General features: G+C 39.8%; 2 protein-coding genes and 1 pseudogene across 7 annotated transcripts in view; 1 reads left to right on the top strand and 2 right to left on the bottom strand.

Moving 5' to 3' along the window:
• Positions 1–187,794, bottom strand: part of ODAD2 (outer dynein arm docking complex subunit 2) — a 201,685-nt gene extending 13,891 nt beyond the window's left edge. The window contains exons 1-20 of one of the 4 annotated variants that reach the window (XM_037837368.1): positions 186,754–186,849; positions 185,265–185,336; positions 183,959–184,215; positions 178,637–178,794; positions 175,235–175,430; positions 174,534–174,640; positions 174,216–174,352; positions 172,209–172,325; positions 168,364–168,569; positions 166,424–166,609; positions 161,671–161,818; positions 134,476–134,622; positions 133,860–134,069; positions 128,267–128,509; positions 127,835–127,945; positions 126,182–126,336; positions 124,261–124,503; positions 86,873–86,987; positions 59,787–59,975; positions 58,321–58,542 (exon numbers count right to left, since the gene is read on the bottom strand). In XM_037837368.1, coding sequence (XP_037693296.1) covers positions 58,321–58,542; positions 59,787–59,975; positions 86,873–86,987; positions 124,261–124,503; positions 126,182–126,336; positions 127,835–127,945; positions 128,267–128,509; positions 133,860–134,069; positions 134,476–134,622; positions 161,671–161,818; positions 166,424–166,609; positions 168,364–168,569; positions 172,209–172,325; positions 174,216–174,352; positions 174,534–174,640; positions 175,235–175,430; positions 178,637–178,794; positions 183,959–184,182 — 3,114 coding nt within the window. In that variant the 5' untranslated portion in view covers positions 184,183–184,215; positions 185,265–185,336; positions 186,754–186,849. Of the gene's footprint in view, positions 1–58,320; positions 58,543–59,786; positions 59,976–86,872; positions 86,988–124,260; positions 124,504–126,181; positions 126,337–127,834; positions 127,946–128,266; positions 128,510–133,859; positions 134,070–134,475; positions 134,623–161,670; positions 161,819–166,423; positions 166,610–168,363; positions 168,570–172,208; positions 172,326–174,215; positions 174,353–174,533; positions 174,641–175,234; positions 175,431–178,636; positions 178,795–183,958; positions 184,216–185,264; positions 185,337–186,753; positions 186,858–187,761 lie in introns of those variants that run through there. The other 3 variants (XM_037837367.1, XM_037837369.1, XM_037837370.1) reach the window with 3 other exon arrangements.
• A 49,539-nt stretch (positions 187,795–237,333) lies between these two features.
• Positions 237,334–498,174, bottom strand: MPP7 (membrane palmitoylated protein 7). 3 transcript variants are annotated; one of them, XM_037837977.1, is made up of 17 exons: positions 498,043–498,174; positions 427,187–427,341; positions 405,413–405,531; positions 339,654–339,731; positions 337,232–337,312; positions 329,156–329,287; positions 314,301–314,382; positions 313,679–313,764; positions 310,824–310,898; positions 310,422–310,618; positions 309,887–309,951; positions 283,670–283,840; positions 263,200–263,280; positions 242,322–242,415; positions 241,184–241,292; positions 239,503–239,646; positions 237,334–237,647 (listed from the first exon to the last, which is right to left on the bottom strand). In XM_037837977.1, the coding sequence occupies exons 2-17, from the start codon at positions 427,221–427,223 to the stop codon at positions 237,468–237,470; spliced, it is 1,731 nt and encodes a 576-aa protein (XP_037693905.1). In that variant the 5' UTR covers positions 427,224–427,341; positions 498,043–498,174; the 3' UTR covers positions 237,334–237,467. The 3 variants fall into 3 exon arrangements, with proteins under 3 accessions (XP_037693905.1, XP_037693906.1, XP_037693907.1); XM_037837978.1 differs by lacking the exon at positions 498,043–498,174 and adding an exon at positions 453,530–453,585; XM_037837979.1 differs by lacking the exon at positions 498,043–498,174 and adding an exon at positions 441,589–441,609.
• Positions 498,175–506,405: 8,231 nt separating this feature from the next.
• LOC119535178 lies at positions 506,406–506,635 on the top strand (annotated as a pseudogene).
• Positions 506,636–576,716: the final 70,081 nt, after the last annotated feature.

Below are 576,716 nucleotides of genomic sequence, written 5' to 3'. Positions count from 1 at the left end.
GAACTGGCAATTTAGAAAACAAGTAAAACTGCCTATAAACATGAAAAAAAAAGATCACTCTCACTAGTTGGCAAAGAAATGCAAATTAAGTAGTATAATTCTTATAGTTCATGTAAATAAAATACTTATTGTAGCATCTGGCATATAATACATGCTAAATTGATGTCTACTAAAACAATATTAATATTAATTTTAACTTGGCTCATTTAAAAAAGAATAAATTGCAATACCCAATGCTGTTGAGGGTTTAAGGAAATGACAATTCCTATGTAGCCGAAAAAAGTACAATTTGGTACAGTCTTATAGAGGACAATTTGACAATATGTATTAGAAGTCTTTATAGAAGCATAAGTGAATATAGGAATTACACATCCATGAACTCATTCTAAAATCATTACAAAGTTCATTACAGACTGTTTACAATGGTAAAATAAATTATAGTACCTTCCTTCAGTAGATTCCTGTGTACCCTTTATAAATAAAATCTCGTAAGTATATTTATTAACACAAATGAATAGTCACAATCACTTTATAAAGTAATAGTACGAACTTTTGTTTACAAAAAAGCATTTAGATATACAAGAGAAAACACCTTCTGAACTGTTACAGAAGTTTTAATAGTGGTATCCTGGTATACTTAACAGTTGATTTTTTCCCCTTCTGCTTATCTTTAACTTCTAATTTTTTTTTTTTTTCGGTGAACATTCATTACTTGTGTAATTTTAAAAGTTATAACAAGTGGAGCAGGATGAGCAGTTGTCAAAGAGGTGGAGAAGAACCAGGGGACCCCGGACCCATTGATGCCAAGGAAGGGTGGCATTTTAGGGAAATGGTGCGATTGATATTATAACACGCTTTGGAAGGGGTAAGTAACGTGAAGACTGAAAAGAGTCCCTTGGAAATCATTGACAGAGCAGTCTCGAGGTTTTGAAGGTAAAGCCAGATGGCTGAGGGCTGCCGAGCCAGGGAGGGGCAGTGGGGACCTGTAGAAAATGCTGCCCCTCTCATTTGGTGGATTCCAGCAGCGGGTGAGGATCAAGGGATAAGGCTTGAGGAAGTGAGCAAGTGGAGGAGGAGAGGTTATGATCCACTGTGCAGAAGTTAGAGGGAACAGCCAATGCCTGAATTTCAAGCTTCCAGAGGACACAAAATGGGACCACGAGTACAGAGGATGGGATCAGCCGGGAGCAGTTCTCAAAGGCCAAAGGAAGACGCTGAGGCCGGAGGAGGATACAGGTAAGTTTGCAGGTGTGCGACAGGAAGTTGAGGTATTTTATGCCTTTAACCTCAATTTTCTTTTTTGATAGACGTTCATGTAAGTAATATCCCAATTTAAAATTGATTTAGGTTTGAAGTTGGTAATTTAACATAGAAATATTTTAAAATAAAAACTGGATGAACTATTTATTGGAAACTAATTATCTTAATTATATAAAGAAGGTTTCCATGGAAGGATGTTGTTTGGTTTATAGCTTTGCTGTCAGAAATGCTAAGAATTCATAAAATCCGATATAATACTATAGAATGAAAACTTAACAAACTAAGAAAAATTAAAAAAAAAATTTAACATAAGAATAAAACAAGGCCAAGAAATACCTGAAAATGGGCATGTTAAAATGGATAATTTCTTAATATTAGAATTATTTTAAATTTTTAATAAAATGTTAGAATCAGTTTAAATACTTAAAAAAAATTACAATCAGTTTAAATTCTTAAGGTTATATTGTTTGCATTTATATTTCTCTCCAAGAAATGGGCTACAGTCTTAGAAGGAATTCAAAACCAAACACATGTCAATACTTAAAATATCTTACTGGATATAGAATTCATCTGCATGGTAGTGGGGGGGCAGGGGGGGAATAGAAAGATGTTATCCAGAAGAGATGAAGCCAAAGAATTGAAAAGGTGAAAAAAACAACTTTTTGTTAAACTACTATCCTAATTTTATTTTTATTTCATTTCAGCTTTCCAAAGCAGATGAATATGGAAAAATTAAACAAGGCTGGAGAGAAGAGCCATGTTTTTCTCCTTTAATGTCAAAGGAATAGCTTTTCCTGCCCTACTAAGTTGGAACGAAGCTCCTAAGGATGAAAATAAAATGACTAATTTCTTGGGAAATAACCTTAAGTGAAAGATTCTTTTGGCCCACTAGTTGCTTTTCTTAAAACCCCGGTTGACTTAACCTCATTCTCAAGGCCTCCCTGCCCTCCTCTTCATCATCGCCCATTAGTGTCAAGTGTACCCTAAGAGTCTGTCTTGTCACTTGCTGCCCATTTGGGGAATGTTTTTCTTCTTCTCTCAAACAACTTGTTGGGAGGAAAATGTCAGCTGTGATTATGCTTTACTTCTCTTTTTCAAACTCATTTCTAATAGAACTTTCTCTAAGATCTTTAAAAATGGAACCTAAAATATATTACATTAAAATTTCACAAAGCAATATGTTTTTACCAACCAGAGGAAAAAAAAAATTAACCTGATAACCTCCTGAAATATTTTCAATATTTGGCATCTAAAAAGTAATTTTAGTCTTTTTTTTTGCTAAAATTATATAGAATGATACTTCTAATTTTCATCAATTTAAGAACTTCAAATGTCAGTCAGAGAATTACATTTCTGTCAAAGGCCACATTTATTTCAGAGCACATCTTGCATGAGTTTTGCCAAGACAGCTTTGCAGATCTGCAGGGCTGGCCCTAAGCAAGGTATCTAGTGATCTAAAAAATATTTTTCCAGCAGTGGAAACCTCTCCCCAAACAAAATCCGATTCTTTTATGGAATTCACATATATGTGAACCTACATATGTAGCAAAAATGGAACAAGGGAAGAGCAAGTGGGCCATGGGGTACTGGAACTCTTCCTGCCCCTTCTTGTCCCCTTGGAGACCTTCTAGGTGCCTTCTCCAACTAGACTTGCACACTGCTCATCTTCTTGTAGGAGGGGCACCCACGCTTGGTCTCCTCATTTCCTGGCATTTCTTTCTCACTACATAACACCTCCCTTCCCACTCTCTTCTCAGCTGGTGACCTCAGCCTGCCTGTGGCCTATGCATTCCACCCAGACCTGCTCAGTCCTCAGTTGCCCCAGATCAGTCTTTACCTGCACCACGATCCTGAAAACTCTCATTCCCTCGGTTCTGGGCATCCGAGCCAGACATTTGGAAGAAAGCAGTTTAAACACATTCATACTAAGTTGTAAATGACTGCTAGCCTTGCTTAGTCCTCCCGGATTTAAAAATTTGTGTTTATAAATTTTAGAGAAGATCATTGTAAAGCCAAATCATTAGTTTATGGAATTTCAAGTTGTGTGTGTGTGTATATATATATATGTGTGTGTGTGTACATGTGTGTATATATATATGTATATATATATATATATACATACTTATACAAAATGAAAGTAAAGCACATCAGGCAGCACAAATGAAACTTTGATTTAGGAAGGCCTTTGGGGCCGGCCTAAAATGACACAAGGAAGATTGCTCATATGTTATGTGACCTGTCTCAGTACCTTCCTGATGGAAATAAAATCGCTCCTATCACTGAGCCTGTTCCAGGACCAGCCCAGAGTTGCTGGGAGAACATTCCATAAAGTTGTCCCATGAATACTGCAATTACTTTAAAATTCATTTGGATCTGTGGTACTAAAGAAGCTTACTTGTGTCAATACTTAATTTGTGTGAATCTAGCTGTCTTCACTGCGTGGCAAGATTTTTCGTCTAAACCATTTTTTTTTCTCTGTTACATCTTTTGGGTCTGAGGGGCAGGTGGGATGGTCCTCGTTTCCTTTGTTCAATCAGGTAATGCCAGACGTTGCTGACCACCCATGATGCTAAGTGAAAGGCGCTGGGAGAAAGACACAGCCCAGCTAGGAGGAGGTAGAAACAGAGGGCAAGGAACAAAGAAGATCCTGGGCAGGGGGCAGTGCCCCCATCCACGCCGCCACAAGGTGGGGGGCCCTGGGGACAGAGGCTGGGGGCTGCCAGCTTTCTAGCTGTTACCTGCCCAAAGTCTCCAGACTCCGGGAACAGGTGGTAGGGAAGGGCTTTCTTTGTAAGAGGGCGGCTGTTCTCATTTCCGCACACTCAGCAGCGATCCTTCTGTGACTCTGGCTCTGGTTTCTGATTCTACCCTGGGCTTCTTTATTGTCGGGGAATTTCGTAGTTTTTCCAGCAACTCGATAAGATGCGTTAGAGGCAGCGTGGGAGAAGCTGTCCCAGGGGTTGTGAGCCAGGCCTGTGGTGAACTGGAGTCTGCCTGCGTTTCACTTTGATGCACCCATTCCTTTGCAGATACTGCAACCTCAGCCTGCAATGTGGACGGACCCTGATCAATCCCAAAAGTCCCAAGTCCTCATCTGACACAAGTTCAGATGGCACATGCTTTGGAAGTACCATTTAGAAAATCTTAAACTGAAATGTTTTTTCATCATCGCCAACTGCCACCAAGAATGCCCTGCCCCTGCCCATCCCACCATACAGCTCCAGTAAAGTGGGAGGGGGAGCCCCTCAGGAAGTAAGGGGTAATAATAATAAAAACAGCTGACCCACACCCAATTAGTGCTTACCATGCATAGGCACTGTTCAAGGTGCTTTATATACACAAATCCACTTAATCCTCTCAGTTACCTCCTAGTTAAGTATCATTTTTAATATTCCAGTGTTCTAGGTGAGGACATGGAGGCATAGGAGGTTAAGTAACAGAACTTGGGGAAGTCAGGTCTGGAACCCAGGCTCCAGAGCCGACGCGCCCACCCACCATAGTGGTGTGCCGCCCAGCCGCCCGGCCGTCATGCCCACACGTGGTGCTGAGATCCGGACTCACAGCCGGCTGCCTGCACTTGCAATGGTTCTGCTGAACGGGAGCTTCTGTGTCAATTCTGGATCCGTGCTCTTTTCGTCATTTCTGCGACTCTCCCTGTGGGTCCCTTGTGTACTGTGCACAGTCTGGAGCTTACTGGACCTGCAGCCGAGCACATCTGGGCTTCTTCAGAAGGCTCGAGCCCTGATTTTCACCCCTGTATCCCCAGAACCTACCCTAGGGCCAACCCAGTAAGCAACATCGTGCGGTCAGGATGCTGAGCGTAGTTCAGTTACAGCCACAAAAAAGGCCAAGAAGTTTTAGAAATGACACCTCTGATCCTTTCATTTATTCAAGCTTATGATCCTGTTTGAATGACCCTGAACTTCTTTTCTCCATCCCCAGAAACCTATCAATGACTGTTGCTGGGGCTCAGAGACTCATCTTCCTGGTCTGATATTCCTAACGGACATGCAGACTGTATGTCCTCCTGCAAAGATTTTTAAAGTGTTCAAGAAGTTCTTCCTGGTATTGATCAATGAAGACTGCCACCGAGGAATGCCTACCTGTACGTGCAGAGAGCTGCCCACTTCCCTCCTGTCCCTGCCTCATAGCCACTGCCTCTGGCCACAACAAAGCAGAGCTACTTCCTGTTCCTAAACACACACACGTGCACACACACACACACACACACACACACACACACTCACTCTCTCTCACACATGCACATTTTTAAAAAATTATTTGGGTATAGAACTTTGTCAAAAATGCCCTGGAAATCTATCTAATCAGCTGGCTAGCTCCTTTTGGAGCTGTAGCAGTAAAAGACCACAAGATATCTGCTAGCACACTTTATGAATTACCAGAACATGTAATCAGCAATGCTATTTTTCCCCCTCACACCTTACTGCTTAACACAGGGCAAAAGGCCTCAGAGTTGAACTCGGATGGGGTCCATTCATGATATAAACCTTATTCCCCGTGACCTCACAATATGTTAAAACTCTCATGCATGACAGCCAAACATCTCCTTTCTGGTATATCAGTTTACTTGGATATTAGCAGTTGCTGAGAAAATTATCATAGTGAGCATTAAAGGAAAAGGCTATAGGAGTCATTTTTGTGATGATTTCCACAAAGTAGAAGGGTATAAAAAGAACGGAATGGTGCAGTGCTGCTTTTCCAACTTGGCAGTGGCAGGTGGAATCTGTGATGAAATTTTTACCATCACTCAACAGACTGGCTTTCTCCCTCACCAGGCCGTGCTTTTGTGCAGTTTTTCCTGTACCACAAAATACATACTAAAACATTCCTCGATTTACTCTAAACCCCAGCTATACAACCATGACATATTTGGAGGTGACTGTGAGGTGCATTCCTGAATATGGTGAAACACTTTCTAAATTTACAGGCTGATTTTCTGCTGCCAGCTAGGGCTGCCAAAAGCTTCTGACAGTGTGGGCAATTTGTGGTGTCCCTGAAAATCATCAGCAATTTGAAAAAATCAGAGCACAGCAACTGTCATACTTTGCCATGACGGCTCTTATTTATCACTTTACTTTTCCAGGGTATGACATGACCAAAATCAAAGGGAAAAAAACAAAAAACAAAAACTAAAGTTCTCTAGCAGGGGGAAACTATGTGAATTGAAAATAAAATACACGATAGGAACTCAGCCCCTTTCTGTATTGATTAAAAATTAAAATCAACAGTTTAAGTCGTGTGGCTTATGTGGCTGCATATAAGAAAAACATTGTAAATATGTATCCTCCTCAATGCTATTTTTTTGTCTTAATATTTGCAATTAGGATTTTATGGCTATGTGGTGGGGTAAAAAAAAAAAAAAAAAAATGGAGAGAACAGTTCATTGCTTCATTCAACAAACATTTGGTCCATGGCAGGCACTGAACTAGTTCCTAGGAAAGTGAGGGTGGACGGGCGGGGATGGCTTCTGCTGTCACAACCGTACCATCTTCTGAGAGGGTCAAACATTACCCAAACCGTTACACTACAGGGAAGAAGAGATGCGCAGGAGCCCGTGAGAACGCAGAGGAGGTAAAAGAAGCAGATGTCTCCAGGACCAAGAGTGGATCTGAGACAGGTGGAATATCAGTTTACTTGGATATTAGCAGTTGCTGAGAAAATTATCATAGTGAGCATTAAAGGAAAAGGCTATAGAAGTCATTTTTGTGATGATTTCCACAAAGTAGAAGGGTATAAAAAGAACGGAATGGTGCAGTGCGGCAAGGTGAGAACCTGGAGCATTTGTGCAGGCCCCGAGTGGGGCCACCTTGCAGGGCTTTGCGCCAAGCGTTGCCACAGAGGTGCACGGAATCCAGCTCCTGCTCAGCTCTCCGGGTGGCACATCCGAGTGAGCCATCACGCCTGCCCACGAGAGGAGCAGATGCTTGCCGAGCCGTGTGTCGTGAGCATACAGGCTAAACTGCTTCGACGTAAAGACACCAAAATGTAGCGTTTTAAACGACCACGCCCCGCCGTCACCCAGCCGCCACCGGCAGACTGCTTTCCCCCGGTGCCGCGCTGCACCGTCCGTGGGCCGATCCTGGGTCCAAAGCTGCGTCCCTCCAGGCGGGGCGAGGAGCAGGAGGAGCTCGCATCCCTTCGCACACCCCAACTGCCAGAACTGAGCTGCGCGGCCACATCAAGATCCCGGGAGGCTGGGGAAGCAAGACGGAGGCGGGTCCACGCCACAAAGGAGGCTGAGGGCGGGGGTGAGAGCCGAGGGGCTGCAGGACTCTGCCCACTCACTGCCGCGTGCAAAGCAAAGGGAAACCAGGACAGCGGTTCAAAAGGGCAGCACAGGTTTCCCAGCGATTCTCCCCTTTACTTATCATGTCCTTGTTTATCAGCAACGGGAATTCTGCCTACAGAGGCTGCGCATCAGAGTCCTTTGGTCTCTGAAGACCTGAGCGCTTAGATTTAACAAAATGTTTTTGGCTTTAGGTGTGGACGGAAATCTGAAATGTCCTGTATTGTTCTGCGTTATCCCACCATTGACCCTGTGCGGGTGACTGAGCTTGTACCTCGACTTACCAGGCCTGGGCCAGGGGACCTGATATCACCCCCTGGGGAGGGTAGTAGGTACGGGCGTGAGTGCCCTCTGCAGCCCCCCCGAGCCTGGGGAGCGAGGTCAGGGCAGCTCCCTTTTCCTCACCCAAAATGCCACTGGCAGGGGAGGCTTGCCGGAGGAAACCGCCTTTCTCCCAACTGCCCTTTCCCCACTTCCTTATCTTACCCACTCACTCCCTGGTGCCAAGGCCACTCCTGCCACCGCCAGCGCGCATGCACCGTGGCCAGAACAACCCCCGCCCCGCTGCAACGGCTCCTGCGTTCTCTCAGAACCAATCCTAGCCCCTCTCCCTTCAGTATTGCCATTTAAGGCTGCTTCACCTCCCTTCCAGCCCTGCCCTTCTTACCAGCCTATATAACCTGTATTCACCCCTGAATAAATCTCTTTGGCGCATACTCCTACTGGATGAAGAGTGTCTTATCCTTATCGCTGCCCTCCACACCTTGCACGCCTCTCGCCGAGAACCCGGCCAAGTCCTCCGCCTCGCCCTCGCCTCCGGGAAAGAGCCCCCGCCGCCGGTACCCTTTAAGCAGCCCCGAGAGCTGAGGGCTCAGCTACCGGCCGCCACTCCCCCTAGAAGCAGTAACCGCGACCGCAACTGGTGCCCCGTGTGAGGAACGTCTCCACACAACAGTTTGGCAGGTCGCCCGCTCGCCCGGACGCCTCTCCAGCTTCCCGTTTCCTCGCCTGCAAGGTAAGGGCCGCCTCTCCTTCGCCGCTTCCGGAGCCGTGGGAGGTTCACTGCTCCGAAGCCGCTCCTCCCTTCCCCCACGCTCTCTTCGTCCTTTTGTATGCGCACTTCTATGACCCCCGTTCCTCCTAACACTCTCCCTCTTCCCCTCCATTACTTTGCTGTAGTTCTTTGTATCTTTATTTCCTCATTTGGTGCCGTGTGCCTCTTTGCAACCGCCCCCCCCCCGACTACTCCCGTTGCCAAAGGGCACTGCTTTCCGCTCTCGCCGTCTCCTTCGGCCTTGCGGCCACAGTTTATCTCATTCTCTCTGCTCGGTAAACAACTCCTCCTCCTCCTCCCCGCCAGCCGGGCCGACCCGGCTCGGGAGCAACCCCCCCTCCTCCCCCCTCAGCTATGGGTAATCGTATATCTACGTGTCAGGCACCTCAAGTTCGTGCTCTAGCGGGTCTCCTAGACACGCATCGCTGTAAAGTGTCTGTCCGGCAGCTGCAGGTATACTGGGACCTCCTGCTGCCCTTTAACCCATGGCTCACCACTTGCCATCTTTGGGACCCTGTTACTTATAATCGTCTTATTGATCAAGTCACTAACGCCATGGAACATGAGAGCAAGCGCTTCCCTTCCGGCTTGCTCCCCACTTTGATAACCATCCGCTCCTGCCTTCAAGGCTCCCTCCCCCCTGATCGAGGCCCCGTTAAATCCAAGCGATGACATCAGCCCTAAGCTGGGCCGGAAACCGCATATGCTCTACCCCACCCTTTCACAGGGCGGAGCTAGTCCGACATCTTGTGCCTTGAACCCCGCCCTTTCACAGGGCGGGGCTGATCCACCATCTTGTATCTTAGCCACGCCCACCGCGCCGCCATCTTGCGACGCTTGGGGCCTCCCACTCCCACCTCCCCCTTCGGCGAGCTCCCCCTCGGAGCCGCTACCGGCAGCTGCCGCCGCTCCTCCCACCCTGCCGACTAACCACCCCTGGCTGCCTTCTACACCTCAAGACAACCCTTGGGGCAACGCTCCCCCTACCCCCACTCCCGCGCCAAGTCCTCTGCAAGCGCGTCCTCCTTTCTCTCGTGCTTTTCGCTGCTTTCCTCTTAACCTTGCCCCCACCCCACAGAGACCGTATGACTGGTATCCCATTGACTCAGATACTATCAAGCAGCTTCGCAGGGCCGTCAAGGAGGACGGGTTAGGTAGCCCATACGCTTCCCAAATACTGCAGGATCTCGGCATGGACTATTGCATCCCCCAAGACTGGGCCTCGCTTGCCCGTTCCATTCTTAACCCCGGTCAGTTTGTTGACTGGCGTGCTCACTTCCAGGCAGAAGCAGCTCAGCAAAGTGAGCAAGACGCAGCCCTTGGAGTCTATCATCCCCCTGAAGCCTATTTGGGCACTGGAGCATTTCTAAATGCGTCTGCTTATCTTAATGTCCCTGCCACCTTCTGGACTATCCTCAGAGGCATCGCCTTACGCGCGTTTGCCAATTGCTCTGCCTGTCGGCCTAATAAATTCACCAAGCTCTTCCAGGAGCCGAGTAAGCCTTTCGCCACCTTTGTCTCCAGAGTCGAAGAAACCTGTGCTCAAAAGGTAAGTGATCCCCAGGCCCAATATTACATGTGCCCATCCTCAAATCCTAAAAAATCGTACTGTAATTCCCCCAACGAGTACTACTGTGCATACTGGGGGTGTGAAACACTAACCACTAATTGGAAGCCTCCTGTTCCTGATCATTACCTTACCCTAAAGTGGGCCCCTACAGGGTGCAAACTCCCTACTGTTAACTGGCTCGACCAAGAAAGTAAGGGATCCTGCACACATCTTAATCTTACAGTGCAGCTCCCCACTGATCCCTCCTGGTTACTCAGTCAAACTTGGGGCTTCAGAATCTATAAGAAAGGAGCCGACCGAGAATCACTTATTCTAATAAAAAAGAAGGCTGTAAACCAACCAGGCCAAAATACTGCATTAAGAACACCCTCTAGCATAGGTTCCAACCAAGTCATTAACCCCCTTTTTCCACAGCCCTCCAGCCGCACTTCAAGTACAAGCAGCGCATCCAGAGGCCGCACCTCAGCTACAAACAGCGCATCGCCAACCCCACCACCCCAACCTTTTCTACCCCACTCTCGCTACTCCTCTCACTACTCTTCTCCCCTCCTCAGCCTCATCCAAGCCGCCTTTGCCTCAGTAAACTCCTCCAACCCCAATTTTACCTCATCCTGCTGGCTCTGCCTCTCCACCTCTTCCTCACTGTACGAGCCCGTTGCCTCCAACCTCTCCTTTTCAGAAAGCACAGAAAACAGCCCCTCGGAATGCAATTGGAATACCTCTGCCGTCCCCCTAACCTTTCATTCAGTTTCCTATACGGGAAAGTGCGTCCGCCCTCGCTCCAGTAACTCTCCCGACCTCACTGCCTGTGCCAGCTACTCATCTCCCAGCAGCTCAGCAAAATTTCTCATTCCTCATAACTCCTCCCAATGGCTCTGTTCCTCTACAGGACTTACCCCCTGTCTCAGCACGAATGTCATCAATGAATATAAAGAAACTTGCCTCCTAATTGTCCTTATCCCTAGGGTCTTATACCACAGCGAAGAAGACTTCTTCCTCCGTCTGGAAAAAACTGCAGCTCCTGCCCTACTGCAAAAGCGAGAGCCCATCACCGTCCTTACAATTGCCTCCCTCCTAGGTCTTGCCAGCACTAGCACCGGAATCGCTGCACTAGCCAGTCAAGGCTCCGCCCTAACTCACCTCAAGGCGGCTGTTGACGAAGACATTCATCACTTACAAAACGCTATTTACCATCTAAAAAATTCTGTCAATTCCCTCTCTGAGGTAGTGCTCCAAAACCGCCGAGGTCTTGACCTTCTCCTCCTCAAAGAAGGAGGCCTCTGCGCCGCCCTAGGAGAAGAGTGCTGTGTATATGCCAATTCCACAGGTCTCGTCGAGGATAGCCTGAAAAGGGTCCGAGAGGGACTGGAAAAGCGTAAAAGAGATCGTGAAGCCACCAGTTATTGGTCCAGTTTTTTCACTCCCATCCTCCCATACATCCTTCCTTTTCTTGGCCCCTTATTAATAATTATTCTAGCTCTCATCTTAGGACCCTGCCTCATCCGCAAAATTGTCCAGCTTGTAAGAAAACAAACGGATGCCATTTTTTCCTCGTTCGTGCAAACCCAGTATCAACGACTCGCCACCTCTGACGCCCCCCACTCCAAGATGACAACCAACCCTCCGCGACCTCAACGCCACCGGTCGACTCGCCAACCGCGAGGCCTTTCTCAATCACCTGAACATCGCTCTCACCTCGAGTTCCAGCTTCTCTGAACCCCTGAACTTTAAACCCCTCACCTTCGCCCAGCCCGCTGCAGCGAAGCCATTGTCAAGCGCCCGGGCACCACACCAACACTGAGCTCCAGCCTCGCTGAGCCACCGTCAACCCCTTTTTCCCTTCCCTAACCTCCCCCTTCCCTCACCCGTAGTGGGCCTCTCCGGTAAAGCCTCTTCCTCTAATTAGAAAAGAAAGGGGAATTGCGGGTGACTGAGCTTGTACCTCGACTTACCAGGCCTGGGCCAGGGGACCTGATATCACCCCCTGGGGAGGGTAGTAGGTACGGGCGTGAGTGCCCTCTGCAGCCCCCCCGAGCCTGGGGAGCGAGGTCAGGGCAGCTCCCTTTTCCTCACCCAAAATGCCACTGGCAGGGGAGGCTTGCCGGAGGAAACCGCCTTTCTCCCAACTGCCCTTTCCCCACTTCCTTATCTTACCCACTCACTCCCTGGTGCCAAGGCCACTCCTGCCACCGCCAGCGCGCATGCACCGTGGCCAGAACAACCCCCGCCCCGCTGCAACGGCTCCTGCGTTCTCTCAGAACCAATCCTAGCCCCTCTCCCTTCAGTATTGCCATTTAAGGCTGCTTCACCTCCCTTCCAGCCCTGCCCTTCTAACCAGCCTATATAATCTGTATTCACCCCTGAATAAATCTCTTTGGCGCATACTCCTACTGGATGAAGAGTGTCTTATCCTTATCGCTGCCCTCCACACCTTGCACGCCTCTCGCCGAGAACCCGGCCAAGTCCTCCGCCTCGCCCTCGCCTCCGGGAAAGAGCCCCCGCCGCCGGTACCCTTTAAGCAGCCCCGAGAGCTGAGGGCTCAGCTACCGGCCGCCACTCCCCCTAGAAGCAGTAACCGCGACCGCAACCCTGGATGTGCTGTGCTCACAGCCGATCACTCTAAGGAGCGGAGGGGGCTGAAAACCGGCAGGTGCATGTCTGTAAATCCATGCATCCCGGCCACCCACGGGGGAGGCAAGCCCCTCCGAAGGGTGACGAGTTCCTTCCAGCAGACTCTCTAAGGAGCGGGGGACCCCACCACTGATAAAGGGACATAACATCCGCGTTGCTTCTCAAGCCCCTGGAGAACTGCTGCTGAAAGCCAGCCCCTCACATTGTCTATACTTAAAACCACTTAAAACCACTTAAAAATATCGAGGCCCAGGACTCCAGTAGCTGTGACCCGTTAGTTTAACATAGAGGAATGGGGCTGGACTCCTGAAGGTCAAGTGTGGGGAGGACATCTTAGAAAGTCCCCTGGTCTGTCATCCATAGCCTGAGTTTGACAGAAACTCCCTCCCAATAACGACGATGACAGTGACGACGACGACAGCAGCTCATGTTCTGATGCCCCCACAACAAGGCTGGCTCTTTTCATAGAGGGTTGATGTCATTCGATCCTAGCTGTAACTCTGAGGAAAAAAATTATTATCTGTACAGAACTAATGAGGGCCCCGAGGCCAGAGAAGCTGAGTGACCTGGCAGTGACACCCACAGCCAGGATTCAAGCTCAAGTCCAACGTAAAAACGTGCAATTCCCTGTGCCACGGTTATTTATTTCCTAATGAGTGGGTTCCTCCTTCAATTTTATGAGTTTTCTGAACTTGATCAGTGAGACAGTTTTGGGCCTTTCGTCTAATTTACACTGTTTGTAAACATATATGCCATCTAAACCAATTCTTTGGAAACCTTTCTACATTTGCATACAAGTCATTGCCATATCTTATAAAAAGTACATCAGAATACAGCATTCTGATGTTCTTATTGTTTTAAAAAGGCTCGAGGCAGCTTCAGTGCGTACCAGTTGTTAGGATTTTTGTTTCTTTATTTCACTATCAAATCCTTCTTTTTCTGATAGGAAATCACTTCCTTCAAATTTTCAGTGATTATGAAAAATACTAAGCTAATAGTGTTCATGGCTTTGATTTAAGGATAATAATGTTGAATAAGTATCAGAGTGAAAACTTCAAATGATGTTGTGACATGGGGGACTGATTTAATAAGAATCAAACCTAACGAGTACAGTTGAGGGAATCAACATGGGGTAAGCACATCAAAAATATAAACGTGGACAAGCCCTGGCTTTGCAGAGAAGAGCTGGCCTGGACGTTGCTAAAGTCAGGCTCTGGGGCTTCATTTTCAGATCTCAAACTGCTCCACTGCAGGGATTTCCCAGACTTGTACATGCATAACTGAGGGCAGATTTTGGCACAGGGAAGGTATATTCAATGAGAAGGATCATTTATTTTCAACACAGTTTCAATAAATTAACCAGCCTCTTTGCTACCTCTCCTGGTCAGAGTGAAAACATCCACATTTTAATCTGCAGTGCAACCCGGCCACGCGGGGTCACGGTGCATCTGACCAACTCGCCACATGTCTCAGACAAGTGTTCCTACCCTTTGGCAACGATGGTGATTTTCCAGGAGGTTTCCATTTTTACTTCTCCTCATGCGAAATGGAATGAAAAATAACGGTCGATATTCTGACAAGGAGTTTCACTGGCAAGTGACCGTCTCAGAAATTTATTTTCATAGACATTTGATCAGATTTCTCCCAGCCAGGGAATCAAGGTTGAGTGAAAGTATCAAAATTTGCAATAGTTCATGTGTGTATTTTAAGGAATTTCTTACAATAAGCAGAGGCACAAATACTGACTAAGCCCCAGTGTGGTAGATTGAATTATGTACTCTGATTTAGACGTGTTCTCAGTCTTAATCTGCATTCCTGCGGGTGTGAACCCACTGTAGACAGAACCTACTGGAGACATTGTTTTTAGTAAAAGCGTGGTCCGACTGAATTAGGGTGGGTCTTCATCTAGATTACTGGAAGCTTTATAAAGAACCAGAAACAGAAAGTCAGTGGGAACCAGAAGCAAATGGAGAGGACATTGCCAATGGACAGGAAAGCCAAGGAACCCCAAGGATTTCCAGCAGCCAGCACCCAGCACCAACATGCTACTGACCCTGGAAGAAAGTAAGCCCTGCTTTCTAGTATCCAGAGTTTGGACTTCTAGCTTCAAAGCTATGAACCAATACGTTCCCATCGTCTAAGCCAACCAGTCTGCATCATTTGTGATGGCAGCCCCAGCAGACTGACCCCCACACTGTAAAAGAACCTGTCCCACCCCCAACACTATTGAATGTCAGCATGCACTCCTATGAACCACACGTAAGGGGTGCTTTTCTAATTTATTCCTTTGAGGATTCAATATTTGAATTTGGTTATAAAGAATGATAGCTTAAACTCTAGAAATATTTTTCTTACTTTTACTCATAGGTAGATAAAGACCTAACTGCTAACTAGGACAACAGAAACAAGCCATTATGTGCTGTCATTCCCCAAACACTGATAGAGTTGCTCTGACTGAAATTTGCATGGTTATAATTAATTGGGTAAAAAGAAGGTAACTTTTGTGGAGTAACAGTACTTTCAAATTTGTGCCCAGAGACATCTGAAAGAGAGGCAGCTCACACCACAGTAACGGTGTGTATGTAGTACAGAGAAGGCAGATCCTGAGAATCGCCGAGTTTTGTTCTGTTTTTCAACAAAAACGGATTGATCCTACAGAAAATGTGGGGGTGGGGGTGGGGGGCAGTCCTAGAAGGGAATGCAAATGCCTGCATATTTTCAGTCCATTAAAGACTCCAAAGTGCTAATTCAAGAACTGTTTACTTTTTGTATAAAATAGTATTCCTGTTTTTTGAGAAAAATGGTAGAAATTTTCTGAGTGCCAAAAACTCATGGAATCTGAAAATATTCATGAAGACTGAAATACCATTATTATTATTATTAATACTTATGTTTAGCATCTGTGAGTAGCTTCTTATACAGAAAACTATTTTGGGTCAGCCAAAGGCCAAAAATAATGAGCTGGCATCCTGCCTTTATGCATTCAGTCAAATAGCTGCCAATTAATAAAATCGATTTTTTTGTTGTTGTTTCTGGGATAAATTTCAGAAAATGAAAATAAACTTTTCTTCAGTGCTTTTCATAAATTTCCAATGGAAAGAGTATATTTCTCACAGTTTAAAGACGGCCTGCACTCTAAGTAACCAAACAATTGCGAGAAGCTGTCCTGTGTGTTTCTGTGGTTTAGTACAAGTGCCAAGTCGGAAGGAAAAGACATTCCCAGCATTTTCTAAAGCTAGATAAATACAGAAAAGAAATATAGACGAAAGATGGAACTACTCTTTATAACCCCTGCCAGATTCCGCGGCTATTTGGCATACTGAATGAATTTGGCCAATGGAAGCAGCAGCCATATTTTCCATTAAAAAGAGCAGCATATACTTTATTTCACCATACTGTTCGTGCATTTTTGACCCTCCAAAACTGTCTCAAACTTTTTATTTTTTTAAATAGAAAGTGATTCTTTCTGCAGAGTTGGCTGCAATTTCATTTATTTGAAATGGATCATTTATCACCGAAAAGGCTGTGGGGCATAGCTACTGTTGAACAGGTCCAACAAACCTACAGCTCAGCAGGAAAGCATCCTTTTTTGAGCCCAGAAGATGCTTCAACGTGTGCCAACAGCATCTTAGGCCAACCTAAAGCCTTGGTATCCAAATCTATTAAAATGTGAAGAATCATGGGCTGTATGGTTCAGACAAGATAAGCTACCCAGACTGGTCATTTTCTTCTATCTGTGATCAGAAAAACTGCAACAAAGCCTGACACCTCTAATTTTGGTAACACGATGATTTTAAGAAAAAGAATAACTCTCCAGTCCAAAATCTAATTTTCATGGAATCCAATACAGCTTAACCCTGAGATTTTTCTTCTTATCTGGCAGTGATTCTATCGTAAATTTATTAGGCTATGTAAGCAACCATCTCCAGAAACGTGACACTCAGAAGCAAGAATCAAAGCAGTGGTTTCCAACTTCACTTAATTCAGGAGAGGAAGGCTCACCCCTGATAGGCCTTTTGCACAACTCAGATGGAAATGACTTTTCGTTTCTACCTTTCATTGGTTTCCTCTAAACTAAAAACATAAAAGCTGAGGGTGTTCACCTGCTGCTATGAAGTTTTTGAGCACAACACGACAGACAGATTTTTGGTTTGTGAACAGCCAAAAACTCAGGCAGACTTTATATAGTTGACAGTGATTTGGACATGTTACCGTTAGTAAAATTATTTGTCATCTAGTGCCCTCATTCTTAATCATTAAGTAGCAGCTAATTTAAAGCAAAATAAAAAGCATTAACTTGGTGTGGGTGCCAGATAAACCCTGTGGTTTCAACTTAAAATTTGGAGCCAACATTGACATTTACAAAAATGAGAATCTGTAATTGGCCAAGTTTAAAATCCCAAAAGCAACATTTGAATGCTTCACAAGTGTACGTGTGCATACGATGAAGACTGTTTTGCATAGATTTAGAATGGTGAAGGAATGTCTTAAACTCAGGTTGACAGTATAATAGTATACCTCATAGATTCACAAAGTATTTGACCAAAAAAAGGGCCAAATGTTATTCTGTTTAAATTTCAGAATGCTAAATCCATACCAGCAGTTGGCAATCAAGGTCTGGAATACTTTCAATAAAAATTATAAATAATTACCCTTCACATTTTATAATTTACATCAACTTACCTCACAAAGCTTGCCTTATAAAAGAGTTATTTAATAAAAGTAAAACAATAATAATAAATAAAGCCAGCCAAAGCTGTTGGCGAGAATTTGTAATTTTAACAAACAAGGCAACAACATTCTGGAAGTTAAGTATTGGGTAAAATACCCTCTGTACATCTTTAAAGGGCTTGTTGCAATAATAACTTCACAACAAAAGTATTTTTAGCTCTAAAACACCTTAAATAACAGCATGGCCATAAAAGACAGAGAATGTCAAGAGACCTAAGATTTTTTACGCCAGTTAGTTCAGAGATTTAAATCCTGGCTTGTCACACTAGTGCACACCTTTTCGGGCATCTTTCTGTTTGGTAGGAAAGTTCTTTCCTGCCCAGCCCTCACCCCAGCTGCAAGCCTTGGAAGCCATCCTGCAAAATGCTTTCTTGTCCTCAGCTGATTGGACTAGGGGTACGTACTTTCCCCAAACTGGGCCAACGAGATTCCCTTCCCTGAGATTTTCTGATTTAAGAGTAAAAAGGTGTCTGACCTCATTAGAGGACTGAACATGTACACCATGGAGAAACAGTGGAGAAACAAAGAAAGCCAATTGATATAGAAAGAATAAAATGAAACCGGTACAGGGAGGCGGAAAGAAGCCCTATGAAGAAAGTTGCTAAATGCTTTTCAGGTCCCTGTCCCAGCACCTTCTTATGCTCGGTTGCTTTCCTGCCCAGGATCTGTCAGACACGCACGCTCCTTCTACAATGTTCTCTGCGGTGCCTAAGCTTCCTTGAGTTGCTTACATTGCCTGCAATTTAATGGATCCTAGTTAAGGGCACTGCCTGCTATCCAAGGGGCTTTGCATTCATCAGACTGTTCCTAAGCTTTAAAATGGGCACAATAATACCTGCTTCAAAGGGATATTGTAAAGATGAAATAAGGAATGAAGCATTTAGCACTACAGTAAGCACTCAATAACTGACTGCTATTTGAAAACAAGAGTATCCTGTAATACACATTTTATAAAATATATACAGCAATTGATGGCAACTATTTGCTAGCCCAAGAAAAGCACTGCAGTCTCTTATTATTAAGCTAATATTCTAATATTAGTCAATCATTCATCTACTGGGTGACTCTAAATTATTTAGTAAAATTTAAAATAAAAATAGGCTTGTTAGCAACTTTTTCCTATGGTTATTTCCCTTCTTTTAGTAATAACCCTTCTTTAAAAAAAAAAAAAGTTTTGGGACTAGATGCCCACTTCTTCCCGTTTTCTTAACCTCTCATCCAATCTGTAAAGAGCCTGTGTGGGCCCCATGTTCTCACACAGCTCCCCTCATCAGCCCCCACGTGGCGCTGCATCCTGGCTTGCCATTCAGAACCCTGTTCTAGTACCTCCGAGAATGACCTTTCAGAAACGCAAATCAGATCATGTGGCTGTTCTGATTAAAATGTTTCAATGGCTTCTCAGAATACACTAGGATACAAAGGCTTACCATGGCCCCATGTCATCCAGCCCCCGCAGCTCTCCAGACACCTCTGGGTCACTCTCCCAGCACTCGCTCGGCCTCGTCTGCCCTGATCTTCTTGCAGGTCCTCCAAAACTCTAAGCAACCTTCCACCCCATGTCTCTGCCTGCCAGCCCTTCTCTTCTCATCCTTCTCATCTCAGTTTGGATGCATCTGCTCTAAGTAGGCTTGCCCTGTTAGCTTTCATTCAACCCCGTGTTTCCTTCGTAGCATCCAGCACACCTGGTAATTATTTGTCCATTTGCTTGTTTTGTCCAAGCTCTTCCAACAGCACTTGAAATGGTATGTGAACCTCGGGCCCCACTTCCTCCTCCCGAATCCTGGGGGTGCTGAATAGAAGGGCAGACTCTGGCCAGTGTGGGAGATCTGTATACATCATCTTTATTTCATTCCTTGGCAAACGGGTACCCTTGCAAAAAACGTCATTTCCTAGATCGGCACTAAGCATTTTTGGTGACTGGTGTTTTTTTTTTTTTAAGTTAAACATTAATAAACTTTCACTTTTATTCATGATTTACATTCCTTCAGCAAATTAAGTACCAATTATATGGCTGACACATAACTGAATGACTAAGTTATTTTCCAAAACAAAATAGATTATAGTTCTTTGGAATAGAGAAATACATATTGACACTGAGATTTTTCATGTTTGTAAAAATGTTGTTACATAATTTTAATTTATGGGAATTGTTATATGACACCAAGTAATTAAACAATAAATGTCTATATTTTAGCAGCAAGTGGTAAAGGAGTAACACAAGAAGAACCATGTAAAGTGCCTTGGAAACCAAAAGAGCAATAGATCTTAACTTTAGAAACATATTCCCTTGTGAACAAGAGATTTATTTTTGCAGACACCCTTCCATAATTCCTTTGAGTTTCATATGTTGATAGTTTGCATATATACGTCTGTAGATTAGTGTACCTTACAGTAATACTACTCTTTATTTTAGAAAAAGATAACACTCTACACTTGATGTATAGTTCTATAAATGATACTTTTTCCGGACCAGTTGAAATTACAGAGAATATTTCTTTAGAAACATACGCAGAACCTGGAACTATATTTTCATACAGTGAATGGTATGATTTGGCATTTTTAAAATTAAATTTCTAGGATATTATTTGAAATTGCATGAATGAAAAGTAAAGAAAACATCAGTCATATTTCGGAGACAGCAGAGTGTGAATCTGTGAACAACAGTGTCAAGGCTAATTTCATTTGCTCTTTGTATAATAAATGTAAAATAGTATTACAGCTATTGTGAAATATGTAAATACCTTAAATGAACAAAATAACTGAAGTGTTTGTTATAATGAATTATTTTCAAGGTGATTCTTTTCTCTAATAAGTTCATTGTTGGGAATCCCTCATCTACGAATCAACTGAGATCATTACACTAACAGAATGTTACAGAATATATAAGGCATAAATAAATGAAACTTAAAAGGTTAAAAATCCCTGTAAGGGACAATTAAATTCATTTTTTTTTTTAACAGAAGAAGTCATTACATAGCAGTGTCAGGATTTATTAAGACAGACCCTGATAGGACCTGATCTGGTAGTGAACATTCCAAATAAGCCTGCATCCCTAAATTTCCCATTATTTTGTAAACATTAAAACACAAAACTAAGAGACCATAAAACTTCTAAATGGTCCCTGATTTTTACATGTAGATATATTTTAAACTCATCTGACTGGATCCAATTTTGAAAGGTTAACTTGAATTCAGCAAAGCAATGATCTTCTAACACATGAATCTGTCTGGATATAACCACGAGGACAAACTTGACATTAATGTATGACAATTAGTTTGAGTATCAATATTTAAGATACCTATGTAAAAATTAAACAAATATTTGATTTTATCTATAAACATAAATGCACAGAAGTAAGAAATTTCTTTAGGATTTATTAAGCAATTACTGAAATGATAGGGCAGGGTGTAACTTTTGAAGCATCCTTAATTCTACTTTCCAATTGCAGTTGATTACTTGACCTTTTCTTCTTAATCTTTACATTTTAGGGGTACTATGATCAAATTCAAATTTTGTTTTGATCTCCTAGGAATGGTATTCTAGAATAAGACTGTCATCAAGTAATTTCATTAGGTCACTGAAATTGTGGAGCCAGAGAAATGGTTACCCAGTCTTTCAGTAATCACATCACTGTGGTCATTTTTGACTTCTCGTACTTTCTTGGTGGAGTGGTAGGAAAGATAACTCTCACCATAAGGGACAATTAAGAAAGCTATAAATGTTCCATACATACTACATGGGCCCCAGGAGAAATTAAATGCCCTGACTGAAGTTTCACATCATTTATTCTTTTAAAACTCTTTATATACCTTTAGCCTTTGGAAGAATATTGGTTTTTTAAGTTTTCTTAGATTTCAGATCACTATGAATGCAGAAGTTTAGTAAAGTAATACAATTACCCAACTGTGCTATGCAGGGGGATAACTTGGGAAGTACCATGCATAAGTTTGAAGAGAGCGGAGCAGGAATCAAATGAGGAAACTATCATACTCCACTAACAAGGATTAATAGGCAAGCATGCAGAATACAGCACATTCTGGCTACAATGATCTCTAAATTCTTTCTCAAATTAGACATTATTATATGTTGAAGCAATGTACTCATTTTCATCATTTTACTTCCTAACACCAAAGATAAATATGCTCATGTAACATCATAGATCATTTGAAATGGGAAATAAAATCAGTGACTTCTTTTTTAAATTTAATTTTATTGAGACTGTTCACATACCATACAATTATCCAAAGATCCAAAGTGTACTATCAATTGCCCACAGTACCATCATACAGCTGTGCATCCATCACCACAATTATTTTTTTTCAATTTTTAGAACATTTCCATTACTCCAGAAAAGAAATAGACAACAAAGAAAACTAAAATCCTCCCATACACCTAACCACCACCCCCCTCCATTATTGACTCATGGTATTAATATAGCACATCTGTTATTGCTGATGAAAGAATGTTAAAATACTACTAACTGTAGCACATAGTTTGCAATAAGTATATTTTCTCCCATATACCCCTATTATTAACTTCTAGTTATAGTGTCATACATTTTTTCTAGTTCATGAAAGAGATTTCTAATATTTGTACAGTTAATCACGAACATTGTCACCACAAGATTCATTGTTTTATACATTCCCATCTTTTAACCTCCAACTTTCCTTCTGTTGACATATGTGACTCTGAGCTTCCCCTTTCCACCACATTCACACACCATTCAGCACTGTTAGTTATTCTCACAACAATGAGTTACTGTCACCTCTGTCCATTTCCAAACAACTAAGTTCAACCTAGTTGAACATTCTGATCATTACAAGCAACCACTCCCCATTCTTTAGCCTTATTCCATATCCTGGTAACTTATATTTCATGTCTATGAGTTTACATATTATAATCAATTCATATCAGCGAGACTGTGCAACATTTGTTCCTATGTGTCTTATTTCACTCAACATAGTGCCCTCAAGGTTTCTTCCTCAACCATTTTTTTTAAGATGGTTTCGTTCACCCACCATACTTTCCATCCTAAGTAAACAATCAATGGTTCCCTCTATAGTCACATACTTATGTATTCACCACCATCACCACTATCTATATAAGGAATCTCCATTTCTTCCACAAAGAATGAGGAAGAGTCTAAGAAGGTAGAGAGACAAAAGGAAAGACAGAATTAAACTAAAGTAGAATATAAGAGTCAGACAGTATCACCAATGCCACGAATCCCATATCCCTCCCTATTGCCTTTGTTACATTAAAGGAAGCATAATACAATGTCTCTGTTAACTATAGTCTCTAGTTTGCAATGTTGTATTTTTTCTCCAATACCATCCTATTTTTAATACCTTGCAAGGTTGACATTCATTTGTTCTCCCTCATGTAAAAACATTTTATCACAATTGTTGAGCACTCTAGGTTTCACTGAGTTATACAGTCCCAGTCTTTATTTTTCCTTTTCCTTCTGGTGACCTACATGCTCCTAACCTTCCTCGTTCAACCATATTTATAGTCATCTTTGTTCAGTGTACTTACATTGCTGTGCTACCATCACCCAAAATTGTTTTCCAAACCTCTCACTCCTGTCTTTTCCTTTCTGTCTGCAGTGCTTCCTTTAGTGTTTCCTGTAGAGCAGGTATCTTGTTCACAAACTCTCTCATTGTCTGTTTGTCAGAGAAGATTTTAAACTCTCCCTCATATTTGAAGGACAGATCGCTGAAAACAGGATTCTTGGTTGGTGGGTTTTCTCCTTCAGCATCTTAAATATATCACACTACTTCCTTCTTGCCTCCATGGTTTCCACTGAGAAATCCGCACATAGTCTTATCAAGCTTCCTTTGTATGTGATGGATCACTTCTCTTGCTGCTTTCAGGATTCTCTCTTTGTCTTTGACATTTGATAATCTGATTATTAAGTTTCTTGGCATAGGCCTATTCAGATCTATTCTGTCCGGAGTACGCTGCGCTTCTTGGATCTGTAATTTTATGCTTTTCACAAGAGATGGGAAATTTTCATTAATTATTTCCTCTATTATTGCTTCTACCCCCTTTCTCTTCTCTTCTGGGATACCCATGATACGTACATTCAAGCATTTCATGTTGTCATTCAATCCCCTGAGCTGTTGCTTGTATTTTTCCATTCTTTTCCCTATCTGTTCTTTTGTGTGTAGGATTTCAGGTGTCTTTTTCTCCAGTTCTTCAATGTTTTCTTCTGCCTCTTGAGATATGCTGTTGTATATCTCCAAAGTGTTTTTCATCTCTTATGTTGTGCCTTTCATTTCCATAGATTCTGCCAGTTGTTTTTTCAAACTTTCGATTTCTACCTTATGTTCGCCCAGTGTTTCCTTTATAGCCTTCATCTCTTTTGCCATATCTTCCCTGAACTAGGTGATTTGGTTTTTTATTTGATTTAGCTTATTTCTTTGAAAATCTTTAATAGATTCTTTCATTAAAATGAAACAATATCTAGTTCATGAAAGAGATTTCTAATATTTGTACAGTTAATCATGAACATTGTCACCACAAGATTCATTGTTTTGTACATTCCCATCTCAACTATATCTTGATTGAGGTGTAAATTTGTTCCTCTGACTGGGCCAAATCTTTGTTTTCCTAGTGTAGACTGTAGTTTTCTGTTGTCTAGGCATCTGGTTTCCTTGGTTACCCCAGTCAGATTTTCCCAGACGAGAATGAGTTCAGATCTCAGAATGGGGTTATATTCAGTTTCAAGTCTCCCTGCAGGTGTGTCTTAGAGATTGACAGACTTTCCTGTGAGGTCTGTAGCTGCTGTGCTTTTCCTAACCTGCCCAGCAGGTGGCGCCTGTCAGCCTGTCACTAGGGACTGGTGCAAGGAGGTGTGGTCCCTTTAGTTTCTGCTTTGGCTGTTTTCCCCCAGGCTCTGGGGTCTGGTCCTGAAGGGAAGATCACTATTAGGGCTGGGCCCCACCTCCTTCCTCTTAGGAAAGATACACCCCCTAGGGAGTTATCATCTGCATCTGAATAGCTCCTTTGTCTCTCTGACTCTGTTTTCTCCAACCCTGTCTGGGTCAGAGTGCTGTGAACTGAAAATGGCTGGGGCATTCTCCACTGAGCCACCCAGGTTGAGAGACAGAAAAAGGGACAGAAAGCCCCCTTTCAGAGCCAGTCCACAGTCCCTCAGTTTCACTCATCAGCCAGAGGTAACACCTGGTCTTCTGGGCACCCCCTCCCAGGAAAGAAGAGTCTTCTGGTTCTTTAAGGTTGGTTGTCACTAAAAGCCTTTGTCTGCTTGCTAGGGGTTTGTACCTTGTATCCAGCAGTCCACATTTGTTAATTAACACCCGAGTTGGAGTTGGGCTGAGCTATATTTGCTTGCTCAGAGAGTGCTGCTTTCTACCACAATGAGGTTTTGTAACTCAGCCTGCCTTGGGGGGAGGGGGCTCCCGGAGTGGTTCTGCAGTTTTTACTTGCAGATTTTATGCTGCAATCTCAGGCATTCCTGCCAATCCAGGTTGGTGTAGTACGATTTGTGGATAGTCACGGTTGTTCTCCAGCAGTTATTGCAAATTATTTACTAGTTGCTGGTTGTTTATGAGTTGCTCCAGGGGACTAACTAAATTCCACTTGTCTCTATGCTGCCATCTTGCCCCTCCCAATGCATTTACTTTTAATGCTTCTTAATTTGTCAGTAAAAAAGCAGGTGGACAACAGATTTAAGATTTATCTCAATTATATTTTTGTACTCCCCAGTTTATTTTGAAAACAATCTTTTCTGATATATATCCAAATGAATTTGAAATTACAGTTATCTCAAAGTACACAGAAATTACCTATATTCGCCTATAAATGAGACAGTGATAAAAGAACACAACATATCATTTAAGGATTTCAACATAACAAAATTGTCTTTTTCCAGCTTTTTAAACTATTTTTTTCCCATCTAAGCCTGTATGTAATATTTGACATTTGGGTTATATGTGCTTATAAAACAGACACATTTGTCAAAGTGAGCATCAGATGCTCATACAGAGTTCTTTCTGGATATAAATTTTCAAAAGCAAAGTGATCCAAATGGGAACAAAAAACTGACTTCCTCATGAAGTAAACTAGATAAACAAAAATTGAGAATAATGTTAAAGATTTATTCCATAAATCATTCTTTCCTGTCCTTCTAATATACAAGTGTGCACTCTGGGTATGTGTAAAACAAAATACTTCCAATCTAGATTGTGAACTCCTATGACTAGGGATATCTAATTTACTAAAAGGCCCTGGTGTAAAAAGAGAGGTAGTATAGATGAATGGAGGACATTTGTCCATCAAGTTATACATATCGACTTAATAAAGAGGTAGATTGTTTAAAAGTCTTAATGGGCTCAGATATTAACTTGGGCCTGAAAGTGATGTTGTAGTTACTTATTAAGGACATAATTAAGCATATTAGAATAACTGGACATCAATGGATTAGTACCTTAAGGTTAAACATTGGAAAGAAATGATTGTTACAAAACACACACAAGACATTATATTTTGTGGTTCTACTATTTTGTTTATTCCACTATTTTTTAATTGCGGCAAGATAAGTGGTCCAATTTGTTTAAGAACATTTAATGTACCCCATAAACTATCTCAATCAAAGATTTTTATTAACTCTTCTGCCAAACACAACATTTATTTCCATCTACAATTATTTTTTAAGATAAAAAACAGTAAGTCAATTGAAAAAAAAAGTTGTAGCCTTGATTGAAAAACCTAGAATATCACTGTTAAGATGTTAATCATTGCTGCCATCAGCAATGAATGGATGCAGCTTTACTAAGGCTTCTCCAAAAATGCTTTTTCAGCACTGAACACACTGCTAGTATAAGCTCTCAAAGTTGGAGCATTCCCATAATAGGGATCTTCAATAATAAGTTGTTTTTGTGGATCATAGCTCCCAAGTAGTTCAATTCTTGCTTTGCAGTTTTTAACTTCACTAGCTTTTCTATTCAAATCTCTCAGATTGCTGTCATCCATACACAGCATATAATCAAAGTCTTCTTTGGTAACCTGCTGGGCCACGTGATTCATAGGAATATCATGCTTCTTCATGCAAGTTTGTCCTCGATAATCAGGAGGATTTCCTATCTCATAAGTGAAATATTTTGATTAGTTACAAGTTTTCTGAAAACTGCTTCTGCAAGGGGTGATCGACAAATGTTACCCAAACATACAAACAGAACCAAGCTGGGCAGCTGCGCTGTCATCTTCTCTGAAGCAAAGAGAGGCAGGGGGTGGGGTGTGGTGGTTCTTGACTATACTTTTCAAAAGGTCTTGCCCCAATGAGCAATGAATATTTTCCTTTCATTTCAATAAATTAATAACAGATACCTGGAAATGGAGAGGGATGGAATCACCTCTCTTCAGAAATAGTTTTCAATCTTCTACCATTTGAAGGATTAATTTGTTAAAAGAAATTCAAAAGTATATTATCTTTAAAAAGATTTTCTAAAGTTATGGGCCATCTACACCAAGAAATAATACCTCACAATAAAATCTTAAAATAAATTTAAATGATAAACTGAAAGGGGAAGTAAAATCAAGCCAATCGATAGATTAAAATTCTGAACAAAAGAACACCAAGTTCTATATTTGAACTCTCATCTGGCATGAAATCAATGGAATAAAAATAATCATTTAACAATGATTATTTAAACTATATATACATATGCCCTATGGCCCAACAATTCTGCTTCTGGGCATATACCCAACATAAATCAATCTTATAGCCACACACAAAAATGCCAAGAACACTCATCCCGGCACTATTTGTAATAGACAAAAGATGGAAACAACTCAACTTATTTCCATTTTTTTTTAATATGTAGAGGACTGTAAAAAAAGCAAAAAGCAAAAAGTTTCATGTTCAAATTATCCATTCACAAATTTCTGAGAATGTTAAATAAATACTGTATAATTTATAAACAATGCCTGCAATTATATATAACATATTTCCTAGAGCAAATTAGAAACCTATCTAAAATAAATAAAAAATGCCTATCTGGATTAAATTAGAAACTGGTTCACAACTTTAAAAAATAGGTTAACACCACTTACTGTGGAGTATAAAGTTTTAATAATAAAGGAGAAACAGTTGATCTGCACAAAAGCAGTGCACCAAAAGTGTTAGGAAAAGATACAGCTGAGTAAATAATAACATGCAAACCCTTTCAGCAGTCTATAGACAATGGAAAGTTTGAATACAGTTGTAGTGGACGCTTTGGGGTGCCACCCAGCAATCTGAGAAGAAAAGCAACTGGCTGATGGCGAATGGCTCTCATAAATGTGACTACCTGAGTGCTAACTAGAAAATTTGGCATCTAAAATTAATAAATAAATCAAAAATATTAGTAGGCTGAATGTGGACTAGTTCTCAAAATTCCAGGATATTAGAACAAAGGAGTGCCCCTTAAAACATGAGGGCAGCAGGGTTAGGGCAAATAAAAGGCTGCTTTATGTTGAGAGTGGAAGACTTAAGGCTTTCCTTACCTAAAATGTGGTTTGGGATAATAATATGAACAGATTCAAGAAGAGCTTAGAAAAGTTAGTGTCCACATGTTCTGATGCCAAATCAGAACTTTTAGCAATTTATCCAAAAAAGTCTTAGAAGGCTATGAAAATGAAATTACATAATCTATATATTTCACATACATTTAGTATACATTTAAATCAACTTTGTAGAAAAGATTAAGATTATGTCAAAATTGAATGACTAATTAAAGGCCATTATGGAAGGAATATTGCAGCATAGTTTTGATTATGTTTTCTAGGTTCATGTTACAGAGAAGAGTCTATTGCTCAGGCTAGTATTTCTCAAACTTTTGACCTTGTGGGTCCCTGGGAACCATCTGGGGTCCTGTTAAAATGCAGAGTCTGACTTAGTGGGTCTGGAGAGGGACCTGAGCACGTGCATGTCTACCAGCACATGGTGCTGCTGTTGCTCTTTCGGACACACTCTGAAGAGGAAATCCTCAGCCCCCAGGTCAGTGGGAGGGGCCTAGACTGAGGGAGGCCCCAGACCGGTTGCCTCCAGACCACAGGAAGACTGGTCCATTGACTTTAGTGTGTCGTAGAAGCATTACCTATGTTCCCACTGAAAGGAAGAAATGTTTGGAAGCATTGTTCTAGAGGACAATCAGATCATATCACATCATACCCAGGAAGCACGTTCTAGAAGACAATCAGGTCAGATCAGATCACACCCAGAAAGCACTGTTCTACAGGACAATCAGATCTCATCACACACACCCAGGAAGCATATTCTAGAGGACAATCAGGTCAGATCAGATCACGCCCAGAAAGCACTGTTCTAGAGGACAATCAGATCTCATCACATCATACCCAGGAAGCATATTCTAGAGGACAATCAGGTCAGATCAGATCATGCCCAGAAAGCACTGTTCTAGAGGACAATCAGATCTCATCACATCACACCCAGGAAGCATATTCTAGAGGACAATCAGGTCAGATCAGATCACGCCCAGAAAGCACTGTTCTATAGGACAATCAGGTCTCATCACATCACACCCAGGAAGCATATTCTAGAGGACAATCAGGTCAGATCAGATCACACCCAGGAAGCATGTTCTAGAGGACAATCAGATCTCATCACATCACACCCAGGAAGCATATTTTAGAGGACAATCAGGTCAGATCAGATCACACCCAGGAAGCATGTTCTAGAGGACAATCAGTTCAGATCAGATCACACCCAGGAAGCATGTTCTAGAGGACAATCAGTTCAGATCAGATCACACCAAGAAAGCACTGTTCTACAGGACAATCAGATCTCATCACACACACCCAGGTAGCATATTCCAGAGGACAATCAGGTCAGATCAGATCACGCCCAGAAAGCACTGTTCTAGAGGACAATCAGATCTCATCACACATACCCAGGAAGCATATTCTACAGGACAATCAGGTCAGATCAGATCAAGCCCAGAAAGCACTGTTCTAGAGGACAATTAGATCTCATCACATCACACCCAGGAAGCATGGTCTAGAGGATAATCATTATCGTATCACAATATCTTTTGACACCTTTCAAAGGCAATGAAATAAATTGGATTGCCCAGGGGTCTGGCTCACTGTGTCAGATCTTAAACACCTACTCAAAGCATATAGCTTTGAAGATAGTACTTTAAATTAGGTCACATGTAAATTCAGTTTTCTCCCATTATTATAATTTACATTTTTAAATAGTATTAGCAGAAAGTCCCCATTCTTGTCTCTTCTAGAATTAAGAATAGATGAAGCATCCTAGACTGCAAAGCAAGAATCCAGCCCTACCTTCCTCTCTGATTTCTTATAGGCCAGGCCAGGGCTGCATCCATCCTGCTGGGGGTGACGGGGCCTGCCCACTTTGGAGCATTCTAAGTGTGCAATAAGTATTTGTTGGGTGAATTAGCAAGGTTCCCATTCACTGGATTAATCGTCATAAGGGGTGCTCTTTTGGCTTGTCCTTTGAAGAGGTTGACTTTTACTTCCTTCGTGATCAGCATTATGGGGTGAAACACCCGTAGCCCAGTGGTTCTCAAGCTTTTCTGTGCTTCCCAGTTACCTTAGGCGTTGGTAAAAATGCAGATTCCTGTCTTATTCAGGAAGATTCTGTATCAGCTGATCTAGTGTATGACCCAGCAATCTTTCTAGAATAGTGGCCTGTAGGCCACAGAGAGAAATGCTGCTATAATGGACCACAGCACATCGACATGGCCCAAAGTCACTGCTGGAGTGTTCCACGATGCTCAGAGTATCGTGTAAGCAGGTAGGAGTGTTCTGCCTCATAAGCAGTTATATGATCTTAATGGACTGCTATTATCGTTCATGAAATGCTAAGAGGCATGGAAGCTTTTCGTTCCAGGTTTCCAACATGAACTTAGGTTTCTGGATTATTTCTTTGATTAAGGATTTTCCTTTTTATAATATAATAATCAATGCTCTATTGATGGTATCTAGAAGTGTGCCCACTGGTGGCAGGAGATATTTTAAAAAGTGAAAAGGACGTATCTAAAGGACTCATGTAAGTGGTAGGTTTAGAACTTGATATCGGTTAGTGGAAAAGTTTAAACTGAGCCCAAATCTCATGCATTCAGGTATTTTTTTTGTTTTAATTTTCTTTATTCTAAAAATGTCAAATATATATATGTATACACACACACAGAAGAATCTAAAATACCGTTACCTATGAACATTGTATTAACCCCTTATTAACGTCTATGCAATAGATATACATATGAAGACTTCCTAAAATCACAAAATCACCTTAATTTAACTTCACATGCTGTAACTCTTAAGAGTAATAATGTTTAATTGGCATAAATTAAGACTATGTAGATGTTACAAGAGCAGCAAGAGAGGTTAGAAAATCATTAAAATTAGGAAATAAACAGCATTTTAGATACATATTTTTTCAAAAACTATATATTCCCCCCCCCCATCCCCACCCCTGAGACCCACGAGTGTACACCACCATGGGTCTTGTTGATCGGCGAAAAGCAGGACAACCCTGGGCTGGCTGCTAGCTGGGAAAGTTGAGACTCTCAGTCCCACAGTGTGTGGGGGTGATGGTTGTAATGGAAAGTGGCAGTCACCTTTCTACCAAAAAATAAGCACCTTCTCTTCCAAGCTCCCTTCCTAATTCCCAAACAAATGTTCTACACCATAAAGCAGAAATTCTCAACCGGAAATAATTCCTTCAAAAACAACTGTAAACATCTGTGCATCAGGAATACTTCTGTTTTACCTTCTAATGGTGGTTAAGAGAACAGGCTCTAGAACCAGATTTCTTGGGTTTGAATCCATGCTCCTCTCCCTACAACCTGTATTGTTTGGGGCTCCTGATACTTAACTTTGAAGAAACTCAGTGTTCTAGTTTGCTAATGCTGCCAGAATGCAAAACACCAGACATGGATTGGCTTTTATAAAGGGAGTTTATTTGGTCACACAGTTGCAGTCTTAAGGCCATAAAGTGTCCAAGGTAACACATCAGCAATCGGGTACCTTCACTAGAGGATGGCCAGTGGTGTCCGGAAAACCTCTGTTAGCTGGGAAGGCACATGGCTGGTGTCTGCTCCAAAGTTCCGGGTTCAAAATGGCTTTCTCCCAGGACATTCCTGTCTAGGCTGCAGTTCCTCAAAAATGTCACTCTTAGTTGCACTTGAGGTATTTGTCCTCTCTTAGCTTCTCCAGAGCAAGAGTATGCTTCCAACTGCTGTCTTCAAAATGTCTCTCATCTGCAGCTCCTGTGCTTTCTTCAAAGTGTCCCTCTTGGCTGTAGCTCCTCTTCAAAATGTCACTCACAGCTGCACTGAGTTCCCTCTGCCTGTCAGCTCATTTATATGGCTCCAGTGATTTAATTTAGACTCAATCTGAATGGGTGGGGTAACACCTCCATGGAAATTATCCGATCAGAGTCATCACCCACAGCTGGGTGGGGCGCACCTCCATAGAAACACTCAAAGAATTACAATCTAATCAACACTGATAACGTCTGCCCACACAAGATTACATCAAAGATAATGGTGTTTGGGGGACACAATATATTCAAACTGGCACACTCAGTTTCTTCATCTGTGAAATGGAGATAATAACAACTCCCATCTCTTTGGGTAGTTGAGAAGATTGAAAAAAAGAATACGTGTAAATGTGTTTTCAGAAGAGTCCCTGGCACATAGAAAGCATAATAACTGTAGATGATGCTACTTCCATTATTATCCAGCTCTTTTGCTACACTTACATGCAGTTAGCTTCTTTTTCATCTCTTTTTCACCTCTAACTTTCAAGAAGGGGAGGGAAACTTATTGGCAGGGGTTGGAGGAGGTGGTGGTGGTGGTAAAGGCGTTGGATTAGATTTAGCTGAAGCAAGAGGGCTTGTGACAGCAAAGCAGGACTGCATGGGTGAAGGAGACAAGTAATAGATCAGTCCCTCCTAGGTACATACAATCGTCCTTTGTGTTCCCTGGATATTTTAGAAGACCACTGAAAAGCAAAGGCATTGCCTAGAGCTCTGCGAGGAAAACTAAAAACAGAGAACCAACAAAGAAAGTGGCTTTAAAGAGTCATTCTCTTGTATCAGAATCTTTATATGCACTAAACTCGAAAGTACACAAAGAATTAAGATGAGAGTTCTTAATCTTTACTGAAGAGAATCTTATTTTGTAAATCATTCTATCAAAGAGAAGCAAAGTGCTAAGTGAATATGAAAAAGATGGCTCCTGAAGGGTTTCATAAACAGAGCTATTAAAGGGCGGTGTGACCTGGTACAGTAATTTTCAATTCTTTTTAAGGTAGCAAACAGCTATTTTGAAGCAAAACCCACGTGCAATTTTAATACACAATATGGAAAAAAATAGCTGCTCTAAATGGAAGTAGGTGACCATGTCCCCAGCATTGTGCTCCCCTTGCCCTGAAACTAGCCCCCGATTTAGGTCTGGGGAACCCTAAGGGTCCATGAGACACGGTTCAGAATCCACTAATCTAGTGGAAATAGCTCTAAACCAGACATCATAATAATTTATTATTTTATGCTATATATGGAACGTGTGGCTTTAGGTATGTCACTTACTTGGGCCCTAGCTTCCTCATCTGCAAAATGTGTTTAAAATGGATAATCCAGGGCATAAAAAACATGGTTGAGCAGGAAGATGTTGAAATAGGAGAGGCAGAGCTCACTCCGCCACCATGGAGCAACTAGACAAAAGGCAGAAAACAACCAGGACAGTGTTGCGGGGTATGGGAGACCAGAGAGGGACTTCTACACTGCGTAGGGAGGACCTGGAAGAAAAAGCAGGGAGACAACGACTGTGAGGTTGGGGTGAGTGTGCTTGTTCTGGTTTGTTAATGCTGCCATTATACAAAATACCAGAGATGGATTGGCTTTTATAAACGGCATTTATTTGGTTACAAATTTACAGTTCTGAGGCCACTAAAGTGTTCAAACTAAGGCATCAACAAGATGAGACCTTCTCTGAGGAAAGGTTGATGATGTCTGGGACACCTCAGTCAGCTGGGAAGGCACGTGGCTGGCGTCTGCTGCTCCTGGGTTGTGTTTCAAAGTGGCTTTCTCCAGAATGCCTCTCTCAGCTGCTCTTGAGGCATTTTGTCCTCTCTTAGCTTCTACACAGCAAACTCTGGGCTAGCATCTCAAAGCGTCAGCAACCATCTGGGCCTGTGCTGGTTCCTCTTAAAGGACTCCAGTGAACCAATCAAGACCCATGCTGAATGGGTGGGGCCACACCTCCATGGAAATAATCTGAAGTCTCACCTACAGTTGTGTGAGTCACATCTCCACGGAAACAACCTAATCCAAATATCCCACAAGACTGGATTAAAACATGGCTTTGGGGAGACATAATATATCCAAACCAGCACAGTGCTCAATCAGGACCACAACTGGGACTGGCTGCTATGTGCTGGCTGGATCAGGCAGCAGAAGAGCAGTGTGCTCCCACTTCCACTGCCAGCTGGGGAGATCCTCCCACAGTCCCACAGCCTGGAGTTCCTGCCTGGGAGCTGGAAGCCAGCAGACTTGTTTTATCCACACAAAGAGAGACCCTGCAGCAGTGCCCAGTGCCTGACCCCCATCCCTGAAGCATGCTGCTATGGGCGCTGGTTTTGGAGGCCATTAGGGGTCCTCCTCTCAGGAGGAGAGGGGGACACAGAGCAGAACGGACCTGACAACTGGCTGAGAGAGAGAGACACTCTGGGTCCTGCTGCCTCTCCCAGAATGCTCACTGCATGCACAGGTGGAGAGGCAGGGACAGGCACCCTTCACCCACCTCCGAGGCCCATGGGTGCACAGCAGCCTGGATCCCGTGGGCCAGTAATGCAGGGCACTCCTGGGCCAGCTGTGGGCTGGGGAAGGTGAACCTCTCAGACCTGCAGCCTGAGGTCATTCCAAGTGGGACCCTGGGAATCAGCAGATCCATTGTGCCCACAAACAGTCTTGGCCAAGGCACTTAGTGCCCATCCCCAACTCCTGGAAGCTGACAGCTTCCAGCACCTACAGAGACCTATGGCTTTGACTGAATTGATGCCTGCTTGGGTCCCTGCCCAGCAGGCTGCTGCAGTCGGGGAGAGGCAGGGTTGGGGGAAGAGGTAGCCCAAGAGTGCCATCTGCTGGGAAGACAGGAAAAGTGCACTCTGGCAAACTACTTTTCTGCCCAGCCTCTAACAGACTTTCAAAAAGGGTTACACTTCCTGCATGAGACCCTGGCCTTGGTTTGGCTGGGAATTACTGACAAACCAAGTGCAAAGGAGACCTTCAATGCAAACCCAAGCAACTACAAAATCTTAGACAAGCAAGGGAAATCAACTTTCAAAATAGCCTTATCAAGATAATCAAATGTCGAGAAACCACAAAGAATCACAAAGCACATGATGCCACAAGAAGATATGGCCAAGCCAAATGACAAGTTAAAAAGCCAGAAGAGATACAGAATTTGGAACAACTAATCAAAGATGGTCAAACAAATCTCCTAAATAACTCCAAGGGGCTGACTAAAGATGTAAAGAATATCAAGAAGAAATCAGAAGAGCATAAAGAATTTGAAAGAATAAATAGGAAAATAACAGATCTTATGGAAATAAAAGATACTGTAGATCAAATTAGAAATATACTAGAGACATTCAACAACACCAGATTTGAAGACACATAAAAAAGAATAAGCAAACTAGAGGACAGACAACTGAATTCAAATACACAAAACAAAAAATGGTGAAAAAGAGGGAAAAACTGAATTGGATCTCAGGGAAATGATGGACAACACGAAGCACAAAATATAAGAATCACTGGTGACCCAGAAAGAGAAGAGAAGGGTAAAGGGCTAGGAAGATTATTTGAGGAGATAATTGGGGAAAACTCCCAAACCTTTATAAAAGGCATCAATAAGCAAATCAAAGAATCCCAATGGACTTCAAATAGAATAAATTCAAATAGATCCATCTAAGACACATACTAATCAGACTGTCAAGTGCTGATGAGAAGGAGAGAGTCCTGAAAGCAGCAAGAGAAAAGCGATGCACCACATACAAGGGAAGCCAAATGGGACTAAGTGCTGACTACTCAATGGGCACCATGGATGTGAGAAGGCAGTGGTATGATATATTTAAGATTTTGAAAGAGAAAAATTGACAGCCAAGAATTCTTTATCCAGCAAAGCTGTCCTTCAAAAGTCAGGGAGAGTTTAAAATTTTCACAGATAAACAAATGCTGAGAGAATTTGTTAACAAGAGACCTATCCTGCAAGAAATACTAAAAGGAGCTCTGTTGGCTGAAAAAAAAAAAAAAAAGACAGGAGAGAGAGGTCTGGAGGAGGGCACAGAATTGAAGAATATTAATAAGGGTAACTATTAAAGGATAACAAGAGAGAGAGGTAAAAAAAAAAAAAAAAAAAAACAGCTCTGACAAACAAAATCCAAAAGATAAGATGGTTGAATCAAGAACTGCCTTTACAGTAATAACTTTGAATGTTTACAGATTAAACTCGCTAATTAAAAGGCAGATTGGCAGAATGGATTAAAAAATATGATCCATCTATATATTGTTGTGCTGGTTTGAATCTATTATATACCCCAGAAAAGTCATGTTCTTTTAATCCAATCTTTTGGGGGTACCCTTATTGTGGGTGGGACCTTTTGATTAGATTGTTTCCATGGACATGTGACCCCACCCATTCAAGGTGGGTCTTAATCCTTTACTGGAGTCCTTTAAGAGAGCTCAGGGAGAGAGTAAGAGCTCAGAGAAGCTAAGATACATAATCCAGAGTTTGCCCCCGGGAGAAGCAAGGAGGACCCACAAGAGCTGAGAAAAGCAAGGAGATGTAATCAGAGTTTGCACCCAGAAAAACCTAAGAGAGAAGCTAAGACAGAAGCCTAGAGACATTTTGTAGAAAGCCATTGAACCAGAAGCTAAACCTGGGAGAGAAGATTCAGCAGAGCCAGCCGTGCGCCTTCCCATGTGACAGAGGAACCCCAAATGCCATCAGCCTTTCATCAGAGAGGGTGTCTACCTCTTGATTCCTTAATTAGGACATTTCCATGGCCCTAGAACTGTAAATTTGTGAACTAATAACCCCCCATTTTAAAAGCCAATTCATTTCTGATAAATTGCTTTTCAGCAGTTTTAGCAAACTGAAACAGATTTTGGTACAAGAGAAGTGGGGTGCTGTTGAGTTTGCAAATATAAAACATGTTTTTTTTTAACTGGATAGGGGAAGATTCTGGAAGAATTGTGAAGAGCTTGATAGAAAAGGCCTAGATTGCCTTGAAGAGACTGTTGGTAGAAGTATGGGCTCTAAAGATACTTCTGATGACGACTTAGACAGAAATGATGAATGTGTCATTGCAAACTGGAAGAAAGATGATCCTTGTTTTAAAGTGGCAGCAGATTTGGCAAAATTGAGTACTGGTGTTGGATGGAAGGGAGAATTGGAAAGCAATGAGCTGGGACATATAGCTGAGGAAATTTCCAAGCTAAACGTGAAAAATTCAGCATGGCTTCTCCTTGCAGCTTATAGTAAAATGTGAGAAGAAAGAGATAAGCTGAGAACTGAACTCTTGGGTACAAAGAAACCAGAAACTGATGGTCTAGAACATTCTGGGCCTCCAGAAAGTGAGACCCCAGAAGATATTGCCCTACCTGAGGATTTAACGAAACCTGGAAGCAACCAGCCATTTCAATACAAGTCAGGATTGGAAATGGAGTTATCTAGGAAGGATTTGTAGAAAGTTCTACTGCCTGATGGTTTTGACCCCTGTATGCTGCATGCCAAGCCAACAAATTTTTTGCGTGAGCTGTACAAATGGAACCACTGTTAGCCTGGACCAAAAGGGGCAGAAAAGGGACACACTGAAGGAAGAACGACTACAAAGGCAGAACCATGGAAGCCAAGGTCTGGAGACAAAAAGTCTCAGGCCAGGAGAGCAGACCCACACATTCATGTGTGTTTGCCTCAGAGTTCAAAGTGGGCAAGCACATTCCCCAGGAATTGGGAAAAGCCTGGCCATCACTCCACTGTTCTAAAGGGGTTTAGTGTACACCCCAGAAATGGCAGAGTCCAGGTGCCACCTAGATGCTTGAGGAGGATGGCGCTAAGAACAAGGTGGTCTCCCCAATACTTGGAAATATTAATTCTCATCACAGTGTTTGGAGACACAGGGGCCACTGCATAAGCCCTTGGAAAGGGTGGTACCGTCACTCTCTCAAGCCCCAAGGATAAAACATCTTTCTATAAATGACTCTTAGACTTTGAAATCTAATGGAGTTTGCCCTGCAGGTTTTAGAAATTGTTTGGCTCCTGTTCTAGTTTGCTAATGCTGCAGAATGCAAAACACCAGAGATGAATAGGCTTTTATAAAACGGGGGTTTATTTCACTACACAGTTACAGTCTCAAGGCCATAAAGTGTCCAAGGTAACACATCAGCAACCGGGCACCTTCACCTGAGGATGGCCAATGGCGTCCGGAAAACCTCTGTTAGCTGGGAAGGCAGCCGGCATCTGCTCCAAAGCTCCGGCCTCAAAACGGCTTTCTCCCAGGATGTTCCTCTCTAGCAAGCTTGCTCCTCTTCAAAACATCACTCCCAGCTGCACTCCGTTCCCTCTCTTTGAGTCAGCTCATTTATATAGTTCCACTGATCTAGGCCCACCCCGAATGGGTGGGGCCACGCCTCCATGGGAACATCCCATCGGAATCATCACCCACAGCTGGGTGGGGCACATTCCAAGCAAATCTAACCAGCATCAAACTTCTGCCCCACAAAACTACAAAGATAATGGCATTTGGGGGACACAATACATTCAAACCGGCACATTCCACCCCCTGGACCCCAAAATGACATTATCTTTCCAAATGCAAAATACATTCATTCCATCACAATATCACAAAAAACTTACTTCATTTCAGTAACAACAGTTAAGGACAAAATCCCATCAAAATCAATTTAGGCATGGTCAGTCCCAAGGCACAATCTTTCCTTAGCTGTGGATCTGTGAACTTAGAACAAGTCATGTGCTCCCAATATACAAAGGAGAGACATTCATAGGATAAACATTTCCATTGCCATAAGGAGAAAGAGTAAGGAAAACAGGGTTAACAGGAGCAAAACAGTTCCTAAAACCCGCAGGACAAACTCCATTAGATTTCAAAGTCTGAGAGTCATTAACAGAACAATGTTGCATCCTTGGGGCTTGAGAGAGAGGGAGCCTAACCCTTCCCAAGGGCCTTTTTGGCAGCTGTTTCCTCTCCAAATGCTTGGGTGAGTGCTCCAACATATCCACACATTGGGGAGACCACCTTCTCGGCCCCACCCTCCTCAAACATCGGGGCAGCTCCCGGATTCCCTTCCATCTCCGGGACACACACTCAACCCCTTCAGACAGTGTGGTGGCAGCCAGGCTCTCCCCAATTCCCTGGGAATGTGCTCCACCCTCTTTGGGGCTTGGGGTGGCAGGACACTCCCTGAGCAAAGAGGCAGAAAGCCCGCCCTCGACCTCCAGGGCAAACTCACCCTTTCCATGCATGTGGGCTGCTCCGCTCTCCCAGCCCGAGACCTCCTGACTCCAGACCTCAACCTCCATGCCTCTGTCTTTTAAGAGATTTTTCCTTTAATTTTTTCCTTGTCTGTCTCCTCCAGTCCAGACCGGCAATGGCTCTGTCTATAAAGATCTCACAAAAATTCTGTTGGCTTTGAATGAAGCACACAGGTGTCAAAGCCATTAGACAATAGGACTTTACACAAATCCTTTCTGCTTAACTCCATCTCCAATCTTGGCTTGTACTGAAATGGTGGCTGGGTTCCACGTTTGATTATATCCTCATGTTGGGCTGTAGCCTCTGGGATTCCACCCCCTGGAAGCTCGTAATTTTCCAAGCCATCAGCTTCTGGTTTCTTTGAACCCAAGAGTTCAGTTCTAAGTTTATCTCTCTCCACTCGCATTTTACTATAAGCTGCAAGGAGAAGCCAGGATACATCTTCCACACGTAGTCTGGAGATCTCCTCAGCTAAGTATTCCAGGTTGTTGCTTTCAAATTCCTCCTTCCATCTGACACCAGGACTCAATTTTCCCAAATTCTGTGCCACTTTAAAACAAGGATCACCTTTCTTCCAGTTTACAATAACACATTCATCATTTCTGCTCAAGTCCTCATCAGAAGTATCTTTAGAGTCCATATTTCCATAAACAGTCTCTTTAAAGCAGTTTTGGCATTTTCTATCAAGCTCCTCACAATTCTTCCAGAATCTTCCCCTTATCCATTTGAAAAGCTGTTCCAACATGTTTGGTATTTGCAAACTCAGCAGCAAAAGCACCCCACTTCTCTGGTACCAAAATCTGTCCTAGTTTGCTAATGCTGCAGAGTGCGAAACACCAGAGATGGATAGGCTTTTATAAAACGGGGGTTTATTTCGCTACACAGTTACAGTCTCAAGGCCATAAAGTGTCCAAGGTAACACATTAGCAACCGGGCACCTTCACCGGAGGATGGCCAATGGCGTCCGGAAAACCTCTGTTAGCTGGGAAGGCAGCCGGCGTCTGCTCCAAAGCTCCAGCCTCAAAACGGCTTTCTCCCAGGACGTTCCTCTCTAACAAGCTTGCTCCTCTTCAAAACATCACTCCCAGCTGCACTCTGTTCCCTCTCTTTGAGTCAGCTCATTTGTATAGCTCCACTGATCTAGGCCCACCCCGAATGGGTGGGGCCACGCCTCCATGGGAACATCCCATCGGAATCATCACCCACAGCTGGGTGGGGCACATTCCAAGCAAATCTAACCAGCATCAAACTTCTGCCCCACAAAACTACAAAGATAATGGCATTTGGGGGACACAATACATTCAAACTGGCACAGCTCCCATGAACCCTGTTTTCCTTTCTATTTCTCCCTATTGCAATGGGAATGTTTATCCTATTACTGTCCCTCCTTTGTATATCAGAAGCGGATAACCTGTTCTAAGTTTCACAGGTCTACAGCCAGAGGGAAATTTTGCCTTAGGACAAACCATGCTGTAACTGAGCTTGATGAAACTTTGTACTTAATACTGTACTGAAATGGTTTAAGGCATTTGTGATATTGTGATGGAATGAATGTATTTTGCATATGAAAAGAACATGTCTTTTTGGGGTTCAGAGGGTGGAGTGTCCTGGTTTGAATCTATTATGTACCCCAGAAAAGTCATGTTCTTTTATTTCAATCTTTTGTACCCCTATTGTCGGTGGGACTTTTTGATTAGATTGTTTCCATGGACATGTGACCCCACCCATCCAAGGTGGGTCTTAATCCTTTACTGGAGTCCTTTAAGAGAGCTCCTGGGGAGAAAGAGAGCTCAGAGAAGCTAAGAGATGTAATCCAGAGTTTGCCCCAGGGAGAAGCTAAGACAAAAGGCCAGAGAGATTTTGGAGAAATCCACTGAAACCAGAAGCTAAACCTGGGAGAAAAGGTTCAGCAGAGCCAGCCATGTGCCTTCTCATGTGACAGAGGAGCCCCAGATGCCATCAGCCTTTTGTCAGAGAAGATATCTATCCCTTGATTCCTTAATTAGGATATTTTCATGGCCTTTGAACTGTAAATATGTGAACTAATAAACCCCCAATGTAAAAGCCAATCCATTGCTGCTGTATTGCATTTCGGCAGCTTCAGCAAACCAGAGAAGCTGTTTACAAGAGACTCATTTTAGACCCAAAGATACAAATAGTTTGAAAGTGAAAGGATGGAAAAAGATATTCCACATAAGCAGTAACCAAAAGAAAGCAGGGGTAGCTATACTAATATCATACAAAATAGATTTTAAGTGCAAAGATGTCATAAGAGACAAGGAAGGACACTATATGTTAATAAAAGGGACAATTCACCAAGAAGAAATATCATAAATCTTTATGCACTCAATCAGTGTGCTCCAAAGTACATGAGGCAAGTACTGGCAAAAACTGAAGGGAGTAATAGACATTTCTACCATACTAGTGAGAGACTTCAATACACCACTCTCTTCTATAGATAGAAGAAACAGAAGATCAAAAAGGAAATAGAGACATTTAGATTGTTGCACCCCAAAACACCAGGATATACATTCTTCTTAAATGTTCATGGAACATTTCTCCAGGATAGATTATATGCTGGAGCACAAAATAGGTCTTAATAGTTTTAAAAAGATTGAAATTATTCAAAGCACTTTCTCTGACCATAATGGAATGAAGATGGAAATCAACCATCAAAACACCAGAACTTTCACAAATATATAGAGGTTTAACAACACACTCTTAAACAATCAGTGGGTTAAAGAAGAAATTGCGAGAAAAATCAGTAAGTTTCTGGAGATGAATGAAAATGAGAATACAACATATCAAAACCTATGAAATGCAGCAAAGGCAGCACTGAGAGGGAAATTTATAGCTCTAAGCGCCTATATTAAAAAGGAAGAAAGAGCTAAAACCATAGATCTAACTGAACAACTGAAGAAACTAGAGAAAGAGCAGCAAACAAACCCTAAAGCAAGTAGAAGAAAAGAAATAACAAAGATAAAAGCAGAAATTAAAGAACTGGAAAACAACAACAACAACAACAAAACAACACAATAGAATCAACAGAGCCAAAAGTTGGTTATTTGAGAAGATCAACAAGATTGACAAACCTGTAGCTAGACTGCCAAAGTTAAAAAGAAAGAAGATGCAAATAAACAAAATCAGAAATGACAGTGGGTCAATCTATAATGGGTCAGAAATTAAAAAAAAAAAAAAATCATGAGAAGATACTATGAACAACTGCATTTAGACAACTTAAATGAAATGAACAATTTCCTGGAAACACACCAAACAACCATACTGGTTCAAGAAGAAATAGAAGATCTCAACAAACCAATCACAAGTAAAGAGATTCAATTGGTGTTTCAGTTTGCTAAAGCTGCTGGAATGCAAAATACCAGAAATGGATTTGCTTTTATAAAGGAGTTTATTAGGTTACAAATTTACAGTTCCAAGGCCACAAAAGTGTCCAAACTAGGCAATTCTGCTACTCAGTATATACCCATAAAACCTGAAAGCAGGGTCATGAACAGATATTTGCACACTGATGTTCATAGAGGTATTATTTACAATTGCTAAAAGATGGAAACAATCCAAGTGTCCATCAACAGAGGAGCAGATAAACAAAATGCAGTATATACATAAGATGGAATATTATACAGCAATATGGAGGAATGAGTTCCTGAAGCATGCAACAACATGGATGAGCCTTGAGGACATAAGGCTGAGTGAAATAAGCCAGGCATAAAGGGACAGATATTGCATAATTTCACTAATATAAACTACCTAGAAAATGTAAGCTCAGAGTCTTAAAATGTAGAATATAGGGGACCTAGAGATAGACAGAAGCTAGAGAATGGGGAATGGTTACCTAATATGTACATAATTTTTAACAAGGTTGAACTTAAATGTTTGGGAATGGATAGAAGTGATGGCAGTTTTTTATTGGGATTATAAGTAATAGTACTGTATTGTAGGTGAATTTGATTGAAAGGCATTGTTTAGTCACAAATGTCACCAATTAACACCAATATAAATAAGTTCTTGCGTGAACTACAACAGATGTATGACACTTGTACAAAGAGTTAAAAAAAGGTATAAGAGACCACATCTATAGCATTATAATATTTAAACATATTCTATATTTAAAAAGGTTAATTGGTACAGAATTTCTATTTGGGGTGAAAGAAAAGTTTTGGTAACGAATGATGGTAATGGTAGCACAACATTGCATTTATATATATGGAAGTGTTAAATGTTAGAGAAGTATGATGTATGCAACCTACTATCAGATGTTTAAATAACAGGCAGATAGATGATAGATAGATATAGACAGATATAATAAATGTTATAAAATGCTAAAAGTTGCTAAATCTGGGTATCTGGATGAGGGGTTCATTGTTGGAATTATATGTATTGTTTTAAATTATTTTTGCAAATTTCCTGTAAGTCTGGAGTTATTTCAATATAAAAAACTAAAACAAAATGGATAATCCACCTCTACTGTCTTAAAGTTCCATGAATTTATTACATGAACTAGAATGAAGAAAAAGGAAAGAACAGATGGAAAAATAGGAAACTAATAACAAGATGGTATATTTAAAGCCAACCAAATTCAATAATCATATTACATGTAAAAAATCTAAGCACTCAGAAAAAGGCAAAGGTTGTGATTTGGATAAAAAAGCAAGCCGTGAGAACCTAAGACGGTGGCTAGGAGAGACAGGGCAAAAAACACCTGTGTGAAAAATACTAGATAAAAGCCAGAAAGTGACCCAGAACACCAGGTCCAGTGAGGCACCAGCTGGACAAGGTCTGCTAAATCCACAGGGACCGTGCACTTGGTGAAACTGGCAGTCTATGTTCTGAAATGAGTAAGGCTGCTGAATATCCAGCAGCCATGCTGCGATGTGGGGAAACCGTGGGTTGGCATTTGGAGGCAGACTAGTTCTTTTTCAAGAAACCCAAAATTGGCTGCAGATACGGCAGCAAGAACCACACAGAGAAGCGCAGCAGGAATGGGCTGTACAAACGCCTCAATATCTGGTGTGGAAGATAGCCTTATGCACATCCGATGCTAATCGTCTTGGAGTGAAGAAGGCAGAGGTGAGCCAAAAGGGGAAAATAACCAAGCCCCTTGCAGCCATCTTCCCGGCGGGCTGGGAACACTCCTGCCCAGCACGGGAGCCACAGCTCAGAGCTACTCCAAAAAACCCAGTGTGACAGGAAGTGTTTCCAGCAACACATGCACATGCCACAACATCAGGCATGCACAATAGCCTTTCGTGCAACCACAGCTAATTCTCCTGGAGCTGGGAAGGCAGAGCTGTGCGAAAAGAGGGAAATTAACATGCCCCATACAGCTATCCTTACAGCAGGCTGGGAACGCTCCTACACAGCCCGGCGGCCCAGAGCTTCCCTTGAGGGATGGCGCGCACTTGTGACGTAGCACAACATTCCCTCAGCAGAGGCCCTAGAAGAGCACGGCTTGGAAGAGGGACCCACTGGGAAATCCCAGGGACCATATGCCAACACCAAGGACTTGTGGGTCAGCAGCAGAGACAATCTGTGGCGAGACTGAAATGAAGGTTTAGACTCTTGCAACAACCTTAAATCTCCAGCAATACCTGGGAGGTTTGATTATTAAAGCTGCCCTCCCTCCCTAACTGCTCAGACACACACCGCACATTCACGGCGGACAGCACCAACAACACACCCAAACTTGGTGCACCAACTGGACCCCACAAGAATAAGACCCCCACACACCACAAAGACAAAGTTGGGGAGAGCTGACTTGAGGGGAATAGGTGACTCGCAGATGCCATCTGCTGGTTAGTTAGAGAAAGTGTATGCCACCAAGCTGTAGATCTGACAAATCAGAGATTAATCTCTGGATAATCCTACATATCCTAAAAGAACTCTATCAAGTAAAGCAAATGCCAAGAGCCCAAAAACAACAGAAAATTTTAAAGCATATGAAAAAACCAGACGACATGGATAACCCAAACCCAAAGACCCAAATTAAAAGATCAGAGGAGACACAGTATTTGGATAAATTAATCAAAAAACTAAAGACAAACAATGAGAGCATGGCACAGGATATAAAGGACATGAAGAAGACCCTAGAAGAGCATTAAGAAGAAATTCCAAGAGTAAATAAAAAAATAGATGATCTTATGGAAATAAAAGAAACTGTTTGACCAAATTAAAAAGATTCTGGATACTCATAGTACAAGACTAGAGGAAGCTGAACAATGACTCAGTGACCTTGAGAACCACAGAAAAGAAAATGAAAGAACAAAAGAAAGAATGGGGAAAAAAATAAAAAAAAACAAAATGGACCTCAGGGATATGATAGATAAAATAAAACGTCCAAATTTAAGACTCATTGGTGTCCCAGAAGGGGAAGAGAAGGGTAAAGCTCTAGAAAGAGTATTCAAAGAAATTGTTGGGGAAAACTTCCCAAACCTTCTACACAATATAAATACACAAAGCATAAATGCCCAGCGAACTCCAAATAGAATAAATCCAAATAAACTCACTCCAAGACATATTCTGATAAGACTTTCAAATACTGAAGAGAAGGAGCAAGCTCTGAAAGCAGCAAGAGAAAAGCAATTCACCACATACAAAGGAAACAACATAAGACTAAGCATTGACTACTTACCAGCCACCATGGAGGCGAGAAGGCAGTGGCATGACATATTTAAAATTCTGAGAGAGAAAAATTTCCAACCAAGAATACTTCATCCAGCAAAGCTCTCCTTCAAATTTGAGGGAGAGCTTAAATTTTTCACAGACAAACAAATGCTAAGAGATTTTGCTAATAAAAGACCTGCCCTACTTCAGACACTAAAGGGAGCCCTACAGACAGAAACAAAGAAAGGAGAGAGAGATACAGAGAAAGGTTCAGTACTAAAGAGATTCAATATTGGTTCATTAAAGGACAATAAGAGAGAGAGGGAAGAAATATATCTGACAAACATAAACCAAAGAATAGGATGGCTGATTCAAGAAATGCCTTCACAGTAATAACGCTGAATGTAAATGGATTAAACTCCCCAATTAAAAGATATAGATTGGCAGAATGGATCAAAAAATATGAACCATCAATATGTTGCATGCAAGAGACTCATTTAGACATAGGGACACAAAGAAATTGAAAGTGAAAGGATGGAAAAAATACTTCATGCACGCTACAGCCAAAAGAAAGCAGGAATAGCAATATTAATCTCAGATAAAATAGACTTTAAATGCAAGGATGTTATGAGAGACAAAGAAGGCCACTACATACTAAGAAAAGGGGCAATTCAACAAGAACAAATAACAATCGCAACTGCTTATGCACCCAATCAAGGTGCCACAAAATACATGAGACAAACACTGGCAAAACTAAAGGAAGCAATGGATGTTTCCATAATAATTGTGGGAGACTTCAACACATCACTCTCTCCTACAGATAGATCAACCAGAAGACCAATAAGGAAACTGAAAACCTCAACAATCTGATAAATGAATTTAACAGACATATATAGAACATTACATCCCAAATCACCAGGATACACATTCTTCTGTAGTGATCATGGAACTTTCTCCAGAGCAGACCATATGCTGGGACATAAAACAGCCCTCAATAAATTTAAAAAAAAACTGAAATTATGCAAAGCACATTCTCTGTCCACAATGAAATACAATTAGAAGTCAATAACCATCAGAGACTTAGAAAATTCACAAACACCTGGAGGTTAAACAACACACTCCTAAAATAAATGGCTTATAATGTAGAATGCAAGGGGAACTAGCGATAGAGAGCAATTAATGAAGGGGGAACGATAACCCAATAAGAACAGATAAGCTATTGTGGGTAAATTTAATGTTCTGGGAATGCCCAGGAGTGACTATGGTTTGTTAATTTCTGATGGGTGTGGTAGGAACAAGTTCACAAAAATGTTGCTATATTAGGTTATTTTCTGGGGGTAGAGAAGGAACATATTGGAAGTAAAGTAGTTATTTTAGTTTAGTTGTCTTTTTCTTACCCCCTTGTTATGGTGTGTTTGAAACGTTTTTTTATTGTATATCTTTTTTTTAAATTTTTTTATATAGTTAATTAAAAAAAAAGTTAATTAAAAAAAAAAACAATGAAAAAATATGCAGACCCCCCCCTTGAGGAACTGGTGGAGACTGCAGGGGTGTTGGACTTCCCTACCTCAATGGCTGTTGATGTGCAGACATAGGGGACTGGTGGTTTGATGGGCTGAGCGCTCTACCACAGGACTTGCCCCTGGCAAGACTGGCTAGGCCTGCCTATAATTGTGCCTAAGTGCCTCCTCCTGAACACCTCTTTGTTGCTCAGATGTGGTCCTCTCTCTCTAACTAAGCCAACTTGGCAGGTGAAATCACTGCCCTCCCCCCTATGTGGGATCTGATACTCAGGGGAGTGAATCTCCCTGGCAATGTGGAATATGACTTCCAGGGAGGAATGTAGACCTGGCATCGTGGGATGGAGAACATCTTATTGACCAAAAGGGGAATGTGAAAGGAAATGAAATAAGCTTCAGTGGCTGAGACATTCCAAAAGGAGCAGGGAAGTCACTCTGGTGGGCACTCTTACACACAATGTAGACAACAGATTTTAGGTTCTAATGAATTAGAATAGCTAGCAGTAAATACCTGAAACTATCAAAGTACAACCCAGAACCCACGAATCTTGTAGACAATTCTATAAAAATGTAGTATATGAGGGATGACAATGTGATTGGGAAAGCCATATGGACCATACTCCCCTTTGTCCAGTTTATGGATGGAGGAGTAGAAAAATGGGGCGGGGGGGGGGGGGAGGAAGGCACCCAGTGTTCTTTTTTACTTTGGTTGTTCTTTTTCACTTTGGTTTTTATTCTTATTGTTTTTGTGTGTGTGGTAATGAAAATGTCAAAAATTAATTTTGGTGATGAATGCACAACTATGTAATGGTACTGTAAACAATTGAACGCATGCTTTGTTTTGCATGACTGCATGGTATGTGAATATATCTCAATAAAAATGAAGAAAAAAACAATTTTAAAGAAAGAAAAAAAAGCAAGCCACAATTATATACTGCTTACAAATTCCAAATTTAAATAAAATGACACAAATAAGGTAAAAGTAAAAGGGTAAAAAAATTTATGCTATGCTAACACTATCAAAATATAGGAGACACCATATTAACAGCAGAAAAAGTAGATTTCAAAGCAAAGAGACAGTCATTTCATTTATGATGAAAGGGCCAATTATTGCAAGAACATAGCATTCTTAAATGTTTATGAACCTAATAAGAGAACTCAAAATACATGAAGCTGATAGAATTGCAAGAAGAAATTGACAAATCCACAATAATTGATAGAAAAAATTGTCAGAAAATCAATAAGGATATAGAAGAAATAAACAATACTATCAACCAACTTCACCTAATTAAATTTTATGTAACACTCTACTAATCCACATTAGAATATTCATACTTCTTAAGTGCATGCAGATCATTAACAAGATAAACCATACTTAGGGCAAAGGACAAGTCTCAACAAATTCAAAAAGATTCAAGTAATACAATGTATGTTACCTGAGTAATAAAGTTAAATTAGAAATCAATAATAGAAAGATCACTGGAAAATTCCCAAATATTTTGGAAATGAAGTAACACATTTCTAAATAATCCATTGATCAAAGAAGTAACTAAAAGGTAAACTAGAAAGTATGTTTACTTGAATGAAAATACAATATCAAAATTTGTGGGATGCAGCCAAAGCAGTTTTAGAGGGACACTGATAGCACTAAGTTCCTGTTGATGGTTAAGTTTATGTGTCAACTTGGCCAGGTGATGGTGCCCAGGTGTTTGTCAAGGAAGCACTGGACTGAATGTTGCTGCAAGGACATTTTGTGAACTTAAATCATCAGTCAATTGATCGCATCTACGGCTGATTACATCTACAATCAACTGAGGAGATTGCCTTCAACAATGAGAGAAGCCTTGTCCCGTCAGTTGAAGGCTTTAAAAGGAGAAGTGATGTTAGCAGTCAGAAGGGAGAATTTCCATCTCTACTTCAGTCATCCAGCTTCTCCTGGGGGATTCCACTGAAAACCTTCATCAGAGTTCCCAGCTTGGGGCCTGCCCTGTGGAATTTGGATTTGCCCATTCTCACAGTCACATGAGACAATTCTAATAAAAATCTCATAATATTTACAGATGTCTCCTATTGGTTCTATTTCCCTAAAGAATCTTGACTAATACAATATCTATATTAGAAAAGAATAAAAATGTCAAATAGATTTTATTAGCTTCCACCTATAGAAACCAGACAAGGAAGAGCAAATGAAATCCCAAAATAAACAGAAGAATGGAAATAATAAAGATCACTTTGGAAATCAATGAAATAGACAACAGAAAAACATTAGAGGAAATCAACAAAACCAAAAGCTGGTTGTTTTGGTTTGCTAAAGCTGCTGGAATGCAATATACCAGAAATAGGTTGGCTTTTGCAATGGGAATTTATTAGCTTACAAATTTACAGTTCTAAGGCCTTGAAAATGTCCCAATTAAGGCAACAACAGGATGATCGCTTCTCTGAAGACAGGCTGCTGGCATCCAGGGTCCCTCTGTCACATGGGAAGGCACACTGCCAGCTTCTGCTGGTCTTTTGCTCCTGGGTTTCACTGCTTTCAGCTTCTGGTTCCAGCGGCTTTCTCTCTGAGTTTCTGTCGGTCCTCTCCTAGCTAGCTTCTCTGGGGCTTTTCTCTATGAACTTCTCTTAGAGAAGCTTCTCTTATAAAGGACTCCAGGAAAAGGATTAAGACCCACCTTGGCACAGCTCCTCAATTGAAATAACCTAATCAAAAAGTCTCACCCACAACAGGTGTGCACCCACAGGAAAGGGTTAAAAGAACATGGCCTTTTCTGGGATACATAACAATTTCAAACCACTACATTGGTTCTTTGGGATCACTACATGGATAGACCTCTAGCCAGATTTATCAGGAGAAAAGAGAAGACAAAAATTACCAATGTCAGAAATGAAAGATGTCATAATTAAAGATTCTACAGATATTAAAAGGTTAAGGGAATAGTAGAAACAACTTCACACCAAGGTGTTTGACAACTTACATGAAATGAACTAATTCCTTCAAAGTTTTGACACAAACTACCAAGGCTCACTCAAGAAAAAAGATATAATATGGAAAATGTAGCAAAATGTTAAAAATTGGCAGACAGTAGGAGAGATGTTGGAGTTCTTTGTATGGATTTTGTATTATTTTTGCAACTATCCTGTAAATTTGAAATTATTTCAAAAAATTTTTTTAGAAAAGGAAGAAATAGGTAACTTAAACATCCCTATATTGATTAAAGAATTGAAATCGTAGTTAAAGACCTTACAAAAAAGAAAACTTCAGGTCCAGGTGGCTTTACTTGTGAGTTCTACCAAACATTTAAAAAAAAAAATAACACCAGTATTATAAAACTCTGACAGAAAACTGAAGAGGAGGGAATACTTCCCAACTCATTCATTGAAACCAGCATTCCCTGACACCAAAGCAAAGATAGCATGAAAAAAGAAAATTACAAACCAATATCTCTCATGAACATAGATGTAAAATTCTAATCAACACTTTATGAAACTGAACCCCAAAATGTATAAAAAGGATAACACATCATAACCTAGTCAGTTTGACCCAAGAATACAAGGTTGGTTTAACACTTGAAAACCAAGCAGTGAAATTCACCATAATAACAAACCAGAAAAGAAAAAAAACAAACCTAAGATCATCTCAAAGATGCAGAAAAAGCATCTGGCAAAGTCCAACAGATATTCTTGATAAAAAAAAAAAAAATTCAGCAAAGTAGAAACAGAAGGACACTTCCTCAGTGTGAAAAAGGCCATCTACAAAAAATCTCCAGCTAACATCATATTTAATGGTGAAAGACCGAATGTTTTCCCCCAAGATTAGGAATAAGACTAGGATATCTGCTCTCAGTACTTCTTTTCAACAGTGTACAGGAGGTTCTGGCCAGTGCAGTCAGCAAGAAAAATAAATAAAAGGCATGCAGGTTGGAAATAAAGAACAAAAACTCTTTATTTGCAGATGACATGACTGTCTATGTCAGGGGTTGGCAAACAACCACCTATTTTGTTTGGTCCACAGAATGAAGAGCTGTAAATAACAAAAATAATAATAACAAACAATAATAATAAACAAAGATGAATCTGACAGAGATTATATGTGGCCCATAAGTCTATCTGGCCCTTAACAGAAAAAGTTTGCCAATTTCTAGCCTATGTAACAAGCCCAGTGCAATCTGCAAAACCTACTAAAACTAATATGTGAGTTTAGCAAGGCTGCAGAATACAAGATTACTATGCAAAATCAATTGCATTTCTATGTAATTGCAATAAACAAATCAGAAATTGAAATTTTAAAAACAATGCCAAGCACAGTAGCATCCAAAAATATCAAATACATAGGGATAAATCTGAGAAAAGTTGTGAAAGACCTATACTTCTAAATGACAAAATGTTGCTGAGAGATATTAAAGAAGTCCTATATAAACGGAGAGATATTCCTTGTTCAAAACACACATTGTTAAGATGCCAGTTTTCTACCTGAAATTGTACAGATTCAATGCCATTCCAGTTAAAATCTCAGTAGAAATTGACAGGCTGATTTAAAAATTCATATGGAAATGTAAAAGAACTAGAATAGCCAAACAACCGAAAACAGAATAAGGTAGGAGTGCTTATACTACAGTAATCAAGACAGTATGGTACTGACATAAATACAGACAAATAGAAAAATGGAGCAAAAGAGAATATATTTAATTGATGTTTTTTTCAAAATTTCAAGACATTCAGTGGGGGAAAGGACAATCGTTTCAACAAATGATACTGGAACATATGCTCCTAAAAGTGAATTTCAATTCCTATCTAGTGTGCTGGTTTGCTAAAGCTGCTGGAATGCAAAAGAAGAGGACAGGCTTTTACAATGGGGGTTTATTGGTTCACAAATTTACAGTTCTAAGGCCATGAAAATTTCCCAATTAAGGCATCAATAGGATGATACCTTCTCCGAAGAAAGGCTGATAGCATCTGGGGTTCCTCTGCCACATGGGAAGCACATGGCCGGAGTTTGCTGGGCCTCTGTCAGGGTTAGCTTCTTGTTTCCATCGCTTTCTCCAAAATGTCTCTGGGTTTCTGTCTAAGTTTCTCTCTCTCGGCTTCTGTGTGTCTTTGCTTGTTTCTCCTGGGGCATTTCTCTCTAAGTATCTGGGTGTTCTCTCTTAGCTTCTCCAGGGAAAACTCTGGGCTTCATCTCTTAGCTTAACATCTCCAAACGTATTTCTGTCTGCATCTCCAAGCGTCTTGGTCTGCATTGGCTCTGAGCTCTCTCTTTCTTCCTGAGCTCTCTTAAGGACTCCAGCCCTTGAATGGGCTGGGTCACATCTCCGTAGAAACAACCCAATCAAAAGATCCCACCCATATTTGGTCTGGCACAAGAGAACATAGTCTTTGATGGGGTACATAACAGATTCAAACCAGCACACCTAGCATCATAAACAGAAATTTACTAAAAATGGATCATAGATCTAAATGTAAAACCTAAAATTATAAAACCTCAGGAAGAAAACAGAATCTTCATGACTGTGTATTAGGCAAATATACTTTAAAGATGACACCAAAGCATGATCCATTTAAAAAAGATTAATTGAACCTCATCAAAATTAAGAACTTCTTTCATCAAACACAATTAATTAGAGAATGAAAAGCTTAGCCATGGACTGGGAGAAAATATTTTCAAATTACATATCTGGCAAACAACTTGTATCCCAGAACATATAAAGATCTCTCAAAGCTTAATAACAATAAAACAAACAACTTAATTTAAAAATGGTCAAAAAATCTGAACACTTTACCAAAGAAGTTATACAGCTGGCAAATTAGCATATGGAAAGAAGTTCAACATTATTAATCATTAGGAAAATTGAAATTGAAACCACAATGAGATACCACTACGCACTTATTGAATGTTTAAAATAAAAAAGACGGATCATATCAAGTGTTGGTGAGGATGCTGTCATACACTGCTGGTGGAAATGCAAAATGGTACGACCACTTTGGAGAACAGTTTGGCAATTTCTTCAATAGTTAAACACACATATACTACATGATGCCATCATTCTTCTCCGAGGTACTTTCCTAAGAGGAGAGAAAGCCATGTCCCTACAAAGACCTGAACACAAATGTTCACAGCAGCTTTATTTGTAATGGCTAACAATTGTAAATAACCCAAATGTCTATCAACAAGGGAATGGATAAACACATTATGATACACTCATACAACAATGGAATACTACTCAGCAATAAAAAGGAGTGAACTACTGAAATACATAAGAACATGAATGAATATTAAAATACTTGTGCTGAGTAAAATAAGCCCAACAAAAAAAGGACACAGTGTATGATCCCATTTATATTAAATTCCAGAAAACGCAAACTACTCTATACCGGCAGAAAGTAGATTAGTGGTAGTCTGGGGACAGGGAGGAGTGGGAGAGAGGGAGAACAAAGGGAACAAGGAAACCTTGGGGGATTGTGGAAATGTTCAATGTTCATTATCTTGATTTTGGTAATGGTTTCATGAGTGTGTGTATATATATATGTGTGTCTATATATGTATGTATCTCTATATATGTCAAAACTTATCAAATTGTACACTTTAAATATATGTGAATATATATGTCAATCACACCTAAACAAAGCTATCAAAATTTTTTAAGTTAAAAAAAAATGAAATAAGAAAGCATTTGCTATATTAAATTAATATTAATTAATATTAAAATTAAACATGTTGAACTAAGCCTAACTTACTGGCCCCCTTATGTGATCATAAATTTCTTTCTCACTTTAAAGGAAACATGCCAATAGCAAGAAAAAAATCAGAAATCTATACATATATTTACTTATACCTAAGAGTCCTGCTAAATTGTTTAATAGAATATCTCCAAGTGGACAATCCCCAGTGCCACAGGCAATATCTGAAATGTGGAAAAAGGACCCAGAAGCACAAAATTACTTTAAGAGGTTTCATAGAAAATATGAGATGACAGATCAAACATGAAGCATATAGACTGCATTTATACACTGAGAGCTCCTGGGTGCCTCAGTCTCCAAAGCCCATCTATTTGACTTGCAAACTTGGAGACATTTTCCTTGTCCTGCTCTGGCACTCAAACACTGCAGGGTGTGTTTGCTTCTGGGTCCATCTTCCCCTTTCTCTGGAACCCCTCCTCCCCCCATGTGCTGAGTCTGGGAGGCAGCCAAGAAAACCCTTTCAGCAACTCCCAAACCGAACCCCTCTCATCCCGCCCTGCCCGTGCTGGGCTCCACTTCTGGCTGCATTTTATGCAATTTATTCAATTTCCTGCCTTCCAGAAAGTTATGGGCCATAATGCAGCTTCCACCTGCTTGGTGTAGACAGTTGTAAAATAAACCCAACATCACCAGGGGGGAATGAACTTAATGCCTTTCATAGGAGCTCCTCATTTTTCAATTCCATCACTTTTTCTTTCTTAGGAAAGGGCCTGTCTGCCCAGTTTTTCCTGCAACTTCTTCCCCTCCTTATAATATTATCCTATGTGACAGTTTTGTTATAATTAGCAAATAACTGTGGTATATCTCTTAGACTCCGTATGTTTTCAACATAATTTCCTACAATTCTGCATCCATGTTCGCCATTATTTTGCAATGATATAAGTCCCTGGGCTGATATTTTTGTGAGAAGATCTGTGTAAAACTGTGTTGAGGACAAAGATTGAATTGTTCCTATCACATTGTATCTATCAGAGCAAGGGACTTACTAGTGCATTTAGAAGAGAGTCTCATTTGTCTTGCTTTTAAAGGCTTTAACAGGTGGGACTATTTTTCAACATCATGGATCAGCAAATCTTTGTTGACCTCTTAACAGCATTTAAACACATGCTTTTCAGAAACTCACTCTTCCTTTGGCTTCTAGAATTCCTGGTTAACCTGATAACATCTCAAATTTACTGACAACTTTTCTTCTGAGTTTACATGCTCCTTAAGTGAAAATGTAGACACTTCCCAGGCTTCTCTATACTCTGCCAAAAATTTTATCCACCTTATTCAAGACCTAATACCTCACTGCTGAGTGTCCCCCTCTCCAACCCCCTTTGACTCCAGACTTGTGCTTCCCAATACGGTAACCACTGCTGAGCGCCCGAAATGGGGCTGGTCCAAACTGAGATGTACTAGAAGTGAAAAATGCACACTGGATTTTGACAACGGTCCAAAAAAAGAGAAAACGTAAAATATCTCATTAGTCATTTTAAAAATATCAATTACATGTTGAAATAATATTTTGGACATACTGCAACAAAATATTATTAACATTAATTTTATCTGTTTTTAATCTTTGCTTTAAATCGTGGCTAACAGAAAACATTATATATGTTTCTCACATTGTATTTCTATTGGACAGCACTGTTCTAGACCTAAAACTGAAACTGACTATTCCAATTGAACAAGTCTGAAACTGAACTCAATATATTCCAGACCGTCAAACCTGGTCCTTCACTGTTACTGTAGAATAAATATCAGTAGGCACGAGACAGATATGTCACCTAGTGTCAGCTGCTGCTGTTGAGGACCTTGCATGACGAGGAGCTAACCCTGGAATAAATTACTTATGAACAGGCAGAGTGGTCTGGCGACTGTTGAAGAGCCCATCAGCATCGGGTCACTGGCAGCCACAGCTGGAATCTTTGCCGGGCTGGGAAGTAACACCACAAGACTTTGGCTACAAGGGTTGGTAGCAATTGGGGAAAAAAAACAGCCAGCGATTTGCCAAAACCATGGCTACAGTTCACATGTATTCAAAGTCAGAAATGTTAGCAGCTACATCCTGTGCCTGCACAATCACGATGCCACCAGCCTAAGGGGACAGTGACCTGATTGATGGAGATGGGCAAGGGGTAACGATGATGCCAGAGCCTGGGCAGTTCAGGTGAGCAGCACCTGGATGCAGCCTGGCCCTGCTGTGTCAAGTATTTTTCGCATTATCACGGTTGATGCATCTTCCCCTTCATCTAACCTGCCACCTGGAGTCATTTTTGATTTGTCTGTTTCCCTTATTCCCCATTCCCAAACAACTACCAACTGCCATTTATTCTACCAGCTCCTGGGTTACCAGGCCGTTTTCCAACTTAATGACAATCAGAGAAGGAAGACACAGGTTCTTATGCTTCTCCTGCTGCCCACAACTCAGGCTCAGAGCAGGAGTGAGGTGGGGGGTCGGGAAGGGGTCTGAGGGTGGGGAGGGCAGACAAAGGGAGACTCACCTCCACGTCTCCACATTGTACATTTGTACAGATACCGCCCCCCCCCCAACACACACACACCAGTAAGGCCCGTCTCTATATCACAACAGAGTAGCTTACCCCGCTCCCCAATTATCCTGTGCTTCACCATTAGCGTCAAGTAGAAATAACAGGTGGTTAGGAGTGCAGACACACAAGGCGCAGAGGCCCCCGAGATTCCTCAAGATGATCCAGGAGAGTTGGCAGCACAACAAACCCTACTTTCTTTCCCTTTCTCTTTCCTGCCTCTTCACCCCAACTTTATTGCCTCTTTTTTCTAATATACACAAGCCATGGGGGTGGGTGAGCCAGATGGGACACTCGGCCCTGCAGAATCCAATTCACAGGCGGCTGTGGAATATCCACAGACATTCATGAGGAGACAACGCTGAGAGCTCTGCCTGCACCTGGCATACAGATCAGCCGAAGCACAGCATTCAACCTTATTATATTTTAGATAAATAAAATCCTGGAATAGTGGAGAAATCCTCTTCCTAAACCGAATGGCAATTTTCTAGGCATATGTTGTATGTCAGACACTTTTGTAGACTACTTAAATTTTATAGCCTTATTTTTTTCAGGACTGTATCCTGTAGAGCATGTTAGTCAGTACAAGTTCTTTTTCAGTTATAGAATGTACAATTTCAAGTTTGAAATGTCTTCTTTTTGGAAGTGTGGACATGAGCTTATAGAAGTGACAGCATTTTAAATCATTTGTTAGCAATATAAAGTTAACATTCCTATATATATTTTATATTGGTACTTAGTTTAAAAGCTGCTTTTCATGCCAAGTTTTTGCTTGAAGAAACTAATTTGGTCTAACTTATGTGCCACAAAAACAGATTTATAATGGAAAGGTTGACACATTTAAATGTAAATTAGATTTAATATCAGAAAAATCAACATCCTATTCCTCAACTACAATAGGTTTGAAAGATAAATTAAAACAATCAACCCAAAATAATATTGGTTTTTCAAGTTTCTTCTTCCTCCTAAGATGTCTCATATTTGGCACATGTAGATTTGACTACATATGGCTAGCTGGAGTCTTAATTAACTCTCGTCTAAAAGATAAAGCCCACTTTGGGCAGGCATCTCAAAAGGTCAAACACTTCTGGTTGCCATAGACTCCTAATTGAGGCAATAAACAGCAAAATTACATTGCACAAGGAAACAAGCCAGAGAAAAGGAAACAACTAATTATTTAAATCCATTCTTCTTACACACGTAAGCTGTTCACATACTGTAAGCAATTTTCATAATTACTGTCATCCAAATATTCAATCCAGAAGCTCTAGGTGGTTTCCAATGAGCAGATACATTAAAGACTTTATGCAGAAACTCTCCTACCTACATATAGGTTAAAGGCAAAGAAAACCTATTTCATGGACTTTTAAAAAAATCACGGCTCTGAATTGGTCCTTGGTTATCATTGTTAAGACTCTTATCTTATTTAAAGCCAGATCTTTTGCTATTCAGTTGATGCCTATGGATATGCCTCTTATTTATTATTTAAATGCTAAGTAAATAATACATTAAATATAATTACGAATACTATTGATTGTTCATGTGCTGTATCTTTCCTTTAATCAGATTCAAATTATGGAACAATTACTTATTTTACTAAGTAATTTTATGTCCCTTGATTTGTAAGATTCTATTGCCCTGCAACTTTTCTACAGCATAATGGTGACGACACAGCTCACCTGCAGCCAAGACCCAACAGGGAGGCAGTGTGTTGGTCCAAATACCACTTGTAGTCAAACCTTAGAATTACCCAAGTTCTTTCAACCCACATTTACCAAACTGGGACTAAAACACAAGTTGCTCCACCCTACCTTCACGGCTCCGTTCTCGTGCATGGTGATGCAGTTGTCCGCTTCTTCTGACAGCTGGTACAAGGCCTGGGCTGTCGCACGGTGCACGTTGGTGTCGTTTGATTTCAGGTAACGCACTAATGGAGCCACTGCCTTGTGCTCGCCGAAGGCCACTTTATTTCTGCCCCACATACAGCAATGCGAAATCGCTTCTGCCAAATGGCGCCTCAATTTATCGTTATTCTGCACAGGGAAGATGGATTGTGGGATAGGCATTTTAATAATCCTATGATATTAGGTTTATGCACTGGATTCTTATGACCCACTAAGAAGTCAGTGAGTCCAGAGGGCTAGCTGGCTGCTTAGGCAGGGTCTCAGGAGGGAACTGGGGCCTTGGGGGGCCACCGATGGACCCTGGTTCAGTCCAAGCACCCTCAGTTTATGAACTCAGTGTAACCCAAAGGCACCAGGTGTCTCACATCAGTCATTTGCTTAAAGTTCAATTTCTCGGTGAGTCAGTCTGCTAAGAACACAAAATTATAGATTGGCCAGTAACAAAAATATTTAAAGAATGTTGGATATTCTTAAGGGAATATTTCACTAACTGGGATAATTGGACTAACTCTCCCTCTTCACCCTAGGGAAACTTCTATATCAATGATACAGCTCGATTCTCAAGTGGAAGTGCAGCAGACATAATTTCATGTTGTATGTTTTCTAATTTTCAAATCCTTCTGTGTGAATGTAATTACCTTGCAGAGGTATAATATCACTGAATTGGATATGGTTTTCTGTTTACTAATTATACCATTCTCTCGATTCAGGCAACAACTTCAGTCCTTAACTGAACCCAGCAGATACTCTTGGGAACTCAGTGTTAGACTGACCCTACAAAGTCTTCTAGTCCAAGCATCTTTCCAATGTTTGAATTTCTTCCCTATAGCAGGTGGCCTAGTGGTAGTCCAAGCTATGAGCAAACACTTCTGGTCACGGTGAAGTCATTTTCTCTCTAGGCTGCTTATTCTATCTGGCACAGCTCTAGGTAAAAATTCAATGATTGCCAAGGCTTCTCACTCAAGAATGTCATCCATCCAAGCTTGCTAAGCTGGGGGAGGCACATTTAACTTATAATGTTTGGCTTAACAGTGAGCCAAAGGATAACAATGATGATGGCAGTGATGGAGAAGATAGTTACATAATGGGCCTTCTATTTGCATCACTTTATTTACCAGTGGCAAACGAAATAACAGCCTCTATTTTACAAGGACCTTGCATAGTAACATTTTACAGTTCAAAATACATTTTCACATATATTAGTCTCAGAGAAATTTCAATGAGTTGACCAAAATTGCCTGCCTCCTAAGTGATGGGTATTTAACTCGTGTCCAGGTATCCTGATTTCAAAGTTGTTGATTTTGCCACTACACCATGATATCTTATTGCATGATGCATTAAAAAGAAAAAGGGTGTATGTGTGTGGTACTTACTGTATTTGCTAGTTTGGACAATAAAGGGACAACTCCATGATCTGTAATAACAGCTAAATTTTCTTGATCTTTTGCGATATTGGTAATAGCAGCACATATACTCGCCAGAACTTCTTTGTTATCTGATTTCAGTAAATTGACAACAAGTTCCAAACCACCAACAAAGGAACGAACCATCTCTCCAGCATCCTAGATTAAAAATAAAAATGAAAAATGGTATCAAAAAACTCCCTATACTTATGCTTTTATTTGGGAAAAAAAAAAAAAAAAAAAAAAGCTGAGAGCAGAGATAAGGCTGTGAGGTATACCTTTGGTGTGAAAGACAAATTCAGTTTATATATGATACATAATTTCTATATATGTATGTCTGAAGTAGGTGTATATATGTACATATTACACATACATACATACGTAGACACCCAAAATTACATTCCAACAAATATTAACTGAACATCTATCATATGTGAGTCACCGTGCTGGTACTGGGGGAACGGCAGCAAACACGCAATAAGCTGTTCTGCCATCTGGCCGCTTACAGTCTAGTGGGAAGACGGGTATGGAGAAAGATGACACGTACAATGAATAGCACTAAGCAGGGGGAGATGAAGATGCCACAAGTACACACAACAAAGGGCTCTCAGCTAGTGTAGATGCAATGACTGCCTCCCCAAGAGGATGTTTGTAAGCTAAGGCCTCAGGGATGAGTAGTTTTCCAGTGGGAAGGGGTTTGGGGGTGGAGGAATCACCAGGTGGAATAGGTCTGAGAGTGAGAGAAAGGTGACTTCTTTTTAGATCTGGACAGTTAGATCATAGAGCAGAGAAGGGATCATGAGGGAAATGAGACTGAAGAGGTCAGATCTTGAAGGGTCTACTAAGCCATCATAAGGGGTTTGGAGTTCATTTGAAGGGCATTTGTCAGCCACGGGAGAGGCTAAGTGGGTATGTGCGAACGGGTGTAGGAATCAGATGTTCTCAATCTTGTATCTCAGGATCACAGGGTGCAGGGTTGGGGCAGGGTAAAGAATGGGACTGGGAACTCAGAGGCTATTTCCCTAGCTCAGATAAGAGGTGGGGATAGTTTGTGAGGACTTAGCGATTTGACAGGGGAGGTTGAGGACGATTGATTAAATAATCGATTAAAGGATAAGTCCCAATCTGCTGGCCTAGCCTAGTGAAGAATGCATATCAGGCTCCAAAACACTAGAGAGACACTGACTAAAGGACTGGACGATTTCTCAAAATCCCCTATTGGCTTCATTTCCTTCATAGTAGAGCAAAGACCCTAAATCCTTAGCCTGGCATGCAAGTCTTTTCCCAATCTGGTCCAACATCATGCTCCTCGTATTTGCCATATAGTCTTTTGCATAAACTGTCATCCAGCCTCATAGAGTCACTGATGCTCCCTGAAGGTCCAGGTTCTTTCACATCTTTACCTGGACATCCTTCCGAATTCCTGCAAACTCTTACTCAGCCTGCTGACCCAATTCATCTTTTAACAACAGTTTAAATAACTTCTCCCAGGTGAAGTTTCCCCCACTCCACTTGTCAGTATGGGCCACGTCCTCCCCTCCACCCTACTGTAGAGGATGGGTTTCTCCAAAATCCATGGCCCCATTCTCTCCTGCTGGCCACGTCTTGGTTTTGTTTGGGTGTCTACCTCTCACACCCCAGAATCAGGAGAGTGTCTCTATGCTAATTCCTGATTGGCAGAAGCCCATAATGGAAGTCTCACTGCCCTTGCCAATTATTTGGTTAGGGGTGAGCCAGATATGACAATGAGGTCTGAGAGGAAGTCTCCTGGGAATTTTCTAGGAATGATTTACTATTCAGAAGACGGAATCATTACAGTAACACAGAGAATGGCAAAACAGAAAGAGGAGAATAGCCTGGGCCTTTGATGACATTGCTGACTGCTAAATCAGCTAACCCTAAAATCTGGCTTGGCCATTTGCAGCCAATGGCACAGGTCGACTTCTGTTCATTGTATTTTAATTATTATAATTCTTTGCTTCTCTCATTAATTCCTGAGCTCTTCAAGAATAAAGCTACCTGGTCTTTTTCTTCTTTGATTCTCTCTTATGACATAGACTCCTGCCTGTCACACTGTGGACAATCAATAAATGTTTGTGGAATTATAAAAATAAAATGACAAGAATGAAGCGGACTGTATTTTTAAGACAGTCATCACCATAACACTAAAAAGCAAAGAGTATCAGCTATGGATGATGAAACATAAATGGATGAGATCATTTTAACCAGCCAAATATCAATTTGGTCTTGCTACACCAGAGTCAACTTCTCAAATGCCGACGGCTTCCTGATTCTCTCCTGGCTTTATCAGTTAAGAACAGTAAGTCCAGCCGTGGGGCCGTACTGGAAAAAATAACAAAAGTGATCACATCTGCCTCTGATCCAAGAACTCCCTAAGGTGCCTGGTATGAGGGACAGGGAGCCGAAGTCTCAGTGAGTTCACGGGCACAGCTCACCAAGGGCTTGTAATGTTTACAGTCTGTGAGATGGTGAAATGTTAACACGAAAGCTTCAATGCCCCTCCGAAGTTTGCTTATTTGTTTTGAAGGTGAGATTTTTTAAAATTTATTTTTTCTTTTTAGGTTTAAAGATTTCAAACACATGACGTCTTGCCTCACATAGTTTCTACGGAAAGGAAGACAGTACATTTGAGGCTGGAAAAAGTAATTGCCCTGCCAGAACCGTCTTTTGCTAATACTAAACGACTGGGCAAATTCACCACATTTTCCACCTTCTCACATGTCTTAAAAACTAGTCTCTGCCAATTTCATCGTGGGTGCAATACTGGATATGCACAATTCAAATTTTCATTTGTAGTAGGAAGACCTTTAATAAACATAAAAGTAGTAATTAGCCTAATTACTAAATTATTTATTTATTTTGCAGTTTACAAAGAACTTGGACATATATCATCTCATCTGATTCTCACGACACTGCCCCAAGAAAGGCACAATATCCCCCATTTAATTTCCACAGGGGCTGCAAAGGTTAGGGGATTTGCTCAAGATTCACAGATAGTTAGTGACAAAACTAAAAATTAACCTTAGATTTCCTGATTGCCCATTCAGTGCATTTTCACTCTATCCTCTAGGCTTAGACTTGGAAGCACCCAAGAATTGTATTTATCATATGAGACCTAGCTTCTAAACAATCAGAAGGATCGTTACAGTTTAGGAGGCTTAACAGTTACAAAGAAGTCAAGTTATTTTGCCCGTGACGTTTGCTAAGACAAACAGCAACAGTCACTGAGAGAGAATATGAAACACCTTCCTACTGCTGTTAGAGTTTGAATGGTAGGATAAATTGGAAAAGCTGTTAAGTTCAAATTAAGCAAAACTGAGTCAAGCACATAAATAAGATGAAAAACATAAAACAGCAAAATAGCGATGTTTGGTTAAAATTCAACTAATAGGAAAATATTCAGACATTATTTACAGATTAATGAATAAAACAGAAAACTGGATGTTTTGGCATAGTGCAATTAAACTAATGGGTATGAAATTCCTTCTCCTGCCTCCAGCAGAAGGAATTGGCAGTGGTCTGATGAGGTGAGATATACATAATGCAACGCTAAAGCACACACAAGGCAAGCATAACATGACTCAGGACAAAACTTTTTTAACCAGAAGAGCTATAAAAACACCACTTTGTGCCATATAGAGACCACTGATACATAATGCAATATTTGAAAAAGATTTAAAAGTAGCACATTACATGTAAAAAATTTCAAAAATGCTACATTCCCAGTAATAGCGTGTCAGAGAAGCCAAAACTGAACAGGCAAATCTTGTCCTCAAAGTACATTCAATAAATTAAACCTTTTAAAATTATAAATACAACCTATATGTACCCAAGGAGAACAGAGAGCTTGTTTGTGTGGTTCTATCATAAGACTTTTGCTCTGTTCCTAGTAGTTAACAAATTCCACAGTTTGAAAAAAATTATTGCTCATTTAGAATTGCCTTACACTCTCACATGCAGTTTTTCAAAATCTAAACTAGAATATCAATTATTACCCTTTATCTTCTGAACTGAAAAGAAATACAGATTACTTTCAGGCAAAATAAATGATACAATCCTCATAGTCTGGATTTACATAGCATAAAATTCATTACACTTTGAGGGTGGCTTTATGCAATTAAATCACAAGAAAAATAAAGAAAATAAATTTAGCGCTTCTGATTTTTTTTTCTGCTTCCCTGGTCTAATTGAAACAATTTTCTTAGCTATCATGGACAACAGTGATTTTTCCATTTTATTATGACCTGTGTGGATTCTGCTTTAGATGCAATGTTCCATTAATGCGGAGGTTTATATTTTGAGGCACCATTGTGTATCCAGGGGCTTATAGATTTAATTAAGTGACATGCCTAGCCAATGACGTATTTGCAAGAATTTTATAACAAGTACAAGGTGCTAAACAAATCTAAGCATATTATCAGAAAATTGCTATCACTTATAAATCTATGTGTGAGTTTATATACTAATATATATTACTTTCCCCCCCTTGAACCCAGTAACCAACAGATTCATTAAGATGAGTAAAGCAATTTCCTGTTAAGATTCAGCCAGAGGATTCTGAATAGTTGAGTGACATGGTCAAGCTAAGAACAAAACTTGAAACCATAATCTTGGGGAAAGATAAAAAGTTAACCACATGAAATATTATACTCCAAAGACAAGGACTCTCCAACTTATGAAGAGCTTGTTTCCCAATCTTTTCTGTTGTTGTGTCTGTTACATCACATTTTTCCATCAAAATGTTCATTACTCATAATGAACCTGAAATCTAACATTACATGCCCGTCACCATCCTTTTCATGAATATCTTCTAGTGTTCGGAGCCAGTTGTCTGGTCTTCCTGGCTTCTCTGCTATGATGAAATATCCCCAGTACCTTTAACCAATTTTCATATAAAATGGTTTTCATGGGTCTCTTCTCTCTTTATCAAAGTTTCCCTTAAAACACACCAAGAGTTTAACACGGAATTCCAGATGTGATCTGAGAGCTCAGAGAAACAGGCCTCTTACTTCCATGACCTATCAGCTGTATTCCACTAGTGTGTTACATACACTGCTTGTTCACATTAAGCTTTGAACTCAGCCCAAGCCCCCTATATCTTTTTTGAGTGAATTACTGTAGAGCCAGTACTCATCTATCCTGCACTAATGAAATTTCTAGCTAATCTTTAGTGCATTAATTGGGTTGAATTTTTTTCACATAAAAGCAATAAGCTTTTAGACCAGGTGAAATTTATCCATTTCTATGTAATGCTTTGAGAAACCAAATGAGCTACCTGGATATTTTGAAATAAATAATTTATCCAAGCATTCTTACGTTAAAATAAAAGTTGATTCCTTAGGAAGGCAGAAAATATATGTTAAATAAATAGAATTGACTAACTAAAAATAAAATCTATGTTAAATGTTAAGACAGTGGTTCTCCAAATTTGTTGCAAATTAGAATCTCCTGGGGAGCTTTTAGAACTCCCTAAACCCAAGTTGCACCCCATTAATTAAATCAGAATGTTTGGGGTGGGAGCTAGCATCTGTAGCTTTAAAAGCTCTCTAGGTGATTCCGAAGAACATCAAAGTTTGGAAACTGATGGGTTAAGAGTTTAAGTCCTAATGTAAGAACAGCTGGGGGCACATCCAAATTCCACAGTTAGTTATGTGGTTTTAGGTAAGCTATTTTACTTCTTAAAGCTTAAATTTCCTCATCTTTAAAATGGGGCTATTAGTAGTATTCAACTCTTAAGGGTTGTTAAAAAGATACTTATGAAGCACAAAGCAAGGTGTCTGGCTCCTGCTAAGAAGCCAGAACTGTCAGCTGCTTTTGTTATTATTTTAGAAAACTTTTGAAAATGAATAATGTTTTTCTCACCTGACAAAATAAAGCCTTACTTACAAAGCTTTTTAGTTTTTCATTGAAAAATACTGTCACCATTATTTTTCCAGACAAAAAGCAAGAGTATTTTATAGTTCAAAATATTTTAAAAGCTAAAGTTGTCAAAATTCAATTTGTTCAAACAGCCTATAATTTAAAATGCATGGAATCTCCCTCTATATATAAGCTAATTATCAACAAAAATCATCTTTATATTGTTTCTTTAATGGCATTATGCATTTTCCGTATTTACTGACAAATCCATGGATGATTACCAACTACTAAAAACTTTTCAATAAAATGTTAACTTTGAGAAATAACTCATGGATTTTATAAACTTAAATAATTTTTTAAATAAAAAGAAAATTACTTATTTTGAAAGCTAAAGCTTTCCTTCAGTTACCAGAATATGAACTCCTAAGTGTAGAGAATGTAGTCAATGTGTTTGTATTTCCCCCAGAGAGAGTAAACGAGTTGTTGAATCAATAGATGAATGAAGGTTTGCATAGCTTTGAATCCTCATCTTTGTCTAATATGCTTTAGTATTTAAAGCATTGAAACCTTCCCCCCCAAAATATAAGCTATCATCAAAATAATGCATTTGTTATTAATAGTTTGTAAGTAAAAATATCAACCTAATGAATAACCACTTAAAATTTATTTGATTTCCTAAATAATTCACCCTTGTTTTTTGTTCAATATATAGAACTCAGGCAGCAACAAGCATTTTCTTACTTATTTTCCCACTTAATTCCTACTTATTTAATCTAAAGAAGGGTTTGAAAAAAAATATATCCTTGACTGGCATTAGATAATAAATCTGTTATGTTTATTCTTTATCATTAAAACTACTTTATTCATTCATTCATTTGACAAATTAGGTGCCTCAGAAATGTATGTTTTGTGTTGTGGGGATGCAAAAATAAATATCTAGATAAATGGTCCCCAGCCCTGGTTTTCACATTATAGTCACCTGGGGGGATTTTCTTTTAAGAAATATTAATGTCCTGATCTCAATCTCAATAATACAGATTGAACTGGTTAGGGGTGGGGTTCTGGCACCAGAAAAATTTTTAAAAACTCTGAAGATTATTGTAATGTTTAGCGAAAGTGGAGAATCATTTTTCTAGATAATCATGAAATTGTGGTGCTGCTACTTCCAAAATCATGGCATCAGTGTCAAAATGATTAACCAAAGTATCCACATTTACTTAATGAATAAATACAGGAAAAGCACTTCTGGAATGGTGGAGTAAGTACCTCCAAAAGCCTGCTCCTCCATAAAAGCAGTGAGAAACAGGCAAAAATTGGGAAAATCAACTTTTTAGAAATCTGGAAATTAACTAAAGGCTTGCAAAAATTCCAGGAGTATTTTTTTTAAGAGGTTAATGCTCAGAAAGAACAGTTGACTCTCAGAAAGTTACCATGTTTTAACTTTCCCTATTCTCAAGGTTCTCTCCCAAGCTCTCCAGTAGCCTGAAACCAGGAGGCTCCCAACCACAATAGCTGTGAGTGCCAGCATCCTAGCAGCCACAGGAAGGGCATGATGGGATTGGAGACCACTCAAAAGGCCCATACCAAGAGAACTGCCACTATTTGTGCTGTATGGCAGCACCCAGAAAAACCCCCATTCACAAGGCTTGTCTCTACTTGACCTTATTCAGCTCATTCAGTGAGGAAAGACCTATCCCCAAGCATTTGTCAAATGCAATAAGCAGCTACGCTGGCCGGTTTCCATTCAACCAAGATGGCAGTGTTAGACACTCCAGGGTGCCATTTCCCTTTGGAATCCTTAACAATCAGCAAAAACTGGCAGAGCCATCTCCTCTGAGCTCTGGAAAACAGTTAAAGGATTGCAGTAACTGGATGAGTGCCAAATCAAGAAAATGCAGCTTTTAAAATGGTAGGAGAAGCTCACGGTGCCCCTGCTGACTCCTCTCCTCCCCTTCTCCAGCATGATGTGGAGCCAGCCTACACTCCCATTATGGGTTCCTGGCTCTGTTTCAGAGGGAGCAGACTAACCCCTATGACCATATAGGATGCCAGAGGTCAGAGCAAATCTATTGCATGGCAGCATGAAAGACTAAACAAGGAAATTCATCTCTGGTTCACCCTCCCAGAACTCTCCCTGCAGGTAGAAGCAGTTTGCAGTAAAAGAAACAATGAAATCCAAGCATCCTGGGGCAAAGGAGTACCTGCTTTAAGTCAGACAATAGGCCACTCAAGAGGGGGAGAAAGTTGATTTCATAGGGAGGAGATGGGGCATTTGAATTAATGAATCCAGCTCAGGGATGAAATCCCAGAGTTAACATTTTAAAATAGTAAAATGTGAAGTGTGAAATGAAAGATTACAAGACAAAGAAACAGGATTTGATGGTCTATCTGAAGGAATAAGATAAAAATCCAGAATCCATCAACAAGGAAGACCATACTTTGAACATACCAGACAAAGACTTTTAAACGTCAATGTGCTCAAGGAGACAAAGGAACATACAGAAAAAGAATTAGAGGACGTCAGGAAAACAAAGAATGAACAATATGAGAAACTCAAAAAAGATATAGAAAAATTCAAAGGAACCAAACAAATACTGGAGTTGAAGACCTCAATAAATGAAAATGAAAAATTCCCTAGAGGGTTTCACAGCAGATTGAAGCTGGCAGAAGAATCAGTGAATTCAAAGTAAAGACAATTTAAATGATTCATGCTGATTAGCAGAATGAGAAAAGAGTGAAACAAGTGAACAGAGCCTAAGAGACCTATGGGACACCATCAAGTGTACCAATGTATGCATTATAGCAGTCCCAGAAGGAGAAGAGAGAAAGAGGCAGAAGGAATATTTTTAAAAAAATAGCAGAAAACTCCCCAAATTTAACAAAAGTCATGAATTTGCACATTCAAGAGTCCCACTGAACCCCAAACAGAATAAACTCAAAGAGAAACACACACCAGATACATATTAGTCAAACTGTTGAATGCCAAGGACAAGGAGAGAGTTCTGAAAGCTGCAATTGAAAAGCCACTTGTTATGTACAAAAGAGTCCCAATTACATTAAGTGCTGATTTCTCATTGGAAACTATAGATAAAAGAGAGTCGTGGGATAAAATATTTAAAGTGCTGAAAGAAAACAATTGCCAACTTAAATTTTATATCCAGTGAGACTGTCTTTCAAATATGAGGGAGAGATAATAACATTCCCAGATAAACAAAAGCTGAGGGATTCATTACTACTAGACCTGCCCTACAGGTAATGCTAAAGGGAGTTTTTCAGACTGAAAAGAAAGGACACCAGACAGTAGATTCAAGTGACATAAAGAAATAACAACCTCCAGGTAACTATATGGGTAATTATAAGTTATAGTACTTCTGCATAACATCTTTGGGTATGTTTTACTTCTTACAGATTCTAAAATGCAAATGTACAAAAAGTAATGATAGAGCTATGGTTTCGGACAGACAGCATATAAAGATATAATCTGTAACAAGTACAAAAACAGATGGGGGGCAGAGGGATATAGGAACAGTGCATGTATATGCTATTGAAGTTAAGCTGGTATCTAATCAAACATGACTGTTACAGATGTAGGATGTTAAAGTTAAGCCCCATGGTAACCACAAAGAACATATATATAGAAAGAAATAAGAAGGGACTCAATATGGTAGAAAAAGCAAATAAATATATAACTAGGCATTAATGGAGGAACTGAGAGACAAAAAAAGGTGTAAGACATAAGACTTACAAAGGAAAATTAGAAAAATGGCAGAAGAAAGACTTGCCTTAAGAGTAATTATTTCATCTGTAAATAGACAAACCAATCAAAAGGCAGAGATTGGAAGAATGGATAAAAAAGCATGACCCAATCATAGGCTGTTTACAAGAGACAAACTGAAGACAAAAGTAGGTTGAAATGAAAGGATGTAAAAAATATACCAGGCAAATAATAACCAAAAGAGAGCTGGAGTAGCTATACTAACATCAGCTAAAAGACTTTAAGAAAAAAACTGTTTTGAGGCCAGAGAAGGTTACTATATACTGATAAAGGGGACACTTCAACAGGAAGACATAAAAGTTATATATATATATATATATATATATATATATATATATATATATATATATATATATATATAGCCGTAATGGTAAAGCTTCAAAATATATGAAACCATATTAACAGATTTGAAGGGAGAAATAGTTCTCCATTAATAGTAGGAGCCTTCAATACACTACTTTCAATAATGGATAGAACATCGAGCCAGAATCAATAAGGATATAGAAGACCTGAGTGACACTATACACCAGATAGACCTAACAGACACATTGAATACTTCACACAACAGAATACACATTCTTCTTGAGTATATATGGATCATTCTCCAGGATAGATCAAATTTTACCTCACAAAACAAGTCTCAATAAGTAAAAAATAATGAAATCATACAATGCATATTCTCCAACCATGATGAAATGAAACAGGAAATCAATAACAGACAAAATTAAACAAAATACTCTTAAACAACCAATGGGTCAATGGTGAAATCATGAAGGAAAATAGGACATATCTAGAGTCAAATGAAAATTAAAACACAACATACCAAAACTTCTGAGATGCAGCAAAGGAAATGCTGTGAGGGAAATTTATAGCTCTAACTGCTTACGTTATAAAAGAAGAAAGATCTCAAATCAGAGACCTAACCTCACAACTGGAGGCTCTGGGAATAAAGCAAACTAAACCCAAAGTGAGCAGAAGGAAGGAAATAACAAGGATTAAAGATTAATGAAAAAGAGATTAAAAATATAATAGATATTAATGAAACCTAAAATTGGTCCTTTGAAAAGATCAATAAAATCAAAAAGCCTTTAGGCAGACTGACAAAGAAAAAAAAGAGAGGACACAACTATAATGAAATGAAAGGGGGGACATTACTACCAACCCCAGTGAAATAAAAAGCATTATAAAAGGATAATATAAACAACTGTATTCCAACAAATTAGATAACTTAGATGAAAGGAACAAATTTCTAGAAACACAGAAATTGCAGTGACCAAAAAGAAATAGAAGTTCTCAGCAGATCAATTATGAATAAAGAGATTGAATCAGTCATGGCAAACCTCCAAAGAAAAACCCAAGACTAGATTGGCTTCACGGTGATTTTATCAAACATTCCAAGAAGAATTAATAACAATCCTGCTCAAACCCTTCCAAAAAATTGAAGAGGAGGGGCACTTCATAATTCATACCACAAAATCAACTTCACCCTAATACCAAAGCCAGATAAAGATAGCACATAAAAGAAAATTACAGGCCAATATCCATATGACTAAAGATGCAAAAATTCTTAACAAAAAGCTAGCAAAATGAATCAAACAGCACATTAAATAGTATACGTTATAACTAAGTGGGATTTATCCCAAGAATGCAGGGTGGTTCAACATAAGAAAATCAATTAACATAAGATACCATATTAATAGAATGAAGGAAAAAAAAAAAATCAACTCAATGCAGAAAAGGCATTTGAAAAAATCTGGCACCACTTCTTGATAAAAACACTTAGGACAGGGACTCGGGCAAGATGGCAGCATAGAGAGGAGTGGAAGCTAAGTAGTCCCCCTGGAACAACTACAAAAAACCAGAAACAACTAGTAAATAATCCAGAATAACTGCGGGGGGACAAACAAGACCATCCATTCATCATACACCAACCTGAATTGGGAGGAATGCCCGAGAACACAGCATAAAATCTGTAAGTAAAACCTGCGGAACCAGGTCGGGAGACCCCCTCCCCCATAGCCCGAGCTGCAAAGCCTCGTGGTGCCACAGAGAAGCTCTCTCCCAGCAAGCGAATACAGCTCAGCTGAGCTCCAGCTGGAGTTTTAAGTAGCGAGTGTGAACTGCTCACTACAAGTACGCAGCCCCAAAAAACAGACAGAGGCTTTGGGTGACGACTGACCTGGGAGAGCCGGAGGGTTGCCTTGGACTGGGTCTGAAGGGGACTATCTGTTTCTTTTTTGGCTCAGTGGAGAAAGCCCCAGTCATTTTCAGTATCCAGGGCTGTGACTCTGAGAAGGGTGGAGACACCACAAGCAGAGAGCGAGACCAGTGAAATGCTAATAACCTCCACCTGAGGGGTCTGTCTTCTCTAGGAGGAAAGGGGTGGGGCCCTTTCCATTCAGAACCAGACCCCAGAGCCTGGGGGAACACGGCCATACCTCCTCACACCAGTCAAGAATTATAGGCTAACAGGCATCACCTGCTGGGCAGAAAAGCACAGTGACCTGAGGCATCAAAGGGTGGAGCAATTTTCTAAGACACACCCTCAGAGAAACCAGATACTGAATATTTCTTCCCTCTGGGACCTGAGCCTGTTCTGGTCTGGGAAAACCTGATTTGGATAACCAAGGAAACCATGCCTAGACAACAGAAAATTACAACATACACTAAGAAAAACAAAGTTATGGCCAAGTCAAAGGAACAAACATACACTTCAACTGAGATACAGGAATTTAAACAACTAATGCTAAATCAATTCAAAAAGTTTGGAGAAGATATTGCAAAAGAGATAGAGGCTGTAAAGGAAGCACTGGACATGTATACAGCAGAAATCAAAAGTTCAAAAAACCTACTAGTAGAATCTATGGAAATGAAAGGCACAACACAAGAGATGAAAGACACAATGGAAACATACAACAGCAGATCTCAAGAGGCAGAAGAAAACACTCAGGAACTGGAGAACAAAACACCTGAAAGCCTACACGCAAAGGAGCAGATGGAGAAAAGAATGAAAAAATATGAGCAACGTCTCCGGGAACTCAAGGATGAAACAAAGTACAATAATGTACGTATCATTGGTGTCCCAGAAGGAGAAGAGAAGGGAAAAGGGGGCAGAAGCAATAATAGAGGAAATAATTAATGAAAATTTCCCATCTCTTATGAAAGGCATAAAATTACAGATCCAAGAAGCACAGCGTACTCCAAACAGAAGAGATATGAATAGGCCTATGCCAAGACACTTAATAATCAGATTATCAAATGTCAAAGACAAAGAGAGAATCCTGAAAGCAGCAAGAGGAAAGCAATCCATTACATACAAAGGAAGCTTAATAAGACTATGTGCGGATCTCTCAGCAGAAACCATGGAGGCAAGAAGGAAGTGGTGTGATATATTTAAGATACTGAAAGAGAAAAACCGCCAACCAAGAATCCTGTATCCAGCAAAGCTGTCCTTCAAATATGAGGGAGAGCTCAAAATATTTTCTGACAAACAGACAATGAGAGACTTTGTGAACAAGACACCTGTCCTACAGGAAATACTAAAGGGAGCACTACAGGGTGATAGAAGACAGGAGTGCGTGGTTTGGAACACAATTTTGGGAGATGGTAGCACAACAATGTAAGTACACTGAACAAAGGTAACTATGAATACGGTTGAGAGAGGAAGGTGGGGAGCATGTGAGACACCACAAGAAAGGAGGAAAGATAAAGACTGGGACTGTGTAACTTGGTGAAATCTAGAGTATTCAACAATTGTGATAAAATGTACAAATATGTTCTTTTACGAGGGAGAACAAGCAAATGTCAACCTTGCAAGGTGTTAAAAATGGGGAGGCACTGGGGGAGGGATGCAATCAGCATAAACTAGAGACTGTAACTAATAGAATCATTGTATTATGCTTCCTTTAATGTAACAAAGGTGATATACCAAGGTGAATGCAGGTAAGAGGGGGGATAGGGGAGGCATGTTAGACACTTGACATTGGTGGTATTGTCTGATTCTTTATTCTACTTTGATTTAAGGTTATTTTTCCTTTTGCTGCTTCCTAGCTGTCATTTTTTTGTTTGTTTGTTTCCTCTTTCTTTTGCCTCTCTGCCTTCTTTGACTCTCCCTCCTGCCTTGTGGAAGAAATGTAGATGCTCTTGCTTAGTATGGGCAGAATGTTCAATTAGGATGAACTTAAATGTTTGGAAATGAACAGGGGTGTTGGTAGCAAGATGTGAGAATAACTAACAGCACCGAATGGTGTGTGAATGAGGTGGAAAGGGGAAGCTCAGAGTCATATATGTCAGAAGGAAAGTTGGAGGTCAAAAGATGGAAATGTATAAAACTGAATCCTATGGTGGGCAATGTCCATGATCAGCTGTACAAATACTAGAAATCACTTCATGAACCAGAACAAATGTATGACAATACAATTAGAAGTTAATAATAGAGGGGCATATAGGGAAGAACTATATACCTATTACAAACTATATACTACAGTTAGTAGTATTTCAACATTTTTTCATAAACAGTAACAAACGTACTATATCAATACTAGGAGTCAGCAATTGAGGGGGGTTGGTTAGGAATAGGGGAGGTTTAGAGTTTCCTTTTCTTTTTTCATCTTTCACTTTATTTCTTGTCTGGAGTAATGAAAAGTTTCTAAAAACTGAACAAAAATTAAGTGTGATGGATGCACAGCTGTATGAGGGTACCCAGGGGCAAGTGATTGTACACTTTGGATCTTTGGATAATTGTATGGAATCTGAACAATCTCAATAAAAATGGAAAAAAAAAAGCTGTCATTCCACACACTCAGGGCACAGAATTGATGTACAATGTTGCCTCAAATAAAAAAATTGGGGGAAAAAAAAAACAAAAAACAAACACTTAGGACACCAGGAATAGAAGGAAACTTTAACATGATAAAGGGCAAAAATGAAAAACCGCAGCTAACATCATTCTCAATATTGAAAGGCTGAAAGCTTTCCCTCTAACATCAGGAACAAGACAAAGATGTCACCACTGCCATTCAACATTGAACTAGAAGTTTTGTCACAGTAATTAGGCAAGAAAAATAAATAAAAGGCATCCAAATTGGAAAGGAAGAAGCAAAACATTCCCTACTTGTAGAATACATGATCCTTTATACAGAAAATATGAAAAATCCATTGCAAAGCTACTAGAGCTAATAGATGAATTCAGCAAGGCGGGCGGGTGCATGATCAACATGCAAAAATCTGTAATGTTTCTATACACTAGTAATGAACAATCTGAGGAGGAAATCAAGAAAAAAATTCCATTTACAATAGCAAGCAAGAGAACCAAATACCTAGAAATAAATTTAACCAAGGATGTAATAGATTTGCACATGGAAAACTCCAAAACATTGCTTAAAGAAATCAAAGGAGACCTAAATAAATGGAAGGATATTCCATGTTCATTGATTAGAAAACTAAATATTGTTAAGATATCAATTCTACCAAATGCAATTTACAGATTCAATGAAATCCCAATCAAAATTCCAATTGCCTTCTTGGCTGAAATGAAAAAGCCAACTATCAAATTTATTTGGAAGGGTGAAGTGCCCCAAACAACCAAACCGTCTTGAGAATAAAGCATGAATTTGGAGGACACCCACATCTTGATTTTAAAACTTATTACAAACTTAGTGGTCAAACAGCACAGTTCTGGCTCAGGGACAGACATATAGATCAGTGGAATCAATTTGAAAGCTCAGGAAAAAAACCTAACATCTATGGCAAATTGATTTTTGACAGGGTGCCAAGTCTACTCAATGGGGTAAAGAACAGTATGTGGAAAACTGGATATCCATATACAAAAGAATGAAGGGGGACCCCTACCTCACATCAAAATTATACAAAATTTAACTAAAAACATATCAAAGACCTAAATACAAGCACTGAAACTTGAAAACTCCTAGAAGAAAATACAGGGAAGCATCTTCAGGACCTTGTGTCAGGCAATGGTTTCTTAGACTTTATATCCAAAGCACAAGGAACTAAAGAACAAAACAGATAAATGGGACCTCATGAAAATTAAAATCTTTTGTGCATCAAAGGACTTTATCATGAAAGTAAAATGACAATCTACAGAATGGGAGAAAATATTTGGAAAACACATATCTGATAAGGGTTTAATATCTAGAATACAAAGAACAATATTTTATAATGATAAGAGGGTCAATACATCAAGAAGGTATAATAACTATAAATATATATACTCCTAACAACACAGCTCAAAATACATGAAGAATGAAAGAATTGAAGAGAGAAATAGACAATTCAATAATAATAGTGGGATTCTTCAATATTCCACTTTCAAAGATGTATAGAACTAGACTGAAGATCAATAAGAAAATGGAAGACTGAAACCAACTAAACCTAAACATCCAACTAATACTCTACTCAACAATAGCAGAATATATATTCTTCTCATGTTCACATGCAACATTCTCCAGAAGAGACCATGAAACAAGCTTCAATGTATTTAAAAGGATTTAAATCATACAAACTGATCTCCAAATATAATTGAATTAAATTAGAAATTGGTATGAAGTTGGAGAAATTATTACATAGGTGGAAATTAAACAACACTGTTTTAAATAATCAATGGGTCAAAGAAGAAATCATAAGGGGATTTAAAATACTTTGAAATGAATGAAAACAAACACATGGCATACCAAAACTTTTGGGATGAATCTAAAACAATGCTTAAAGGGAAATTTATAGCGGTAAGCACTTTTATTCCAAAGAAGAAGGATCTCAAATCAATGACCTAGACCTTCCATCTTAAAAAAATAGAAAAAGAAGAGCAACTTAAACCCAAAGCCAGCAGAAGGAAGTAAATGATAAAGATTAGAGTGGAATTAAATGAAATAGAGTAGAAAAAACAATAAAGTCAACAAAACCAAATGTAGCGAAAACTACAAAACTCTTAGAAGAAAAAACATAAATTTTAATGATCTTGGATTAGGCAATGGTTTCTTAGATCCGAAACCAAAAGCACAAGTGGCAAAATAAATCACTGGACTTCATTAAAATTAAAAGCTTTTATGCATCAAAATATGCTATCAAGGGAGTGAAAAGAATGGGAGATAATATTTGCAGATCATCCAGCTGATAGGGGTTTAATATCCAGAATATGTAAGGAAATCCTACAACTCAACAACAAAAAGACAAACCACCTAGTTAAAAAATGGCAGAGGACTTAGACATTTCTTCAAAGGAGATATATAAATTGTCAATAAGCACATCAAAAGGTGTTCAAATTATTAGTCATAGGGTAAATGCAAATCAAAACAACAATGGAATGATGCTTCACACCCACTAGGGTAGCTGTAATCAAAAAGCTAGGCAATAGCAAATGTTGGCAAGGATGTGGAAAAATTGGAACCCTCATTCATTGCTGGTGGGACTGTAAAACGGTACAACCGCTTTGGAAAACAGTGTGGCAGTTCCTCAAAATGTTAACATTGAGTTATGATATGACCCAACTATTCTACTCCCAAGTATACTCCCAAGAGTCTGAAAACATATGTCCATGCAAAAACTTGTACCTGAATGTTCATAACAGCATTATTCTTATAGTAAAAAAAAAAAAAAAAAAATAGTGGAAACAACCCAATATCATTGACAAGTGAATGGATTAAAAAATGTTATATATCTATACAATGGAATATTATTTGGCAATAAAAAAGAAAGAAGCACTGATACATGCCATAACATGGATGAACCTTGAAAACATTATGGTAAGTTAAAGAAGCCTAGTCACAAAAAAACACATATTTTATTATTAAAAAAAAAAACCACATATTTTATTCTCTATGGGCAAATCTAAAGAGACAAAAAAAAAAAAATAGGTTATTGTGTTTCAGGGGCTGAGGAGAGTGACTGCCAGTGGCTATAGGGGTTCTTTTTGGGGTGACAAAAATGTTCTAAATTTAGATAGTGGTGACAGTTGCACAGTTGTGTGCACAACTAAAGCCACTGAATTCTACACTTAAAAGAATGAAATTTTTTGTGGTATGTTAATTATATCTCAATAATGTTGTTTAAAAAGAAAAATACAATGGTTTTTTAAATTATGACTCAAGTTTAAATTTTAACCTGCCAAAGAAGGAAAGCATTGCCCATTAATTAATTAATTAATTAATGTGTTAATTAATACATTAATTCTGCAACAGCTTTGGCCACTCATGATGACCATTTTGGGAGCACCCGGGAACTAATGAATACAGTGTTTATTTATTGGGCACCTGCAAGTATATGCTACACATCCTATTAGACACCATAGTTGCAGCCATGAACTGCTTAGGTCCCTGCTGGACATAGGTGAGGTGGGGACACAAAAGGGGAAGGGACAAAGAACAGACAAGAAAACTAGAAAATGTGTTAAGTGCCTGGAAGAAAACGAACAGGGTGACGTAAAGGATAGGATGGACTTGCAGATATGCAGAGAGTGGGTGGAAGAGTACTGCAGGCAGAGTGAGCCACGTAAGCAAAGGTCAGAAGGTGAAAAGTTTGCGGTTTGGGAGAAACTGAAAGGAGCCAGTGACTGAGACCCAGAGAGAGGCCCCAGTGAGAGAAGTTTTCGAGATAGGAAAGGGCTAGATCGCAAAGGGTCTTAAACATCATGTTCAGCTTTTGCAAGTTATCCTAAATGTGGTAGGAAGTCATCAAAGGGTTTAAATAGGGACACTACACGATCCTGTTTAGAACCATAAACTGTTATTCTATGTTACTCTAAGGCTAAAGAGGCAAGAGTGGAAGCCGGAAGGGAAGCAGAAGTCTAAGGGAGAGACAGTGGCATCCTAAACTGGTCTGCACAGGGAGAGGCTCACCAACTCACCCAGATTTGCCTAGAACTTTCCCAGTTTTAGCACTGGAAGCCTTGCATCCCAAGAAACCCCTCAGTCCTGGGCACACCAGGGCACTTGGTCACCTTTGCAGAAGAAATGAAGAGCAGTGCAGTGATTTTAATATACTTCAGCATTAGACTCGAAGGAACTTGGCGATGGACCAGACATGGATGGGTAGAGAGAGGAACAAGTCAAGAATTACTTCCAGGTATTTTGTTTAAGGAATGGGAAAGAGTGGTTTCCTGTACTGGAAAATCAGCATTTGTGGGGAGAAAGAATTCCATTTGGGAGGTTTAAATTATGAGATGCTTGTAAAACATCAAAGTAGATCCAAGTTGAATATAAGTCAGCAGCTCACAGAGAAGGCTGAGTAGAGCTGTTGGCAAACAGGGGGGGCATTCTAGCAATGAGAATGAGAGAGATAACTTGCAGAGAACAGGGAATGAGAAGCAAGCCCAGGGCTGGTGCCTGAGTGGGGCAGGCGTTTAGGAATGAGGGTGGAGAGAAAAAGCTAGGAAAGAAGACAGAAAATTAGTGGCCAGAGGGATTGGAGAAAGGCAAGGCAAGGATTATGAGCTGTCATAGAAATCAAGGGAAGACAGTTTCAAAGAAGAAAAGATATGGGGTGCTACTAAGAATTTTAATGGAAACAGGATTGAGAAATTTCCATTGGATTTAGGGAAAGGGAGGACTTTGGTCACATTGGCAAGGATGTTTTGGTAGATCTGTGAAGCTGGCAGCCAGAATGGAATGCGGGGGGCAGGAGTGGGGGCCGGGGCGGGTTGCTGGGAGGACAAGCAAGCCTGCCAGAGATGACACTCTGCCTGCAAGAATACAGGAAAACTTTTGATGACCCTGGCAAGTCAAATTTAAGTTTGGATCATCCCCAAACACAAAGGCAATGTTCTCTACCAGGAGATAACCTAAGGCAGGAAGTCTGCTCAGTTAGCAGACTGGAGGCAGGGCTGGAAAAGGGAAAGGATCACACAGTCTCACAGTCTCATAGGTTGAAGGTCTAGCAAACCCCTGGGCTAGTCTCAGGGCCTCATGGCTTCCGGATCTTGCAATTTTGTGGTGTTTGATCCCAGGACCTCGAGGAGGGAGAGGCCTGACTCGCCTGCAAAGGGTTTGAAGCCAGAGATGGCCTGAGTCTACCCAAAAGTGCAATCAACCTCCCACCCATTTCAATTTTTTGATAAGATCAAAGATATAAACCCCCACTACAACCCAGGTAGTTTGGGGGGGGGGCTAAGATGAAAAGCAAAGAGAAATATTTTTTGACCTCTTACCTGTGATTTCCAAGGCCTTTGTCAGAGGGGTATAGCTACAATCCCACTCCAAATAAGCTCAATTTCTGACCATATCAAACTGGGTAACCCCTCATTCTTGGTTGCCTAGTAGAGGAAAGAACACTCTCCACTATTTTCTTATATACAATGTATATAAGCATTATAATAAAAAAAAACCTGACAGCATACAATTTGTTTGCATGTGCAAACAAACAAGCATGTGGAATTGGAGTCTAAGAAGGACAGAAGAGAGAGAATAGGGACGAAAAGTTTAAAAATAATGATCAAAAATGTTGCATGTTTGATCAAAAAATAGCAACGCACAGATTCAGAAAGCTCTGTGAACCCCAAGCAGAATAAAGACTAAAACACACATGCACACACCTCTAGCTACATCACAGTCAACTGCTAAAAACCTAAAATGAGGAAAATAGGGACAGAATTCAGAGAAAAACATAAGGACACAAAAGGACAGCTATTATCAGAGTTGATGGACAGAAAACAACAAACAGAACAACATCTTAAAGAGCTAAAAGAGTCAGATGAATATGTGAGATGAGGTAGATGTATAAAGGTTTTCCCAGTTTTTGGGTTTCACATTCTCAATTCCTTCTAAAATAGTCATCTCTGTGGTGGGATTGGGTATCAGTTTTATGGGATGGGAGAAGGTGTGCAATCATCACACAGTGGGAGTAAGCCTGCTAGAGAAACTTTGTTACACTGACCACTGAGGTTGGTAATTGCAGAGTTTTAATGATAGTAACTGGCCCAAATGTGTGATTTTCTCCAGCAACATTCAACTGCCCAAGCACAGTCATGGCTGATTTCCTGGATTGAGATGTCATTGGGCAGGTACAATGGAAAGCAAGAGTGTAAATGGACTTCAGGGCATTTGAAATAGAGTGAGTGCTAAGGACAGACCATGAGATCTAAGGAGAACACTGAGGAAAATGAAGCTAGGAGGAGGCTGTTGGATAGAGAACAGGAGTGGAGTCAACGGAGGGGGGCCTGAGGAGGTCCAAGTGCAGGGGGCATATTTGGGCATGTAAATGGGGAGAATCTAGGTCGGGTGTTGGAGTAATGAATTTTGAGGTGGCAGTTTCTGGTGACGGCAAGGCGCAGAGTGTGAGCATGGGGGCTCTCGGCTGGGGTGAATATAATGAGATGACTAATGGATGCAACTATTAACTTAATAAAGTCCCTGGTAACTGGTAACCAAGGGTGCTTTCAAAATCAAACGGTTAGGTGGTTTCCTAAGTAGCTAATGGTTGGCACACACCTTGGCACACACTGTTTAGAAGAGGCTATATCTAGTTGTAATTTTCCATTTTCCCTAGTACTCTTCTATCAGTTCCACCCCTTCCTAGGCTAGCAACCTCCCCATGGCCCTCGTTGGAGGGGGATTGGAAAGTGGAGCCTATGGGCAGGGGAAGCAGGAGCAGGGAAGGAGGGGAATGCAAGTGAAAGCATCAGATGTGACCCACAGATGTCAAGTCCCCACGGCTGTGCTCTGCAGGCAGGTTCTCTCAAGCCCTGGCTTTTGTTTCAGCCCTTCATGGCCCCACTTGAAAATCTGGTACAGAGAAACATGTGTATGATATATTTATGACTTTAATGTTTTAGAATTTTAGAAACGGAAGCCTGATGTGGAAAACACTTAAAACTACTTGGTGACTTAAAAATAACAAGCCTCAAACAGGCAGGCAGAACACAAACACGGATTACCTTTTAGAGAGGTTTTAGGTTTTAAAGAAACAAAACAACACGAAACTGTGTCTATTCGTTTGGCGCACTGTTGGACAGATGCACATTCTGTGGCCCAATAACCAAATTGAGGCTCAGAAACTGCATTAATGACAGCATTCTTCATATGGAACGAACTCCCAGACACACGCCTTATCAACGTTCCCTTTGGTTTCCTGATTGGGCCTGGCTCATTGCGCTGCTGAAGCTAAACAGAAGGCGATGTCAGACGGCTGCCCTGTTTGATCAGCTGTGTCCTGTGACACCCATAGCTGGGAAGCTGGGAGCTGGCCTCAGCCATACTCAGGGCTCAACATTCCTGACCCACATTCCAACTTCACAGAAATGAACTTTTTCACTTCTCTCTTGGAGCATCATTCTCAAATTACTCTGATTGGTTTGTCAGGAACAGAACCCTAGATCAACTGATTTTTGAAATTCCTAGAGATATTCTTCTCCAAGATCAAAATTCAGAACCAGATATTATCTTCTAAGCAAGGAGCAAAATTAAGTTTAAAAGCTACAAGGTCAAATGATCTCACGGATGTATTACTGATTTGGAAGATAGACAATCTGAGTTTTCTTTCTGATTCTACAACTTACTTATTATATGTTCAGAGTACCTATTCTAAAATAAGAATACCTGATTTCTATATAATTCATAATGAAAGTGTGATTATAAATTAATATGAAGTATGCTATCACGTCTAATGAAATGGCAAATACATTTAAACTTTTATGTTTTTATAAATAGAAATATTTTTTGAAACCTGAATGAAAAGAAACAGAAGTCTGGAAATTAAATACTATCTTGCAATATTCACAAAAGGAAACAATATTTAAAATGCAATTACATTTTAGGAAACAATGATTCTTATAAATTTTGGAAAAAGGCATGAAAGTGATTATAACTGATACACAATTACACATTTTTATAAGAGTGCCTGTATTTTTCCATATCTTTTTGTTAATGAGGCACAAATTTGAGTTGATTTCATGCAACAGAATTTTTCTTCTTAAGAACAAAGAATACATGGATTTTTGCCAGATTCAGTTGTTGCATTTTTGACATCACAAGTTCATAATACTGAACACCTGTTTAACTACTGTTTTCCTCCAAAAATGTGTTTGATCATTCAGCTTGAAAGGAACAGCTTTTCACTTCCATTTATAAATCTCTCACTTCTTCACAAAGCAATTATTAATCTGCAACCAGGCCTGCAGCTTATGAAATTTACTAAATAACATCACCACAGAGGTCATGGTCAAAGTTAGGATCTTTCTTTGTCCTTTTAAGCAATAAGAAAGGAAGGAAAGGAGGGAGGGAAGGGAGGAAGAAAAGAAGGAGGGAAGGAAGAAAGAAACCCATAAACCCAATACTGAAAACATCTTAAATGGTAAATCCTTAAATAAAACTACTTAGAAAAACATGCAGTGAATTTTTATCTTAGGTTCACATTAGTTTGGTCTTCTGTTCTTTAGCTCTTGATAGACTGAGGAACACCGAGTAGCTTTTTAATTGAAGATGTTTATTTCTTGTCTTAAATATTTTTTCAAGTTTTATATGACCATAAAACTGACGCACACTGAACATTTTGATTTCACATTCACATAAAGAATAGGGCAGATAATTGTTAAGACTGCAGAAGGTATATTTTTTGCCCAGTGCATTTTCTTTATCACTGCTGAGCTATCAAAAAGTATTATCACTTATTTAATTTCTCCAAAATGAAGGAAGGTTTTAAACTTTCTAATTGGGATGTTGGTTGACCACTGAAAAGGTCAATGTTTCTAACTATAAAAATCCCACATAATAACAAAGTAACTACAATGCAAACTTAACACCGTGAATCTTTGTCTCAATGATTCCATAATTCAATACTGAAGTCTTTGATTCTGTGATTTTGTTGCCTGACTCATTTGCTGATAGGTAGCTTTAAACATTTCCCAACAAGAAAAGATGTCACACACATTCACTAGAAATAACTTTCACATTTCATTTTCTTAACGTAGAGGCCTGAAGATGTGTTCGAATGCATATGGTTAACAGTATAAAAAATGAATAACATCTGTTTTTAACAGTTGACTGTCACCATATCCATACCACATGGACAGAAATAGAGTGCACCCAGTTTCTTGGTGTCTGACAGCTCTTGTAGGCACCCAAAGTAGCAATAACCGTCTGGGAGTCCTGCTGGTACTTTCTTCTTGTTTGCATTGTGCTTAGCTCTAACAGACAATTGCTGATTTCTGCAGCATGACTGTCAATAGCATCAATCCACACAAAGAAGTTATTTTAAAATGATGCCAAATACTATGATTCATAAGTTAATAATGAATAATTGCAACAACATCCTATGTGGAAAAAAATGTGGAAAGAATCCATCCTAGAAAGCTGAGTCATTAACTTACTTGAATGGGGGAGGGTTTGGGAGGAGGGGAGAATGCACCAAAATATGTCAAGATCTCTTCTGGTTCAATTATTTTATTGCAAGCTTAATGCCCTGCATATTCAAAAGACATGTTTCCTGCCCCACTCTTCCTCATAACTCTAATAATCCTATTAGAAAACAATTTCAACATGCCTAGAACGATAAAACAACATGCTATTCAAAAATGCTAAATTGAATATAATCAAGTGGGAAAAGTTTTGGATGGTGATGTAAGAGGCCAAAGACCTTTAAAAAGTTCCAAGTACATCAAACTTCCAGGTGTGTAAGCATCTACATGTATCTTGACCCATATTATTTCAGCTAATCCAAAATACAGTTGATTGTCAAGATGGCAGAAGGTATACTTTTTGCCCAGTACATTCTCTTTATCATTGCTGAGCTACCAAAAAGTATTATCACTTATTTAATTTCTCCAAAATGAAGGAAAGTTTTAAACTTTCTAATTGAGATGCTGGTTGACCGCTGAAAAGGTCAATATTTCTAACTATAAAAATCCCAACAATAACAAAGTAACTACAATGTAAACTTACACTGTGAATCTTTGTCTCAATGACCCCATAATTCAATACCAAAAAATGCACTATTCTTTTATATACACCAAAAAAAAAAAGAAAACACTGACGATTAAATATTACATTACAAGTTAATTTGAAGATGCATCCCTATTTCAGAGATGTTGAGATGCAAAAACTGGGCCTAGAAACTTTAATGAAATATGGTACCCATGCAGGGTCTGGTATACAGTCGGTGCTAAATAAATGTTGACTTGAGGACATTATATGATTTGACTAGAGATTAAATTAAATCCCCTTGCTAAATTTTTATTTCTCAGATTAATGCATTGCCATAAAGCTTTCTGAGACAAAATGAAAATTTAAATGTAAAAATGTTTATGAAATATAAGCCAAGTTCAATTTCTAATTAATACCATAGCATTAATATCACAAGGCCATAACATGTTCCTTTCTAGCATCATTTCATATAGTAGGGACATCTTTCACATTCGCCTAAAGGCAGCTAAGAGAAGTGACAAAAGATATTGTGTCTCCTTGTGCATAATACACGGGAGAAATTGAGGTAAAAGCTCATTTAATCCTCAGATTACTATGTTATCAGTTAAAGAGTTGAATCAAATAGAAAATAAAGCATTTTCTGTTCTTGATATCCGATCAATTGTTGGTATAAATTGTGGAAGACAACTAGAACAACAATTCATGGATTGTAAGTATGAAATATTAGTTTTGCAGGGAATAGAATACCAAGATAAAAATTATTTTCCTTTAAGGACAGTAAGACCATTACTTCGTTTTCTTTTAGAATTTATTGTGGTTGATGTTAAGTCTAATACCAGTGGGCTTCTTGTTCCTTTCTAACTTTTTTCCTTTAATTTCTGGAAACATCAACTTTGAATATGCATCTAGGAGTCAATATTTTGGTTTTTTTTTTCCTGCTTGGCACTAAGTGTATCTTTTCAATCTTAAGACTAGAGTCTTCAGCTCTTTAAGAAAACTTCCTTTTTAAAAAAATACATTTCTTCACTTCAATTATTCTCTTTTGTGTCTTCATGTTCCATTTTCTTTTTCCTTTTACTGTACATTCTTAGGTATTTCTTAGACTTTATCTTCCAGATAATTAAGCCATATCCATCCTAGTGTTTCTTCCTCCTATGAAATTTATTATTTTTCCAAATGTATTTTTAACTTCCAAGAACACTTTCTTAATCTAATAATTTTTTTTTAACAGTCTGTTGGACACCACTGTCCCCCTTGGATCTCCTGAGTTATTAATTTAAAAAATTTAAAGTTATCTCCTGTTCCTTACATTATCTGTTTCCTGTGAAGTTAGTTATTATCATTAATCTTGGCTTTTCACTTTAATACCCTTAGTCCTTAATGTTTGGTGATCTTTGCTTGTTCATATTTATGAATAAATGACTGGGCTAATTAGTTCAAGTGTGGATATCCTTCAAGGATGTATAGCAATCTTTCCTCGATAGGTTCTTTTTTATTCCCGAAACAATATTGCTTAAATTTTGCATTTCTTTGAAACTTATTGAACTTTATATCAATATAATCATATACATCTACTTCTACAACTTGCTTCATCTTATTTGCTCAATGTTTGTGAGATTTATCCATATTGAAGAATATACTGTTGAAATACATTCATTTTTCTCTTCTGCATTATATAATACAAATATATGACCATTCTATTATCCATTTTCTTGAATATTGACATCTGAGACGTTTTTAATTTTTTTGCTCTTACAAATCATGGTTCCTCTATGAAAAGTTTGTAATAGGTCATATTTACTCCTAAGATACATCATAATTCACTTTTTTACAAAAGGTTATTTCTAGTACAAATATTTGGGACATTTAGAGTCACATTAAATTTATTATAGAAACAAAATCCTTTGGATAAAAATATTCAACCGACAGAAACGGCTCCAGCACCAAAGATCTTAAGGAGAAATCCCTAAAACTATAGACAAATTTCAAGTAAAGAGAACAGAAACAAACTAAAAAAAGATCTTCGGAGAAAATAAAATTTACAAATGATGACTTAAAATAGATTTTAGAAACGTCTAGTCCAGTCTTTACCGACACATGAGGAAACTGGGACTTGGTGAAATGACGTGTTTCAAGATCACAGAGAACTTCACTATCTTTCCCTGCAGGCTGTAAGTGCAATGGAACCAGTCACCTCACATACATCTCACTCTCCGTATGTAGAAGGTACACCCCATCACCCCACAGGGGAGAAACACCCCACGGGAGAGAACAGTCATCTCTTCCTCACCTGCTTTACCCGATTCTTGTTTCAACTGCCCCAGCCAGGTAGGACTTTGCAAGCACCGCCAGAGATGAGTTTCATTTGGCATTTAAAACTGACCAGGAAAAAGCATTGCTCAGAAATTATTTTGGCATGAAAACTGTTTGGCACTATCTTCCATGAAATAAGTCAGGGCGAAAATGAGTAAAAGCCATGAGTGATATTACTCAGGGTCGTACTGGAAATTCTAGGAGGCTACGCCGGCGAATGTTACCTTAGCGTTTTCAATGCAGGGGCACAGCGCCCAGGCCGCGCTCGCCTTCACGTCCGGGTGCGGGTTCTTCAGCAACGACCACAGCAAACGGACGCCGTCTAAGCGATCGATTATCCTATCGCAAAACCAGAAACAACGGTGCAAACCGTAATCAGGGGGTGACAGTGAAAATTTAAGGGGCCTATTTACGCAATTCTAATTATTTTCTTCCTTTTGGCACTTTGGTTGGACGTTTGTTGCAAAACTTGAAGAACAGGTTGGATGTAACATACTGTTGAGTTGTCAACCCACCGATGTCGGTTTGAAATTCACGATGCAGACAGCGAGCTGCCTGATAATTACGACTCGCATAAACTTGAAATCCAGCCGTGTCATTTTTTAATTAGCTGTACACAAACTGTTACCAAAACTTAAAAATACTGGTTTCTTTCATATAGCAACATCCAAATACTTTCCAAAACAAATATTTACGCCTCAAAAACTGGGCAGTTGCCTTTTTATTTGGTCTATGTTTAATTTACTTACCGTACTGCATGACATATTTTAAACTCCTTCAGTCCTAATCGAGCATTGGGAATTAAAATAATTACCCCACAGTACTCCTTTGTTGGGCATGAATAACACGTAACTTGTTTTCCATGCGTTTCCTACCAGCAAGACTAATATGGCATACTGTGTTCTAATTGTTTAAACACACTGCAATCAAAATAGCTTCATGACTAGCTGAAAAATGAATTATCATCAGAGTCATCTCTACACCATCTGTCTTCTGTTTATATATCAATCAGTCCAGAAAGAATAATCTCACAATAAGGTCCACTGAGAACTTGCACTGGAGAGGAAGGCCAAACAAAACTTAATATCCTTTACAAACATGGCTTTGTCCAGAAAGATATGTTAAATGCAAAGCCAATGAAAAAAAAGAGAAGAACATCAAAATTCCTTTGAATTTTAATCTCAAGTTGAGTTAAACACATGTAGAATTTAACCACAGATATGATAAACGCTATTCGCTTAAAATGCCATTCACATTCTTGCTTGAAAATTGATATAGAAACATCTACATTTCTTGATTATCTGAGATGAGTTTCCCAGAAAAAAATGTATTATTGCAAAGGTTCCAATTCCAAGTATAATGTCAGTTTTGCATAGCCTTATAAAACAACTTATGATGAACATAACCTGTGGTGAGATATAAACCATCTCTTCAAAAAAAAAAAAGACTTAAAAAAGAAGTACATTGAGAAAGTTTTTTAACCTGAAACTGAGCTAAATAGCTTCCCAAACCTAAAGCTTTCTGCCAATGTCATGCTGAGAGAAAAAGTTCTATTTCTCAATTTATGAAAACTATAAAGAATCATACTGGACCCTTCCCAGTGAAAGAGTGACTTTTAAAAAAGTAATTTAAAAGGCTTGCTGCCTAACATATGACACTGAAAATATAATTAATGACATCTCCGGATCTCTATGTATTTTTTTTTCACACTCAGTTTGTCCTACCCTCTCACAAATTTAACAGCAAAATTTGCCTTGATGATTTTTAACTACACACGCAGGACTTACTCCTTAGAGTGGAAGTCATTTGGATGGCAACAAGATAAAAAAAAAAAAAAAGGATCATTCAATTCTGGATGCCTCAGGAAAAATTTCACAACTATAACTGTAAAAACTCACCGTTAATTGTAAAAATAGATCTATTTCCCCACCCCCACCCCACCCGAAACCCTAGGTAATTTGTCATTTGCTGAGTCATATGGATGAGGTTTCCACTCCGCTTCTGGGGTCTTAACAGAAGACTCAGCACAGTGCAAAGAAATAACTTTATATGAGGAAAGCATTTTGGAAAAACAGTTTCAAACTCAAGAACTAACAACATTTTGTGTAGCAAACTTCAGAGTTTAGCTGTGTCTCCTCCGTCTCCCTCATCCTCTGTATCAACTCGGTCACTGCCGATTTTCATTGCACGGTCACTCAGGTGTCTGTCCCTGCCTCTCCTTCCCCCCTGCTAGCACCCTAACCTGAGCCTTTACTACTTCATACCAGGATTGCTGCAGAAGTTGCATAATTTGGTTTTGTGTCTTCGATTTCCCCGATTCCAATCCATTCTACAAATCCCTGTGAAATTCGTCTTCCTAAAGGAACTTCCAGAGCTTCTGCAGTAGCTCCTGGAGAGAGAGCCCCGGGGATTATTCGTTCTATTCATCATCACAGCGCCCAGAATATTCGATCAGCATTCGGCTGACAAGTCACAACCGAAAAGTCACTCCCATGAGAAAAAAATAAAAATTCACAACTGGATGGTCACTCTCCAGTGGCTTCCCACTGTCTGCATGATAATAACACCCCAAGTCCTGAGCCCAGTGCTTAGAATATCCGGTGAGCTGACTGACATTAAATCAGTCAGGGTTCTCCAGAGAAACAGACCAGCAGAATGGTTGTGTGTGTGCGTGCGTGCAATGAGATTTATTTTAAGGAATTGGCTCACACAATTGACATAGGCAAGCCAGAAGGTTGGATGTTCAGATAGGATTTCCTCTTGTCCAAGAAACCTCAGGTTTTTACTCAAGGTCTTCAACGGATCAGATGAGGCCATGCATATTATCCAGGGAACTCTTTCCTTAAAGTCAGCTGGTTGTAGATGCACAGCACATCTACAAAATACCTTCACAGCAATGTCTAGACTAGGGTTTGGCTGAACAACTGGACACCACAGCTTAGCCAAGTTGACACACAGAATTAACCATCACACAGCCATCTCCTAAATGCCAAGCACTAGGCATAAGTTATTTTAACTGTCCTTCAGGAAATAAGTCTAGTGAGGGAGAGAGACCATTATAATCTAATATCATAAATGCTGCAAGGGCCTGTGCATGGGGTTCCATAGGAGAGGCACTAGTTGACGCAGCGTACAATACAAATCCTTCTCCCACAAGAAGCCTTTGCCCGAGCCATCTTCATCTTTTATTCTAATAATCCAGCCTTTGAAGCCTCTAATAAAACCACTTCCACAAATCCCCTGGCTTCTCCTTCCTTCAAGCTTCTGTTGAATTTTGCTTTCCCCTTTTCTGGCACTCAGAACATTGGCTTTGCCTTGTGGTCCTGTGTGTATGCTTCTTATCTCCCCAGTTTTCACGTAATGTCCTTCATAGCAGGAAACTTATATCATCGCCATGCTTGGGGCACACAAGTGCAGTCAATGAATATTGGTTAAATAGATCTGAAACAGGAAAATCTTTGCTTAGTCCTTCATCCATTACTCAAAAATCTCTGCCAACTCAAAGACATTCATTTTTAAACCTCATACTGGGATGGTTCGGGTTCAAATTTTAAATCTAACTAGTAGAGTAAGTTTTCATTTGAAGTTGTCTCTACATTGAAAGTACATTTTCACAGAATTTTATTACATTATTGCTTTTTGAATATAAAATGGTGGAGTTATAGGTGGTATTAACTTTATACCGCTGTCCACTATCAAAATTCGTCTAGCCTCTTTTGTACAAGTTTATTTAGTTTGATTAGCATCTTGTTCTGAATTCATTTCCAGCAATATGTTAGCTCTTCCTGTGTTTACAGCAATAAAATTTTACATTGGTTCTTTGACATTATAAAAACAGAACTGAATTATCTGTTTTCAGAATCTTCAATTTATTAAAGCAATCACTCTGCCTAGCTGAATCACAGCTCTAGAAAAATGAATCCATTTTCATATTCTGGTTATCAAAACAAACAAACCAAAAAGATGCAGCTGCTCATTATCTTAGTCTATTTTATTATATTAGCATTTGCCAGGATCGGTAAGAAGTCTGGCTGGCTGGCCTGACAGTTGAGGCCACATATATGAACAAATGTTAACAACCCGTATCCACATCCTGGGTGTAGCTAAGATTGTAGAGTTTCTTTCTGGCAATGCCAGTATATCTATTTTGAAACCACAGTTTTGCATGTTTTCTAAAAATCCACAATATCTGCTGAAAATTACATTGATAAATAGTTTTATAGGACGATGACAAACTAAATGTGGTTAGCCGAAAAGAACATGACATTCTTAAACCGCAGCATGAAAAGAGGCAACTGAAATACATAGGTTTTGAAACCAAGCTGGCATTTCAGTAGAAATGGAAATATGGATGTATGTCAGAACTGAATTATCATCCCTGTGAAAAACTGAATGAGAACAGAATTTTACTTCAAAAAAATCCTCAAGATTTTTGTCTATATTTCTATGTATTACTCTACAAGAGGCTAGGGGAAACCAAATTTGGAAAAAGATGTGGACATGCAGCCTCTGGTGAAATAGGAGGAGATAATCTATCCTCTCAAGCTGGTGTAAGCCATATGATTAGAGAGACTCTAGACACTTTTTCTCAGAGAATTGATTCATTCATATGGTAAATAGTAATTGAGCACCCACCACTTGCCAGGCACTTTTTTGAGACTGTTTTTGTGATGAAAACAAAAAAAAAATCCCTGCTCTCATGGAGTGTATATTCTTTTGGAAAAAGAGATAAAATAAACAAATAAAAGAGAACTCTGTATATTATATTAAATGTTGGTAAGTGATTGGAGAAAAAGCAGGGCGGGGAATCGAGGATGCTGGGGTGGAGGTGGAGAGTATAACCAGACAGGGCTCCGCAGGATGGTGACATTTGAGCAAAAGCTTGCAGCTATGGGGCAGGGTGTCCCAGGCCTCGCAGCCCCTGGCACTGAGAACTAGTCGTTGTCAGTAAATATTAAATGAAAGTTACTCAGTCATCACATTCACCAAATACTAGTGTAGGATCTTAGAAAACATCTACTCCGAAATTTTCATTATACAAGGAGAAAATAGAGGTCAAGCGGAACAGCAACACTATATAATGAGTGTTTTGGTTATAGAAGCGAATAAAACATGATGAGTCTTTTCTTTCCTCTTTGAAAAAAAATGCACATGATACAGATGAATGTATAAATGCCAGTCGAAGGAAGGTTTGCCCAAAACAGACAACAAAACCCACAAGCACAAATGTTCATTTCTGTGGTCACCAACGCCGTGACAAGGCACTCGTTGAACTATCCCTTCTGGGTGCAGAAAAAAACATGTTTTAAGAACAGTCGCATGTAATTATAACAATCCCCCAGCATGGGGAGTAGCAAAATAAACACTTCCCCTAAATAGATAGACACTAAAAATTATGTGATAAATTTAAATTATTATCTCAATTTCAGAGGTTTATGACATGATTAAGGGGGTATTGTTCCAAATAACAAAATAGATACAGGGTTCAACCTGAGTATTAGAGTCTGCCTTCCATACGCAGCCTGGTATTGTCAAAAGGGTGCAGACTAGAAAATTAGACAGCAATGGGTTCAAATCCTGGAACTGCTACTAATAAGCATAACATCGGGCAAATAATCTCCTGGAACCTGAATTTCCTCATCTTTTAAAATCACAGAATGAGATTTCTAATACAATACCAGGCAGGCAGTAGGAACTCAATCTTAGTTTCATTCTAGGGGCTGCTAAGTATGCAAACAACCATAGATGGAGATGTGGTTATATTTATAAATTAGGCTAATTCAAGATTCATTTAATATAGACAAGAAATTTACTAACATATACTAGAAATGCATTATAAACTACCGAACCCAAAATTCTGACTTTATCCAGGCACACAGCATCAATTGAATCTATGGGCACCCTGTTAGCAGTACAGATAGAAAAGACAATCTGGTTGGTTTTGGTTTGAATTTGATAAGGTAAACTTGCATTGACATTCCATGTGGCCTATGAAATAGTTTTTCCTAATTTATGTAACAAAGACTTACCGTACACTAGTAATGAAAAGTTTGCTAGAAATCCATATTTTAATTTTCAATTTTAATTGCTATCTGAACCTCACCAGGAGTATATAATTTATACAGACAGACCCTATGGGGCATAAATAAGGGGTTTCCAGAACAGAAGGGTGAATGAACCAAGGAAAGAGGCAGTTCAGACGGCAGGAACAAAGAGAGAATCATGACGTGGCCAGTGGACCAGGGGGAGGTACAGTTTGAGCACTAAATGTGCCCTGCTCAGTGATGAGAGATGAGTCTGCAGAGTTGGCACAGGCCAGGCCTTAAAAGTTTTGTATGAAAACAAACGCATGGAACATAAAAGGATTCTGGAAGTTCAGAGTGTGATCTCTGGAAAGCACATCTAACCAACATGGCCTACTTAACATTTTAACACCACACACAACAACTGCAGAATACACATTTTTTTTTCAGTGCAAATGGAATATTTACCCACATAGACCATATGGCTAGGCCATAAAGCATGTCTCAACAAATATGAAAAAACTGAAGTCACATAGAATATATTCTCTCAATAGTTTTAAATTAGAACACAGTAACAAGAAGATATCTGGAAAATACCTAATTTTTTGGAAATCAAACAACACTTGTAAATAATTCCTTAGTCAAAGATATCACAAAGGAAATAATGAACTATTTTGAATTGGGTTGCAGCTAAAACTTAGAGCTTGAGCTTTGCATTAGAGAAGAATTGAGCTGTATCAATTATCACAGCTTTTAATTTAAGAAGCTAGAGGAAGCAGCATAAATTAAGCCCAAAATAAACACAATAAATAAAATAATAAAGGCAGAAATTTATGAAACAGAAGATAGGCAAAAATAGAGCAAATTAAAAAAGTTATAAGTTGGTTCTTTCAAAAGATAAATAAAAGTCATAAACCTTGAGAGCAGGGGTTAACACACATTTTCTCTAAAGGGCCACATAGTAAATATTTTAGGATTTGTACTCAACATATTGTCTCTGTCACATAGCCTTCTTTGTTTTGTTTTTGTTTTTACTTTTTTATTTTGTTTTGTTTTTATCCCCACCTTTTCAGTCACTTCCCTCTAGTTATTCCAACACCCTAGCATCTAAAAATATATTTTTATATAAAGATCCAGTATTCATAATCCTTTGTTAAATTCTATCTTGTATGTTGCTACCTTTCCTCTCGCTTAATCACTTTCTCCATCTTCAGGGGTACCCAGGCAGAAACCACCCTAACTTGTTCATATTGAAAAGGGGCGTTGGCATTATGGGAAGGGGGCTGCATCTGGTTGATGATCTTAAAGAGACTGTTGCTTCTGAGTTTTGGGCCTTGTCTGGCATAGGAACGCCCTGGTGGACTTAAGTTTCTGAAAAACAAACTTAGTGAGTGAAATTTTTATAAAGTCTCAGATAAGGACCTAGGTATTTCAGGACTACTGTTGGTAAGGGCTTGGCATTCTGTGGCCATTTGGGATACCTAGCTGCAGCTTGCTTAAGAGAAACCTCCAGGACAGCCTCTCGACTCTATTTGAAATCTCTTAGCCACTATAACCTTGTTTTGTTACCTTTTCCCTCTTTTGGTCAAGAAGGTATTTTCAATCTCTTGATGCCAGGGCCAGGCTCATTCCTGGGAGTCATGTCCCATGTTGCCAGAGAGATTCACTCCCTGGGAGTCATGTCCCATGTAGTGGGACAGTTAATGAATTTATTTGCCAGTTGGGACTTACAGAGAGAAAGGCCACATCTGAGCAACAAAAGAGGCTCTCTGGAGGTGCCTCCCTGGAAAATTATAGGAAGGCTTAGCCTCCCTTTTATAGCCATAAGTTTCACAAGAGCAAGCTTCAAGATTGAGGGCTTGAATTATTAAGCATAGGGTTCCTATTTCACATAGCATATATTCTGCCCAAGATAAACAATCAGTATCTCACATTATCTTCACTTAGTTGTACAAGCATCATCACTCTTAATTTTAAACAATTATCATAACACAAAACATCCCAGAGCTCTTATCAGCCACTAATTGTTTTTGTTTTTTAAAACCCTTTTTAAAATGTAAAATCTGTTTTTATATCACAGGCCATACAAAAATGGACCATGGACTACTGCAGAGAGACTGATCAAAAGAGAGAGAGAGAGATCACAAATTACCAATACTATAGAGCCTACATGTGATAAAAGAATCAGAAAAAAATAAAAATACACAGATATTATAAACAATTTTATGCCAATAAATTTAAATAAATAAAACAAACAAATCTTTGAGAAACACAAATTACCAAAACTGGCCCCAAAAGAAATATAAAACCTAATAATAGAAAGCTATATTTTTAGAATGTAATTTTATTGAGATACACTCACACACCATATAATCCATCTAAAGTGTACAATCAGTGGCTCATAGTATCAGCATACAGTTGTGCACTCATTACCACAATCAATTTTCGAACATTTTCTTTACTCCAAAATAAAGAAAGTAAAAAAAAAAATAAAAAATAAAAAAATATATATATGAAAGAAAAAAGAACATCCAAATCATCCCATACCCCTCAACACCCCCCCTCAACACCCCTTATTATATATATATATATATATATATATATATATATATATATATACACACACACACACACACACATATAGTCATTATTTTATTACTCATCTGCCCATACACTGGTTAAAGGGAGTGTCAGTCACCAGGTTTTCACTATCACATGGTCACACGAAAAAAGCTATATAGTTATACAATATTATCAATAATCAAGTCTATTGGATTACAGTTCAACATATTCAGGTATTTCCTTCAAGCTATTCTAATACACTAGAATCTAAAAAGTACTATCTATATGATGCATAAAAATAACCTCCAGAGTGACCTCTTGACTCTATTTGAGATCTCTTAGCCACTGAAACTCTATGTTCTTTCATTTCTCTTCCCCCTTTTGGTTCAAGAAGGCCTTCTCTATCCCACAATGCCAGGTCCAGGCTCACCCATGGGAATGCTGGTCCCTCATTTCCAGGGAGATATACATCCCTGGGAATCATGTCCCCTGTACGGGGAGGGCAGCGAGTTTATTTGCAGAGTTGGCTGAGAGAGAGAAGTCACATGTGAGCAACAAAAGAGGGTCTCTGGGGGTGATTCTTAGGCGTAATTATTAGTAGGCTTAGCTTCTTCTTTGCAGGAATAAGAGAAAGCCATATTTATTAAAGAAATAGAATTTGTAATTTAAAAAAAGACAAAACAAAATGACAACAATGACAAAATCTCCCTACAAAGAAAACTTCCAGTCCAGATGGTTTTACTTGCGAATTCTATTAAACATTCCAGGAAGAAATAACAACAACCCTACAAAAACAATCAGAAAATAAATGAGGAAAGAACACTTATAAACTTGTTTTATAAGGCCAGCATAATTCTGAAATTAAAACCTGACAAAGACATTAAGAGAAAAGAAAACCAAAAACCAATATACCTCATGAATTATAAACACAAAATACAAAATACTAGCATATCAAATTCAACAAAATGTGAAATGGGTAAAACAATATGAACAAGGTGCATTTATCCAAGGAATGGAAGGTTGGTTCAATATTCAAAAATAAATCAATGTAATTCACCTTTTTAACAAAACAAAAGGAAAATCATTTGATCATCTCAATAGATGCAGAAAAAGCTTTTGACAAAATTCAAAACCCATTTCTGACTTAAGAAAACCTCACAGAAAAATAGGAATGGATGGAAACTTCTTCAGTCTGCTAAAGGGCACCTATGAAAAATCTACAAAGAACATTATACTCAAAGATAAAAAGTTGAATGCTTTCTTCTCAAGATTAGGAACAACACAAAGATGTTTGTTCCCATCACTTTTTAACAGCAGTCCTGACCTGTGCAATAAGGCAAGGAAAAGAAAAAAAGGCATAAAGATTAGGGGAGGGGAGAGTAAAACTCTCATTATTTATAGATAACATAATTGTAAACATAGAAAACCCTATAGTATCTATAAAAATTACTGGTGTTGAAAGAACATACAAAGATATATTTGAATATACAAAGATACATTAAAAATCAACTATGTCTATATGTTTGGATCAAACTACTGGAAAATGAATTAAAAACAATTACAAATCACAATAACATAAATAAATGGGAAAAAAGTGAACAATGTGAAAGACTTCTACATTGAAAACTATGAAATATTGCTGAGAGAAATTAAAGAAGACCTTAATAAATGGACATAATGTCAATGACTTGGCAGACTAAACATTAAGATTCCCATTCTCCCTAAATTGATCTATAGATTCCTAACAACACTTATTATAATCCTAGAACTATTTAAAAAGATTTACACAGCATGATTCTAAAATTTATATAGCAATGCAAAAGATTTAGAATAGCTCAAACCAATTTTAAAAGTTGGAGTAGGTACACTACTCATTATAAGGCTATAGTATTCAAGACATTGTGGTACTGATATGAGGATAAAAAAAAATAAATTGATGGAAAAGAGTTCACAAACAGAAGCACTCATATACAGCCAACTGAATTTCAATCAGTGCACCAAGTTAGTCAAATGGCAAGCTGGAACAATTGGATATTGTATGACAAAATTAATTCCACCCGCTTTTCACACCATAGTTAAAAGTTAATTGGAGATAAATCATAGACTTAAACATAAAACCCAAAATGCTTCTAGAAGAAAATAGGAGGAACTCTTCATGACTTTGAGGTAGGCAAAGATTTTTCCAACAGGAACAAAAAGCACTAACCATAAAAAAAATTGATAAATTGAACTTCTTCAAAATTAAAAGATTCTGCTTAAGAGAGCCTTAAGGCTGACTAGGAAAACATATTCCACAGCGCATATAACTAGCAACGGATTTGTATCCAAGAAATGTAAAAACTCCTACAAATCAACAAAAAAGACAACCCAACTAAAAATGGACAAAAGAAACTTGAATAGACCACAGAAGAATAGTACATGTTGCCAGTAAGCACATAAGAGTTGCTCAACATCATTAGTCATCAGGGAAATGCAAATTGAATCTACAATGACCTGCTGTTTCATTCCATTAGAATGATTAAATTGCAAAAAGACTGACAACACTAACTGTTGGCACTGGAGGGAATTTAAAATTGCATGGCCACTTTGATGTTCTATTTGGCAGTTTTCTAATAAAGTTAGGACTCATCAATTCCATTCCAAGAATAGGCAAAACTAACCTATGGCAACAGAAAGTGGAAAACAGTTTGCCTATGATGGAGTTGGGATTGCTTGGAAAATGGCACAAGTAAATCTTGGATGAAGGAAATGTTCATACAATATTTTGGCTGGTGAATACATGGGTGCATAAAATTGTTAGAACTCATTGAACTAAAGAATGTAAAATAACCCATAATTTTGTGCAAAAGATACTATATACACACATACTATTTGCTTCCAATTATATATATACTCCAAATACAGTCAGAATTAAACTATTGTTTATAGGGATACATTCTCAGGTATAAAGTTACGACAATAAAGTAAAATAATACCAACTGTCATAGAAGGCAGGAGAAGGGCTGTCTCCAGAGTGGAGAGAGGTGGCACTGGGTGGGTTGTGATTAGAAAGGGACAACAGGGGACTTCTAGGGTAATGACAATATTCCATTTCTTGGCTTGGGTGAGAGTTACTGTGAGTATTCCTTTTCTATTAATTTGCTAATGTACATTTACATTTTATGCACTTGCCTGTATGTTTATTGTATTTCACAAATTAAAAGTTTTAAAATGTGTTTTTAGAATAAACACACACATACACTCCCTCTCTCACAGGAAATAGTGTGGACCAGCAGCCCATTTTTTCAGCTATTAAACTGGGTGCACGAGCTGACTGGTTCGATCAGGGACATGATATAGAGAAATAAAATTCATATAATCCTCAAATAAGAAAATACCCTTTGGTTTTAAAATGAGAAAGCTAAGATTCAGAAGGTTAAATGATTCGCTTAATTACTTTTTATATGGCATTTTTGTATCTCAGTTAAATCTCTATAATTTTAAAGGTAAGTAGGCAGTTGAAAAACAAAAGGCAAATGTGAAAGGAAGTAAAAATGTTCTTATTGATACAAACATGTAACAGCTATATTCTAATTTATGTCTTGAATAAACACAAAAAGTCAAAAAGTCTGGTTCTGTGGCAAAAGAAATATCTGGGTAGCCACAAAGAGATTAAATCTGTCTGTATACAAACAGGCATAGCTTTACTTTTTTTTCCTTTTTAAAAAGAAGAAATAAACCCAATGGGAAAAAAAAAAAGAAAGAAAGAAAAGAAAACTATGTAAATGCAACATAATTATGTGTAAACCACAGAAGACAGGAAATTTAGAGTTTACAGATTCCATGGTAAGTTTTAATTCTATCCTTGTGTATATATTTTATAATAGGGTCTTTCATTATATGATCACATAACACTGGACCATATAACAGTCAGTTCAACAAATGTTTATTGTACAATGTGTGGAAGGAAAATATTTTATAGGATAAATTGTAGGAAATTAGTACATTGTTTAGGTAAACTGGGATGTAAAATTTCTTAAAATCCTGGGCATTTACAGAATACAGTAGAAAAATATTTTCCTTGATTTTTTCTAAAGAACATGAAGATTAACTCTTTCATAAGCAGGCATTTACTTACATTTGAAAGTTGACCTTTAAATCTTAGGGTCATTTTGAAGAAATGAAACACTTAGGACTTTAAGATTTCAACATGTTTTGGATGAAGCATGTAGTAAAAACTCATTAATTCCTATTCCACAGATTGCACAAATTCAGAATCTGTGGTAACTTAGGGTGTGGGCTAAACCTTTCTTTGCACTGCATGTCAAAAAAAAGAGGATGCTTAACAAATTACTAAAACAAACAGTATTTTGGTTAAGACTTAAACTGCATAGAACTCAGCAGATACACATAATCATGTCAGTACCCAATTGCTTCACGAATTCTCCTTTATACATAAAACTGATTTCCCTTAGGGCACTGTTTCTATATTTAACCTTGAAAAGGATAAAACTGGATTCTTTTTACTATTTTATGATCCGCACATTTTCCCTAAATGAGGTTTTTTTTTGCCCTAAATCTCCTAGTGTACTGTAGTTAAAAGAATACTATCTTAGAAGTCAAGAGATATGAACACTAATCTTAATTATTTCATAAACTTCCTGGAGGAACTTGAGTAGATCATTTAGATTTTCTGGACTCAAGTTGATCATAAACAATGAGAAGGCTGACCAGATGATCTGCAAGATTCCTTCTGATATTCTATCTTTTAAGTTCTGCAGATGATCAACTGAGACGAAATAACTACATCTGTTATTTATAACCACATAAATAAATCTAAAAGCCTATTATATACTTTAAAAATAAGTAATTTAAAAAAACTGGAAAGAACTTTACAGCTATTACTAAGACCAGAAAAGTTAAAGTAATCAAAACCAAAAAATGGCAATACTTACAAATTGAAAAAAAACTAGACTTAACTCTATACCATGTTGGTGGCAAATAATACACAGAAAAAAAACTATAAGTAACTTTAAAACTTAATATCATGATCATAAATCCCTAATAGGACAGATGTTGGCAAGGCTTGCTTTGTCCCAGAGCATGTAGCATTCTGGTGCTGGCTGCTAGCAATCTGGGGGTTCCTCAGTTGTCATCTCTGCCTCCCATCACGTGGCTGTGCCCTCGCCTTTCTCTGCCCTTCCAGTTTCTGCTGAATTCTGGCTTCCTCTGTGGCTATCTCTGACCACTGGCTTCTGGTTCCTTCTCTTTATGAGGCCTCTAGTAATAGGGACTAAGACCCATATTGGCCTTGGCTACACCTTAACTGAAAATAACATATTCAAAGATCCTATTTACAATTTTTCACACCCACAGGAATGTGGATTAAGATTAAGAACATGTCTTTTGGGAGGGTATGTAGTTCAATCTATTATAGTCTGCTTGGCAAAACTGTGTTGTGGTGCCAGATGGAAGGTAGAACTTGTAAGCGATGAACTTGGATATTTAACTAAGGAGATTTACAAGCTGAGTATAGAAGGTGCAATATGGTTTCTCCTTGCTGCTTATAGTAGTATGTGAGAGGAAAGGGATAAATTGAAGACTGAACTCGTAAGCACTAAGGAACCAGCAACTGATAATTTGGAAAATTCTTAGCCTATCCAGATTGTGTACTCTGAGACTAGGGCCAGAAGCAGCTCTATCAGGGCCCTCCCTGAGTTCCCAGAAGGTGAATTCCCAGAGAATGGGACTCCTTGTGAGGGCTAAGGAGACTAGGCATAAGATGCATGGATCCAGTCAGCCATCTCAGAAGAAGTTGGGACTGGAAATGCAATTAACTAGGAAGGATCTGTGGAAAATCCTTTCACGTTTGATGGTTTGGACCCTTGTGAATGACACTGAAAACCAACAAGGTTTTTGAGAATTTTTTATGAGCAGAAACACTGCTAGCCTGGCCTGAAAGGGACTGAGAAAGGAAGAAATGAAGGAAAAATCATTTCATGGGCAGAACCCTGGAAGCAGAGGTCTGGACCAAAGAAATCTCCTCAGGCCAAGAGAGGGGCCCACCCATGTGTGTGGAAAGGGCAGGTCCACCCCAGCTCCGGGAGGCGGCAGGCCTTCTTCCCAGTGCTTGGAGGAGGCAAGGCTCCTGCCCTGATGTTTGGGAAGAGTGAGGCTGCCACCCCAAGCTTGGAGAGGGTGGAGCCTGTGCCCCAAGGTTCTGGAAGAGCCTGGCTGACACACCAATGCTCAGAGAGGCTGAAGCCTATGCCCCAAGGTTCTGGGAGAGCCTGGCTGACATGCCAATGCTTGGAGAGGGTGGGACTTAGACCCAGGTATATGGGGAGAGTTTAGACACTCTCCCCATATATGCTTGGAAATTGTGGGGCTGCCACTCTGGTAAGGTTGGAAGACAAAGCATCAATTGACAGGTAACCCTCAGACCTTGAAATCTAATGGAAACTGTTGGGTTTTGAACTTGTTTGGACTTATGCCCGACTTTCCTTCCAAATCCTTCCTTCTGGAATGGAAATATCTCTATGCCTGACTCACCCCTGTATTTTAGATGCAAAAAAATGTTTTCTAGGTTTCCAGGTCCACAGCCTGAGGGGAATTTTGCCTTGAGACAGAACACACCCATAACTGACTTTGATGAGCTTTTTCTTAGAGTTGTGACTGACATGACTTAAGGCCATTGGGATATTGGGATGGGTGACTGTATTTTTCATGGGGGAAGAACATGTCTTTCCAAGGTCCAGAAGGCAGACAATGGTAGACTGAATTATGTACCAGCTCAAAAGACACGGTCCTAATACTAATCTTCATCCCTATAGGGCAGGAAACCATTTGTAAATAGGATCTTTGAATACGTTATTTTCAGGTAAGGTGTGGCCAAGGCCAATATAGGTCTTAATTCATATTACTAGAGGCCTCATAGAGAGAGAAGGAACCAGAAGCCAGTGGTCAGAGAAGGCCACAGAGAGGAACCAGAAGTCGGCAGAAACAGGAAAAGAAGAGAAAGGAGAGGGCACAGCCACTGAGGCAGAGATAAAAGCCAAGGAATCCCGAGGTCTGCCAACAGCCAGCACCAGATGCTACATGCTCTGGGAGAAAGCAAGCCTTGCCAGTATGTTTATTTTTAACTTCTACCTCAAAACTGTGAGCTAATAAATGCTTCTTTCTTATGCCAAGCCATCGTATGGTATTTCTTATAGCAGCCTGGCACATTAAGACAGTGAGGTTGAGAGTGGAATAATAATGTACAAATATCATATGTCATGACAAAGTAGAAATAATGCACCTAAAAAATGGGAGGAGAAAGAAGAGGAAGGATAAAAATAGAAAAGTCCATTGATTGTTCTACAGGCAAGAGGTGGGTATTAAAAATACCAATAAAACTTAAGAAGCTAAATAGTGAAGTATTAACTAAGAAAAAGGAGAATAGAGGGCATTAGAAAAATGTACAGCTACAAAGATAACCTTTGTAACCAACATGCAAAAACAAACAATAAAATGCACTTTCCTCCTGGAATGAAAAAAGATAAATTCTATTAAACAATTATTGGGCCAAGGGGGAAATATATACAGATGAATTAAGCAACTTCTAAATAATGATAATGACACTAAATATCAGAATCTGTAAGGTATATTTAAAGCAGTGTCATAGGAAAGACTTACAGCACTAACTACTTTTATTAGTAAAAAAGAAAGAATTAAAATAAATAATTTCCCAGTTCAAAGCATTAGGAAAAAATTAACAAAATAAAACAAAAGAAAGCAACAGAAAGGAATAAAGGTAAAAGCAGAAATTAGAGAGGTAGAGAACAGAATAGTAGATCCAATTAATAAATAATTTCTGCATTTTCTGAAGAAAATCAAAATAGAAAATCTGAACAAGTTAACTTGATCAAGGGGAAAAAAGGGGAAAGCTCACATATACAAAAAAATAGCCACTGAAACAGACACAATTTTAAAATCTTGAGACTAGCTTACAGACCATAGTACAAATGAATTTGATAACCTAAATGAAATGGATAATTTCATAAGGAAATACACATTGCTGTAACTGACCCCATTAGAGTTAGAAAGCATAAATCAACCAGTTTCCCTAGAAGAAATAGGGAAAGCTATTAAAGAACTAGTAAAAAAGCAGTAGTCCCACATGATTGCACAGACTTCTACCAAACCTTTAAAGCCCATATAGTCCCATTGTTCTATAAATTGTCCCAGAGTACTGAAAATGAAGGAAAGCTTCCTAATGCCTTTCTGAGGGTGTATAATGTTGATACCTAGATTTGACAGGACAGTAAAAAAAGATTCTACACATGAATATAATTAATGAATATCAGTACAAAAATGTCAAATAGAATATTAGCAAATAGAATCCAATACCACATTAAGCAAATAAAGCGCCATGACCAAGTGCAACTTATTCCAGGAATTCAAGGTTGGCTCCAGGTAAGGAAATTAATATCATATACCATATTGATAGATATAGGGGAAAAATCCTATGATAATCTCCACAAATGCTCAAAAAGCCTTTAACAAAATTCTATCCCTATCCCTGATCAAAACACTCAAAAACAATAGAAACTGATACATTTTTAACATGATGAAAATGTATATACTTTGATGCTAAAGCCATTATGTTACTTAATGAAGAAACTCTAGGGATATTTCCACTAAAATCAGTAACAAGGCAAAGAGGCCCTCTATCTTTACTGTTCTACATTGTACTAGAGGCATGAAACTACAGGAGAAACTAATTCATAGCACAAGGATTTGAAAGAAGAAGTAAAAGTTTTTCTGGAAAACCCTATAGCTGGGTTTGCAGTGAATCAGTGCTGCTTTTATAGCAGGAAAGCAGCCAAAGGTGATATGTAAATAAACGAGGGTGACCATGTTCCAACAAAACTTTATTTAAAAAGCAAGCAGTGGGCTGGATTTTGCCCACAGGACATAGTTTTCCAACCACTCCCTGAGAGAACAATAGAACAAACTCAAACAATAAGAAGATTCAATAAGGTGACATGATATAAAATTAATTATAGAAATCAATAATCAAACAATAATCTGTTGGAGAAGATGATAGTAGAAAAAACCCATCTACACCATCAACAGAGAAGATTATTTGGTAATAAACTTAACAAAAAACCATGCAGTAGTTTCAGGGGAGAACCTAAGATAGCGGCTAGGAAAGACAGGGCAAAAAAACACCTCCATGAAAAATACTAGATAAAAGCCAGAAAGTGACCCAGAATACCAGTTCCAGTGATGCAACAGCTGGACAAGGTCTGCTAAATCCACAGGGACCGTAGACTTGGTGAAACCAGGAGTCTGCAATCAGAAACAAGTGAGTAAGCTGCTGAATATCCGGCAGCCACGCTGTGGTGTGGGGAAACCGTGGGTTGGTGTTTGGAGGCAGACTAGTTCTTTCTTAAAAAACCCAAAAGCAGCTGCAGATACAGCAGTGACAACCACACACTGAAGTGCGGCAGGAACAGGCTGTGGGTATGCCTCAATATCTGGTGTGGAAGATAGCCTTTCATGCACCCGCTGCTAATTGTCTTGGAGCGAGGAAGGCAGAAGTGAGCCAAAAGGGCAAAATAACCACGCCCCTTGCAGCCGTCTTCCCGGCGGGCTGGGAATGTTCCTGCCCACCGCCAGCACCGCAGCCCAGAGCCACGTCAAAAAACCCAGTGTGACAGGAAGTGTTTCCAGCATCACACGCACATACCACAATATTGGGCATGGACAATAGCCTTTCACGCACCCACAGCTAATTGTCCCAGATCTGGGAAGACAGAGCTGTGCGAAAAGAGGGAAATTAACACACCCCATACAGCCATCCTTACAGCAGGCTGGGAATGGCCCTACACAGCCCGGTGGCTCAGAACTTCCCTTAAGGGATGGCGCGCACTTGTGACATAGCATAATCTTTCCTCAGCAGAGGCCCTAGAAGGGCACGGCTTGGAAGAGGGACCCACTGGGAAATCCCAGGGACCATACGCCAACACCAAGGACTTACAGGTCAGAGGCAGAGACAATCTGTGGTGAGACTGAAATGAAGGTTTAGACTCTTGCAACAACCTTAAATCTCCAGGAACACCTGGGAGGTTTCATTATTAAAGCTGCCCTCCCTCCCTAACCACTCACACACACGCCCCACATTCACGGTGGACAGCACCAACAACACACCCAAACTTGGTGACAACAATTGGACCCCACAAGAATAAGACCCCCACACACCACAAAGACAAAGTTTGGGAGAGCTGCCTTGAGAGGAATAGGTGACTTGCGGAAGCCACCTGCTGGTAAGTTAGAGAAAGTGTACGCCACCAAGCTGTAGATCTGACAAATCAGAGATTAGCCTCTGAATAATGCTACATATCCTAAAAGAACCCTATCAAGTAAAGCAAATGCCAAGAGCCCCAAAACAACAGAAAAATTTAAAGCATATGAAAAAAACAGACAATATGGATAACCCAAACCCAAACACCCAAATCAAAAGATCAGAGGAGACACAGTACTTGGAGAAATTAATCAAAGAACTAAAGACAAACAATGAGAGCATGGCACAGGATATAAAGGACATGAAGAAGACCCTAGAAGAGCATAAAGTAGAAATTGCAAGAGTAAATAAAAAAATAGATGATCTTATGGAAATAAAAGAAACTGCTGACCAAATTAAAAAGAGTCTGGATACTCATACTACCAGACTAGAGGAAACCGAACAATGAATCAGCGTCCTTGAGGACCAAAGAATGGAAAAAGAAAGAACAAAAGAAAGAATGGGGGAAAAAATCGAAAAAATCAAAATGGATCTCAGGGATATGACAGATTAAATAAAACGTCCAAATTTAAGACTCATTAGTGTCCCAGAAGGGGAAGAGAAGGGTAAAGCTCTAGAAAGAGTATTCAAACAAATTGTAGGGAAAACTTCCCAAACCTTCTACACAATATAAATACACAAAGCATAAATGCCCAGTGAACTCCAAATAGAATAAATCCAAATAAACCCACTCTAAGACATATTCTGATCAGACTGTCAAATACTGAAGAGAAGGAGCAAGTTCTGAAAGCAGCAAGAGAAAAGCAATTCACCACATACAAAGGAAAACAACATAAGGCTAAGTCGTGACTACTCAGCGGCCACCGTGGAGGTGAGAAGGCAGTGGCATGACATATTTAAAATTCTGAGAGAGAAAAATTTCCAACCAAGAATATGCTATCCAGCAAAGCTCTCCTTCAAATTTGAGGGAGAGCTTAAATTTTTCACAAGCAAATGCTGAGAGATTTTGCTAATAAGAGACTTGCCCTACTTCAGATACTAAAAGGAGCCCTACCAACAGAGAAACAAAGAAGGGAGAGAGAGATATGGAGAAAGTTTGGGTACTAAAGAGATTCAATATTGGTTCATTAAAGGACAATAAGAGAGAGAGGGAAAAAAATATATCTGACAAACATAAACCAAAGGCTAGGATGGCTGATTCAAGAAATGCCTTCACAATAATAACGCTGTATGTAAATGGATTAAACTCCCCAATTAAAAGATATATATTGGCAGAATGGATCAAAAAAAAAAAAACATCAATATGTTGCATACAAGAGACTCATCTTAGACACAGGGACACAAAGAAATTGAAAGTGAAAGGATGGAAAAAATATTTCATGCAAGCTACAGTCAAAAGAAAGCAGGAGTAGCAGTATTAATCTCAGATAATAGATTTTAAATGCAAGGATGTTATGAGAGACAAACATGGCCACTACACACAAACAAAAGGGGCAATTCAACAAGAAGAAATAACAATCATAAATGTTCATGCACCCAATCACAGTGTGACAAAATACATGAGACAAACACTGGCAAAACTAAAGGAAGCAATGGATGTTCCCACAATAATTGTGGGAGACTTCAACACATCACTATCTCCTATAGATAGATCAACCAGACAGAAGACCAATAAGGAAAATGAAAACCTAAACATTTGGATAAATGAATTGGAATTAACAGACATATATAGAACATTACATCCCAAATCACCAGGATACACATTCTTCTCTGGTGATCACAAAACTTTCTCCAGAATAGACCATATGCTGGGACATAAAACAAGCCTCAATAAATTTAAGAAAATTGAAATTATTCAAAGCACATTCTCTGACCACAATGGAATACAATTAGAAGTCAATAACCATCAGAGACTTAGAAAATTCACAAACACCTGGAGGTTAAACAACACACTCCTAAAATAAATGGTTTATAATGTAGAATGTAGGGGAACTAGCAATAGAGAGCAATTAATGAAGGGGGAATGATAACCTATCGTGGGTAAATTTAACATTTTGGGAATGCCCAGGAATGACTATGGCTTGTTAATTTCTGATGGGTATGGTAGGTACAAGTTCACAGAAATGTTGCTATATTAGGTTATTTTCTTAGGGTAGAGTAGGAACATGTTGGACTTCCTTGTTATGGTTTATTTGAAATTTTTTTTTATTGTATGTTTTTTAAAATTTTTTATATTATTTGATTTTAAAAAAAAATTAAAAAAAAAAAAAACAATGAAAAAAATAGGCAGAGCCCCCTTGAGGAGCTGGTGGAGAATGCAGGGCTGTTGGGCTCCCCCACCTCCATGGTTGCTGATGTGCTCACAGACATAGGGGACTGGCGGTTTGATGGGCTGAGCCCTCTACCACAGGACTTGCCCTTGGGAAGACTGTTGCTGCAAAGGAGAGGTTAGGCCTCCCTATATTTGTGCCTAAGTGCCTCCTCCCAAATGCCTCTTTGTTGCTCAGATGTGGCCCTGTCTCTCTACCTAAGCCAACTTGAAAGGTGAAATCACTGCCCTCCCCCCTACGTGCGATCTGACACCCAGGGGAGTGAATCTCCCTGGCAACGTGGAATATGACTCCCAGAGAGGAATCTATACCTGGCATCATGGGATGGAGAACATCTTCTTGACCAAAAGGGGGATATGAAAGGAAATGAAATGAGCTTCAGTGGCAGAGAAATTCCAAAAGGAGCTGAGAGGTCACTCTGGTGGGCACTCTTACACACAATTTAGACAACCCTTTTTAGGTTCTAAAGAATTGGGGTAGCTAGCAGTAAATACCTGAAACTATCAAACTACAACCCAGAACCCATGAATCTTGTAGACGATTGCATAAAAATGTAGCTTATGAGGGGTGACAGTGTGATTGGGAAAGCCATATGGACCATACTCCCCTTTGTCCAGTTTATGGATGGATGAGTAGAAAAATGAGGGAAGAAAAGAAAGAAAGAAAGAAAAAAAAAAGACACCCAGTGTTCTTTTTTACTTTAATTGTTCTTTTTCACTTTAATTTTTATTCTTATTATTTTTGTGTGTGTGGTAATGAAAATGTCAAAAATTAATTTTGGTGATGAATGCACAACTATATAATGGTACTGTAAACAATTGAATGTAGGCTTTGTTTTGTATGACTGCATTATATGTGAATGTATCTCAATAAATATGAGTTTAAAAAAAAGTGCAAAATCCACATGAAAAAAACTTTAAAACACCCTTGAAAGCCACAAAACTAGACTTCAACAAAGGACATCCTTTTGCCCTTGAATAAGACAACTCGACAGCATAAAGATGTCAGTTTCCACTGCTAGTTTATAAATTTCGTGCAATCCCAACAAAAATTCAATAAGCTTTTATATGGAGTTAGATAAGTTGATACTAAAGTTCATAGAGGGAGAAAAAATCACACAAGAATAGCCAGAAAAACTGAAAAAAATACACAGTATGAGGAGGGATTAGAACTACCAGACATTAAACATATTCTAACCCCCTAAATTAATAACCATAAAAAAACTGACCAGTTGAATAGACAAACTGACCACTGCTTTAGGATAAAACTCACCAATAAACCCAAATACGTAAAGATATTTATTATATAATAAAGGTGACATTTCAAATCATTATATCAAAGATTGGCTTTTGTCTGTGAAAAATTTAAGTTCTCCCTCAATTTGAAGGAGAGCTTTGCTGGATAAAGTATTCTTGGTTGGAAATTTTTCTCACTCAGAATTTTAAATATATCGTGCCACTGCCTTCTCGCCTCCATGGTGGCTGCTGAGTAGTCACTACTTAGTCTTATGCTGTTTCCTTTGTATGTGGTGAATTGCTTTTCTCTTGCTGCTTTCAGAACTTGCTCCTTCTCTTCCGTGTTTGACAGTGTGATCAGAATATGTCTCGGAGTGGGTTTATTTGGATTTATTCTATTTGGAGTTCGCTGAGCATTTATGATTTGTGTATTTATGTTGTTTAGAAGATTTGGGAAGTTTTCCCCAACAATTTCTTTGAATACTCTTCCTAAACCTTTACCCTTTTCTTCCCCTTCTGGAACACCAATGAGTCTTATATTAGGACGTTTTATATTATCTATCATATCCCTGAGGGCCGTTTCGATTTTTTCAATGTTTTTCCCCATTCTTTCTTTTATGCTTTCATTTTCCATTCTGTCATCTTCCAGGTCACTGATTCATTGTTCAACTTCCTCTAGTCTTGTACTATGAGTATCCAGAATCTTTTTAATTTGGTCAACAGTTTCTTTAATTTCCATAAGATCATCTATTTTTTTATTTAGTCTTGCAATGTCTTCTTTATGCTCTTCTAGGGTCTTCTTGATATCCTTTGTATCCCGTGCTATGGTCTCATTGTTCATCTTTAGTTCTTTGAGTAGCTGCTCTAGGTGTTGTGTCTCTTCTGATCTTTTGATTTGGGTGCTTGGGCTTGGGTTATCCATATCGTCTGGTTTTTTCATATGCTTTATAATTTTCTGTTGTTTTTGGCTTCTTGGCATTTGCTTAGCTTGTTAGGGTTCTTTTAGGATTTGTAGACCAATTGAAGCCCTTATCTCTAATTTATCAGATCTACAGCTTCGTGGAGTACACTTTCTCTAACTAACCAGCAGGTGGCGTCCACGAGCCACCTGTTCCCCACAAGCCAGTTCTCCCCTGCTTAGCCTTTGTGGTGAGTGGGGGAGTGAGTCTTGTGGGGTCCAATTGGTGTACCAAGCTTGCATGTGTAGTTGGTGTTGCCCGCCCTGTATATGGGGCGTGTTTCTGGGCAGTCAGGGAGGGGGGGGTGGCTCTAACAATCAAATCTCCCTGGTGATCCTAGAGTTTTAAAGCTGCTGCAATAGTCTAATCCTTCAGTTCAGTCCTGCCACAGTTTGTCTCTGCCACTGACCCACAAGTCCTTGGTATTGGCGTATGGCTCGTGAGACTTGCAAGTGGGCCCCTCTTCCAGGCTGTGCACCCCCTGGTCCTCTGTTGAGGGATGACTGTGCTATGTCACAGGTGAGTGCCGTCCCCCCAGGGCAGTTCTGGGCTGCTGGGCTGTGTAGGGAGGCTCCCAGTCTGCTGAAATGATGGCTGAATGGGGCTTTGTTAATTCACACTGCTCCACCTTCCCAACTCTGGAACAATCAGCTGAGGTTGCAGGGAAGGCTAATGTCCACGCCCAGTTTTGTGGTGTGTGCCTGTTATTTGAAGCACTTCCATCACACTGGGTTGTCTGGGGCAGCTCTGGGCTATGGCGCTGGCGATGGGCAGGAGTGTTTCCTGTCCACCAGGATGATGGCTGTGAGCGGACACCCCCCTTTTCTTGGGAAGTTGTGGTGTTCAGTGAATTTTCTCAGCCACTGGATTATTGCCTTTTGTCTCAGAGCTCTCTTAGTTCTTCTCTTGTCTTGACCTGCCCAAATTGCATGTCTTTGAAGCTTTCTGTATTGGGCTTCTTAGAGTAATTGTTTTAGAAAAAGAAAAAAGGATTAAAAAAAAAAAAAAAAGGGGGGCCCTCCTCAGAGATTTAATGGGTTATTGAAATGCTAAGAGACAAAGCAATTAGGGCCATTAAGGAAAGGTCCACAGGGCAGAGAGATCAGCTTTTCTTCGGGATTTGCATATGAGCCTCAGAGCCAGAGCTCTGCCCTTCCCCTTTCTATGTTCACCAGAACTCCAAAAATCCTCCGCTTTTATTTTGGAGTTTTTTGTGTTGTTTTTTTCTATGCCTGTCTCCTCTCTGCTGGGCTGGCTGCTCTCAGATTCTCTGGTGTCTGGTCTCAGTCTATCTATGGTTGGAGTTTGGATCAGTAGAATGAGTTTCCGATAAGGGCTGCCACTGCAGTTCTCCCTTCTCCTTCCCGGAGCTGACAGCCCCTCCTCCCACAGGGCTGAGCCTGGCAGGGAGGGATGCAGGTCCCCTGGCCACAAAAACTTACAGATTTTGCTGATCTCAGCAGTTCCACGTTTTCATGAGTGTTGTATGAAGTATGCCCAAAGTCAGATTGCTCTGTGGTGTCCAGTCCACGCAGTTCCTGGCTTTCTACCTACTTTCCTGGAGGAGTAACTAAAACATACAGCTCACCAGTCCGCCATCTTGCCCCACCTCCCAAAGACTGGCTTTTATATAAAATGTGTTGAGACAGTTGGATAGCTATTTGAAAAAAGATAAAATTACATCCCTACCTCATATAAACTGCAATAAATGAGAGATCTAAATATAAAAATGAAACTATGAATACCTTCAGCATGAGGAAAGATTTTCTAACTAAAACTCAAAAGCCAAAGTCTATGAAAAAAACGATTAATACTTTGATGACATAAAAATAAAATATTTTTGCATTGCAAAACAAAACAGCATAAGCAAGGTAAAATAACTGACAAACTAGCAGAAAATATTTGCAACATATATCATAAGCAAAAGTAAACACTGCTACTATTATTAACAATTACTAAAAATTGAGGGACAAAGAATGAAAAATTGAGTAAAAAAAAATTGGGAGAAGACGTAAGCTGACCGTGATGGCCCAGGGCCTGGGCCCCCTCCTAAACGGGAATGAGACCCCAAGAACGTAACAAGGCTGCTTTGGCCAGGACAAAGGTGGAGAAAGTGAGCAATATCCCTGAGGGAGAAGAATGTAACCACTGATGTAAAATGGCACTGACTGTACCTTAGTCTTAGACATTAATCTTCATAAAACATCAGGCCTTAAGCCCCTCTAATGGTTATAGTAGAGGCCCAATGTCCTCCTATTACATGGAATGTCTTTGTTCTAAAATCATACACTGGAGACTCTCTCCTGTTCATAAGTCCATTAAAATAAATCTATGTCTACTTCTCTGCCTGGCGTGTTTTTCAGTCTCACGGCAGCACCAGGCCATGCTTAGCTTGAACTCGGTCTGGGCCCGAACACTGACAGTTCACCAAAAAAGATCTAAAAATGGCCCTTAAACATATGAAAAAAAAAAAAAAAAATGTTCAAACTCAGTCATAATTAGAGATGCAAACTGAAACAACACGGAGATTCCATTTCTCACCTATTGGATTAACATTTTAAAGAACACCACCACATTCTTTTGGGGAGGCTGGAAGAAACAGGTGCTGTCATTTCACTAGTAGAAAATCAATCTAGCACAAACTTTTGGGAATTGAATTGACAATACCTAACAAAAGTATGTATGCTCTTAATATTTGATTCAGGAGTATAACACATCTGATGATACATTTCCAACAACAATTCAAAAATACATTGTGCAAGAGTTATTCACCGAAGCATCGTTTGTAATGGTAAAATGTTAGAAACAATCTAGACTCTCACACCTGGGAGAGTGATTGAATAAACTATGGTAGCTCCATGCCGTGGAGAACTATGCAGCAGTAAAGAAAAAAAAAAGCAATTGTTTTGGAGTGATTTCTAGAATATATTGTTAAGTGAAAAATAAAAATGCAAAAGAGTCAATAGCATGCTATTCTTCACGTAAGAAGGGGATATATGAAAATACACATGAAACTCTTCATATGTTCAAAAGAAATACAGGAAGGATAAACCAGCAACTAACGAGATTGGTTACCCACAGGAGATAGATGGGACAGCAGTGGGAAGACTGGGGAAGTGGGGAGGGAGTAAAGAGGAGTAGAGGGGAGTTAAGAAGGGACACACAATTCTCTACAAATATCTCCTTTGTATAGCTCAGACTCTTAAAATCTTGGTAATGTTTCATGTACCCAAAATATAAAGAAAAAATGAACATCAACCAGGATTTGGGGAACCCAAAATGAAATACAAGCAGTAACAAATGAACCTAAGCATATTACAAATGAATAAGACTGGGGAAGAAAATAACCTAAATAACTTAAAAACAGTATTGTGACTGTATACTCCAAGGCTGAAGTCAAAAAGAACTACGCAAAAATATTCTACTCTAGTCAGAAAATTTGTTTTTCATAAGATGGGTCAGCATTTATGAAACTACTTTAGGTAGGTGCTAGAATGAAGCAAACAGGTAAGTACATTGTGGATAATGTTTACGTTTCTCACTGTCAAAGAAAGAAATTATAAATACATAAGGGGAGAAGGCTACAACGACCCCTATGGCATTATATTGGAATTGGAGGTATTAGTATAAACTCATGTTTCTTAATACATACACAGATGTACATATAGAGAAATAAATGTTGGCGTGTGTGTGCATGCGTGTGTGTGTAGGTGCAAATAATTCCCAGCAGCAATGAGTATACTCAGTGCCAAGATTCTGATTTCCAAATATTACTCTTCAACAGAAAAAACAAGGTGTCTTTGGAGAAGTGGTTGACTCCAGGGCTGAGGTAGAAAAAGTACCAGATGATCTTGGGATATCTTGTGGTGCCCAAAACAAGGAAGTTCTCAGTTGGGGGATGTCAAGAGGACACAGGGGTCAACTTGAAGGAGCTCCCAATGGCCAAATATGTGACAAGGTGAGCAACAAAATAATGACAGTAATGGATTATAACCAATAGGCTAAAATAAATATCCATGAGGTCCCACTGATACAAATAAATGATTGAATAAATAAATCAATGGGGGAAAAGGAAGAGATCTTTCTTACAGTAGACTTCCAATGAATAAATGCAGAATTATGGAAGTATAAAGTCACTGTTAAGCAACAACTACAATAAAAATTGCTGCAGGCTAGAAACATTAATGGATGCTTAAATTCGTATGCAGAACTAGGATGAGAAACAGAATATTTGCATACACTCAAAGTATTTCCCCTGTAGATACACAGGAATTACAAAGGGAAAGAAAAGTCGTTCTCCACCTTTGCAGTGGAGAAACCTGGCACTCATTACCTTAACCAAGGTTACCATCACCTGTAGTAAGGCACAGACTTTCTGAAATGATGCAGTGAGAATGGCACAACACAACATCTGTGGTATTCTTGCCCAAAATGTCTAACCTTGATGCAATCATGAGAAAACATCAGACAAACACAAATTAAGAGAAACTACAAAACAATTGGTTGGCACTTTTCAAAATGTCAAGGTCATGAAAAACACAGACAGACTGAGAAACTGTCAGAGACTGGAGCAGACTAGGGGGATTAAAAGCATAGATTGGATCCTGGACTAAGAAAAGTACGTTTGTGGAACAAATGGTAAAATCCAAATAAAGTCTATAAACTAGTTACTAGTATTGTAGTTAATCTCCTGGTTTCCAGAATTATACCATGGTTATATAGGGTGTTAACAGTAAGGGAAGTTGGGCAAAGGATAAATGGAAACTCCCTGCACTGTGTTTGCAACTTATCTCTAAGTCTACTGTTATTTCTAAATAAAAGGTAGAAAGAAAAAAAAAAGTAAGAAAATATCTTAAGGTGCTGAAAATAAATCATAGCTATTTCTCCAGTTTTCAGATTCAACGTTTTTTAGTTGTTTGAAAGTTTATAGTATTTTATTAGAAAATTGTGCCTCCTAAAACATGACTGTTTATATTTGAAGGACAAATTACCTCCAGATGAATTCTATACATATCCAACTGACATTCAAAGTTGACAAGAAAGGAAAATTCAGCTTGAATGAATCTACTTTTTCATGAACTTAATAACTCAGGATACATGTTACATTTTAGATCCAAGGAGAGGCATGATTAATATGAAATAATTTATAATGAATTTTTAAAAGCAGTAGTGTAGAGTACTAGAAAAACTCTATAGTAGAGCTTTATGGAAATATTGGTTTCACAAAAATCACTTTTGAGTCAGTGGCTAAACTCTTATTATTAATATGACATTTCTTATTTTTACTGAGAAATACACAAGGGAAAAGATTTACGTACACTTTCTTTTATACCAGGTTAATAAAACTGTACTAAGAATATACATGTGCTTATTCTGACATGCAATCTAAGTTTTAGCCACAGCCACAGCCAAATCATTAAAACATAAAACTGCTAGTCGTTAAAATAAATGCCTAACCCTTGAGTTACATAAGAATTACATTGGGGAGAAGTATTCAGTTGTCATTTCCTTAACGTCGAACTTGAAGCTCAAAGACACAATAAATCCTACAAGTCTAGCAACCATAGCCATGTCTGAAATATGATGCCAAAAGTAATGTTGTTTGGATTCTTATCAAACTCAAAATATTGTTTTCTGAAACTGCCTTCATTTATAAAAACACATGTGGGTAAACCATATTCACAGGTAGAAAAGCATTTGCCAACCTCTGGCTGTACGACAATCAAGTCCTTATCTTATAAAGCTTGGCTATAGAATTTGACACTTTTGACTGCTTTCTCTACTTCCTCCACTCTAATTTTTTGTTTTTTCAATAACTCACTCTTCTAGCTTCCCTCATAACTTTAGGGTTGATCCTTCCCAGTTTCTCTATAGGTTCCTTCTTCTTCTGTTCATTCTTTCATTCACCTTAAAAGATTGCATTCAATAAGATTCTGTTTTTGTCCATCCCTTTCCACTCTGCTTTCTCTTCCTTGCTGCCTCCCATACACGCCCATGACTTACCAAACACTCATAATTCGCTATGCCCAGCCCACTTCTTATCCAGTGCTTTAGACATGAATATCCAGTTGACTGCTCACCATCACCACCTGTATGTCCCACAGAAAACTCAATGTCTACACAACCACAGCAACACTCCATTCATTCAACAAACAATAAATGTTCATTGGGTGGAACTAGGTGTGGCACTGAATATACACTGATGAACAAATTGATTTGGACTCTCCCCTTGTGAAGTTCAGTCTTCCTTCGCCAGCCCTCCACCATCCCTGCATCAATGAGCAGCAGCATTATTCATCTAGTTCTCCATGCCAGGAACCTGAACATCATCCACGACTCTCTCTCCATTCTCCTCCACTCTCTCTCTCTCTCTTCAATTTGTTAATTTCTCTATTCTTTATTACATTATATGCCATAGGTTTAGTTTATACCACCTCCACCTCTGGCCTGTAATGGTCCCCTAGCACATTTCTCTTTCCCTAGTTGTGCTCCCGTCAATCCATTCTCCATGCTGGGGGTGCAATGATATTTACGAAGCACCAATAGTCCCTTGATCAAAACCCTTCAATGACACCCAACTGACTTGAAAACAAAATCCAAACTTATAGCATGACAAAAAAAGGCCTATTTACATGCCTATGCCATACTCTCAAAATTCCTAGAGAGCAGGTGAGAGTTTAAAGTGAATTAGTCACCATTTAGTGCTTCCTTGTTCTCAATTCATGGCAAATTGACATGAATAATTTGATATTAGAGAAACACAGAAAATTAAGGGACAAAGTTCTCTACAGATGAATACAGATAGGTCTCAGGCTGACTTTAATTTTCTGTTTATGTTTTATCTTCTAAAATTGTTACTAATTGAAGCTATCGCTACATCACTAATACTAGCCAACATTTTGCTAGCACTTACTTGTGTCAAGTATTTTAAATACATTAATTCATTTAATCCTTATGACAACTCAATGAGAAAGGTACCATTCCCCATTTTATAGATGTGGTAACCAAGGCACCAAATACTTAAGTAATTTGCCAAAGGACACATAGTCAGTAAGTGGAAAGTCTAGCATTAAAGGCAATGGCTCCAGAATCCATAGTCTTAGCCATTATACACTTTACAGAATAAAATGGGATCGTGCAAAGTATTCAACATGATTTGAATTTTTAAAAGATACTACATATTCACCATGCAGACTGTACAGAAAAATAAAAAAAAAAGTAAAAAATGACCCTAAATCCCACCATCCAGAAATAATTATCATTAACATCTAATGTAAATCATTCTGGATATGCCTATTTCTAGATAGAAGGATGGATGAGTAGAAAGAGAGATAAACAAATGGAGGATAGATTAGCTGGATAGATAAGACAGACAAAAGGGATGGATAGATAAAAAATGTTTTAGACATTATCTATTGACTTATTTATGTGAAAGATGTTAAAATTTGCACACTTACTTATCCACCCACCACCAATTGTTTTTATTTTTGTTAGGTTTATTATTTCATTATCATTATCAATATTTTACAAATTTAAATAATTCCCCTAATGACAATTTCCCATTGTTTTGTCTTTGATATCTATATGAATTAAATCTTTTCCACTGGTACATTTTAGCCATGGTTTTTGCTGTTTTGAAATACTTTATTCTGAGTAATTTCATGATTGACTGGATTTTTGTCACCAAGTAGTTTTTTTTTCCAAGAGGTGCTACTATGGACTATATTCACTAATTTTTTGTATGTCTCAGAATGTGCTATTGTCTTCATATTGAAGGACAACCTTGTTGGATATGAAATTCATGATCAATACTTTTCTCCTTCAGAATGTTGTAATCAATGTCTTTTGACATTTGTTTTGGTTTGTTAAAGCTGCCGGAATGCAATATACTAGAAATGGGTTGGCTTTTACAATGGGGATTTATTAGTTTACAAATTTACAGTTCCAAGGCCATGAAAATGTCCCAATTAAGGCATCAACAGGACGATACCTTCTCTGGGGTACCTCAGTCACATGGGAAGGCACATGGCTGGCATCTGCTAATCCTTCTCTCCCAGGTTTTACTGCTTTCAGGGTCTGGCTCTTTCAGTTTCTTTGGGTCCTTACTTGTGTCTCCCGGGGCTTTCTTCTCCAAGCTCCCTGGGTGTTTCTCTCTCTTATCCTCATAAAGGACTCCAGTAAAGGATTAAGACCCACCTTGAATTGGGTGGGTCACATCTCAATTGAAACAACCTAATTAAAATGTCCCACCCACAATAGGTCTGCACCCATGGGACTGGATTAAAAGAACACAGCCTTTTCTGGGGTACATAACAGCTTCAAACTAGCACAACATCAAAAGAAGCTGTGGAGAAGTTTGAAGCCAACCAGTCCTCATGGTTTGCTTCTTTTGCCTGGATATATGTATTATTTTTCTTCTTCATTTTTGAAATTCAAGTAACTTTCTCAGCACATGTGCTACTGTTGCCACTCTGTATTGATATTACTAGGACTCAGTTGATCCTTTTGACCTACAGATTCACAGGGAAGTTTTCTTCTGTTCTATCTTTGAATAAGATCATGTTCCACAGGCTCCAACCTCTTCCTGTTTATGTTAGGTCTCCTTGGGCTCAATATTTATCCATTTCTCTATTATAGTTTTTATAGTTTTCTTTTATCCATTTCTTTTGTTATTACCTTTACACCATATTCCTGGATGTTTTCAGTTGTGTTTATTATATTTCTCTTGCTTCTATCCAAGACTTTAATTTTTATTAATCTTCTACTTCTTTTCTGAGCTCTGACCACTACTTTTAAAAAAACTATGCAGGCTTAGTTGTCTTGAACTTTTGTAAACCTTCATATGATTTCTTTTGGCTATTTTATTAAGTGGTAGCATATTGTTTTAAAAGCTATTGGGAAACTGTCTGAATTTCTTTGTTTCCTTTCATAAGGAAATTACCTCAAACACCATCCCACAGAAATCTGTAATGCCCTTTGCCTGGGATCACATCTCCATTCAGTTTCGAGTGTTCAAACAGTCAATCTGGCTTGTTCCAAATCTCTAAAATTTTACAGGCTCACTGTGTCGCGATCTGGCAAACATTGTCTTTAGCAATGTTTTCACTCCAAAGAGTCTCCAGTGTCTCCCTGGGCTAGAAGGCTGCTGTAGACAATATAAAATGACATGTCCACATGGCTTTTCCTTAAGCTCCACTTCTCCTGACATTTTATAATGCAAAACGAGGTGTCTAATGGGAAATTCCCCACTTCTTCCAAGGCCCTTCACTCCCTTCCTCTCTTCTCTATGGAAAAAAAAAAATGTTGGCTAAGCCTCTCACAATCACGACACTTACTTGGGGGAAATCAGCTGTCAGCATATTATACACAGGCAATAAGTCACAGCATTGGCAGGTGCATTTCACAGTGTAAGATCTGGAGTTGTGACCTTTTCTTTGTTTTGACTTTCTTTTCAATTTTTGCTCTTTTTTGTAGTTTTCATACGAACCATTAACCACTAGACTAGCCTCTCATAAAATTCGACATACTAATTTTCTGTATTTAATAAGTGTTTACCACCATCTCACCAACTGCTCTACTTTTTTAAGTTATCACATTACGTTTCTGTCTCTAACTCAATTATAAAGTCCTTGAGGCCCATGGTATACCATTGGATTTTTAAATTTCCATTTTGTTGTCTTAAAAACCTCAGTTCTTTAAATTCAGAATAAGAAAGAGTATAGCTGTTTCTCTATAAAGACTTTTCTTAAATGGAATCAGCTAAAAGGTCAATAATTATAAAGCTTTACATAAAATAACTAAGTAGAGTTCGAAGGTCCATTGTGAAAAGTTCTGTAATGATGATATTTAGACGGAATTTCTAGTGCCAGCTGGGCAAGCTGGTAATGACTTCTGTGGAAATCATTAAAGCCAAGCTATTAAATAGAAGTAGAGTAGGGGCTTTGTGAGATTGAGTTCTAATCTACATAAGTTAAATTGACTATATTTATTAAGAAATTAATAGTCACCAGGAGACAAAAAGATGATTTGTGACACAGTCTAGCAAGCAATATACAAAAACATATACTACTAACATAGCAGACAATGATGAATTCTACATTAAATGTATTTTTTAAAAGTCCTATGACAGCACATGGAAGCCACAAATCCTCAAGGTGGACATGAAGCTTCAGAGAAAAGTGACACATGAGCCAAACTGAAGGATATGGAGGATTTCAAATCAGTGGTGTTCAGAGTTAAGTTAACTATAAGGTAACCAGAAAGTTTATCATCCCAACCAGGATAATTCTGAGAGTGAAAGGGACCAGGATAATTAGAGCAGGGCAGAAGGTATAAAGTGGCTCAGTCCAGTGAAAACCAGCGGGAAAGTCAGTCAGGTTCAAAGCCAACACGAGCACAAATAAGGCCTCAGAACGTACTCCAGTCCCCGTGCGGTCAGAGCCCACGGCTTCTCGGCTCCTCAGCCTCCAGTGGCTCCCACGGCCCTGCAGCTGGCTGATTTATCTCCTGTTCTCTCTGTTCCTCCTTACGCTCCAGTCACGCTGACCTTCCCTCTTTCTCCCGAGTAAGTGACGCTCAATCCCATCTCAGCACTTTTGTGTTTGCTTCTTGTGCGTGTTCGTCCCTCAGGCTGCCTTCTTCTCATCTCTGGGCCATGGTTCAAATATTATCAAATACTATCTTCCCAGAGACCCCTTTCCCAATTACCCCAGCCAAAGGAACCACCTCCAACCTCTTTCCAATCGCTCTATTTATTTTCTTCACAGTGTTAGACACCACTTGAAATCATTTTATTTGTGTGGGAGTCGAGAGCCTCCCAACCTCCCAGCCCCAACCCATACATTCCAGAATGTAAACTCCAAGTGAATAAGAACTTTGTTTTGGTCATCCTTATACCTCCAGTAGCTGGCACAGAAGATGCTCGATAAATTATTTGTCGAATGAATAAAGGAGTAAACAAAGAACAGTCAGTATCACTCCAGACAGTGCACACTTGCAGGGAAAAGATAAAGCTAGAAAGGCAGAATGGGGCCAGAAGGCAGAGGCCAACAACACCAGGATAAGGAACCCGGAGGTTCTTTGGGCCAAGAAAAAAACATGATCAGACCTACAGTTTAGGAAACCAAGTTTCAAGGCAGTGCAGGACGGTACTGAAAGGGTAGGAAGAGACTGCAGGTGAGAGCCAACAGGGCTGACTTCAACAGTCCAAGTGAAGGAGAATGAGCCTCACCTGAGGGCAGAGCAGGACGAGTCACGCTCAAAAAGGGGTCAGAGGCAGCTGGTGGCCGGGTAGAATTGGGGGACAAAAATAACAAGGAGTCAAAGATCAAAAGGAATGCATAAAGCCACTTCGACAAGTGTTTATTGGGTCCTAATGAATACCATGTGTGTTTCAAAAAAAAATAGTCTACATTAGAAAACTGGTATAAAGCCAGCCAGTGTTTCTCTTTACAAAGGTATCATGTGTGCCACTGGTATTCCTTGGGGCCTAAAAGCCCGGAGACCAGGCTTCGGGAACCGAATTCCAAAGGCCTTGTTGGGGTTTCAATCCTTGGGCACCCGACACATGCTTAGGGGAAGCTGTGGGAACCCCGAATAGAATGAAATTACCAAAGTTCTACTCCTCTCCTAGAGTTTGGGGTTTACAGTGAAGGAAGGGCTTAAGCGATGGAATACAAATGATCAGTGTTCAGAAGACAGATGTGGAGAGAGATTTGCTTCCTTCATTACACCTTCTAGGCAAAAAGCTGCCAGCTCATTGCTGAGATTTCAGGAGGATAAAATTAGACATGCAGCCCCTTCCGTGCCTGACCGCGCCTCATCTGCTGACTCCATCTCCTACTGCCCCTCACTCAGGCTGGCTTCTGCTCTCCCTCTGCTCAGGTTCCTCAACCCTGCTCCCCTACTCCTCTATCATTCAATGGTTTCTATTCTTTAAGCCCCATCTCCCCTGGAGAGCCCATCAAGGCTACTTTAGCTCACAGGGGTTCCTCCCTTTCTGGACTTAACACATGGGTAATCTTTACACATGATCTTACTATTGTTCTTAAATTGTACCACAATTAAAAGTCTTTTCTTCCGAATGAGACACTGATTTGCTTAAGGACCAACATCATAGCTTAAAGTCCTTTGGCTCTTAGCGTCATCAATACAAAGCTCTTGCTAGGTACTCAAAACATGTTTACTGAATTAAATTTAGAAACAAGAAGGATATTCTGAGCATGCTACTTAGAGCTAACTAGGACCCCAGTTTGGATATAGAGAGAGGTAGAGAGAGTGTGTGATGGTTAACTTCATGGGTCAACTTGGCCAGGGTATGGTTTCCCATTGTTTCGTCAAACACCAGCCTTCTTATTACGGAAACAATATTTCATAAAACGGGATTTGCATCAATGAAGGAGATTGCCCTCATCAAAGTGAGGTGTCTTCCTATCTTAAAAGCCAGAATTTAGGATTTCAGAGGTCAGAAGGAGAATTTCTGCCTCAACTTCAGCATTGGCTCTTCCTAGAATTTCCAGCCAGCCAGCTTCCCCTGGGGAGTTTGGACAAATGATTTCAACATTACTATATTGGCATTTCCAGATTTCCAGCTTGTGGCCTTCTGTTTGGAGTTCAGACTTGGCAGTTCCCATGGATTTGTGAGCCAACTCCTTATGATTAATCTCTTTATATACATTTCTCTGTTGGTTCTATTTCTTTGAAGAACCCTAACTAAGACAGAGACAGAGAGAGAGAGAGAGAGAGAGACAGAGAGAGAGAGACAGAGAAAGAGAGGGAGAGAGAAAGAAAGAGAGAGAGAGAGAGAGAGGCTGAGAGATTGAGAGAAGAGAATATCCCTAGGAGGCAAATAAAAGTTTTGCTGGTTGGGTACTGTAAGTTGTGCCAGTTTGAATATATTATGTCAGCCAGAAAATCATGTTCTTTGATGCAATCTTGTAGGGGCAGATTTATTAGTCTTTTGATTAGAGTGGAACATTCTGTTTGAGTGTTTCCACAGAGAGGTGACTCACTTAACTGTGGGTGATACTTTTGATTAGGTTAATTCCATGGAGGAGTGGCCCCACCCATTCAAGGTGGGTCTTGATTAGTTCACTGAAGTATTTAAGAGAGGAGCTAAGAGCCAACATAGACCTAGATGCTTGCTGACACTTAGAGATGCGGACGGAAGGACATTTGGAGATGCTAAGCTAAGAGATGAAGCCCAGAGTTTGCCCCAAAGAAGCTAAGAGAGGACTCCCAGAACCTTAGAGAGAAAGCCACTGGAATCAGAAGCTGAAAGCAATGCAACCTGGGAGCAAAGGACAAGCAGACGCCAACCATGTGCCTTCTCTTCCAGACACCACTGGCCATTCTTCAGTGAAAGTATCTTCTTGTTGATGCCTTAGTTTGGACACTTTTATTTCCTTAGAACTCTAAACATGTAACCAAATAAAACCCTGTGATGGTTAGGTTCATGTGTCAACTTGGCCAGGTGATGGTGTCCAGGTGTCTGGTCAAGCAAGCACTGGCCTAACCATTACTGCAAGGACATTTGTGGCTGGTTAATAAACCAGAAGGCTGGTTTAATAAATCATTAGTCAATTGATTACATCTGTGGCTGACTGCATCAATGAAGGGTATGCCTTCTCCAATGAGAGAATTCAATCAGCTGGATATAATCCAATCAGTTGAAGACTTTTAAGGGAGAAGAGAGAAATTTCATTTCTTCTTCAGCCAACCAGCCTCTCCTGGGGAGTTCATCAAAGACCTTCCTTGGAGTAGCCAGCTCACTGCCTGCCCTACGGAATTTGGACTCGTGCATCCTGCCCTATGGAATTTGGACTCGTGCATCCTGCCCTACAGAATTTGTACTCGTGCATCCCACAGTTGCATGAGACACTTATAAAATCTCATATTTACAGATATCTCTTTTTGATTCTGTTTCCTTAGAGAACCCTAACTAATATGACCCCCTTTATAAAAGCCAGTCCATTTCTGGTATTTCGCATTCCAGCAACATTAGCAAACTGGAACATAAGTCCTCCCAATATGCTCAGCTTCAGCCCTCCAGCTTATCCGAGGGAAGAATTTGGCTCTACAAGTCATGATTTGGTAGCCTTGTATTATCTATAAGATAGCATGCTCTACTTTTTCATCACTGTGCACACCAATCCTAAGTGATGAGTCTGTGTTACACCATAAGTGCTCCCCATAACATGCTCCTATAAAAATCCCCATCTCTAGGGCCACTTACATCATACTTTCAGGTTCTACTGCACAAGCTCCAACTGCTTTTGTGACATTCACAAGAAGGGCTTGGTTTATTCCAACGAGGAGGTTCACGAGTGGTTGGATGCCGCCACACTTCCGGACAATGACGCGGTTTTCATGTTCTTGGCAGCACTCTCCCAGCGCACCAACCACGTTCACAAGCACCTCTTCCGGCTGATCAGTCAGAAGTTCCAACAAGGTTTCGATGGCTTTGTATTCCCGAAACCTGAGTTCATCACAAGAGAACAAAGACACGGGGAAAGTGGGGGAGGGGAAACAGTACTAGTTTCAGTATTTAGTGAGCTGATAATATTACTGGCAATAATAATCATAGTAATAATTACTAACTGTCCACTATGCTCATTTAATTATAATCCCCCATTTCAGATGGGGTTGGATGTTGAATCGTGCCCCCCAACAAAAGGCATGTTCAGGTCCTAATTCCCAGTCCTGCGGTTGTAAACCCATTTGTAAATAATGCTATTATTAGTCACGGTGTGTCCAAACTGAATGAATGGGTGTGGGCCTTAATCCAATATGGCTGAAGTCCTTGTAAGCAAAGGAAACGAAGACAGATGGCTGACGTGAAGCCTGGAGAGAGTCATGTCCCAGCTGGTAAACAGTGAAGCCAGACTCCAGACCTGGGCCCCCAGCCTCTCTGTGGCACAGCCTCAAGGACAAGTATGGTTACTTCTGTATCTGAGTGTGTGCGATTCCACTCAGCTGTGGAGTTTTCCCATCTTACAGAGACTATTTTACATGAATAAAACATTTTAAAAGTTCAGTAAACATGACTTATATACTCTATATATGCATATATACTTTTTAAAAATTTCATGACTTTGTTGTATCTACTTGGGTTTAACAAAGCTCTCAAAATAATTAATAACTTGTGCTACTTGGGTAAAAAGGCTTTCATCCTCAAACAGTTTCAGTGTTAACCATTAATACATTTAGGCATCTCTCATCTTGCGATTTTACCCTTTTTTTTTTCATTGTAAATATCCCACAAGAATGAATGCTACATAAAGGTAAACAATTGAGAATTGCTAATTTCTACATAGGGCATTCTTTTTCCTTTTAATAAATTTCAGCAGTATTTTCAAGTACCATGATGCAGCTGAATTTTTTTTAAGTTTGTTTAATTTACAAAGTTAAGCAACTTTGAATTTAGTTTAGAATTTCAATGGTTCAGGCTACTTTTAATCTAGTCAAGCCATTACTTCATTGCACATTCTTAAAAAGTAAATCTATTTTGTGTTAAATAGTCAGGACATGCGAATTTCATGTTCAAGGGAACCATCACATCGAGACGGGAAGAGTTGCCCAGAACATCATCATCGATAGCATGAGCTCTAAAATTAGAAAGATAAATTTGAGGATTAAAATCAACCAAATGACCATAAAGTTTACAAATATATAGAAAAAAAAAATTCCATGAGATCGTATTTGAAAACAGCTACTCTTTAAGAGTAACTGGTTAGTTGGAATTTAGCTAAGTTGTCCCGTGTTTCTTTAGAACAGAACCACTTCCATCTTTAAAGATCCTGTGGGAAATCCATCCCCTCCCTTGGATAGATCTCAGCAGGAAATATCGGAGCTTATGTCTAATTTAAATGGCTGCCCATACACAAAGCAGCCCATTTGCTCAGAAAGATTGAGCCAGCGAGCCCCTGAGTGCTACTGAGGCACAGAGCATCACTGCCAGGGGGTGGGGGTGGCAGGGAGGGGTGTCTTTCCTTTTTAAGATTCTCTTAATTCTGCCACAGTAATCCAGAACATACCTCTATGAAAACCACAAGAGTGGCATTTAAAGCAACTCTTTATTAAAATAGCAGTAAATTATAAGAATGAATTCTGGCTGCCCATGTTGTCATTCTAGAATACCAAATGCCATCTCTTACTTGGTCACGTTCTCTCTGCTGATGGAACATTTCCATATTGCCCCCGTGACAGCGGCTAGGCGTTCTTTATTGTCCGTGTTATTGAGCAGACTGGCCAGTGGCTTCAGCCCCCCGTGCAGCCTCACCAGGTCGCGGGTCTCCTCGTCCTCAGCGCACTGCACAGAAAGTGGAGTCAGAGACTGTCGGCCATCAGGGGACATCAGGCTTTCAGTGATCACTAAAGAGGTTGCCATTCTAGAAGCTAGTGGCTGTCTTTTCAGAAAGTATCGTTTTTTGAATGAGCCTCCAAGGAAAATATAATTCTCTATACTGGCTGCTATCTGACGGTGTCTCTTCCCTTAGGTGGGTTTGGCAACGTAGAGCAGTTTTGAAATTCTTGGCAATTCTCCCAAGCCTTTCTCTGCAGTAGCCTGGGCTTTTGCTTAGATGGATGCTGAGGTCAGGAAGAAATCTGGAATACTACATGCATGGAGGGGGTATTTCTCCAATGATGCAAACCACAGTCTTGGGAAAAGGCAGTGGAGAAGATGGATGTGTAATGGGGATTCAATGACCCCCAGATCTAAAGATGAAGATGTTTCCCAACAGTCTCTATGCCCAGAGTAGTGGGTTATAGTAAGAGCACCTGACATTTTCTTCAAACATATGTCTATCCATATGTTTGGGTCATCCTTTGAAATAAATATTGACTGTATAGGTTTTCCCAACTGATCATCCTTCTTAGGTTACAAAGCCAGGAGATGGTTAACTTAGTGCAGATGTTGCTGATCCCTGAGCACACAGTTAGTTTTTGAGACCACACAGTGCAGACACTTGCCATGCATCGCCCCAGGATCCCAGTAGGAGAAATTGTGTGCCATGATGCAACCCAGATGCCACCATGGTTATCTTCTAGGTGTGACTTTTGGACCTGGCTCAGTTGCAATTTGTGAAGAGTAATAACTATTTTTGACTGACCCTGAAGGGTTACTCATACTAGGTGGATATACAAGTCAAGGCTATGCTATCTTCTACCAAAACAAGCCTTTTCTCTGAGGATATCTTTCCAGTTCACTCTCGCACTTTGCTCGTTTTGAAGTGGCTTCCTTGAGAAAATCCACCCTAAGCTTTCAAGGCTATTTCCCCCCTTTACCATTTTAATCTATCCTCTGGTGTACTATGAAACTACTATCCACAAAAAAAGTTACTGAGGATTAAAGTAAGAAAAATAATAAAAAAAATACAACAGGAATACACACACACACACACACACACACACACATTCATTCATTCATCCATCCCATCATTGTAGGAGATAAATTTCCCAAGATCCTTACATTTAAATAGGATATATACGCAGCCAAACAGAAGCACCATCTCCTTATTTAGCTATATTAAACAAAGTCAATTGTTCGAGCAGTACAATAGAGATGGTACATAAGTGTCTTCTGGAAGTGTAAATCATGAGGCACGTTTTCTCCCTGACACGTACAGGAACACGTCATTACCATAGGACAGTAGTTCTCAGACTGAGGGTTTGAAAATCCCCCAGGGGGCTTGTCAACCAGGGGGATGCCTGAGTCCCATCCCCAAAGGATAAGATGACATGTTTAGAAACACTGCTTTAGAACCTACGGAAAAGAGCACCCCCAAACACGAGGCGAGCCCCCATACCTGGTAGATGGCCATGGCGCAGTGCTCCTGAAGCTGCTCATTCTCACTGTTTAGGTTCTTCACAAGATTTTCAATGATCCTTTCGGCTTTGATTGCAGCCCGGTAGCTTGCCTAGGAAGACACACTTCAATATTCTGTGTGTTCAATGCATGAGTACAAATGTCTATTGATAGTTATTAACAATTATGATGAAAAAACTTCCAGTCAAGAAACACCCAAGTCCCCTATTACCATCTATGTGAAAATAGGAGGATGTGGTCAAAAAATTTAAAAATATTTCACACGGTAGTGATTGAGTTTGATCTCTCCTTTCTGATAGAATGCTGACTCCTTGAAAGCAAAAGTCCTCAGCAGTCGTGAGAACCTTAGCATTGGTTTTTCAACTAAAGGAGGCAGAGGTAAAGGAAGGCAAAGGGAGGGCTGGCTGAGTACCTCTGAGGCGCATTCTTGCAATGTCCCCACCACTGGAATGAGCATGTTCTGGTGAGAAGTCTTCAGCAAGCGCGCCAACAAGGGGATGCCCCCAGCCAGCCGAATGGCTTCTTTGTTGGCATAGCTTTTACTGCAGCTCCACAGGGCTAGGGCACCACAGCGAGCCACTTCCACGTCTCTGGTCTCATACAGAGAGGGCTGAGGAGGTTCTGTTGAATTCTGTGCACAGTCAAGCAGAGCAACCTACAAGAATAAATACAATGTACATAGAAAAGTTAAGGCGTCCTTCAATAGCTCCAGGTTGCTCAACCAAGCTCGCCTCCGTCAAAAATAAAAATACATTTAAAAAATCAGCTGTGTCCTACACAGCAGCCAGTAAAAACAAGGGAACAAACAAAACCCTTCTAAACCCCTTTCTCTGATTTGGGGGCTTTTACCTTTTGTGATGGTTAGGTTCATGTGTCACCTTGGCTACATGACGGTGCCCATTTGTTTAGTCAAGCAAGCACTGGCCTGATTGTTACTGTGAGGACATTTTGCAGAATTAAATTGTAAGTAGGTTGGTTGCATCTAAGGCTGATCACATCTACAATCAACTGAGGAGATTGTCTTTAGCAAGGAGAGAGGACTTGTCCAATCAAGTTGAAGGCTTTAAAAGGAGAAGTGATGATCCCAGCAGTCAGAAGAGAGAATTTCCATCTCTATTTCAACCAGCAAGCTTCTCCTGGGAGACTCATTGAAAACCATCATCAGAGTTCCCAGCTTGCAGCCGGCCCTAAGGAATTTGGACTTGTGCATCCCCACAGTCATGAGACAATTTTTATAAAATCTCATAATAGTTACAGATACCTCCTGTCAGTTCAGTTTCCTTAGAGAACCCTGGTTAATATCCCTTTCCTTCCCACAAGGAATTTAATGCCATCAAGACAGGATTTCCTTAACGTGGCTATAATATTTACATTAGTATTTGTAAAACACATCCTCAGTTCTGATATCTCTGTAAAGTAGCCTCCCTAAGATTGTGCAGAACTTTCTAATGAGACGTGAATGGCCCACACCCTTAAAGCCATGAGGACTCTTTGGAGGATGCAGCCCACCAGCTGCACTACCCCAACCAACCAGGCCAGGTGGTGCAGTGGGCAGGGCTCTCTTTTGGTTCTGCAATGACCAGTCACTGAAGACCTTAAGGGAAAAGACACTGTTCTCAGGATAGATCCATATGTCAGGGTACACCATGGAGGAAGTGAAGCTAGGCCCCCAGAACAGACACTGGGACCACTGAGGACACCGTCTGCCACTCACGCCTTGTCTGGGGACACGGGTGTCATCCCCATAAAGGTCTGCTCCATCCTTTCTCTCTCCCTCCCCCCCACCCCTTCTCTCTTTCTCTTTCTCTCTACAGGTCAAGTTTCATGGATTCTGCCCACATAATCACCCAGGAATCCCAAATATAGAAGGGAGTAGCCCAGACTTAGGAGACTCACTCAAGCCCAATTCCAAATTCCTGGGAGAGAGATCTGTTTGGATTGGCTCAAATCAGGAAGGCAACCACGATCTCATTATTATGGGCCAGGAAGAGCAAGGGGCCTCCAGGTATCTCCTGGGGGTGGGAGAGCCATGAGGGGAGAGACTCTAAGATGGTGGAATGGGCAGACAGAGTAAAATTAGGGATTAGTCCCCTACCCCCATTCCCTCGTATCTCTATGAAATCCAAAAATCTGACATTCTTGTTCAAGGCCCTATGTGATCACCCTGGTCCTCTCTCTCCATCTCCTGCTGTCCAGCCCACCCCACCCTAGGTCTGGCCACATTAAGTCACCTGCAGTTTCCAAACACTCAATGCCCTTTCCCAGCCAACACAGTTTCATCTTCCTGAAATGCCTTTCTTTCTTTGGTGTGTCTGCCTGACAAATACTTTCTCGGGACGCCACAAATACGTCATCTCCTCTCAAGTTTTTCTTGACCACCCCCTCCTTTGTTCCTCCACTATTCCCAGGACTGACTTCAATTCAACACCTAAAACTCACCATTACACCTCACCCCACACCGCCCACCACAAGACTGTGAGGTCTCCTCAGATTTATGTATATTCCGAGCACCTGGTTCTGTACCACACACCTAGCACCACTTGATAAATGCTTGTTAAATGAAAGGGTCAGGAATGCTATGTGCACACAGGACTACGGAAGAGGGTCATGGGACAGCGCCGTGCGTGCAGACCCTGCCCAGATCTGGCCCCTTTCCTTGCTTGCACATATCCTTCTTGTTTGCTCAGACCCTACATCTGATGGTCTTCTCCAGATGCACCTCTTCTCCAGAGACCACCTCCATCCAGGTGTGCAAACAGCACTTGGGCCAGGACCTGCCTTTCTGCTCTGACCCTGACCTCGGCTCACTTACTCTGTCACTAGCACCACCCCTGCCCCGCCTCTCCCACCTCTGTGTCCAGTGATCTCCGTTATTTCCATTCCCAGCCGGGGCCTGTAGCCTGTATGCTGCTGTTCCTGTTTGCTGAAGCTGCTGTTATGCAAAATGCCAGAAATGGATGGCTTTTATAAAATGGGATTTATTAGGTCACAAATTTACAGTTCCAAGGTCATAAAAGTGTCCAAACTAAAGCATCAAAAAGAGGATACCTTCACTGAGGAAAGGTCAGTGGCTTCCGGAACACCTCTGTCAGCTGGGAAGGCAAGTGGCTGGTGTCTGCTGGTCCTTTGCTCCTGGGTTCTGGTTTCAAAATGCCTTTCTCCAAAATGTCTCTGGGCTTCTCTATCTCTTGCTTCTCTCAGCTGTCTGCTTGGTTCTCCCAGGGCATTTCTCTCTAAGCATCTGGGGGGTCCTCTGTTAGGTTCTCCAGGGCAAACTCTAGGCTTCATCTCTTAGCTCCTGTGCATCTTTGCTTGTTCTCCCAGGGAACACTCTGGATTATGTACATTAGCTTCTCTCTAAAATGTCTCTCTCAGCTTCTCTGAGCTGCTTCTCTCTATGAGCTCTCTTAAAGGACTCCAGTGATCTAATTAAGACCCACCCTGAATGGGTGGGGTCACACTGCCACAGAAATAATTTAATCAAAAGGTGTCACCTACAGTTGGGTGAGTCACATCTCCATGGAAACACTCAATCAAAAAGTTCCACACAACAAGATTAGGTTAAAAGAACATGGCTTTTCTGGGGTCCACAACAGTTTCAAACTGTCACAGTCACCAACTCCCAGGCCTTGCAAACCCCAACCGGATCCAATCTTGCTGCTTCCCAAGTGCTCTCATTTGCTAATGCTGCCAGACTGCAAAACACCAGAAATGGATTGGCTTTTATAAAGGGAGTTTATTTGGTCACACAGTTACAGTCTTAAGGCCATAAAGTGTCCAAGGTAACACATCAGCCATCGGGTAACTTCACTGGAGGATGGCCAGTGGTGTCTGGAAAACCTCTGTTAGCTGGGAAGGCACGTGGCTGGTGTCTGCTCCAAAGTTCTGGTTTCAAAATGGCTTTCTCCCAGGACATTCCTCTCTAGGCTGCAGTTCCTCAAAAATATCACTCTCAGTTGCTCTTGGGGTATTTGTCCTCTCTTAGCTTCTCTGGAGAAAGTGTCTGCTTTCAATAGCCGTCTTCAAACTGTCTCTCAACTGCACCTACTCTCTCAGCTTCTGTGCATTCTTCAAAGTGTCCCTCTTGGCTGTAGCTCCTCTTCAAAATGTCACTCACAGCTGCACTGAGTTCCTTCTGTTTGTCCTCTCATTTATATGGCTCCAGTGATTTAATTTAGACCCACCCTGAATGGTAACACCTCCATGGAAATTATCCAATCAAAGTGATCACCCACAGTTGGGTGGGTCATACCTCCATGGAAACATCCAATCAAAGGTCACACCCTAATCAAAAAGATTAATCAATCTGCCCCACAAGACTGCATCAAAGATAATGGCATTTGGGGGGACATGATGCATCCAAACCAGCACACCAGGTGTGTTCTTAACCCTAGCAATTGCAAGTCTGCTATTTACATAATTGGTCTTTCCTGTTCCTAATGTAACTATCCTTTGAAATTATATTAAAATGTGTATCATTATCTTGACTAGGTCGGTGCAATTGTCCAAATACTGGGTTCCCAACTCGGATGCATAAGGCTCCCACAAAAATGTCCTTTTTGCTTTATGTTACATTTTTCATTTTTATAATTCAATGGGAGATGGAGGAGCTTCAGTGGACAGCCACATCAGCAAACCACATCACCTCATTACTTAAGCAAAATCATTATAATCATAGGAATAATTATATTTCCCCCCAATATTTTAAGAAAACTTTCAAACACAAAGAAAAACTGAAAGAATTGTACAGCAAACACCCATCCACCCACCACCTAGATTCTATAACTAACATTTTGCTCTGTGTGTCTTATCAGTTACCTAACCATGTACCCAGCCATCCACTTCATAGTGCTCCACAGATTACAAGTGAATACACAGAATCTCCTTTAGCAAATTGCTGAGCACATTTCTCGCTGTCCTCATTCACAGTAAAATCCATATTAATTCCACAGACGTTTATTAACCCTTTTTTGTGCGTGTAAGGCACTGGTCTAAGTGCTGTGACAAAGACTAAGATGAATGAAACGTGTCCCCAGTCTTAAGGAACTTAAAGTGCAGAAGTGGAGATACTTCAGGAAGATAAAAGCCGTGGGAGAGACACAAGATCTTTTGAACCTTGAGAAGGAAGATCAACAGGCATTTCTGTATTGCATTTAATGTTTGAAGGTCCTTCCTGCCATGGCTAGCGTGTTGAACAGAATGCCATTTTTTTCCTTTCAGTGATAGTTATTTGCATAATCATTTGCTTTCTGATTATAAAATACATATACATAGAAGACAAGTTGGTAAATGAAGAAAAATTGGTAATTATTATCTCAGAGCAAACCACTGTTATGTCTTTCTAGTGTTGTTTCTATATAGGCAGGCAGGTCTTTGAAAATTAGTCTCATTAGTACAAATCATTTTTAATCCCATGATTTTATATAATATTAAATATTGTACATTTTATTCCTTGCTACCACATATACTTCCAAAACATGGTACTAAGAACTGGCTATAGATGTTTATTATGGATGTACTGCAAATTATTTAACTGACCTATTATTATTAAACACTCAGGCTGCTTTCAGTTTTCACTCTCATAATTAATAATGAGACGAGTAAGTGCCTTACTTGGGAAGGGAGCTCACACTGGAACCACCACCTCAGCGGGCCGAGCCCCTTACTGGGGGGGTCTTGACTGTATGGGTTTTTCAGATGGCTTTCCAGCCAGCGGGGTCTCCTACCAACACTGCACATACACATGCAGAGATGTCTCCCTACCTACGTGATAGGTGAAAAATACACCTTGTTTTAATTTATATTTCTTTGGAAAGTGAGGTTGAACATGTTTTTGGCCCCTTGCCCATGTAAATATACAAAAGTAATTTTTAAGGACAGGAGATGCAAAAGTAGATTCCAGAATACGACCTTGTGGCTATTTAACATCTGGGAGTGGGATGGGAAGGACAGCGGGGAGTTGGTGTCTTGGTGGCAGCTGGCTGCTGCCAACCACAGGGACTCACCAGTTTGGTGATGCCCCCGTGCTGTCTCACTGCCCTCCGGGCTCTTCTGAACTTGGCAACATTCGCAATTGTCTCAGCTGCCAAACATTTCAGATGCTTATTTGAAGAATCAAGTATCTTAACCAAAATTGGTAAGCCCCCAAGGTCAACAATATTCCGTCTGATTTGAGGATTATGACTGATTTCCTTCAGGATTTTTAAGGATCCAATCTAAATGAGAAAAAAAGTTATATATGAATGAGTGTTTAACATATAACTCATGCTATGTTTTAAGAAATTCCAAGTCTAACTAAAATCCTTCCCCAATTAACTTTTGTAAGAAACAGTTTCCATTCCCAGGTGTTACACACATCCTCCATTTTCCTCTTCAGTTATGTGAACAAACATTCATCATTCAAGACATGTGAGAGACCAGTGGAAAAGAACAAGAGGAGAAAAAAGAAAAGCAGAGAGAGGAGAAAAAACAGCTGACAGTAGGCCACTGATTGATTATCAGCCTGATAATCAGCAGATTGATTATCATAGTGGCAGCAAGGCATGGCAGGGACTTGGAGCCAAAGAGAGCCACGAGACAGCGGGGACACTACTCTTTGTCCATTGTGGCAAAGCCACTCACCTTACACTTGACTTCATCTGTGTCTAGTAAATTTATTAAAACTTCAAGGCCTCCAACATCCCTGATTGCCAGCTGGCAGGTGTCTTGAGCTAAGTTGAAATCCTTCATTGAACACAATGCAATCACCGTAGCCGTCTGATTTCCTCCCTACAAAGACACAATGCCATGGGAAGGTTACACAAGGAACCCCTCCCATAGAAATCTGCTGAACAGGAACTATATCTCCTCCCCACCCATGGCACATTAGTTTTTTTAAGTTCTCTGAATTGGTTATTGTGCCGGTTTGAGTGTATTGTGTCCCCCAAATGCCATTATCTTTGTGGTCTTGTGTGGGGCAGGCGTTTTGGTGATGGTCGGATTTGCTTGGAATGTGCCCCACCCAGCTGTGGGCAATGATTCTGATGAGATGTTCTCATGGAGGCGTGGCCCTGCCCATTCAGGGTGGGCCCTTATCGGTGGAGCTATATAAATGAGCTGACTGGGGGGAAGAAAGAGAGTGCAGCTGGGAGTAATGTTTCGAAGAGAAGCAAGCTTGCTAGAAAGGAACGTCCTGGGAGAAAGCCGTTTTGAGGCCAGAGCTTTGGAGCAGACGCCAGCTGCCTTCCTAGCTAACAGAGGTTTTCCGGACACCATTGGCCATCCTCCAGTGAAGGTACCCAATTGCTGAGGTGTTACTTTGGATGCTTTGTGGCCTTAAGACTGTAATTGTTTAGTGAAATAAACCCCCGTTTTATAAAAGCCTATCCATCACTGGTGTTTTGCATTCTGCAGCATTAGCAAACTAGGACAGATTTTGGTACCAGAGAAGTGGGGTGCTTTTGCTGCTGAGTCTGCAAATACCAAACATGTTGGAATGGCTTTTTCAATGGATAAGGGGGAGTTTCTGGAAGAGTTGTGAGGAGCTTGATAGAAAAGGCCAAAACTGCTTTAAAGAGACTGTTTGTGGAAATATGGACTCTAAAGATACTTCTGATGAGGACTTGAACAGAAATGATGAATGTGTTGTAAACTGGAAAAAAGGCGATCCTTGTTTTAAAGTGGCAGAGAATTTGGCAAAATTGAGTCCTGGTGTCAGATGGAAGGAAGAATCTGGAAGCAACAACTTGGAATACTTAGCTGAGGAGATCTCCAGACTATGTGTGGAGGACGTTTCCTGGCTTCTCCTTGCAGCTTATAGTAAAATGCGAGCAGAGAGAGATAAACTTAGAACTGAACTCTTGGGTTCAAAGAAACCAGAAGTTGATGGCTTGGAAAATTACGGGCTTCCAGTGGGTAGAATCCCAGAAGCTACAGCCCAACCTGAGGACAAGCCAAGATTGGATAAGGAGTTAAGCAGAAAGGATTTGTGGAAACTCCTATTGTCTGATGGCTTTGACCCCTGCATGCTTCATGCAAAGCCAACAGAATTTTTGCGAGATCTTTATAGACGGAGCCATTGCTGGTCTGGACTGGAGGAGACAGACAAGGAAAAAATTAAAGGAAAAATCTCTTCAAAGACAGAGCCATGGAGGTTGAGGTCTGGAGTCAAGAGGTTTAGGGCTGGGAGAGCGGAGCAGCCCACATGCATGGAAAGGGTGAGTTTGCCCTGGAGGTCGAGGGCGGGCTTTCCGCCTTGATGCTCTGGAAGAGTTTTGCCACCTCAGGTCCCAAAGAGGGTGGAGCACATTTCCAGGGAATTGGGGAGAGCCTGGCTGCCACCACACTGTTCTGAAGGGGTTGAGCGTGTAACCCGGAGATGGAAGGGAATCCGGGAGCTGCCCCGATGTTTGAGGAGGGTGGGGCCGAGAAGGTGGTCTCCCCAATGTGTGGAAATGTTGGAGCACTCACCTAAGTGTTTGGAGAGGAACGGGCTGCAGAAAAGGCCCTTGGGAAGGGTTAGGCTCCCACTCTCTCAAGCCCCAAGGATGCAACATCGTTCTGTTAATGACTCTCAGACTTTGAAATCTAAGGGAGTTTGTCCTGTGGGTTTTAGGAACTGTTTTGCTCCTGTTAACCCTGTTTTCCTTACTGTTTCTCCTTATGGCAGTGGAAATGTTAATTCTATGAATGTCTCTCCTTTGTATATTGGAAGCACATAACTTGTTCTACGTTCACAGATCCACAGCTAGAGGGGAATTATGCCTTAGGACTGACCAAGCCTAAACTGATTTTGATGGGATTTTATACTTAACTTTTGTTACTGAAATGATTTAAGTTTTTGTGATATTGTGATGAAATGAATGTATTTTGTATTTGGAAAGATAATGTCATTTTGGGTTCCAGGGGGTGGAATGTGCCAGTTTGAGTGTATTGTGTCTCCCAAATGCCATTATCTTGGTGGTTTTGTGTGGGGCAGGCGTTTTGGTGATGGTTGGATTTGCTTGGAATGTGCCCCACCCAGCTGTGGGCAATGATTCTGATGAGATGTTCTCATGGAGGCGTGGCCCTGCCCATTCAGGGTGGGCCCTTATCGGTGGAGCTATATAAATGAGCCGACTGGGGGGAAGAAAGAGAGTGCAGCTGGGAGTAATGTTTTGAAGAGAAGCAAGCTTGCTAGAAAGGAACGTCCTGGGAGAAAGCCGTTTTGAGGCCGGAGCTTTGGAGCAGACGCCAGCTGCCTTCCTAGCTAACAGAGGTTTTCCGGACACCATTGGCCATCCTCCGGTGAAGGTACCCAATTGCTGAGGTGTTACTTTGGATGCTTTGTGGCCTTAAGACTGTAATTGTTTAGTGAAATAAACCCCCGTTTTATAAAAGCCTATCCATCACTGGTGTTTTGCATTCTGCAGCATTAGCAAACTAGGACAGTTATAATTGGTTAAATGAATCATGCAGAGCTGAAGCATGAGAAAGCTGTATAAGGTGCCATAAAACATCATTCCAATTAAGAGCCCACATTTAAAAGTGCACTGTCTCCTCTAAAGAGCTACAACAGTAGATGGTTTTTATTGAACAGAGTCGAGGGACTAGCCTGGAGAGGTGGGCTAAGGAATTTGAGTTTTATAAAGAGGTAACAGGTGGCCCCTGCAGTTCTGGAATCGTGAAACGTGCAGTGCAAACCGGGTCTCAACATTATTTTTACAGATGTGTGTGGAACAGTCTGGAACATGGAGAACTGCACAAGGGAAAGCACGTGGGGAGGCAGTTATAACCAGCCAGGCTGCAACTTAAAGTTGGCAGAGGAAGGGCTGTGGGGCAATTCCACTAAAACCTGGGGATGAAGGAGAAAGAGGAGTTTTGTTGCTGCATGCTAAATGTTAGTCCGCCTTGGAGAAACGCAACAGTGGCAATGCTGGTTTAGCTAATCACCTCACATAAAGGGTAGTGGCGAACTGATCCTCTTCGATTAAAACAAAAAAAAACCTGAGATTTTTTTTTAAGTGTATTAATGATTGATCAGTAAGGCAGTAAATTAAGACCAGAGTTATCATAGCAATTCTTGAGCAATGCCCACCGGTCATGAAGGTTACAGGAAATCTTCTGAAGAAAAGATCTATTATTTCCACTGCTATTTAGACTTGTTGATACATTAGAGTTCCTGAAAGCACTGACATAGTGCAAAAGACACAAAAACAATATTTCTGTGTAAGCCAGGAGTAAACTATTTCTATGACAGGTAACTATTTGTATGACAGCCTTGGACTCCTGCCACAAAACATTGCACCAATCACCCCAAATAAATCCTTCTCTCTTTCTTTTAGGGGAAGACACTCTCCAATTATTTTCATTTGTTATTATTTTATTTTCATTTGTTAATTATTATTTTATAGTCATTACCTACTATGTACATACAATATGTGGCCTTAGCACAGAAAATGGAAATTAAATCCAAGCTGGGCAGCCCCCTCCTCCTTCGTACCGTACACGCGCACACACAAATCGTCTTATGAATTCAAGGAAATGTGTTGCTTTTAAAAGAAAAAAACTGGAATGGGATTGTCAGAGGGCATGCATCCCAATAGTGACACTGGAAAGGTTTTAGGCTTCAGCCTTCCCTCATCCTCCTTTTCAGATAATTCCTTCCACATCTCTAAAAACGTGATGAAAAATTATCCTGCGGTAACACCGCTGACCATTTCTCACTTTTCATACTAATACCCTCTATGGATAATCCAGGTTGTCCTCTAGACTTGAAACTGAGTTTAGAAGGACAAGAGCTTTGACGTAACTATTTACATTTAAAATAATATTATGTTGCTTAGAACCCCATAAAAAAAAGTACACTTACAACTTATAGGGTCTCTGTCTCCTTGAAATCAAGATACATTTCAGGAACATCAATTTTCCTGCAGTTGGTTTTAAAATACAAAATAATAAACACTCTATTACCATCAGGTTCACGTACTCCCGTGTCTGGGAGCACAGGACCTACACAGTCCAGCATTTCCTCCTTTTCTTTTAGAAAAACATAAGACAGGTATCTTGCAAACCATAAAGAAGACTCTAAACGCTAATCATAATTGACAAAAGAAAATGCAATTAAAATAAGAAAGATAAAAAATTAAAAAGGCACTTGGTCTGAGTTTAAATGGTTTAAGCCAGGAAAAAAAAACTAAGATATCTGAGGGAATAGAGCTGAGTTTCCAAATTAAGAATTAAAAACTCTAAACCAAGAGCTTCAGGTAGAAGAATCCTTTAGGCTAGAAAGTGAGAAGATGCCAAATGGGATGTCAAACCCGGGTCAAAAAGAGTTCTCCTTACCACAGGTCCAGCACTTTACTAAGAATGCGCTGTCCTGATTTTCCCATTTATGTCTGATTGAGGACTTTTTTCCTGCTATTCTTGCACTGTAACATTTTCTTTGGTAGCAATCTTCCACGTACAGACTTAGCACAATCTTTGCTTCCCGAGTCAAGTTTTCTCAATTTCTCTTCTAAATTATTTCATCTTTTCATCTTTTGAGTTTTATTTCATTATTAATGCTATGCACCAAAGACATAAATTTTTAAAAAGTCATTTAGTTACAGCAGATGCCAGAGAGTTCAGATTTTACATTTTTCTGAATTATCTCTAGGGCCATTTTTGAAGTCAAAGGACTGGAAATTTACATTTAACATTAAGAAATTAGATCCTTATAGAAAAAAATTCTGTAAATCATCAGCTTTTTCTGAAAATCTGGAAACACATTCACAGGCTTGAGGGATTTTTTTTAGAACTGTTTTATATTAGGGAAAGTTAATTTTTCCACATTTCAGGATTTAGTTCCACTCTTGTCACTGACCACACTCCCCAAAGGATTATAAATCTTTCGGAATGAATACCAGAGGGCAGGAGCCAAAATATTCACCCTACAGAGCCACAAATGTTAGTCAATTGCTATTCTTTAAATACCAGCTACGTCAAAGAATTTTTGAATGTTTGCTCAATTTAGTCCAAATGTCATAAACATCTAGCTGAAGAGAAGCAGTGCAAACGTGCTTCTTTTTCAATTAAATCTCCCCTGAGAACACAATGAGTTGCCAATACTTATTTTCACATTTTATCAAGCATTTGCATTTGTGAAGTTTTAAGAGCTGGAGAAAACATAGTAAAATAATATTTTACTAGCTTCAGAAGTTTTGAAGAAAGCTTTCAATAAGCTTTTCCACTTCTTAAATTCATGCAATTCCTTTGCTAGTCGTCTTCCAACTCCTGCTTCTTCTCAAGCACCTCCAGGGTCTGCTGGCCTTCCCATCTTTCAGTCCACATTCCTTTCTACAATCAAGAGGCATTTGTTCATTGTCACAATCAGGTTTCAAACATGCAGAGATTGAGTGACTGTTGCTTCCTCTCATTTTTTCCAAAATTGCTCTTTGAAAGACGTGAATTGAGAACATTTTTCTAAATGATGCTTTTTGTTTAAAGAAAATCTTTGACATCAAGAAGCATCACCCTGTCTAGTCTAGAGAGTAGGACCTCTCTTACTGTCAATAAGGAAGAAAGAAACATCTACAAAAGTTGAGATGAAGAAAGCATTCAGGGTTAAAACGGAGCAAGCCACTAAAAACCACTTGTGTATGCTTTCATTCAATAAAGCGCTGCACGCTTTCTGCTGGCTGAGCCCCATGCTAGGCATAGAGACTCCAGCAAGCGGGAACAGACAGGCCCCTTACCTTTGTGGAGCTGGCAGCTCAGTAGAGGAGACAGATTTTGAATTTTTTGACACCCACACAATTAAATGAAAATGCTCAGACTGAGAAGGGCTACAGGGAGAGGCACTTGGGGCAAGAAAATGCACAATGGGGTCTTGAACTGAGCAAACGTCTGAGCTGAGAGCTGGACAAAGAAGAGGAGCTTTCCCTGGTGGAAGAAGAAGGGAAGTGATGAAAAGCATGGCACGCAGAGAACACAGACTGTGAAAAAGCCCTGCATACCATGGAGTGTGGCACGCTTGAGAATTAAGGCAGCCAGCATGGCTGAAGCACAGAGAGGGAGAGAGGGTGGTTCTAGGTGAGCTGGAAGACTGGGCTGCCAACAGAACCTTCCAGGGCCCCCTGGCCAGGCTGAAGATTTGAATCTCTACGTCAAGATGGACAGGAAATGTTGAAGGCTGGTTGTCTGGGGGAAGAGGGCAAAGTCTAACATGAGCTGATTACATTTTTAAAAGATCACTCTGGCTGCAGAGGGGAGCGAGCGTGGACATGTGGTGACCATTCAAAGGTTCTGCAGACCTCCAGAGCAGAGACAGCAATGACTCACATCAGGAGGCCCAGGGGACACGTCATGTGTTGAAAGGGACTTTTGAAATGAAAAGGTTCAGAAAAGGATGCTGTGGGTTAGCAGACGAAACTCCAGTGGGCAGCACACTACCAGAGCCATCACTTGAAGCTTACTGGGGGGACGTCATGGGGATCAGAACCCCTCTTGCTGTTTCCCACCATCCACATCATGAAGCAGTGGGTGACACTGCAGTGCCTGGGCACAGCCATCCCAGCTGGACTGTCCTCGCCTCTTTTTGCTCCAAATAGAAACCCAGAACAAGGAAAGTAGCTCCCTCCGGTGCTGACAGAGGGCCTGGACCCAGCTCCGAGGCTGGCTCAGGGATGCTCTTCTCCCAGGATCAGAAATGGCAAGAAAAGAGCATTCAGACCGATGGAATACAACCATGCAAGTCAAGGTAGTAAAACAGAATGTTTCGCCTTCTGTTTACTTGCAAGCCTATTTTATCCCAGGGATTCAGTGCTCATAAACCGAAGACTCAAGAGATGTGACTCAAGGGGACTCCAAGGAAAAAGAGAAAATCCTGTTTCCTTCCAGAAGATAAAAATAGTATTAATACTTTTAAAGAAATTAGACTCAGACTGACATATTACAGGCTTGCTAAGAATTTTTATCAGGAATGGGGGAGGAGCAGTACAATGAGTCTCATAGAGAATACATATTCTCTTTAAATAGCCATGGAATGTTTACAACAATTGACAGTTTACTGAAAGGTCCTGTCATTGCAATGAAGGAAAAAAATCTATTTGTAGCAAATATGATTGTTTCCTAAAAACACCCAGAAAAATGAACTAATTATGATAACTAAAAAAATAGTTCACTAAAGTGGCTAGATACAAAGGCAACATTCAAAAATGAGTAACACTTCATACTCTAAGATTAAGAATCAAAATGTGTAATTAAAAAAAAGTTCCCATGTACAGGAGTAGCAAAATAACTAATAAAAATATCTGAGTAAATGTCACAAGAAATATGCTGGATATATACAGAAAAAAAAAAGACTTTTATGAAAGTATCTAAAACACTAAATAAATGGATCACATTTTATGCTCCTAAGTAGGATGACTCAATGTTATTAAAATTGCAGTTTATCCCAAAGTAATCTATAAATTCATGTAAACCAACCAAAATCCGAACAAAGTTTTGTGTTTAACTTGATTCTCATTTCAATTTGATTCTCAACTCATTCTAAATATGATCTAAAAGGGAAAATATGCAAAAATTGGTTCAAAAATATTTAAGAAAAATATCTGGCCTACCAGATATAAAAAACACACGAGTTCTAGTATTAAAACAGCATGGACAGAACTGTGGGAAGATGGCAGAGTAGGAAGCTCCGGGAATCAGTCCCTCCACCAGAACATTACACAGGCAGGAACTGTCCGAATCAACTATTTTAAAACTCTGGAGTCCGGTCGAACATTGTGCAGCATCCAGGGAGGAGTGGGAGGGAGGCTGGTAAATTACCGTAAACACCAGGAAACTGCTCTCTCCATGTGGTGGTTTCTGGCACCCATCCCCCACTCTGGCGGCAGACAGCGGTGGAGCCTGGCCCCTGACGTAGCTGGCTGGTGCCAGAAAGGGACATAGAAATCCAGGTCCCCACATCTGCGTGTGTGACAGGGGAAGCCAACCGCCGATCACACTTTTGATCAGCTACTTCAGATCACCAGGGCCCAATTCTGAGGGCAGCCATCGTTCCAACGTGCCCCAGACAAAGGCGGTGGAGGGACTTAAAGACGGCACCTTCCACAGAGCTGCAGAGGGCAGCTGGAGGGCTGCGTGGATAAGGCAGGAGCCAAGTCAAGAAAGCAGAGCTTTGGGGAGCTGTGGAGGAAGCTCCTGGTGCCCTTCCCGACCCCTCCCACATCCGTCCCCAGGGCAGGTTGGGGCCTGCTGGTGCTTCCTTTGAAGATCCCCCGCCTTGTTCCGGCTGGGAAAGACTGACTTGGGAAACTCCTCTCTGGAGTGCCATCCCTCCCTGAATTTGCCCTCTTTGCAAAAGTAGCTTGAGGAAAGGAAAGCAATGTGAGAAACCATTGAGGAGGATGGCCTGGGGCAAAGGCCTACCTGCTTTAAGTCCCGCAGTGTAGCACCCCAGAGAGGGAAAAGATCTGTGGGAGAGGGAGACCTGTTTCTGGGGGAGTAGAGGGGGCCTTCAAACTCCTGTAAACAGGGGAACTAAGGCCACCAACAAGCACAAGCCCAGGGCAAGTTTGTTTAACTTGATTCTCATCTCAACTTGATCCTCAACTCATTCTAAAGATGATCTAGAAGGGAAAATATGCAAAAATTGTTCGAAAATATTTAACCAGGAAATATTAACCAGGAAAAAAGAATCATCTATTCACAAGGATGTACTAAAGAAAGCCTTGGAGTTCTTATATTAAATTTCACCTGCTCTTTGCATTCACCTTGGGCTCAACTTCCTGATGGGAGGGCTGAACTCTGACAGCTCCAGTCAAAACAAAGCCAATATGCAAAGACGGTGAACAGTGTTTTTGCTTCTATTTTCTTGGTTTTGCTAGCTCCGGAAACTCAAGAGAATCTGACATATCATCAGCTGGTTACAAACTCAAGAAACAGACATTTCAGGGAATAAACCCAAGAGTTAACATTTTTAAAATATTAAAACATACAGTATGCAACAAAAGATTACAAGGCAAACAAAGAAACTGGAAATAATTGCCCATTCAAAGGAAGAAGGAAAAAATCCAGAAAACACCAATAAAGAAGACCAGACTATGGGCATAGTATACAAATACTTTAAGAAAATGATCTTCAGTATGCTCAAGTTGATGAAGGAAAATACAGAGAAAAAACTAAATGTTGTCAGGAAAACAATGAATGAACAATACGTGAATCTCAATAAAGAGATAGAAAGACCACACTAACTGAAACAAAAAATTCCCAAGAGGGTTTCAAAAGCAGATTAGTGCTGGCAGAAGAAAGAATCAGAGAATTTAAAGTCAGGACAATTAAAATGAGTCAAACTGATGAGTAGAGAAAAAAAAAATAATTATAAAAAACAAAAATAGCCTGAGACCTCCGGGACACACATGTATGCATGGAGGGAGGAAGGGGAGGATTGGTCCCAGAAGGAGAAGAAAGAAAGGGGCAAAAGGAATATTTTAAAAAAGACAGAAAACTTCCCAATCTTAGCAAAAGATGTGAATATGCAAATCCAAGAAGCCCAGAGAACACCAAACAGGATAAAATCAAAAGAAATACACCCAGCACATACTTCTCAAACTGTCAAATACAAACGACAAGGGCAGAGTTCTCAAAGTTGCAAGAGAAAAGCAGCTTGTTATGCACAAGGGAGTCCCAATTAGATTAAGTTCCAATTTCTCATCAGAAACCATGGAGCTAAGAAGGCAGTGGATGAAAACAATGGCCAACCAAAAATTTTACATTGGGTGAGACTTTCTTTCAAAAATGAGACAGAAATATTCCCAGATAAACAAAAGCTGAGGGAGATCATCACCACTAGACCTGCCCTACAAGCAATGCTAAAGGGAGGCCTGCAGACTGAAAGGAAAGGACACTAGACAGTGGATCAAAGTGGCATAAAGAAATAAAGCTCTCTGGTAAAGGCAACCATATGGGTAATTATAAATGCCCGTACTATTGTATTGTATTTTTTGGTATGTAACTACACTTCTTACTTCCTGCAGTTACTAAAATTCAAAAGCATACAAAGTAATGATAAGTCTATTGTTTTGGACATGCAATTTACAAAGATACAATCTGTAATAATTACAAAAAAAGATGGGGGAACAGAAGTGTATAGAACAGTGTATGTGTATGCTATTGAGGTCAAGGTGGTATCACATCAAATATGATTATTATATATATTTAGGGTGTTAAATTTTAACCCCGTAGTAACCCAAAGAAACTATATAAAAAATATATCCAGATAGAAATGAGAAGGACTCAATATGGTATAATACAAAAATCAAATAAATATGAAAGTAGGCATTAATAGAAGGATTGAGGGTTAAAAAAGATATAAGACTTAAAATGGCAGAAGAAAGTCATGCATTATCAGTAGTGACTTTAAATATAAACAGATTAAACTCTTCAGTCAAAATGCAGAGATTGACAGAATGAATTTTTAAAAAAAGCATGACTCAATTATATGCTTTCTACAAGAGACTCATATTAAATTTAAAGACGTAAGTAGGTTGAAAGTGAAATGATGGGAAAAATATATACCATGAAAGTAGTAACCAAAACAACTAAAGTAGCCATACAAATATCAGATAAAATAGTCTAACTCAGACAACTGTTATGATGGACAAAATCAGTCATTATATACTGTAAAGGGGTCAATTCAACAAGAAGATATAACAATTATAAATACATTTGCACTTAACAACAGAGTCCCAAAATATATGAAACAAATAGTGACATATTTGAAGGGAGAAATCGATGGTTCCACATTAATAGCAGTAAAAATACACTGCTTTCAGGCTTTTCAGACTCCTGCCTGATTACTTCCTCTCCTGGGAATCCCTAGCTTGTTGCTAAAATGTGTCAAGTCACAGCAGTCTACTTCTGGGAGAAGGGCAAGAGCTGGGACAGAGTCCCCTCTGAGGTGCAGTATAAGGGAAGACCTAAAGCTGAGAGCCATGCAGACACTGAGAAAACTGTTGTGCAAATTAGTTCCCACTCTAAATACAAGGTAACACTAGAGAAAAGTGAGGCCTTTGGTGCACGGACAGCAACCACAGCAACAACTCTCAAATCAGCTCAACACCTAACTAAATTGACTTAAACCTCCTCTCCTTTATTAAAGGCCTATCAAAAGACAATATGTGCCCATTTTCAAGCAAAATACTATATTATCTTAGTTTTTCCTACCCTAAAAATGATATCCAGCCTTCAACAAACAAGCTGTACAAGAAGCAAGAAAGAACCATGTACTATCAAGAGACAAAGCAATTAGCAAGACCATACACAGATGTTGGAACTATCAGACAGGGAATCTAAAAGAATAATAATTAAGAGGTTAAAAGCTCTAGTGGGGAAGATGTGCAATCAAATGGACAATTTCAGTGAGAGAAGAAACTGTAAGAAAGAATCAAATGGAAATGCTAGAAAAAAAAAAAAACAGAACAGAGAAAAAGAATTCCTTCAATTGATCCTTCAACAGACTCAACACAGCTAAGGAAAAAAAAAAAATCAGTACACTTGAAGATACATCAATAGAAATCACCCCAACTGAAACACTAAGAGAAAAATAATGAAAACAAACAAAGAAACAAAAAACAAAACAGAGCATCCTGTGGTATAATATAAGCAGTCTATTATATGTGTAATAGGAATTCCAGAAGAAGAGAGAGAACAGGACAGAAGAAATCATTTCCAAAATTAATAACAGTAATCAAAGCACAGATTTAAGAAGCTCAGAGAATACCTGGTAGGATAAAATTCTGCATCAATATTTTAAAAAAAAAATACACACAAACAAAATCTGGGTTATTAAAATCATGAAGATCATTTGGAAATATTCTGAAATAAAGTTTTTTACTTTAAAGTGCCCAGAATGAAACTTCTAATCTTCTCCATAGTATTCATCAGTATTGATGGACATATTGATTGTTTACATTTTTTTGCTATTTTATTAATGATTAAAAAAATAAAGCTACATTATTGTTATGTACTGTTTGTTTCTATAGGATAGATTCCTGATGGTGTCATTTCTCAATCAAATGTAAGCAGCTTTTATGCTTTGATAAATACTAATAAAATGCACTTCAAAATAATATATGTCAAAAAAAAAATACACTGCTTTCAATAATGGATAGAACGTCTAGACAGAAGATTAATAAGGAAATACAAGACTTGAATGACACTCTAAGTCAACTAGACCTCATAGACATATTTAGAACCCTTCACCCAACAACAACAGAATACAAAATCTCAAGGGCACATGGAGCATTCTCCCGGATAGACCACATCTTAGCTCATCTTAACAAATTTAAACATATTGAAATCATACAATGTATCTTCTCTGACCACAACAGAATGAAGCCAGAATTAAATGCCAGAGAGAGAAATGGAAAATCCACAAACATGTGGAAATTAAACAATGAATTCTTAAACAACCAAGGGGTCAAAGAGAAAATCACGAGAAAAACCAGGAGATTTCTTGAAGCAAATGAAAATGAAAACAAAACATACCAAAACTTATAGGATGCAGCAAAGGCAGTACTGAGAGGGAAATTCATAGCTCTAAATGCTTACACTAAAGAGGAAGAAAGATTACAAATCAGAGACCTAACCTCAAAAAAAGGAAGAGCTGGTAAAAGAAGAGCAATCTAAAGCTGAAGTGAGCAGAAGAAAGGAAATAAGATTAGAGTGAACATAAATGAAATAGAGAATAAAAAACAATAGAATCAACAAAACGAAAATTGGTTCTATGAAAAGATAAAAAAAATGACAAACTTTTAGCTAGACTGATGAAGAAACTAAAACCACAAATGGTTTTACAGGGAAATTTAACCAAACATTCCAAAAAAAATTAACAACAATCCTGCTCCAACTCATCCCAAAAATTGAAGAAGAGGGGGAGCTCCCTAACTCATTCTATGAGGCCAATACCACCCTCATGCCTAAGCCAAATAAAGATACCACAAGAAATTAAAACTACAGATGTAATATCTCTTATGAATACAGATGCAAAAACCCTCAACAAAACACTAGCAAACCAAATCCAACAGTACATTAAAAGAATTGTACATCAAATCAAGTAGGATTCAAACCAAATCCAACAGTACATTAAAAGAATTGTACATCAAATCAAGTAGGATTTATTCAAGGTATAGATAGATGGGTGGTTCAAAATAAGAAAATCAGTTAATGTAATATACCACATTAACAGAATGAAGGAAAAAAAAACCCATATGATCATTTCAATGGATGCAGAAAAGGCATTTGACAAAATCCATCATCCTTTCTTGATAAAAATGCATAGAAAACTAGGAATAGAAGGAAATTTCCTCAACATAATAAAGAGCATATGTGGAAACCCCACGGCTAAATCATAATTAATGATAAAAGACTGAAAGCTTTCCCTCTAAGATCAGGAACAAGAGATGGATATCCACTGTCACCAATATTATCCAATGTTGTACTGAAAGTTCTTGCCAGAGAAATTAGGCAAGTAAAAGAAATAAAGGCATACAAATCAGAAAGAAAGAGATAAACTTTCCCTATTTGCAGATGACATTATGCTATACACACACAAAAAAAGAAAAAAATCCTGGAAAAATCCACAACAAAGGTCTTAGAGCTAACAAATGAATTCAGCAAAGTGGTGGGATATAAGATCAGCACCCCCAAATCAGTAGTGCTTCTATACACCAGCAATAAACAATTAGAAGAGGAAATCAAGAACAAAATTTCTTTTATAATAGCAACTAAAAGAATCAAATATCTAGTAATAAATATAACCAAGGATGTCAAGGTCTTGTAAATAGAAAACTACAAAACATAGCTAAAATAAATCAAAGAAGACCCATATAAATGAAAGGACATTGTGTGTTCATGGACTAGAAGACTAAATATTGTTAACATGTAAATTCTACCCAAAGTGATTTACAGATTCAAAACAATCCCAATCAAAATTCCAACAAACTTCTTTATAGAAATGGAAAAGCCAATCATCAAATTTAAATGGAAGGGTAAAGGGTTCTGAATAGCCAAAGCCATCCTGAAAAAGAAGAACGAAATTAGAGGACTCACTCTTCCCAACCTTAAAACTTATTACAAAGCCACAGTAATCAAAACAGCATGGTCCTGGCACAAGAACAGACATATAGACCAAGGGGATTTACTTGAGAGTTCACATTTATGGGTAACTGATTTTTGACAAGGGTACCAAGTCCACTCAACTGTGAAAGAATGGTTGCTTCAACAAAATGTTGTTGGGAAAACCGGATATCTATATGCAAAAGAATGAAGATGGACCTCTACCTTATACCATAAACAAAAATCACCTCAAAATGGATCAAAGGCCTAAGTATAGGAGCCAAAACTATCAAACTCCTGGAAGAAAATGTAGGGAAGTATCTTCAGGACCTTGTGTTAGGCAATGGTTTCTGAGTCTTCACACCCAAAGCATAAGTAACAAAAGAAAAACAGATAAGTGAGACCTCATCAAAACTAAAAATTTTTTGTACATCAGAGGACTTTATCATGAAAGTAAAATGGCAACCTAAACAATGGGAGAAAATATTTGAAATTGCATACCCGATAAGGGTATTATGCCAGTTTGGATATATTATGTCCCCCAAAATGCCATTTTCTTTGATGTAATCTTGTGGGGGCAGATGCATTAGCGTTGATTAGGTTGGAACTTACTGATTGAGCGTTTCCATGGAGATGTGACTCAATCAACTGTGGGCAAGAAATCTGATTGGATAATTTCAACGGAGGTGTTGCCCCACCCATTCAGGGTGGGTCTGAATTAAATCACCGGAGCCATATAAAAGAGCTGACAAACAGAAGGAGCCCACTGCTGAAGCCTAGAGAGGAATGTCCTGGGAGAAAGCCATTTTGAAACCAGAACTCCGGAGCAGATGCCAGCCACATGCCTTCCCAGCTAACAGAGGTTTTCTGAACACCATTGGCCATCCTCCAGTGAAGATATCCAATAGTTGATGCCCTACCTTGGACACTTTATGGCCTTAAGACTGTAACTGTGTAACCAAATAAACTCCCTTTATAAAAGCCAATCCATTTCTGGTGTTTTGTATAATGGCAGCATTAGCAAACCAGAACAGGTGTAATATCAGAATATATAAAGAAATCCTTCAACTTAACAACAAAAAGATAAACAACCCAATTAAAACTGGGCAAAAGAGGATATACAAATGGCTAAAAAGTACATGAAAGGATGCTCAACATCACTACTATTAGGGAAATGCAAATCCAAGCCACAGAGCAATCTTTTCACACCCACTAGAATGGCTACTACTGAAAATACACAAAACTACAAGTGATGGAGAGGATGTGGAGAAATAGAAACACTCATTGCCAGTGGGAATGTAAAATGATGCAGCTGCTGTGGATGATAGTTTGGCAATTCCTCAGAAAGTTAAGTATAGAATTACCATATGATCCACCAATCCCACTTCTAAGTATATACCCTAAAGAATTGAAAGCAGGTACTCAAACAGATGTTTGCACACTGATGTTCATAGGGACATTATTCACAATTGCCAAAAAGTGTTCATCAACTGATGAATGGATAAATAAAATGCGGTATATAATCACAACCACAATGACAAATGTGGCATACACATATTATTCAGCTGTAAAAATAACGAAGTGCTGGTACATGCAACAACACGGATGAAACTTGAAGACATCATGTTGACTGAAATAAGCCAGATACAAAAGGACAAATGTTGTGTGATCTCACTGATATGAAATTATTAGAATAAGCAAACTTACAGAGTCAGAATCTAGAATACAAGTTACCAAGGGAGTAAATGCTAAGTAAACAGCTACAAGTCGGTAGCATTGCATTATCATACTCATCTAAGTGTTCTTTACACGGCTTTTTCTCCATTCTTATTTATCCCTGCCCCAGGGCAAGGAATGTATAATGCTCAAAAACAAAGAAATTAACATTTTACTTGTGGAAGTGGAGATTCCCAGTTGGAGAGGGGAAGCTTCCCCATCACTTTGTCCCCCCACTATTTGGACCCAGCTCTGTATCTCCAAGAGGATCAAGAAGGACCACCAGGACTGGGGTCATGAAAATCCCACTTAGAGTTACGGTTAATAGGGGAAGTCATACTTCATTCTGCAAGAGGACTAAGTTCTTTTCAGAAATTAACATTCCTACTTACTTTCACTAAGGAGTTAATCTAATCCATCCTCTATAGATTAAATAGGTCCTATGGTCTAACCACAATTACTTCTTTTTGACATAATTTCAAATGCTTATTATGATGTTAATTTTAAAAAAAAAAACAAGACCCAACATTGCATATACTGTATTATCCCAAATTGCAAATACACTCAAATGGTGCAATATAACATATATAAACCTGTATGTCACCCATGATTATCATTGGTAGAATTGTGGGTGCTCTTATTCCTGCAACTTTTCTGTATTTTTCTCTTTTGCTTTAATGAGTATAAATTTCATTAATCATGAAAAAAACAAACTTTATTTTGTTTTAAATGTTATTTTCATCTGTCCTTTAATGTAATACAGTCTTCTTAGTCTCTTTTGAGGCTACTGTTTAAAATCAATACGACTTCCTGGGTCTCTAATTTTCCATCTCCTTTCTTCCCAGAGATGACAGTGGTATAGGAATACCATCAGTAATTTGGATTACAGTAATTTGCAATTCTTATAACCTCATGAAAAGTCAATCTCAGAAGTCATTCTTCAAAAAGCTACAAAGCTGTTAAGAAATTCCAAACACGATTGATAGTTTTCATCAAATATTTTACATCATACTATTTTCTTGGCTCTATAGATTTCGTTTTTGCTAGCTTTTTATCACACCCCTTCTCAAAATCAACACTGCTAAAATTTACATTATTTCAGACATTCTCAAAGGGAAATGCCTTGCTTTCTCAGTTCATTATAAATGAGTATTTTATATGCTTTCTAGATATTTCCTACAAAAATGTGGATACTGGTGGGGCAAATTAATTTTCAAATTCATTTTGTTTCACATGACTGACAATAAAGCCCTAAACTTAATTTATTAAGTTATTAATAAATTAATAAATTTGCTGAGTTAGTTTATTAACTTATTAATGGAAACTACAGGTAAATTTGGGACTACAATTATTTCAACCACAATCTTGTTCCAGAAAAGATTCAAAATGGCCTATCAATAAGTGTACAAGACAGGCTAAAATAAAAACAATGAGAAAAATGGAGACAAAGATAAAATCGGCTGGGAAGCTAAAATGGCACCTGAAGGGAGGCTGACACACCCAGCAGGGGGCAAGAAGCCCTGAGTGCCGGCCGGAGCTGGGCCACAGGTTTCCTCCCAGGCTCCCCAGCACTCAAGGTAAAGAGGAGCCGAGTGCTCCAAGGGGAGCAGAGAAGGCAACACAGCTATTCCTGAAGCCAAGACTGGAGAGTCCCTCACAGAGAGGATTCTTGAACATACCACAGTAGAAGGCATCCTGTCGGCAAGCACAGTCACACTTCACAGGGCTCTTTCTTGTCATGTGCCCCTCAGCAAAAGCCAGTGACATCAGAGTCAATAAATGCAAAGCCACGCAATGAGGAATGATATGCCACGCATTCTCAGTTTGTGGCTTCTTATCAATATCACTTAATCCAGAAACAGATCTGGAAGGGTATGGGTGAACGAGAGCACTACCTCGTCTTCAGGCAATCTAGAACACAGATTGTCCCTCTGAGCTTTTGAAAGGTGCTAAATGCAAATAACTTGAAGGCTGCCCCATGGTTGAATTATTCTGTGTACAATTGATAAGTCTTCTAAATTCCTAAAATTTAAAAATGTCAGGTCATTTAATCCCATCACAAATCATTTTTGTGCATATTTTCAGACAAAACAGAGATGTGATTTCCAATGGCCCTTTTTGATAATGCACATTTAATAAATTAAATTCCAAATAATTATGTAAATAATTTAGCTGGGGACAAACAACCTGAAATCATACACCCATTAGAAAAATGCTATTTTATATCGCTTCAGTTAATTTAGTCTCAGCATCAATGTGAATAAATGAGTCTACTTTGTAATAAAAAGATAAAAGGGGTCTAATTTTTTGTATGTAGACAATGTAAACATAAGAAACACACGTCAAGAAATGCAAATAATTAAAATGTGTTCACTTCTTATTCTCCATTATTTAAGAAAACATAAATGCAAGCACTGCTGAGAAGCAATTTAGCTAGATGGTGGAATGTAAACATCCCATGATTTCTAACAGGTGAATTTTTCTTTTAAGGAGCAAAGTCCTTCTCTTCTTTTCACTAACGTTTTTTTTTTTTTTTTTAATTAATCTGCATCAGTGTAATGACATTGAATTTTATTTGGATGCATAAACAATGGATGTTGTTTTCCATTTTTGAAAGATTCTTTTCACCAAGAAAAACACTGTATGATCACATTCTTCTACATCTCTTTACACCAAAGAGCACCGTCTAGTCCTGTCTTCCAGAAACAAATACTGAGTCCTTCTATAAGATGTGCTGCCTGTTTAATTAGTCCTTTTCTCAAATGAAGAAAACCAGACCAAAGAGAAGACATGAAGGGACGACAGCAGAGTCTGCCTGTGGGTCCTGAATTCCTTCGTGGTGGGACAGAAAACCAGGCAACGGGCAATAAAGACGCAAGCCTGGACGCTGTCCCGGGCTGGCAGCCACAGCCTGTGTGGCCTGGAGCAAAGGCTTTCTCAGCTTTTCCACCAATGAAACGAGGATAACACTACCTGCCACTCCATCCCCAAAACCGGAGTAATGGGAAAGGAATTTAATTAACTGTAATTGATTGTAAAGGGCATCAAATCCCCTTGATGAAAAATCATATATAACGTCCAATTTCCACTTAGAAGAGCCCCTTGACCAATTTAGGTTTTGTGGGACTTTTTTTTAATCAGTTGTGCATGGTCGTGAAGGAACTGAGCCCCCACAAAAGGAGTCTTTAGCAAAGGCTTGCAAGCCTGAGAACGTCTCTGCCAAGGATCCCCCTCCAGAGAGGAAACCCAGGCCCGGGAGGGTCCATGCAGCTCGCTGCGGGTGGTGTTTCCCGGGTGACTGTCTTGTAGCTGTCACTCGGAAGGGCTGGTCACTGCTACCCTCACCTTCCATGGCCTGGAAATTCTGCGTTTGTAGATACATAAGGGAGCGGAAAAATAACTAGCAGAGCACAGCTCTCTGGCTAATGGGAAAGGGGATATGAACACAAATATTTTATTAATTTGCTCATATAGGAAAAACAGAGTAGCCGCTACCCTGACACATCTGGGAGGTGGTCAAGCGCGTCTGGATGGTGGTCGCCACACAGCCACCTAACAGCAGCCTCTTGCTTCTGCTGAGGCTCCCCACGTGGCCTCATCCCACCACCCCCCTAGAACACCAATACTAAGGGTTCCCCAGAATTCTGTAAGTTTACACTAAAAAGCCCACCATTTCCACAGTCTCCGTAGCTAATTCCTCATAGTGGCAGTGGAGCCGAAAGCATCAGAGGAGCTTTCAACGGGAAGGTAACTTACTTTAAAAATAAACATTTTCCTCTTTCGCTTCAAACTTTCCTGATCACTTATCTTCTTTTAATTAATGTCTATTTAAATCTACTAGATAGATGCATAAAATTACTTTCAAGATGTTAAAAAAAAAGGTTAAAGAAGGAGTTTGTTTATAAATTGGCAAACTAATATTTAAAGAAAGATTGTTAACATAGGAATTTCGATTGAAAAATATTGCCTTGGTGAACGAACTCAAGGGAGAGGCAGGTACTTTCTGATTAGCTCTGAAGAAGTCACATTACATAATGAATAAAAAGACAAAGGCACATCTCCATGCTCTCTCCTCAGTCCCATGCTTTCTCCTGGCTCCCAAAACGGCATCTCATTTCTAATGAAGAATTTGAGCTTCCAGGCCTGTATTTCCAACAGTTGCACAGGCTTTTCCATTGGGTGTTTCACTGTCTTTTGAAACATAATCTGCCCAAGCCAAACGCTCCCCATAAATCGACTTACCTTCTCGGCCATTTCTCTGCAGCCTCCAGAGACACCCTATCCCGAGCCCCCAACACAGCCTCTCTGTCCACTCAATCCCCTGCCACCAGCCTGCTGTCTCTTCCCACTCAGATTCATTGTGTATAACACCCCACTATCGGACTCATCTTTTCAATTCCATGTTTTCATCCTGATGCTACCTGCGCCCTGGGCCAGAAGCTGCTCAAAATCCCAGGTGCAGAAACAGCATCCGCGGGGAGGAGGTGCACCTGGGGAGACGGCCTTGGGAACTAACTCCACACCGCTCCGTGTTTGCAGCGATGTGCTGGGCTTGTCACCACACCTCAGCCCCAGCAAGCAGGCAAGCGGGTCCCGGTGGGAATGGCAGGGCCTCTCGAGGGGCTCCACTTGACCAGCGATCTTCTTAACAGGCTGGACCCTCAAGGAAGGTCAAGGCTGGAGGAGCTCGCTCTCTACTCAGGAGATGGCCTTGTGTGTTCTGCCCTGTCTGGAAAGGGGCGGCTGTATCCTTTATCTGTATTGAAGAAATTCACATGCTCTGCCAGCACCCGTGAGTGTCTTTCTGTCAATTGTCATCATTCTATTCAGGAAAATCTAGTTAGGAGGAACTGGGGCTAATCAGCAGCCAGCTTCACCGGCACCCAGCTTGAGTCCTGAATCCACAGAAAGAGATGGCTGACACATCAGGTCTAGACACAGGGGTCAGAGTTCGTGAAGCTGGCCCTGGGTGCCCTCTGAGGCTGCAGTCTGAGCTTCTCATGCCTCGGTGGTCCTCACAGGTGAACTGCACAGACGGTGAGCTCGGGAGCCCATCTGCCTCGACCTACGCCCCACTGCTGCCCCACACCCCACACTGGCCATTACCTAACTTCTCTGTGACTGCATCATAAAATGGTGGACCAAGGGCCCCGTGCAATCGATCATCAGCATTTCACACCCTGCAAGTTTTGTCAGCAACTCCTCACTCATCTGCCAGAGAAGAACAAGGCTTTCCAGGAGTCCCCGATGTCCAGCTGGTGTACACAGGACCCCACCGTGCCCAACGGGGACCGGCTGCAGCAGGCAGGGCCCCCCCAACCACCTTTGCCATGAGCGATGCAGCCCTTGCTGAGCCTGGGGCTGAGACCAGGAGGGGCTGAGAGCCCCCATCCTCAAGTGGCAGCCCCCCGGGAAACGCCGACGGGGAGCTAAAGCTTAGTGCCAGCCTAGCCTCTGAGAGCCTGCCAAACTGTCTAAAAGCTGGCCCACCGCATTCTTGGCTTCTCCCTAGTCTCCAGAACTTTTCTCTTGGATTTACTGATCCTATAGTATTAAATTTCATACCCAATCTACCTCCAATCCACATAAAAATGGATTTCAATGGGCTTTCAATGCTGGGTCCAGAAATTCATTTTTCATGTTTAAGGACACTTCCACGAATGTATATGAAATGCAGATCTAGCTACGATTATGACCTGTCAACATTTTATCTAGTCTTACTACATGTCCCCATTTATATTAATTTATATTATAAGACTCGTGACAAATCAGTCCACATTTCAAAAGGAAAATACCCTATGGCTCTCCTACTATTTCACAAAGGAGTCCTTTACATACCGTATTCAGAAATGGGTAAAATTTTGCTATATTTTTAGAGACTCATAGAATTAGTGTGTGACACACAGATTAACAAACCATTTCCCCCAAGCACTGGAAAGGATCAAAAGCAAAATGTTTTAATTGCAAGATTTTTAAAGTCATCCTAGCCAGTGGAGAAAATAATGTCCATACAAAGTTAGCAAATGCAGCACTACAACATTGCATCTAAAAGAGAAAGGGAGCAGGAAAAGGAGGAAAGAGGGGAGGAAAAGAGAAGGTTGAGAAAGAGATCAATGTGGGAAGAATAACCGTGGCTCAGAGGGAGGGAACTGGCTCCTGTGGGGAGTGAAGGACGGAAGGCTTGCTTCTTGGGGACCTCATCCTCTCCCCTCACACCATTTGGGCAGGGGGTGGAGGGGAAGGCTGGATTTGTTGGCAAGATGCCCCGGAAGATACTGAAATGAATTTAATTTGGTCCCTCAAGCAGTAGCTGGTAAGACAAACAACCTGCAACACAAGCATAGCTGAAGGCAGACTGTAAGTACTTATCAATTAGGCAGCTGGGAGAGGCTTTATTGCTTCATTTGGAATTAGGATGCCAAGCCATTAGCTAGGGTGAAAAAAAGAAGTCGGAAGGTTGGCGAGTAAAAATGCAATGTAATCATTAATTTAGAAAATTAAATTGTTTCTAAAAAGCCAGATTAAAAGAACATATAAAACTTACAAGTTGAAATGAGCATATGTCAAAGCCAAATAATTAACTACAAAATTCCCTTTACTTAGGTGCCAAGATCTGAGCTCATAGTTCTGGATAAATAATAAGCTATCATTGATTGGCTGTTTGGGTATTAATGAGCTCATCAATTTTTTTTTCAACACTTGTAGACATTGCAGTAAATGGAAAATGGTAAGTAGAAAGTCAGATCAGCATTGACATTTCTCTGTTAAAGTCCACATTTAAGGCATAATTTTATAAATGAAAATGTCAGTTGCATTTATTTTTAGCTTACCTAGAGACATTCAATTTTGCATTTCACAGACTTTTAGCATCCTTTTGTGTCTACATAGAAAACATTTAACTGTGTCAAAAACCTTGAAATCATTTGTAGATATGCTTTTTCTTTTATTGGCTATGTTAAGAATACTAACCTATGGGAACTATAAGAATTCCAAGAAATTTACTGTCTGGCCAAAAGTATCACATTTGCACATGATTTATTGATGAATAACTTGTGCAAGCTTAAGTAGCACTTCATCAATAAACATTTTCCTTAGCTATTTTGGAACAGAAATAATGCATCTCTTTTGGCCTGATCCTATATGGATTTACCCTAAATAGGCGAAAAACTCAAGATAGTTCTTCACTAATTAGACTATTATGAGAAACTTTCTTTGTTATGTACACTGGGAGGATATTAACCGAGGATCTTTTTCATTACTTCACCCAGTCTCTGCCCCCATAAGCCCAAAGGGAGAAAATTCTTTCTGGTCTTAGCACCAGGATCAGTTACACTCATTGGCAACTGCATTATTTCTATCTTAGGATGATAAGCGGCTTTGAACTCACTTTATTCCCCTCTATTGGTTGGTTAGCACCAGGATCAGTTACACTTGTTGGCAACTGGGTTATTTCTGCCTTAAGATGGTAAGTGGCTTTGAACTCACTATATTTCTCTCGGTTGGTTGGTTATTTGAAAGCTCAAAGCAAAAACCGAGCAAGTCAATAGGACTCTGTGCCCTGTATTTTCTATAATAGTAATATACAATAAAAATAATTATTGCTAACAGTTATTGAGTATGTTCTGCTAGGCACTTTATATGTGTTATATTTCATTTACTATTTATAATAATCCTAAAATATGAGAACTTTTATTTTCCCATCTTGACCAATGAGGAAACTGGAGCATAGAAAGGTTAGTCAACCCACCCAAGGCCACTGAGCTAATGGGTGGCAGAATCCCAGCTCAGTCCACGTCTTTCCGAGATCAAAGATCATGCATCTGATTCCTCCATTATTTTGCCTCAAGGCCCATTTTAGTTTCTGACCCTTTTGACTGATTCCTTTTATTACAGAAATAGAGATCACAGACCAGGACTCTTGGATAAGCATCAGCAGCCCCCAATTCTTCCAAAGGGCCACATTCTGGACTCTAAACTTCTGTCTGACTCAAGTCACTCACCACTGAGACAGGGGTTTGTGGCAAAGTGCTGCGTGGCCATTTCCACCCCCGGATGGCTACATCTGAGGAGCTGAAGGAGGGGAATACCCAGGCAGTCTTGTGTTTCAGTCAAGGGGCAGGGGTGCTACTGGGAGATCTCCTGAACGTTCCAAGTCTGGACCCGTGTGCCATGTTGCCTTGTGCAATCGCCATGGGTGTGGTGGGGGTGGAGGGTGGGGTATGAGCCCTGAAACCAGCCTGTGCTCTGCGCCAGTGTCTCCATATTCCCCAGAGATACTAATCTTTGCGATTAAAGACTGAAAAATCAGAATTCCCATGAATTCTCAAGAATTCCCCAAGTCATACATTTTTCTGTATTTTTCACCCTAACACTCTTTTTTCAAAAGTGTTTTAAAATAATAATAAAGGACCATAATAGTAAACAGTGAATCATTTTCTGTGATAGAGTTATACTAAAATTTTTAGAGGTTTTCTATAAAAAGAAAAATTATATAATAAATGTATGGTTGTTAATTATCATGAACCAACATGTTGTGACAAAACTATCTGTTGCTAGAAAATGTAAAAATGGTCTCTATCTGATACACACATTTGATAAAAGTAAATATTAAAATAAGGAAACATGAACACAAAATAAATGCCAAATAAAATGCATTTTAAAAATTTAAAGATGGTATAAACTCTTCAATATTTAAAAAATATTCTTAAAATGAAATCTTAAATCACAAAAAAACATTAATTGTTCTATCTAGTAGTTCTGATCTTTGTTTCCTGACAAATACTCCAGATGTTAACAAATTTTCTTTCATTTTGCAAGGATGGTCAAACTACTGAAGCTTACAAAAGTGTTACCAAGTTGGGCATTTGTGTTTGCTTCATATAAACTCATTTCCTTTTATAATGATGAAAATATTTTATCTGCTTGCCCTGATTTTGGTTTGGCTAAGGAATTGATATTGTGTTTACTAATTCTAATTTTTGGTCAGTTTCTGGTTTCATGTTGGATCTTTCCACAAAATACATTCACTTCTTATTCTCTTTGCATATTTTTCCACTAAAGTGTTCAAAAAGAACAAATTGTAATTTATAGTGGATACCCAAACACTGGAAAATGCCAGCAAACATTATTGTGTAGTATCCAAACAACATTTGGATCTCCTACTAATCCGGATAAGATAACACAGAATCACAGGTCGAAAGGACAATGTGAAGGACTTAATTTCCTTTCAAAATGTGTTATTTCTCAGAACACCACTTATACGATTTGTATCAAGTATAACAGGCACATAAACTTATTAATATTTATTTCTGCAAGAATGACTCATCCTTATCAGCCAACGAAGCCACAAACACACACATCACAAGGCAACTGCCACGAGCAAAACTGGCTGCTGGGTCACGATCCCTCTCTCCTCCCAGCTCCTTCCTGATTCCTGAAAATGTCAACCTCAACTGTCTCCTCTGCCAGCTTTTCCTGCTCTTGCTTTCCACAGCGTCAGTGGATTCCTCTGAACCAGTAACGCCTCTATGCTGATTATTAAGCTTTAGTTCTCAAAGGAGAAATTATAATACTCTTTTCAATTTTCCCAATATTTTGGCTAATTTTTCTTGGGGTTCAGGATTCAGAAAAACATATCAATGTTTCTGAGATATGCTGGGAATTCCAGCCGAGACCATATCCACCAGAAAAAGGGAGCATATTTTTCTTACAGCCAAAGCTTTTTGGCTCACTATGCCAGCAAGACTGTATTCGTCCTAAGAGAGCCTTGGTCTAATTTATAAAAAGCTGCACAGAAGTTATATACGCTGGTTTGCAGTCACCTCAAAGACACAGGAAAAGTATCCTTTGGCAACTTAAGAGTTCGCAAAAAATATCTTTAAATATGCAGTATGTTTTCTGCTGCCTGTTTCAGTCACTCCCAGTTTCAATGATACGATGAAGTCGCAATAAACAAAGCCCCTGACAAACTCTGGGTTGATTTCACCAAAGACATGGCAAAGCGGGAGGAAAATCTGAATTAAGTCAAAACGTTGTTTTCACAAGCACTTCTGAATTACAGCTTTTCATATGGCCTAGATATTATCAATATTCACTATCCAATATCAGAAATGATCATTTATTCTGGGCTTCAGCAAGTCATTTTTCCTTGCCCCAACTCATTCAAGTGATTGAACGTTTTATGTACCAGTTATCGTGTCAAATGTTTTCATATATCTTATTTTACATAACAGAGTAATGGAAATGGATAAATACATATTCTAAGTACCTACAATGTATCAGACACCATGCCACATGCTTCAGTTGTGTTTCTCCTCCTTAAAATAATCCTGCAGGACTATTAATTTAATTCCATGGGCTGAGAATATTAAAGATCAAAACCCTAACTTCTCAAGAGCCGAGCTGCTAGCAAATGACACAAACTAGAACTCAGCCTATGTCCAACTTCAAAAACCCATGCTCTTTCCACTACACCACGTTGCAAAGCATCAAAGCGTAAGAGTCACAAAAATATCTGGATACAGCTTGGCTTTTACAAACATAAATACTGTACATGGTTCCAAAAATCATGCTTATTTGTATTTTAATTGTATTCATTGTAAAATAAGCTAAAACTCTAATTCATCATGTGAATCTTTTTCAAAAATTGCCACATGTGGTCTGACACTGGATGTCTGCTGACAATGTAAACTGGGACCGAGTTCCTTACGGTATCTTAGCTGCCCTTACAGTAGAACAGCAGCCTGGAATGCTCTGTGACCAATGGGGCTTTCCACTGCCCCCTCACCATCAAGCTGAAGGGGAGGGAGAGCAATGTAGCCTCGGTGATTCACCTTCAGGGGAGAAGCTGGAGCTGGGCAGCCTGCCTGCTCCACAAGGACTGACCTCACTATCTCCAGGGTACTAAACAGCACTGAAGCAGCAGCGGGGATCTCACTACCTTTATTTGAAAGAAACACATAATGAACTCAGAAGCAGAATATAGATTGTTGGAAAAGTACTTAAAAGAAACATTGCAAACATAGCACAAAAGGTGTCCCTTACCTTTAAGTATTTCACCAGCTTCTGAATTTGCCAATATTCTGACGGCAAATCAGCATTTGCTTCCTGGCGATGATCAGGCGGCTCCTCATCTTCTTCGCTCTCTGAGGAGCTCTCACTGACAATATCCTCAATCTTGTCAGGCCCCTTCCTAAAGAAAACAGTGACGACAAACATATATACATCAGCTACAGCTGAGGGATATGGTCCCAACATTATCTCGGCAATGGATTAGACAGCAACACCTTCTGAGTTCTAGAAGGTCTTTGCTAGGATCTACATGAGGATATGAGAAAATCCGTGAGTTAGCAGGTGCCATTCAATGACGAAAACTGCGGCATGAATAAGGGGATTAAGGAAATGCCCACAGGCCATTCTTTACCATATGGCCGCCACTAGCCACATGTGGTTATTCACATTTACAACTAGTTAGATTTATTCATTTAATTAAAATGGAATGAAGTTAATTTATTTCAAGTGCTCAATTGCCACATGTGGCTGGTGGCTACTATGCGGGGCAATGTCTATACAGACCATTTCCATCATTCCAGAACATTCTCTTGGACAGCGCTGCAAATGCTCTAAAGTGAAAGGGTCTCCCCTACCCAGGAGAGTCAAGGGAGGCCTAAACGGAAGAACCTGGAAGGACACAAGGTGCTACAGAGCACCAATGACCAATATCAGAAATGATCATTTATTCTGGGCCCCAGGGAAGGTTATAGCCATGGTCCAACAGTGGCCCTGCGCCCCTGCAATGCTCCTTCGTGCACTGACGTGACACCAGCCCAGCATCCCGCAGCCCCCTCCCCACCACCAGATGCTCACCTCTCAGGGCCCCAGACCCCACAGAGCCATCTCAGGGTCTGCTCAGCCATCCCTCCCATCTGAAGAGGTGGTGAGCCCAGGGTAATCAATTTGATATTGTGTCCCATATCTTCGTGAATTCACATGGCGGAAGTAAGCTTACAAATTTTTGAGCTAATTTTAATATTAAATAACACTAACAACAGCCACCAGTTATGGAGACCTCTTGTATCCCAGGCACAAAGTACTAAGCACTCCATACTTGTCATTTCTGAACCCCACAACCACCCCACATGGTGGTCTCCATCACCCCATTTTACAAGTAAGGAAATTAAGAGGAACAATAACTCAACTTAAAGAACCTTTAATTATGTAAAACACAAGCCTTGGTCTGTTAAGGTGATCTAAGTAGCAAAGTCACAGGGTCAAAGACCATCATAAAATATACCACAACACCTTTCCCCGAATTGGGGAAAAGAAGATCCTGCAAGAGAATCACTGTCTTCCTGGAAGAGTTTCAAGAAAGCAAGTAGGAGAGAGGGAGGCCCTGGTATACAGGTTGAGAAAGTCAAGAAATTCATGTCCTTATAGTGTGGGGAGCCAGAGGAAAAGGCTTAGAAGGCAGAGCAGAGTGGGAGGGCAGTCCAGATGGAGACAGTGCAGAGCAGGATGGAGGTGAGGATTCAAGAGGAGACGGGGCTCAGGTGGGTTCGCATTTAAAGCCATACCCAGGGGAGGAGCGTGTCCACTGCAGGCCACCGTTCCTTCAAGGATTACAGACACACTAGAGAGTACAAAGGCGACCAACCAGGACTGAAAAGGGTCAATGTCATACACAGATGTTTAATTTGGATTTACAAAAATACAAGTGGACTCGTGATAATTATGCTCAAATTATAAAAAGACTGTCATGAGGAAAAGGAAGTAGACTCTATTCCTCACTGCTCTAGAAGATTCTAACCCCACCACAAGTTCATGGGCACAGGCTGCTTGATTCAAGCCTTCGTGCTCTTATCTAATTCATTCGCATTTTCTTTCTCTCTCTCCTCTGCCCTCCTCTCTCCAACTCCTCTGTGTTCTCATCCTTAAAAGTCTTTTCTAGTCTATTCCTTTGGGGAGCATAGTGGGAAGATGAGTAATTTTTAAGTTTTATTAATTTGTGAGGGTATGACTCTCCTAATTTCTCACAGGATTTTTAGCACAGAAAGCCCCAATTCTTGTACTTCCAAATGGCCCACAATGAAAGTGAAAGCCTGAACTGAAATGCCTGTCTAATTCAGACTAAGCTGAATGAGCTAACTTCCAGTTTCATGTATTCTCTTGTCCAAAAGACGCCAGTAAAGCTGAGTTGGTTACAGAGGAAAACCTGGTAGCGATCAGGTCCAATTAAGACACAACTTCAATTTAACTCAAAGATTCTAGATTGAAGCATATACAAGAATAAACCCAAATTCTCAAGAGAAACTCTAAATATACCTTCCCTTAGCCTAACACGCTCCTGGGGAAGAGGGCCGAGTGTACTGGGTCTACCCAATCACTCCAAAATCACAAGAAAAATCAGTACAGGATTGTATGCAGAAAACTACAAAATGCTGATGAAAGAAAAAGTAAGCTCTAAATAAGGAGAGAGAGAGAGAGAGAGAGAGACGCTGTGGTCACAGACTAGAAGATTCCACAAAGTAGAGACATCAATTCTCTCCAAATTGATATCTGGGTTTACTGCAGTTCTTATCAAAATCCGAGCAAAATTTTTGTAAATATAAACAAGGTTAATCTGAAATTTATGTGGAAAGGGAAAGGAACCAGAAGGGCTAAAGAAATTTTTTTTAAGTGAGAGAAATCATTCTACCCAATTTCAAGACATTACAGAGTTACAGTAATCAAGACTGTGGTATTGGCAGAGGGCTAAGCACAAAATTCAACAGAACAGAGTAAAGATGCAGAAATAGGCCCACACAAGTGCAGTTAATTGATTTTTAACAAAGATGCAAAAGCAATTAAACCGAGGGAAAAAAAAAAAGGAACCCCAACCTAAGTCTCACACCTTATACAAAAATTAACTCAAAATGCAACACTATCTTAAATATAAAATGTAAAACAATAAAAAGTTCAGAAAAAAACATAGGGGATCATCTTTGGGATCCAGGACCTTCTTGGTAAAGAGTCTTTAGATCTGCCATCAAAAGCACCATCCACAAAAGAAAAATTGATAAATTGGATATCATCGAAATTAAAATCTTTTGTTTTGCAAAAGAGCTGCTAAAAGGATGAAAAAACAAGGAACAGAGTGAGAGAATATATTTGCAAACTACAGATCTGACAAAGGACAAGTATCCAGCATACATAAAGCACACTCAAAACTGAACATTAAAAATCAAACAATTCAATCAGAAAATGGGCAAATGTCATAAAGAGACATATCACCAGAAAGAATATACAGATGGCAATAAACACCTGAAAAGATGTTCCACATCACCAGCCATTAGGAAAATGCTAAGGTCATGAGCAGGTATACCTACGCCCTTGAGAACAGATAAAATGACAAACAGTGGCAATACCAATGTGGGCGACAGGGAGGGGAACCTGTCCCCCATACCCTGATAGTGGGAATGTAAAATGGTACAGCCACTCTGGAAACCAGTTTGGCAGTTCCTTAAAATAAACTCACATTTACCATGGGTGTCAGGAATTGGGCATTTATCCTAGAGAAATGAAAACTTACATCCCCTATAAATCCACATATGATGGTTCACAGCAGCTTTATTTGTAAGAGCCCCAAACTGCAAACAACCAGAATGTCTTTCCATAGGTGAACGGTGGAACAAACCATGGTACACCCACACCAGGGTCTACCACTAAGCGACGGAAAGGAAGGAACTGTGGAGACATGCAACCACTTGGATGGATCTCTGGGGCACTGAGGTAAGTGAAAAAGGCCAATCTCAAACGGTCACAGACCACATGATTCCATTTACATAACATTCTCAAAATGACAAAATTATAGAGATGGAAAACAGACTAGTGGTTGCCTGGGGTTAGAATGATGGCGGAGGGTGCAGGGTATGACTATAAACCAGCAACACAAGGTAGATCCCTGGGGAGACGGAATGATTCTGTATCTTGACAGCATCTTGATCTGGATCTGCATTTTGATCCATCCATGTGACAACATGCCCCTCGACCCCAGTGTCAATCCCTGGAGTTGATGCTGTAACACAGTCCTGCAAGACTAACCCCAAGGGGAAAGCTGGGCGTAGGGTATTTGAGACCTCTCCATACCATCTTTGCAATGTCCTCTGAATCTATGATTATTTCTAAATAAAAAACTTAATTGCCCAATAAATTGAATACTTTTATAAATTTAGTACAGCATCTTAAAATTTGACTTTTCACCCATACAGACCTTTGTAATTTGAAATTTCTGCACTTTCCTCCCACCCACACTCTGCAACTCTCACCTAAAAGAGCTGGCCCTCTCCCCTCAAACAGGTTGCTTGGTTGTCCAATTGAAAAACAGGTAAGAAGTATATCAGTTGGCCTCATATTAGTATCTAATCATTTTAATTAAAAATGACATAAATCGCTTTAGACTTGGTAGAGCCATTGTTATCTGGAAAGCGAGGCCCAGGCAGATGAGAGAACTTTACTATGACACGACTGTTCAGAGCCCATTTCCTAGCACTTGTTCTACCGTTCTCTGCATTAAATGCATTCCTTTCCACAGTTATCTAGAACCGGTAAACTATTTCAGGTAACTCTGCATTAGAAGGATACCTTGTAAATATGTTTAAAGAGATCCTGTTTAATTGTCTTTTCTAACATTCCTAATAACTTATCAATACAAATCTCTACAGACCCTAACACAAGAGTTAAGCACACCTTCACTGGGTCCACTAACTAGTCAGGTGTCAGTGGTGGCTTTAAAAAACTGCTTGTGTTAGTGGAAACGTACCGAAGTGCCGGTGTTCGTCCATATGAAACAGACAGTCTTTTCTTTTCAAGTTTTGATCCATGTTTTTCCTCTTGGGTGTCTTTTAATGGGGACTTCTGGCCTCGTCCATATGAAACAGGTGATCTTGGCTTTTCAAATCTTGATCCATATTTGTCCTCTTGGGTGTCTTTTAATGAGGATCTGTTGCTAAAAAAAATTCAATTTTATTAATACTTTATGCTGATGTGTATGATGATGGAAATGGTTACATATAGTGTACCATTTTCATGCACCTGAATGATGTGTTTTCCTGACAAGGAGAATAAATGAGTCAGATTTAAATCAAACAAACCAGTTAGGTTTTAGGTGTGTGTGGAGGGGGCAGATAGAATATTTCAAGGTTTAAGCACTCTTATAAAGGAACCTCTTTAGGTTGGGTCTAGAGTCTATGTTGGGGAACTCTATGCTCACCTTGGCAACTGCTCCTAATCAGTTCTTTTAGGTTCGTTTTCAAATCTCTCACCAAGAATACAGTGCAAATTGGAGTTGGACCCTGACACACAACACAAGCTGGAGGTCCCGGACTGCAGTCTGTGACTCTCCCATCCTGAATGAATCCCTTCTCCCTGCAGCCATAGGCTGGGGGAGGAGGTTTCTTTTCCCCAAGAAAAATGGTGTCGTCCCAGCTCCCTCTGCAACCAAGGGCCTGAGTCTTTGACTTCCTCTCCCACGCGTGGCCAGGATGCCCACCTCTTCTCTGGCACCTGGAGATTCCCCTTTTGTCCTTCAAGCAGAGCCATGCGTTTTTAAATATTTCAGAAATATCCTGGTCAATATATATTCTTTCTATCAGGGACAGGTCTTCACAGGCTGCCCCTGTTTTCTTGTTATAGTGGCCCATTTTCTCGTCTTCCCCACCAAACATTACAGCAGAGCCTTATCTGATCTTCCAGGTGTTCTCAGACTTAGCAAAATCCTTGGCACATACCAGGGTCTCATTAAATACTTGTCAAATCAATTCACAATTGAAAAAATAAACACACGGTAAGATCAGTAATTTAAAACTCACCTCCCAGTTAAAGAGCTGCCCATACAGTTGTCACTGTCAGACTCACTCTTTCCAATGGTGTCACACAGTTCAAGGACCCCCAAATGGATCAGCCATTGGGTGAGCAAGACTCCCTTCAGCCGCTCTCTGGGTTTGCATCCAAAACACAATTGTCCTGCGGTTCTCATGGCCCCTCCAGGTGAGGGTCCTCATGACCCCGTGTGTCAGCTCTTAACCCCATCACGTGACATCATCAAACATTAAAAATAGGCTGAAACTTGGAGGACCATTTGCTAAATTTGTAAAACGTGCTCCAGACATTTCTGGTGGCTTTAGCATTTAAGTGGCAGTAGCCCTTCATCTTTACATTGGCACTTATTTATAGCAGGTCCTAAAGGGAATTAGTTTTGTAAATGTAGTGTGTTCATCAAACCAGTGTCCACTTTTCTTAGGCCGCTAACATTATGGGGACTATGGCTGTTTCGCAGTCATTACTGAAGACACTATCTCTGTACAGATTTCTCCTAGATTCACTCTACATAATTTTAATCATTCCAAATTCCCTAGCACTTATTTAATCAGGGCCCTACCACTGTGTTTTTCCTTCCCATGTGATTTCTTTGTGTGTTTCACCATCTTTTTCAGAGGTTATTGACCCTGGTTCATCAACTACATGACGTTGGAAGAAAGTGGATGTTCTTTCTTTCCCTTCCCACCACTCCAAACACAAACTTTGTTGGTGTCACAGCTTTCAGGAACCAACTTGTACTATGGAATGAGGAATAAAATATCTACTCTGTATCTTTCTAAGATTATGCAATAAAGTTATTTCAGTGAAAAATGAGGCAAACATGGGGTTACCGGGGATTTAACATAACATATCAGAAAATCCCTCATGCACGTGCGTACGTACTCTTTGTAACCAACATTGGTCTTCCAATTCAAACTTGGCTCTAATCTCTTGCCAATTTGGTTCTTCCCCAAAGTGTATTGGTTCTTCTCGAGTGTATTCTTTCCTGAACCAGCGACAGCTTTACCAATGGCAGCTGCTCCTTCCTTGGGAGGTGCCTCCTCAGGCTCCTTCTCTTCCTTTTGTTTTTCTTCATTGAATTTATTCTCCTTTATTTAAAAAAAATTATGAATGATTTTTATAACGATGTTATCACTTCCAATCTGTCTGCTATCAGAAAATTAACACTGCTAATAAACTCGGAAGAGGAAGCCTCAGATGTGTCTAACTTGTGCTGCTTAGTAACGTCAAAGTTGAGTAAGGGCACTTTGAGGAAGATGGCCTCTGCTGGGGTGGGCTGAGGGTGTGTGATGTCCCTTAACCCACACCGCTCCTGCAGCAGACACAGATGCAAGCAAGGCTGGAGCTACTCGGGCCTCACCTCCGCTAGAGAAAAACGAAACTCAAACCCTAAATTCACTGGAACACATCATTTTCAAATTGCTGAAAGCCAAAGACAGAGAGAAAATCCTGAAGGCAGCCAGAAGTAGGAGACATCCCATACATACAGAGGAGAAAGCGTAAGAATCGAAGGAGGTTTTTTTTTTGTCATAAACAATGCAAGTGAGATCCTTCAAGTACTGAAAGAAACACACACAAAAAAACCTGTCAACACAAAATAATATACCCAGACAAGAAATAAAGACTTTTACAGGCAAACAAAAGCTGAGAGAATTCCCTGCCAGGAGACCTGTGCTACAAGAAATGTTAAAGGAAGTTCTCCAATCAGGAGGAATATCATACCAGAGGGAAACATGGATCTACACAAAGAAACAAAAAGCTGCAGAAACGGTAAAAATGAAAATAGTTATGAAAGATTTTGTATTACTTTTACTCATTCTAAAATATAATTGAATCTCTAAAGCAAAAATAGTAATGTTTTGAGAGGTTTATCACATAAAAGCTAAATATATGACAACAAAAGCCTAAGGGATAGAGGAGAGGTATCAGAAGATTACAGTTTAGGTTCTTTTTTTTAAGCAGTGTTACTGAGATATAGTCACATACCAAGCAATCTATGTAAAGTGTACAATCAATGGCTTTTAGTATAATCACAGAGCTCTGTATTCATCACCACAATCAATTTTAAAACATTTTTCATTACTTCAAAAAAAAAGAAAAACCCCACATCCCTTAGCAGTCACTTCTCAATTCCTCTATCCTTCCCCAGCCCTACGTAACCACTGATCTAATTCTGTCTCTATAGACTTATTTATATTTAGTTGTAAGGCTCTTAAACTATTTGTAAAATGGTATAATATCACTTAAAGATAAATGTGATAAATTAGAGATATGTATTATAATCCTTAGGGCAAATAAGCATATGAAAGGATTCATTTAAGAAATAAAAACTAAAATCCAATGAGATACCTGTACACACCTATTAGGGTTTCTAAAATTTAAAAAACCAATACAGTGATATTGATGAGTATGTGGAGGAACTGGAAGGCTCCAGTGTGAATGTAAACTATTACAATCACTTTGGAAAAGAGTTTACTAGTTGCTTAAAAAATATTAAACACGCAACTACCAAATGACCTTGCCATTTCAGTCCCGGGTTTTACCCAAAAGAAATGAAAGCATACATTCATACAAAGACTTGCATGAGAATATTCACAGCAGCTTTATTTGTAATAGTGCCAAATTCAAAATAACCCAAACAGCCAACAAGTGAATGGATAAACAAACTGTGGGGAAGCCATACAATGGAATAATACTCATCAATAAAAAGTAACAAACTACCAACAAATGTTGAGTGAAACATAGTGTATTATTTTAATTATATGAAAGTCACAGACAAAAATAATCTATAACAATAGAAATCAGAACAGTGGTAATCTATGGGGGGAAAAGATTTTAAAAAAGTGGAAAGAAGGCATTTTCTAGGGTGATAAAAATGTTCCACATTGTGATTGGGGTGTTAGTTGCATGGATGTTTATATTTGTCAAAAACCATGAAACTGTATATTTAAGATCTGTGCATTTCACTGTATGTAAATGTTACCTCGATTAAAATTTAAAAGCACATCAAGAAAAAAATGTACATTTTGGTTTTCTGCTTCTAGCAAGGTGGAACCCCATTCTAACTCATTAAATTCACCTCCAGAACAGTAAGAAGAAAACACAGCCACAAAACTCTATCCTAGATAAAGATAGGAGGCACACATAAAAAGACAGCCTTCAAAGGAGGACTGTAAATCACTCAGGAATGTAAAATCTGCAGAAAAGATGATGGTGAAAAGCAAACTGATTTGGCCCACATAACCCTGGGAAGAGTCAGGAATTAGAAGCTGCAGGTACAAAAGAGGGTAGGAGAAATGTGGAGACGGAGGTTCCTGAAAATAAGAAGGCTGTTTGAAAGTCTCTATGGGAAGCAAATGAACCCCAATATCTCTACCCTCTAATGCCATCTCCTACTCCTCACCCCCCACAGGACAGGAAAACTTCTACCCTCTTCCACCTAAGCAGGGAATGAGAAGGATTTTTATAGAAAAAGGAACCAGAGAAGCTTTAGGATCAAGGCTTCCAGGCTTAGGTGAAAGCAAGGAGGAGGACTGAGCCTGAAAATAAGAGAACTAAGTAAAATACTACCTCCTGAATGACATCTATTCCAGGACCACAGTCAGAGTCCTATTCTCAAGGCAAGGAAGACCTTTTCTGGAGATACTGCACCACCCCGAGAAAAAAGTCTCATGGATTCTTACATTAGGGGGTTCTCCAACAAAAGACCAGTTTCCATCCAATCGCCCTGTCACGAGCCCAGCAGTCAAGAAGACCAACTGACAGACACAGAGCTTTTCTAGTCAGCTTTTCAGAGAATTTGAGAGAATTTTATACAATTGAGAGAAGCAACCAAAATAGGAGACCAAAACAAACAAAAAGGAACTCCAGGGAAAGTAAGTTCTAAAAAAAACTGTCATAATGTACTAAGAGAGATGGTACATTCAAGGAACAAGAGCCAGAGCATGTAAAAGCAAGCATTCAAAAATAAAATGTTGAGAATACGAGCTTTAATTTTAAAATTATGTATAACATTTGGAAGATGCAGTAAAGGAATACATTTTTTCAGAAAGCAAGAAAGTGGCTGAAAATAAGAGAACAGAAAATAACAGAACACTGGGGATAAGAGAAGGTCCCAAAAGCTTCTCAAGAGGGAAAAAAAACAAAACAAGTCAATAGAAAAAGAGGGGCCTTTAAAATTTGAGTAAAAACAATTTTCAAATTATCATTCAAGAAACAGGTGCAATAGAAGTGCTTCAACCAAAATTTATTTCAAAAAATACTATTTTGACTGATTTCTATGTCTAGCACTGTTTCCAAAACCATGGAAGATGCAAAAGAAGGACAGCTATTGTCAACATTCAGCTGACACACTTATGGGGACAATCCTGTTAGGTGCTGATCATGAGATGTGCAGAAAGAGTAAAATTAATAAAAACCTCTAGACTTCATTAACAGGACTGAGTCCTTTGTTCTTAGTGTTATTAATTCAAAAGGAAAGATGAAAAAGTCCTATTTAGAAAACCATTTGGAAACATCTACCACCTAAAGAAAATCAGAAACAATTCTTACAGTACTACATTTGCAATATTATTTTATATTATATTGTGGGGTGGGGGGGATTCAAATAATTAAAAGCAGTGTCTGAAAATATGCGGAAGTACTCTCCAATCTTTAAAAATGCTTTAGAAAGGTGTAGGTCAGGTAAAATAATTTTATTATAGTTCAAAAAAGAGGATAAAGCTTACCTGCTTAGCCATATTTTCTGAAAACGTTGCAGATTTGTCTTTTAAAAATGTGACAAGGTCTTGATAAATTTCACTTTTTCTCTCATAATTAATCTCCCCCTTATCCTCTGCTTTACCCTTAGAAAGAAAAAGTTTAATTTAACTGCAATTTAAAAGCCCAGTCCATACATTCCAGCCTAAGCACAAAATGTTCTGTTCTCTGCAGGATACACGTGGTGGTCTTTATACATCAAAGTAGGGGCACAACCCTTCCCCCTTAATTTAGTGCTATCTATTGACCGACTGGTTGGTTGGCCAGTTCATTCATTCATTCATTCATCAGGTATTTACTGTATCTGTCAAGGGCGTGCAGAGCACAGAAACAAAAGCTTCCTTGCTCTGCCTCCTCCAGTGTCGAACCACATTGTGACTTCACCAGCCTTAAGGGGGAGGTCATAAAAGGCCTGGAGATTGGAATGTCACCAAGAGAAGCCTAGGTTTCTGTGTGCCACACTCTGCTCTTGTCCTGGGATAGCCCGGCTGCTTTCGGCTCATTTTCTAGGTGACGGCCTCCGCGTAAGGCTCTGCCTCTCATCCTTCCTTGCCTTTACCTTATTCTGCCTTAATAGATCCTATGCATATGAATGTGCTGTGTTGGAAGCTTTGTTGCAATTATTGAATGGTTTTATGTTCCTCATCTTTCATTTTAAACTGAACACAGTACTTACGTGTTCCCGTTTCAAATTAAGTCATATGTACATGGGTCAATGGCCTTTGACAGAAACAAAGACGCCTCGTTCCACTCCAGAGGCCAGAGAACATTATTCTTTCTTTTATTCTCGCATTTTCTCACTTTTCTTAAAAATTAAGGCAATCTGTCCTACTCCCACTCCCCACCACCCCCACCCCCCCAAAAAAAATCCTGTTTAGGCTATCTACTTTGGCTATGGAGAAATCAGCTAATGTAATGCTAACAAAAGCAGCACTAAGAAGGTGTGTTAGAAAAGACGCCTATGGGCAAGCAAGAGAGGTACACCAGGTTTTGCCACTAACCCAAGCCCAGGCCTAACAGCTCTACAAGCTGCCCCTGTGCTAACCAGGTCCCCATTAGGGATTTGGGTCCTCCCTAAAAAATCTGCTTGGGTTCCCCAACTTCACACTGAAGGCCGAGAAGGCAGAGGAGAAAGCTGAGAACGGCTCCTTTCAGCTAGGTTCACTAATTAGGTCTGAGGCTACGAATGAAGTCTTTTAATCCAGAAAATTCAGAAGGCCATGTCTTTTTATCTCTGCTCAGAACCTAGCCACCCATGCTTGGCTTTGTAAATATGGACTCTATTCCTCCTTTGCAGGGTTAAGCCAGATGGGTCCCCAGGGAGCTGAAGGAAGGCTGCAAGGCTGGGGGAAGCAGAGGGGCATGCTCCTTCCCATTGGCCCCTGTTCCTCTTGGAGTCCCCCCAGCAATAGACCCTCACCCCAGCACTGGCAGCTGCTTCCATAAGCACAGCCTGAATGCTCGGTCCTCAGAATTCAGGGTCCCAGATCTGAGGGGGCCCCCTCTGCGCTCCTAGTGGAGCAGCACAGCCTCGCGGGCCGCTTCTTCCAAGCCTCTGTGTGCTGACAGCCCCCTTGTCTTCCCCTTGTGCCCTAAACCCTTCTGGTACTTCTGCATTATTTCAGTGTTTCCTTTTTGCCTTTTTATTCCTTTGACACCCGTGCAACTGATCGGTGAGCCTATTATGTTAAAGAGGTTTTAGTTTTATAACATGGGATGGGCAAGGGGAACCCCATTCTGCAGAAGACTGACTTAATGACCTGGCAGTGGTGAACTGTCTGAGAATGATTGCAGATTTGCCCAGAAAACACAAAGCAAAGGGATCTGTTTTGATCTCAGAGGACAGCATTTCATTCTCTGTGGTCGTGGGAGCAAAATCCTTGAGATAAGACCAGTATACATTACAGAAACCTAGCTAAGGAGCAAAGCCAACTGGCTTTAGCTATACTTTTTCTTTTTTGCTTTTAGTTACTTACACCATTTAAAAACACTCCCTCGGTGCTGCAAGTGACACACAACTTGTCAGCATCATGCGGCTTCACCGTCACATAACACACTTCCCCGTGCATTTGTCTCCATGGTGGGGCTCGACACCCATTTGAAAATTCATAATCTGAAACCAATTATCAATAAATTAATAGGAATTCCTTAACCTAGAGTTTTTGAAACTGTGTGCTTCAAAAAACTAATTGAAACTGAAATTTTAAATATTCCATTCTAATGTAGTCATTGAAGCTATCTAAAAATATGATGATGAATATGTTTGTAACAAAAAATGAATCTAAGATACAAACCAGAGGTATATTCGATAGATTCCAGTACTGTGTGTTCTCCTTTTCCTGAGAAACGTTTGAGCAGCTCTATATCATTCTTAACTGTCGATGGATTTAAATGTATTTCTCTGAAATAAATGTTTAAAAATTCCACATAAATGTTTGAAAACAGAATCTACAGAAAACACATGAAAATATTCCATTATAGCAGAAGGAATATCCTTTCAGCAGTTAAAAATTCTTTAAGTTTTAGTCATGTTATAGTATTGCTACACTGTCAAAACCTCAACGAATTAGTAGCTCCTGTTTAATGCAACTTAAATATAACCATTCAAATATTCATTTAATTTCTTAATTACAGTAGTTTAAGCTTCCAGGAAAAACAAGCACATTTTGGGCTACACAAACTCCACATGATATTTGCATTATAACTTAATAATTTATGTAATAGTCTTAAGTCTTTGAAAATAACAAGGTCCCTTAATGTCTTCAGAATTAGATGAAAGTGCAGTAGAATGTCTAAACAATGTTAATTGTAAATTTTAATTTTTAGAACTATAAATATCCACCTCATAAAATTAAACTTTTGTTTCAATAAAATCAAATGTTAAATCCATAGCAAAGCATCCATGTTTTATTTTTCAGTGTTTTTTTTTTTCCTAAAATTATGAAAGGAATTTTTGTAGTTAATTTTTAGAGGTTTCTTTTTTAAAAAGACTTACAAGGAAATATGTTTCAGTGAATGATTGAGGAGGTGCAAATCCAGTTGCTGAATCAGCGTGGCAAGGCTCATCTTAAACTCACTTTCAGGATCATCATCTTTGGTAATTTTATCAAGGATATTTAATGCAGATGAGTCTTCTCCTTTCTTTGTACTATAGTCTGAGCCCAGAATTTTTACTACAGGATCTCTATTAGCTGACCAAAATAAATAAATAGATAAATAAATAAATTTCTCTTCTTGTCTTCAATTACAATAAACATAAAGACTAACTGTGGTGGTTTGAAGTTGTATATACCCCAGAAAAGCATGTCCTTAGATAAAATTCATTCCTGAAGGTGTGAACCCATTGTTAAGTAAGATTGTCTGATGAGTTTACTTCAGTTAAGGTGTAACCCACCTCATTCAGGATGGATCTTAATCCTCTTACTGAAGTCCTTTATAAACAGAATGAATATAGAGAGAGAGACAAAGAGAAAGCCAAAGGAGCAAGAAGCTGAAACAAATGGAACCTGGAAGAGAAGGGAGAGATCAGCAGATGCCGCCATGTGCCTTGCCACTTGCCATGCGGCCGATGAGCGAGGATCTCCAGCAGCCAGCCCTTAGGAAGAAAGCATCACCATGATTGTGATGGTTAGGTTCATGTGTCAACTTGGCCAGGTGATGGTACTCAGCTGTCTGGTCAGGCAAGCACTGGCCTAACCACTGCTGCGAGGACATTTGTGGCTGCTTAATAAATCTGCAGGCTGGTTTATTAAATCATCAGTCAATCGGCTGCAGCTGTGACTGATGACTCACTGAAGGGCGTGTCTTCCACAATGCCAGAATGCAGTTGACTGGATTTAATCCAATCAATCAGTTGAAGACTTTTAAGCGAGACAGATAGAGGACTGTCACTTCTTCTTCGGCTGCCCAACAAAGCGTTTCCCGAGAAGTTCGTCGAAGTTGCCAGTTCGTTTCCTAAGGAGCTCGTCAAACACGTCCGTCGAAGATCCCAGTTCATTTCTTGAGGAGTTTGTCGAAGTTGCCGGTTCATTTCCTGAGGAGTTCATCGGACATCTTCATTGGAGTTGCCAGTTTGCTGACTGTCCTACAGAATTTGAACTCGTGCATCCCCACAGTTGCATGAGTCACTTTTATAAATCTTATAGATATCTCTCATTGATTCTGTTTCCCTAGAGAACCCTAACTAATACAATGACGGTGCTTTGATTTGGACATTCTCACAGCCTCAAACTGTAAGCTAATAAATTCCCACTGTTTAAAGCTAACCCATTTCATGGTATCTGCTTTGAGCAGACTAGGAAACTAAAATACTAACACGTCCTTCAAAGTCCACTCACATGCATTTCTTTCCTTAAGCTTTCTCCAATCGATTTGATGAGAATTAATCTTTCATTCTGAGATTCTTCTGTACTTAGTAACTTTCTTATAGCTCTTGAGATGCTCTACCTTATGTTATAATATTGTCTATATATGCTATGTTCCCTATTAGGACAAAGTCTAAGACTTGTTTCTTTTTTATTGATCCTGGGACCTTGTTCAGAATGGGCATTCAATACCTATATTCAGGGTTTATTTGAAGACAGAGAAACACTAGGTTCTTTTGATGAATCATCACCAGAGCTATAAGTGCAAGTGTGTCTATGTGTGTGTGTGCATGTGTGTGTGTGCATGTGTGAACAAAGGGCTTGGTTTCTATAAACAATATTTCTTCCTAAAATCCAGTGCTTCCCTCAGCCTACAGACCTACTGCCAGTCTTTTCCACCTGTTCAAACTGCTGAGAGTCCCAGTGCCTTTTGATGTTAGATTTGGAAAGATAAAGCTACCCAGTATTTATATACATACCAAAATTATAGCGCAAACCTCAAATACCAACTTATGATCAAGGCTGACAAGATGTGAAAGTCCACATAAAGATGCTAAAACAGAATTTGGCATGGATCAAAATACAATATGGTTGAAAATGAGGCACAAAGTGGGCAGAACCCTATTTGTAAAGGAGGAATTCAAGGAAAATGAAAATATGTATGCATTGGGAGAAAATGCCTAAGGGACCACTTCAATAAGTTTGACTTGATTTAAATGAAGGGAAATACAGTGATGGCATTAACTCTCATCAGGAAATGGGTTAGGTGATCCGAAGAGAGCATAAAAGGCCTAGGGTTAAGGGTTGAGAAAAGTGTTGCATGGGGAGACAGACAAGGGGAAAAAAAGACCAAGAGATAAACCGTTTATTGAGCATCTCAACTTAACAACCTTACGGCTGTCATGAAGATTTATGGAAAGAGATATTAAATACATTCTGGAGAAAGAAATAAACCAAACTACCAAACTGCCTTGTAACATTCTATTTGTCCCTAATATGATGAAGGGCAAATGCCTCCAAAGGACAAATATCTAGCAAAACTAAATCTATAACCGTCTATGCATGAGGCCTAAATATGAAGATGAATTAAGCTGAACAGATGCAATCATCTGTCTATTAAGTGTCTTCTTGACTTCAGCTTGTACACTAGAGATTTCATCCCTTTTCAATCACATACCCTTGATGTGCAGCTAGCCTAATAAGGAAGAGTAGGAGAGAGATAAAAAGAGGCTGCTGTCCCACACTCAACGTTGTTTTTTGAAAAAAATTAATAAATAAAAGAAGAAAGCAAGCCTCATCTTCCCACCTCACAGCAACAGGCAGTGGCAAAAGAATGAATAGTGTTACAACTCAGGTACCACATGCTGGGACCCACCATTCACAGGATTCCAAAGAAGCAAAACATGTACAAGACATTATTACCTATTATTGGGAATTTCTACTTATAAGGAATATTTAGAGAATGATTATAACAGGCAATCAACCCCATTCTCTTTTGCATGTTGGATGATTAGATGATAATGAGAACATTATATATCTTTTATGAAGAGGAAAAATATTTCCCATTGAATTTGAGTGAATGTCACTATTTACAGAAGGCTGTGAAGTCCACAATGGCATGCGGCTGAGAAAAAAAATGGAAAGTGAAATTACGATGCACTGTCTCCACTAAAATAAGAGCCTATACTCATTTTAGAGGAAACCGTTTACCGTCCATCCTGGCAGTATGCCAGGGGAGAGGGTAGCTTTGGAGACTTGGCCTGGCCTAGTGTCCTTCTCTCCTGACATGGATTTCAAAGGTACAGGGTCCTTCCAGAAGCTGAGAAGGTTCTCTTTAAATCACATGCTAAAATGAACAGAAATAAGAAACCTAGATGCCTACACATGGGAAAGCATTAGGCCTTTCATTTTAAAGTAGAATTGGGCATATGACTTTTTACCTTTTAGGTTATAGAACTTTCTCAAGAAACTGTAGCAAATGATCCCCCCCACCCAAGATTAAGTTTGGACCCCAGGTTGAATAACAATACCACCTTCAAGACATGCTTGTGCCTCCTTCAGCTTTGTGTCCCTGGCAATATACAAGAAGTGTGAAAGCTGCCCAAAGCTCCTAATTTTAATCTGAGGGACAGAGAGAAAGAGCAGAGGCTCTCCATTCTTGTCAGCTTCTTCTGATCTGACTGTCGTTTCACTAGAAAATGAAAAACAAATTGAAAGCTTAATGCTACCTGGATGCCAGTAGAACTTAAATATAAGACATTTAGATAAATCATTCCCTTGTCTCGTTATAAAATGCAGAAAAAAAATAAAGACCTCTGGTTAGAAGCTTACCAATTTTCCCACTTTAATCCACACTTGAACCCTTAAATCCCCAAACTTACCAGCAACCACAGTGAGCAATAGGCTATATCCAGGAAGAAAATTTAAGCAATTTCTTAAATGACTACATGAACTCAAATAATCACAATTTCTGTTTTCATTTTTCTAACAATGTATTGGGTTTTGACATCTTAAAATATCACTAGTTCTATTCATGCTTTGGGGATTTCTAAGGTTATTTATAAAATTTTTATATACCACAATAATTAGTGGTAAGGAGTTTTCCTGGCTACTCTGTTTATGAACCAAAATATGATGAAAAAACGCTATCTAGATCCTCTACGTGGATTATTTTCCCACTCTCAGCCCCCTAATTGGTTTACTTTAGGATAAAGAGCAGTTTTTCTGAATGAGCTTTTCCTGATCAGAAATTACAGAGTTTCCTAGATTTGTGTTTCTGTCCATTTTAATGATTTTTAGTTTGGCACTTAAAAATTATTAGAAAGGTGTTTTTATGGGAATGAGATTTCTATAGATTTCTACCACTCACAATATTAGTTAGGTTGCCCGGCTTCTCATTGAATACTAATATCCCTAAGAAAACCACCCACATCTTAAGACCCAACCAAACATATTCTAATTTGCAATGCAGATAAACAGATGGGGAATGTTGCCAGGTCACCAGAAAGAGTGAATCTAACAGGCTCAGATTACCTACTACTAACTCTGTTTCACCGGAATAGAAACCAGAGGCTAGGGACTGTGTGGGCAGAGTAAGGGTCCCCCAAAGAGGTCTTCGTCCTGCTCCCCAGAACTTAATGAATATGTCACCTCACATGGCAAAAGAGTTTTGGTGGGTGGATTACATTAAGGAGTTCGCAATGGGGAGATTATTCTAGATTATCCAGGTGGACCCGATGTCATCATAATGCTCCTGGTGAGAGGGAGGCTGGAGGGTCAGAGTGGGGAACGAGATGGGTCAATGGAAGCGGAGGTGTGAGTGAGGCGGGGGGCTTCCAGAAGCTGGAGAAGGCAAGGAAACGGACTCTCCCTTAGAGCCTTCTCAGGGAACTAGCCCTGCCAACCCACCTTAGAATTCTGACCTCCTGGAATGTAAGATAATAACCGTGTGTCGTTTTAAGCACAAAGTTTGTGGTTAATTATTACGGCAGCCATAGGAGACTACCACAGGCACCAGTCAGCCTGCCCCACTGCTCCGGCTCCAGCCCCTCAAGGAAGAACGCACAGAGAAGGGGCTCAACAAACAGCTATGGAATAAATGAATGAGTAAACTATCTCTAGACTTGTCAGTGATACACACTGTGTACAAAACGTACACTTTCTCTACAAAAAAAACAACCCTTCTGGAACAATGTTTTTAGGATTGAGGGGATTTCGAGGGCTGACCACTTGTAGTAAGTGGTTGATGATAGGGCTAAGTTATAGGCTGACTGAAAGCCAACCAAAATCAAGCTACTTAACTCCAGAAAGTGAAACTCCTGGTGAGAAACTGGAGGACGGAAAGCAGAGGTGACAGTTTTCACTGCTCCTTCCAGCTGAAGCCTGTGGCTTAACAGGGAAATAGGAGGTAAAAAGCCTTCTCTTGAGAGGATGGTGAAGAGGGGTTTCAGTTTCTGTGCTCACAGTTTATAACACCCGAAGAATGAGTTCCTGGAAAGAAAAATATGGCACCCGTCTCATGGAGATCTATTAGAAAGTCCTGCAAATGTGACTCGCTGGTCTGATCAAGAGACTTAAACTGAAATTTGAGGAAGAGGGATGAAAATGCTCGGCTTATACTAGAAAACCAGAAAGTAGGGAAATGCCTTGTTTATTGAATCCCCTGTGTCTACTTCAGTGCCCAGAACACAGTAATCACTCAATACATGTACGTCCAAATGATAACGTAAGAAATGAGTCTATAGTCAAGAAACTAGTTAGCAATTCTCAGGGACAAAATATATTTAAAGAGCTCAATAGCAAAACTGATGACCACTGACATGACCACTGTGGCTCAGGACATTGTACCAAAGTAAGAAATTACTGTCTTATAAAACAATACAATTTCAAGTTGGGCCATAAGCCCTCCACTTTATTGATCAGAGAACTAAGGCCCAGAAAGGTAAAAAGACTTGCGAATGTAGGTATCACTAGGGAAGGAGGACCGATGCTTAGGGGTCCTGAGTTCCCAGCATGTAATTTAGTCTCACTCATGCAGATCTCTGAGACACAGAAGAATGAGATTCACAACTAAAAGGCGGCTAGGTTAGAGCAGACATGATGAAATAAAAAACACAGTTCCAACAGAGAAGGTGTGAAGGGAACAGGAAATGGCATTTTCTCAGTGATTCTGAATGCTTATCCAATTCACAAATTTCCTAAGCTACGTTCTGGAGAATCAAAGCATCTCAGCAATGGGCACCAACATGGATGGTGTTGCCAGTTGAGTGGTGTGATCGGCCTGAGTTTACAATGGATTTGGGCTTCATTTGGAGGAGTTTGAGGAAGATCATTGATCTTGGCCTGTCTGGTAAGAATGGAAGCAACTGAAAATGGTAATGAGAAGTAACTGACAATTTCCATAAAAATGATAGTAGAGATATTTCCTCCTCAAATTGAGGGTGGAGAGATGGTGACAAATGTTACCACCGGATGAACAGATGGGCCCTGGGAGTGAACCTAAAGGAGAAGGGTGAATCACGAAGCACGTGCAAAGTGCTGGGCCTATCTGCTCAATGATGAAAATCAGCACAAAAGGAAGCAGGATGGTTGATGAAATGTAAAACCTTTCCAGTAGGTGACTGAAGGATCTCTTTCAATATCAGATGCCTATGAGCCTAATTCAGAAGATGGCTGATCAAAACTTTTACTGAATGCTACAGACAATGCATCTAGAGATGCACATCATCAAAGTGAGAAGAGAAGCCCCAAGTATAATACATTTCCCCAAACAGCTGCAGAGATTAACGAAAGGAGGTAGCTTACCTATTTCCACAAATGCAATAAAGATAAACAAGATGCCTGAGAGATGTATATCCACAAGGAAAAGAATGCATCCTTGTTTTGAAACAGCAAAGGAAGTTCCTATTTGGTAGAAACACATCCAGAAAGTCCAAGCTCAAACTCATCATGATGACCTTAGCTTTCCCAACATGTGGACTTATAAGACCCAGATCCTTTCTGGAAGGAGAACATCTTCCCCACTTCAAATAAATGTATAAACTGTACTCAGGGACAGGAGCTAAGTAGGAAGAGTGCTCGTGCAGGTGAACCAGGGGACAAAGCATGAGGTGGGTGGGACTATGTTTTAATTATAAAATCCTCTGGCCAATAAGGACTTCCCTGGTTTACATCACTTGTTGCTATGTTGCTAGAGGTAGCAAAGTGGCTATGAGTTGCTGAAAGTTCTTTGGTTTAGGGCATAGAGCAAGCAATATAAATGGCAGACCTGGATGTGAGAGCATTTCGTATTTTCCACTATTACCAAAATTGCAGCTGTATCCTTTGCACCCTTCAGGGCAATCAGTACCTGTCTGGTTTCATCAAGACCAACCCTTCAAACATAACAAGTGATACTATCAATCTCTCTCATCCCTCCCAACTTCAAAGGTGTCATCAATGAAGGTCAAAAACAAAAACGATGGACAGAGAAATCGGCCCAATGCAAAGCTGTACAGTAAATTTGACAGAAATATGACAATCGAGGGGTAGTTGTTTCAAAAAACACATGGTGTAAAAATGTCAAAACTTCCTGCTTAGAAAGAATACTACACACAAAGCAGAGAAAGAAGAATGGAAATGCAGCAAAAAGAATTTGGACAAGGATAGAGAAAGAGAACCAAAAGAGAGACATGTGAGGAGTGTGATACAGCCCACCTAACCAGATGGAGACGTGGCCCTGTTTGTACAACTCGGAACACAAAGTTACTACAGAGGCAACCTCGGTACTCTATTCAGGCATGTACCTTAATCCATCTTTGTTTTAAGTGTGTAACAGTCTTTGCAGGTGAGTTCATCTTTCAAAGGGTCAAAGAAGCAATCTGTGGTACTATGCTGAACTTTAGCGGGAACAGCAAAAATGGGTTAGCGTCTCTGGAATGACAAATACTTGGGGAAAAGTGACCCCAAGTCTAAGCACAGTTAGAAATTTTAAAAATCACCAAAAAAAAAAAAAAAAAAAAATTTCCAAAAACTCAGCAAGAAGGTTGACCACAATATCAAAACGAAATAGCTCGTAAAATGCAGTTTAAGAATGGTTGGGCAGTTCTAAATGTGAAATTCTGGCTTTATTCTCACAAATAATCCCAAAGAAGGAAAGGGGAAAAGGCATCTTATAGGAAGTTTTGGTTAGTTGGGCAACTGTTTCTGATAAAATCAGATTAAAAGTTCATATGCAAAACCAAAGAGGGAAAAAGACAGTAGAAAGGAGAATCAAAGTGTTCGAAGTGCAAAAATAATGAGGTCGGAGTCCCCCCAAAATTTACACATATACAAACACCAAATAAACTTTTTCAGCCTTGTTCAGAATGAGAAAATTGAAAAGGCACTGGTTGAGGAGGATGTAGGGTTTTCTTGTTTGTTTGTTTTTAAATTTCAGGTTTGGGAGGAATTTTACAGGCTCTCGTTTGGGAACTTCTCTATTAAGTCTCTCCTTTATATTAAGCAAAAGTTGACCTCCCCTGGTCACCTCCAGGAATGGACAGATTTAAATACGACAGGGGACTCTATCTATATGAGAGGTCAGGACCCGGAGCCTGACCAGTCTGGCAGGTAAAGCAGATGAGCAGACAGTGCAGGCAGAAAGCAGCAGGGAAGGCCGTCAAAAGAAATTAATATTAAAATTTTAAAATTAGACACATTCCATATTGGCTCCACAAAACATCCTGACTGTACCCAAAGGCCTTTGGTTAACAATCCCTGGTTTAGATGATTTCTAAGACTCAGAGATTAAGTGACTTGCCAAGAACCTATAACCAAAATTTTTTTTAAAGTATATAATAATGATAGTAAATTCCAGAAGCAGTTAACAGGCTTACCTGACAACATAACCTGATTCAAATGCAGAGGGGTCCAGACTTGTTTTCCATTCAAGTGGTTCTACGAAAACAAATTTTGCCTCTTGGGGATGTTTATAGATAAAACTCTCCACAAACACAATAATTTCATTTAAAATCGCTTCATTTAGAGGGGTAATTTCCAGGGTTTCCGTGCCACATCCAGCTGCCATCCACTGGGCTGACCGGGTCAGCGCCACCCCCATGGCTCCACCAACGCTCTGAGCTCAGCACTCGCACTACATCAGGGAGAAAGAGCAACAGAGGTCATTTTTAAGGTTTTAATCCACATCCACATTTTGCTTAGCAATCTTACAGATTTCTTTTCTAATCATCTAATAGCTCTTCAATTCAATAAAATAAATAGGATTCAAATAGCTTTCTCTGGACCAGCACTAAGTAAAACTGCCTGCCCCTGAAATCAATAGCTTCTTTCCAATTTCTCTGGGCCTCAAAGAGATCACTCAGATAGTTGGCCAAAAACCAAAAAAGAAAACTCCAAGAGAGGATAAGAAGAACTGGAGGTGGTTGGGGTGGAGGCTTTGGTTCACAGCTCTGCTGGAAGTTGGAGGTTGAAGTGAATGCAACTCTTTTTGAGTTGGGCCACACATCACTGAGAATTATGCTATTAAACTGAATTCTGTTCCCCAGATTTCTAATAGTTATGATATCTGCATCAGTGCAACGATGACTGATGGAAATGACTCTGAGAGCTCTCGAGTTCCCAAAGTGCCTTCTGAATTAAGAAGAAATAGAATAAGCATTATCATTGTGCAATATAATTTTAATTTTTCTGGAAATTGGCATAATGCACATTGATCCTATTAGCCAGAATATAGCCTGCTGAGAATATTTTATTATGATTCACAACTTTCTTAAGAGCAAATGTGAGATATGTATGAGACTCTTTTAACCTTTTTTATTGATTATCAAGAATCTAGCCTTAAAATAGAAATTCAAATGAAACAAATTTCACTTGGTCTAAATAGAAATTAGTCTTTAAAAGAAGATCTTTAAGATGATGGCATTAACGAACTGTAACATTAAATGACAGCCAAGTTAGTCAACAACTTCTGACATCAATTCATAATTGCCATGTAAGGCTTTTTTCAGATCATTTACACTTGTTTGTTTTCCCATTTGTAATAACACTGATAATTAATACCTTTCTTCTAGAATATTAGAAGAATGGTTATCAAGTTAAATACAGAATTTTCCCCCATGATTATTGCAATGGCTCTGAAGTACGAAAATTCCTCAGAATAAATTGGAGATTTTACTTTCTGACCTGTAGTAAATCTTGAAATCCAGGAACACAGGCATCAGGGTTAGTGTTTCTCAACGGGAGCAACCCAGCCCCCTGCAAGGCAGCACAGAAATTCTGTAGAGACGGATAACTTGCAAAACGTTGGGGAGAGGACAACATAGCATTTAGTGGCGAGGACCAAGGATGTGCAGACAGTTCCCAGAAGGAAGCATTGTGCTGTAACCTCCAGGCATCCAGCAGGTGAAATTCTTCAGATAATTACTATCTAAGCCTAGAACCTCCTCTACTTTACAATTAATCACAAAGTATTTTTTCACAATGTTAATATGCATTGAATTTTCCAGATTGCAACCATAATATAAATCAAAGGAGAACTGTGCATACTTTGTTTGAGATGGAACTTGACCAAAAGCTTAGCATTTTGGAAAATCACACCACTTTGGCAATGCTGTTCACGCGATTTTAGTTGCCAGTGACACATCTGCATGGGCCTGCATCTGGAGCTGCTGCTTTCAGTGATTCCCTGGAAGGCCGAAGTGTCTGGCTACTTCATTATATAGTCCAGGGTAGAGCTACCCAAGCTTTTGCATGTGGATATCTTATTACAATTACTTTCCTTTTAATTTCCATTTCTGTTACAGTTAGAGTACTATATTGATATTAAAAATTATGTATGTACATATGATTATGATTTTTTAGAATAAACTATTTGTTACAAAAACAGAGTATTGGATCAGAGAGGGTTGAGAACTACTGGTTTAGAGATATATAAAAGGTAAAAATAAAGTGTACTAAAATGCATAAAATTTGGATACAAATTTATTCTGTGTAGTTTTTTTGTTTGTAGTATTCCAGTGTTTTGTTTCTATTGCTAGTTGATGAAAAATATTTTAGATTCTGAACAAACAAGCATGTACTGATGTATGTGTGTGACAGTCCTGAATTTGCAAATAGTGTCAGAACAAGTGCAAAAAATTTTACTTACATAGAATGGCTTTGATGGACAAGTCTGTTTTTAATCTTAAGTATAACACTACTTTGGTGATCTTATGAAGACATAGTGTATCCATCATTTCATTCTTGCCAAAGACAAATGTGAAATTACATAGATTGCATAAAACTGTGGCAATCAACATACCATATAGTAATTTCTTGAAAGACACTTTAAAAGGTGCTACAAAATGCAAAAAGTTCTTTTAGTCATAGCAAATTTTTATAGAAATGTAATTGCAAATTATATTTGAACCTATTCAAATTGTTTTTCTGAGTCTAGTAAACCTTCCAAAAGGCTGGTTAGCAGAAAGCTTGAGAAAATCTCTGTGCAGCCTATGACAATCCAGAAAGCAAGCACAATGTTGAGGAAAAAGAAAATGGAACAAAATCCTAAGGTAGAGGACTGGCAAAAGAAGAAAAGGGTTCTGCAGGTGTAACTGAATACGTTTTTTAAAAATAGAATAAGTTGGTGTTTTTATCTCAAGTATGAGAAATTTCTGATAGCTTTTTTACTTACCACAAGAACCAAAAGATAGCATTTATTCCACTAATTCCAGCGGTGTTGAAACGGTTAGGATAACTCAGGTAAAAAATGCAAAGAACAGCACTTTTTATCAAGATTGCTGCTGTTTCTACCCAGTGCCTTTTTTTTTTTGGTTCTCTGTAGTTCTAGCCTCAGAGCCCTAATTAGGATGAATAAACGTGCATACATAGTGCCTACCTCTGAATTAAAAACAAAAATGTTAAAGAAAAAAAACTTCACGATGATAGACAAAAAGTTCCTGTGCACGTGTGTCCGTTTACAGAAACTGGGAATCACTTTGCACTCATTTTCTCTACCAATAAAATATATATAACGGGATTTTTAAGGGTCATTTTCCTAGCTTTCAGTCTCATTAATAGCAAAACAAGACCCATTCGTGAATAATTTCTGTTACTATGAGGCGCTGAGCCGACCTCTTTACAAGGCTATGTAAAGAGATAAATGGTGGGGAGCTTCAGCTGGGAGTGGCGCGTACCCTGGCATTCTGAGAATGGCGGAGCTATTTAGTAAGACCTGCAGAAAAATTAAATTTACACAACTGACCTGAAAAGGACCCTAAATAAAACCGAACCCAAATACTGAGCAAAAATAAAGATAGAAGCACAAACCAGGCCCACGACTAAGAGCGCTTGGGCTGGAAGGAGAAGTTTCCTGCATGGTGGGATGGGGGCGAAGGGGGAGGACGATGCTGAGAGCGAAGGCAGCGGGGGCAGGGGCAGAGGAGGAAGGAAAGGGGGCCAAGGCGAGGCGCGATAGAGAGGGACTAAAGAGAGGAGACGTAGCCGGGGCAAGGCGGAGGAGGGCTGGGGGGTTGCAGGCCCGGACACATCTGGGGTTCCCGCCGGGAGCTGGGCGCTAGGGCCACAGGAAAACTGGGGACGCCGCGGCAGGAGCCTAGGGGTGCGGGGCCTCCCGGACGCCAGGGCGGGGGAGATCCCAGCCCGCCCGCGCCCCGCGCCCTGCGCCCCGCGCCGCACTCACCGCCCCGTGTCCGCGCCCCGCCCCGTCGGTGCGCCCCTGTTGCTAGGACGCGCTCGGTCGCCAGCCGGGCGTGCGCAGGCGGAGGGGGGGCCGCCCTCGCCCCGCCTCGCCCCAGTCGCGCCCCGGGTCCCGGAGGCCGGCGCCCACCCGCAGGATCCTTGCACCGCTGCCCCCCACGGCTCCTCCCGGCCACCTGCCGCCGGCCGCCCACCCCCTCCCTGGAAACGGCTCCCTCCACCTCCTTCCCGGAGAACTCAGCCCAACTCACCTCTCCAGGGGGTGAATTTTCACCGGGATTAAGTTAAGGAGCAGCTGAGCGGATTTCGCAGCACCTTAAAATATAACAGCAAGCAAAGGGACAGGATGCGTTCCAAATAGAGGTTTGCGTTTCCCCACGCGCTTCCAGACAAGTATGTTCTAGGCACATAAACTTAAATCTTCACCGAGTTCTCAAAAACAGCGTATTTGAGGCTTAAATTTTCTCTGCAAAATCCAAATATGATAGACTACTTGAGTGCTCACGGGGCACGCAGAAACGGCTCTTGGAAGGTCTAGTTCGGATAATGGGAATGGAGCGGGAGCACTTTCCCCATCCTTTCAAATGCCTCTTACCTTTGTGCTTTAGGACCTTCTTGTCCCCACTGGTAGACACACCACAAGAGCCCGGGCTCTTGTCGGGTCTGAGGGAGTGGATAAAAAGAAAATAACAGGGGAAGACAGAGAAGGAAGTAAGGTGTTTAGGGCCAAGGCTGGATAATTTAGGGTAGTGGAGTGTGTAGGAACCAGAACTGGATACTTTCCCTAAAGCTGAAGAGGCAAATGTGTAATGACGTTGGGACTTTCCATGCCAAGATATCATACTGTCCCAGTTGAAAAAGCAGAAGGAGTCAAGGGCATTGGACAAGAGCCTTTCTGTAGACACATGGAGACATTTGGACTTTTGTTTCAGTTTGACAGAGGTGGAAGAATTTTGCTTCAAAGAGCCTCTACCTCCAGAGAAGCGTAGACTTGCAATGTTTCAGAAAGTGGTCTTCACCATTGGGCAATTAATCTAAGAGAAGCCCTTTAATAAATGGGTAGGTTACACTCTGAGACAATCACAAAGGGTCATACCTGTAGACTTTAAACAGCTCACAAACTGGAAAGGATCTGCAACCACCCTCTGGAGGGTTCTGGAGCAGTCCTGGGAGCAGGGAAACTTCTCTAGGTGCTTTATTTTACCTGCACATTTTATCAGCTCTATAATGTGAGGCAGTATCCCTGGGCCCAACATAGAAGCCTCCCAAAGACCTACAGAGTCCAGGACAATTGAGCTTGGTTTGCAAAGCTGGAAAAAGCCAGCTTCCACCAAGATCTGAGCTTCTGTGACTTCATTTGTCAAATTCATGCCAGGGGTCAGAATCTCCCATTGCTTCATCTGACGGTGAAATCTGAATTTACTATACCAGAGATTTTCCAAGCACAAAGTACGTAATATTTAAATTTGAAGAATTCCTAGCTGACTTTTTCCCATTTTTCCTTGCTGTGCTGAAACACTACCTTGGCTGACCTTCAGCTCTCAGCTTAAAAGACGCCTCCTTAGAGAGGCACTTCCTGAGAACCCAACCTAAAGTAGCTCCCTGTTGCACTTATCAAGCCAGTCTTTTCCTTGTTTCTTGCCTGTCTCTGGCCACTTAGCTCCATGAAAACAAGGACCTTTTATGTCTCCTTCAAAGCTCTATTCCTAAGTTCCAAATAGGTGTCTAGGAAAAGAGCAAAACTGATGAATCACCTGGTCAACGATGGTTTGTTGAACCACGCAACGGGGACCCAGGAAGCAGGTTCCAAGGTTGAGAAATAATGCATGGGAGATATTTATTGGGGAGGGCCCTCAGGGGAGTGAGGGCAACAGGAGGGGATGGAGAGAGAAACTGAATTGCAGTGCAGTCACAACATCCCAGGGAGAGTGAGGGGTCTGGGCCCCTGTACTTCCCCATATTGAGGCAAGGGGGCTGGGCTTTTATATCCCTGCATCATCCAGTCATTATCCCTATGTGCTGATTTGAATGTATTATGTCACCCAGACAAAGCCATATTCTTTGATGCAATCTTGTGGAGCAGACATATTAGTGGGGATTAAGTTGGAACGTTCGGATTAGGTTGTTTGCATGGAAATGTGCCCCACCCAACTGTAGGTGATAACTCTGATGAGATATCTCCATGGAGGCGTAGCCCCACCCTGAATGGGTGGGCCTTGATCAGTGGAGCTATATAAATGAGCTAACAAACAGAAGGAACTCAGTGCAGCTGAGAGTGACATTTTGAAGAGGAGCTACAACCAAGAGGGACACTTTGAAGAAAGCACAGGAGCTGCAGATGAGAGACAGTTTGAAGACTGCCGTTGAAAGCAGACTCTTGCTTTGCTAAGAGAGGACAAATACCCCAAGTGCAACCAAGAGTGACATTTTTGAGGAATTGCTACTTACAGAGGAACGTACTGGGAGAAAGCCATTTTGAAACCAGAACTTGGAGCAGATGCCAGCCATGTGCCTTCCCAGCTAACAAAGGTTTTCCAGACACCATTGGCCATCTTCCAGTGAAGGTACCCGATTGCTGATGTGTTACCTTGGACATTTTATGGCCTTAAGACTGTAACTGTGTAACCAAATAAACCCCCTTTTATAAAAGCCAATCCATCTCTGGTGTTTTGCATTCCATCAGCATTAGCAAACTAGAACACCCCACATCATCCAGTCATCAGACCTGGGCCATCCCCAGGAAGAGGGCATGGCCGTTAAGCCTTCAGTTGAGAGCTGTCAGCTACTAACACTCTCCAGCAGCTGAGGAAATGGATGCTTTAGTCTAGGATGGGTGGGATGAGGTGGGGGGAGGGGTGGGGATCTGGACAGCCACGACAGCCACCCAGCATCCACTACAGTCCACCCCTTGCACAGCTCAAATCAACAGTAGGGTTATGCAATACATCTCTAAGCAGTTCCTCCAGGATGCTAATGGGCCTCTTTTCCTGGGAAAATTTGCAAGATGATGATAAAAGGCAAAAAATAATGACCACTGTCCCTGCAGCTGTTCTCAAGGCCACAATTGATACTCATTATTTCCTCCTTGTCTACCTGGTCCAGAAACCCATTACCCATCACTTGTATCTCTGCTGATCCAGACAACTTACTTGGTGGGGTGACCCAGGCCCTCCTTGCTCTGGGTTCTCAGCTTCTGACACGATACCCTTCTCAAGCGGTGGCTGCTTTATTTGTACCTTTACCATCAACACTGGGTAAGAAGGTACCAAGCGATTTCCAAGTGGGTAATGGGTTCTGAATACATTCTTCCCTTACCCCACCATGTAACAGCAGCCCTGCCTTCTGATGATCAGGATCAGTTTCCCCTGCTAGGATCATGATTTCTTTTCTTGTCTGTTGGCCTCTTGCACAAGTTGCCTAAAATTGTACTTAACGTGTAATGTCTCCTGGTGGAACACTCCCCTTCTGAGAACCAGAACCTCTGAACATGCAAAACCCATTTCCCCCAAGTGATCCCCTGGAGTGAGGGTAAGAATGGCCACTCCTACTTGCAACTCTTGATTCCCATATCCATTAATTTACCTTTGGGGTCAGAGGCCCATATAATGGTTGTTGATTTAGGCTACATACCACAGCCTGGAGCATGGCACCCCATCCTCACAGGGTGTTATAGTTTCCTAGGCTACACAAGCCAATACCATGAAATGGGTCGGGTTCAGCGATGGGGATTTATTTGTTCATGGTTTCGAGACTAAAAGAAAGTCCAAATCAAGGCATCGTCAAGGCAATGCTTTCTTCCTGAAGACCAGCATTCTGGGACTGGCTGCCAATGGTCCTGGGCTCCTCTGTCACATGGCAAGGCCATGGAAGCATCTCCTGGCCTCTCCTTCTCTTCTGCGTCCCCTCAACATCCAGCCTCTTGCTTCTTTGGCTTTCTCTCTGTGTGTCTGAATTTCGTTCCACTTATAAAAGACTCCACTAATAGGATTAAGACTCATTCCATGCCACACTTTAACCAAAGTAATCTCAGTTACCCAGCACCTCAAAAGTTCTAATCCACACCCACAGGAATGGATTAGATTTAAGAAAATGTATTTCTGGAGTACATACAGCGCTTAACTACCACACAGGGTATCCTCTCCAAGCTGGCACTTCAGCTGTGTCTTTAAGTCCCCGCCATTGCTCTGTTGGACAGCAGCCAACAGTGGAAACAAGCTACTTTAGAGGTTGTACGTGCCCCTTCACCAAGTGTTGAGACTGAATGACCACCTTCAAGAAGAGATGAAGAAGAAGGTGGCAGAGATGGAGGCTGTGAGTGGACCCAACAACACGGGTTCCCTCCTGCTGATGCTGATCTACCGAATGCCGCTGCTGAAAGTCCGATCCATCAGTAGTGGAGACTGATGCTAAACCTTGCATATATCACCATCCCTGGGAAGACCAACCAAGCCTTTTTGGCAGGTCAGTTACATCAGACCCTTTCCAGAATGTTCCTCCTTACTGGACCTGATCTCTACCCCAAATATGGGTTTGCCTTCCCTGCCCACAGTGCCTCTGCCAGCCCCACCATACCACCATCAAAATGCCTAAGTCGTTAACATGGTTTCCCATACAACACTGCCTCAGACCAAGGGACTCACTTTGGATCCAAAGAGATGGGACAATTGTCTCAAGACTATGAGAGTCACTGATCTTGTCATGAACCACATCACCCAGAGCACCGGCCTGATAGAACCTGATAGAATTGTGGAATGGCTTGGTGAAGGTGGCTAAGCTGCCAATATGGGAAACTTTGTGGTGTTGGGTCTCCATTCCCCAGGATCCTACCAAAAGTGAAGTGCAGTTTCCCCAATAGCTAGAATTCATGAGTTTGCAAACCAAGGAGTGTCCCTTCTTACCGAGGCTCCCAATGAGCTGCTTGTGGAATCTGGGCTGGCCATGCCTGCGACGTTGGGCTCTGCCAGGTTGGAGGTCCTAGTTCTCGTGGGGAGACTGCTTCCGCCAGCGAATACAGTAAGGGCCAGATGTGGCCCTTTGAACTGAAGCTGTGACTACCACTTAGCCACTTTGGTTCCTTGTGCCATGGACTAGTAGACACCCACAAAAGAGAAGGGGGGAGTTATTATGCCAGTTGGGGACTTGATTAACCATGATAACTATGAGAGTGAAGGTGCTATCATTAGGAAGGAAAATGCTTAAACCCATGGCCTGGTCATTCACCTGGACATTCTTGGTTCCTCCATGCCTTGTTGTAACTGAATTGGAAAGTGAAGAAACCATGGGCTGAGCAGGGCAAGACAATTAAGGACTCAGACCCCTTGGGGTCATCTCACTGGGCAGGCCTCCCAGAGCAGTGGAGGGCAAGGGAGATTGAGAATGGGTGGCCAGATCCTTCTTTCTAGCTTGTCTTCACTATTTCCTACCTGTGGTTTCACATAACCCTTCAGTTATTCAAAGAATGAGGAAGAGGGGAAAGGGAAAAAGACAAGGAAACTTCTTAATTGTCTGGACCTGTTACAAGCTAAATTTGCATTCTTTAGGTGAAGTGGAGGTGGCTCTTTTACTTGTGGGTGTTTTTCTTGGCTGTTCAGAAGCCCTGCATTTTGGGTGCCCTCTTGCCTGTGGTTTGCAGCATCCCAGATCAAGCTCCTCCCTGCTGGCTGCAGTCCTGGAATCCCCCAGTTCGACACATCTGCCGTCTGCTGAGGTCCTTCAGCTGCCATCCCTCCTCTTCCCCGCCCTCCAGTGCAGGCTTTCTTTTCCCTAAGCCTAAGTTTGGTCCATGGGAAGCACACACACATTGTTTGCCCAACATGCTCAGCAAGTTCAGGTCAATCCCCAGACAGCAGTAGCTCTCCTCCATGCTGCTGCCCAAGCAGCTGTGACCCAGGCCATCTCTCTCCCCTCGGATTCCTCAGGTGAGATCAGACCCTGGTCCACTGTGTCCTCCCCCACCCGCACCTGCAAAAGGCAAAGGACAGATAACAAGCTCTCTAAGAGGTCTCCTAAAGGTCCTCTTCCCCTCTCTCTGAACTGAGGTTGCACAAGGGGACAGCGAGTAGAGAGGAGATGGGCAGCAAGGCGCCCCTCCCTGGAAGTCCACTCATTTCCCATTTCCCTTCCATAACTTCAACGTGGGTGAGTCCAGTGACTGGTTTTCCAGTTACATCCTTTAAATTTTTCACCTGAATCTGGAATGAATTGCCTATTATATCTTGGACCCAATATCTTGAATTATGGAAACAATTTTAACATCCTATTTCTTAGGGATATACCTAAACTGTGGCGGTTACACACAAAATCAGTAATAGAGATTGCCTCAGAGAGTGAATGGTGGGGGAGAATTTTTTTTCATACACCTGTTTATTTTTTGATGTGTTACAATGAGCCTGTGTCTAGTAGAAAATTAGAACAGTATAAAAAATAGACCTAGGATATATGAGTAAATTTAAATGATATATGTTCATTAAGATTAGGCCCTTTATCAAATAACAAAGTAAAAATAGGTTCTTTCATAGATAGCAAACAAAAGTATTTTGATTCTAAAATAAAATTGTAGGATTTCCTTAAATATTTTGGCTTGCAGCAACTTTGTGGAGAAAAGATGAATTATAAGTGTTTTCTCTGATCCTTAGCTAGTATTTCCATGCAATGCTATTGGTTGGCTTTTTAACTGGAAAATTTAGAGTGGGAAAATAATCAAAATGAACAAATCTCAAATTGAATTTGGGGATAATAAAAGCATGTCATGAACTTCAGTACTATCTAGAAGAAAAAGAAGACAAAAACTTTGGGAGATGTATTCTCTTTTCAGCTTGATCATCCCTCTAAAAATGATGATAAAATAAGTTTCATGGTGTTTTAAATCTACATATTACATCACTAAACTTTCAGTGAAATATGGGAATTGTGCACATCCTAAAAACCCTCTGAAATTTCACTGGGGAAAGAGAATGGGAGGGAAGAATAAATAGGTAAAACATGTCAATAAAATTTGAACAATAGAAAGCAGATAGAAGAAATGTTTTAATAGAGAGGAGAAAGCTGAAATCTAATAGCTTGAAGGGGTCACAGTCAACAAGAATGAAACGTTTGCAAATCACACACCCTGAAAGACTCAGAACTTGGAGATACGTCTGAAGGCCAGGGTGTAGGTTGTTGAAAGAAGGAAGAATGTTTTAAGCCCTTGTTTAAGGGGTAGCTGGACCCCCATATCTTTCTCCCTCAACAGGAAAGTTTAGGTCTTAGAGCCCCAGGTACAGCTGAGAACACTACAAATAGTGAGAACCCCCTCAGTCCCCTCTTCTGGCCACCTCCTCATACTGACAACCTGGCCTAAATCTTCAGCAGAAGATCTGAACCTGACCCATCGCAAAGAAGAGATCTACAGCTGCTGACACTTAAGAGTCCTCCCAATAAAATATCCATGTGTTGGAATAGGAAGTGTGTGGGGCCATGGGGGAGGAGTGATAGTAACAGAATTATATCCTCTTCTTCCAGAGTAAGTAGTCAATAATCCTTAAAAATCAAGTTCTCAAGATGAACTCAGGCCAAGCACTTTTTGGAGGACTTGCTTTCCATCATCCAGGTTAATTATCTCACCAGCTTAAATCCAGTCCTGAGGAATGGATACCACTGGAGCAAGAAAAGCTTCTGTGCCAGTCAACTATTGCTGAGGTAATGCTGCATAACAAACAGAACCCAAAACTCAGTGGTGTGCAACATCATGTATAATTCACACTCAAAGATCTGTAGGTCAACTGCAGTTTGGCTAATCCAGACCGGGCTTTGGCTAGGCAGCTCTGCCTTGAGCTGCGTGTCTGTAGGGCTTAACTCCAGGCTGTGAATCTGCTTCATGTGTCTCATTCAAGAGACAAGCTAAGGAGCAATGACTCCCTGTGGCATGTTGGTGCCATGGTGGGTCATTTCCATGGATATGCTGAGCCTCTGGTTGCATCAAGTTCACTGACATCCCATTGGCCAATGCAAACCACGTGGCCAAGCTCAAAGTCTAAGGTGGGGAATTTATAATTTGCCCACTCTGAAGCCACGGGTGTTGGTGTGTGATACCACTACAGGAGAGGGAAGAAGTAATTGGACCTACTCATTCAATTTACCAGAGTGCTCTTCTTCATCAGATCATTCCTCATTCGTCAAATGTATTCTAACCTGTGTCTTCGTTCCCACTGCATTATCACGGTGGTTCGGCCACCTTATCATAGTCTTGATCCTTTAGCAAGAATATCCAGTATGAATTGCCAGAATTAATGTTTACATGTTCAGATTTGCTTCTTTATTTTTTATGCTTTTTATCACTTTATGAATTATTTTATTCCCTCTTTTTTATTCTAAGCTCTTTTATCTGAATAAAAATATCAGAAAAGGAATTTTAAGCCCACTTATATCATGTAGCACTTGGTCCTTGTTCTAGATTTTTTAAAAATGGAAACTCAGAGCAAAATACACTGGAATGTAAGGAAAGTTATTTGATATAGAAAATGAGTCATCTAGCCAAGAAGCGATTACTCCAGAAATCCTCACGGAGAATAAAGGATTTAATGTGCGACTTGATAGTTTGGAAAAACAAACTGAGGATTTATAATATCCGGGTGATGTATCACAATAACACCAAGGGAAGCACTGAAGACCTAAGAATGGTTTCCAGATGCCTAGTAAATCATGTGTCCCTGTGAAATCAGAATGTGGTAAGGGAGGCTATTACTCAGTTAAAGAAGAGAAGCAGTCTTTGGGTGACAAGTAGCATTTTACACTTGAACTTTGTAATATTATTAAAGAGATAAAAGCCAGGAACATTATCCTTTTCAAATAAATGAAATGATGGGTAAACTATTTGCAAAGAAAATCAGTTTCACCATTCAATGTGACTTATTTGTAAGAAAATAAAGTAGCTAAAGGATTTTATGGTGAGATGATTTGTCAATTTCATTGACTGGACTAGATTTCAGCCTTGTATGGTGAAAGGGGAGGTAGAAACCAAAAAACAGGATGATGCTTTTCACATAGGAACATTCTCAGATATAAATTTTACAAAGAATCTGGAATCTGGAAATTGATTTACTATAAGCCATCCTTACCCACATACCCTTCAGAAAGAGTCTGTGTGTACCCCAGTTTGGAGACCACTTATTTAGTTCATTGAATCATCTCCCCAGACCCCTATATCTTCCAGGGTCTTAAGTCATTTCCTCAGATACACTCCAGTGTGGATTTGCACAAAACTGTGCCAGAACCCATTAGCTTTTAGAGGTGGGGTCACAAAGATCATTTATTGAGGTGAGTGGCTTTGGATTTTCCATATTTATATCTTCCTCTGACTTTCTCTGTGATTAATTTTCTCATTCCTGTATTACATGGCCATTCTTTGTGCTTGAATAATTTTTCTCTGGGTCTCGTCACTAGACTGAAAAACAACAGCAGTAGCAGAAGCAAAAGTAGTATCAAGGGATTACAAACATCATCTCTGTTTCTACGTATGTACTCAGATATTACAGAACAGGAATTTAGAACGTGTGGGTTCTCTGAGACATATTTCATTTAGTCAATTAACTCTCTTGTTAAACACAAATGGACCATTTGGCAATTTCCATGGATAGTAACTGCTTGAAGTAGGAAAAAAAAGGTAGTCTAAATGAACGAAACTAATTAATCCTCATTTTCCTGCTTAACCAAAAAATCAGCTGAAAGTAAAAGGCAGAAGCATAGATTAATAAACCATGTACAATATATTGCTAGTTGTCATTTGAGGGCACTGCTTTTTCTTCTGTTCTATTGATTACCTGAGTGTTTTAATAATACCCCAGGAGCACTCCTGCTTAGGAAAGCAATGATGACTTTTTTTTCTCCTCCTTTGTGAAAGCTTCTACTTCCTTGGCTTCTGTAAATTCATTCAGTATTAGTTAAGATGAGATTCTGCTGTGAGAAACGGACACCCCAAACAATGGCTTAAGGAAGACAGAAGCTTATTACTCACACGATTGTCTGGAGCAAGGCAGTCAAGGCCTGCAGTGGTGAATCCACTCAGCAATGTCCTCAGGGATCTAGGCACCTCCTGTCTACTTCCCCAAGATCTGTTCCATTCCAGCCACCGCATCCACATTCCAGCCGACAGAAAGGGGGAAGGCGTGAAGAAAGAGGGCAAACAGAGTACACTGGCTTTCTTGAAAGTAAATCAGCAGCCACAGCTTTAGTTATAACTCATTGGCCAAAATTAATCCTATGGAACATTTCTGCTTTTTATACTTTGAGGCTCTCTTAATAGGTACTATCTTAGTTTCGTGGGGCAGCTGAAACATGGCACAAACTGGGTGACTTAAAACAACAGAAATGTATCGTCTTACAATTCTGGAAGGTGAAATCCGAAATCAAGGTGTCCACAGAGCCACGCTCCCTCTTGGACCCCGTAGCGGAGAAGCCCTCCTTGCTTCTTGCAGCTTCTGGCATCTGCTGGCAGTTGTTGGCACTCTTTGACTTGCAGATGCCCCACTCCAGTCTCTGCCTTGTCTTCACATGGCTGTCTTCTCCCTTTCATCTGACCATCTCTGTGTCCAAATTCCCCTCTTATAGAGACCCCAGTTGTACTGAATTTGCCCACCCTAATCCACTTTGGCCTCATCTTAATTAATCACATCTTCAGAGACCCTATTTCCAAATAAGTCATATTCATGGGACTGGGGATTAGGATTTGAATACGTCCTTTTGGGTGACACAATTCAACTCATAAAAGATACATTCAAATTTAAAATTGTAATATCTTCTTGTACCTTGGCCCTGTGATCATATAAAGTGAACTATTTTTCTCAATTATTTTTGCCTTAAAGTGTATTTTGTCTAATTTTAATACAGGTATACTATCTTCCTTTTTGGTGTTTTCCTGGTCATCTTTTCACATACTTTTATTTTCAACTTTTCTGAAAACTCATATTTTCAATATCTTGTAACAGAATATAGCTGATTTTTTAAATCCAGTCTGACCATCTTTGTGGGGTATTTAATTTATTTATGTTATATGATTACCAATAAGGTTATATTTCTAGACACTATTTTATTTTGTGCTTTCTATCTGTCCCATCTTTTCTGATTCTTTTCTCTTCTCCATTGCTTTCCTTTCAAGTTGATTATTTCTTTCTAATTCTGTATGTTCCATTACTATTTGGAAGTCATGCACTCTGACACTGTTCCTTTTAGTGTTTACCAAAATCAGTTACCTTCATCCCTATCAGAATTGTATCCTCCCTCCCTCACCCCCTAGAATAATAAGATACTGTGGTCATGCATTTAAATTCTGTCTTTTTTTTTAACTTTTCAAAACATACACATCACCGTTTTATGTTTTTTATATTTAGCCACACATTTATCAATTTCTCTGTGCTCCACTTCTTTCTTAAATAGCATTCTAGTGGTATAACTGTCATACAACAGACTGCACATATTTCAAGTGAACAATTGGATAATTTTGGCATATGTGAAACCATTGCCACCATCAAGAGACTGAACATATCCATCACCTCCAAAAGGTTTCTCGCGCCCCTTTTTCATCCTTCACTCCTGCCACTCCCCTTGATTGTTGGTGTTGTGTTGTTTCCACTAAGAACCTAAATCCAAATCTTGTTACTCCACCTTGACTCTCACTGAAAGTCTCTCCATTTCTTCTTGTATCTTAGACCTTAAACATAGGATCACTTTCCTTTTAGTTCTAGCACAGCCTTGAGATTTTCCCTTAGTGAAGTTTTGCTAATGGCAAACTCTCCTCAGTTTTTGATGGCCTGAAAATGTCATCATTTTGGCTCCATGTAGAAATTTTTTTTCTAAGCATAGAGCTCTGGGCAGAAAATCATTTTCCTCTGCACTTTGAATCTATCATTCCAGAGTCTTCTGGCTGCCTTTGTTGGCCAAGAAATTAGCTATTGCTCCTTCCAAGGTTCTATGTCTCCTTTGAAGATCTTCTTTTTATCTTTCCTGGTCTACAATTTCACTAAATATTTTGAATGATTTTTGGCTGTGAATACTCATTTACCCTTGGAAATTAGTTTTCAAGGAAATTCTTTGAGAACTGGGAAAAAAGAAGCTTCCTCCAGAGAGGATTGACATTTGCTTCTGCCAGATAACCAGGGTAGCACATATCTAGAACTACTTTAAACTACTGATATCATTTTATATATTTGGTCTGCAATTATTCATTTAGCAAAATATCATGAAATGTCTGTCATCCCATGTAATTTCACCTACTCATTCTTTTTAAAGACTGCATAGCATTCTATAAAAAGGATATATTGTCATTTATTTAACTCTTCAACAGTTGATGGACTTTAAATTGTTCCTCATTTTTGGCCTTCGAAATAGATATCATTGCAAATCTGCATCTTTATGCACATAGCTTTACATACTCGCATATGTATACATTCTTAAAAGTATATATTCTTAAAAGTGGGACTTCTAGAGCAAAGAGCATGTTATTATTAAAGGTCTAGTAATAGACACTTAATAGACTTTTAAAAATATTTTATCAATTTACAGCCCACCAACATTTACCCCTGCCCTGGACAGCATAGGATATTATCAATCTTTAAGTTTTACTGATCTAATGAGAATGTTATTGTTTTAACCTGCTTATCTCTTTCTCTTAATGAGGCTGAACTTACTTGCTTATGTCTATTGACCATTTGCTTTCCTCTTCTGTGAGATGGCTGCTCATTTACTTTTCCCATTTTAATACCTTTTGTTCTGGATCGTTTTCTTAATAATTTGTAGGTGCTCCTTGAACCTTAAGAATTTTAATGTATTTTAAATATTTTTACCCAGGAATAATTTTTTAAGTATAAACATGATCAAATATATATTAGGATAAAAAATGTTTTCCATAATAAGTTTTGCTCCTGGGGCAAAGATAGGCATTGTATAATTGCTCTAAATAGTATACATTATAATAACTTTCTCCAGTGGTTCTGTGTTATTCTTCTCAAGTTTTATGCTATGAATATTAAGTGCTCCTTGTAAGTACTCTTAGAATCTATATATTTTTTTTCATTTCCTATTTCTGGTCATAACCTACAGTGTATATTTTTCTTGAAATGTGTGGATATTCTAGTTGAAACAAAAGAGCCTACTGGTTAGGAATGACTGTATATTTTATTGCTAAGAAAATTAAATCTAATTGTTTCCTCAATCCTTTTTCAAAAGATCAGAGATTCATGGCTAATAATTGTAATTAGAGAGACATTTCTAGTCATATTTGTAATGTGTTACTGGAGAAATAATTATTTCCAAAGAGACTTTAATTTTTTTTTTAATTGCAAGTGCTTAACATGAGACCAATTTTCATCAGAGAGTTCCATCTTCATCTTTTATTTAGAGCAGTTATGTTTATATTTAGCAGCTATTGTTGGAGGGAAATGATAGCACTGTTGGAATTTGAAGTTTTATTAATTCATGTTTTGCTATTTTGCAAAATGTTCATATTTCACATGACTCTTCAAACCTCTGTTTCTTTTAAATTCATACTTTGCTTCCTCAGTCAACTATTTGGGGATATGAACTTTTTGCAAAGTTATTGGGAATGCCATTTTGTGACAATTATAAAACATTGGCTATAGCTATTGTTAATTTTTCACAGATCTTTATAATGTGAGAGGAATTTGTTGATTATGCATTTTGAAAAATCTGAAAAATAAGAAAACTTTTTCATTCTCCCAAAGGATAGTGGTAGACTACATATCATACAAAATGACATAACATAGAAGATTTTTAAAAACTGCTCTGATTTTTCATCATTTATAATATTTCATTTAACCAAGAATATCCACAGCTTTACAAAATCAAGTTGTATCAGCATTTAGAAGAGAAATGTGAAAACTGTCTTAAAACTCAAATCTACATTTTTTAGGGAGTAAAGTTAGTTAAGCCTCAAAGAGTTAAGAAACAGCAGGATTTAGAAATTATATTTCTCAGAAGTTTTCCAATCAACTTACAAATAAACACATTAACAAACATAAACAGTCATTCAATTCAAGACTGATCCAAAAGTTTAAAATGTGACAGCAGAGTTTTAAAAATTTTGTATTTTACCAAGTATCTGATTAAACCATTTTAAATGCTCTTTTGGCATTTATATAATATCAAGCATTTTCTTATGTATTATTTCATGAACATATGATTTAAGGTTATGAAGGCTTAAATTGTAACTTTTAAAATGCAGGTTCATTTGATGATTCAAGATGAATAGACAAGAAGGGGGTGGAGGAGAGATGAGCCTGGAGCTGCAGTTCACAAATCAATATGGAAACTGGCCTGAAAGAATATATGACTAGGCATTTAGGCTTTCTTGAGATAAGCTACTGACTGGTAAGAACTATAGACCTTGTACTTAGTCAACTGAAGCCTTATTTAACTGGTACATTAGGAGGGATGCTAGTTAGTCCTTCCTATTAAATTGCTTTAATTAGGTAATTTGGAACATGGTATAGCCCAGAGTCAAAATTAGCAAGCTGAACTGGAACTCCCTGGATTTGGGTTTGGTGTATCAGCCAGGGCCAGAAAGTTCAAGAGCAAAAGGCAAGTGAATACAGCAAACAGAAGAAGAATTCAGGAATACATGAGTAGGAATCAGGTCAAATCTAAGGTATGATTCGGACCTCTGGAGCCACAGCAGAACACCAAGATTAGAGGAAACGTGAGTTGGGGTAGCTCAGTGGGTCTCCTTGTAGCCTGGGACCCCAAAGGACCAGAGAGATATTGGCATAGAAAGAAGAGAGCAAGAAGGTCTTACCTTGTAATCTACCCCTCAGTGAACACTTCAGCTTCCCTGAAGAGTCCTGAAAATGAAAAGAATCATAGTAAAACTGGAAAGTTGAATTACATAACTGAGCATAAATTTTGTAACAATAAATGTGAAAGTCACATCAGAAATTGTGTGGGGGATACTTAACTATTTACTATTATTTATACATCATAAAGACAATCATACAGTTTTCATTGTAAAAATCTTTTCATCATCTCTGCTAAATATATATTAGAAGCAACTTCTATAACTATCTTTAATCCAAATATTTAACATGATTAGTTTATTACTTGGCAGTACTTAAGCAAAGTACTAGTTAACGCTATAATTTCCTTTGCTGGAGAATTTAATTAACATAATTCTTTGCTTAAATCATCAGTTCAAACAAAGTTTAATAAAGCATGAAATTCAGTAAGTAAAAGTAGATTTGGGAATATAACATCTCAGGAGGAAATGTAATCTCTCTTTTTCAAGCTGATATGTACAATCAGATCGAATGATTAACTCTAAATTGTCTATTAATTCAACTTGATCAAGAACCAAAATACTAACAAAATCCTATAGCTGCAGAAGCTGAAGTAGTAGATGTTTCAACCAAAACCACTTTCTATTTTTAGAACTGAAAAGTGACATCAACAGCCCTCAACAACTTATTTATTGCCATATTTTTGGTCTCCAAACTCATCCGTGTAACACGTGCACTGAACTTTCAGTGCTGAGAATAGAATCCTAAACATTCATTACATACATATGTCTAAGATTACTTCTAAGCCTAATAAAATTGGCAGATAAAAGCGAAAAATAAAAATATAAAAGGTATTTTGCAATTTTGTTCATAAGTACACACACACATATAATAGCAAATCTACAAAGCAGGATGCAAAATCATATATACACTATAATTACAACAATGTAAAAAATGCATATGAAGAAAATTATTGGACCGGAACCCACCAAAAGTGGATTAAGAGCTATGTTGGGGTTATGGAACCATAGATGTTTGCTTGCCTTTGCCTTGATTTTCCAAATCCTATGTACTGTGGTTATCCTACTGTCATTCAGATGGCTTCCGCTCCTTTGTCTTCTTTCTTGAGCTCCCCAAAAAGAATTTACTGAAAAATAAAGAGTGATCAACAGACAGTTTATTGATGATTTGGTAGGGGAGAAAAAAGAAATGTGATCAATCCTTACTGCACTGCAAAAAGTGGGAGAGCCCCTTTGAGATTGTCTTCTCTAGAATCCCTTGTGCTCCGAGTACCAGGAAAGCCAACCTTGTCCCGTCCTCCCCTCCCCAGTCTCACTGGTCCAGTCCCTGACATCCAGAATTCCACACTTCCCCCTTTCAAGTTTCTTCCTCTTGCAATTATTCAGAAAGCTCTAACCACACCTTAGCTTCTGCCTTTAAACTTGCTTACCAAACCCCACCCATCAAGGCACTCAGAAAATAAAAGGAGTCCACACTTAGCAGAAACCACTCCTCCTTTAATACTGATTTTATATAACCAAACTATGCAGCTTTGAAAATGAAAACAAATAATAATTCACTTGAACACTCTCATATATGTTTATGTGGTGGTAAATTGGCATGATTTTTCAAGAGAACAACACAGCTGTATCTATCGAAATGCAGAATGCACTTACCCTCTGACCCTGACATCCCATTGTTAGAAATTCTACGGAATTAGCCAAGAAAGTTCACCAAAGAGAAATGTAACTGGACATGCTAGTGCCACCGTGCTTGGAATAGGGAAGTATCCAGAATGTCCATCAATACAGTACTGTTTAAACAATTACAGCGGATCCATGGGATGGCCTACTACACAGCCATTTTAAAAAGTGAGAGGGATCGTGTAAATTCATATAGAAAGCTCTCCAAAATATATATTGTTAACAAAGTCAAGATACTGAACAACATTTAAGTGTATTTCAGAGGGTGAAGCGCAAACTATCTACTAAGCCAAAGACCCCACTAAGAAGAGGAAAAAATGTCTATGGATACAGCTGGCCCAATGAAGTCTCTTGGCGTTCATTGAGTACAGACTGAAGACAGCCACAGAGTTTGACAGGTCTTCCTTATCCTTCCAACCTTGTCCTCCAGGTGGTGAGGCCCCAGTGGGAACTCCTCGGGGACAGCATTGACAATGCCAGAGAGCAGCTAAAGTGGCCAGCGCTGCAAGCAGTCACAAAGTGAGCTCCAAGCCCTGCCGTGACCCCCACCGGGCAGTGCCATGCCCAGGACAGGGGCAGGCTGGGGCCTGTCCTAGAAGGAAGGCCTGGCGGTCTCCGCCACACTTTACACGTTTCACTGCCTTGGTGTGCCACACACAGCCCTGTTTTGTGCCAAGAGGCCAGATGGGCCTGATCTCTCTGGTGCATTACTTCCAACGAGTGACCTATGTTCTTTGGTTTCTTTCATCACATCCCTTGGAGATGCTGAAACATCAACCTATACTTTAACAAATAGCACCTGGACGTCCTCGTCGTGTTTCTTTCTGAAGTGATCACAAAATTCTTTGGCATGAAAGATTTACGACAACGTCTCTATTTTTTTCCATTTTATATGTCTGCTAAAATTCCATTTTTTTAAGCATTATAGAGAAAACCACTGGTGGAATCGCAACGTCTAGAAATGTTAACTTCTTCGTAAAAATAAGGCCACTCGAATTTTGTTAAACTGATATTACATTCGTTGTGCCTCTCACTGCCCACATTCATTCCAAAGGACTTATAAAATGAAATCATCAAAAAGATCCCAGCTGCACAAGTCTTTTGAAACTCTTCTGTCATAACAGAGTCTGTGTTACACATTGCAAAAACACGCAAGGGGGCTTAAAGATAGTTTAACAAAAAGACTAGAAAGGGAGAACATCCAGGTGGCTTTTTAAGTGTGGAACATAATAAAATGGTGTTTGGAAAGTATTATGCCAAGATGTAATAATTAGAAAAAAGAAAGTCCATTTATAAGGTGAAGTGTAACTTCAAGTCTTAAATAGAAGAAATGTTGAAAATGCAACGGGGAAAAGATAACATGAGCACTTATTAAATATGAAGCAAATTATAGACTGAAAATCTTCAGATACAGAATATCAATATGACAGTATATTTTGGGCCCAGTATTCTGAAACTGTGTACTAGCACTTTGGGGTACATGCTCCAGCAGCTGGGATCTTCTCAGGGAAGATGAGCTACTTTGGTATTTAAAACGGAGGGGCCATAACGCGGGAAGCTGGTTAACCAGGGGTAGGAGAGCCGGGATGCCCAGCAGCACATGGGAAGACAACCCAGAGATCAGAAGGCAGCTGGAGGGCACTGGACGGCTGCATCAGATATTGCCAGAAGCAGACAGGAAGGGAGAAAACTACCCTGGCTTCTCCCACCCCTCCGCCATTTCCACTCCCCCAGCCCCACTGAAGGATCAGCCCACAGTGGTCACCCCACCCCCTGCGATACAGAGCCATGCAGGGGGAAGGTGAGGACTGAGCCCAGGGTCAATGCCCTCTGCGTTAGCAGATGCTGGACCTTCTGGTGGGCACTGCCCGCTGGGTTGACCTCAGGACCCAAGCCTGCGTTCAAAGCAAGGAGATCCACCCCGCCTGCCCCTTACCAGCTTGACAGCATTGCTCTCTGTTGCATTACTTAAAGTAATGTTTATGTATCCATGCACAATTCTTTAAAGGGCCCATTTGCCTTATAGTCTGGGTATCTGGCTTTAATTCACCCACTGACCTCTTGGCAGAGCAAACTTTATAAGAACCTGAGGGAGACTAAGTGGAAGCCCAGCCGGGCAGCTGTCCCCGGCACCAAGCACAAGGGGCACTGAGAGATCAGTGAGGCATTAAAACATCTCTGGAAATGTCACTGGCTAGAAAAAAAACTTGCATTTCCCCAAACTCCTGTAAAGGATAGTGCACTTTATCTTGTTGGACTTTTTAAACTACTTGGAGGGAGTAGGAGGCCCTGACTCCACCCACAAGGCTGCTTTTTTAATCCTTTTAGATGTGTTTTCAATGGCAACAAACAGAAAATCGAATTCAAACAGCAAAGGGATCTGTCGGCTCATATAACTAAAAGACAAGTGGCAGGGTGAACTTCAGGTAGGTCTTGATCCAGCCACCCAATGGTGTCCCTAAAGACCCTCCCTTCTTCACTGTAGTGGCCTGGTTGCAGGAGAGCTCCCACCAGGATGCTCAGGAGGACAGAAAGCAGGTCTCGTCCCTTAGCACTAGGCCTCAAGTGACCACCAGAATTTGTTGGTCAGGCTTGGGGTTTCTTTGGAAATGGTTTTCTTTAAAATTTAGTGCTTTCCCCCATTCATCTGTGGCCAATGCATAACCTAACATGCTTGGAATGGGGCAGGAGGTGGGGTGGGTGGTCTTTCAGCCTCTCTCTGGACCAAGCCTCTTTGCTCTTATGGGTACTTGGCACCTTCCTGCTTTCTCTGGCACTAAGCTTAGCTTGTGAAGGAGAATTAAGCTTTTACAACCTTTTCAGATTATTGGACCCCCTGACACTGCAGACTTTCGGTCCTCTAGAAAATATCTCTTAGCAAAGCCAGACAGAGCAGAAACCTCTTATCCAATGCAGTAGGACTGTTGTTGTTTGATTTAAATTCAAAGGGAAACATAAAATGATACACATCTATCATAAACATTTCATTCAAACTCATTTATTCACCATCATTTTCATGTATGGTCAAGACCTTTTCTTTGAGCATGGGTCTTTTTCACATAAAATTCAGCCAAAATGCATCAAGGCATCTATGACTAGCAGCTGCTTCTTTTTTTAAAAAAAATTTTGGAGTGAGAATTTAAAGACCCTTGTGAAATATGAGAGCAGAATACTTTTAAATATTTACAATTTGCCCCAATCTCTTATAGTTTGGGAGAAATTGATCTTTAACCAGTCCTTCCAAAGCATTTAACTTAGCTTTCATGGAAAAAGAACTCTTTTTTTCCTCAGAGTACATTGGTTTCTGTAATTCTGTATTATTTAATTAAGTTACATGATTACAATAAGTATAACTGGAATAAATAAGTTTAGGAACAAAGACAAACACATTTTGTAGTCATAAGGCTCCAGTGGTAGGAAAAGGGGTGCTTTCCCCCATAGTCCCAGCATGGCTGTGGGGCTATGCTGGGGGTAGCCCCGTGCCAAGAACATTCTGTGGACTCTGGGCTTCAGAGTCTGGATGTTTTATGGAGGAATGGGGCATATGGAATGATAAAGCAAGGCGGTTCAGAGGAGGTGGGTTAAGAGAGCAACGATTACATTATATTCCCTCTCTGCTTTCAGATAGACCACTCACAGTCTTCTGTCTCAGAAGACTTAACTCAAGGCCACAAAATGTTTTAAAAGTCTCCCAAACCCTGATTTTTTTCCCATAAGATCTCTTAATGCTATACCCTTGGTAGAAATGTGGTCAGAATCCCACAGTACAATAGGAGATTTTTAAGCATCTCTTTTGCCACAACATACAAAGGTCACCAACTTCTTGGCTTGGGATAGAATTATCCTTGTTAACCCTCTAACCAACTACCCCTGCTCAGGCAATTCCATATTATGGGATCTACTCTTTTTAACACCCCATTTTCTGACAATGAATTTGGAAGGATTTGGGATGCTTTTGGCTGAAGGTAGTAGAAAATACCTACTCAAACTGAAGGTTATCAATTTAAAAACATATGGCCTCAAGTAAAAAAAAAAAAATACAGAAGAAGGGTAGGTTTCAGACAAGGATCAGAGAAGCAGTATATAGTTGTGTAGATTGTGCACTACTAAAGTTACCTGGGCAAGAGAGCAAGTGGGAGCTGAAATCCAGCCAGCTCTCTGCTCACCCTTCCATCCACCTGAAGGAAGGGGTGCCTTTGTAGTCACGTGACAGTGCCTCTAATCACAAAGCCATGCTCCTAAAGGCACATTTGCCCAATTTATCCATCTAGAAGTACCTTACGCCTAACAGGAATCCATGAAAGCTCAGCATCAGCCAGGAATCAATTTCTTCTTACCTATGTGTTCTGCATTTTCCTGTATCAGCAATATCTGTAGGTTGGCCCCAGTCAGGCTCACCTGCTGGAGGCCAGCGCCAACCAAGTCTTCCTTTTTCTTGTCCAGTGGGGTAGCGAGCTCCCCAGGCACTGAATAAGCTCACCTCTGATTGGGTTAGCCTTGGCCATGTGTCTATCCCTGAACCAATCAGTGTGGCAAGAAGACACAGGTACCCTGGTTGGCTTGGACCAATCAGGGCTCACCCTGGAGCTGAGTGTGTGGTTAATTCCACCCCAAACTCAAGGCAGTTATGGGGAGGGGGTGGCAAATGGATGATGGGAAGATACCAACTGCACTGTCCACTCCACAGAGCCTCCTCCCAGGGTGTTAGTCTTCTTCTTGAACACTGAGTAGGCTATTTTTCTTTCAGACCAACATGGCAACTCATGAAGATGAAGATGTACTATACAGACTAAAAATGGTGGATCGCTTGGTGGAAATTTCTTGGAGTAACTTGGGTTAAATAGAAAGAGTGACCAGTGTGGCAGAGCTCCTTTCCTGGTCCCCTTTTGGGGAGTGGAGAATACCTGCAATAAGAGAGTAAGGATTTCGGAGGAATCAGCTTTGTAATTTCTCATGCTGTAGATAAATCTGTTGGCGTGTCATTTCCTATGTTCATAATCAACAAAGGAGCAGCCGGTGCCTGGCCAGACACCAGTGTGTAGAAGTCACCCAACCCCTTCCCTAGTCTGACCTCATTCTCAATTCCAGACTACAAAGGATATCCTCACACCAACTTCTAACACCTTTCCCACTCATCTCCAGAATTCACATTTCAAATTTTAAAATGCTTTTTATGATAGCCCCTTCGAGCTTAACTCTTTTGTTATAAAATATTCCTCAAAAATTATTTTTATTGAAAAAAATACTTATAAATTCTCAAAGAATACAATAGTGAACAAGTAGAAATTGAAAGTCCCCATGGTTGGGTTGGGGTCGGGGCCAAGTAAGGGTCAGGTATGTCTGTAGCACAAATTCTTGGTAATAAAATGATCATTTTAGATGTAACAGGCTGTTTGCACTCCACTCCATCAGAAGAGATTCAGGTCAAGTGCATCACTTCACACTGTGACACCCAAAGGGGACTGAAGTGGGGGCTGCTACTCCACCAACGGCTCTCACCTTAGAGTCAGGGGGTGGGGGTTGCATTGCCGTTGATAATCCACGTACTAGGAAGTTCTCCATCTTTGAAATGCTGATTCCAAAGCTTGCATTTTCTGCCGGTTCTCTCTGTGTCAGTGATTTACACTCACTTCCACTTCTTGGGAACCTACAGAATCTAGTCTTGCAACTTTTCTTTTCCCATGCTCTCCTATCCTCTCTTCCCACCCAATTCAGAATGTAGTCATGGGCATAATATCCCCAACTCTCTTTCCCTGTCCTTCCATCACACCCACCTGGCAGACCTCAGCCTTAGATCAAGCCTGTCTTGTTCATTGATATCTGGACAGCCAACCCCACCTGGGGAAAAAAAAATCCTCACCACCAGATTTCAATGAAGCCTTTGAAATTCATTTCTTCTACCTCAGTGGGTCTCTATATTTTGTCTTCAAATCCTTCTACATCTTAGTAAACCATCTCCAGTGTTACTTATTTTTGTTAATAACAGCTTTATTGATACATAATTCCTGCACCACGAAATTCCTTTTTAAGTATATAATACAGTGGTTCTTAGTGTCTGAAGAGGTTGTGCAAACATCACCACTGTCTAATTTTCTGACATGTTCTAACAATTACTAACATTTTCATCATCCCCAAAAGACACCTCATGTCCATTAGCAGTCATTCCTCATTCTCTCTTCTTCTCCAGCCCCTAAAAACCACTGTTTTGGTTTGCTAAAGCTGCCAGAAGGCAATATACCAGAAATGGGTTTGCTTTTACAGTGAGGATTTATTAGTTTACAAATTTATGGTTCTCAGGCCGTGAAAAATGTCCACATGAAGGCATCAAGAGAAAGATACCTTCTCTGAAGAACGGCTGATGGCATCTGAGGTTGCTCTGTCACATGGGAAGGCACATGGCCAGTGTCTCCTAGACCTCCACTCCCAGGATTCATCGCTTTCGGGTTCTGGTTTTGGTGACTTTCTCTCTCAGCATCCCTGGGTCCTCTCCTAGCTCCCCAGGGCTTTTCCTCTTTCAGCTCTCCATCAGTGTTTCTCTCTGAGCTCTCTGTGCTTTTTCTGTCTTTCATTCTCATAAATGACTCCAGTAAAGGTAGTAAGACACACACACACACCCAGATGGGGTGGGTCACATCTTAATTGAAAGAACCTAATCAAAGGTCCCACTCACAATAGGTCTGCACCTTTTCTGGGGTACCTAACAGCTCCAAGCTAACACAACCACTATCTACTTCCTGTCTGTATGGATTTGTGTATTCTGGACACTTCATAAGAAGGGAAAAAGGGAAAAAGGGAATCCTGAGGTTCCTGTGAATCCTGGGTGGCCCTGGTAACCCTGCAGAATCTGCCTCCTTCATTTTCACTTTCTCCCAACCTGCATCCCTGAAACAGGGACCTCAAGAGATGGCTTCCCAGTGCATCATAGAGGCAACTTTTAGGTAATATCATCAACATGGTGATATAAGACATCCCCTGGGAAAAAACCTCTCCAGAGATTCAAGGAATAAAAAAAACAAATCTCACTTGCTTAGAACTCTGGAGGATGGTAGAGACTGGAGAAGGACTCCACAAAAGCTGAATAAAAGAAAAAGGAATATATTAGGTAGGAAACTTCCATCCCAGACCTGCCAGTCCACTCCCACTCCCCCACTTGGTCCCACACAGCCTGGGGAGCTGCTCAGAGGCAGCAGCCCAAATCCCTCCCACCTTCCACTGGGGACAGCAGCAATGCAACCCCACATGTGTCCAGGCCCAGGGGCCAAGTTCACAGAGACCCAGGGCCAAACACAGGCTGCTGAGGATTTGCATACAAAAGGGCCCCCCGAGGGGGAATAAAAGAGAGAGACCACGGTGCAACTGTGGCTGGAAAGTCTTGCACTTGCTCAATCCAGTTTCTGCCTAAACACAAAATGAACTCTTCTGAAGTGACCCAGCTTTCTGTATTGACCCCTCTGGCACCCCAGAGCAGAATACCCTACTGGGGAAAAAGAGGGACAGAAAAGCCTCACAGAGGAAGAGGGGCGGTTGGCTAAACTGAACTGCTGTAAGACAGAAGAGTCCCAGAACTGAAAAGAGTAAGGAAAACAGGGTACTGAATGAGGGAGAGAATTTAAACAAATCAGAGAAGCTGGGGAGAAAATTCTGCACAAAAACAAACAGAATAGATCAAGAGTCCTGGAGAAGGAACAGAGGAAAGGAAATTTTCTCCTAGAGGTGAAACAATCACACAAAAAGTGCAGTCTTAAAAATTGTGCCACACAATAATTGTAATAGTCCCTAGATTGTAAGCTCTTACAGCAGTTAACTCTATCCCTGAATTGTAAGGCCTATCTCTAAACTTTGAGATGCTGATCCCCTAGCGTATAACCTGATTGGTCTCTGGAACAATGCATATCTCTGAGACACCTGAAACTCAGAGCTAGAGCTCGGCAGATATGAATGTCAGTATTAGTGCATACAGCCACTGTCAAAAAAAAAAAAAAAAAGCTGTAAAAGAGCCCAGACTTCAATTAGTGATATGAATGAAGCAGGTCTGGTTAAGACCAGGGCAAGCCAGGCCAAAGGATAAAGGTTGAAACTGATTGTGTTTTAAAACTTCAACTTTCATATGAGACCAAGGGAATAGATATCTATTTGGTACAGGATCTAAATTTTCTAAACGGTACAACTCTACAGTCAATTTGTTCAAATACCACAATTGCATGGAACTTTGAATAGGAAGTGAGATACAGTAGGTTAGTATAGGCTGGAGTGAAATGGTGACACATCCTAGAGTAATTTGGGCAGATAATAAAATACATATTTACAGCCTCCCCCTCCCCAGCCCCGAGGATCTGGGGGAAGGTGCGGATGTGTTGGACATCCTCATCTGGACTGGTGTTGATGTTGTCACAAACATTGGGACTGGCGGTTTGATGTGCTGAGCCCTCGAGCATGGGACTTGCCCTTATGAAGCTCATTACCACAAAGGAGAGTCTAAAGTTGTATGTAATGGTGCCTAAGAGTCTCCCCCTGAGTACCTCTTTGTTGCTCAGATGTGGCCCTCTCTCTCTCTAACTGAGCCATCTCGACAGGTGAACTCGCTGCCCTCCCCCCTACGTGGGACCCGACTCCCAGGGGTGTAAATCTCCCTGGCAACGCAGAGTATGACTCCCGGGGATGAATGTGGACCCGGCATCGTGGGACTGAGAGTATCTTCTTGACCAAAAGGGGGATGCAAAATGAGACGAAATGGTTTCAGTGGCTGAGAGATTCCAAATGGAGTCGAGAGGTCACTCTGGTGGACATTCTTATGCACTATATAGATAACACCTCTTAGGCTTTAATGTATTGGGATAGCTAGAAGTAAATACCTGAAACTACCAAACTCCAACCCAGCAGTCTGGACTCCTAAAGACAATTATATAATAATGTAGATTACAAGGGGTGACAGTGTGATTGTGAAGACCTTGTGGATCACACCCCCTTTATCTAGTGTATGGATGAGTGGAGGAATGGGGATAAAAACTAAAGGACAAATGGGGTGGGATGGGGGGATGATTTTGGTGTTCTTTTTTCAGTTTTATTTTTTATTCTTGTTCTGGTTCTTTCTGATATAAGGAAAATGTTCAGAGATAGATTGTGGTGATGAACGCATAACTATGTTATCATACTGCGGACAGTGGATTGTATATCATGGATGATTGTATGGTGTGTGAATGTATTTCAATAAAACTGAATTTAATAAAAAAAAAAAAACAGCAAAAAAAAAAAATTGTGCCACATATTCAGGGCAAGAATCAGATGAAGAAGACCTGAGAAAATCTGATCAGTTAAACTCAGGCTATTCTAAAAGTCTACAGTAAGTTGAACCAAGTGTCAAAGAAGAGCCTTAACACAAAGCCAATCAACAATAAAACTCTAGACAAGAGGGAGAAACTGAACTTCAAAGTAAACTTATCAAATAATCAGATGCCTAGACACCAGCAAAAAAGTATAAGGTATACTAAGAAACAGGAAGATATGGCCCAGTCAAAACTTAAGAGGAGACACAGAATTTGGAACAACTAATCAAAGAAGTTAAAACAAATGTCCTAAATCAATTCAAGGAGATGAAGAAAAATGTGCATAAAGAGATAATGGATATTAAGAAGACAATGTGTGTGCATAAAGAAGAAAGTATACAAAGAAACATAACAGAAATTATGGGGGTGAAAGGCCCAATAGTAGAGATTAAAAATATACTTGTGGCATATAGCATCAGATTTGAACATGCAGAAGAAAGAATCAGCAAACTAGAATCAAAATCTTACAGACATAAAAACAGATAGAGAAAAGAATAGAAAAAATTGAGCAGCATCTCAGGGATTTGAGTGACAGCACAGAGCACACAACATATGCATGGTGGGTATCTCAGAAGGAGAAGAAAAGGGAAAGGGGGCAGTAAGAATATTTGAGGAAACAATGGCTGAAAATTTCCCGACTCTTATGAAAGACCTAAATATATGTGTCCAAAAAGCAAAATATACTCCAAACAGAATCTCCAAACAGTTGGATCATATTTTTTTATCCATTCTGCCAATCTGTGTCTTTTGGGGAGTTTAATCCATTAACATTCCAAAGTGCCCTGGGGAGAGGATAAGGAAAGACACCTAAAGACTTTTTGATGACTTCACCAAGCTACACTTTCCCAGTCTGCCGAGCTGATGCTCTTCAGCAAACTCTTCCCACAGCCCTGAGGAGGCCCTGCAGTTTTAAACCTCCCCTTACTTCACCCCATCAGGGACAGGGTTGAAACAATGGCTGCAGTCACTTTTTTTCAGGGTGGGTTGACACAGCAGCTCAGAGCCAGGACCCAGCAATCAAAATTTGCTAATCAAAAGCCATGATCAATGCACAGCCATGCTCCCTCTTTACCACCCCTCCACCCCACCCCATTCCATTCTTGGGGAAGAGATTTTTATGTCCCTTTCTGACATCAGCAGCTAGCTGGATCCCAAGGTGGCCCACCGTGAGAGTGGGATATGGGCACTGGCAGCTGCACTGTGGAGAGAACTACTCCTTGTTCTTTACCACAGCTTATTCACCCCTTCCTCCCGCTCTTTCCTGGATGCTGTACAGTGTTCTAGTACCAGAACAGTTGTTTCAGACAGTGCCTGACTGGTAACTAGCTGTTTTGGAGGAAGGAGTGAATCTTGGATCTCCCTACTTTGCAATCTTCCCCAGATGTTTTCTCATTTTTTACATTTCTGTTGTGATTTATCTGTAGTGTTTTTCAGTGCGTCTCTCTGTATTGCTGTTTTTAGTGTTTGCTCTCCATATTTCATTACTCCCTCACTTCCTTCCTTGCTCCACTCAAACGTCCCTTATCAGAGAGCCCTTCTCCAAGAATGAATGACCCATTATCTCTGCCTTATCAGGGTACCTCTCTATTGAATATCTCCCCCTTCTCTACTCTGTATTCAACTTCTCCTGAAGTGCTCTTTTCTTTAAGTATTTGTAAATGCTTAAGTCTCTTTCTTCTTAAAATAAAACATTTTTTGTCCCTACTCAACCTCTAGTTACCCTTCTCCCACTCACCTCTACTTCAAAGTTTAAATTTCTGGAATTATACTTATCTCTTAAGAGATTCTATACTTACATCTTCCTCTTCCTCACCCTCCACATATATCTTAACCCATTGCAACCTTACCTCCATGCCCAGCACCTCATACACAAACTATACTGTGCCGGTTTGAATGTATTGTGTCCCCCAAATGCCATTGTCTTTGTAGTTTTGTGGGGCAGACGTTTTGGTGATGGTTGGATTTGCTTGGAATGTGCCCCACCCAGCTGTGGGTAATGATTCTGATGAGGTGTTCCCATGGGGGCATGGCCCCGCCCATTCAGGGTGGGCCTTGATCGGTGGAGCTACATAAATGAGCTGACTCAGGGGGAGGGAACGGAGTGCTAGTAGCTGCCCTTTCCCTTCCACCTGCTCCTCAAGAACCCCATGATCTGCTACATCCCACATTTCTCCAGGATCCACTTTCTCCATCCCATGGCCACCATCCTGGTTTCTCCTGTTGCTTTTAATCTCCTTAGTAGAGTTAATAAAGCCCAGGAGGATAACACTTGCTCATCTCTTCAGCCTCAGGTGGTGCCACCACCCTCTCTGATCCAGTCACCCTGAACTTCTTTCAGCCTCTTACCCTAAGCCTTCAGGCAGCTTTCCCTCCCACCCGATGAGGTCCACTGACCATCTTCAGGTGTGACTTAGATTTATCTCCCTCCAAGAAGTTGTCCCTGACTGCTCACATCTGCATTACGTGCCTGTGACTTGCACCTAATTATGACAGCAGAATCTCTGAAAAGCTGACCTTGGTTAGGGGCGGGCAGGAACAGGAGTGATTGCTACATGGAAATCTGCTGGGAGTAGGTCATAAGGAGTCCAAGGACCTTCTGAAAGGCAGGAAGTGCAGCCCCCCCCTCCCCTCAGTCCCTAAAGCAACATGTTCTCAGTACCCATTCAGGAGGATTGCAGGGATTCTGACCAAGGGGTTAGGAGAGAAAATGGAAAAGCAGCCTTGGAAATATGCTCATCCCAAGAGAAAAAGTTAACAGAAGCAGTGAGGTGGCCAGGGCCCCAGGTCAAGGGGCAGAAGGAAAACAACAGTTCTGGGTCTGGTCTGTGAGGTGACGGACACTACACACTGGACTGCTCTGGCCATCTCCATGTCACCTTGGGCCTGGGCAGGAGAAGTCAGGGATCTGGCTGAGTACAGACCTGGGGTGGGGATGGGGGAGCTTCTCTTCCTCATGCCTTGAAGACCCTCTGCTACCATAATGGTTAATTCATGTGTCAACTCAGCCAGGTTGTAGTGGCCAGTTGTTTTGTCAAGCAAGCATGGGCCTGATTGTTACTATGAGGATATTTCATGGACTAAATCATCATTAAGCTGATTGTATCTATGGCTGATTTCATCCACAATCAATTGAGGAGATTGCCTTTAGCAAGGAGAGAAGTCTCATCCAATCAGCTGAAGGCCTTAAAAGGAGAACTGATGACTTCAGCAGTCAGAAGGGAGAATTTCCATCTCTACTTCATCCAGCCAGCTTCTCCTGGAGAATTCATCAAGGACCTTCATTGGAGTTCCCAGCTTGCAGCCTGCCCTACGGAATTCAGACTCGCCTGTCCCCTCAGTTGTGTGAGCCAATTCATGTCTTAAATCCCATAATATTTATTTTATATGGCTATATATCTATATCTCCTGCTGTTCTGCTTCCCTGGAGAACCCTGGTGAATACAGCCACCAAGGCAGGGTCTGCACTGGTGGCAGTGGAAGGGGCCAAAGCCGGTGCTCAAGCCCATTTCTTCTGCTTCAGCACCCCAGTAGCACCCAGCAGATGGTGAAGTGGTCAGTGCCAACCCCAGGTCTCCAGCTGGGGCAGCCGCAGGAGGAAGAAGGGCTTCACTCTGGAGCGGCCAGCAGCCTGCGGCCATCTGGCTGCACTCCAGCCCCAGGGACATGCAGTCACATTGGAATTGCTACTTCATCTGTCACCAGCACATCCGCCCCAGCCTCTGGATTACAAGTGTTGTGAGAATAAAGACCATATTTATTTTACTCTTCTCTGTACCTAAGCATTTAGCTCAGTGCCTAGCGCACTGCAAGTGCTCACTCAAAATTTGTTGCAAGGAGGAGTGAATGACCACAGTAATATTATAACTCAAGAAAATTTAAAGCCTGTGTAAGTCTAAACACCCTGCTCTGCCATAAATTAGTCTCAATAAAACACCCACTCTCTAACTTTGTTATAACCAAAATGTGTGTAAATCATGAAATGTATTAACTTGCTATGAATATCTAAACCCTTGTTAAATATAAGTAACTTAAGAGATGGTAGGACACAGTATGCCAAGCCCCAACCACCAATATTCCTGAAAAACCCTAGGGAGTGCACTGGGCTCTATCTAAATCTCTATAAAGTTTTTCTTAGTAAGTTTATTTTTTCAGAAACTTAAGGCCTCCAGAGTGATCCTATGCCAGTTAAGCCCTGAAAGCCAACAACAGCAGTCAGTTTCATCCTCTACCCCATAAGGTCGACACCCCTTTCCAGCACAAAGAAGTTAAAATGGTCATTGCCCAGAAATCCCTGAAGATTGAGAGAAAGATCAAATGACAGAGAGAAGGTGTAACTGAGAAATTAGGATTTAACAAATGACTGTGACCACTGGCTCATTACTTAGATATTTCTTTTTAGTATCTCGTGTTTTAGAATAGCCAGAAGGAAATACCTGAAGTTGTTGAGCTGTAATCCAGTAGCTTTGATCTTTGATAATGATTGTATAACTACATATATATATATATATATATATATATATATATATATAAGTTGCCCATGTATGGATCTACTTCTGGATGTGTTCTGTTCCATGATCTATATCTCTACCTCTGACAACACTGCACTGTCTTAGTTGACCTACCTCCACTGTATGTCTTCAAATTGGGTAGAGTACAATAATAGCTGTCAATAAGGGGTGGGGGTAAGGGGTGTGGGATGTGTGGGGTTTTCTTGTTTCTTTTATTTTTTTACTTCTTGTTTTTCTTATTTCTTTTTCTGGAGTAATGTAAATGTTCTAAAAATGATCATGGTGATGAATGCACAGCTATGTGATGATACTCTGAGCCACTGATTGTATACCTTGGGTACATTATATGGTGTGTGAATATATCTCAATAAAATTTCATTAAAAAAAGACAGTAGGAAGTATTTATGGAGAATAACTGATTTATATAGTTGATCTATCATCTTTTCTTTCAATAATTAAATTATAATTTATTTACCAAGTTATCCACTGGGAGCACCTCTGGTTTATGGTTATAAAATCATGTGATCAGCACTTACTAGGAAAACTTACTTGGGAGATTTTCTATAAGTGTCTGGGTGTAATTTCATTCCTTGAAAGGTGAAGGAAAGAGAACAGGTATCAGGTGTATTTACGTCCTGCAAGCATTATTTAAAGAAGGCAAAATTAAACCTCTACTCATTGGCAGCTGCCAACTATAAAATTGTGCTTATTCCCAGTATTATATCCTCTGTGCTACAAAAGATGGGGGCACTGTGCCAATAAGACATAAGGCCCTGGTTCTGATGGAGGAACACAAGAGGTTCAGAACTAGCGAGAAGAGGACTGAGCCTGCAGTGGTCCTGGGTGACCCACACAGCGGCTGGTTCACCTACGTCGCAAACCCCCCTCCGCAGCACCTTGCCCATTGACAGCCACATCTTCCCCAAGGAGAGATGCCTGCCCTCTGAGGATATTGTGCTTAGGGCCAAAGGTGGGAGATTTGGGGAGTTAGACATTTGGGGCATCTCTTCTTTATCCACAATACCTCCAAACCCTGTCAGCTGCATTGGGTGGACTGACTTCTCATGATCTTGGTGAAAGGCTGAGTTCTTGAACTGCAGGAAATTCCCCAAAGAGATCAGGACCAAGGTGTGTGTGTGTTTACAAGTGTAAACGAGTCACCAGAGTTGAGGCTGACAGCCCAGTCAAGGGTACACACATCCTGGGGTCTGAATTGGAATTGCAGCAGACCAGTGACACCGATAGCTCTTCTGGGTTTCATGTGAATTGTCCAGGCTTATGACTACATCCATTACCTGTGTCTTTCTGTTTGTTTGTTTTGTTACTTATTTTCTCAAAGTCTCAAGAGTCAGAGAAGACTTCCGTCACCCAGATGGACCCCTTACTCTTCTATATCTTTGGGCCATGGGTTGCACTCACCTTTCTTATCTTTCTATTCTTCTAATGCCTGGGGAGAAGAAGAAGGAATGGGTTCTATTAAATCATGATGATACATGTCACCCAAAGAGGCCCAACACACATCCTTAGTTTACCCCAACAAAAATACTGGACCTTCTGCAAGCCCATTCCTGCATCAGAAACTGGGTCCTGGAGGTTTATCCAGACTAATGCCTCCCTGGAGTCAAATCTGATCAGAAGGAGCTGCGTCCACAGTGTTTATCAAGTTGAACCCACTAGGCAAGCTTTGAGGGAGGCCTGGAGGCCATTATTCTACACAGTCCTGGAGGTTTATAACCAAAAATAAAGTTTTGAGCCTTCCAATCAGTTCCACAACATGCAGGAGCCTTATGGAGCCTGTCAGAAAACTGACTGGAGTCTACAAAGTTCTGGGCATTCAACTTTTGATTTGAAAATCTGGGACAAGAAAACCTCTCTGGTTTCCACAAGGAGCCGTGTTTCTGAAATCTCAATAATCGAATTCAAGCCATAGATTCTACGGTCATATTTGTCCTCATTTTTAGGTCTACCTAGGTCAAACCTCAGCTTTACACATGAAACAGTTATTCCTGCATGCCCAGCTCTCGCTGCCCACTGGGAGTCTTGCTGCTTTGGCGGTCCATGACTTGGTGTATTAGTTAGGGTTCTCCTTGAAAACAGAATCAATGAGAGATGTCTCTGATTATCAAATTGTAAAAGTGACTCACGCAACTGCGGGAGCGCATGAGTCCAAATTCTGCAGAGCCGTCAACAAGCTGTCAACTCCAAGGAAGATGTCTGACGAACTCCTCAGGAAACGAACCGGCAACTTTGACGAACTCCTCAGGAAACGAACCGACAACTTTGACAAACTCCTCAGGAAACGAGCTTGCAACTTCGAAGAGCTCCCCAGGAAATGCTTCACTGAGCAGCTGAAGAAGAAGTGAAGGTTCTCTAACCTTCCGGCTTATAAGCCTCCAACTGATCACCCGGACCAAATCCAGCCAATTGCACTCTCTCACTGCGGAAGCACACCCCTTGATGAGTCATCAGTCAGCTGCAGTCAATTGACTGATGATCTGACAAACCAGCCCGTTGGTTTATCAACCAGCCTCAAATATCCTCACAGCAATCGTCAGGCCAGTGCCCGCTTGACCAGACAGCTAGGCCACCTAGCCAAGTTGACACATGAACCCAACTATCACAGTTCACCCCTTGTCAACTTGGCAGCTGTACACATCACCTAAAACCATACTTTCAAAATGAACATTACAGCTTATGCCTTATGATAAGGGGATAAGACAGAGAAGAAAGCAAAAATATTTTCTTTACAGACAAATACAAACATAATCATAACAAAATGAGGAGGAAATATTCATGTCATCATAGTCCTCGTTTCTGTAACTGGTCACGTGGCCGTAGTTCATATTTATCATGACCTTCTTCCACTACCCGTTCCATGTTCCCTTTACCCCTCAGCAAGCACTTCAGCTGGCCGTGGTTCTTTGCCTGGTGGGGTGACCCAAACCTTCATTCCTGAAGTTTCTTGGCCATTGGTAGTCCTGCCTGGATTGGGTTGTTGCAGTTTTCCATTGACTTGAATCACGGGGCATGGTAGTACTAAGAGACGCCCCAGGGGATCTCCCGTATTCCAGGAAAACTCTTCTTTACTTCCATTGTGTAGTTGCAGTGCTATTTCCCCTTGATAGTCAGGATCAATCACCCCAGCCAGTACAGTAATCCCCTTACTTGCCTGTTGATTCAGAGGCATAAGAAGCCCAAAGTGGCCAGGTGGCAGCCTTAACTTCCAGTTCAATGGGATTATTGTTGTGTTTCCTGGTGGAAGCACTCCTCCTTTTGGAACCAAGACTTGTAGACCAGCAGAGCTTAAACTTGCAGGGACAGGAAGCAAAAATTTCCCTAGTGGATCACTAGGAGTGATAGTGAGTGGTGCTATTCCTGTTTCCACCCCTTGATTCCTGGACCCATGATTCCTGGCTAGGGGAGAAACAGCACCATATAGTGGATGCTGATTCAGAGCATACACAGCCTCCTGGAGAACACTGCCCCAACCCTGCAAGGTATTGCCACCTAGTTGGCGCCATAATTGAGTCTTCAATAGGCCATTCCACCGTTCTATCAATCCAGCTGCTTCTGGATGATGGGGAACATGGTAAAACCACAGAATTCCATCAGCATGTGCCCATCCCCTCACTTCATTTGCTGTGAAGTGAGTTCCTTGGTCTGAAGCAATACTGTGTGGAATACCATGACAGTGGATGAGGCATTCTGTAAGTCCACATATCGTAGTTTTGGCAGAATCATGTCATGTAGGGAAGGCAAACCCATATCTGGAGTATGTGTCTATTCCGGTAAGAACAAATCGCTGCCCTTTCCATGATGGAAGTGGTCCGATGTAATCAACCTGCCACCAGGTAGCAGGCTGATCACCCCGAGGAATGGTGCCATATTGGGGACTGAGTGTGGGTCTCTGCTGCTGGCAAATTGGACACTCAGCAGTGGCTGTGGCCAGGTCAGCCTTGGTGAGTGGAAGTCCATGTTGCTGAGCCCATGCATAACCTCCATCCCTACCACCATGACCACTTTGTTCATGAGCCCATTGGGCAATGACAGGAGTTGCTGGGGAAAGAGGCTGATTGGTATCCACCAAACGGGTCATTTTATCCACTTGGTTATTAAAACCTTCTTCTGCTGAAGTCACCCTCTGGTGAGCATTCACATGGGACACAAATATCTTCATGTTGTTTGCCCACTCAGAAAGGTCTATCCACATACCCCTTCCCCAGACTTCTTTGTCACCAATCTTCCAATCATGTTCCTTCCAAGTCCCTGACCATCCAGCCAAACCATTAGCAACAGCCCAGGAATCAGTATACAGACGCACCTCTGGCCAGTTCTCCTTCCAAGCAAAGTGAACAACCAGGTGCACTGCTCGAAGTTCTGCCCACTGGGAGGATTTCCCCTCACCACTGTCCTTCAGGGATATCCCAGAAAGGGGCTGCAGTGCTGCAGCTGTCCACTTTCGGGTGGTGCCTGCATATCGTGCAGAACCATCTGTAAACCAGGCCCGAGTCTTCTCTTCCTCAGTCAACTGACTGTAAGGAACTCCCCAAGATGCCATGGCTGTGGGCTGGGAAAGAGAAGGTAAGGTGGAAGGAGTGGGGGCCATGGGCATTTGGGCCACTTCCTCTGTAACTTACTTGTACCTTCAGGACCTGCTCAAGCTCTATCTCGTATATACCATTTCCATTTTATGATGGAGTGCTGCTGTGCACACCCAACTTTATGGCTTGGTGGGTCAGACAACACCCAGCTCATGATAGGTAACACAGGTCTCATGGTAACTTGGTGGCCCATGGTTAAGCGTTCTGTCTCTACTAAGGCCCAGTAGCAGGCCAACAGTTGTTTCTCAAATGGAGAGTAGTTATCTGCAGAGGATGGTAAAGCTTTACTCCAAAATCCTAAGGGCCTGCATTGTGATTCTCCTGTAGGAGCCTGCCAAAGGCTCCAAACAGCATCTCTATTTGCCACTGACACTTCCAGCACCATTGGATCAGCTGGATCATATGGTCCAAGCGGCAGAGCACCTTGCACAGCAGCCTGGACCTGTTGCAGAGCCTCATCTTGCTCCGGTCCCCACTCAAAACTAGAAGCTTTTCTAGTCACTCGGTAAATGGGCCGGAGTAGCACACCTAAATGAGGAATATGTTGTCTCCAAAACCCAAAGAGGCCAACTAAGCATTGTGCCTCTTTTTTGGTTGTAGGAGGGGCCAGGTGCAGCAGCTTATCCTTCACCTTAGAAGGAACATCTCGACAGGCCCCACACCACTGGACACCTAGAAATTTTACTTAGGTGGAAGGCCCCTGTATTTTTGTTGGATTTATCTCCCATCCTCTGCCACACAAATACCTTACCAACAAATCTAGAGTAGTTGCTACTTCTTGCTCACTAGGTCCAATCAACATGATATCATCAATATAATGGACCAGTGTGATGTCTTGTGGGAGGGAGAAATGATCAAGATCCCTGCGGACAATATTATGACATAGGGCTGGAGAGTTGATATAACCCTGAGGTAGCACAGTGAATGTAAACTGCTGGCCTTGCCAGCTGAATGCAAACTGTTTCTGGTGGTCCCTACTGACAGCAATTGAGAAAAAAGCATTTGCCAGATCAATAGCTGCATACCAGGTACCAGGGGATGTGTTGATTTGCTCAAGCAATGATACCACATCTGGGACAGCAGCTGCAATTGGAGTCACTACCTGGTTAAGCTTACGATAATCCACAGTCATCCTCCAAGACCCATCTGTTTTCTGCACAGGCCAAATTGGAGAGTTGAATGGGGATGTGGTGGGAATCACCACCCCTGCATCCTTCAAGTCCTTAAGAGTGGCATTAATCTCTGCAATCCCTCCAGGAATCCGGTATTGCTTCTGGTTCACTACTTTGCTAGGCAGGGGCAGCTCTAGTGGCTTCCACTTGGCCTTTCCCACCATAATAGCCCTCACTCCAGGAGTCAGGGAACCAATGTGAGGATTCTGCCAGTTGCTGAGTATGTCTATTCCAATTATGCATTCTGGCACTGGGGAAATAACCACAGAATAGGTCCGGGGACCCACTGGACCCACTGTGAGACGGACCTGGGCTAAAACTCCATCAATCATCTGACCTCCATAAGCCCCAACTCTGACTGGTGGACCAGAGTGAAGTTTTGGGTCTCCGGGAATTAATGTCACTTCTGACCCAGTGTCTAATAATCCACGAAATATCTGATCATTTCCTTTTCCCTAATGCACAGTCACCCTGGTAAAAGGCCGTAGGTCCCCCTGGGGAAGGCTGGGAGGAAGATTAACAGTATAAATTTTTGGCAGTGTGACAGGGTCCTTCTCCAAGGGTACCCGGCCTTCCCCTCATTCAAGGGGCTCTGGATCTGTAAACTGTCTCAAGTCTGGGAATTGATTAAGGGGCCATGACTCTCTGTTTTTGTAATTCAAGCGAGATTTTTGTTCACGTGGCCTAGAATTCTTCTGCTTATATAGTTCAAACAAGAATTTAGTCGATTGCCCATCTATTTTACTACTCTCGGTACCAAAATCTGTCCTAGTTTGCTAATGCTGCAGAATGCAAAACACCAGAGATGGAAAGGCTTTTCTAAAACAGGGGTTTATTTCGCTACACAGTTACAGTCTTAAGGCCACAAAGCGTCCAAGGTAACACCTCAGCAATCGGGTACCTTCACCGGAGGATGGTCAATGGCGTCTGGAAAACCTCTGTTAGTTAGGAAGGCAGCTGGCGTCTGCTCCAAAGTTCCGGCCTCAAAATGGCTTTCTCCCAGGACATTCCTCTCCAGGCTTCAGCTTCTCTCCAAAATGTCACTCTCAGTTGCTCTTGGGGTGTTTGTCCTCTCTTAGCTTCTCTGGAGCAAGAGTCTGCTTTCAACATCCATCTTCAAACTGTCTCTCATCTGCAGCTACTCTCTCAGCTTCTGTGCATTCTTCAAAGTGTCCCCCTTGGCTGTAGCAAGCTCGCTCCTTCTGTCTGAGTTTATATAGTGTTCCAGTAAACTCATCAATGCCTATGCTGAATGGGCAGGGCCACACCTCCATGGAAATTATCCAATCAGAGGCATCACCCACAGTTGGGTGGGGCACATTTCCATGGAAATGACCTAATCCAAACTTAATCCCCACTAATATGTCTGCCCCCACAAGATTGCATCAAAGAACATGGCTTTTTCTGGGGACATAATATATACAAACCAGTACAGGGACTAAAAATTATTATTAGGATGGAAGAAAATCTATTCAAATATGAGTAAAAATCCATAGTCAGTTTTGTATTAGTTTACCCGAGTTGTGGGGGTGGGAGGGTAGGGGCTTGAAAATACACATAGGTAGGAAATCAGCTTCTGAAGCTGTTCTACCAACTAATGTATTTTAGTCTAGACAGTTACATTAGCTTGATGATAACATAAGGTTTGGTGAAACAGAGGATGACAGGAGTGGGGGATACCATTTATGGGAATATCAGAATTCACTATTCAGACTAAAGGAGCATAAACCCATACATCAGGAGCACAACATCACGTCTTCCCTCATCGTGCAGCCGGGCAGCCCCTAGGAGGGCCCTTCCTCACTGCCCCTCCGCTCTGGGCACAGGGACTTCTCTTCAGCTCATTTCTACCTGCAGAAGCAATCCTTCCATTCCACACGGAAGCAAGCACCTTCCCCAGCATCTTTGAATGAGCCACGTTCCACAGGACAAGCCAAACACAGGTTCTCAGGGACTGGCCTAGGAGAGCAGAGGGTGGGTGTAGCAGTCATTGTCCCTTCTTGGGTAGCTGGAACCTGATCTGCCTCTAGGTCAGCGGCTCTCAAAGTGTGGTCCCCAGACCAGCAGGTCAGCATCGCCTCAGAACTTGTTAGAGACAAATTCTCAGGCCCCACCGCAGACCCACGGAGCCGCCCTGGTTTGCTAACAGGCCTTCTGGGTAATTCTAATGCACTCCAGGGAGAGGGGGGGACCACGATCTCCCCCATTCTCAGGCGCCCTGGACTGGGGTTGGAGCTGGCACAGATGCTTGTCCAATGGGCGTAAGTGGCAGGACTTCCTAGAAGCTCTCAGAGCTCCAGTACAGCTGGCTTGTTATCCCAAATGGAGAATCTGTCTGGGATTGAAGCCAGCACCTGGGAGAAAGCTGAGCTGAGCTGGGCCCAGCGCTAAGCCTGGAGGCAGAGCCGACCGCCCCCGAAGCCATCCCTGGAGCCCCCCGTCAGGCACGGTAGCCAAGCCAGTGCCGCCCGGGCTACCCAGATATAACTGAAGCCAATTTGGCCTGGGTATCTTGACACTTAAGACCGAAAGAATTCTAACACACAACATGAAAATGCTACTCTATCCCAGCCAGCAAAGATGCGCTTTTATAAAAAGCCACTAAAGCACCCCTGAGAGCTCATGCAGAGCCTCCGGTCACCTGGGCTCTCTTCTCCATCACAGCCCTTTCTGTTCTCCCACAGCTCCCAGGACCCTGCTCCTTAGGTACTCCTGCCCCTCCATGTCGCCAGTCTCCCCCTCTCTGCAGCCCCCTCACCTTCAATCTATAAACTTACTCAAATCACCCGTCCTAAAAAACCCTCCCTTGGTCCTGAGCCCCCTCCCCGGCAGGGTGGTTCGGTCTCCCGTGAGTGTCCACTTGCCCCCACCCCCACCTCCAACCCGCTGCGGTCTGAACCCTCTTCCGCGTTGCACCTGGAGACGTCTCCGTCGGGGTTACCGACGGCCCCATCGCTGTCGAGCTCGAGTCCTTGGCCTGTCCTTTCTTCTTGCCATCTTGCACTTCTCTCCTGGCGTCTCTTGTCACCGCCTCCTTTGGCACCGCCCAGTGCCGAGTCAGAGTCACCCTGGGGTCTGCCCTGAGCCCACTGTCCCCTCCTACGTCCTCTCAGTGGAAGTTCTCAGGCTCCCAGGCCTCAGCGCGGCCCGCCTGCCCCACACTCGGAATCTGGGTGCCCGGGCCAGACGGTCGCCGGAGCTGCACACCCAGAGGCCTGTGTTCTCCCGCAGTGATTTGCACAGTGGAACCTGAGCACCCCCAGCCCACACGGCCCACCAGGGCCCCCCTGACCTGGGCCCTTGCCTCTCCAACCTCATTGCCATCTCTATTCCCTGATGCAGGCGTCATGCTCTAGTCATCTTAAACACCTGCATTTATCATTATCTTCCTCCACACCTGATCTGTAAAGTCTGAAAAATCAACCTCACGGGGCAGTACTTCCAGAACTACCAGTGGTCGTCCACCGTGATTCCTCCACCCTCCCAGGAGTTAACAAGAACTATTGTGCCAGTATTGTGCTGGACAGAGGAAATCAACAGGATGACACATTTTCTATATTCATCAGAGTCCACGGTGGAGATGAACGCAACGGCAAATAATTACAATACCACTGGACGAGTGCGAACAGAAATACGTCTGGGGTGCTAGGGGAGATGAGGTAAATGGATCATCAAAAGCCATTTCTTACAACATAATAAAGTTGTACCTAATACGGTAAAATTGAAGTATGAGAAATTGCACAATATTTAAAGTGTATAACTTGATCAGTTTTGACATATGTATATACCTATAAAGCCACCACCAAAATTAAGATAACAAACATATCCATCAAATGCAAAAGTTTCCTCGTGCCCCTTGAAATCCCTCCCCTCCTTCTCCTCTTCTCCCTCAGACCCTGGAAATCACTGATCTGCCTTTTTATCACCATAGAATTTTCTGAAATGTTTTATAAATGGAATCTTTTTTTAAATTAATTTTTATTGAGATATATTCACATACCATGCAGTCATACAAAGCGTACATTCAGTTGTTCACAGTACCATCATATAGTTGTGCATTCATCACCAAAATTAATTTTTGAACATATAAATGGAATCTTACCATATGTTCTTTTTGTTCAATCTGGCTTCTTTCATTCACTATAATGATTTCAATTCATCCATACTGTTGATGTTTTATTAGCATATTCCTTTTTATTGTGCCATGTACCATTGTATGGATATACTTCATTTATTATTTTATCTGTTGATGGACATTTAAGTTGTTTCCACTTTGGGGTTATTACAAATAAGGCTGACGCGGACATTTATGTACAAGTCTTTATATGAACGCAGGCTTTCATTTCTCTTGGGCAAATATCTGCAAGTAGAATGACTGAATATGGTAAACTTACGAAATGGCAGTTATTTTTCAAAGGGCTGCACCACTTTCCACTCCTATCAGCAATGCTTGAGATTTCCAGCTGTTCCACATTTGCCCAAGTTGGGCATGGTCAGTCTTTTTAATTTTAACCAAAATAATGGGTGTGCAGTGGGGTTTCATTGTGGATTCAATTTGCACTTCCCTGTTGACTGATGAGGTTGAGCATCATTTTATGTGCTTATTGGCCATTTGTATATTTTCTTTTTGTGAAGCGTCTGCTCAAATCTTTGGGCTATTTTTTATTATTGAGTTGCAAGACACTGAAAGGTCTTAAGCAAGAGAGTGGCATAATCAAACATACATTTTAGGAAAATGGCTCGAGCAGGACATACCGAGGACGAATCACAGAGGGTGAGGCTGCAGGCGAGGGTCCCGCAGGGGAAGCTGAGGGCGGGACCGTGGGTGCAGACGAGAAGCTGAGACAGACCGTGTTGTGACACCATGGCAGGGGCGAGGTAAGCAAGAGGGAGGAAACCTGACACTGCTGGAAACGTGGGTCTATAACCCAAGGGAACAACGAGAATAATAAAAGCAAATGCCTCTGCAGCATTCACTATCTGCCAAGCACAGACCTGAACATTATTGCAAATATTAACTCAGGATTAATTCTCAGCACTACCCTGGGGAGGGGGTCATTTTGCTACTGCACTTTACAGGCGAGGAACTGAGGCACAGAAGGAATGGGTATCACAGATTGGTATGTAAACAAATAATTACAGTCAGTGTGACGCACTGTATAGAAGAGAGTATGGTTTAAAGGAAAGTCGAACATGGTTTTGGGAACCAGGCAACTCTGAGTGTGAACACCCTTCCTACCCTCCTCTTCTGACCGCATGACCTTGAGCCAGTTTTTCAGACTTGACATATCTCACTCTTTTTTAAACTCCAAAACAGGGCTGCTCCTTTCTTTCTTATCGTTGTGAGAAGTGAATGAGATTACTTATGAAAAGTTCCTAGAGCAAAATAGGCACCCAACAAATGCTTGTTCCTGCCCTGTCTTCTGGGAGATGAAGCCATCGGGTGAGTGAGATTGTCCAGGGAAAGCTTATAGAAGAAACAAGGATGGAAGAAGATGGGAATGCCATCTGGATGGAGAGCGTGTGAGAAATGAGGTACGGAGCCTGGGAGAAGACGCATTTACACTGGCATTCACAGCAGATCAGCACTCCAAAGTGGGGCTCAGATTAACCCCACAGCTTTCTAATGAGGGCAAACAGGTGAAATCCATCACTAGAATCTAAACCAAGACTTTTCACAGAATAAAAACCATCTACAATAGGTTATAATTTAAGTTGAGGTGTGAAATTTGTGAGGCATTTCTACATTTTTTAAAGACAACTACAAAAGCAGAAAATGCTAGATAAGAAACAATTTAAGAAGAACAGAAAGGTATAGACTAAAAAGAGAGTCATCTCCTCTTCAGCTCCTCCATGGACACTGCCAGGTGGACCGGCGTTAATGGTTCGGTTTGTGTCTTTCCATAGGCCATTTTCTAGGCACCTTTCCACACAATATCATAACACCTTTCCACATCAGGAGATACACACTACTTATGTGCACATTATAATAAAACAAGAAGACCTACTTCAATTCATTAATAGACGTACAGCAGTCAAAACTCTATTATACCATCATTTATCATTCCCTCAATGATGGATAGTTAGGTTGATAATATAAATTATACTGCAATTAACATTCTCATACAAATATGAGTTTGTGGACAGAACTGTTTGGTCCAGGGACATGTGCATTTTAAATTTTGATGGAACTGCCAAATTGCTCTCCAAAAATGTTCAAGCAATTTGAAGCCACACCATCTAGGTAATAATAGCTAGTATCTATTGAGAAATTCCCAAATGTCAACCTCGGGGCTAACAGCTTTATGCAGAACATCTCAAAGAACCCTATCATGCTTGTTCTATGATTATGTGTGTTCCACAGATAAGGAGATGGAGACACAGAGAGGATAAGTAATATGCATGAGATAACATACTAGGAAGTGGCATAGGATTTGGACCCAAATCCTTTTCATTTAGTATTTCTGAGAGTTTGTCTCGTTCTTTTTCTTATCACTCTCTCTTTTATTCATGCTGTTCCTTTCATAAACTCATCTTCATTCTCCAGGAAGAGTATAGAATAAAATGGAATACAGAATAAAAATGTCTAAGTCCTTGTGTGTCTATGTGCGTCTTTATTTGACGGTCACACTTGAACCATAGTTTGGCTGGTGGTGGTACTCCGGGCTTAGTCCTTCCCCACAGTACACCCTAGTGTCCTCTGTCATTGAATGTCCTGTTGCAGATGACATTTGAAGGCTGTCAGATTTTTCAATCCTTTGGAGGTAATCTTTCTAACAAGCCTAGAAGAGTCTCTATTGCTGGAGTTTACAAATTTCAGTAGGAAGTATTTGGGTAGGCATTTTATTTGAATCTGAAGACACACCTTCAATTTATTCCATTGTTTCTCTTTTCTAGTTTAATTTTTTTTTGTTTTCCATATGGGAAATCCTATTAGATAAATACTGGATCTCTTAGATATATTTTCCATCTCTCAATATTTTTCTCAATCTTCAAGCCTTATCCTTGTGACTTATGTTTGGGGACAGTCTATCAGGTTGATCTTTTAATTCAATATTTAGCTCTGCAGCAATGTCAATTATTTTATTCAGCTCTCAGTGATATATTTTGGAAATATTTTTAATTTTAAAGATATTTTCTTCTTTAGCTGCTTGGTCATAGCAGCATCTTTGAGGATACAAATTTACATTCAGTTACCTATGAATCATGCCAAAATATAATATTCAAACATAATGATCAGTGACACTTAAAGGGTGCAAACCAGGCAGGACTTGAATGGCCGTGCATCGGCAGCAGCCAACTGTGGCCAGGGCTCTCTTTATACATGAAAAGTTTTTATCATCCCCTTTTGGTACCCTGAAATGAAATCTGCAAAATAAAAAATAAACCCCACTGTAACATCAGGTGGAAATAAAAGGAAAGCAGCTAATAATAACACAATACATATTTTGATATATAAATGCTCAAGCACCACTTCTCTGGAGGACAGTAGTTAGATGACTGTGACACAGCACGTGCCACATCTGTGCAGGCTGGTAGGACGCAACGTGTCGGAGACCCAAATGCCACCAGCAGTATTGCCGTTCTATGACATAATTTTCCAAAATGTGAAAAAAATCTTTGTAAAGTTCTGGAGAAAAAAAAGTATAATCTTCCTTTGATGTAGAGTGTGCCTGGAAAACTCAGTGTGTGTTATAGCCTAGCAGAAATACCATTCATGTTATTCTTCAGAGTTGCTTGAGCCAATGTTTATTTTCTCTTAGAAAAGTTTTCAAGGCTATACCTTTTCCTGAGCTCAGTTTCCGTCGTATTCCATGAATTCTGAGAGTTTCATTGTTATTTTCTGACAGTGAGAATGGGAGACACCTAAAGAGATGCCAACCCATTCCACTGCAGGTGCCAGCAAAAGCCCGATTCACGGCTCTGATGGAAAGACGTCTTACACAGAAGAGACGGCAAGGTCAGCTTCCCTAGGGGGTGCAGGTTCCCCAGAGCCAGCGGGTCTCCATCTGTGGCCACCACACACAGCACCCCTCTCCCGCGTTCGTGTGCTGCCGAGGCGGGGGCAGCCGGCTCACTCCCTGCCAGGGACGGACACACGACCAGGTGGATGTCACAGAACAGACTCTTACTCTGAGTGTTGACATACGCGGGGGCAACAAGAGAGAAATTACGGGCCATCCCTCCCCTTTTCTGCCAGGGGTTTGTGTTTACTCACATCTGGCCCTGAGCACAGGATGCGTTTGTGGGTCCCACGGACAGGCAGCAGGCCACACTAGGACTGCCCCCTACCATATTTTCTGAATAATTTGTAATTTCATTTTGATTTCCTCAGTTATCAGAAGAGTTTTTAAAAATTGTTTTTCTAGGTCAGCCTTTTGGCTTATGTTATTCATTTCTAGTTCTATTGAGTTTGGGTCAGAACATATAATTTGAGGCATTTAAATATTTTAGAATTTAAGGAGGTTTTCCCCTCTGCCTACTTTGGGATCATGTTTTGTAAATGCTCAATGGGCCCTTGAATGAAAATGTAATTTCGGTTTGCAGGACATTGCTTTCTTTCCATTGTCAGCTTTATTAATTACGCTATTTTGGACCATTTATAACTCTTTTCCCCTCAAAATCTAAGAACCAAGTAATGTGGTTTTGTCCTTGCTCGTATGTCCTCAAGTTTTTGCTTTATGTCTTTGAGGCTCTTCCTTCTGAGGCATATACCACTGATTATTCGCCCTCACTGATGACTCTGAACCAATTATTGAAAGTTGAATCCACATGCCCTCTGCTTTGTTTTCGTTCGTATTTGCATGGCATATTGTTGTCAATTCTCTTACTTTAAATCTTTCTCTCTGGAAGCATCTTGTTGGTTCCTTTTTTTTTTTTTTGATGTAGTTGGAGAGTTGTTTCCTGATATATGAGTTTATGCCATTTTACACTTGTTATAACAGATCCATTTGGTCTTGTTTCTGTCGTCTCACTTTATGGATTCTTTTGTGATTCTTCTTTGGATTTACTTTTAGTCTTACAGGTGATTGCCTTCTAATCCTTAAAAAAAAAAACTTATTTTTCTTAGAAAGGGAGAAGCACTTCTTAACTACTATGAAAAAATGTAAATAAGAATATTTGTATTGTTCCCTTCCCTCTTCTTCCTGTTATTTTGGTATCTTCTAGATTTCTAAGAGCAATCTATTTTAGCATTATTACTTTAAACTATATAGTTTTAACATTTACAGAAACTATATTATTTTGTAGCTATAGTTTCCAGAGTTATTTACATATAGTTACATATACTCATATCTTTTCTATATTTGAGCAAGTCAGTAATCACAAACAGCTCGCATACTAATATAGTGCCTGGCAAAGAGCAAGGGCTTAACAAATGGAACCTTTGCTACTGTTATTACCCAAGTCAAATTAAGGTGTTACTTTGTTCACAAGGGTAGACTCAGCTAGCGTTTGGTTAGTCATTTAGTTTAGAAGTTATTTTGAGTGACCAATTAAGTCAGAACACAAACCATACCAAATTTGTAAATCCAAAACATAAATAAGGACAAATTTCTCCAAACATCAATTTTAGGGTTTAATTTTTATCCATTATTGTGGAGGGGAAAGAAAAGTGGAACGTAAGAAAAATAAATCGACTCTCTTGCTTTGATTCACTCTGTAGGTTCTGGAGTGTGTGAAGTTCGATCAATGGGTCAGCGCAGAGCATGTGACAGTTAAGTCACAAGACAACATTGGTAAGTTAAAGGAGCGCCTTCTGCTGCAACTAAAAAATAGCATAACAGTGGCTTACACCATCAGAACATTTATCATTTATTCAGCAATAAATTAGAAGAAGATGGCCCCAGGATTGGTTTAGTAGCTAAGTGATGTCAGCATGGACTGAGAATCTTTCCCTTTTCCTACCTGGTCATCCTCAGTACTATGGCCTTTGCCCTCGGGTTAGGGTTAGGATTAAGGCAAGCATCATCACATACTTGAAACATCTCAAGCAGGAAGGATGACGGCAGAGCAACAGACAAGACACTGCCTGCAACTGTGTACCATGCTCAACCAGGTCAATGCCTCCAAAAAAGAGTGGGTCATGATGGACTTAGACCAATGATGCATCATCACTGAGGATGGGCAGTCCGGCAGCTTTAACGGAAAGTTGCATATGCATTCTTCTTTGCTTCCGATAAAAGAGCTATTCTTTGAAGATTAATCCACTCATGCAGGCATAGGTACATCAAGTTCTGCCTAATAAAAGTAGCAATGTTCTGAGACAATTCTTTGTAAAATCCCAGGCTCTTGACTGCCACACTGTATAATCCTTCAATGGAAGCAAAGCTGGGCTCAACTATTGACACAAGGCCAACACTACTTTGTCTGCATAAGCAGGTGGCAGTTTATCCTCATAAGCAAAACTTTAGCTTTGCCCAACAGCTCTCACATCCCAGGTGCACAGCCTGGAACTCAGGCAGAGGATGTGCGTAATATTCTGATGCCTGACAGGGGTGAGGGGTGGAGGGTGTAAGGTGGGGAGTTGGACATGGGGAGGTGGGAAGCAGGGGGGTGGGAGGTGGGGAGTGGAGGCTGGATGTTTTTTGGATCATCCATCACACTGTACCCCTCCATGTCTTTAAACTGCTACCCTGCATGGCTAAGAGCAAGACTAGTCAATTCCATTTTCCAACAGCTTTGATGAAATTGACACATGAATGAAAGGATATGAAATTTAATTTCATACATGGCAATCACTTGGTGTCATAGTATAAAAAAGAATTTTTTCTTATATGGAAAACAGTATAATAGAATATTCCAGTGCAAAAACAATTTTGAAGTACACACATAATTTGAAGAGACTTTATTAAAATCACAGGTTTTCCATGACATTTATGTATAAATCCTTACTAATCAAAATGGAAATAAATAAAAATCCGTATCCTCAGGAAGTTTTTAACTACATAGTCTTGTAAATCTGAGAATTTTACACATTTGTCTTAAATTCCCAAAATTTAGGTATATTCATTCATGACACACCACCAGGCCGGTGAGCCTTGAGGGGACCAAGAACTTCCAGATTGGTGAGTAAAACTCGGGCCAAAAAAACTGTTTCCATTTCACCTTGTGATCCTTAATCAACTCTAATTTGTCAATTGTGGGAGTGCAGAATTTACCTCCTGGTCTTGGATTTTAAATACAGGAACTTCAAAAAGCACGCACTCCTCCCAAATACTGGCTGACCTTCCGCCCTGGGAGGAGGAGCCACGAGAAGCGGCGCCGCGGGAAGCGCGTTGCTGGAGAAGGGCTGAGACGCGGAAAGCACAGTCAGAGGCTCTCGTGCACCCCTGGAGGTGGCCGCGCCCCGTTAAATTTTAACCCAGTCCCCTTCTGAGCATCCAGATGACCACCCTAGCGTCCTCCGCGAGGCTGCACGCACTACCTGATAAAAGATTTCTCGGTTTGCCAAAGTGCCTGTTTTTCTTTTCATTGTTTAAAAAATATTGTTCAGGTTTGGTCTAAAAAGACAGAAGGGTCTGGAAAGTTATATTTTTATAATGCCACCATCACCACCATCAACAAAAGGAACCCGGTTTCTGCCACCTTAAGGTCTGTCTTCCTTTATCTACAGTGAAGAATGGAGGCAGTTAGCTGTAAATGAAAAAAAATCAATACAAATATTTCAAAACAAGAATTTGGACTGCTTAAATTATTCAGATGACTGCCTAAACTATTATACATTTCCCATCCTTCTTTGCACATAAGTCTTAATTTACAGGAAACTTTAGTCAATGTTCAAAGAGATTCTTCTCCCCAAACTAAACCGCTACATGGTGTTTTGGGTCATGAGAATTGTTTAAAATGGAGAGTGATCAGAACAAAACAAAAACACACCTCCCCACCCATTTTAAGAAACATAAATTGTTTGCCATTTAATTAATAAACTCAGAACTTGCTGTTTGGATTTCGGTGTTAAGTAACATTTAGCCTAATTATCTATTCCAGTGAGAGGGAGTCTCAAGGCCATTGGTGTTGTCTGTTTCTAACAGAATTGCACACGTCTGAAGGAAGTCCAGAGACTAATGCTATCAAATGTGCACTGCAGATGCAATGCACCTGTGGATCTGTCTGGGTATGACTCAAGGTCAAATATTTACATGGAATGTTGACCCTGATTTATAAAACTACTACTTTAAATTATAACATCATTACATAAATTTATTTTATGAAGAGCCCCATTTGATAATTAAAAAAATATGCCTTTCAAATAGCTCATAAATATATAAAATCTCACTGAATTCTATTTTTCTTTAAACATAACGTCTAAACTCTCTTTACAAATCAACAAAAAAATAATAAATCTTGCTGTTTGAAAGTCACAGGTGCAATGATTTCTGATTGACAGTCTTACCACATGCAAAAATTGCAGGCCATGTTCTCTTATACAGTTTATGAACATTTCTAGTATTTTGAATTATACAATCCACTTGCTGAAAGTCAGTAGTATCAAGAAAAATGAAAATTCCCATCTAAATATTTACAATACAAGAGTTTTTCTTAAACTTTTTAAAAATGGCGAGGTTAAGATGGTTATCAAGCCAGTGTTAAAAATCATTTCGATGACCAAAAAATAAATTAACATTACATGAAGTTTTCTAAAATACATCTTAGTGCCTCTGAAACACGTGGTCATCAATTGAGCATATTTTAAAAACAATCACATTTCCTTTAACCATTATCAGTAATATGTAAAACATCTACTTTTAGAAGAAGAAGCACATTCTTATAACTTATTGGAAAAATCCAAGTTGAACTAAAAAAATTTGGGGGGACTCCAAAAACATCTTCTGAGGATTTACAAATAAAAATGCCCTTTTTTATCATTATTTATCCTAAGACAACAACACACTTATTACGCTTAACACCATAAGGAAAGCTATTTAAAGTTACATATATAGTAATTTTTCAAAGTCCATCTTCCCTTATAAAATATTTGTTGAGTCATGAATATGTACTCACAAGGCCTTCTCAAACTATACCATAGAGAGTACTCTTTCAAGGCAAATTTTCAGTAATTCCTTTAAGAAAGATTTTAAAATGCACACACTGTGAATATATTGTGTATATGTAAGAAAAAGCTCCTTCTTTCAGCCTAGTAAGAGGACCTGTTACTGCCAGCCAGTTAAATCTCTGATACTTCACCTGGAAAACAGTGAAGGGGGCCCTTTCTGTCTGGGGCTGCCCAAAGCTGCAGTTTAATAACCTTTTAAACTGCTAACATGTCAACTCAATGGCAGTGACCACATCTGAGACCCTCTGAATTTCAATATATATTAAATCCCTAGCTATATGTCTTTAAAAAAAAAAAAATTTAACCTCTTTTCAAGAAAGAGCTATATGAAAGACAATCAGATGGTTCAACTCTTTGCTCAGAATATAGTACTGTGCAAATTTTGATTTTGGATCTTACAGTTATATATAAGCTGTACAAGGAGACAGACAAAACTGGCATTCAGTTTTACTGAGATGATACATTTATGACAGCAATAAAGAGTTTTAAAAACCCTACCACCAAAATAGTAACTGATTGTTTTCTAATCTTGCACTCTATAAAAAGATGATTATGGAAATTTTCCTTAGTTATGAGTGTAACCAGCTCACTGGAACCCAGTGGGTATCTGTCTCTAATTTGTCAAACGTTGCTTTTAGCTCGTTGAATGCCATGGTGAGATCATCGTTTACTATAATTTTGTCAAAAAGATGACCATATTGATTTTCCATTATCTGTGCAGATTTAATCATTTCTTGAAAGTCTTCTTCCTACCAAAGGAAGTATTTAAAGAAAAACTGGTTAGGCAATTACATCATTTCACATCAGTGCAAACACTTCATAACTGTTTACCTAATGCTGGTTCATTCTTGCACCTCAACCAGAAACAAAACTTACCCTCTTTAACCACAAATGCCTCAGAAGTTGTAATTTCTAATACATCACTCTGATTTCTTGTCACTCAGCTGCTCTGATAAGAGCCCAATCTCCTGCCTTCTCTGAATTTCAGGATAACTAGCCATCACCTTAACAGCTTAGGGATATTCCTGTATTAAAAGAGCTACTGAGAAGCTTACAAGGGGTAGACAGTGTGACTGTGAAAACCTTGTGGATCACACTCCCTTTATTCAGTGTATGGACGGATGAGTAGAAAAATAGGGACAAAAACTAAATGAAAAATAGGGAGGGATGGGGGGATGATTTGAGTGTTCTTTTTTACTTTTAATTTTTATTCTTATTCTTTCTGGTGTAAGGAAAATGTTCAAAAATAGCTTGTGGTGATTGCATATCTATATGATGGTACTGTGAATAGCTGATTGTACACCATGGATGACTATGGTATGTGAATATATCTCAATAAAACTGAATTTAATAAAAAAAAAAAAAAGAAAAGAGCTACTGAGAGAAGGAAGAACTGTCTTCCCTGACGCTCTGACTGGCTGCACTATATGTGCTTACTCATGGCAGGCTGTTCATAGTGCAGCCAAGTTTTTCAGAGTTGGATAAGTTTATGAAAGGAGAGATACCATCCCCTTCCTCTGTCTTGTTAGAAGTGGTCCAGGTGTTGTTCATTCTCACATTTTTGAAACCAGAAAGTATTTTAGTTGGCTACAAACTCAAGTCTATAGAATTGTATGCATAAATGTAAGTGAGCCAAATCCTAAGAATATGTTACCATTTATTATCTTTATTGAGAAACCCTTAAATTTATAAATAGTACAATCACTCCTTACATTGGGACATCCTGAAATAATTTCAGAGTCCACTTTTCAATGTCACATATGATTTCACAACAATAGAAAATTTAACTTCAGTGTTAATCAGGAGCACCAAGTAACTAACACCATACGGGAATACCTACTCAGCAGAGATATGTACTGCCAGTATTTTAGAAAAAAATATTTAACAAGTACTGGGAATTAAAAATACAATCAGTATTTTGTAATCACAATGAAGAATTTACAAATTAACACAGACTAAGGCTAAAGTTGAGTTAATTAAGAGCAAAAAAAAAAATGCTCTTGATATTTAATTTCCTTGCTTTTCATTTTTGATCCAAAGGTAGAATACATTATCTTGGGATTAAACACAAAAAACAATGAAGGCCTTGCTAGAAGCCATTAGAATCACTAACATACCACGGTCGCCGTTTCCAATGACACTCACAGGAAACACAAATATTATTATTGAGTAATAATACAAGTCTATTTGTCCTATACCCAAAATGAGACTTGTGCTGTGCTAAATTTGATGGCTGATGCAAGGAGATAAAAAGGCAAATCATTAAAATTTTCACAAAGAATATTGTTTTTAATGAGGAATGGTAATTGATTTTGGCATTTTTCTCTGTAAAAATAAGGATAATCTGAAAGCTAATTGGTGTAATTTTATGTAACAGTCTACAAAAATCTAAATGATAGCATACAAACCATTTTTGAGTCAATTTAATAAGAAGATCCACCCACAAAAGAACAAAAAGCAATTAGAGTGCATTAGTTCAAAATGTATGTAGCTAAATACAATTCTAACTTTTACGGATTTTGGATGACAGCTCCACATGGTACAGTCTTTCCAGATATGCTGGGAGCTCCACATAAGGATTACTCTCAACAGCCTTGTACTCACCGTAAAGGGTTTCGCGGCACCTTGGTCATCTCTGCTTGAAATAATCTTTGCATTTTTTCTTGTCACTCTCAAACGCTCTATTGGTGGAGGCTTTATAAATATCACATATGGCTTAAATTCTAGTGTCCTTAAATGCTTCACTGTCTGTGAGGAAGAAAATGAGTTTTCTTGTATTTCTTTATAACATCATGAGTGAGTTTTATAATAAAACTAATTTTTATTTCTAAGAGAAAATACCATACAATTATTTTCTAATTAAGGTCAGTAGAGTTTTCAGTATGTTAATATTGAATCAGTTGTTGGCAATTAAATGTAAAAACACCCCTGAAAAGATGCTGGAGAATGTAACTTGCCTTATGATATGTTTTGCAATATGCTAAAATCAATATAGAGCAGCAGTGTCTAAAATACCATGAAACTGGTTTTTAGATCAAATACCCAAAGGATGGCAGGAGTTAAGTAACTTTTTTGTCCACGGAAGCCTTCCAATCAGCTACTCCAGCCTCAGTTCTGGTTCTTTCACTCTGCCCTCCAGGTGTCCTGAAATAGCAGATGCCCGTTCTCCACGAAGATTGCCAATATCCTCTTGTCAAATATTCACTCTATCTAGGCTCTGCTTCTGGAGACTCGTCTCTCATCAAGGGTGAAGGGGAGTACAGGGACAGTTGAGTGATACACTTGATCTGTCTGTCCAGATCTCTCCGCAATATGCAAATAATTCATAAATTCCACTGAGAGGTTAGGAAGTCAGGCTGTGTGTGCGTGTGAGAGCGAGTGTGTAGCGGCAGGGCTGGGGAAGGAGGTGGTGAGGCACTGCAGGTTTAGAATTTAAACTACACTGAGGAGCTCTGGAGTGAACGGGCCCAGGGCACTGGCAGAGGGTTTCTGCACAAACAGAAGAAACCCATTCATGGCTGGTGCCCAGCTCAGGATTCTGAGCCCCTGCAGATCCATATTTATCTTTTTTAAGAGGGTTGAAGGCTTCTCTGGGTCATTCTGGCATTTGGAGGCCAGCGGTGGAGGGGAAACTGTGGCCCTTGGCTGATGAGGACACTGCTGTGGGTTGGGATCTGCTGGAGGGTACGCAGAATGACAAGGAACTGAACAGCTTCTTCCACAGATCAGTCCAGAAGGTTCCTGCCAGCTCCCAGGCTGAAAGGGAAAGCACCCAACTGACAAGTGCAAGAGGGAGCTCATTCATCACAATTTCTTTGAAATGCCACATCGTTTGAGTTGGCTGGGTGGTACTTTTAGGATATATTTAGAACCAAAAACAAAGAAAGGGGACCAAGAACCAAAGTGTCCACTGTTAAAAATTATAAACACTTATAATAATACACAACACATAAACATGTATTACTCACAGAAAAATGTAACATTTTTAAAAATAAAAGATACATAGACAAAATATCTAAGAGTCATTGTACTTGCCAAAATGGATTATAAACAAGAGCTACAAAAGTATATCTTGAGTTTCCCCCCACCCACCTTCTTGAACAATATTAGGGGCCTTTTTCTCACTGAAGACTTCTCAAATTACATTTATATGCTTTTGTCATCTTAGAAAAGCCCATGTATGCCAAAACTGAGGATTCAAATTTATCTCATATTGAAATGTTCACATGTATGGTAATAGATTATGTGGGTCGGAGGGAGGTTGACTAGTTCATTGTTTACTTACGTGAGGCTGGACATCCAACAAACAAACTTTATTTTTAGCTAGGACAGACCGGACTGAGTCTATACTTGTGCCATAATAGTTGTTTTTATATTCACCATATTCAATAAACCTGTAGAAAATTAGAGATGCATCAGCATCGTTTGCGAATTAAAATTTTAGGTGGCAAGATATTACTCATTTGTAAAAGAGATGTTTTCGCTGAACGTAATTTTTTATTGTGTTTAATAAAATAAATAGGGCAAGTGCTTCAGAATGTCAAAATTTAAAAAAATCTTCTATTTTACATTTTCAAATCAGTAACACTTGCTTGTATTACACTTACGCAGAAAAAAAAGTACTTGAGTCCAGCAGAACTATAATGTTTTCCATCACTTCTTTTTCAGAACTAATGCAATGCAATAAAACAGTGAATAATCCAAACAATAGAAACTACTGAAATTTCATTGCACAGACAGACTAACCAAGCTTGAGGAGGGTCCCAGAGGTGGCTAATGGGCCCAGGGCGGCCGATTATGTGCTATAAAAACATAATTGCTGGGCCAAAAAAGAAAAAAGCAGTTTGATGTTTCAATAAAATCCCACAATCCTGTGTTAAAACACACATTGCACTCTGATACCCTAAAATATTCATGCTTCAGTAAATGGAAAATGGTGGTGGGGGGGCAATAAAAACTGGACTAGCTACAGAATACGGTACAAGCAAGATAATCAACATTATTTCATTTTTTGAAGAGCCAATGAGATAAAGAGGTAGGTATGTAGAGGAGATTGTAGAATTAGGGACAAATGTGGTTGTTAATTAATTTTTAAAAAATAAAACTCCATCCAAATTAAAGTAAGATTCAATTTGTGGGGTGGAAGGGGGGTTGCAATAATAAACCAGCAACCTTCTCTCATTCTCCAAAATAATTCCTACAGGTTTAACTTAACAGAAATGTAGACGTTCTAAGGTTATTAGAAATTAGAGGCAAAGATTGATAAAAATTACTAGCTGAAATATCACCTTTTTTCACTTTCATATATTATAAAAATTAAAACATATTTCAAAGGGAGGGGAGCCCTCAATCATCTAATGCTGGATATACAGTCATATGTTTAAAAATAATAGTCACGAAAATTCTTAAACATTTCCACATACTTGTTATTTTGTACATCTGTCTCAAACAAATGCTTGGAAATGAAAATATATTCAACACCATCACTCTCTTGGCTTCTTCTTGCTCTTGTAGTATCTGTGATTTAATTTAAAAAGGTTAGAGAAGCCCACATCAGCTACCTTAAGGAAAATACTAAAAAAGAAATCACCACATGCATTTAATTAAAGCACTTTTTTGAACAAGTTTTAAAAATGTATTTAAAGAAAGCAATATAAGTAATAAAATATAGCACAGTGTCAACTCTGATTTTCTACTGATATTAAAATTATATTAATTTGATGAGGGATTCAAAATTCAATTGCACTGTGTGCCTGTGCTATTATCCACTATTCTGAACTCTCTAAAATGCTAATTAAAAGAAAATGGTACCTAAACCCTTAAGAAAAAACCCTTTCTTTTGCATTTAATATATATGCCTATTTTCCTGACTTATTGATCTGTATTCCTTATTCCCCACCAGGTTATAAGGTAAACTTTGAACTTACTGTACTATCTTCACCACATGGCACACTGTGGGTGTGCCACTGGCGTTTTGTTTTACAAACTGAAGGAAGTCAAAGATCTCTATTTCTTATTCATTCCTTCTCTGCAAAGCTATAAACAGTATCTTCTTAGAATACCACTGAACTTCCAAACTTTCAGTAATTAAAAATGGTCTTTTGCCTAATTGCTCATTAGTAAATTATAATTGGAACAGAAAACACATGATAGAGGAGTAACTTTAAAAAAATACCCTAAGGAGTTCCAGTGCTGATATGGCAAGGGTAAGCCCAGTACAGCCATCCTTTCTGCTGATTACAACTGGAAATTCTGGTCCATAAACAACTATTTGAGTATTGTGAAAATAAATAAAAGCAGCTGGGTTGTAGAGGCGAGTCAACCTGCTTTGGGATAATTTTAACATTTTTTTTTTTTTTCACTTTGCTTTGCCCTAAATAGGCAGGTATCACTCAGAGAGCATATGATAGATGCGTGATAAACTCCCATAGAAACCCTGACTTTTCTGTAAGAGGAACCAGAAAAAGGAGCCCCTGGCAGTTAAAGAGTATGGGCGGAATCCTACGGGGACATAGCCAGAGAAGAAAATACTCTTATTCTGTGTATGAACCAACACAAGTTTAAGAGTAACCCTAAGCTGCACATCTGCAATTCAGACTTAAACCTGTGCACCAAAGATTTTAAGAATTGATCTGAAATTAGAATACACATGTCTCAGTCTAACACCTGCATAATGGATGCACAGAGCAGACCCAAGCCAATGCAGAAAAGGCTCAGAGAACTGAACTGAGATTTACCATGGATCCGCGTCTCAGACTAATTTCTAAACTACTCATGACAGGAAAGAGGGTTAGAGAATTAAACTGAGATTTAAACCACAACCCACAGAAAATGAGAGAGCTTATGGTCTGAACATAAGCTGGTTGATTACCTGGATAAAACGAAACATATCATTCTCTACTGGGTAGAAACAGGACCTAGAGTTGATACAATGGTACAATCACAACATCCAGAATGCAATCTGAAATTATTCAACACAAAAGAACCAAGAAAACATGACCAATTCTCAAGGGGAAAGATAACAGAGGGCAGCCCTGAGAGGTCCTGGAAACTGGAACTATCAAAGACTTTAAAGCAACTATTTTAACTATGCTTCGTAGGGTAAAGGAGAACACACTTGAAATGAATGAAAATACGAATTCTTAGCAGAAAAACAGGAACCAAATGGAAATTTTAGAAATGAAAAATACACTATCTAAGAGCAACACTTCACTGGATGGCTCTGAAGCAGAATGGAGAGGACACAGACAGAGCCAGTGAACCTGAAGACAAATCAACAGAAATCACATAATCTGAACAACAAAGAGACAAAAGGTTGAAAACACATAAATGGAGCCCAAGGTACCTATGTAATCATTTTCATACGTCCAACATATATATAAAATTGGGGTCCTAGAAGGATAGGCAAGAGAAATTGGTGCAGAAAAAATATATTTGGGTGAATAATGGCTGAAAACATCTAAAATCAGGTGAAGTACATAATTTAGATACGCATATTATAATCCATACAGCAGCCACTAAAAAAAGTAATACAAAGAAATACGACCAGAAGCAAATAAAGTTGAATACTAAAAAATTCAAATAATCAAAAAGATGTCAAAAAGGAAAACAATAAAAAAACAGAGGGAACAAAGAGAAAACAAATGATAAAATAGTATACCTAAATTCAATCATTTCCAAAATTACAGTAAATGATAATGGCCCAAATAATCCAATTAAAAGGCAGAGATCAAGAGAATAGTTAAAACTGCAAGACCTTTATACATGATGGCTAAAAGTACAGAAGAAAAACATGTTAAATATAAAGACAAGAACAGAATGGAAGTAAATAGATGGAAAAAGATGTACCATGTAAACAAGTAAGCATAAGAAGGCTGAAGGAGCTGTTTTAATACCAGATAAAATAGATTTCAAAACAAAGAGTACCTCCAGAGATTAAACATTTGATAACGATAAAGGGGAAATTGACAATTATAAAGTCAATAATAACAAAGCTTCAAAATACATAAAGCAAAAATTGGATAAATTAAAGGGAGAAAAGGAGAATTTCACTATCAGATGTCAACACCTCTCTCTCTAAACAATTGATAGAACTAGACAAAATATACTTAACGATCCAGAAGATCTTAACACTATCAAATACTTGGTTCTAATTAACATCTATACAACACCACATCCAATAACTGTGGAATACACATTCTTTTCAAGAGTACATGACATATTCACCAAAATATAGATCATATACTGAATCATAAAAAAAGTCTCAATAAAATTAAAAGGACTGAAAACATATGGAATATACTCTCTAAATCAAAAAATTAAATATAAAAACCAATGACAAAACAATATCTATGAAAATCTTAAATATCTGAAAATTAAAAAAACATTTTAAAGTAATTGGTGGATCAAAGAGGAAATATCAAGTGAAATCATAAAATATTATGAACTAAATAACAAGGGAAAGAAAACATGTCAAATTTTTAGGCTAAAGAAAATATAGGGCTTAGAGGCAAACTTATAGTTGTAAATACTTATAACAGAAAAGACCATTCTAAAATCAGGGTCTGAAGGGTCCACCTTAAGTAGTAGAAAAAGACAAAAGTAAACCCAAAGCAAATAGAAAGAGAAACTAGTAGCAAAAATCAATAAAACAGAAAAAAAAGACAGGTCATAAAGAAAAATAAACAACAAAGTGTACAAAATCTAGTTAATTGGAGGCGGGGCAAGATGGCGGAGTGGTGAGGAGCAGAATTTTGTCTCTCCCCTAGAGCAGCTGGCAATTACCCAAGAACTATATGAAACAGTGTTTTCGGGGTCTCCAGTAACCAGTCACACATTGGACACAAGTTTGGAATTGGAGGAAAAGCTGAGATCGCAGCGAACACTGTAAGTTCCCCGGACCAGGGGTCTGGCGCCCCTCCCCACCCAGATTTCACAGACTGTCTTGCTGCCGGCTCCCTGAAAGGGGGGAAAAAAAAAAAACCAAAAAACAGCAATCTGCTGAGGGCAAGAAGGGAGGCTCAACCCAGCCTCAACTGCAGAATTAATTAACAAATTAATTGACTAACTTTGGGAGCTGGGGTGCTAAAGAAGGGCTGGGATCCAAGAAGTGGGGGCATGTAAAAGTGGGCACCCATTCCCAGACTCCAAAAAAGCCATTTTTTTTTTCCCCTTACATTTCCTCCCTTCTGGCTTCTCACTGATCCCTTATCTTTTTGCACTTCAATAGCCCCCGGCAGGGGTGGAACTGAAGCTGTTGGAGAGTAATTATCAGACAATAGCCCAAAGCATACCTTTAAATGCTCTATTCTGACACTGACAAAACTTCCAGGCTGGGGAAAGACATTTAAAAGAGACTCTTTTTTCTTTTTTTTTTTCCTTTTTTCTTTTTCTTCATTTCTTTTCTACTTTTTTTTTTTTTTTTAATCTAAAAGTAATATATGTGGTTATTTTCTATCGGAAAGCCCAGGTTGAGGGACTAGGCTGGGCTTGAAGGGAGACAGAGTGCCCACAGTGTCTTTGAATTCCCTATTCACTACTGAAGGCCTCCAGCCCCGTCTTTAATTGGCAACTCAGGCTGACCAAGGAATCTACCTGGAGAGGCCCCAAAGAGGAGAGAGGAGAAGGGAATAGTGCCCCTGAGAGACAACTGGAGTTCTGAGGATTGGGAGAGTGGAGGGAGGCCCAGCTCAACTGGCAGTCCTCCTTCTGGGAATTCAGACCCCAGGGGCTGGAATTCAGATTCCGGCTTCAGTCAGCCACGCCCCTGACAGGATCAGAGTCACCAGGAGAACTAAAGGCTCCATACCTCCTTACACTGGTGGGGGAGCTGCGGGCTGGCCAGTGCCGCGTGCTGGACAGGAGAGGAAAGGCACCAATTCTAAAGGCCTCATAGGAGGGTCTCATTCTCAGGAAAACTCCATACTCTCCCAATGAGACCTGGGCCTCACTAGACTGGGAAAATCTGACTAGGCTCGACCATATCTGAGGAGACCCACTCACAAAAAGGTTACATAGAGGCAGAGCAAGAAACAGAAAAAACAAGAGGGGAAAAATTCTGATCAACTAAATAGAACCTAAGTTAGAGGTCTAGAATAAGTTGAACTGAATAACAGAGGCCAGGAAACAAAGCCAACCAACAAGAAAACCGCAAGGTAAAAGACAGAAAACATGCTCCAAAATAAACTAATCAAGAGAATCAGATGCCTAGACAACTTAAGATAACAAGCCATACCAGGAAACACGAAAACATGGACCAGCCAAAGGAACAAACTAATAGCTCAGCTGAGACACAGGAGTGGAGGCAACTAATGCTAAATAAATTTGATGAAATGAAGGAAGATATAGCAAAAGAGCTGAAGGATATAAAGAAGACACTGGCTGACCATAAAGAAAAATTCATAAACTTAAAAAAACAAATGGCAGAACTCATGGGAATGAAGGCCACAATGGAGGAGATGAAAAACACAATGGAGGGACACAACAGTAGATTTGAACAGGCAGAAGAAAGGATCAGTGAACTGGAAGACAGGTCATTCGAATTCATACACACAAAAGAACAGATGGTGAAAAAAATGGAAAAATATGAGCAGGGTCTTAGGGAGCTGAGTGACAACATGAAACACACAAATACACGTGTTATGGGTATCCCAGAAGGAGAAGAGAGGGGAAAAGGGGCAGAAAGAGTAATAGAAGACATATTCACTGAAAATTTCCCAACTCTTATAAAAGACAGAAAATTAGAGATTCAAGAAGTACAACATACCCCAAATAGAATAGATCCCAATAGACCTACTCCAAGACACTTACTGGTCAGATTGTCCAATGTCAAAGACAAAGAGAGGATTCTGAAAGCAGCAAGAGAAAAGCAATCCATCACATATGTTCTAGTTTGCTAATGCTGTAGAATGCAAAACACCAGAGATGGATAAGCTTTTATAAAACGGGGATTTATTTCACTACACAATTACAGTCTTAAGGCCACAAAGCGTCCAAGGTAACACATCAGCAATCGGGTACCCTCACCGGAGGATGGCCAATGGTGTCTGGAAAACCTCTGTTAGCTAGGAAAGCAGCTGGCATCTGCTCCAAAGCTCCGGCCTCAAAACGGCTTTCTCCCAGGACGTTCCTCTCTAGCAAGCTTGTTCCTCTTCAAAACATCACTCCCAGCTGCACTCTCTTTTCTCTCTTTGAGTCAGCTCATTTATATAGCTCCACCAATCAAGGCCCACCCCGAATGGGTGGGGCCACACCTCCATGGGAACATCTCATCAAAATTATCTCCCATAGCTGGGTGGGGCACACTCCAAGCAAATCTAACCAGCACCAAAACTTCTGCCCCACACAAGACTACAAAGATAATGGCATTTGGGGGACACAATACACTCAAACTGGCACATTCCACCCCCTGGAACCCAAAATGGCATTATCTTTCCAAATACAAAATACATTCATTCCACAAAACCACAAAAACTTAAATCATTTCAGTAACAAAAGTTAAGCACAAAATCCCATCAAAATCAATTTAGGCATGGTCAGTCCTAAGGCATAATTCCCCGCTAGCTGTGGATTTGTGAACTTAGAACAAGTTATATGCTTCCAATATACAAAGGAGAGACATTCATAGGATAAACATTTCCATTGCCATAAGGAGAAACAGTAAGGAAAACAGGGTTAACAGGAGCAAAACAGTTCCTAAAACCCACAGGACAAAGTCCATTGGATTTCAAAGTCTGAGAGTCATTTACAGAACAACGTTGCATCCTTGGGGCTTGAGAGAGCGGGAGCCTAACCCTTCCTAAGGGCCTTTGTGGCAGCCCTTTTCTCTCCAAATGCTTGGGTGAGTGCTCCAACATTTCCACACATTGGGGAGACCACCTTCTCGGCCCCACCCTCCTCAAACGTCGGGGCAGCTCCTGGATTCCCTTCCATCTCCGGGGCACACGCTCAACCCCTTCAGAACAGTGTGGTGGCAGCCAGGCTCTCCCCAATTCCCTGGAAATGTGCTCCACCCTCTTTGGGACCTGAGGTGGCAAAACTCTTCCAGAGCATCGAGGCGGAAAGCCCGCCCTCGACCTCCAGGGCAAACTCACCCCTTCCATGCATGTGGGCTGCTCCGCTCTCCCAGCCCTAAACCTCTTGACTCCAGACCTCAACCTCCATGGCTCTGTCTTTGAAGAGATTTTTCCTTTAATTTTTTCCTTGTCTGTCTCCTCCAGTCCAGACCGGCAATGGCTCCGTCTATAAAGATCTCGCAAAAATTCTGTTGGCTTTGCATGAAGCATGCAGGGGTCAAAGCTATCAGACAATAGGAGTTTCCACAAATCCTTTCTGCTTAACTCCTTATCCAATCTTGGCTTGTCCTCAGGTTGGGCTGTAGCTTCTGGGATTCTACCCACTGGAAGCCTGTAATTTTCCAAGCCATCAACTTCTGGTTTCTTTGAACCCAAGAGTTCAGTTCTAAGTTTATCTCTCTCTGCTCGCATTTTACTATAAGCTGCAAGGAGAAGCCAGGATACTTCCTCCACACGTAGTCTGGAGATCTCCTCAGCTAAGTATTCCAAGTTGTTGCTTCCAGATTCTTCCTTCCATCTGACACCAGGACTCAATTTTGCCAAATTCTCTGCCACTTTAAAACAAGGATCGCCTTTCTTCCAGTTTACAACACATTCATCATTTCTGTTCAAGTCCTCATCAGAAGTATTTTTAGAGTCCATATTTCCACAAACAGTCTCTTTAAAGCAGTTTTGGCCTTTTCTATCAAGCTCCTCACAACTCTTCCAGAAACTCCCCCTTATCCATTTAAAAAGCCGTTCCAACATGTTTGGTATTTGCAGACTCAGCAGCAAAAGCACCCCACTTCTCTGGTACCAAAATCTGTTCTAGTTTGCTAATGCTGCAGAATGCAAAACACCAGAGATGGATAAGCTTTTATAAAACGGGGATTTATTTCACTACACAATTACAGTCTTAAGGCCACAAAGCGTCCAAGGTAACACATCAGCAATCGGGTACCCTCACCGGAGGATGGCCAATGGTGTCTGGAAAACCTCTGTTAGCTAGGAAAGCAGCTGGCATCTGCTCCAAAGCTCCGGCCTCAAAACGGCTTTCTCCCAGGACGTTCCTCTCTAGCAAGCTTGTTCCTCTTCAAAACATCACTCCCAGCTGCACTCTCTTTTCTCTCTTTGAGTCAGCTCATTTATATAGCTCCACCAATCAAGGCCCACCCCAATGGGTGGGGCCACACCTCCATGGGAACATCTCATCAAAATTATCTCCCATAGCTGGGTGGGGCACACTCCAAGCAAATCTAACCAGCACCAAAACTTCTGCCCCACACAAGACTACAAAGATAATGGCATTTGGGGGACACAATACACTCAAACCGGCACAACATACAAGGGAAAGTCAATAAGACTATGTACAGATTTCTCTGCAGAAACCATAGAGGCAAGAAGACAGTGGCATGATATATTTAAGATACTGAAAGAGAAAAACTGCCAACCAAGAATTCTATATCCAGCAAAACTTTCCTTGAAAAATAAGGGAGAGATTAAAACATTTTCAGAAAAACAGACACTGAGAGAGTTTGTGAATAAGAGACCAGCACTACAAGAAATACTAAAGGGAGTGCTACAGGCTGATAGGAAAAGACAGGAGAGAGAGAGTTGGAGAAGAGTGCACAAATGAAGATTATCAGGAAAGGTAAAAGGAGAGGAAAAAATAACATATGACATATAAATTCCAAAAAACAAAATGGCAGTAGAAAGTACTGCCCTTACAGTAATAACACTAAATGTAAATGGATTAAACTCCCCAATAAAAAGACACAGACTGGCAGAATGGATTAAAAAACAGGACCCATCTATATGCTGTCTACAAGAAACTCACTTTAGACACAAGGACAAACATAGACTGAAAGTGAAAGGTTGGAAAAAGATATTTCATGCAAACAACAACCAGAAAAAAGCGGGAGTAGCTATATTAATATCAGACAAGTTAGACTTCAAAAGCGAAACAATTAAAAGAGACAAAGAAGGACACTATATATTAATAAAAGGGTCAATTCATCAAGAAAACAAAACAGTCATAAATATTTATGCACCAAACCAGAATGCCCCAAAATTCATGAGGCAAACACTGCGATCACTGAAAGGAGAAATAGATACCTCTACAATAATAGTTGGAGACTTCAATACACCACTCTCATCAATGGATAGAACATCTAGACAGAGGATCACTAAAGAAACAGAGATGTTGAATTGTATGATAAATGAACTAGACTTGACAGACATTTATAGAACACTACATCCAACAACAGCAGGATACACTTTTTTCTCAAGTGCTCATGGAACATTCTCTAGGATAGACCACATGTTGGGTCACAAAGCAAGCCTCAACAAATTTAAAAATATTGATATTATACAAAACACTTTCTCAGACCACAATGGAATGAAGTTGGAAATAAATAAAAGGCAGAAGGTCATAAAATTCACTAACATATGGAGGCTAAACAACACCCTCTTAGAAAACCAGTGGGTAAAGGAAGAAATTACAAGAGAAATTAGTAAATACCTCGAGGCAAATGACAATGAAAACACAACTTATCAAAACTTATGGGATGCAGCAAAGGCGGTGCTGAGAGGGAAATTTATTGCCCTAAATGCCTATATTAAAAGAGAAGAGAGAGCAAAAATTGAAGAGTTAACTGCTCACCTGGAGGAATTAGAGAAACAACAGCAAACTAACCCCAAAGCAAGCAGAAGGGAAGAAATAACAAAGATTAGAGCAGAAATAAATGCAATTGAGAACAGGAAAACAGTAGAGAGAATCAACAAAACCAGAAGTTGGTTCTTTGAGAAAATCAATAAAATCGATGGACCACTGGCTAGGTTAACAAAAAAAAAGAGAGAGCAGATGCAAATAAATGCAATCAGAAATGGGAAAGGAAATATAACTACCGACCCTGCAGAAATTAAGGAGATAATGAGAAGATACTATGAGCAACTATATGCTAATAAACTAGACAACTTAGATGAAATGGACAACTTCCTAGAAAAGCATAAACAAAAAACATTAACTCAAGAAGAAATAGATGACCTCAACAAACCAATCACAAGTAAAGAGATTGAGACAGTCATCAAAAAGCTCCCAAAAAGGAAAAGCCCAGGACCAGATGGTTTCACATGTGAATTCTACCAAGCATTCAAGAACGAATTAGTACCAATCCTGCTCAATCTCTTCAAAAAAACTGAAGTAGAGGGAAAGCTACCTAACTCTTTCTATGAAGCCATCATCACCCTAATACCAAAACCAGGCAAAGATGCTACAAGAAAAGAAAATTATAGACCAATTTCTTTAATGAATATAGACGCAAAAATCCTCAACAAAATACTCGCAAATCGAATCCAGCAGCACATTAAAAGAATTATACACCACGACCAGGTGGGATTTATTCCAGGTATGCAAGGCTGGTTCAACACAAGAAAATCAATTAATGTAATACACCGCATCAATAAATCAAAGCAGAAGAACCACATGATCATCTCGATTGATGCAGAAAAGGCATTTGACAAAATTCAACATCCTTTCCTGATGAAAACACTTCAAAAGATAGGAATAGAAGGGAACTTTTTCAATATGATAAAGGCAATATATGAAAAACCCACAGCTAACATCACACTCAATGGGGAGAGACCGAAAGCTTTTCCTGTAAGATCAGGAACAAGACAGGGATGCCCACTATCACCATTGCTATTCAACATTGTGCTGGAAGTTCTAGCTAGAGCAATTAGGCAAGAAAAAGAAATAAAAGGCATGCAAATTGGAGAGGAAGAAGTAAAACTTTCACTGTTTGCAGATGACATAATTCTATATGTAGGAAATCCAGAAAAATCTAAAGCAAAGCTACTAGATCTAGTCAATGAATACAGCAAAGTAGCAGGCTACAAGATCAACACGCAAAAATCTGTAGCGTTCCGATACACAAGTAATGGGCAACAAGAGGAAGAAATCAAGAAAAAAATCCCATTTACAATAGCAACCAAAAGAATCAATTATTTAGGAATAAACTTAACCAAGGACACAAAAGACCTTTACATAGAAAACTATAAGAAACTGCTAAAAGAAACTGAACAAGACCTGAAAAAATGGAAGAACATACCATGTTCATGGATTGGAAGACTAAATATAGTTAAGATGGCAATTTTACCTAAACTGATTTACAGATTCAATGCAATACCAATTCAAATCCCAACAACTTACTTTACAGAAATAGAAAAACCAATAACTAAATTTATTTGGAAGGGTAAGGTGCCCCGAATAGCCAAAAATGTCTTGAGAAAGAGGAGTGAAGTGGGAGGTCTCACACTACCTGACTTTGAAGCATATTACAAAGCTACAGTGCTCAAAACAGCATGGTACTGGCATAAGGACAGATATACTGATCAATGGAATCGAATTGAGTGTTCAGAAGTAGACCCTCACATCTATGGACAACTGATCTTTGATAAGGCAGTGAAGCCGAAGCAACTGGGAAAGAGTAGCCTGTTCAATAAATGGTGTTTGGAGAACTGGATATCCATTTCCAAAAGAATGAAAGAGGATGTCCATCTCACACCGTATACCAAAATTAACTCAAAGTGGATCAAAGACCTAAACATTAGCACCAAGACCATAAAACTCTTAGAAGAAAATGTAGGGCAATATCTTAAAGATCTTGTGAAAGGAGGTGGTTTCTTAGACCTCACACCCAAGGCACGAGCAACCAAAGAACAAATAGACAAATGGGATCTCCTCAAAATTAAACACTTTTGTACATCAAAGGACTTTGTCAGAAAAGTCAAAAGGCAACCTACACAATTGGATATGATATTTGGAAACCACATATCAGATAAGGGTTTAATATCCCGAATATATAAAGGAATCCTGCTCATCTCAATACCAGAAAGACAAACGATCCAATTAAAAAATGGGCAAAAGACATGAACAGACATTTTTCTGAAGAGGAAGTACAAATGGCTCAAAAGCATATGAAAAAATGCTCAACTTCACTGGCTATTAAGGAAATGCAAATCAAAACCACAATGAGATATCATCTCACACCTACCAGAATGGCCATTATCCAAAAAACAGAAAATGACAAGTGCTGGAGAGGATGTGGAGAAAGAGGCACACTTATTCATTGTTGGTGGGAATGTAGATTGGTATAGCCACTCTGGAAGACAGTATGGAGGTTCCTCAGGAAGCTAAATATAGATTTGCCATATGACCCAGCTATTCCATTGCTGGGTATATACTCAGAGGAACTGAAACTTAAGACACAAACAGACATTTGTAAACCAATGTTTATTGCAGCATTATTCACAATTGCCAAGAGATGGAAACAGCCCAAATGCCCATCAAAGGACAAGTGGATAAACAAACTGTGGTATATACACATGATGGAATATTATGCAGCTGTAAGACAGAACAAAGACATGGATCATGTAATAATGTGGATGAACCTTGAGGACATTATGTTGAGTGAAGGTAGCCAGAAACAAAAGGACAAATTCTGTATGGTCTCACTAATATGAACAGATATTAATGAACAAACTTTGGGAGTTAAAAGCTGACAACACAGGCGACCAAGAGATAGAAAGAGGCCAGAGATCAGCCATCTGATGCTGAAGGAGTACAGAATGTTTAGGATTGATTGCATAGATCCAGAAATAGATAGCATAATACTGTGTGATGGTAGCACGGTATTGTAAGTACACTGAACAAAGATGTCTGTGAGTAAAGCTGAAAGAGGTGGGATAGGAGAATGTATGACACCAGAGTTAAAGATAGATGATAAAGACTGGGACTGTATAACGTGGCAAAAACTGGAGTGGCCAATGACTGTTACTAAATATACAAATATAAAAATGTTTTTGCATGTGGGAAAGCAAATGAATGTCAACCATGTAGAAATTTGATAAAGGGATGGTATACAGGAAAAAACATAATCAAAGCAAACTGGAGTTTATGGTCAACAGTAACATTATAATATACCTCCATTAAATGTAACAAAGGCAATACGCCAACGCTAAATGTATAAGAGAAGGGGATATAGAGGAGTAATATGGGATTCTTGGTAGTGGTGTTATTTGCTGTCCTTAGTAGTATATTGTATTGTATGACATGTTTTCTTTTTATCATTTTTTCTTATTGCTAAAAAAAAAAAAACAATTTTTCTTGTAGTAATCAGTATGTTCAAATGCTGATTGTGGTGATAAATGTACAACTTTATGATGATACCATGAACAACTGATTGTACACTGTGGATAAACGTATGGTATGTGAATATAACTCTATAAAACTGTAGGAAAATATATATACAGGAGTAAAAGTGTTGGAGAAAACATGGTGAGAGGTATGATGCCTCACCAATATGAACTAACTACAATGTATAAACTCAGAATTGAATCTTAGAACATAGCCTAACGTGGACACAATAATTGTAATAGTCCCTAGATTGTAAGCTCTTACAGCAGTTAACTCTATCCCTGAATTGTAAGGCCTATCTCTAAACTTTGAGATGCTGATCCCCTACCGTATGTTATCACAAACATTGGGACTGGCGGTTTGATGTGCTGAGCCCTCGAGCATGCAACTTGCCCTTATGAAGCTCATTACCACAAAGGAGAGTCTAAAGTTGTATGTAATGGTGCCTAAGAGTCTCCCCCTGAGTACCTCTTTGTTGCTCAGATGTGGCCCTCTCCCTCTCTGAGCCATCTCGACAGGTGAACTCGCTGCCCTCCCCCCTACGTGGGACCCGACTCCCAGGGGTGTAAATCTCCCTGGCAATGCAGAGTATGACTCCCGGGAATGAATGTGGACCTGGCATCGTGGGACTGAGAGTATCTTCTTGACCAAAAGGGGGGTGCAAAATGAGACGAAATGGTTTCAGTGGCTGAGAGATTCCAAATGGAGTCGAGAGGTCACTCTGGTGGACATTCTTATGCACTATATAGATAACACCTCTTAGGCTTTAATGTATTGGAATAGCTTTAAGTAAATAGCTGAAACTACCAAACTCCAACCTAGCAGTCTGGACTCCTGAAGACAATTATACAATAATGTAGATTACAAGGGGTGACAGTGTGATTGTGAAGACCTTGTGGATCACACCCCCTTTATCTAGTGTATGGATGAGTGGAGGAATGGGGATAAAAACTAAAGCACAAATGGGGTGAGATGGGGGGATGATTTGGGTGTTTTTTTTCACTTTTATTTTTTATTCTTGTTGTGGTTCTTTCTGATGTAAGGAAAATGTTCAGAGATAGATTGTGGTGACGAACGCATAACTATGTTATCATATTGTGGACAGTGGATTGTATATCATGGATGATTGTATGGTGTGTGAATGTATTTCAATAAAACTGAATATAATTAAAAAAAAAAATCTAGTTAATTGACCAAGAAAAAAGAGAACAAAAATCACCAATACACAGAATGAAAAAAAGGGTTAGTGTCACAGATCCTGTGGACATTTAAAAAGAGAATGAGAATGTAAATATATTTGCTAACTTAGATGAAATGGACAAATATCTTGCAAATACAACTCATCAAAATTATCACAAGGAGACCAAAAAATCTGAATACCCTTATGTCTATAAAATAACTGGTATTCATTTTTAAAAACCATTCCTAAAAGAAAGCTCCAGGCTTTGTTGGTGAATTCTATCAATCCTAGAAGAACAAAATAACACCAATCTTATGCAAATGTTTCCTGCAAATAGAGAAGGAATCACTGTTCAACTTATATTTATAAGATGAGCTCAGAAAAACCTGACAAAGAAATCAGAGAATTACAGACCAATATCCATTATGAATTTAGACATAAAAGTCCTTAACGCCATGGAGGTGAGAAGGCAGTGGCATGACATATTTAAAATCCTGAGAGAGAAAAATTTCCAACCCAAAATACTTTATCCAGCAAAACTCTCCCTCAAATTTGAGGGAGAGCTTAAATTTTTCACAGACAAACAAATGCTGAGAGAGTTTGCCAATAAAAGACCTGCCCTACTCCAGATACTAAAGAGAGCCCTACCAACAGAGAAACAAAGAAAGTAGAAAGAGATATAGAGAATTTTAACAGACATGTATAGAACCTTACATCCCAAATCACCAGGACACTCATTTTTATCTAGGGATCATGGATCTTTCTCCAGAAGGGACCATAGGCTGGGACATAAAATAAGCCTCAATAAATTTAAGGAGAAAAAAGAAAATTGAATATATTCAAAGCACATACTCCAACCACAATGGAATACAAGTAGAAGTCAATAATTTTTTGAATTGTAACTCCACTATTTACTTCCTACATGATATAAAATACACAAATTCTAAGGACAAATTAGTGGTTTTCAACTCAATGTAAAATATGTAATTTTTGACAAGAACTATATAAAGGTGGGGGGATGGAGGAGTATAGGAACATAGTTTATATGTCCTATAGAAGTTAAGCTGGTATCAAAGAGAAATGGGGGAAGGGGCAATGGGGAATTAAGAAATGAGTGTAGGGTTGCTGTTTGAGGTGAAGGGAAATTTCTAGCAATGGAGGGTGGGAAGGTGATAGCATTACAACATTCTAAATGCGATTAATCCCACTAATGGAAGGCTAGGGAGGGGGTGGAATGGGAAGATTTAGGCTGTATATATGTTTCCACAGTTGAGGAAAAAAAAAAACCAGTCTAAATAGACAACAATTGAATGCCAAGGACGACCCTGGATCGGATCGGACGATGGAGGACAGGAGGTTCAAAGGGACATAGTTGAGACATAAGGAAAAGGAAATATAGAATGTAAGCTTTGTATCATTGTTGAATCTCTTGTACTTCTTAGCTGCGCTTAATGGGGTTACATAAAAGAATGCTCTTGTTCATGGGAATTGTCTATGAGAATTATAGTGTTTGTTCAAGGATGTGTGCCGCTAGCTCTCATATGTTCAGAAGACAGAGCAATAGATGATGGATGACAGATAGGGAGGGAGGAAGGGAGGGAGGGAGGGAAAGAAATAGCGGTGGGACAACATGTTAAAGTTTGTGGATTGGGGGTATCGGGGTGAGGGGTCGGGGAATGCTGGAATTCTGTGTATAGGGTTTGTATGGTTTTTGCAACTGTTTCTATAACTTTGAATTTATTCCAAAATAAAATGTTAAAAAAAAAAAAGTCCTTAACAAAAATATTTTAGCAAGTCAAATCTGACAATATATCAATATAGTATCTATAAAAACACTATATCATGACCAAATAGAGTTTATATTAGGAATGAAAGGTTGGCTTAACATTTGATAATCAATGTAATTCACCATATTAACAGAATAATTAACGATAACACATAATAACAGTGTATGCAAGAAAAACATTTGAAAAATTCAACGCCCATTCATGCTAAGTCTCAACAAAACAGGAATAGTAAAGAACATCCTCAAACTGATAAGGGGCATCAATGAAACATCTATAGCGAACATCATACTTGATGGTAAGAGACTGAATTGTTCCACTCTGAGATCAAGAACAAGGCAAGGATGTTTGTTAAATAACACAAAAGTAACTTCAAATAGATCACAGACCTAAATGTAAAATCTAAAATTATAAAACTTTTAGAAGAAAATAGTAGAATGTTTTCAAAATCTTCAGATAGCAAGGGTTTTTATAACACAAAAAGCATGAAATATAAAAGAAAAATGGATAAATTTAATCATCAAAATTAAATACTTTTGCTTTTATGAAAGACATCATTAAGAGAAGGCAAGACAGGGTAAAAGAAAATATTTCTAACATATTTGTCAGATTAAAGAACTATCAAAACTCAATAATGACACAAGCAACACAATCAAAAAGGGGGAAACAGAGTTGAACAGACACTTCACCAAAGAAGATCTATAAATGGTTAAGTACATAACAGATGATCAGCATCATTAGTAATCAGTTAAAAGAAAACAGAAGTACAATAAGATAGCACTACACACGTTACATTGACAAACATTAAAAGACTATCCCAAGGATGTGGAGCAACTGGACCTCGTGTGCATCCCTGAGGAATGTAAAATGGAATCACCACTTTGGAAAACAGTTTTACAGTTTCTTGAAAAATTAAACATACACCCAGCACATGACCCTGCCATTCTACCCCTACTTATTTACCCAAGAGAAAGAAAAACGTATGTCCTTAAGGAACTTGCACACAGACATTTATAGCTTTTGGCAAATATGGGGCAGGGGGGAGATGTCCATCAATGGGTAAATGGATAAACACAATGTGTTTTTTCCAAATAATGGAATATGACTCAACAATGAAAAGGAACAAATTATTGATATATTAAACAACATGGATGAATTTCAAATTCATTATCCTGAGTAAAAAATGGTGTCCCACAGATTTCTCAGGCTCTGTTCACTTTTCTTCATTCTTTCTTCTTTCTGTCCCTCAGATTTAACTATTTCAAACATCTTATCTTCAAATTCACTGATTCTTTCTTCGGCGACTCCAGTTTGCCACGGAACTCCTCTAAGGAATTTTTAATTTCCGTTATTACTGTGGTTTTCAGTTCTGTTTGGCTGCTTTTCATAATTTCCATCTCTCTGTTGATAGTCTTACTGGGTTCATCTACCATTTTCCTGATTTCCTTCAGTTTCAGGGTCATGTTTTCCTCTGACATTTTGAGCATACTTAGGACCATTTTTTAAAATGTCTTTGTCTGATATGTCCCAGGTTTGGTCCTCCTCACTGCTGGTTTCTAATGCTTTAATCTTTTCCTTTGCCCAGGCCATCACTATTTCTTGTCTTCATATTTTAATGTGCTATTGCTGGAATTTAGACTCTGAGGCATCTGTTCCTTAAGCTTGAATCCACTTAGTGTTATGACAGCTTTCTTTGAATGCCAAGAGCTAGCAAAAAAAAAACAAAAACAAAAAAAAACAAAAAAAAACACCTTTCTCAGTCTTTGCAGGTTGATCTGTGTAAGTGCTCTCCTTCAGAACTTAGCCATACAATGAGTTTAGAGAGTAACTTGTGGTCAAAGTGTAGGGGCTGCTGTGAAGCTTTCTGCCCATGTGTCTTGTCTTGGGCATGCATGTGTGGCCCTAGGAATTCTCCCACTTACATGGATACAAATACCCCCTCTTTCCTAGGAAACAGTTTTCTCATGGTCCCAGGCACAGTTTGTCCTACAGCCAGCAATCCCTCGCTCCAGACAGCCACTTGACTGCTGTTTCACAGTGTTCTATAAGAGATCTCTGAGAGAGGCCTTCTGCATGCAGGGCAAGTTCTGGGACAGTGAATAAACAATCAGTGTCCTGGTTTAGTCCCTCGGGCCGCCACCAGACAGATTTGGCCCAAAATACAAACTCCCAGTATGTACATGATAGTTACACTTCTCCCTCTAGAAGCAGGACCAGGGATGTGCACTGCAGTGCAGGCTGGCTCCACAAGGAGGTGATGAGGATTGGAGAAGGGGCAACCAGCCACAAGATGCTACTGCTTTGAAGTAGCCTTTTTCTTGATTCGGCACTTTCCCTGTTACTGCAGTCCTTTAACTGTTTCCTGGAGCTTTGGGAAAGATGTTTCTGCCAGTTCTTGCTGGTTGTTCAAAGGTTCTGTCAGGGGACAGAGCCCTGAAGCATCTCACTCTGTCATCTTGATCAGGGTGGGGCCCAAGACTTCTTTTTAACACTTGAAAAATTAAAATAAAATATATGAAGTTATCACTTCTATGTATATATGTTATATTCCACAATAAAAAATGTGATTAAAAAATAAACTATATGTATGGAAAAGTTCACGTAATTGTATAGATTGATGAATTACACACTTGAACACCCGTGTAAACAGTACTCTAACAAGAAGCAGAAAATTGCCAGCATTCCAGAATCACCCCTGGTTGCCTTTCTGGTCCATCACTCAAGATTTCTAACAGCACATATCAGTGTTGCTTCTACTATATTTATAAAAATGTAAGCACACTAAATATTCTCTTTTCTGTCGGGCTCCTTTCACTCAACATAATGCTTGTAGGATACATTCAAATTGTTCCATGTGGTTGCAGATTATTCATTCTCACTACATTTCCTATTCCTCTGTGGAAATAGCTCATAATTTACTTCTCTCTTCTACTACTGAGAGGCACTGGGTATTTTCCAGTTTGGAGCTCTTATGAGCAGTGGTTGTAAGACTATATGAGTTCATGTCTTTTGGGGAACATACATACACATTTCTGTTGGGAATATACTAGGAGTGGAATTGCTGGGTCACTAGGCTTGTGTTTTACAGCTTTAGTAATTATGTCCATTTAGTTTTCCAAAGTGGTTGCATTAATTTATACTCTCAACAGCAATGTGTGAGTTTTCCATTGTTCCACATCATTTTCATTTTATCCATTCTGGTAGCTATTTAGTACCTGTTTTGAAAGGAATTACAGAATTAAACATCAAACAGAATAATGATGGTATGATCAAAGCAATAATTCATCTCGAAGTAGTCAAGACTCTACCTACAGTATTTTAGAAAGTATTTCTGAAAGTCCAAAATTGCTCTGAAAAAAATATATTCTTTAAGTAATTAAACCATTCTGAGTTGATGCTATGGCTGTATTTTCTAAGCATCTCTAATATTATAAATTAACCGGGAGGCTGGATACACAGATTCTCAGGCCTTCAGTTTGACTTCCTGAAAGGGAATCTTTTCGGAAAGGCCCTGGAATCTTTTTTACAAGAACCCCAAGACATTCTTATCAGGCAAATCTGGAAAACACTGCTATACAGGAAGCCTTTGAAATTCACACATGCTTAAAAATGAATCAGAGTGAAAAGTTACTACTTTGGGGATTTCTGTGTTCAGTCCAGCCCCAGAACCTTTCTAGATGCAGTGAATTTCTCTAAGGACTTCAGAGGCAAATATTTTAATATTTGGATAAATTGAGGCCAGTTGCCTTGCCCTGGATCCCTCACTAATACCAAAACTATAAAGAGAACATGAGAAGTGGTTTCACAAAGCCTGGTTTCAAATTCAGGTGTAACTATCACCTATGGACCTCTTCTGAATAATTCAAGTATCCTTTCTACCTGTTTCCTTCTTTGTGAGATGGAGATAACACTCATATTGTGTTTCTGAGGTCTAAAAACATTAAAACAAATAAAGGAGATGAATACATGGTAGGAAAGTAATTTTTTCCCTTTTAATCTGTTTTCCCATCCTCTAGGTTTCTTTCATAATTGCTCACCTGTAAGCTTAACAATTATTTTGTAAAGTTTCCTAATTACCTGTATATTGCAATTCCATTTTTGTAAGTGTATAATTAAAGTCAAAAAAAAAAAAGAAAGAAACTGTCTAATTCCACATTTTCCTTTACTTTCATCTCTGTTGGTGGAAACCAGCAGTTCTGTAACTTATGGCTGAAAATGATTACAAACAATAATTTGGAAAAATGTAGTAAGAAGGATTAACTTGAGGTAACAGAAAAGAATAATTTTAAAATAAAGTTGAACTCTCCCAAAACTAGAGAACATTGCTAAGGGCAATACACAAATGACTTTTTTTTTTTTAAACAGTACTAAAACCACTTGAAAAAGCCAACATTTCAATTTAGCCTTTTAGATGGCTTTCCTAACATCAACATATTAAGTAGTCAAATGGCATTTATTCCGGAGATCAAAATGCTTCCAACATCACATTTCATTTGTAAGAATGCCCGTGAAAACAACTTTTATAAAAAGAGATCTAATGCTGTGTACTGAAAAGAAACCCACCATATTTGGACAGTGTGCCTAGGAAAGTCCCATTTAATACCATCTGCCAATTACTACATATAAAAAATAATTAAGAAAGGTTTGTATTATAAGAAGTCTCTTCCAGCCCTCTGTGCTAAAAGAGAGTTTTTCATCAGCCATCACACAGCTGATGAAAATCTCTGGAATACATTAACACTTATTTTAGGAAATAGAATAATTAAGATTTTTATTTCAAAGAAAATTTGTAAGTAATTATCTGATGTCATCTATGAATTGAAATTCACCAAAAACATCTCGGAGTAGCGAAGCTGCGACTGACAAATTTTCTGCTGGTAATCTGTAATCTAGGACAAATCGGCAACATCTTGTGCCTCAATCTCCCCCTCTGGAAAATGTGCACAGTGTCACCAGCTACTTCATAGGGTTGTCGTGAGGTCTAGATGCAAGACCTGTCTACAACGGAGCTTGGCACCAGACGTGCCGTGTAAGGGCTCAGCAATTACGATCAGCAGCAGTGGGCGCACGGAATAGGACAGAACTCACGAGGCACCGTCACGCCGTAGTGCTGGGTGTCACTGATCAGCAGCTTTCGTTTCAGCTCATTTAACCCGACTCCGACGGGACCTGGAAAGCAGGATAATATGAATTCATTCCCAAGAAAACACCATATAAACATTTCTGTGACCAACCCGTGAGACAGACTGAGAAAGTGTTTCCAACTTTGCATCTCAAGTAAAAAGATTTTCTTGTGGTCCACAAGAAAAACAAAAAAACAAACAAAAAAACAAAAAAACAAACAAAAAAACAAAAAAACCACAACAGATTCCTTTGTTGCTTTCCAAAAAGGTTAGAAATCTTTATGTTTTACATGAAACACATTCAAGAGTATCTGAGTACATTACCAAATAACGGGACTCATGGGAGCTAAAAATAATGGTACTCATGGGAGCTGAAAACATCTGTGCACTTAAAAACAACTGGATTACACAGCCCAGATAGTGATATTTCATTTTAACTGCTTTTAGATTCCAATAAAGGAAAATCTTTGAACAGTGATTTTGTTTTGGATGCAATTATGCATTCTTCTAATTTGCAAAAACATCAGCCACATTTACATTTGCCAAGACCCTCTCCTACACTGTGTGTTTCCAGTCGGGCTTAAGCGTTTGAAGGGATACCTGTAGCTTACATATTTCAATCAGTCAACACATACATACTAAACACCCATATTGAGCAGCCATATGCTAAATCCTGCAGAGGATAAAAGAGGATACAAGAACTCTATTTTAAAAGAAAGTAAAGGGGCTGAGAGAGTCACACCATATGATTAAGCAACTGGGAGTGGGGGTAGGCGGAGGGGGAGGCAAAAGGCAAAGAGCAGTTTCGAATATGAGTCCTAACTCAAGAGGGCACACGCTCCGAATGCAAGGCGTTCGCTTTCCATCTAACAGTCTTCCCCAACTCTGCCACCCGCCACTGGGGTGGACTCACCTTGGGGTGGTGCCTGGGACGGAGCACAAGCCACAGGGGCCCAGCACACCCACGTGTGTCTCCTGCCTTCATGACTCCCAAGCCCGGTGGGATTTTATCCTCATTCTAAAGGTAATGATGTTCCCCATTCAGGGAGGAATAAATGAGAATTTGTCCTAGGACACAGTCCAGGTACTCAGGGGTTAATTCCATTGCCTACTTCCTTTTCTGACCTGGGTGGGTCAGGGGATGCTCTGAAAAGACTAAGGTTTGATGCAGGACAAGAACGCAGAGGTGGAGAAAGAAGAGTGGGTAGGCATCTAAGGTGAGAGGAAAGAGAGGGCAAAGAGGAAGAAGGAGTCAAGGGCTGTGCCTTCCTCGCACTCTCAGGCTGCTCCAAGACCCCCTCATCCCTGCATAGAACAGCCTGTTGGTCTGAGGGTCCTTCACTGCTACCTTCTACCTTCCCCTGGTGTCAGGTACAGTTACCCACCACCTTCCCTTGTTCTCTAAGACAGTGGCTCTCAAGTCCCCCTTTTTATTATAAATTCATCGTAATAGCCCATTTATATCCTGAAATGGAATTCATAGCTAACATAACATACTAACAAATATTTCCCATATGCCAAATTAATATATCACCCTCACTCACTGTACTATGTGAAAGATAGAAAAGTAAATTATAATTTAAAAATATGTATTTTAATATGTAAAAGCTTGGGCATGACTAGACTAGAAAATCTAATGAAGTCAGATGTTAGCACTTACTTATAATACTAAATAAGTTTGGATTTAAGAAAAGTAAACAGATCAGGAGCCATTCTATACAAGAAAGTATGGGGAAAGGAAAGACCAGAGGTACTGGGAAACATCAGAATAAAGACCAGCATTTGGATGGAAACTAATCAGACTTCTTTGAAAGTGATAAGGGAAAGAGGGAAAACTTAACCTGTCAAGACTATCAAAATCCAGAAAATAATACCTGGGTATGCCAGTTTGGATATGTTATGTCCCCCAAAATACCATGTTCTTTGATGCAATCTTGTGGAGGCAGACGTATTGGTGTTGATTAGGTTGGAACCCACTGATTGAGTGTTTCCATGGAGATGTGACTCAATCAACTGTGGGCAAGACCTTTGATTGGTTAATTTTCATGGAGGTGTTACCCCACCTATTCAGGGCGTGCCTTAATTAAATCACTGGAGCAATACAAAACAGCTGATAAACAGAGGGAACTCGGAACTGCAGCTGAGGGACACATTTTGAAGACAGCTGTTGAAAGTGGACACTGACATTTTGGAAAACACCCTTTTGAAACACAACCTGGGGGCTAGCAGATGCCAGCCACATGCCTTCCCAGCTAATAGAGGTTTTCTGGATGCCAATGGCCTTTCTTCAGTTAAGGTACCCTATTGTTGATGCCTTACCTTGGACACTTAATGGCCTTAAGACTATAACTTTGCAACCAAATAAACCCCCTTTATAAAAGCCAATCCATTTCTGGTATTTTGCTTAACGGCAGCATCAGCAAACCGGAACACTGGGCTTTACATATATAAGTGTAGTGTAAAATAAAACTCCCGATTGGACAGGGCAGTGCTTAAGTATCACGGAGGCATCCTTCTTATCCTACACTGAAATCTCACCCCACGCTGAGTCATCTCTTCAGCCCCTGAATGTCTAGCGTGTCTGCCCCCTCTGCTGCTGTGGCATTAAAAGGAGCACCCCCATGAATTTCCACAATGCTCCACAGGGGACAGAACGCCCTGGCAAGAACAGCTCTAAGACGTGAGCTTTCCATTCCCTGCACCCCAATCCTGGCCGTCATCCTGGACAAATTCAAGTGCCCAAGTGCAATGCCCTTCCACACGCCAGCCTGCTAGTTCCCAGACTTCCGTATCTCCACTGCCCCTTCTCTCCACTCCGTGTCAACCATTATCGGACAAGCCTGGGCTTTGCCAACACTAGAAGCTGGTTCACTACCAAATTATTAAATTCAGACTCCCCAGTCTGACTTCAATCTCCAACCCCTTTAGGTCCCTCACTCAATTATTCTTCCCATACCTAGTGTTCTAGTTTGCTAATGCTGCAGAATGCAAAACACCAGAGATGGATAGGCTTTTATAAAACGGGGGTTTATTTCACTACACAGTTACAGTCTTAAGGCTACAAAGCGTCCAAGGTAACACCTCAGCAATCAGGTACCTTCACTGGAGGATGGCCAATGGCGTCCAGAAAACCTCTGTTAGCTGGGAAGGCAGCTGGCATCTGCTCCAAAGCTCTGGCCTCAAAACGGCTTTCTCCCAGGACGTTCCTCTCTAGCAAGCTTGCTCCTCTTCAAAACATCACTCCCAGCTGCACTCAGTCTCCTCCCCCCGAGTCAGCTCATTTATACAGCTCCACCGATCAAGGCCCACCCTGAATGGGCGGGGCCACGCCTCCATGGGAACATCTCATCAGAGTCATCTTCCACAGCTAGGTGGGGCACATTCCAAGCAAATCTAATCAGCACCAAAAACGTCTGACCCACACAAGACCACAAAGATAATGGCATTTGGGGGACACAATACATTCAAACCAGCACACCTAGTCTCATAAGGACCTTGAGTACTTTTATTTCTTTGCTTTCTTCTTATCTGAACAGGCCCCTCATGCCTTGACTTCCATGGGCCACCATGTCTTGTGCTGTCTTGCTAATAGCTTCAACTCTCTTACTCATCGCCCTTCTCTCTCAGTTGCCAAGGAAACCTTCAGTCAAAGATGAATCCAATGGTCCCAACTCCACACTTACATCTGGACTGAATGTAGAAAGATCATCCAGTGCTGGTGACAGTCATACCACACGTTCGTGGTCTCCAAGTATAAACTAAGACCTTCGTGTTCTCCAGCAATGATTCTATGTTTTTCCTGTCAGGTGTATTGGAATCACAATTCCAATCTTTCTCTACTCTCCCCTCCACTCATACCCAGGAGCCTCCTTACCATTTCTCCATTACATAGCCCCATAATCAAACAGCTGCCAAAGGCTGTCACTTTTACTTCCTAAATCTCTCTCAGATTTTATGATTTTCCATTACTACTGCTGCCACCCTACTCCAAAACACTGCCACTTTTGCCCCCGTCCAGAAACAGCCTAATGGCTTCCCCACATCTACTCTTCAGGTGCTTTAATTCATCACCATCGAAAAGCCAGAGAGTTATTTTAAAAGAGCAATTCTATTACAAAAATATCAGTATCTTTAAATGGTCTTCAAGGCTCTGGGTGCTCTGACTTCTGTCTTGTCTTCCTATTTGGAAGCATTTACTCAAGCTCTCCCCTTGACCTGAAATGCTGGGTCATTCTGATATGTTCTTCGGAGCTCAGTTCTAGAAAACTTCCCCTGACCCTCTAGACCATGCTTCCCATTTTTATGTTATCAGAGCCATACGACTCCTTTATAAACTTAAACACCCTAGTTAAGCAATTGGACTATGACGCCTGTTTAGTGCCTGCCTCTGCCCCCAGGGACTGTGAGGGCAGGGAGTAGATCATATTGTTTACTGTCTCCATAAAGCAGGACCTCCATAAGTATCTGCTGCTTGAACAAATAAACTCTCTAGGTCACCATCTCCATCTCAAGCTCAGCAGGTCTCAGCTACTTCAGAGAACACAGAAGCCAACATGTGGATGTGTCTTCAAAGTCCTTCCTATAAATTTAGGCATCTAGACCCATCTGGGCTGTCCTTTAGTCTTTCTCTTAGGGATACCTCTTCCTGGAACATCACTTCTCTTCCTTCTAGATATTTTCCATTAGAACTTACAATTAACAATGCCTCTCCCACCTGAAAACAACAGGAAAAGCAAAATCTCAAGCACTTCCCTTAACCTCCAGCTACTGAGGAGTCCGTCTCCACTGCTTTGGTTCAGCTTCTCTCATTCCTCACCAGCACTTCTCATTTTCCCCCAATGCTTACAGAATCAAATGCAAATTCTCTGATAGGTTATACAGATTGCATCTTAGGAGCCACACTTACACACCTAATCTTAATTCTTGTCGCTCCTGCCTTTGAGGCTATGCAACATTTCTTCTGTCTCCCAAAATGCAGTAGTTCTCGTTTGTGTCTGTCCTCATCACATGCTACTGGCTTTTGCAAAAACATTCCCATCTTCTCCTTCACTTGGCTGATTCTCGCTCGTTGCTTAGGGTTCAGCTCAGAAACACCTTAGGAAATCTTCCCTGACACTTTAAATCTGTTTATTCCTGCATCTTCCACTTACTAAGGGCTTGTCACCCTATATCATACCTGTCTGCTCTTGTTTTTAGACCGTGAGCTCTGTGAATGCCAGGTAGCACATAAGGGCTTAAGTATCATATCTCAAAATGCACAATAAATGTTAGGAGTAAACTGTATACCTTGCTCTTTAAAATACATATAAACAAACAAGAAAAACAAGCAGTATCACACTGGAGTTGCACTAAGTGGATAAGTGAAACAAATTCAATTAGATGTGCAAAACAAAACAAAACAAAAGAGGCAGACGCAAACAAACAGAGCATTACAATTTGCAAAGCGAGGCCTGGCACCCTGGATACACCCCAGACCACAAGCTGGAGGGGCTGCTCTCTCTGCAAGTTCTGGGGGGCCTCCCAGAGCATGAGATGCTTGGCTGTGTGTGATTCCAGCACCTTAGCTTTATACTGTTTTTTTGTTTGTTTGTTTGTTTGTTTCATCCAGCACCTAATCCAAGAAACAATGATGTGTTTCAAACCTGGAGAAAAAACAAGTTGTGTTTGAATAAGTGGGAAAACGCCATCTCCAACGTGATACTGTTAAACTTTGACTATGTATTATTGGAGTTCAACTCTTGCAAGTAAAAGAGTTAACTTCACCGTACACTCATGTAATGTGCAAAGACGTTCAGTGCAAATGATTTGCCCTGGATTAGGTTATTTTAGATAATTGTCTTTAAAGGTGGAAGTATCTTACATAAAGTTTAAAATGGGTTCATGATTTCCATCGTTCTTACCACAGAATTACCCAGTGGCCTACAAACAGCATGGACCCTGGGATCACTGAAATGCTCTAGTGTTCCTCTCCTTGGCTCATGACCTTAAGGCCACACTTGGACCCAATCCTCTCCTGTACCCTTCCCCCTGTGGTCAGGCATAAATCCATAACACCTGTAGTTGGCTGTTTTGTATTTAGAATGCAAAATCTATCTACAATGCAGGAAATTTAGGGATATAAACTGAGGTTCATTTGTTTGCCTCTGCAATGGGATAGATTCATTTTCCCACTCGATATATAAATTTTCACCACAATTGGTGAAATGTATTTATATGTACAGATATAAATAGGTTACTCTACAGTTCATTTTCCATTGTGCTTGCAAATGATAATGCAAAATGGAGACGATAACCGAATAGCACACATTTCAATCACTGACAATAGGCTCTGGAATCATCACCATCATCGTCATTGTCATTGATGTTGTCATTCAGTGAGGTTCTTTTAGCAGCAGGCATGTGCCAGAAGGTTTACATACATCATTAGTAATCCTCAAAACATCTCTACAAGAAAGGTATTATTATTCTCATTTTACAGACGAGAAAACTGAGACAATAAAAGGTTAAGTAATTTTCCTAAGGTCACACATCTGGAGTGTGGCTTAGCTGGTTATCCAAAGCCCGTCTGTCTGACTCAAAGTCCTGCATTCTTTCCATACCCTATCAAGTGATCAAAAGAACACCAGGACGACACTCACCCAGGTACCCTGTTGTCTGTCCTCTGTCTATGGCCGTGACCCGTGACTTACAGGGTCTTTCGCCCCCTTCCAAGCCGCCCCGCACCTTTGATGGAATGACCATCTGTGCTTGTGGACTAGGCAGAGACTCTGGCTAAGGACGTGGGCAGAAGTCAAATCTGATGATCTCAAAACTCGTTCTGTGTGGAGCCTCTGAGACGTCTGAAATGGGCTTAATTAGGAAGATGTGTGTTAAAGGCCTGGGCCACGGACGATGAGGCCTGGCTTCAGGATTCCTCAGGTCAGGACCGAAGAAAAATCAAGTAAAATGACAATTTGTAAGTAAAAGCCAAAGAGGCACATTACAAAACCATCTTGGGGCTCACTGCATTGGAATTCAGGCAGTGAAGTGAAGTTGATGTGCTTACTGGCTTTGGAAAGAAAATAAAAGAATGTTTCCACTCAAACAAGAAATGCAAATAAGTATTTGTCTGCTTCATTTTAAAAAGTATAAAAATTTATAAAATCACTTTGCCAATTCTGGAAAGAAGGAATAAAGGTATGAATGAGCATCAATCCCCGTTCCTTGAAGTTCTTGGAAAAAAAATGCGTCAATTGGATAATTAAGATAAACAGGAAGGTATATGAAATTATTTTTATGCATTCAATTAGTAACTCCTTACTGAAAGTAGCAAATGTGTTTTTTTAATGTGTGATTTTATATAAAGCCTCATTCATTCAGCCAAAGAAATAAAGCCCGTTTTGGTTGCCAATAAAAGGAAATTAGTCATGTTTCTATCTAAAATTTTACATTTAAGAAATCTTTAAGAAAGCAGTCACTATTAATTATATGTAATAATTCCCTTATCTCTATCGTACAAAGAAAGATTTAAAAAACCTCTCTACGTATTATTCTCAGCCTTCATTTTGCATGGAGGGAGGATTTAGACAAATGCGACACTGATTCTCCAAAGACCCCTCAGTCTGTCGTCATTGTTACTTCCTTACCTTTGTAACTCTGAAAAGTGTTTTCATTTTTCTAAACCAGATTTTTTCCTTTTTATTCCACAAAATGTGTTTAGGATTTGTAACAAATATTTATGCATGGAAAGCAAGAAATCTATTTTTATTAGAATGCTAGCACCACATACTTTCAAAATTAATTCATAGTTGATGCCTGAAAGTCTTTCCTTCTGTAAACACGGTCCCCTAAAAGACCTATTTTCTGAATCTGGAACAGACATACACAACTAAAAAACAAAAAAGATAAATGCATGGAAAAAGCACCAAGGCAATAAAACCAATGCAGCATTTTAAAACTGGAAATGCACTGAAAGAATGTTTAAACTATCAGATGATATTCTTACGCTGAAAAGAAAAAAGGTAATGGCCACACTCTGAAGCTTCAATCATCTTCTTTGGATGAGTTAGTGCAGATCCTGAATGAATAAATAAATAGGTACTGGGACAACAACAATGCACTACTGACGAGAAAATAATTTTATTAAACTCCATGAAATGTGGTCTATATATTTTTAAACGATGCTCATGTAGTACACAAAGAATGAGCATAAAGGAATGTTTCTTTGTAAAGGTCTGGCAGAGAATTTAGTTGTAAGTTTTCTTGAGGCTGATGATTATCAAATTAAATTTAATAATTTAAAGAATGATGGGTGGTACCTTCCACATGAAAGTGCAATCATGCTCAAGTTTACAGCGTCAATAATCTGTTAGGAAAGAAACTTCACAGAAAGAGCCACAGGTAGGTGGAGGTCAGGCAAGCCAGCTTTAACACACTGCACCCGCAAGTAACAGTCGCAGTAGTGCATTAATAACATCCATATTTATTTGGTGCAAACGTTAAAAAAGCTATGTCCAATATCAAATTATATTTATACTTACAATATGTCAAGGAGAGGCATTTGTTGCTCTCGCTACTCCACTTTTGCTATTTATCTTTGTGCATCTCGGCACGGTGAGATGCAGCTTTTACTAACTGTTCCCCTCTGCTGTACCTGCTTACCTAACCGGAGAGCTCCTCCATATTTTCCCCCAGACATTTTTATAGTATTGGCCAGACTTACTACTCTTACTATCCAGAGAAAAATATCAGAATCACCAGAGTCCGCAATAAATATCCAACCTGCCTTGTTACCTGAAAAAAACACAATTATTCATTTGATTTATTGCAAGACAAATCAAATGAAATCTCTAGGTCTCTCTCGGATCAGACATGTTATAAAAAGTCTACTTATCATATTGGAACACTACTATTTTTGTTGCTCTCATCATAAAATATAAACAACCATGCTACTATATGTGACCCACAACCTTATAATGATCGCAATAGTGGGAGGCTGAATTTTTGTATTATTTATAAACACTATTTATAAAACTAAATTTAAAGTTCCCTTGGAATCAAACTATATAAAAGCATTATATAGCAACTTAGCTGTTTATAACAAGCCGATAGAAGTTCAGATTTCCTTTCTTCCGTTGCTTTTATAATGAAAGAAAAATACTATTAATGAAGCATCAAATTGTATGCTAAGTCAAAGAAAAGAAAACAAAAAAGGAGTGGGAAATGTGTGTAAAGAGCTTCATTTTTTTCCAAAGCAGAGCTTCACACTAGACTTACATAAGCTGACTTAAGAATTCACCTAACCTCTACCTCAGAGCTATGACGAGAGAGGGCGATAAAATTAAAATGACCACACACACACACATACACACAAAACATTCCTGATTTTTCCCTCATCTAAGTAGAAAAGAGTGTGGATAAGTTTCTCACTTCTAGGCCGTTGTTCAAAATATCACCTTTTCAGTGGGGTCCACCATGATCACCCTATTTAAATCCATCTTGTCTGTGCCCCCAACTCCTGAATCCCTTTCACTTTCTTCTATAGCATTTATCATCTTCTAACAACTACGTAACTGACTTTATTATGAATTTATTATGAATGTTTTCCCTAACTCCTCCAGTAGCCCCTACCCTCCACGAGAGTAACAATGTCTGTGATCACTAGTGTGCCGTGTGCGTAGAACAGGGCCTGGCACAGAGCCAGAACCCCAGGACAACCAGCTGAATGAATGAAGGAACCTAACTGTAATTTACGCCTAGAAAGTAAGCCTGAATATAAACATTTAAGTTAAAACAATGCCATAAAAAGCCACCTGTGAGTCTGTAAAGATCATATTTACCTTTTCTATACAACGATTATAACTTTACTCCATCACACACTCATAAATCCAATCACGGCTTTTGGTTTCCCTGTTGTCTACACAAAACCCTCTGGAGCAGACGCCCATTCCTTCGAGCCTTCAATCAAAGTTCAGCAAAAGCTACTGAAATTCTAATAAACACACTAACATTTGCATGTAGTTTTGAGTGCTTAACTTTCCTCTCTGCTGTATGGGGGGGAATCTTTTCACTGTGCCATCGTTTCATGGAAAAATGATGACTGTCTTATAAATGTCTATTTATTCCAAGTGGCATATAAGATTCAGCAAAATGGAGGACAAAATGGTACTTAAAAATGTGAACGAGACAGACAGATTTATTATTAGTTTCCTTTTATGCCTGACAACCAGACAGAACAAGTCTCAACTTGCCTGGCATCTACAAAATTAATTTTTGCTCTTCTATTGGCTTAAGCTATGAAAAGTGTTTTAGTAGCTTTTTAAACAGCAAACGCTTTCCCCGTTGCTCTGTCCCTTACCTCCACACAAATTATTTGGATTTATTTCTTGACTTTAAAAAATGAGGCTTCACTAAAGCTAAAACTTACGATGTAGAAAAATATCTTAAATTTCCAACTCTGTTTTAACATACTTTTGGGAAAATACTTCCAAATACAGGAGAGAATTTAACAGAAATTGTTGCTAAAATGGTTTAGTGGCTAAATGTGGCTCTGGGATAATACAAAATTAAATACATTGGTGAAGGCTCAAAGTCCTCTGCTGTCATATTTTTGCAATGTTGATAACCTAGTCAGAGGTGAATAGCACGTGCTTATTAGTGTTTTTAGGTAATACTATTAAGAACCAATTTTTATCAAAATCTTATCAAGTACTAGAAATTGCTATGTCTTTGCAAATATTATTCCATTTAACCCCGAGAAATCAGATGCTCTTAATGTGCCCTTTTTATAGATGAAGAGGCTGAAGCCTAAAGAGAATTGAAAATGTGTGGGTGTCACACGGTCACCGAGGGGTGGACCAGGCCTGGCCCAGGGTCCATCTTGACCTGGAGGCCCGGCTTTGTTTGTTTGTTTTACCTTCTACACTATCCTGGCTCACACAGTACAACTAGACGGGGATCTCTCCAGGTAACAAACTTTGAACTTCTAATACTTCAAAAGAGCCATCCATATAAGCAGAAGGTTTTCTGGGCAATGACTAAATAGAAGAAAGCAAGTATTAGGAAGCACTTTTGAAGGATATGAATATAAAACAAGCCCAGATACTGCTGGGTTCTACCGTGAGATGTGAAGCTGCCCCACGCCCACCGTGGGGTGGGAATCATGTTCTAATATTCAGTTCCTGACACCAGTTGGCTGAATCTCCCAAGCCTCCACTTCCACAGGCACTCATGATTTGGGCAGGTTTACAAATCCTTTTAGTAGAAAGATTCCAAAGAAGGATGCATTAATGTAATATTTCTAGATGATTTCCTTTCTCTACTTTTTCATCTAAGGACACAGGATATACTATTTGCTATGATGACATTTCATATACTCTGTAATGTAACATAACAAAATGAACAACAGTAACATTCTCCATTGTCTGTTCTGCTAAAATGCAACTGTTATAGACTTAAGAAATACTGCATTATTAAAAATTGCATTATACCAGCAACTGCTCCAAAACAAGAACTAAAAGGTTAGGGGCTAAAGAGTTTCAAATAAACATTACTTTCCTTACAGGAATTTCAGGATAAAGCCTAAGAATAATATATCAGTTGATCAACAGACAAACCGAACCTAAAATACCACTGAGTGAATCCTGAACAGCAGCTTAAGACCAAACCAAAAGTTTTTAAACCATTACTATAATATGTGCATGACTAAGCACAAACTGAAATACGATGCTAAGAAACACAGAAAATCAAAATAAACTGCAGCCAGTTCACAACCACCAACAAAAGCATGTAAGGGCAGCCGAATAGTCAGCCCTCAAACAAAGCCACAGGGCTTCCCCTACGCACAAAGCACCAGGACCATGTTATACTTGCACCATGGCCGCAGCAGGAGGTGACAAGCAAAACCCACTCCCTGGTGGACGTGGACCAGCAGCACCAGCACGATCTGGGAGCTGTGAGGAACGGGGCCTCTCTGGCCCCACCCAGATGGCTGGAATGCGTGCGGACGCCTGAGAAGCACTGATGGAGGAGCTGGAGACCGGAAGGGAAGGGCAGGACCCCGCCTCTGTGCATTCTCTGAGACAGCTTCCATCTAGGGTGATCCCAAAGCTACTGAAAGGCAACCTCTGAAATCTGAAGGCAGAGTTGATTGATACAGATCAAGCGCAGAAGCTTTTCTTGGTAACTGGAGAATTATCCCAGATGGGCTGCCAACAATTTGGAGAGACAGGAGAAAGAAGGACTAAAAAAGTCAGCATAGGATAACGGGGTATTTTAGGAACTGGTTGGTGATTTTAAGGAGGGGGAAAGTGAGGCAGCAATGGTGGACGCTAAGGGAACATGCCCAGATAATGTACAGAATGAATGTGTGGGGAAGCCAGAGGGGAGTCCAGCAGGTCTCTCGGTCTAAAATGGAAATGCCCGACGACAGGCAGCGAGGGTAGACAGGGTTTATGTGAAAATGGATGCCAAGGGCAGACTTGGATCTGAACTTGCACAAAATGAGGAGCTGTTAGGAAAATGAATGCACGGGCCTTAAAGAGGAAAGGAAAGCAGGCTACTGAGCTCCAGCAAACAGTGTCAGTACCACCCTGATATTACAGATGGGAAACCACACTCAGTAGTGAGGCAGGAAGGAAGGCTCTGGTTTTAAACCACAGGGGTCTGAATCAGCTCCACAATTCAGGAGCTGTGGGGTCTTGGACATGATACTTCCTTCTCTCTGTGCTTCAGTTTCTTCATCTGTAAAATGGAGATAAAGTATTTACTACACTTAAGGTGAGGAATAAATGAAATAACATACACACAGCCTTTAGCACAGTGCCTGACTCCAATCAAATTTAGCTATTGTTATTACATATGGTAGAGGAAGGGCAGGACCAATTTGAAAAACAAATTAAAATGTTAAAACTCGGCTGAGGGAAAAAAATCTCACTCAGGATTGTGTGAAAGAAGTTGGGAGTTGAAAGGAATACTTCAGCTGTCATTGAGGCAATGTAATTATTTACTCAAGACCTGGAAAACTCTAAGGAGTGAAAGAGGAAACACTGGTTGGGGAGAAGCACGTAGCAAAGGAAATACTAATCCTCACTGCATCTGTTCCATTGTGTAGCGTCAACATCTAGCACCTCCAGTTTAGGAATGACTTGAAGGTTACACTCCTGTTGGGAGATAAACCAACAACCTGAGGACTCGGAAAAGTAAGCAAAAGTAGACAGATTGTGGAAGGGAGTCAAATATGTCTAGTCAAATCCCAAGGGGATGAAGTTTCCTGTTTTATTTTTTACTCTCTTCTTGGGTCTTGCCCAGAGGATGAGCCCCTGTCTCAGAGCTGCACAGTGCAACAGGGGCTTGAGTGGCCAACACTCTACAAAAGTTTTAGGATCACCCCTAAGCTATGCGTGAGTGAGAAGAACTCAAAGCAGCATAAAAAAAGACTTTGAGAAATGAACTAAGATTTAAACCATTACACAAGTCTGACTAACTCAACTGTCTCATCCATAGAACAGATGCAAAGCAGCACAGCAAAGACTTTGAAAACTCAACAGAGGCAAGATACATGCAGACTGAACATAACTTGGTTGACATTCTGCTAAAAGATTTTAAAATTTTCCAGCAGAATATAATAGCAGCCAAAGCTCATACATCACAGTGTTCAAAATGTCCAGGATACAATCTAAAATAATTCAACATACAAAGAACTGGTAAAGGTGACCAATTTTCAAGGAAAAAAAATACAGTCAATAGATGCCAACCCCAAGATGACCCTGATGTTGGAATATTCAAAAACTATACAGCAGCTGTTTTAACTAAGCTCCAGGAGGTAAAGATTAGCACACTTGAAATGAATAGAAAAATAAAATCTTCAGCAGAAAAACAGAAATTACAACAAAGATTCTGTAATTTCAGAATTGAAAAATATAGTGTATCTGAAAGCAAAAATGGTTCAACAGCAAAACAGAGATGATAAAGGAGTCAGTGATTTTGAAGACAGACCAAAAGAAATGCTCAAATTTGAAAACTAAAGAGAAAAACTTGGAAAAAAATAATCATTTCTCTCACTTCAGGGACTTTTGAGATAACATTAAAATGATCCAACATATGTGGATCTTTTAGTGGGGAAGGAGACAAGGATAAAAAAAAACACAAAAATCTGAAGAAATAATGGCCAAACGGGGGTATAAGCAGAAAACAAATAATAAAATAATAAACCCAAATGCAACCATATCAATAAATGGTCTAAATACAAAAATTAAAAGACAGAAATTATCACATTAAATAATACAAGCAAGACTCAACACTTTGCTGTCTATAAAAAAAATTAAAAAAAAGCACATAGATCAGATAAAGTAAAAGGACAGAAAAAGATACACCATGAAAACAAAAAGCAATAGAAAGCTTGAATAGCTATATTAATATCACACAAATTAGACTTTAATAACAGCATAATTACTAGAAATAAAGGACATTTCATAATAATAAGAGAATCAATTCATCAATAAAACATAATCCTAAATGTGTGTCAAAAAATAGAGCTTCTAAATACATTAAGCAAAAGCTGACAGATGTGAAAGGGAAATAGACAAATTTACAATTACAGTTGGTGTGGGGACCCAGGGCTGGGCTCACCCTCCCTAATGGGGAAGGAAGCCCCACAGCCTTTAGCAGCCTGCGTGACCAGGACAGAAGTTGAAGGTCATTAGACCTCCTCAAGGAGGAACAAATGTACAGATGGCATTGAAACTCCATTCCCCTTACCACTGTAGATAACAAACCTCGAGACCCTTGTGACACAAAACTCTGCTGAAACTCTGTGCTCATACCCTATGGAACGTCTTTGTCCTGTACTCTTACGAGCTATCCTCTGCACTCCCCACACTTTGTGGAGTGCTGACTTCCATTTTCCGGCTGGCTGCTGCCGGGAAGAACTTCTCTCCTGTTGGTAAGTCCTACTAAATCCATATCTCACTCTGTGCCTGGCATGTTCTTTGGTCTCAGGACTGGGCTGACCAAAGCCCTTCAAGAGCTGGGTTGGAACAGCTGGATACTTTAAAACTCCTTTCCCAACAATTAACAGAACAGAAAGAAAATCAGTAAGAATATAGAAGACTTAAATAATATTGTCAGTGTGACTTAAACAATAGTATAAAATATCCCATCCAATAACAGGATATACATTCTTTTTAAGTGCAAGTGGAACATTCCAGAAAATAGGCCATATTGTTGGCCATTAAAATAAACTCTAAAAAATTAAAAACAATTTAAATCATAGAAAGCATATTTTCTGACCATGATGAAATTAAATAAGGAATTATGAACAGATAGCTGGATAATTTTCAAATATTTTAAAATTAAATAACACACTTCTAAACAATCCATGGCTCAAAGAACTAGTCACAAAGGAAATTAGAAAATATTCTGATTTGAATGCTACGTTATGAAAACATAATAAATCAAAATTTATAGGATCCAGCTAAAGTAGTGCTTAGAGGGAAATTTATAACATTAAATGCTTAAATTAAAAAAAAACTTCTCAAATCAATGATCTAAGATTTCAACTTAGTTTGAAACTAGAAAAAGAGCAAATTTAACCCAAAGTAAGGAGAAAGATGGAAATTATATAAAGAAAAGAGCAGAAATCAATGAAATTGAGAATAGAAGAAGAAGGAAAAAAAGAAAACAAACTCAAAGCTGGTGCTTTGAAAGACTAATAAAATTGAAAAAAAAAGAGCTAACCTAAGGCAGGCAGACTCTAAGATGGCCAGTACTGGTCCCCACCTCTGGTTATCCCACATCCCCACCCCAATCCAGACAAGTCTCTCTCCTTGAGTATAAGCAAAAGCTGTGGTTTGCTTATAATCAACAGAATACGACAAAGAGGTTGGGATGTCCCTTTCATGATAGTTTACATAAGACTGTGACTTTCACCTGCTAGCAGTCACTCTGTATCACCTCAGTTTATGTGCTTTGATGTAACAACCTGCCATGTTGGAGAGGCCCACGTGGCAAGGAACTAAGCATGGCTCTGTGAACAGCCAACACTCTTCAAGGAACTGAATTCTGCCAACCACCACGTGAGTCTGGGAGTGTGTTCGTGGCCAGTCTAGCCTCCAGATGGACCCCAGCTCCAGCCAAGACTTGACGGTAGCCTTGTGTGAGACCGTGAAGCAGAGCACCCAGCTAAATCCCACCCAAATTCCGACCTGCAGAAATAATGAGATAATAGATGTGTGCTGTTTTAAGCAATAGATAACTAATGTCAGAGCAAAGACACAAATTATCAATAACATGAATCAAAGTGGAGATATCATTACAGACAGCTAAGGGGTAATAGGGAAATGCTGTGAGCAATTTTATGCTTATACAATTGGCTTTGTAAGTGAAATGGATGCAGATGCAAACTGCCAAAGGACACTCAAGAAGATACCCTGAATAATGTCACGTGTACATTAAACCAATGGAATCTGCAGTTAAAACTTCCCAAGAAAAATGACTCCAAGCCCAGATGTGGTTTCACTGGGTAATTTCACCAAAAAGGAGATAAAACTAATTCTACACAAACTCTCCCAGAAAAGGAAGGACAAAGAAACACTTTCCATTGCATTTCATGAGGACAGCATCACTTTGATACTAAAAGCAGACAAAACCATTATAAGAAAAACAGATTACTATCCCTTATTATCACAGATGCAGAAATCCTCCGGAATCTATTAGGAATTGCATCTAGCCCTATAAAGGGACTATATATCATGACATAGTAAGGTGTATCATGAGAATCAAAGGCTCATTCAACATTTAAAAATCAGTGTATGCCCTCCCCGTACATGGGACCTGACTCCCAGGGGTGTAAATCTCCCTGGTAACACAGGATATGACTCCTGGGGATGAATCTAGACCTGGCATCATTGAGAACATCTTCTTGACCAAAAGGGGGATGCGAAATGAAACGAAGTGAAGCTTCGATGGCTGAGAGATTTCAAATGGAGTCAAGAGGTCACTCTGGTGGACATTCCTATGCACTATATAAATAACCCTCTTTAGGTTTTAATGTATTGGAAGAGCAAGAAGTAACTTCCTGAAACTAGCAAACTCCAACCCAGCAGGCTTGACTCTTGAAGATGATTGTATAACAATGTAGCTTGCAAGGAATGACAGTGTGATTGCAAAAACCTTGTGGATCGCACTCGCTTTATCCAGTGTATGGATGGATGAGTAGAAAAATGGGGACAAAAACTAAATGAAAAATAGGGTGGGATGGGGGGAGGGTGATGATTTGGGTGTTCTTTCTTACCTTTATTTTTTATTCCTGTTATGATTCTTTCTGGTGTAAGGAAAATGTTCTAAAATGATTGGGTGATGAATGTACAACTATATGATGGTACTGTGAATAGTTGATTGTACACCATGGTTGATTGTACGGTATGTGAATATATCTCAATAAAACTGAATTTATTTAAAAAAATCAATCAGTGTAATTTACCCTTTTCAACACACTGAAGAAGAAAAACCATATAATCATCTTAATAGATAAAAAAAAAATGATTTGAGAAAATTCAACATCAATTCATGCTAAATACTCTGTGCAAAATACAAATAGAAGGAAATTCCCTTAACCTGATCAAAGGCATCTACAAAAAACAACCACCACCACCACCACCACCATAGCTGGCATCATACTTAATGGGGAAAGAGTGGATACTTTCTCCCTAAGATTGAGAACAAAGCTAAGACGTCTGCTCTCACCACTCCCATGCACCATTATGCTGAAGATCCTAGCAAGTACAATAAGGTAAAAATAGGGGATGGCATTCCTACAGACTGGAAAGAAGTAAAAACTGTCTCTATTCACAGATGACATAATTGTCTAAAGAGAAAATTTCAAGGAATCACCAAGAAGTTACTAGTAAAATAAGTAACTTTAGCAAGGTTGCATGATAGAAGGTCACATGTAAAAATCAAGTATATTCTTTATATGAACAATGAACAATTAGAAATGGAATTTTTAAGAAGTACCATTTATAACTCATAAGAAAACATCAAACGATTAGGTATAAATCTAACAAAATATGTCCAGATCTGTATGATGAAACTTATTAATCACTGATGAGAAAAATCAAAGAAGTCCCCATAAATGAAATGGGGAAAGATAGTATGTTCATGGATAGAATGAAATAATATTGTAAAAATATCAATTATTCTCCATCTGATATACTGTGCTTCAATTCCTTCCCTGGAAATCAACAATCTGATTTTTAAATTATATGCAAAAGCAGAGGAATTATAAAAGAGAGGAATTATGAAAGAATTTTGAAAGAGAAAAACAAAGTTGGAAGAGTCATACTACCTGATTTTGAGACATCATAAAAGGTACACTATTCAAGACCATGTGGTATTGGCAAAAAGACAGGCACACAAGTCAGCTGAACCCACCATGCGAATAAATGGGAAGTCGGTGACGCTCTCTCCATTTCTCTCCAACAGAGGAGTTATAATGGAAGGGTGACGATTCAGGATACCCACTGACTAGCTTTGTGCTACATTAAAGATGATATGTGTGACTGCAGAAAAACCCAGGGCTTCCAAAGCCTGACCAAAATTAGCAAGGACCAGCTAGCTTTCTCTCTCTTGTTTTGTTAGTTTGCAGCCACTTATATTTTCAGGTTTTTTAAAATCTTTTCATGCAGTAGATGGGGTTTGGATTTAGGGCAAGTGAAGATTCCCCTATGCTCTATCCCACATTAATGGAGACCTGCTTGGGAGTTCTGCACCCAGAGCAAAGCATTAACAGACTGTTTCCTTTGGCTCCTACCCTCGTTTCTACCTTCCTCAGGACTGTACAGCGGGGTGCCAAGCACCTGCATTTTGCACCTTTTAACAATGTGCCGCGATTACCTCCCCCAAGGGCCCACTCCCCACTCCTCCTTTGGAAGAGTCTAGGGGTCAGCTCGTTCTTTCCCACAACCACCAACCATCTTTAACTGCGACTGATTTACTTTTATTTTTCCCTGAATTACTATTTAGACTCACAGTTGATCCTCATCTGTCTTTCTTTCCTTACCCCTGAGGGAAGAAATTTTATTCTTAGCACAGACAGGAAAGGAAAAAAAGATAAAGTTGATTCTACTGTCTTATTTCAATGAACTCCCCTAGGGAAAACGAAGATTTACGCAGTTGTAATAACAGCTCCTCAGCTAGAGAAAGGGTCATCTAGATTTAAAGGGTCAGATGAGATCAAGCTGTCACCGCCTTTTATCACGACGCGTCTCGCTCCTCGGAAACGCGCAGACCTTCCATGGGGGTGGAAGACGCACCGCCGGGCACAGTGCGGGTGAGGGAGGAGCCTAACACGCAGGTGGGGAGCGGTGGGAGAGCGCGCAGGTGACCCCAATGGGGACAAAGGGTTACCTGTGACCACCTGGCCATGTGTACCGGGGGATGCTCACACTGTCATTTACCCCAACTCCACAAGGACAGGAAGCTGGGGTCCTGTAAACTACAGAAAACATAAAAATCCTATGGAGAACATTCTCCCATAGGTGGACTGGGTGGATGAGAAGAAGTTGACATCTTTAATAAAGTAAATTTTGAAGTATGTGAATATATATTTCTAAACAACGCAAGATTTTTAAATATCTGATAATGCCAATGATCACTAAGAAAATGTGTTGTAAGCTTCAAAGGATTCCATCGCAACAGAAGGTGATTCTTTAGCTTTTCCATTTATTCTCATCTCCAGAACTGTCAACTTCAGTTTATAAAGGAACAATTAACAAAAAACACCATGCTCCTTTATCTAAAATGTTTCCAAGATCACTGGTTTTGATCCTGGGAGCTGAAACACCTGTCACCACATTTTTTAAAGAAATGTAAACGCGGTGGGGTGGAGTACCCATGAGGTTATGTGTTTGTGAGGTTGGATCAGACAGACGCTGGACTGTTCATGAAGACCAAACCAACCAAGTGTGCGGAAACACCCACATACACTTACTAACAACTTTGAAAGCCATTTCGTTTTCATTAACTGGCTCTCCAGCTTTAAATATGCCAATATCTTAGAACTCTGTTATAAGAGTCTATTTCATTGAAGATGTAAATACCATAGAAAGCTTGTATCAGGCCTATTGCTTCAAAATCTGGAAAGAAACATCCATGGTATTAAAAAATATTCATTTCTATGATTTAGTTGTCCTGATAGGTTTAATATATTGCAGTGGTGTTTGCTACCTTCTCTCCTTCAGAAGTCCCATGAAAATGACAATAGCATTCTTCAAAGACTTTTAAAAAGTCCCCTGAATGTCAGAGTACAAAAAACTAAAGACTTCATTTTAGAGACCAAGAAGTGTTCAAGATAAAAAGGGATTTTTCAGCTGGAAAACTTCAAGTATACCACCCTTTGAAGGTAAATTCCTACTCTTTCACTGCTTTCCTCAGAATTACAGACAAAAGCAAACACTTACCAACCAAAACAACAAGCCTGTACTTCTCATTGCTTTGTCGCCGATAGGGTGTCACTTCTTCGTAGGTGGGTACATCGGCTGTATCATATTGATCACTCTTCTTGCATTCATACATGGATTTATTTGTTTTCTTATCTTTTCTACTAAGACGGAAACTTCTTCTAAAACCAGCTGTGAATATAAAAATTATTTTTAGTAATAAGAACAAAAAAAATAACATAAAACGCAATTTACAAAACTTCAAACTTGGTAGAATTTTATTTACCACAATATTGTTATAAGTGCATTTACTTAAAAAAATAGATACAGGTAATTTCATTAAAACAATTCTTTATAAGAATCAGCTAACACTTATCTATCGACTTCATAATAATATAAATTTTATTTGGTTCTAAATCATAAAGAGCTTTTTTCAGACATCAAAGAATAAAATAACAATCTAATAAAGCAAAATAAGTAAGCCTGAAATGGTAAAGATAACTTATCATGGAGTGAGTGCATCTGAGAAGACAGTTCAACACATGGTAGACATTTTAAACATAAATCACAAAATCTTGTGTTCACGGATACTGGAATATTTAATATTGTCTTCACAATGTATCTGTGGTGTAGACAGCATCTATTGTTTTTCTAATTTATACTGAATTAAGGGTGGCACGGTGTAAAACACCTGTGTGTGGATCAGGTTGACAGAGCTCCGTCACCAACTGACAGAGCAAGTCATTGAGCTTTTACAGGACTCCAGGGGACAGAGGAAATGATCGAGTCTCAAATCCCTTTTCTCCTATGGAAATTCTATGCTTTTATGATTTGAAGCCTACTGAAATTTGGAAATAAGTTTCATAGTCTCAATTGTGGGCTCTTATGAATAGGTCATATGTTTTTTTACGAAAATAATTCTGAATATACTTAAATTTCATGTCTGCTTAAAGAGTCCCATCCAGCCTGCTGCTTTCGTTAAACAGGCAGGCTTAAAAAGTTTGGGCCAAAGTTCCTTTTTTTTTCAGTCAACTATCATTTCATGATGCTGGCCCTGCATGCTCTTTCATTAATCCAGTTTCATTTCCTTTCTAGAATAGTGACGTTTATTACACACATACCATTCAAGGATTCAGTAAGACGTACAATCAATATTCTACCTTGCCAATCTTTATATTCTTCCAAAATCCAAACTTTGGTGGTGGGGGGTGGCACAGTCTGCTTATTAAAAACTATATATATATATACACACACACATACATATAGTCATATTGGTTCCATAGAACAAAATAAAATGCAAATACATTTTAAATGTGCAAAAATACATTCTCCTTAAAAAGTTAGAATATTGATCAAATTTGCTAAGTAGAAAACTTTTTTAAAGTAGAAGTATTCTGTAACAAAATGCAAAAGAGCAATAACTGATCTATGTGAATTTTAAATAATATAAGGAAAAAGAACAATTATTATCACTGGATTTAAGGGAGTAATAGGATTTAAAATAAAAGCAATCTATATAATCAAGGATTAAATATGAAGTTACATAAGTTGTCTAATGGACTTGCAGTGTAATAAAATCATCAACATATTAAGAATAGAGTGGTAAAAGGCTGTCGGATAACAGCCCACCACAATTCATTCTGATTTTGAGGAGATGCGCAGATTATCTGAGGGAAATTATTTGCAAAGGATTTGAAAAAAGGAAGATAATCTCTCCAAAGCTCTCTTAACAAAGGCAAAAGGTAAATGGGGAAAAAGCAGACAGGACATGTAATGAAATACCTTGATATTTTACAAAGGAGATGAGATTTGAGGGAAGCAAAGGGGGAAGTGTGCCAGCCGGGTACTAGGAGGGGAAAAAGATGTGTGAATTCTAAAATCACTCGTGTAGACAAGGGTCACGGGAAAAGATATATATTATCCTTTATTCCTCCTTGCAACAAACCCCAGAAGCAGCAGACACTTGTAACTCTTCCTGCAGAAAAGTCTCTTCCTAATTTGCAGAATTTAGTTATCCCTTCCCCACGACATCCCCAACTCCTGTCGCTGGGAATGGAATCCAGGAGAAGATGGTTTCTGGTTTGCCACATAAATCACACACTCGCCGTCTCCACTTTCCTAGGCTGGGGTTTCAGTGTTCTAAGCTGAGATTCCCACAGTGCTTGCCTCATGGGAGGCAATTATAGGATAAGCAGGTAGAACTATAAATTCCTTCACAATTATTCCTTGCATGGAAGGAGGGTTTTCCTGAAGTCACCACAAAATTATAGCACAGACACGAATTTAACCTAGGACATACATGCTTCATCCAAAGCAAATAAAGCCCAAAAATGAACAACTTCTGATCAACAGATCATAGCCAAATCTTGCATGTCAGTGAAAGCATGTACAGAACTGAGTCTTTACAATTAACTGAAGTTTTTACTCTCATAATAAACAACAAAGAGACACCAGTGACAAGGAAGAAAACCAAATTTCTAAAGCAAGTTTCCCTGAATAGCTTTGGTGACATTGGTCGTGCGCTTGGTAAACAGTCACTAAATTGAAATCATTGAAAACACCACCAACAAAAGCCCTGCTAGCTAAACTCCAGTAAAGGAAGAATGACACTTCTGCTATTTTCCCATAAAGAGTTAAAATTCAGGCAGACAAAAGGATGCCACACTGTGCACTGGACCTTAGGACTGGAAGGCTGTGCCCCAGTCCCCCTCCCCGTGCTCCACAGCCCCCTCCCCGTGCTCCCCGCAGCCCCCTCATCGTGCTCCCGGTGCAGCCATTGCTTTCGCACCTGAGTTTTCAGGGCACCGGCTACCAAACAAGCGGCATGTGCACAAGTTCTGAAGCTTGAATACCCTGACCCAATATCCTCATTTTACAAAACAAAGGAAAAAAGTCTGCCAGGTCACCCTGCTAACTCGACCGGAGCAGGAGCTGCAGCGTTCAGTGTTAAAAAGCCAAGACTGGAGTTAGTTCTGGGTTAGCATCTAGGTTCTGCCACTAACTTAGCCGCCGTGCAACCTTGGGAAGTTATTTAAAATTCTCTAAGGCTCATTTTCTCATCTGTGAAGTGCAGATAACAGTATCTACTTCACAGGGTTGTGAGGGGTTAAATTATTCACTTAAAGCATTCGGCCCAGTACCTGGCACACGGTAAGTGCAGAATGTACATTAGCTATATGTTAGTGTCTGATTATGTCGCCAGTTGAGAAAGTCTTGAAGGCAGGAATTGCGTCTTATACCTCCCTCTATTCCCACAGCAAACAATGGAAGAATAAATTAAGAAGTTTATTTATACGTGTTTAATCAGTTAATGTTATAAAAGAGGCAAAGTATTAAAATTAAAGCCTGATGTAAATGCTAGATAAAAATGCCTACAGTAGCTTATTAAAGTAGGAAGGCATTTTAAAGAAACACAACAGAAAGCTTTAGTGTATATTAACTCTACTTTCTTTCTTTAGATTCTTTCTAAGTGTCTATGTCATTTCTGTTAGTATATTTACATTCAAATTACATCCTCCCGCTCTCTTTTTCTTACTTATGTGGTGATCCTGCCCTTCACTTTCCTGCCCTATATATATACATACACACACAAATCCACACATGCAGATATTTATATACACATACACATATAATACATATATACATACCTACAAATACACACAGAGTAAGAAAAAAGAATGAATGTCCCAAATTGGAACAAACCTGTGAAATAGCCAGAACAAAAGCTATGACAAAAGGTATGAAGTCCAGAGCACTGATATGTGATTGTTTCTCAGGGGAAATATAAAAAGACGCTCTTTTCCTGGACTCCATCCTCCACGGGCAGCTGGGAGTGATGCTGCACTTGGCATGCTTCTAGTAAAACAGAGACGTCATTTTCAAACGTCAGTGAAATAATGAGCACTGTGTCAGTGCCCTTGGCTGAGTCTAAGCTTAAGAGCCAGTAAACTTCGTGTCAGGAAAAGGGGTTCATACTTCCTTGCCTTCAAATCTTACTTGGTACTCTTACTGAAAGGGAAACCAAAAAATGGGTGCTTAAACTAAAGGTAAGCAGAAGGTTCTTTCAGATAAATGTGAATAAACATTCTAGAACCTAGTTGTGCAAAAACCTTAGTTAACAAGAGCCGGCTTTAAAAAAAAAAAGAAGGAAGGGGAAAGGAATATTTTCAAGGAATTTAGAGTAAGGAAACAGTTTTACACAAAATATATTTTTAGTTATATTTCGCATTTCTGTAATTTATAATTGGCTCAACATTTTTATGGATGGGCTTTTTCCAGACAGCTTACTACCCACAGCTGCCAGAAAGTCATATTTTTTAAAGGAACGGCCCATTTACTTTATTACAATAGGAAAGTGACATTACAGCAACACTGCAGTTACAAAGCAGGCCCAAGTGAGAAAAAGACAGCAGAAAACACTTCTTATCTAATGTTTCCCAGTAGGAATAATTTATAAGGGCTTGCTAGTTTCTCATTTAACTGCACAGTTTTGTTTAAAATAAATTTTTTTCACCATAAAAGGGGACACATGTCATTTGCAAAATTGTTCCATTTTTCAGTAAGATTGCAATAAACAAGCCCCGCACATACTTTGGATTCCATGCCACTGAGAATTTCATTAGGACAAATGGCTGGGAGCTACACTGCACTTGTCAAAGTACAGCAAACATTACCACCAGCAGTCTTTACAACTGCCCATTTCTCCATTCCTCATAAAAGGACTTCTTGTCACTTTAAAATCTTTAACGATTTGACAGGTGGAAAATAGTACATCATTTGTTATCTTCATTGAAGTATTAGGTTGAATATTCTTTCATGTTTATTACTTATTTGCATTTCTTATTTCATCTGTAAATTGTTACTATATTTTGATCACATTTTGATTAAGGTCTTAATGTCATAAATTCATACACATAAACAACTATCTTTTAAGGTCCTAAGCGCTCTGTCATATTTGTGGCAAAGACTTTTTAAGGTTTTCAACTTTCCTTTTAACTTTTATCACAAAGAAATTGAAGATGTTTATGCATTTAAAACTATAAATGTCTTTCCTTTGTGATTTCTTCCACTGTTTTTCTGACTTTCCTATCCTTGGGTCTGATAAATATTCACCCGTATTTGTTTAAGTTTTTTTTTTTTTCTTCATGGGTTGCATGGCTTTTCACTTGATTCTTTTTTCCATCTGGAATTATTCATATGTAATTATGAGATCAAACTTGTGAGGTGAGGCTGTAGTTTTATATTTTTCTAAATAACCATTAGTCCCAGGAATACTTGGTGAATAATCCTTTCACGACTTTAGGTTGTTACATATTTTGTACTGAAGTACAAGACTGTTAACGATTCATATTATTCATGACAGAGAAGGGTGATTCTCTTTATGAGTTTAGAGCATCTTCTTATTAATAATTGATTATTTTCTTAAAAGGAGATAAAAATAAACATTTAAATTTTTTCCTACCTTAAATTATGCTAAAATGTGGATTTTACTTTTTTTCATTAGAGAGAACTCCCAAAAACATTGTCTGAAAATTATTTTTTGCATCTTAAACTATTGGACTAGTTTGACCATGCCAATATTTAACTGGTTAAATAATTATAAGGGTAGAGAAAATTTTAGGGTACATGAACTTTTTAAGATTTTTTAAAACTCATGTAAACATTTATAAAAACTAACCAGCTGGAAATTATTATACAATGTTAGGTTCCTGACAGCAAGAAAACATTGAAATTTTCCTTAAAAAGAAACAATCTGAATATAACGCCAATATTGTTACAATGACGCATATCATAACAGACATTAAAAAAACTGTGTAGTAACATGGTCCTAAGATTAAAATAATTATTGAAATGATGCTTCCATGGAATGCCAACCACAAAATTATCTCAAGACAGTGGAGGATAACTAAGAGAATCTTAAAATGACAAACAAGTAAGGGGTTTAAACTGAGAAAAAAAAGCCAATACAAAACTGGAAAAGCTACTGCGATCTGAAAAGGCTGGGTCAGCCAACTTCTACATTAATCTTATAAATTATCTATGTCAGAAAACAATCACCAAAGAATCAATCACTTTGACCGAAACAAGAACTTTATCATGAATTATGTAATTATGTTAAATTATATAAGCTAATTCTGCATATAAAGGGGGAGAAAGGATTCTGAAGAAACTAAAAGAAAAGTCATCCCTGGAATGTTGCAGGTTTAAAATTGCTCTCAGTGAAATGTAAAGATGTTCAAATGCCACAAAACCCCTTTTAAATTTTAGCTCATATCAAGCTAAAAATAAAATCAGTCAAAGGACTTAACGAAAACAAGGAAACAGTATAAGTTATCAATAATTTCTGAGGAAAAAATCACTTAGGTGTTAAAAAGTTTTCCCTATCCCACTGACAATTTATTTTTATTTTTATTTTTTTGACAATTTATTTTTGCATAGCATACAATCACCATAAAAAAAGGGAAACCGCATAAGAATTTTCTGCCAACCAGTCAATAAATGAATTCTTTACTCTCAAAAGTATGAGAAAATACAGTATGTACACATAAAATTGAGCATAAAAATACTATTCTGAACAGATGAAAAAAATCAGATTTGAAATTTTAATATATTTATTTAAAGTTGATTCTATATAACCTAAAATTCTACCAGCAGGATTGGTTTCTTTCTGTCAAAGAAAATATTTCCAAGTAGCATTCCAGACAGGCAGGGATCCTGCAAAGGTTTAGCATTTCTTGGTCAAGAAGACCCGCAACCATTTGTGAAAGAATGCTTCTAAATGTCCTCTTTGAACACATTTTTTTTTAGAAAAATATCAGGACAATATATTTAGACATAGTTGTACTTACCTGCATAAAATTCTTTAATAAAATTTAGATTAAATATTGGAGCAAATGGGAATTTTTACTAGATTTATAAAATAAGCAATGTAACACGTTGAGGATCTATAGGGCTTAAACATAGAAGAGGGAGGAGTGAGAAACAGGATTAGGGAAAATAGAAGTAGAGATGTGTAAGTGAAAAGATTTACAAGAAAATATAGCAAATGGACAGTTTTCTTTGTTTTTATTTAAATTTATGGTAAACACTTCAGTTAAATAGAAAGAACAGTCTTAACTTACTGAAGTCCCCAAACTGATCTTGTTTCAAAAGAACGCATGTATTCCAGCGAGGACTGAAGTGGAGAAAAACTGGAGATTTACCAGAAAACATTTGCAAGAAATTATGTTAAAAGACAGATGCATGATAAGCAGTGCACTGATTATAACAAGTTTTCTATAATGAACTGACCAGAGCAAAACCATTATTAGCAATGTTAAAAAAAAAAAATCATTCTTCATATGGTCTATCTGTATAGCAGTAGGAAAAACGGAGAAAAGAACCTTTAAAGCCGAAGATTCTACCATTGAGAAGCAATCATCCTTTAAAATCCAATACAAACACAGAGTAGAAACATACTTCCACACCATCCACTAAAGCCAATGAAATCTTTAAGAGCTTACAGAAGAAAATGAGTTACTCCTATTTTATATAAATTTAAATATAATATTAATATAAACAAATATAATATGAAAAAATGGTTTGGGAATCTTTATATATAGGAAGCCCTTCACTTACAGGGATTCAACTTTAAAAGATGCACTGTTCTACAGTTCTGAAGGTATCAATTTACCTTCACATTATTACAACACTTTATGCGAACAACACACAACTTATACTGCTCAGTCAGTGGGCTTTTTTCCTTCCTTCTAATAAATAATAGCTGAACATGCATTATTGATCTATACTCTACCTCTAAGAAACAGAGTATGTACACATTGGTAGGAATCAGGCCTCACAGTGCGCTTTCAGATCAGTTATAGATGATCAAATATGGTTGTAACATGCAATTCTTATAAAAACTGACTTTTCAATTCTTGGATGTCATGTTAAAAAAAGAGTCAATTTATATCATTTTGCCAGGGAATGTATTTTTCAAAAGTGTAACCTGTCATCAGTTTCAGGGCTGATTATATATGCTGTTTTGTGTCTGATTTTATGCACTTCAAAGAGAGTGAAAATAATCTCAAGTTTTCAGTGAGCTGTCATGTGTCTCCACGTGGCTTCCATTCTTGGTCCAAGGATATTCTTTTTGTAGGGTAGATAATTTGTTTTCTCCTCCTTTTCTTTGAATGCAGATGTAGGGTGGGAAGGTGGGGTAGGGGGCAAGGGTAAGGTCCCAAAATAAGCCAAGGTCTCAGTCATCACAAAAAAGCTAAATTTCTAGGACCTCCCTCCACATTTGCCAGAGCTGCCCTGGAACCAGATCAACCTGCCACGTGCCGAAGATGGCTACAGACCCATCCCGAGTGTGTGGATCTTCTTGGTAGCACTACACTGTATTGAGGAAATTAGTGGTATCTGCTGGGATACAGAGAATACCAGAATATATCATGACCCTTTGTAATGATATGAGGCAAGTGACAAAAATATTACATTTTGATGATTCGTGTATATTTAAATTACTTCCCTAGTGAGAGAAAAATTTGATCTGGAAGATATAGCAAGTCTCAGAAGGGTTAAGTTTTTCCTCAATACAATAATTACCATAAATATATTTGAAGGAGAATAAGAAGATTGGGGGGGGGGTAAAAAAATTAGAACAAACTAGTATTCCTTAGTGTAGAAATCAATTGCAACATGTTAACATACCCTATATTAAGGTCCATTTGAAATGAAGCATAAACCAAAAGTAAAAAGTATTTGATATTAGGAGATAATATACAAGTTTCTATTGTGATGCTTACATAAAATTTTTTTCTCATATATGATTTTTAGTGAGAGATAATTCACATATCATAAAATTCACCCTTGAAAAGTGTTCCAGGCAATAGTTCTTGGTTTACGAATATTGTCGTACAACCATCACCACGACCTAAAACCTGAGAATATATTCATCAACCCAGAAGAAACCCATTACCCATTAGCTGTCATTTCCATCTTCCTCTACATCTTGCTCCAGCAGTCACTCATCTACTTTCTTTCTCTGTGGGTCTGCCTGTTCTGGACATTTCATATAAATGCAATCATACAATATTCACATAGCATAATGTTTCCAAGGTCCATGCCATTTACGGCTGAATAATATTCCTTTGTGTGGATATAGCACATTTTGTTTATCCATTCACAAGCTGATGAACATTCAGACTGTTTCTATTTTAGGCTATTATGAATAATGCTGTTACAAACATTTGTGTACAAGTTTTTCCATGAACATATGTTTTCATTTTGCTTGGGTATATACCCAAAATGGAGTTGCTGGGCCATATGGTTTTTATATTTATCTTTTTGAGGAACTACGAAACTGCTTTCCAAAGTAGGTGCAACATTTTACAATTCCATCAGGAAAGTATGGAGTTCCAGTATCTCTACATTCTTGTCAACACTCATTTTCCAACTGCCTTTTTTTTTTTTTTTTTTTCAATTACAGCTACCCTAATGGGTGTCAAGTAGTACCTCATTGTGGATTTGATTTGCATTTTTCTAATGACTAAAGATGCTAGGTATCTTTTCATGTCTTTACTGACCAGTTATAAATACTCTTTGGAGAAGTGCCATGAATTCTAATCCTTTGATCATTTTTAAAAACTGGGTTGTTTTTTATTGTTGAGTTGTCAGAGTTCTTTATATATTTTGGACACAAGACCCTTATCAGACAGATGATTTGCAAATATTTTTACACAAGCTGTGGGTTGCCTTTTCACTTTCTTCACAGAGTCCTTTTGCAGCAGAAAATTTTTAATTTTGATGCAATTTGTCAAGTTTATAAATGTTTTGTTACTTGTGCATTTGGTGTTAAATCTAAGAAACTATTATCTAATTCAAAGTCATGAATATTTACACCCGTTTTCTCCTCTGAGTTTTAGTTCTTAATTTAAGCCTTTAAATATATTTTGAGTTAATTTTTTAATATGATATGAAGGAATGGCCTAAACTCATTCTTTTGTATGTAGAGATCCAATTTCCCAGCTCCAATTTGTTGAAAAGACTATTCTTTCCCCAATGAATTGTCTCCTCAGCCTTGTCAAAAATCAATTGACCATAAACATTTGGGTTTATTTCTGGAATGCTCATCTACTTAGACTAAAGTTTAAAATGATAGAAGAATTCAGGAAATTCCTCTGTATTTTCACAGAAGACCTTCACAAAACAGACATAATTTAAGACTCCTTGCCAAAACCAACTTAGGAGTTTTAAAATGCTCTCAGTGTCAGGAACTAATTTTTTTTTCAGGCAGCAATTATTTTATTATAATCTCATGATCTAAGCTATCATTAGTGTAAAAGTTAAAATGTATATTCCCTCTAGGCTATTAAACACTTCCAGACATAAAGAACGAATTACCAACAGAGGAAAGAGGATAAGACAGACACGGAAACTGTGAACCACATCTGCACCACTGGAAGCTAGAAGAAAGGGTAAGAATATCCACAGATTCCTGAGGGAAAGACAGTAGAAGAACATTTAAAGAACTTGTTAAAGAGTGCTACTTCCCCAAGGAGCCATTCTTGCTTTCTTCCTTTCAAAACCAGAATATCTAAATTATAGTACCTCTGAGCGTCCATCACAATATGGGCATATCAGTGTGAAATTTCAGAACATCAGAGATAAAAAAGAAGACTCTAAAAGCTTCCAAAGAAATAAGCCATGTACATCAGGATTCAGAACAGCGCTTGCTTTCCCAAGAGCAACACTGGAAGCTAGAAGCCCCTGGAGCAATTTACAAAAGCCTGGGAGAAAGTGAGTTGTAAGGCAGGACTGAACTGTCCACTGAGAGGGAGGGTAGAATAAAGACATTTTCCTTCACGTAAGGTTTCAAAAAAGTTAATTCCCATGTATTATTTCTCAATATGCAACTGGAGGATATACTCCAACAAAATACAGGCTCTAGGAAACTGAGGCTCAGGAAATAAGTAAAGGTGACTCCTGAGATGATGATAAAAGGACGCCCCAAGTGGACAGCTTTGCTTTGGTCCCACACAGCAATCTATTCTCACTTGATCAGGGGACCGAAGACTCCAGGAGAAAAAACTCCCCCAAACCCCTCACCAAAAAAAAAAAGGAACACATTGTTTTTGTTTTTGCCCATACTGAATGAATTTTCACTAATTTGGGAGAAAAGTGAAAGTTCATAGAAAAATATTTGCTAAACCCAAGGAAAGATGAAATATTGAACAGGGAAGGAATGTCATGATTTTATACTATATGGCTTAGCTATGGGCAATCACTCCCGTAGTCATGATGATGTAAACATGCGTACTGACGTGAGCAAACAAGTGCGCCGTAACTATCAGAGAGATAATGCTGGAGGGAGAGTGAAGGGGCCAGATGTGTGTGTGTGTGTTTGTGTTCTGGGTGGGGCAGGCATGAAAGCTACACACTCATCTTCATCAGTGCTTCCCTAAGTACTAGATCAACACCAACAAAACATAAAGTTTGTTATTTTTTTTTTTTTTAACTAAAACACAACAGCCTTCTCTTGAAACCACACTGCCACTCTCTTTACAGAAAAGTCCTCAAGAGTTTTCTTCATCACTGGCTCCAGTTTCTAACCCTCCATGTGCTCCTGAAGTCCAACCCATGAGACTTTAACACAACCAAGCTCCCAAACTGTTCATCAAGGTCGCCAGTGACTTCCCCACGGGGAGGCCAGTGGTCAGGCTCCGTCCTCCCCTCCACTGACTGCTCTGCAGCACGTGTTGCACTGGATCACTCCTTCCTCCTGAAACTTTACTTTCCCTTGGATCCCAGAAAATCACAATCTTGGTTTCCCTCCTTCTTAACTCTGAGTTCTTTTCTCGTCTGTAAGCAGACTCACTGCCCTGTGATCTCACCCAGCCTTACTCGTCCAAGTTTAATGTAAAACAACAACTCCCAAATCTACAGCCTGAACTCCAGAGTCGCCCATCCAGCTGCCTGTCTGCTATCTCTGTGTGGGTGTTCTTAAACTCAGTATGTCCCAAACCAAATACCTGAACTCCCCACAGCCCAATCTGTTCCTCCACAGTCTTTCCCATCTCAGCAAATGGTAATTCTATTTTTGCAGTTGCTCAGTCCAAAAACCTTACACTCCTCCTTGATCCTCCATGTGTCTGCAAATACCATCAGTTCTACCCTCAGAATCTATTCAGAAGCTGACACTCCTCACTATCCCTACCAATAACATCTTGGTTCAAGCCACAATCATTTCTTGCTTAAATTCCTCCAATTACTCCAGTTACCGCTTCTGCTCTTGCTCCCTTTGGTCCCCTCTTGGCACATCAGCCACAGTGATCCTTAAAAGTCACGTCATGATCCGGAGATGAATCTGGACCGAGCATTGTGGGATTGAGAATATCCTGTTGACCAAAAGGGGGATGTGAAATGAAACAAAACCAAGCTTCAGTGGCTGAGAGATTTCAAAAGGAGTTGAGAGGTCACTCTGGTGGACATTCTTAACCACTATATAGATAACACTTTTTAGGTTTTAATGTTTTGGAATAAATAGCTAGAAGTAAATACCTGAAACTACCAAACTCCAACCCAGTAGTCTTGACTCATGAAGATGATTGTATAACAATGTAGATTACAAGGGGTGACAGTGTGATTGTGAAAACCTTGTGGATCACACTTCCTTTATCTAGTGTATGGATGGATGAGTAGAAAAATAGGGAACAAAATGAAAAATAGAGTGGGATGGGGGGATGATTTGGGTGTTCTTTTTTATTTTTGTTTTTTATTCTTATTCTGATTCTTTCTGGTATAAGGAAAATGTTCAAAAATAGATTGGGGTGATGAACGCACAACTATATGATGGTGCTGTGAACAGTTGATTGTACACCATGGATGACTGTATGGTATGTGAATATATCTCAATAAAACCAAATTAAAAAGGAAATGAACAATAGAGGGGATGGGAGGGTGGAATGCTTGGGGCATTCTTCTTTACTTGTATTTTTATTCCTTTTTTTTTTCTTTTTGGAGTAATGAAAATGTTCAAATATTGATTTCGGTGATGAATGCACAATTATATGATGGTACTGTGAATAACTGATTGTACACTGTGGATGATTCTATGGTTTGTGAATATATCTCAATAAAACTGAATTGGGAAAAAGAAAGAAAAAAAAAAGTCACATCACGTTACTGCCCTGCTAGACCCCTACACCGATTCCCCATCTCCCACAGAACGTGAGCCAAGGTACACTCCCCACACTCCCATCCCATCCCTCTCCTTCCCCGAATCCTTTCACTTGCTCTGGTCTCCTGCCTGACCCTCAGGGCATCGGGCACCCATCTCAGGGCCCCTGCACATGCCTGTCCCCTGCTCGTGACGTGCCTTCCCCACAAGTCCCCTTCGGTCTTTGTGCAAACATGACCTTCTCAGGGCAGCCTTCCTTCACCAGCCTATTTAAATAAATGTCAAAGTCCCTTTCCCAGCTCCCCTGTCACTCTATTCCTGCTCCATGATTCTGTAGAGCACTTATCACTATCTAACATACGAAATAATTTCTTTATCGTCCTGCCCCTGCCTCTACCCCAGTAGGGAAGCTCCATGAAAGGAGGGATGTTGGTCTGCTTTGGTCTCTGTTTTAATCCCAGGGACCAGCACATGACTTGCATGTAACAGGCATGCAATAAATGCTTTTTTTTTTTTTTTTTTTTAAATCAGAAATAGCACTAGAAGCAAGGATATTCTGTAAATATCAGAAGAAACTGCTCTCAGAGCTTAAGGTGGGGGGATCTCTTGAGGGAGAAAGACACGGGACTGGGAGACAGCAAGGAATGGGATTCCAGTTTTGGTTCTAAGACTTGCAATATCATTTGACTTTTCAAACAGTTATTAAATAGAGTCACATGAGACTGCTGATCTTCAGTGGTGTTTTGACACACGAAAACAGCAATTTCATATGCTTCAACCTAATACATGTTACCATGATAAAAATATAAATTTTTAAGTTATTTCTATTAATTTTGGTGTGGGGAATACAAAAGAAATCTCAGAGGACAGAAAGAAAATAATTCACAGATTTGGCTATGTAAAAATTAAAATATCTATATGCTGTGAAACTTGCCAAAGACAATGGGAAAAGGCAATCAAGAGATCAGAAGAAACAGTAAGTGACGGCGAGTGGTTAGTTCCCTCACACAGAAAGCACTCAGCAAATTAACCAAAGAACCCAAAAGGGAAAATAGGCAGACATGACTGTTCAAGAGAAAACAACAACCAAACTGCTAAAAAGTCACAGTACTGCTCACGTCCCAGCATATTTTAATAGAAGTATATATATACTTTTAGTATAAACGGTTTTGCCGTTTATGACAGCATGTTGCTCACGAGACTTCTTTTCAAAATACACAAGATCTGTAGGCATCTCAAAGACCTGGTTTTGGGTGAAGAAAGAACTGCACAAGACAGGCAATTTGCTCAATCTATTTGTAAAGAAGTAATACTTTGATTATATTTTTTAAAAGAGAAACTATGATCAAATTGTTTATTTTACAAAAGAACCAACTCCAAATTTGTGGTCATTAGTTACAGCCATTCCTCAAAAGAAATTTTCACCAGAAACACAAGTGAATTTATGCAACCTATTATGTCACTGTTGAAAGTAAGTATGTATCCTTCTTTAAAACAAAGCTTTAGAATACAGTCTTATTTCAAGTGCTTCTCATCTCTGGTCCTTTCCTACGTGGATTCGCTTATTTGAGTCCTTTCAAAAGAATTTCTCTGGGCACGGACCTGCAACCCTGTCAGATATGCACTGGGTAGTTGTACGCCATCATCAGGGCTAGTAAATTCAAAAGCCTATAGGCACCAAATGGGTAGAAAAATCTTAATTTATACAGTCAACACTTACATACTCTGCACATTTAATTCCTTGAAGATATACACTGTCCCATTCTTCTTGAAATACTCTTGGGTTACTTTTTATTTCCCCATATTCGAGAACATAGATGAAATAAATACTTCCCTATTATAATTGTATCATAATACAAGCACCAGAACCACTGTCAGGGGACTATCAATCGATATCCCATCTCAGAACTGGGGCAAGACAATGCAGAGTGGTGGGAACACTGTGGAACTGGAGAGCCTGTGTTCCATTTAAGCAGTTAGTCGTAACTCAGCTCCAGCTAATTATTAATATTGGGAAAGGAAGGCTGAGCATGGTCAAATCTTTTGTCAGGGGAGCCAGAAATCTGGTATTTTTTTCATGAAATTCCTAAGTTTGTGGACCTAACAAAAATTTATCTTTTGTCTCAACACCACCTGCAGATTGTCCGTGAGCCACTAGGTTGTCATGAACATGCGTCATGATACTCTCATTTTACCTAGATGGTTCCCCATTTATATCTGTAATTGGCTGATGTAGAATGGTCTTGAAAGCACAAACTCTCCATCTTTTCCAAAGAAATAATTTTGGCTGGGTAATGGGATATCTGTATGCTTAGTTTCACCTGCTAATGCCAATTATTTTATCTAAAACATCTCCTGTAGACTTAATCCCATCCAATCTGGTCTACTTTGAGGTTTTGTTCTAGCAGTTACTTCCAATTTCAAATATTCAATCCTTTACCACTGACTATATCACTTTTGTCTACAAACATGATCATATTACCCCACACTAAAATACTCATATTCCCAACTCTAAAAGCTGCCTTGAACTCACTTCCTAGCACTCATTTCGTTTCAGCTCTGTTACTCCTTGACACCTGGTGATCTGGCTCCCAGTAAAGCTGTTTCTCAAAAATGATCAGTGACTTCACATGGTCAGATACGACAGTATTTTATCAGAACTAATTTTATTTGCATTCTCTAAAGAAACCCATGTTGCTGATCATCCCTTTAATTTTTTGTACTTTAATTTATATATACTGGTTAAATATTCATTCTTTAAATTCCTAAGTGCAATAAGAGATACAAAGAATAAAAGCCCCAATTTTGTTCTTTGGAAAAAAAATTATAAAAAGAATAATGTGAGTGCAAAATTCAGGCAAAAAAAAAAAAATTAATACATTTCTAAATTACTTAGCCTGACATTTAAGACCTCAGATTATCAACCCAAACTAAATCTTCAGCCCTATCATCTACATATCACCCAAACTTAAATATGCCTTGCACTCTGCAACATTCAGTTCTTACCATGCTATTGCTTCTACCCTCACCCTCTGCCACTGACTGTAATTGCACCTAATCCTTTGGGTTCAGCATCATCATGTCACGTCTTACGTGGGGAATTCCCTGATAGCCTTAGCCTTAGGCTGAGATGATTAACCACTGCTCTGAATTACAGCGTTTTATATGACCCTCATTGTGCACTGCTTTATGCCACAGTTTACTTATTGGATGTGGATATACTTACCATCCACTTGACAGCTTACACACCCTTGAAGTCGGGGAGAGTAGGTAGGCTCTCTTTCTATTTTGAGAGAAGCACATGGTTGCAATAACAGCCTTGAATTTATTCACATCTCCCTGCCAATAATTCCCAGGGAGTCTCCTCCCCAACCCCCACTCTGATTTGGCCCTGAGACTTGCTTTGGCCAATGGAACCTAGCAGATGGGAAACAGAGGCTTCAAAAGCATTTACACACGATACAGGTTGGCTTCCTGGAGGGTGAGAGACCAGGTGGAGCAGAAACTAGTTTCCCCAGCTGAGTGCCCCAGAGCCATCGGACCCCAGAGCACCACACTGCAGAGAGTCACTGAAACGACCCAGGCCAGAACCATCCAGCTGACACAGGATTGCGAGAATAACGGCCTGCTGTTTTAACCCATTAAGTTTCTGAGGATGAAGGGGAAGTGTTTATTGATATACTGAGTATCTAGTACACTCTAGTGTTATGAAATGACTAAAAAATTAATTTTTTTTATTAGAGAAGTTGTGGGTTTACCGAACAATCATGCATAAAATACAGAATTCCCACACCCCACCCCACCATTAGCAGCCAGCAATGATGTGGATCGTTTGTACTATCAATTAAATTCCACGGTTTAACTTAGGGTTCACTGTTTGGGTACTACAGTGCCATGGATTTTTAAAATTTTTTTCTTTATAAAGAATGAAATTTCAAATTCTCTTTGACCATCCAATTCTCTGTTAGTAAATTAGAGCTTCTCTAGCCTAGAAATTGGAATACAGCATATTTCTGCATGGGATTTTTGGTGGTGTTTGGGTTTTTTTGTTGTTGTTGCTGCTGCTGCTGCTGCTGTTTTTTTCTAAAATAAAAAACTAGAAGGCAGCATGCTGCAAAAGACAGAGCACAGGCAGCCTGTCTGCACAGACTTGGATTTGAATCCAGACTGCATCATCTACCACTGACAATTCCTTGGGTAAATCCTTTAAACTTTATGGGCCTCAGTTTCCTTTATGTAAAATGGATATAGTACCACCAGCCAAATACAGAATTTGGCATATTTCTTCAATCACTAGTAGATATTAACATCATGTACATAAATATTAACCGGAAAGAAGGGGGCTGGAGCAGGCAGTCCCTATAACTCTGTACTTGTACTATATTACTTCTCATCTTGAAAGCACACATACACATGGCAAGGGTTGAGAGAGGACTGAAGTGAGATGTAGATGAAGGTAATTCTGGGGGTTTAATAATTTCTAGATACCTTTTTTCTTTCATCTGTAACATTCTCTGGCATCTCCAAACTGCAAAGTTGTCCTTCCGATACAGATTAGCAAGTTAATCATAAAGCTGACTTATATTTGGCTATTTGGGATTGTTCAGGCAATGGTTACAGGAGTGTCAGGAGCAAGGGAAGAATAACAAATCATAAGAAAATATAACCAAAAAGTTATTTAGGGGAAAAACATTATTTAGAAACTTTTAGCAATTCGGTTGACCAGATCAAACTTTAAAAAGGCCAGATACCATTAACCGAGTCAAGTTATTTAGCACAAACAGGAAGTTTATTCATCCTCTATCAAAAATATAAAATGGCTTACAAAAATAAGCACCTGGAAAGCTTCTTGAATAACAACCAGAGTATGCTATAAAAACCCTTTGCGTCCAACCCATTGAGCCTGTTTAATACAGAGGTTCATGCTACCCTTGCTGAGTATCAGAGCATGCTAATGCAAATATGCTAATTTAAGATTAAAACAAGCGAATCCTTTTAAGAAAGCAACAAAAAGAAAGAAACCTTCTTCCACAACCAATTGCTCACCTATATAGGTTCCACTGTAGTTACCAGCATAATCAGCATCTTCTGGATGGAGTGTAAAAGCATACAGAACAAAAGCCAAGAAATAAAGCAGAACAGTTAGCCCAGCCACAGATGCAAAAAATAAATTATTTAAAACAATTATGTAAAGCACAGCATAGAACAGCCCTGACAATGCCACTCTTAAACATAAAACGCTTTGTTTTATATTTAAGTTTAAAGGAATATTTTGAAACATCATGCAGTTCTTTCCAACTTTCTTCAGAGGTTCCTTGATACAGCTCCAAGAAAATTACCAAAGATGTTTCTGAAATGTTTATACTTTCACAGTCAAGAAAATCATGGCATTTCGTCCCCAAAGTAAATTTATTTTTATAAAACAGGCTCTTTGATAATATAAAAATATAGCACTTATTTTGGCTCACTGGATTAGACAGAAAGGTTAAGATTAAGAAACATCCACTTTATTGATATGTGCTGGGGAGGAATAAGGGTATAATATTTCTATTTTTATTTTCTTTTAAAAAAAGACAGAACACATGAAAACATTTTTAAGAAAACAATATGCTATTAATCATTTTCAGGAATTAAATGAATAAGGGACAGGGATTTTTAAAAACGTAAATAATGGATTACTTTTTACTTTAGGCCTCTAATCTTCAAATAAGTAAACTTCTGGAAACTAACAGCACAGATTATATAGAAATCAATAATTGAGAATATTTTTCCCACATCTTTACGTTAAAATAAGTCTGTCAATATAGTTCAATAACAATACTTTTTTGTACCTGAAGTTGAGACTATTAACAAAGATAAAAATATGCTACCTTATTTCAGATTACTTTCTTTCTATCATATGAAGCAAAAAAAGTTGTTTCTTTCTAAAAAAAAAAAGTCCAACCACAATTTTTGTTACTGTAATGTCAAGATGGAGGTTGTGAATGTAATAATTTTTTATATATTGCTTGCTATCTTCAATTTAATCCTACCCATATGTGCACTAAATAAAATTACTGGACTTTGCAGGGAAACTTTTATACATGTACCTTCAATTTCCTCTGAGATGCACAAATAAAAGGAGAAAGGAAATGATTAAATGTGCAGAAAACGCAATTAAAATAGAAAGACATTACATAAAACAAGTCCACCTACCACACTCAACTGTTTCCTCATCTTAGAAAAGCCAAAGGAAAAAAAAAAAAAACAATGTATTTTAAATGCTTCAAATTATTAGTGAACAAATTTATGAAAAACTACATTTTAGGCTGCACTGTAGTCTTGGTCTAAAAATAATACAAATACTTAAGCAGTAGAAACACAAAAGTCCCCATATAACTTATTAAATAACCAAATGGGAAAAACAACCAAAATAAAAACTTTAGCAGTTTTTCAAAATAATACCTTCAATAAGGGGATTATATTTACTCTTGTATAACAGTTTTGTTTATACGCTAATCTATGTTCAACAATTTGAGGATTTTCATTAATAAAAATAGTGAAAAGAAAGGATTTCAGAAGCAACAAATTTTGTCCTTAAAATGTCTAAATATTTTGTAAATTAGCAATATACTGGCAATTATAAAATTATTACACATATTAAATGAATAGGTCTGAGCTCTTTATTTTCATTCTGTTTATATTATTTGATGAAAGTTATCTTAAATTAATCCCAAACAATTTTTGAATTACTAATAGGACAGCAATTTAAAAGTTGAATTTGACTTCAGAGACTCACCTTCAGTTAAGGGTGGAAACATATGCCAAATTAACAGAAGCAAAACCTAACCATGAGTTAAGGTATAAGTTATTAAATCACATGACCTTATAGATCCGATAGGAGTTCACTTGCTTTCTGTCCAAACTAGAGAACAGGAGCCAAAGAAAGCACTTAGGAGAAAATGTATAGCACTGTATTTTTAGTTTCCAAAGACCTATGGGTCCTTAAACTGTACTGGGCTAGAATACAGTTTAATACTGTCCTTAATACTGTATTTGGCCAGTATTAGCAAAAATGAAAAGCAAGCTATTATTATTCAGCAATTGCTTTAAGTTATGAGTCACCCAAATCGTGGACCTTTCTTAGCTCCACAATGCCAGGTGTATCAATACAAATTGTTAGAAAGCAAAGGACAAACTAAGTGATTCGGATTAGCCAAGCCAGAGGTCAAGGCATGGTGAAAGAACATGGACAATGCTTATAACTCATCATTCTGCCATCTCAGAGGCTCCATCACAAAGTGGATTGCTAAACACAGATAAGACAGATTGCCTACTGCATCCTTGCTTAAATACTCAGTATCACAGAACTCAAATGATAAAAGCCATGTCAGAAAAACAAAAAATTAAAACACCAATAAAAATAAACAGCTGTAATTTACATTACATATGGTATAGGTATGCTTCATATCCTGATAAAAGGTCATGAATATGCTGCATAAATTCACAAAATATTCCCTCTATTCTTGTTAAATGGTAAACAGGAAGAGAATTTTTTCAGCCTGATAAAACACACACGTACACATGCACATATCATGCTTAATGGACACACAGTAGGAAAAGCAAAGGGAGAGATTTCCTTAGACCTAGCACGTTTGAACAAGGAAAAAAAATACATGAAAGGTGGATCATGGTCAGAAGAGAGCTGGGCAACCTGCATAACTCTTAGGAGTGCAAGGCACTGTTCTATGCACAGAGCATGCATAAACTTATTTAATTCTCCTGCAAAGCTGTGAGGCCAGTCTTTTATTCCTATTCTGTAGATGGAGAAATAGAAACACAGAGAAATGAAGCCCTTGAAAGTGGAAAAACAGGATATGGATCCATGCAGTCTGGCTACAAAGTCTGAGTTGTTGACCACAAGCTGTACTGTCACAAGAAAGCATTTTTAGGTTACACAAGCCTCTGGCTAGAAAACACAGTGGGGGGGTGGGGGTGGGGAGCGCAGGGTGGTGTCAAGGGAAATCAGAAGTGTCTTTCAAGTTTCCTGCTTCCATCCTTGCGCCCTCCAATCCACCCCCTCTCCCACTCCCCCGCAGCTTCAATACCCCTACTGTTTGTCCTGAGCAGGAGGGCCTGGAAGGATCTCCTTTCCCCCGCCTTATCAGGATTCCACTATCTACTATCTTACAGCACTGAAGAGAACAAGAGAATTATAAAAATCACAGAGTAGCAGCCAAGAAGGTCATCAAGAGACAAATTTGATGTTTTCAGAGAAAAGAAGGAACGCATCCATGAAAAGCATTTGATGAGCTCTGCACGAGAGTCTTCCATTCTGCTGGATGTCGTCTCTGAGTAGGGCACATTTGATATTCTTGGCAGATGGAGAAATTGTGTCTGTTGGTGTAATATTATGCACGTAGGTAAGGTTAAATTCCCACACTAGAAACCACTTTCCTATACTCCCCTGCAATCCCCACAATACCCTCCCCCACCCCCCACACAGAAACAGCAATAATCCATGACCAGAGACCAAACCCCAAACTGTGAAGCAACTATTTCTCACCTGCTTGGCCTTGGGTCCCCAGGACAAAACACAAGAGACTGTATATAGCTTAGAGAAACCCTTCAGAACTTCTGGAAAACCTACACACAGTGTTTTCAGGAGCAACCTCTCCATATGCATAAGGAGAACACGGCGGACTGGGACTAAAAGCGAGCAGAAACACTTAGAAAGGCCTTCTCCTCTACCATCTGGCAATGTCAGTCACCAGCTGTGAAGTTTACAATTTCATTCATCTAATCTTCTTTCCACACAAACTCCGAACTTGGCACCTTCCAAAGCACAGCAGTAAGTATGAGAAGAAAAGTACTTTAGGTATTTTTTAAAACCCCATGTATCTCTGTTTACATAAAATCCACCAATATTAAGAAAATATTTGACAACATTTTACACATTCAAATCCAAGGTAACAGCATCAACAGTGTGTTGGTTTCTAGGTGAGCTTTATGTGGGCGCGTAGTAAGCAAACAGTGTTCGAGATCAGTTAGCAAGAGGAGATTCCTGAACTGAAAAAGCTTTATGACCACAACCTGCAGAGTTCTCTTATATAGCATCCTGACATTTTTGGACTTCCGAAATATTAGTACCATGTACAGGGAAGTAATTCTTCTACTCAATGTTTAAATTCATTTGTTGGCACGCTAGGGTCTTCAACCCACAAAATGCTTGCCTTTGAATGACCTAGGTTACATCTTGTCTGAATGCATTCCCTTTAGCTGCTATTAAATGTGTTCTTTTTCACCCACATGATGACAACTGAAATCGGTTCAAATAAATTCTAAAATAAAATATTTTGTTTTCATATTCTAATCTTTAAAAAGTGAAATGTCCATTCTTGTTTTTTTTTAACTGCAAGAATTCTATACGAACTATCTTGGTAAAAGAAAAATTTGAAATTAATATTCTTTAATAAGTAGTATTTAGAAATTTACTCACATATTTATATTTTGATAACTAAAAAGGAAACTAAACTAAAAATTGTACTTGAATATTTCATAAAATACATTACATGAAGATTAAGTTTTGTCCTACATTTCTGAAGACCAGACATAAATGATTTAAATATAAATTACATCCTATTAAAATTAAACTTTAGATTCATCTTTATGCTAGTAGGGAGACAATTCTTAACTCATAATATGTAGACTTAAATAGAAAAGGAACAAACAATTTTTCAAATAATCAAAGAAATTCATCTTTTTTTTCTTATAGGTTAGATGAAATCATGTTGCTTTATATATGCTACTGCACTATAAAAATAAGCTTTAGGCAGAAAATCAGAGTACTTTAATTATACTGACATAAAGAAATTCAAGCTGCCAAGCTTCTGCCATGAAAAGTTATTCTTCTATGCTACTTGAGACATAAGATATGCCTTTACTTATTTCCAGAACACTAAAGCTGTGTCTTCTATGTAATAATCTAAAAGTTGGTTATATCAAAGAAAATCTATCATATGTATAGGCTGGCTCTTTGGTCTGTATTCCTAATGCAAATCCACTATGTGAGAATGTATTATTAGTTGATAGAGGAAGGGAAGGAGGGAAAACAAATTTCTATTACAAAATTTCTGTGTTGGATAAGCAATTCTTCCCAAAAAATAGGAGGTAGAGCAGAAAGAGGAGGTAGTGGCTCATATATCAAGCTTCTAAGATTTAGGAGTGCTTAAGTTTTAAGAGATCCTGTTTTGGGTTTTAAGAATGCTTAATTTTAAGAGGAAAATTATTTTGTTTGAGGCCTATTTTCTGGATATTTATCAGATAAATGAAGATTCTTAAGAGGAGGAAGTAACTAAGCATCCAAGATGAACAACACCTACAGGTACAGTTTTGCACAAGGATGCTAGCTTTAAGGCCTAAGAGGTGGGCCTTACTAGGGCCCCTTAAAGCCAGGAACCAGGGATCTAGCACAAATATGAACGCTAAGATAACAAGAGGGATTTGCCATTTCTTATTGCCGTCTATGTTGATATTATCTGAACCCTTATAGCTCCAGAGCTGTCTTCCATGAATGCAAGCCTCAATCATCCCAATGCACTATGAATCAAATAAAGAGTAAAATTGTAGTAACATGGGCAATCATTTTGTGGAATACGTTAACTGATTTGATACATATTATTACATGACTAAATGCATTATTCCAAAACCAATGTTTACAATGTCTTCCTAGATATGCACTTCTAAAATTTACTGCAGAAAATTTCTATCACCATGAATATTTTTTTCATAAATTTATAACAACCAACTTGACAGAATCATTGTTCTTTTAGAAACTTTACATTAAACCAGAAACTTTTCTTACATTCAAAGACATAAAAGGAAGAAATTTCATAACAGCTTTCTGGTTTGCCAAATTATTCTCTGATTTAGCAAAAGCTATAGTAATGTGAACTTCCTATACCAAAAATCTAAGTGTCAAAGATTGAAAATCCAGGAAGTGGGGAGTCAGATGACACTTACAAGACTTAATTACATAAAGAAGTGCTATCACATACATAAGTTACAAAACAAAGTACTTTTAAATGCCATCAAAATTTTTAAGAACCAGTACAATTTCCCCATAACTTTTCAGTGCAGGGGCTTATGAGACAGCATTCATGAAATTTTCAATGAGAATTTCAGTTTTTTGAGAATAAAGGCACTGGCTATTTAATTTTCATAGAAGTATACTGTCTCTCTGAACAAAGTCATAATTACCATACACTGGTAATTCACTTTGGATAATCTTGACCACATTTATTTAAAAAATAAATAACATGTATATAGTGAGAACAAATACTACATACCTCAGTGAACTATAATTTAGTCAAAAAGAAAACCAAGTGGGCGAGGACAGAAGGAAGAAATAAAGGAAGCAAAGAGGGATCAGTAAACACTTCCGAACGGTTTTCAAGAGGCAGAGAAGAAAAAAAAAAAAAAAAAATCAACAAAATATCCAAAATTAAGATGTTTCAGTAAAAATAATTAGATAATTCCTGGAATAAACATTTCTGAGATTAGAATTTGAATTGTTTACATAAAAGGGCAACTATGCAAATTAACAGCCAAAAAGGCTCCTCTACAGACACATATGTACACACATACACACCTTCTCACTCTCAAACACATATATACCAAAACTAGTTTTGGGAGCACTACTGAAAAGACAAGCTATCCACTGTATAGTGGTTTAAAGGAACACATTCATTTATCAAAATTTTTTAATGAATGAAAACTCATAATTAAATCAAATTTTAAATTCCAAAATTGCCTACTACTCAAACAAATTTGGATATGGATTCAGATTTGAATACAATCACATTTATTTTTAAGTTACAAACATTGTATCTCACATGCACCAAATATATTAGAAATGTGTAAGCCCCAAACCTAAAACTCCCTCAAAGAGCAAGTATGCTGGATGCTCAAAGTTCCTTTAGGCTGAAAGAGTTTCCGGTTAAAAGTCATCACATTTAAAAACAGTGCAACATCCTGGTTAAACTTCAAGCTTTCTGATGTCATAACACATGTGGCATTCTATGACAAGTGTTTTTTCCTTCTGCCCAGACTTAATGCAGCAGAAACAAGCAAGCTTTTGAAGGAATGCTCCACTTTAAGTATTGGCTTGCTTGTAAGATTTATACTTGACTGCAGTTTGGCTTTCTTATAATGTGGTTCCTAGGTTATAAGCTCCTACAAACTGACAGAAATAACAGGAGATGTGAAAAATGCAACAATACTAAAAACAGATGTTGGTATAAAATTCCAGGGCCATTTATTTGCTCATTTCACCTTTAATGTACAACCTCCATGGCTAAAAACAAAGGGCTTTCTTTAGCCCTCCTAAAAAAAAAAAATACTTAGAATCATGAAATGTTTTGAAGAGATAAAGTAGGAAATTTATGACAGGGGACTCGACAGGGGTGGGAAGCGGGAAATGAAGAAAAGCTCAGAGAAGGGTCAGCAGAAAGAGGGGGAAAAATGCACCTAAATCCACACTATCTTTTTCAATAGTCCTACGCCATCCTTTTTTTTTAAACTCTCAATTTTTTTTTCTTTCTAGCCTGGTGATAACTCCAAACATGCAGGTTAAAGGGTTATGATTTGTGAGTAAGAAAGGAATTAAGAAGAACAAGAACAACTGTTCTTGGGCATAAATATTTCTGTGCCAAAAAAGTAGTTCTGGATGTTTTCCCCCTGATCTTTACCAAAACATATCCTACCCAAACTTCCTGACTTTGAAGAAATAAAAGTTGCCTCTTAGGTTACATTTATAGAATACCTAAATTCAGAAAGTGAAGAGAGTAGTAGTTACCAGTTATTTTCTGAAAGAGCAAATCATTGGCTAATCATAAGCAACCCCAACCACCTCTAATTCTTTGAAAGATTCACGTTAACATTGCCATCATGCATTTCTCATCTGTTTGGTCCTTGAGAAGTGATAATTCAAAAGCTATTACAAGGTAACAGGACCTCTTTTTCTACACAGGTACCTGCTCTAATAGTCAAAAATAAAACAGCAGGATTTGGTTACTCCACATTCTTATTAACAGACTTACATGATTTCCTGTTGGAAAGTTTCAGGGTCTGAACTGACATTTCTGGTCGTCTCAGAGCCAGTCTCCTGGGGGAAAGAAGGCAGGATGCCCATCAGTTTTCAGCAGAGGTCCAAGATTAACACACCACCAAAATACCAAAAGTCTTACAAAAAACTTGAAAGTTAGGGGGCAAATGAACATAATGGAATCTATTTAAATTAAGAGATAAATCCTCTACTTTCAAATTTTTATGAATTATTATCCCCCACCTCTGCCCAAATTCAACTCTTTTTTTTCCACCTTTCACATCAACAGTTTCAGCCACTGATGCACTATTTTCCATCCGCTTCGTAACAAAAGCCCAGACAGATATCGTCATATTCTTTTTGGGTCGTTAGTCACACTTCACTAAGACAAAACAGGAATCCAAACCCAAGGGATCAAGGACTCCACGGCAAGGTTGGAGAGTGGGTTCCACCACAGCTGTGCTGGAAAGAGCCTCTGCAGAGAACAGGAGCTCAGCGTCAGAAAGGCCACCGGAGCAGCAGCCGCTCACCTCTCCTGGAAGGGCTTGGAGGGAATCAAGCCGGCCCTGGGGTTCGCGTCGCCTTCGTGCCTCGCCTGCCACCACGTGGCATCGTCTTGGCTCATAATCTGAAGTATATCTCCCTTCTTGAAGGAAAGTCCTGCTTCTTTACATGGAATTGCTTTATCCTCAAATGGATCGTAGTCAAAGAGGGCTTTGATAAACATCTGGAAGAAAGTTTCGTTTAAGAAGAATATGTACCAGAAGTAAATTTGCGACATGGTCTGTATCTTCTAATTCTGATTTAAGAAATAAATTTTAAAAGCTAGAATATTAAAACAAATTTATTGTGTGATAAAATTGATATTATGTGAAAAATCATTACTTCCCCCAAATCTTCACCCCACCTTTTTTTTTTTGAATAATGATTACCTTGCCATCCTTAGACGGTGCTTCCTCTTTGGTGCTGGGTATTATCTTAAATGTAATCGCTCCCTGAGACTGAGCCTGGAATCAGGTAAAAGAAGGAGTTATTGGAAAACGTCTGGTACCAAGGCGAAGTAAAGTAAAATACATAGAAAACAAAATGTATCTGCAAATTAACAAGCTTGGAGCTTCTACTCTTAGACCAAACTGAGGAAGCTACTTTGCAGATAGAAATTCCTGTAACATGAGAAAGCACTAAAGTTTGTCAAATAAATTAAAACACATTCACTTTTACTTCCTGTGCACTTTTAAAGTGTCAGGTTATATTACCTTCCATGCCAGTTACTTCAAAATAGAAGCACAAAATATGCATAAGGGTTAAATAAAGACAATGTCAAATGACTAGAAGAGATAATAGGTAAATTGAATGACCAAGTTTTGTGAAAACCAGTTACTGCCAAGCTGATGTGCAGGGGTTTGGCCATACTGTTTAAGCAGCATTGGTGGTTTTAGGGACAAAATGTCTATCCTGTCAGGCATGTGGTTATAAACATATGAGTCAGCGTGTTTAAGTGCTTATACCTCATTAGAAAAATATCCACTGTATTCTGGTTGGTGAGTAAAACACCCAAATTAATACACTGATTAACAGATGAAAAGATTGAGTATCTATTCCAATGTAATGAAAACAAGCAGAAGCACTGCCCGTAATTCTTAGCTGACCATCTCAGATGAGGGTGGGTCTCTCTTTGATACCTTCTCATGTCGCTCTCCACTTCTCCCTCTGTCTCAGCATTTATCATAATCATAATTGAATAATTATTTATGCAATTGTTTCTTATGTCTGTTCTCCCTGCTAAACTGTAGACTGCATGAAAGCACTAACTACCTGGCACATGTGTAAGGGAGGGGAGGAGGGAAGGAAAGACGAAGACGGACAGACAGACAGGGAAGCAGGAAGCAGCAGGCAGGAGAAGCGGAGCCTCCCTCTGAGGCTCACTGAAAGGGGTGTGCTGACAGACCAGGGCTCCGTTAAAAAGGGAAAAAGGTCCCGGTTTGTGTTGTTTGCCCATTGCCATGGTGTAAGTACTCCCACCATTTCAATGTATCAGAGCAAAGTCACTGAACGCAGAGTCAGAAGAGCTGCTCGACTCAGCTCTAGCAAGAGGAGGCGGCTCCAGCACATAAAACAGAGTGTTAGTAGTATAAATATCAGAATTTGATAAACGAGTGGTTGATTTCAAAATGGCAGTATTGTTTTTGCTTATCATAAAAGTAACCCATAAATCTTAAGAATTCACACATCCATATACATGAAAATATATCTGTATATTATTCATGTACATTCATGTATCCCTTACTCAGCTACACAGGTAGAGAGAAAGCAAAAGTCTCCTCTATCATCCACTCCCATTCTTCCTGTTTTGTTTTTTAAATGTACAAAAAGCCCTTAGAACAGTGTCATTTAGTAAGGGGGCTCAGAAAATGTTAGCAATTGTTATTATCGCAATTTTAATTAAGTAACATAGGTCTGCCTTACCCATTATAATTGCTTCACAGTAATCCAGCACGTGAATGAAATGATCATCTATTCAATCAATGCAACCCTCTTAACAGTTTCCAGATATTTACAAACCATTTTGTTTACATACTCTTTTTCCCATTCACCAAATTATTTCCTTAGGATTACTTTCCAACAGTTGAATTTCTTTATTAAAGGATATGTGCATTTAAAATTCTGATAGTTTCAAACGGCCATCTCCAAAGTTCCTATTAATTTAGACTACCACCAAAAGCAAATAAACATATTTATCTCCCTATACTCTGACCAACTCTTGGCATTATCAAGCTTTTAAATCCCCACCATCCAATGGTTTTTCAGACATCAAGTTTTCTTTCTTCTGTGCATATGCTTTGCCAATTCTTCTGTATATGTTTTTCTTTCCTGATTCTTTATATATTAAAGTATTAGCCTCTATCACATATATTGAAAATACTTATCTATTTGAATTTCACATCAAGTTTAAAAACGCTTTCCCTATCCTACAATTATAAAAAATTGTATATTATATTTTATTGTGCTATTTTTATGATTTTTTACACTTAAGTAATTTGTTGGGAATTTATTTTTGCATATGGCATAAAATAGGAACTGACTTTATTTTTTCTAACTGAATCTCCAATTAAGCCAAAAACCATTTATGAAATGTTTCCATCACCTTCCCACTGATTTAAAATGCCATTTTAATCATACACTAAATTTTCATATATATATATATGTAGATAGATAGATCTTTTCTTAAATCCTCAACTCTCTTTTTATTCCTGTAGGTGGATAGTATGTTTTCTCACCTAACAGAGACAGTCTTCTTTGATTTGAGTCTTACAAATGAGCTTCAGAATTAATAGTCAAGGCCTGAAATGCTGTCATTCAGTTTTAGATTTCAAAAGACATCCAAATTCACGTCACTGCTTCATGAACCTTGAAGCCAACAGCCTGTGGTGTGGCCCTGTAGTGTGAGGAGGGGGAGGGAGATAAATGCATCCCCAACCACAGAGCAGACACCATCTCTAAGTCCTGATTAAGGGCAGGTCCTGTGCTAAACCCTGTGCACACATTACCTCATTTCATCCTCAAAAAACCCCAGTCAGACATCTACCTCTGCTTATTTACATTTGATGAATGAACACACAGAGGTACAAACAGTTTAGGATATTTTCCAAGGCCACAGGGTTTAAGCAATGGAGCCAGGGTTCAAACTGTGACCTTCTAAACTCACATTCTGTATTCTTGATCAAGTCGGAAGCATGGTGATTCCATTTCATTGTTACTACACTTTTAAAATCAATTCACAGCTTACCAAAATCTGTATTATTTCCTCAGGCCTTTTATCCTCTACTGGTATCCCATTCACTTCCCTAAGTTCATCGCCAACATGAATAAGACCTGAGAAACAGCAAATTCATGAAGTCAGCAGTGTTACACACAAAAGGAACTGTAATTTGCCCTTGTTTCCATAATTAAAGCATTGTTAACATTCTCTTAAAAACATTAGTTAAGGATTTGGACACTTTCACGCTTCTCAGGTATTAGATTCTGTGCCTGTATGCAGCAATAATAAATCAAAGACTACAATGTAATGCTGGCAAAGAAATGAAATCATCTTGTTCTTTGTCTAGAAATATACATCATCAATTTCTGATAAACACTTTTTAAAAATTTTCTTTGAAAGGCTACATGATCAGAAACACTGAAACAAGTCTTAATCTAACTCTGGAAGCCTCTGTAAATTAAGACAGTAAAGTACAGTGCAATTTATCTCTCATTTAAATGGGTTCCCACTTTTCAACATGCAGGAAAGTATCTTATTCCTTGTTCTCTATATGATATCAAAAGTATGTTATCTTCTTCATTATGTATGGGGAATGTCATATGCAAAATGCAACACAGCTTGTCTAATCATTTAACTTTTAAACTCTTACCGCTTCGATCTGCAGCTCCTCCTCTCATGATTCTAGCCACAACAATTGCCCCAGTCTGCTCATCCTTCTTAATGGTAGCTCCCTATTAAGAAAAAATACATATTTTGGGAGTAAATGTATGTGTTAGATAACAATAGATGGAGGCAGAAAAAGGACATTCATCTGGGGGAAAAAAAGTGAAAACAACAAACATAAAAAAATCAAAGGAATGAGGCAGAAAGAATGGTCTATCATTTGTCTTACAAATACTTACCACTAGGTATAGAATATTCTACCATTTTCTCATCTAAGGCTTTCAGCATGACTTAAAGGGTTCTGAAATCTTTATTCTCTCCAACACTGTGGGGAAGTAAAAATTTCTTCTTTCCATTATAGCAACACCTATTTTTGGAATGCTATTTAATTTTATCCTTTTTAAAGTACTTTGTTTCATTTGATCCTTATAATACCCCATGAAGGAAGTGGAATAAATAGCGAAGGTCATATGAAGGAAGGAGCCCTCAGATCACTCCAGCCTCAGCTACCACCTAACTGTTCATATAAGGGACCCCAAGTGAGAACTGCCCGGCTGAGCCAGTCAACATCCCCTCTGCTCCCCCACCCCCCAACTGTGAGAGAGAATAACATAGTACTGTTTTTGCCAAAAAATTTGGAAGTGGTTTGTTACACAGACTTAGATAACTGGAATAAACCTGTATCTCCACTATGGATTGCACTGTTTTTCATATAGGGCCGTAATAGCTGATGTGCCTAATATCTTAGTGCCTCTGACTTATTCTGCGGTACAATGAAGTTAACAAATGTGCCAGGCACTGTTCTAAGGTGAAAAAAGCAAAGATTGTTGCCCCCACATGAAACTTACATTCTAATGAGGACACAGACAATGAACAAAAGATAACAGTGTGTTAGAAAGCCGTGAACACAACTGCATGGGGAGGCGGGCACGGTAAGGAAGACCAGCAGGGCCAGGGCAAGCAGCAGCTTTAAAGCAGCAGTTACGAAAGGCCTCACTGAGGAGAAGACACGTGAGTAAAAAGACTTGAAGGAGGTGGAGTTGGCTAAAGGGAAAAAAACAAAACAAAACAAAACAAAACAACCAGTGCAAAGGCGCCAAGGTGGGACTGTGAATGGCATGTCCAAGGCAGAGCAAAGAAGCCAGGGTGGCGGGAGTAAAATGAGAGGGGAAGTTGGAGGAGGTGAGGTCAGGTGGGTCACGGGGGCCAGAGTGAGGACTCCGGGTTTCACTCGGAATGAAACAGGGAGAACTTACAGGGTTCTGAGCAGAGGAGGGACATATCCTGAAGGGATCACCCCACTTATTGTGTTAAGAAAAGAGTGAAGGAAGGCAACAGCTTAAGCAACGAAATAAATATGAGGTGATTACAACTATCCAGGGGAAAGGCAGTGGTGGCTTGGATCAGATCAGTAGGAGGAAAGGTGATGAAACATGGTTCAGATATACTTCTGACATGGCTAAAAGGATTTCCCAGTAGATTGGATATAGAATGTGAAAGAAAGAAAGGAATCAAAGAATGACTCTACAGTTCCTGACCTAAGCAACTGGAAGGTGGAGCTGCCACCAACTGAGAGGGAGACAGCTAGGGGTGGAACGGCAATGGGGAGCCCTTGTGGTCATGTGAAGTAAGAGATTTCTATTAGACATCCAAGTAGAGATATTAAGTGTATAAAAAGATACAGACATTTAAAAGATCAGAAGAAAGGTCTGGAAGAGAAATAAACCTGGGAGCCACTGGAATATAGATATTTTTTAAAGCCATGGGCTACATGAGATCACTTCCAGAGTGTGTAAAGAAGAGCACGCCAATACGAAGGTTCATTTTGTTATAGAGAGGTCTCCTGAAATAGCATATGCTTGCTATCTGCTGATTTTACCCATCACTGTTGGGTAAACCATGGACCTGAGGAAGAACTTACTTTCTACATGATACTAGCACTTGACTCAGTCTTCTTTTTGACTGTTTCACTCTTGTAGACTCAATATCCATATTGCTTTCAAAACTATTATAACAATTCCTTGATGTATTATTCCTAGTGCAACATTTCTGCATGAAACTAAGATTAAAGCTCAATAACAGTGTATATTACATGTGATACGGTACAAAGGTTGAAAGTCCTATGACTCAGTCTACAAACATAAAATGAACTAAAATTTAATTTAGTATTTTCAAATTCAAACAAATATTTTCTTATATAATTTTTTTAATTCATTCTATGATTTTGACAAAAAATAAAGTACAGGCATAACTTGTTTTATTGTGCTTGGCAGATATTGCGTTTTTTACAAATCAAAAGTTTGTGGCAACCCTAAGTCAAGCCATTTTTCCAACAGCATGTCCTCACTTCGTATCGCTGTGTCACAGTTTAATTAAGGTAAGTACATTGGTTTTTTGGAGATAATGCTATTGGACACTTAATTGACTACAGTATGGTATAAACATAACTTTTATATGCACTTGGAAACTAAAAAAAAAAAAAAAATCATGTGCCTTGCTCTATTGTGATATCCACTTTATTGCAGTGGTCTGGAACTGAATCCGCAATATCTCTGAGTTATGCCTGCATACAAAACTTCAGATTATGCTGGAGAAGTGAAAATTCCAGTTAGAGTCCTGTTAATTGTTAATTCTCTAACGTAGTTTATAAGACTGCTGAGACTGGGTTATCATGATCTCCTTGAATAAAAATTATCTCCTATAGTACTGCCCATGTTGAAATGCATCCTCTTTAGCAGTCAGCACAGTCAAGCAGTTATCATAGTTATTATCTTTGAAATAAGTGTTTTCTAAGTGTGATCTGCCAAACATTTGCATCAAGAACATCTGACACAGGGTATTGTAGGAAGATGGAGGAGGAGGAAGCACCAAAATTCAGTCCTTCTGCCAGAACAACTGTGAAACAGGTAGCAACTGACTGAATCCACTTTTTTGAAACTCCAGAGTCCAGCAGAACACTGTACAGCATCCAGGGAAAAGCAGGAGGAAAAGGCTGGTACACTGCGGTAACTATTGGTGAATTTCATGCTCAGCTACCGTAGCCCATCCTCATCCTTGAGGTGGGCAGCAGTGGGCTCCTTGACCCTCGCCCCTAGTGCAGGCTGCTGGTGCCACGATGGGATATAAAGACCTAGTTCCCCAAGATCCAGGGGAGTGTGGGCTGATCACTGACCACTCTTTTGATCAGCTACTTCCGATCACAGGGGCCCAGCTCGAGGATGACCACTGTTCCAACACACCTCAGGCCAAAGCAGCAGCGGAGTCTTAAAGGCAGACTCTTTCTCAAAACTACAGAAAACAGGTGAAGGGCTGCATTTACTGGGCAACCACGGAATCAAGAAAATGCAACTTCAAAGAGCCACAGGAGAAGCCCCTGGCGCCTCTGCTGGCCCCTCCTTCACCCCATTTCCAGGACAGTGTAGGGCCGGCCACTCCTTTTGGGTCCCTGGCCTCCTCCTGGCTGGGAAAGTCTAACTAGGAAATACACCATGCAAGAGTAACCACGAAAGCTGAGGTAGCTGCACTAATAACATATAAAGTAGACTAAGTCAACAACTGTTATGAGGGACAAAGGAGGTAACTTATACTGATAAAGGGGTGAACTCAATAAGAAGATATAACAATTATATATGCAACTTACAGCAGAGCCCCCCAAAATATATGAAGAAAATATTGGCAGATTTGAAGGGAGAAATAGATGGCTCTCCATTAACAGTAGGAGATTCCAATACACCACTTTCACTAAAGGATAAAACATCTAGTCAGATCAATAACAAAATAGAAGACTTGAACGATAGTCTAAGCCAGATTTAACAGACATATAGAACACCTGACCCAACAGCAGGAAAATATACATTCTTCTTTAATACACATGGATCGTTCTCCATGATGAACCATATGCTGGGTCACAAAACAAGTACCAATAAATTAAAAAATACTGAAATCATACAAAGTATCTTCTCCAACCAAAATGGAATGAAACTAGAAATGAATAATAGAAGGGCAAAATGGAAAATTCACAAATATGTGGAATTAAACAATGTACTCTTAAACAAACAAGTTGTCAAAGAAGAAATCACAAGGCATATTAGGAAATATCTTGAGGCAAATGAAAATAAAAACAAAACATACCAAAACTTATGGGATGCAGCAAAGGCAGTGCTGAGAGGGAAATTTAAAGACCTAAAACTGTACATTACAAAAAATAGAACACCTCAAATAAGAGACCTAACCTCAAATAAGAGACCTAACCTCAAAAGTGGAGGATCTAGGAAAAGAAGAGCAAACTACACCCAAAGCAAGTAGAAGGAATGAAATGACAAATATTAGACAGAGATAAATGAAATAGAAGGGGGTAAAAAAGAGAGTGAGAATCAACAAAACCAAAAGTTGGTTCTTTGGAAACATCCAAAAGCAAAAACAAAAAATAGACAAACCTTTAGCTAGAATAACAAAGAAAAATATAGAGAGGACAACACACATAACTAAACTCAGAAATGAAAAGGGGGGGGCATTACTACTGACCCCACAGAAACTAAAAAGACTGCAAGATGATACTATGAACAACTATACACCAACAAATTAGATAACCTAGATGAAACGGACAAATTCCTAGAATCACACAAACTACTTACACTGACACAAGAAGAAATAGATCTCAACAAACAAATAACTAGTAAACTGACTCAGTAATCAAAAACTCCTAACAAAGAAAAGCCTAGGACCAGATGGCTTCACAGGGGAATTTTACCAAACATTCCAAGAATTAACACCTATCCTACTCAAACTCTTCCAAAGAATTGAAAAGGAGGGAATGCCCCCTAACTCATGCTATGAGACCAACGTCACTCTCACACCAAAGCCAGACAAAGATATAAGTAAAGAAAATTACAGACCTATATCTCTTATGAACATAGATGTAAAAAATCCTTAACAAAATATGAGCAAACTGAATCCAACAGCATGTTAAAAGAATTATACACCATGATCAAGTAGGATTTATCTCTGTTGTGCAAAGTTGCTTCAACATAAGAAAACCAGTTAATGTAATAAGCCACATTACAGAACAATGGGGGAAGAAAACCACACAATTGTCTCAACTGATGCAGAAAAGGCATCTGACAAAATCCAGCACCCCTTATTGATAAAAACACATGTAAAACTGGGAATAAAAGGAAACTTTCTCAACATAATAAAGGGCATGTATGAAAAACCCACACTAACATCATAGTTAACAGAGAAAGACTGAAAGCTTTCCCTCTAAGATAAGGAATAAGACAAGGATGCCCACGGTCACCACTGTTATTCAGCATTGTACTGGAAGTTCGCACCAGAGCAATTAGGCAAGAGAAATAAAAGCCATCCAAATCAGAAAGGAAGAAGTAAAAACTTTCCCTATTTGCAGATGACATGATGCTATATACAGAAAATCCTGAAAAATCCACAACAAAGCCACCACAGCAAATAACTGAATTCAGCAAAGTAGTAGGGCAAAAGACCAACAACTAAAAATCAATATTGTTTCTACACTCCAGTAATTTGAAGAAGAAATCAATTAAAAATGCATTTATAATAGCAAACTAACAGAAACAAATATACAGGAATAAGTCTAACCAACAATGTAAAGGACTTGTACACAGAAAACTACAAAACATTGCTAAAAGAAATCGAAGACCTAAATAAATGAAAAGACATTCCATGTTCATGGATTGGAAGAGTAAATATTATTAAGATGTCAATTTACTCTGCAGAAAAGGAAAAACTAATTATCAAATTTATATGGAAGGGTAAGGGGCCCTGAATAGTGGAAGTAATCTTGAAAGAGAAGAACAAGGTTGGAGGACACACACTTCTCGATCTTAAAACTTATTACAAAGCCACAGTAATCACAAACAGCATGGTGCTCGCGCAAGGACAGACATACAGATCAATGGAATAGAATCGAGAGTTCAGAAATCAACCCTCACATCTATGGCCATCTGATATTTTATGAAAGTTCCAAGTCCATTCAATTGAGAAAGAATTGTCATTTCATCAAATGGTGCTGGGAGAACTCAAAATTCATATGCAAAAGAATGAAGGTGGATTCCCACCTCATACCATTTACAAAAATCAACTCAAAATGGATCAAAGACCTAAATGTAAGAGCCAGAATGATTAAACTCCCAGAAGAAAATGTAGGGAAGCATCTTCAGGACCTTGTGTTAGGCAATGGTTTCTTAGACTTTCAAAGTACAAGCAACAAAAGAAAAAAATAAAGAGAATGTCATCAAAATTAAAAACTTTTATATCTCAAAGGATTTTATCATGAAAGTAAAACAACCACCTACAAAATGGGAGAAAATATTTGGAAACCCCATGTCTGATAAAAGTTTAATACGTAGGATACATAAAGAAATCCTACAACTCAACAACAAAAAGACAGCCAAATTTTAAAAACAGGCAAAGACATCTCCCTAAAGAAGTTATACAAATGGCCAGAAAGCACATGAAGATGCTCAACATCATTAGCCACCACAGAAATGCAAATCAAACCCACAAGGAGATACCATTTCACACCAGCTAGAACAGCTACTATTAAAATAAGTGTTGGAGAGTATGTGGAGAAACAGGAACATTCATTGATTATTGGTGGGAATGTAAAATGGTGCAGCCACTTTGGAAAGCTGATGTTTTATGTTTCCTTAGAAAGCTAAGTACGGAATTACCATATGACCTGGCAATCCCACTTCTAGGTATATACCTAAACGAACTGAAAGCAGGGACTTGAACAGATATTTTCACACCTGATGTTCACAGCAGCATTATTCATAAGTGCAAAAGATGGATGCAACCCAAGTGTCCGTCAACCAAGAAATGGATAAACAAAATGTGGTTTATACACTCTACTAATATTATTCGGCCATAAAAAAAGAATGAAGTTCTGACACATGTGACAATATGGATGAACCTTGAAGACATCATGTTACGTGAAATAAGCCAGACAAGGACAAATACCGTATGGTCTCACTGATTATGAAATAATTAGAATAAAAAAATTCATAGGGTCAGAAACTAGAATACTGAGTACCAGGGGCTAGGGTGGGAGTAGGGAATGTAAAGTTATGGCTTAAATTATACAGTTTGTATTTGAGATGATGGAAAAATTTTGGTACTGGATTGTGGTGATGGGAGCATAATATTTTGAATGTAATTAACATCACTGAATAAATATATCTGAATGTGTTTAAAAGGGGAAATTTTAAGTTGTGTACATTTACTAGAATCAAATTTTTTTAAAAAATCCTTAGGATTATAGAACAAAACAGGAATCCTAGAGTAAACCATAGACTATAGTTAACAGCACAATTATTAAAATGTTCTTTAATCAGTTGCAACAAATGTACCACACTAATGTAAGGTGTTAATAATAGGGTGTTATATGGGAACTCTGCATTTTTTGCAAGAGTTTTCTGTAAACCTACAACTTCTCTAATAAAAAAAAAATACATTTTAAAATAAAGAGAATCGAAGACACTTTTTAAACCGAGAGTCCCAGGCCCTACCAAAAATCTAGTCATATGGGCCTTTTGGGTGCATTTTAAGTAACCTCCTCAGGTAAGTCTTATAATAGGAAAGTTTGAGAATCACAGTTCTTTAAAAATAAATAAATAAATAATAAAAATACAAGAGGACAATCCATGCAAAAAACACTGAATATGCGGGACCATAATTCACTTGCCACTGATAAATTTTCACTTTCTTATGCTTATCTAGAAAATCATTTTCAAGATGAAACAAATACATAAACTGCGCCACATTCACCCAGGAACGACAATAGTTTGCTCCTTGCCTCCTCAGCTCCCCTTCTTTAATCCTTTTACCCACCTCTCTCTTGAAACCAAGCTCCTGTTTCCTTTCCAACACCCAGTATCTCCATGGTCTGAGTTCACTGCCTCTTAGCCCAGGTAACATTTTCAGTCTACTTTCTACCTTTATCCTCGTCTGTAAAATTTATAGAATGCTTGCAAAATGCTTAAAAACCTATGAAGTATTTCAAATTCATTATATCTCAGATAATATTCAAAGTATACTCTGAGTGGTCTAGCTCCCGATTTCTGATAAGGAACCTGGAACTGAGATGCCAAGCACGACTTGCCCTAAAGACACAGAGCTGCTGCTAACTAAAATCCCAACTACCACGTAAGATCATGTAATGCAAGGGCAGTAATCATTTCATCACACTACACCTGGGCCTACTCAACAACACTGCCTTCTTAAACACCAATGACAGCTGGAACCCAAGATGGGGGCTAGGTGAGACAGGGCAAAAAAACACCTCCACGAAAAATACTAGATAAAAACCAGAAAGTGACCCAGAACACCAGTTTCAGCGATGCACCAGCTGGACAAGGTCTGCTAAAACCACAGGGACCATGCACTTGGTGAAACCGGGAGTCTGCGATCTGAAACGAGTGAGTAAGCCGGCTGAAAGCCCCACAGCCGTGCTGCAGTGTAGGGAAACCTGGGTTGGCATTTGGAGATGGACTAGTTCTTTTTTTAAAATAAAAAACAAACCCAGGAGAGGCTGCAGTTATGACAGTGAGAACTGCGCAGTGAAGCATGGAGAAGCGGGCTGTGCCAACCTCTTGGTGTCTGCGTGGAGGACAGACCGCTGCTGATTCCCTCAGGGCCGGGGGGCAGAGAGGAGAGCCAAAAGGAGAAAGAAACCACGCTGCTTGCAGCCGGCTCCCTGGAGGGCTGGAGACACTCCTGCCTGGGGCCGTGCCCACAGCCCAGAGCAGCGCCAGGAAACCCAGTGTGACGGGTGTGTATCCCACGGCACCGCGCATACGCCACAGTATCGGCCGTGGATGGTGGCCTTGGGTGCATACACAGCTAGTTGTCCTGGAGCTGGAAAGGCAGAGCTGTGTGAAAGGTGGGGGGTGGGGCGAGACGCCCCATTCAGCCATCTTTGCATCAGGCTGGGAGCGCCTCTGCATGGCCCGGCGGCCCGGGGCTTCCCTTGAGGGATGGCGCACCCTTGTGATGTAGCACAGCCTTCCCTCAGCAGAGGTCCTGGAAGATCACAGCTGAGAAGGGGGGCCTGCTTGGAAAGCCAGGGATGCTACATCAATGCCAGGGACTTGTGGGTCAGCGGCAGAGAAAATCTGGGGCAAAACTGAAATGAAGGCTTAGACTCTTCCAACAGCCTTGAATCTCTGGGAACATCTGGGAGGTCTGATTATTAAGGCTGCCCTGCCTCCCTAACCACTTAGACACACACCCCACAAGTTGTATTTTTTACAACTTGAAAGAACCCTATCAAGCAAAGCAAATGCCAAGAGGCCAAAAACAAAAGAAAATCTTAAAGCACATGATAAAACCAGACTATATGAAGAACCCAATCCCAAACACCCAAATCAAAATCTCAGAAGAGACACAGTACTTGGCGCAATTAATCAAAGGACTACAATCAAAGAACGAGAGCATGGCACAGAATATAAAGGACAGGAAGAAGAACATGGCACAGGATATAAAGGACATAAAGAAGACTCTAGAAGAGCATAAAGAAGAAATTGCAAGAGTAAATAAAAAAAATAGAAGATCTTATGGAAATAAAAGAACCTGTTGGCCAAATTCAAAAGACTCTGGATACTCATAATACAAGATTAGAGGAAGTTGAACGACTCAGTGTCCTAGAGGACCACAGAATGGAAAATGAAAGAATGGAGAAAAAAATTGAAAAAATTTGAAATGAATCTCAGGGATATGATAAATAAAATAAAACATCCAAATTTAAGACTCATTGGTTTCCCAGAAGGGGAAGAGGAGGGTAAAGGTCTAGAAAGAGTATTCAAAGAAATTGTTGGGGAAAACTTCCCAAACCTTTTACACAATATAAATACACAAAGCATAAAGGCCCAGCGAACTCCAAATAGAATAAATCCAAATAAACCCACTCCAAGACATATTCTGATCAGACTCTCAAATACTGAAGAGAAGGAGCAAGTTCTGAAAGCAGCAAGAGAAAAGCAATTCACCACATACAAAGGAAACAACATAAGATTAAGTTGTGAATACTCAGTGGCCACCATGGAAGCAAGAAGGCAGTGGCAGGACATATTTAAAATTCTGAGAGAGAAAAATTCCAACCAAGAATACTTTATCCAGCAAAACTCTCCTTCAAATTTGAGGGAGAGCTTAAATTTTTCACAAACAAATGCTGAGAGATTTTGCCAATAAAAGACCTGCCCTACTTCAGATATTAAAGGGAGCCCTACCGACAGAGAAACAAAGGAGAGAGAGATAAAGAGAATTTTAACACACATATATAGAACCTTACATCCCAAATCACCAGGACATACATTTTTCTCTAGTGATCACGGATCTTTCTCCAGAATAGACCATATGCTGGGACATAAAACAAGCCTCAATAAATTAAAAAAAAAAAAAAATTGAATATATGCAAAGCACATTCTCTGACCACAATGGAATACAAATAGAAGTCAACAATTTTTGATTTGTAACTCCACTATTTACTTCCTACATGACTTAAAATACACAAACTCTAGTGACAAATCAGTGGTTTTGGACTCAATGTAAAGTATGTAATTTTTGACAGGAACTAAATAAAGGTGGGGGAATGGAGGAGTATAGGAACACAGTTTACGTGTCCTATTGAAGTTAAGTTGGTATCAAAGAAAAACAAGATTGTTATGGATTTATGAGGTTAAATTTAAGCCCCACAGTAAACACAAAGAAATTATCAGAGAATATGACCATAGAGATGAAAAGTAGAGCATGGGTTATGAGAAATGGGGGAAGGGGCAATGGGGAGTTAAGAAATGAGTGTAGGGTTGCTGTTTGAGGTGAAGGGAAATTTCTAGCAATGGAAGGTGGGAAGGTGATAGCATTACAACATTCTAAATGTGATTAATCCCACTAATGGAAGGCTAGGGAGGAGGTGGAATGGGGGAAGATTTAGGCTGCATATATGTTTCCACAACTGAAAAAAAAAAAAGAAAAAAGGACAGTCTAAATAGATGACAACTGATTGCCAAGGATGATCCTGGATGGGATCTGAGGATGGAGGACAGGAGGCTCAAAGGGACACAGCTGAGACGTAAGGAAAAGGAAATATAGAATGTAAGCTTTGTATCATTGTTGAATCTCCTGTACTTCTTAGCTGCGCTTAATGGGATTGCATAAAAGACTGCTCTTGTTCATGGGAAGTGTATATGTGAATTACAGTGCTTGTTCAAGGATGTGTGCAGCTTGCTGTCATATGTTCAGAAAACAGAGCAACAGATGATGGATGATAGGGAGGGAGGGAGGGAGGGAGGGAAAGAAATGGTGGTGTGACAAGATGTTAAAGTTGGTGGATTGGGGTATCGGGGGAGGCAGGGTCAGGGTGTGCTGGAGTTCAGTGTATGGGGTTTGTATTGTTTTTGCAACTGTTCCTGTAACTTTGAATTTATTTAAAAAAAAAAAATCAATGACAGCCTGCCCCTTGGCTGCTAAATCTTACAACCTTTGCTTGATATAATTTTATTTCTAAAATCAAGGTGGTCTTCCCCACCTGGCCTACTTTTTAATCTTACTACTTGGGCTCAATCTTGTGAAGACGTTACTGACTCTCAGTCCACCCTCTGGTTTTGGCTTTTTTTTGTTTGTTTTGCTTTGGCAGTCTTGTGACTTCTCCAGTCATCTCTGTCTGGATAAACTCCCCAAACTGAAGATGACATTTGATAAATGTCAAGTGACAAGTCTGTTGAAAATAAATACTCTTTCAAGCAGTACATTTTTAAAACTTGAAACATAACCAATAATCTTACTTTTCTTTACAATAATTGGCAAATGAAAGAAGGAGTTCTAATTATACATCTGGATGAGAAAAAGTTCAAGTAATTCTTCTCATTTTATTTTATATTCTGATGTCAAAATGACATTTAAGATCTTAATATTTTCTTCAGGAACACCTAATAAATAATTTTAGGAATTTCTTCATCCCTGATAGAGGTTCTATTTTTCTAAAAGAACTTAATTGCTTTAAATTTTTTTAAAAATTACAGCTATTGAAGATAATTTAAGTAAAATAACTTTGAAGTACTCAAAATAACTTTAAATTGCATGAAATGAATTAAAAATCAAAATAAATTTCATTAACTATAGAAAAATGAACCTGGAGTTCAAACAAGTTATCTACATATTTTTTGTTAATTTTTTTGCGCATTTGCTTTTAAAGAATTCACTGAGAGCCAGGGAGAAAAAAGTTGAATTCATGTAAAAATAGGCAAATAAGTAAAATGTAGCATTATGAATAAAATGAAATGGAACTAAAAGTTTTAAACATCCCAAAATTCAAGGGGTAGGTGGAGAGGAAAATGCTACTAAGAACATCACAAAGTTGCCAAATTGCTCCATGACACACTAAAAACAAACTGGACAATTCCTAAGAAATGCTTGTAATATACCCTGGGTACAAAGAAATTAAAAACTTGGAAAACAACCTCATGCTTAAGAGAAATATTCATTTTTTAAAACAATTTGTCAATTCAACCAGTTTTTTAAGAAACTTTTACCTGGTGCCCTTTCCTAAGTTTCTCAACTTTTCCTAGCACCTGCCTAGCCCACAGGTTCAGCATAACCATAAGGAAAGTCATCACATTTGCCCGCTGTGCTTCCAGTTACCTGAATTAAAACCTCCTATTAAATTTGTGACCTCCCCTCCTCTCTTGCCCTCAACAGCCAAAGCTATGGCTGGCCCCATCAAATAAAATCATAAGTTGCTCTTGCCACTACCCTAGTTCAGGCTCTCATTTAATATACTGTATTTTGTAAGTGATACCAAAAAAAGGGCAAATTTAGGTTTAATTATTTCAGGTTGTGCCTGCTTACCAGCTAGGGAGCACACCATACACAGGAACAAACTATGATCAGATCACACAAATCTAGATTATTTCATTATCTTCTTTTTCAACTTAAAGTAATTTAAAGCAGGTACAGTTAAACTTTTTGAGAGTAAATGTACTCAACCACCTAATTTCTTTGATACATTCTGACGGTCCTGTGTGGTCCGGAGCATGGAACCAAAATGTGACTGAGGACTTAAACTGTTTAAATGTCAGCTCACCAGCCAATATGCTGTAAACGACTGCCCTGGAAAACACCATTGATCAAAGCAAGCATTACTAATGAATTGTTGAACTCCCCACATGGTCAAACTAAGGGGCTAAAGTCAATAAAACAAAATCTCATTTCTTATTGATGGATGCACACAACCCACCAAGAATAAGTCACTTTACAGTGGTGGCCCTTCCTCAGCCAACAGGGGCACTGTTTATTCTTACTAAGTACATCGTGTCCCTAGCGAAAAACCAAGAGAGATTTCAGTTACCATTTCAGCATTATAGCATAGAAGAAAGGCATGAATTTTATAATCTAAAATTAAGTGATCTTAACCTGGAAGGTCCACAGCTGAGGGGCACAATAAATTTCTTTGTATAATATGCAAATTTACCTGTATATTTTTCGGGGTAAGAGTGTCTGAGGCATTTAACAATTTACTAAAGCTTTCTTTAAACAAAACAAGAAGCTAAACACTACCAAAAAGGGAAAGTATAAAGAGACAATTTGGCAGGGAAGAAAAAAATTAATATTTGAAAATGAAGAGCTAGGTTTGGATTTTTGGTTCTACCACTCAGTAGCTCTGATACTTTGGGCAAGTTGCTTCACTTCTTTGAATATCAGTTTCTTAATCTGTAAAAGCAGAAAACCGATACCAACTATGAGGATTAAATACAACATCTGTAAATACTTAACACGATGCCTGGCAGTTTCCATATTATCAACTGCTACTTGCTTTAAGAACACAAAAGTCCTAATTTGAATCAATGGACACAACACATTTAAAATATCCTGCTGGATTTTGAAATCTAATTCTTTTTCTTTTGAATGTAGCTTTATGAAAATGTGGACAGGCCTTGTATTAGTTTCCTATTGCTATTGTAACAAATCACCACTAACTTTGTGGCTTAAAACAACATAAACTCATTAATCTCATATTTCGGGGGGTCTGAAGTCCACAATGGGTCTTACAGGGCTGAGCGTCTGGAGGCTCTGGGGGAGAACTTATTCCTCGTCTTCCTTAGTTTCTTAAGGCTTCCCGCATTCCCCGGCTCACAGCCACATCTCTCTGACCTGCTTCCATCATCACATCTTCTCTGACTGGTACTACTGCCTCCCTCTTTTGCTTTTATAAGGACTCTTGGGATCACACTGGACCTACCCAGGATTATCTCCCTACCCCATGAAAGTCACAGCTCGCCTGTGACATATTCACAGGTTTGGGGATTACGACATGGTATTTTAGGACAGTCATTTTTCAGCCTACCACAGACCCTTGAAGTAATTCAACATTGTATAAAATCTGGTGCTAAAGTAAATGGTTACTTTTACATTATGAAACATCCGGCACCTAATCAATTCCTCCTCATTACTTTAAAATAAATCAGCTTTCCAGCACATCCCATAAGCAATTTTTTTCAGTTGCACCATTTAATCTCAAATCCATTACAATTGGGTATATGCTATGCTTTCTTTTATAAATGCCAGTAAGTCTCATTTTCAAAATTAACGTTAACTGTTATCAACAGAATGCTACCCATTTTATTTGGCTTCATTTTCATTTTGCCAAATTGTATTCTTCAGATGTGAATATGCCATTCATTTTAAAGTTTGAGAACACAGAGGAAGTGTCTCTTAGAGAAAGGAATAAATGGGATGTGCCCATCAGATTTGGCTGACTCATGCTATCCACTCATATCGGACTGCAAGATGTCGACCAAATGGACAACTCACCAGTGGTTCTCTATTTTTGACCAGACGGATTATCTTTATTGAGTCTTCGTCATCGTCAATATCATCGGGCATAGGAGGCAAAATGGGATCGTAATTCTTCTGAGCCACAGTGTCATGTACAGAGAGCAAAGCCTGTAAAATTCAAAGGTTAGTAAAGAAAAAAACATTAACCAACTATAAAACCTTGAAATATCAAACTCTAAAGAAATTCAAACTGGTGCTATAATCTTGACACAATAACGGGAATAAGGCAACCACTCGAAAAGGAGTCCTTAGGAAGCTTATGTAGTTGCCACCTCCACCCCCCAAACACCATAAAGACAAGGCAAGAAGTCGCATAAAATTTCCTCTAACCTATGTATTCTCTGGTTTATCCCTGTAAGGGTGGCAGTTGGGGTTGGGGTGTCACTTATGGAGAGAGGGGGAAAATGAGGCTAAGATACAGTGTTGATGAGCCAGTACAGTTTTAAGAATACTGTATCTTTTTTCTTTCCTGTTGTTAGCAAAAAGAACAAACCCATTAATACAATGGACTGGACTTCATGCTTCTGTTGTTTTCACATTTTTTAATTGTTTCTGTAATAAGCAAGTAACATATGCATAAAAGAATGAAATAAAAGTACTTCTTGTGTCGAGTAATCGTAGTCATGGCTGTTACAGTGGTAAAAATCCACAAAACACTGTCATTGTAGGCCAAAGATGAGAAAAACATTGAAACTTTGGCATGTCACTCATCCCTATTTTAGGTAAGCAAGTTTTAAACTTTCATCTAACTTGTTCTCCAGTCAGCAACCCCACAATCCACAAAATTACTCAACCATGAGGCCTAAAATATCCTCAAAACCCCCCTGCTCATTTATGCTCCCAAATCCAATCAATATACAGTTATAGCTACTTCCAAAATATGTCTCAAATTTGTTCTCTTCTCCCTAGTCTGTATCAGGGTCAGTAAACTATGGCACCTGTTTTTTGTAAATAATGCTTCATTGGAACATAGCTATGCTCATTCATTCTCTACAGCTGCTTTCATGCTATGATGGCAGAGTTGAGTAGTTGCAACAGACTCTGTATGGCCCTTTACATAAGAAGTTTGCCAACCACTGGTCTGTATCACTGATGCCATCATTTTTTGCCTGGAGTACTGCAGTATCATCTAAATGGTGCAACTGCATTCACCCTTGGCCCATTTCCAATCCATCATTCACAGTGAACCCAATGATTATTTTAAAACTTAAACCAAGCCACGTAACTGGCCTGCTAGTTAACCCTCTTAAAGCTGTGCACTGATCTTGGGATGAAGATCAAAAAGTCATGCATACCCACCCAACTCATCTTACATCACTCTCCCACTCACTCAGCTTAAATAAGTCTCCCTCACAGAGGCCTGGCCCGGCCACCTGCAGCAGAGGAGCTCCTTAGAGCCCTCTGCTTATTTGTTCTCACAGCACCTGATCTTGACCTTCATACAAGAATACAGTTTATAATCACAGATGCATGCTTATGTTTAATATTTGCTCCCCACTGGAACAGAAGTTCTGAGAGTGCAGAAAAATGGTATCTGATTTTAAGTTAAATTTTCTTTTATTGACACATAACAGATACAAAGAAAAGCACATAAGTCACAAGCACACAGCTTGAGAAATTTTCAAAAAAATGAGTATGCCCACGTAGATGTTCCCCAGAACAAGAAATACATTAATGGAACTTTAGAAGCCCCCACTTTGCCTCTTCCCAGTCATCACACCCTCTTATCCTCACCAAAGGTGACTGTTTTTCCTCTATTTGAACATTAATAAACAGAATCATACAGCACATATGATTAAGAGTAAATTAGTGAGATCCAGCCATGTCATTACTGGTAGCAGTAGTCATTCATTTTTCTCTGTGATGCAGTATTCCAACATGTGACTATTTCACAACTCCTTTCCTCAGTACACTTCCGAGGAACATTTACTATGTTTTCAGCTCTTGGTCGTAATGAATAATGCTGCTACAAATATTTCTACATGTCTTTTGCTGTGCGTATATACACGATTTTTATTAAGTACATATAAGAACAGGATGGCTCAGTCATGGGTTGTAAGTATATTCAACATCAGCAGATACAATCAACAGTTTTCCAAAGTTGTTGGAAAACTGGTTGTCCCAAGATTAGGGGCTACTATAATCTCACCTAATAAAGCTTAAAAGCAAGTCTTTGGAAAATCAGCAAATTTCCCAAATTTAACTGTGTAATTAACTGAATAAAGTTAGACACTACAAAAGAAAAACTGAACTTGTAGACACAGCAATAGAAACTATTCAAAATGAAATGCAAAGAGAAATACTAAAAAATTATGAAGAGAGCATCAGTGAGCCATGGAACAACTTCAAATGGCCCAATACGCGAGTGACTGGCAGCCCCGAAGAAAGGGGTGGTGGTGAAAATATACTGAAGAAATATGGCAGAAAATATTCCAATTTGATGAAAAACGTAAACCCACAAATTCAACAAGCTCAATGAAACCCAAACACAAGAACATAAAGGAAATAATACCAAATTGTTTAAAACCAGCAAGAAAGAAGATCATAAAATCAGCCAAAGGGGGAGAAAAAGAAGACACATTACGTAAAAAAGAACAAAGATAAAAATGACAGCACACTTCTCATCAGACACAACAAGAGCCATAAGACAGTGGAGCAATATCTTTAAAAAACCGAAAGAAAAATAATGTCAACTTAGAATTCCATACCCAGCAAAAGTATCTTTCAGAAATGAAGAGATATTAAAGAGTTTTTTATAAGACATGCAAAAGCTGAGAGGATTCGTCACCAGCAGACCTGCAATACAGGAAATACCAACAGGAAATCTTTCAGGCAGGAGGAAAATGATACAGACAGGAATCAGGGTATACACTGAGTAATGAACACCAGAAATGGGTACTATCTGGGTATCTATGGTAACCATTTTACACACAGCAAAAACAACAGAGAGAGCTGATGAACATATTTTAAAATAAAGCAATTCTTACACTTGATAAGACAATAACACTAGCACAGATTATTTTTCCTCCTAAGATTTGGAATCATTTCTGAGTCTGGATTCTAAAAACTACTTTAAGATTTATTGCTATCAAGTTCATCATTTTTAACAGCTTTGCTTTATAAATATTCTTGTCTAGCAACACTATTACCTTAAACAACCAAAAGCAATTTTTATTCCATTTTCCTGTTTCAATTGTGGTGATTTTATTCTTCAATATACAGATCCTCCCTTTTAAAAAGTAACACCTAAATGAACACTGTGTTTCCATATGTCATAACCACCTATCCTAATTGATGGGTTTACTGATGCTCAAAAGAATTTGCAGGAAATTGAATACTGGGCCCTATAACCCATCAGGCTCACAGCTCCCATTGCCTTGGACCCCTTGGAGTCAACTCTATATTTTAGCTCTCTGTCAGGTCCACAGAATCCACAGACATAAGTGTCCAGTTCATAAGGATGAGTAACACTGATTTATTCCTCCAGAAGTGGGGCTTAATTTTTTTCTTTAGCACGCTTTAATGAAGCTTCTTCACCCATGCTGCATGCTCAGGCAATGAGTGACTTGTGCTAAGTGAATGTTTTGAAAAGATGATAGAAAAAAAAAAAACAAAAACAAAAAACCTTTTTATTTTCTTGCCTTATAAAATTCTACCAAAATTTTCTGTGACTTCCTAAATGATAATGCCATGTTCCAGAGAAGATGTCATTCCTGTTTTGTCAAAAGTGAGCCACGAAATGATGACTCATACAGGATGGCTTGCATTTAATGTAGCAATATGATGTCTAGGAGTGATTCTGTCTTCTTTGTTTTATTACTGACTCTCTGTGATTTCCCTAGAAACGAATTCTCTGTAGGGATCAACATCCCTCCACCAACGCCCCTAAAAGCCTCTGACTTACTCTCTTACCCATCACATCAGGGTGGGAAGTAGGCAGATACAGTTACATCTATTCAGACCTTTTCCCTTTTCTCACCATCTGTTGTTTCCTTTTACTTTGCAGATTGTTCTGAACTTCCAGAGCTGAACAACAAAACTGAATTTTGTAGACATTATTGTCTATAGATAACTTTATTTTTTATATGGCAACTGACCAATGATTTCTCCTTGGGTGTAATCTTTAAATCTTTGATAGTTCTCAAGGGAAAATACTGTTACAGAATAATGAGCTGTTTCCTAACCATTAAAAACTTGAGGACAGTGGGTTATATTGGAAAAGTGTTGGTGCTCTTCAGAAGCAAGAGATTTCTAAACAGTGAGACCAACACGGACAAGATTTTCCAGTACTATGAATTAAAGAATATGAAAGAAATGCTTAATGTACAGATTGATCTTACATGAATGTACAGATTTATGTTACATGAAGGGAGACAGAAAGCCATATAATGGAATAAAAATTCCATACATTTAATAATTTACACTGAATTCAGACATCTACTGGGTACCCACCAATGCTCCAGGCATGGTGTGTGTGCTGGGAGAGTCTCAGCGAGAAACAAGGCCATCCCAGGCCTCCACAGCAGAGGCATGCTTGCATTCTTTGTTGGGTACAGAACACAGAAATAGTCTACAATACCCACAAATTTGTTAAATGGCCAGGTGAATTTCTGGATGCAAATTTTTGAGCTTTAGATTTCCTAACTTTAAAACAGGGATAATAGCAGTACCTGCTTAATAGGGTTTCATGAGGATTAAAGAGATAATGCATAAAGGGCTTAGCAGAAAGTCTTCCCCATAATAACTACTTAATAAATGTTGGCTATTATAATTAATTTAATTATAATAATTATTTGTTTCTGGAGTAGTCACTTTGTATATTTAATTGACTTTGAATATAACCGTATAGAGGACCACGTATAAATAAGAAAATACTCTTTTCAAAAACTGTGGCATATTTACAAAATTTGATCAAACTAACAAACATAAATAATTTTTAAAAATTTTACATAAAAGCAATTTAACAGGTTATATACTATGATCAATATTGAACTAATTAGTATCCACAAATATCAAACACAAAACCTAAACAACCCAGAAAATGTAAATAACCCTTAAAATAAAGAGGTTATCAAAATCCAGGAAATTAATGACAATGCCAATACAACATAAACAACATTCATGAGGGTGGCCAAGAATCAAAGAAATTACGTATCCTTAAATGCTTCTGTAAGTAAACAAGTGTGAAATAGACTAAATACTAAACTGAAGAAGCTAGGGGAAAAACATTAAACCAGAAGTAACCAGAGACATAAAAATAAAAGAAACAAAATAGAAAAATTGAATTGATAAATAAAATAGAGCCAGTTCCTTTAAGAGATCGGTTAAATAGTCCATTTCCAACATACACAGAAGGAAAATAAAAAGAAAACATATGCATTAGTAGCACTGGGAAATGGGACAGAACTTCAAATGTGAATCAAATAAAATAAAAAGTACAAATTATACAATACCTTTCCAATTTATTTGAAAATCTTAATAAATGTTAAGTTTTCAAGGAAAATACAAATAAAATAATTCTAGAAGAAGCTGAAGACCTGACCAAACCAATAACTACACAAGAAACTAAAGAAACTATCAAAAATCTATCTGCTGGGATGGCATCAGGACTAGATGGCTACATACAAGTGCTCCATTAAATTTTTCTGTGTTAATTATAACATTTTAGCACAAGAAAAACATGAAAAGTTTTTTAATTTGTTATTCGAAGGTATCACAGTCTGAATGCAAAACCCAACTGGAAAGTACAAAAAGATGACAGCAAAGAGTTAGCCTCGGTATGGATTTTTAAAATACCTAAATAATATATTAGCAAATAATACTTACCAGCATATTAAAAAGAATAATATACCATGGCCAAGGGGATTTAATTCCAAGAATAGAAATGTTTTATCAATATAAATCTATGCACATTATTATTTATGTTAACAAATGAAAAAGGAGAAAGGAAAAGAAATCTTGTATGATCACCTCACTATATGCCAGAGAGGCATTTGACAAAATTAAACATATTCTTGATTTATAAAAAAAAAAAAGATGAGGCCAACACTTTCTTTACATAATAAAGTGTTATATCAGAAACAAGCAACAAACATCACACTTAATGAAGAAACACACAGTTGTGTCTATCGAAGTACAGAAAAATTAAAGCACATCCTTTATTACAACTTTTGAACATTTTCTTCTGTGGGTCTTACCAAGGTAATAAAGTAGGAAAAAGAAAAGAGCTACAAATACTGGAAAGGAAAAGAATATTCTTGCCAATGACGTGACTTTATGCACTGCAAAGAAAGGAGAATCGAGTGAAAATGAAAAGAAATAAGATAATTCAATAAGACTATGTAAGATAAATATTTAAAAAAATCAACACCTTTATTATATAGCAACAACTGGTGAATGAGAAACTACCTGAAAATAAACCAATACTAGACACGAAACAAACCAATTTATACATAAAACTACATTATATATGTGTGTGTGTGTGTGTGTCTGGAATCTTTCTTACTTTCTACCCATATTTCCTAAATATATCATTAATGCTAACTTCTCACCCATTCTTTAGTAACTCTGCTATATAAATATGAAAAATAAAATTAACTATATAGAATATTTTCTTAATAAACAACTATTCGATTCTAAATTCTGTCAAATGGATACCATCCAAAACCATTCCTCTCTTTGAGCCAAATACTAGTTCCCACCCAGTCGAACTCTTTATTCACTATTCCATTTCAAATATGCTTGAATACCAAAATCACTTGTCTGAAAAAGTCCTCTTCAATTTCCAGTACATTCTAATCAAGATAATAGTCCCAAATGGGGTTAACAAGCTTCTCCAAGCTAACTTCACCCTGCTCTGGTTGTTATTTACTACTCAGGTGCAGTCTAAATACAGAGGAAGAAATCTTCAGAGCATTCTCTGGCTATAAATCTCCCCTGAGTGCTTAACCTTTCCATACACTTTACTTTTAATATCAAGCAACTTTCTGCTCTAATCTGACCCTTGTTCTTTCTGGAATAAAATTTAATTAACCTCCTGTACTAATCAATTGCCCTCATATTACTCATCACAGTCAATTTATCCTTTATGGTAATATATTTGTACACTTATATTTACTTCCAGTCCATGAATGTTTCCACTTCATCTTTTATTTAGCATCATCCTTCTTTTTAATATAAATGTAAAATATATAGCACAGTTCTACAGGAAATTTTTTTCAAAGAAGGTAGAAACCAGTTTTTGCATTAAGGCAGAAAGTTTCATTCAACACTCTACAAATGCTTAACAGAAATCATCCTAAAATAACTGATCATGTTAATTGGGTAATCCATAAGGGCTTTGACTCGGAACAATATTTTACATACAGTTGCAGTAGTCTCAAGTCCAAAATGTATAGGATGTAAGATTTAGTGCAGTAATGATTTTAGAATCCCCGCAGGAAAATTTTGAACTGCTTTCTACAGACTAATCACATTTGGAGGAAAAATAAGTGATAAATTTGGGAGGACAAAGGCCAAAAGAATTGAACTCTGCCTATCAATATTTTACTGGCATTTCACACCAGAAAACTGCTCTGCTCTGCAAAATGGTATGGTATCATGAAACACAAGTTGGTGGAGAGACAAGAGATGGAGAGGAGGGAAGGGAAGGAAGAAAGAGGGATGCTGAAATGATCCTATAGAAAAATAGATATATTGTCAAGTATACTGGAATGCCATTAACTGGCCTAGGAAAATGAACATAAATAAAATCCCTAGCAGGTTCAATATTCTGTAGTTTTAACTTCATTTAAAAGGAAAACAACCTTGAAGTGATCTTACATTTGCTAACTTAAATTCTGAGCCTCCCAATTAAAATATCTTGTAATTTGTCACACATCATAATAAAAAACTCACCTCTTTTTCTTTAACAGGATTTAGGCTATTAAAATATTATACATTATTGGAAAATATATTTAATTGAAAATTGATGCTCAGAACAAAATCCTTCCACACTCTTAGGGAAGTGGCCTTTTTTTAAATGTATTTTTTACAGGAGTTAGGTGTCCTCACCTTCACATTGGGCTTTGACAGTAGTTTCAGCAGTTCTCTGGTCTCACTGTTTACCGGCTTGTTCTGAAGCTCTTCAGCCAGCTGCAGGGGAGAGTACATGGACATAAAGAACATTTAGAGAGAGCACTGTTTTACTCTGGGTGTGACAACTGAAAATCTATCTGTTCAAGGCTATTACTTTCCAGTGTTTAAAGAGAAGTCAGCATGAAAGAAAACAGGCTATCAATCATGGCTCCTATTTGCAGGCCCTTAGCAGCCCAGATCCAAGCCCCAGCTCTTGGCTGCGTACAACCCAAGTAATCATATCAGCCAGATCATTTTCTGATTTATTGCAACGAAGTCAAATCCCAGCATTTCATGTACATGGATGGTCTTTTGCACCCAGACAAAGGGCCACTTGCAAAAAGGACTGGATCAAGTTTTGACACTGCACGAAAAAAAAAAAAAAAAAAAGAAAGAAAGAAAGAAAAAGAGCTTCTGAATGAGGTGATGAAATCAACAGTGTTTCCAAAAACCCACAGTAGCTGTGCTGTTTAGAGCTGGAGAAAAAAGAACTAAAATGCTCCTAACAGAGCAAACGGTCTGAAACCTTTATGATGTTTACCTACACAGAGTAAGAACTCTGTTACATATAAAAGAGGTTAATCACAAAACGACGTAACAGGTCAACAACTTCTCAGCTTTAAAAAATGCTGACCGTGGCCCACAATGATAAAAAATTCCCATCTGCAGATTTTTATCTAAAGAAGTTGGAACTCTGAATCTACCTCATGTTCTCCATTAAGAGATCTTTCTGTCAAAATTCTATTCAATTTTAGTCTATAGGAAGGCTTCTATAATTTTCATAAGAAAAGCAAGAATCGGGGAAAAATTAGAACTACGAAAAATATAAGTATAAAATTCAAAATATATGAATATATCTTTATTAATAAATCCTTCTGAAAACACTGCACCAAACTTCTGTTTGCTCCTGTTGTTTCTAATAAGCAAAACATAATTATTCTTACCTCTGGAAAAGGACTGTCACATTTCAAAACTGCTTTTTACTTTCGCAAGGTAAGATTTTTACAGAATTTTTAGCTTAAAAAAAAAACTCAAACGGCTCTCTGCACTCTTTGGTCACTTAATGTGTAACTATTTTTTAACATTTAAATACATTGCTTTGATGAATTATAAAGTGTTACGTTTTACCAATTGTCTTTAAATTTTGAAAAAAGCAATAAAGTCATAAGATGTTTGGCCTTCATTTACATTGGTTTATACGCAAATGGTTTCCCCAAACCCTCAACAATAAATGCTTTAAACTGGTTTTAAGGCTGTCCTCAGGTGGCACTGCAGCTTACTGATGAAAATATATCTTATTCACCTTCATTTCAAGAGTTCTATTTCTATATTACAGAGGTGAGCTTCCTCATAAAACATACATTTAAAGATCCTTGTAATTTCTATGAATAAAAATAGTGGGGAAAATGTTTGACAAATAGCACACTCTTTAGATATTTATTACACATGATTTTCTAAATTAAAATATAAAATAAATAAACAAACAACTTCTAAAGATGGTTGAGTTTTTGATAATATTTAAGGCCCTGATATTTTACTAAACTGAATTACAGTTTGCTTTATCATAACAAAGGAAAAAAAATTAAAAAGCAGCAAATAAGCTACAGGATACCATCAAAATCAGCCTTCAAACTGTGCATGTTTCTAGTCTAGCGTAGTGTCCGTTATAGTTTAGACAGGTGTGCTCCAAATTCATCCGAGTCTGGGAGTTTTAGTAAGAAACAGCAAGTGAGGTCCCCTCCCCTACATTTAAAATAAAATTATAGCTACAGGAAATTAACTACTCCATCAGTGCCAACTACTTCTAAAATTTATTTTTTAGTCATGAAGGTAATTTGGAAAGGTCTAATATCCATAAATCATTACTCTGCTTTATAATCCATTCTAAAAAAAAACCCCTGTCTTTTCACGTACTTCATGTGCCTCACTCCTAAACCAGTGTCTGTCATTTTTCAGTACTGTCAGCAATCCAGCTCTCTCATTCATCTCTATTACTCCAAAGCATTCCTCGTCTGTGCCCTGCTCTAATCACTACTGGCTGACAGCTTCTTGCTCCCCCGCGAGTTAGAGCGCACCATTTCTATTACATGGTTCCCAAAGCTGAACAAGGGGGTACCCACAAGCAGGACTTTCAGAACAGGAAAATGAATGAACATCAAAAGAGGATCAGCGTAAGCTTGGTGACGACTGGCCTTTCGGAAACATTTGCAGCTTCTTCTGGTTGTCACTCATAGGATTACACTGCGTGCACGAGGATGAGTGTGCACGAGGATGAGTGTGCACGAGGATGCCTCTGCCCGCGGACAGGTCCCGGTGAGGCGTGGGAGCCGCGCCAGGGGCCGCGGGAGGGGGCACTTACGTCATCCGCCAAGGCTGCCGCGCCCTGGAAGACGGGGGCGGGGCTCTGCGTCTCGTAGTAGTGCAGCTTCTCGTGAATCTGGAAGAGTCAAATGAACGTAAGTTCACCTGCCAGCAAACACCTGAGACAGTTAAGTATCATTTTTATAACTCTAAGCAGAAACTGATCCACTGAACATTATTAAGAAAAGTTACACATTTATAGAAACCTATAGATGATAAATATGTATGTGTAATCCATCCATAACTGTGGTCCATAATTTACAACGTGAAATCAAATGGAAAAAATATCCTCATCAAATAGGACCCATATAAAAACAGAAGCCTTGTTTTTCCCCTCAAATAAACATGTTAGTTTTCTAAAATCCATTATTTCTAAACATATTGCTTCAATGCTTCAAGTATCAGTTGCAATTCATATTCTTACTAAAAGATAAATGATTAAAGCAAAGCAATGAATTGGCAGCCACCATCTAACGGTTTGGTGTGTAATAACCGCCAACAGCAAGGAAGCTGGTGCTGTGTCATCTGATGGCCAACACTTCAGGCACACCTTAGCAAGCACACTCTTCCTTTCGCTGCTTCTTTTTTTTTTCAAATTGTAAACTTTTTCCCCAAAATTTAAATTCTTAACAGGGATTTTTCATAATGACTTAACTGAAATTAAAATATATATATATTGTAAAACAAGTAAAATTATATTATTAGTAAATAAAAAAATAATTTGGTCCTTCATTTCCCATCATCACTACCCAAGAAACAAAAGCAAGAGACAAACTGTCATGCTTCAAAAACTAGTATTGTAAAGTTATGAAAGAAGTTTTGACAAATGCATAACTCGCAGCACCTAACCTATTTTCAGAGCTTATATATAGACACTTAAAATTTTATACTTGAAATCCTACTTTACTCTTAGAGTTGAAGAAAACTGTTCTCCACTACATATGAAAACCAGTTGTACCTCACAATTTCCTGTTTTTAATAGGTATCAAGTAATACACTCTTTAATTATAATCAAAGCCAATCAAACGCTCTTTCAAAGAGTCTGGAAGATAGATTTTATTTTGATTAGCCAGAGGCTATTGCTAAGAGAGGATTCAATTACCTTTTGGCAACGTGGTACATAGTGCAAAGCATCAGGGAAAGAATTTTGACACTTATGATGATATTACCAGAATAATCTGGACAACATTTTTCCTTAACATATTGGAACCTTTAAACATTTATCACAGTGGAGGAATAAACAAAGTTTAAAAAGTACAAGCTATAAAAAGAGAACAATTTGATTTGAGAAGCTACTAAGATATAATTTAAAACAAAACCCAAACATCCTGAGGGCTAAATTAATTTTGCCTAAATAATTATCAAGAATTAGGTCAGAGAATACTGACTTTACCCTATCATAAAGTTCATCAAACTTTATTACAATTATTTGTTGAAGCTTCTATAATAATAGACGCTTACACTTATTAAGGCGCTTACCATGTGCCTGAATACCCACATTAGAGTTATCAGTAATACTAGCAATCTAGCCTTTGATGAGTTTAATATTTTAATTCCTTAACCCTCACAAGGACACTAAGAGGTAGTTGCTCCCATCATCCCCACTCTACAGATAAACAGACACACAGGAGGTAACATGCTGCGGTCCCACAGCTAGAAGTGTCAGAGCTGCAATGTAAAACTCAGCCATCTGGCTTGGCACCGGGCTCTTAATCACACACTTCGCTGCCTCTTGGACTGAGGTCTCTGTGTTCTTTGCTGACTTTATTTGCTGCTGAGAGAACACAATCCAGGTACAGGGCACGGAAGGGAGTCTGGGGAGATCCATGACCAATGCTAAGGACAGTTTTCTATGATTAGCGGATTCCTGATTCCGTAGACCCTCCCCCCTTATCTTTCCTTTCCTATGTTTCCTAATTTTTCTAGATTAATTTGTATTAATACTATAATTATAACCTAAAATTTTAGGTGCCAAATAAACACATTATTTCTCCACTTAATTTGCTTCTTCTGAGTGCCTTTTTTAAAAACAGAAGCAGGCAGCACCTCTTCCCTCCTCCATCTTCTCTAATCCTCACCCAAGCCACAGACTAGCCCACCCGAACCCTGCCACTGCTGGGCTCTGCATTATAGCACGAATTTTTTTTTTAAGTTTTCTTAGAATTTCAAAATGCTGTCAATACAATAGCTGATAAGTGTTTTACTTCACTACATAATTTTAAAAATAAAGTTGGCAGGAAAGTAAAAATTACTGTAAAATTTTTTATTTGCTCACGATTTCCAAAAGATATTGACATAAATTATGCTTTTTATGAGAATTTATAATACTCGGAAGAAAATGAAACACCAAAATGATTTTTAAATTCTAATGTAGCATAGAGGTAACAGATACAGACTTCACTCCAAGGCTGTGCAATAGAACTTTCTGCGATGATAGAACGTGCTATTAACTGCACTGCCCAAGATGGTAGCCATTGGCCAAGTGCAGCTACGGAGAACTTGAATGGTGACTAGTGTTCCTGATGAACCAAATTTTTTATTTTACTTAATTTTAATTCATTTAAATTTAAACATCCACATATGGCTAGTGGCTTCCATACTGGACAATAAGACATACCTTTATACTCTGTAATTTCCCTGTATATCCCATTAGAATTCACTCCGGTATAGGTTTTGTGGTGGGTTTTTTTTTGGCAAATTTTCTTGGTTAGAAATATTTGGAATCCAATAGACCAATAAATAACTAAAGTCGTGACTTTATCATCAATAAGACAAATTGGCATCTATGAATAAATATCAAACCAAATGCTAAACCTGCAGAGTCTTGTGTATTTTAGCGAAACATTTCCCTTTGCAGTTTTGATTATGTGATAAAAGCATGCTTTTACTTTGTTTTTCTCCCCTGAACAAGAAGAAGAGTGGAAAAGGGGACGGAGTTGGGGGTAAAGGAGTCTGGAGAGAAGAGGAGACTATGGTTAAATTAATTTCATATGATAGAAAAATATACAATTATTTGAAAGTAAGATTAAAAATAATGAACATACACCTTTAAAGAAAAAAAGACATTTCAAAAAGTATGCACGCTATGCTCCATTAAATGAGTTGTGTATATGTATTGTCCCATAAGGATTTGTTTATTACAATTACATTTGCAATGAGAAAAAAAGTCAGTTAAAATAGAAATAATTTCTATATGTAAAAGCTATATAGGAAAGCTGTAAGCTACCTTCATTTACATACAACCTGAAAATAAATGATTAATGTTAGTAAGGGAATCTTGTGCCAATAATCAGTTTTAGGACAAACGGAGTAGACCTTTTTTCAAATGAAGCTTCATAGCCAAAGTAGGGATAAAGCTTAACTGGTCCCAATGCAATCATTTGCTTTTAAACCACTCAGTGCTGTACAGAGATGTTTAAACTGAAAAACTCCACCATGGTTACCTGAATTATATAAGTTAAAGCTGTACTCTTCTTTCTGGCTTCTATTATGAATATAGAAAAGTACTGAAAATCAGTAATTTGTATCAGTAGTTTGTATCTCTAATATATTAATTAATAGTACCAAATCAGGATTAGCATTCCTCACAAACTCAAAACAAACAAACAAACAAAAAAAACCCCACACAACTATCTACCTCCTTTAGTCAAGGTGGGGAGGGGGGTGTTCAGAGGGATTCTGAAGATTAAAAAGAAGATCCATAGAACATAACCATAGCCAAGGGAGTCAGAAATTACAAACCAAACTGTGATCAGCTGTCCAAGAATAATTTTTTTAAGCATTGTAAGAGCTGGAACCCTCCTTTTAAAAAAATGACAATAATTCAACCTTTCTTAAAAAGGATAAAACTTCAGAAGGTGGCTCAAGAGAAAAAAGGGACAAGAACAACAAAAAATCGTAAACCAAACAAAAGAGCAAACACAGAGCAGAATATGCAATAGTGCTAACTACACCCTTGTTTTCAAATTTATACCAGTAACATCTCTCTTTTGTCTAACTGTCTTGGTCAACTCCAAAAATATACATACATACATACATACATAAAACTAGGGAGAGCCAATATCCCTGTTTTATTCCTGTCTTTAATGTGACATGTGGTGCTGACTTTATATTGCCATCATGAAATCAGTACCCATGGGTTCTAAATTTACCAGGAATTTTTAAAAGAATGAATTTCAATTTTACTAAATGTCTTTTTCAGTATCTGCAAAGATACTGTTTTTCTTATTTGACCAGATAATACACTGAATTCTATTTATGAATTTCCAAATATTTAACTACCCTTGCATTCCCACAATGAACCTTACTTGGTTATGATTAAAACCAGTGGAATTCTACTGGTTAATATTTTATTTAGAATTTTTGCACCAATATCCATAAGTGAGAGTGACCTTTGCCTTTTGGTCCTGTCTTCATTAGGTTTTGGTTTCAATGTTATATATATTTTATTAATTTTTTTTTAACTCTGAAAGTTTTTTGCCTTTTATATGCTCTGAAAATATCTGCATACCAATGGCATGATCTGATAACATTTCCCTGTGAAAGTAACTGGATCTGATATATTTTTGAGGGTAGCTTTAGACCCCAACTTTCTTTATTTCTTCTGATTTGTTTACAGCAATGTGTCTATTTACGTTTTTCTATCTCTTCTAGTGTCAGTTTCAGAGAATAATATTCCTACAAAAATATTCATTTTTATCTGGCTTTAAAATTTTTGTCTGAATCTACATGAGTAAATGTCTTTTAGGAGTCTTCAAATTTCCTGTTACCTATTTTTTTCTCCATTACCATTTTTTATCTGGTATATCTGTACTCTATCAATTTTCCCCCTTGATCCCTTCATTAGTTAACTAATATTGATTTGACTTTATTTTCAAATAACCAGATTTCAGATTTATTAGTTTAACCATTTTTTCTAATTTATTATTTTTCTGTTTTATCTTTATTAATTCATTCATTCTTTATGTAATCCAACCCTACATAAAACTAACGTCATGTGCAATATACAAATTATTGGAAAACTACTCTAATTTGAGTTTTGTTAGTTCATAAAATGTTAACTACATAAAAACACCCATTCAGAGAGAAAAATACTCAGAGTCAACTCAATACAAAATAAATATGGCAAGAGTATAAGTGATTTTAACCTTTCCAGTTAGAAATGTAAACTGTGGAAGAGATAAGAGTATGCCTCATCATATAAAGGGAACTTTTTGGTTGACCTAGTTAGCAAGTTAAAATATTATTTTTCCCTTTTTTATACACTTTTCTTAGCTGAACACCTGAGGAGGAGGAATGGGTTTCTGTCTATTTGATTTTTTCCTTACTTTAGAGTGATAGGTATGGCAAGAATACCAGAACACCTTGCTGCCAGTGGTGGTAAGACAATAAATAATAAAGGGCTGGATATCTATCTGGTCAAGTGTAAAATCAGAAACAAAATAGTGTACTTCTCCTCTTTCATCTCTGCCTTCCATTCATGTGATGCTCTAATGATAATCAATGCCAGTTGTTGTTTACATGCAGGTTTTTTTTCCTTTATAGTCACAGTATATAGTGCACCATTTTTTAACTTTAAAATTTTTTGAAATGTTTGAATTATTAATGCTCCATTTTGAAATACCTGAAGCATTTTAAAAAGTAAAAAAAAAAAAAAGAAAAAGAAAAGGATAAATAACTCTATAACCCAGATGCTAATCTGATATTTTAATTCAGATAACATAAAATGAATCGTAACACTTAGGGCTAAAGAGCCATCCTTCCATCCCCACTCCTCTCTCTCTTCCAAGAAGAAAACACTATGCATATTTTCATATTTTAAAACATAACTATATCCATGAACAATACATGCTATTATTTATTTCTAAATGTACACAAATGAAACTGTTTCCTTTACAACTGGGGTTTTCACTCAACATCATGTTGCTATATCCAGACTGAAACATGCAGGTCTAGTTCTTTCATTTCAACAGCTGAATAATATTCTATCATATTAATAACAGTAGTTTCTATATCCATGTTTGAGGATAATATGGTTGTTTCCATTCTTTTGCTATTGAACATCCTTTCACAAGACTCCATCTGCACTAGGGTAGATGCCTACAAGTGTTTGTTTCCTACTTCCCCATACTCTTGCCAACACTTGGCATTATCAGACCTTTTGCCAATCAGATAGATAAAAGATGGAGTCTCACTATGGTTTAATTTAAATCTTCTCTCCAATCTATGACTTGTCTTTTCATATTACCCATTTCTGAGGCAGAGACAGTTAGCTGCTTCCTGTGCCAGTTTGGATATATTATGTCCCCCTCATAACTCATGATCTTTTAACCCAATCTTGTTGGGTGGAACCTCTTGATTGTTTCCATGGACATGTGACTTACCCAACTGCGAGTGAAATCTTTGATTAAATTATTTCTATGGAGGTGGGTCTTGATTGGTTCACTGGATTACTTAAGAGAGCACAGATGTTTAGTGATGCCTGCTGACACTTGGAGATGCAGACAGAAGGATGTCTGGAGATGCTCAGCTAAGAGATGAAGCCCAGAGTTTGACCTGGAGAAGCTAAGAGAGCACCCCCAAATGCTTAGAGAGAAACACCCTGGGAAAAAGAAGCAAGGATGCACAGGAGCTGAGAAAGAGAAGTGAAGGCAGAAGCCCAGAGACATTTTGGAGAAGGCCATTTTGAAACACAACTTGGGAGCAAAGGACCAGCAGACACCTGCCACATGCCTTCCCAGCTGAGAGAGGTGTTCCGGACGCCATCAACCTTTCTTCAGTGAAGGTATCCTCTTGTTGATGCGTTAGTATGAACACTTTTATGGCCTCAGAACTGTAAATTTTTAACCTCATAAATCTCCTTTATAAAAGCCAATCCATTTCTGGTATTTTGCGTAGCAGCAGCTCTAGCAAACCGGAACACTTCCCAAAGTCCATTCTCCCTTCCTCAGTAAGGGAACTGTAGCTGGAAAGTGGCTGCTCAGTTCAGGACTGCATTTGCTATGGCAGCCTCCCCTCCTGCAGCTAGGTTAACACAAGCAATTACCTCTCAACCATGGAATGTAAGGGAAGGTGCTAAGGCCTTAGAGAAACCCGTTTGCTTCTCTCACACTCTCCCAACTCTGCCAGCTGGAAACAAAGGATGACCAGGCCCTAGCAGGTGGCAGAAACACCAAGGGAAAGAGACGGGGTCCCCAGACCTCTTACGGAGAAAAGGTATGCCTCAGTCTGGCACAGCCCCCCCTCAACAGTTACTGAGTGGGGGATACAGCTCTATTGTACCTAAACCATTACTTTTTTTTTTTTTACTATTTGTCAGTTGTTTACCCTACCCAAGGCAAACACAGGTTATTTGAATGTAGCTAAATACATCCAACTTTTTCTTTACGGTTGTGTATTTTGTTCCTTAGGAAAACATTCTCAATCCTAATATAATAAAGAGATTTTCCTGTGAATTCTTTATTAGTTGCTTAGAATTTCTTATTGTAGGAAGTCAGAGCTGGTTCTTTAACATAAATTAACTCTACCTTCTAACAATGTGACATCCAGTTCTTGTGCAATGTCACTGAGCTTTTTCGTAAAAGGGGATAAAACTCACATTTTACTTTTATAGGAAGGGAATTTAGGTACATTTATATTCAGGCTTTCAAGAGTTATGCTCATTTGGCTTGTGAGATTTGCAAGAGTTATATTCATGTATTCATACCTGATCTCAGTGGATTTTTTTAAGTTGAAAATAACAGTTCATCTAATTTGGAATTACTTTTTCAGGATTAAAACAGAGATTCTCATAATGCTAGTGTTTTTAGACTCTCCTCTGTATGACAAAGAAATTATGCATGCACTTGTGCTCCCAAGCATGCTTTAAAAACAAAGTTTTGAGGCTGTAATTTTGCTCAGGCTACAGTGCCAGAAGGGGGGAAAAAAAACAGCCTTTCCATAGGAAATCAACAGGGTAAACAGGTGCTTTGCCTTCAGCTCAGGCTGGGGTGTTTGCAACATCTCTCCACACATGAATCATTCCTAAAAGGGACATGGCTATAAGTACCTGAACTAGTTTTAGCTTAAGTGAATTTACAAAAACATAACAAGCCACCAACCTTTTTGCTTTGATGGAATAGGTAGTGATTCTGTTTGAAACCACTTCCCAGAACCTTTCCACAGATAAGATTCCTATATTTCCCAAAACAATAGTCTAGAGAAAGTAGCCAGGGCATTAAACACTTCTTTAGAGTATTTTAGAGAGTCAACAAAACATGAGCTTGAAGAATTATCCAATCTAAAAGTGTGTGATCTGCCCCAATTTGAAACAACCCAGTATTTGTACATACATCTTTCACTCCCCTTCAAAGTACAAAATTCAAATTTGCCGTTTTAAAATCTCTCAGTAATCACCGGAGAACTGCAAACTATCCATTTTTGCTAAGGGTGATGGTGATGTTCCACGTGCATTGATTTGGTGTCATGGAACTCTGACAGGTTTCAATACACAAGTAGAAATCAGTTGCTTTGTACACTTGTTTCTAGTTTACATTTTAATGAACATTATAATCGTAGCTTTCAAATAAAATCCTTTAGCAATAAAAGATGGAATGAGCTGTCTTAAAAAGTGGCAAGTTGCATGTCCAGGTTCTGTGGTTTAGAGTCCAGATAGTCTGTGACCTGGAAACTGTATGCAAAATTCTTTACGTGCCTTTTTCTAGGAAAATAATCCAAAACTTTCACCCAAAACTCAAAGCGGTCTGTGACCTTCAAGCAGGGTTAAGAAGTATTCTTTCAGGGTCCTAAACACAGATGGGAGAGTCATGCTAAGAGCCTTTGAGTTATCCGGTTAAAAATAAAAACCATTAAAGAAGAGAAGGGACATGGCATGATTTGTGCTTCAGAAGGCCCAGGCCACTTTTGTTGTACAGATGGTGGCTGGGTTGGAAAGATGGTCTGAGGTTGCTAAGCCGAGAAATGGGAAAACATGTAAGAGAATATTACTCTACTGGTGGAAAACGCCAAGGGACCTTGGATCTGCAAAGCACAGGTTTGCTTTTTCGGATTCCTCAGGCTTTTCTTTTTTCAGTAGCAGCAGACCCAGAAACTCATTGGCTCCCATCTCCCCTCAGCAGCCACCACCACTGACTCTGTCCTCAAGCCCTGTTGTCAAATATGATGGATTCTCTTTCCAGCTATTGTTCTCCCTGCTGCCCGGATCCAAGCATATGGGGCCATTATGTTTTAAGGATTTTATTGCTATCCACCACATGGGGACAAGGACAAAGAAAAATAAACATGAAGAGTTTTAACATTTTCACAGTTTTTAAAAATAAAGTGTCAATATAATTTATTGAGAGCCTTGAAATCAAATGGATCTGAGTTTGAACCCCTGCTCTACCCCTTAATTGCCACTAGGCAATTTATTTAACTTCCTAAACCTAAGTTTCCTGTTATTTAAAATGGGATAACAATAGTATCTAGTACATGGGGTTACTGTGAGAGTTAAATAAAGTTGCCATTAAAAGTGCTTTGCACTATGCATGGAAAACAGACAACTCTCAGTAAATGGCAGTTTATGTCCTGATTTCCTCTCTACCCTTCACTTGTACCCCTAGGGAGAGAAGATACTTGTCTTGCCTTGACTCATCACTAACACATACACAGGATGTAATCAAGACCTAAAGATAAAATTCTAAGCAGACTTAGTAAACCGATGTGCAAGTACAGAATCTGCCTGCCTGTGGGATTCTAGATTAAAACCCCCTTGATACTTCTTCAAAAGCAATCCAAGAAAAAGAGAAGAGGGCCTGAGCTAGTGGCAGCAGGGTTGGGGGCCTGGACACACTGACACGGCAGACATAAATTCTGACCATAGCAAGCGGCAGATGATGGAGAGGGTGCAAGATCAAGCAGAGAAAATCACAATGAGATTTCCAGGCTGAATGAAGTTTCTGATGAAAAATCCAGAACGTTTGATGAAAAACACAGACCTAAATATTTATGAATACATATAAGGAGGACCCATCCCAAGTAGCCACAGGTCTAGTTGCTCTATGCCCAAAGAAAAAAGTTTTATCTTTGTGGCTAAGGAAAAATGGAATCCTCATGCAGGAAAACATGTAACAGCTAGATGGAAAGGTTCTTAGAAAAAAAAGAGTGAACATCAGAATTTCTTCAAAGACCCGAAAAAACTATATATATCGTTGCCAGGAATCATTGTCTTCCTATGCAAAGTTACGACTCTTTGCCCACAACCCAAATTCTACTGAAGTTGATGAGGAAACACATAACTTGAGATGAACTTAGATCTGGTTAGGGAATACGCAGTGCACTCCAACGCGACTCTATGGAAAGAGTGTTGGAGACCAACCAGATTTCGTTCACGGTGAATTATCCGGCAAGCACACATTGGTTGTCACTTCCTTATTTAAACCCTTCGACAGCTTGCCATTGCAAAGGGATTGAGGGTAGGCTTTCCAGCGCTCTTGGAAATCCAAGACAGCCTCTACAGCCTGCAGGGTTTCGCTACAAGATGCCACTTCCCCCCAAGTTCCCCAGGGGAAAAGGGGAGATTAACTTAAATCAGATGTGACAAGGGAGCCTCAAACTGAAATAAGTGGAAATCTCCTGAAAGTTAAAGATTTTGCCAGAAATTGTGTTAAGAGATTGAAAACATACTGTCAATGTAGCCCAGTTTCGTGCAGTGACTGGAGAAATGTTAAAACTGCCTCTTACTTGAACTGAGCTGTTTGTTCCACTTGCTGACTATAGTAGTATATACCAAAGGTTCTCAACTTTTTTTGGTCTCAGAGCCCCTTTATACTCTTAAAATTCATTGAGGACCCCAAGGAGTTTTTGTTTATGTGGATTATATCTATTGACATTTATAGCATTGACATTAAAACTAAGAATTTAATTGTTTATTAATTCATTTAAAATAAAAATGATAAATGTTAAAAACAGCATTTTATGAAAAATAATTATATTTTCCAGAATAAAATTTTAGAAAGAAGAGCGGCATTGTTTTACAAATTTGCAGATATCCTTAATATCTGGCTTTACAGAAAACAGCTGAAATTTCGTATCTGCTTCTGCATTTGATGTGTTGTGATCTGTTGTTTCAGTTGAAGTGCAAACAGCCTCACACAGACCTGTGGTTGACAGAGGGCAGAGCAATTTAGTACTTTTAGCTAATTGTGGATACTGGTTGATATTACAGCAAAACTCTACTATTGGTAGTTTCTAAACGCTGAGCTGCAATGTGGACTCTGAAGCAGATCAGTGAGCCTTTCATACAACATTACATTAAAATCATTGATCTCTCTTGCACCCTGCATGGCTCTTTTACCCAGGCGAGAATTTGTAATATCATGCATTGGCCACTGGAAAATATTGCTTCACTGGGTTATGTAGATTTGTTAAATGTTGACACATTTCACGATACAATTTTTAAAAACCACATTTGTTAATATCAGCACAGATCTCATCAGAGAAGACTTTAAATAGTGGGAAGCTGATAATCTCCTGGTAGCAGATACACGTTTTCCAAAAATTCTAAAATTTGCTCAAAAGCTCAAAATTACCATTGGCAACAAATGTTTGTTGTTTTCTTTGAAGTGACAGGCTCACTTTGATTATCTGAGAATGAACACAGCTTTTAAGTCAATTATTCTTTTAAGTAAAAAAAGGCATCCCACGGAAAAAGCAGCCTGCTTAGTTCATGTATCAAACAATCTCACAGTTGCTTTTTCTCAGGACAACCATAACCTTGGTGCACAACTAAGCACTTTCTGAGTACTTCTCATTGATCCTATATTAGTAAGTCCCGACAGTAAAAGGAATGCAATCAATGGTTAAGATTTACTACAATTAATATTTTTACTTCTTCATCAGCACATTCCTAAAAAAAACAGGCTTTTTTTTTAATATGATTGCACAGTGATGAAAACCACAAAAACATAGAACGGCATTTTAGAAAAGATAAAAACATATGAAAATCATAAAGGGTACCAGTTGGCAACACAACCTTGAGTCACCCTAAGGTGCTTTTCACCATTGGTACAAATGTCAACCCACTGAAAAAGGCAAATAACATCATAATATTATTATGAAAATAATTTTGACCTTGCAGCCCCCCCCCCCAAAAAAAAATCCTCAAATAGTCTCAGGGACTCCCAGGGATCCACAGACCATCCTTTGAGGATCACCACTATCCACAAAATCTAGATACGTGAATGTAATAAATAAAAGGAAATCTAGCATGTCTTTGAGGCTATAAAACTCAAAGTGAATATGGGATTTCAGTATAAGAATATTAATGCTTTTACCTTAACCACAGGTTCAGGTTAGGGATATCCCTACTCTCAGAACAGAACCCTAAAAATCCTCAGAACATGATTTCAAGGTCTGAAAAGGGGTGTCAAGCAGCTTTAAGAAAAAGACTAGTATCCTTAGGAATAATCAACTTACCAGAGACACAGAACAGGTTTTAGCATTTCATGAAAACTTAACTTTGGGCAATCCCTTACTGTTTCATTATTCACATGTTTTCAGTTCTGCCTCGGATGCCCTTCATTCTGGCCTGTTGCAGAAACCGTGAGTACAGTTAACCCTAAGCAATTTATAAAGGGACCCCCACACCAAGTACCTTTCGCGTCAGCCCAGTACTGCTAGATCACATTTTTCTATTTATTGCACCGTTTCAAAACCATCCTTTCTTTCACACATTTACATTTTGCAACTTCACATTTTTACTTTCATATGTTTTTATCTCTTCTAAAATGCTGCTATTTTTGCTTTGTACAATAAGATAAAAACTTACTTTACTACCACCATCATAGCTGAAATATTTTAATGCACTCAAGTATATATTGTAGCATATCTAAAAAAAATGGTATCCCTTTTTCCCCACTTCTAAGTTCTATATAAAACTCAGCTAACATTCCCCTCTAATTCCTGGCAGAAGTACCTAAAATGTTTGTCTTTCTATGAAAAACATTGCTCACTGTGAATTAATTTTTTAAAAAAAATAGAAAAAAAAAAAACAACAAAAAAAAACAAAGCCACTGTTATACCTGAGGCTTTGCAGACACAAATAATCAAATACACTTTTGGTCAGAAAGAAACAAAAGCCCATACTGGCTCTGCTTATAGGAAGAAGATCCCCAGGTGGGCAGAGGAAATGTGGACCAAAACTAACCGTTTTAATCTTGTTCCAAAACAAATTTTCTTACCACCTCAAAGCTAAACATCCTAAGGCTTCTACTAAACTATAAGTTAATATATTTGCAATTTACTTTCAGCAAATTGGAAATATTCCAATTTTCTAAGAAATTTATTTTCCAACTTTTCACTTTATTAGTCCTTAGATTCTTGTGGGTATATGTTAAAACTTATTTACAGAAATGAAGTTGTAAAATTTTTATGCTTTTCTACTAGCTTTAAAACTATCTCATGGTCCCTATCAAGAGGTATATAAAATCTGATTACTTTCCAAAAATAAAAGATTAATACATTGTTAATGATACAGTTTAGGCACCTGGAAATCCAACTCACAATTCACAAAGCAATTAAATTGAAAATAAAATTCTACTACTCTGAAATCAATCTGAAATTTTCTCCAGATTAATTAAAGCAAAGTATTTTTTAATACTAAAACTGAAATGAAGCAAGCTTTGGATCTCGGTGATGCAAAAGAAAACTCTCTAAAGCAGCAAAAGAGCAGTTTTTCTCAATCTACTTCATATTCTACATGTGGGAATATCAGTAATTCTGCTAAAGGAGAGAAGAGCTACTCTGACAAACAGAATGAAGCCTTGCAGTTTTAAGATGGTGAATTGAGCCCACAAACATATTACCTTTCCTACTCAGAACCCCATTGAAATGATCAAATAACATGTAAATTTAAAAATATGTGCAGTAGCAGCACAAAAAAATGCCATCTAAAGGTCTCGAAACATTGAAACACTTCAAGAAAACATGAAGAGAATTAGTAGGAAAAACCAATTCAAATTATCACTGCCTTCTATAAGCTGTACTCCAGGCAATGGAGGGGCCTGCTTAGAAAAGTGGACAAGAGTTGCGAGAGAGCCAAAGAACCCCAAATTCAGAGGAGCAGAGGTTCGGTAGGATATTAACTCATTATTCAACACTTATTTATTGTGTTCTGGTAGGCTGCTTCTAAAACGGCTCCTAAAGGTCCCCCCTTCCCAGTATTCACTCCCTCACTTGATTTTCTTCCATTGTGCATGGGCTGGCCTGATGACTCAATTCTAATAACAGAAAACAGGCAAAAGTGATGATATGTCACTTCCAAGATTAGGTTATAAAAGACTTGCTGCTGTGCGCCTGCTCTCTCTGCCTCTCAGATACACACACACACTGTGAGTGAGCCAGCTGCATCTGCGAGCTGCACCATGGAGAGGATCCGGTGGCAAGGAACTGAGGCTGGGCTCAGGCCAACAGCCAGGGAAGGACTGGATCCTGTTAAGGGCCACATGAATGGGCTGGGAACTGGATCCTTCATTTGATTACACCTGCAAAGTCCCTTCTGCTGTGCATTTTAGTTTCCCGGCTGCTACAATAAATACCACGCAATGGACTGGCTTAAACAATGGAGATTTATTGGCTCATGGTTTCGAGGTTAGGAGAAATCCAAAATCACTGGCAATGCTTTTTCCCAGAAGACTGTGGTGTTCTGGAGTGGGCTGTCAGCAATCCTTGATCTTCCCATTTCTACCATAAGGCAATGCATATGGCGGCATCTTTTTTCCCCAGGTCCTGTTGACCTCCAGCTCCTGGAGTAGCTTCTCTCTCTGATTCGCACTCAGCTTACAAAGACTCCAATCATCCAGATTAAAGCCCAGTCTGGTTCAGCTGGGCCCCACCTTCACTGACGTAACACACTGAAGAGATCCTATTTACAAGGGTCCATACCCGCCACAATGCAGACCACAACCAAAAACACATCCATTCTGGGGTACCCCGTCCAATCCACCACACCACAGTAAGGATATCTCATCTTTGGGTAGGCCACACTCAGCCTCCTGACCTCCATGTGATCTCTTTTATCCCCAATCACTTCCCCTCACACACTGGGCCTTTTCCTGGGTCTTAGGTATACCAAAGTCTTTCCCACCCTCGGGACTTTGAATGTGCTTCCCTTCTGTCTAGTGCACTCCGCCTCCTTCTTGCCATTCAGGTCTCAGTTAGAATGTTGCCTCCTCGGGGAGGTCTTCTGTTATCATGCATCACTGCTTCTCACCCTCTCTATTACCCTCTCTATTTCTTTCACGGTACTGACCATGCCCAGAAACTGTCTTCCTTTGTTATTTCTTCAATGTAAGTTCTATGAGAAAAGAGGAAACCACTTTGTCGTGATCACCCCTCTATGCCCAGAGGCTAGAAGTGTGTGAGAGACTTAGTGCACACTCAAATATATCTGTCCAGTAAATAAATCAGGTAGAATAAAAAGAACCTGTAGTGGGAGAAGCATGGTCTGTGACGAGTCCTATGTTTCTGTGAGGGAGAACTGGAGGAACGATGCGGACACCTGCTGAAATACTGAATTCTGAGGAGGACGGTCAGACTCTGAGGGGACGAACAAGACTTCAGTCCTGGACACACACGGGGCAACGTTCTGTCTGGCATCCAAGCGGAGCAGTAGGACAAGCAGTTGACTACACAGACCTGGCTTTTTGAAGAAAGATCAAAACAGAAGATAAAGACTGGAGAGTCTGAGTGCCAAAGTGCTAACTACAGTAAAGTGAGGGGACTGAGATCCCACCGTGAAAGTACTGGACACGGTCTGAGAAGAGCAGAGGGCCAAGGAAAGGCTGGGTAGAGCAGGAGCCTGAGAAGGCGGCTAGAGGGGCAGGGAAACCCAGAAGACGGTACTGTCTCAGAGGCCTAGGGAAGAGCATTTTAAGGATATTTATCAAGAGACAAAACAAAGGAATTCTAAAACTGAAGAAAAGCCTCCTTAACTAATTTGTTATTAGGGAACTAAACGTTCCTTAAATAGCAGAGGTAACTATGTGCTCCTAGACTTTACTCGTGGGAACTCCCTGAAACAAGGAGCTCCAAGCAGAAAAAGTATGGTGGACAGAGAAGGAAGGCAGCCCCCTGGGCAATTATATATCTCCATTTAACGGAGGAGGGGCTAATAGAACGATGAATGAGTCAAGGTGATAATGGCATTTTCAAAAGCCCTTGGTCCATCTGGTGATTCACCTCCAACTTCCTGCTAATATCTACAGCTGCAAATGAGTATAGACAACCCATGGTCCCCGGCTGCAGAGGCTGGAGGAACAGAGGTGTCCCTAAACGTGCCCACATCCTAATCCTCAGAACCTGGGAACACACTACCCTACATGGTGGAAAGGACTGAGCAGGTGTGATTAAGGTTAGGTAGAGGAAGGGGTAAACAATGGAAGCAGTGGGAGAAAGGGCACAAGCCAAGGAATGAGGAAGGCCTGTAGAAGCTGGGAAAGGCAATGGGTTCTCCTCCAGGGCCTCCAGGAGGAACCAGCCTCGTCCATTCCCTAATCTCAGTGCAGTGAGACTTCTGACTCCAGACTTACAAGAGAATAAACTGGTGTGTTAAGCTGCTAAATTTGGCAACTTGCTATAGCAGCAATAGGAAAGTAATACAGGGCACCAGCTTAGAAAGCTTAGGCAGCTCTATCAGAGTAGCAGACTGGTGCAGATGACAAAAAGCACCTTATGTTTAAAGAAACCCTTCTACCCCCACCACCCAGCTTGCCTGAATGGATCCAGGGGTTTCCTGACATTTTCCGGCCCATTCACTCTAGGAAGCCACCCTACACCAGAGATTTTTCCTTGATCTCACACTTTAAAGCCACCCACTTTACTTAGAAGGGGGCCTGACAAAACCAACCATCTATACCCATCAAACTAGACCCTTGTATTTATAAATGAAGTTTTACCAAATAAGAGAGAAGACAAATCAAAGGAGGTTGGGCAAGAAATAAAAATAATTGGAAGAAATGGCCCCTGTGTTGATTATATTAAAAATGAGCCCCATTCTATACTATATGGACCAAATGACTTTGGCCTCAAAATTTTTAAAGGCAGCCATTATCAGTTCATCACATCAAACATGAAAGAACACGCACATAACATCCTCTGAAAATCATTTTGATAAGCACTGACGCCCATCAGAATAAGAAGAATGAAAGTAAAACTTGAATTCCGCTTCCCACATGGTTGTGAAGGTGTTTGGCTTCCCAGCAAACCAAAAAATTTAATTTTAAATCCTAATGTATCTTACCTATGTAACATCCCTAATGATCCTGTAGAATCTAGTCAGAGTTGATTTTTTCGAATATTTTATCTTTATTACCTTAATAAAATATTCAATACATAAAAACAACACTTGAAACATTTACATAAGCATATTGACAAGTTGTATAACATTAATAAAGGATCATTTATTAGGAACATCCGGAAACGTGCCACCAAACCAAGAATTAGAACAGTACAAATATCTTGCATCAACCAGTGTAAACTTTCTCTCCTCTTCCAACCCCCACCCTCCTCCCAGAGGGAACTACTACCCAGAATTAAGTTTACATCTTTCCTTTAAAAGAAAATCTAGTTTTATAACTCACGTGTGACTGTTTCAACAATATATTGTTCAGTTTTGCTTGTGTTTGAGTTTTACAGAAATCGTATCAAACAGTTAAGTAGTTTTCTAAGACTTTGGTTTTTTCCCTCAATATTATGTTTTCAGATTACCCATTTTGTTTCATGTCTTACAGATAATTTATTATTCACTGCTGCAAAATGTTCCACTGTGTGAAAAAACACAATATGTTTATCTGTTTTCCTGACAGTGGACATCTGGGTTATTTCCAGTTTCACTGTTATTAAGAATTTTGCTGCTATAAACATTCTTGTATGTGTTCCCTGGTACGTATATATAATAGGCTTCCTAGGGTACATTCCTGTAAGTAGAACTGCAGCGTGATGGGGTATAATTATTTTTCACTTTATTAGTCAATGCTGAATTGCTTTCTAAGATAGTGGCATTGATTCACACCCTCACTGACACTATGAAAAAACCGATCCACATACTCAACCAACACTTGCATAACAAATATTTTATATTTATTTATAATATAACAGATTTCTTAATTTTGGGCAATATAGTGGCTCTAAATGGGTAGCTTACTGTGGTATTAATTTACATTTTAAGCTTATTTGCTTTTCTGTTTACTAAACCTACAAGTTCCTGATGTTTTTACCCATTTTTAAATTAAACTATGTATTTTTCTTCCTCTTTTGTAGGTGTTCTTTATATTTTCAGGAAGCTAAACCTTTTGTCAAATATGTGCTACCATTATTCTATCCCAATTTATGGCTTGTCTTTTTATTTATTTATGGGATATTTTGACAAAATGAAATTCTTAATTTTAATGTAGTCAAAATTTTCAAACTATTCTTATGGCGAGTAGAAAGTTTAGCAGTTTTTATTTTCTCATTTAGATCTATAACCTACTGTGCTGGTTTGGATGTATTATGTTCCCCAAAACGCCATTATCTTTGAGGCAGTCTTGTGTGGGCAGGAAATGCATTGGTGTTAGTTGGGTTGGAGACTTTTGAATGGATGTTTCCATGAAGATGTGATCACTCAACCATAGGAAAGATCTTTCACTGGATAATTTCCATGGAGGTATGGCCCCACGCATTCAGCATGGGCCTTGATTAGTTTACTGGAGCACTATATAAGCTCAGACCAGAAAGAGAGCTTGCTACAGCCAAGTGGGACACTTTGAAGAATGCACAGAAGCTGAGAGAGTAGCTGCAGATGAGAGACAGTTTGAAGACAGCCGTTGAAAGCAGACTCTCGCTCCGGAGAAGCTAAGAGAGGACAAACACCCCAAGAGCAACTAAGAGTGATATTTTTGAGGAACTGCAGCCTAGAGAGGAATGTCCTGGGAGAAAGCCAATTTGAAACCAGAACTTTGGAGCAGACGCCAGCCACGTCCCTTCCCAGCTAACAGAGGTTTTCCGGACACTATTGGCCGTCCTCCAGTGAAGGTACCCGATTGTTGATGTGTTACCTTGGACACTTTATGGCCTTAAGACTGTAACTGTGTAACCAAATAAACCCCCTTTATAAGAGCCATTCCATTTCTGGTGTTTTGCTATCTGGCAACATTAACAAACTAGAACACCTATCTAAATTTGATTTTCCTTTATGAAGCAATAGGGATCCTAATTCATTCTTTTCTACATGGATAAAATCTTTTGTCAACATCCTTCTTTGTCCTCTGTTCTGTCCCATTTCCACCAGTCTGCAGGTCTGTAAATCCAGGTGCTCTTCCAAAGGACCAGGTTTATCTGGGACCTGAACATGCCTTTTGTGGGGGACATAATTTAGCCACCAACAATACTTATCCAGGCACTCCTCATTTTACTCCACTTCGTGGAAACTGCAGTTTTTACAAATTGAAGGTCTGTGGCAACCCTGTGACAAGCAAGTCTATCAGCGCCATTTTACCCAAGCATGTGCTCACTTCATGTGTCTGTGTCACATCCTGATAAATCTCGCAATATTTCAAACTTTTTCATTATTATTATTATATCTGTTATGGTGATCTGTGGTCAGAGATCTTCGATGTTACCATTGTAATTGTTTTCGGCAGCACCAACCGTGCCCATATAGAACGGTGAACTTAACTGATAAAAGTTGTGTGAGTTCTGACTGCTCCACCTGCCAGCCGTGGCCCATCTCTCTCCCTCCCCTTAGGCTTCCCTGAGTCAAAACAATATTGAAATTAGGCCAATTAATAGCCCTGCAATGGGCTCTAAGCGCTCTCACTTTAAATTAAAAGCTAGAAATGATTAAGCTTAGTGAGGAAGGCGTGTCAAAAGCCAAGTAGGCTAAAAGCCAGGCCTCTTGCACCAATCCATTGGCCAAGCTATGAATGCATAGGAAAAGTTCTTGAAGGAAATCAAAAGTGCTACTCCAGTGAACACATGAATAAGAAAGCAAAACAGCCTTATTGTTGATATGGAGAAAGTTTTAGTGGTCTGGATAGAAGATCAAACCAGCCACAACATTTCCTTAAGCCAAAGCCAAATCCAGAGCAAGGCCCTAACTCTCTTCAATTCTAAGAAGGTTGAGAGAGGTGAGGAAGCTACAAAGGGAAAGTTCGAAACTAGCAGAGAGTAACAACAGATGTAGACAAAACAGCTGTCTATAAGAAGAAGATGCCCTCCAGGACTTTCATAATTAGAGAGAAGACAATGCCTGATTTCAAAGCTTCAAAAGACAGACTGACTCTCTGGTTAGTGGCTAATGCAGCTGGTGACTTAAAGTTGCAGCCGATACTCATTTACCATTCTGAAAATCATAGGACCCTCAAGAACTATGCTCAATCTACTCTGTCCATGCTCTAGAAATGGATAAGAAAGCCTGGATGACAGCACATCTGATTACAACATGGTTTACTAAGTATTTTAAGCCCACTGTTAAGACCTACTGCTCAGAAAAAAAAAAAAAAAATTTCCTTTCAAAATAGTATTACTCAATGACAATGTACCTACCTGGTCACCCAAGATCTCTGATGGAGATGTGGGAGATGTATAAGATTAAAGTTGTTTTTCATGTCTGTTACCACAACATTCATTCTGCAGCACATGGATCAAGAAGTCATTTCAACTTTCAAGTCTCAGTATCTGAGAAATATATTTTGTAAAGCTATAGCTGCCATAGATAGTGATTCCTCCAATGGATCTAGGAAAAGGAAACTGAAAATCTTCTGGAAAAGATTGACTATTCTAGATGCCATTAAGAATATTCATGATTCATGGCACAAGGTCAAAACCACCACATTAACAAGAGTTTGGGAGGAGTTCATTCCAACCCTCATGGATGACTTTGAGGGTTTCAAGACTTCAGTGGAGGAAATAACTGCAGCTGTGGTAGAAACACCAAGAAAACAAGAATTAGAAGCAAAGCCTCAAGATGTGACTGAATTGCTACAATTTGATGATGAAACTTGAATGGATGAGGAATTGCTTCTTATGGTTGAGCAAAGAAAGTAGTTTCTTGACATGGAATCTATTTCTTGTGAAGATCCCATGACCACTACTGGAATGACAACAAAGAATTTAGAATATTACACAAACTTAGTTGATAAAGCAGCAGCAGGGCTTGAGAAGATTGACTCCAATTTTTAAAGTTCTCCTGTGGACATCTTCTTGACCAAAAGGGGGATGTGAATGGAAATGAAATAAACTTCAGTGGCAGAGAGATTCCAAAAGGAGCCGAGAGGTCACTCTGGTGGGCACTCTTACGCACAATATAGACAACTCTTTTTAGGTTCTAATGAATTGGGGTAGCTGGTGTTAGATACCAGAAACTATCAAACTACAACCCAGAACCCATGAATCTTGAAGACAATTGTATAAAAATGTAGCTTATGAGGCGTGACAATGGGATTGGGAAAGCCATAAGGACCATACTCCCCTTTGTCTAGTTTATGGATGATGGTAGAAAAATAGGGGAGAAGGACCCACATGGAAGCTCAGAAAGAAAGCCACAGAGGGAGCACCTGGAAGCTGAAAACAAGGAAACCTGGGAGAGAAGGACTGCAGACACCACCAAGTACCTGGCCACGTGACAGAGGAGTCCAGGCTAGCCTGATCGCCTGTCGATGCCTTGATTTGGACATATCCACAGCCTCAGAACTGTGCCCAGGAAGACCTGAGGATGTTCATAAATTAAGATGACTCTAGATGGGAGAAGACCCCAGCCCAGGAAACAGCCCCATCAACAGAGTGAAGCTAAGTCAGTCATTCAGATGGAATAAAAACCATGAGACACAGAATATAGAAGGTTTCATTTTATTGGATGGACCAGCAGTTGATTTTGAGTGACCGCATAGGAATGTGTGCATCCAATGTAATCACAAGTACAATAAGGAAGACAAAAAGTATAATGAACTAGAAGGCTGGAGAAAGGAGGGATACAAAGAAGTAAAGAAACCTAGCAGGAGAAGCCAAAAATATATCCTTCAGTAATTTTCATCTCCTGTTTTGTTGTTGCTAACCAGAAATAAAAGGTCGTATTTTGGAGAGAATGAGAATGGGATTAACCATCATCATCTCCTCTTCTTTAAAGAATGATGCCTTGTAAGGTGTGCAGGAAGAAAGCATCATGAGTAACAGGATTAAAAATCGCAGGGGAAGGTGCCTGAAAGGAAGCTGGCCCTGCCACAGGATCCCCAGAGCTGTTCACGGTATGATCTCACCTCAGTCTTTCCGTAATTACATCTGCAAAGACCCACATAGACATGAAGTTTTGAGGGACACTATTCAACCTACTACAAAATGTGAGCAAAAATAAAACTGGCCTCTGCCCTCGTGGAGCTAATAGTCAAGTAATGACTCAAGTAATCACACAAAGAAATATTAAAGTTCAACTATGAAACCACTTTAAAACAAAGGCTTCTTTTGCTATGAGACAGCCATGTGTAATCCATCAATCAAGAGCCATTTCAATTGCTCTTATTACTCATTTTCTAAGTATTATTTTATATAGTAAGGGTGCAAAATTTAAAAAGTATAAGGTATGACCCCCTACTAGTCAGGAGGTTGGCATTCTTTCTTGGGGGCAATAGAACAATTATATATGAACCAATATAAAATAATGCAATATGTTACACAGGGAAGCACTAAACTATATGAAGCACATAATGCTGTAAAAGCAGTAAGTGTTAAAAGAAAGACCAGATACTGAAAGATGGTAGGTAGTTTTAATTTGGGTGGGAGTGAGAGAATTCTAGTAGAAGTAGGTACTTTACTCACTCTCTAAAGTAACCCATTTCAACCCCTGGTTTCCATAAGAGACTCACCAAGATGCACACACACATTGGGCCACTTGCAGGGGTTAGTACTAGAGCTGTCATTCTAAAGCCTGGATGGCTGACTGTTACTCCCGCCGGGTTCTCAGCTTTCTGGGTCAGTAATTTCTGGGCCTGCAGCTGTACTCTTAGTAATATCCACACTTAAGTCAATTGAAAAGTTGATATACTTGACTAATTTGAGACTAGCCTTCCTTGCACTTTGGGGAGGAATAAAATAGTGCCTCACACATAGTAGGAGCTTAATAATAAATGATTGCTGAATTGTGTAAAACAAGTCTACTTAAGCGAAACTACTTTCTTCTCCCCCTCCCACTGCCTGTCACCTTCTCTCTCTGTCTCCCTCTCCCTCTCTGTCTCCGTCTCTCTGTCCCTCTCTCTCTCTCCTTCTCCCTCTCAGTCCCCATTTCTTTCCCTCTCTCTCTGTCTCAGCAATAAAAACAAGAAGAAATGGCTGTTGACCTTGAAAACTAGGAAAAATCCTGCTATTTTTATTCTCATTTTTTTGAAAGTACAGTTATGTTTGATTCATTTTTACCCACTGACATGAATCTATTAATTACAGTGCTCTTAACATATCCCAGATACTTTGCTGATATTTTATATCCATTATCCCACAATACTCCACAAATATTACTCCCATTTTATAGAGGGGTCTTTCTGGAATTCTAAACCAAGTCCCTCAGATCCCCAAATCCATGCAAGTTCACTAGACCTTACTATCGGATGAGGTGGGCTACTTTAAACATATTTTGTGGTAGTAACTATGTCTAAATTGGGCTTGGTAGTTGTGCCAGAAGGGGGTCACATAAACCTACCTGCTATTTAAATTCCACTGGGAGAACCCTATTTCCTATTTCCTTTTCCTTCCTTCTTTGCTACAATTAGACAGATTCGTCTTGGAGTTCTTAACTTTGACTCCTGGACTTCTTTCCCATCTCCTAGGCCCTTCTTCTAGCATTTTCAACACTAACTTCCCAAATTCAGAAGCCTTTTCTGTCCATGTTTGCCAGACTTCGGTTTTTGGCTCAATCCTCTTCTGATTTCCAAATGGACACTTCCAACCCCCAGGGCCCCAGATTCCTGGGTGATGAATAGTGGGCGGGTCTGAATCCAGGGCACTGGGAACATGTAAGAGAATTGTTTCCTAGATTTAGGTGCACAAGGGCAGACCACATGTGTTGAAAACACTAAATAATCCACAGGCAACAAAGGCCCCATTTTGATCATTGCTATTAGATATAGCACAGTCTTGGTAACCCGTGAATTGCTTTTCAGTGAGCCAGACTGACCCAACATTTTCCCTGAATGTCCCATGAGCAGACTTTTTACAGAGAAATCTTTGCCTGAGAAACCAAACTGACAATTTCTTTCTTGGGCTGTTTAATGCGACCTGCTATTGTTATGCTAATATAGCCTCTGTTCGTACTGAGATGACTTTTTAGAATGCTGGGATGTGTGGGAGCAGAATTCTATAAACCAATTAATAATATTTCCTGGAGTATAGAAACTATCAATCTCTTTGGCAACTAACCAACTTTAAAGTGTATGGTGGACTAAGGAAACAAGAAGAGTGGAAGATAGACTTTTGCTGAAAAAAAAAACCTTCATTCAAAGCGTCAGTAGTTACCAGCAAAATATATAAAGAAATTAACTCTTCTTCAAGAAAATTATGAGGTCAGCATGTCTTCTTAACTATCCAAGGAAAAAGAATCCCTGATCAGATGATCCCAGAATCCTTGTCAATCCAGCAGCAAGATATCCTTATAGGGAGGATACCCACAGGAACATTTTCAGACTTATAAGACCTAGAAGGCCAGCATCTCAAACACATTTTAATGTACACACAGTCTCATTATATATATCCTCATTATCTACACACACACACACACACACACACACACACACACACACACACCTTTGGGTTAAAGATTTTGGAAAAGAAATTTGTAATCTGAATTTCAAAACAGTTGGCTACAGGTTGCTCATTTATCATTGACTATAATTTCTTAGAAATCATTATACATTCTCTGGAATGTTTGCAAATTGTTTTTGAACATAACAAAACATGCTAATGAAAGAAGTTGACATAATGTTTCAATTTGTACACATGTAAATAAACATCTAAGAATTTTGGAAAAAAAAAAAAAAATAGGGGAAGGAAACAAACAAACAGACAAAGGCACCCAGTGTTCTTTTTCACTTTAATTGCTCTTTTTCACTTTAATTATTATTTTTGTGTGTGTGGTAATGAAGGTGTCAGGGATTGATTTTGGTGATGAATGTACAACTATGTAATGGTACTGTGAACAATCAAATGTACGATTTGTTTTGTATGACTGCGTGGTATGTGAATACATCTCAATAAAATGAATATTAAAAAAAAAAAAAAAAAGTTCTCCTGTGGGTAAAATGCTGTCAAACAGCATCACATGCTACAGAGAAATCTTTCATGAAAGAAAGAGTCAATCAATGTGGCAAACTTAATTTGTTGCCTTACTTAATAAATTGCCCCAGTCACCCCAACCTTCAGCAGCCATCACCCTGATCAGTCAGCAGCCCTCAACATCGAGGCAAGACCCTCCAAGAGCAAAAAGATTACAACTTGCTGAACTTCCAAATGACGGTTAGCATTTTTTAGCTGTAGTGTATTTTAAAATCAAGGTATGTATATTTTTTTAAACATAATGATGTTGCACATTTAGACTACAGAAAACTGTAAATGTAAGTTTCATGTGCACTGGGAAGCCAAAAATTTCATGTGACTCGCTTTAGTGATATTTGCTTTATTGTGGTGGTCTGGAACTGAACCCACAATGTCTCTGGAGTGTGCCTGTGGATTTTTAGAATATTATATCCAGAGGTACAGGATATTATATCCAGAGGCGTATTTTAGAGTCACCACTGATTTCTCTTTGCTAACATTTTTTTTTAAGGATTTTTACTTCTATTTTCATGAGTTGAGATTTGACCTTTAAATTTCCTTGCTCATCCTGATATTGTCTGGTCCCAAAGAATGAGGTGTTAAGCATACTCTCCTTTCTCTATTTTCTGGAAAAATGTATAAAAGATTAGAATATGTTCCTAGAAAGTTTGGTAGAATGCAACAGTAAACCCACCTGAGCCTAGTGGTTTCTTTAATTTCTTTTTGTTCCCTCTATCTAATTTCAATGCTCTGTTTCTTCTTGCCAATTTTGTAAGTTGTGTTTTTCTAGAAATTCTTCAATTTTATTTAAGTTTTCAAATTAAACTGCCCTAAAGTTGTTCACAGTATTCTCTAATTGTCTTTTTAATCTCTGTTGGATGTGTGGTTATGTCCCTCTTTTCATTCCTAATATTGTCTATTTACATCTTTTTTCCTCAATCAATTTCAAAGAACTAACTTTTGGCTCCATTGGCTCTATTTTCTATTTCACTGATATCTGCTCTTATACTATTTCCTTCCTTCTAACTTAGGGTAGAGGTTATTCTATTTTGTTTTGTTTTTTAACTTCTTAAACTAAATCCTTAAACTTACTATTTTACAGTTTCTTCTTTCCTGATAAAGCACCTACATTCCACAAGTTCAGATATATAAAGATCAGCATTCAGTTCTAAGTATTTTTAAATTCCCATTATAATTTCTTGTTTGGCCGTGAGTTATTAGAACTATATGAGTATATTTTATATTCAAATATATGATTTTTTTCCTGTTTATTAGTAACTTACCCTTAATTGCACTGGGGTCTGTGCCAGTTAGTCACCTATTTTTCTCTCAGCTCATTAAAAGGGGACTGGGAGTCAGTAAACTACATTTCCCAGACTCCCTTGCCTGCTGCTGTCTTCCTGTTAAGATTCTGCCAATGGGAGCCTATTCCCTCAGAAATAAATCTGGGTTCACCTCTTTTACTCTTTCAGCCTTCCATCAAGTATATAACCAAATCCCTGTGTTAAATCTCTTCCATTTTGAATCATGGTTTCTATTTTCTTAAATAGACCCTGACTGAACCAGGTCAGAGAATACAGTCTATACGATACCTTATTGTTTGACATTTGTTAAGCTAAGAATTTAAATACGATTACTTTTTAACATATGCTCCATGTGCTGAAATCTCCTACTATGATGACGAATTTGTTGAATTATCCCTATTCAATAAATTTTTGTTAAAGTTGATAATTTATTTTGAGGCTTGAATTGAATGGATTGTCGTTTTTTTAAAATGATCTTTTCTATCTCTAATAATGTTTTTTATTTCAAACTCTACTTTGTGTGATATTAATTAAGCCCTCCTCACTTTTTTGTTGTTCTTAATATTTGCCTTAGGAATCATTTTCTATTTTTTTACTTTCATTGATTCTGTGAACTTATGTTTCAGATATGTTTCTTATGGATAGCATATAAATGAATTTTGTTTTGTTTTTAAATAGTCTGTGAATTTCTAATTCAAAAGTTTAGACAATTTCTTATTTCCCACTACCAATACATTTGGATTTTATTCTTCACCTAAATTTTTAATTTTTATTTGTATAATGTTTTCTTGTCTTTACTTTTGTATTTACTACCTTTTCCTGAGTGTGCTTGTTCTTTTCCTTTGTTTTTCTTTTTCTCCTCTCCCCACAGATTTGAAACATACCCACTCTATTCTGTAAAGAGTCATCCTGAATTCTTCCACATGTATTTGCCTAAAGTCTAAAAGTTAATATCTTAGTGCTCTTCACAAACAGTAAAGACTTTAAAACAACTCCAAATTTGACTTTTTAAAAATTATTTTATATAAGTGACAGTTTAGATTTACATACATGCTTTTTTTTTTTTTATTATTTGCACATCATTCCTTCTTGGATGTCAGGTCATCCATTTAGGATTTTTTCCCCCTAAATTCATCCTTTTGAAGTTCCTGTAGTGCAAGCCTCATATTGGTGAACTCTTTCAGTTTTTGGTTATATATATAATCTTTATTTCATATTGGTTCTTGAAAACAATTTTTATTGGTATGCAACTCTAGACTGATAGTTATTTTCTCTCAGCACTTCTTTGAAGATTTATTTTTCCTATCTTCTGCCTTATATTTCTGTTTTTGAGAGATCTGCTAACATTCTCTTGTCATTCCCTGTATCACTTTTAAGATCTTCCCTTTACTTTTTGTGCTCTTAGTTTCATGACAATGCATCTAGGCATGGGTTTTTGTTGTCGTTGTTGTTGTCCAATCCTGTTCTGGGTACACTGTGCTTCCTGAATCTCTGGATCAAAATGGCTTTACTTTGGCTCTGGAAAATCTGTAGCCATTCTCTCTCAAATACTGTCCCTCCTCAACTGCCTCCATCATCTCTTTCTGGTTCTCAAATTAAGCATAAAGTAGATCTTCTCGTTTCCTCTTCACAGCTTTTAATATTCCGCTCATATTTTCCATCACCTTCTCTCTCTCTGCTTTCTTAGCACTTTTCTTCAGATGTATGTTCAGGTTCACTAATTCTCCTCAGCTGTATCTGACTTGCAATTCAAGCTATCATATCCTTTGAGCTTTTCATTTCAATAATTATATTTTTCATTTCTAGAAATTCCATTTTCCACCCAAATCTGTCAGCTTATTCCCAATAATCTCTCACTGTGGCTCATCTTTGCAAAAACATCTTTTACATTTTTATTAATTTCCTACCTTACCTGACTCAGGCTTAGAAAAGTATTCTCTCATATCATTATTTAATAGTTACATAATAATATCCCATAGGCTCTAGGAAGTTAGGTGACATTTGATATATACAACTTTAGCATTCCGCAATAGTTTTGAAGAAAAACATAAACTACAAAAATCTGAAAATTTCACATTATACACAAAAATACAAATTAGTAAGTGTCTAGGAGGTGTGAAGTGATACGTCTGCTCAGCAACAAGGATACAACAGAGACATAAGACAACACAGTCCCTGCTTTCTTGAAGCTTATACCATACTGGGTGAGGAACCGAAATTAAACAACTAACCACAATTAATTACAATTGTTTCACCTAACTTTTTTAACCAATTTTCTCAATCAAAATAAATAAATAAATAGATAGATAGACAGATACACTGTGAGCAAAAGAAAACAGGAAAATTAATGAAAAGCAGAATCAGAAAGTAAGGAAATTTTTTACATATTCTTTCTTTTTTATTTTAGCCTAATAATTCTTTTTTCTGGGAAACATCTGTTTTCCTTATGGACTCATATTTTAATAGCTGAAGAACACTGTTAATTAGGCTTGGTGACAATATGTAAAGAGCCAATGACTTTTCAAGTGAACTCAAAGATTTAAAAAATTAGAAGTATGTTATTCCACTTTTAAGAAAAACTATGATTTAGCTGAGTCTTCACATATATACTGATCCTTTTAAGAGGTAGTTGTTAAAAGTTTATGCTTGGGACCAAACTTTTTAAGCACACCGTATTTTAAACTTGATAGATGAAGTAAGTATTTTATGGACTCCTACGATAAATCATTGGAAACACATGCACATCTTTCATGTAAATCTGAATTATGCTATCATATGTTTGCAAGCAGACTTTCTAGCATCTTTCTACAATTTCAAGTCTTTCCATTCTGGCTGGTCTTACGTTTTGCTCATGTCATGGTCCAAAGAGAAGGTCTTGTGGGAGGGGGAAGAAGGAGAAGGGACTGTGCTCTCTGTTCCACACAGTTATTCGAGAACCAATCATCTTTTCATCTAAGTGGCTCCAGTGTTACCCAGAGCTTTTGAGCCGGTCCCTGGATGCACTCGATTCGGTGACTTCTGCCAAAGCAGCAGTCATCACATTCCCAAGAGCACAAAAAGCATGTGCTAACATCTTAGCAAATTTCACAACCTGCCAGAAGCAGGATGATGCAATGTACTTCACTGGCCTACAGAGAGGATGATGTCACAGACTTTGGCAGCACATTTTCATGAGGTTGCAAGAGATTCGAAGAATATATTTTAACAAAATGCAAGTTAGGACCCCAACACACCATGGATAATTTTTTTTAAATTTATTAGAAATAAATACATCCCTAGACAAAATTGGTGATCTAGAATTAGGTAATGTTGGAATTGTATGAACAGACCTCAAAAAAAGGTTAAACATTGAAATCTTTGCCTGCTGCTGATTTATATAGGGAGGATAATGAACTTCATGCAGCATATATGCAAGTCTTATTTCATTCTAGATTCTTGCTGTGCTCTAGACAGGTACACATTGTAGTTCTACTTCTGCCAAAGCAGCTACGGCAGAAAAGCCAAGATTCTATTTTACCAACCCATACAATTTGGATATAACAAATACCTGTCAATGAGAGGAAACAGAAAGTTGATTTTCCAGCTAAAATGAAATAATGCTTTTCACGACGTTCCAAAGAAGGCAAATGAATATAATAAAACATTCAGAAACTCAATATTCCAAAGGACATTATGAGCCATAGAAATTATACCAATCATACTACCAATTACTCCTTGTATATCTAATTACACGTTTGCCCAAAAATGTCAGACTAGCAATAAATTAGTCTTATTCTCTACATTTTTCTTTTAATGACTGCCAACCTAATACTTTATTCAAATAGTTATTTATTTTGCTAAATTAATAGGTAATTTTCTAATTACCACTAATTATTATAACATCAACAGACATTAATTGAGAGCTTACTGAGGGCCAGACACTGTACTAGGCACTTCACATAGTTTAACCCCTTTAACCTTCTCAATAATCCTGTGGGTATTTTGATTTCCCGCAGTATAGATTCCCTGCATATCACAGGTTGGTTGAGGTTAAACAAAATTTTCAAACATTTTTTAAAAATAAAATGTAAGCTAGGTGCATAGGAGAGGCTAGGCCTCCCTATGGTTGTGCCTAAGAGCCTCCTCCCGGGTGCCTCTTTGTTGCTCAGATGTGGCCCTCTCTCTCTGGCTAAGCCAACTTGAAAGGTGGAATCACTGCCCTCCCCCCTACGTGGGATAAGACACCCAGGGGAGTGAATCTCCCTGGCAGCGTGGAATATGACTCCCGGGGAGGAATGTAGACCCGGCATCGTGGGACGGAGAACATCTTCTTGACCGGGGGGGGGGGGATATGAAAGGAAATGAAATGGGCTTCGGTGGCGGAGAGATTCCAAGGGGAGCCGAGAGGTCACTCTGGTGGGCACTCTTACGCACACTTTAGACAACCCTTTTTAGGTTCCAAAGAATTGGGGTAGATGATGGTGGATACCTGAAACTATCAAACTACAACCCAGAACCCATGAACCTCGAAGACAGTTGTATAAAAATGTAGCTTATGAGGGGTGACAATGGGATTGGGAAAGCCATAAGGACCACACTCCACTTTGTCTAGTTTATGGATGGATGAGTAGAAAAATAGGGGAAGGAAACAAACAAACAAAGGTACCCAGTGTTCTTTTTTACTTCAATTGTTCTTTTTCACTCTAATTATTATTCTTGTTATTTTTGTGTGCGTGCTAATGAAGGTGTCAGGGATTGATTTTGGTGATGAATGTACAACTATGTAATGGTACTGTGAACAATCGAAAGTACGATTTGTTTTGTATGACTGCGTGGTATGTGAATATATCTCAATAAAATGAAGATAAAAAATAAATTAAAAAAAAAATGACTACCAAAAAAAAAAAAAAAAAAATGTAAGCTAGGAGGAGGCAAGATGGTGGCAGAAGCTCCTTTCCAAAAGGAGAGGGCACCAGAGAAAGGAGAAACTGCTGGAAGCAGAACCAAAGTGAAGAGGCAGGAACACTGGAGGAACACGAGAGAAGGTTCAACAGGTGAGAGGCAAGGTGGCCAAGACGGTGCCTGCAACGAGAAGCCTTTAAAAAAAGAAAAAAAAAGAAAAAAGAAAAAAACCCACTATTTTATAATAATAGACGACAGGAAAGTACTAGGAGCCATGAAGCCTGAAAAGTTATCCGGTCACACTGCCAAAGTACAGGGAAATCCATTTCATTTAAACATGGAAAGATATTAAACAAACAAAAAAAAATTAATAACATACTAAAGCACAACAAAGACATACAGAAAAAATATGACCAGAATGTAGATGAAAACTGTAGCATAATATTTAAAAATAACTTAATGGAAATAAAGAAAATAGTATCATCTGAATTAGAAAGGCTCAGAAATGAGGTGATTAGAAAAAAAGGATGATAAGAAGAGAGATGGCAAGTGTTAAAATGGAATTTTTAGTAATGAAGACTAAACTAAAATAAACACAGGTCTTGGAAAGAGAGATGGAAAGTTATAGTACAGTAAGGGAAATGAGTGATAGAAGAAAGAAAACAAATAGTAACTTTAAAAGATGAAAATAATTCATAAAGAAAGAGACCTATTATGGCATCTCCACTTGATGATGCTCTGGACATCCTAGACTATACAAGAAGGCAAAATTAAATTCAATAAACAACTACTATAAAGATTGTAATGGAGGAAATAAAACAGTCGTTCACAAAAAAAAAACAGAAGTCATATATGTAGAAAATCCAGAAGAATCAACAGAGAAAATAATAAAATTTCTAAGGGAATTTGGTAAAATTGCAGGATATACAAGGACACTATACTGCATCAATATAATGTATTCCTATGTACCACAGAAAATAATTAAAAATAACTTTTTAATAATTAGGAAAAATATCTAATGAAAGATATGAATACACTCTAAAAGAAAATTATAAAACATTACTAAACGAAATTTAAAACCTAAATAACGGAAAGGAGACAGACTGATGCAGCAAGGGTGGCAAAATGTTAAAATTGGTGGATCTGCATTTTTTGGGGGGGGACGGTGTGTTGGAGTTCTCTGTATAGGATTTGCATCATAATTTGCAACTGTTCTGTAAGTCTGAAATTATTGCAAAATGAAAAGTTAAAAAAAAAAAAACACCACCACTATGAGATACCACTACAACCTCCTGTAGCGGACTAAGGAAAGCCAGCCTACTATACCAGGGGCCGGCACAGATGTGATGGAGCAACCCGTCACACGCTGCTGGTCAACCACAAATTGGAACAAGTCCTCTGAACAAATACCCTGTGCCCCAGCAACTCCATCAGCATGTATATGCCTTACCGAGATTTATATCCCATAGCTGGACGGAAACGCCGCATCCCCATGAGCCCACTCCTGGGTGTATCCTCAACTGAAACACGCACACACATGCCCCAAGTCCCACACAGGGATGCTCACAGCAGCAGCGATATCCGTAAGGGTCAAAAATCAGAACCACTGAAATGGCCATCAGCAGTTGCACTGATAAATGGTGATGCACTTCTCTAATGGAAGAAACTTCAGCCACAAAAAATGAATGAATTACTCTAATCCCAACATAAATAAATCACACAAACACTGATTCGAATGACAGGCAATACCACAAATGAGTACATACTGTGAGATTCCATCTAAATAAACTTCCAACAACAGGCAAAATGATCCATAAAGCTTGAAGTCAGAATAGTGATTTATTTTTAGGAAGGAGAGTTGGGGGTACGGGAGCAACAGAAGGGGGCAAGAAGGGCTATTCTGTGGTGATGGAGTGTTCAAAAAGCCAACCGGGAAATAAAGGCATATGAATATACATGGAACACGGAATACCTGGGAAAACTGAAACAGAACAGTCAACAGTGAGAAATACTCTTTAAGGTCTGAAAGTTAAAAGAACATCAAGGCAAAAACACTTATAAGGTAAATAAAATCATATCGGCATCAGACATACAGGAATAGTTTATGCCACAAATAAGTAACTTAATATATTCAGAAAAAGAAATGCGAACCCAGGAATTGTAGACAAAGTAACCAAGAAAATTAATGTAAATATTGCTTGACTCCATCTATATAAAATGTAAATATAAATAAATTTATAGAAATGAAAAAAAAGTGTTTGCTCTGACAGAAATAGATTAGTGGTCATGTAAGGCTAGAGAAGGATAGAGGGATTGAAAGGTGACTGCTAAGGGGTATGGCGCTTTCCTTTTTGGAGTAATGAAAATGTTCTAAAATTGGCTGTGGCGATGTATGTACAACACTGTGATTATACTAAAAGCCACTGATTGTACACTTTGGATGGATTGTATGGTATGTGAGTATATCTCAATAAAACAGTATAAAAATATATTAGTGCAAAGACCACAAGAAAAATGGGTAAGAACTTAGGGACAATAGCCCTACCCAGGAGAAAGCTACAGAATGAACTTCTGAAAGACCCACAGATGCTTCTGGATAGAGTGAGGGTAACCAATCAGTATATTTAACCGAGCCTAAATGATGAGGCTACAGGTGAAAAATAAAAAGTTGTATGATCCAGCAGTGTAGGTCAAATACAACTATCAAAAAATAGGAAGGGAAGGGAAAGAGTATACAGAGAATAAAATAATCTCATTGATTATCTTACTGGTATTGACCGGAAGTAAAAAGATGGTGCTTTAAATTAGAAGACAGGAAGAGCAAAGTAAAGGAGTTTCTATCAGTCACTGTTAGGAACCAATATACAGCATCAAAAAGAGAGCCTCAATTTTAAGAATCTACCTCAAAATACACCAGGGAAGGAAATATGTAAAATAAGCCTAAGATACCCTGTCAGGCCAAAAAACCAAGGAAGCTATCAAGGACTATTGGAGTTGTGTCAAAAAACACAGGAGCCAACTTTAAGGGGCTTCCACTGGCCAAAGATGGTGTAATTTCAGCATCAAAAAGAATAATGACCGCAATAGATTAAAATATATAAAAATCCTTGAGTTCACAATAATACATTTAAAAAAATGATTACTGATTACCTTTGGATCAGAATATTGTTTTGGGTAACAAAACAATATTCTGAAAATTGGTAAGTTAAAGGAAAGACTCAAGCATTTATCCTGCTGCTCCTATACAGACTGTATTTCAAAGTAACCTAAGGATTGATAAGGAAAAATTGTTCTGTTCAACCATAAGAAAATGATTAAATAAATTATGGTAAATACAGTTGATAGACTACGATAACACACAAATTTATGGTTATAAAGTTAATTGATCAGTAACAGACATAGATCTTTTCTTCATTCCAAGATGCACTAAAATGATATTTTTTAAAAAGTTAAAAATAATGAAAATGAGGCAGTCTGAAGACTAGAGAGTTCAACAAATTTCTAGGAAGAAAAAAATGCCACAGCAGAGAATCTAAACAAAATGGGGGGATCGGATAGAAAGGAGCCAATGTGCCCCGACGACACCGTGGTGCACAGGGCTCAAGGATGCTAGGCATGTGGGGGTGCTGAACGCCTAGACCCCAAGAAGAGGCTCCTTTTCCCACCCACCCACCCAGAACATCGAGCAGCTGGCTGTCGAAATCCCAGGCAGCAGATCCCAGGTTTCTTCAGCAGAAAAGCAGAAAAGTCACAGAGGAAAAAAAGCTTCTATGTTCTGGAAACTGCACCCTCTCCTACCACAGCCAGTAGCTGCTGATTTTTCATCCCCTCCCTCTAAAGCAGGCTCTCAGCCTTGGCACACTGGACATTTTAAAGCAAGATAAGTCTTTGGTGTCGGGAGCCATCCTATGCATGATAGAGTGTTCAGTGCATCTCTGCCACTACACACCAGGTGCCCGTAGCAGCTCCCTCCTCAAGGCTTGACAACCAAAACTGTCTCCAGTCCTGACAAAGGAATTGTAGCCACAATATACAAAGAACTCCTAAAATTCAATAATAAGAAAACAAACAGCTCAATTTAAAAATGGGCAAAGAGCTGGGCAGACATCTCACCAAACTAGACATACAGATGGCAAATAAGCACATGAGAAGACGCTCGGCATTATATATCACTAGAACTGCAAACTGAAACAAGGTAACACCACTACACATCTATTAGAATGGCTGCTATCCAAAATACAGAAAACATCAAATGCTAGTGAGGACACAAGGCAGCAAGGACTCTAATTCGTTGCTGATGGGAATGCAAAAAGGGACAGCCTCTTTGGGAGATAGCTGGGCAGTTTCTCACACAGCCAAACATAGGCTTACCATATGATACAGCAATCACATGCCTAGGTATTTACCCAAGGGAGTTGAAAATTTAAGTCCCCAAAAAACCTGCACGCAAATGTTTACAGCAGCTTTATTTATAATTGACAAAAATTGGAAGCAACCGAGATGCCCTTCAACAGGTGAATGAATAAACAATCATAAAAAGAAATGAGCTATCAAGTCACAAAAAGATATGAATGAAACTTAAATGCATATTGCTAAGTAAAAGAGGCCAGTCTGAAAAGGCTACATCCTATATGATTTCAACTATACGACATTGTGGAAAAGGCACGAGTATAATAGAGACAGTAAAAAGACCAGTGGTTGCTAAAGGTTCAGAGGGAGGGCTCAAAAGGTAGAGAGAGGTGAGTTTTAGGACAGTGAAGACTATTCTGTACGATAATGGAATGAGGGATACAGGACATTATACATGTGTCAAAACCCACAGACTTGTAAACGCAAAGAGTGAACTGTAGTATAAACTATGGACTTTAGCTAATAATACTCTATATTGGTTCATCAATAAACAATGTACCATACTAATTCAAGATGTTAATAATAGGTGGGGGGAGAGGCTAGGAACTCTGTACTCTCTGTACAATTTTTTTGTAAAGCTGAACTGTTCTGAAAATAGAGTTTATTGCTTAAAAAAAAAAAAAGCCATAGAACCTTGAGTCAGACCACTTGGATTCTAAGTCCACCTCCACCACTTAACTGTCTTATATAACTCAAGCAAATCAGTGCCTCATTCTTTATTCTTTACAATGAGAATAACAGTTGGAAATATCTTCTATGGTTGCAGGAAAAACAAAATGAGCTACTTAGAACTCTGAACATGAGCATGCATGGCACGCAGTAAACAATAAGTTTTTTTGCTTTGTTTGTTTAATTATCCTAAGATTCTATATTGTTTCCATGGAATAGAGTAGGATGCTATCAAAAAGGAACAGAAACCATAAAAAAATAGTTACTGAAATTAAAATTGATAGCAAATTAAAAAAAAAAATAAATAGGAAGATGGAAAGTAAACATTGAAGAAATATCTCAGGAAACAAAGGTAAAAGAAAAAAAATTAGACTACTGATCCAGAAGCACCAATATCCACCCAAAGGGACTTCCAGAGAGTTAAAAAAAATTAAAGAGCTGAGGGAAGGAAATTATCAAAGAAATAAGAGTTGAAGAACTCATGTCTCCAGACTGAAAAGGCCCATTGAATCCAACCCTTAATAAAGACTGGGGTGTCAGTGGAGAACCCCGATTCTAATGCTTATCATCGTGAAATGTCTCCTCAGCCCACTCTTACCTGGTTAATTCTAAAGCGGCGTTCAGATCTCACTTAACTAGCTCACTGGTCACTTCTTAAACAAAATGTCCTTAAAACCTGAATAGTCAAACATCCTACCCCCCCACCCATTACATACTCTAAGCACCTCAAACTTATCCAAATCTCAGTTATAATTTTATCCTTTAAGTGATTATTTAATTATTGAGTTCAAGAGTCACGTGGCCAAAGACATCCATGCCTGATTTTTAACATCACATCCCCATCACCTAGCACGATGTACAATAAACATTTAAAATACTTTTAATATGAATGAATCACATAATAAAATTACTGACTGCTTGGAAATTATTAATCATAAATACTTCTACCACAAAATTCTACACTCTGTAGATGACATAAGGAAAGTCTGCAAGTTTTTATACTGCCTTGGCCTGAATTTGGTTCTGATTTTAAGCCCATCAGTGAAAGAACTGACAAACTCCTCTCAGATTTCCTAAAGTAATGAGCACCATCTAGTGGGGGCACATAAAATTAAAACATATCTTGAGATATACAATTAATTAAGTTTACTAGGCACACAATAATTACCACCAAACATTTATTCAAATTCAAAGCCAATGATGCATATCGACTTTGTCAAGTAATAAGGACCAAATTTTGACCATCTGCATAATTTATAACATGCTAATTTAAATAAATGAAATTAATAATTTTATTTTAAAAGTTGGCAGTTAACAGCATTTAATTTAGCTTTTAAATGAATTAAACACAGTAAAGAAAATAACGAGAAAAAAGCTATAATGTTACTATACTTCCAAACTGCAAAAGAAAATGAAATTAAAACACTAATTGCCTATGAAAATATACAGTTGTGAAATATTAAAGGTCACTTTTTTTAACAAATGAGATCTCATTAGAAGCTGTGTGTGTATTTATGTTATACTTCAATATCGAAAGCCCTTGCTTGCTAAGCCAAAATTACCATGTGAAATATAGTAATAAAACAAGGAAATGTGAGCATAAAGTAGATATATATATCCTTCATTTTGCTAGTAATGAGAGAGAACATGAAATCAGAGAAGCTAAGGACTCGGGATGGCATACTCTAACGATATATTACACTGGAGCAATCAAATAGAATAGTGACACTTCATAACATATATGACCCTTTTCCAAGCCTTGCCACAGGTTTTCTATCAAGAAAGACAATGCAGTTACAAAGTTTGGATAATCAGAAAATGAACACTAACTTCTTACAGTGCAACTGTCAGATCAAAAAGCAATCACTTAAAAACAACTAACCCATTTGAACGTTAATAATTACATTTATTTTAACTTCTACATCACTGCTATATTTGAAAAATAAAATCAAAATATAACATAGTAAACTTAAAGATATTCTTAGGGTTAAATAGGTTGAACTTCCGCAGTAAACCACCCCGAACACCTGTGGTGTAGAGCAGCGACGGTTTGTTTTCTCACTCATGCTGTGCGTGCACTGCACGTCCTCTGGAAACTCAGCTCCACACCTGGGCGTGCCGGGACCCAGGTGGACCAGCATCTGGAACATCACCAGCGACTGCTGGAGGTGGAAGGGTGGGTAGATGCAGCAAACAGCCCACTGAGCCTTCAAGGCTTCTTCTGACAGTGCCACACGTCACTCCTGCTCACTTTTACTGACTAAAGTCACATGGCCATAACTAAGTTCAAGCAGCAGGAAAATCCAGTCCTCATGTGTCCAGGGATTTACGGCGGTTCAGGTAGTCGGACAGATATGTACGGGCGCACACCACAATACAGATCAATATTTAGATAGAACAAAATATCAAATATTTTTTGATTCAGAGTAGTTCACTTGAAATTAATTTTATTTGATAGGCACAAAAGCCTATAATCTACTTTTAGGTTTTTTTAATAATAAATTAAGTTTTCACTAATATCTTAGTTCAATGAAATACAATATTTCTTTTTAATGTTTTGAAATTTTTAAAAATAGTTAATTTGAAAACATTAAAGATTTCCCAAATATTTCATTTTAAAATGGAAAGAATTAGAAAACCAACACAATTCTCTCCTTTGATAAAATATTATTTCCCAAATACGATCACCAAAGGACACCCCTAATTCCTACTACCTCCTGACATGTAGAAAGATTAACAATAACTTCCATTTTAAATCAACTGTATTAAAAAATCTTCCTTCATTAACTGTCATCTATCTGTAACAAAGACAATGCCACTTAAGCATAACTCGAGTTGAAAGAAAAGTGACTTAAAAACAAACTCCATTAATCAAGCACTGATGAATAATCGTGATAATTCAATAAATGAACCCGATGGTACATGAGTACCTATTACTGTGCCCCACAGCGGCATCCGAGTATTTGTGAAATGAATGGAAAACAAACTGTGCAACAGAGCCTGGAAGGGAAGGTTTTCCAGTCTCGTTTAATGAAGCAATCTCTCTTGAATGCCTACGACACGTTTGGGCAATGTGGAATAGACAGGGATAAATTAAACAAGAGATCCTGCCCTAAAAGAACTTTACTCAATGAACAACTGTACCTATAATTGCAGTAGGCACTAAAAATACATCATACAGATGCTTACAACCAAATGGGAATATCAGATCAGTGCAAACAGCCCCAGAGGACCCCTCTGCAACTGGCATACAAAAATATAGCAGGCCTCAGACTTGGCTGGGGCTCCCCACCTTCCTACTCCCACATGCGCTCTCCGAAAGTCCCACTGAGCTGAGGATTTATATTGGAAAGCGGGTCTTTAAAGATGCTTTTGTCTTCTGCATTTAAGACAGAAAGAAGACTGTGTGTGTGTGTGTGTGTGTGTGTGTGTGTGTGTGTGTTTTAACATTCAGGAACAGTCGAGGGACCACAGACTAGAAGAAACTTACAACGCATATAAACAAAATCCAGTTATCAGAATGCATAAAGTATTATCAACAAGAAAAAGACCGCTAACCGAAGAGTAAAACCAGGCAGAGGCTATAAAAAGGCACAGAAAAGGAAACTGGACTGGCCCATAAACAGAAGTTCCACCTCTAATATTAGAATAAATGTAATGACAACAAGGAGATGGCATTTCAAACTAATCTAGTTTGTAAAAATTGGAGCCTAACAATTCCAAGTGTTGACATGGAGTGTGACATGGTGGCAGTGTAACACACTGTAATACACAAAGATGGTATTTACTGCATTGTTTCTGATAGTGAACTGGAGATAAAGGCAACTTCCAGAAGTAGGAATTTTGTACCTGCAGGAGCACTTTCAACACAAATGTCAATCAGCAGGAGAATAGAAAAATAATTTGTGATCTAGTCATAAGTCTGTATATGGTGATTACAACGAATTAGCGAGTTGTATTATAAATAACAAAATATTAAGCAAAAAAATAAGTTGCAGAAAGATGAATGTTTTAAGTATGATTTCTCCTATAAAAATTTTTAAAACATACAGAATATCTTGTGTGGTTTGTAGATAAAAATTCAAAATGGAGGTAATCTCTGCATGGCGAGGGAGGGAATGCGAGTAAGAAACGGACACTCAGGAGCTCCAACTAAAACTGAAATATCTTATTTCTTAAGCTGTTTGGTGAATAAATGAGTGTTCAATACACTGCTCTACGTTTTTACATGCCCAAAGTGTTTCATAACAGTTTGTAAATGAAGGAAAAGTTAGCAATCACATTGAACCAACTCAGAACTTTTCTGAGAATTACTAATCATATGCTATATTAATTTTCATTGTAATTTTAAGAACAAGGAAATAAAAAGACAAGAACAAGAGTTCATCAAGGCAATAGATAAACAGACAGATTTTTTTAGAACGATACAACAAATGTGTTAAAATGTTAAAATCATTAGGTCTGGATATCTGGTGAGGTAAACACCGGAGTTCTCTGTAGGGGTTTTGTATTACTTTTGCAACTGTCCTGCAAGTCTGAAGTTACAGCCAAATTTAAAGTTTAAGGAAAAAAGAAAAAAAAAAAAGTTTATCAAGGCAAGAAAATGTCGTTGTAGAAAACCAACAATGTAGCCAAAGAGATGTTGAAAAGAATGGTGCAAAAACCCTGGTCTGTAACATTGAATACGGATAATAAAAAGAGAGAAAGAAACTAGGAGGAGGATAATAATGATCATAAGGGCTTCCTGGGTACCAGATACTGTTTTAAGCATGTTTCATACATTAATTCACTTACTCCTCCCAACAACATACAAGAAATCTACTACTACCATTGCCCCCATTTTACAGAGGGAAAGCGAGGCGCTTTCTTAAGTAATAAGACAACCAGTGGCAGAGCTGGAATCTGAGTCCAGCCCCAAATTTCTACAGCCAGACGCCCCTGTGCAATGGGTTTGTGGGTGCAGAGAACAGTAGTCAGTACACCCCACTGCCCACGATTAAGGCAATTCAAAAGAGGTGACGAGACAAACACAGTGACAATGAAATGCAACGTGATGGAGCAGGGAGGCAGCGGAAGTCCCAACATAAGCTGAATGAACAGGGAGAGCAGCCTGGAGGGACAGGACTCCTCCCTTAAAAATCACCTTTCTCTCCTTCACCTGGACTCACTCTTGTTCATTTAAAGATTATGAACCGAGGGCCTGAAGTACCACAGTAAACTAAGAGAATATTATCCAGTCCACCCCAACAAATCAAGTCGAGTTTACAAAAGTACTCACATGTATGTGTATGTGTGAACACACACTATTCTGGATATTCTAGAAACACTGTTAAAAACACTGCTTAAATCCATTATGTGACATTCCGGAATTCACAGACCCGTTACAACTTTCTACACAGCCGAGAAATCCGTGCCCATTGCCTGCACTTGGCTGCCACATCACATCCCTCTCTGGGTGCCTCCTCCCGTGCGTCCCCAGCAGCCAGTCACTTCCAGGCTGACTCCCACCCGAAACACACTGTATTGTCTTGCATTGTGCACATCAGAAATTGGTGCTCAAATATCACAGGCTGAAATTATTACAGTTCAGCTGTGCACTTACTAAATAATTTTAATAAAGTGGAATAAAACCAGTATGTCCCTCAGCCAAAAGCACTGTAGAGGGCAAAACCTGTGATTTTTAAAATAGTTTTACTCTACATAAAAACAAACACTGGCAATTTATTTGCTGGCCATGATTCCACAATTATCTCTGGGAAAATGTACTTGGAGAACCAATTCAGGATGCCAGGACCACGCTGCCCAACACCGTCCTGAAACAGAAGGTGATGTGGCCACGACCAGGCTTTGTGCTCCAGCCTGGCCTCCGTGGGGAAGTGGAGAGGCCACAGCCTCCCTGGCTCCACCTCCCCACCCCCCCACCCTCCCAATGTATGAGCTGCCCTCAAGTCTAGGCAGGAAATTCCCCAAGCTGGCTTCTGGATGGTATGTAGATTCCCTTTTATTAAATTATGAATAAATGGAAATAAAAGACTACTGATCTGAAGCTAAGCATATCTGAATGGCCACCTAAATTTCACAGTAACTTTCAGAAGACATTGCTCAGCTGCATTAAATGCAGACACTGCAGGAAGACACAGCCTCTACTGCATTAAACGCAGACACTGCAAGAGGACACAGCCTCCACTGCATTAAACACAGACACTGCAGGACACAGCCTCCACTGCATTAAACACAGACACTGCAGGAGGACACAGCCTCCACTACATTAAACACAGACACTGCAGGAGGACACAGCCTCCACTGCATTAAATGCAACCACTGCAGGAAGACACAGCCTCTACTGCATTAAATGCAGACACTGCAGGAGGACACAGCCTCCACTACATTAAACGCAAACACTTCAGGAGGACACAGCCTCCACTGCATTAACGCAAACACTTCAGGAGGACACAGCCTCCACTGCATTAACGCAGACACTGCAGGAGGACACAGCCTCCACTGCATTAAATGCAGACACTGCAGGAGGACACAGCCTGTCAAGTATTCACAGCCTGCCTCCTATTCCATTCCTGAGCTCTGAGCAACTCTCGAGAAAGGGCTACAGATGGCCACTGTTTTGAGAGTATTACTTACAAAGGCAACACTTTTACTCAGAGTCTCGGGAATTCCTATCTTCAGCAGACTTTACATGTTTCTGCCTGAAAAAATGTAAACTATAACGTAAGAGAAAACTTTGTTTGGCTTCTCCTACAGAGCTGGCTGGATTGGCCAAGGAGCACTCCCAGCTGCCGACGCCCAGGTCTCCCCTCTCCCGGCCCAGGTGGTCAGGGGCTGTCGCGCGTCTGGCTGTCTCGTTTTCTTTTCCTCCCACCCACGGCCAATGGTATGTCAAAGGCAAGTAACACGACCTCCCCGCAGGGCCTGCTTCCTGAACTTACACCACTTCTTCCCTCCCCAAACAGCACAATCTGCTTCTGAAGAGCCCTACAGTGGTAAGGATCTTAGAAAATAGTCTTCAGCCTTGAATCTGATTTTCTACAATGTAAATATCACCTTTTCTCCCCGGCTAGCATGCTTTTCTCTGATTTGAGATTAAAGGAATAGTGGAAATGTAAAGTGTCTGAACAGAAAATACTTAATAGAAAGCACTGCTTTAATTATCTTTTCCTTTTAATGTATGCCTGTACCAATCATCCAAGAAACAGCTACATTCCTAACAAATCTGATGGCACTAATTATTAACAAAATTTCAATTACTGAAATTATAGATTATTGAAATTACAAATTAGTGAAAGATTTGCAAAGTAAATGTACAAAAATTAAGCCATTAAAAGACCACTATGAAGAAAGTGAAAAAGCAACCAGAAGAATATGTGCAAATCACATATCTGACAACAGACTTGTATCTAGGATATACAAAGAACTCCTACAACTCAGTAAAAAAAGGGCAGCCCAATTCAAAAACTGGTTGCAAAGAGAGACTTCCAGTTTCAGCTCCAACATGTAAAGAGCTTAGAAGCCATTACTCCCATCCTCACAACAATAAAAAAAACTGAACAAACTGAAAATCAATGACTTTTCTTAGATTTAGAAATTGAAGGCTTAGAGAATTGAAGGCATACGATATGAGGCCACAAACCAAAGAAGCCATAAATTCCTAGATAACACAAAAAGAAAAAATCCTCTTCCTATAGGTCCATCAATGCACATGCACATTCCTAAGCATGATAGCTATCTGTACTAAACTACTCCTGCTGCATATCAGTAACTTCAAAGAAACATATTTAATCTTGCAAATCCCAACTTTGATCTAGCTAGCCTTCCTTGTTCTTACCCCTTACCCTGTAACCTGTGGGTGGGGTAGAGCACTACACTGGATGACCGTCAGGCAGCCGCCCAGGACCACTTCCCAGTCTGTAAGTTCCCTAATACATTATTACTAGTTTGCTATATGAAGTGGCCTCCTTTATTTTTTGGTCTTAAGGGCCCATCAAACTTGGGCAGAACCTATTCTGTAGGCTCACAGCCAACAAAGCGCTAACCACCATTCCAAAATCTAGAGAGAGAGGTGAATCCAGAGAATCACAGCTGAGATCAGCTTTCTGGGAGCAAAAGGTACTAGAGCCAATAACTGTTAGAAACACGAAATTAACTGTGACTAACTGCTGGAGGCTGAGTGTGGACGAGCTTAAGAGTCAAAAACGCCTGGGGCCCATTCTTAGGGGAGTCCCCATAGTTTCGTGGGTTTTATCTCCAGGAAACTATGGGTTTGGTGAAGATTAGAGAAAAATCCCCTAGTGTTTCAGGCAAGGGAAGAGGAAAACTAACCATTGTGAATACATACACCCAGAACACTCTCCATAACAAAGGCCTGCCCTTTAAGGGAAACCACTTTACCACTGGGCGGAGGCAACCAGACAGCTCCAACCCTCTTTTATGTAGGGGGAGGAAAAAAAAAGGCTAAAAAATGTTTCTGAAGGTCACAACCCAGGGGCTCAGGGCCCACAAAAATCAGGTTTAATCATGCGATTATAGAACACTTTCCCTCCCCAACACCTTATCATCACAATAGCAAGGCCCCTGTATAATTAACAGTGGATTACAACTGAGAAACCTGCAAGACCCAGACTCTATTTTAAAAGGAGCTCTTAGGAAGCCCAAGGACAACTGGGAAGAAAACAAGGAAACTAGAGGAAAGCGAAGCCTTTAGCACCTATAGCTGCAGCAAACATTAAACACAGCCTAGCTCCCAGCCAGATTAACATACAACCTCACACTAAAAGCCTGACTACTTCAGCATCTATTACCAGATACATCATGTCCAGATTTCAAAAAAAAATTTCAAGGTATGCTGAAAGGCAAGAAAAACACAGTCCAAACAGACAAAGCAGATAGGATGCAGATTTTGGATTTTTTCAGGTGAAAAATCTAAAATAACTATGATTAAAATATTAAGGGCTTTAATGGAAAAAGTAGACAACATGCAGGAACAGATGGGTAAAGTAAGCAGACAACTCTAAGGAAGAATCAAAAAGAAATGCCAGAAATCAGAAAAACTGTAACAGAAATGAAGAACGCCTTTGACGAGTTGCATGAGTGGAGTGGACTTGGTTGAGGAAAGAATCAGGGAACATGAAGATATATCAACAGAAACAGAAAATAACAAATGAAAAAAAATGACAATAGAATATCAAAGAATTGTGGGACAATGACCAAAAGTATAACAAACGTAATGGGAATAGCAGGAGGAGAAAAAAAGAAAAGGAGAAATACTTGAAGCAACAATGGTGAGTTTTTCAAATTAAACGGCAGACACCAAACCACAGGTCCAGGAAACTTAGAGAACACCAAGCAGGATGAATACCAAAAAATGTACACCTAGGCATAACACATTCAAACTGCAGAAAACCAAAGACAAAAAGAAGCCAGGAAGGAAGGAAGGGAGGGAGGGAGGGAAGGAAGTAAGAAGTGAGGGAGGAAGGAAGGAAGGAAGGAAGGAAGAAAGAAAGAAAGAAAGAGAGAGGAAGAGCATCAGAGAAGAATAAATGTAAGTAAAATAAAATCTTTTCTTTTTCCTATTCATATTTATCAATAGACTGTCCATTCAGAGTAATAGCAACAACAAGGGACCGTAGGGTTATCGCTATCACAGAACGCTATAAGGAATGGGAGAGGGGAATTGGGAATACTCTGTTACAAAGGGCCTGCACTAGCCATGAAGTGATACACTGTTATTTAAAGTGATTAGTTGTAAATACAGACTGCAAGCTATAGGGAAATCAATATAAACCAATATAAAGAAAACTTTAAAGAAAAATTGATATAGTAAGACAGGAGATAAAATGCAATCTTACAAAATTCTCAATTAAAACTAGAGAAGGTAAGAAAAAAGATGCAAAAAGGGAAAAAGGACAAGCACAATACACACAAAACAGTTGTAAGCATGGTGAATATTAATCCAACTATATCAATAATCACTTTAATGTCAATGGTCTAAAAATACCAATTAAAAGACTGACAGAGTCAATAAAAAACACGATCCAACTGTATGTTGTTCATAAGTAACCCACTTTAAATATAAAAACACAGATGGAAGGTTAAAAGTAAAAGGATGGAGAAAAAGATACCATGCTAACACTAGCCAAAAGAAAGCTGGAGTAGCTGTATTGATTTCAGACAGAGCAGACTTCAGAATAAGGGAAATTGTCACAGATAAAAAGAGGCATGTCACATAATGATAAAGGAGTCAATTCTCCAAAAAGACATAAAAATCCTTACCATGTGGGCACCTAGCAACAGAATGTAAAATACAGGAGGCAAAAAGTAATACAACTACAAGGAGGAATGGAGAAATCCACTATAATACTTGGAGACGTCAGCACCCTCTGTCAGTAAAGGACAGTTCCAGCAGGCAAAAAATGAGTGAGTTAAAGTTGACCTGAATAGCTCTATCAATCAACTGCATATTATTAATATTTATAGAGGGATTCATCCAACAGCAGCAAAATACACATTCTTCTCTTCTCAAGCTCACACAGAATACTCACCAAGACAGACTACATTCTGAGACATAAAACATATCTTAAATTTAAAGTAGAAATCTTACAAAATATGCTCTCAGACAATGATTTAACTAGTTTACTAACTAGAAATCAACAACAGAAAGGTAGCTGGAAACTCCCAAAATATTTGGAGATTAAACACCACACTAATAACTAACACATGGGTCAAAAAAGACATCTCAAGAGAAATTTTTAAATATTTCAAACTAAGGTAAAATGACAATGCAATTTATCCAAATATGAGGGATGCAGAAAAAAGCAGTGCTTGAAGAGGAATTTGTAACATTTAAAATATATATTAGAAAAGAAATATCTAAATTAATAATCTAAGCTTCCATCATAGGAAAAAAGAGAATAATATAAATTAAAAGGCAAGCACAAGAAAATAAAGAATAAAAAATAGTGCATAAATCAATGAAATCGAAAACAGGAAAGCAAAAGAGAAAATCAATGAAACCAAAAGCTAGTTCTTTGAAAATATCAGTAAAATTCATAAACCTCTAGCCAGCCTAACCAACAATTTAAAAAAAAAGAGAGGAGACTTAAATTATCAAGTATCAGAATGAAAGAGGAGCCAACACTACTGATTCCATGAACATTCAAAGGATAATAAAGGAATCTTATGAACAATTCTATGCCCACAAATCTGAAAATTTAGACGACACAGACCAATTCCTTGAAAAACACAAACCAGGAAAACTCATGTAAAAACAGGTAAGCAGAAAAGATTGATCTCCATTAAGGAAATCTAATCAATAATTTAATTACTTTCCAAAAAAGAAAGCACCAGGCCCAGATGATTCACTGGTAAATTTAACCAAACATCTATGGAGAAAATGATAACAATTCTCTATAATCTCTTCCAGAATACATAAGCAGAAGTAACTCTTCCTAACTCATGAGGCCAGCTTTACTCCAACACTAAAAACAAACAAAGAATCACAAGAAAGGAAAACTCTCATGAACATAAGCATAAAAGTCCTCAACTAAATATTAGCATATCAAACCTGAGAGTGCATAAAAATAATTATACCCAATGTCCAAGCAGGATTTATTCCAGAAAAGCAAAGCTGGTTCAACATTCAAAAATCAATTCGTGTACACAACATCTTAATAATAGGCTGGTATTTGGGAATCCTGTACCTTAAGCATGATTATTCTCTAAACCCACAACTTGGCTAATAAAAATTTCAATTAAAATAAAATAATCAATTAATATAACCCAACACATCAATAGGCTACAGAAGGAAAGTAGTATGATCCTATCGATAGAGGCAGAAAAATCATGTGACAAAATCCAATGACCACGTTTATTCGAACATCATAATTACATGGAACTTTGAACAGGGAGTGAGATCTTGTTGATTTGCACAGGTTAGTGTGATGCCCCGATACATCCCAGAGTAATTTGGGCAGAGAATAAAAAACTATTTGCAAAGCCTCCTTGAGGCACTGGGGAAAAATGTGAAAATATTAAACTTTACCCTTGGAAATTCCTGATATTCTCGCAAGCATCAGGGACTACCCACTTAACACGTCAAGCCCTCGATTTTGGGGCTTGCCCTTATGAAACTCATTCCTGCAAAGGAGAAGCTAAGCCTACTTATAATTGTTCCTGAGAGTCTCCCTCAGAGAACCTCTTTTGTTGCTCAGATGTGGCCTCTCTCTCTAAGCCACTCGTCAGGTAAACTCACTGCTATCCCTGCTACATGGGACATGACTTTCAGGGGTGTAAATCTCCCTGGCAATGTGGGACATGACTCCCTGGCATCTTGGGACTGAGAAAGCCTTCTTGACAAAAAGGGTAAGAAAAATGAAACAAAATAAAGTTTCAGTGGCTGATATTTCAAATAGACTTGAGAAGTCATTCTGGAGGTTATTCTTATACATTCTATAGATATCCCTTTTTAGTTTTTAGTGTATTGGAATAGCTGGAAGGAAATACCTGAAATTGTCAAACTGCAACTCAATAGCCTTGATTCTTGAAGATGACTGTACAACTATATAGCTTATACGATGGGACTGTGGAATTGTGAAAACCTTGTGGCTCACACTCCCTTTATCCAGTGTATGGATAGATGAGTAAGCAAATAAAGACAAGAAATAAATAAATAATAGGTGGGGATAAGGAGTATGGGATGTTCTGGAGTTAAGTTGGTATCAATGCAAATGAAATTATTATAGATTTAGGGTATTAAATTTAAGCCAACGTAACCTCAAAGAAGTATCAGAATATACAAACTCATAGAGACAGAAAGTAGAGTACAGATAACCAGGGGTGGGGAGGAGGGGCCATGGGGAGTTAATGTAAAAGGAGTGTAGGGTTTCTCTTTGTAGTGAAGGGAAAGTTCTAGAAATGGATGGTGGTGAGGGAACTGCAACACTGTGAATGTGATTAATCTCACTGAACGATGTGCTTGGGAGGGTCTGGGAGAGCAAGATTTATGTCATGTATACATTTCCACAATTAAAAGAAAAAAGAAAGAACGAGAAACTAAAGAAATAATGACAAATGCAACATGATACTGGATGGGATCTAAGAATGGAGGAGAAAAGGCTCACAAGGACATTATTGGGACATAAGAAAAAAATAGGAATATAGAATATGTTTCATATGTTAAATTTCTTGACCTTGATAACTGCACTTATGGTGATTATATAAATGAATATTCTTGTTTGTAGAAAATGTACATGGAAGTATTATGTGTTCAAGAGTATGATGTGTGGAGGTGGGGCAAGACAGCAGACTGGTGAGCTGTATGTTTTAGTTACTCCTCCAGGAAAGTAGGTAGAAAGCCAGGAACTGCGTGGACTGGATACCACAGAGCAGTCTGACTTTGGGCATACTTCATGCAACACTCATGAAAACGTGGAACTGCTGAGATCAGCAAAATCTGTAAGTTTTTGCGGCCAGGGGACCCGCGCCCCTCCCTGCCAGGCTCAGTCCCGTGGGAGGAGGGGCTGTCAGCTCCGGGAAGGAGAAGGGAGAACTGCAGTGGCAGCCCTTATCGGAAACTCATTCTACTGATCCAAACTCCAACCACAGATAGACTGAGACCAGACACCAGAGAATCTGAGAGCAGCCAGCTCAGCAGAGAGAAGACAGGCATAGAAAAAAACAGCACGAAAAACTCCAAAATTAAAAGCGGAGGATTTTTGGAGTTCTGGTGAACATAGAAGGGAAGGGCACAGCTCAGGCCCTGAGGCTCATATGCAAATCCCAAAGAAAAGCTGATCTCTCTGCCCTGTGGACCTTTCCTTAATGTCCCTAATTGCTTTGTCTCTTAGCATTTCAATAACCCATTAGATCTGTGAGGAGGGCCCTTTTTTTTTTCTTTCTTTTAATCCTTTTTTCTTTTTCTAAAACAATTACTCTAAGAAGCCCAATACAGAAAGCTTCAAAGACTTGCAATTTCGGCAGGTCAAGACAAGAGAAGAACTAAGAGAGCTCTGAGACAAAAGGCAATAATCCAGTGGCTGAGAAAATTCACTAAACACCACAACTTCCCAAGAAAAGGGGGGCGTCCGCTCACAGCCATCATCCTGGTGGACAGGAAACACGCCTGCCCATCGCCAGCCCTATAGCCCAGAGCTGCCCCAGACAACCCAGTGGGACGGAAGTGCTTCAAATAACAGGCACACACCACAAAACTGGGCGTGGACATTAGCCTTCCCTGCAACCTCAGCTGATTGTCCCAGAGTTGGGAAGGTGGAGCAGTGTGAATTAACAAAGCCCCATTCAGCCATCATTTCAGCAGACTGGGAGCCTCCCTACACAGCCCAGCAGCCCAGAACCGCCCTGGGGGGACGGCACTCACCTGTGACATAGCACAGTCATCCCTCAACAGAGGACCAGGGGGTACACGGCCTGGAAGAGGGACCCACTTGCAAGTCTCAGGAGCCATACGCCAATACCAAGGACTTGTGGGTCAGTGGCAGAGAGAAACTGTGGCAGGACCGAACTGAAGGATTAGACTTATTGCAGCAGCTTTAAAACTCCAGGATCACCAGGGAGATTTGATTGTTAGAGCCACCCTCCCTCCCTGACCGCCCAGAAACACGCCCCATATACAGGGCGGGCAACACCAACTACACACGCAAGCTTGGCACACCAATTGGAACCCACAAGACTCACTCCCCCACTCACCACAAAGGCAAAGCAGGGGAGAACTGGCTTGTGGAGACCAGGTGGCTCGTGGATGCCACCTGCTGGTTAGTTACAGAAAGTGTACTCCAGGAAGCTGTAGATCTGATAAATTAGAGATAAGGACTTCAATTGGTCTACAAATCCTAAAATAACCCTAACAAGCCAAGCAAATGCCAAAAGGCCAAAAACAACAGAAAATTATAAAGTATATGAAAAAACCAGACGATATGGATAACCCAAGCCCAAGCACCCAAATCAAAAGACCAGAAGAGACACAACACCTAGAGCAGCTACTCAAAGAACTAAAGATGAACAATGAGACCATAATACGGGATAAAAAGGATATCAAGAAGACCCCAGAAGAGCATAAAGAAGACATTGCAAGATTAAATAAAAAAATAGATGATCTTATGGAAATTAAAGAAACTGTTGACCAAATCAAAAAGATTCTGGACACTCATAGTACAAGACTAGAGGAAGTTAAACAACAAATCAGTGACCTGGAAGATGACAGAATGGAAAATGAAAGCATAAAAGAAAGAATGGGGAAAAAAATTGAAAAAATCGAAACGGACCTCAGGGATATGACAGATAATATAAAATGTCCGAATATAAGACTCATTAGTGTTCCAGAAGGGGAATAAAAGGGTGAAGGTCTAGGAAGAATATTCAAAGAAATTGTTGGGGAAAACTTCCCAAATCTTCTAAACAACATAAATACACAAATCATAAATGCCCAGCGAACTCCAAATAGAATAAATCCAAATAAACCCACTCCGAGACATATTCTGATCATACTGTCAAACACGGAAGAGAAGGAGCGAGTTCTGAAAGCAGCAAGAGAAAAGCAATTCACCACATACAAAGGAAACAGCATAAGACTAAGTAGTGACTACTCAGCAGCCACCATGGAGGCAAGAAGGCAGTGGCACGATATATTTAAAATCCTGAGTGAGAAAAATTTCCAACCAAGAATACTTTATCCAGCCAAGCTCCCCTTCAAATTTGAGGGAGAGCTTAAATTTTTCATAGACAAACAAATGCTGAGAGAATTTGCTAACAAGAGGCCTGCCCTACTGGAGATACTCAAGGGAGCCCTACAGACAGAGAAACAAAGAAAGGACAGAGAGACTTGGAGAAAGGTTCAGTACTAAAGAGATTCAGTATGGGTACAATAAAGGATATTAATAGAGAGAGGGGAAAAATATATATGACAAACATAAACCAAAGGATAAGATGGCTGATTCAAGAAATGCCTTCACGGTTATAACGCTGAATGTAAATGGATTAAACTCCCCAATTAAAAGATATAGATTTGCAGAATGGATAAAAAGAATGAACCATCAATATGTTGCATACAAGAGACTCATCTTAGACACAGGGACACAAAGAAACTGAAAGTGAAAGGATGGAAAAAAATATTTCATGCAAGCTACAGCCAAAAGAAAGCAGGTGTAGCAATATTAATTTCAGATAAAATAGACTTTAAATGCAGAGATGTTTTGAGAGACAAAGAAGGCCACTACATATTAATAAAAGGGTCAATTCAACAAGAAGAAATAACAATCATAAATGTCTATGCACCCAATCAAGGTGCCACAAAATACATGAAAGAAACACTGGCAAAACTAAAGGAAGCAATTGATGTTTCCACAATAATTGTGGGAGACTTCAACACATCACTCTCTCCTATAGATAGATCAACCAGACAGAAGACCAATAAGGAAACTGAAAACCTAAACAATCTGATAAATGAATTAGATTTAACAGACATATACAGAACATTACCTCCCAAATCACCAGGATACACATACTTTTCTAGTGCTCATGGAACTTTCTCCAGAATAGATCATATGCTGGGACATAAAACAAGCGTCAATAAATTTAAAAAGACTGAAATTATTCACAGCACATTCTCTGACTACAATGGAATACAATTAGAAGTCAATAACCATCAGAGACTTAGAAAATTCACAAATACCTGGAGGTTAAACAACACACTCCTAAACAATCAGTGGGTTAAAGAAGAAATAGCAAGAGAAATTGCTAAATATATAGAGACAAATGAAAATGAGAACACAACATACCAAAACCTATGGGATGCAGCAAAAGCAGTGCTGACGCGGAAATTTATAGCACTAAATGCATATATTAAAAAGGAAGAAAGAGCCAAAATCAAAGAACTAATGGATCAACTGAAGAAGCTAGAAAATGAACAGCAAACCAATCCTAAACCAAGTAGAAGAAAAGAAATAACAAGGATTAAAGCAGAGATAAATGACATAGAGAACAAAAAAACAATAGAGAGGATAAATATCACCAAAAGTTGGTTCTTTGAGAAGATCAACAAGATTGACAAGCCCCTAGCTAGACTGACAAAATCAAAAAGAGAGAAGACCCATATAAACAAAATAATGAATGAAAAAGGTGACATAACTGCAGATCCTGAAGAAATTAAAAAAATTATAAGAGGATATTATGAACAACTGTATGGCAACAAACTGGATAATGTAGAGGAAATGGACAATTTCCTGGGAACATATGAACAACCTAGACTGACCAGACAAGAAATAGAAGACCTCAACCAACCCTTCACAAGCAGAGATCCAGTCAGTCATCAAAAAGCTTCCCACAAATAAATGCCCAGGGCCAGATGGCTTCACAGGGGAATTCTACCAAACTTTCCAGAAAGAACTGACACCAATCTTACTCAAACTCTTTCAAAACACTGAAGAAAATGAACACTACCTAACTCATTTTATGAAGCTAACATCAATCTAATACCAAAACCAGGCAAAGATGCTACAAAAAAGGAAAACTACCAGCCAATCTCCCTAAATATAGATGCAAAAATCCTCACCAAAATACTTGCAAATCGAATCCAAAGACACATTAAAAAAATCATACACCATGACCAAGTGGGGTTCATTCCAGGCATGCAAGGATGGTTCAACATAAGAAAATCAATCAATGTATTACAACACATTAAAAATTCGAAAGGGAAAAATCAAATGATCATCTCAATAGATGCTGAAAAAGCATTTGACAAAATCCAACATCCATTTTTGATAAAAACACTTCAAAAGTAGGAATTGAAGGAAACTTCCTCAATATGATAAAGAGCATATATGAAAAACCCACAGCCAGCATAGTACTCAATGGTGAGAGACTGAAAGCCCTCCCTCTAAGATCAGGAACAAGACATGGATGCCCACTGTCACCACTGTTATTCAACATTGTGCTGCACGTGCTAGCCAGGGCAATCCGGCAAGACAAAGAAATAAAAGGCATCCAAATTGGAAAAGAAGAAGTAAAACTGTCATTGTTTGCAGATGATATGATCTTATATCTAGAAAACCCTGAGAAATTGATGATACAGCTACTAGAGCTAATAAATTTAGCAAAGTAGCAGGATACAAGATCAATGCACATAAGTCAGTAATGTTTCTATATGCTAGAAATGAACAAACTGAAGAGACACTCAAGAAAAAGATACTATTTTCAATAGCAACTAAAAAAATCAAGTATCTAGGAATAAACTTAACCAAAGATGTAAAAGACCTATACAAAGAAAACTACATAACTCTACTAAAAGAAATAGAAGGGGACCTTAAAAGATGGAAAAATATTCCATGTTCATGGATAGGAAGGCTAAATGTCATTAAGATGTCAATTCTACCCAAACTCATCTACAGATTCAATGCAATCCCAATCAAAATTCCAACTACCTACTTTGCAGACTTGGAAAAGCTAGTTATCAAATTTATTTGGAAAGGGAAGATGCCTCGAATTGCTAAAGACACTCTAAAAAAGAAAAACGAAGTGGGAGGACTTACACTCCCTGACTTTGAAGCTTATTATAAAGCCACAGTTGTCAAAACAGCATGGTACTGGCACAAAGATAGACATATAGATCAATGGAATCGAATTGAGAATTCAGAGATAGACCCTCAGATCTATGGCCGACTGATCTTTGATAAGGCCCCCAAAGTCACTGAACTGAGTCATAATGGTCTTTTCAACAAATGGGGCTGGGAGAGTTGGATATCCATATCCAAAAGAATGAAAGAGGAACCCTACCTCACACCCTACACAAAAATTAACTCAAAATGGACCAAAGATCTCAATATTAAAGAAAGTACCATAAAACTCCTAGAAGATAATGTAGGAAATTATCTTCAAGACCTTGTATTAGGCAGCCACTTCCTAGACTTTACACCCAAAGCACAAGCAACAAAAGAAAAAATAGATAAATGGGAAGTCCTCAAGCTTAGAAGTTTCTGCACCTCAAAGGAATTTCTCAAAAAGGTAAAGAGGCAGCCAACTCAATGGGAAAAAAATTTTGGAAACCATGTATCTGACAAAAGACTGGTATCTTGCATATATAAAGAAATCCTACAACTCAATGACAATAGTACAGATAGCCCAATTATAAAATGGGCAAAAGATATGAAAAGACAGTTCTCTGAAGAGGAAATACAAATGGCCAAGAAACACATGAAAAAATGTTCAGCTTCACTAGCTATTAGAGATGCAAATTAAGACCACTATGAGATACCATCTCACACCAATTAGAATGGCTGCCATTAAACAAACAGGAAACTACAAATGCTGGAGAGGATGTGGAGAAATTGGAACTCTTATTCATTGTTGGCGGGACTGTATAGGTTCAGCCACTCTGGAAGTCAGTCTGGCAGTTCCTTAGAAACCTAGATATAGAGTTACCATTCGATCCAGCGATTGCACTTCTTGGTATATACCCGGAAGATCAGAAAGCAGTGACATGAACAGATATCTGCACGCCAATGTTCATAGCAGCATTATTCACAATTGCCAAGAGATGGAAACAACCCAAATGTCCTTCAACAGATGAGCGGATAAATAAAATGTGGCATATACACACGATGGAATACTACACAGCAGTAAGAAAGAACGATGTCGTGAAACATATGACAACATGGATGAACCTTGAAGACATAATGCTGAGCGAAATAAGCCAGGCACAAAAAGAGAAATATTACATGCTACCACTAATGTGAACTTTGAAAAATGTAAAACAAATGGTTTATAATGTAGAATGTGGGGGAACTAGCAATAGAGAGCAATTAAGGAAGGGGGAACAATAATCCAAGAAGAACAGATAAGCTATTTAACGTTCTAGGGATGCCCAGGAATGACTATGGTCTGTTAATTTCTGATGGATATAGTAGGAACAAGTTCACAGAAATGTTGCTATATTAGGTAACTTTCTTGGGGTAAAGTAGGAACATGCTGGAAGTAAAGCAGTTATCTTAGGTTAGTTGTCTTTTTCTTACTCCCTTGTTATGGTCTCTTTGAAATGTTCTTTTATTGTACGTTTTGCTTTTTTTTTTTTTTTAATTTTTTTTTTTTTCATACAGTTGATTTAAAAAAAAAAACAAGGAAAAAAATATGTAAAGCCCCCTTGAGGAGCCAGTGAAGAATGCAGGGGTATTGGCCTACCCCACCTCGATGGTTGCTAACATGACCACGGACATAGGGGACTGGTGGTTTGATGGGTTGAGCCCTCTACCATAGGTTTTACCCTTGGGAAGATGGTTGCTGCAAAGGAGAGGCTAGGCCTCCCTATAACTGTGCCTAAGAGCCTCCTCCCGAATGCCTCTTTGTTGCTCAGATGTGGCCCTCTCTCTCTAGCTAAGCCAACTTGAAAGGTGAAATCACTGCCCTCCCCACTACGTGGGATCAGACACCCAGGGGAGTGAATCTCCCTGGCAACGTGGAATATGACTCCTGGGGAGGAATGTAGACCTGGCATCATGGGACGGAGAACATCTTCTTGACCAAAAGGGGGCAATGAAAGGAAATGAAATAAGCCTCAGTGGCAGAGAGATTCTGAAAGGAGCCGAGAGGTCACTCTGGTGGGCACTCTTACGCACAATTTAGACAACCCTTTTTAGGTTCTAAAGAATTGGGGTAGTTGGTGGTGGATACCTGAAACTATCAAACTACAACCCAGAACCCATGAATCTCGAAGACAATTGTATAAAAATGTAGCTTATGAGGGGTGACAATGGGATTGGGTAAGCCATAAGGACCACACTCCACTTTGTCTAGTTTATGGATGGATGAGTAGAAAAATAGGGGAAGGAAACAAACAAACAGACAAAGGTACCTAGGGTTCTTTTTAACTTCAATTGCTCTTTTTCACTTAATTATTATTCTTGTTATTTTTGTGTGTGTGGTAATGAAGGTGTCAGGGATTGATTTTGGTGATGAATGTACAACGATGTAATGGTACTGTGAACAATCGAATGTACAATTTGTTTTGTATGACTGCGTGGTATGTGACTATATCTCAATAAAATGAAGATAAAAAAAAAAAGAGTATGATGTGTGCCACTGGCTCCAAAATGTTTAGAAGATAGATAGATAGATATAGTACACAGACAGACAGATTAGACATATAGATTAGATAAGAGGAGAGGGAGGAAAGGAAGGAAAAGAAGGAAGGTAGCAAAATGTTAAAATTTGTGGATCTTGGTGGATCTGGGTATCTGGCATCTGGAGGTATGTTGGAGTTCTCTGTGTGGGGTTTGTATTATTTGTGCAACTGTCCTGTAAGTTTGACATTATTTCAAAATAAAAAGTTAAAACTAAAAGTTTATATAGAAAGGCCAAAAAAAATTAAAATAAATAACCAAAACAATAACGAAGAAGAAAAAGCATCAGAAGACCAAAACTACTCAACTTTGGGACCCTCTACGAACCTACAATAAATCAAGAGAGCATGACATTGGTGAAAAAATAGACAAGTTGATTAATGGAACAGAATAAAGAACCCAGAAATGCACCCACACTTATTAATTCAACTGTTCTTTCACAAAGGAATATATACAAATGATGGAATATTATCCAGCATTCGAAAAGAACTATTAAGCTATGAAAATACATGGTTAGATGCATATTACTAATTGTATACTCTGTGAATGCTACTTATTGTAAAATTCAACTATATTAAATTGTGGAAAAGGCAAACCACAGGGAGTAAAACAGTCAATGGTCTGGGAGAAGGAAGGGTGAACAGGTGAAGCACAGGGGATTTTTAGGGCAGTGAAAACTATTTATGATAGTGTAATGGTGGATACAGGACATTATGCATTTGTCAAAACCCATAGAACTGTACAACCCAAAGAGTGAACCCTAATGTAAACTATGGACTTAGAGTTAAAAATAATGTATCAATATTGGTTCATTAATTGTAAGAAGTGTAGCAAACTAATGCAAGACGTTAATAATGGGGGGTGGGGGTGAGAGCGACAATGAGAACTCCCTGTACTACTGGCTCCAGTTTTTTTCTACCTATAAATCTAAAACTGTTTAAAAAATAAGGCCTATTAATTTTTTTTCTGTTCCTACCCTTCAGATATTTAATCATTGGCTTATAAAATGTTCATCAATGATCAATTAGAGGCAACCGCAGAAGCATATTCATTTACCCTAGAAGACCCCAAAATCACAGACTTCACATTCTATACCCCCACCAATAGCATTTCCAACACTGATCTCTCTAACTTGGCCACCAAATATCCAATAATTTGCCCAATCCCCTCAAAACACTATCCCTCACAGACATAGTAACTCATGATCCCAACCTCCCAAATGTCTGAATAAATGATTACTGCTGAGTTTATATTAAATACATTCTCCATCATGAAATTTCTGGATCTCCCCCAAGGGGTATCATCTCCCTAATCAAGATTTTTTCCTCTTCATGTTTTTATGACTTTTCCATCCTATTTCATGTTTTTGTGGTTATTCCTAAATTGAGTATTTTTTAGCACACTAAGGCTTGTTTTTCACTGAACGATAGGGCACAGTAATTATAGACCTAGTGTTTCATTCCTATGTAGTCCACTTATTTTGCTTAAAGGATAAACTACAACTTAAGGCACTCCTACACTGAGTACACAGAATTCTTCACATGAAATTTCTCTAGCTTGCTTATCAGTTAGAGCAGTAGATGAGGACTCTCCACTTCCATAAGATTTATGAGTTCTATCATATGATATATCAGCCCATCCACTAAGGGCTTTGCCACATAGATAACATTGGTACAGTTTCTTTCCTGTATGAATTTCCTTTATAGTAACTGAAATAGTATGGATGGTTAATGGCACTACCATATAGATTACCAACAGTACTTCTTTATTACATGAGTTCTTCTGATGCGTTTAAAGGTTAAAACTATGTCTGAATTCTCTTCCATGTTCAAAATACGTGTAGCATGAGTTTTAGCATGAGTTTTTTCATTCCATCTAAGGTCAGAATATTGACTGAAAGCTCTCCCACACTGATGACGCTCGTAGGGTTTCAATCAATTTTGAATAATTTCATATTGTCTAGAGTTAGAAAAATTAAGGTTTTCCTATACAGATTATATTCTCATGGCTTCTGTCCACTGTGCATTCTCTCACGTTGCCTGAGGGCAGAACTGTGAGGGAAAGATTTCCCACATAGACAACATTTATGGGGTTTCTCTCCAGTGTGAGTTCTCCCATCTCATCCAAGACCAGAATATTGACTGAAGGCTTTCCCACATACATGACATTTATTGGGGTTTCTGTCCGTGTGAGTTCTCTTATGTTCTCTTAGGATACGACAACAAATGAAATCCTATTAATTTTTAAAAATCAAATTTAAAAACAGCCAAAGGGTCTGAAAAGACATTTCTCCAAAGGAGATACACAAATGGCCAATAAGAACATGAAAAGCTACTCAACAAAATTTGTCAACAGGGAAATACAAATTGAAACCATGAGATACCAGACATACCTACTAGGATGGCTAGGATAAAAAAAACGATCATAACAGTTGCAGGTGAGGGTGTGGAGAAACTGAAACCCTGTTGGTAGGAAAGCAAAATGGGGCAGCCAATTTTGGAAATTGGCAGTTACTCAAAAAAGGTCAACATAGTTGCCATCTGACCCAGCAATTCCACTCCTTCGTATAGATCAAGTGAAAGGAAAACATAGGCCACACGAAAAAACTGATAAACAAATGATCACAGCAGCATTATTCTCAATAACCAAAAGGTAGAAACCATCCAAACGTCCACCAACTGATGAACAGATAAACAAAATGTGGTACATCCATACAATGGAATGTTACTTAAAGAAAGGACTAAAGCCCTGAAAAATGCTACAACATACTGACAACAGCATGCTAAGCGAAAGAAGCCAGTCACAAAAAATATCATTGATTCCATTTAGGTAAGATGTCCAGAATGGACAAATACATTATGACAGGAAGTAGATTAGTGGTTGGTTGGGCTGAAAGGAACAGAGTTTTGGAGAGTGATAGCTAATGGGTACAGGGTTTCTTTATAAGGTGATGAATATGTTCTAATATTGATTGTGGTAATGGACGCACAACTCTGACTATACTAAAAACCACTGAAATATACATTTTAAATAGCTGAATTATATGTATGGCATGTATGTATGGTATGATACATATGCCTCAACGAGGCTGTTACAGAATAAAAAGAAAAAAGACCATCTAAATTGAGGACTCCCAAATAGGGTGCCAAATTCAGCAAATTAAACTACAAATATTACATGGGTCATCCTTATAGTAAAAAAATTATTCACTGTTCATCTGAAATTCAAATTTACCTGGGCTTCGGTATTTTACCTCACAGCCCTATTCCCAAATCTATTATTTCCAATCTAAATCTTAATTGTCTTCATTTGAAGCCCTGTGTATCCAATTGTATAATAGCCAGCTCTATTTGGCTTCCCCCCGAATATCAAGCAAACATCCAAAACTAAACTAAAATCACCTCCCTCTTCCTCTGGGGACATAATGAAAATGTCTAAAACTTGGTACCCTGGGGCCTGCACAGGTCTCCTGCAGCCCCTTCCTGACCGCAATGGCATAAATACTTCAGTTGTTGGATCTCTGGGTCACGGGGTAGAGAGACAGGTGCCAGGGTAGCAGCTCAGAACAACTATTATTTACCAACTGATAGGGAGGAATTTCAGTATGTTAATAAAATAAGCAGCTGACTATCAGCCTGCATCTCCCAAAACTAAAATCAGCTCCCCTCTCCCCATCCTTCGCCACCATCTCTTTGACTGGAAATCTTGGGTCCCATCCAATCGCCCCAGTACCCCCATTTACTTCTAAAAGGAAAATCTGCTGTCCCCACCCTCCTGCTCTGAACCTCTCAACACAGTGGTTCCCAGTGTTAGGATAAACTCTGTACACTTTGATGAAATTTACAGAGTCTGTCGAGAACCCATCCCTGCCTGTCCTTCTCGGCACACTTTGCGCTGCTCTCCATGCCCTTCCTTACTTCACACACCAGCCTGAGGAGCCGGTCTCCATCCTAAAGGTTCTGCGCACCCACTCTGCGCCAGGTGTTTGCACATGTTATTCCTTCTGCCTGTGAGAATAAAATTAAGTTTAGCTTTCACACACAATAGGTGTGCCTTGCAGGGTGGGGCAGTTAAGAAATTGGCAGAAGGTTAAAAAGACAAACTGTAATCCACAGTCAGTCCCCCTGCTTATCCGCCCACTATCGACTATCCTTGCAAGGTGGAGACTTGGGGTAGAGGTTCCCAAAATAGCCTCACAACTTGTTACCAAACTAGCCCAGACTGGCTTTAAAGAGGCCTGGGCATAACTATTAAAGTCAGGGATGGGGATTTGTTCCAATGTTCCTAATGTCGCAAATTTGCCCGGGAAACATATTTCAAATGTTTCCAATTTGGGCGGGCTGCATGTTTCAAATTTGCGCAGGCTAGTTAGGCTTGTCCAATAGAATGTAACCTCTGGAGTATCCAGCCAATGGAGAAACAGGGGAGATACTTGCAGTTAGGTTTAGAAAATAAATACTGCTAAATCTATTGTTCTGCGCACCAACCCCCACATTTTGATTGGGTGCCTGTTCTTGCAAAATCGTGAATAAATTCTTTTCTTCTCCACAATCGGGTGAGCGTTTATTCCTTTTTAGGAATAGTGCTTGTTTCTCACATGCCTAGCCCCACCCCCCCACCCCTTCATAAGTGCTCACCTCGGCAAATCCTATTCAGCATTCAGATTTTAGCCAAGGTTCCACTCCCCAAGGCCAGCTCCGAGTACGGCACCTTGGGCCCTTCATAAGATGCTCTAAACGTGACCTCGTTCCCTCACCCATAGCCCTGTGGGAGACTGGAGGCTCCACAAGGCAAGGGACTCTGCCTGTCCTGTTGGAAAAGGTGGTCCCATTGGAACACAAAGTATCCGGCATACAGTAAGCACTCGACAAATACAGGTTGAATGAAATCAATCAATATTCGAAAGCCGAAAGTATGCAACTGAATGACACAAGGGTCTACCTGGGCATTGCTCACTACTCCTTTAAGACTGCAATCCCAGAAACACGCGCACTAATTCAATCATAGCCAGTAAATTTTCTCGAAAACGTCGATCTGAGTTTTGTTGAAATATTTCAGAATCACAAAAGGCTAAAATCCAGATTGCTACTTTTTCTTGTTCTGTCCCCTGTACATATGCAGCTATTTAAGTGGGTAGTAAAAACATGTGTGACTATTTAAAAGTTGTTACCAATTTTTATCCTGGACAGCCAACAAAACTGTGAAATGGGAACAAAAATTTCTTAAAGAAACAACTCTCAATCTTATTTACAAGAAATACAAACTTTAAGGAAATCTTTATGCCAATCTTGTTCTAAAATGAATTTAAACCACATTACAAAAATACACACAACTAAATAAAATTTAAAGCGAAGAAACCTCAATAGAGAAAAAACAAGGGTATAAGATAAACCTAGAAATGAAGTTAGGACACAAAATATATGCTTCATGGGCCTATATATCTACAAGAAATGAGTCAAAACTCAAAAATATGGCTCAAAGGTCACTGCTGGTCTGTCACGTTCACTCAAGCAGGTGAATTCTGATGTCCTTGTCTGGCCACCCCTCATCTGTGATATTTCCATCCTTAAACATGCTATTTCCCAGGTTTTCTAATACTTCTAAAATCTCATGACCACATTTTTTATTAATCATCTTTAACTTTTCAATTTATAAATTTTTCTCTTAAGAAACATCCTCAGCTAACACCCATGGGCCCATCGTGCTTCTTTCCCAGTGCCCAGCTCCCGGCCCACACTCCTGCCAGCATCTGGCTCAATGTCCCCAGGTGGCTGCCCCGTAGCTGCCACCAGACTGTGGTGCCCAAACGGCCACCTCCTAGGTACATTCTATAGTAGATAAAAAGTGAGTCATTTTTTTCCCTTCCTATTTTTTTTTCCTCTGCACAAAATAAGATGACAACTATGAACATTTCATGCTAGATTAAAATCAAGTTTCATATTCGTCCCGTTCTAAACCATAAGCCAACAGCTTCAACTGCGGGCAAAAGAGCGTAAAACCTAAGCACATTTTGATTCACTCTAAAACAAACCTTTCAAACACATTCCTTTTGCTCTACCAAGATTTATGTACAATAGCTGACAGCCTTTATCATCCACACTGAAATAGAGGTTCTTGGAATACAGTTAGGTGGTTTGATCCAGTTGTTTAAAGCTACACTCCCAGGAGCTCGCCCCTAGAGTCATTTGTGGCTTTCCTATTTGAAAACTAATAGGATGGGTCAAAGGGCACACTGGAGGGCTGCATGTGATAAAAGTTCGGGGGGGAACCCTTAAGAAATTGAGAACGCACTAGCATTGCATAACAAAACTAATGGTAAAAATACATTTTATAGTAATTACTGAAAAACATTACCATTAGTACCAAAGTTATTGTGCTATTTAAAGAGTGGCAACATCAAGTTATGAGCGTTACTGTTTTTATGAAACCAGATACCAATATCCTCCAGGATGCTCCTAAGTACTTACTATTGACAGATTTTGAAAAAACTCAAAAGCCAGTGTAACTAAGAATTTTTTTTATACATTAGTTTCTTTTTTTCTTTTAATAGAAATAACCTTGTCTTTAACGACTTTTTGGTCCTTCACATACTGTGATAATTAACTTTTTCCTCAATACTGAATAATAATGCTGACTTATATTTGCCTAACCTATATAACTACCAAAGAACTTAGATTTTCACCATGTCATTTGAAACTCACAACAACCTCATCATCAGGTATTACAATTTCCATTTTATAAGTTAGGCAACTGAGGTGCTAGCCAAGTTATAAATAAATACAAGCCTGACTCCACTGTTTAGGGGCACATTTATTTATTGAGCAAGAGGCAATAATGCCACTTTGGATAGATTTTATGCCTTCTATCAAAAGATCAAATCACTCTAAATTTGTAGCTGTTGAACTTCATCCATTCAACACAGAATATTTTTATGATTGTCTCACTACATCACAAACTTACATACAATCAAAGACCATTTAACAAATCCCAAGAGGGCAACCAAACTATCTAAAATTACTCATAATACCAAGCTACCTTGCCAATTACATTGTTATTTGAAAAAATAAAAATAATAAACAAAGCATTATAATCTTGAAATGGATCGCAAGGAAAATGTCACATAACACTTTGCTTCTAGAAAACTGCCACTGCTTAAGGCACACAAATTTCAATAAATCTGACAACAATAAAAAATGTAGTAAGAATTCTTCTGTTCCATGAGGCAACTACAACTCAGAAGTTGCTCATTATCAAACATTATATGTTAATTAAAAGCCTCTTATCATGGCAGGCAACCATAACAAATTTTGCTACATGCAAATACTACCCAGGCAGACTCAGAAGACCTCTAAATCTCTTTCAGCTTGAGTTAAATGGCAGAAAGTGCACTTCATATTTCCAGAAGCAAGAGTGGCGTATTTTCCAGTAAGTTCCTTGTTCTCATTTTCCTATTTTAAGAGTTCGGAACACTTCCAACATTGCTCTATGGCTAGATCTGATTTCTGGTGGCTGATTATTTTCACGGCATGATGCTTTTACTAAAATTCTCCCAAAACTGTTTTTGCTCATATTTTACTCCAATGTATTTATATACAAAATATAATTTCAATGCCAATAAAAAGAAAAAAGCCAATAAAAGAGAGAGCTTACTCGAATTTCAGTTGACTTTGTTAAAGGAAATTATTTTAAATTAATGTGGCTACTGAACTGCTGCCATCCTTGACCTCAGAAAATACATTCCTCCTCATTTTTGCTGTGAACGTTTATTTATTTAAGTCAAATTCCACCTCATGGATGTGGATTATAAAGAACTCTAAACCTTCCTGCTACTATTTCACATTCTTTTTCTAAACAAGGACAAGCACATGTTTGCGGCATAAGTGTACACGGCCAGATCACCACAATTAAGTGAAATCATCGACGTATTTTTGGTAGAATCTTTAACAATGTCCACTCCCATCTGTGAAATGAAACAAGGCTGTTTTGTTTTCAGAGAGCAACATATGTACTTTTCCGTACGTTTTTTGCAAAGAGAACCTGACATCGGCCAGATTTACCTTCACCAGTGAATGCAGACTCTTTTCACCAAACACATCCCAGAGAAAGCTCAGGTCTTCCTGGCTGTCCACATGTGGCTGCAGCTGGGCTGGCAGGGCAGCCAACAGCTCGTACAGACCTATAAAATGAAAATAAAACACAAAGCGTAATCTTAGAGTGATCTCATTAATTTCGCTTAAGGTGTGTGTAAATGACAGCCTGGAACATGTCGTTTTTACTAGATTTGTATTCCGGGCCATCAAATTAAACCTTCTCCAAAGCAGCAAAAGAAGCTTTCTGACATTTTAATTCCAAAGCAATACACATCAAGAAGCTAGCTTTCACGTTTCACAGTGGTCAACGTTCTGCAGTCATCCAAGTTTACTTAACCCTAGACAGAAAATGAGTTCAAGTCTTCAAAAAAGAAGAAAAGGCATACGCTCCTTTCCTTAATCATTATTACAGCTCCCTCAACATCAGCCAAAGAGTGAAATGAGTCATGAATAGGAAAAACTTCCTTAGAAGAGCAGAAAATTGATAGAGTGGTCCATTAAAAAGGTTCTGTGGTTTCCAAATAGTTCCTAATAATATATGGCTTCAAAAACATTTGCATTATCTAACATCCAAAATAAAGTTCTAAGAAGTAAGACAAAATAAACCATACATGGTGCTGTGGTATTGCAGTTAACCATTAAACAAACAAAAAAAAAAAACTAAGAAGTTAGTTTGAGTCTGCCTCGGATGTCTGGCTGTGTGAAGTTTATCCAGCACCCTCTGAATGAGTTCCAGTAACAGGCCCAGGTTCCCCGCGGCACTCCACACGAGAAACCTCCCTCGCACAGACAGCAGTGCAGCGTTGCACGGTAGTGTCTGCATAAACCATCCCTGTCCCGCAGAGGCCCTGCTGTCCAAGAACGCTGCCCGGGGCCTGCCCAACACTCCTCAGGGAGGTGACCTGGCATTCAGCAGTATCGACTCCTAGTACAGGTTCTGCTTTCCAGAGGGACTACATGAGGTCAAAAAGACAAAATGCCTTTTATTCCTGTCCGCTGTCTACAAAAACACCAAGGACTCATGGGATCTCCAGCACACGGGGCTGTAGTTATTTTTAGCCTGAATAGGTGCTGCTGTTTGTCACAGGGGCTGCTTCACAAGGCACTCCACTATTCTTTGCTAGTGGAGTAAGTTATGGGCTACTGATTACTATATTATCTTCCTACAGTAAAATAATATCTTATGAAGCAGTGATAATTCACACCCAAATGCATCAGGTCCCACGTTGAAAGTCAGATGTCTAACTGGGGAGGTGTGATTAAATTCAAACATTCCCGAGGCTTTATTGAGTTTTGGGCAAGAATGCTAAATACATTAGTGTTCTAGTTTGCTAATGCTGACAGAATGCAAAACACCAGAGATGGATTGGCTTTTATAAAGGGGGTTTATTTGGTTACACAGTTACAGTCTTAAGGCCATAAAGTGTCCAACGTACACATCAGCAATCGGGTACCTTCACTGGAGGATGGCCAATGGTGTCCGGAGAACCTCTGTTAGCTGGGAAGGCACATGGCTGGTGTCTGCTCCAAAGTTCTGGTTTCAAAATGGTTTTCTCCCAGGACATTCCTCTCTAGGCTGCAGTTCCTCAAAAATGCCACTCTTAGTTGCACTTGGGATATTTGTCCTCTTTCAGCTTCTCTGGAGCAAGAGTCTGCTTTCAATGGCCGTTTTCAAACTGTCTCTCATCTGCAGCTCCTGTGCTTTCTTCAAAGTGTCCCTCTTGGTTGTAGCTCCTCTTCATAATGTCACTCACAGCTGCACCGGGTTCCTTCTGTTTGTCAGCTCATTTATATGGCTCCACTGATCAAGGCCCACCCTAAATGGGTGGGGCCACGCCTCCATGGAAATATCCAATCAGAGCATCTCCAAAGAAACACTCAAAGAAATCTAATCAAAACTGATAACATCTGCCCACACAAGATTACATCGAAGATAATGGCGTTTGGGGGACACAATACATTCAAACTGGCATAACTAGGAAAAAAAAATTCTCCCAATTATATGGCATTATATTGTGTTGTTATTATATTGTAACATATGTTCTATTCTAAGTATTCTTCATGTTTGCATTTATTCCCCTAAAACACTGGCATTGTGCCTAAACCAACTCTTATTTACTATTTAGTAAAACTATTTTTAAGGTATCTCAACCTATATAATTCTGTGGTTCTCATTTTATATATTTTTGAAGTAATCAACAATTGCCAGTATCAGTGGTTAAGGTTAGAGGTTCAAAACTGTCAAAGAGACAGATGTTTACTTCCCCAGCCCTATCCATGGAGCATGTTACCTCTACTAAGAAATAGGGCGCGTAAACAACTATCTGGGAAGCAACTAAGATGATGACATAACAAGAAATCACCTAAGAGAGAAATCCTCTTGCTCCTTTCTCTCCTTCCAGGGGACATAACTCATAACTCATGTGTTTTACTAGGGAAGCCACTGAAAGTATCTAAAAAGATGGTGTAATTGCATTGCTTTGTTACTGATTTCAGGAGTTATCAAAATAAGTACCTAGTTGTTGGCAATACGGCTTAAAGTTTAATCAATGACACTAACTCAACTGTAATGTAATTCATGTGGTAGAGTTAGTCACTGAGGAGGTTAAATGAGCTAGTACATTAGAGCAGTGTGCTTCACATGTGACTCAGTAACTCAGTAAATTTCAACCTCTGTTGTTATTAATATCATTATTATTACTGAAAAACCAAAAGTTTGGATCAAAAAGCTCCAGGTTCAAGCCCCAGGTCTACACTTTCAGCAAGCCATGTGACTTCTCTGAGTCTCGTCTTCCCTACGTGCTTATAGATAAATGATAATCTATACATGTGGTAAGAGTGCCGGGAACTAAGTCCACTAACATAGACACGCATGCACACAAATGAGTGCGTGGGACACTGGTGAAATCTAAATGAGGTCAATGGATTATACCCATGTCAATTTCCCAAATGCAATGTTGTACTACAGTTAGGCAAGATGTTACCACTGGAGGAAACCAGTGACAGGGACATGGGATCGTTCTCTATTATTTCTTACAACTGTATGTGGATCTACAAATACCTAGCAATGAAAAGCTAAAACAAAAAGAAAGTGTGGTAAGTATCAAAATGGAAGAATTCGAAGAAAAAAAAAATTACCAGGCATTTCCTGGCCCCATGGTTGGCACAGAGTGGGCACTCGCTAAAAATTAACCTTCTCCCTCTGTTGATACACCTCCCTCTAGAATGAAACTGCCTTTTCAGCATGGTGGCTCAAAGTCAACCTCATGGCTCTACATTCCAACCGAACACAATACCATACTTGGAAATAAAACTACCCTGGACTTTTACATATGGAAAGTGTTAACTTGACCAAAATACTGCCAACTTTTGGTGGGAATAAGCCATATAATTTTAAAAATTTTTTTTAAATAATAATAATTTCTCTGTTAACAGAATCTCATAAACCCGAGTTTTCTGTTTTCCACTAACTTTATGCAATCCTAATTTTTATGCTACTCCAGTTTGGCACTCTAGTGACAGCACCCGTCACTTCTGTTCAGTTACCACATCTGGTAACCAGGGACCAAAGCCAGAAGAGACAGGACAGTGGCAAATAGAGATCAAAGAGATGGTTAAAAGGGCTATGAAGCCAGAGCAGAGTGTGGGCTCAATGCAGATGATGCTGATGACCACTTCCACACACACAAATCACACCGGCCCTGGAAACCATCTCTGTCCATGCATAAAACTGGGCCTGGATTTTAACCGATGCTTTAAATATGCTCTGTGCAGTTCCTCCAGTTTCAATAGCAAAGAATGAAATCCAAATGCATCTGGTCCTTGAGATTCGGAAGGCACACAATGAGAGTTTAACTAGCAAGGGATATCTTTTAAAACTTTTACCTCAATCTGCTTGTCACTGAGCAAGAACTGGAACAATGACGGTTACCAAATAGTCCCCTGTAGTTGTTCAAGCTCCTGAGTGCTTCATTCCAATAAACATTTATGGAACCTATGTACCAAGCACTATTCAAGGTGCTAAAGGTATAAGACAAACCGACATCTTGCCCGTCCGCAAGAGCTGACTGTGAAGAAGACAACCACAGGCAATGGTCAATGCGGTGCTGCGTGGGAGCGCTGTGGGGAAAGCGAGGGGAGTGGTGAGTCCTTCCAGGGGAGGAAGAAGACGTCAGAGGACAGGATGGGGTTTTTAAAGATATGACCCTAAGAATCAACATTCACGGAGTTCTCATATTCAGAGTTCTAAGAGTTCTACGCTGGAACATAAGAGCAGCATGCTAGTTACCAGGACATAACAAAGTACAAAAGTGCCACTACCTCTGCCCCCAGAGATCTTACAATCTTCTATGAGACAGAATACATACACATGCCCAAACATAAGGCAGTCCTAAATATAAGGGATCCCCTATTTTCCCAAGAAAAGATCCAGAAACATATTTTCCTCAGAGGGAAATAATAAATGATTAGGCTGCCAATGAAATATTCAAATGTCTAATTAATTTTTAGGGATGTTGATAAAATCCTTAAGTCTGCTTGTAATATTTAAATTATAATATACCTAGACATACATGCTTTAAGTTACCTATTAGGCAAAATACATTATTTTAGATATGTGGTTTTTTGCCCACTTGTACATTTCATGGAACTATTTTATTCAAACTCTTCATGACTTCCTCATCACTAGGATCCCTTTTTGAATCAGAGTAGATCATTTTCACTTCTAGATCACTTGTTTGAACATGTGTGGGATGCTATCACTGGAAATCTGAGTAAAGCTGGTTTGTTTTTCATTTGTCCTATTAGTGGTACATTTTTGATCTCCAAAACACAACCACTGATCTACTCTTTAAATCATTGTTAACATTTGCAATTACGAGGTCGTGACCCATCTCCCAAGTAATAGTAACTAAGTCTGGTTTAAACTTCTTTGCTTCCTTTTTTTAAAAGGAAATTCTTTCAACTAACCTCTAAAACTGTCCCCAAAAAATCATGAATAAATGTGCTTCTCCAAGAATACTTTTCTGTGTTAATGAAATAATCGAGAGAGCACCCTATGTAAGATTTTGCAAGGACATGAACATAAGGCAGCTCTCTCTTCTCTGAGAGATAATTTTGAGGGGAAAAGATCCTCACCTTATATTTGGGTACATATGATAAAAGATGCTGTCAAGGGTGTATGTGGGGTGAGAGGTTTCAATAAAATTATATTTTAAAACGTTCCAGGGGAGGAGAAGCAATGCTTTAATTAATATATTATTAATATATTTTATATACTTGAGAAAAAACAAAACAACAACTAATATACATTTAGGAAAGAACTAAACTATGCCAAGGATCAGATGACTAGTATGTGCTCTAAGAACTGTGGCAACTCAAAAGAGAGAGCAACATAACAGTGAGAGAAGGCTAAACTGGGCTGGCAGGACGTGGACTAAGAGCAAAGGACCCAGCTCAAACTTCACAGGGCAGGCAAGGAAGTAAATGGATCTGGAGCTGAGAGGCAACAAAAGGTAACAGGCTCAAGCTTCTATGTATAGGCATGGGTGTGTGGGTGTGGGTGTTATTTGTGGGGGAGAGGGAGGCTGTCTTTCTGGTTTAATTTTGGTGTTGTTTCCTACTGCTTGGCACTGGAGACACAATGAAAAATATTTAATGAGTGATTAGTGGGAGGTAAGTTTTACATATATGGGTTTAAAAGGGAAATACTACCCTATCAAAGGCTTGTATTTACAATGTTTGCTTATTTTAACAGTATGCTATGCCTGGATCCGAAAGCTCAGTTAGAGGATGTTAATTAAGTCAAACTTCAAAGTTCAGCAGAAGACAAATGAAGAATCCTCTTTCCTCTTAAAAGAACCTTCTTTTAACCTCAACCTCCTCAAACACTGATGGTAATTGTTACAAAAGGGGAGAGAGTACACCCATGCTCTTAGCAGTGTTATCCACAATAGCCAAAAGGTGGAAGAAACCCAAATGTCCATCAGCAGACAAATAAACAAAATGTGGTCCGTGCACATGATGGAATATTACTCAGCTGCAAAAAGGAATGAAGTTCTGAAACATGCCACCACAGGGAAGAGACTTAAAGACATCAAGATGAGTGAGACACAAACGGACGGATGTTGTATGATTCCACTTATATGAAATAGCTTGTAGATGCAAACCCACAGAAACAGAAAGGAGAATACAGGTTAGCAGGGGCAGGGGACAAGGGAAATGGGGAGTTAATGCATAAGGGCTCTAGGGCTTCTGTTTGGGGTGATGGGAAAGTTCTGGTAATCAATGATGGAGAGGGCAGCACAGCATCGTGAACGTGATTAATCCCACTGAACGCTGTGTTTGGGAGTGGGTGAGACGGGAAAGTTTGTGTTATATATACATATGTCTCCACAATTTAAAAAAATAATGAGCAACTGAAAGGACAATCATGACTAAATGTAATACACTGTCCTGGATGGGATTATCAAGGGAGGAGAAAAGGCTCAAAAGGACATTATTGGGATATATGAAAAAAAGTGGAACATAAGACTATAAGCTTTATGTCAATATTAAATTTCTTGAACTGGATAACTGTATTTAAGGTGGCTACATAAGTGAATATTCTGGATCATAGGAAATGTACACAGAAGTGTTATGTGTTCAAGGGACATGATATGTACAACCTAACGCAAAAGTTCAGAAGATACATACGTACATACATACACACACACACAGATAATAAAATGGTATGGCAAATACGGCAAAGGGTTAAAAATGGTGCATCTGGCTTTGGTGGTGGGGGGTGGTATGTATGAATTCTCTGTATAGGTTTTGTAATATTTTTGCAAATGCCTTGTATGTTTAATATGATTTACAAATAATAATTTTAAAGGGAAAAAGATAGCTAAAAAAGGGAAGAGAAATACTGGAGATAGCAAGTATAGACAACTCTCCCAAGAATCTTTCGTACCAGCAGTGATGCTGTTGTACGAGCAGCTAATGGCGACAATCCAGCAGAGAGACGTCCTGGTGATGGAGGAGAGGGGAAGGAAGCTGCTGTCTCCAGTGGGTGAGAGGTAAGGGGAGCGGGGCCCAGGGGAGTAGGGACTGCAGCTAGGAGTTCTAAGATCCACCGGTGTGTTCCGGGAGGAAGGCGGAGTTGGGGTGCAAACATGGCCAGCATATAGAAACCTTACTGACTTATGTGCATTAATCTTGTATCCTGCTACTTTGCTAAATTTGTTTATTAGCTCTAGTAGCTGTATCGTCAATTTCTCAGGGTTTTTCCAGATATAAGATCATATCATCTGCAAACAATGACAGTTTTACTTTCTTCTTTTCCAATTTGGATTGCCCTTTTATTTCTTTGTCTTGCCGGATTGCCCTGGCTAGCACTTCCAGCACAATGTTGAATAACAGTGGTGACAGCGGGCATCCTTGTCTTGTTCCTGATCTTAGAGGGAAGGCTTTCAGTCTCTGTCCATTGAGTACTATGCTGGCTGTGGGTTTTTCATATATGCTCTTTATCATGTTGAGGAAATTTCCTTCAATTCCTACCTTTTGAAGTGTTTTTATCAAAAACGGATGTTGGATTTTGTCAAATGCTTTTTCAGCATCTATTGAGATGATCAATTGATTGTGGGGTGACTCCTGACGGCTGCTTCAGGAAACTATGAAACCTGCTCATCTGCTACGCCATCACTAGGTGGGAGCAAACATTCCTGCATTCAAGCACAGCCAGACAGCTTTGCAGTACAAGGAGAGGACTCTGCAGTTGACAGAGTCATCTGGGAGCACAGAAGAAAGAATGAACCAGGGAAGTGAGACACTGGTAAGCATTATTGGCAATATGAAAACGTAAAGCTCGCCTTCCCCTTGATCCGGTAATTCACCTTCACCCTTGTCTCTCGTGCATTCGTTACACTCCTAGGTGGCCTAGAGTGCCAGAGGGCAGTGGGCAGGGTCTGTAACCAACTGTGATCAGTGTTTAAACTGTGAAGAGAAACTGGAAGGAACAGGAGACAGTTACTTTCATCTTCACTGTATATATTTCTGTACTGTTTGAGATTCCACAAGATAGATATTACTTTTACAATTTTAAAAATTTCATTTATGGGTAACTATCTGGTATAAACCTTTTTCCAGCAGTTTACCTCACAACTCCCCCTCCAATTCCATTCCAGTCATGATGGGCTGCTATTTGTTACATCCCGAAAGAATAATTGTATCCGTGCAATCTTATACCAAGTCACTAGATAATTAATGTCCTCCTGATTGTTACTATTTTCTTATTCCCCTCCCTCCAGATCCCCTGAGATTATCCAAAGACAAAACAAGCACGGTAAAATTTTTAACCTCAAAGTTTCACGAACAGGTTTATCGTAACACACTTGACAATATCTGAAGTGGCTTGTTTAGGAAGCTGGCAAACTCCCTATTCCCTACGCATTTCAGAATTCCTTTTCATCCTTTCTTGCCCCCACTCCACAAACACTGAGTGATTACTGAGTGCCTGCCAGGCACTGTTAAAAGCTGTGAATAAATGGGAGGGGGGACAAACAAAGCCATCCCCCATGGAGTTGGCAGTGTGGTACAGGATACAGATATTAATAATCATGACAATAAATGTAAAGTTACATCTAGGAAAAGTACTACCAGAAAAGGGGGCTATGACGCCATGAAAGTATAACAGTGGGATGTGAGCAAATTCAGGAAAGGCTTGTCCAAGGGAGTGACAACTGTGCTGAGACTGAAGGGAAATACAGAAATACAGATGTGAACCAGGGGTGTAGTGGAGTGAGGAGGAGGAAAATCCTCTAGAAAAAGAACTGCATGTGCAAAGGCCTGATGGCAGGATGCTTGGACTCTGGGGCCAGAACCCAAATGCAAAGCCCAACTCTACAACTTGATAGCTGCGTGTCCCCAGGCAACTGGCTAACATCTCTGTGCAACCATTTTTAAACTGTAAAATAGGTAGCACAGTAGCTACCTTACAGGACTGTTACAAGGGTTGAATGAGTTACCTGTAAAGCTTAGAAGGATGCCTTACTCTGCCGTACAACCTATGTAAGCATCTTTTTAAAAAATAAAATAAACTCCAGATTAAATGCCAAAACATGTGAGCATGCAAAGCATCAAGGGAACAGATTACAAAAAGTAAGTTTATGCAAGTGGAATACGTTAAGGTGGGAAGGGTTTCACAGCAGGAAACAAAGAGACAACGATGGGCCCCAGGTGTTGGGGAAGGGGTGACCCACAGAGATGAAAAATGGAAAATGTGATCCCACCTTGAACCCAGGACAGTCTAGACACTTACACAGTAAGGAATAGTGGAGAGGAAAAGAAACATGAAGAAATGGTTGTGCCTGTTTGTATATTTTTGTCCCCCAGAAAAAGCCATATTAATGCATTCTTGTGGAGGCAGACATATTAGTGTGGATGGGGTTGGAACCTATTGGTTCAGTGTCCATGGAGATATGACCCACCCAACTGTGGGTGATAACTCTGATTGGGTAATTTCCATGGAGGGGTGGTCCTGCCCATTCAGCATGGGCCTTGATTAGTTCACTGGAGCACTATATAAGCTCAGACAGAAGGAGTGAGCTTGCTACAGCCAAGAGGGGCACTTTGAAGAATGCACAGGAGCTGAGAAGAGAGGAGCTGCAGATGAGAGACATTTTGGAGACAACCTTTGAAAGCAGACTTTTGCTCTGGAGAAGCTAAGAGGAAAAATGCCCCAGGAGCAACTAAGAGTGACATTTTTGAGGAGCTGCAGCCTAGAGAGGAACATCCTGGGAGAAAGCCATTTTGAAACCAGAACTCTGGAGAAGATGCCAGCCAAGTGCCTTCCCAGCTAACAGAGGTTTTCTGGACGCCATTGGCCATTCTCCAGTGAAGGTACCCGATTGTAGATGCCTTACCTTGGACAATTTATGGCCTTAAGACTGTAACTGTGTAACCAAATAAACCCCCTTTTTAAAAGCTGTTCCATTTCTGGTGTTTTGCGAAAAGGTAGCATTAGCAAACTGGAACAATGGTCCCTATCCTCAAACAGCTTAACAGCTTTCAAGATAAACATAACACACAAATATTTGCAAGAAACATCAATAAATACAATTTTGGTGATATTGATATTATTTATTCATTGTCAAAGCACTGCCTATATGGGCTTATGCAAAATGCACACCAATCCCAGTCAATATCCTATTTCAAAATCCTGAGGTTCCAGGGAATCAATCATTTGTCATTAGCCACTGAACGTGCCGAAATAGTTCTGGACTGACCTTACACCACAGTCCTAAAATGGTGAAATGCTCCAAGTGACAAAGAAAGATAACATCAATTCCTTTACTGAGATCATAAGTACTTCTCACTTCCCTCCAGACCAGTAACGTTAGACGTAATAAAGTAAGACAGTGGAGATTATTGGCTGTGCTATACTAGGGTTGCCTCACTCAAACAAATGACTCAGAACAGACCAGAGTGACAAAAAAACGTTCATTCACATTATTTCATCTCTGGGCCACTGACTCTTGAAGTAGCAGTGTATATGGTTCTTTAGATATAGGATCAGTTTTGTCAATATAAGCACTGTTATCCTCATCCTTTTGCAGAACTAAAACTCAGAGATGGTGGCAAAAACAGTCAGCAATATAATGCAAATCAAGAGCTGCTACTTTAAAAACAAAACAAACAAACAAACAAAAAAAACCACATGCTTACTTGCTTGAACCTCTTAGCATTAGCTCTCCCAGGAATTTTTCCGTGAGCTCTAGACATAATGAACACATTCATAAGAGAAATGTAAATGTTTCCTGCTTATAGATTCCTATTTACTGTTTAAGTGCTTAAAATTTTTTCATAGGCCTTCATCATCCACTTCAAATGCTGTATTAGTTACACAGGCATACAAAACATTCTGGGATCTTAAATTCGACAAGGATTTCACTCAGTTTATAACATACTCAGAAATCAGAAAAACTTTATCAATCAAGAACTTAAGCCAAAAAAAAAAAAAGATCTCTGAATCATTATGACTGGAGGGAGAGGGAGGAGCAGGAAGAAATAGGGGGGAACAACAACAACAAAAAAACCTTAGGAAATACATTTACTTCCTAGGCAGACAAGAAGAAAGTCATAATGCTTTGTTCAAGAAAATTACCAGTTGTCGTATTCGTCAAACAACGGAGAACTAGTTATCTTTCCATCATCAAGACTATTCAAAAGCAATCCAAAAGCAAGACAAAAAAATAAAAACTTTAAAACTTGCCCAAGTGCGTGTGGTTAAGAAAGCCTACAGAGAATTAGGCAGATAAGTCTGTGAACTATGATTTTACTAAATCACACTGGTTTGAGGATGATTCACATCTGCTTCTGTAGACTTGAAGCCTAAATGAAAACACCAACAAGTAATGCCATAAAGTTCCTGGGAGGCCTGAGCAAACTGATGAGTGGAAAACAATCAAACTTAAAATCCGTAGGGAAGAGACTACAATAATGTGATGGAGACGTGGCTAGGGTTCATCTTAGACAGGCTGACAACAAGGAAGGGAAGCTGGGAGGCCAGGGGTCCAGGGGTGTGACTGGGGGACGGGCAGAACAAGAAGCCATGTGATTTAGCACCAGAAAATCCAAACTGCAGACTAGAGGACCAACGTGACACCAAGACTGCTCACGCCTCTGGCCAACAGTGCTCCTGTACGCTCGAATTACAAAGCCGCGTGTACAAGGAAGACCTACAGCTTTATCCATCCCACGTTTAGACAGAGCTGATAACGGGACACCAAGTGAGGGAGATAGGCACAAAGACTGACAAGGTGATACTAAACTCAGGGGAAGAAGAAAAGCTCATTTTCAGTAAATAAACAATTGAATTTTAAACACATACTAGGTATTCACAGGACATTAAGTCACTGGTAAGAAGCTTGCTAATCAAAGAATATAGCTCATATTTTAGGCAATGTCATCTCCTGCCACATCATCACAACCCAGCCAGCAGACACTGGCTCCAAACACAGCAAGGTGCAGAAGAGTCTATTACCAAATAAAACTTTACTAAACAGAGGGAAATGCTCTGTCTCAAACTTAATTTTTTTAAAGCTCAGAAGTTTTTTAAAAAATTAAAAAGAAACAAGAAACTTATACCAAGCTATAATTATTTTTTAATGTCTAGCATAATACAGGCCTCATCAGAATATCAACTCCTGATTTGAGAAATTTTTAACCTAAACTAACAGAGAATTTCACACATTTCTTCCCTCCATCTATACCATAAATCAAGGAATAATTCTATAAGGCATTAAAATACATATGGTAAATATTTCAACAATTGAAGGAAAAAGATGGCAAAATATAGAACACAGATCTACTTATTTTATTAAAATAAATATTTTTAAGAACAATTGATTTTCCATTGAACTTTCATTATATTTACACAGTATAAAATACGGTTATTAAATGCAGTTAAATGAATTTAATGATAAAATATGGCCTTAATCCTCAAAACAATAACATCTCCAAAACTTGAAACATTCCAACACCGAGAGGCAGAAAGAAGTGACAAAAATTCTTCAGTTACAGAAAACTGCTTCTGTAAAAATATTATATTCTGAACAAGATAGTAGTAGGTCCTAAGAGAATAAATGACTAAGAATTTGATGAAAATATTCCCGCAGTGAACAAGTCACTCTGCCTGCAGATTCCAGATGCTCAACATTCCTGACATTGGAATGGAAAAATTTACTGTTAGTCTAGAGAAATTTAATATCACCATTCTTGTCATATCCCTCATAGCTTCATTATTAGAACAAGTCTGGGGAAGCTATAAACCTATGCTAAATGATAAAAAAAGATGTTCTCTGTGTTCAATCATATCAGGTAGTACAAGCAACCAAAATATTTAGAAACCAGATAGACCAAGAGTAGGGAAAAGGAAAAACAAATATATATTTATTTGCTTTATTTCCTTAATTGTGATGTTTGCATTCTGTACAATATAGCCAACATATAGGATGAAAACGTTTTACTATAACCAAGGGCTAATAAACACTAAAGAACATATATCTATGCCCAGAGCAACACTATTAAATTTTATTATATTAATAAAATGGGATACACCAAGCTTTAAATTTTCCACTTTGTCAAAAGGTAAAATAATCAGCACCATTCAGTGCCATTCATAACAGGTCTCAATTTTTCTCATTTAAAGCATATTTTATTTCCAAAAGTACACATATTAGTAAAACACTTTAGGAGAACCCTAATGGAAGCATTCTTTTTCTTACGCCATCCCTCAATTGCAAACAATTATTAAAGCATTTGGCAAGCTAAGCTTTTAGCTATGCAAAACAATTTAAAATTATAATACTACAGTTCGCTTTATAACATTTTATACAATTATCTTAAAGTCTATAAAATCAGGGCTAGTGACTAGAGGGCAAGCACCCAACTTTTCAGTTTTAGAAGGCATCTCTAAGTTTAAAATAAACTTCAATTTTTGAATAATTTTGTGTAAGTAGTCTGGGGTCTTGGACAGGGCAGCCTCTACTACCAAATTAAGCAAATACAGTACTTTGGTTTTCAGCAGTACTCATCCAAAAGACAGTCATAGCAAAACGAGTATTACTTCTAAAGCTCATAAATTACGGCCTATAGCCAATTTTTACGAAAGTTGATTACATTTAATCGGTTACAGGGCCTGCTAGCCTAGGGTAGTTGGCTATAAAAGCTAAAACACTAAAACACTGTATTTGCTTTATGGTAGTTAACAGTACTACAGGATTTATTTCAATTTATTTTAATATTTATTGTATATTTAAATTTTAGCATAGCATATAGTTTGAATAAGCTGAACAGTATACGTGGATTTTAACTTGCATCACAGAGCAGTGCCCTAAAATCTTACCTCTCATCATACTACTAAGGCTACCACTCATTGCATTAAATGATAAATAGTGGCCTGATCAATAGCTACTAACCTTAACTCGGAAGACAAGTAATAGCAAGAACATCTGAGTAAACAGAAGGCAGCCTATAGCCTGTACAGCATGATGTGGTAGAAAGAGACATAGGCTTTTCTCGTAGGACTGTTACAATAATCGAGAGAAAAAGAAAAAAGAGAGAGAAAGAATGAGTATGCAGCACCTACTTCATGCCCCCCTTTTTGCAATAAGACGAATGCATAAAAAATGCCCAGGACATGGCTGGCCCTGGATAAACAGGAGCCACCATCATCATCTTTACCCTCTCTTCTCCACAGCTTGTTAGGTGAATTAATAGCCATTTAAGTGGAAAAAAGTTCTGAAACAGTTCAAGAAACAGAAGTGCCTTAAATGGCTTTCATTTCGATAATTCATGAAGGAAACATCCTTCATGATGCCCCTGAAAACAATCTGTTATGCAATAACGTCCTAGTTGCACCGCTAAGATCCCCCAGGTAATCCAAAACCCCATGTGAAACCCTTGTCTCAATAGGGAGTTGGTCTTGTGAGTTACTTTCCAACTAATAATAACTAAGAGACTTCTGTGCATGGATTTTAGTCATCAATTACAGTTAACTTAAGCTATAAACATATTTTATTTTAAGCTAAAAATAATAAATTGGTGGTTCACAACTGAAAATAACCAACCTAAGTGCTTTCTAGCCTTTCAACCCATACTCAGTCTTCTTTAAACAGTTTAAAATATTGCTTGCAACAGAGTTCACAACCATCAAGTATATGTGCTCCCCCAAAAGACTAAAAGAGCGGCCAGTGAAATCCACGGAAACAGAATAGAACATCCAGAATCAGACCCAGTATACAAAAAGAATTATAAGTTAAAGGTGGTATTTTATTTCAAGTAGTGAGAACCCCTGGTTACCATTTTGGGAAAAAAGAATTAAATAAAATTAAACTAAATCCCTACAGAAACCAATCCCTAATAATCACATTACATCCAAATTGTGCTAGGAAAATTTAGTCTAAGAGACATCCACTGTACTAAGCATCCTTTCAAAATATTTAGGAGGGTGATTTTTCCCCAATTCCCAAACTTATCAAGAAGAATCAACTCAAAATATCTAGACTTTTAGGTTTTCTACCCTTTATCTTAACATGTTCACCTGAGCTTCCTGGACAATACTTGTTAAACTTAGGAGGTTCACGCACACTGCACCAAAAAGAGAACCTTAGCATTCAATGTGAGTTTTGACGAATAAAATGCTTTTAAATTTGTATCAAGATTGTCAATAGCCCTACAAAACATTTAATTACATCTTAACTAAGCAGACACCATCTTCTAGGTTTGAACTCCATTTTTAATAGCAACTGCTTTCTATGCATCCTAATGTTCTCTTAAAGGAAAAAAAAAAACATGTCTTTGGATAACAGATTCCATAAGCAATATAAAAGCAACACTGCCAAAGAAGAATCGTTTAATATTGAACAGTTCCTCGGCAACAGGGATTTGAAATCTACCAAGACAACCCTTAGCAGAGTAGGTCACTCATATTGCCCTCAACTTTTGTGTTAAGACTGTGCTAAGAATTTTTTTAATTTCTTTTGTGGCAATGAAGAATATCTCAATACCGAAACCTAGTGATTTGGCCCATTTTAGTCAGCATTACATCCCTAACAGTGTATGTGGGAAACTGGGCTATAAAAGTGGCCTCCTGATATAAATCCTCTTACTTATTTCATAGAAAGACCACCAGAAAAGTAGTCTCTTCCATTTAAATGTTACCTAGGGTGGCATTTTCTCTCCATCAAGGAACTGCTCGGGGAGTGAGGAAGGGTCTTTTCCCAATTGGAACTGGGCTCCCCACCCACCCACCCCCCCCACTGAGGAAACAGTGCGGGGAGCAGACTAACTCTCGTCTCTCCCTGTGCCACTAACTAAAATTAGAGGGTCCCAGGGGTCTCACAGGCGGCCCACAGGCAGTTCCCCCAGGGAATCTGGCAAAGAAAAGCAATGAGATTTTGTTCCCCTGTGTTCAAATCTGCACTAAGATCAGAACGTTTGCAGAAATCCAGTCCCACCGTTGTTACATAAGGCTCTACAGGAGCTGCAAGGATTAGGTTTGTCAGATAGCTTCCAATTAATTTCCATGTAATTTGCTGACTTATGTTTGGAAAATTAACACTTTACTCAACTGCAATTACATTCAGCCATATATCCAATTGACTAAATTAGATCAAAAGCTTAAAATTAGTTCACTGGAGCATAGAAGTAGCGACTAAAAATAATACTGCACAGGGATCTTCCCAAGCATCTGAATATTTACTATCCCAAATGTTACAAGGTTGCAAGGGAGGATAAGCGTAACAACATTCACTAATAAACTAACAACTTACAAAATCAAGTCTCCTTTAGAAACATTCCTTCCAACCTAACACATACCCACTACCCGAACATCATTGGTCTTGATCTTGGATGCCATAAAAATCATTGCAAATATATAGGATTTCGCAGAGCTGAAATAATCAGGAAATGCATATTAAAACCACAGGGTACCATCACACATCCACCAAACAGGCAAAATGTTAAGTCTGATGACAAAAGCAATGCTGAAATTACAAACCAACGGGCTCTCTCACACACTACCAAAGAGACTGAAAATTAGCACAAGAACTTTGGAAAATAAATTGACTTCTGAAGCTGAAGACAACTGTACTCCAGGATTCAGCAATTTGATTTTGAAATACATCATCTACAGAAACACATTTACGTGAACTGAGGTGCGTGAACAAAAATGCTCTTAACAGAACGCTTCATAACTGCCCCAAATTGGAAACAACCCACATGTCCACCCACCGCAGAACAGATAAAGTGTGGAACAGTTTATGACTGAATACTACACAACAAAAAACTGAGCGAACCACGGCTAGACATATCATGGGTAGTCATACTATCACGAGGAGAAAAATATCAGGCATGAAAGAATATAGGAAAGCCTGGAGCATACTGGGAACTTAATTAAGGGTCAGCTGAAGATAAATTTAATTTGGGTTTAGTAGTAACAGACTTATGTAATAGACATAATTATATATTATGTAGTTTATAATCACTGTACATATTTGTTATTATTTGCCATGCCGGTGTAAAAATGGTTCTTAGGCTAGCTCCAACAGCCCACTATGCCAATTCAATTGGCTTCATGGCACAAAAACTCAGGCCCACGAGATGTAACAATATGTGATGTGTTTTGTAGTCCCCAGCACCTGAAATATGAGTGTACTGAGTCAGAAGCCAGTTTACAAGAATTCTACCAATCATTAGAGCTGGAAAATTATAAACAAAGAGTCCTGTTCTCATTTATATCTAGTCAAAATGGAAATTCTACACTGCCAGGAATACAATCGATATGCACTTACATATGCAGCACACATTTTTCTTTTTACTGGGATCATGCAAAAATCAAATTTATCAGACTTTCCATGGGAAGCTGAACGCTATTTGCATCCAATCTATCAAATGAAAAAAAACTGATCAGTCATGTCAGAAGGATTGAATTGTCCTTCTCTTAAGGACAATTTTCCTTTTCTTAAGGAAAATATTACAAAATCATTGTCATATGAAGAGGCCATCAAAAGTCCAGAGCCAAAAATTATAAAAGAAAAAGTATTATAGAGGCATGCCAGGCAGTTATTTAATTAAAATATTATGCTTTTTCCATGGATTTTGTAATATTTATTGTATTTGTCCACTTTTTTAAATTTATAATTTGCTGCAATTTTTTTCTCAATCTAAATAAATATTCACTGCCATAACTAAAAAAATCCAAATGCTGCAATTCCATTTATAAAGTTCAACAACAGGCAAAATTAAAGCATATTGCTGAGAAATGCATAAATTGATGATAAACTATTTTTAAGTATAGGGTGAGGTAATTTTTTTTTTTTAATGGTCATTTCAAAGATGGATGATGAGGCTGTGACTGAGAAGAGATACACAGGTTGCTTTTAGGGTATGTGATTTCTTGTGGTAGTCACTTGAATGTTGGCTTTATAATAAATTTTAAAACTGTACTTATAAAAGTTTATGTGCATTTCTGCATATGTATCATATTTCACATTATATGATGTTTGTAAAAATCACACTTACTGAATTTATAAAACTAAAGCTAACATAGGTACTATGAAGAAAAGGAATATGATTCCATGAGATTAAAAACAGCGTGGTACTATCACAGGAATAAAAATAAGATCAACTCCCTAGTTGAGAAAAGTTTTTTCCCAAAGAAGTACGGCTTAACAATTCTGATACTGCTATAGGTATGCACTGGAATGAAAAATTAAGTGAATGGATGGTGGATGATGGGGGCAGATTTCCCACTGCTGAAGTGGGAATTTACAGGTAAGCAAGAGGAGGAAGTTGGAATGGTTGGATGTGGAATGGTTTAGAGCTGACACAGAAGAATCTAGTTACAGATGATCACATATAGCAATAGTTAAAGATAAATGACAAATTTATTTGCTCCATCAGCTGACAGGCTCTAAAATAAACAACAGTCCTGTAGCAAGAAGCAAACCTAGTGCCCGGATCTTGGTTTCCAACACTTTCTCCAATTAAAGGAACTAAAGCTCCCCGGAGAAATGGCCTATTCGAGGACTGGGGCAGGAAACATACAAGGTAAGGATGGAGTATCCGTAGTGCCAGAAAGTAAGAAAATGTTCAGGAAAAAATACACATTAATAAGGGAATGTCAAAGGAGCACAGGAGCAAATGGAAAGAGTTCCCAGTGGCCAAAGCCTTAACAACCAAATAAAGTATTAGATTATAGCCCAAAGTATAAAATGAATATCCATGAGTCCATGCTGATATGAACAAATGATTGAATAAATTAATAAACAGCACAGAACGGAAATCTCCCAGGCAGGACTCCCAATAATTTCTGTAGACGCTCTGCCCTAAAGGAGGGGGTGTATAACTCCCACTCCCTAAGTGTGGGGTGCACACAGAGACTTCAAAAGACTATGGCACCGAAAGGGGGGCAGAGAGCAACATTATAGTGGAGAAACCGACAAACACCACCTCAGCCAGGTGACTGGGTCAACATCCGCAGTCATAAAACAAGTTGATAGAATGTATCCTTGACATGATACAACAAAAATAGCACTTTACCTCTGTGGTCTTCCACCAAAACCCACAACCCCAATCTCTTCATGAAAAGAACATTACACAAATCCCAACAGAGAGACATCCAACAAAATACCCAATTGTTACTCCTCAAAACCTCTGAGAATGAAAATGCAATTAGAGGGGAACAGGGAAGAGTGGGTATTGGGGTTCCTTTTTCATCTTAGTTTTCCGGGGCTGCTGTAACAAAGTGCCATCAACCCACTGGCTTAACCAACAGGAATGTATTGACCCAAAGTTCTGGAGGCTGGATGTCCAAGATCAAGGTATCGACAGGGCCACAGCTTCCTCTGAAACCTGCAGGAGTCCGGCAGGGCTTGCTGGCAATCCATAACGTAACACAACCTCTGCCTCTGTCACGTGGCTGGCTGTCTGTCTCTGCATCAGTCATCCATGTCCCTGGACAAATTTCTTCTCCTGATGAGGACTTTACTTACATTGGATTAAAGTCCACCCTAATCCAATTATTCCTTATTTTAACCAATAACATCTTCCACCTTCACATCCACAGGACTAGGAGTTAGGACTGGACCACGCCTTTTTGGGGGGGAGACAATTCAATCGTAATACTCTCCTTTTTTATCCATGCATCTTTGACAAAGAGAATGGCTTTATTTATGGCTTGTATAATTAAAAAAATTCTTCACAGTGAAATAAGAAGAAAGGGGGAAATGGCGAAGTGATAAAAGTTTTGCTCTGTACCGTGTAGTCTGGGCCATGGTTAGGAGCCTTTCCCAGCCCCGCCAGCTCAGACCGTCAGCTACTCTCTACCTTGGCTCCCCTGCAGAGCTGAGCACCCTAGAAAGCCACTGCCAGTGCTCACCTGACTTGCCCCTCATGCAGACATACAGGCCAAAAGCCTCTCCAGGCCAGTGGGTCAGATGGGCTCTTCAGATTGGCAGTCAAGGGAGCCAGTTATGTGCAGAAAAGCCCTTTTGAAATTCCAAAAAGCCCATGCTATTTTTCACAATTGACACTGCAACTGCCCTATAAACTATAAATACCCCATTTTAATCTTTCCTCAAGTTACAGGTAAGCAGCAATACTTTGTATTCAATTAAACCAAGGTATTTTCGTTGAACAGCTAGATATAAATCTTAGTCATTACACAACTGTGGTAAACTCACGGTTCAAATAAATTTTATCTATAATTTCCCAAACCACTATGGAAAATTAAATCATTCATTTTATGTAGTAGAATACAACGTGGGAGTATATGAAAACTAAAAAGATGAAAAAAAATTTCCAAAGGAGCCAGCTTCCAAGTCAGTGTCCTGAGGAAGGGGAAAAAAAGAAAAAAAGAAAACTCATTTAATCTAACAATCAGAATCTCTTCCCTGACAGAAACTAACCCTCATCATAATCAGAGTGGAAAAAAATCATTCAAAATATAAGAACGAATATGCCTGAAATAGCAAAGAATTATATTTACAGATAATGCAAACGAAAACTTCAGTGAAAAACACAAGATCAAATTTGTGATTCAGATTTTTTAAAATTATAGTGACAGTAAGTATCCAGTCTGAGACAGCTAGCTCAGCTGGTTTTAGAACGATATTAACGGAAGCAAATTCAGTACAGTCAGGGCAACGCAGAGGACCCTTCCTAGTCACACACCATGCTGTCACCTCTTTAGAGGGGTCTTAAAAATGCCTGTTCTACTCCCCCGTCTCTGCTCAGTATCTGCTTTCTGCTCTCATGGGCCCGGAGGTGAGGAGGTTCAGAAACAGACATTTTTAAACTGCTGATTACAGGAAACCCCAAAAAAGGACTCCAAGGGGTGCTGACCCCCCCACCCCACCTCCTGAATCAGGGCAGAAGGACAGAACTTTGCATATTACATACTGTGGATTTTTTCCTTTCTTATAAATCTTTGCTCAGACATTTTTAGCTACTATCTTAGTCTTAATGCCTTTAATTATCAAACAATTCTAAATTACTGTTATCAGCATTGAAACAGACATTTTTAACCTGCTGATAACCGGAAACCCCAAAAAATGACTCCAAGGGGTGCTGACCCCCCCACCCCACCTCCTGAATCAGGGCAGAAGGACAGAACTTTGCATATCACATACTGTGGATTTTTTCCTTTCTTATAAATCTTTGCTCTTCTATGTATCACTAAGCCTTACAACTGATACGAAGGTGGGAAATGGTTTTTTGTTTGTTTGTTTGTTTTAAACAAATCCCTTAATGACATATATCAACTCCAGGGTAGTTTTTACCTCTGGGGACAGGCTGAAGGAAACTGGAGACATAGGATACAGGTGATGTTTTATTTTTTTAAGGGGGAAAAAAAAAAAAAGTGAGAGGTCTTAAGCAAGCCTGGGAAAATGTTCGTATCTCCACTCAAGCTGGGTGAAGGGCGGTATGGGCATCGAGGTATTTTCCATACTTTTCTGCAATTTAAAATAGTTTATGAATGTATTTAGAAACATACACACGTGGCATTATTCCAACAGGTCAGGCAGCCTGAGAGCGCGGCCCGAGCACCAGTCCGTGGAGAGAGGGACGCGCTCAGCCAGCGCTGGTCATGGGAGGGGAGCATGGCCTGCTGCCCCAGCTTCGGCCAGTGCTCTGTGTCGCTGTGAGCACTGAGGTTTAAACAGGGACGGGGGGCACTGCCCTCCTTGGCGCCCGTACCTGTGTCGCTCCCGGATCCCGTGGACAACGCCGGCATGACTGGAGCCGCGGGTGACAGCCCACCCAGCACGCTGCAGGCGGAGAGACGACGGCAGCCCTGGTCAGCCGCCCGCGGCCGGAGGTCTACCAGGACTTCTGTGTCGTGGAAGCCGTTTCTAGAAAGAAGAGGAATATATTTTTAAAAACAGTAATAAAGGAATATCACCAAATTACAACATTCTGTAGCTAACTGGAAACACGCTACCAAAGAAATCCCAATTCTTCAGAATATTTTCTGTAGAACTATATACAAATATTAAGTGTGAGGGTTTCTGATTTTGATGTGAGATTTCTAATTAAAACCCAAAAGTTCTTCATGCAGATATCAGGGCGTAATGCTTAAAGCCTTTTTCTAGAGTTGGTTTGGAGATGATTGATTGTATAGATGGAGAACTCTGAGAAGCTTTTGTATAGATGGAGAACTCTGAGAAGCTTCTGTAAGCCAGTGCCAGTCTAAAACCCCAACCCCTGTCATCATAACTCTCAACTTTATTTCTAAATGTAGAACAGAGACTTGATAAATTGTCAGCAACTTGTAACTAGCTGTAATATTCCTCAAACAGCTTATCCTAATATGACGACTGCAAAGTTCTCTAACTGAAGCCTGCAAATTACCTTGAAAAAATTTGTACTAGAGGTCCAGCAAAATGTTTATTACAGATATACAAAATTGCTAGTGATCTAACCTAAACCTAAAAATCTAAGCTAACATACAAAATAAAATTCTTTCAGTGAACAGTAAGCCTTAATATGTATTGAAAAATATAGGAATTTTTTTCTATAACTATCTTAACTAATGTTTATTCCAGAATCAACAGTAAAAATAGTAGATGATAGTAGCTAAGAACAAGGGCTCTAGAGATCGGCTGAAATCGCTGATTCTGCTAGCTCTGTGATTTTAGAGAAGCTATTAAACTTTACTAAGCCTTCGTTTGCTTATATGCCAATGGTGATAACAGTAATTTAGAATTGTTTGATAATTAAAGGCACTAAGACACACAACACAGCATCTGGCACATGGAAAGCAAACAATAAATGCTGGCTATTATGACTAGGGATTTTTTTAATTCTAGTAATGAGATTATAAAATGAAAACATAAAAGAAAGTAGCAAAATTAAACTTTATATTGGCCTGACACCTAGAAGGAGGGCATGTGGTTCACATTTGGATCACTGTTGCCGAATAATGGAAAATGTACACCATCTACATTTTTTTTAAGAAATCAGAAGAACCACACAATGTGATTAAGCTTGTGTTTTTAATGCATTTTTCCCAATTCTCTATAAATCAAATTCAGTAATTTACAAGCATAAATTTAACACATATTTAAAAGGAAAAAACAGATACTGTAAACACTTGAAAAACTGGCTCCCTTCAATTTTTAAAGCCTTGAAGTCACTGATTCATATCACAGAATAATGAAAAATGAGCTTGCCAAATTTGACTTGAAAAAGTCCAAACTGTAAAATTCTACTAAAGACTTTTGAATTAGCTTTTTAATCATCAAAATCAAAGTTAGTACAAAAACTTCATAATCAAATAGACTACCTTGGAAAATAATGACGTGAATTTTGTTTTATATCATTAACAAAGACTGACAGGTTAATTGGAAATGTGAGGATAGTTATCTTACATACTATATGAAGATATAAAATACTAAACTAAAAATACGAAATGAGGGGAGGAAAAGTCAAAGCCAGGTTTCATTAAGGCCCATCTCTGAAGCTGTTTTCCCCCAAAATTTTAAAAGGCAATTTTGCTTTGCTTTCATAGATTATTCTAACTAATCAGGATTGCGGGTCAACTGCATAAACATGTTCCTTATGTAAAGCAAGGCTAGAAATAAACTAATGCAACCACAAAGACAGTAAAAAATAGACCATACATAAGTTAAAGACCACATTCAATTAGTAAACTTTATTTTGCTGCTTAAAAAAAAAAAAAAAAAGGAAAAATTGTTAAGCTCTGTAAAATGTACACACACATTTCTACCACTGGGGAAAATATATTTATATATGTGGATATGTATTTATGATGTGTGTGTAAGTATTTATGCAATTTAAGCTCTGTATGCCATGAGGAAAATCATTTGTATAGTAGAGATTTCCTAATTAAAGAAACATATATATGATCTATACTAAGCAAACTACCTCTTTTTTTCTAGATTAAAGAATTCACACACTTTTGCTTTTATAAACCACAAGCACCATGAATAATCAACCTACGCTTATCTTAAACAAAAGTAAAATCTGACACTAGGTAGATTCCATGCCACTGATACTAAAGAAATCACGACCACAACACAACATCCTTTGAGCTGATATTCCTTCTGCCCATAAAGGCCTCAGTCCTCCTTTTTAATCAACACTCCATGTTAATTATTTTAAAGCCATAATATTTATGGAACATACACTTCCAAGTAACTGCTTTCTCAGAACATATAAAAGTACCTTAATAAAAAAATAAACGATTTGATAAAATGCTGACCCATAAAATGCTTAATAGTTTGTGGAATGAAACAGAGTTCCTGGGTTTAACTTTCCAATTGAGTTAGATTTTTCTAGTAATGATGCTATTTTCTTTGGCTAAATATATTGAAAATGCTTTGGAATTTGTCAGAATCCAGCCATAATTATTACTGACTGTTGTATGGAATCCATTTACTACAACACAAAAATACCAGCTGTTACAGTATGTCCTGAGAGGGATTACTGCATATTTTTAAACTGAAGTTCAATCCATCTTTCCATTAAAAAGGAGACACCCAAATGCCAAGAACAGAACAGCAGCGAATCAAGTGCACCTGAAGCATTTATAATACCCAACAGAACGATTACAACCCTCCTTTAAAAAGGCTTATTTGTAAAATTTCATTATTCCAGTTGTATCCTGCTTCTATATATCACACTGTACCAGGTTCTTCTGGCAGTCATCATGTGGAAATAGTGAAATATGTGAAGTCTCTGAGCTTACAACGTGCAATTTTCTACCCATCCTGGGTAGCCTAATGCTCCTGAGGCGCGCATGACATCTAGTGGTCAGCCACAGAAGTGCAAGTGTTTGTAGCAAAAATTGTGTGCTTTGAGTAAAGCAAAATTGATTTAACTTCTTCCAGTGTGCTCACATGCATTCACAAAGTTACAAGAAAGCAACTACTGGGTCTAATTTTCAAACTCTTCTTCCTCTCTATTATGGGGGTATTCAATAATACAAAAACTTTTAATTCACTGTAACCATAAACAAACCAATAATATTAATAGTCCATCATTTCAAGAGATAATAACCATGCCCAGTAAGTCAACCACATTTTACCAGTTACAAGTTTTTCTAAATTTACATTTTCAGAATCTAATAGAGTAATAAAATAACACATACAAGAGTAAACATTTTATTTTTCAAATATTTCTCACATTTGGGTGTTTTGTTTTGTTTTAAAGAAAAAGCTCAATCCTAAGGATTTATTTACATCAACCAACACAAACAATGGACTGGTATCTGTTAACATTATTAGAACCTTCAAAACTGTAAGTAAATAAAGGTGGCAACATACAACTAAGTGGCATAAATCTGCTTATGGTATCTACACCTTTTATGCCAGCAGTTCTCAAAGTATAGTTCACGGCCCCCTGGTGGTCTCCACGACCCTTCCAGAGAAGTCTGCAAGGTCAAAACTATTTTCATACAAATACTAAGATGTTATGTGCCTTTATCACTGTACTGGCATTTGCACTGATGGCACTTAAGATCTGGTGGGTAAAGTAACCGGCCTCAGCACAAATCAAGACAGTGGCAACCAAATGAGCTATGAGTCAATAGTGCCAAGCACTCTCATTTAAAAAAAAGGTAATCAACTCTTGAGTACCCATAGTTTAATATTCTGTTTTCTGCTGCTACTGCTGTCCCCAGGAAAAACACTCGTGTGACTGTTTGCACTGTGACCAAAATGCTTTTTTCAGACAACACTTTTACTTGAGAGAACAAATGAAACACAAACTATGCTTATTCAGACTGGGGTATGTGGCAAATATTTTCTTGAAAATGAATGGTCTGTGACATCAAGGAAAACTACTGACAGTATGCACTGCTAATAATAAAGCATGAACAATCAAGAGAAAATTAGACTTATTTAACTTACACTCACTAAAGGCTGTCCTCACTTTGCACAGTGCTACATTAACTGAAACGCATAGACATCAGAAGGTTCATCGGCAGGTTCGTTCAACTTTCCAATACTGAAAGGCTTTTCTGGGAAGATTAGTTGGTGATATTAATGAACGTGATTTCTTGAAACTGTGTCAACATTTGGACAGTGTGTTGACATTTACATATACATTATTCAGTGAAACAATATTTTCCAAATTATCAGGGCATGAAATTAGAAAACCATGTGTGCCAGTTTGAATGTATTATGTCCCCCAAAATGCCATTATCTTTGATGTAATCTCATGTGGGGCAGACATATCACTGTTGCTTAGATTGTAATTCTTTGAGTGTTTCTGTGGAGATGTGCCCCAGCTAACTGTGGGTGATGACTCTGATTGGATAATTTCCACGGAGGTGTTACCCCACCCATTCAGGGTGGGTCCAAATTAAATCACTGGAGCCATATAAATGAGCTGAAAAACAGAAGGAATTCAGTGCAGATGTGAGTGACATTTTGAAGAGCAACTGAGAGTGACATTTTGAAGAGGAGCTACAGCCAAGAGGGACACTTGGAAGAATGCACAGAAGCTGAGAGAGTAGCTGCAGATTAGAGACAGTTTGAAGATGGCCGTTGAAAGCAGACTCTTGCTCCGGAGAAGATGAGAGAGGACAACCATCCTAAGAGCAATTAAGAGTTACATTTTTGAGGAACTGCAGCCTAGAGAGGAACATCCTGGGAGAAAGTCATTTTGAAACCAGAACTTTGGAGCAGATGCCAGCCATGTGCCTTCCCAGCTAACAGAGGTTTTCTGGACACCACTGGCCATCTTCCAGTGAATGTACCTGATTGTTGATGTGTTACCTTGGACACTTTATGGCCTTACGACTGTAAGGTGTAACCAAATAAACCCCCTTTTATAAAAGCCAGTCCATTTCTAGTGTTTTGCATTCCGGCAGCATTAGCAAACTAGAACACCATGCATGAAGAAAAGATTCATTCAAAGTAAAAGACAGACAAGTGCATTTTAAAGGACCAGATATGATAACTTCATTGACATATTCTCAGATTCCACAAGGCAACTCACTAAGAAACGAGTACTTGACAACTTTTGGTATAGTATCTGTTCTAGTTTGCTAATGCTACCAGAATGCAAAACACCAGAGACGGATTGGCTTTTATAGAAGGGGGTTTATTTGGTTACACAGTTACAGTCTTAAGGCCATAAAGTGTCCAAGATAACACATCAGCAATCGGGTACCTTCACTGGAGGATGGCCAATGGTGTCCGGAAAACCTCTGTTAGCTGGGAAGGCACATGGCTGGCGTCTGCTCCAAAGTTCTGGTTTCAAAATGGCTTTCTCCAGGACGTTCCTCTCTAGGCTGCAGTTCCTCAAAAATGTCACTCTTAGTTGCACTTGGGGTATTTGTCCTCTCTTAGCTTCTCTGGAGCAAGAGTCTGCTTTCAACAGCCATCTTCAAACTGTCTCTCATTTTCAGCTCCTGTGCTTTCTTCCAAGTGTCCCTCTTGGCTGTAGCTCCTCTTCAAAATGTCACTCTCAGCAGCACTGAGTTCCTTCTGTTTGTCAGCTCATTTATATGGCTCCACTGATCAAGGCCCACTCTGAATGGGTGGGGCCACGCCTCCATGGAAATTATCCAGGGTCATCACCCACAGTTGGGTGGGGCACATTCCATGGAAACACTCAAAGAATCACAATCTAATTAACACTGACAGGTCTGCCCACACAAGATTACATCAAAGATAATGGCGTTTGGGGGACATAAAACACTCAAACTAGCACAGTATTAAAGAAGAATATCCACAATTAACTGAAAAGGCTATTAAAATTCTCTTCCCTTTTCCAACTAAAGATCTGGTGAGGTTGATTTCCTTCATATCCTTCAATCCCAACAACATATAGCAGCATATTAAAAGCAGACAGATATGAGAATTTATCTTTTTTCTGTTAAGTCAGACATTAAAGAGATATGCAACTTACTAAATTCTCACTAATGTTTTTGTTTTAGGAAAAAAACCTATTTTCCATACAAATTTTATTTATGTTAACATGTACTGAGATTTAATATTATTTTAAATGAATTTTAAAATGGTTTTTGATTTCTCAATTTTAATTCCCAATATGGTAAATATCGATCTATATAACCCACAAAAACAAAACTCTTTCGAATCATCAATAATTTTTAGGAATGTTAACCTTTCCAGAGGCAAATAGGTTAGGAGAACTGCTGGTCCATACCAGGGTTGGCAGATGTTTTCTGTAAAGGGCCAGACAGTAAACATTTTAGGCTTTGGCCCACACGGTCTCTATCTCAGTACAGTCAGTACATATATGAGTGGGTGTGGCTGTGCTCCCATAAAACTTTATTTCCAGAAACAGGCAGAGGTCAGGGCTGCCGACCACTGTATTAGGCCACTACACTCTATCTGCCATGACTGAGGATCTAAAAGTAGCATGCTTTTTAGTAACATATGCATTGGTTATTGCTTAAACTTTGAAAAAAGAAAGTTTTAAAAAAAGTATTCCAATATTTATGATGCAAAAAATGTACGCAAAGTAATATATATCCATATATATATATACACACACACACACACAGAATTTTTAAAATGCAGTTCCTTATAAACAAAATCTCATTCAATTCTGGCTAGTCAAAGAATCTGAGCGTCTGTCACAACACGTAGAAGATAAAAAATACGCTTATAACAGGCAAAGCGTTAGCGCACCACACATAAGAAAATACACCTTACACAAATGAAAACAAACAAAAATCCTAGATTTCAAGAAGAAAGGAACAATTACAAAAGATTAAAATTCCCCACGTTACAAGCTCCAAAGGGATCAATTATTATGTACTGCAAAACTAACGTTATTTCCTTTCCACAAATGGAAAGGAAAAGCACCGAAACAGCAGAAAAGAAGAATTCTACCAAATGAATCCTCTAAACTTTCCAAGACTTAGAGCAGGAAATGAGAGGATGTCTGCCTTGGGACCTTGGAACGCCCTGGCTAAGAGGGACCCAGGTTAAGCCGCCAAGGTCTGGAGGAGCCCTGCCACAGGTGAGAACCAGCACGGCCACCTCCTCGTGGAAGGCAGCACTGCAGCCTCACCCACCGCCCCTCTGGAAGCACAGGTGCAGCAAACGTCCCAGGTGACAAACGTCCCAGCCAGTACTCCCAAGCAATGACCTCAGTCAGTCCAGACTACCAAAACCAAAACAATTAGTACACCACCATCCCCCATTTTTTTTTTTCTCAGACCATCCTCAAGTAAAACTAGCAGCACTGACAGTCTCTTTAGAGATGGACACACTGATGATGGCCTTTCTCCACTGCATTTATTTTCTACCACCCACTGCTAAAAAACCTTGGATAGTTTTCAAAATTACACCATTAAGCGTCAATGATCCACCCTACGAACCCCCACCGCCACCCCGCACTCCGTCTCTCTGCTGCATTTTAGCTCCTTCTTCTAACTGGCGGAGGCAGGGAAGAACAGTTCCACTTCATTGCATTTTACCTGACTACTAAGTCTCGATTCCAGACCTACCCCAGCATACTGTTAGCATTTAACCTTCAGTCCTGGAGAAATTGACCTTGTAATCATTTTTTATAATGCAGTTGTGCCGGTTTGGATATATTATGTCCCCCACAAAACCATGATCTTTTAATCCAATCTTGTAGGATATTGGATCAGGCTGTTTCCATGGAGATGTGACCCACCCAACTGTGGGTGATACTTTTGATTAGACTTTTTCCGTGGAGGTGTGACCCTGCCCATTCAGCATGGGTCTTGATTAGTTTACTTGGGTTCTCTAAAAAGAGCCATCACAGGCCCAGATGGCTGCAGCTGAGAGAGACATTTTGGAGATGGCAATTGAAAGCCGACTTTTGCTGACGCCTTGGAGATGTTAGCCCTGAGTTCGCCCTGGAGAAGCTACATGAGGACAAAACAACCCAAGGGCAACATTTTGGAGCATGCCATTTTGAAACACAACCTGGGAGCAAAGGACAAGCAGACGCCAGCCACGTGCCTTCCCAGCTGACAGAGGTGTTCTGGATGCCACTGGCCGTTCTTCAGTGAAGGTATCCTATTGTTGATGCTTTAGTTTGGACACTTTTATGGCCTTAGGACTGTAACTTTGTAACCAAATAAAACTCCCTTTATAAAAGCCAATCCATTTCTGGTATTTTGCATAAAGGTAGCATTAGCAAACTGGAACAACAGAACATCGATGTATTTTAATATTTTTGTTGGGTTTATATGCTCCATTAAATTTCCTTGGAGATGGAACCCACGGCATCATATGTCTCTAAGAACTGTACACAATGATCCCAATTCAGATGTACTTTCATACATCACTACCTTCAACCTTCCAGAGCTCTGCTTCCCTTCCAGGTCAAAGATACATTATTTTATTCATGAGGAGACAGCAGACTGATTCTGAAATCAAATGGGCCTAGGATCAGATCCCAACTCTGCCTTACTGTCTGTAGGACCTTAGCCAAGCTACTTAATTAAATAAAATTTAATGAGATGACATAAGACATCTAACCCACAGTGGTTGATCAACAGATGACAACTTTTATTAAGACTTTTCAAGCCTGTTTTCATCACTCTCTATCTCTCACTTTCTCTAATCTAGCTAACTTTTAGAGGTCATGTAATGGAAAACTTAACTCTGCCTATAACCTCCCTCAATCACATTTCTCAACTGTCAAATGGAAACAATACCTATGCGTCATTTACTTCTTGTGATGCCTAAAGGAGAAAACACATTTAATGTGCTGCGAACACACAAATGCTCAAGTATTAGCTCTCCCCACCCCTCAACTTTTTCCCTTACTATCTCTATTTGCAAATGACAAAACTTCCCACTTCATATCTGCATCCTGTAACCTGCTCTTCATTCTCCTTATACTGCACCTTCTCTGATATAGTCAAAATTCAGGTAGGTTTAGAAAACAATCTTCTCGATCCACTTATCCCCACCCCCAAGGTCTATAACATACCTACAAAACCTACACCCTACAAAACCCTAAATATTTCCAAAACCTACAGTCACATCTTGCAAGGTGGGCAAGGATGCTGTTCTTCCATGTCCTTTACTGTTTTAGCAAATAATAGATATAGCAGAAACTTAGGAACAATTTAGACTCCACTGAATTTTCGTACTAATAAAAGATCACCATAGCATTAACCACAATTCTTATTTAGTAACTTCAAAAATATCACGAGGCCCAAAAATAAATGAGCCAACAAGCAAGCCTAATTAAAATTATGTATCATTTCCTACTCGGATTCACATGCCTAAAAATTGAAAAAAAAATATGTGCATTATTAAAGAGCCACATTCAATATTAAATTATAATTCAGTACCAAAAACATAGCCCTTTATAGCAGTAAAGCTTGTTGCAACAGTTCTGATTGTACAAGTATGGTAAACCACAGGCTGGCGGTTGTGTTGGTTTGAAGCTGTTATGTCCTCCAGAAAAGATAATTTTCTTTTAATCCATTCCTGTGAGTGCAATTTGTGGGAGGGGGCAGGAGAGAGGGACTTTTGATTAGGTTATTTCATTTGAGATATGATCCACCTCATTTAAGCTGGGTCTTAATCCTCTTACTGGAGTCCTTTACAATAGGATAAGGGACACACAGAAAACCCAGAGAAGCTCATGGAAAAAGCCCCAGAGAAGCTGAGAGGTAAGGACACACTTACAGAAGCCGAAAGAGGAAGCCATTAAAGCCAGAAGCTGGAAGCAACAAAACCCGGGAGAGAAGGACCAGTGGATGTCACCATATGCCTAACTATCCGACAGAGGAGCCCAGCCCACTGGGAACCAGTCCTCAGAGAAGTTATCATCCTACTGATGCTTTAATTTGGATATTTTCATGGCATTAGAATCATAAACCTGTAAGCTAATAAATCCCCAGCGTTAAAAGTCCAGTCCATTTCTAGAATATTGCATTCTGTCAGCCTTAGCAAACCAAACCAGGGATGGTGGGGGTAATATCAGGCAGTATCAGGTGATTATGCTAATAACTTTGGGGTACAAAAAAATGGTTTTGGCCATCATCAAATCATGAATGACAACTGAATTACAATGCCATTAACTTGAGAACACTCCTTTATTTTGGAAACTCCTCTGACTGGCAGACAATGATGTTAATCACCAATATTTCCTGACTGATACACTGATCACTTGCAAAAATCATCTAGTTTTTAAATAATATAAATCATTTACATTTACTGGGTACTAATTAGTATCGTATGATTCAACACAATAGTTCCTAAATGTGTGGCCTACTAAAAACATTTGCAGTGTTATCTGGGCATTTATAAACATGATTTCACATGTCTACTGATTTGAAGACAGAAATGATGCAAACTGTCCAGTTTATTCTCTCTCAGCCCTTATAACACAGCTACCAAAAAACAAGCAAAAGTTGATTGTAAGATATAATCACATCATGATACCAGTTAATTGTATTTTCTAATGAAAGACAGGTAAACTAAATGTAATACACAATAGCTGTGTTTAATGAACAAATGATCAAATATATATTTTACAAATGCACATTTACAAAGCTATCATAAATAAGTACTGATAAAAGAAAACAGGTAATACAGAAGCCCTGTTTATTTATGATACAAACAACCTTCTGCCAAGTTAGGTTTTCCTCCACGGTGGTCTGTCTCTATCCCGCCCTTCAGGAAATGCTCACTTCTGTGGATCTGAGCTCATGCTCATGTTTTCCATCTCCTGACTGACTGACCTAAATAATGATTTCCAAAACTGAGAATGGTGATTATTGCAATATTGACTGAAACTCTCCACAAAGAGCAGTTAGAAACTCCACTGTTATACTGTGGAGAAAAACAGTGAAACATATTAACTACAAGAGAATCTACTCAATATTGACGTTTTATGTATTACATACAAAGACTCTCATATTTGAAACCAGTTATACCCAAGGGCAACTCTAATTAGAGTACAGCACTGTTCATACACATTTCAACGTTATTTTCTTCTACTTCGAAATTTAAATTACATTAATATCAGTAATTGAAAATGTATTGACTATATACATTACAAATTTTTAATTTGTGTAGCATAACTCTGACAAGGATTATCTTAGTTTCCATGGCAAAACAAATGAATGGAAAAGGGAAAAAGTTAACATTTCTAAAGTTTCATGTGAAAAAGAAGCAAAAATTAAAAGTTACCAGGGAAAGAAACATGGCAGTCATAGGTCCAAAAACCAGGGGAAACGTCTAAGCAAAAGAACGTTTCACCAAAACTACACAAAACCTTTTAGAACCAGCAGGCACACTGGCTTGTAGGCACATACCTTGGAATAGTACAACCTGAGAAGGAGAAATTTATTTTACGATAAATTTACAACCAGAAGCATTTCCTGCTCCCTTCCCCCTCCACCACCCTGTAACATGTAGACCACGCTAACGCTGGGCAGCCAGCCTACTGCCGCTCACGCCATCACACTTGGGTTGGATATTCCTGTGCTCATTGTGCAACCCCTTTCTCACACAGACTTCACCAACCAGCTCTCTCTCCTACAATGGAGCAGCCTGGCACAGACCACCAAATTAGCCAAGAGCAAGGGAGCCAAGGCAACTACGTATTGGGGCAAACATCCGCTGCCTTGACACCTTATTAACATTCCTCTCGTGCTGATGGCTGTGCTGCAGATTAGAAAAGCCCACCCTTGAGGGTTCTGCATCCTCATCCTCATCATGCACATCAGTCTATAGTCAACAAACAAATAAGCACAGGTAGCACAGGAATTGGCATTTGGGAGAAAGCATGACCTGGTGAGAGAAGAACTCCAGTGTGGCTGCAGAGGCTTTAGCCACCAGGCTGTGACATTAGGGTATTAGAAGAGAGGGAGGGAAAGAGCAAGTGTCAGACTGACACCTTCAGAGCCAAAGAAAGGCAACCTCAAAAGAGTTCCAAAAACAGGATTCTCGGGTCATTGTGGACATTTTTTTCTTAGCCTAGGTTATTCTTTTCCCTTTACCCTATTTCTTAGGTAGGATGTCACATTCAAATACAGCTAAGTTCCAGGGTTAGGGACTACTGCGTTATGGGGCTGTAAATTAAACTGCAAGGGCCGTGAGCCCAAGAATGTGCATCTGCTTTGTTCACTGCAGGACTCATGCCTAGAACTCTGCCTGGCACACAAGACACTTTCAACAAATATATTTTGAGTAAATGAAACAGAGGCAGCACTTAGTCTGTTCTTTCTTATTCTGAACTGCAGCTAGAATCAAGGAGGAAACTCTGATCAGAGCAACCGCTCAGATTAATGTGTCATGTGCACAGGCTTCTGGGGTCAAGCCGTACCACCCCACCACCAGACCAACAACAACAACCAACAACACCAGCACCACAAATACCACCACCAACCACCACTACCAACTGCCACCACCACCAGACCAACAACCAACACCAACACCACTACCAACCACCACCAGCACCACCAACCACCACCACTATCAACTATCACCAACACCAACACCACCAGCACCACCAACAACCACTAACACCACCAGCACCAACACCAACACCAACCACCACCACTACTACCAACCACCCCACCACCAGACCACCAGCACCACCAACCACCAGCACCACCACCAACCACCACCAACAACCAGCACCACCAGCACCATCACCAGCACCAACCACCACCACATGCCCTCCCACTGGTGCTAGACTTTGCATTATACAGGCCCTGACTGGAGCTGTGATTTTTTGGCATCTTACACTGGTAGGTCAACAACAGGAGACATTTCAGTGACTATGTAATGAGAAATTAGGACCCTCATTAGAAAGATAAGTCTTCTTCTTGAGTTGATGGAATATAAAAGCCTTAGCCAGACAAAGAAAACTGAAAAAGACTATGCTAGGAAGAGGAAGGGTGAGGCAGAGGACAGAAAAATCAGAGGATTAACTGAAAATGTGCATATTTCTGTGGAAGAGAGAAACCCCTAACCTAACTCCCCAAACCCTACATCACAAGCTAGAGATCTACCCACCAGGCAAGAGAAACTGGACAACCCCACCCCCCACCACACACACACAAAGATCACAGCTTAACTCAAGAATCTCCCAGGGAGGCAGCTGACTTTCTTCTGATCCCATTGAAGGGTAGCTCAATAGTCAACAAGGAAATCTCCAGCCCCAAGCCTGGCTACAGACCATGAGGACTGAATTCCTTTACTCTACACAGATATTGAGGGTTTGGTTTGGCTTTTTGTCTTCATCCCATATTTGAGCTGTGGCTGAGGGTTCTGTTGTGTTCCTCTAGGTGAAGTCAGGCCTGCACTGGAAAACAGGTGATGGAAAGGGAGGGATATTTGTGCTTAGAGGGAGTGAAAATTCACCAAGACCTAGTTTAAAAAAATCAAGAGAAAGCAGCACTGGGGAAGAGCATAAAGCGGATTATCTTACTGCTTCACTCCCGCCTCTGGTGGCACAAGCTTGGTAAGAGCCAACACCTGGCCTCCTGCTTCTGCGAGAGTGCCTGCGTGTTCTCTTACACGTGTACCTAATAAATTTCCTACCTGCTTACTCTAATCAAAAAACAAAAAATGGCCAACACCTACAGCACAAGCAGAGGAAGCCACTGGCTTCTACAGGGCTTGAGGAAAAGTACATGGCAGTTCAACCAACCTCTTGAGGACGGGATGGCACCTTGAGAAAGCTTTTCTCTTTCTCCTGCGTCACACACACTCCTGTTTAGCCCACCCCCAAAAGCATGAGGGGCTAGATTAGCCTGTTCTCAGAACTCAGTGCAGGGCACAGCATTGCTGCACAGTCCGAGAGAAGCTGTGCTTCAGTTAGACCTTCTCAATGTGGGGGCTGGTGCTACAACACTGTACACCACTGTATATACCTAAATGATCTTGGGAACTTCAGAAAACACACCATGAAGGTCCCTGACTCTGCAGGGGAAGAAGGCCCAGGCAGCAGCAATGGAAGAACAATCCAGAATACTCACATTGCTGGGAAGCCTCTAAATAAGGAGAAGGAATTAGGGGGTAGAACTTTGGACTTGAACTTCTGAGCCCTCATTTATAAAGGAAGGGAGTTTCATTTGGGACTTGAAACTCTCCTAGACGCAAATAACAAACTGCTTCAAGTTGTTCTGATTTAACTCACTCCAATCTCACCTTTCAGTGAGTTTGTCCTGGGGCGCTGGGAGCACTGGTAGAGATTAATAAACTGACACCTTGAGCCCAGTGCTGCTACTGTCCCATGTGTCTTGTATTCACCGTATAATCTTCTCTGCGGTATTAGACTGACATCGGAGCTGAAAAACTAAAGATGAGAAATGAAATAGCAGGTAAATCTCTGGCTGGGTTTACAGTGTCATTTGGGGACAATTTAGTGTCCCACTTAGAACCAAGTCAACCTTCAGTAGGCAGGGCCAGATGACCCGCTCGTTTCATTTGCCAGGAGGACAAAGGGTCAGTGGCGAGTATTAGAAGAATACCCTCAGGGGGACTGAGGTCCGATTCCCCTGATAATATGTCTTTCCGCCCCTCAGAAGGGATGTCCCATCACTGGCAGATCAGAGGCAGAGGAATCAGGAGCTGTGGTTAGGGCAGGGTTATACTGGAGGCGCCTCACCTTGGTTCCCACGGCTACCAGAAATGCCTGCATTGTGCAAATAGCTCCCTCCCCCTGGCTCCCCAAAGACAATAACCAGCAGAATTAGACTCACAATACCACTTATTAACAGCTTTCCAAGCTTTCAGTTCCACAATGCAGGGCTCTGAAAAAGGATGCGTCCACTCTTCTCTCCTAACCCTATTCCTAACCAGATTCTTACTAGTTTACCACACACACAACACAGCTAGTCCGATTAGTCACAGTTCCAGGCTGCACTTTACTAGGAGACGTAAGTGTTAAAAATTACACAGTCTCATACCCACAGGGATGGCTATAATAAAATTTTAAAAAGGAACATAAGTGTTGGCAAGGACACAGAGAAAGTGGAATTTTCATGCGTTGCTGGTGGGAATGTAAAATGGTGCAACCGCTGTGGATAAGTTAGGAGGTTCCTCAAAAAGTTGACTTGTCCTATTGCTTCGTGAGCTCTGGGAGGACAGGGATAGAGTTTATTCATCTCTGTATTGCCAGTAAATCTAACTGGGCCTAGTACATACTATGGATCCCACAAATGTTTAAACAAACACATATAATTTTTCAATTTCTTGATTACATTCTAAGGAAAACATAAAGTGTAAAAAAAAAATTTAAAAATGGGTAACAAATACTTCAAAATGAATTTAACCAAATGTACTCTTTGTGTAAACTAATAAGTAAAGCCAACTAAATCATCCTTGACTTTAAAAAAATATCTTTTTGCCCATAATAAAGGTTTATAAATTTAACTGCAAATATACAGTACAACAGAGTTTCTTCCCGGGTAGGGCTGGGAGGGAGGGTTTGTGTGAATTTTTTCAATTAAACAAATAAGACATTTTCTATGGAAATCATTCAAAGTCATAGTTCATTAACATAAACATTCCCTAAACCCCCTGAAGGCTGACTTTCCTGAGAAGTGTTTTTAAAGTTTCAATTCAACAATAAGAGCAAAATCTAAGTGTAGAATCTAGATGATGGGGACATAGCAGAATTCACTACACTCTTCAACTTCTGTGTGTATTAGAAATTTTTTCCAATTTAAAATGTCCTCTAAATTGTTCTAAAGTTTCAATTTTTTAAAATTTAATTACATTTATCATATATTCATCTCCCTGAATTTTAAAAACTGGAGGAGGGAAAATACTATATAACCACAGATTAATAACAGTAAACCATGCCTTTGTCACTTCTCTTATCAGATATAACAGAATCCATTGTCTTTACCCTCAAATTTTACCTTTCCTGTTGTTAGCTCCCTAAACACCTCTTTCTGATATCCTTACATTGGAGAGATGCATGCTGAAAGGATTTAGTGATATACAGTGATGAATCTGCAATGTACTGTGAAGTTCTTCAGTAGAAAGATAATAGATGACTGATGGATAAGACAAGTTATGATAAGACAGGAAGCACATACAGCAAAATGTTACCAGCAACAGAATTTAAGTGATGGGCACATGGGTATTCGTTGCACTGTTCTTTCTACTTTTGTGTATGTTTGTAAATTTTTATAAGATTTTTTGGGGAAAAAACTCCCATGTCTCCCATGCTCTCCTACCTGAGAGCTCTGGTTTCCCCCACACCCTAATCAGCCTTCTTAGCAGGTGCAGGCATCCTGGAATTGGTCTCTCCCCACCTCCACCCCATCAGGCACACTGGTGGAGAAGCCATCTTTCCGAGATACTTAACTGATCCCCTTACTGCTCTAACTAGAACTATCTGATGCCTCGATGGCACCATCATGATAAACTCTAAATTCTTTAAAATGATACAGATCTTCTGTCCCGTCCAGACTCTTTCACTACAAAAATCACACCCCACGTCTTCCCTCAAATTTTCTATAAAACTATGTGCAGACCCTGGACTCACTATGCTATTTCATGCCTCTGAGCATCTGCTCGCTCTAGTTCTTCTGCCTGCTTCCGAGTGTGGTTTGAATCGCAGGTGGCTGTCACAGCACCTCGTGCTGAACGGCAGGAGCCAAGAGGCCACCACGACAAGCGTGACATTAATGTGGAGTTTAAAACGTTCTTGTGGTCAATCTCTCACTCAACCCACACTATAGGCCTACTGAGCAATTCCTTTCTAAATCAGCAGGGGGTGCCATAGTTTTGTTAAACAAAAGGAAAATTAAAGTCACGTTAACAAAAGCATCTTTCCCAAGCTTCAGCTAAAGTGTTAAAAGCTCTAAAATGTATTTAAAGAACTTGAAAATGAAAATAAACATCCACTATCCTCAACTTAATTTGAATAAAAGTCAACTTTTTTTATTTTTAAAAGCAACCATAAGTCATCAAAATTCTAAATGGGATTATATCCTCTGAAGCAACAATTTAACTTGTAGGAATTTATCTTAAGAAATAATCAAACAAGTATGAAGATACTTATTCTTAACAGTACTTATCACTACTTGATATAATATAATCTGTTTTTCTCTCCCATTAAAATATAAGTTCCATAAGGACAGGGAGTGTCTGTCACGTCCACTGCTCTATATCCAGCATCTCAAACACACAGGTACACGGAGACATTCAAAATATTCCTCAAATTGAGGTACAAGGAAATTCATGGTACAGAAGAGACCAAGAAGAGGAAACAATGTAAATATTCAGATCTATACTTTTTGACATAAGATGTTCATAATATATTGTTGGATAAAACAGACTTAAGATATGACTATTTTTGTAAAAAAACAAAAACAAAAACAAAACAAAACAAAAAACAGAATGTATGCACAGGAAAAATTTCTAAAATCATAATGTCCAAAATAATAACAGTTCTTTCTTCATGGTGGAATTTGGGTCATTCCTTAAGCCTTTCTGAATTTTTAATTTTTTTCTTTAATATTGCCATGTATTATTTTTAGCAGCAAGAAAATGTTCCTATTTTTTATGAAAATATTCATGCAAGATTTCACTCCAAAATTTGATATTATGAAATTCAAAAATATGAATCAATAAACTATTTACATATAATATTTTTAATATACTTAGTCTAAACCTCAAAAATATTTGCTAGGTTACTTCAATTATGGTCCCACAAATTAAGTGAACATAAATACTTCACCAATTGACCAAGTGATTCATTTAAACCATCAAGGCCCTTAGCCCATGGCAACCAGTGGCTATCAGAATTCCTCTCATTAGGTCCCAGATGTGTCAGACAAAGCATTCCAAGTAAGAAGAGCACATTTAAAAAGCAGACTCTTTTTGACAACAATAACCATGTGTGCCTCAGTGAATAACTTACATAAATATTAAATGTGACAATGGGTCTCATACATCCAAAAATAACATCGGAAAAATTTCCAAACAAAATTTATTAACTAGTGGTTTTCTGAATCTCATTAACAAATTCAGGTTGAATGTAATTAGTGGACAACAGCCAAAGTATAAAGTAAACATGAAGTCTTACTGGTCAATCTCACAAATGGGTAAAGGCAAGCCGGTCTTCCCAATTCTCAAAACAATTAAATCAAGAAAACAAGACAAAAATAATCATTTACACATTTACTAGAAGTTCTTGCCTTTCTTTATTCCATCTCAGTCCTCTTTCCACAAAATAAGAATAATAATCAAGTCTATCATACATTTATAAAGTTACAAATTTTCTAACAAAGATCAATCAGGAAATAAAGAAGGCATTTCTTTACCCGTGCTTATGAAGTCTTAGAGAAAATGTCTCAATCAAGTGTTTGCTGATTACCTGATACATATATTCAATACTGTAGGGATTTAGAAATTATCTAAGATACATTTGTCAAATTTGCATAATGTGCAAGCCTTTTTTTAAAAGATAAATTTGCATGGTTCCAATGTTAACAAGCTTACTAAAATGTTTTTAATATGCACAAACATAAAAATTTATCATTATTTTATAATTATAAAGTCAAGATAAACTCTAAATTTAAACACTAAAATTGATGAGATTCAAATTAACATTAACGTGATGAATGATGCTGGTTTGCTGAAACTAAAATGCTAGTTTAACTCACAACTTGATTTTGATTTTGAAAATGACAGACCTTCATTTGAGTCATTGTCCCAACATTTTTACCATTTTAACCATAAACTAAACTTTTTGAAAACTTTTATGAGTCCATCAATTTACACTAAAATAGAACAGAAAAGTGGCTAAGTTTTTAATGAAAATATCTTCATTGCAGAGTCCTATTCACTCACAATATCAACATGGAACTGGCCCTGCTACACAGGTGTTGTGACTTCAACGAACCAGCACAATCATTTGTTTTACTCCTGGCCTTCTGCTCTGCACTTTCCTAAACTAATCCTAGTCCAGTTCTGGTTTTGGTTTTGCCAGTCCAGAAAGGTGCTGACAACTAACAGTGACCACACTTTAGACAGAATAGTAGACCTCAATTTTTCTGGTACTTTCAAGATTAATCTCATGTTGTGACTTAACTTACTTGCTGACATTTTTCAAATAAATGCCGTGCTCCTATTAGTTGCATGGTACTACAGCAGATAGCACTACATGAGGTATAACAGGAAATAAACTATAGACATACCTAGATTTGATAAGCTTTATAATCAATTCCTCTTCTAAAATCCTAAATTTAAGAATCTAGATTTTGTTCTTTGGTCTTATTCACTTTAGGAACACCAGGAAACTGGGACATTGTTGTACTCTGGGCACTTGTGAAGCAGGGCTTTCCCCCATGCAAACACTGGTCATTGGTAGATTTCACCCTTCCCTGAAAGGAAAAAGAGATGGGACTGTAAAAGAAGGGAATGACCAGAGTGCCTGTGTTCTGATTTGCTAATGCTGCTAGAACGCAAAACACCAGAAATGGACTGGCTTTTACAAAGGGGGTTTTATTTGGTTACACAGTTACAGTCTTAAGGCCATAAAGCACCCAAGGTAATGCATCAACAATCGGGTACCTTCTCTGGAGGACGGCCAATGGTGTCCAAAAAGCCTCTGTTAGCTGGGAAGGCACATGGCTGGGAAGGCACATGGCTCCAGACTTCTGGTTTCAAAATGGCTTTCTCCCAGGACATTCCTCTCTAGGCTTCAGCTTCTCCCCAAAATGTCACTCTCAGTTGCTCTTGGGGTGTTTGTCCTCTCTTAAGCTTCTCTGGAGCAAAAGTCTGCTTTCAATGGCTGTCTTCAAACTGTCTCTCATCTGTAACTCCTCTCTCAGCTCCTGTGCATTCCTCAAAGTGTCCCTCTTGGCTATAGCAAGCTCGCTTCTTCTGTCTGAGCTTATACAGTGCTCCAGTAAACTAATCAAGGCCCATGCTGAATGGGTGGGGCCACACCTCCATGGAAATTATCCAATGAAAGATCTCACCCACAGTTGAGTGATCACATCTCCATGGAAACATCCAATCAAAAGTCTCCAACCCAATCAACACCAATATGTTTCCTGCCCACACAAGACTGCATCAAAGATAACGGCGTTTGGGGGAACATAATACATTCAAACCAGCACAGCCTGGGAGCTGATCACATTTTCTTTCTGTGAGGTATTAAAAATCAGGTATCACTCAAACCTGAGCCACAATACCAGGAAGCTGCCATCAACTCTCGGGCACACGCTGGCCCCACCAGGCCCCCCATTTTCTAGGGAATCTGCTCCCAGTGTGTGCTTTCCTCAACATGTAAAAAGGCAAGAAATATGCCTACATCTAAACCCAACAACGCATTAAAAGGCAACCAGGTAAGATTTTTCTTCCAGCTTGGCAAAATCAACTCTTAATAATGGAAACACAATAGACTCTAGGGCTGTTTGAAATTCGAATCTATTTAAGTAACGCCAACTGAATACTCTCCTGAGAATAAAAGCCTCCACTTCTGATACACACCAGGAAGATCTCCCACTCATTCAACAGCTGTGGATTTATTTGATTTCCTAGGAAGGATCTTTTTTTTTTTATTTGCAATTTTTTAAAGATCAGAATGGTTTTTAATTTTTTATAAAAGAGAAGCTGGCAAGGGGGAAGTGGGCACTGAAAAGCCAAGGAGAGTTGCCAGCCACAAACGGACTGCAGAGCTTAAGGTTAGGATTTCAGAGTTCTAAAGATAAATGTAAAAGAGAAGAAAGGCCTATAAAAGGACTCGGACTTCTCTGCAGCCTAGGAAACAGAGCCAGACTCAAGTGTTTGATTAATGAGCAAGAGGAAAGATGATACAATAAAATTAAATTTAAAAATCTGTGCTACCACTAGCTCAACATAAAGGAAACCTATAAATACCATCACGTAGAAATAATGTTTTCTAATAATCTTCCCTTACCACTTGACAGGCATGATTAAGATTTACAACAAACTAATCTTTCTTCCATAATTTTGGCAACTATTACACGTGGTGACACAAGTAACAGTTGGAACTTGATTGCTCAAGACATCGTTTCCCAACTATTAAAAAGAGATACCTTTCCTATAGCCACTCCTCTGTGAATTATCTTCAATTGTGTTCCAGTCTCCTTGCATTAAGAAACTGTGACAATGTCTCAAAAAGATTCTTTTCCCTCCCCCAAAGCATTTGAGAACATTCCTCAAACCATTAATTTCACAAATTAGCTAAGATTTCTAAGAGAACAATCACAGCTGCACAAATTCTCCTGAAACTCTTGCTAAATATAAGCGCTTTATCATTTAAGGGCTGTGTGTCTTCGCCTAATCCCTGAAGAGTAACTGCTATGGAAAGGACTGAGGGGAGAAAAGGGGCCAATAATATAAAAGGTGACATTTGGGAAGCAATGACCTTATTGTAACAAATGTCTAGGTGAGAGATGGATTCCCTAAAACCAGTGGGCTTCTGCTTTTGAGTACTAATTTTGCAAGGCTATTGCAAATACAACTATACAATCATCCTCAGTTAATACTTAAGACCTTTAAAAAAAAACCTCATAGATTCCTAGATTTACTACACCTTGAACAGTAACTAAAAAGAATACTAGGGATAATTACTTAAAACCTACCCAACAGAATTATCCTAAAGGGACATGATAAGTATTACACAGCCAACCATAAAATAGATTTACCTCAAAGTGAAAACTTGGACAGATTACATTTAACTGTGTAATTATGTACCTACAATCTAGCCCTCTCACAATCCTAAGGCAGGCTGAGAAAGGGGTGGCGAGGAGGAAAAACAAGGTGAAACTTGCTATCGGAGTCATCTACAGTGCAGTGCTGGCTGGAAGTCAAGTTGGCCTGCCCACACACCAACACTCTAATGATGACCTAAGGGAAAGCTGTTGAATTTGTGCCATAAGGAAGCCTGCTCAGAATTAAGGGAAAACTGCTGGGGCCTCATGTGTAATTGCTGTGTATTATGGATTTGAAAACTATCATTTAATATTGGGGGGTGAGGGTCCAGCAGGAAGCTGCACTCAAATAATAAATACGAGCTTGTTGTAAAATGGAAACTAGAAGTTACTGAATTTTTAGCCTCCTCCCCCTTTTATTCTCAAAAACTTTTGTACTCATTCTAATACAGTACAAAGGTACTTTGAATAAATGTATAGGAAAGCAATAGACAGGAGGGGGGAAGGGAAGGTGAGATGTAAAATAGGACTAAATTTTTAGACTGTATTTTTTGTGGGGTTTTTTTTTTATTTCACAATGAGAACGTAGTCAAGTCTTGCTTATACAACTAAAAATAAAGAAAAATCTTACCAACTATGAAATTCTGTATGGTAGTTTAAGGCCGTATTTACCCCAGAAAAGATCACATTCTTTTAATCCATTTCTATGGGTGCAGACATACTGCAGGTGAGAACTTTGATTAGATTATTTCAATTGATATGTGACCCACTTCATTCAAGGTGGGTCTTAATCTTCTTACTAGAGTCCTTTATAAGAGGATAAAAGACAGAAAAAGACCCCAGAGAAGCTAATAGACACAGAAGTGATGAGAAACCTAGAGAAGTTGAGAGACAAGGAAGGACATAAGGAAGCTAAGAGAGATGGAGGCTAAAAGAGAGAAACACGCAGAAGCTGAGAGAGGAAGCCACGGAAGCCAGAAGCTGGAAGCAACGAAACCTGGGAGAGAGAGAACAGCAGACGTCATGTGCCTTCCCATGCGATAGAGGAGCCCTAGCTCACTGTCTTCAGAATCCAGGTCTAGTCTTTGCTCCCAACACAGTTTCCAAGCTGCCTGGCAAACTGAGCAATTCTGAATTCTGCTAACTGTGTGACTTGTAACTACCTTCATGAACTCAATCTAGCAGTTATAATAAAGCTTGCAAACGAACTTTCAAAAAGTACAAATCTTATGCAGCATAAAACGAACATTTTGTTTCAAGGTACCAAATAAGTCTCTGCTTTGTATGACAGTGTTCCATGCAAATGCGGTACTTAGGCTGAGAAAGAATTATCAGGGTACACAAGTTCAAATGTGAGATCTTTTACTATATGGCCTAATTATAACGAACTCTTATTTCTGGACTTATATTTATCATGTGAAATTATGACTTTCAAGCTTGAATTCAAGATCTTTTCACTAAGATGGGAAAATTAATATCTTAAAATTAAGCATTTTAAAATATGAAATGCTGAAAAGAGCTTTAGGAGCTTACAGATTCAGAATACAGATTTTTCAAAATATTTTTAGGTTGTCTTCATTCTAAGAATGTTTTAAAATAATTCCATCAAAAAGTAGGTTATTCGGTAAGCAAAATGAGAAGCAATAAAATGTTCATTTTCATTTAACTTAATTAAAATTATGAAAAAATCAAATTATAAAACTACATTCATGTGTCATCAAAAGTTTTGGAAAATTACTTTTCTAAAGCTTTAAAGCCAAAATCCCTTTAGTGAAATTTAAAAGGTTCACTTCTTTATTTTTATAAATAAATTTCTTTCTTAAAAAAAAGTCAGAAAATTCAATCAAGAATCAGACTTCAGCTAACTTTTAATATCAAAACCAAATGCAAATAAAGGTAACAGTTAAAAAGGCACTTTCTGCTCTATGTGATAATGTATTATATGCAGATGACGATGATGATGATGATGGTGAGGATGATGAAATGAAAAAGAACAAGTAGAAAAGTTGGGTAAATTTTTTTTAATTCATCTGAAAACTCCAAAAAAAAGTTTCCAAAGCAGGACTTGAATGGCTTGATATCTCCGAGAAAATACTGTGTACTTTGAGAGGTACCCAATATTCTACATGCATTCCCCGCAAAACGTTTGCAGTGGAGACGGAGAAGGTGAGCCGCAGACAACTTTTAGGAGGCGGAGGAGTTGAGAAGAGCTTTTGCCATTCTGACCAGCTGAGAAGACAAAAACTTGAGTTCAGGGCTGATGTGGTAGCCAGGACTGCAGGAGCCAAGATGCCACAGACACGCACCTGATGTCTACACTGCTTTCCTCCTCAAGGTAGTCACTGATTCATAAGCAGCACAAACCGTGGGTAGAGAAGTAAGGAGAACGCAGCACCAAGAGACTGAGAGGCCAGGCACAGATTCATGCCTCAACACGAGGAGGAGATAAAAATTGGAGCTCAGGACCCAGCAACCAAGGACAGGGGCCCCAAGCTGGGACCCCCTGAGGACCACACCTGGTGAGACCTCTAAAAGATTCCACTTTCAGGGTAAAGGAAAACTGGAAATACACTGGGTCTTGCAAAGGCTGAAACCCAGCCGTAATTGGCTCAATCCTCTCCCAGTAGTGGAATCATCGGATATGGACATTATTAATCTAGGTTTTTTATTCTAGAAAAGTAAAACATGAAGGAGACTTTCACCCATCCTGGTAAGTGCCCCAATGAATCAAACGCTCAGCTGGGGTTGAGAACCTCTAACAGCAGGGGCTTTAGAGACTGTGAACCCAGATGCAAAGCCAAGCCCCACCACTTACCAGCCTTCCTATCCCAAAAAGAGATAATGATATCTTCCTCCTAATCTTACTGCGATAATTGCATGCCTTTCACAGTGTCTGACATATAACAATAGTCAGAAACAAACAAACAAACAAAAAAAACAACATTAAGTCACGTCTGATGGTCAATAAATGTTAGGTCAGGCTCACCTTATCCCAGGACCAAGATACATTCCCTCGCACACTTTCCTTTCACGGTGGCAGAATCATACACTACTATCAATTCCTAACAAAATTATCTTTCCAGTGAAAACTTCAGGTCTAATTTTGGTTTGATTTTTTTTAATTAGAGAATTGTAGGTTTACAGGAAAATCATGTATAAAATACAGAGTTTCCATATACCACCCTATGGTTTGCTTTGTTTTTAATAAGAAAAAGTATATTTGAGCACAAAAAGGAATGAAATTCTGCTACATACAACAACATGGATGAACTTGAAGGCATCATGCTGACTGAAACAGCCAGACACAAAAGGACAGATACTGTATGATCTCAATAACATGAAATAAGCAGAAAATGCTAATTCATAAAGTCAGAACCAAGGTTAACAGGGGCCGGGAGGGGAGGAGAGGGGGAAGTTAACATTTAATTGGTACAGTTTCTGTTTGGGGTGATGGAAACATTTTAGCAATGGACGATGTTGATGGGAGCACAGCACTGTGAATGCAATTAACACCACTGAATTGCATATTCGAAAAGGGATAAAAAGACTTGTTTTCCAGCTGTTAGTAACAAAACCGAACGTTCACTGAGCCAGCTACCAAGGCATGGAGCTGGAATCATAGAGAGAGGGGATATAATCCCAACTCGGAGGAGCTCCCTGTGTACTGGGAGAGAGAATTCCATATAAAGAGGTAAAACGGAGCAAGAGGCTGGGGAAACACGAAGTTACTGCCACAGTAAAGAGCTGTTAGAGGAAAGACAGAAACAGACTATGTGTAACATCCCAACAGAACTCCTACTCAGGAAATGAAAAGGCTTCAGGCTCGATCTTACAGGAGAAAATGCTCATCTAATGTAAACCCTCCCTGGTTTATTTTTGCTCTATCAACTCAACAAATTTAAAAAGAAACAATTAAAAGAATCAATTTTTAATAGCCCCCAAACTTTGGTCATTCATGTAACACCCTCACAATTTTTACATTACATAAAAAACTACTTTTTTACTTAACAGTCTTCTTTTTTTTTTTTTTTTTTTTTACAAAACAAATTGTACTTTCGATTGTTCACAGTACCATTACATAGTTGTACATTCATCACCAAAATCAATCCCTGACACCTTCATTAGCACACACACAAGAATAACGAGAATAATAATTAGAGTGAAAAAGAGCAATTGAAGTAAAAAAGAACACTGGGTACCTTTGTCTGTTTGTTTCCTTCCCCTATTTTTCTACTCATCCATCCATAAACTAGACAAAGTGGAGTGTGGTCCTTATGGCTTTCCCAATCCCATTGTCACCCCTCATAAGCTACATTTTTATACAACTGTCTTCGAGATTCATGGGTTCTGGGTTGTAGTTTGATAGTTTCAGGTATCCACCACCAGCTACCCCAATTCTTTAGAAACTAAAAAGGGTTGTCTAAAGTGTGCGTAAGAGTGCCCACCAGAGTGACCTCTCGGCTCCTTTTGGATTCTCTCTGCCGCTGAAGCTTATTTCATTTCCTTTCACATCCCCCTTTTGGTCAAGAAGATGTTCTCCGTCCCACGATGCCAGGTCTACATTCCTCCCCGGGAGTCATATTCCACGTTGCCAGGGAGATTCACTCCCCTGGGTGTCTGATCCCACGTAGGGGGGAGGGCAGTGATTTCACCTTTCAAGTTGGCTTAGCTAGAGAGACAGGGCCATATATGAGCAACAAAGAGGCATTCGGGAGGAGGCTCTTAGGCACAACCATAGGGAGGCCTAGCCTCTCCTTTGCAGCAACCATCTTCCGAAGGGTAAAACCTGTGGTAGAGGGCTCAACCCATCAAACCACCAGTCCCCTATGTCTGTGGTCATGTTAGCAACCATGGAGGTGGGGTAGGCGAATACCCCTGCATTCTCCACAGGCTCCTCAAGGGGGCACTGCATCTTTTTTTTTTCCTTGTTTTTTTTTGTTGTTGTTGTTTTTGTTTTTGTTTTAACTTTCCCTTCTTTTTTAAATCAACTGTATGAAAAAAAAGTTAAAAAGAAAACAAACATACAATAAAAGAACATTTCAAAGAGACCATAACAAGGGAGTAAGAAAAAGACAACTAACCTAAGATAACTGCTTAACTTCCAACATGTTCCTACTTTACCCCAAGAAAGTTACCTAATATAGCAACATTTCTGTGAACTTGCTCCTACTATATCCATCAGAAATTAACAGACCATAGTCATTCCTGGGCATCCCCAGAACGTTAAATAGCTTGTCTGTTCTTCTTGGATTATTGTTCCCCCTTCCTTAATTGCTCTCTATTGCTAGTTCCCCTACATTCTACATTATAAGCCATTTCTTAACAGTCTTCTTGAATCAAGTTTTTATTAACTTAAATGCCTATTTTAGGCCCTTTTTTAAACTACATAAATACCTATTTTTAGGCCCTTTTTAAACAAACGCATAGAATTTGTAAAACTAATTTGATAAACTAATTATGTTTTCTAAAATGCATGAAAATAAAGGCATAGCTATTTAAAATTGTCCATTAAAACACCTCTAAAATAATCCAGCATGTCCATATTTAGGAAACACTGATATTTAATTAGAATTTTTTAATTACATTAAGCACTATTTACAAATCTGTATTTGTAAATACAGTAAATGTTTATAGCATTATTCTGAATACATTAGTCTCAGTTCCTCATTCCACTTGTTAATTAATACATGCTTAATTACCTAAAGAGCATTCAATTATTTCCAGTGGAAATCCAATCTCCCGAGCTTCTCCTCTATAAATGAACATACTGTCTTTAACTAGCTCTTAGCTAATGATTTGAAGCAGTTATAGAAATCTTCCTCATATCTATAAACAATTAAGGTGGCTATTTCCTTCAGTCACCTACCAAGATGAGAAATTTTAAAAACATATATGAAAAATACTAGACACCATATTTAACTATATTCTAACCACATAGCATCTGTCTTCTGGTGCAATTTAAAATAACAGTCAACAGGCTTTGTTTTCTACATGATACATTTCACCTCAGTGTGAGATTACTATATGCCCAGATCCTGGGACAGAAAGAATTTCAATGATTTTTGCAAATATAGTTGCCTCCAAATTACAGTGTAAAATTACTCAAATTACTCTGGTTCCTTACCATGGCAAATTAGTTTTCTTAAGTCAAATTCAGCAAATCACATAGCCAGCCAGATTGATCCACACTACAAACAATTATCTTTAATCTTTCAACTAAGAAAAACTGTTCTTACCTACTTTGTCTCAATACCCTGCCCAGAATTAATCACTTTAGCAGTGAGGATGATGTACATGCTTATTAGCAACAGATCTTACACATAGGTGAGAAAAAACATAAAGAACTACCATGAACACTTTCCTTACTGGCACTGAGAGCAATTACACCGAACCTGGTTTGTAAAAGACGTTACAAGTCATTCACTGAGGCTAGAACTGATTGCTAGGGTTTTTATCACGAACGTGCATCACCCAGCAGCTCAGAGGCTCTGCACTCCACCAGAAAGGGCTTTCTATACTGGAGTCAGTGCCCCCATCCTGAGCAGGCACTGTACTTCCAGAGGATTCAGGTAAGGCGAACCCTTGTCCCCACCAATACATGCCCTGCAAGTGGTCAAACCAGGAATCCCAGGGAAAAGCCACAGCACCTACCCAATGCCAGCAGCACCCACACTCTTCCCCCTCACCTCCAAACACACACAGCCAAGGGGACACGCCTTCCCTACACCAGGTCACCCCTGCACCTACAGGGGGAGGATATCAGAAACACACTCCAATGATAAGGAGGTGGAAACCCCTCCAACTGGTTAGGAGACACCGTCTACCAGACAATATCCTAAGCAACAACTACTCTACCTTGAGAGAGAGACTAGTTTGTTTTACCTTGTGTTTCTCCATATATGACATTTGACTGAACTAGTAAATGATGATGAAACTGACAGTCATCTCAAAAACGGTCACAATGCATTAGTCTAGGCACCCACCAGCCGAGCTCCTAAAGCAGGCACTGTTAAAAATCATCATGCATGTTTCAGCTTACTACTTCAGTCTAATAAATAGCACTCGAGGATGATGCCCCTTAGCCTCTCCAAAACCACACTTTTGAATATGATGAACACTATCGACTCTCTCTTTCCTCAGATAAATCCACACACTATACCAACCATGCACCTCGTGAAGTGTCAGACTGAAGTCAATCCTTGTGTCCCAGATAAGAACTCTTGGTCTAGAGTCTCGAGAAGGTTAGCCCAAGGCCATGAGCTCATACCTGGAGAGAAACGCAACATAAGTGTGCTTGCACTAGGTGCCTAAGTAGTTGATCACAAATGCAATTATAGAATACTTTATGGAAAAATCAAAATTCCTCGGAGGTAGTATATTCTAATTGATTGAATGAAAGGACAACTACCAGCTGACTGCAGCAGCTCTTGAAATCAAGAAATAAGAGATGTGATCTGGGATGGCGGGGGGAAAGGGGCACAAAGTATTGAAGCTGTGCTGGCATGGTTCTCCAAATAACTATTCTGCAAACATTAACTGTTTGTATCAAATAATGGGGTTTGGGTATTGTGGAAGGGAAAAAAAGTGCCCCTCCTACCTGGGCCCACCACTGTCAGTCGATCTTAAAAATATTACAGAGCTACAATTTGGTGTCAGTGTTTATTGCAACAAAAGATTTAGTTGGCTCGTGAGACACTATAACACACGAGCAGAAGAACTTTAAAATCAACATGGAAGTCTTTCCCCTTCTTGGGACCTGGCTGTAAAGCCTTTCCTCAGCAGCCCCTAGAAAAGAGAAGATCTTGGACCTTGGGGTGGAAGGGACTGAGATGAAAGATCTGACCCAGCTGCAGAGCAGACAGGAACTGCAGCTAAAGGAGCAAGTCCACCCATCCAACACAGGCGGGCAACTCAGTCACGATGAGGGCAATGGCTGGTACGGGAATTGTCAAGAGAGGGTGATGGCATCCAGACCACAATGGACTCAAGCAGCGGGCAGTCCAGCGGCACGTGGATTCAGGCAGGTAGGGGCTCACCTCGAAGAACTTAACCACAGAGGCAGGGCTCCAACCCCCAGAAAGGGGGGCGTGGAGAATAAGACCGGGCAGCAGGAACCAAAGGGGACCCTCCACCCTAACTGAGGGGAAAGAGCAGCAGCACCAGGTCCTGGTCTGGTTGGCAACCAAAGAAAGTGTAGTGTGGGAAATCCAGTGCTTGGCCCCGAAACCACCAGATCCAAAGGAAGGGGCAGTGGTGGGCAGGCCACCCACCAGGGGAGGGAGCTGAGCTCCAAAGTCCTTCCTGGTCTCTGCCTCTGGTGTCACAGAGTTAGAACAAACAGAAGCAAAACAGGGAGGTCTGATATGCAGGAGAAGTAAATACTGTGAACAGAACAATCTAAAGAAAAATGTAATTTGAAATGATCAAAAGAAAAGCACATGAAGTCTGACCCAAAGCCCAAGTATTACTCTAAGCTGTCTTCCAACAGCTTGAACAGCCATATGGAAGCAGGAAGCACAAGATGTGTCTAACAAACTGTTTATTACAGTTGGGATAAAATAGAAGGTAGATGTTGGAGTAAGAGTGGGAGATAAAATTAGAAAAGACTGCTCCTGACTGGCTGCCTGGGGAGTCCATATGGGGATGGGGGAGAAGCAGTAAGGAAAGGATGTGTTCAAGAGTGTCTTGGGACAGTAATTATCGGCACCATCACAGAAGCCGACAAGGAGGGATTTCAGGAAAGACATCTCCAAATGCCACTGATAGTAAGAAAGATTAAATACCAATTAAGAGGCAGTCTCTCCACCAGTCTTAATAGCATGGAGGCCATGAGGGGAGAAGGTAGGTGAAGACAGAGTCTATTAGAGACATCATCTGCAAATAGTAACAGAGAGGTAGAAAACTGAGCCTCGTGCTCCATGAATAAGCGCTGAGGAAAAAGGAGCATTCAACAGACACAGCCCAATGAGGAACTTATTTATTGTGTTCTGTTGTTATTGTTCTAAAGATAGGTAGACATGAGCCAACAGACTGAAGATGCATGGAGCGAAACTGAGTAAATGATAAAACAAGGGATGTTTCGAGGGGCAGAATTATCCACTCAGCTATATCAAAATACCAAAAGATGGAAGGAACACAAGTGTTATCAACAGATGAATGGGAAATTTAAAAAAAAATTAGTATATACATAAAATTCCATTAGACTTAAAAAAAAATTCCACTTCAAATCACTTTTTCTTATGGATAGCTTCTCAATGTAAAATCCCTATAAATTTCTCAATATGTTAATAATGTGTCCTAAAGCATTCTGTTCTATAGTTCAACAACTAAGAAGTATATAACATAGTTCTTATAACTTTGGAGTCAGTTAATAAATTTTAACAAATGGTGCTTTTGAATTACTGAAATGTGAGAAGCAGAGTCAGGTGTAGTAAAGAGGAAAAAGAAAGGGCTCTAGGCTCACCCCAGCCTGGGTTGGAATCAACTTACAGAACCACTACTACCAGCTGAACCCTTACAATCCTAAGCACTCACATGCTAAGCAACTGACAAGAACCTCCCATCTGGTTCTCTGAATTTAAAGGCTCAACAACTTGCCCAAGCTGATAAAAAGAGAGGTATAGGACAAGGATCTGCACTGGTCTCACTCCAAAGACAATGCTTTGCCATCACCCACTTGGAATGCCACCTTCTGTGGCCTCCCACATTCTCTGACCTTCAGATCCTCATAACACCTTCATCATCGTTTTTTGTTTTTTGTTTTTTTTTTTAAAGTAAGACATGGATAGTATTTAGCACACAGAAGGTCCCCAGTAAATGCTGGTTCCTTTCTCTCATTCTATTTATTTTTTTACTCACGTCTTTAAAACCTTGATCTTCCCACTATATGGCAGCCCCTTGCCATGTCCTGGGACACCGTGTGTACACCCTTAAAGCACACAGCACCCTGCAGTAAAACCGCTGGCTCTTTCCCACTAGACCCTGCACTCCTCAAGGGCCCGGGACTTTGCCATCACTACTTCTGTGCCCAGAGTCTCTGGCCCATAAATGTTCCTTATTTCAATTAGTTCAGGTTAACATTCCGCCCAAGTGGTCTATCTGCTCAGGTTCATTTCTGTCACGGGGCCCAATAACATCACTCCAGACGTCAAGAGGCTAAACTAGCAAAACACAATCTGTTCGGGGCCAGCAAACTACGGCAATTTGGCCTGCCACCTGCTCCCGTAAAGAACGTTTTAGTGGACACGGCCAAGTTCATTCATTTATGTAGTATCTATGTCTGCTTTTGCATTATGGGGCAGAGCTGAGCAGGTGCGACAGAAAGCCCAGGGCCCACCAAGCTTAATATATTTACTGCCTGGCCTTTTGCAGGAACAGTGTGCTGACCTCTGCATTAGTTGGATTCCATCCAGAGAAACACCAAATATTAGAATACTGACTATGAGCCAGACACTGCCTTAGCTGCTGCATGTATTTTGGTGAACGTGGCCCTTACTTTCATAGAGCTGCAGTCTAGCAGGCAAAAAAAAGACAAAACATAAGTGGCCAAATAAATAAACAAGCAATAAAAAAACTACTCAATGTGGTTTGCACAGTGAAAGCAGACACGGCTGTTTGAGTGAATAATGAGTTTGAATGGAGGGTGCATATTTTACACTGCGTAAAAGGGACGTTTCTCTAGCTCCACAGATCTCCACTGTGTGTGTGCATGTGTGTGTGTGTGTGTGTGTGTGCGTGTGTGTGTGTAATAGAAAACTGAGTTCATGAGCATGACATGCTCCCAAGAGTGCACCCAGTGTCCTAGCCGAAGCTTCACCCTTCAGGAAAGCTGTGGAACGCACAGGAATGCGAGTAACATCATCACTGGCAGGCACTGAGCCCAGGGGTGAAAGCACTGGGAGGACTGCTTCCCAGATTTGTAGAACATATATTTTTAAATATATTCCTGGATCAATAAATAAAATAGCAAACAGAAGTAATATAAGATATTGACGGACTCCCCAAGTAATGAAAAGAGGTGCGACATACTTATGGAATTGTTATTTACAACCATTTAAAGGCTGGAAACACCTTTCAGAAAATAATTTAGTTCCCGCAGCATTTGCTCAACTACCTTTCACCTTTTTATTAACGGGGTTTTCATAAAGATTTATTTAGATTTTAATTTTACATGCATTCTTACTTTTAAAAACAAGCAAATAGGTAAGTTTTCAATTAAATCTCTAAAAAGAAGGAAAGAGAACAAGAGGAGAAGAAGGAATATATGGTTGCTGATGCTCAGAGAAGCTGGAGTGGTTTCATTTTTTTAATTTAATATACTACTCATTAAATCAAATTTCATCTGTTACTACTTCCTATGAAAAATACTGATTTTATTATAGATCAAGTGGAATAACCCAAAATGTCATTTTATACTTTAAATAAAATTAGCTGGTATTCATTGACTGTTCAAAAGGCATCTGGAGTAGGCTAAAAGAGCCTGAGTTGTTATGTCCTAAATCAACCAGGAACTCTCTTCTGTGTCTTCTGGTATGACTACAAAAGGATTCTATCTAGGAGAAGATCCCATTCTAAGAAAGAATAGAGGCATTCAAGTCAACGTATTTTCAAAAGCAGGACTTTTTTTTCTTGCTACTTCCATGGTCCCTGGAGACAGCCAGAAGCAGTTACTCAGCAGCGTCTCTCGTCTGGAAGAGAAACCTCGAAGAAATCAGAAAATTCAACCCACCTCACATTCCAGTTCCCTCACCCACACCTTCCTTAGTGCTTAAGGGATAAGAATTCAGAGACAGTAAAAGCAAAGAACGTATAAGTCTCCTATCTACTTTAAGACAAATGGCATCAAAATGCAAATGCAATGAAGAAATTCCTCTCCACCAGCACCTGGAATTATTCTTTGCATTAATAGTTTTAAATTACGCATTTCTTAGGCCTCATGGATTTTTATGCCTATCCCTGTACAAATAATTAAAGCTGTATATATGCCAGCATGTTGATTATAAAAGACTACATCCATAGTCACCAAGGCTCCCTGTGATGATCAGGTTCATGTGTCAACTTGGCCAGGTGATGGTGTCCAGGTGTCTGGTCAAGCAAGCACTGACCTAACTGTTACTGCAAGGACATTTGTGGCTGGTTTATTAAATCATCAGCCAATTGACTGCATCTGTGACTGATTACATCAACGAAGAGTGTATCTTCCACAATGAGAGAATTCAATCAGCTGGATTTAATTCAATCAGTTGAAGACTTTTAAGGGAGCAAGAGAGAACCTTCACTTCTTCTCGGGCTAGCCAGCGTCTCCTGAGGAGTTCACCAAACACATTCATCAGAGTTATCAGTCCACTGCCTGCCCTACAGAATTCGGACTCGTGCATCCCCACAGTTGTATGAGACACTTTTATAAAATTTTATGTTTACAGATACCTCCTGTTGGTTCTGCTTCCTGCTTCCCTAGAGAAGCCTGACTAATACACTCCCTTACTCTGCCCCATATTCCTCAACAATCAAAAGCTTTTCACATATTAATATCACGGAAACAAAAAAATAATACAGTTCCAAGAAAGTTACCAATTTTCTAATGGTCTTCTAATAAATTAGCAGGCTCTATGGCTCCCAGAACCAACCAAATTATTAAAACAGATGTATAGAACAGTGATATGCCTCCATCAAACGTTACGGCAAGCCCACACTACACATACTGCACTAGAACATTGCTCAAATCTTAGGGTACACAGAAGCCTGACTGGATGATTGCCTCCTGCTACCCTCTACCAAAAGGTAAAGAAACAAAAATGCCTGTGAAATAAGCTCTCTTCGCCACCATGCCATACTGGTTTTTCTACATGCCACCAAAACCTACATCATAAATAATCAGCAAAGGCAAGCTACCCTCATTACATGCTTTCATTTAGTTTTTCTTTGCTTTAGATTTTAACATCCCAAGAGGGAAACTTTAGATAGTATTCATCTTTTTTTTTTTTAAATACAGATTTTTTTAATTGAGATTGTTCACATACCATACAATTATCCAAAGATCCAAAGTGTACAATCAATTGCCCCTGGTACCATCATACAACTGTGTATCCATCACCAAAATTATTTTTTTTCAATTTTTAGAACATTTCCATTACTCCAGAAAAGAAATAAAGACAAAAAAAAGGAAACTCAAATCCTCCCATACCCATAACCACCCTCTCTCCATTGCTGACTCATAATATTCGTATAGTATATTTGTTACTGTTGATGAGAGCATGGTAAAATACTACTAAAACTGTAGTATATAATTTGCAATAGGTATATTTTTTTCCCTATATACCCCTCTATTATTAACTTCTAGTTATAGTGTCATACATTTGTTCTGGTTCATGAAAGAGATTTCTAATATTTGTACAGTTAATCATGGACATTGCCCACCACAAGGTTCACTGCTTTATACATTCCCATCTTTTAACCTCCAACTTTCCTTTTGGTGACACGAGACACTGAGCTTTCCCTTTCCACCACATTCACGCACCACTCAGCACTGTTAGTTATTCTCACAATGTGCTACTGTCACCTCTGTTCATTTCCAAACATTTAAGTTCAACCTAGTTAAACATTCTGCTCATAATAAGCAACTGCTTCCCATTCTCTAGCCTCATTCTATATCCTGGTAACTTATATTTCATGTCTATGCGTTTACATATTATAATTAATCCATATCAGTGAGACCCTGCAATATTTGTCCTTATGTGTCTGACTTATTTCACTCAATATAGTGCCCTCAAGGCTTCTTCATCAACCCATTTTTTTAAAGACAGTTTTGTTTACACAACATACACACCATCCTAAGTAAACAATCAATGGTCACATATTTATGTATTCACCACCCTCACCACTATCTATATAAAGACATCTCCATTTCTTCCACAAAGCAGGAGGAAGAGTCAAAAAAGGTAGACAAAAGAAAAAAAGAAAAAAACATGACAACTAGGAAGCAACAAAAGGAAAGATAGCATTAAACTAAAGTAGAATAAAGAGTCAGACAACATCAACAATGCCAAAAGTCCCATACCCCTCCCTTATGTCCCCCTGTTATATGCATTTAGCTTTGGTATATTGCCTTTGTTACATTAAAAGAAGCATAATACAATGTTTCTGTTAATTATAGTCTCTAGTTTGCATTGATTGCATTTTTCCCTCAATAACTCCCTATTTTTAACACCTTGCAAGGTTGACATTCATTTGTTCCCCTCATGAAAAAACATATTTGTACATTTTATTACAATTGTTGAGCACTCCTAAGTTTCACTGAGTTATACAGTCCCAGTCTTTATCTTTCCTCTTTCCTTCTCATGTCCCATATGCTCCTAACCTTCCTCTTTCAACCATACTCACAGTCATCTTTGTTCAGCGTACTTACATTTTTGTACTACCATCACCCAAAATTGTGTTCCAAATCTCTCACTCCTGTCTTTTCCTAACTGTCTAAGGTGCTCCCTTTAGCATTTCCCGTAGAGCAGGTATCTTTTTCACAAACTCTGTCACTGTCTGTTTGTCAGAGAATATTTTAAACTCTCCCTCATATTTGAAGGACAGTTTTGTCAGATATAGGATTATTGGTTGGCAGTTTTTCTCTTTCAGTATCTTAAATATATCACATCACTTTCTTTTTGCCTCCATGGTTTCTGCTGAGAAATCTGCAAATAGTCTTATCAAGCTTCCTTTGTATGTGATGGATTGCTTTTCTTTTGCTGCTTTCAGGATTCTCTGTCTTTGACATTTGATAATCTGATTATTAAGTGTCTTGGTGTAGGCCTACTCAGATCTATTCTGTTTGGGTACACTGCACTTCTTGGATCTATAATTTTAGGTCTTTCATAAGAGATGGGAAATTTCCATTGATTATTTCCTCTATTATTGCTTCTGCCCCTTTTCCCTTCTCTTCTCCTTCTGGGACACCCATGACATGTACATTCATGTGTTTCATGTTGTCATTCAATTTCCTGAGATGTTGCTCATATTTTTCCATTCTTTTCCCTATCTATTCTTTTGTGTGTAGGATTTCAGGTGTCTTGCTCTCCAGTTCCTGAGTGCTTTCTTCTGCCTCTTGAGATGTGCTGTTGTATGTCTCCATTGTGTCTTTCATCTCTTGTGTTATGCCTTGTATTTCCATAGATCCTGCCAGTTGTTTTCTCAAACTTTCAATTTCTACCTTATGTACACCCAGTGTTTTCTTTATAGCCTTCATCTCTTTTGCCATATCTTCCCTAAACTTTTTGAATTGATTTAGGATTAGTTGTTTCAATTCCTGTATCTCAGTTAAGTGTAAGTTTGTTCCTCAGACTGGGCCATAACTTCGTTTTCCTTAGTGTAGGTTGTAGTTTTCTGTTGTCTAGACATCTGGTTTCCTTTGTTACCCCAATCAGGTTTTCCCAGACCAGAACAGGCTCAGGTCTCAGAAGGAGGAAATATTCAGTATCAGGTTTCCCTGAGGGTGTGTCTCAGAAGACTGACTAACCCTGTGAGGCCTCAAGCCACTGTGCTTTTCCTATCCTGCCCAGCAGGTGGCACATGTCAGCCTGTGGCTCCCAACTGCTGTAAGGAGGTGTGGCCCCTTTAATTCTCAGCTTAAGTTGTTTCTGGTTTGATTGTTTTCCCCCAGGCCCTGGGGTCTTGTTCTGAATGGAAGGCAAGTAGTAGAGCTGGGCATCACCTCTTTCCTCTTAGGGAAGATACACCCCCTAGGGAGTTTTCATTTGCATTTAAATAGGTTCTTTGTCTCTCTGACTCTGCTATCTCCACCTTGTCTGGGACAGAGGGCTGTGAACTGAAAGTGGCTGAGGATTTCCCCACTGCAGAGTACTGCGAGCTGAAAATGGCTGAGGTTTTCTCCACTGAGCCACTCAGGTTGAGAGAAAAAGGGACAGGAAGCCCCATTTCAGGGCCAGTCCATGGCACCCAGTTTCACCTGTTGGCCAGAGATAGCACCTGGTCCTCTGGGCTCCCCCTCCCAGGACAGAGAAGTCCCCTGGCTCTTCAAGGTCAGTCATCACTAAAAGCCTCTGTCTGCTTGTTGGGGATTTGCAGCTTGCACTGAGCAGTCCACATTTGCCAATTAAAACTTTAGTTGGAGCTGGACTGAGATATATTCGCTTGTTCAGAGAGCACTACTCTCTTTCACCACGGGGGCTTTGCAGTTCAGGTTGCTGTGGGGGGAGGGGCTCCCAGCTCGGGTCCACAGTTTCTACTCACAGATTACATGCTGCAATCTCAGGCATTCCTCCCAATCCAGTTTGGTGTACGACATGTGGACAGTAACAGTAGTCCCCCAGCAGTTATTCCAGATTATTTACCAGTTGTTTCTGGTTGCTTATTAGTTGCTCCAGGGAACTAACTAACTTCCACTCCTCTCTATGCTGCCATCTTCTTCCCTATCATTATTCATCTTTATATATGCTCAGAGCAGATCTGAGTGCCTTTCAATTAATCTTAGTGAAATCACTCAGCTAAAATTTTTATGGTTGAAACTTAAGAGGCATTGTTTAACCAGAAAATATTGTCACTAAAGTATCAGAAATATGGCCACGATGACCACCTATATAAAGTGACATATCCAGTGCTCTTCCCATCCCACCCCCAGACCCACTGTATAACAAGTGCCATCTTCACTTGAACGTGCCAGAACCTCAAACTCGACATGTTTAAGAGTGAACTTACCTCCATCAGCAGATGGATGGACAAACAAAATGTGGTTTATAAAATACAATGGACCCTGAAGATCGGGAAAGTGAATACACTAGAGGGAAGTGTAGCAACAGACAAGATGGAATTTAACAAAGGACTATGAATACCAAATCTCTCTCTAGTTTTCTTCTTAGTTGCTAGGGTTTTAGACTAGCTAGAATGAAAGAACTGAAATGGTGGAATTGCAAACCATAGCATCCTTTGAAACTTGTTCTGTAACTACTTGTTAAATTGTAATTTAAAAGCTATCACCTTTTTGTATATATATTTCACAATAAAGAAATAATTGAAACTATGGTACTGTAACTCATAACATTTTTGGAAATTTCCCATATAACTACTTGTTAAATCATACTTTGAAAGATATTCTCTTTCTGCATATATGTAATATTTCACAATAAAGAAATAACTGAAACTTTGGAACTGTAACCCATAACATTCTTTGAAATTTGCTAACTCCTTGTTAAATTGCACTTGGAAAGTTCACTTCACTTACAAGTTCACTTCTATGTATAAATGTTATATTCTACAATAAAAAAATGATTATTTTATTAGGTAGGGTTCTCTAGGGAAACAACCAACAGGAGAGATCTGTAAATATGAGATTTTATAAAAAGTGTCTCACAAAACTGTGGGGATGCACAAGTCCAAATTCCATAGGGCAGGACGTATGAGTCCAAATTCTACAGGGTAGGCAGCGGACTGGCAACTCTGATGAAAGTGTTTGATGAACTCCCAGAAGAGGCTGGCTGGCTAAAGTGAAATTTCTCTCTTCTTCCTTAAAAGTCTTCAACTGACTGGATTAAATCCAGCTGACTGAATTCTCTCCTTGTCAAAGACATGCCCTTCCTTGATGTAATCAGCCACAGATGCAGTCAATTGACTGATCATCTAACAAACCAGCCTTCTGGTTTATTAACCAGCCACAAATGTCCTTGCAGTAACTGTTAGGCCAGTGCTTGCTTGATCAGACACCTGGCCAAGTTGACACATGAACCTAACCATCACAATTATAAATAAATTTTTTTAAAAATGCAATAATATATTATTCAGCCGTAAGAAGGAATGAAATTCTGACATATGTGGCAACATGGATGAACCTTGAAAATATTATGCTGAGTGAAATAAGCCAGACACAAAAGGATAAATACTCAATGAGACCATGTATATGAAATATCTAGAAAAAGCAAGTTCATAGGGTCAGAAAGTAGATTACAGGCTCACAGGGTAGGGATGGGGAGCACGGGGATTTATAGCCCAATGGGTACAGAGGTTCTGTTTGGGGTGTTGAAGAAGTCTGGGTAGCAGACGGCGGTGATGGTAGCCCAGCACTGTGAGTGTGATAATGCCACTGTACTGTACACTTAAAAATGGTTAAAATAGGGAAATTTATGTTTCATCTATAGGTTACCATGATTTTTAAAAATTTTTTAAGAAGGGACTCTGCTTCCTCTACCTCCCCCAAACCTGCTCTTTTGCCAGCACCCCCGTCTCAATGAATGGCGTAAGCACCCCCCAGATGCCCAGTCAGCAGCCTGAGCATCGCAGTGGAGCCTTCTCTCTCCCTCACCTCTTCCATCAGTCGTCCACCACGTCCTGGCATCTTCCTGATAATTCTTCAATCAGTCCATTTCCCTGCATCTCCACTGCCACCTACATGCTGGTCCAGGCCACTCTTCTCTCTCATCTGAACAACTTCCCATCCTCAGACTTCCCACACATCTACTATCATCTGCCTCCAAACCACTCAATACTTGGCATTTTTAAAGAGCAATCTTTAAATTAAAAATTTCATGTGTGTGCATTTACGCATACATATATATTTTTTAAACTCACCACGTCACTTCCTGGCTTAAAGCTTCTCAGTGGTTTCCACCACTCTTAGAGTCAAATCTAAATCTCCGTGATGTGGCCTAGAAAACCTTTGCCAGCATGAGCCCTCCTGACGCCCCCAAGTTGCCCTTCACTCTCTGAGCTCCGGCCTTACTACTGCCCATGTCTTAACCACGCTATGTTCTCCACCTCAGCTCGCTCTTCACATACCCTAGTCCCTCTGCCAGAAATACTCTCAGCCTTCCCCCTTCCACTCTCTGCCCTGTCGACCTCATGCTTCAGGTTCAGTTTAGACACCACTCCCTCAGGAGGGCACTTGGACTGGTTTAGCTCTCTCCACCCCTTCCCCACGTTATGTCACCCTTTACCTCCCACATCCTACTTGGCACGCTGTATCGTAAGAACTTGTTTAACATTGGTCTTTCACTCCAAATAAGAGCAGAGACCTCGTCTGTCTTACACACCACTCTGCCTCTTGTATGCACAGCCCAAAGTAGGTGCTCAAAAAATATGAACCCTCATTCATTTTTAGGTCTTCCTGATCAAAATGTCTGTCACATGCTTTTCACCCCAAGCATGAGCATTACCAAGTAGCAAGCTTTATTAAGACATTAATAAACAGTTAGCACTGGGTTAGGCTACAACAGTAGATCAAAGCATGGGCCTAGCCCAGAAGCAATTTAGAACTGAGAAGAAGAGATATCTCATACATACATGGTAGCAAACAACAAGACGGCATTATATAAAGACAAAATAATGTATCACTGTAAGTTAGTGTTGCCAAAGAAAACAGAAAAGAGGATCTCTGAAGTGGATTATTAAAGGACAGGTAGAATATAAACAAAAAGGAAGTGACTAAGGATGGGAAAACCGTGGAAGTGCCAAATTGTGTGGGCACATAACCCTACAGGAGCACACGCCACGTGCAGGGTTAGGTTTGATGTGAAAGGAGCACAGGAGGCCAAAGGAGACTGGGATCACACAGCAAGTTTCTGCTGTAAAAAAAGGCTCAAGCTGAATACCTAGTGGCAGCACAATATGAAGAACAACAAAATCTGGGTAAAGGGGTTAAAACTCAATGATTAGGAGTAATGGTTGTCACATTCCACTGAGTTGACTGCAATATTTTAGGCAGATCCCCTTCTCTAAGCTGCCTGCAGCCCTATAATAACCTAAGGACTCTTATTATTGTCCCCAGTTTATACGGGAGGAAGCTGAGTCTCAGACAAATTTATAACTTATTAAAGGACATACACTTGGTAAATGGTAGAACTGGGGTTTGATGACAGCAACTTCCGAGTCCTCACGAGTCCACAGCGTTGTTACGAGAGGTCCTCTGAGAAAATAATGTAAAGCAAGTAATGTTTTAAAACCTAATAACAGGGAACAGTGTAAACTGGAGGCTGCTAATTCAGCAAAACATTTGCTGTTGTAATCTAGGTCAGAGGTGAGCAGATTTAGACCAGAATGGCAGCACTGAAATCAGAGTACAGAGGTTAGGACAGGAGAGGATGCTGCTTTAAAGAAAATCCAATCTAACCGTGAAAATGAAGAGATGCTGGGATTCAAAGATGACTCCAAGGCACCTCGTCTTCAATATGAAATTGATGGTGGTACCATAAACAGGGATGGGGTAAATTTTAAGGTGGCCCCGTTTTTCCTTCTCAGATCTTTTGAATGAGGTGAAGAGGAGACATCCAAGCGAAAATGTTCAACACAGCTGGAGCAGCGAGACCAAAACCTAGCTGACAGAACGGGGCTAGATTAATATCAGAAGCGTTAATTTTATATTTATGTGTATTTCTTAAACAAAAAGGGGCATTGTTTTAATACAGAAAACTAACAACTATTAACAAAAAACGGGGAAAAAAAACTTTTAATAATTGGACTCCTCCCCACACAGTAACCAGTACCTAAAGTGCCTAGTGGCAGCACTCCCTGTATGTCAGTCGAAGCCAACAGCTCCCCACCACCCACTCACATCCTTGGCAAACCAACCCACACCCACTGCAGTAACACTGCAGCATCTTTTTGGAACACAAAATATCAGGACTGTCTGCTAAAATGGATATGAAAATATCAGCCAAAAAGGAAAGGTGGTTTCAACTGATAAGCAGTATTTTTTTCACAATCTAAAGCATATACACAAATAAGCGTTGTTATAAAATGTCAAAGAAGCATGACGGATTCACATTAGCAAACAGATGCATGAAGAAGACATCTGCAGACCACACTGAAAGTTAGAATTGAAAACGCCATCTGGTCTCTGGTATCAACATAGCCAGGTATTATTCACAAAACAAGGGCGGATTTTAAAAAGCAAGTAATAGGATGAAACATGCAGTGTATCATTTATGTTAACAAACACTTAACACCATATTTGTTTTTAAATTTAAGGAGACATCCAGATGCAGCTGTGGGGGGCTGAATCATATCCCTCAGAGAAGACAGGTTCAAATCCTAATCCCCCTCCCCGAACTCACTTGTACATAGGACTTTGGAAGGTGTTATTAGTTAAGGTGAGGCCAAAGTGAACTAAGACAGGCCTGAACCAACAGGACTAAAGTGCTGATAAGCAAAGGCAACTGTGCGCAGACACAGCAACCAGGGCAGACATGACACACATCCGCACGTGCCAGAGACAGAGAACGAACCACCACCCGAACGCCACCCATTTCAGAAAAACCAGGGCCGGCCAACTCCTGGATATCAGACTTCAGGTCTCAAAAACTGCAACAATAATTAGCTGTTGTTTAAGCTAACCCATGTGTGGTATCCGTCACAGCAGATACCACAAATGGAGACGATGATAAAAGTACCTTTAGAAAGAGATGAAGGGCTACGCACGAATTCATATTAGCAGCTGCTTCCGGGGAGAGGGAAATAGGACTGGGGAGGGGAGCACAGGAAACTTCAACTTTATCCGTAATGTTTCATTTCTTTCATTAAAAAAAAAAATCTGAAACAAACAGGCCAAAATGTTAACATCAGTTACCTTGGGAGAGGTCATAGAGAGTTTACTGTGTTCTGTTTGCCATTCGATATTTCTGAAATTTTACCCAAATTAAAAATTTAAAAAGCCAGTTGGTCCAAACCCCTCAGCTAATGAAAATATCACATGAAACACATCTGACATACTCAGCGCCTCAGTAACTTCAGGGTGAAGCTCACCCACTTCTGCGAGCAGCCAACTTGTGTTTTGGACTCCTCACTGGTTTCTTAAAATAGAATGGCATAATTAGCAGACTCGATCCTGGCTGGAGCTCCTGAACTTCATCTACAGCGTGGACCCAGCCAGAGGCAAGCACTCCGGTGGCACAACTAGGAAGGGGCCCTGGCCTCAGGATCTCCTGAGGAAGCAAAGAGGAAGGCTCAGGAAGGAACGAGTAAAAAAGACAATTGGGCTGAACAAACCCAAAGTCCTTCCTCCCACCCCATCCCTGAACCCATGCCCATCCCAACTCCTGTAGAGACTCACTGCAGCCTGTGGCCCCTTTTTCCTCTAAGAAGTGAGCCTCTAGCTGGCTCTTCAGCTGGTCAAGTGCTCGCTGTGGAAGCACACAGCACGCGCGCTAAAAAACCCTTGCAGTCATTCAATAATTGCTGATACCAGATTTTGTGAGAGGCACCAGGGATACTGGAATAAGTCCAAAATCCCAACCCTCAGAAATAGCTCTGTTAATTTTCCTCCTCTCAATTTCCTAGACTTAAAATGTCCCCACCATCAAATCCAAGAAAACTCAAGTCTAAGCCGTGGCTAAATGATCTCTTAGATGTGAATTCTAACTGTTGTGAGCCAAGCTAAGATGACCTTGCAACGTGAGCCAAAAGCTTAAGGAGGTCTGTGCTTCTCTAGCTGTCCAAACCGCAACGGGCAGGTGAGCCTGGCGCCGGTTACTCCCAGAATAACGGGAGACTAAAGAGAACGGAGAGGAGCAAAATACTCATTTACGTTTCATTAAACTTCTTTTACCAGCCAGAGATTCAGTTCAGCAACTACCAAGACCCCTAAAACTAACAGGACAGTAAAAATAAAAGGAAACATTACTGAGCACCTACTCTGCACTTTGTTAGCTTTAGAACAATAAAGATATTTTAAGTAATATAATGATGCTGCAGATGAAATTTCAAGGAACAGAATTCATTTTAATAGGACTTAGGCATAAAGCACACTGTGCAATTTCTACTGTTCTTGACTACAGATTAATACTAGCAACAGGGTAATGAAATTCCCCAGAATCTCGACTCCCACTTGCAGGGAGGGCCTGGCAAAGAGGCAGGTGTGACCACCAAGGCCCTGATCATCTCAGACCAGGGAGAGAAGAACAAGATAAAGGCCACATGCAACCTCCACACCACAGGGTCAGAACTGCCCCAGGAGGGACAAACGGGCCACGCGGCAGGTACAGCAACCAAGGTGCCACTTTAGACAAAGAGAGAAAGCGGTCACCTCGGAACACATTCCTATGTCGACTTGAGTAGAGGGGGTGTCAACACAGCCACGGAGAGTAACATGGAAAGACCCAAACACGGGCTTTGAAAGTCAAGCAGAGACTTAGACTCAGAGCAGGAGACCCAAAGAGTCAATGATTGCTCCTAAAAGGAAAAAGCCTTCTGAACCGATACTCAAGGAGGAACCATGACAGTCAGCCGGGAGCAGATGGCTGCAATCGCGGCACCAGGCCACAAGCACCTGGTCTACGGTGTATCTGACAACAATACAAAAAGAGGAACGAAAAGAAAGAAATGGCAGCACCCGATTACTGACTCGAAAGCAGAATTGGAAAAATTAGCTCTTGGGGGTATTTAGCAACAATATTGTTAATTAATAATGAATAGCAACTACCACTTATTGATCCTTGAAGTGCCAGGCACTGTGCCAAGTGTGTTATGTGCATTCTTGCATTTAATTCTCACTACCACCATTTGAGGTACATCAGCTACCTTTCCAGATAAGAAAACTGAGGCTTTGAGAGGTTAAATAACTTGCCTTAGTCCACAGAGCTGTAATTTGGTATTACAGTCCATACTCTTAACCCTGAGGGTAGACAGCCTGGAGGTTCCCACTGATGACCTGGGGGTGCACCTCAATTAAGCAAGTAGAGGGCTGCAGAAACAGACATTCCTGTACACCGGAAGGCTAGAGGCAGGGATCTTGTTTAGAGAAACATCAATCCTCCCTTCTCCTCCCAGTGAGGCTTTTAGCCTTGATGAAGCTAAGTCTAGTTCAAAAACTAGGAGAACCTGATGTTTATCAATATTCCCTTAGAAGGAAGTGCACAGACAGTTACTGTTAGTTCCGCTGGAATGGCGATGCATCCCCAGCATTTTCACAGGCAGCTGCACACTTCACTGGGAATCAAGGGGCCCAAGAAAAATAGGCCAAGACCTGCTGTACCTGCCCCAGCCCAGTGTGGCTGCCCTGTCAGTGGGCTTCTCTACCCTTAATTAGAGATCATGATCTAATCTATAATAGATTTGGGAATGTTCTCCTCCGACCAGTTTGTTACCACCTAAAAATGCTATAGCTGGTTTGAGGGTGAAGAGCAGGTGAAATCAAACATGCTAACTCTGAGACAAAGAAATATCCAATGAACAACTGCAAACTTGCTACAGCAGATTAGGACTTGGGTGGATTTGCCGAACTGAAGTTCACTGAAGCCACAGGCAGTTAGAAGCCACTCATACAGAAGATAGCTGAACACCAAAAGGCATGACTGGGATAGGGGGGTGAGTAAGTGGGTCAAGGATTGAAGACATCGCAACAATTAAGGGGCAGGAGGAAGAAGGAAAGCCAGTGGCAGACACTAAAAAGAAACCATCTGAGCAGTGGAAGAACAAAACAGAACAGAATTATTCCCCCTTCTCAAGGGGGAAGAGACACTGCAAAATGAAAAGCACAGTCTATGCGGAATGCAGCCAAAGGTCAAGAAAATAACGGAAGGCAAGAGCTCAGCATCATGGGTCGTCTTTGAGAGAACAGTTTCAGCAGAGCAAGAGGAACAGAAATAACTTTAAGAAATCTGTGGAATCTCAGAAAAAAATTACTCTCTCAGCCTCTATCTTCCCTAAAGCTCCCCAATACCGTTAAGAAATCTATTCCATTACTCTGCCCAAATCTCTAATAGAACCATCCCTGCTCTCCTCCTCGACACTCTGTCCTATTGCAGTGACCTTTCCCATCTGACCTCCTGTACACCAATTACGTAAATGCCACGTGATCATAATGTTACTGGTTTCCCAGGCTGAGGTACGCTGCAGTCATCCAATGGTAAGCATAAAAGCAACACATCATTCTGGAAGAGTACATCTTACACAATGGTAAGTAACTTTTAATCTATGAGATCAAACATAAAACTACAAAACAATTCCAGGCTTGCAGTGGGCAACTTTTTGATGTGCCCCCAGGCTTCCACTGGGCAAGCTTTCATCATTAAGGTATCACGTTGGTAGAAATTTTTAGAAGCACTGAACAAAGTAGGTAAGACTTGTGCTTGTCCTGTTAAGGTAAAGAGCCAAAGAAACAAAGTTTGAAGGTGTATAAAGGAGAGGAAAATTCCAGTATGAATTCAAAGCAGATGTTAGCTCCCACACTGGTCTCTGATGTACAGGAGAACGGTTAACTTGGTTTGAATCCCGGCTTTACCTCTTACGAGTCAGATGACTCAGGGCAAATTACCTTCTCTGTGACTCAGTTTGTCCTTCTGAAAAATGAAAATGACAAAATTTAAAGAGCTGCCATGAGAATTAAAACATAAATATACAGGGAGAGCTTGCTTAGCACAAAGCCTGGCATGGAATAAGGGATCAATAAATGGCAGCTATTATCTGCAAACTCCAGGCTTGTCCCAATTCTGTTAAAGCGTTCCCCAATTATCATCAGACAGGAAAATATCTATTTTGATAAGCAGTCTTACCATATCAGTCACAGTCCATCAGCAGGGATCCTTGAACTGCCATATACAAAAATAAGAGCAGATTTAATTACTCAAGTCTAGACCCCTCTGAAGATCAGAAACACCTAAGACAACAGACTCCAAGTCATTGTCACTTCAGGTATCATTTATAAAATGTATTGCTCTGAACACAAATTTTTCAGATCTTGCCGGTTAGTTTAACAGTCAGTGTGCACATCGGTAATTATAAGGAAGTACTTGACTGAGGATACGCACGAGAAGCCAGCTGGAAAAACCAGGGTCACAAAGATGCCTCCGTCCTACTGAGCATCAGCAGCAGGTACCCAGTTCCCAGGAAGGGTTGCACAAGTGGACACAGATATTTACACAGGCCTTTGTTGTCCCGGCTCTAAGTACTGGGTATTCACAATTGCTCAAATTATGAAAAAGAATCCAGGGAGGGAGGAGCAGCTTAAAACCTGTCTGGCCTGAACGAGAAGGACCTGTTTCGAGGCACAGCCAGCAGGAGCAGGAATCAGGGCGGAGAAGTCTGCAGTTTAAGACTCGAGGCATTTGCCTTCCCTTCGCTTTTCTCTCACCCTCATTTCGATTACAAGTAGATCCTCTTTCATTACATCTGACAGGCTCCTCCAAATAATTGGCCTCATTATTGTTTCCCTTTCTTTGGAGAAAACTTTATTCTATTTTCTATTCATTTCTCAAGTCGACAGTATATATTTTGAAGTGGGGGGCAGGAGGAGATCATAACAAATATAACCTCTGTTTATCATTCAATCTACAGAATGCCAGTGAAAGTTTATATAATAAAAACAAATCAACTTTTCACCTACAAATATTATTACACAATAGGCTTCTTGAGGGCAAGGATGTGTTAGCAATACTTAACACATTTTCAAATCTGCTCTCAGAATATAATGTAAGTAGCTACAAAAAGGGATAGTTACATGCAATAAATGCAGTCATCAAAGGCAAGAAAAATCTTGTTTTTCAAAAAAATTCCAATTCCCTAGTAACATCAAGAGGTTTCTACCATCATTCTTCATTTTAAATGATTTAAGCTACTTTCAGAATATTAAAAAAAGGACTTTTCTATTGATAGTTGCCTTTGGATTTACTTCTGAAAACTAGTGCAATTTTTAATTTGGCATTTGAAAGAAAAACAACATACAGACTAATTTAATTAACTCACCCTGAACAGACTTGTTCTGTCAATTAATGGGCCAACTCATTATATTGAAAAGTGATTTTTAAAATAAATAAAAAAGGAAAAAGAGTCAAACACTGAAACTGCCTTTTTTTAATACCATCTCAAACAGTTGATATGGGAAAGTTTCTCTTTATAAAATAGTCTAATAAAGAAAAGAAGATAGAATTAAAATATCACCATTTTGAAAACACTAGCAATTTAACAGATTGAAGCAATGATTATCAATGGCCAAAATATCAGAAAAAGCGACACCCAACGTTACCTGACTCCTGCTAGAAGCATGCTCCACCAACTATGAAGCACTTTTGCCAAAAAATAGAAGCTGAATCAGCTCAAGATCTGTTTGCCCTTTACAGGAAATATGGGAACAGGACATGTTAAGCCATGCTACCTGTAATCCTTTCTTTAATTATGATGACGTTACCAAACAAATACTTCTTGATAAACCAGCATACGGGAAATTTCTTTGTGATTATCTTCATCTTAAAAGATGAGTAAAGTCCAGCAAGTATTAGCATGTTTATGGATGTATTTATTGTGATAAGGCAGCAAAATCAACAACTTCATACAGGTCTGGAGTTGCTGATCTCAGAAGTTATGTCTTTCCCAGTGTTACATTTGTTTTGTTTGGAAAAACAGCTGAGCCAATCTGTAGCAGCTCTCTGTTTCTGAGAAGACAGCTTTGGGACCAAGCAAAGTAAGCTAACCAGAAGTTGGCTTCTGGTTTAGCAGCCTTGGAGGATCACTAGCCATGACAAGAGGTGCTAAAGCTAAGCCAGCTGCTCTCCAAGTGGTCCATAAAACCCAGGAGCAGATCCTCAAGAACCTTTCAGGGCGCCCGCAACATCAAAACTATTTTTATAATAAAGCTGGGAGCTAGCTGTCATTTTCACTGTATCAACACTTGCACTGATGGTATAAAAAGCAACAGTGGGTTTTAAAACCGCTGGCACCTTAGCACACAGATCAAAGCAGATGCACCAAACTGTCTAGGCAGTCACCGTATTCTTCACCACTAGCAATTCACAGCAGAAAAAATGCCTGTTTCACATAAGAATGCCTTGGATTAAACAATGAAAATTAATAATTGGGTTAAATCTCCCCCTGTGAGTACATGGACTTTTAATACTTTTTATGATGAAATAGGAAATACACATAAAGGACTCCTATCACATACTGAAGGAAAAGGTGGTCTCAATAAAAATATTTGTGCAACTGTTTGATTTGCAAGCTGAACCAGCAGCTTTTTTTTTTAAGACAGAATCTCATTTTTACATGAAATAACTGAAAGACAAACTACAGTTATTGACACAAGGGGATTTCACATTTTCTTGAAAATGAACCAAATAAGCCCACTGCTTCAAGGAAAACAATGGACATATTTGTTGTCAATGATAAAATTTGAACTTTCAAGCAAAAATTAGCTATTTTGAAAACTTGTGTCTACCACCAAGAACAGTTTCCCAATATTTAAAGACCTTTCTGGTGGGATCACTAGTGATTTTAACAAATGTGATATAAAATGTGCCAGCATTTAGAGGAGCTACGTAATTCAGTGATCCAATATTTTCCAAATCATAAGTGGGTAAACATACTCACTCAAAGTACAAGATAGACTAATGGATTTAAACACAATAGACGAAGAAAAGTTTACTGATATGGTTTCAGATTATTCCACACTGCAACCAAACTTTAAGCAACAATCACTTACAGGGTTTTGATGTCAATCAAAGAAGAAAATCCACAATTATCTGAAAAGAGTATCAAAATACTCCTCCTTTTCCGACTACAGATCTGTGAGAAACTGGATTTTCTCCGTATACTTCGACCAAAACAAGGTATCACAACAGGCTGAATGCGGTAGCAGATAAGAGAAGCCAGCCAACTTTTACTAGACCAAACATCAAAAAGCACTGCGAAAAGATGAAATAATGCCATTCTTCTCACTGAATCATTCAAATAAAGTTAATTTTCATTAAGTTAATGTATAATCGGGTTGTTTTTTAGTGAATAAACATTCTAAAATTTCCTCAGTTTGGATTTCTAATAGTAAGTATCGACAGATATAACCCATATGAATAAAAGGTCTTTGGGGTGCTCAATGATTTTTAAGTGTCAGTGGTCCCGAGACCAAGTCGGGAACTGTTGCACCCACCCCTCCTGAGTTCAGTTGGACTCTCACAATGGACTCTTTCATGAGACTAGTTTTGAAAACGGCTAATTTGATCTGTCTACACTAGTGAATTAAAGAAGCTAGAAAAAAAGCTAGTTCCCATCCCCTTATTTCTTCAGCTAAGTCAAGAATACCTAAAACATGTCATTCAAAGCAAAAGAAATATCTTCTTTACCATTCTTTTAAACTCTTCAGGATCAGATTTATAACAAAAGTCACTTAAACTGCAATATCTGAAGTCAGAACTGTGATCTCAACCCTCAAATATTTTTCCCATCTGCAATGGTATGTGTAGCCAGGAGCTCACAATCGCAGATACAGTATCTAAGATGAGTAAACCATTGCAGAGGCTAGCTTAACCTGAGGGAAATGCTGAGCTACTGCAGGGTTTTGAGCAGGTTAAGTGGCTTGATCCACCTTGCATTGTTCAAAGTCCACCCTTGAGGTTGGGTAAAAAAGAGGGTTGAGGACACAGGGCAGGAGCAGAGAAGTTATTACAATAAGCCACAGAACAGAAGACGAATTTAATTTCTTCCACAAAAGCAAAGCCATTTATTTCCAATGTTACTATTGACAAATACAGTTATTAGTTTCCAGTGATCACAAAATACAAATCTGCCTTGTATATACCCTGGATTCTCTACTATGTGGCCCCACTCACAAATTACGCTTTTTTTTTTTTTTTTTTACTTTTTATGAGGTAACATTTCAAACATATATTAAAGAGAGAATAATATAATATAATGAAATTCCAGGTACTGATCACCCAGCTTCAATTCATAGCCAATATTGTTTCACCCCAGATGATTATGCAGTCCTTTTTTATCACTGTTTTCTTACTACAAAAAAAATTAAAATCCTATTATAAAGCTTTGGAAAAACAGACAAACACAGCAAAGAATTAACTCACCTATAATCTTAATGCTCAGAAATAATCACTGTCTTTATTTGAGTATCACACAGAAAGATGAATTTATAGTACATGGACAATTAGGAATTTGCATGAAAGTAAATTTATTCTTTATTACAAAATTAGGATTACCTTGATTATATGATACTATAATCTTTTGCCCACCTTATATTAACAATTCCCATGGAGAAAAATATGCAAATATGCCTATGGCTGGACATTTAGATTGCTTCTAATTTCTTAAGTGTCAAAATATTGTAATGAATTACTGAATATATAAATTGTGCATATAACTAACAATGACATACACTAAGGAACACTAGACATGACATAGAAAATTGGGCTCACAGATATGCACAATAGAGAAACTGATGCCAATGAGACAAGGAAAGTTAGTTCCTCTGGATAGGATCACACAACTAGAAAGATTAACTATAGACTTAAAATCAACCTTCATAAAAATGATCAACCCTAGATGATTCCAATTAGGAATGCTTGCCAAAAAAAAAAAAAAAAAAAAAAACATTAACAAAATGTATAGTATTTGGAGAATTATTAAAGGTGTATGAAATCAACCTCACAAGGAATTTAAACTTGGCAAAACTGCTGAGCATCTGCAAAATTCAGTTTCCATCTACTGAGAATACACTAGGTGCTAAGTATAAAAAATAAGACAGTGTCTTTGCGTCACTATCGGATCATCAAAAGGAAGACACAAGCATAAATGATTACAAAACAATGTTATAACTACTCTCCTAAGAAATATGCCACCTGCTATGGCCCACTGAGGAGAGAAATAACTCAGTTTGCCTGGAGAAGAAGGAAAAGATGACACTAATTGTATCTCAATAAAATTGCCTTTTAAAAAAATTAGATCTTACAGAAAGAAGAGAATTTCTCTGAGGGAAAAAGAAAAAGGGGGAGAGGGGGGACATTCCAGAAGAGTCATGCAGGATGAAAAGACAGAGCATGGGGTATATGGGGCGTACTGGGGTGTATACTGGGGTGTATGCAGAATAAAAATCTGCCCGTGCCAGGACCACAGATCGGGAGGCAGCAGCAGATGAAACGAAACAAGAAAATGAGGGCATGGCCAGACCGTAAAGGGCACTACAGACCACAAGAACTCTAGCCGTCATTCTCTGCTCCAGCAGGCAGAGAAGGAGGACAATCATATTTGTGATTTTAAAAGATAACTGGCAGTTCAGAAGATGAGGGGTATGGAATTAAAACAGGAAGATCAGATAACATCACCAAACCAGATGACTACTTTGCTTAAGTGTTTAGGTCAATGTGACGGAAATACTTCTTACCTTGCATATGCATAACTTCCCCCATCACAAAGTGCGATTTCTCAGTGTAACATTATTGATAACAAAAACTACCACCACCACCATCCCGTATGTGGCACTTGTTAGATGCCAGGTACTGTTCTAAACCCTTTGCATCATTAATTCATGTAATTCTCACGCCAACCTTCTGAGAAACAATCAACTATTATCCCATTATTAATGTTTTACAAACATGTTTTGAAAAGTTAACTGACCAGGGGACTCGGGCAAGATGGCGGCATAGAGAGGAGTGGAAGCTAAGTAGTCCCCCTGGAACAACTACAAAATACCAGAAACAACTAGTAAATAATCCAGAATAACTGCGGGGGGACAAACCAGACCATCCATTCATCATACACCAACCTGAATTGGGAGGAATGCCCGAGAACACAGCATAAAATCTGTAAGTAAAACCTGCGGAACCAGGTCGGGAGACCCCCTCCCCCATAGCCTGAGCTGCAAAGCCTCGTGGTGCCACAGAGAAGCTCTCTCCCAGCAAGCGAATACAGCTCAGCTGAGCTCCAGCTGGGGTTTTAAGTAGCGAGTGTGAACTGCTCACTACAGGTACGCAGCCCCAAAACACAGACAGAGGCTTTGGGTGACGACTGACCTGGGAGAGCCGGAGGGTCGCCTTGACTGGGTCTGAAGGGGACTATCTGTTTCTTTTTCGGCTCAGTGGAGAAAGCCCCAGTCATTTTCAGTTTCCAGGGTTGTGACTCTGGGAAGGGTGGAGACAGCACAAGCAGAGCCAGACCATTGAAATGCTAATGACCTCCACCTGGGGGGTCTGTCTTCTCTAGGAGGACAGGGGTGGGGCCCTTTCCATTCAGAACCAGACCCCAGAGCCTGGGGGAACACGGCCATACCTCCTCACACCAGTCAAGAATTATAGGCTAACAGGCATCACCTGCTGGGCAGAAAAGCACAGTGACCCGAGGCATCAAAGGGTGGAGCAATTTTCTAAGACACACCCACAGGGAAACCAGATACTGAATATTTCTTCCCTCTGGGACCTGAGCCTGTTCTGGTCTGGGAAAACCTGATTTGGATAACCAAGGAAACCATGCCTAGACAACAGAAAATTACAACCTACACTAAGAAAAACAAAGTTATGGCCCAGTCAAAGGAACAAACGTACACTTCAACCGAGATACAGGAATTTAAACAACTAATGCTAAATCAATTCAAAAACTTTAGAGAAGATATTGCAAAAGAGATAGAGGCTGTAAAGGAAGCACTGGACATGTATACGGCAGAAATCAAAAGTTCAAAAAACCTACTAGCAGAATCTATGGAAATGAAAGGCACAACACAAGAGATGAAAGACACAATGGAAACATACAACAGCAGATCTCAAGAGGCAGAAAACACTCAGGAACTGGAGAACAAAACACCTGAAAGCCTACACGCAAAGGAGAAGATGGAGAGAAAAGAATGAAAAAATATGAGCAACGTCTCCAGGAACTCAAGGATGAAACAAAGTACAATAATGTATGTATCATTGGTGTCCCAGAAGGAGAAGAGAAGGTAAAGGGGGCAGAAGCAATAATAGAGGAAATAATTAATGAAAATTTCCCATCTCTTATGAAAGACATAAAATTACAGATCCAAGAAGCGCAGCGTACTCCAAACAGAAGAGATATGAATAGGCGTATGCCAAGACACTTAATATTCAGATTATCAAATGTCAAAGACAAAGAGAGAATCCTGAAAGCAGCAAGAGAAAAGCAATCCATTACATACAAAGGAAGCTTAATAAGACTATGTGCGGATCTCTCAGCAGAAACCATGGAGGCAAGAAGGAAGTAGTGTGATATATTTAAGATACTGAAAGAGAAAAACCACCAACCAAGAATCCTGTATCTAGCAAAGCTGTCCTTCAAATATGAGGGAGAGCTCAAAATATTTTCCAACAAACAGACAATGAGAGACTTTGTGAACAAGACACCTGCCCTACAGGAAATACTAAAGGAAGCACTACAGGGTGATAGAAGACAGGAGTGTGTGGTTTGGAGCACAATTTTGGGAGATGGTAGCACAACAATGTAAGTACACTGAACAAAGGTAACTATGAATACGGTTGAGAGAGGAAGGTGGGGAGCATGTGAGACATCACAAGAAAGGAGGAAAGATAACGACTGGGACTGTGTAACCTGGTGAAATCTAGAGTATTCAACAATTGTGATAAAATGTACAAATATGTTCTTTTACGAGGGAGAGCAAGCAAATGTCAACCTTGCAAGGTGTTAAAAATGGGGAGGCACTGGGGGAGGGATGCAATCAGCATAAACTAGAGACTGTAACTAATAGAATCATTGTATTATGCTTCCTTTAATGTAACAAAGGTGATATACCAAGGTGAATGCAGATAAGAGGGGGGGATAGGGGAGGCATGTTAGACACTTGACATTGGTGGTATTGTCTGATTCTTTATTCTACTTTGACTTAAGGTTATTTTTCCTTTTGCTGCTTCCTAGCTGTCATTTTTTTTTTCCTCTTTCTTTTGCCTCTCTACCTTCTTTGACTCTCCCTCCTGCCTTGTGGAAGAAATGTAGATGCTCTTGCTTAGTATGAGCAGAATGTTCAATTAGGATGAACTTAAATGTCTGGAAATGAACAGGGGTGTTGGTAGCAAGATGTGAGAATAACTAACAGTGCCAAATGGTGTGTGAATGAGGTGGAAAGGGAAAGCTCAGAGTCATGTATGTCACCAGAAGGAAAGTTGGAGGTCAAAAGATGGAAATGTATAAAACTGAATCCTATGGTGGGCAATGTCCATGATCAGCTGTACAAATACTAGAAATCACTTCATGAACCAGAACAAATGTATGACAATACAATTAGAAGTTAATAATAGAGGGGCATATAGGGAAGAACTATATACCTATTACAAACTATATACTACAGTTAGTAGTATTTCAACATTTTTTCATAAACAGTAACAAACGTACTATATCAATACTAGGAGTCAACAATTGAGGGGTGTTGGTTAGGGATAGGGGAGGTTTAGAGTTTCCTTTTCTTTTTTTCTCTTTTCATCTTTCACTTTATTTCTTGTCTGGAGTAATGAAAAGTTTCTAAAAATTGAACAAAAATTAAGTGTGATGGATGCACAGCTGTGTGAGGGTACTCAGGGGCAAGTGATTGTACACTTCAGATCTTTGGATAATTGTATGGTATCTGAACAATCTCAATAAAAATAAAAAAAAAAAAAGTTAACTGACCAGCCCAAAGTCATACAGCTAATAAGTTGCAGAACTAGATTGAATTCAGGCAACGTGGTTGGCTCCAGGCTCTACGTGTTAGGAACTGTGGCCTCGTTTATTCACCAAAAGGGAAAGGCCAATTAAACCTCATAAATTTCAAAGGCAACCAAGGAAAGACTGAGGGACTTACCAAGATTAGATAGCAAGTTACAATAGCAGAACTAAAGCTTCCTCCTTCCCTGCCCTGTATTCTTTAAATACCATGCTGCCCCTTTGCCACCACTGTTATTTGCAATCATAGCCAGTGAAATAAGGAGAAAGAAATCAAAGTTATAAGGACCAGAAAGGAAGGAAAGAAAAAAAAAAAACTGTCACTATCCACAGAAGATGATGATGCTGATGCTGATGATGATGTTAAGTAAATCATAACAGTAAGTCTACAAGTAATTTATAATAAACGAATTTCAGAAGCTTACATGGAATTCAAATTTAATATACAAAAATCAATTTTATTACTACATAGCAACAATGAACATTTGAAAAATGAAATTTAAAGAGATACCATTTACAAAACTATCTAAAAACGCCAAATACCTAAGAATGAATGGAACAAAAAACAATCACTTTTCCATACTCGGGGCCTCCATACCTACCTGGATTTCTGCAACACTGTAAGTGCCAGCCCCGCCTGCCCTGGATTAGGCCCTACCGCTGCAGAGAAGAGAGTCTCAGGAGAAAACTCAGGGATAAAAATGGAGGAAGTGACGCTTCAGCTTGAAATTACTAGAAATGTCCAGGAAGTAAAGGAGGGAGATGACACTCAGGAACTAAAGAAGCCCCCAGGTCAGCTAAATATTCCTTGGAGTGATGAGGAAATCAAGTTTCATTCAGGAATGGGAATCCCCTGAACATGTGAGGTATCCCAGACAGAAGAAAAAGAATCACGTGATGTCAAAATCAATTGCCCAGGGGCTCAGAAAGAGGGGCGTAAAGAAGAGCTGGTGACAATGTCTCCACATGTTGGTAAGTTTGACAGACTAATATTGGACTATACATGAGGCCAACCAGAAGCAAAGGACTGAACCCTGCCTTGTCCTTATGGAGAGCCCTACACAGGACAATGGAGAACTGAGAGGACAGCGTCTCCTCAGGCTGTCCCCAAGCAGACATGGCCAACCTTCCACCCTCCTGAGTTCCAGCTCCACATGTGCACCATCCTTGTGCCCCTTGAAGAGCTGATGTTGACCTCCCACACATGTGATCTACATGGAGAACCCTCAGGTACCAGGTGGGCACCCTGGACCCCAAGCCCTCCATGGTCATCTCCATACCTGTATCCTGCCATTCTCCCAGAGGACCCCACCCCTCCCCCAGCAGATCCTGGCCTTTACAACAGCTTAAACCTGGATCCCAATTCTGTTTGCGAGATAACAGAATATCACAGATCCATGCACTCATTCCATCTTAACAATGTTTTTCTTCCAATCTATTAACACAGAATATTCTATCATTTATTTAGGTCTTCATGAATTATTTTAGCAATGTTTTCTTATTTTCTGTGTACAAGCCCTTTACATCTTGGTTATATTTATTCCTAGATATTAGATTATTTTAGTTGCTATTGTGAATGGAATTTTTTCCTTCATTACTTCTTCTGATTATTCAATGTTTGTACATAGTAACAGTGAAGATTTCTAGCTGTTGATCTTGTACCCTACCACTTTGCTGAATTCTTTTATTAGGTTGAGTAGCAATTTTGTGTTTTCTTTGTGCCTTTCTATATATAGGGTCATGTCATCTGCAAATAGTGCACGTTTTACTTCTTCCTTTCCAATTTGCAGGCCTTTTATTTCTTTTTCTTCCCTAGCTCCTATGACTAGAACTTCTAGAACAATGGTGAACCACAGTGGTGACAGTGGACATCCTTGTCTTGTTCCAGATTTTAGGGGGAAAGCTTCATTCTTCGACTACTAACTATGTTAGGTTGGGTTTGTCATTTATGCCTTTATCAGGTTAAGGGAGTTTCCTTCTATTCTTACTAAGTAGTTTTATCAAGAAAAAATGCTGAATTTTGTCAGAAGCATTTTCTGCACCCACTGAGAAGATCATATTGTCTTTTCCCTTCTGTTTCATAATGTTGTGTATTATATTCTTTGATTTTCTAATGTTAAACCATCTTGCATGCCTGGGATAAAATCCACTTGATCCTTTTTTTTTTTTTTCATACACTGTTGAATTCAATTTGCAGTATTTTGTTTAGGATCTTTGCACCTATATTCATAAGAGAAATTTGTGTTGAATTTTATTTTTCTTGTAGTGTCTTTGGCACTAGGGTAATGCTGTCCTTACACAATGAATTAGGTAGTGTTCCCTTCTCTTCAGTTTTCTGGAAGGGTATGAACATGATTGGTATTAATTCTTCTTGGAATGAATGATAGAATTCACCTGTGAAGACATCTGATCCTGAGCTATTCTTAGTTGGGAGATTTTTGAAGATTGAGTCAATCTCTTTGCTTGGAATTGGTCTGTTGAGATCTTCTATTTGTTGTATAGTCAGTGTAGGTAGGCTGTTTGTGTGTTACTAGTAATTTGTCCATTTCATCTGGTTTGTCCAATTTATTGGCATATCGATTTTCATAGAATCTCTTACGATACTTTTTATTTCTGTGGGGTCAGTAATATATATAGAGGTATGACATGTTCAAGGATCATGATGTATGCAACTTACAATCAAATTTTTGAAAATAGGTATATATATAATTAGATATATAGATAGGTAAAGGATGGATAGATAGACACAGATATAATTATACAAAAATGTGGCAAAATATTAAAGGTAGACAAAGCGAGTATGTGGGTATGGGGTATATTGGAGTTCTTTGTATTATGATACAATTTTTGTAACTGTAACTTCAAAATTATTTTCAAAATAAAAGTTATAAAAATGAAAAAAAGAATGAATGGAACAACAAAAATTCAAGCTCTCTCCATATGGAGAGAAAAAAAAAAGGAGAGATTAATGAAAGAAATTGAGAAAGAACTAGAAGAGTACATACGCTATGACTCCATTATATAAACGACAAAAACCACCATTATGAATTCACGCTGTTACAAGTTAGGATAGAAAAGAGCATACAGGTGGCTTCTGGGGAACTATTAATGTTGACCTAGTGCTGGTTACACAATGTGTCTATGAAAGTTCAGTGAGCTGCACACGTAACATATATGCATTGTACTATGTACATATTATACTTCAGTATTTTTTTTTAATTCACACAGCTTAAAATTTCCACTTTGCTTTTTCAAATCTATGATGGTTTTAACTTACCCGAGGCATTACACATACCTTACTTTGGAAAAGTCTGATAAGCATCACTCAAATATGTAATTTAAAAATGTCAATATACATAACTAACTTTTCAGAGTTAAAAGAATTATATACCATGGATCTCCAGGATAGACCATACATAAGGTCACAAAATAAGTCTCAATAAATTCAAAAACACTGAAAGCACACAATATATCTTCTCTGACCACAAGAAAATAAAACCAAATCAATAACAGAGGGAGAAATGGGAAATAAACAAATGTGGAAATTAAACAAAGGACTCTTGAACAACTAATGGATCAAAGAAGAAATCACAAGGGAAATTCAGAAATATCTCAAGATGAAAGAAAATTAAAACACAACATACCAAAACTTACGGGATATAGCAAAGGCAGTGCTGAGAGGGAAATTGGTACACTACCACCAATTCTGCAGAAATAAAAAGGACTATATGTGGATACTATAAACAACTGTACACCAACAAATTAGATAACCCCGACTGAATGGACAAATTCCTAAAAGCAAACCACCTACACTGACTTAAGAAGAAACAGAAGATCTCAACAAACCAAAAACTAGTAAAGAAACGGAATCAGTAATCAAAAACCTCCCAAGAAAGAAAAACCCAGGACCAGATGGCTTCACAGGGAGATTTTTTTTTCATAGTTTACATTATGAGCATTTTTCCCCATAGACCATCTATTATTAATACCTTGTATTAGTGTCATCTATTTGTTAAAATTCATGAAAGAACATTCTTATATTTGTACTACTGACCCCAGACTATCATCCACAACAGGGTTCACTGTGTCATACAGTCCCATTCACAGAGGAATTTTACTGAACATTCCAAGAATTAATACCTATCCTGCTCAAACTCTTCCAAAAAACTGAAGAGGAGGGAACACTCCCTAACTCATTCTCTGAGGCCAACATCACCCTCCTAGCAAAGCCAGATGAAGATGCCACAAGAAAACTACAGATCAATATTTCTTATGAATACAGATGCAACAATCTGCCACAAAATACTAGCAAACCAAATCCAACAGCACATCAAAAGAATTTATACACCATGATCAAGTGGGATTTATCCCAAGTATGCAAGGGTGGTTCAACATAAGAAAATAAATAAATGTAATACACCACATTAACACAAGGAAGGAAAAAAATCACACGTGCATCTCAATTGATGCAGAAAAAGAATATGATAAAATCCAGAACTCCTTCTTGATAAACTCTCAGAAAATTGGAATAGAAGGAAACTTCCTCAACATGATAAAGGACATATATGAAAAACCCACAGTTAACATTATACTCAATAGTGAAAGAGTATGAGTAGTGAAAGTTCCCTCCAAGATCTGGAACAAGACAAAGATGTCATCACTGTCATTCAATATTGTACTAGAAGTTCTGGTTAGAGCAATTGGGCAAGAGAAATAAATAAAAGGCATCCAAATTGGAAAAAAAGAAGTAAAACTTCCCCTATTTGCAGATGGCATGATCCTAAATACAGAAAATCCTGAAAAACCCACAACAAAGCTACTGCAAACAATAAATTTAGCAAAGTGGCAGTTTACCAGATCAACAGGCAAAAATCAGTAGTGTTTCTATACACTAGTAATTAACAATCTGAAGAAAAAATCAATGTTTAAAACTCCATTTACATTAGCAACTAAAGGAATTAAATATCTAGGAATAAATCTAACCAAGGATGTAAAGGAGTTGTGCACAGAAAACTACAAAGCATTGCTAAAGGAAATGAAAGAAGACCTAAATAAATGAAGGACATCCGTGTTCATGGATTGGAAGACTAAATATTGTTATGTCAGTTCTACCCATAGTGATTTACAGTTTCTTTGCAGAAATGGAAAAGCCAATCATCAGATTTATATGGAAGGGTAAGGGGCCTCAAATAACCAAAGGCATCTTGAAAAAAGAGAACAAAGTTGGAAGACTCACACTTCCCAATCTTAAAACTCACACTTCCCAATCTTAAAACTTATTACATCTTGAAAAAAGAGAACAAAGTTGGAAGACTCACACTTCCCAATCTTAAAACTTATTACAGGAGAGGATTTAAGATGGCAGCATAGAGAGGAGTGGAAGTTAAGCAGTCCCCCTGGAACAACTAAAAAAAACCAGAAACAACTAGTAAATAATCCGGAATAACTGCAGGGGGACAAACATGACCGTCCACTCATCATACACCAACCTGAACCGGGAGGAATGCCCGAGATCACAGCATAAAAACTGCAGATCCAAATCGGGAGACACCTCCCCTACAACCCAAGTTACAAAGCCTCCTGGTGCCAGAGAGAAGATTTCTTCCAGCGAGCAATTATAACTCAGCTGAGCTCCAACTGGGGTTTTAATTAGCGAGTGTGAACTGCTCACTATAACGTACAAATCCCCAGCAAGCAGACAGAGGGTTTGGGTGACGACTGACCTTGGAGAGCTGCAGGGTCGCCTCGGACTAGCTCTGTTCCTTTTTTGACTCAGTGGAGAAAGCCTCAGCCATTTTCAAATATGTTTTTAAATGAAGTAGAACAAATAAATGTTAACATTGCAAGGTGTTAAAAATAGGGTGGGATTGGGGGGGGAATACAATCAATGCAAACTAGAGGCTAGAACTAACAGAAACATTGTATTATGCTTCCTTTATGTAACAAAAGCAATATACCAAAGCTAAATGCACATGGAGGGGTGGGGAATAGGGGAAGGGTATGGGACTCCAGGCATTGGTGATGTTGTCTGACTCTTTATCCTACTTTAGGTTAATGTTATCTTTCCTTTTGTCACCTTCTATCAAGTTTTTTTTGTTTGTTTGTTTTTCTTTCTCTTGCCTTTTTCTTTTGCCTCTCTGCCTTCTTTGACTCTTCCTCCATCTTCGTGGAAGAAATGTCCTTATACAGAGAGTGGCGATGGTGCTCAATACATAAATACGTGACTATACGGGGAACCAACGATTGTTTACTTAGGACAGAATGTATAGTGTTTGAACAAAACCATCTTAAAAGAAATAGGTTGATGAAGAAACAATGAGGGCACTATATTGAGTAAAATAAGACAGACACATTAAGGCAAATATTGCAGGGTCTCACTGATATGAATTAATTATAATATGTAAACTCATAGACATGAAATATAAGTTACCAGGATATAGAATGAGGCTAAAGAATGGAGAGCGGTTGCTTATTATGAGCAAAATGTTCAACTAGGGTGAACTTAAATATTTGGAAATGGACAGGAGTGATGGTAGCATGTAACAAGAATAACTAACAGTGCTAAAAGGTGTGTGAAGGTGGTGGAAAGGGTAAGCTCAGAGTCACGTAGGTCACCAACAGGAAAGTTGGAGGTTGAAAGATGGGAATGTATAAAACAGTGAATCTTGTGGTGGACAATGTCCATGATTAACTATACAAATATTAGAAATCTCTCTCACGAACTAGAACAAATGTATGTCACTAAAACTACAGGTTAATAATAGAGAGGTATATAGGGAAAAAATATATACCTATTGCAAACTATATACTACAGTTAGCAGTATTTTAACATTCTTTCATCAACAGTAACAAATCTACTATACCAAAACCATGAATCAATAATGGAGGTGGGGGCATGGTTAGGGGTATGGGAGGATGTGAGTTTCCTTGTTTTTTTGTCTTTGTTTCTTTTCTGGAGTAGTGAAAATCTTCTAAAAACTGAAAAAAAAAATTGTATTGATGGATGCACAGCTGTATGGTGGTGCCATGGGTAATTAATTGTACACTTTGGATCTTTGGATAGTTGTATGGTATCTGAACAATCTCAATAAAAATAAATAAATAATAATAATAACAAACATTACAAAGTGACAGTGATCAAAACAGCATTGCACTGGCACAAGGACAGACACATATGCTAATGGAATCAAACTGAGAGCTCAGAAATCAACCTCACATTTGCACCATACCAATACTAAGTGTCAATAATAGGGGGGTGTGGGGCTATGGGATTTTTCTTTTTGGAGAAATAAAAATGTTCTCAAATTGAGTGTGGTGATGAATGCACAATTCTTTGTTTATGCCAAGAGCCACTAATTGTATACTCTGGATGGATTGTATGGATGTGAACAAAACTGTTTTTTTAAAAAAAGTGGTATGTACCTACTTTTTAGCCCTAAAAAGAAATAAAATGTTGATACATGCTACAACATGGAAGAACCTTGAAAGCACTATGTTAACTGAGATACGCCAGACATGAAAGGGCAATTATTTTATGATTCCACTTATTAAAATATCTAGAATAATCCAAATTCATAAAGACAGAAAGTAGACTGGACTTACCAGGGGCATGCAGTGGGGGGAGGAAGAGTAATTGCTTAATGGGTACAGGGTTTCTGTTTGGGATGAGGAAAAGTCTTAGTAATGGATGGTGGTGATGCGAGCACAACATTGTGAAAGTAATTAACTGCACTGAGTTATACATTTGAATGTGGTTAAAAGGGGAAATTTTATGTTGTATATGTTACTAGAATAAAAAGTAAAAAAAAACAAAAAAAAAACACAGAACTCTATAACACAGTGAACTCTACTGTAAATGATGGATGATAGTTAACAGTAGAATTAGAGAAATGTTTGTTCATGATAACAAATGTACCACACTAATGCAAAGTGTTAATAATAGGGTGGTATATGGGAACTCAATATTTTATGCATGATTTTTCTGTATACCTACCACTTCTTTAATAATAATAATTTAAAAAATTATACCATGTATGACATTTACCTTACCAAAGTCAGGAAGAGAATTCTGTGCTTATTTCTTAAGCTTTTCAAGCCAATGAAATCACTTAACAATTTTTAAAAACTGAAATATCTCAATTAAAGGCAGAATTAAAGATGAATTTCCTTTCAGGTTGGGAACAAGATCAAGAGGTCCACTTTGTTTGCTACTCTTCAACATATGTTAAATGTGAGAGGCCAAATTCCAAAGCTCATTAGAAGAAAATGTAGAAAATACCTTTGTTAACTAGGAGTAGAGATATTTCCTAAACAAGATCCAGAAGGGGGGAATATAGGATGGATGTTTAATTTGAACAGAATTAAAGATTCTCCAACAAAGAATTTCAAAGAAAAAAACTTGATAGGTAAAAACTAAGAAAACATTTGCAACATCTAAAATTCAACAAGGGATTAGCATCTAGAATATACAACAAACTCCTATAAATTAAGGAGGAAAGGGGAGGGATTAAGAAAACCTGATAGAAAAAGAGGCAAAGAATATAAATGCCCAATTCACACAAGGGGATACTCAGCTTCATCAGTAATCAGAGAACTGCAAATATGAATGACATATCACATTATGCCCAGATTGTTCCATCTGTTTCATCAGATTGGAAAAAAATCATAAGGTCAGAAAATACCAAGTGCCAGCAAGAACGTGTGGAACACCAGCTGGTGAGAGTGTGACCCAGTACAGCCACTCCAGATAACGATCTGGCAGTACATTTCATGAAATTACGTCTATACTCTGAAGAGGGTCCATGAGGGGAGGGGAATACGAATGGGGAAACAGATCATAAAATGAAACAAGAGGCTTTGCACGGGCCATGAACTGGGGCTTTCAGTCAAGCCTGTGCTGGTTTAGGAAGAGAAGGAAGATGGCAATCTCCAAATCCACTTTCCTTCATTGAACCAGGCTGCACTGAGTCCTACCTACCAAGTACTGTGCCCCAAGTTAGTGGTGGAGTAGTGAAGATCCAGTCCCCACCCAACGAGAGCCTGCATTCCAGCCAGGGACACAGTAAAAAGTACACAAATAAAATAAGAGTGTGATGACTGCTACAAAGGACATAAAATAGGTGATCGTGACCGAGAAATTGGGGCAGGGGGAATTAACCAGGCGTTCAGCAAGCTGGGGAAGGAGATGTCTCAAGCACTGCATTCAGGATCATCAAAGTCCCTGGATGACAGACAGGACACGTGCTAAAGATGACTTTGAGGTACGTCCTGTAATTTAATTGCCAGAAACAACCTTGAGAATTCCTGTTACATAAAAGAATAAAATAAGTGTTGAGAGAATCCCATATATTTTGACCAAAGGATTCAACCTTTTTAGGAAGAACAAGCCACCACCAGTTGGAATATTCTATGTCTCTAGAAAATGTTTCTGGAAAACCACTAGATGACACAAACTTTTCCTTCCTTCAACAAACGTTTCCTTCATTTATTATATAGTGAGTACTCGTGTTTTTTTCCCCCAACATGGTGCCAAGAAATGATGATAAATTTAAAACTTCTTGCCCTTAAGGAGCTTACCTCAACTGTATAAGAGTCAGGATTTTACTTATTTCATACACTAACTGATTTCTATGATTAAAAACCTAACATTTATTGCATGTTTGCAACCTGCCAGACACTGTTCTGAGAGCTTTAAATACATCTGAGCTCATTTACTGTGATGGCATTGAAGTACCACGTATTTCCATTTTAGAGATGAAAAAACAAGAAGTAAGAAAATTGCCTGTAGTCAAAGAACTAGTAAGTGGCAGAGCAGGGTTTCAAATCCACATCTTCCGGACATCAAAGCCCATGTTCTTCACTATTACACTTATATTTCCCCTGGAATCTACCCACTGGCTTTCAAAGTGTGGTTCCTGGACCAGTAGCATCACCATTACCCGAGAACTTATTAGAAACGCAAAATCTCAGGACCCACCCTAGACCCTGAAACTCTGGCAATGGGACTCATCCATCTGAGTTTAACAAGCCCTCCAGGTGATTCTGAGGCATGATAGTTTTACAACCACTGATTTAAATTGTTCATACCAAGCTTATGTTAAAGGTGAAATGATTCCTAGTTGAAATATTCTAAAATGTTAAGTTTTTCTCTTATTTAAAATGACCTTAAATAAATCAAATGTTTATTCCTTTCCTCATTGCCCATAGCACAGAAATCCCTCCCCAAAGGGGGTGTGGGGGTGGGGAGGGATGCCTCCCTTGTACACTGATTATACCATGTAAGAAAAAAATTGGGAACTGAGCTAAATTTGAAATATGAAAAGAGCACAGAAGTCTGAACACAACCTTCAAAAGTTAAATCTGAAGCCATATTAGGAGAAGAAAAAAAATATTTTGACTATCAACAGTTGACGCCTGAGAAGTCTTAGACTATAACTCCATAATCCTTTTTATCCTGGGCTCAACTCCAAATTTTTACATCACTTCAACAAACTTCCCATTGCCAAAATAGAAGTTGCAACTCAGAAATGCTTGATTCTGTAGACTCAAATTGCTTTAAGTACACGTACAGGAGGAAAGGCTTTCAAAGAGTTTGTCTTTATCATGAGTAAAGTTAATCAATACATAATCGCACATCAGACACGATTACAGTATAGAATACAGTGACAGGTGCTAAAGCCGTCTCCAGGCTCCTACCAAACCCAGCCCTTTCCAGCATCCCAGCTGACCAGTCCCTTTTCTAAGCTGTATGGAAACCAGGAGCCTTCTTTCAGCCACACACCTAAGTCCTGGATTTGAGCAGTACCGCTCTCTGTGTATATGACTGGTTTATCTGTCTCTAACAAGGCCCTTTAGAAAAGGGAGTGGAAGATAAATTATCATAAATATACTCACACACCTACCCTACCATATGACCCTACCATATGCCAAAGAACTCACCTGAAAGTCATTCACCTGAAAACCCAAATCAATAATTTTTAAAAGAGCAGTGTCTACTTATTTCAAAAACTGAAAACAGAAATTTGAAGATTAAAGAGTAACTAGCCTGAGTCTAGACCATGGGATAACTGTAAATGCAACTTCAAATGTTTATTTATCTGATTAAAGTCACCAGGGGTTCAGAGAGCTGTGGGAAGCTGGCACGTGGGCCGCTTTCATAATCAGCCTGGCTACTTACAACCACCCACCTTTCAAAGCACACACCCACGGGCTGGCAACACTGCAAGGAGCTACCTTCCTAAAGGGACCCTATTTATTTACCTCCTCCCCAATCCCCTGAACACCAGAGTTGGGTCCAAGAAACAATTAACCAATAGTCTCCTCCCCAGAATTCAGTAGAACTGAAACATACATACCAACCACTTAGGGACCTCCTCGTTTAAGTTCCTATCCTGCTTTCTAAAAGTCCAGTGTTTTTCTGCAAAACCTCTCAAAATGCAGTCATCCCAGCTAGTCTTCATTCTCCACTAACATGGCTATTTCCACAACTAGAAGGGGAGGAGGTAGAACTTAAAGTAGCAGCTTATGTTTTCTTACTTCCCTTTGGAAACAATCAGTAACAATCCAACCAGTAACAAACCTAATAGCTCCTGCTCTTAGAAAAGAATGCTCTCTTTCATAAGCAAAGCAAGCTGGTAACAACACTCTCCTAAAATAATAGAAAGATTTATTTAATGAGCCTTCAAGAAAGAAAATGCAATTGTAAAACCAGTTTTATATTCCCGGAAAATGTTTTTTAAGTATCTGCTCATAGTAAGTAGCAAATCAACTTGCTGTACCTGTCCACTTTCTTCTGCAACTTCTTTTAAAGAATCCATGATTTAAGAGAGCAAAGTATAAAACTGGGCTCATATAATTCAGTCACAGTTCACATAAAATTTCAACAGGCACAAGACATTAAAAAAAAAAAAGTTGAAAACACACACCAAAAGTCCACACTGTGGTGTGGGTTCTTGACAACTGGGAAAACCAGGCAGCTAGGTAGTAGAAGTTATTTCTAAAGTTACTAACAACTTCCTTTGCTTTAAATTAAGCTGTCCTTTTCCTTCCAAATAATCTCACATAATAAAACTGGCTTAAATCACTCTGAATTGCAATGTGACAGAAACAGGTGCACTACATTTAAGTCTGCCAGTGAAATGTTTATTAGGAAAAAAATTTTAATTGAAATTTCCAATAAGCAGCACTCAGTGCACCATCTAGTGGAAGTCATACTATGTCATAATTTTAAAGAGAAGGACGGAGGGGGGGATGGAAGGGGGAGAGAAAGAGGGGGGTAGAGAGGGAGGGGGAGAGAGGGAGGGGGAGAAAGAGGGAGAGAGAGAAGGAGAGAGGGAAAGAGAGGGAGAGAGAGAAAACCCGGATAACCAAGGAGGGAAAAAAAACTCAAGTAAAAACACAAGTAGATAGTTTACAAGCAACCAACATCTCTTTCCAATTTCCCACACTAAAGAGGGCTGAGCTCATAAGACGAGAGGACCCATCTTCCTTATAAAATAAGAGATGACAAATGTTTCTTTATGGAAAACTTTGCTTGGGTGGGAGAAATTTTAATTTGACAGAAGAGTAAAAACTAAGTAAGGTGGACACACAACTATATGGTGGTACTGTGAACAACTGATTGTACACTTTGTATGACTGTATGAATGTGAATATATCTCAATAAAATTGAATTATTAAAAAAACTAAGGGCAATAAAAGTATATAAATAAAAGCAGAATTAGGCTGCCAGGACTTATATAAGGGATGCCTTACATGCTGCAAGAATAAGTTATGTAAACAAACAAAAAGAATGTAAAAATTACAAGTACTATACAACAGATGTAATGCCATGAAAACAAGGAATTAACTTTATAATTAGAAGAGTTCCTTTCAGTAATTCATAAGACATTTCCATGTTCCTGATGACTGATAAATTTAACATAACCCAACAATTCTCTAGAGTTCCCTGACCTTTGACTTCATTCAAGAGGTTAACCCTAGCTATCCATCTAAGCCTTACACCAAACTAATGCTCAAAGCTCCCTTGCTTGGTTATTCTAATTAAGAAATGAATTTTATATCTTCAACCCTTATATAAATTTATACTAAAAATTTCCAAAACCATAGTCATAAGTCATGGCCAAAATGCATTACACTTCATTTTTCTTTGCTTTACGAATACTAATTATTTCAATTCAACTCAGAAAGCCTTTACATTTCTGAAGCCCACTGCTAGATCAAAGATGCAAATATAAATAAGATAAAGTCTTCTAATTTGGAAAACATCACAAAATTTAAAATAGAGATTTTCACACAGCACTGCTAGGTCTCCTTTGTTCTGTTTGTTTTGCCTCCGTGAAAAATCACCTTTCTGGTGAAATTCAAACCATCAAGCAACTTTAAAAAAAAAACAAAACTAAGAGATGTGAGCAAAATCTTTTTTGTTCTTAGACTATCTCATCTGGAAATAACCACCTCTGGCTCACACATGATGAAACTGGTATGCAGAAGCTTGCTTGATGGTGGGAACTTTACCCAGATCTTGGATTAAACCCACTACAGGTATTAAATAAAGTAGGAGTCAAGTGACCTGAGGGAAAATTCCTTTCTACTCTGGGGCTTTCAGTTCACGTACCTGTAAAATGGGCATGACATGCATTAAATACCTCAAAGGAGTAGGAGAAGGGCATACTAAAATTAGCAGGGTGCCATGAGCTTCTCAATTAAAGTCCTATACGGAAATACTATTGCCTAGAGCCAGTGTGAATCTGGAAGGGGAGAGCGCGGCTCCAAAGGCCATCGCTGTGCCACGACCGCTAAAACCCCGTGCGTGACCTTCATCATCTCACTTGCCAACGAACAGTGAAAGGAAAAAGATGCACTGAACGTATAAACGAAAAGGTAACAGCAATTCAAAGTGATTATTCACAAGTAAATCAAATCATGTAATTCGTTGCTTGGAACTTCTACGCAAAGCGTTAGAGCCTGAGTAGCAGGTGCATCCCTGAAACCTGCAGCCCACGGACGGTTTGTAGAGAGGCGCTTTTATTCGAATGCTGTTTTTTTAAAAAAAGAGAAGAAGAAAAAGAACCACAATTCTACTCCCACCCATGAGCGAGTGGCAGGAACCAGGTGCCACCCCCACGAGCCCCGCACCCTGCCCCAGGCATTCCTGCCCCTCATTCCTACCTCGCCCTTGCCCACCTGAGCCCAGACAAAGGTGAGTCACCCTGCTGGGTCTACCTGTCACTGCAGGAAAAGCCCCCAATCGAGCTCCCACTGACAGCTGCTTCTAACGCAGAAATAATAAATAAGTAATAATGCCCCTGTGCAGACAGCGCTGCCAAGCGCCGGGCCCCGGAAGACGTGTAATTAACACCGGAGAGGACAGGCACCCTCCTCGGTATTTAAAACACCACCACGCTCTTCGCGGAGCTCGGCGCCGCCTCCCTGGAGGGCCCCTTCCCTCCGGACCCCGGGGCCCCGTCGCCGCCGCCAACGCCCCCGGCCCGCGCCCCTCCCCCGCCGCCGCCCCGCGGCACCCGGAGGAGCGCGCCCGCCGCCCGCACCGGCCCCGGCGTCCGGTCCCCGGGGCACACGCAGCGCCCCCGCGTCCCAGTACCTGCTCCGGGCACCGCGGCCTCCGAGGGAGGCGCCGCTCGCGCCGGCCCCTGCAGCCCCCGGGCCCGAGGTTAGCAGGCAGCGACCGCGGCCGCCGCGAAGGACAATCCGGGACCGGCGGGCGTGGAGCGCACGAGCCTGCAGGGAGCCCGGCCCCCGCCTCCGCCCCGCGAGTAACCGACTCTGTCCCCGCCCCCTGCGGGGCGGGGCCGCGGCCGGGGAGGCGGGGCGGGGCCGGGGGGCGGGGCGGGGCCGGGGGAGGCGGGGCGGGGCCGGGGCCGGCCGCCCCTGCTGTCTTTGTAAGAGGCGCCTGCCCATAGGCTACCGTATGGGGCGGTGCCTCGGGCTGGCGTTCGGCCTCGCCGGCAGAGCTTCCTCATTGGTCGACAAGAGAAACAAAGCAGAGCTCTGATTGGTGGTGGCTCTATGGCTCCTCCCACCCCAGCCATCTACAGCTCCACCCACACTCGCCCCAGTCTCTCGCCCTTGGGTCTCAGTCCCAGGTAACTGCAGAATGGGGTGTGTTCCCTGCGCCAGCAGCTTTCGTAAAAGGAACCCCATGTGCCAGCTGCGAGCTTTCTTACCTCCCTGCGATTATTTGCTTTCCGTACGAGCTTGGCAAACAACCTCTAATCTTTAACAGATCTTGGATTCAGAGCGATCTCGTTGGTATTTTTTTAAATGCTGCACAAGATTCAGAGGGAAGTTGTCATATTCAAAGCAAGAGCATAAAATGTTTTCACCTCTGTCGAGATTATAAGTGACTTTTTTTCTTAATGCCTTTCTGTGTTCCATATTGAGCATGTATTACTTTCATAATTAGAAAAAAAAAATTTTAATAGGAAATGAGTAAGATGCAGAGAGTGGCAAGGGACATCAAGGATATCCAGGGGGTTATCTCTTCCACATCGGCCCTCAAAGCAACTGGCACTGGTAGCAGCCCCCTTCAGCTCTCTTAAAGAACTTTGCAAATATGACTGGGCCCCCGGTACTGTTTTCCGAGTAACTACTATTTAATCAACACATAGTGTAAATAACCCAACACTGTAAACAAAGTTATAGGAAAACTCCTTGATAAGAAGAGCTGTGAATTCAAAGTACAAAATAAATAAAGCTTTAAACAAAAAAGGATACACTTACAGAAAGAAATACTGAAATATAAATTGGAAAGCTAGTCTAATGTGGGGAACTATAGGAAGTAAAGAAATGTGGCAGCACTTCAAGATGTGACATAGACTACGGGAATTAAAGATGAGGGCTGGGAGTGAGTTGAGCTAGGCATCAATGACCAGTAATTAAAGTACTCTGAGCTCTCAGACCTATCAGGCAGGCCTGGTGTCCACTTTAGGGGGAGAGGGGCAAATCTCACTTAGGAACCACAGGTGAATCCCTTAGGGACTGGCTGCTTAGCCATTCTACTTGTACTTGTCATTCTGATGACGTTCTAAAGCAGACTATTTGAAATTATGCACTTTCCCCCCCAGAAGTCCATGGATTATATGTTGGTGAACAAAACTGGGTTTGATAAAAATCAGACCTAATGAAGGAAAGGGATATTGAAATAAACATGAACTCAAAAAGAAGTAAGGACAAGAAACCTGACACAGAGAATGGAACAAATACTTTTTCTTTCTTATTTACTGCAAATAAGGTAAAGCTCTTTGGAGGACAGTAACCTCATCATCTAACAAAGTTTTTTGTTTGTTTGTTTGTTTTGCTTTTTACAAAACCCTTGTAATAAAACGACTACTAACTTCACATTGCCTAATATGAAAAAAATTGGAAAGAACACCCTCCCAAAGTTTTTTCCAAAATAACGCCTGAAATTCCATCACTAACATTCTCTCTTTGGGGATTAATTGGCTTACCTTTGAGATTATTCTTTTATTCATCTACTGATCAAACATTTATTCAGTACTAATCATCACATACTAATTCTTTCAGTGAACTAGGCACTCTACTAAGCACTCGATGAAGACAGACTCAAAGCTATTTATCAACAGAAGACAGATAATGAACAAGTAAACAAATAACATTTACAGAAAAGGATAAGGGCAAAGAAGAAAACAGAACAGTGACTAGAGGGATGGGGGAGCTACTTTAATTTGAGAAGGAAGAGAGAGTTGCTCTAAGGAGGGACGATTTGAGTAGCTCCCCAAATGAGAAGAAGCCAGCTATGCAAAGCTCTGGAGTGACAGCATTCATGGCAGAGGAGACAGCAAGTACAAAGGCTCTGAAGTAGGAAGAAAATGATATGGTGGAGGAACAAAAAGGCCAGTGTAGCTAGCCTTGTGCATAAAGGAGGGTCAGAGAGGGAAACAGAGGTGTGTTGTAGGCTATGGGAAGAAGTTTGTATTTCATAAAAGGATTCCTGACAGGAGAACATCAAGCTGCTAACATCTGGGAATAAAATCATTCATTCATTCTTCTTCTTCTTCTTCCTTTTTCAGGTTCACCGGAGAGATGGACAGTCATTCATTAGAGCAGATCTAAGAAGAACCTGCTAGTTGCCAGGGACAAGTTTAGTTCTTTAGGATCTAACAGTGAAAAACCTACCCCTGGAGGGACTGCAGAAAGTGTTACCACCCAGGTGATGGGGAAATCACAGATACTTTGGGAACACAATCCTCTAGGCACCAAGGAGATCATCCTGAGGGAAATGAGGGATAAGCTGAAGAATGAGGAGGAGCCACCCCAGTGAAAGGGACAGGAAACAACCGAGAAGTGTTGGCAGAGGGCAGGGGATTAATGCAAAGCCTTAAAGGCAACTGCATAAAAAATCAACTTTCCCCCCCTTATAAGCTTGCCCAGCATGGATGGCCCCAGAAGAGTTGATTTGGAATGCATGGGAGCTGAGCTGAGCAAAATAAGAGAAGAAAAAAGCAGATTGTCTCCTTTATACCTTCAGCGAAAGTCATTTAAATAGTCAATACACTTTCACCATGATACTCCTTTTTGGATAGTAAGGGCTTAACAATATTGATCCTATTGGATGAGAATTAGGGCAGGGCTGAGGCCCTTAGAGAACTGTTCTACCAGTTCTAGCCTTTCCTTCTGCTCTTTGGTATGGCTTTCTTTTTATCTACCAAACTTGCAACATTAACAGATTTCTGAAAAGGAGGAGGGCGGGTAAGGATAAACAGCTGGGAATTAGGAAAAGTCAAAGTATCTGGGTAGGCCCAGCTGGTGATTGCAGATGAATCAAAAGATGTCACAACGGAAATCAATAAATAAAAAATGCCACCTTTGCTATGTACAGCACAGTGCCTCCAAGCCACTGAAAAATCATCTCTGCATCCTAATATAGAGTTTGGAAGTTAATTGTGAAGATAGAGGGGCAGCTCATAGATCCCATGGGCAAAAATAAGCCAGTGCTCAGGGAGGCCATGGGGAAGTCAGCTGCAGCTGTCTCCATCTCCAAAACCTGGTTTGCTCTCTCCACTTCTGCTCTGTCCCTATGGCTCAGAAAACTAGCTTTCTGGGCTCCAAAATCCATATGTCAGAGTAAAGCTGCCCCAGAGCCACCCACCCACCCACACACACACACACATACACATATAGAGGACTGAATCGGCCCAACCCACACACCCCACACCACCACCTCCCGGCCCCAGGGGCTGATGTCTGAGGGCACCAACAAGGCTGCCAGTGCCCATCCCTGTTGAAGGGTAGAGACTTCCCAGAAAAGAGGCACCATCTTTTCAAGCCAGCCAGTGGCTCCAGGTACATCTCTGCACCCATGGTTTCACACTAAGAAGGAAGCCCGGTGGCCTAAGACCAAAGCATCGATGGAGGCTGCCAGCTTTCTCTAGAAATCTCTAGCCTTCGTTTGCATCCCACACACCAACCACCTTTGTCTCTTCCCATTTCATGTTGCTGTTCCCTTTCAGGTCTTCCACTACTTTCCTATTTCCCTGACCTTAAAGAGCAAAAGCACTTGCTGAGTTGGTGAACATCCACAGGTGGTCACAGTGTTCCCAGTTCCGAAGAGACCAGCAAGTGGGACCAGCATGGGATGTCTGTAAACAGATGACAAACCTTTGTCAGCCACTGTCCCTCTGTGATGGTCAGGTTCATGTGTCAACTTGGCCAGGTGATGGTGCCCAGATGTCTGGTCAAGCAAGCACTAGCCTAACCATTACTGCAAGGACATTTGTGGCTGGTTAATAAACCAGAAGGCTGGTTTATTAAATCATCAGTCAATTGGCTGCAGCTGTGACTGATTACGTCAACGAAGGGCGTGTCTTCCGCAATGAGAGAATGCAATCAGCTGGATTTAATCCAATCAGTTGACTTTTAAAGAAGAAAGATAGAGGACCTTCCCTTCTTCAGCTAGCCAGCGAAACGTTTCCTGAGGAGTTCATCGAACACCTTCATCGGAGTTACCAGTTTGCTGCCTGCCCTATGGAATTTGGATTCATGCATCCCCACAGTTGCGTGAGACACTTTTATAAAATCTTATACTTCAAGATATCTCTCGTTGATTCTGTTTTCCTAGAGAACCCTAACTAATACCCTCCAAAACATGTTCCATGGGAGGAGAACTGCCCCTGCCCCTGGATAGAAGCTTGGGTGGTCCCATAACTTTTCTGATGGTCCCCAGGCAATACAAAGTCCTGTGATCAGATTAAGCCATGAAACAGTTTTATTTCAGAAATTTAAAAGCAAATGCCAATATTTTGATCAAAACACCTCAAACTGCATTCAAAGAGAGGATTTCCCTCCACTGCCCCAGCTGGGGTCCCAAGCAAGCAGGCCTCCGACTGCCCGGCAGGGGGTGGGCTCCTTCTCTATGTCCCCCATGGGACTTCTGCCCAGTTCCTAATGCAGGTGGAAGAGAGGAGGGCCGGGACAGCAAGTTCAGACCAACTGATGCTCTGGCCAGGAGGGTTTACACTCTCTGAGCCAGGCAAGTCTTTAGCACTTGGCCCGTCCCTCTCAGGTGCTGACAGTCTCAGACCTGCACCGGAAATACCCAGCCGTGCTTCTTGTGACATGGGCCACCCAGCTGTCTCTAACTGCCTCTTTCCCCTTGGTTTCTGGTTTCACACAGATTCTCTCCATTGGGGGTGGGGGTGAGGGGTCCCTCGGTCCCACCAGGTGTGCCTCTTGAGCAGGATTTAAATACCTCAAGGCCAGATCTCCCACGAGTGGCTCTGGTCCTCAAGAAACACTCCCACATGCTGTATTCCCACCCACTGTGGAAGCCTGTTGACTCCTGATGCACATCTGCCTATCATGTTCTCTCTGTCTCTCTCTTTCTCTGTCCCCCCTCCCCTGCTTTTTCCTTTTGCCTCTCCTCTTCTCTCTCCCTCTGTGAGCTACCTCAAGGTGATATCCTCAGCCTCTCATCTTTAGATCTCCCAGGTAAACATCAGACAGTCCAGATACCCAGAGCCCATACAAATCAAGTTGTCCTTGTAGTCTTGATGCTCTCTCTCTAGTGAGATTAAGTGGGAAAACCTTGGAGGGGAGTGGGTAGGTGAGAATCATATTTTTGCTTCCTTCAAAGGAAACATCTTTGCAGGTCCTTTACTGATCTCACTTCTTCCACCCTTTTATACTCTCATTTTGTTTGTTTTTAAGGGTCATCAAGAGTCCAAGCTATTTCCTCTGAAAATTAGTGTCTTGCTCTGGCAACTTTAGAATTTCACTTCTATTGTATCTTGGTGCCTCTGTCAAACTTTGATTTCACATCTTGTTATACTAACGTGAATCCGTAGACTCTGCTTTTGTTAACTAACTCTAAGAGCTGAGAAAACTTGTTCTCTGAAATCATAGGTTGTTGGAAATTCTGCTGTTTGAACTAGCAGTGAAGGCAGAACGCCCACTCTTGCCTGGAGTGCCGGAGGCTGGGGTTCACTTTGACACAAGGGAGCAGCCTTGCTCTCCAGGCCCAGCGCAGAGCTTCAGTTCAGGGGCTTTGGGACCCAGTATTCCACATGTATCTTAACTTCATGGTTTCCTAGGTAACAGGAAACTGAGGCTGCCTGTGTGCCCAAGACTGATGTTAACCTCTTTACTCACAGCCCTCTTTCACTTTGACTCTTTCACAGTTTCATTTAACTTTTACCTAAACTCCGCCCTTCCCCCCAGCCCTAGGATATAAGCCTGTCTCTGCCTCTGCTGGGTGAGGCTCTCCGTGGCTCCTTTGGAGCACTCTCCCTTGTTGCAGTGAGTTAACAACCTGTTAGACTACGGGTTTGTTTGACTCTTGGGTTTCCTCACCAATGACCAATCCTTCCCAGCTCAGGTTATGCACGTTCCCAGGTTCTCTCCAAGGCACCATCAGTCTGACTTCCCGCTTCATGTCCACATCCCCTTCTCCTTCAAGTCTCACCACCCCTGTCCCAGAGTCTTCAGCAAAGTCCTGCACTGCAAAATGCCACGAGCACATACATGTACAGGAATTACCACATTTATCTCTTCCACCAAAAGAAGAAACTAGTAATTTCCTTATACCAGTATTTTGCAAGAATTACCTGCAGGGCTTTTGTGAATTACAGAAGTCCTGAGATACTGATACAATCCCTTCCCTATACTCGTCCCTGAACACACACACCTGGCTCTAACGAGCAGGACCCTGTTAGTAAAGGCAGAACATTCTCAGATGTACTTGGGAGGAGGTTGAGGAACTCAACACTATGCCTCACTAATGAATCCTTTAGGGCCCTTATCAAAATTCTAAAGTCTGTAAGTTTAGGGATTGTTTCTTCTCTTAGTTAAAAACATGAGCTTGATGTGACTTATAAATGAAAAGGCGGGAGGGGCTTTGTCTGCCGTGCCATCGTATCACCCTCCCATCGCAGACAGCACAGTCAAGTGCCCAATGAACATTTGTTGCACAAGGTAATTTGCAACTCATTTTAAAAAGCAGAGATTTGATCCATGAATTGTACCTGATCAAGCAGCATTCACCTCAACTGTTAGCAGAGACTGTGATCCTTTCTATTCATTTTTGTCCACTTGGCAGTTTTTCATGATTGGTCTCTGATACACTTTGCAGTTGGCTGCCCACTCATGTACTTCAGTTTGTAAACTGAGAACCAGTTAAAAACTCTGAGGAACAGGGGTGAGAAGTGACATCTTGATCCATGGAGTGGCAGAACTTGATTCCTAGTGACCCTAGGAATACCTTTGTCAGAACCTATGTGTGGGTCCCGGCTCTGTCTATGATGATATGTGTTGTGGTAAAAGGGTCAAGAGCCTCTGGGGTGAGAAATAATCCAAGATGTTGATGATTGTTTAAAAACTGGGATTCTAACCTTAGGAGCTTCAACCTGCTATCATCTATTCTTTGGTTATTCAAACCTGATGTTCCCTGTAAGATATCTGTCCATCTGATTAGGATATACATAGACATACATTAATATATACATACATACATGAGTGTGCATGTGCTTTATATACATATATACACATACATATGTGTATGTGTGTTTAAACACTTAAAATTTCTCATACTAAACCATTTACACCTCTCTCCTCTCCCTTTCCCACATCTGGAAAGCTATAAATTTGAAGTAGGTTTAAAACACTTTAAAGTTTAAAGTTGGGATGAGGAAATAATTTTTAAATTGCATTTAGCATTTTTAAAAAGGATAACAAATATTTCTGGTACGACTAAAAATTGATAACAAGTATACACAACACAGCACCATAAATTAGTCTCATCACTTTTTAGCCACATACTGATGTGTGAGAACAGACCAAAGGAAAAAAAAAATCTTCGCTTTGTAATATTTATAACTGGGACCGGCATTTTACATTCATAAAGAAGGATATGGATAGAAAAGTTTAGGGGAAAAAATACACAAAGTGAAATGAGCTATTCAGAACATATATTTAATTAATCTTTTTACTTACCATGTTGGGCTCACAAGGGAACATTGCAAGCAAAATTAATCTTGTGCTATTTATGTTCCCCTAGAAATTACTACACACCATCATTAATTAATTAATGGTGGCCTGGAAAACAGAAGCTTCCTCAGCTCACAACTTGAAAACTCGAGTGACTTCTCATTTCACACCGAGGGTTAGGAAATATGTACGGAGGAATCATAGAAAATTAGAAAGCCATAAAAGCTGTACCAGAAGAAACAGTTCTGAAGAAGTACCTACAAGAATGATGTTTCGGGACTTCAGGTTGCACTTCCAACAAAGACCAATCTTTAGGAGCCGGGAATCTTTTGCTTCAGAGACTCTATTCTCTTAACTTATACAGCTTTCTCATGACTCTCACCTTTATCAAAGTTCTCTTTCCTTGGGAACAAAGGAACTTAGTAGATGAAGACTCTGACACCTATGAGTTTAAAGTCTAAGATTAAAAACGAAATACAAGGAGGTGGAACCTGGCCGGGCAAGATGGCGCCATCCGTGTTGCTATGTCTCTTCTCCGAGCTGCTGGCCCTGGCCCAGTGCCCTAGTGGTCCTTCTGCTCTGGTCAACGTTCTAGTTCAGGAGCCACCACACAGCAATCCTGACTGGCTGAAAGTTGGAGGACCTTAGGCACCACCGTCTTTTTGTGGGGCTACCTCCTCAATCAACATAATGAAGGTGTTTATGAGTATAAAAGAAGAAATGGGTTGAAATAAACTTTTGAAATACTAATATATTATCCTCCGTGTACTCATTACAGCAGTTCCTCTGGGTTCAACAATCTTTTCAGTTGTACATGTGAAAGAAAAAGTTATATATAAAGTCACATATGTGAATATATAAAGTCAACATTTGTGTGTTGTATCATTAAATGAAAAGAAGAAAATTATCTCTATTCTTGAGATAATGCATATCGTGACAACTTACAGAAAATATCAATTCTAAGGTACATTATTAAAAGTATTGTAATATGGAAAATACGTTGGGTTAAACATACAAGTTGAAAAATGTAATCAATAAACAGAAAGTTCAATGTTATTTCAATCTGCTACATAATGTTGAAAACTTGGAGTGACTTTTTTAGGGCATTGATTATTTTTACCACCTGATGACGGGGTCAGTGGTAATTGAGGACTTGGTAAGAAAACTTATGAAGATATATCAACTTTTAATTTCCAATCAAAACACGTATTCCTTAGTTTCTTCTGACTCCATTGCATTGAAGTTGGATGATTTACACCTGGGATACTGTTTTTATTCAACATCTATGGCAGTGCCAAGTCTGTTGTTCTTTTTTTGCTAATATGACTTTCCTCTAAAGGTTTAGCAAACTCTTGATTGTTTAAAAAAGGGAGGGGGTAAAAATAGACACTTAAAAAAATTAAACTTCATTTGTCCCTCAAAAACAAACAAACAAAAAAGACAAAATACAAAACCATGTAACCAGAAGGATATATAGAAATACAAAGCAGTAATGAATTTGAGAATGCTATACATGACATAGCTAAAGAACTAACTGAAGAGGTTAATGCCCCTCATGGAGAAGAATGATTTATGATATTCATAATTTAAAGTTCTAATTATGCTTCTGTGAACAACTGCTGAATAATAACTCATTTCAACTAACAGCTCCTGTGCTGTTCAGATAGCTAGTTTCTGCAGCCTATGCCAAAGATCTTGATTTCCACATTATTACACTTGTTCTAATTTCCATCAATATTCTTACTTGTTGATATTACTTCTTACCCAAGTCTATTAATGACTGTAATTTATTCAACAAACATTTAGTGAGCAGCTACTAGATACAGGTATTATGGCAAATACTGGATCAGAGGGAAAAAATGCAAACATGTTTAAGGCACAATTCATAGTCCCTACGAGCTCACAGAATTCGAAATTGTCATTTCCAAGCCCCTGCTCATCTCTAGTGTAACATGTGGATCATACAAGCAAATGAATTGGGGGATTTGGCAGAAAACAAGGGAAAATATGGTGCCTGGTTGGATGAAGGGGATCAACGCCACCACTTAATTGAGTAGGTTTGATGCAGGAAGTGGTATTGCAGGGAGCTTCCATGTATGGTCATTAAAGGCCATGAATCTAGAACAAAGTCCAGATGATTCTGAGAATTCGAGTTAGCAAACTGTTGAGTCTCCACAGGTGAGGCATATGAATGGTAATATTGGGCAGTGCCAGAAATCACAGTCCCAGTTTAGACACTAAATCTAGTGGCTCGATCTCGGGCACTTTGTGAACCTCTCTGCAACTGTTTTCTTAAGTAAAATACGTGCAGCAATTCATCTATCCACGAAGTCAAAAATTGGAGTTATGTTTGGCAGGCACAAAGTTTGTAGAAATTTGGATTCATTGCCAACATTTCAAAATCAGGTGATTTCATATGAAAGTCCAACATCCTAGTTTCTCTTTTTAAAAACCAGAAGATCTGGCCTTGCTGACCCACATTCCCATGTGCAGTAAGTACTGGGGACAGAGAGCTGGGCCCCTCTAGGCCTGGCATCTGCTTTCCTGTCTGCCACTCCCTCCCCCACCCACTTCACTCATCCTTCCGGTTCCCCACCAGGCCCTGTAGGCATTTAAGTTTGCATCCCTTGAACTGGATGGTTTTGAAGGGTTTGTTTGGTTTTCTAAATTGAAAGCTATAGAAATTGTTTCAATGTAACACAAATTTAAAATATATATTCTATGAGGAAAGAGATTCTTATGCAGAAGAATTTCAAATTATTTTTGTAGATCATCTGCCCTCAATGAGCTGGAGCTTAACTCCCCACTCCTGAAGTGTGGTCTGTGCACAGGGACTTGCTTCCAAAGAGAGCAGGATTGAAAGGTGGGGAGGGGAGAGGACCTTCACACTGGACAAACCTGGCAGAGACCACCTTGGACACGTGATCAAGGTCAACACAACAAGGGTAAGTCTTGTTCGTGTGTGCCCTTGATAGGATGCGATGAAATGGCACTTTCCCCTCTGCTCTCTTCCTCCCCCAAACCCATAACCTCCGTATAATTATGAGAAAAACATCAGATAAGTCCAAAACTGGAACATTCTACAAAATACCTGACCAGTCCTCCTCAAAATTGTCAAGATCATCAAAAACAAGGAAAATCAAAAAAACTGTTGCAGCCAGAGGAAACTAAGGAGATGTGATGACTAAGTGTAACACGATATCCTAGATGGAACCCGAGACAAAAAAGGAACATGAGGTAAAAACTAAGGAAATCCAAATAAAGTGTGACCAATAGTTAACAATAATATGTCAATATTAGTGTATTATTATTATTATTTGTTAATAATAGGAAAAACTGGGTTTGGGGTATATGGAACTCTGTACTGTCTTTGCAATTTTTCTGTAAATCTAAAACTGTTCTGAAAAATAAAGCTCATTTTTAAAAGATTATATATACATATGATGGGAGATTGAATCATGTTCCCCAACAAAAGACACGTTCTTAATCCATGTTCCTGCCAGTGTGAACCCATTTGTAAATAGGACACTTTGAAGACGTATTATCAATTAAAGTGTGGACTCCTTTGAGAATAGGACCGTCTAAAATCCTGTCTAGATGTGGTCAAACTGAATCAGGGTGGGTCTTAATTCATATGACTGGAGTCCTAATAAAGAAAGGAAATTCAGACACAGTCAGAGAAGCCAGGAGAAGTAGATACCAGAAGTCAGAAAAAACCACAGAAGACCAGGACGTCACCATGTGACAGAGGACAGCCCCACCAGAATGCTACCAGCTCAGAGAAAAAGCACAGCCTTGCTGATGCCTTGATTTGGGACTTTTGGCTTCTAAACTCATGAGCCAAACAATTCTTGTCATTTAAGCCAATCCATTGTGCTGTATTTGTCACAGCAGCCCTGGTAAACTAAGACCAAATAAGTATAATGCATGTGTGTGTGTGCACGTGTATGTGCGTGTGAAGGATACTGAAGTCTCTCAAGGAATCAGTGCAAGATCTGGACACTCAAGGCTTGAGAAGAGAAAGTCAGGCCAACAGCAGCAGCAACTTTTTCCAACAGCGCTGCCTTCAGCGAGCCTCAGCTCCTCCCAGGCCTTGCGTCTCTCAGTTCCAGATTTCAAATTCCTCAGAAAGAAAATCCCACTGCCTCTGCCTGGGACAGAGGAAAAGCCTGGATGGATCAGCCACACCAGGGCTCTGTGGCGGGATCACAGCCGCTGGGCCCAGGCCTGCAGGTTGGGGGGCATTTGCAATGAGCCAAGAATGTCCCTTTCAGCTCTGAAAGGCTGAGTGAGATGATGAAAGAGAGGATGCTCAACTGATGGGGTGATTTGAAGCTATGTACCCCAGAAAAGCATGTTCTTAACCGTAACCCATTCCTGAGGGTGTGAACTCTTGTAAATAGGTCCTTTTGACGAGGTTACTTCAGATAAGGTGTGGCCCAGAATGAGTCTCAATCCTATTACTGACATCCTTATAGCGAAGGTCACAGAGAGTGAAAAGAGCCACCGAGGGAGCAGCCAGAAGCTGAAAGTCTGCAGAACCCAGAAGAGAAGGGAGAGGCCAGGAGAGGCCGCCATGTGCATTGCCATGTGACATAGGAGCCCGGCACCGAGGATCACCGGCAGCCAGCCCCAGAACGCCAGTCTTCTGGAAGAAGTATCACCTTGATGATGCCTTGATTTGATTTCCTCCTAGCCTCAAAACCGTGAGCCAATATATTCCTGTTGCTTAAGCCAATCCATTGTGTGGTATTTGCTTTAACAATAAGGAAACTAAAACACTGATGACGTCAACATCTTAAAAATTAAGGCCAGATCTTCCCAAAATTGGAGCAGCATCCTTGTCATCTGCATTTGTCATTTATAAATGTCAGAAAAACATCTATGCTAATTACAAATCATTTTACAAAATCAAGATTTTAAAAAATTATTTATTTTCTGTAAAAATTGGTTTAGCCCCATATACTTATGCTAACTCTCCCGATGTATAACCACAACTCGTTTTACTTTTTAAAAACTATGTTAAAGAAAAAGTCTACGATTAGTCCCTGTAATGGAAACAAGGGAAGATTTGCCATACTGATAGATCCCCAAGGAGGTCAGTCAAATGTAGATATGCTAAGAGAGGCATGGGGTGGGTCATGATTTAAGGGCTGCTGCCTCTACTGGCCAGCCAGCCCTATGCAGTTAGTGCCTTGGCACAAATTAGGAAAAGGCATCCTCAAGATGTGTCACCTTTGTTCACTGGAAAATTGTCATAATATTTTGTTAGAACAAGACACTTTATTGACACCTGTCAGGTGCAATAATATCAACTGTCATAGATTAATGTATAATATCGATGATGTGAATGCAGAGCCCTGCACAGTGCACAACCTGCACAACTGTAAGCTGCTGCTCTGGGAGCCAGTGGATATCATGAGCATCATGTCATTCATTTACAGCCTTTGCAACCTTGTGCTTATTTTCACGCCTCACTGTATATAATTCTCCCAACAGGTTGGGCATTCCAACTTTGGTGGGTAATCATTATTTTGTTTGTCTTGGGCTGAAGTAAAAGAATCCAACTCTTGGCCTGATCCTATAATTGCAATTTCCTCCACCCTAACACACAGGGGTGTTGCCGTCATCAAATGAGAAAACACATCCAAAACACTGAGCACCGGGCTGGCAGACAACAAAGGTATCTGTTGGTGCTCATCTCTTCTTCCTTCCCTGCTTAAAAACAACCCCGGCTCACCAGACCAAGCCAGGATGCTCTGTTGAAAGGTCATAGGATTATTCCTGTGCAAGGATGCTCAGCTATAAAGCCCTATATTTCTGTGTGCAAGGAGATGGAAAAGTTTTGACTTGCCTGGCTTAAATGAAGCCAAATCAAAAGTGAAGCCTTATCATACACCATCTGTAAACCAACGGTATGCGTTTTCTCGTAACCAATTATCTTGCAAAAAGCAGTTCACAACTTCTATTTATTTACAAAAAAAAAAAAACTTCTAAATGTAATATGATGAAACTTTAAAAATCTATGTCAACTGGACATTTTTTTTTCTTGAAAAATATCGGCTTGCTTTATTTACCTAAGCTTGAAAGAATCTAATGAATCTGATGAATGTATCTAATGAGATTCGACACCTAAACTGACTGTATCATGGGCTATGCTGGCTACAGTGAAGTAAACTGAGAGTAGAAATTCAGAGCAGGTATTTAAACAATGAAAAATGAAAATGCCATTCGTAACAATTGATATTTTATTCATCCCAATTCTTCTTCTGGTGCCTTTCATTGCTTCTTTGTTTAAAGTGCACCTGGACTCTACATCATGTGATTGAGAAAGACTTCTGCATAAAAATGGGGAAAAGAAATGAAACAAAATAAAGTTTTAGTGGCTGAGAGATTTCAAATGGAGTCAAGAGGTCATTCTGGAGGTAACTCTTATGCGTTATGTAGATATCCCTCTTAAGTTTGTAGTTTATCAGAATAGTTAGAAGGAAATATCTGTAACTGTTGAACTGCAGTCCAGTATCTTGATTCTTGAAGGTGAGAGTATAACTGTATGGCTTATATGGTGTGACCGTGTGATTCTGAAAACCTATGGCTCACACTCCCTTTATCCAGTGTATGGACAAACGAGTAGAAAAATGGGGACCAAAAGTAAATGACTAATGGGGGGAGGAGGGGTACAGGATGTTTTGAGTGTTCTTTTTACTTCTATTTCATTCTTATTTTTATTTTGGGGGGTAATGAAAATGTTCAAAATTTATTGTGGTGATGAAGGCACACTATACCATGAACAATTGTTTTACACTTTGGATGAGTGTACGGTATGTGAATATATTTCAATAACAAATGGTAAAAAATAAAATAAAATAAAGTGCAGTGGGAGTCTCTTTACCTACATCCTCCAGTCACTCCCAGGATGCCTCTCTGTGCAGTAGCCAATGTCGCTGGAAGGACAAGTATGAGAGATCGACATGAATTGAAGAAGAAAATAGTCAAGGGAGAGAAATATCACATAGGCCGAGAGGCTGGAAGAGGGTATTCCTTCTAGGGCTTTGGCATGAGTAAAATCTTTGCGGTGCAATGAGCTGTGTATTTGAGGAAGAAATACCAGGCGGCACAAAGGTTTGGGTAGGAAAGAGCTGGACAAGTAGAATGACCTAGATTGCCAGGCTGAGAAATTTGGACCAGATCCTAACACCAATAGGAGTTGTTAAAGATTCTTGAGGCTGCAAGGAAAATATTTTAGGAAAATTAACCGGGTAGGGGAAAAAAGACTAATGCAAAGTAAAATAATTGAAATGTTTTGCTATTTATTGTTTTTAATAATAGTGGGAAAGAGGACTCCTCTAATAAGCCTACTTTTAAAAAATCTATTGAGTAATCTATTGATTACTTACCAATAATGGAAGGAAGTCAGATTGAAGGCATTGCTCACCCTTTCGTACCTGTTTTTGTCTTATGCTCTTAGGCGTTCAGAATGGACTGCAAATCCTTATTTTACAATCATCAATGTTTGGTTATATTTTCTCACTAATTTAGAGTAATTACCTAATTTCTACCTCAAATCATATTAACAACAACAAAAAAAAGGTGATGTTTTTTTTTTAATGGTGATACGTTACAAATGTTTCCTGTGCACAGCACAGGAGGGCACTAGAAATGGCCCCTGGTAAGGCTCATAAATGGAACTGAGATGCAATTCAGTGGGGAAAGGAGCCTTCCCTGGAGCTAAACATGGTGGCAGGAAGAGACCTGCTGCCGAGCTCCTCTGAGATCTGAGGAACTTGCCAGAAGATGCTTCCTCCCCTCCAGGTAGAGGGGAAGCTCATCACTCCCAGAGCTCTAGACCAGCCTAAAACCTGGACCTGGGATGCTTGAAGCCTAAAGGTGCTGGAGGAAACTAGAAATAAAAGCTGAAATTTCAAATACATAAGCAATTTTCTGTCCTGCAAAAGATAGATGACAGGATGTATCTTTGGGCTAGACTTTTCTGGAAAACAAAAGGACTTAATTACCAAAATGAAAAGAGACATTAAAATGAGAGTCTTTTTTGTGTTATTGCTGTAACTATCTAAATTACTTCATGTTAAAGAAAAATAATAGCAAACACCTATGAAGTGTCTTACCTGGATTATCTTGTGTAACCCTCACAGTAAACACCATGAAATGTATGTTATTATCCCTATTTTACAGAGGAGAAATCTGAGTCTACAGTGATTTTGTTCATTGCCCAAATTTAGATGATTCATAATTAGCAGGGCCGGGAATCAAGTTTTCTGCTTCGGGTGAAAGCCAAACCCTTTAAGTGTCATTCTAAACCCTTCAGATTAGGTTTTCTTTATAGAAATATGATTTGAAGAATGAATTTAGACTGCACTATGCCTTCAAGTCTTTACTTGATTTTGTAGATACACGTGCATGTTTAGCTGTGCAGATACAGAAGATGAAATATGTGCTTTTCTGTGAAACTGGATGAATTTTGCATCATTTCAGGTCAGGGCCACATTATAAAAATGAATCATAGCGTCGGGGAGAGGGCCGAATACATCTTGTGCACGGACTTGGGAGCAGCATAGCAGGCAGTGGGCCTCGTGTTGTCGGCCTCCTCTTCACCCCATTGGCGAAGGAGGGGTTTCCAGGGCAGACATACTTCTCAGCACTTTGTTTGTCCCGTACACTCACAGCCCAGGACACCACACAGGGCCAGGCCGGTGGACTCGGAGAGCAGAGTGAGCCAGCAGGGGCTGTGGGAAATAGGCTTTGTAGTAACAACAGGGTGGGGTGACCCCTGAGTTCCTACAGGAGGGTGTGATTGACTTATTTGAATAATTCCATGGGCTGTCAGGGAAGTGAAACCCCATTAAGTTGAAGACTGGGGGTGCTGCAGGTGGTCCAGCTGACGTGGGAACTAGCCGAGTGGGGAACCTACCCACTGAGTTGGGGCATTTCTGGTGAGAGCAGGGAATGCTCACGGCTAGGCCTTGTGGCCTAAAGCTGAAAAATGTCAAGCCAGCACACAAAATTGTAGGGCTTACAATATACCCTGGCAAGGAGAAGTAGAGGCAGGATAAAAAGTACTGGTGGATGCCTTGTGTTGGCAGAAGTATATGGGATATTGTTACCCACACAAAAACCAAGATGTCTTATTCCTGTCCTGAAGGAGTCATATCAAAATGGTCATTAGTTCAGAGGCATAAAAGTTATTAAAATTTGTACCATTTCTCTAAAAAGAAAATGCTCACAAGTGGGACATGGACAAGAAGATTTGCACAGCAAACCTTTGAAAGTCCTTTCTCCCTGTTTCCCATATTCATTCACTGTACTCCCCACCAACATGGCAGCCAATCCCCAAAACTCCTCTCTCTGTCATTGTCGGCTCTCTCTGAAAGTCAGTCTATGTGGGTCTTGTCTCCCCTTACCTTTGGCTCTTCAGTTTGTACTCTTTGTCCTCTCCCATGGCTAAAATTCAGTCTCTTCCATAGCATACCCCGCTTCATCCCTGCTCCAGTTTCTCTAAACCCAAATCCTGTATTATAAAAGCTCAGGAGCTGAGCTGACAAAGGCAACATTCCCTTTAGCAGATGTGAAAGTGGAAAAGCTATGAACACTCCCCATGTTACTCTGACTTTATGCCAAAACTAGGCTTTGTTTTTCCCATACACGAGTCCTAAGCACGCAATTGGTGGGATGGATTTCAAGTTCTGTGGGACGTGGCTCCAGGGCTGGAGCTTACGTGTTAGATGATGCGGGCAAGTTATTGAACCTCACCAAGTCCTGGTTTTCACATCTGCAGAAACTGGCACCCATACATTCATTAAACAGGTATTGACTACCTGCTATGTTCCATGCACACTTTAGGTTCTGGGGACACACAATGAACAAAACAACCCAAAGTCCCTGCTCTCATAAGCATACATTCTAGTGGGGTGATAATGGCAATATTTACCTCTTAGGTTATTATGAGGATTAAATGAGATAATAATTTTCAAAAATAGCTAAAACACATATAGTAATTATCATGTGCCAGGATCAATTTTGAGTACTTGGCATAGGTTTTAAATCAAGGGTTCTTTATTTTTTTCTGAATCTTAGCAACCCCTTCACAGAATAAAGTTTTTAAATATATAAAGCAGAATATGTGGGATGACAAGGGAAATAAAACTTACTGAAACAGTGGTCAAAACAATAATATAGTAATAAAAGTGATTCTTTATTAACATGTTACATAACAAGGTCTAGTAACAGGTTTAATAATATAATAGCTTCAAAAAACTAACAAGCCTAAATAATATTTCAACATATTTGGTGCAACTGTAACAGCATATCAAAATATCTATGCTTTCCTATGGTCACAAGTCACAGATATCGCTAGTAGTACCACAATAGCTTGTTGTCTACATTATTAGGAATTAGGGTAAATGAAGATGTAATTAATTTTCCCATCCAAGTTCACAAGCATCCAGAATTCTATCTACACACCAGTTTGTAAGACCTGAGGGTTGAGAACACTGCTAGATTCATTTAATCCTCACAATAAACCTAGGAGGTGGGAAGTATTATTATTATTATCCCCTCTGTGGAGATGCAGAAACTGAGGCACGGAGAGGGTAAGTGACCTTCCCAAGGCTACCAGTGATGGAGCGGTGATCTGGACCCAGTCTGGCCCCAGAGTCTGTGCTCTTAACCACGAGGCTGAAGGCCATTAGCTGGTAGTTAGTTGAATGTAGTAATTGCAATAAGTAGTAGAAGAAGCATTTGTAGTGGAAGATATTTAGGGGATGATGAACAGTTTGTTTAAAACAGTGTTTTAAAAAGTCTTAGAGAAAAATCTAGTGTGAAACAACGAATTCAACTTCCAGGAAACAGCATATCCCATTCCCCCAAGTCTTTGAGGCACAGACAAATTTCTGCATTTGATAACCCACTTTAGAGGTGAGCACCAAAGACATTTGGAGAGCTGAAAATGCAGAGAATATTCATGCATCTATGAAAATCTGTTTTTATTTGTACAATCCCCTATTAATTATTGGGATTTTTCTGCACTTCCAGCAGGTATTGTCACTAAGAGGTCCTTAGGACATAAAGCAGTCCAGCATGATAAAAATAAAACTCTTGCAGAGATGTCCTTCTCAAAATGAATGCAGCGTCATCTTCTTTCCTGCCGTCATTTATAAATGTGAGAAGTTAGAAGTGCTGGTGCCGGGTATGTCCCTCCGGCCTTTGATAAATTAGTAATTGAATTGCAAGGTGTTGATAAGGTAAAGAAACTCACACTTTTCCAAATGCTTGGATGTCAATTTATAAACGGAAAAGAAGCACAAAGGAGTCCAGATAATTAGACAGGGCTCCCTGCTCGGTGAAGCATCGCAGCTCATCACGCTTGCACCCCAGGAAGAAGGAAAGCCAGCACCCACCTGTGGCTAATGGGGCAGAGCAAGATGAGTTATTCTCTCCCCTAAGGCAGTCTTGCAAATGCATTTTTTTTTAAAATGCGCCTGTCCACAGCCTGTTTTTACCAGCCTCCTCTCTTGGGGTGAGGCACTCAAGTCCTTCAGTATTCCCCTGGCACACTGCTCCCACCCACCCCCCCAAGCAGAAAAGCCATCAGAGTAAATGCCAGTCGGTTGACAATAGTTGCCAGGCTCTGTTCACACTGACGTTCAATGATATCCCTTAGAAGACAAAAGGCTTCAACACGTAGATGCCAGAGAGTTGAACCCCGGTGGTCACTGGGCCCTTGAGGATCAGCAGTATCAGTGTTGGGGGACACGCCAGGTTGAGACGCCTGGAGCGGCCGGCCACATTCCTTCCCAGGTCACCAGCTTTTACTTTAGAAAAGGGCACGTGATTCACGGCGCTGAAAAATACCAACGCGAAACCTTTGCAGGGAAACCACATGACTCAAAGCTGGGAGTAAAAATAGCTCATCCTACAACACAGCCCAAACCAGGGGCTGGGCAGAAATCTTAGGGCCTCTAGGTTTTGATTTCAATTTGTCAGAAAGGTTAAAATCATTTTAATTAAGCTGTGGGAAGTTGCTTTGGGAAGCGAGATTAAAAATATTCCACATTCTACCTGGCTGATTTCAAATTCATTTGACTGTCACCAGCAAAAGAATGAAAAAATGTTTGCAGCTAGGAAAAAAAAAAAGTATTTGTCTTTCTTCTTATTAGACCATAACAAGAAAAACTAGCTGACCTGCATAGTAAATAACTTCACATATAAATAACTTCATAAATGCATGAACTGATAGGATAAGTTGACGTGAGATGTGGAAACCTTTTATTGTATAATTAGTACTTTTAAAAGACCCAAATGTACACATTTAGCCAATGAGCTCTAATTCACTTATTTAGTTGTTTTACAGAAGCCACTGAATTCTTCTCCCTCTGCTCCAGTGAGGTTTCTATTTTTACCAATGGGGGTGAATCATGCTGCAACCATTTAGGGACACACTGAGAACATGAATTTTCAAGTAAACCCCCAAGTGAAATTTTGACTCCCAACCAGAATCTTGAAGCTTAGCACACTAGCAGCCTTTGTGCTCTGACACTCTGTCTGAATGTGCACACTTACTCTACAGCATAGAGGAGACGTGACTGGAAAAATAGCTCTGATAATAACTTCTTACAAGATAAGAGAAAATATGGCATTTGACTTGGGTTTCCCTCAGTCCCTTGACCTGGTGAACAAGAAACTCCTTTTGTATCCTTCAATGGTTGCAAGTGATGCAGTCTTTTGTCCCCATCCAATTGGCAAGGACATCTTTTGTCCTCATGTACAGAGTTGTTCTGTTCTGAGAACCATGAATGGCTTTCTTATTTGACTCAAATTTGTAGTGCCTCATTAATATAATGGAGTCTTGGTGCCTGGTTAATAAAAATCTCTGCTCTGTTGGATTGATACTGAATTTTTTAATAAAAAATAAAATGAAGAAAAATTGAATCTAATTAGACCTACAATTTAACTACCTGCCATAAGCCCAGCATTCAAATTTATATCTTAAAAAGTATAGTATTGTCTTTACAGTCTGTTTTATAGTTTTTGAAGTTTGAATCCCTTGAAACTGAACGTTAATCCTACCCTTATTCAGTAGGGAAGAATTTTGAATATGACCAGGATGAGATTTATAAGTTTGTAAACCCTAGTAAATTCTTAGCATTTTATCTTTGATGTCAGGAACTTCTTCACAGTCAGTTCAGAAAAAAGAAAAATGTGTGTTCTGGTTTGCTAATGCTGCTGTATGCAAAATACCACAAAGGGCCTGGCTTTTTTTTTTTTAATGCAATTTTATTGAGATATAATCACATAACATACAATCATTCAAAGTGTACAAACAGTTGTTCACCGTATCGTCATTCATCACCACAATCGATCTTTGAACATTTTATTACTCCAAAAATTAAAATAAAAAAGAACATCCAAAGCATCCCATTTCCCTTCTCCCACCTATTTATTGTTCATTTACTTTTTAAAAAAAATTAGTTGTATTGAGGTATATTCACACACCCTACAATCATCCTCAGCATACAATCAGTAGTTCACAGCACCATCATACATTTGTGCGTTCATCACCAGAATCAATTTTTGAAACTTTCCTTACTCCAAAATAAAGATAAAAGCAAAAAAGAGCACCTAAATCTTTCCATCCCCCTCCATCCCACCCTATTCTTCATCTAATTTTTATCCCCATTTTTCCACTTATCTGTCCATACACTGGATAAAGGGAGTGCAACCCACAAGGTTTTCACAGTCACACAGTCACACTGTGCGAGTTACACAGTTATACAATCGTCTTCAAGAATCAAGTTTACTGGGTTGCAGTTCAACAGCTTCAGGTATTTCCCTCTAGCCATTCCAACCTACTAAAAACTAAAAAGTAATATCTATATAGCGCATAAGAATATCCTCCAGAGTGACCTCTTAACTCCATTTGAAATCTCTCAGCTGCTGGAACCTTATTTTGTTTCCTCTCTTTTCCCTCTTTAGGTCAAGAAGAGCCTCTCAACCCCACAGTGCTAGGTCCAGACTCATCCCCAGGAGTCATTTCTTGCGTTGCCAGAGGGGTTTACACCCCTGGTTGTCATGTCCCAAATAGGCGGGAGGGTAGTGAGTTCACCGGACAAGTGGGCTTAGCAAGAGAGGGGGCCGCATCTGAGCAACAAAGAGGCTCTCTGGGGCGGGGGGGGGGGGACTCCTAGGCACAATTATAAGTAGGCTTAGCCTCTCCCTTGCAGCAACTAGCCTTACAAAGGAAGGCCCCCAGATCGAGGGCTCAGCCCACTAAATTGGCAGTCTCAATGTTTGCGGTAGAATCTGCAATAGCCCAGGTGGGGAAGTCCAACATTTCTGCATTTCTCCCTATTTCCTCAGGGGAGCCTGCAAATACACTTTTGCTCTCTACCCATATCACTCTGGGATGCTACGTGATCTCACCCCAGCCTGTACAAACTCATCAAGTCCCACTTCCCTTTCACAGCTCCATGCACCTATGGTGTTCAAACAAACTGATCATACAGGTTAAATTATCTAGTGCTACAGAAAATATAGATCCTGCACCAAATAAACGTCTCCTCCCTTGGTCTCGCACAAAACTTGCAGCTTTAAAACTCAGTCAGTATCATCCTTCACCCTTGGGCCTGATTTGCCTTAGTACCAATCAGCCACATTTTCCCCCAGTCTCTCAAGGGGGCCATGAAGATACATTTTTATTCTCTGCCCAAATTACTCTGGGATGTATTGGGGCTCCACATTAGCCTGTACAAACCAACCAAATTTCACTCCCTATTCAATGTTCCACGTAATTACGTTTTTTGAATAAACTGACCATACAAGTTAAACCATATAGTGTGTTACAAACAATACAGATTTTGCACTTAATAAACATCTCTTCCTTTGGTCTCACACAGATGTTGAAGTTTTAAAAACACCGTCAGTATCATCCTTTACTCTTTAGTTTGATTTACCTTATTCCTAACCATGTCCATTTTGTTCATGGCTTTAATTGAAGTCTGATCTCTTTTTTCAGACTCCTTAGCATTTGCTGTATGAGGTAATGCTGACATTCATAGCTGTTGGACTCTGGTTCTGAGTCTCAGGTGTCAAAAGATACCAATTTCCAGGGACCTACCAGGTTATACACAGGAGCTCAGCATCTCAGAATTTACAAATAGGGGACTGGCTTTTTTTAAAGGGGATTATTAGGCTGCAAAAGTTACAGCGCTAAGGGCCATAAAAGTGTCCAAACTAAAGCATCAACAAGAAGATGCCTTCACTGAAGAACGGCTGACGGTGTCTGGAACACCCCTGACAGCTGGGAAGGCACATGGGTGGCGTCTGCTGGTCCTTTGCTCCTGGGTTGTGTTTCAAAATGGCTTTCTCCAAAATGTCTCTGGGTGTCTGTCTTAGCTTCTCTTAGCTCTCTACTTGGTTCTCCTGGGGCAAACTCTGGGCTTTGTCTCTTAGCTTAGCATATCAAAACGTCCTTCTGTCTTCATCTCCAAGTGTCTCCAAGCATCAGCAAGCATCTGGGTCTGTGTCGGTTCTTAGATTCTTTCTTAAAACCTCCAGTGAACTAGTCAAGACCCTCCCTGAATGGGTGGGGCCACACCTCCATGGAAATAATCTAATCAAAAGTATCACCCACAGTTGGGTGAGTCACATCTCCATGGGAAACATTCAATGATTCCACCGTAAACAAAGACTAATAAATCTGCCCCTACAAGATTGCATTGAAGAACATGGTTTTTTGGTGGGCATAATATATGCAAACTGGCACAATGTGTTTGTCTTGAGGCTTTTCTTTAACTAGCAAGCACTTTCTTGATTAAAATTTGATTTCCATTCCAAATACAGAAATTCATATTTCTGATCTAATTTTTTCTACTTAAGAGAAGAAAAGCTTGTATACATTTCTCCTACATTGGGAAGATCTTATGCCAAAATTATGAATATATAGATCCAGATGTTCTTCTCATATCTTGTAGTTATATTTTTAAAATTTATATTTTCTATACAGGTGAAATTTATTTTGGTACAAAAAGGAAATATAAATCCAGCTTTGTTTAATGACTTTCTATTTATCCAAATGCCATTTGACACAGATTTCAAATACTCACATTCTATACTAACTTTTTATACATACTGTATTCTTTTTCATTACTATGTCTGTTTCTTTTATATTGCCACACTGTTTAACCGTAGTAGTCTTTGTACTCCCATACTATTTTAACTGTTGTAGGTTTGTAATACCTTTTCTACTTATTGTACTGCATATTAAAATGCATTGTAAAGATACTGCTCTTTTCTAGTCTCTTCCAAAATGATCCTGGTTATCCTTGAACTTCTTAATGATCTGTAGACTAATCTCTTAATTCTTGTTGCCTGTCCCCTCTCTTCCAATTGCTTGGGATATCTTTTGATTTGTTGTCTAATTTAGATATAATCAATATTTCAAAATGTTGCTTGCTCTACAGCATAAACATATTCAATATTCTTTGAATATTGCCTTTCTAAGTTTATTTTATGTTTTTGATTTGTTGTTGTGACCAAGTGAATTCTGTCTCTTTTACTTAATATTTTTATTTTTATGTTTTTGAATTTAGAAAGTTATTGATTTTTGCCTGTTACTTTAAAAATCGGCAACTCTACTAGATTCTTCTAAAATTTCTGATAGCTTTTCAGTTGAGAAACTCTCCTTAATAGATAATGCAAAATTGAGTCTCACTTGTAGTTTACCTTAAGTTATCAAAATTTGAGTCTAAAACAATAGTGTTTGCTCTAACTGAAGATATTCCTATGTCTGTGAATCTCATTAGCATTAATGGATTTAGAGATTTAAACTTGTCCACCAGGAAATACATAAATACGAAGGCTTAGGCTCTACTCTCAGATCATTGGATAAAACGCTCTGATCAAAAGTCCTTTGCCACAAGGAAAAAAAAAAAAAGATGTAGTGCCCCCTTGAGGAGCCTGTGGAGAATGCAGGGGTATTCGCCTACCCCACCTCCATGGTTGCTAACATGACCACAGACATAGGGGACTGGTGGTTAGATGGGTTGAGCCCTCTACCATAAGTTTTACCCTTGGGAAGACGGTTGCTGCAAAGGAGAGGCTAGGCCTCCCTATATTTGTGCCTAAGAGTCTCCTCCTGAATGCCTCTTTGTTGCTCAGATGTGGCCCTCTCTCTCTGGCTAAGCCAACTTGAAGGTGAAATCACTGCCTCCCCCCTACGTGGACCAGACACCCAGGGGAGTGAATCTCCCTGGCAAACGTGAATATGACTCCCGGAGAGGAATGTAGACCCGGCATCGTGGGATGGAGAACATCTTCTTGACCAAAAGGGGGATGTGGAAAGGAAATGAAATAAGCTTCAGTGGCAGAGAGTTCCAAACGAGCCGAGAGATCACTCTGGTGGGCACTCTTACGCACACTTTAGACAACCTTTTTAGGTTCTAAAGAAATTGGGGTAGCTGGTGGGTGGATACCTGAAACTATTAAACTACAACCCAGAACCCATGAATCTCGAAGACAGTTGTATAAAAATGTAGCTTATGAGGGGTGACAATGGGATTGGAAAAGCCATAAGGACCACACTCCACTTTGTCTAGTTTATGGATGGATGAGTAGAAAAATAGGGGAAGGAAACAAACAGACAAAGGTACCCAGTGTTCTTTTTTACTTCAATTGCTCTTTTTCACTCTAATTATTATTCTTGTTATTTTTGTGTGTGTGCTAATGAAGGCGTCAGGGATTTGATTAGGTGATGAATGTACAACTATGTAATGGTACTGTAAACAATCGAAAGTACAATTTGTTTTGTATGACTGCGTGGTATGTGAATATATCTCAATAAAATGATGATTAAAAAAAAAAAAAAAGTCCTTTGCCCTGCTCTGTCATGGTCTTTCACTGTTGTACGGTGAAAAAAGTCATAATTCCCCTTTCCTCCCTGCATTGAGGTGATGTAAGGATAAATGAGACAACACAATGAGGTGCTGTTAACAGCTTCCATGAAGATGCCACATAACATCTACCAAACTCACCTGCCAATGCCCACCAATAAGAATACAGCTCTCAGAGTTCTAGTGTTGGTCAGAGTGGAGAAGCTCATAGTGTCCTCCCCTCCTTTAGAGAGCTATTATAAACCCTGGAATCATTTTCTTTTAACTTTTATTTTGAAATACTTTCAAAGTTACAGGACAATTACAGAACATTACAAGCCCCATACAGAGAACTCCAACACATCCCTACCCCACCCCAAAACCTACCAATTTTAACATTTTCTCACACTTGCCGTGTCATTCTATTTAGCCATCTTTCTATCTATCTTTCCATCCATCCATCCATCCATCCACTTACCAATCCATTTTCTGAACACTGAAGTGTAGGCTGTATACATCATGCTCCTTGAACAACACTTAATACTACCATGTACATTTCCCAAGAACAAGGATATTCACTTACGTTAACAACCTTACGTGCAGTTATCAAGTTAAATAAATTTACAGTCCATATTCCAATTTTTTCATATGTTCCAATAATGACCTTTGAGTCTTTTCTGCCCCCTCACCCCCTTGCTAGATCCCATACAGGATCATTGGAATCTTTGTTTGTTTTTTTTTAAATGAGGACAGGCTATGGGACATCGTCACTGGCATAATATGGAGGTCAGAAATCCTGGCACAAAGGGAGCCACAGAAGCGAGAGTCCCAAAATCTGAATCTAAACTCCTTTCAGATCCATGGCTGACTTCTGAACTGGGCGAGTGTCGGGCAGCCTCTGAGGAGTCTAGCAGAAAGCAATGGCTGGAAGGCTGAAAGAGCTAAAAAGAGATTTCAGCTGCAGCCCACCACAGAGCAAACAGTTTGGAATTTGAGACCACCAAGTTAGATGGGCTTGGTAAACACCTCATAGTTTCCATGGAAACCCAGGAAGGGTCACGCCTTACAAGTAAAGACTATGTCTCTGGACTAAGATGTTCACCCTATGACTAGGAGCAAAACCAAAATAGACCTACCCTAAATGCATGAAAAACCAAGTCTCCACAAGTTCAAGTTGATCAGCCAGTAATTTAACTTCCTGCTAGGAAAAAAAGTATCAACAGTCTTCAGAGGAATATTCGAGATTCCAAGGTGTCTATGATGTATCATCCAGAATGTCCTGTATACAGTAAAAATTACTATATTTGTGAGGAAACAAGAAAAAACCCACAGTTATGAGAAAAAACAGTCTATAGAAACATTCTGAGATGACTGAGATGTTGAATTAGTGGACATGAACTTTCAGGCAGCTATTATAAATAGGTTCCAGAAAATCAAAGGGAAATGGTCATAATGGGTGAATAGATGAGGGATCCAGCAGAGAAATGGAAAAATTTTTAAAAAAACAGAAATTCTGGAGCTGAAAACTACAATATATGAAATGAGAAAAAAAAAAAAAAATCCCTGGATGGCATAACAGCAGATTGAAGAGACAGAAGAAAATATCTGTGAACTTAAATAGAAATCAATAGAAATTATCCAATCTGAAGAATAAAGAGAAAAAAATAGTGGGAAAACAAAAAAGACCCAGAACAAGCAAAGGAAAAGGTATAGCTGGATAGCTTTCAAGGACTCCTTCCAATGCAAGAATTGATCATCCAGTGAAGCTTCTAGATTCCACACAGCTGGCAATCGGTCTCTCATGGCTCCAGTGAGCATCCCCTTAGAATCTTACCCAAAAACAACTCACTTTATGGATGAAAAGCTTAATTTAGGTCATCACTCCATGTCCTTCCAAGCTATATGAATGATAACATTGTCTTTGTTGGTACAACTGAAACCATCATACATAAAGAGGAAAGTATCCAGGAAGCATATTTGATCTTTCCAGAGGTGGCTTCCTGGTTTCATAAATGAAACTGTTTGACTTCCCCAGGAAGAGAATCACTCTTTAAAAATTTGCTGGAGGAATGATTGCACAGTCCAAAGGGAAATAAACATTGGAAACTGAGAGTGCGAATGAGAAAGTGGCTCACATTATTAATCACTCAATCAAGCTAGGTAAGAGAAAAACCATGATGAACTGACAAAAAATCAAGGGTTTAAAAACTGGGGGGTTCAAAGAGTCCAAAGAGTAGGTGAATTGGAGTAGAGAAGTAAAGGAACTGGAGAGAAAAAGGGCTCCACTAGCGACTAGAACATTGGAAAGTGTATATTTTTACAGGGGATAAGATACAGAGCTTGCTTAGCCAGCCCCAGTGCCTTCAAATGAGGCACCTCCCTGCAGACACTGCATGTCACTACCCAGTTTACCCAGCACCGTTGTTGAAAAGGTGACTCTTTCCCACACTGAATGATCTGGGCACCCTTGTCAAAAATCAGTTGACCTTAGATGTATGGGCTTTTTTTCTGGGAGATCGTTAATTTTTAATTTACTATCTACCCCCACTGTAACATAATTTCAGTGTGGGCAAGATGAAATCTACATTGCTCACCACTGTTTACCTATCTCAGGACCTAGTACATAGTAGATGTTCAATAAATATTTGATAAATGAATGGGTGGGGCAAACACATCTTCAGAGTTCATTTAGAGCTTCTCTCACTTGCCAATTCACTGATTCCTCACAGAGTGGGCCTTCAACTGATTTTCTTCTCTTCTTCCTCATACTAAGCTCCTGGAGGGGAAGTGCCTCAAGCAGGTACAGTTATAAGAGCAAGTTCCTAGTAATGCAGGTGCGGGTCTTTAGAAACTGTTTTAAATAACAAAAAAAATCATGATATAAGGCAAGAGACTATATATTCAATATGATAGTGCAATATTTAGCCCCAATAATTGATCTCCTTTAGCAAGTCATCCTGCAATGAAATTTGTAATCCAAGCTAAAGAGAACAACCAAAAAAGTAGTTTTCAGTTTGTAGCTTTTATTAGTATCTTTACGTAGAAAATCAGAACAACTTTCATGTGTACATTTCATTTCTCGGTGTTACCGAGAACACAGGCACTAATTCTAAGTTTTAGACATTTAGGAAGTATATGTTCTACCTGCATAAGGGCATATGATGCTGCTGAGTCACAGTGTTAATTGAACAGGCTTTTGCTTTGTTTATTCAGCTGTGGTAATGGTGTGAGCTACTCCATCAATCCCTTCCTTGAGTTCCCTTTCCACCCACAGAAGACATTGGGGACTTGTGATTCTTACAGAAACTAGGTGACTTAAAAATCTCGGTTTCATTAGCACTACATTTTAAGCAGTTTGGGTAGTATTTGAGAAACATGCATTACCGGTTTGTCAGATGTGGTGTGTATGTACATGTGATTAATAAATTGCAAGTGGCTTGTTTTGGGTACAGTATTTATATTTCCCATCCGTTTCCGTAAGTGCTGCCCTAATGGAGTGCTTACCCCCTCACTCCATTTAAGTGATTTATGATCTAAATTAAAATTGAAAGGAAATCACTTAAAATTTTTTGAACTATGGGAGTTTTAAAGTTACTATTTTAAAGTTGGCAATTTGTGCACATTTTATGACCTAAATAGTAATTTAGAATATGAATAGTGTAGGCCTGTTAGAAATGAGCATAGCTGGAAAACTTTAACATATATATGTACACAGAGAACCAAAATTTAATGATCACTTAAATCATAGCACATAATTTGACAATATGTTATCACATTTAACTGTCAAACCACTCCACAAAGCCGGTATTATCATTTGAGTTTTACAGAGGAGGAAACGGGGGCTTGGAAAGATTAAGTACCAAACCAAATCTCCAACAGCTGACAAAAAGATCTGAGATTTGAACCCATTAGTGTTCGGCTTCTATAGTTATGCTATAACACTGGGAGTTTTCTGTTTAATTCAACCCAATGTGTTAAAATTCCAACATTCTGCAATGCAATGCTCTTATTCCTGAGTTCTGCAATTATATGAGCCTGTTTTCACACATCATAAATTTGCAGCTGGAGTAAATCACTCAGATGTAACAGGAAAAGGTTTCATGCAGCTCGGTGATGTTCCATTATGCAACATTATACTTTTGTGAAACTACAATAACACAGGAAATAATGTAACTAAAGTCTGGTAAAACTTTGGCAGTACAAATTATTTTAATCTCATCTCTTAAAATGTAATTTTTTGCAAGCATTTGCAAAGAAACAGTTTCCATTTGAAAAAGAGACACATGTAGACACGTTTTAAAACTAGACATGTGTAAAGTAGCTGGAATTAATTCTGTAAAGTCTATCTCAAAACAAAGGAAAAGCAGATGCTTCCTCTCATATGTTCAAACCGATATGTACATAACTTGTGCATGTGTTGATGGGGAAGGAAGCCTGTTGGGGGAGGTCAGCAGGGAGGAGAGAAGAAAGAAGAAAAGAAGAAGGAAGAATTCCAAAGGCGAAGTTTTAGAACAGCTGAAGATGAGGAATTAGAGTGAAATTTCCAATTCAAAATATTAAACATAAGAAAAACTTCATCTAGATAAAAAAGAACATATAAAAAACTGCAAGTTGGTTGGTTTGGTTTTGGTTTTTTTTTTTCCTCAACATTCAACTGTTCACCACAACAACTGAATCCAGGATGATATGATGGCTGTGGTATCCGATTGAAGCAGCTGTTTTGTCTTTTTTCTTCCGTTACCAAGCAACATTTTCACCTCAACGTCCTTTCCCATCACTCTCAGTGTTTATCTTCAGGTCTGTATGCCTGAAGTTGGTTCTGATACAAACCATCTTAACAATAAGTAACTTGGTAGACATACATACTTATAAGAGTTAAAATGTTTTGTTTTTATTGAAATATAAACACTTTCTGTATATGAACAACTGTCTCTCCCAACCTTTTTCTCCTTATGATATGAACATTTTGTCCAAGTAGAATCACAGAGATAGGAAACATTTTAAGTTAAAGAGCGAATGGGATTCGGGTTCAAGAAAACCGGCCCAGCGTGTGTATTTTCCTCCCCTAGCTTCCAAAATCTTATTGAAATCAATTTTTATATGTATTTTAAAACTGCGTTTGCCATATATTGCTGTGTAACAAATTACCCTAAAATTTGGTGGCTTAAAGCAACAAAAATTTTTTAAGTCTCATGGATTGCGTGGGTCAGGAATGTGGGGGAGATTCCTGATCTCTCCTGAGGTTGCATCATCTGAATGAAGACTTGCCCTGGGCTAGAAGAGCCACTTCCAAGATGGCTGCCAGGGCCGCTGGCTGGAGGGCCCAGTGCCTCACCACCAGGGTTCCTCCACGGCACTGCTCGAGTGCCCTCTTGACACGGCAGCTGCCTTCCCTAAGAAGAGATCTGAGAGACAGAGCCAAGGCAGGAACCTCCGTGTCTTTTGTGGCCTAGCCTTAGAAGCCATGTGCCATCGCTTCTGTCATATTCTAATAATCGCACAGACTGACTCTCAAACAATGTGTAAGAAGACCACAGAAGGATGTGACTTCCCCAAGGGGGACAGCATTGGGGACAATCCTGAAGGCTGGCTCCCACAGAAAAATAAATCCAAAACAGCATGGTAAAAGGAAAATGGTGGCCATCAAAAGATCAGAAAACACGGGGACCTTTGTGAATGATTGAAAGGAAGTAGAATTACAGAATATCTAAGAGATAAATAATATTTAGAGATAAATAAAAATGAGAGCCCTGTATTTAAAATCCTGTGGAATGTAATCAAATCAATACTCAGAGGAAAATTCAGAGTCTTTATTATCAGAAAACCTGGAAGATTGGTGAATAAGATTGGTAAGTGAGAAACTAAGATGGCAGCTAGGTGAGACAGGGCAAAAAAACACCTCCGTGAAAAACACTAGATAAAAACCAGAAAGTGACCCGGAATACCGGTTACAGCGATGCGCCAGCTGGACGAGGTCTGCTAGTACCACAGGGGCCGTATACTTTGTGAAACCGGGAGTCTGCATTCTGAAACGAGTGAGTAAGCTGGCTGGAAGACCCGCAGCCACGCAGCAGTGTGGGGAAGCTAGGGGTTGGCGTTTGGAGACTGACTGGTTCTTTAAAAAAAAAAAAAAAAAAAACCCAGGAGCGGTTGCAGTTGTGACAGTGGGAACCACACAGTAAAACACAGCAAGAGGGGGCTGGGCTGGCCTCTCGGTGTCTGTCCTGGAGGATAGCTGGCTGCAGATACCCTCGGGGCCGGGGGGGTGGAGGGGCAAGCCAGAAGCGGAAAGAAACCCTGCGGCTAGCAGCTGGCTCCCCGGAGGGCTGGATAAACTCCTGCCCGGGGCTGTTCCCAGAGCCCAGAGCCTTGCCAGTTGTCCCGGAGCTGGGAAGGAGGAACTGTGAGAGGATGGGGGTTGAGACGCCCCGTTCGGCCATCTTTGCATCAGGCTGAGAGCCCCCCTGCAAGGCCCGGCGGCCTGGGGCTTACCTTGAGGGATGGCGTGCACTGGTGACGTGCCAATGCATTCCCTCGGTAGACGTCCTGGAGGATCACGGCTAGAAGGCGGGGCCCACTCAGAGAACCCAGGGATGCTACGCCAAGTCCAGTGGTTTGTGGGACAGCGAGAGACAGGGTCTGGGGCTGAACTGAAATGAAGGCTTAGACTCTTGTGGTGGCCTTGAATCTCCGGGAACCTGGGGGATTTGAATATTAAAGCTGCCCTTCCTTCCTGGCCACCCAGACACATGCCCCAGGGCGTCAGGGCGGACGGCTCCAGCAACACACCCAAACTGAGTTCTCCAACTGAACCCCACAAGAATCATTACCCCACACACCACAGGGACAAGGTTGAGAACTGACTTGAGGGTTATAGGTGACTAACAGTTGCCATCTGCTGGTTAGTTAGAGAAAGTGTACGCCACCAAACTGTGTTTCTGAAAAATTAGATTGGTGTCTTTTTTTTTACAACTTGAAAGAACCCTATCAAGCAAAGCAAATGCCAAGAGGCCAAAAACAACAGAAAATCTTAATGCATATGATAAAACCAGATGATATGGAGAATCCAATTCCAAACACCCAAATTAAAATATCAGAAGAGACACAGTACTTGGCACAATTAATCAAAGAACTACAATCGAGGAATGAAAACATGGGATAGGATTTAAAGGACATCAAGAAGACCATGGCCCAGGATATAAGCGACATAAAGAAGACCCCAGAAGAGCATAAAGAAGACATTGCAAGAGTAAATTAAAAAATAGAAGATCTTATGGAAATAAAAGAAACTGTTGTCCAAATTAAAAAGACTCTGGATATTCACAATACAAGATTAGAGGAAGTTGAACAATGTCTCGGTGTCCTAGAAGTCCACAGAACAGAAAATGAAAGAACAAAAGAAAGAATGGAGAAAAAAATTGAAAAATTGAAATGGATCTCAGGGATACGATAGATAAAATAAAACATCCAAACTTAAGACTCACTGGTGTCCCAGAAGGGGAAGAGAAGGGTAAAGGTCTAGAAAGAGTATTCAAAGAAATTGTTGGGGAAAACTTCCCCAACATTCTACACAATATAAATACACAAAGCATACATGCCCAGTGAGCTCCAAATAGAATAAATCCAAATAAACCCACTCCAAGACATATTCTGATCAGACTCTCAAATACTGAAGAGAAGGAGCAAGTTCTGAAAGCAGCAAGAGAAAAGCAGTTCACCACATACAAAGGAAACAACATAAGACCAAGGTGTGACTACTCAGCAGCCACCATGGAGGTGAGAAAGCAGTGGCACTCAGCAGCCACCATGGAGGTGAGAAAGCAGTGGCATGACATATTTAAAACTATGAGAGAGAATAATTCCAACCAAGAATACTTTATCCAGCAAAACTCTCCTTCAAATTTGAGGGAGAGCTTAAATGTTTCACAGACAAACAAATGCTGAGAGAGTTTGCCAATAAAAGACCTGCCCTACTTCAGGTACTAAAGGGAGCCCTACCAACAGAGAAACAAATAAAAGAGAAAGAGATATAGAGAATTTTAACAGACATATATAGAACCTTACATCCCAAATCACCAGGACACTCATTTTTCTCTAGTGATCATGGATCTTTCTCCAGAAGGGACCATAAGCTGAGACATAAAACAAGCCTCAATAAATTAAAAAAAAAAAATGAATATATAAAGCACATTCTCCGACCACAATGGAATACAAATAGAAGTCAATAATTTTTGAATTGTAACTCCACTATTTACTTCCTACATGATATAAAATACACAAACTCTAATGACAAATCAGTGGTTTTGAACTCAATGTAAAATATGTAATTTTAGACAACTATATAAAGGTGGGGGAATGGAGGAGTATAGGAACATAGTTTATGTGTCCTATTGAAGTGAAGGTGGTATCAAAGAAAAACAAGATTGATATGGATTTAAGAGGTTAATTTTAAGCCCCACAATAAACACAAAGAAATTATCAAAGAATATGACCATAGAGATGAAAAGTAGAGTATGGGTTAAGAGAAATGGGGGAAGGGGCAATGGGGAGTTAAGAAATGAGCGTAGGGTTGCTGTCTGAGGTGGAGGGAAATTTTTAGTAATGGGTGGTGGGAAAGAGCATTACAACATTCTAAATGTGATTAATCCCACTAATGGAATGCTAGGGAGGGGGTGGAATGGGAAGATTTAGGCTGTATATATGTTTCCATAATTGAAAAAAAAAAAAAAAGACAGTCTAAATAGATAACAATTGAATGCCAGGATGAACCTGGATGGGATTGGAGGATGGAGGACAGGAGGCTCAAAAGGACACAGTTGAGACATAAGGAAAAGGAAATAAAGAATGTAAGCTTTGTATCATTGTTGAACCTCTTGTACTTCTTAGCTGTGCTTAATGGGATTGTATAAAAGAATGTTCTTGTTCATGGGAAGTGTATACGTGAATTACAGTGTATGTTCAAGGATGTGTGCAGCTAGCTCTCATATGTTCAGAAGACAGAGCAATAGATGATGAATGATAGGGAGGGAGGGAGGGAAAGAAATAGCAATGTGACAGCATGTTAAAGTTGGTGGATTGGGCTATCGGGGGAGGGGGGTCAGGGTATGATGGAGTTCTGTGTATGGGGTTAGTATTGTTTTTGCAACTGTTCCTATAACTTTGAATTTATTTCAAAATAAAAAAAGAGATTGGTAAGTAAATTAACTAAGCATTCAACTCAAGTAATTATAAAAGAACATGTTGCATTAATTCCTGTTTTTATCTGAAATAAGAGCTTTTAAAAGTGCTCATGAGGAATAAACCCAAAAGTTCTTTCTTTAAAATAAAATAAAATAAAATAAAACTAGCAAAACTTTTGAAAGTCTGATCTAGAACAAAAGAGAAAAGAACAAATAAAAACTTTGAGGAACCAGACATTGGGGAAAGATACTTACAAATTATGAGAAAATATATGTATCAGTATGCTAATGAACTTGGAAGGCTAAATGAATCAATTACAGTTAATTCTCATTATTCTTATGATTATGTTCTATAAAGTCACTGCAAATACTGAATTAGCGCAAACTGAACCAGAGCTCTAGGGTTTCTGTGAGTGTCTGGTCACAGCATTTTCATCAACTGATCAACACATAACCTTGTTTTGTGTATGTTTCTGTTCAAAGACAGCTTATTTAATTCATACTGTTGATTCGTTAACATTGAACTCAAGGCCAACAATGCTATATAACTCATGCTTGATCTAACACAGGTATTTGCTCTCTAATGTACACCACAGCCTTCTTGTACTTAGGACACTAGACAGCACTTAAGTACTATGCTCAGAGGCCATATTAAACAGCAAAATCTCCAACAAAAAGCACAAAACTGCAAAACACCTGGCACTAGATATACCAGAAATTGGACACTGGTTTACAGTATGAGAGCTGAAACCAAAAGGCAATGCTATATTCACCCGCAGCTGGAAACAGGTGTCAGGTGACAAATTTTTTACCGGTCTGTGCATGTCCACGAATGACCAAGAATGAACTGTAAGTATTGATTTTGGGGTAACAAACACATTTTAGTGAGCAGGTGAATTTGCAAATACAGAATCCATGAATCCATGAGTATCAGCTGTATTTTTTAGGAAAATATGGTTAATCAAATTCATTGAAAAACAGACAAACACCTCACAAAAAAGAAATCTGGTGATCATAGAAATAATTGAAAACATGGCCAAGAAAAATAAATCTGCAGAAAATAGCACCAAGTCCAGATTTGGTATAATTTACCAAATCTTTGAGAAAACTTTATTCAGTTATTCAATAAATATTTATTAAGCTCATTTGATAATTAGGTGCTGAGGATACAGCAGTAAGCAAAACAAAAAAAAGTCCTGCCCACATAAAGCTTTCCTTTTACTTCAGTGAGCATAGTCATAAAGCTTCCTAATTCATTTCCTAATCAACATAACCCTGATACCAAAACCAGACAAGGGTAATCCCAAACAAAACCATGAAAGAAGAAGGAAGAAAGGAAAGAAGAAAGGAAGGAAGGAAGGAAGGGAGGGAGGGAGGGAGGGAGAAAGGAAGGAAAGAAGGAAGGAATTGAGAGTTTGGTTTTGTGCTAAGGTTGAGGTGCCTCTGAGATATCCAGTAGATATGGGTGTAAGCATTTGGATACTCTAGTCAGGGTTCAACAAAGACGTAATGATGGGAATCATCAGCAGACAGTTGTACTCAAAGCCATGGAACTGGATAGACAGAGGAGAGAGCTGGGGGCTGAGCTCTGGGTATTCCAGGACCTTCCACATTTAGAGGCCAAAGCAAGGCAGAGGAACAAATAAGGAGAACTGAGAGGGAGTGGCCAATGAGGTGGGAGTGAGGACAAAAGCCCGTGGTGTCCTGGATACCAACAAGAGAAAGGGACTTGAGGACAGACAGTCAAGCGGACAATAGGCAGCTATGGCAAGGACTGAGAACTGCCCACTGGATTTGGCAAATGGAGGTCACCAGTGACTTTGGCAGGGAAGGTTTCAGTGTTGTAGGGGCTGAGACTGGAACAAAAGCACATGAAATGTCAGGCTAAAAGACAGAAACAGCGAGTATAAAACAATCCTTCAAGGAGCCATGGAGAAGTGTTTGTTTAAGTATGGGTTTTGCCAAATGTTGCAAGGATTCTGGAATCCATATGGTCAGGAAATTTTGGAAAGAAAATACAGATTTGTAGAAAATGGAGGAATTTTTTAAAATAGGAAATTTTACTAAGAACAGGCAGAAGTTTCTTATTAGCATGTAAGTATTCAAATGAAATTCCAGAATTCTAACGAATATCATCCAGAAACCCAGAGCAAATATCATTCTTAATGATGAATTAGGAAATTAAAATAAGGATTGAGTCAAGAATGTCAACTAACACTTCTGCTTTCCACATTATACTAGAGTCCTGGCAATGCAATAGATGCAAAAAATGAGATGTATTTGAAAGGAATAAAGAAGACTTTCATTATTTACTTCCTGTAAAATCAGTGATTTGATGGCACATGTTTAACAAGCAGCTCTTCAGGTATAGTTCCTGACATAAATGTTGGTTGATATTTTTGCTTATATTAATGAGTAAGACAAAAGTGAAACAACTTGTCCAAATTATACTTGTTGTTCAATGATGATAGCAACTTATTCACTAAATTGAAAAATAGTTTTGAGTTCTAGAATAGTGCTTCCTCAAATTTTTTGTGCTATTTGCAATATAATGACTATGGATATGACACACTTTCAAGTTTAATCTGGATTATTAACATCTTACCCATGTCAACAAAATCATAAATCAAGACCTGATTTCCTGATTTTCATGGTGTAAATATTACCATCATAGTAGCCTGTAAGCTGGACAAACTGGCACACAAATGGCATACAAGTAGAAAGTATTTCCACCTTGCAGAAACAATAAAAAGAAATAACCTCAAGAACACAGATAATACTAAAATGTAGTAAAATAATTAGGACTTGATGAATTTTGAAAATTTATCAACTTTGTTTCTAATGTAATTTATTTTATTGTAAAGCTACAGAATTTAATTTTTAATAATGGCTATGTTTTAAAACCAGCTCACAAAATTCCTGAACTCTTAATTGGCTCTTGTGAGCTGGCAGTAACTAGAAATCCAAGAGAATCAACTGGAAATGTAATAGAACCAAAAGAATACTCAGTTAAGTTGGTTAGAAACAAAACCAACATAATTATAAAATGCAGTCAAAAACATCGATTCACAACGAGAATGAAAAAATATCTGTATTGGTCAGGGTTCTCCAGAGAAACAGAACCAACCAATTAAAATCAGTGAGATTTATTATAAGGACTTGGCTTTCCCCTTAGGGCTGGAGGAGTCTGGACTCTGTAGGGCAGGCTGCAGGCTGGAAACTTCAATAAAGTGATGCTGAAGTCCTCAGTCTAAATTCCCCAAGGGAAGTTACTGGCTGGAAATTCTGGCAAGAGCCAATGCTGAAGCTGAGTCTGAATTCCTCTTCTAACCCCTGCAATCCTGAGTTCTGGGTTTTAAGACCCCTGACAGTTTGGATGAGGACATTCCCCATGTTACTGAGGGCAAGACCTGAGCTGATCCTAGATGCAATCAGCTGATGCATTCAACTGCAAATCCAATTTCAAGATACCTTCACATTAACAAGTGCTTGACCAAGCAACTGGACACTATAACCTGGCCAAGCTGACACATGAAATTAACCATCACAATAATTTTTAAATGAATATATAATGTGCAAGGCTTGTATTATAAATAAAGTATAAGGCTTTATTGATTCATATTTTAAAAAGCATGAAAAAATGAGATATATCTTGTTCCTCACGGAAGTACTTAATATTGTAAAGATGAAAGTGCTCACCAAAGTAATACATACGTCCATACATTCAATAGATCTCAAAGAAAATTCTAAAAGAATTTTATGTAGGCATTGGAAGAAAACAAGCCCTTGAATAAATTTTTGAAAAAGAAAAAGATACCACTTGTTCTACTAGATGGAGAAACATTCTATAAAATGTTAGTAATCAAAATAGTGAGATATGGATGCAGGAATAATGAAATATATTGATACTACAGAAGAAATAGTTCAAAATGTTCATTGCTGAGAAAATAATTACAGACTATGATCAAGGAGACAAGACCACATCCGTGAGGGAAGGACAGTGCTCAGAAAACTGTTTGGGGATCTGGTTTTCATTGGGAAGTGCGGTCGCAGTTGACTCGTCTGGGGGAGGGTGGCGGCCGGTTGCTAAATCCTAGGCTCCCAGGATTGCTCCGAGGGTACCGGCGGCGGGGGCTCTTTCCCGGAGGCGAGGGCGAGGCGGGGGACTTGGCCAGGTCCCCGGCGGGAGGCGTGCAAAGTATGGAGGGCGGCGAGAAAGGAACAGGCGGGACACGTTTCTTTTAGGATGAAGAAAACCAAGAGAGAGAGTTTATTAGGGGAGAGTACAAGCTTATATCGGGCGGTTTAGAGGGCGGGGTAGCTGTAGGGGTTAAAGGCTTGGATTGGTTCTGAGAGAGCGCGGAGGTTGATTGAAAAGGGGCGAGAGTTGCTCCGGTAACGGTGTCTGGCAACAATGTATGCGCACTGGTGGTGATGGGAGTTGCACCGGCAACGGGGAGTGTCTGGGCAAGATAAGGGGGTGGGGAAAAGGTGGTTCCCTCCGGCAAGCCTCCCCTAACAGTGGTGTATTTTGGGTGAGGAAATGGGGCCTGCCTCCGGCCTCACTTTCCCAGGCCCGGGGGGCTGTAGAGGGCGCTGTCGCCCGTGCCCACTACCCTCCCCAGGGGTGGATCCGGTCCCCCAGCCCAGGCCCGCCAAGTTGAAGCACGTAATCAGTGTCCCGCATTTCCCCCTTCTTTTCTAATTAAAGGAAGAAGCTTACCGGAGAGGTCCGCTAAGGGATGAGGGAAGGGGGAGGTCGGGGAGGGGAAAAGGGGTTGACGGTGGCTCAGCGAGGCTGGAGCTCGGCGTTGGTGTGGCGCCCGGGCGCTCGACAGGGGCCTTGCTGCTTGCGGGATGGACGAGGGTGGGGGGTTTAAAGTTGGAGGTTCAGAGAAGCTGGAGCTCGAGGTTGGTGCGATGTTCAGGCGTTCGAGAAGGGCCTCGCGGTCGGCGGGTTGACCGGTGGCGGTGAGGTCGCGGAGGGTTGGTTGTCATCTCGGAGTAGGGAGCGTCAGAGGTGGCGAGTCGCTGGTACTGGACTTGCACGAACGAGGAAAAAATAGCATCCGTTTGTTTCCTTACAAGCTGGACAATTCTGCGGATAATGCAGGGTCCTAAGGTGAGAGCTAGAATAATCATTAGTAGGGGGCCGAGGAGAGGGAGGAGGTATGGGAGGAGGGGGGTAAAGATGTGGGACCAATAGCTGGTGGCTTCACGGTCTTTTTTGCGTTGTTCCAGTCCCTCTCGGACCTTTTTTAGGCTGTCCTCGGCGAGACCTGTGGAATTGGCATATACACAGCACTCTTCTCCTAGGGCAGCGCAGAGGCCTCCTTCTTTGAGGAGGAGAAGGTCGAGACCTCGGCGGTTTTGGAGCACTACCTCAGAGAGGGAATTGACAGAATTTTTAAGATGGGAAATAGCGTCTTGTAGGTGACGAATGTCCTCGTCAACAGCCGCCCGGAGGTGAGTTAGGGCGGAGCCTTGACTGGCTAATGCAGCGATTCCGGTGCCAGCGCCTGCAAGACCTAGGAGGGAGGCAATCGTGAGGACGGTGATGGGCTCTCGCTTTTGCAGTGGGGCAGAAGCTGCAGTTCTTTCCAGGCGGAGGAAGAAGTCTTCCTCGCTGTGGTATAGGACCCTAGGGATGAGGACAATTAGGAGGCAAGTTTCATTAGTTGTATTGAGGGTTTGCACGTTAAGGCAGGGGGTAAGCCCTGTAGAGGAGCAGAGCCATTGGGAGGAGTTATGAGGAATGAGAAATTTTGCAGAGCTGCTGGGAGATGAGTAGTCGGCGCAAGCTGTGAGGTTGGGAGAGTTACTTGAGCGAGGGCAGATGCACTTTCCTGTAAAGGAGACTGAATGAAAGGTTAGGGGGACGGCAGAGGTATTCCAATTGCATTCCGAGGGGCTGTCCTCTGTGTTTTCTGAAAAGGAGAGGTTGGAGGCAACTGGCTCATACAGGGGGGAGGAGGTGGAGAGGCAAAGCCAACAAGAGGAGGTAAGATTGGGGTTGGAGGAATTCACTGAGGTGAAGGCCGCTTGGATAAGGCTGAGGAGGGGAGAGGAGTAACGGGCGGGGGGCGGACGAGGTTGGGGTGGTGGTGTTGGCAACGCGCCGTTTGCAGCTGAGGTGCGGCTGGTTGGAGCTGAGGTGCGGCTGGAGAGCTGTGGAAAAAAGAGGGTTAATGACTTTATTGGGACCAATGGCAGAGGGGTTTTTTTGTACAGCCTCCTTTTTTACAAGAATAAGGGAACCTGGGTCGACTCCTTTCAAATAAATTCTGAAGCCCCAGGTTCGACCGAGTAACCAGGAGGGATCAGTGGGGAGTTGCACTGTAAGATTAAGATGTGTGCAGGATCCCTCGCTTTCTTGGCCAAGCCAGTTAACTGTAGGGAGTTTGCACCCTGTAGGGGCCCACTTTAAGGTAAGGTATACAAGGGCTTGGAGTGCAACTAATTTGTGCGTGGGAAGGGGCCACTGCTCCACCCATATAGGTTCCTCAGTATCCCACTGCAGAGGAACGGGCGCTGGAGGTGTTAAACGAGCAGTGGCGCACATTATTGGGGGGGCTGCGTGGTAAGCACTGCCCCAGAGGCGGCGAGGATGTCACGGCCCCATAAAATTTGGTCTATGGTGTGTAGAAATAACGGGCGGAAGGTGCCTGAGTGGCCCTCTTCATCCTCCCACTTAATGGGCCCTATGGCCTGGAGAGAGGTGGAGGTACCAGTGGCTCCCACTACCGAGGGACCATCGAGAACCATGCACATGGTGGCATACTGAGCGGGCATGCAAGAGACTTCTGCCCCTGAATCGAGCGTGCCCGTGTACCATTGCCCCCCTATTCTTAATTTACGAGTAGGCTTTTCTGGAGTGATAGGGACTGTCCAGAGAAGCGTTTTACTGCCGGTGAAGTGATTAGCTTTATTAGAACCGGCCGGCACGCTGCCTCTTAGGGGCGGGGCTGAGGCTTGCCCCGCTTGGAGTTTAAAGCTTGCTCAGTGCCCTGGCGCTGACTGCCGTCAGGGCACCAGGGATAGCAGAGGTTTTTTAAGCTATCCTTGCTAATATCTCTGGGGCTGCTCTTGCAATCGCGCGCCCAGTGATAGCCACGCTGGCAGCGTGGGCAGGGAGTGGGAGGGGGGCGCCCATTACGCTGCATGAAAGGCGGGCGGTTGACTTCTGCATTGGGGCACTCCCGGGCAAAATGACCGCTCTGCCCGCACTTAAAACAACCGGTGGTGGCGGCTAAGGCGGCAGTGACAGCGCCAGAGACAGCCTGGGCTAGGGACGCGGCAGCTGGGTCAAAGGCGCTGCAGGCGAGTATCCAATCGCATAGGCTCTTCTCCCGCAAGGGAAGAATAGCCTGCTTGCAAGGGGGATTGGCTCCCTCGAGAATGAGCTCTCGAGCGAGAGCCAGTTGGGCCTGGGGATCATTAACCTTTCGAGCGCAGGTTTCCTCAACCCTAGAGACAAAGGTGGCAAAAGGCTCATTTGGCTCCTGGAGGAGCTTGGTGAATTTAGTAGGCCGACAGGCGGAACAGTTGGCAAAAGCTCGCAAGGCGATTCCCCGAAGGATAGGCCAAAAGGCGGCAGGCGCATTAATATAGACGGATGCATTTATAAACGCTCCCGTGCCCAAGTAGGCTTCGGGGTGATGATAGACTCCAGTGGCTGCGTCTTGCTCGCTTTGCTTAGCTGCTTCCGCCTGGAAGTGAGCACGCCAATCTACAAACTGGCCGGGGTTAAGAATGGAACGGGCAAGCGAGGCCCAGTCTTGGGGGAGGCAAAAGTTCATGGCGATATCCTGTAGTAATTGGGAAGCGTATGGGCTACCTAACCCGTCTTCCTTGACGGCCCTGCGAAGCTGCTTGATAGTATCAGAGTCAATGGGATACCAGTCATACGGTTCCTGTGGTGTGGGGGTAAGGTTAAGAGGAAAGCAGCGAAAAGCACGAGAGAAAGGAGGACGCGCTTGCAGAGGGCTTGGCGCGGGAGTGGGGGTAGGGGGAGCGTTGCCCCAAGGGTTGCCTTGAGGTGTAGAAGGCAGCCAGGGGTTGTTAGTCGGCAGGGTGGGAGGAGCGGCGGCAGCTGCCGATAGCGGCTCCGAGGGGGAGCTCGCCGGAGGGGGAGGCGGAAGTGGGAGGCCCCAAGCGTCGCAAGACGGCGGTGCGGTGGGAGTGGCTAAGGCATAAGATGGTGGACTAGCCCCGTCCTGCGAAAGGGCAGGGCCCAAGGCATAAGATGGCGGACTAACTCCGCCCTTTGAAAGGGCGGGGTAAAGCGCATGCGGTTTCCGGCCCGGCTTAGGGCTGACATCATCACTAGAGCACTTCCTCCCCTCAGTGGAAGAAGAAGGAGGAAGTTCGCCATCTTGGCGAGGCTTAGTATTGCTTTGTTTTTGGGGGGCGACTTCGAGCGCGTTGTTAATTTGCTCGACTAAAGATTCTGTGTCCGAATCGTGGTCTACATTAGTATCGCTGTCTGAATCTGTTGGCTGGGTGGATAGGGCCTCCTTGGATTTAATGGGGCCTCGATCAGGGGGGAGGGAGCCTTGAAGGCAGGAGCGGACGGTTATTAAGGTGGGGAGCAAGCCGGGAGGGAAGCGTTTGCTCTCATGTTCCATGGCGTTGGTGACCCGATCAATAAGGCGATCATAAGTAACAGGGTCCCAAAGATGGCAAGTGGTGAGCCATGGGTTAAAGGGCAGCAGGAGGTCCCAGTATACCTGCAGCTGCTGGACAGACACTTTACAGCGATGTGTGTCTAGGAGACCCGCCAGAGCGCGAACTTGGGGTGCTTGGCGTGCAGATAGACGATTACCCATAGCGGAGTGAGAAAAGAAAAAAAAAAAGGGGGGTTGATTATTGAGTAAAGAAAATGAGGTAAACCGTGGCCGCGAGGCCGAAGGAGACGGTGAGAATAGAAGGCAGGACCCTCTAGTAGCGAGAGCAGTTTGGGGGGGGGCGGTTGCAAAGAGGCACACCGCGCTAAACAAAGAAACAAAGACACAGAGGACCACAGCAAAGTAATGGAGGGGAAGAGGGAAAGCTACTGGAGGAAGAGTGTTAGGAGGAATGGGGGGGATATAGGAAGAGAAGACGAAAGGTAGTCGGGGGCAAGAGTTAGGTTAATGCGGGAAAGGAAGAGCGGCCCGGGCGCGGAGCGGCGTGGGAGAGGCGGCCCCAGACGTGGAGTGGCGAGGGAGAGGCGGCTCCGCGGGGCGGCGAGGGAGAGGCGGCCCTTACTTTGCAGGCGAGGAGAAGGGGAGCTGGAGAGGCGTCCGGGCGAGCGGGTGGTTTTACTGGACCACTGCGTAGAGAGGACTTTTAATTCCAGGTGCCCCACGTTGGGCGCCAGTTGCGGTCGCAGTTGACTCGTCTGGGGGAGGGTGGCGGCTGGTTGCTAAATCCTAGGCTCCCAGGATTGCTCCGAGGGTACCGGCGGCGGGGGCTCTTTCCCAGAGGCGAGGGCGAGGCGGGGAACTTGGCCAGGTCCCCGGCGGGAGGCGTGCAAAGTATGGAGGGCGGCGAGAAAGGAACAGGCGGGACACGTTTCTTTTAGGATGAAGAAAACCAAGAGAGAGAGTTTATTAGGGGAGAGTACAAGCTTATATCGGGCGGTTTAGAGGGCGGGGTAGCTGTAGGGGTTAAAGGCTTGGATTGGTTCTGAGAGAGCGCGGAGGTTGATTGAAAAGGGGCGAGAGTTGCTCCGGTAACGGTGTCTGGCAACAATGTATGCGCACTGGTGGTGATGGGAGTTGCACCGGCAACGGGGAGTGTCTGGGCAAGATAAGGGGGTGGGGAAAAGGTGGTTCCCTCCGGCAAGCCTCCCCTAACAGTGGTGTATTTTGGGTGAGGAAATGGGGCCTGCCTCCGGCCTCACTTTCCCAGGCCCGGGGGGCTGTAGAGGGCGCTGTCGCCCGTGCCCACTACCCTCCCCAGGGGTGGATCCGGTCCCCCAGCCCAGGCCCGCCAAGTTGAAGCACGTAATCAGTGTCCCGCAGGAAGAAAACAAAGTCAACTGATCATCTTTCACTGAAAATATTTCCAACTTTACGCCTTGAGTTTGTGCTTTTTCCCTCTTTATATGTATAAGTTAATAAAAAGGTTTAAAGCTTCCTAACTCACACAAAAAAAGAATAATAATTCCAGATGCCCAAAAGAGGCAAACATTAAAGAAAACAATAACTTTAGGAAAATAAAGGAAGTTACTTTTGTAATCTTGATGTGGTGAAAGACTTCCTTAGCAAGATACAAAATGCGGAAGCAATGAAGGAAATAATGGACAGACTCTTTTGTATTAACTTACCATTTCTGTCTGGCAAGAGACTCCATAATCTAAGTTTAAAAATAAGATATAGACTGGGAAGAAATAATTGCTGTAAATGTAGCAGCTAAAGGATATATATTAACAATATATCAAGAACTCCTATAAATCACTAAGACAATCAACTCAATTTTTAAAAAAATCTAAGCCGTCTCTGTCCAATAGAAATATAATTGAGCCATATACATAATTTAAAGTTTTCCAGTAGCCTCAGTGATATGATTTAAAGCAGTATATCCAAATTATTATTAGTTAAATTGTAATCAACATAGAAAACATATTAATGAGCTATTTTACATCCCTTTTTTAGATTGTCTTTGAAATTTTGTGTGTTTCACGCTAACAGCATATCTCAGTTTGAACTAGACACATTTCAGGTGCTGAATAATCACGTTTGGTTACTGGCTATCTTATCGGACAACGCAGATCTAAGGAATTCACAAAAAAACTATAAATGGCCAATAGATGAAAATATGCTCCACTTCATCAATATCACAGAAATGCAAATAAGAGAAACAATGAGATACTACATTTCACTCATCACACTGACAAACACTGAAAGGATGAAACCTTAGGTAAAAAGAACTTTATAACATAATTGTTTTGAATAATGAAAGAAAAAGAAGGAAAGAAAGAACAAAAGGGAAAAAGAAACAACTTAAATATCTGGATTGAGTAAGTTATGGTGCAGGCATGCAGTGATTAAAAGAAATTATTTGAACCGTGGATACTGACATGGAAAGCGCTCTAAAACATAATGATAGAAAGGAATCAAGTTGTAGAAGTGTTACGTAACACGATTTATGTAACAAACTATTCTTGTGTGTTTTGAATATGTACATATGTATTTAATGCATTGAAAATTATCTGAAAGGATATAAACCAAATATTAACCGTGCTTACCTCAGGTTGCAGGTTTGGGTGAGTGGGGATTGGGAGCTTTCATTCTACAATGTATAAATTTTTACAAATAAGCATGTGTTAGATTTGAAATTGGAAAAGCAGTTGAGGTGAGGAGACACGATGAGCCACAATTAGGAATTCAAAATTTTCTAGTGTCCACATTCCAGGGAATTACTTCTCCCAATTGTTCTAATTCTTAGAAACATGCTGAAGCCATCCTGGGAGGGATGACTTAGGATAAATATTTTTATAATATTCATGAATATTATGGAGATCAATAAGCATTTTATGGTAATTCCAATCTACACAATTCAACTTTCCGTGTCATTTAACAATCCTTTTTTTAACATACACTGTAGTACAAGGCACCACATTAGAATAGTGAGGGAAAAAAGGCAGGAAAGTTGCTTTAAGAGACAGCATCCTACTCTGAGTAACATTTTATAGAACAGAAAAGTAAACACCCACTAATATTAGACATTTATGCACTTATTCAGTAATATGTGGAATGATATGCTTCTCTGAACACACAAATGGAAAATGTAAGGAAAACTAAGGAACTTTTAAATCTTTGACACCCACTCTAAAATATGCTTTATTGATAAACTCAATCACCAATGTTTCAGTGAACCAACCAGAGAAAATCATTTCTTCTAGCTAGAAAGAATACTATTTTATACTTATACAGTATTTTTTTCTTCTGAATTACGTTTGCTTTACAAAAAAGGCTTCATTACTATTTTTAAGACCTTATGTAGATAAAATAGCTATATTTAAATGCTAAACAGATTACTTTTTAAAATTCTCAATAAAACCAGATATCAATCCATATTACAAAAAATTCTACAATAATGACCCAAACCAGTTTGACTGATATTTTTTTTAATTGAATTTTATTGAGATGTATTCATATACCATACCATCATCCACGGTGTACAATCAACTGTTTATAGTACCATCAAATAGTTGTACATTCATCACCCCAATCTATTTTTGAACATTTTCCTTACACCAGAAAAAGTAAAAATAAGAATAAAAAATAAAAGTAAAAAAGAACACCCAAATCATCCCCCCCACCCTATTTTTCATTTAGTTTTTGTCACCATTTTTCTACTCATCCATCCATACACTGGTTAAAGGAGTGTGAACCATAAGGTTTTCACAATCACTCCGTCACCCCATGTAAGCTACATAGTTATACAATCGTCTTCAAGAATCAAGGCTACTGGGTTGAAGTTTGTCAGCTTCAGGTATTTACTTTTAGCTATTCCCATACACTAAAACCTAAAAAGGGATATCTATATAGTGCATAAGAATTCCCTCCAGAGTGACATCTCGACTCCATTTGAAATCACTCAGCCATTGAAACTTTATTTTGTCTCATTTCACCTGCCCCTCTTGGTTAGGAAGATTTTCTCAATCCCATGATGCTGGGTCCAGGCTCATCCCCAGGAGTCATTTCCTGCGTTGCCAGGGAGATTTACACCCCTGAGAGTCAGATCCCTCTTAGGGGGGAGGGCAGTGAGTTCACCTGCCAAGTTGGCTTAGCTAGAGAGAGAGGGCCACATATGAGCAACAAAGAGGTTCTCGGGGGAGACTCTTAGGCACAATTATAAATAGGCTTAGCCTCTCCTTTGCAGTAACAACCTTCATAAGGGCAAGCCCCAAGATCGAGGGCTTGGCATACCAAATTGTCAATCCTCAATGTTTGTGAGAATATCAGTAATAACCCAGGTGGGGATGTCCAACATTTCTGCATTTTCCCCCATCTCCTCAGGGCTGCCCTGCATATATATTTTTATTCTCTGCCCAAATTACTCTGGGATGTATTGCTATTTCACACTAACATGTACAATTGTACCAGATCTCACTTCCCATTCAAAGTTCCATGTAATTATGGTGTTTGAATAAACTGACCATACAAGTTAAATTATTTAGTGTGCTGTATAAGATATATATCCTGAACTAAGTAAACATCTCTTCCCTTGGTCTCACACAGAAGTTGAAGTTTTAAAACAGTGACTGATATCTTTTTAAAGGCTTTTATTGTTTTATTAAAGTTTTTTTAAAAATTCTTAATCTCAAGAATAAAAACAGAGTACAGTCTGACAAATAGATCAATAAATCCAAATAGGAGTCCAGAGATAGACCCACACAAATATGGTCCATTGCTTTTCCACAAAGTGCAAGAAAGTGAAGGATAGTCTTTTTAACAAGAGGTACAGGAATAATTAAGTATTGCTGGGAAAGGCAGGGACACAGTTAGCAGCCGTCTCCCAGCCCTTGCCTACTGCCCTCCTTTGTGTCTCCTGTTTGTTTGCATGCAGGTGTTTGGTATGTTTCCACATTTGCTTATTTGCATGCAGCTGTTCAGTATGTTTCCATTTTGCAAGAGACCACAGGCAACCTGGGTGAGAGGTTAGATTTCAACTGGCCCCAGCTGCCTGCCAGGGCGCAGGGGTTATTTGATGAATGCTTTTTGCTCATTGGCTGAGCCCTTATCCCTGAGGTGCATAAAAACCCAACACTTAGGCACAAGTGTCCCTCATCTCTGACGTGAAGCAGGGTGTGCAGAACTGCTTACCCTGACCTGAGCAATTGGTCTCCCCAGGAGACTGGCTATAATGGGATCTCTTCCCTTGCTCTTTTGGAACCTTTGTGATGTGCAAGTAATAAAGTGGTCATTGCTGAAGGTCTCTGTTGTGCCTGAGCCTGGGTTCTGACAATGCTCTATCTATAGCAACTTGCTCCACAAGTTTCTGTCTTCATTTCCCAGCTTCTGTGACAGATACCACACAGGGTGGCTTAACCAATGGGAATCTATTGTCTCAGTTTCAGTGGCTAGGTGGTTTGCTTTCTCCCCCAAGACTGTGGTGTTCTGGGGCTGGCTTGCCACAATCCTTGTAGTTCCTTGGCTTTCCCATCACACAGCAATGCTCTCTCCTTTCTTTCCTGGGTTCCCAGTGACTTCCTGTTTCCTGCTCCTATGTATGGTTTTCGCTCTATAAGGCCTCCAGTAACAGGATTAAGACCCATCTTAACTAAAAATGACATCTTCAAAAGTCCTGTTTACAATGGGTTCACACCGACAGGAATGGATTAAGAGAGCACATTTTTTTCTGGGGAACATACCTCAATCTGCCACAGTATCCATATGCCAAAAAAATTTTTGATTCATACCTCGTGACATAACTAAATGTTAATTTAAAAATCTATCATAGACCTAAAATGTATAACTAAAAATTATAAGATTTCTAAGAGAAAACTTATAGGAGAGAATCTTTATGATCTTTGGTTGGGCAAATATTTCTTATATGTGATACCAAAACCATGATCAATAAAAGAAAATTGATAAATTGGACTTCTTCAAAATTAAGAAATTCTGCCCATTGAAAGACATTGTTAAGATAATGAAACAACAAACTTCAGACTAGGAGAAAATATTTGCAAATCATGTATCTGATAAAGGTCTTGAGCCAGAATATATCAGGAAATTTCAAAGCTCAATAATAAGAGAAAAAAATCTAATTTTAAAAATGGACAAAAGTGTTGGAAAGACACTTCACTAAAGAAGATTTAGGGATAACCAATAAGCACACTAAAATACATTTGTGTTGGTTTGGAGCTGTTATGTACCCAAGAAAAGGCCATGTTCTTTTAATCCATTCTTGTGGGTGTAGACTTATTGTGGGTGGGGCCATATGATTAGGTTGTTTCAATTGAGATGCAACCCAACCCATTTAAGGTGGGTCTTAATCCTTTGCTGGAGTCCTTTATGAGAGGATAAAAGGTAGAGACATTTGGAGAGAGAAGAGAGGCCAAGAGAGAACTCACAGATGCTCAGAGAGAAAGTCACAGGAATCAGAAGCTGAAAGCAAAAAAACCTGGGAGTGAAGGACCAACAGACACTAGCCATGTGCCTTGCTATCTGACAGAGGAACCCCAGATGGCAGCATCCTTTCTTCAGAGAAGGTAACCTTAATTTGGGCATTTTCATGGCATTAGAATTGCAACTTGTAACTTAATAAATCCCCATTGTTAAAAGCCAACCCGTTTCTGGTATATTGCATTTTGGCAGCTTTAGCAAACTGAAACAACATTCAACACTGTTAATCACTGGTGAGATGCAAATTAAAACCACAGTGAGGTACCACCACATGCCCACAAGAATGGATAAAAATAAAGATACTGATCATCATGCAAACTGTTGGAGCAGATGCAGAGGAGCTGGAATTTTGATGCACTGATGGTAAGATGTAAAATGGTACAACTCCTTTGGAACGCATTTTATGTGACTGTTTGTAGCAGCTTGATTCATAATAGCCCCAAATTGGAAACAGTCCAAATGTCCATCAGCTAGTGGATGGTTAAATAAATTTTGTTTTTTCCATCCAATGGAACACTACTCAGCATTTTAAAAGAATGAGCTTGCTCTAGTTTGCTAATGCTGCTGGAATGCAAAACACCAGAGACGGATTGGCTTCTATAAAAGGGGGTTTATTTGGTTACACAGTTACAGTCTTAAGGCCATAAAGTGTCCAAGGTAACACATCAGCAGTCGGACACCTTCACTGGAGGATGGCCGATGGCATCTGGAAAACCTCTGTTAGCTGGAAGGCATGTGGCCAGTGTCTGCTCCAAGTTCTGGTTTCAAAATGGCATTCTCCCAGGACATTCCTCTCTAGGCTTCAGCTTCTCCCCAAAATGTCACTCTCAGTTGCTCTTGGGGCATTTGTCCTCTCTTAGCTTCTCTGGAGCAAAAGTCTGCTTTCAAAGGCAGTCTCCAAAATGTCTCTGTAAACTGCAGTTCCTCTGTCAGCTCCTGTGCATTCTTCAAAGTGTCCTGCTTGGCTGTAGCTCTTCTTCAAAGTGCCACTCTCAGCTGCACTGAGTTCCTTCTGTTTGTCAGCTCATTTATATGGCTCCACTGATCAAGGCCCACCCTGAATGGGTGGGGTCACACCTCCATGGAAATTATCTTATCAGAGTTATCACCCACAGTTGGGTGGGGCGCATTTCCATGCAAATAATCTAATCCAAACATTCCAACTTAATCCCCACTAATATGTCTGCCCCACAAGATTGCATCAAAGAATATAGATTTTTCTGGGGGCATAATACATTCAAACCAGCACAGAACTATTGGTACACAGCTGCATGGATGAATCTCAAAATAATTATGCTGGAGAAGTCAGATGGAAAATGGTACATATCGTATAATTCCACTTATATAAAATTCTAGGAAATGCAAACGAATCTACAATGACAGAAAGTAGATCAGGAGTTGCCAGGGATGGGAAATGGGTGCAGAGGTGGGAGCGAGGGATGGGAGCGAGGGATTACAAACTTTTGGGGGTAATGGATAGATTTGTTATCTTGATTGTGGAGATGGTTTCACGGGTGTACTCATGCATAAAAACTTATCAAATTGTACCTTTCAAAACATGTGTTGTTCATTGTATGTCAATTATACCTCAATTAAACTAAAAAAGAAAAAACCTCAGAGCACTTTTTAAAAAAAAATGTTAACCCAGTTGTAGGTTTACAGAAAGATCATGCAGAAAGTGCAACGTTCCCACATACCCTCTCTCTCACGCACAGTTTTCCCTATTATTAATATTATTTTGTATTAGTGTAGTACCTTTGTTACAATTGATGAACCAATATTATTATATTTATATTGTTAACTAAAGTCTATAGTTTACATTAGGTTTCATCCTTGTGTTGTACAGTTCTATGAGTTTTTTTTTAAATTGTGGTAACATATATACAACCTAATCATAGCAGCACTTTTTAATATCATTTTATTTAATCCATCCTGGAAAAAAGGGTGTCTGCTGCTAAACTAAAGATCTGCAATTCATTTATTATTTTAATGAAGGTTTGTATATTGATGATTTATTTAGCTTCACTCAATAATATAAAATAACTAGTTATTTACTATTTTGGTTAAAATATTTAATTTTGATAATATATAAAATACTACTATATTTTTGCCTATACTCTTTTGTCTCTCTCTTTCTCTGTCCCTCCTCTCCTCTCCCTCTCTCATTCTTGAATTTCTAGAATGCTATTGGAATGTGTTTATTTTATTCCATGTATTCATTCAATATTTATGAAACACCTACTATGTGCAATGCCCCGAATGTACAAAGATAAGTGAGCCCATCCGTGATGGGAAGGGTTTATTGTCAGTGTTTTGATGAGTAGACATCTGCTCATTTCAAGGAATACATTACATAGGTCTTTTCTTTGGAAGACGGCCACATGCGTTATTTGTACATTTATTTTATTTGTATACTCTGCTTAAAGACATTCCTGTGAAGATGAGGAACATAGAACTCCACTTCAGGCAAGAGGATAGTTAGGCAAAAGAGAATTAGGTCCATATGCCTGGACCAATGAAATGCCAGTGGGTTCCAGAATTCACGAAGAGCCTTGGTGGTCATGAGGGAGCCCACCGTGATGGCGACCCCCGTCTACACCACATGGGTGCATCAAGAATTGTGGCAGCCCCCACCTAAGGCAGGGATGTGGATGGAGGGGTGGCAACAAGGTGTGGGCAAAGGGATGCTCAGAGGCTGCTGTGGAAATCTGGGGCAGTGCCCCACTCAGGACCAGCCTCCCCCACAGCAAGACGGCAGCTGACCCAGACTCCAAACGGAAGGCACCGCAGCACCGTGAGTCAACATTCCAAAGGAAAAGTCAACCCGCATGTGCTGTCCATCAACTTCACCATGAAGCAACCACGCTTCTCAACCTTGTCTAAAAAATGATGCTGAAATATTTGCAAGCCAAAGAGTCTTGTTATATTTTTAACTAATAGTGCAATTTTTAAAAATCCTAATGTACAAGGACAATATGGAGAAAATAAAACTACTGATGTCCTGAGTATTTCCTTAGGTTCCTGTGAATGTTTTGAAAGACTCGGTGGCTGCTACCACGTGAAACAACTGGCTTCACCTCCTGTTCTGATCTCAGGCTGTGGGATGTGAAGACCAGAGAAAGGATGGGAGAGAAGAGCCTGAAGAAGAAAATAAGGAGAGAGAATAAGAAAGAGTGAAGATAGACGAGGGAGGAATTAGAGGAGAAAGAAAAGAAAAACAGTTTGAAAAATAGAAGAAAAAAGAAGATAAAGGAGAGAGAAAGAACAATGAAAAACAAGGTAAGAGGTAAAAAGAAAGACAAGCTGCGTCTGCAGACCGAGTGTTGATACATAATTTGTTTCTATCTTTATAGACTGGGGCGCATGGTTCAGTGGTTTTCATGTTTCATTTTCACTGTTACTGTTAAAAATGCTAGAAATACTTATCATTTTCCTTTTCTTCCTGCTCAGCCCTCTCTCACCCACTCACTATGTAAACCTAGATCTGGATAGAGCCGAAGAGGGAGAAGGAGAGAGAGAATGGGGTGGGCCTCTGGAAGTTTGTACCTTGTCCCGAGCGGTCCCTGATGTGTTGTGAGATCATTTGCTGGGGAAGGCTCACCTGCAGAACATTTGTCTTCTGGAGGCCCTCTGATAATGTGAGCAGCAGAGACCACTGCCAGTTTCAAAAACACGGACCAATCAATTCAAACGTGTTTCTTCTGCCTGGGCCTCTCTGCTCTTAGCAGAGATTTTCCTTTTGAGAGGCAAACTCCTGCCAAGCCATCGTTCAGCCAAAAAAAAAAAATTATTTTCCTCTGATTTACAGGAAAAAGAGGAGGATAAAATCCCACCCATCCTTTTCTGAGCTTAAATGGAAATTATTTTTTATTTTCCATTTAAAATTAACGAACTTCCTACCAGGAGGTCGAGTTGCTTTGTTCAGATAATGAAATAGCTCTTTTTCACATGAGGCAATTCAAACTCATGTGGACTTCCTCTCGCCACTTAGGGACAGGTCTGTCTGGCTGGAAAGAAAGAATGCTGCTGTTTTATTGATACAGAAGTTATGCTCGAGTCTCTCTTCAAAATTGTTTGCCCATCGTTGACAGAAGAACTTCCAGTGAAACTTTTAATGTCCACAGGGTATTTAAAATATGATTCAGTATCTTAAGCATCTAGATGCCTCCACTCTGGGATGTTATGCTCAAGGAACACAGTGTGTGTGTGTGTGTGTGTGTGTGTGTGTGTGTATGTGTGTGTGCGTGTGTGTGTGTTGGGGGGGGCAGGTGGTGCTGCCTGTGTGCCATTCATTCGACAAATGTTTATTGAGCATCTATTATGTGGCACTCATTAAAGGCTCACACCTTACAGGGAGTAAATTCCAGAAAAAATATAGAGTGTCTCCATGGCTGACATTCCTCTCTAGACCTCTCATCAGCTGGGATCCCTTAAAGTCAGACTAAAAAGCAGAGCTAGAAGTTATTCTTGGGTACAAGTAGAAATTCCTTTCAGTAGGAAAGTCAGAAAGGGGGATGATTTGCTACTCAGACACATATTTAATGAACATATCCAAACCAGCAGAACTAGAGTGGCTTTAGCTTCTTCACCCTAGGAGGGAAACGGTGACCTTCTGCACCCTGCTCCACCTGGAGAGCCACCCAGACCGGGGCCGAAGCACCCAGAGATTGTAATGGAGAGAACAGGACTAGCGAAGGAAAAAGCATGGAGGGGTGGAGGATGCATAGAGCATAGCTCTTTCCCAAATGGCTTGAGGTACTGGCATGTAAAGCAAGAGATTTGTTTTTTTAATGTTTAATGGAAAGTGGAAGCATGTTTCGTTGATAAGCATGAGTTTGGAATCTAAAGAATTATTTGTAGATTTGCAGGTGGAGGTGAGCAGGGCAGGGAGGAGACATTTCAAGTGGACCAATTTGATTTTAAGCCACATGTTTCATTTTGTTATATGCCCCATTGTGCTCTGGCTACTGTACTAGACGATGGTGACACCAGAAAGAAGAGGACCAGAACCAACTGTAAAGCTACACCCTCGGCACACAATCTCTCCGCCAAGCAAGGCCACAGAGTTTTTTAAAAAACAAAGCCATGAAACAGCTAAGCATCCTGTCCTGGAAGGCAGGTTTAGCACAGAAAAGTCCATTCATTAGACAAATGTTTATTGAGCATCTATTATGTGCTAGGCAACACTCTGGGCACTGGGGGCATGGCAGTGAACAGAACAGTGTTCTCATGCTCAGGAAGCTTTTATTCTATTCAGGGAGATGAACAGTAAACAAACAAGTAAATAAAGCAATGTTAGAGAAGTAATATGACAAAATTAAGCAGCGGGAGGGAATAAAGTATAAAGGTGATGCTATTGAACAGGGTGACCCACAAGGAAGCCCTCTCTGAATAAATGTCTGTCCAGTGAAGACAAGAAAGAAGCAGACACCTGGGGGGTAGGAGGTATCCGTTTGAGGGATGGCCAGAAGGCAAGCTGGCCTGGGGGTGGAGCCAGTGAGGGGGTCATCTCATCCACACTCTCCCTTTCCCAGTAAAGGAATCGAATGCCCAAGAGGTTAATTACCTGATTAATTGTAGCTTCTATCCAAAATAGTTAGTGGCAACAAACCTGGAGAGGTTAAGTGTCTTCTTAGTTCTTCCCACTGGACACTGGCAGAGCCAGGGAAGTCTTCTGGCTCTCAGTCCATACAGGATGGCAGCTAGTACACCTGGTGCTTTTAGGCAAATTAGAAAAAAGTGTCCCTTCTTCCAGGCAAATGCAGCTCTGTGCCAGATGCACTTGGCAGATGGTACTTGGCCTGGATTCCGGTACTCACTCACCCCTCAGTCAAGACCCTTGTGCAGGACCCAACCCGCACAACAATATACAATGGCCCCAAATCAACAGTTTCTTTCCTACATCTAACATTTCCCCTACTGATCATATAGTTATAGTGTCCCAAATAGATGTTTTCCAGTTGGATCTATGTCAATTCTGATCACACAGCTCATTTTGCAATAGTTGCACAGCACCATGATCTCCTTGGTCTGTGTCGGAAATTGTAGACTAGTAGGAAGATGAGTCAGACTGACCACAGATGGTTTATGAGGTGTGTATGAGTTTTCCAGTGCTACTATAACAAGCTGATTTTCACACGAACCACAGACAGAGGGAAGGTGGGTTTTCAGAGGAATCTCCTGACTTCTAGATGTTCACATGTTATTCCGTTTGCCCCTTTGGCTCCAGTCTTCCCCCTTCTCTGCCCTGCTGCGTGCCCTCAGAGGCTGGCTTTGAGAGATAACAGCACCAGGGTTCCTGTCCTGCACTCGTTTCCAATGGCTGCTGTAACAAATCACCATGTATTTTATTATCTTCCAGTTCTGGAGGCTGAGTTCCTTCTGAGGCTCTAGGAGAGAATTCATTCCTCCTCTTCTGCAGCCTCTAGAGGCCACCCACATTCCGTGGCTCGTGGCCCCTTCCTCCACCTTAAAGGCCAGCAGCACAGCATCTTCAGATGTCTCTCTCTTTGTAATTTTGCTCCCATTCTCACATCTCCCTCTCTGATTCTGACCCTCTTACCTCCCTCTTAGGAGGACCCTTGTGATGACATTGCCCCCCCACCCCAGATACTCCAGGGTTATCTTCCCATCTCAAGATCCTCAGCTTAATTTCATCTGCAAAGTCCTTTGTGTCATGCGAGGTAATGGGGTGGGTTCACGGACATCTTTGACATTATTCTGTCTACTGCCAGGTAAATTAAGAAAGTGCCCTCATTGAGAGAGCCTCTTGCTCAACGCCATGCTTTTAGCCTTAAAATTTCTTTTAGAAATTCATAGTACAATACTTGAAAGCTTTTGGATTTTTAAGAAATGCATTGATAACAGACAAATGCGCATTGGGAGAGATAAAATGTTAAGTCTTATCTGTCAAGATTTTAGTGGGAGGATAAAGACTCTGAGAACTAGAGAATGTAAGAAGGGGTGTTTGTGTCCTATAAACAAAAGCTCACCATTTCTCAGCTTTTCTAAGAACTAACTTACCCCCTTAGAAAGAGCACAAGGCTGAAAAATCAGGAATCTCAAATTCTAGTCAATAAGTAGTTGTTAACCGCAGAATTGCATTCAGTATCTTTGCATCTCATTTTCACCATCGGCGAATGGGGAACAGCTGTCCTACCTAAACCATAGGGGAGTGGGTGGATGAGGACATTTAAAACACTATGTGAAAGCCCTTTGAAAAGGGTGACAAACTGGATCGGCTAAGATTGACTGATGGATAAGTCTTTGACCTGCATGTCTCCTGTAATCCTCCCAACTGCTGTTTGAAGCAGGTGCTATCATCACCCCCGTTTAGCAGGTAAGGAGGCTGAGTGCAACGCAGAGATGCACGGGGCAAAGCCTGGGAGGGTCCCCACATGCAAAACGTTCAGGTCCTCTCCCTGTGGTGTCAGATGCGTCACCCTCCCAGCACATTGATGGGTCCTGACAACCAGGGAAGCTCACCCCAGCTCCAGTGTGCAGAGTTTTTATTGGGGTTCCATTACATTGGATACTTGATGGAATCAGTGACCTCCCCTCGTTGGACTCGGTCTCCAGGCCCCTCCCCACCCCTGAGAGCAGGCTGATGTCAGCGGCTCAAAGCCCCAACCCTCTAACCGAGGGGTTGGTCTTTCTGGCTTGGCCAGTCCTTACCCTCCAGGTGTGGCTGCCCCACCTGAGTCATCCCATCAGCACGAACTACCAGGTGTGGTCTGGGGCCTGCCAAGAACGAAGTATAATTTCCTGCCGTGGGAAATTCCAAAGATTTAAAGGGCATTTCTCAGGAGCCAGGAGCAAAGGCCAGCAAAATTCCATTATTCATCCCTGAGGCTTGGAGCACACACCCTGACAAGGGTCAAACAGCTAGAGGCAGCAGAGCTGGGACGTGACCCCAGGCCACATAAGTGCAGCGTCTCTGCTCTCTGTCACTTGGGACTATTCTGCCTGCAAAAATCAGTGGGGGACACTGCACATCAGTCAGGGAGTGGTATCGGGCCTAACATTTGGGTGAGGCTATAAAACAGTGGCAGAGAAAATAGAGCAAAGTTGTATTTTAAATTACAAAAAGGGAGGCAATTCCAAGGCGATTGAGGTTTGCAAAGGAAATGGCTGCACTTGAGGGTTTGGCCTCCTGAGCCATTTTTTCGAATTCAGGCACCTGTGATGCAAATTAGCAGGGGCTCCCTTCTGCCCCATCCTCCAGGTTCTGGGGAGCCCACCAAGAAAGCCAGTGCCGGGAATCATGCGGTCATTTTGTTTAAAAACTAATAAACACTCAACTCATGACTTTAGAAAAGAAGAGAAGGGCAGAAAATAAAACCTTGACAATAACAGAAAGAAGAAAGTAAACATAACTTATGAATGAGCAAATTAGAACCAGAACATAATTTAAATTAACAAATACATTCAAATGGAGTTCCTTTCATAAGAAAACTTCCCACCAAAATAGACCAATCCCTGAGATTTTAATCAGAGAAATAAGAAAAGTGATAGAACCACCACGGAAGAGAGTAAACAAGAGAACGTTAAAAACAATTTAATATATATATTTTACCTAGGTAAATGAAAACTTCCAAAAATTAACAATAAAGGAGAATAGAACTCGAATAGACCAAACATGACTGAGTCTCCCTGGCCTGGGTCCCATTCAATCCTCCCGTGCACCTTCCGCAAATGCTGCTTGCTTCTCCGCAGCCTGAGCTCCTACCCCTGCTTCCTCCACTCTTTCCTCCTCCCTGCTGCCCCCCACCTCCAACCACAGCCCTTCCAGAAGTGCCTTTCCTGGCCCAACAGGATTACTTCTGAACAGACTTCCCAGACAAGTCGATTTATTTTTAAGCAGTTGTTTACTTTTAAAACTTTGTGTTCATTGTGAACAAAACCAACCAAAGCCCTGGTTCTCAGATAACCTGCATTTTTAGAGGTGGGAGGCTGATAATCAGAACACAGCATTGGAGATAAGGGGATGAAGGGAAGTGAGGCAGGAGCTGGGCCTCCCTGGAGCGCTGAAGAGCTGTCAGCCTCTGGGGGCCACTGGATTTTCCCAAGATTACCTGTCACACCTCGGTCTGGTTTTCTAGAATAAAAAGAGGTAATACACAGGTCCAGTCATGCGTGTAATGCTCAGATAGCACCTGTGAGGTAGATATTTTAATATCCTCCTCATCAGTTTTTGCAGATGCAGATGGCGAAGTAACAGAGAGATTAAGGAACTTTCTTTGGGTCTCATGGCTGGGATTTGAACCTAGACTATCTGTCCCTGGAGCCCCTGGGCTCCCCCACTCCAGGTGGTCAACTCTCCTCACTGTGGTGGTCTTCCGTGAACTCCTCTGACCAGCCTCCAACCACTTTAAAATACTATGTGCGTTCAGTCTTCTTCAAAAATCCTCACCCTCTTTCCCAAGCTTCATGTTCACCTCCTCCTCTTGCAGCTTCTTAGTCCCCTTTCCTCCTCCAACCAGGAACCCTTCTTTCACCTTTTAAAGTAAGCAACAGAGAGGTCTTGCGAGGATGGATGTGCTTTCTTTTTTGGCTCTGCTCGATTCCGCTGCAATTGAGCCCAGGCACCCTGGTTCTGGAGTCTGTACTCTCTACCGCTCACTGGACTACACCACTGTGTTAAGGGAAAAACTGATAGAACATTGTCTAGTTAACACAATCACAACTCCACAAAAATAAACAAGGAGACCAACAATCTAAATAACTGGGTATAGGAAAAAAAAGATAAGAAGGAAATATACCAAGATAATGGTGCATCTCTTGGCTGTAGAAAAGACTGAAAACAATTTTATTTTCTATCCTCTATTAGACGTATAACATTTATAATGGAAAAATAAACTAACACAATTCACATTTTACTTTTAGATGATTGCAATAAACTGAAACATGGGAAATACAAGTGTAGCCTACTTCCCTCTCCCCAACGAAAAAATAACTTATACATCAAAACCTTCCATTCCATTTTGCCTTCCTAGTTCTGGCCATGATGAGGCCCCACCTACTCATTGACTCTGGTCTATGTCACCATCCTGCATGCCATACTTATCTTTGTAAGGAATGTTTTCTGACCACCACTTGCCTATTGGAGACTCCTAAGTCTGCCAGCTACTCGCGGAATTCAGCTGAAACTCTTTAGCCTGGCATTCAGTTTGTCCACAGTCTGGCCCTAACCTTCCTTTCACTTTTCTTTCCCCCTGCATGTTTCCTATGATCCTATCAGCCTCCTTTCATTTCCTCTGCCTTGGTCTTTCCTAGTTCCAAGGCCCCTAGATAATCCCAACAGAAGCAAATCAGCAGCCTATGCCCCATTCTGGAGTGATTTGGGGTTAGCTCCTGCTGCCCAGTGGCCAAGGTCATGGGCCTGGTCAAATCTGGGTGCCTGAGCACGTCCCTGCCCGGGATCCGTCACTGTCAGTAGTTCTGGAACCAGGGAACCAGGATTCAGCATCGCCACCTCCCCTTCTAGACTAGTCCTCAGCCTCCTCTGTGGACACGCTTCTGCTCCTTGTCTTCCTCTGTTCTATGGCACATTTCCCCAACAGAAACGCTGATGTGCAGTTCTGCACAGCTCCAGCCAGGGGCTCTTCCTGGGGTTGGATCTCTCCTGGCCCTCTTGACATCTCCATGGACAGGCAACTGGATTTCCCAGCACAGGCTTACATGGGCCAGGCCTAGGACACGGTGCCTCGGGGAGAGCATGACTTGAGCCACTTAACTGTCCACACTGACCCCAGCTCCACCACCCCCCACCCCCCTTCCAGACCTGCTCCATCTCCCGTCAGCCTGGTGTTGCCAAAATCCCAAACAGGTACCTGGGAGCAAATATAAGAGTAAACACAAATCATAATCCTTCATTTTGTTTACCTTTTTGTTCAACGTAATTCATGCTTACTTAATAGTTTCCAATATTTTATTATGAAAAATCTCTCTAAAAAAGTACATGTATATTATCCACCTTGTTAGCTTGCCAAAAATAATGATCCATTATAATCATTATTATCTAATTGTTCTATTAAGTTGAAATAAGCCAATGGCCCATGTAGTATTGAGTTCAAGGGTTTTACTTGACTATGCAATCAGATAGCTGATCTTTGATATCCAGTGGTTTTCATTCTCGTGCATCTTTCTGAGAAGCTACACTCTCAGCAGAGTTATTTAATTGTGGAAAATGAAACAGCCATAGACTGACAGCATGGAATTTAAAACCTTACCTGACGTGAATGTTGCTCAATAAAGTTTCAGATTTTGCAAAGCAAGTGCTCCTCACTAACACTCAACCCGGTAAGTTAAGCATTTTTGTTTTAAGTTTGGCTGAGAGTTAGTGGTGTGGAAGAAAGAGGGGGAAACAATGAATATCAATAACCAAAAAAATATTCATTATGCCACGTATTTGAATTCTATGATTGAAATTTACAGTCTTCTGAGCTGAGAAAGTAGATGTGTAAAAATACCCCCAAAGCACGTTAGCAAGTTTGAAGCAAGTAAAGACAGCCTTCACTGTAATGTCTTCACCACAACTCCCCAATGATCTCATAAACTTGAGGCAAAGACCAAGAATTGACCACTGCCTTTTCCTGCAAATCTGAGGGGCTAACGGTGACACAACTCTTCTCCGCAGCCCCCAGTGTCACTTACTGGACAAAGCGTTTGACTGCCATCTTCTGGTTCCCTGCTAACATTCATGGGAAAGAGGGTACAATACGTAGAGCCTTTTATTTTAACTTTTCAATGTAAGGAATCTCCCAGATGAGACCTGAAGAGGGGTTTGTGCAAAGAGAATCCTTTCGTCTTAGTATCCCTTGAATACTAGAAAGATGCTTGAATAAGCAAACCATACATTCAAACACAACGGAGTGGTAACACAATTCTCTAAAACTTAGAGAACTCGAAAAACAAACAGACCCAGCTCCAGTTTCACAGCTCTGCAATAGGCTTTTCCAGCCAGGGGGGTGTGCGGTGTGGGAACTAGGAGTCAAACGCAAGGAAATGAGTTCACGCTATAGTTGATGTCGTTTTATCTGCTGCTTGGATTCGCCCGGATTCGCCACGGGCTGGGGAGAGATTTTCCAGCTGCAACCCGTCTGTGTGACAGCCACAAAGGAGCTTTGTGTGGTCAGGGGCTCATTCTATGGGCTTCACGCACAGAAGCTGGACCTGCACTGCCCAGTGCCCTCCCCACCAGCCACAGGGGGCAATTTGGCATCTGAAACGTGGCTAGTCTGCGTTGACATGTGCTGTTAAATGTAAAATACTCACGGGCTTTCGAAGATGACGTATGAAAAAAATAATGTAAAATATCTCGTTAATTATTTCTATTGATCACATATTGAAATGATAATATTTTGGATATTTCAAGTTAAATAAAATAGACTATTAAAGTTAATTCCATGTGTCTTTTAAATTTTTTTTACGTGACTACTATAAAGATGTAAAATTACACATGTGGCTCACATCGGTTTTGTTTTAGTTTGCTAAAGCTGGTGAAATGAAATACCAGAAATGGGTTGGCTTTTACAATGGGGATTTACTAACTTGCAAGTTTACAACTCTTAGGCCATGAAAATGTCCAAATCAAGGCGTCGACAGGCGATGCTTTCTCCCCAAAGACCGGCTACCAGCGATCCTCTGTCCTCTGTCACATGGCCAGGCACATGGCGGATCTGCTGGTCTCTCCCTTCTCTCCTGGGTTTTGTTGCTTCCAACTTCTGGCTGCTTCTCTCTCAGCTTCTCTGGAGCTTTCTTCTGTGTCTTCTCTCTGTCTTTTATCCTCTTATAAAGGACTCCAGTAAGAAGATTAAGACCCACCTGGGATAGGCCTCAATGGAAATAACCTAATCAAAATGTCCCACCCACAATAGGTCTGCACCCACAGGGCTGGATTAAAAGACCATGGCCTTGTCTGGGGGACATACAGCTTCAAAATCACAGATTTTTATTGGACAGTGCTGCGTTCAACAAATGATTACGCCTAATATTGTGTAGGTGTGCTATGCTAAGGGTTTTCTGAACACTTTTTAAATTTAATCCTCATAACAGCAGTATTTAAAAATGTGTATAATTGTATTCCCATTTTACAGATCAAGAAACCAAGACTCAGAGAGGCTAATGAAAAGACTACAGAGTTGGGGATGGACTGCCAGGACTTGAACCCAGATGCTAAAGAATCCGGAATCAAGTCTTTTGGCCACACTGAGGCAGCTTCTAGCCAGACTTGACTCTCTTTTAAGTCCTTTCCCAGTTCCCATTCCTGGACAAATTCTGTTGCTTTTTCATAGGCCTTTTTTTTTCTGTCTGTAGAACTACCTCGCTATAAATTCTGTAGCCAGGTAAAAAGAATTTTCTCTCTCTTCCATATTTTCCTGGAGTCACATTAAATAACCATTTTAGAAGTGGAATGCTAGGTAGAGGTAGAATTCTTTCCAACTATTCCTTCTCATTTTTGTCCATCTTGGCTTTCAGTGTCTCAAGGTATAAAATTTCTCAGACATCATAAATCCTTAAGAAAGTGCTCTGAGAAGATTTAGACAAAAGCAGATTTTCCAGATTTGCCTGGAATTTTTTAGCTTTTTGCAGAGCGGAAATTCTGTTTATATAAAAGTACCAGGCAGAATTTCTGTGAGCCTCAAATCCTTCCATTATTTGTGTACATGGAGGTTATGATAAACACACGTGTACACACACACACACACACACACACACACACACACACACACAAGTCACTTGTAATTGCTCCTACAAGGAAATCAGGCTTTTGATTTTTTTAGTTTGTGCAAGGCAAATCTTAAATTCTAAAACAAGTAAGAGCTGTTATTTCTGGAATGATTATTCAGGAATGACCAAATGTGGCCTCTCCTCTGTGTCCAATGACTTCCTGCAGTATCCTTAATTGCTCATGTTCCCTCCAGATGAGGAATGCCAAGAAATTTTCAGCAGTGTCTAGCAGAGCAAAACCCAAATGAATCATATGTTAAATAACATGGTTTTCTAACATGAGAAGAGAAAGCAAAGACCAGTTTTGGAAGACTCAGAAATCCACCCATCCATCCATCCATCCACCGACCCACCCACCCACCCATCCACCTACCCATCCACCCATCAACCCACCCATCCATTCACCCTTCCACCCACCCATTCACCCAACCATCCATCCACTGACCTATCCACCCACCCATCCATCCACCCACCCCCCCACCCAGCCATCCACCCATGCATCTACCCACCCATCCATCCATCTACTGACCCATCCACCCACCCAGCCAGCCAGCCAGCCAGCCACCCATCCACCCACCCATCCAGCCAGCCAGCCACCCATCCACCCACCCACCCATCCACCCACCCATCCATCCACCCATCCATCTACCCACCCATCATCCACCCACCCATCCATCCATCCACTCATCTGTCATGACGGCCAGGCACAGGAGGTAGTAGAAGTTTAACAGCACTCATCCTTGACCCCTTCGAGCTTATTCTCTTAAGGAAAAGGTTGGCAATAAATATGCAAACCAAATAAAAAACCCAAATTGAAATGCAGATTCTGAAGGCACCGAGTAGGGTGAGGAGAGAGGGCACCCTACTTTAGGTAAGGCAGTCAGGGAAGGCTCCAGCCTTGTGGGGGATGGGGAAGGAAATGGTCCAGCAGTCTGTGGGGAAAAAGTCACAAGTGTAACCATCCTGAGCTTTCAGGAAAGGGATGGTGAACACGGGTGGAATACAGCAAGCCAAGCGGAATGTGTCAGAGATGTGGTTGGAGCAGTTGGTCAGGGAGGGAGAAGTCATCTAGGGGCTTTGGACCAGAGGAAGGAGTTTGGGTTTTCTTCAGAGTTCAGTGGGAAGCTACTGAGAGGCCCTAAGCACACTGTGATTTATATATTTTAAAGATGACTCTAGCTGCTGGGTGGAAAACAGATTGAAGAGGCAGGAGGTGAAATTTGAAGTTAGATGTAACTCATATTGTTTCCTGTCATCCAGTAGGTTTTTACCTCTTGACACTTCTACTTTCCAGGACTGTGCTGCTAACAGCCGTGTGTTCCACTTCTCCAAATGCTCGATTCTTTTTTCAGGTTGAAACCTTTTTATTTTCTTCCCGCTCTTCTTCCTTGTTTTCTGCCTGCATATCCAGAATCCTTACGCTCCTGAGAATAACGCGCGCTCTAAGCTTCACAATGTAAGGTGATGAAGGAGCTGTAGCCCTGTAGACTCTTTGCTGGGCTCAGTGCCTGCTTGGAAACCTGGGTGCATTTCAGTGCTGCTTTACTTCTAGGTTGGCAAAGCCTTTTAACAGTTCTGAAGCACTGTCTGGCCTCACTGACTCAAGCCCTGCCTCAGGGACAGGCACCCCCCAAGTGGACCTCCCCTAAGCGCAGCTCGCCAGCCCCACTGTGTCGTGTCCCCTGAGGCATTCCTGGGGAGCTGACCGGCTCTTCTGGGCGCCCTGCCATGCCCTGGCTGCCTCTTGCCCCTCGGATTATCACTCCTTGGATCACCTCTCAGAGCAGGTGGGCTCACTGTTTTTCTTGATGAGTGGAAACACCTCTTGTGCTGGAGCCCGTCCCTGCAGCCCCTCCTGGTCCACTCATCACCCTCCTCGGCCCTCTCTGAGCCTAGAGGTGACCCTCTGGCTTCCCACTGTGATTGGCCAAGGAGGACCCCAGCAGGAGGTCGGAGGGAGGGAGCAGAGTGAGGCCAGAGCTGGGATTCCTCCCTGGAGGCTGCCGTGGGCGGGGGGCACAGCACCCCATCCTGGCCCATGCCCCCTCGCAGGGCCCTCCGTGTTCCTGCACCCTCCCCTTGCCCCTGAGGGATGGTATGGCACCCCTGCTGTTAGCCTTGCCACCTTGTCCCTGTATTAAACTCTCCTAAACCTATCCCAATTTGAACATGTCACCTCTTTCCAGTTAGGACCCCGACAGATACAACCCTCTCCTTGAGGGTCTCCCTTGTCCTCCCACGACCTCTGACCTTCAACTGAGAGTGGACCAGCGTGTCCCTTGAAACCTGATCCTTCCCTGTAGGGCCGCACCCTCTGGCACCCCATTCTAAGGCCACTGAATTCCTTCCCACCATGCACTGTGCTGCTCCCCAAATGAAGCCCCAGAGAGAAAACCCAGGTGCCCCCTGGCACCAACAGGCACCACATGCTACATTCATTGTCTCTCCTTGACTATTAACCATGACAAAAAGTTGGGGTGTACACCACCTCCCGATGCACAGCACCAGTATGCAAATGGATGGAAACATGGCGAACCCTATGATTATTCAACAATGATAATGATAACTAGTAATCATGATGATATTAACAATAATAGCTCATGTTTACTGAGTAGGTACCATGTGCTCAGTGCGTATCTAAGCCCTTTCCATGTATTAATCCTTATTGAATCCTCACCACAAACTTTAGACACAGGAACTACTGTCAAATTCATTTTATACACAAGAAAACTGAGAAACAGGGAGGTTAGATACTTGCCCAAAGTTACACAACCAGAAGTGGCAGATCTAGAAAGTGAACCCAGGTAAGTGAGCTATAAAGGCCACTGTCTTAGCCACAATATTGTAAATAATTAATGTCCATTATGAGATCTTGATAAAGAATCCTGCATCCATTGCTGAGAACCTGGTTTGTTCAGTACCACTTATTATATAAAAGAAAAAAAAATTGTTAAAGAGAAAATCAAATAAGTCCTGAAAATCTCTGGTAAGAGGAAAAAGTCAAATGCTTCTGGAGTTGAAAACAAATAAAAGCAAATTTTAAAACACTGTAAAATAATGTGACATTAAAACTTTGGGTTGGGGCAAAACCCATACCATAAATTCTTCTCATCATCAATTTTGGAAAAACAAATTTAGATTTAAAATGGGTTGCTGAGGAAATCATTAAATCTCTAGGATGCTCACCTTTAAAAAAAGAGGGCATGTCTTCATTTACAGTTAATTCTTCTCAAAGGTTATTCTAATGACTGCTGGAGGCTTGTCAGCTATAAATATTCCTGGGCCCCACATGGAACCTCTGAATAGGGGTCCCCAGAGGGTTATGGTAGGCAGGACAGCGGCCTCCCAAAGGTATCCATGTCCCCACCCCCAAAACCTCTGACTCTATTATGTCACTTGGCCATCGGACTTTGTAGGTGGATTAAATTAAGGATCTTGAGATGGAGAATTTTTCTGGATTATCTGGGTGGCCCAATGTCATCACAAGGAGACGTGGCGATGGAGGTGGAGGCGGGCAGCCTCAAGGAGCTGGAAAGGCAAGGAAGACTCTTCTAAAGAGACTGCAGAAGGAATGCAGCCTTGCCTGACCCATTTTAGACTTCTGATCTCCAGAACTGTAAGGTAGGAAATGTGTATTGTTCTAGCCAGTAAATTTGGGGTAGTTTGTTACAGCAGCATTAGGAAACTAATGCAAGGGCCAGTTGGGGAATCTGCTTTTTTAACAAGTGCCCTGAGTGATTCAACAGCAGATGGTCTGTGGGTCACACTTGAGGGGTATTGCTCTTACTGGACCAAGGCAGTGGATTCTGTACCCGATATGCTGAAATGACCAATTCCTGAGACACCAGGCTTTCAAAGAGAGAAAGAATTTTATTGCTAGGCACAAAACAGGAGAGAAGATGGCCTATCGGTCTAAGATCTGTCTCCCTGAGCTGCAGTAATTACAATAGTTTTATAGCACCAAAAGATGGGCAGGTTTTACGATAATGAGGACAATGGCCCCAGATGATAGAATTTGAGGTCATCTAATTCTTGAGCATGCACGGATTGATTACATGCTTAGTCATAGATCCTATGTAAGAAAATAGTGGCCTTAATATGATGATGAGTATGTGTGCTGGTTTGGATGTATTATGTCCCCCAAAATGCCATTATTTTTGATGCAGTCTTGTGTGGGCAGGAAATGTATTGGTGTTGATTGGGTTGGAGACTTTTGATTGGATGTATCTGTGGAGATGTGATCACTCAGCTGTGGGCGAGATCTTTCATTGGATTTCCATGGATGTGTGGCCCCGCCCATTCAACGTGGGCCTTGATTAGTTTACTGGAGCACTATATAAGCTCAGACAGAAGGAGCAAGCTTGTTACAGCCAAGAGGGATACTTTGAAGAATGCACAATTGCTGAGAGAGTAGCTGCAGATGAGAGACATTTTAAAGACGGCTGTTGAAAGCAGACCCCAAGAGCGACTAAGAGTGACATTTTTGAGGAGCCAAGAGAGGAATATCCAGGGAGAAAGCCATTTTGAAACCAGAAGTCTGGAGCAGACACCAGCCACGTGCCTTCCCAGCTAACAGAGGTTTTCCGGATGCCATTGGCCATCCTCCAGTGAAGGTACCCGATTGTTGATGCATTACCTTGGACACTTTGTGGACTTAAGACTGTAATTTTGTAACCAAATAAACCCCCTTTATAAAAGCCAATCCATTTCTGGTATTCTGCATTCTGGCAGCAATGCATACTAGTCTAAAATTGAATGGATTATCATTTTTTTTTATGACCTTTTCTATCTCTAATAATGTTTTTTATTTCAAACTCTATTTAGTTCTGAGCTGACCCAAGACCCTTCATTAATAAACATTAGGGGCTGTCCTTAGTGATCATAAGACTTTAAAGTTGAAAGACTAGATAAATGGGTACAAGGGAAGGTTAGTCACAAGGTTTTTACAATCACAAGGGCACATGATAACACCTATACAATCATTATCAGAGATAAGGGCAGCCGGATTACTGTGCAGGTTTCAGGTATTTCCCTCTGTCTGCTCTAATATATCAGAAAGTAAAAAGAATATCTATACAATGATTCAGTAATCATCATCAGCCCTTAAATCCTAACTTCTCAGTTACACTGACTTGCGAGAATAGGCTATGGACAGGCCTCTTGCGTCAGGACAGAGGTGGGCATCGGTGGGCTCACTAGCTTTTCCCCTTTAAAAGGGGTGCTTTTTTTTCCTTCTTAACTTCCATTAATATTCAGGCCTTATTTTATCTATATGAAAAAATATGTCATTATACACTCTAGAATGGCTATTATTTAAAAACAGGGAGAACCAGCGCTGGCAAGGATGTGGAGAAAAGAGAACACCTGTTCATTGTTTGTGGGAATGTAAAATGCTGAGGACAGTTTTGCAACTTCTCAGAAAGTTAAGTATAGAATTATCATATGACCCAGCCATCCCACTTCTAGGTATACACCCAAAATAATTGCAAGCAGGGACTCGAACAAATATTTGCACACCAACATAGCCGCATTATTCACAATTGCCAAAAGGTGGAAGCAACCCAAATTTCCACTAATGGAGGAATGGATAAACAAAACACAGTACATATACAATGAAATACCATTCAGCTGTAAAAAGGAATGACGTTCTGATACATGGATGAAACTTGAAGACATCATGTTGATTGAAATAAGCCAGACACAAAAGGACAAATATTGTATGATCTCACTTATATGAAATAATTAGTACAAACTAATTCAAAGAGTCAGAAACTAGAATACAGGTTACCAGGGGCCAAGGGGAGGACAGGGAATGGGGAGTTAATGCCTAATTGGGATGGTGGAAACGTTTGGTCGTGGATGGGGGTGATGGTAGCACAACATTGTGAATGTAATTGACACTGAATTGTATATTTGAAAGTGTTAACCACTTTAGGTTGTAAATATGTCACCAGAAATTAAAAAAAAAAAAAAAGCAAAAAAAAAAAAAAAAAAAACCCTACTATAGAACTGTAACGCACAAAGAATGAACCCAAATGTAAACCATGGACTATGGTTAATAATATAATATTGCTTCATCAATTGTAACAAAGCTACCACACTAGTACAAAAGTGTTAATAATGGGGAAAACTGTGTGTGGGGAGGGGGGAAGGTGTATTTGGGAAAGCTGTACTTCCTGCATCATTTTTCTTTAAACCTTCAACTGCTCTAATAAGAAAAAGTCTTTGGTTTACCACATATATTAATAATTGGTCATGACATAGTTGCGAATGGAAGTGTAGTTATCAAAGAAAAGGGCTGGTATTTAGGGTCAGGTGGACCCAGGACCCCATCACTTCTGGGCTATGGAGCCTCGTGCAAGTCACTTAACTTCCATGAGCCTCAGTTTACCCACATGTAAACACCAGGGTAATGACACAAATACACGTGTCAAAGGCACATAGAGCCCCAGGCACATCATGATGCTCCGGAAAAGGTAACTTGCTTCCTGTTGCCTGTCTCTCCCTCCGTCCTTTCCACCAGTCTAATAACAGAACACGGATCTGCTTCTCTCTCTGTAATTCTTCCTGTAAGAGCATATAAGAGCATGTTAAGAGGGGCCTTTTTTAGTCTTTGTTTCTACAGAGGCCCTAAGACAATAGGTGCTAACTGCTTCCACTTCCCAAACTGAGGTGCGAGGCTACCCAGCCAGAACTTGCAAAGCAATATTTAGAATATTTACAATCGGTTGTGTTACCCTTAACCCAAATCTCACCTAGAGGGCATGAAACAGCTGCAGCTGGAGATTAGACACGATTTCTTTGGAGGATGTGATTGGTGTGCTGTGAATGTACCTCCCTGATAACTAAGTGTCCCTGGAAGGTGGTGTCGACATGGACTTGAAAATCAGTCATCTACAGCACCTGGAGGCTGGAGCTGCCTGTGGCCGCAGAAGGAGGTTTTGGGGAAGGCACCGCCCTCCCTCTAGTGGTGGATCAGAGGCAGTGTTTCCTACGGCTCGGCGTGGGTCACAAAGGGACAGCGGGCTGGGGTCGTCTTACATCCTGTGGGGGGAGAGGGCCCAAAGGGGAGTTTTCAGATGGCACCCCATGAGTCCTGCTTGTTCAACATAACGACCCTTTTTTGCTCAGTGTAAATGAAAAATTAATACGATCAAGGAATTTATCAGGTAAAATGATCACCTGGGAAAACTTTTTTTTAAAATTTCTGAAAGCTTGTAAAGCCAATTTAATTCATCTTTTGAATCATAGAGTAATAGTTTGATAATGTTTTTATGCACACAATCATAGATCTTTTCTTTTCCTCAGATTTTAACAGTAAAATTAGAAAAACAGTTTTCTTCTAATTTTAACAGTAATACATGCTCATTGTAAAAGAATGCACCAAGTACAGAAAAGTCTAAATGAGAAAGTAAAAATACTCTATAATCCCGTGTTATAATCTCAGCGTGAAACAGTGATAACATCTTGGAACATGTTCTTTCAGACTGTAAAATTCGTTAATTCTCAGAGTTAGCAAAATATGCTTTGAGATAATGGATGTTAATGCTCTTCCAAAGGAATGAATTACCTCTAAAGCATGCCTTGTGCTGTTCAGCAGCCTCTAAACACTTCCCCTGGCTTCAAGTTCATTATCTCACAATTGCTCCGGCTGAGCAGATGGGCTTTGGGTTCAGGCTCACCCTTCAAACCAAGGCTGTAACTACACTACTTGTGTGGCCTTGGTTAACCTGTCAGGGCTCTCCATTCCTCATTTTCCTTGACTGTAAAAGGGTGGTAATAATAACTCATACTTTATTAGTTTTTCTGGAGCATTTAATGAGAGGGTAAATATAATTAGCATGGCATCTGGCATTCAGTAAACTCTCAGTGTTGGTTTTTGTAACACCTTCCTTGTACCTGATTCTGGGATGTTGTCCTCTGTCTGCTTTCTGGAGTTCTGTAAGAGAAATTCAACCCCTCTTCCATGTGAGACCTTTGAGTGTTTGAAGATTTCTATCATGCTATTTCATGTCTCCTTTGGATGTCCACAAATTTGTCTGTTCTTAAAATACAACCCCCTCCCTTCCCTCTACATCTATCTCTATTAGTTTTCCATTATTAGTTTTAGCCCACTCTTTTTTTGGAATGTGATCCTGTCATACGAGATGATCATTCTTTCCCACTCTGCAATCACAACTTTGTCATCTCCTTCTCATAGCTTCACCAATGGACAACTAACAACCTACTGAATAATTTTCCAGGGATTGAGGACAAACTCACTGGTTTTAAGTTTCTGGAATCTTTCTCCTCTTCCATTTAGTACTCCTCAATCTTCTGATTAGTCAAAGACACTCATTATGTGTTCGGAAATACATCAGCAAATTCTTTCAAAACCCTGCAGTATTTATTGAAGACTGACCGTTAGAATTTTCTTAAAATGTGACTTTGATACTTCCATCCTCATCTGGCTATGACAAATGAATCCACCTAATTCTCCCTGATAAAGCCCCAGGAAGAAATGTGTAGTGTATTTTTCATGTATAGTTGCCTTATTTCATTGATATTTCTTTTTATGAATGAGTATGCCACTTTATATGTCCTGGTGTCATCACATCAATATTGCTAAAATTATACATCTCTTGTTTAAGAGACACCTTAGCAAATATAATATGATTGTGGCAGTAATGACAGTAATAATAATGATGAATAAATGAGAAACATTAAATTGCATTATTGAGCTTGTCAGGTTTCTCTTCCCTGTAATCCCATCCAGCTGTTCCTATAATCTTTCTCGCAATAGGGATTTTAAAAAATAACTTTTCATCCTTTCGATAATGAGCTCCTTTTGCAGAAACTAGATTTATTAGTGCCAACTGAGCCTCATCTTAACTTAGTACTAGAGACTTTTAACATTTTACCTTATAGAAATTAGCATCATTCTTTCAATTGCATGGATTGTAATATTTGTAAAATGTCTTGTTCTCTTAATTAAATTAATCTTTAAACATACCTTCAGCATTTCCTATACAAATTCAATTCCATATATTGAAAATGATTAATGTGAACCCTCCTTTCCATCAAGTCCCTTTAGAGAAAAGTGGTATCTCTGTGTTGATTTCATTAATGAGAGTATAACAAAGCATGCTGAGTGTCTCAGGTTCTAAATTGTATTGGTCATAACAGCTTTTAGGGGGAAATTCACATTAAATATGCACATTGGTTTGCTGGTTCAGTTTGTCTTTGTGTGCCGGTTTATTGACTTACTCTGCCACAGACCCTACAGCAGAAAATATTCACTCTCAGTTCTTGAGTTTATGACGTACAGATACAAGTCCCACAAATGCACTACACCCATTTCTCTCTTCTTTTTGTCCTCTTCCTCCTGCTATTTCTTCTCTTGGTCCTCCTCCCCCTTCTGCCCCTCCTCCTCATCATCACCCCCCTCCTCCTCCTCTTCTTCTCTTCCTTTCCCTCCTTCTCCTTTGTCTTCTTCTCCTCCTTCTTCCTCTTGTTCTCCTCTTTCTCCTCTTTCTGCTGCTTCTGCCGCTTCTACTTCTGCTTTGATGTTTCTTTTCCACACCTACACCTCCCCGTCTCATTCTCCCAAGTCAATATTTCAATAGGAGAGACTCTGGCAGGACAAATTTGGGTTATGCACCCATCCAGTTCAATAATCGACCATGATTAAGAGGACATGGCCATTTTATTCAGGCAGCTGCCAGATATCCCCTTGTGAACAGTGAGGTGTTGGCGTTTATGCAGTGAATGGGGCAAACATTCCAGAAATGAGAGCAAAGCAAATTGCACTTACTTGATGCTCAAAATTTTTAGTTGAATTGGATCGAGAAGAGAGCTTTTGAGAGCTTAACTAATCATTCCTGCAAAGATCTAATTTGGGGATCAATGTCTTTTTGGGAAGTTATGTAACAGGAATAGAAAATTGCCAGGATTTAGTGCAGTTTTCTTCACGTCATCATTTTTACCACTCATCATCCCAAGTTGTAACTAAACATTAATGCAGCGATAAGTGGAAATACATGTATTTCCTTTAAAAAAGTTCTCAGGTTTCTGGATGAACAAAACTAAATTTCTTACTTCTCGGAAAAAACAAAATCTTTGGAGTTTGTCAGGAAAGTTGCAAGATTCTTGGCATTCAAATAGCTTTTATAAAGCAACAGTGGGATGAGTCAAGCCTGTTTGAATCAAGGACATATGGATTGGATTCTTCCTTAAATACACATGGGTAGAAAAACGAAGGGAAAGAGACTTGCCAAATGTGTTACCAAAACAAAATGCTTTCAAAATAACTTGAGAGAATCAACAGACCCCAAACACAGCTGTGTTCTCTTCTGTCTAAAAGCGTATTTTCCCCTTCCATGTCTTGATACATTCCTTTAATTTCTTTTGAGTGCCTACAGCCTATTAGGCACCTTCGAGAGATCACCAAGTCTGAGGTTAGGGCTTCTGAGTTGGAAACATGAATTGTTAATGAAATGATTGACCTAAGTCTCTTCCATGTTTTCTACATCTGTGTGAATAGTTGTTTTTTACTTCCATATAGCAATGGGCATTGTCATCAGCCCTATTTCTACAACAGATTTTTATGGCCCTAACCCATTTAATGGGGTCAACTTCTTAGGGAGGGTCAACTTTGATTTGGTTTTAAATGAAGCGGTAGATGGTGCGTGGGCCCATGGGAAGAAGAGGGAGTGTCAGTAGTCATTTGTCTGATTTGGTTGGACAGTTTCTTTCCAGCCACAGCAATCAGATCTTAGCTTATGGTGCCATCGTTTTTCTTCAATTTATTTTTTAAGACTTGAGTATTCTCCATTAATATGGGCAATTTTATGAGTTTCAGAATTTTTCAATCCTTTCCACACTTACTGTTTAACAAAGCGAACTGTAATTTGGGTCGTATCTCACATGAGAATTATCTACCTCTTCTGCTTGCTTTGTTTTACTCGCTGTAGTTTTCTGATTCCTGCTGGCAATTAATACTCTGGATCCATCCAAGCCTGACACCTTCTATGACAATAGCGCAGGGTGTTTTATTAACTCTGGAATTTATAAAGGCAACAAAAGTAGGTTGTCTATAGCTGATCATTACATTACATAAAAACAAGGGGCATCAATTTTACCACCCAAGAAACTTAATCGGAAGTTCACATATCTAACTATACATAGCACGGAGTGGGGCTGTGACATGAGCTTCCAGTGCCTAGCCTAAGGAACTGTGGAAACCCTTAGTCAATATGGCTAAAAGAACAGGTTTTCTCCTAGAACAGAATCTTTTTCCTGCTCTTTCCACATTCTACTGATGCTTCTCTGCATTTCCCTTAGTGATTTTGTCCCACAATGATCTGTGTTGCGATGTCACTGCCTGGTAGCAGAGCCTTACTACTATTTGCACAAAAATTTCAACCTGTGTCTATGCAATTTCTCAAAAATTGTGGTAGACACAGACTTTATCAGTGATATTCCAGTGCTATCCCAATAATATTGCCCTCTATAAAATGCTCTACCAAAATGCATTTAAACAATCACCTTACCCTGTGTTCTGGTTTGCTAAAGCTGCTGTTATGCAAAATACCAGAAATGGATTGGCTTTTATAATGGGGATTTATTAGGTTACAGATTTACAGTTCTATGGCCCTAAAAGCATCCAAACTAAGGCATCAACAAGAGGATGCCTTCATGGAAGAAAGGCCGACGGTGTCCAGAACGCCTCTGTCATCTGGGAAGGCATGGGGCTGGTGTCTGCTAGTCCTCTGCTTCCAGGTTCTGATTTCAAAATGGCTTTCTCAAAAATGTCTCTGGGCTTCTGTCTCTCTTAGCTTCTCTCTCTCAGCTCCTGTGTATCCTTGCTTATTCTCCTAGGACAGTTCTCTCAAAGCTTCTGGGGGTCCTCTCTTAGCTTCTCCAGGGCAAACTCTGGGCTTCATTTCTTAGCTTAGCATCTCCAAATGTCTTTCTCTCTGCATCTCCAAGCATCTGGTCTGTGTCAGCCCCTGAGCTCTCTTAAGGACGCCAGTAAACTAATCAATACCCACCTTGAATGGGTGGGGTCACACCTCCATAAAATAATCTAATCAAAGGTGTCACCACAGTTGGGTGGGTCACATCTCCATGGAAACAACCTAATCAAAAGTTCCCACCTATCATAAGTCTGCACCCACAAGACTGGATTAAAAGAACATGGCTTTTGTGGGTGACATAATACATTCAAACCAGCACACCCTTGGACAGTTTTCTCTTTCCCCTGGTGAGGTCCTACGCTCTGGTGGTTTGTAATGTGACTGCTCCGTTTTCTGCACAACCTGTTCTGCTCTGTTGGATTCTATCCAGCACAGAGCAAAGAAAATGTGTTCAGAACAAGAGTAACTTCTCGTACTGAGAATAGGTTTCTCCCTTCAACACTCCTCTTGCCCTACTTTTCACCTAGTGGGACGTTCAACTCAATAAATATTTATGAGCTGTGAGTATGTCCCAGGCACTGGGGTAAGTGCCAGGGATATAAGAGGAAAAATACATGGCTGCTGCCTTGCAGGAACGTGTGACCTGATGGGGAAATGAGACATGTACACTTAGTACAGATGATAGAAGCAGGCAGCGGATGCTACGGGTGCACGGAGGAAGGTACTTAGCCCGTTGAGGGTGGGGGAGAGGGCAGGAGTGGGGGGGGGGTTCATTCCTTGTGGCTGCTGTGAAAAATTACCACAAACTTGGTGACCTAAAACAACACACCTTTATTCTCTTAAGTTTCTGGAGGTAAGAAGCCTAACGTGGTTCTCATTAGGCTGACACAGCAGAACTGTGCTCCCTCTGCAGGGTCTAGAGGAGAACCTGAAAAAATCTTGACTCTTCCAGATCCCAAAAGCCCCATTCCTTGTTCCTGGGCTCTTGGCCCCTTCCTCCAACTTCCGGACCAGTGGTGTAGCATCTCCAAATCTCTCTCTGCTCTCTCTTCACATCGCCTTCTCCTGTTCTGTGTCAGCAAAGCTCCTTCTGCCTCCTTCTTAAGGACACCTGTGTTTGTGTTAAGGCTCCACCAGGATAATGCAGGATGGTCCCCATCTAAAGATCTTAACTCCATCACATCTGCAGAGTCTCTTTGGCCATAGAAGGTCACATTCATGGTTCTAGGCATTAGGACCTGGATTTGTTTGGAGGCCGTTATCCGTCCCCTCACAGGAGGTCACATAAGGAAGGTGGGAAAGAGCATCTCGGACAGAAGGAACCATCCAAGAGGGTATGATGGCAGGACAGAGCCCAGAGCATGTGGGGAAGAGGTGGTGGCTCGATATAGACGGAGCATTGGGTGAGAGGCAGGGTGGTGGGGGGGATGTTTAGGCAGGAAGCAGGGGGCCAGGGGGCAGTGGGTGATGCAGGCTGTGCTACATCATAAGGAGCCCTGCAGGTGCTTCAGGAGGGCAATGATGTGGTCAGATTAGCATTTAGAGAGCTCCTCCAGGGGCATCCAGGCAGGTAGATATCAGTGAGAGACAACAAGGGTCTGAATCAGGAGAGGGATAAAGATGAGAAGACTTCCTGGAAGCATGTTTTCCAGGTAAAATGAGCAGGAATGGTCATTAATAGGATGGTGGGGTAAGAAGGAGAGGGGAATCTGGGATGATTCCAAGCTTCTTGCTTGGATAGAGAGTAGCATCATTAAATGAAATAAGGGCAAAAGGGACAAAAATATGTCCAGGGAAGGGAAAACTGGCATTTGGTTTGGATTTGTAAAATTTGAAGATAGTCTGAGTGCAGGGCCAGCTTGATAGACATGTGGCTTCTGCAATCTACAGGGTTCCAGACTTAGAAGAACCCCAAGCTTGGCTCAATGGTCTGCTATCGCCATCTTGAAATTCTTGATTTTTGAACAAACAGCACCACATTTTCATTTTGCACTGGTCCCAGAAGTTATTTAGCCAGCCCTGCCTGTGGGCTATCTAAGAATCCAATGTCAGAGCCATTGTCTTTGGGGAAAGTTCTTTAACTCAGATTTCTTTAGGCAGAATGTGGACTCAGCATCTCCTGGATGGCACCACCATTGTCCTCCCAGCTGCAACAACTCAGGGCAGTACCAATTAACAACAGTAGGGGCCTTAAGAGGGTGACATATATCTCAAATTAGAGGGCTCTTGGACAGATCAAAACTCAGTGAATAAAAAAGGTCTTGACTCGGGCTCTCTTTTCTCTGTCAGGCTTGGCTCTAGGCTCCCAGAAGCTAAATAGCTGAGCCTGAAGGCCTTTCTTACGACTAAATGTGGTGAACAGAAGAGCTAGTTCTCATGGAGCTTGCTAATTCTTCTAAATATTTACACTACCTCCCAAGATGACAGTGTAGCAGAAGTTAACATTCAGAGAACAAGAGACCCGGGCTTATTTTGGTAAGAACTGGAAAACTCCTACAACAGGAGGGACTGGTCCTTGCCCCCTGCCCCCCACCCATGAGTCACTTGGTTTTTCAGCCCTCCTTACCACATCCACAGGTCAGGTGGATCCACTTAATCCTCCTTGGCTAAGTCAGGCTCTCCCAAACTCTCCGAGGGAATCCTAGTACGTGAGAAGCCCAGGCCTTAAAAGGTGGCTGCCTAAGTATTCCACCCATACTTGCTTTGCCCAGACACTCAAGCACACCTCTGGCTTCCTGGTCTTGAGTTCCTGGCGTGAGCTCTGCTCCCTGCCTTCACTCATTTTCTGGACTTGATCCTCTACCGCTGGACCTGCCCAGGCCTGCCCACTCTGATGCTCTGTTTTGCAGTTCGAGTTAGATGACACCAACGGAATTGCAATATAAGATGCATCAGAGAGAGACTGTAGTGTTTGATGTGGGAATAGGATTTGATGTGGTCACCAAGTTTCAGGTCCCATTTTCAAGCCTTTCAGGTCCAGAAACCCTATTTTGAAAGTGAACTCAAA

Source organism: Choloepus didactylus, chromosome 5 (genome assembly GCF_015220235.1).
Source record: "Choloepus didactylus isolate mChoDid1 chromosome 5, mChoDid1.pri, whole genome shotgun sequence".
Lineage (NCBI taxonomy): Eukaryota > Metazoa > Chordata > Mammalia > Pilosa > Megalonychidae > Choloepus > Choloepus didactylus.
Note: the sequence above shows the minus strand (reverse complement) of the source record. Positions and strands in the feature narration are given on the sequence as shown.

Excerpts from the sequence above, each read along its gene's own strand:
- MPP7 (XM_037837977.1), bottom strand. The coding sequence starts at position 427,223 with ATGCCGGCGTTGTCCACGGGATCCGGGAGCGACACAG. Across the intron at positions 263,281-283,669 it reads CAGGCTTGTTGTTTTGGTTG|GTCCCGTCGGAGTCGGGTTA; the intron begins GTAAGTGTTTGC and ends CCTGCTTTCCAG. Across the intron at positions 242,416-263,199 it reads CTACGGCGTGACGGTGCCTC|ATACTACAAGAGCAAGAAGA; the intron begins GTGAGTTCTGTC and ends ATTAAATCACAG.